This window comes from Drosophila sulfurigaster, chromosome 2R (assembly GCF_023558435.1).
Source record: "Drosophila sulfurigaster albostrigata strain 15112-1811.04 chromosome 2R, ASM2355843v2, whole genome shotgun sequence".
NCBI classification, from domain to species: Eukaryota; Metazoa; Arthropoda; class Insecta; order Diptera; family Drosophilidae; genus Drosophila; species Drosophila sulfurigaster.
The window spans coordinates 32074820-32534940 of record NC_084882.1 but is presented as its reverse complement, the minus strand read 5'-3'; the positions used below and the strand labels follow the sequence as shown (position 1 = coordinate 32534940).

Below are 460121 nucleotides of genomic sequence, written 5' to 3'. Positions count from 1 at the left end.
AGCGCCCAGTCTTGGGGCTTTTTTCTGTGTGTTTTTTCTGTTTTTTTCTGTTTTTTGCCTTTTGCAAAACGCACCCATGAGCTGGCCGACATTTATCTTGATTATTGACGCCAGAGCTCGCCAGTTGCTGGTTGCAAGTCGACTGCGTTGGTTGCTCGCTTGGTGGCAGCCACAAAATGTTCTGTTCTGATCGCGACATAATTCATGCAACACAAACACACACACAAAAGTTACGAGGCAGGGAGAAAGTGTGATTCACCTTTGCTTCGAATTCAAAGTATTTTTCGTAAATTTTTTGGACATGCAAAGTTTCTTGCCACTTGGCTTGGGAAGTTCAAGCGAGTTCATCTCTGGCCGTGATTATTTCGCTGCTGCTTCTGCGCATGTGTAGCAAATGCCAATTTAGAAAGTAAAAACAAATGATCAAACGAAATGGCCCAAACGTTTTCTGCGGCTGCAACACTTTCATTCACTTTACAATACTACACAAAAAATAAAACTAAAAAAAAACAACGAACAACACAAAATCCATACGCGCAGAGCTGTTGCTTTATAACTGTAATAAAGTGAAGGCTGGCCAGAAAAGGTTTGTTTGTTGTCTTTTTTTCTGTGTTTTTCTTCTTGTATATTTTTTGGCATGTGGCCTCAAAAATCTACCTGTCTTAGCCATAGCCAAAACCCGTGCCGGGTTCAAGGTTTTCTGCACGCTCAAAATCAAAATGAAATGATGAACATCATCATCATTTCTTAATTCTTATTTTTTTTCTTTGGTACTTCCTTTTACGCAGAGTGTCGCCCGGGCTGGAGTTCAATGCTCCTGTGGCTAGAGCTCTAACTACTTCTCTCGAACCATCTATTTCAATTCCCAGTTCCTGGCTTAGCTCAACTTATTTACAAGTTAGTCGAACCCTCGCCAGCCTTCAGTCCCCCGTCTCCTCATTCAAGTTCTTGACTATTGGTCCATCATTAACATGTTTTATTATTTGTTGCCTGGCTCCGCGTTTGTTCTGATACATGATTAATGGGGCAGGCCCAAATGAAGCAGCTTTTGCTTGGCTTTGGCTTCAGTTTTGGCCACAAAAGTTACGGCATCAGCAAAAAAAAAACCGAAAAAAATAATAATGAAGCGACCAGCAAAACAACAGCTAATAACCGAAATTGTACAAGACTTTCTCTGGATTACGATTTACTTTCTGTTTCACAACTTTATAGGCTCTCTGATTTTATTTTAGAATCTGAACTTTTAACTTTTAAATATGTGCGCAAATTTTTGTTTGTCGACTTTCGCCTGCATTAAAACTGCAAATTTAAAGTTTACGAGTTGAATGTGCTTCACTTTGTTTTTGGTTTTTTTGGTTTTTGGCAAACAAACAACCGATGATGAACTACTGTCAAGCTGCTGGAAGTGGAACCGGTGTCATCAAAAAACCGAAAAAACCTTACAACATTTAACATTTTGATAGGCAAAAAAAACACACACTCAAACATAAACAAATTTGTTTATCTGAAGCTGAAGATATGCAAATTACTTTCACTTCACTTTCATTAGCTCATTAGTCGAGGCATTCATTCTTATTCTAATGCCTATGGAAAGTCAATCGGTGAAAGGGTTTCTTGGGATTTTTTATGAATACATTCATTCATTCATTCATTCATTCATTTAGTTGGAAATCAATTTGCAATGTTGGGTGCGGAAATTCTTTTTGCACGCGCAATTATTTTTGTAGTTTGTTTTGTTGTGAAACTCGTTTCAGCAAATGAACAATTAATTTGTAAAATAAGATGCCGCATAATGTATTTTGTATTTTGTATTTTGCAATTTGCATAACTTTGGCACAAAATAGTTATTGAATAAACATAGGAGGAGTATGATAGAATGAATGAAGAGCTGCTCAAACGCGGCTCAAGAGCATGCAATTAAATTGCTGCTGACGTTCGACAAATTTTTGCAATCATTTTGACAATGGCTTTCAATCAAAATCTTGGCAAAACGATAAACGATCAGCATAAAAATAATATTAATTTCTATTCAACAAAAATACATTTAAATTTTTAGCCAATTTTCGTTAATGTTGAGAGAGTTGATTGATGTGCAAACATTGCTGCAAAGCTCGTAGTTCGTAGTTCGATGCTACCGCTAATTAGACTCATCTTGCAACATGCGAATCTGATGAGAAAGCTGAGCTGAGCTGAGCCTCACTGAATGTCTTCCTGTTTGGCTCAAATGGCATCTCAGTGCTAAAATTGACACCTTTACGCAGCGCTGCATACGCAGCTCATCAAAGTGACTCGGCACAAAAGTTGGAGCTGCGCAATGCAACGCGTTGCACGTAGCACGTTGCAAAGTTAACCACAAGTTTCTGGTTCTAAGTTAGCCAAATACAATCGTTGGCTTTGTCGTAGTTGTTGTAGTTGTTGGTTCTAATCGATTTCTCTAACAAACATGAGGCTGGCAAACAAGCGACTCTCACTGCAGACAAACAACTGCAGCAACAACAGCAACAGCAACAACAACAACGGCAACAAGTGGCAAGTTCAAGACGTCGCCACATGAAATTCCAAAACATTTGCGCCTTTTTTACAGCTTTCAAGTGGGTGCAGCTTCACTTGAAGAGCGCAACACGACTAAAACATACCCTAGAAAAAGGAGTAAGCACACAGAGGATGAACTATATTGATTGAAAAGAAGATTACATATCTTAAGTAAAGAAGTTTTCATTCTAAAAACCAACATTGATTGTAAAGTAGATAGTAATTCTTGAGTTAAGAACTTTTCCAACTAAAAAATACATGTTGAAACAAGAATTTCAGATTGAACCATTTCTAAACTAAGATTTCATTCTTCAATCATGGTTTTGAAACTAAAAATTATAGTTCTACATACAAATTTTCTTAATTAAAATATTCTTAAACAAAGCTTTTGTTTTTCAATCAAAGTTTTGAGTTGACAAAATAATTTTTTTATATATATAAATTTTAGAAGTTCAAGTATAGTCATAAGAGAATTTTAGTAGAATTTCATTCTGGATTTATGAGTTTACCTTAAATTTTGATAACATACAATTATAGTTCAAAATTGTATATTTTCTTCTAGCACTTCTCTTCTGTGTTGAGTCGGGAAACGAAGCCACCTCATTTGCATGTCGAGTGCAATGACACTGCGTGCATTTTTATTAATCATTTCTTCTAGGAATTTACAGCATTTTTATTGAGGCTAACCAAAATGCTGAGTGCCCACAGTCTCCCCTCCCCTCCCCCTACTCGACCCCTTCTCCCTTTCTGTGTTTATGTGCTAAACTCAATTGTAAACAGGTTCTTCTTCTGCTAGGCAATAATGCTGCTGTTGTTGTTGTTGTTGCAGTTGTTGTTGTTGTTATTTGCCAAATTTAAATAACAACATTATACGTTAACTGTTGTTGTTGTTGGAGTTGTTGTGTTTGAATTGCAATTTGGGTCATCGAAGTCATATATGCATGAAATTCAAGCAAATTACAATTTTTCCCATTCCCTGTTCGCCAGGATTAACTCACGGCTCATCATGAGCATCCAAACAGGAAATAAAGGCTATATATCAAATGGTCTTCGGGGCAGCAAATTTGCCACATGTTACTGTCAGCAGACACAACAGAGAAAAATAAAAGGTGCTCCGCTCGGTTATCAGATATGTGCCACACCAGGCAGGGTTTCTAATGAATTTATGTGGCAAGCCACAGCAACTGCAGCAACTGCAACAACAACAACAGCAACTTCGGTGTCTTATCAACAACTAAATGACATTGCTAGGCAGGCCGCTTAAATTACAAGCACGCAGCACAAACCAAAAGACTTGGCAAAACTTAAAGTGCAGTTAGTCCAGGGTCGGACTTGGGGGATTTATTTTTTGCCGGCATCGCGCGACATTGACACTGAGGATTTAAATTGTGGCGCTCGCATATCGAATTGTAACTCTCTGCTGCTGTTGTTGAGCCGGTAAGACTTGTTTTGCGGATTGCATCAGAGCTTTGCCGGTCTGCAGCCAATATGATGTAATGCACCAAGTTGCAAGCAGAAAGCAGCAAACAGCAGGCAACAGGCGCTGCAAATCGTCAAAAACACATTAATGCAAAAAATACACATATAAATAAAATATAAAAAAAAAGAAACTAACTGCTTAAATTATGCATAAACAGAGAACGACGTCGACGTCGCTTGCCTGCATAATTTTTCATTTTTTAATAAATGCAACATTGCGTCTAAAAATAGCTTGCGACCAGCTGCTAAAATGTTGCTGCACAGGTTGCCAACATGTTGCCAGCAACATGCGCCTCGTCTCGCTTCACTTCGCTCTCTGCCAACCAAACTTGTGGCGGAAGTATTAGCCAGCAGCAACAAGCTAGAAACTACTGCGACAGCAGGACGCATGCGGTCTATAGTTATGCGCAATTATCTCAAATGCAAAACAATTTAGAATGTGCTAAATGGCGGGTATGCGTGACAACATTATATGCTGTAAAAGGTAAAGAAGGCAAAATAACTGCTGAGTTGCAAATAAATCAAAAAGATTCATAACTTTTCATGTGCATGACTTAAAACAATATACTTTTTAATTTATTTATGCGCATTCTTGATTTTACTACAAAAATGAATATTTATTTATTTTATTGAAACACAAACTAAGTAGAAATAAATTGTGCCCTAGCCTTAATAGAAATAGTCGGTAAATTTCATTATTATCACAAAACAAAATCAAAATATAAATCTTTTTATTTTGTATTTTCTTTTTTGTTCTTTCAATTAAAATCCAAATATATCAGGAGTGCCATAGAAAACGATTATGCTTCATTTGCATTCCACTGTTCCACAGCTCATTCCGCAAAAAAATCAAAGCAAAATAGTGCTGAAGTATACCTAAAATATACCGTTTAATATACTGACAAAATAGTAAAATATACCGAATATTATATTTGACATATTGATATAGTTCTTCAATTATTTTTTAAACAACTTCTGCGATTCTGATCCCAAACAAATTTGAAGGAGTCATGAAGACTTTAGTTATACTTATTTTTAACTTACTAATATCTTGTTTCAATAAATAACTAAATAAATTCATAGAAATGTTGTCTACAAATAATTTTGTACTTCTTTATTAAAATTTTATTTCATATTTTACTTTATTTTGTTGATTTCATTGTATTTCCTTTTTAAAGATTTCATTAATAATATAGGTTGCAAACTTGTTCAGATTTTCAGATTAAAAGTTAGTTAATTCTTATCAAGTATAATCTATATTCTTTATAGATTAAAATTACAATCCATTCTAGTCAATAATCTTTATTCTTTATTTTCAATTCCCGCCAGTCCATCATACCCCATTCAGTTGCCAAGAACTCTCCAGGTATATGGTTTTGTGTACACTTTAGATAACAACTAATCGCATCTGCATAGTTACGTCGATGCTTGAAAACGGGCATCGGACGAATCATATTTATTTATAGCAGATGCGCCAGGCATTATCACTCAGGCTGATTCATTGATTCATTCATTCATGAAGCGCAACTGACTTAATTACTATATTGCTGTGGCTCATGTACTTGTCCAAAGGTTCTCTATTCTCTGTTCTCTCTGCCCAAATCACAACTTTAGCACTTAGATCCGCAATTCAACGCGTAATTAATGATGTGTGTGGCGCAAGTGTGTGTGTGTGTGTATGGTGTATGTGTGTGTATGGTGTGTGTGGTGTGCACAATGCAAATCCCAATCCTCATTGCAAAAGCGTGATTCAATGGGTGTCCAAATTGCTAAAACCGACAATTGCTGAGATGCTGTTGTGGATGCTCCGTTAATTGAATTTGCTATCTCTATCTGGTTTGTTTGTTTGTTTATTTGTTTGTTAGTTTGGCTTGGTGTTTTGTCTCTTGTTGTGGCACATCGCAATTTATGCGCATTCAAATTGTTTCATTTTGGAGCCTAGGAGCTGAGCAAGTCGATCGCCGTCGTCGACCGCCTGCGGTCAAATTCAACGGGCAGCAATTGACATACAAAACAGGCCACAACAACACAAAAAAAAAAATAGCAGCCTAAGCGCCACTTGAACGGCCAGTCATTGTTGTTGCTCCTCGCTGTTGACCGGGGCTAAGACCCAGAAAGCAAAAAAAAAAAAAAAGAAATACACAAACACTTGTCGACGCTGAAGTGAAGAGCCGATGGAACGAACCAACCAACGGGTCACTGGCTTTGCCTCGCGTGCACTTTGGAAATGGGTCAACGGCGAACGGCGAACGAGCGGCAAAAATGCTTTTGGCCAACAATATCGCTAATGTTTCAATTGCCAAGCAATTGCTAGGCAAATTTTCGGGTATCATGAAAATCTTTAATTATGAGGCGTTGGCACGTTGCGTGTGGCGTGTTGCACAACCGCCTTTAATCTACTTGAACGGATTTTCACCTCACTCGATTGATTTTGGCAACACACACACAGTTCGTTAGCAAATTGCAGATAAGCTTAACCACAAATTTACCCACATTGTTAACAGCTCGCACTCACCTGCATCTCAAGCCCAGGCTTAGCTCCCATTTCATAATCAGCAGCAGACGCAACTCATCAAGTATTTCACAATCTCAAGTTTGCAGTGAACTGTTAATTGGCTCTGCACAATTACCGTTAATCAGGAGGGTTCTTTGACATTTTAGCAGCAAACATGTAAAACTCAAATATAAATAATAAATATACTATACTAAAAAAAGAAAAGAATCGTGTGCTGTGCATTACCCAAAAAAAAAAAGATTGTTGCCATTCTTTGTCAGCTCTGATGTCGGCCAATTGATATACTACAAGTAGAACCACAGCAAATTGTTCTGTTTAATTCGTCACAGTGGCAAGAGACGACCTTCAGAGCTTGAGAGCGATGAAAGTGGGAAAGCTAAGAGCGCTTTCCATCATTTCATGCTCGAACTAAGACCATAAGCCTTTTAGCTTTACAATTGTTCCCCCCAGTGTGCTTGCGCCCAATTCTAGCTGACAAAATACTATACACCAAAAAGAATACAGTAGAAGTAGAAAAAGAAAGGCTTTTGAATAACGAACGAACACGAGCGAGTCTAACAAAAAAAAAAGCTTTCACGCAGCTCTAAAGAAGCAAACAAAAGACGGCCACCAGCTTCTATTTTTTGTATTTGGTATTTGTTTGCGGTCTTTTGCTTGTGCCTGGCTCTGTTTGCCTTGGCTAATTTATCTCAATCAAAATTTATTTAAATGAAAAACTCAATCCAAGATGCGCATCCACTTAGCATCGTCTGATGTACAGCATCAACGTTGAACGAAGCGAAAAGAATCGAAACGAAGAGAAGAAAATAAAAAAACCCTCTATGCAAATTGTTTTTTCTGTGACGCGTCGCAGCATCGCCAAAGTTTCACGCGATTAGCATGTGAATCGCCAAGTGTGGCAAGTGGCACTTGATACTGGACAAGGCATTTAATTTGTGTGTCTTATCAATACTCGCTTCTGCTTCTTCTTAGTTTTTTTGGGCTCGCCAAACTTTATGCATTAATTAATAAACTCTGAGCACGCAGTTCGTTAACCCAAAATGGGCAGCTTGATGACAGTTTTCCCAGTTTATGGAAGCTGCTGTTGTTAGTTATAAATTAAATTTGATGGCCGCTTTTCGGGGTGTTAAACTGCTTGAAAAGGCGCTGTAAAATTGTGTGTTTAAACAAAAGACTTAGAACACGAACTTGCTCGCAAGAGTCTTTTGTGTGTTGTGTGTTTCGCAAAGTAGCGATTTCCGTTTGTTTCCTCTGGCGTTCTTTGCACTTTGATTGTGAGTCAAAATCAATACTCACGTTCCATAAATACAACACTTAAGAGCGCCTATAAATACTTGCTCTTTTTACCGCTTGCGAATGCCGGCTGCCATTAAATTTGGGGGAAGAAAAAAAAAAAAAAAAGTTCGCAACTGGAAGTAACCTTTCTGGGGTCGTTAGCCCGTTGCCCGTTGTCCGTTGTGTGTTGCGTTTTATCTGGGAATATCACAATGACAACATCTCCCGGTCAGCAAGAAGCAGCAGCTGTAAGCTTTTGCCACCGATAACCATCTTGATAAAATGGGTGTTTTAATCTTAATTTCCCCACGCTGGCCATCGCTCAAACACTCGGAAAGTCAACGACTTTGGCCCATTGTGATCCAGAACTGTCTCTTAAATGCCACTAATAGATTTGTTCCCCTGCCAGCAACGGTTTTGTAATGCAAATTCATTTCGTAATCATTATATAAATAGTTCTGGGGATAAAACGTAACACGCAAATGCTGCTGACTCACGCATAGTTCTAGTCATTTGATATTCGGTATTCGGTGTGTTCTGAAGCAAGTTTCCCCATGCAAATCCCCCCCCTTGAGTTAAGCCAAGGCAGTCATCATTCCATTCTATTATGGAGCTGTGAAGCGACAAATATAATACGCGACTTTACATAATAATAATTAGGCAAATGTTTTCGGTTGAAAACAAACAAATAAATACATATCTCATAAAAGTATTTTTGTGGATTTGAAAAGCAACAATCGAAGATGAAGATTTTGGCATTTAACTATTTGCTATTTGCTATTTGTTGCTTAAATATTTCTTGATCTTTGTTCGGCTTACAAGGAATTCATTAATTTCTTTGCCTTTAATATTTTGTCATCAATCAGAAATAACTTTCAACGCACGCCAACATTATTAGTGCTCAATGAGCATCAGCGCTTTAGCTATTGTTGTTGTGGTCTATGTTTTTTTTTTGTTTGGTTTTTTAGTTTTTCGGTGTTTCGATGTTTTGGCTTTTGCATTTTGCTTTTGAATTTTGTTTCTATTTTCTCACTAATGACGCAAAATGCTCTGCGAACTTCATTAATTGTTTTATAAATATGCAGAATTAATTAATTTAAAATGCTATTAATTACACTTTAATAACTCACTTGAAACAAAGAAAGTAATCATAGAGGCAACACGAGTTCGTTCTAAGCCAGCATTGGAGAAGACTTTCGAAAGTGGCATTAGAAAGGCCAAATAATGCAGCTGCTAGCTAGCAGCTGAATACAATTAAATAATAAGCACTAAAGAAGAATTAAAAGTTATGCATATGCAAATGCATAAACATTTACTCGTGGCATATTTTTAACCGATGATGACTGCGAATTTAGCTGCGCAAAAGAACCGATAATCAAAATAGAAATCTCAGCCTGATGTCATGCATGGATTAAAAGAACAATCGAGCAAGCCGTCAATCTCCTTGAACTCTGAGTCAGTTCGTTGTGAAATACCCAAGGATGCGGGGTTTTATTTTTTTTCGAAATTCGCTTGTAAAAGCTGTAAACAGCTTATACCAATTTTCCAGTTGCACTATTTAGCAGCAATAATAAAAAGAACTCGAAGCAATTTTAATTACTTCGAAAATGGTTTGCACCGCCTCCAACATAGTTTGGCAATTTGTCTGCGTCAAGATTGAATGCGCCTCCGGGCAACACAAAAAAAAAAAAGTGATGCTTTACTGCAGTTGGATGCAGTTCGATGCTGACCAACTCGACACGCATCATTTTATGCGTCTGTTTTGGGTTAATTAAGTCGCCAGGTGTTTTCGCCCAGTTTACAATTCTCTCTGCAGCAGTTCCACATTCCCAATCCATGGCCCTTGACTTTGAGCAGGGAACATGGAAGTGGCCTAGTTATCCGCAGCCACGAAATTGGGGTTTCAAAGCAAAAGGCATGACGCCAACGCCACCGTCAACGTTAAAGCAACGTTAAAGCAACGTGTCAACGCTGTCAGCTTAAAGAGCCGACAAATGGGCAGAGGACAAAATGTTTGTTGTTAAGCTGTGAAATTTGCAAAATAGATTCGCAACAGTTAAGCAGATAAAAGCCGAAACAATGAACTCTATGCGTGGGTCAGCAACAGCAACAGCAACAAAACAACATAGAAAACCCACTTCTCTAACGCCCAAAGATACAAATGTATCTACGTATCTTTGTATCTTTTGCGTATGTGTGCGCACGCTTAGCCGAGTTCTAATTAGCAATGCTAGGCACAGTTTGGTATTTGCTTTGTGCACAAGCAAAAATGTCAGCTGTGGCAGCAGCAACAACAACAACAACAACACAGCAAACTCGACTCGACGACTTCAAACATACAAATTAGAGCAAATAGTTACATACAAATAACAAATTGCCCAGCGCATGGTAACAAAAGTACCGTTACAATTGCCAGCTTGAGAACTTTTCTAAAAAAAAAATAGAAAAAAATAGAAAAAAGCATTGCAAAACTAGTCGGGAATGGGAATGAAAGGGGTTCGATTTTATGAGTGCCTCAAAAACGCTTCACTAGGTGAAAAGTGAATGGCAACTGAGACGTTCCAATCTATTTTTGAGTAGCCCAAAAAAACAACAGACAAAAAAAAATACAAAACAGAACTCTGTCTGAGGCGTGAGCAAAATTCGAAAAGAGCTTCAATGCACCTCTAAAAAAAGGGTTTCCAATTACTGTGCGAATCGAGTAGCTCGGGATTATTATGAAATTATGAAATTAATGCAATCAGTCAGACTTTTGGCAAATTGGCCTTGACAGCGGCACATTCAAATTCATTGTGACTCTCTCTCTCTCTCTGTCTCTCCCTCTCTTTCTCTCTGTCACTCGTGCGTAAAAATCATGTCAATAGAAAAGTCATTAATAAGCTTCGCTTGTCTATGAATGGGGCATCGCAGCTAGCTAGGCGTGAGTTGTTCCCCCTTTCAGCCCCCGCCCTCGCCTTCAGCGTGGGTGCCTCGACCGTTGTCCATTGTGTTGGCCAATTAGCAGCTGTCAAATGTTGTTGACTCTTCGACTTCGACATTTTTTTCGTTTTTGTTTTCGGTTTGGCCCTGACACTGAGGAAGAGCCTCACGAGCACACATTTGACAGCTGCACTTGAAATGGATTTTGATTTGGAGTCGTTTGGAAAGCGCTTCGAAACATTAATTTGGCGATGGGTGATGACGATGCCCAAGCTAAGTGCAGCGCCTGCATCGCTTAAGCTCTTAATGAGACAGCGATCATTTTTTTCAATTTTTTTGTTGTCCATAGTGTGGCATTCAAAGGAGCTCAGACCAGAGACTGAGAGAGAACCAACACCAACACACATCCATTAAGCTCTGGCATTTGATGCGGCCGTTGAACCTTCAAATAGACCTTAACGAAAGAGAAAAACACACTGAGAACACACGCCAAGATGCCAAGAATGGAAAAAAGGCGATGTGAAACAAACGAAAATAAGTTACACAAATGAAAACTGGTTTGGATTTGGCGAACTTAGAACCCTAAATCATCAACAAAACAACTCTTACTCATATTAATAACAAACACACAAAAAAAAACACAATAATAAAAGAATACATCAAAAAATATTGCGCTAGTTGAGTCTATGAGAAGCCGCAGTGCGCTATCTGATGAGCATAGGAATTCAATATAGAATATGGAACATGGAATGAAACATTGAAATATGGAACCTGAAATGAAACATGGAAATATAGAACATGGAATGATATTTGGAAATAAAATACACTGAATAAAACATGGAAATATAATACAAGAAATTAAAAATGGAAATATGGAACGTTGTGGAATAAAATATGAAAATATGGAACATGGAATAAAATCTGAAAATACAGAACGAAATATGGAATGAAGCATGGAAATATGGTACATTGAATAAAATATGGAAATATAGAATATGGAATAAAATATGGAAATAAAAAACATGTAATGAATCATGGAAATGTAGAACATGGAATGAAACATGGAAATATAGAACATAAAATAAATTATGGAAATACAGAATATGGAATGAAATATGGAAATGTAAAAGATGGAAATAAAAATGATGGAATTAAACAAGAAAATATAAAACATGGAATGAAACATGGAAATATAGAACATTGCATGAAATATGGATATAAAGAACATGGAATGAAACGTGGAAATATATAACATGAAATTAATCATGGAAATATAGAACACGGAATGAAATATGGAAATTAAGATCATGGAATAAAACATAATAATAAAGAACATGGTATGAAACATGGAAATATAGAACAGGGAATGAAATATGGCAACCAAAGAAAAGAACACACAATAGAACATAGACTAATGGGTAACATGGAATGTGTCGAATAAAATTTGTAACAAATTATAGAACAAGCAAAGAACATAATTCATTCTGAGAACATAAAATACAACTTTGCCATGGTAACAAAGTTCCTTAGCGTATGCTAATGCCCTTGACAGTCACCTTACACTTGACAACTTAATGCCAATGTTTCGGCGTGTAATCATTATGGGAATCACTAAAGCGGATTCTAATGGCGTCTGGCAAACGGAAATTGTATTGAAAATCGCCTTAACCTCCGCCACAAGCTTGCCACAAAGTGCCTTGCATACGAGCGAGTGCCACAAAAGTAGGTAAAAATAAAAAAAAAATAAAAAATTAAATATGTTTAAAGCTCGAAAACTAATCTTTGATTTCTTGCAGCCCAGACCAATATTCTAAGGCCGCTGATGCCGCGCTGTTGATTTGTCGATTTGTGCGATGCCAAAAGCAGATTTCATAGATCGCCAAATACAAGTAATAATCGCACACATACAGAAAACAGAATTGTTTTGACTAATTGTCTCTCTATCTGTATCTATGAAGTTGAAGTCGTGCGCGAGCGATGATTGAATGTGAACAGAGATATATCTGTGAGGCTGAGGCTGAGGAAGCCTTGAAGCATTTTTGCAGAAAACTCTATCGTCAAATTCAATTAAACTTAAATACTTGTCGAATCAATTTGCCTCATAACTTTTTCATATGTATACACATTTTCAAAACACACTTACCCCCCGGTATATTTGTTTTGCATTGAGCCCGGTTTATTTATCTGCGATCGAAAACAACCGAAATTCAAAGTTGAACGCCGATCATCATCAATATATTTTATTTCTCGCATTGTTTGCGGCTATTGTGTGAGCGTACTGCGGCTAATTGCTTCCTTGAAAGTTGAAGTGAGGGAGACGGAAATCGGAAGTGCAACTCTCTTTAGTTGTCCCTTGGCTTTGGGCATAAACGTTGGCAATTTGGAGACGTGACAGCCGAAAGCAAAGCTCGACACATTCGCGCACGCGCACCGCGAAAATTTACGAGACTGTGGCAAATGGGCGACAAATTATGCCAAATGAAAAGAGGCGTGACCACATTGGCATTTATGCTCATTTGGCTTGCCTTGGAAATGCTCTGAGCAGCGTTAAATTCACTGAAAACGGTAGTCGAAACACCTAGAGACCGACAGACCGACAGAGCGGGAGATCTACGAGCTCGTAGGTGTTAGTTGATTTATTCGCGCATTTTGGCTGCCGTTTCTAATGCGACAATTACAAACGGCAGTCGGCAGTCGGTAGTTGGCAGTCGCCAGTTAGCCAGATTCCTTAGCCACTTGGCTGATTTATGGCGCCGCATGTATTTCACGAAGCTATTTGGGCATTTGGCACACTTACAGACACACAGTTAAAGTTGGGTAAAAGTTTTTTTTTTTTTCTCTCTATTTTTTGATTAGCGAGAAGTCTGGATGGATGGAGAGAGAACTCTGGAGCTTCCAACGCTTGCGGCTGGATTGTTGAGTAAATATGTCAGTCTTGACTTGGATAACCCTTAACTTTTTCGTCGTGGCTTTTTTGAGTAATTGGGCGTAAACTTGGCCCAGCTACCGGGCTCTGTCTTGGTTGTCTCTCGTGTCCAACACTTGGCAACAACCTGGGGCATATGATTAATTTGGCTTGTCGAAACTGATGCAAATTTTCAGCGTTTTGGCTTGCGGCATAGTAAACCCGGAGCTATTTGCTTTACGGTTCAGTTTCATTCATGGATAGACGGATGAATGTAGATGTAGTGTTATGTAAACACTCGATTCAAATTCGCACAGTATATTTTGTCTTTCATTGTCTCTTATTTTTTTTTTTTTGTTGTGCTGTGTGTAAATGCAAAATCAAAATTTATGCAAATTTCAAATAACAAACAGAACAGAACCCAGTGAAAAATATATCTTTAAATATATTTACAGTTAAAGGCGGCAGCATCATCGTTGTTTATTTTTCGTTTTTTTTTTCGTCTTGTTCGTTTTGTATTTAATTTTTTGCATTGGGTTGGGAAAGTGCCCCAAAGCCGAGCACGAAGTTCACTGAACCTCTCGCGTTCATATCGAAAGATGTTTAGTGGCAACTGGTGGCAACAACAACTGGTGGCAATAGCAGCTGTTGGTGGTGTTGGTGGTGGCATTCATTAAGGAAACATAATTCTAATTTTAATTCTAATGCCACCGTTGTCGGACCGTTTGACGGGAGTGTCTTTTACTTTTAATTATATTTCAGTTTCAGTTGCTGAGAACAGCAACAACAACAACAACCAAAAAAAGTGAACTCAAAGCCGCAGTTCAACTGTTACGTCTTTAAATGATGCCCGGGGTCGCAACTCAGACCTTAAGGTTTTGCTCTTAACTTATTACGTTCGTTGCGGTCAAAGTCGTCGTCTTCTTTTTTTTTATCTAATCATCTGCATGCGATCGTCAGCCCAAAATACGCAACGTCCAGCTATAAATGTTATGAATAAGCGGAGCTTAATTTGGAGAGCTCCCTAGAAGAGAAGCGTTTATAGTTTTATTCAACCATAGAACAGCAGCATAAACTAGTGGCAGTTAAGTTGGCAAAGTGTTCTATTCTTATGCTATTCCCGCAGCTTTTGTTTTTTTCTCAACTTTATTCGAGATTCATTTGGCATTTGCACGCAGATGACGCAGCGTATAAACTTAATATCATCGGTCAGCACATAAATCATTCACGACAACGGGTGACAATAAATTTTCCTCTCTTTTAAGAATACTCGTATCTGTCGGCTAGTTAAACGCACTTTTTGAAGTTCTAGTCGCTTTAATAGTTTTGTTGATTTTAATTAAAATATAAAACGATGACATGCGATGCGATGCGGCTTAAAATAAATGTACAAAGCTTTTAACCAGAATTTATGCAAACAATTGCTATGGAGAGACAAGCCTAACAAAAGTCTAGTCATCTATTTTGATTTGTCTGTAAGTGATAACACATTATATTTTGGTATATTTTGTGAGTCATTTCTATTAAATTTATAAACACACTTCGCCGAATTTGGGGGAAAAAAACTTTCTTTTATTCCCACTTCTTTGCTTTCGATTGACTCTTAAATGTTAAATAATAAATATTTATATTTCGTCGGGATTTTTGTTAAATTTGCCTTTCAAATATTATTCAAATATAACTATAACTATAGAGCATGCAATTTAGTTCTTATATAATTTATGAACAATAGTTTATATCAACACCGACTTGAATAACTTTTGACTTTTAAAACTATCTTTAAAATGTAAATTTTAAGCCTTGAGAAGTTTTGAGAATTTGTATTTAACATTTACATAAGTCGAAATTACTATTTAAAATAATTAATAAAAAATAAGTTTTTGTTGAAATTGACTTCTACAGATCATTCTATTAAAATAATTATTAATGAGTAGAAAAATCTGGATATGGACTTTTACAGAAAATTCTAAAAAAAAAAATTAGGGTTTGAAAATTCAATTTATATTTAAACGTTTGAAAAAAATATATGATATTTTAATATAATTTTTTTTTAAATTAATAAAATAACATTTCAATCACTATATGAACTACTTTAGAGTTACTTTAAACATATTATACAAATTTTTCGATTCACTTTGTGACTAAATAATAAAGATTGAGACTTTACCATTTAATGAAATAGACTTTCTGAGAGCAACTTCTGACTGTACAAATTATACTTTAAATTAAAATTGCAATTTATGAAAAGTTTGAGCATAAATATAATATTTAAAACATAAAAACATAAATAAAAACATTATATAAAACATAATAAATATTTTGACTTCACAATTTGATTGAACTATGTAGACTTTCACATATTACATATTTGAATAACTTTTAATTTAAAATATTCTATTGAAAATATTTGAAATTTTAGTATGCCAATAGTTGAAGGCTTTCGAATATTCTTATGATGTTCTGCTCCTTTCTTTTCCAATTAACCGATCGTAATGTGGTTTTAAAACTCTGAAACATTTCTATTGGCTGTGGCAGTGACATGATTGTTGGGCTTTATTCGTGGCCACATCGGATTGGCACATTGGATTGCCAGCTAGATAGCTGGCTGGCTGTAAGCACTTAAGCCAAAGAATAGGCATTTCCTGTCCTCTTCATCATTAACATCATTAAAAGCGAAACACACACAGAACACACACTACATCCAATCCAATAGCAATGGCAATAGCCGGCAAAGAGCTTACAGTTTTATGGGTCCTGGCCACATAAACACTAGATGGCAATGGCTTTGGCAATGGCATTGGTAATAGCAATGCCAATGCCAATGGCCAGCATACCATTTGGGCTTTTTGCCAATTCCTAGATGGGCATTATATGCGTTACGAGTTTCAGGAAGATCCATTGCCCGTTGGCTGCTGCATCATTTTGAAAGACGTTTTATAAGACGGACGCTTTTCGTTTTTTTTCTTTCTCTCATTCCCACATTTTGATTGCATCAATAAAAAAAAATTCAACGTTACCAGCACTTCCCCCTACCCTACCCCATCCCCTCGCTTCCTCTCTCTCCATGTGCTTTTAATGAGCAGTGGAAAATTCTTCTTCATTTTAGAACACACACTGAAAGGATTGACAATGAAAATGAGGTACAAACTAGAAGCCGTACCTCCAACCGGAGGTAGCTTATTTATAGCATCACCTAAGTGTTGCCATTAAATGTTTTCAGGGCCAACGAACGTTCTCAGATCTTCGCTCTTCGTCTCTTTGCCTGCCTGTGTCTTTGGTAAGACGGTATTGCCAATTAATTTGCAACAGGCTTTGTCCAAAGTGCGCTCCGTCTGGGCGCAGGCTGATGAGAGGCGCCAAAGCGCCAACACCCCATGCTATATAGTATGCTACGATCGATCTGACCGCTGCTATGTTATACTGCTGCACGTACGCGTACTCAGCATTCCTGTCAGATTTCCAGCCAGGCCAAGCCAATGAGCCGTGCTAATTAATAATAATAAAAAATAAAGAACGAAAAACAGAATACCATAATCAAAAACGTTGAACGTTGAACGTTGTACAGGAAGAGCTGCAGCTTTGGGCCCTATAGGCAGCTTGTTTATTTTTAGACAATAAACCCCGACGATGCAACCGAGGAAACGAGCCAGCAAAACACAGGCAACGGCTAATGGTAATGAGCTGCAGGCTATTTACAGTTTGGCTGCGGCCTTGCAGCGCTCAACTTGCCGCCCCCTTTGGCTTTGGCCCCTTGGGGGCAACAACAAATTGATGGCAGCAGCATCAATCTGTGTTGGTTTGGATTAGCTGGCGATTTAAGCGGGATGGAGGCGGAGTTCACAGCCACCCAAAAAACAAGTGGGAAGGCTACAGTCGAGTGTGATCGACTGTGAGATACCGGCTACGAAGGCTATAATTGGTATATCGATATACTACTATATTTAAAATATACCATAAGTTACAGAATATACCACATTGGCATCCAAATCAACTAAGAAAAAAGGTGCGGTATTATACTAAAAATATACTAAATGTGTATACCAAATATAAAAAATATATATAATGAAGGTTACAATTGGTATATCGATATACTACTATATTCACAATATACCATAAGCCACAAAATATACCATAAGCTACAAAATATACCGGATTGTTATCAAATTCAACTAAGAAAAAAGTTGCGGTATTATACTAATAATATACAAAATAATTAAATACAACGAATGCTATAATTGGTATATCGCTATTCTACTATATTCAAATAATACCATAAATTAAAAAATATAACAGATTGTCATTCAAAACACAGTGCGGTAATATTCTAAAAATATGTTAAATTTATATACCTAAATAATACTAAAAATATAATGAAGGCTTTAATTGATATATCGATATACCACTATATTTAAATTATACCATATTGTCATCTAAAGCAACTATGAAAAACTGTGTAATATTATGCTCAAATATGCTCAATAGACCATCAGCATCACTTTTTTGCTATATAGAATGGATTCTTAAATAACTTCAACAAATTGTATGTGAAACAAAGTCTTCTTAAATAACTTCAACAAATTGTATGTGAAACAAAGTCAATTTTCTTCTGCCTGTTACATACATTTCCTATCACCATCAAATTATAATACTCTTCAACCCTATAAGTATCGGGTATTAAAATCGAAATAAATAAATACTAAAAAAGCGCCGTTGAATGGCCTTCAACGTCCTTGACTGTGCCATCGAACGGGTGATGTGTAATTATATTTTATTTGCTTATTATTATTATGATAATAGTGAGGCTCTGGCAGCAATAGTTTTGTTATTGTTGTGATTTCTACTCACGTTTTTGTGTTTTCTTGCGCTCGCCAAATATTGTAATTGATGTGAATAATGCGATGCGAATCTCCGAGAAGTTTCGTCTGCTCGATTACTCGATTGCTCAGGTGTCCGACGACGTCGACTTCGACGTCGACGGCAGAAAAATATTAGTAAACAATTTGTATTGTCTGATAGTTAATCATTGCTCACGTCATCGATTTATTTAACAATATTATTATTATGAACGCCCCAACACATTAGTTTCTCTATTGATTATGTATGTTTGTCGTTTTTCAAATGCGTTAATTGCAGCTGACTTTGTGGCCTAAATGTGCAAGTTGGTAGCAAGGACGCAACAATTATTTGTATGGCAACGAAGGGGAGGCGAACACAAAACATTTTATATATAAATAGCTAAAAAGAAGCAAAAAAAAATAAAAAGTAGGTAAACTTGAAAAGCACTTTGTGGGCTGATTCTGTGAGACAAAAGAAGCAACAAAATCAAAAAGTCATCATCGCACGAGATGGCCAAAAAAAAAAATAAAAGCAAAGTCTTCGATTCGGATTCGGATTCAGATTCGTTGAGGGATCTTTTGGTCCGCGTTCTGCACGTGTGAATTGTGCCTAATGAGTATTCAATTGATGCAGAAAGTTTCGATTTGAACATAAATTATATTTCGATAGATCGAGGCGATCGAGCGATGCCCAAATTCGATTAGCAAAAAGCGGAATATGAAAGAAAGAAATGATGGAACAAGAAATTTATATTTGAAGCAACTGCGGGGCACTTGAAGAAGCAAAGCTTGAAAGAAATTAGAAAGAAGTGCGCCAATCAAACGGGGTCAATAGGAAATGAAAAGTGAAATTTTTCAACGTTTTGGCAGCCAAAGAGCAAAAGACCAAAAGACCGACGACCAATTGTATTGGCCCATTGTGTTGTGTGTGCAAAAGGAACTTGCTATTTAAATATCATTAATTTCTGGGTTAAGCCTTTGTGGCTGGAGCACTTGAAAATTTGCCACCGTGTAATCAGTCTTTGACAGCGGCAGCAACTTGCCGCAAGGCAAAGCTTCAACGTTAATAACCAATGAAGAGTTGCAGAAATTTTACAGCCAAGCTCCATAATCACATTTGACATGATGGAGGGGAAAAAAAATGCTGCAGATTTCATTTTGCAAAACATTATTGAAATTTATCTATTTTTGTATTTTTTTATAGACTGGCTTTTAACAAGCCATAGCCAAATGAGATTTGATGTGGCTGTCAATTGTGTTTAATGCAAGGCTAAGTAGCAGGTTAGTTAGTAATTTTCAACATAAATTTGAATAAACAATAAAAGTTAATAACTATTAATTATGCATGTTTTGTGTGTAAATTGTAGAAACGGCTTGTCAAATGCCTTTACGATATAATCAATTAGCACGATTTATGTTGCAGTCACATCTGCCGCAGGGGCAGCAACCAACGACCAGCAACCAGCAACCAGGTTCCGTCTTCAACGGCAAAAGTACTTGGACTTGCCTCAAGGGTGACTCATGCTCAGCATAGTCAAAGCCAAAGTGCGCGGTTCGTGCCAAACGAGACCTTCTGCACTTTGGTTTCACTGACGCATTCACAGATGAGTCTAGCTACAACAGCGACAACAACAAAAGACCTTAACGAATAATCATAATAAGCATGTTAGCCAAGTTAACATTTTCGACGTAATTAAAAAAGGGTGCGTAGAACAGTTGAAGCCCAGTTGAAGCAGCGCAGTTGGGAACTGCCTCTTTTTATTTTCCTCAAGTGTTTGTATTTGGCCATAAAATCACAACACAAAAAATAACGAGCTAATAAATGCTCACACAGCAACAGGTGTGAATGCTTCCAAGTGTGAGTACTCTGAGTGCTATGAGTGTGAGTGTGAGTGTGAGTGTGCTGAAAGGGCCCGATAGCCACATTAAATTTGTGTCGACTGATGACGCCAACAACGGACAGCAATCAAGCAGTAACAACAGCAACAACAACATCGTTGAACAATGAGTATTAATTTTAATTTTAATAATCACATTAAATATATTCCTTTAACGATTGTGGCTTTTTTGCATTGACTGAGCTCTGATTGGGGAAGTTATCTTCCACTATCGACAACTCATCTCATCTCAACTCATCTCATCTCGCGTAGCTCATCTCGGAACATGGTTAAAAACGTATTATTGAAGACGGAAATGAAATGCCTGGAAACGAACAAAACAACAACAACAATACAACTATTTGTATATAATACGCAAATACAAAAAACAAAATAATAAGAAGAGAAAAAAAAATGTTATGCATGGAGGTAAACAGCTGCCAAAGAAAGAATAAATTAAATTTATGTACGAGTGGAGAGAAGAATCAATGTGGAAGAATCTTTACACACAACGTGTGTTTAAATTTAAACACTGAGCTCAGCTCTGATGGCATTCCAGAACTCTTCTCTTGGAACATACTCGTAGCATAAAAAAAAAAACAAAGCAAAACTGTTAAACTGAGGCGTTATCAGACTTAAACGACTGTTTCTATGGAGAGCTCTGACTTTCTGTCTGTCTGCTGAACTGGTCTTCAAATTAAGCGTATAACATTTTTATTTTTATTTTGCGACGCGACCGAAAAGATGATAAATGATGCGTAGTAGTTGTGCATTTAAGCGAAACCCAAACCAAACCAAAAACAAAAAAGTTAAATAAAATATATTTAGTTGTGTTTACGTATGTTTTAATAAAGCTTAACTAATTAAAGACATACTGTGAGACTTGGTGGGGAGTCAACATTTGCGTGTCTTCATATCATACACATAATAAATTTATTAAATTTGTAGTTTATGTTATACAAAACACTTTAATTAAGCAAATATTGCATCAATTGAGGTGTCTGAACTTGTCGAAGGACGGAAATAGAACTAACTGCGAATCAACTTTGCTGCTGATGATGAGCTGATGATGATGACGATCTTAATGTTGATTGATATTTATAGATATTCGCAGCTTAAAAGCTTAGCTAATGCACACTCAGATTACCCAAGCATGGTGAATTGTTCTTGAACAGATCACCGATGGTAAACAGATTCAAGTAGGTAGACAAAAATGTGGCCAACAGTCCAAAGATTAGCACCGCCATCGTACACGAGACATCGCACTCAAGGCGATGCAACAGCCTCACCACACGCAGCCACAAACCACGCGGAGTGTGCGGCTTTGTGGTGACCAGCAGTGGCTCCATTTCCAGCTCCACAGGATCGTAGTTCAGATCCAGCGGCAAGCTGCCGTAACTTGCCTCTGCGGCAATCCGTTGATGCACCAACTCCATGCGCCGTATACGTCGATACAAGAGAGGTGGAAGTATGAAGACTAAAGGTCCTGTGATGGTGCCTCCAACCACATCCATCAGTGCATCAAAGCTGGGCACAAACTCAGCCACAAGCACCTCCAAGGCCAGCACACAGGAACGTACCAGAACACGCTTGCAGGAAAGTGCTGGAAAGGATTGAAAATGGGGAATCGATTAAAATATTATTAATTCTTTTAGGTCCGAATTCAATTTCGGGAAATTAATAAGATTGTGTTCAAAATAATATGTGCAACAAATATATAAAATACAAACAGTATAACTATTAAAAAACATGAAAAATAAAATCATAAACTATCACAGAATAAATTACGACTTGGAGCAATGACAAACATGAAATGAATGAATGGATGAAAATTTAATAAAGCATTTAAATTTGAAAATTTTAAGAATGAAAAGTTTAAAAGTTCTGTATGAACATTCAATAAAGCATTTTAATTTCAAAAATGTTTCTCAAATTTCTTAAATAAATATAGAAGCAAAAGTGACTCTTCAATTAAGAATAATATAAAAAAGCAACTCAACAAATCTTAAAACTATAAAATATATAACTTTTAAATGAAAAACATTAAATTTAAAAAATTCTCGGCAAATTTGATTTTTAAATTTTAATATCAATAGAAACACAAATATAAAAGAGAATTGTTAAATTTATTAAACTTTTTTGAAACTAACCTTAAGTGTTAACAAAAAATAGCAAACGCTAAGAAGAATTAAAATTTTAATGTTAACCAATAAGTATTAAACAAAAATCTTTAAAACGCTAAGAGAAAATCAATCAAATTTTCAAATTTTCAAAATCAAAACTAATTTTTCTATGAATAAATTTAAGTTAAGAAGTTTAAGAATAAGTATTTCAATCAAACAATAATTTAATGAATTAAAACTTGATTACGATCATAATTTTTCGACTTACTTTCTGGCAACTTGAAGTAGTTCTCGATTTGCAGAAACATGGCTGAGCTGGCCACAGTGACAGAGAAGCAAAGCTGCAGCGACATCAGAATCAACATCACATAGAAGGGCACGCTGGTGGGCAGCGAGTGGAGGAGATTGCTGGCCACCATGGAGCCAAACTTGTAGGCGGCAATCACCGAACCAATGATGGCCACACTGCAAGTGACTAAAGAAATTTAAGTAGAGAATTTATTTTTATTTTCAATCTTCCACTTACTGGCAATGCCTCCAAGAGCTGCCCAGGAAACTTGATGCTTGCGCTTCATGTCAATCTGTAAAGTGAGCAGCACGGGATGAATATCAAACTGGAAGGCCAGAATGCTGTAGCTGTTGAGAACGGTCAGGAAACCGGGCAACTCTGTGTGGAGGGAAGATTAAAGAAATTTAATTAAAAGAAAACATTCATTTATAACCGATTTTGTTTGACTGTGAAGCTAGCGAATAATTTGTAAATTAGTTCCTTAGCAACGCAGACGAATATTTAATTGGGATAACAAGTTAATTTGTTCATATTAATTACTTATAATGGTGTCTTGAATACCTTTCAAACTTTCTTTATTAATCGATTGTATAGTAATCTTTTGTTTAGCAACTACTTAAACTGAAGTTATTTTTATTCATTTTTCACAGATAAAAATTCCTGAAATATGCTTTTAAATATGTATTCGGTAAAGATAAGATAAATTTAAAATAAAATATGAAGAAAACATGTATGTAATTCTCTGATGAAAATGTCTGAATTGAAATAAATACATATATGTAACATATATCAAAAAATTTCTTAATTTTTAGTAAAGATAAATCTTATAGATTCTTCAATAGAATTTCAATTAGAGCTAAGATTTTGGAATTTTAATTCTGTTTTAAGAAAATTGTAAAATTTAACAGATTCACTCTCAAACAAAGAAGTGAACAAATTTTGTATATTTCATCGTTAAACAGAAACAGTTCCTAAAATCAATCTTAGCTCTAAAGATAGTGCTTTTCCGGGCTCAATAATAAGATCTATTTTTACTAAATATTATATCTAACTGTGATGTTCTATTTGCTATAAGTCTGCACAAATTTAGGATGGTTAACTTTATGAGGTTGGCACTGACTTCTTCCTCCAAAAAAAAAGGTTACTTAACAAGCTTTTCAAGTTTAAGTACTCACCCATTGAGACGCCTTCAAAAGGTTCTCCAATGGCGGCTGCATCCAGGAGGCAATACCAAAGCAGTGCCACAATGATGATTAGTCCACACACGGCAATAATGGCCAAACCTCTAAGAAAAGCTGTATTAAAAAGAAGTAGCAAATACCTAAGATGACCTACCGCATGTGTTTAGGGCTGCCCAGCCACATGAGCGGGCAGATGACGAGGCCCACAATGATGGCCCAGTAGCAATAGGAGAAGTTATAATGCCCTGCACTCATGCGCAGCACAACAGCCTCCAGGTTCTCAGCGGCCATGACAATGCTGGGCACAGCCAAGGCAAAGATGCTGAGATCGAGCAGGATGGAAACCAACAAGCTGACATAAGGACCAAAGGCCAGTTCAGCCAAAGCAGCGTAGGGATAATTGCGCTTCTGCATGATGGAGGGATCCAGATACTCGGCCATGGTCCAGCATTGGGCCAGCAAAAACGAAGTGTACATCTGGAGGAAGATGATGGAGAGCACGAGGAGGACACCAAAGTAACCGAGCCGGACCAGCAGCGCGGGCAGCGTTAGAAACGGAAAGATGCCAAACAAATCCACGACATACAGAATGGCAATGAAGAGCGAGAGACTCTCGGGTTCCTCGCCATGGGCACGAAAGTGTGGCAAGGCGCTGAAGCGAGATCTCGATAGGAATGGCAGCTGATCATGCTGATGGGAGGGTGTCAGGAGCACAGGAGCACGTCGCTTGGGCAGCGCAAAGGATGGAGCACGCGAGGGGCGTGGCGCTGGTTTGACATTCGGGCGACGAAAGAAAAACATTCGCGAGCGAGAACTTGACACGGCAACGGGAAGCGAACAACTGGCAACTGGCGCCTCTAACAGCAAAATGCTATAACCAAGCACAGAAATGTAACAAGTTTGTCATCCGATATGGCCCAGAAAGAAGCCCTTTCGCTGCAATGTCAATGCACGTCAGCGGCACTTCACTCACGTCATGTTAGAACTCCACTCAACACTTGGGAAGTTCATTGCCCAAGTAGAGAATGTGAACGAGAGAGTTAACCATTAATTAACATATATATATTTGATATAATTTTTGGGGGAATTTATGTGTACAATGCATTTGTATTTATTATCTACAACAAGAAGTAAGCAAAAATATCCTGTTTGCGAGGAAACATCCTGTATCATTCCGTCATCTTGATTTGAACAGCTTAAAGCTGTTGTCCTTGTAGCATCTTTTGTTTCTTCGCCTGCGATTCCTGAAAGGAAATAAAATAGTTCAATTCAAGTCGATTGTATTTATATAGAAAATAAATTCTATAAAGCGGAAATTCAAATTTCTTACAAATATAAATATTTCAGCCTTCTGATAATTTATGAATTTAATTCAAAGAGAAATAATTGATAAATCAACAAATTTCATTTAGAAGTCCAATTTATGTACACAAAAACTATGCAAACTATTAACATATTAATTAATAATAATAATAAATAATTATAGATATTAAACAATGATTAATGAAGTATTTAAAATCAATGAGAAATGTGTTTATTTTGCGAATTCTTGACAGATTCAAATATAGCAATTTCATTCCAAATAATTATTAAACTGATTTTTTTTAAGAGATTCTCAACTAATTTGAAAATTAATTAAAATTTTTAATATCGATTTTATGTCAAGATTATATATATGATAAGATGATATAATATGATAATTTCTATATTTTTATGTAAGAAATTTTGTTACATTTTTTTAGTGGCAAATTTACATTTTTTAAAGCATACATAGTTTTGTATTATACTCAATTGAAAAAATAAAAAATATAAATAATATTTGGTACAAAATAGGAATTTAATTTTAAAACAGTAGATGTCATTATTTTAGCCTCAATTTGTACAATTGCAATACTTCATTTATAATGACTAATTTACATTACATATCCCCAACTTACCTCGTAGACCTCGCTAATCATGTTGCCCTTGCCCTGGACCGTGATCACCTGCACCGCTTGTCCAGGTCCCGAGCGATTCAACAGCAGCTTGGCGGCGGCAGAGGCAGCTCGGGGGGTTGACTCGCCACAGCAGAAGACACGCGTCTGTTGCCTCAACGGACTGTCCGATTCATCCATATCCGATTGCGGCGACTGCACATTATCCAGTTGAATGGTGTTCTTGTTGTTGTCCATGTACGAGCGATTGAAATTCAAATGATTTGGACGCAGTGCATCCGTTATATACTTACTACGATCCCAAAAAACAGCGACGTAATGAATGCGTGTCAGTATAACAACGACAACAACAACAACAAGAGGTTATATCTTATGTTAAGAAGGGAATTCAACTTAATTATGTGCAAATTGAGAATGATGATACGTACACTGGAATATCTAAATGGACACCAGATATATGCTATATCTAATATCTACACAGGTGTGCTTAATATATTTTTAGAAAGGGAGTTTCGTATATAGATATATATTTACATGCAACAGCAACATAAATTGAGCAACAAAAACTGCAGAACATTTCTATATGTGTTTCTTTCTTTCGGCTTTTTTGCTCACTCACACTCCATGAAAAGATGCCATGCTTGCTGGTCTAGTGGCTGTGGATATTGCTGCTGGTGGCGATGAGGAAGTTGCTGTTGGTGCTGCTGCTGCTGTTGCTGGTGTTGCGACTCCGAGTCGACAACGTGGTGCAAAGTGCGACAGTGTCAAGCTTTTGGATGCTTGAGCGTTGTGCTGCCATCCTGCTGCCTTCAAATGTGTTGCAAAAGAGAGAGGATACAAACAGTTGGTTGGCGGTGTGCATGATACCAAAGTGGTGGCAGATGTGGCATGTGTGTGTGACATGTGTCGCGAGATGTGGGGTGTTTGTGGCTCTAACTAAGCCCCTTCAGTGTACGTATCAAGTTGAAAGCTTTCTTTTTTGAGGTGCCCAAATGATGAACAATATTTTATGCACTTTCGTTGTTGGCACTTACGATTTCACATTATACAAGCCCTGACGCATCACATAGTTGAGCACCAAGTCGTCCAGCAGATATTTGACAGACTCACCGCGTCCCAGAAGACGCCGCACCAAAGATGAGCTCACCTCATTGGGCACCCAGTTGGTAATCAGCGTTATATTGCGCTACAAAACGAAATTCATTTCAATTAGCATGTTTATGAACAGCTGTAACAACTCACCTGATATTTGGTTAACACATCAGATTCAAATATAAACTTTTCCGGATTGGAACCACAGCGAGTAATCACTACTAGTCCATAGTTGGAAACAATCTCCTCAATCTACAAGCAGAGAATTCCAATAATTAATGAGCTAATCTATAACTAAGGATATCGTCTTACATCCTCTTGGGCCCACAGTCCAGGCACTGCAAAGGACTCGAGCAAATCGGCACCGCACAGCAGCTTCAGACGTATTGGATCCTTCCGATCCCGTAATCCGAGTGGCAGCCAACCTGGCAGCGGACCATTTTGCTCCTCATCTCCTGGGGAATTGATATAGTTGTTCAGATAGTTTTGATGATGTTGGAGCACGGCTTGTGTGCGCATCCATTGCGGCTGATGCACTTCCCAGTCCGACAATCGAATCCAGCTGGATGACTGCACCGCCAACTTGACCATGGCACAACGATCCAAAGGAGGGCGCCAGTCCTTTCTTGCCATAGGAATCATGCGTGGGCGAAATGATACCGCCCACAACTTTGTGCGTGCCATTTATCTCAAAGTAATCACGAGCAATTTCTGTGAATACGTCACAATGTCAATGTCAAAGTCGCTTTTATCGATTAACAGCCGGCAGAACAACAATAACAATGCAGCCAGTCTAAAAAAAAACACTTACCAAACATCCGGAGATGCATCGGCGTTGGGGGGCTGAAGCAACCGCATGCTATGAATGCTACCCGTGGCAACGACAACATGCTATCTGGCTCGTCAATGTAACCGGACATTTGTCAAAATGAATTTTATTTAGTTAGCACTAGCAATCTTTTCTTGTTTTTATTTTTTGTTATTCTCTTCCTCGCTCTCTGAATTTCACCATCTGTTTTTTGATGCAATCAAAACAAATGCGAATTCGCCGCAAATCGATAACATTGCGGTCGGGCGATGCTGCCAACTTTCGTTAAAAACATATTCGATTAGTTTTAAATTAAATTAATATTATTGATATAACAATTCGGTTTTGAGCAGAGACATATCACATAAGTATATTAAAAAGTCATAGTTGTAAGATGGCATAACAAATTTTTGTTTGTAGAAATAAACAAAAAAGTACAAAAAGTATATATTTTAGTATTTTTAAGCTGAGTTTTAAGCACAATTTTAAAAATAAAATTTTTAAGGAGAATGCAATCTACAATAAGACATATTCATTCCATTGTTTATTTCTTATTTTCTGTAATGAGTAAAGTGCACAGTTAGCATGTACCGAATGGAGGATACCGAAACCCATAACTTCAGTATTTTACCGTACATTTTTTAAATCTTGTGCAATCCCAATTCGCGAGCTTTTGTGTCTACCTTTGGTCCCTCCTTGACAAGCAAAGCAGCTTAAAAACTCCACTTTTAAAAAATAAAAAATAATTTCCTTGAAAGACAACAACATTTTGAAACCTAAATTAACAAAAAATATTATTTGCCCGCAATAGACATCGATTTGTAATCGATTTTTACATCGATGTTCCTCCACCTCTATTAAATATGGCGTCGTCGTTGTGCTGAACGGTCTTTTTTCGCTCTCGCTCGCTCTTTTTTTGACGAAAATACATTTTTTGTAATAACATATTTATCATTAATTGTTCGTATATCATTGTGCGCTGTGTCAATCGTGTGAATCGGGCGCGTGCATGTTTTTTTTTTCGCAATTCAGTCGATCGCGCCCCGCCATATTCTTAGTGTTTTTTAAGTTAGACAAGACGAGAAGTGCCGAGTGCAAAACCAAATCAAATCAAAAAAAAAACGAAAACGGAGAGAGGAAACGACGTCGACAAAATGAAAATGCATTTGTGAATTTTCGCCCCCCGCCCCAAAACACTTGACTCAACGTACACACACACACACTCATACACACAGACAGAGCACAGCCCAACGAACTCGCAAAAGGATTGAGAGAAGAAAAAACACGCGGCCAGTTTAGGGCCTAAAAACGAAGGCCTTGGATACAGAAGTAGAAGCAGAAGGAGCAACACCCAACAAACCAACAAACAGACAACAGACAATGGCGCTAGTGACAGTGCAGCGTTCGCCAAGTGTGGCGGGCTCATGCTCAAATTCGGTGAGTTCTCATTACTCTTATTCTCTATACACAAACACATACACGCACAGGAAGTGGGAAGTGGGCGCAACGCAACAAAATAGTGCTGTAAGTTGCCCCATTTCTAGGCAAGGTGCAATTTTCGCAGCTGCAACAGCTACGCATTTTGTTTGTAAGTGCTTCTCTTTGTGTGCGTGTGATATGTGTACGTGTGTGTGATTGCGGTAGTGAAGCACACTCGCTCTCTCTCCCTCGCTCTCTCTTACCCACTCACTAACTCGCTCTCTCCATTGAGTTTGCTTTGTTTTGGTTACGCGTTGTTAACGCAGCCCTGTCTGTGGTTTGGGGCAAAAGGTGCTAGGGCTGCGTCAACGCCTTTTTTAAATACTTCCTGTGCGTGTTCCGCTTTTTTGGCAGGCACTGTATGATCCTTTGTTATATGAACCATCCATATGGCCAATTTTGCTATCATGTAAAATTCGCATCAATTCATTGCTCCCGCTCTCGGTGGTTCTCTCTGATTTGCAGTTTGTCTTGTGGGCGGCTTTGACAGCGTCATCAACATCATCATCATCAGTCGCGCCACGATTCGCGCATCTGTTTATTGTTCGTTCGCTTTGTTGTTGTTATTATTAATTTGTTGTAACTCAAGCAAATCCGAGCAGACGTCGCGACGTCGTCGTTGTCGCTCGCAGCTGTCGTCCGCCTGTCTCTCTCTCTCGCTCTTGCCCTCTCTTCTCTCCTCTCCCATTTCCAATAATATTAAAAACATTTTTGCATTGCCTTATTTGTAGTTTTGTCAACGTCGCTTTGCGATTTTTGTTGTTGTTGTTGTCTTATTCTTGTCGTCCCGCCCCCAAAAATAGTTCTCAAGACCTTGAAACGGGCCGCGGGGCTGCCCTTGGAATTTTATTCATCTGGCAATTATCGTTTTGTATTTTGTAAACATTGCCATCGCCGTGTTGCACGCTCTCTTTCGCTCTCGCTCTCTTTCTATTTGTTGCTTTTAATAATACGGCGGCAATTCATCATCAATGTTGGCGTTGCGGCGTTATGAATTTCACTTAACTCTCCAAAATGCCACAATCAGATATTATATTTTGTGTAGAGCGCTGGGTGAGTTGTGTGAGTCACTTTGCCATACAAAGATTACAGAAAAATCCCACCACATTAAAACGCACTAAAAACTATCATAAAAATAATCATAATGTTCTTTGACAGGATGGCGAGGCCGAAGACGATGAGGGTAATAGCAATAACAAAAGCGAACGCAGCGAATGTTATTTTGCTGGCAAAGGCACCGCCTTGGTCCTGGCGCTTAAGGATATACCGCAGCATGCTGAGCGACGCCTCAGCACAGACTCCACGCGCTCCAGCAACAGCACGCAGAGCAACAACTCGGACATTCAGCTGCATCTGCAGTCCATGTTCTATTTGCTGCAACGCGAGGACACCTTGAAAATGGTAAGCAATGAGTTTTGATTGTGATAAACAACTTATTAATGGTATCGTTTGTTTCTTGTACAGGCTGTTAAACTGGAGTCGCAGCGTTCGAATCGAACGCGTTATCTTGTGATTGCCTCGCGTAGCTGTTGCCGCACGGCGGCTTCCGGCGAGCGACGCACCAAAATCATGCGTCACAATTCGGTCAAGACAACGTCGACAGCGACGACGACGAGTGGCACATCAGCACAGACTCCTGGTACACCTGTTGCACAACGCCAGCTATCCGTGGATAGTCACAGAACACAGCAGCAGCAGGAGGAGGCAGCAGCGAAGCGTCTGTCGTCGAGCAATGCCAATCGTCAAAGCCTAAAATGTGATGCAGATGGTCGAGGAGTAGGAGTTGGAGTTGGAGAGGGTGCCGATAACAACAAGAATACCTCAGGCATGGAGGAGTCATGTCTGCTGGGCATTGACTGCAACGAGCGCACCACCATTGGCCTGGTTGTGCCCATACTCGCTGATACCACCATTCACCTGGACGGTGACGGGTGAGTTGCACATTTCTTCACTTAAAAGTAATAAATCAAAATCTAATCGCACATGTTTTTTCGATTATAATCTACAGCGGCTTTAGCGTCGCCGTCTACGAGAAGACCCACATATTTAAGCCCGTATCGGTGCAAGCGATGTGGTAAGTTCAGACCACAATTAACTATTAAAAATGCAATTCCTAATGATCTTTAATTGGCTTTCGGCAGGTCGGCGCTGCAAACGCTGCACAAAGTGTCTCGAAAGGCTCGTGAAAACAATTTCTATCCCAGCGGACCGTCGCACGATTGGTTAACCAGCTACGAAAGTCGCATAGAGTCCGATCAGTCGTGTTTAAACGAATGGAATGCCATGGATGCGCTCGAGAGTCGTCGCCCCCCCTCACCAGATGCCATAAGAAACAAGTAAGTTTATACAGAATTCAATTTTAGTAGATCATCTTTTATATTCGTTTTATTTTGCAGGCCAACCGCCAAGGAGGAAACTGAAAGTGTCATTAAAATGAAGCTCAAAGCTATCATGATGTCGGTGGACTTGGATGAGGTCACCTCCAAGTATATACGAGGACGCCTCGAGGATATTTTGGACATGGATCTGGGCGAGTACAAGTCATTTATCGATGCCGAAATGCTGTTGATATTGGGTCAAATGGATGCGCCAACCAAAATATTTGAGCACGTCTATTTGGGTTCGGAATGGAATGCCAGTAATCTGGAGGAGTTGCAAAAGAATGGGTAAGTATTCCCAATTTACAATAGATATATAAATTAAACTTAAACTTCTCACAGTGTGCGACACATTCTGAATGTAACGCGAGAGATTGATAACTTCTTTCCCGGCACTTTCGAGTACTTCAATGTGCGTGTCTATGACGATGAGAAGACTAATCTGCTCAAGTATTGGGACGACACATTTCGCTATATATCGCGTGCCAAGGCCGAAGGTTCCAAGGTGCTGGTGCATTGCAAGATGGGCGTAAGTCGCTCGGCTTCAGTGGTTATTGCCTATGCAATGAAGGCCTACAAATGGGAGTTTCAACGTGCGTTGCAGCATGTGAAGGAGCGTCGCAGTTGCATTAAGCCGAACAAGAACTTTCTTAATCAATTGGAGACGTACAGCGGCATGCTGGATGCCATGAAGAACAAGGAGAAGCTGCAGCGCAGCAAGAGTGAGACGAATTTGAAGAGCACAAAGGATGCACGCCTGCTGCCGGGCAGCGAACCAACGCCATTGATTCAAGCACTCAATCAGGCCAAATCCAAGTCGACCATTGAGACGGGAACAGAACCAGAGCCAGAGGATAGCCATCACCAGCATGGCCATCGCGGCCATCAGCATCGCAGGAGCAGCGCACAAAAACAGCGACGCATGTTGCGACGCTCGAGCAGCACATCGCCGAAGACCCAAAGTGCCGTTGAGGTGACCAAACAGCAAAGCCAGTCCATGGAGAATTTAACACCCGAACGCAGCGTGGCCGAGGAGCCAAAAAACATGCGATTCCCGGGCAGCAATGGTGAGAACTATAGCGTCACTCAGAATCAGGTGCTGCACATTCAGAAGCACACACCGCTGTCGGTACGTACGCGTGTCCATGATCTCGAGGCCCATCAGGAGCCGCCGCGTCGCAGTCTGCAGACGCAGCTGCAACAATCTGCGGCTCAGGCGCCAACAGGACAAACATCGCAGCAACCCCAGCAATCGCAAGGTACCGTCTGGACATCGCTGTCCAAGCTGATAACACAAACATCGTTTACACGACGCGATTCCAGCTCATCGGAGGTGTTCACCAGCAGCAATGCGACGCCAGTGGAGGAGCGAGAGAAACGTCAGCGTCGCAAAACACAATCGTGGACGGAATCGTTTGGTCCCAGCGGTGGCATTATACTCGATGCGGTGCCCCAACAGCAATCCCAAGTCACGTCCAGCGCTGCTGTGGTGCGCACTCGAGGACCGCGTCAGAGGGAGTTGCCATCGCGTCATGCCAGCTGGGGATCGGGCGACAATCGCAGCAGTTTGCCGCTGCGGACGAGTTCCTGCAGCTATTACGATAGCAATCGCAATACAACCGCCATTTTCGAGGGTGAAATTCAGGATCTAAAGCGTAGCAGCAGCAGCACTTGCAGCACAGCAAGCAATTGCAATGCCAGCGAAACAACAGCAGCAGCATCGCAACTGGGCACTGTGAAACGAACCAAGCAGAAGCTGGAAGAGAACACTGGGTTGAAGAAGCGTTGTCAGGAGAACGAGCTGGATGAGTTGACTTCAGCGGCGGCGACAGCTGGAGAGAAAAAGAGTGCCAATCTGTTTCGCAGTGCATCGTCGGTGGGCAGCACGCGACAGCGGCAACCGATGCGTTGCAACAGCGAGGAGCTGATGCACACCAGCGATATTGAGAACAAGAATACATCCGCCGATTTGGTGGTTGTGTTGCGCACACAAAGTCAGGCCGTGGCTGAGGATCAGCGTATATCGGGCAATGTGCAAATACTCAAGCAGAACTTTGAAGCCAAAGCAGCAGTGGTGGGCGGAGGAGCCAGCGGAGGCGGGACGAGCAACGTTGTAGCTGCAACAGCGTCAACAACAACAACAACTGCAGCAGCAGCGGCAGCTGGAAATGCGAATGCCACAAAGAAAGCGACACATCAATCACTGCCCTCATCGCCAGTGGCACAGCATGTGGATCATGTGTTGGTGGACAATGTGGCTGCCAGTTCGAGCAGTGCATCGTCGTCCAGTGCATCAGCATCGGCATCGGCATCAGCATCGGCATCAGCCAATTCATCCGACTCCAGCGTAAGCGAAACTTGTGATCGTAATGTAAAAGGTCTAGTGCATAAATATCAAACCACTTCTCGTAGTAACAATCAAGCTGCTGTCGCCACAACACTGCCGTCGCCACCCACCACCGCAACGATCACCGCCGCATCATCAACAACAATAGCAACAGCAGCAGCAGCAACAACAGCCAGCAACAGTAATAGCAATATGCTTAGCTTTAGGCCACGCCCGCGCTCCTATTACGATCGATCGCTGTCGAATCGAGCTCACGATTACAGCGAGAATCGACCACCGCCCGCTCCTGCCCGTCACAATCTGAATCAGCAGCAGCAACAGCATCATCATCAACATCAACAGCAGCAACATAACAACGCCATGGAGCAACAGCAGCAACAAGTGCAGCATCGTCGTCTAGCGCAGCATGGAAAAACGCATCCACTCACTAGGCTAAGTTTACCAAAGCAAAGCTTCAACACCGCTGCATACAATACCATGTAAAGGAAAAATACTATATTTCTATTTACTACGCATACACAAACACACACTCTCACCCACACACACAAACACACATACATACAGCCACACACACGTTCACACACTCATAAAATAGTAACTAAGCAATCCTAAAGATACACAAAATTTGCTTTTGTCAGCTCGCCACTTGCCTATTATTATTATTCTGTATTTATTTTATGTATTTCTGCTTTTAATTCTTCATTTTTGCGTTACACAACCCACCCACACCACACCCCTCCCTCCTTTGTCTATCTCACTCTCTCTTTGTGTGCATATCTATAAAGTCTTGGTACTTGCATCGATCATTAAACTGTTGCGTTTTTGTTTTTGCGAAGCGTTTAAAAATATATGTATTCATAATCCATCTATCCCATCCATCATCCAAATCCAAACCTCGAAATGTTTTGTGAAAAGTGCCGTCAGGGACTAAAAAAAAAACAGAAAACAAGAAACAAAAAAGAACTATGAAAATGAAAAACTGTATTTTGTATTTTTAAATTACTTGTAACTATATACATACATATATATTTAATTTATATTATGCAAGAACTGCCTACGAATAAATGATTTATTGTATATATACATACATATGTATACACATATGTATTTTATGTGGTGACTTGTTGTATTTGTTTACTCTTCTTTGTCTCTCTCTGTGTGTGTAAGTGTGATTCAACTTGTGTTATACCTGTCCCTTGGATATGACTGATTCAGTCATATGCATTTATATCTATGTGTTTACTTAGTGAGTGTGTGTGTTGAGTGTTTTCCGTCCACAGTAAAAGAACTTTTTATGACCAAATTTGTATTTACAGCCTTTACCGCATGATAGCGACGTTTCGTTATTCCTGGTCCGAGTACAAGAAGTGATGAGAAATTGGAACAACCTTGAGAACCTTGACGCGATCAGAGCACTGACTAACTACCATATATATGTTTTTGATTAATCTATGTACACCATTATACAATAATGCTAGTAAATACTAGAAAGAGAGGGTGAGAAAGTAAACCAATTAAATTTACTTATTTCATTGCCAATATGAGTCATTGTTGTGCGTGAGTGTTGGTTTGTATGTGGGCCACCCATGCGAGTGTGAACTTAAAAGTCAACTTTCACATAACAGCCCACAATCTGGCAATTTTCAATTGTTGGTTTTTGGCAATTAACAATTAGTTTACCTGCCGGTTTTGGAGTTGCCTATATAAAGACACAGATAATTTCAAATATTTGAAGTTGCGCGCCTTGCCCAACAGGTTTGCTAGTTCTGCTTAGTATGTTTTCGAACGCAGTTGGCAGCCCCACAAAACTTACTATGCTCTTGACAATTGTGTAATGTATTCAATTAACTAATTTAGCTCAAAACATGTTATGGAAATTGTGTCGATTTGAAAAAAGCTGATAAATATTGTATTAAACAATTGCATAGCCAGCGAATTCAGCAAAAATGCAAATAGACCAAATAAGAGCATATTTGGCTTTGCCAGCAACGGTCACATTTCAACTAGCTCACACACAAACACCGACACACACACACAACGACACACACGCACACAAATGCGCACTTGACTTCCATAGTTTCTTTATATATTTTTGTGCAGAAAAAAAAATAGGTTGGCAAGAATTGCCGCTAAAGTAAACGAAATTTTAAAGTAAACGCGATTTTGCTGTTGGCGTTGCAGCAACGTTGTGTGTGGTGCGGATGTGTATAATCCCTAAATAATAACAATAATGCCAGAAGTTGCAGCTGGCTGAAAACACAAAAAAAACAAATTGCTAGCTGATTTCCAATTGGGAAGTTGGTGGTGTTGTTGTTGCTGTGCTTGTGGTTGTTGTTGTCAGCGGCCCCAAGTTGCAGTTTTTTTGTACGTGGCGTTTAAAGTCGTCGCAAGTAGCGCAAAGTGCTAAACAATTAAAATTGCCACGGTGGGTGACGACGACGACGCGACGCGAGAAGCGGGCGGAGCAGCAGCGGCAACGGGACACAACGATTGCTAGCATGGCTGACGCAGCAGCAGGCGCAGGAGGAGCAGCAGCCGCAGGAGGGGGTGTGGCGGGCGGAACTGCAGCTGCAGGCAAACCAGAAAAAGGCAGTGGTGATCCCGAAATGAAGGGCTGGCTGCTCAAATGGACCAACTACATCAAGGGCTACCAACGACGCTGGTTTGTGCTCTCAAAGGGCGTGCTCAGCTATTATCGCAATCAGTCCGAGATCAATCACACATGTCGCGGTACCATTTCGTTGCATGGTGCTCTCATACACACTGTGGACTCGTGCACGTTTGTCATCTCAAATGGCGGCACACAAACGTTTCACATCAAGGCCGCCAATGAGGTCGAACGTCAGTCGTGGGTCACTTCGCTGGAACTGGCCAAGGTGAAGGCAATACGCGCCATCGAGAGCGAGGAGGAGGAGGCCGAGGAGACGGCTCAAGTGGTGCCCAGCCAGGAGATCTATGCAGTGGTCAGAGATCTAACCGAAAGACTGGAGAACATGCGCACCTGTTACGATCTGATCACCAAACATGGCGCTGCCCTGCAGCGTGCGCTGAATGATCTCGAATCGAATGAGGAGGAATCGCTGGCCAGTCGCACAAAGATTGTCAATGAGCGCGCCACGCTCTTTAGAATCACCTCTAATGCCATGATCAATGCCGGCAACGATTATTTGCGTTCGGCCGAATCGCAGGGCCAAAAATGGTCGAAGATGTTACATCACGAACGCGAACAGCGTCAACGACTCGAGGAAATAATTGAGCAGATGGCAAAGCAGCAGTCGCAAATGGAACAAGCAGCGGTGATGGTGCGTCGTAGCAAGAACGTTCCGCCAGCTGTGGTCGCAGCTGGAGCAGGGCTCACCAGCGACGATGAGACGGAGTTCTTTGATGCTGAGGAGCATCCCGATAACGGCGGTGCCTTCATTCTCAAGCTGAACAATCGACGCAGCAGCTCTGAGGATCATGTGGAAGGCTCCGAGGGTCAAACCGGCAGCTCGTCGGAGAGCGACGAAACCAAGCGCAGCAACGTGCAACAGCAGCAAGTGTGCCTCATTAGCGCCATTCGCATGGCGTCCGGCGACGACGAAGATGCCGTCGATCGTGTCTCGAATCAACGCCAAGAAGACGAGATGCCCAGAAGCACGCGACCGAGCAGAAATTCGAGCAGCAATCCGCAGAAGGTGCGACGCACACGAGTCCCAGATAAGCCCAACTATCCTCTCAGCTTGTGGAGCATTATGAAGAACTGCATTGGCAAGGATCTGTCCAAAATACCCATGCCCGTCAACTTCAATGAGCCACTGTCGATGCTACAACGCCTCACAGAGGATTATGAGTATGCGGATATCTTGGATGTGGCCGCCGCTTGCACGGATGAGTGCGAGCAGTTGGCCTACTTGGCCGCCTTTACAGCCTCGGCATATGCAACGACTACGAATCGCACTGGCAAACCGTTTAATCCACTGCTGGGGGGAGACCTTTGAGTGCGATCGTATGGAGGATCTGGGTTGGCGCTCGTTAGCCGAACAGGTTTCACATCATCCGCCCATTGCTGCCATTCACTGCGAGGGACGCACTTGGCAGTGCTGGCAGGAGTTCTCCATGACCAGCAAGTTTCGCGGCAAATACGTGCAGGTTAGTATTCCTTTCTATTTTCAACCGATCATCGAGTTACTATCGATAGGTTCATTAGTTACTATCGATAAATTGCTTACATCGCTTCGACTATGAGTTTCATTGGGTAATTTTATTCAGTCCCCAGACAGAGACAGTAATAATGTCGAGGTATTATCAATACTATCGACCTTCTCAATTTAGAGGCTCCATCAGCATAATCACCCTGTTAAAAATATATATATTTTTGCCTAATCAGTCATTAACTGTTGATAGGCTGCGTTTATTTAAAAGGTTCGCTTAGCTTAGTCAGTCTTAAAATTAGTGTAACAGGCCGTATGAACATCGTGATACTATAGTTATTATCAGTGGGTGGCGTAGACCCGTTCACTTAAGGTGATTAAGTATTAGCTTAACCAGCCATAAAATGAGCTTAACAGGCAGACCTCATAGTATAAACAGCTGCAAAGTTAAGAATGGAACCACATTTTCTTTTATTGTAAAGATTGTTGTAAAAAAAACATTTGAAAACCTAATTTTCTACATAACAACTTGTTTAACCAATAAATAACGAAATGAGATGTTCATGGAATTATGATATTCCTATAGAAATAGGGTGTACTAAAATCAAGCTTGGACTTTAGTCGTCTGCCTTAATTATATATTATTCCAAGTTAGTAGTTGGCAATCATAAGAGATAGAGACTCTATAGATAGCTCGTTGTCTTCGTCAACATTTTGAGACTTCCTTTAATTCACTAATAATAATCAAACATCGTTGAAAGTATATTTTAAAATGTATTTTATGAATTACTGTAATTAAATACGCAAGTTTATTTTAGGAAATATTAAATCATTGACATCTAAAATGTTCTACAAGGTTTCTCACTAGTTTTTACTGGCTTCAAGTGTCAGAGTTTGTTTTAAATGTAGATAGTCACAAGTGACGACAAAAAAGTCACATGCTGAGCGCTCTGAACTTAAACTGAACTGACAAACCATACTAAAGTCGACATCAATAAAAAATTATGCTACGAATAAGTTAATTGAATGTTCTAACTATCGAAAAGAAAATCAGGAGGTTAATTGATGAGATTTTTAGGGGTCATGCCATTTGAATTTGAACGATCAAAGCAAATTATCAAGCCTATAGAAGTATCAATCTTTTTGCATCGCCATGAATAAAAGCTCAACTAAAAACACCCTAATTCAACCCTCAGATCAACCCGCTGGGCGGCGCCTATGTGCTGTTCCAGAAGAGCGGACATCGTTACTCCTGGCGCAAAGTGACGACCACGGTGAACAACATCATTGTGGGCAAACTGTGGGTGGATCAGCATGGCGAGATGGAGATCAAGGGTTCCAATGCAGCCGAGGGCATCAAATGCATCCTCAACTTTGTGCCCTACTCCTACTTCAGTCGGGAGGTTCAACGCACCGTCAAGGGTGTCGTCATCGATCGCAAGAACGAAGTCAAATGGGTGATCCGTGGCACCTGGGATGATAAAATGGAGATCGCACCAGTGTTGCGCACGCAAAAAAATGCCGACAATCCGACCTACATCACCGGCGACTATCGTGTGGCATGGAAGCGACGTCCGGCACCGCCGGAATCGGAGAAGTTCTACAATTTCACCACATTGGCCTGTCAGCTTAACGAATTCGAGGATGATGTGGCGCCCACAGATGCGCGTCGGCGTCCCGATCAACGCCTGATGGAGGACGGCGCCTGGGACGAGAGCAATCAGGAGAAGTTGCGCCTGGAGGAGAAACAGCGCACGAAACGTCGCGAACGTGAAGCCGAAGCGGAAGCAGCGGCAGCCGAGGGACGACCATATCCGGCATATGAACCGATGTGGTTCAAGCAGGAGAAGGTGCAGAATAGCGATGAGTATGTGCATGTCTTTAAGAACACATACTGGGATGCCAAGGCTGCGCAGGACTGGAGCGGTTGTCCGGATATCTACTAACTTCAGCAACAACAAGAAAATATTTATAATAATATACTATATTTCAATATTGATGCCTCGAAATCCGCTCTTCAAAATTATGCGCCCCACACTCGAATCCCCCTAAAAAAAAGGAAACAAGCCCCGAGCACAGTCAACAAAAAAAAAAAGAAACTACACTATTGAACTCTAATCGAACGATATGTAATAACATTTTTCAACTACTTACACAACACACAACACACACACATCTACATATTATATATACGACTATAAATTAATTATTGTAAAGTAGCTGCAAATGTTGGAACTGAAAATGTTTTTTATAGAGCCAAGTCTCGTGAGGATTGAACAGGGAAGAACTGTAACGAGGCGAGGCTAGGCGACAACGACGACGAAGAGCGCGCGTTTATCAAATTGTTTATCATTGGTTTTTTTATTTGTATTTAATCTATGCTTTTATCAAATAATTATGGCACCTACACCTTACCATCCATATAGCATAAACAACTAACACACTTACTATACTAATATGTAGTAGCGACACGGTGTGTGGATTATATATAGTGAAAAGCGATATCGATATGCGAATCGAAATCGCTTTCACTCTAAACAACGTTTTCCTTTTTGGCCGATTGAAAATTGCTAGTTTGTTTTTCGCCTCTTTTGGTTTGTTGTGTACATACATAAATAACAAATAAAAATAAAATAAAGCTAATTAGACCCTTAGGTCTAAAAAAAAAAAACAACCACAAAAATGAAATATGAATAATGCAACAAAAAAAAAAATGGATCTAAATAAAAATGCAACGAGAGAGAATATGTTATAAATGTTATAAATTTATGCAATTTATTATTAAAGTATTATTTTAAATAAAGCAAAACGACTTGTTTGTGGTTATTAGAAAATATCCCGAGACACAGACCACACGATATTAATATGGAACACTTGCGCCGATTATTAAACACTTGACTCGCCAGCTATTAACATCTCTTGATTAGCAAAGCTACCTCGTTAGCACCCATAAAACGAGAGAGAGACGATGAGAGCGGTAGAGAGAGGGAGAGAGAGCGCGAGGCCCTAACCTAGGGTTCGTTTACTTCAAATCGACGTAACGTCAGCTAATTCCAGTGGCACCACCTCATCATCAGCCTCAGCGATAATGCGCAATCTACTGACTCACGAGCCTATCCGAAACTTGAGTCTCTGCTCGACTCTGAGTTACCTGTTCTCCATTTATGGACAAAACCGAGCACAGCAATTGAGTAAGTTCGTCTGCACCTGATTTTCACCTTATCAATTATTGTTTTTATCAACTTTCATTGGTTTTATCTGATTGTAGTTTTCTCTAGAAAATATTTCAACTGCTAAAAAAGCTTATAAAGAGAAGTATTTCTAAACAATCCACAATGTTGCTAGAAAATGCTGAATCGCAAAAAAGTTTCGTATGGAAAATATTTCTAAACGATTTGATTGATATTCAAGGTCGAGAAAAGAAATTTATTGTGAAAAGTATTTCTAGCCAAACATTGATTATGAAGGTCGCTCTGTATTGAACAGCTGCGTATGTATAAAATTAATATAGAGATAGCAGCTACTATAGTTTTTTTTTATATTTTATGATAATGATAAAGTGCACGCTTTAAAAAGTGAACTTTCTAACAAAAATTTGTTGTTTAATGTTAAGATTTCTTTTAAAATATTTACAAATGAAATTAAGCTCTAAACTATTAATTATCACATGAATACTACAACAGTTTTTCTTAATTTAATTAGCAACTTGAATTGTAAAAGCTTGTTGATGCGAACTACCCACCTAACCTATCAAGATACCAGGTATAATCACTGTCAAAAAATATAACCTTATCTCCGCGACTAGCGAATAGCGAATGGCGTTTGATAACAATGTAGTCAGAGACTGAGTGAAAGAGTGAAACATTCGGCAGCAGAGCGTTCAATTGTGCTTCGTGATTCGCAACGGATTGTCGATAGTCGAGAGTATGTCGTCGAGCGAGGCAGCAACGCAGCAACGTGGTCACAGCAGCACCTCCCAAACAGAGGTCAATGTCGACGGTAATAAATCAAAATCATTGGCGCAAAAGGTGCGCAAGCGAGAGAAGAGTCAACCCAATCTTCAGGGCTATCTGCAAAAGTGGACGAACCTCGTCAAGGGCTTCCAACGTCGTTGGTTCGTGCTCGATCAAGGCGTGCTCAGCTACTACCTTGATCAGTCGGAGGCACATCAGCAATCGCGTGGCTCCATCCGATTGAAGGGCGCTCTCATTGAGCATGTCGATGCCTGCACATTTTCGGTGACGAACAGCAGCGGAGATCTTAACTTTCGCATCAAGGCAGCCTCGGAAGCGGAGCGTCAGACATGGATTGTAGCTCTAGAGTTGGCCAAGGCAGGCACAGTGGAGGTGGCGTCACCTGCCAAGAGCAGCGAGGGGGGCAGATGTCGTCGCACTCGGGTGCCAGATAAACCCAACTATCCGCTGAGTTTGTGGAGCATTGTGAAGAACTGCATTGGCAAGGATCTGACCAAGATTCCTATGCCTGTTAACTTCAATGAGCCGCTGTCGATGCTGCAGCGTTTGACCGAGGATTACGAGTATTCGGACATCTTGGATGTGGCCTCCAATTGCGAGGATGAGTGCGAGCAGCTGGCTTATATGGCCGCCTTTACAGCTTCGTCCTATGCCACGTCCTCGAATCGCATTAACAAACCTTTCAATCCGCTGCTCGGAGAGACCTTTGAGTGCGATCGCATGGATGACTTAGGCTGGCGTTGCATTGCCGAGCAGGTTTCGCATCATCCGCCAATTGCGGCGTTGCACTGCGAGAGCAAGAACTGGCAGTGCTGGCAGGAGTTCACCATGACCAGCAAGTTTCGTGGCAAGTACATGCAGGTGAGTTTTCCAGATGACGTAGACAACGTTGCCTCTGCTAATCCTCTGCTTCTCCTAGGTCATTCCTCTGGGCACCGCTTTCCGTGTCGTTCCCCAAGACAGGCACTCGTTACTCCTGGCGTAAGGTGACCACCACCATCAACAACATTATTGTGGGCAAACTGTGGGTGGATCAGGAAGGCGAAATGGAGATTGTGGATGCCAATTCACCCCAGGGCAGCAAGTGCATTCTCACCTACGTGCCCTACTCCTATTTCGGCCGGGAGCAACAGCGCAGCGTCAAAGGCGTCGTGCTCAATCGTCACAAACAGGCCAAGTGGCTGATTCGCGGCACTTGGGACGAGCAAATCGAAATAGCTCCTGTGCTGCGCACGCAAGGCACTCCGGACAATCCCAGCTACAGCACTGGTGCCTACAAGGTGGCCTGGCGACGACGTCCGGCGCCCGTGGAGTCCGAGAAGTACTACAACCTCACCACATTGGCGTGCCAGCTGAACGAACCCGAGGATGGTGTGGCGCCCACAGATTCGCGACATCGTCCCGATCAGCGACTGATGGAGCAGGGTTTGTGGGACGAGAGCAATCAGGAGAAGTTGCGCCTGGAGGAGAAGCAGCGAGCGGTGCGTCGGGTCCGCGAGGAGAAGGCAAAGCAAGGCTTCAAAGTCCCAGACTATCAGCCATTGTGGTTTAAGCGGGAGAACGCATCGGAGAACGCGATGCATGTGTACAATCATAAATATTGGGAGGCGAAGACAACACAAAGCTGGAGTGACTGTCCGGATATCTACTAATAGCAGTAAATCATCATCATGGCAATATCTAATCTTGAAATGGACAAAAAGGAAATAAGAAACAAAAAACAATGGAACAAAGAGAGGTTGTTGTGAGTAATATTGTTATGTGTTGTTTGTGGACAAATGAGAGTACCTTGAAGAAACTGGTGTTACAAATTTCTGCAATTTATTTTTAAAAGTATTATTTAAATAAAGCAACAATCTATCAACTACAAATTACTGCTGTGTGTTTGTGTGTGTTTGTTTTCTTGACGGTGGCGTCATCCAAAAGTTTGTTAATCCCCCGGAACATATTGGCTTCTTATCTTCGCGTTCTGATAAGCAGGAATTATGCTGGTCATGCTGGCAAAGGGGGAAAACTTTAAGTGTTCTCTGTCGTCTGCGACGGCACAAAGATATCCAGTGATTTGAGCAGCGCCTCCACCGATGGATCACGTCCCTGGAAGCGTCGGAATACCTCCGCCGTAGGCACTGAGCCACCGTAACTGAGGAACGTTTGCTTATAGCGTTTGCCCACGTTGGCGTAGTGTTCATCGTTGCGCTGTTCGGCAAAGCTGCTAGAGATGTCCGCTGCAATCAGTTTGGAATACAGATGACTGAAATGCGCAGCTGCCCAATCGCCAGCAAAGATATCCGTCATGGAGCAGGGATGTGCATCCTTTTTGTCCAGTGGCATACACTGATAGACTGGCCACAATTTACGCACTACATCCAACCAAAAGGCGCCCGAACGATGAAGCTCCACATCGAGATCGGCAACATACAGCTCCTGACAGAGATTATAGCCAGCCAATTGGGTCTTGAGCAGACGCATCTTTTGCGCCAGCTTCGTGTCAATTACTTCATCGTTGCTATAATGTCCGGACAGAGTTTGCAGTACGGCAGCATCATCCAGGAAATTGCTCATCACATAACCGGAGACCTGTGAGGCATCCCACTCAATGTTGGAGAGTCCAGCAAGATCGCTGTAACCAGCTTGTGTCAACAGATGCTGCAACGCCGTTCCGAAGGTCTTGAAGACCATTTGGAGGTCATCGTAGCCCAAGAGCGGCAGCTGACCTGGCTTGGGTTCTGTGAAGTTAAAGATGAGCGCACAGAGTGGCGTTAGATTCGCCGACTTGTTGCTGTTCCGAATGCCCACCATCCAGCCATTGTTCTTGCCAAACTTGTGCTCCTTGGAATAGCAATCAACGTAGAAGCCGCCCACTGGCGTGGAGCTGTTGCTGCTGTCGCCATCGTAGACGTTGTAGAACTTGACAGCCGGATGCCAGACCTCGGTTTTGGGCTGCTCCACAATGCGAATGTTGAAGAGTTTCTCGCTTAGCGTGAAGAGTCCCGAGAGCACGCGAGGCAACGGGAAGAACTCGCTGATTTTGTGCTCCAGCAGCTGTTGCTCTTCCACCAGTTGTTTGCGACGCCAGTAGCTAACATCGTAGGCTTCCAGCTTGTGCTGTCCACCGCTGGCATTGGCAAATTGTTGCAGTTCCTCGAGCTGTACGCTTTGCGCTGGTCCCGCGAACTTTAGCAGCTTGGCAAAGATCTGCTTGAGATTGTCGACGCTGCCAATCATTTTGGTTTGCATCGACATCTCTGCATAGTTGGCATACCCTAGAAGATTCGCCTGTCGTCGACGCAGTCCACGTATCTTCTCCAGATGTGTGCTGTTCTCTAGGGATTTGTCCTGCTGCTGCGATGCTTTTAGCGCATTGGCGCGCCAGACATTCCAGCGTTGCATGCGATCCGGACAGTACTTGAGGAAGCCCTCGACGATCTGCGGCTGTAGAGTTACCTTCCAGGGTCCCTCAAGCGGCTGAGTGGGGTCGCGAGCCGTTGCCTCCAGCAGCGTTTGAGGGAAATCGCGTACCAGCTGAAAATCGTTCACAACATGCGCGAATGCATGCACCGCCATGTTAACCTTGTTCTTGTAGTTGCCACGCTCTCGTCCCAGCTGCGTGAGCAGCTCTTTCAGACCATCCTGTCCATCTCTGCTCAAAGCCAGGCCATTCAGTTTGCCCTCAAGCAAGAATTTTTGACGCAAGCGTTGCTCCGCTTCACCGTCTGCTGCCTCACCCTGTTGTTGCTGTTGTTGCAGTGCAGAGTACACTGTTTTGTTGCAGAACTTGGCGGCACGTGCATTGCGGGCACGCTCATGAATGTTCATATATGATTTCGTTGGAATCAGTGTGCTGTTTCCCAGATAGAGTGCTTTGGCCACACCCCAAGTGGTCTCTAGCGGTGCTGTGACCGCGTCCAGTTCGCTGTAGATGTCGACGCTGTGCAGCTGCTTGCCACTTTGTATGTCCTGCTCCAGAGCTTTGACGGTCTTCTCCACTGCCGCTGCTTGTTGTCCAATAGCGCCCAGACACATCTCGATGGTGATGTCACTGAAGGCAGGCAGTCCGTTGGGCGATAGCAGGCCATCGCCCAAGGGCCCTTCTTCGCCTATTTCAGGCACCCTAAAAAAATGCCGCTTATGAGGTTAACAAACAATTTCATTCATAATTTTTTGCATTGGAATTTTACACTTACAGCACAATATAGCCGGGCCGGTTTGTGGTCGTGTGTAGCAAGCGTTGCGCGGCATGGCGTTGACGCAATATGTTCAACATGTTCTCTAATTTACAACGTATTTACTAACTAATATTATTTACAATTCTGAAAAAAATGCGGTGCGGCCTAATTTTTCAACGGCCAGCGTTTACACAACACTCACAGCTGATTTCCACCTGCTTCTTCTTTACCAGCAATGTGTAATGTGTTATCGATGTCATTTGGCGGCTGGAAAAGCTATCGCTGTATAACATTCACACTACTTATAATTAAACATTTATGTTAGGTAAAGAGGTAATTGAATTACTTGCCATGCGTTCCAAGTCAAAATTTGTTGCTTTTCATTAATAAAACGATGTCTGGAATTTAAGATCGATAGCATGCTTCAACTACAGCTCAGCTGCCACGTTATCGAATATTGAAATATGGCGCCAGCTTTTAAGTTTCACTAGTGGTGACTGTCAGCTGTCTGCAACCAGCTTCCCAAAGTTATCATCTATTAAAACTTCGATAGCGCTCATTACTTAATTGCTATCCAAAGCATATATATTTTTTTATTTACATGCAATAAAAACTAATGGTAAAGTACAAAAAAATTACAATAATTGTAACATATGCAAATCAAAATGAAATGTAGTTTTTTTTAAAGTACACTTAAGAATAACCTAAATAAAGTTAAAATCCTAAGCTTTAGTGTTTTCACAGCCATTATTGTTGTGAGACGACAAAGACAAGTCCTTAAAATTATTTTTGAGATCCTCTTCTACTACCTCCTCTTCTTCTTGTTTATATTTTTCTGACATACTCGTAGCATTATATTTACTTTCAACGGCATAGTGGAAATCTCCTCCCCAACCATATCCAGTGTTTGCAAAGTGCTGAAAAGTATAATGCACCCAATTCCGATAGATTATCGTTGTCTCAGGCATTGTAATAAGTTTGGCCAGTATGGAGCCATTCACTTTCGATGCATCCAAGTCCACCATCTTCGACAGATTGGCGAATCCTCTTTGAAAACATTGTTTCACATACATGACGCCAAACGAGCTCCGTCCAATGTTATTGCTGGGCGTGATAGGATCCTCAATAGTCAACATCGATAAGCTACCGCCGAAATTATATAGCAGTTCCGTCTTCTCCACACAGCCGCCATGTCTGCGCACCGATATAGCATAATTGTAGAAATCAAACTTGCGTCCATAGTACTCGAGGAATTTGAGCAATAGTTGTCCCAGTTTCTTGTGACTTTTGTAGCCGCTAGTAGCAGTCGATGTCTCTAGCGCTTGTTTCTGCAGAAAGCCAATACACATTAGCGTCAGAGCATAGGATGATACGCCACCCGTGTTGTAGACATCATTCACGCCCAGCTGAACTAGATATTGTTTCAATACAAGCACTAGTTTGGGCAACTCCGGAAATTGTTCGATAAACATTTTGACCAATTCGGCGGCTTTAACGCCCGATGTGGTATTGAATGAGATGTCGAATTTAATTTGGGATAATCGCTCTTTAAACTTAACGACTGGCACTCGTGCTTTGTCCACCACAATTATGTTATCTGCGACTCCGCGAGAATCTAAAGCATTTTTCAAATCCGTCAATGGTTCACCGCCTTGCCAATAGAAATTATTAACTGCGATATCGATATCGGAAACTGGTAAATTGAGACCGGTGCAAAAGGAACCGAAAACCTCGATAGACGCTTGAGGCCAAGTGCTTAGGACAACGCTTTCTATGCGACAAATCGCCTCCATGCGCATCATATATTCGGTGGGCGTCGATATAATATAGTTGTAAAAATGTTCGATCTCATCATGTAGTGCATTGACGCCGCCACCATATTCGTAATTGCTTAACATCCATGGATGCTGCTCATCTGTTGTATTCATGCTAAACAAAAATGTAGGAATACAAATAAACTTTAGCAAATATAAGTGCCTCATCATTTCTTTTTTGTTTGTATAAATAATTGCATTAAATTCGGCGAACTTACTCAGTGTTTAAAAATTATACCAAATTCTTAAGAAGACGCGCAATTGCAACACGTATTTTGTTTTTGTCAATTTGTCGGCTTGTAACCGAATGTCAGAAGCAACACAAAAGACAAATCAGAAATTCTGCGCCGTTATTCCAGCGTTGCCACCTCGATCGAATTCTGCAAAAGCTATCGAAAAGGAAGCAAAATGTCGATAACGACAAAAAAAATCACAAAAGTTGGCACCCTTTTTAAAATCCAAATTGGTTGCTTTTTAATTACTGCATTACTGGGTAGAAAATTAATTAAGTTACAGTAATATACACAAACACAACTCCAAATAAAAAAAAACGACACAGGCATTACACACTATAGTAACTAACAAATTGAACTTTGTATGCATCATTTAAGGAGGAACACCATTAAAAAAAATTGCGAAATATGCGCACAACCGCTTGAACCCAGCGCGGCACCTGTCGCTGCACAATCTGCCGCTCTGCCGTCGTTGACTTATCATAAAGACGATCCGCTTCCGCCTGCAGACGTTGTCGCAGATCCTTGTTATCAGTGACCAAACAGACTTGTGTCTCTAGATCGCGATTCACGGAGCGTTCGCCAAAATTAGAGGAACCGATTAACGTCAAGCTGGGCAAAGGCGTCTCAGGCAAATAGTACCACAGCCCTTTGGCATGATATGTCCAACCAGGTTGCTCATACTCAAAGAAATTGACACGGTGTTCCTGCTGGCGACGCACCAGACTCTCATAGAAACTTTTGGCTATCAGTGTATAGGCGGCAGGAATGCCACCCGCAGGTCCTTTGGCGCCCTGGAAGCCATTGGCCTAGAACGAACACAGAATGAGCTATTATAAATGTATAAGAATAGTTAATAGGCTGCTTACATTGGGATGCGCCATTAGAATGCTGCACTGCGCGAGGCACTTGTGTGTGATGGTGTCCATGTATTCTTGCGTCAAATTGAAGTAACCCGTGGCCAGCTTGAGGCGTGAGCCGGCTATGCAATTCGACAGCAATTGCTTGGTTACCACACTGTCATGGTGAATGCCCAACTGGCCCATCTCAAGCAAAGGAAAAATCCAAGTATCAGCTTTGCGGCTGCTGTTGTCTGTTGCCCTCAGCTGTACCTGACGTTGATAGGCTTCCTGCACAAAGTTGGTAATACGCTCCTTAGCCAGTTTGATGAACTGCTCCTTGGTACCCTCATAGGGAAGAATGCGCCAACTGCTATGTAAGCCCTCCGTTGAATCCGCGCTCACAGCCAAACTAAATTCCTGCACTCGCTCAATAAATTGGGCATAGAAATCGGCCAACGGTTTGTCCTCGATTAAAATGTATCGATCCTGTCGATTAGTGAAATAATCGTTGGACAAATTGGCGCCTGATATGATAACAGCATCGTCAATCAAATACACTTTCATGTGTTGTAGACCAAGTAATTCATTCCAGCGCGGTGGTGCCAATCTTTTGGTCATCCCACGCAAATCGGGCGTGTGATAGAGTGAGAATTGCACCTGATTGCCAAATTCACGTAGCAGTGGAAGCAACATTGTCTTGGAATTCGCGACTCCACGTGTGCCACGCGTAAAATCCAGCAAGACATTGAGTCGCAGTGATGATTCTGCTTGCAGGCTACGTCGCAACGTCTGCACTAAGCTATGCTCCAGTTTCCCTGTGCCCAGATATAAGCTGGCCAGCACAATGCGTTTTTTGGCTTGACTGCTGCGTTGCATCAGTGTTTGATAAAAGTGCTGTGGTTCATGGATCACTTGGATTTGTTCACCACGGAGTGGGAAGCAGGGCGCCAGATTGTGCAACCAAGTGAGACTGTCGAGTCCGGGTGCACCCGCAAAACCACCACATAGCAACTGCAACTGGTGCGGCGAGTGTGGCAGGCAGCCGAGCAAATCACTTTGGCTGACGGGACACAGCTCTTGTGTAAAGAGACGTCGCAGATAGAACATTTTCAATGGGGCGCCTTATTCGTTGTCAGCCACTCTGGCAATCTTCACTGTAGCTGTGTTGCCGTTTTCATTCATTGATTTGTTTTGAATTAACTGAACTGTTTTTTTTGTTTTACGAAATCATCAAAATTACGTGCTTCTTGCTGGCGATTATATCGATAACAGTAACGATAGCTCGATTCATGTTTGTTTATATAAATAAATATTGGTCCCACATCTTTTACTTGCTGTTGGCATCCACTGTGACAACTTTTAGTGTATAAATTCTCATTGATTAATTTGCTTTAACTACACTTCACATTACTAATTTTCGAAATCTATGTAATAATGTATGATAACATAGGTATCGATTGCTGAAATGTATTTTTTGTAAAAAAAAAACAATGTAAACTCATTGCAATGCTGCAGAAAATTTGTTAGTAGGTTGTTATTAATGCAAATTCAAAAGACAAATGGAATAGATATAGTAAATCTGGCAAAACTAAAATTTTATGTGCTTTATGCCATAACGTCTTTCGATGACAGAGACACGTAAATAAAGAGTTATCGATGATTCATCGTAAACACCACTGACACAGCCAGCAATGAGCAAGAGCAACAGCAACAACAATAATCAGTGGAGAGAAGAAGCAGCAAGCAAAAGAAAAGCCAACGAAATCGAAAACTGCGAAAATATTTTATTGTGCCTTTGTGCGCCACGAGTTTCTTCCAAAGCGCACAGCATTCAGCACAGCCACAGCACATACTGCAGCTTATAAATGTGAACGCAAAAGGATTGAAATAAATAACAACAAAAACAAGTGAGGTGTAGAAGAAAAAAAGTAATCGAATTCCAGTTCTCCTGAGTAGAGTGCAACGCAACCAACTTCAAGTGCGTGCAGCCAGCAACAACAATCAAGAGCGCAAGCGAGAGAGAGAACGAGAGCGTGAGCCCGTTTTGCTTTTTTTTTGTTGCTTTTGTTGCCTTTTCTTTTTAACACACACTCAAAATTTGATAGAAAGAAAATTCAAAAAAAACATAACAAAACAGCAAACATGTCGTGGACTGAGAAAGTGGATCCAGAGCTGATCTTTACGAAGCAGGAACGCATTGGCAAAGGCTCCTTCGGCGAGGTCTTCAAGGGTATCGATAATCGCACGCAGCAGGTGGTGGCTATAAAAATTATCGATCTCGAGGAGGCCGAGGATGAGATCGATGACATACAGCAGGAGATTATGGTGTTATCACAGTGTGATTCCCCGTATGTGACCAAATACTTTGGCTCCTTCTTGAAAGGCACCAAACTATGGATCATTATGGAATATTTGGGCGGCGGTTCCGCATTGGATCTGATGAAAGCGGGCAGCTTCGAGGAAATGCACATTGGCATCATTTTGCGTGAGGTCCTCAAAGGTCTCGACTATTTGCACTCTGAGCGCAAGCTGCATCGTGACATCAAGGCAGCTAATGTCCTTTTAAGCGAGTTGGGTGATGTGAAACTGGCGGATTTTGGTGTTGCTGGTCAGCTAACAAATACAACGTCCAAGCGCAACACTTTTGTGGGCACACCCTTCTGGATGGCACCGGAGGTGATCAAGCAGTCGCAGTACGATTCCAAGGCGGACATCTGGTCACTGGGCATCACAGCCATTGAATTGGCTAAGGGGGAACCGCCCAATTCGGAGCTTCACCCGATGCGTGTGTTGTTCTTGATACCCAAGAACAATCCCCCACAGTTAACTGGTAATTACACCAAGTCATTCAAGGACTTTGTGGAGGCGTGCCTCAACAAGGACCCCGAGAATCGTCCCACAGCCAAGGAGCTGCTCAAGTATCCGTTCATTAAGAAGGCCAAGAAGAATGCTTATCTTATCGATCTAATTGATCGTTTCAAGAAATGGAAGCTGTCAAAGGGCGACGAAAGCGAAACTGAATCGGAGAATTCCGACTCTGACTCGGATGCCAAGCAAAGTGGCAACGGTGGCAGCAGTCACGATGAACCCTGGATTATGACGGTCAAAGGACTGCACATCAATAGTGCTCCGCGAGCGGGTGTCAACAGTTTCCAGCTGCAGGAGCATGAGCTGACCATGCAGAAGCTAATGGCGACCACACATTCGCCCTCGAGCAGCGGCAATAATGCAGCACAGACGCACGCTGCATCTGGCAGCAGCAGCAACAGTATTGGAGGTGCCGTCACAGCGGCGACAGCAGCGTCGAGCAGCGATGCAACAACGCTCAACTCCAGCAGCAGCGGCAGCAGCAACAATAATAACAACAATAACAACAGCAACAACAACAACTTGAGCAGCAAACATGCCACAACCACAATGCTGAATGCACCGCTAAGCGGCGGAGGAGGCGGCTCAGGTGTTGGAACTGGAGGCACAAGCAATGCGGCAGCTTCCAAGATGTTGCAAGTGAGCAGCTCGACATCGGCCAACGAGCTTCTGATGCAGAAACGTGCCAGCTCCAAGCCAGAGTTGCGTCAATCACGTTCCGTGGCGACTCTCGATCAAGTTGAGGAGCGTCGTGCCTCTTTGGGCCTGCCTTTGAGCCTGGATCATCATCATCAACAACAGCAGTTGCAACAGCAACAACAATTGCAACAGCAGCAACAACAGTTGCAACAGCAGCAGCAACGTCGCAGCAGCAATCGTGAATCATTCCATTCAACCAGCGCCAACAATGTGAGCAACAATCATGCAGCTGAACACCACAACGATTCCTCCTCCTCCTCGACGACTTCCAAACAGCTGCAAAGCCAACAGCGTTTGGTGCATCACACGAACAGCGCTTGCCTAAACAATGTCCTGTTCCCGGTGCTGAGCGACATTCAACGCAAATATAACAGCAGCTCCAAGAATTTGCAGGGTATGCATGGCGTCGGTGTTGGCAGTGATATTGGGGACCTAAAGTCCGTCTTCGAGCTCGCTGAACGTTCCAGTCCCGGCGTGAGCGATTTGTTTATGAAGGAACTGATCCACATGCTTGTTCCTGGTTATTCCGAAACGCGCATCAATAATATTATGGAACGCGCCATACGCAATCGCAAATAGAGCTCTGAGATGATGATGGCAACCAAATTCCAAAACAAAAAATTTATATATTCTATATACTTACTATACAATGTTAAAACGAAGACCCGACAGCAAACAGCAACCAACATATTCCGACATAGTGGCCAATGGAGCAACAAGCAAAGCAGCGTTAGACTTATGACAAAAAAAAAACAAAAACGAAAGTTTATATATATAAAATACATGTATGTATGTACGTATTGCAACTGAGCCAAATTACGGCAAATGTTTATTCAAAACAGTTATTTAGGCATATAATATGTATTCGTTTGTTTATCTGCAATATTAATATTATTAATATAATGTAAAACATATGCAACTTACAAATAAATGAAAATTGCAAAAGTAATCGTTTTAAATTTTGCGCCCAATCTGCTTGTGAGTTGCCGATAGACAATGTAAAGGGAAAACGATAAGTGTTACCAATTCTAAAAAATTAGGTTTGCAAATAATAATCAACTTTAGTGGATGAAATTGAGCAAATAAAAGGAAAGCATTCTTCAAAAGTTTTAATTTTTTTTTTTTTTATTTACGTAACCCACAAAATAAAAACTTGCTTTTAAAATTGCATGCAATTCGTGTGGAGGAGGGACGATAAGTAATCTGTTTAAAAAAATATGATTGATAACATCTTAACTAAAAATATCTGAAAAAGTTCCAAATATTTCAGAAAAATTTACTTTGATAAACTAAAATAATATCAACCATCAAAAATAGACGTTCTAATATTAATAAGACGTAAAACGCAAAAAATAAAAGTTCACTCAATTTAAGTGGCGGCGGAACGATAAGGACTGCCAATAAACAAACGATAAATGATATCGATAGGTCTTTCAAAAAAGAAGCTAACTGGATCCGCAAGAGAAGTTTGTGCAATTTGACTTTGGTCAAATTAATAAATAAATTAAAAAATGTCCTTTGGGTTGGATGCGGAATCGCTGGAGACGCTCACCTTCGAACGATCCAAAACTTGGTCGAATTTTTTAAAGGTTTATTAAATCTAAATCTCCTTTTTCAGAGCTTCTAATATATTTTGTTTTTGTTGTTGTAGAGTTGCGAGGAAATTAAAAATGGAGATGAAATTGATGTGTCGCTATTTGAAAGTATATTCGATGATCCGGGTACCGAGGAGCAGGACGAAGAATCCATGATGGAGTTTGAAGAGGCCGAAGAAGATGATGTCGAGGACGACATAAATACAACACACTGCATGACGAAAGCGCAATTAACACAGATGCTAACCAGCGGCAGCAATAAGGAAATTCTCGACCAAACAATGCCCATAGTGGAGGAACATAGGCGCAAGTGGAAGGAGGCAGGCTTGGACCGCATACTCAACACATTCGATGCCCATCAGATCGAAGAGCATGTTGGTGGGTGGATGCGACGCAATAATAGTTGCTATATTGAACCTTCTCCTAAGGCTTCAGCATTATCAGAGTACTACAAACGCCATGAGCTGGTCGAAAGCGAGGAGGAGGAAGAGGAAGAGGAAACAGAGCAGACAGTCCGCTACATGCATAACAGTTGTAAACGCTCGGCCAGCAAGAAATGCCAAAAAAGTCCACGCACAGCCGTTAAAATGTATCGCACTCTGCCCTCGATGCGCAGTGAACGGCGTGCCCAATATGCCGCCTGGCAGCTGAGTGAGGAGCAGGAGCAACGTAAGCACATGCGATCGATGATCCAACAAAGCAAAGAGCGACATCGGCGACAGCGCGAACGTGAGCTAATCTTCCACACGAGTCCACGACACTATTCGTGCAGCATGGTGCACAAAATGCGCAAGCATCGCGACTACTCACGCCTATTGCCAGCATCGTCGTGCAGCGAGGAAGAACTGGAGAATAGTCGCTGCGAATGCGAGTCCTGCAATTCGACAACTGCTGCTCATTCATACTATTCGTCTTATCGCAATAACTATCATAGTCGCAGTATGCGCGATCCATATCTTCGTGATCATCATCATCGGGGTGAGCAGCGTTACGCACTGGAGTCGCGATCGTTCTCCAACAATGTGTATTGCAAGCGCAGCATGCGACATCAGCTGCAGCGTCAGCACGCCTTTGAACATGATCGTCGTCCGCGCTTGGTAGAAAACAAATGTGGATGCTGCAATAGTGGGCGACTCTGCTCGAAAGTGGTGCACATTGCCAACAGCTCAACGGAGGAATGGGTGGTGGAGAACAAGAGCAGTCCTGATGCCTTCCCTTTTGAGACACCCAAGCAGAGTTCTTCACGTGGGAAGACACCTCTTAAAATGAGTACAGCACGCTCCAAGGCGCCTGCTAAAACAAAAATCAAAACTATTGACGAGGAACTGTGGTTTGAGCCACCCAAAGTAAACCTTGGCAATAACGTCAAGACGAACATTAGAGCAAACATGAAATCAATTGAAGAAGAACGTCTCATTGAGCCACCCAAAGCAGCATTTTTTAACAATTTCATGGCGCCCATCAATCATAAATTAAAAAGCAAAGCAGTTGAAGAAGATATGATTTTTGAGACACCCAGAACAACAGTTGGCAACAGCTCCAAGGCGCCAATTAAAGCAAAGTCAAAGGACAAAGAACTTGCAGAGGAATTTGTTTTTGAACCACCTAAAGAAAAATTGGGCAACAAATCGAGGGCACCAATTAAATCAAAGAACAGGACAGTTGAAGAAGATATGCTTCTTGAGACACCCAAAGCAACAATTGGGAACAACACCAAGGCGGCAATTAAAGCAAAGTCAAAGGACAAAGAACTTGCAGATGAATTCCTTTTTGAGCAACCTAAAGAAAAATTGGCTAAACAATCCAAGGCGCCCATTAAATCAAAGAGCAAGGCAGTTGAGGAAGATATGCTTCTTGAGACACCTACAGCAAATGTTGGCAACAGCTCCAAGGCGCCAATTAAAGCAAAGTTAAAGGACGAAGAACTTTCAGAGGAATTCGTTTTTGAACCACCTAAAGAAAAATTGGGCAACAAATCGAGGGCACCAATTAAATCAAAGAACAAGGCAATTGAAGAAGATATGCTTCTTGAGACGCCTAAAGCAACAGTTGGCAACAGCTCCAAGGCGCCAATAAAGGCAAACTCAAAGGACAAGGAACTTGCGGAGGAATTGCTTTTTGAGACACCCACAGCAACATGTGGCAACAACTCCAAGGCACCCAATCAAACAAATATAAACGATATTGACGAAGTATTATTTAAGCAACCCATACCAGTAACCAGCAATACAAAATCCAAGCCAAAGGCAACTGTATCGTTCTCCAATGCTGTGGAATCAGTGCCAAGCACATCAAACGCATCAACGAAATCCAAGGCTCAGAAGAGTTCTAAGAAGGAGCAGCAATTGCCGACAAATGATATTCAAAATTCTGTGGCCAGTCCACCAATGTCGACGCGCAAACCCAGAGCTCCGAAAACATCCACGAAGGAACAGCCACATTCAAGTGCTCCAAATGAAGCGGTGAAGCAAGATAATGAATCACCACCAACGCCTGAGAAACCAATCAGTAAAGCTAAGGCCACTAGAGCCGCCAAAGCACCAAGGCAAAAGAAGCCAGCAACTAAGACAGCCAAGAAAGTGGCCAAATCGAAAAAAAACCAGAAGGAAATAGATGAAGATGAACTGGACGAAGAGTTCAAGCGAGCCTTGGTGCTGTCCGAGCAAACTTATGTGGAGGAGCAAAAAAAATTGAAGCCACAAGCAGCTGCCGAAACCGAATCGCCGCAGCTACCGGAGCAATCGATGTTTAACAATCAAAGTGTGGCATGCAACTCCACGGCGCTTAGCAATGACACAGCTTGCGGACGTACTCTTAAACCACAAAAGAATGTCTGCATTGATCTCTGTAGCCCAGACAGCTCTCGAAATGATATACCAGCTGATACGGACTGCACCATGGTTACATCGACGACGACAGGATGTGATGAAACAGTTGCTGCTGCTGCCAAGCGACCACAGTTGAAGATATCGAAGAAAGGTGTGCTCCTGTATGAGCCACAGAATATGGTTGAAAACAGTCATAGTGAAAGTACTATTTCAAACAAAAGTACTGCGAACTTTACGCTTTCAGAGCATACATTGAGCCCCATTATTGGTAAACATAAAGCCCGCAAGTTTTTCAAATACTACACGGGCAGCTGCAGCTTTGATAGTCGCTGCTATGTTTATTATTGTCCACCGAAAAAATTGTTGAATGCCCTGAACACCGATTCCAAGTCCTTAGATGTAGATTTAGATTCATCCGGTTCTAGCAGTTGCGACGATGATTTGGAAATATTGGCAGGCTTGGGCGTCATTTACACCGAGATAGATAAAGGCAACGGGGACGATTGACTCGTTTGACAATTAAATTATTATTTAAAAGACCACGATTGTTTCAAATAATTTTAAGATATATCCACTTTTTTTCTTTGTATATCTCATAATTATAATAAAAAAAATTCGTTACCACCTAATAAACTTGTCTACATGTAAATTAAAAAGTATCTTACTGAACAAAAAATATCCGTTTTGTTTGCTTTTGCTCGAAATTATTTTTCTTTCTATTCGATTAACAATATTAGCTTGTTTTGCCTTTGGTTAGTTCCATATTGCTTTACTTATAGGCATTGTGCCGTTCCGCTAGCAAGTGCCCGGCTAGCTCAGTCGGTAGAGCATGAGACTCTTAATCTCAGGGTCGTGGGTTCGAGCCCCACGTTGGGCGAAAGTAAACTTTTTTGCATTTTTAATTTTTGTTATAAAATAAAGTAAAGAATATGTACGTCGTGGGTCCAAAGTTTTTAAAATTAATTTATATTTATTAAAAAATACAAAAAAAGAATGAGTGTTCCTCAAGGTTCTACCGAGATTTGAACTCGGATCGCTGGATTCAAAGTCCAGAGTGCTAACCATTACACCATAGAACCGTGCTGACAGGCCAGGTCTTAGTTAAATACATTTGACAGTAAACAAGTCCACAACAATAAAAACCAACAAAATTTGACAATCGTCAAACATTTCTTTATTATCGGTAAGATTGGAATTTAATAAGGAAGCCTTACTTGTGTGTGATTATTTTACGTATTTGAAAATGAAGTAAAAAATTAAAAAAAAAATGTACTTTCATACAGGTTCTACCGAGATTTGAACTCGGATCGCTGGATTCAAAGTCCAGAGTGCTAACCATTACACCATAGAACCTCGATGTGGATGAATTGCTAAAACAGCCTTTTATTATTGTTGGCTTGCTGTCAGTGTTGAATAATCGATTTTGGTTTAAATTTGTATGATATTTGCAGAAGGGCTGTTTCCAAGTGTGAGGAGGAGAAACATAGATATGCGCACATTGCCATTTGAAAATATACCGATATACCAATTTTAGGGGATTTTGAGTATTTTGCATCTTTTTTTAAATGTAAATTTAAAAATGCGAAGTCACACATTGTTTTTAAATTAAATTCTACTTTATGAAATCAGAGAAGTAAATACTTCATACGATTTTAATGTATTTTTCGTCGTTAAGGAACAAAGTCATTTGTTTGATCAATAACAACATAGCAATTCACATCAAAAAACCTGAGAGTGCCAACATTGAATAAATTTGTTATTATTTTTCAAAGCAAATTAATATTTCAAAATGGAAAAAGAAAAACCCCTTTTGCAAAAATACAATATACCATTAAACCATTTAGACTTTGCTTACATAAAGGAATGCAAAAGTGCGCGAGAAATGGAAAAAATCGTAAAGATTTTGCGTTCCGGCGAAGAAGGTTATTTTCCCGACTTGATGCGATGTGCCGAAGAAAAACTAAAGGAACTAAAACCCGATAGTAAATTGTTTCGCTTCGAGGAAGCTATTCGCAACAGCAGTGTATTGGATAAAAATGAGCTAAAACCCATATATGTGAATATGCGAGTTGATTCTTAGAATAATTAATAATTATAAATTCTTATAGGATTGGAATGACGACATAAAGACAAAGGACAGCGCACTGAACGAGCTGAAAGAGGAAACGAATGACGACGATGTCGAGGGCATGCCGCCTGTGCGAACACCTTGCAAGATAGATGTAGACAAGCCGAATAATGAATCCAAACCCAAATCAGATTCATCACAAAAGGCAAATGAAAAGTCAACGGCGAAAACGAATGAACAGCGTATCAAATCAACGGATTATGGGAAATGGGATAAATATGATCCGGATGAGGAAATTCTACGCATGGATTTGGAAGAGGAGCGCACTAAAGAGCAGGCGCAAATTAAGGTTAAAAAGATGGCACCCCTGATTAAAGAGGAACTTGCCAACATCTGTGAACAGTCGGTTGAGGAGCAACGACTGCAGTGTCAACTCAAGAAGCTGAGTCATCTGGAGCGTGAACAATACGGCGAGAAGTGAGTAACACATGATCCCCAATAAATCCCTTAGTCATAATTATCATAAAATACAGGCATCGACTGCGTGGAAACGAGTACTTCAATGTCAAGGAGTATGACAATGCTATTAAGGAATACACTCGCTCTATAGTTTATGATCCAGAGCATGCAGCTCGTTCCTATAACAATCGCGCTTTGTGCTGTGAGTTTGCTTCAAGTGTCCTTTATAAGCAACTCTTCAATTTCCTTCTCTTTTGATAGATATAAAGCTACAAAATTATCTGGCTGCTATAGATGATTGTGAAGGCTGCTTGAAGTTGGAACCCGACAATGTGAAAGCTCTACTTCGTCTGGCCGATTCCAATTATGCTCATGGCAGACGTCGCGAGGTGATTGGAAATATATATTTCATATTTGTATAGTTTGATTTATCAATATCCCATCTTTGCAGTCCCACGACATCTATCAACGTGTGCTGAATGTTGATCCCAATAATGCCAACGCTCTCAAGGCTCTTGGGCAGCTGCGTGCTCAGCTAGGAGAACTAGCTCCAGCTCATGCCACACGCATGATTATCGAGGAGCTGCCAGTGGAGAAACCAAAACCCAAGGCACAAGTTAAACCGATTGCAAAGCCCACAAAACCAGCCAAGGAATACGATTTGGCCGAGTTGGTAAAACCAAATCGTGTGGTTAAGAGTAAAATGCTTAGCGCCGCTGAAGCTTTGGGTGGACAACTGAAGGGCAGCAAGACAACCGAACAAAAGAATCCACAGCACTCACAGCATCCACTCTTGATCCATCCACAGATGCCCTCGGCACAGCCTGAGCTGCGTCTGCCCCACGGTAATAATAACACCAACAATATGGGCAACAAAAAGTTGCTCATACAAGAACTGTAGAGAGGAAAGGAATCCAACTACTGATGAAGAATTGCAATTTATTATGTACTATATAATGACTATGTGATTAAATGCATGTGTGTCAAATTGCGTGTTTTTCATTTAGAAAAAAGTATTGAACTTTTTTGCCAAATTAACATATGCTACAAATATTATATTTTTTTTATAGAAAAGCGGTTTTTAGATAATTTTATAAAGCAAAAATAGTCCAAAAATATATAATAAAGAGTAAAATGATCTTGCACCAATTTTACTTTAAAACTTTTATATTTGTTCTTTAGATTGTTATTCTTTACATCTACATTTTGTTTTTTGTAAATTTTCTTTTCCTATTAATCAAATAAAATGTTCTAATGATTATAAATGCCATATGATTGGTAATCTCTTTAAAAAGAATCCGTTAGTCTCCTCATTATTCTTTCATTTTCCAAGCAATCCCTGAATATATCTGCCTACAATTAGAAAAGGTCGCTGTTCGAAGGCTTTTTTTAGTATCGGGTGTGATTTCCACCTATAAAATTAAGTTGAATGAATTTCAATTCAATCCGTTGTGAAATTTGAGCCAACAATTTACCTGATCACCATTCAAACGATTGACGATTGTCACACAAATATCAGCTGCCTTGACACCAGCTTGCAGCGTCAGCGAGGATAACATTGTGGCCTCCATTTCAATGTTGCGTATGCCAAGCTTATGACACTCCTTGAGGAACTCCAACTTGGCCGCATCGTCGTATTCACAAACAGCGCCATCGATGCGTCCTTGACCTGCAGATCATATGAAATGGATGAGCATAAGTAATGGCATATCTTTCTCAAGCTATAATTTACCTTCGTAGAAACAGTCTGTAGACATGGTGTTGGCTATAATGGTATCAAAGCCATCTTCGGTGCGGTTGCCATGCTTGAGAATGTCTTGGATAACTTGCTCAGGGAAATAAGCCGGTCGCACAACACGCTTCCCCAGAATAGGCTGCAAATTAATCAAGAAAAAGTAAATTAAAAGAAATTAGTGAAAACTCAACTTTACTTACGATCTCGTGTTCATTGCGCAAGTAACCGTTGAAGGCATTCTTGGTGACCACCACGGTGCCTGGAGCAACGCCAACGCCACCGCAAGTGCCGATGCGTATGATAACGGGATCCTGGCACTTGGCATACTTCAGCAGCTTCAACAGCTCGTGCAGCACCACGGAGGCAGTGGAGGAGCCAACACCATGGCTGGCAAGCAGTACAGGACCTTCTTTAAAGAGTGCATAGCGATGTCCTGCCTCGGCCAGATCAATTGGTTTGCTGGTGTCCGAATTGCCAAGCACATTACGCAGATATAAAGCCAGATCACGCATACGCGATGAGGTACCACCCATGCAAACCACCTAAGAAGGAAGTAATTAGTACTTTGATTTATTTGTAAATGCAATTCTAACTTACCTTCACATCCCCAAATTGTTGCTGAATATCGCTAGTATCAACAGTATTGGATACATTGATGGTCAGATGGTATAAATAGTCCGAAGACATGTGCTTCAAGTTGGGATTTTTCAGTTCAACGCTGTTAATTGAAGATTACATACTTTAGTACTTAATATACATTTTAAGAAATATACTCTTTTTAATGATAAGTGGATCTCATAAGCTATCGAGTATAATTTAATTATTAATACTTTGTTGAGTAAACTCGTATTAATTGGTCTAGTTAATTTAGCACTATTCATCTGTTGATTAATATGTATAAAAATTCTTGCATTTCCTATTCTATAAGAACGTTCAACTGTAAATTTGTCTTTTGGCTTCTATAGTACTATATATTGAAAATATGATTCAAAATTGAATTATATATTTTTGCCACTACACAAGCATTCTACAATTTATGATTAAATTTATAGCTAATATCCACAATTAATTTAGCAGTTCTGATAGTCGATAAGATACTTACGGTGAATAAGACTAAGAAAAGAGTATATAAAACATAAAAAAAACATATATATAAAACATATATATATATACATAACACTGTAACTATCATTTATGATTGCACTTAATTGTCAAGAATGCAGATCACGTAATTGCATTTCAATGCCACTTAACCGATAAGAAAAACGTGTAGTATATACATATTATAGAAGCACACACTTTACTTACCCTTTCGACATATTGCAACTTTTGCTTTTCTATTTGAAAAAAAAAAGAAATTATCTCACTTAATTAAAAGTGCATTCGCAGCCAATTAGAAACACAAAATCATTAATTTGTAATTTCGTTATCAAGAGATTGTCACGTTTTCAACGAGTTGAGAGCTATTCAAAAGTGAATTTTGTCAACGTATTTGCTCATCCAAAATCTTTATATACACACCCGGTAATATCTATAATATTTTTTAATATACAATGAACAACAACAAAAGTATATGTATTCTCGTTCTTATCACGCTTGCGTAGTTTTAGTTGACTTTAAATAGCCGCCGTGTAAGAAGTGATCACGACGAACGCTCGCAAAGAACTGAGCAACCTGGTCGGTCAGTCGGTCGATCCCATGTGCTTTCTACTATTTATTGAGTTTCACGATTGCTTCTTGTTGGCTCGCATGTAATGTGGCGTATGTTAGTAAACTACAACATATGTTAAATACAAAGAGTGTGCTCGACTGCGGGATACCCGCTAGACATTCTCAAAGAATACACTATCTTGTGTGGTTAACATATTTAGAACATCTGAAAACTATTATTAATATCACATAGAACATTAACATTCAGAGAAACGAATCATTGATTGGTAAATGAAATAGATGTTTAAATAATGATTTATTTTTTTATATTTTTGTACCCGCAAAAAATAAAGGAAATTTATGCAATAGATAGTAGAAAGCATCATTGAGAAAATGAGTATATTTCTTACTGTAACAGATCCTTGATGATATATGTAGATATAAGAGACTATAGAATATAAAACTACCCTTTCTTGTCGCCACTTTTTATATATGCCTGAAGATCGATGTAGTTTTAAAATTTTGTCACGTTCGTTACGTGTTACAACTTGAATTCAAAATCTACAATTGAGCTATGCTTTATATACATTTTCCATTATCACTTAGCCATAATACCCTTCTATTCTATGACTAGCGGGTATACGAAATTCTTTGGTGTCGCATGTTGCGCAGCTTAAACTGGTTACTGCCTCCGATAGGTGCATTCGGAAGTCATTCAATCTAATTTGAATAAATTCTTTTTGTACTCGTAACTCATAGTTTAGTTTGTCAACATTTTTAATACATTTTAGTGCTGGCCGAAAGAGACTCTTAAAATTCTTATAACAGATTTATTTGAATTAATAAATCCTAATATTATTTAGACAAAATTAATGCAAAAATGTGTTTTAAAATTCTGAAGAAATTTGTATGCATACTTTCTTTGTCTTTGCTACAAAAACTTTTGTTGATCTAATATTTTTAAATGTAACACAATGAATGTTTGTTTATACAAGTGATACGCAAACACATTGCATTTTTGCATGCAATCGTGAAGGCAATTAATGGAAATAACTAATATATTCTGTTAAATTCTTAGAGTTTAAAGAAACAACAATAAGAGGGCGAGTTTTCCGAAGATTCTCTGATTTTAAGATTATCAGAACTTAAAAATATTTGATCATATCCCACAAAGAAAACCCATACTAAATGTAAGCAATTTCTGTATTAAGTATTATTATGGTTTCTTAAATTTTAGATTGATTGCATTTTGTATTATTGACGTAAATTAAAATATCATTAAGTAGCAAATATGTTTATAAGGCGATTTTACTTTATACGTTCCATTTCATGTACAATGTCAATTTTAAATACAATTAATTATTCATCGCTAGGCTCAGGTTGTTCAATGGACTGATTTTGCTCAAGGGGCTGAGCTTGCTGTGCAGGTTGCGCTTGTTGTGCAGGTTGAGCTTGATCTCCTCCAGCGCAATCGCAGGACTCGGATTCACTGCAATCCTCGTCACCGATGTCAAAGAGCACTTTTTGCATATACCGAGCAATCAAAGTCTGTGGTCGCGAGTCCCACTCCTTAAGTATTTCAAGTGGCGTAGTTATCTGAGGGGCAAAGTTAAGTACTGGAAAGCAAGTGGAGGACTTCGAGATAACACACCTGATCACTCTCTATGCGATCGAGGATGGTCACACAAACGACGGCGGATCGAATACCAGCTTGATTTGTTATCGCAGCGAATGCTGTGCTCTCCATCTCCATATTGACAACTCCCTGCCCCGCGACTTGCTCGAGGAATGCCTTCTTCTTCTCGGGAGTGTAGGTACAAAAGGCACCGTCTAATCGAGATTGACCTTCGTAGAAATCATTGGCACACAGAGTTTTACCAATGATCGTATCGTAGCCATCATGACAGGGATCCGATAATGACTTCAGTTCTTGAGCCAAATCCCGATCCAATTTAGTGGGACGCAGTTCGGGAACTGTGTGTACGACAACCTCGTGAACGGGTCTCAACTGACCATCAAGTGCCTCGGATGTGATGACAACACTGCCAGGCTCAACGTTAATGCCACCCGAAGTTCCCATGCGAAAGAAGACAGGATTTTGACACTTGGCATGATGCATTATTTTGATCAGTTCATGCAACAAAATGCTAATCGATGGTCCACCAATGCCATGACTGGCACACAGCACTGGACCAACCTTATATAGAGCATAACGATTGGCATCTTCGGCCAGATCTTTTAGCTTGACGCCAGAGTTCATCTTCAGACCAATCTCCTTCATGATGAAATTGGCAAACTTAAGCATGCGAGCTGCTGTTCCTCCCATGCAAACAAACTATGGACTGACATTAGTGAACCAATCTAGATATATTGCATTGGATTAACTCACGCGCACATCGCCAAACATTTTGGGAAAGTCTGTTGTATCCGTGCTTAAAGCTAAATGGTATAAAATATCTGGATTGAGGCACTCGATATAGGGATTCATGTTAGACATTGTACTCTCCGGTGGTGTTTCATCCTTTGCCTCGCAACCTTCCTTGATATGCTTGATGAGTGTGTCGATTCGTTTATTTTGTGCCTTCATCATTGCTGCACGCTTAGAGTTATAATAGAGATCGGGTGAACTATTTCCTTACTCACCCTTTAGTTCACCGACATCCTTGGCCAACGAAGATGTGCATGAAGACATCGTTGCTGTATTTTTTATAGAATTTCTTTTCGAAAAAGATCTAAACCAATAATTTGTTTGAAATTTTAAAAAGTTCTCGAAATGTCAGTTTGATTTGATTTAACCACATGAACTCCAAAATTTTGATGATGTGAATACTTATTATTTTTAAGCTGAGTGTAAAAATGAAAAGTGTTCAAATTATTGTACCATCTATTTCGCATTAGGACAATGACCTTATCAACGGTAAGCCAAGCCTTAATAATTGAGTTCGTATCTCACGCTCTTCACCTTAGTTAACCTTTAACATCCGGGCGCGAACGAATGTTCGTGGCGTCGAGGTAGAGTGTCTGGCTATGAATCAGAGGTATGTGGGTTCGAATCCAGCAGCGAACTTTTTTTAATTTTAATATTTTTTTGACATCAGATTTTTTTCATTCTTGAATTAGTAAAAACTTCAAAGAATACCTTTGCTATGTATAATAAACATTAATGAACTCATTTTAAACCATTTTTATTATGTTTTCAGCGTGTTTTTTTTTTTTCATTTATTTAAATTTGTATTTTGTAGAATTGAATAAGAGTAACTTCTGTTGGGTATAGTGTTATGATTAGCAACATTAACAAATGTTTAGGAATTACAATACAATACGTGTAATAGAATAATTTATGAAATCTTATTATACGATCAGAGAGATACATACATACATTAATTATTATTATTAATATTTTATTTTTTTTTTGGTTTATCTCATTTTATTTTAGAATATGCAACATAACAATTAACAACGTTTTATTGTTTTTCTTTTTCTTTCGTATTTTACTTTATTATTGAAGTGCAATCAACAACAATTTCAAATTGAATGCATTTTGAAACACAACGTCACATTGAGTTTATTTGTAATTGGTTTTCGTTCAGCATTTGTAAATGAATGTCATTCGTTCATTCATTTTGTGTATCATATGATTTTGGGTTTTTTGTTTAAATAAGCTAATGAGAGGCTGGATATACATACAGAGATACGAGTAAATACATATGCATAATGTGGAATCTAAAGAACTTAATGCGAATCTAAACTAAGGAATGTTCAAACATTTTGTATACATAAGAGTTTGGTTTCGACATCGACTGTGTCCAAGGTAACTTGAAAATTAAATCAAATACAATGTAGTTTTATATATATGTATATATATATATATGCCCCTGATCCTTTCATTTGTGCACTAAATTTGGCTAATAGCTTTTACTCATGGGCCTGAGATTCCTGCTGTACCAGCTTGAAGCGTCTGGGCGACTTAATAGATCCCTGATGCCCAAACAACGACTTCAGCTGGCCATGCTGGGCGAGCACCTTGCGTATGTATCTGGAGACAAGTATCTGTGGCCGTTGCTGCCACTCATGCATGACCTCCTTGGGGGCGTTGACCTGATCGCCATTGAGGCGATTCAGCAGGGCCACACAGACGACAGCGGCCTTGATGCCCGCATGATGAGTCAGCGCCGCAAAGATGGTGCTCTCCATTTCGATGTTAACAACGCCATGATCACGCAGCTTCTCCAGATATGTCATTTTATCCGATTCGCTGAACTCACAGAAGGCGCCATCGAGACGTCCCTGACCCTCATAGAAATCGTTTGTGCAGAGGGTCTTGCCAATGATGGTGTCATAGGGATCATCTGAGCTGGCGAGCGATTTGAGTTCACGTGCCAACTTCTTGTCCAACTTAGCTGGACGATGCACGGTCTCGCCGAGAATTGTCTGCGGACAAGAAAAAACCCAATTAGAGAGAGAGACTCCATTAAAGTAAATATATAAATAGTTAACTCACAAACTCGTGCGAGTTCCTCAATTGTCCATCGAGAGCATCCTCGGTGATGATGACGGTGCCGCCCTCGACGCCAATGCCACCGCAGGTGCCAATGCGTATGAAGATGGGATCCATGCACTTGGCATGGTACATCAGCTTGATCATCTCGTGCATCAGAATGCTCACCGAGGGCGTGCCCATGCCATGGCTGACACAGAGCACTGGGCCCACCTTGTACATCGAATAGCGGTACGAATACGCGCTAATATCCTGGAGTTGTGTGCCAGCTGGTAGCTTGTAGCCAATCTCATCCATGATGAAGTGTGCAAAATTCTCCATACGCTTTGGTGTGCCGCCCATGCAAACAAACTAAGACAAACAAAACAAAAACCGAGTGAAATTCCGATTATTCAAAATGCAAACAACTTGATTTTCATTATCAAGGCCCATTAAATAAACCAAATATTTAGCATTTGAAATTTAAATAGGATCACACAAATACTTGGTAAACTGGTTCTCGAGCACACACACTTTTAATCAATCTGGTTGGGCTTGAACCGTTAATTAGCGTCTAGATTGCCGCAACTTCCAGGCCAATTATAATGATAATTTATTATCATAAGCAATACCAAGTCTATATATAGTTTGTTAGCCACTCACCTTGACTTCACCAAACATCTCCTGCAAATCATGACTCTCACTGCCCAAGGCCAAATGATATAGAATATCCTGATCCATCAGCTCAATGTTTGAGTTGCGCAACTTGACAGTTCCATCGGAGTATCTGTAAGAAACAATTTAGGGGGAAATACCGAAATCAATTAATTATAATTGCATTGCACAACACTGTCTGTCGCCAATAACCAAATCAATCATCATATATAATACGTAGTAGTCGTAAAAAGGGGCACATAATGTTGTTCCCTCACAATCTTAGACTCATATGTAAAACGTAAGCAAAAAACTACTGCTGTGAAGATAAGATTATTATTTCCGAGAATTTCGGAGCAAAGACAACAGTCGGCAAACGGAAACCTTTGAAAATTGATATTGATATTGGAAGGCAATGAGCCAATGAATTGGGTTTACTATAGAGACTGAGAGAGGCCCTCCAATAAAGACCCCCTATAGGTTGAAACTGTCGGCAAGTGCGTCAACGCAATATTTCAAAAATAAAACAAGCAACGGAAAAGTGTATTATATGTAAATATGTTTTCAATGTTGACCTTGATAACACAAGTTAACAAAAAAAAAAATATATATGATTAGATTAATGCAAACATCTGATCTATTCCGTATACAACAAATGTATATGGTGGTAAATCAAGTGAGGTGTCAGGTTTATCAACGCATTTTGATTTATTTTTTATTAAATCATTATTCGGTAGCGGTCTCCGGGTTTGGGTCTAGGTCTAGGTCTGATTCGGTTTGTGGTTATGGTCTCTGACACACCCACCACAATACAAAAAGTATTTACGTACATATATGTATATATGTATGTAGATACATAAGTATGCGTGTCATTATTATTAGCTCAAGTGGTTTTTGCTCGCATTGTTTCACGCTCTCCCTCTCCATCTCACATTCGCATTCTTTCTCTCTCTCTTCGTTTTTGTTTTGCTTTGGCATTTTGGCAGCAGCAAACTGTGTGCAGACGTTTGCGTCAGCTGCCAACTCAGCGTATTATTGGTAAGAGATTATTGCAAATACTTTGCTTGTGACCAGATTCACGTGAATTCAAATGCATTTAGTGATTCTGATGCCCGAGAAATGCATCAATGATTCATTCACCATTGGAAACCCGCCAAAAATTCAACCCAAACAACCCCATTGATGACAGGACAGGGCAGCTGTGTTTGAGTAGAAAGACCGGTTTTTCTTACCGCGTTATGCGATGCACGTATGCATCGATTTCATCATCGTCCTGCGGCTGTGTCCTGCAATGTGCCTTAAAGTCGTGAGCGATTTTGTCCGTTATTGTAGGCGGCATGATGTCAGCCTGTATGTATTGATTATCCTTGTGAAAAAGAGGTCCTAACTAATCGTATGACTATTTCGGACAGCTGGCAACGAACTAATTGTGGCCAACAAACAAAACACGCACAAATAACCGCACAAAAAGAAACTAACAGAAACGAACGAACGAACGAATTGTACACGTCAATGAATAGCGAGAAACTAAAAAATTTCTTGTGTCGCAGGCTGCTCTTATATAGCGCTCACCAACACAAACAGAGGCGCAAACATATACAAAATAAGCGCACACACGCTCACAGGCAGCTACCGGTTGTCTGCTTGCTAATCATTTGATGTATGCAAGGCTGAATGTAAGCGAAACTCTGTTATGCTAACAGCGGATGTTGGTACATTTGGTACATTTCTACTAGAATAGGTACATTGTATCTTTGTTGGTACAAGTAGATTACATTTGAATGAAGTAATTTTAGCAAAATTAAATTACACAAAAAATTTAGTGATTATTTTTGTATTTCATTGTTCTGTAGATTAGCTTAGCTAAAATTGTACATTTATTATTTTTATGTGATCATCGTGAAAAGCATTTTTTACAGCACTGTTCGCCGCACTGTTAATGGCTGCGCTGTTATTAGATTTGCGCTGTTGAGATAAGTAATTAACGGAAGTTCAAATGTCAGGTAAGAACGCAATTCCATTGACAAACATAACAGCATACACTCGCACGTGTATGCGAGTGTGCGTTATTTATATGCATGTGTAATGCTGCTGTGCACTAAAAACGTGTTATATGTTACTAGGTTAAATGATGGCTGATTAGATAGATTGCATTTTGCATCTTGAGTGCAATTTATTGCAGTTCATACTGGATTGCAGCATACATAACTTTTAAGCGTCGTAATATGCTTGTATAATGCAATTGTAATTTCCCAATTCAATTGTAGTTGAGAGTGCAATATGTAATCGCATTTATACAGGGTGGGCCAATGTCAATACTATCCACACTAATCTGTGTCTGCCCCCAAGATGCCGGTCCACTAGTTTTTTTTTCACTCGAAATACGTACGCAAATTGAATAATTAAATAAACATTTTGAAGCTTACTTATTAAAACCGGTCGTTGATTATTAATTCAATTAACATATTCAACTTTGATATTTGCAAAAAAGTTTGCCTAAAAGCGATGCATATTTATTTATTTTCCTTCTTTCTATTTGTTTAGATTTTTGATAACAAATTAATTGTCAAATTTGACAGCTTTTGAGACCCTGTATCAGACCCATTCAATTCCATTTAACTTTTATTGACACGACTGAGAGAGAATTCGATTCATTTAACCGTCTGCGTCTATGCCTTTTGTTTATTTTGGCAAAGACATACATACATACTTGGGCACATATGTACATATGTATGTTTACAAAAGTATGTACAGCTATTGAGCTCAACTTAATGTAAGAAAACGAAAAGCTTGTGAGTGCTCGCTATTAAATACCCTGTAAACGAAGCTCGCTGAAATAAACTGTCTATAAAGAGGCTGCACTCAGTAAGGCCGTACTCATTTTTTAGTATAGGGTATAACCTCTTTTATGTACATGTATTACACACACTTTACTTTAAGTGTGTACATCCACATACATGAGTATAACAACTCCAACTCACACTACCATAAGAAGCGAAGTACGGTAAAAGGAGGCCGCAAAAGCAAAGCATTCACAAAAATAAAAAACGAAAAAACCAAAGCAGAGACACAAAACGAAACGAAATAAAAATGAAACTTGCCAGCAAAGCTTAGTCAATGGACAGCTCATGATACAATTATACAAGGTAGTGCCGTCGTACGCTTTTCGTTCGGCTACAGAGTGTTATCGCTCAGTGCGCTCGTGCTTGTTGAAGCGAAAGGTTGTATGCGGACGATTTTTTCCCTAAATATTAACCCTTGTGCAAGACAAAAATGTCAGATTGCAATTATATTATATATAAATATGAACTTTATGATAGAATTAAGAACCTGAACTAAATAATTGGTAATCAAAACAAAAACAACGATTACTATCAATTCCAAACTATTAAAAATTAAATTATAAAAACATTTCAACTGTTTTAATATAGTGGAACAATTAAACCCTATGCGCCATTGAAGGGTTAATCACAAAGCTCTACTGTCGATTCTTTCGCACTCACTAGGCGCAGTCGTTTCACTCGCACTTATGTACTGTGTCGATTACGGACAGCTTTTTGACGACGGGACTACCTTGTATAATTGTATCATGGGACAGCTGTGAAACAGTGAAGCAGCAACAAAAAGGGGCTCGACTACGACGTCTGCTGAACAGTGTTGCCAGTTTAGCAATTTAGTTGCTAGATCTAGCAACTTTTCAAAATATTTGCAACTTTTTTTGAAAATGCTATTAGCTACAAATCTAGCAACTTTTTATTTTTGTTAGCTATTTTAGCAATTTTACATTTATATTTTACTTAAAGCCTTTTTATTTTGTATTTTTGCCATTTACTGAAAAGTTGCGATTAATAGTTCACTATGAAATCGATATTTTTAGTTAACTGAATGCTAGAGTATATGTATTCTTAATCAGTGTCAACAGCCGAGACGATCTAGCCATGCCCGTCTGTCTGTCTGACCGTCTGTCCGTATGAAACACTGGATCTCATAGACTATAAGAGATAGAGCTTTAATTTTTCGACAGCATTTGTTGCCACACCACTTCCGCCCTCCCAAATCAATAAAATCGAATAAAAAGCGTAATTTTAAAGCTGCGAATTTTGGTTAAGACAATAATAACAATAGTGATTCCTGAAAAGTTGGTTGCTATCATATAAGAATTGTGGAAGTTATTAAAGAAATATTTTTGTATGACCAAAAACGCCTACTTACTAGGGGTCTTAGTTGCTTTGGCTGACAATCTGATATACTGAGCTGCCTATGATATATTTTGAATGTGGTACTATATCGTTATACCAAATATACAATTTGGTATATTTTTAGAATGTTGTAGAATTTTCGGAATATTTTGAAAATAAAACCCCAATTTTTTGCTTTTATTCAAAAGAGGGTAGAGGGTATCTCACAGTCAAGCACACTCGACTGTAGCTTTTTTACTTGTTTTATTATTATTTGTTTTAAATTAAATGAAGATAACAAAAGTATATAAACAACATTTATAAGGTTAGTTTGGAATTTAAATATTTTTAATATAAATAAAACAAATTAAAAATTATTTTTATATATTTATATAAACAGGTATGGGCTACATAAGCATGGGAAATGTTGTTGTTGTATGTACTTTTCTATGAGTACTTACTAAAATGAAAAGTACTCGGATATTTTTGTAATAGGTGTTAACACAAGAAGATACGAAATTTTATTTATTTTAATTATTTTATTTCTAATTTCAATATTTTATTCCTACATTAATATAAAATGAATATAATCTATCAAAACTAACCTTGAAAAGATTTAGCAACTTTTTTGGCAATTTTTTTATAATTTTTAGCAATTTTTAGCAACTTTTTTTCTCAAATCTAGCAACTTTTACTCCGAAGAATCTGGCAACACTGCTGCTGAATAAAACGAGAAGCGGCACATCGACGGAGAGAGCGAGAGAGTGTGACTAAGAGAGAGAGAGGTACATAATTAGATATGGGGAGTACATGACGTTGGTCGGGAGATCCACTGCTATTGCGTGCATAACTGAGTAACCCAGCTACGTACGTGCTATGACTCTCGACCACATTTAGAGGTCGCCGCTAAAGCTTACTCTTTAGTATGTATATGTATGTATGTATATAAAATGAATATGTATATGTATGTGTACTTGGGCAATTGGTATTTACCGTAGTGCAATAGGCTCAAGATAGTATCTTGTATTAACTTGGTAAACTGCTCGTAACTGGCTGTCTGATTCATAAGTTGACTCTACTGAGCAACTAACAGGCAGTCAAGGCAGCTTATAAAAGTATATGGGCATGCAGTTTTATACCATCTATAAAATAGTTCGTTTTCTTGACTTAAGCAACCTCTAAAGCAGTTATTATTATTTTGTAAAAGAAAAGGAATGGCGCACATAATGTTATTGTATAATTTCGTGCTTTACTATCTGCACGACATCGATTTTATATTCGAAAGTTGGCTATTGAAACAATTTAGAGACATGACACTTTACATTATTTGGATTAAAAGTGTTTTCACTAAAAAGTAGGTCTGCATAATATGATATCATTAATGAAATGTAGATATTACAAAAATAAACATGTAGGAAAAGTCAGTTTTCAAAATTAGTTCGTTCATAGTCCACGCTCTGATAGTGGAAGTATAGTATTTTCAAGGCGCATTTAAAATTGATAATGCTCGGTCATTGAACTTAAAAATTTTTAACTGTGTGAATCGAAACAACTTTTAAATAGAGTACTAGAAAAAGAGTAAACAGTACGAATTTTAAAAATCGTTTACTCCTTATCATATTTTAACTTCTGCGCAATATTCAATGAATTTAAGAATAAAGTTTGTGGTCAAACATTATATTTATACCCGCTACCCATAGGGTAGAAGGGTATTATAACTTTCTGCCGGCAGGAAATGTATGTAACAGGTAGAAGGAGGCATCTCCGATCCTATAAAGTATATATATTCTTGATCAGCGTCAACAGCCGAGACGATCTAGCTATGTGCGTCTGTCCGTCTGTGTGTCTGTCCGTCTGTCCGTCCGTCCGTATGAACACCTAGATCTCAGAGTCTATAAGAGATAGAGCTATAATTTTCAACAGCATTCGTTATGTTTGCACGCAGATCAAGTTTGTTTCAAATTTTGCCACGCCCACTTCCGACCCCGCAAATCAAAAAAATCGAATAACAAGCCTAAGTTTAAAGCTAGAGTTGCGAGTTTTGGTATATACTATAAATACTATAGTAGTTATGATTCTTGAATATTTGGTTGCGATCAGATCAAAATTGTGGATGTTATTAAAGAAATACTTTTGTATGGGCAAAAACGCCTACTTACTAGGGTCTGAGTTGCTTTGGCCGACAATCTGGTACATTGTGCCGTCTATGGAATATTTTGAATAGTGTACTATATCGATATACCAAATATACCATTTGGTATATTTTTTAGTATTTTTGCAGTATATTCGGTATATTTTTTAAAATGATACCGCAATATTTTGCCTTTATTAAAAATGGGTAGCGGGTATCTCACAGTCGAGCACACTCGACTGTAGCTTTCTTACTTGTTTTGTATATTATTGTTTGGATTTTAAATTTCTTTTATTTAGCGTCGACAGCCTCAAACATGCCACTTCGGAAACTGATAAAGAAATTATGTGTTTCATAAGGTCAGACACGCTCATTGGTCAGAAGTTTAAAAGCCGACAATAATTTACAAAAATAAAATCGCGTTGAATTTTTTTGGGTATGGTTTTTTTTAAATGCTGACTTGATTGGCATTTCCCATCACTTTTATATTTATTGTCGGCGGGATCGGATCTAAGTCGTTGCGGTTAAAACAAAAAAATAAATAATAACGTGCGATGCAGCTGCTCCAGTTATCTCTTTCGCTTTCGCTGCTGTGGATAATAATAAGTTTCAGTCAGTCAACTAATGTTGATGATAATCTTTTAGGTTTTATACATGAAGCTAAAGAGATAGCTTCGATTGTGTGCTCAGATGTTGACATATTATATAATGCTACAAGCGATTTTAATACAACTAAGGTGCGCGAAAATCAGATCAAAGTGATAGAACATTTCAAAAACATTAGCGTCAAAATAGAACAGATCGAGAATAGTTACGTAACATTGTCAATGTCAAAACTTTATGGTTTCCCTGGTCTAAGTCAAAAAAGAATATTACGAAGTGGAAAAATTTATACTTCAAAAATTTTTAGAACTTTCTGATGATTTTCAGCGAATGAAGTTGATGGACAAATTATCAAATTGGACACTTATGGATTTTACTGAATCCATAGTTTCTGAAACTAATTTGTTAAATAGAGATTTTAAGGTTGCGTTTTATTTGATGGTGCATGGCCATACTCATAAGTATATAAACAAGGACTTATTGTCTCATTTTGTAAACCTGCAAAAGTTGGCAATTGATAGAGGATATCCTCAAGAGCAGTCGCCACAACAACATATCTACTCAATGTATATGGACATCGCACTAACCGAACTGAAGGCATATATCTTGTTGGAGTACGCACAATTGATTCTACGGGTATCTGGCAAAAGTAATCTAATCGTTGACGGGCGAAGAATTCGTGCTAATTATAAGGCAAATACTGAGCATGGCTTCAATTTACTGAGGAATCTGAGTCAGCAAGCTGATCGTGTTTTATGGCGTTCTGATCCCGAATCTGAGAAGCATTTGTTTAATGTCACTTATGACGAGGTTACACGACTTCTTCAAGGATATGTAGAAAACGAAGTGGATCTAAATAATGAGGGATCATGCAGTCGAACATGCTACGCGTATCAGAACACAACTTCAATGTCTTGCTTCGATCAAAAGTTTTGCTCTCAGCAGCCACAATGCGAGGGTCGAATTTATGAGTGTCAGTTTGTCGACTCGGACTTATCTGTATGTCAATCACCAACGAGCAGCAATCGTCGCTATGAGTACATTCAATACGGTGATGGTCAGTTGCTAGGAAAGTATGACTATTGTCAGCAAGACGCCAATAAAGTGGAGAGCTGGAGACGATGGCTATTCTGGCAGTGCAGCTATTGCTTCTGCTTATGCGATGAACCGGGTCCAAAATCTGATCGTTTCTTTAATTTGCGGGAAACCTTATCGGATGTGCAGGCGAACAAAGTGGTGACTGGAGTACGCTTTGTGAAGAAGAATCGTGTATTCCAGTTGCAGATACAGCAGGGACAACTCTTGCCTCGAGGTGCAATCAATGAGTCAACTCTGGAGTGGAAACCCGTCGATGACTACGAAATCTACGATTCCACTATTAAGGTGGGTGTCGACTATCACACATTAAGCTATCAAAGCCGAGCTGTAGATCTAGATGAGGTAACGAAAACAGATGACGCAACATTTGTGGTAACTGGAGTGCGTTTTCAAGTTATAGATGGTCATCTAAATCTGAAAGTGCGTTTCAGTAAATTTGATTTTCTTAAGGGTGAAATCGTCGATCCGCAAGTCAACAGCGTTTGGCAAGCGAAAGACGATATTCCGAATAGAGAAAAACTGAATATTGACAATCTGGATGTGCCAACACGATCTCTGGACAAATCGAAGGTGTTATCTGGGGACAACCAATATCTCGAGTTTGTCAACACTGGAATGAACAAGGATGCCGCACAAACGACAATTCCATTTATTGATCTACAGAATGCTGCATCTAATCAACCAGTTCCATTAGCTGGAATTGGTCTTTACTATAAAGGCAGTTATGGCTACGGTGGCTTCGTGGCCCTCAAAATCATTACTTTTGATATTTTGCCTTACCTTCCATTGCCAGAGACTATAACCAAGTCCTAAACAATTTGCGATCAATTCTTAAATGAAACATTTGTTTTCTGAGCTTTTCTGTTTATTAACATATGTATAATATATTACTCTGAAAATATTGTATTGATATTTAAACTATTTTCGTTTATTGTAAAAATGTTGTTTCAGATTGTTGAAGTGAAAAAATAATGTTAATATGTTATTAATATGAAGTTTACATTTATCGTTTTGGAGCTTTTCTAGTTGATATAACGAGGTACTATATTTTTGGTTGTTCTGATATTCAAATATTACAGATCTTTATTGATTGGTGTCGATTAAGCCCAGCTGAAACTTATTTGATGAAAAGTATATGAGTACGTACATATTATTCAATCATGCGATGCAAATTTGTACTTTAATTAGCAAAATACGAAAACAAGATTTGATTTCGATCGATACAACACGTAACTTTAACAAAGAAAGAATACTTGGAGGTTGTGATACAGGTATGAACAAGGATGCGTCATTTATTGATATATAGGACGTCGGATCTGATCCTCCATTGCCCTTAGTTGTCCCTGGTCTGTTTCATAGGGCACATAAGGGTTGCGATTGCTTTTTTTTGGGTTCCGAAATCTTAAATTATATAATTGTGATGTGAGCTTATGCCTGTGCAATAGAACATACCTAACATATGTGTTGTATGAAAGAAATCTGAATTTTAATAAACATCAGAAAGTCACTTCAGTCTGTTTTCAATTATGATATACCCGTTCCCTTAAGTCTTAGGATGAAATTTTGTTTCTGATTCTTTGTGACATTTACCACAGAAATTGCAATACTTAAAAGATTGTCACTAAACTAAAATCCCCTTGCAAGCTGCGTGTTTCGGCTACAATAAATTAAAAGAAAAATGCGAAAAATGTTGAATATAAATTTATATATCATCCTATTGTATTTTCGTATATAACATATATGTATATTTAGGTTTCTTATATATACTTTTGTAGCTTATTATCTTGGCATAATTTTTAAACATTTCATTAGTAAATTCACTGTCGAAGTGAAAAGTTCTTTTGCTGATTCTTTGTGTAAAAAAATAGTTGTTAGTAATGAGGTTTAAGTTTTTACTTTTGTTCTCATTGCTGTTGATATTAATTATCTTCAGTCAGCCTAGTCAGTCAACATCAGTCAACAAGAAAAATGATGTTATCCTTGCATTTATTTATGATGCCGAAGAAATAGCCTCGTCGGTTCGCTTGGATATTGAACAATTAGATAGGGATACGGGTGAATTTGATAATGCAAAGATTCGTGATAATCAGTTCAAAGTTCTGGAACATTTTAAGAACATCAGCACTCTCGTTCATCAGATTGAAGAGGACCACTTACCAAAATCTAAAGAAGAAACGCTCTTTGATTACGTGAAGTCTGATTATTTGAAACTGTTCAGAAAACTTATTTCCAAGTTTAATAAAATGGAAAAGTGGGAAAAGACCGATGATAAGTCACTTATTTCTTTTGCTGAAGAAATACAACGGATTAGTGTCAATAGACCTGTATACGAAGACTTTTATTGGGATCTGTGCTTTACTCGGAATATTATCCCAAGTATTTTCACGATGAACAAAACACGTGAGTTTCTTGAGAGGCCTTTAAATAAAGCGTGTAATACTATGCAGTCCGCCCAACAAGTCATCTATACATTATATAAGCAAGTTACTATATCTGAACTAAAGGGATATATCTTAAATGAGTACTCACTGGTGATTCGACGCGTTTCTGGCCAAGGTTCTTTTTTCTACAGAGGCAAATCAAATTCGCATCGACTATAACAACATTACAGAAAATTCATATAATTCACTCATTAGAGCTCTAAGACTAGCTACTGGCCGCGTATTTTGTTGTGATCCTAAGACACATAAATACCAGGTTACCTACGATGAGGTAACACGACTGATTCAAGGATATGTTGAGAACGAACGTTATCTAAATAGTGATGGCTCCTGCAGTGAGCACTGTGCGGACTATCAGAACACAACTAGATCAGGCTGTTCTGAAGATGAACTTTGCGCTAAACAACCTCAATGTTCAGGCAGAATCTACAATTGTCAGTTTATCGAATCCGATATGTCAGTATGTCAATCACCTACAACTAGTAACCGTCGCTATGATTTCATTAAATACCGTGACCGAGCATTGGGTCAGAATAGGGGCTGTTGGCGTAACATCGATCATGCGGAGAGCTGGCGTAGATGGCTTATTCAGACATGCAACTACTGTTTCTGTTTATGTGATGAACCGGGTCCACTCTCTGATCGTTACTTTAATCTACGGGAAACCTTATCGGATGTGAATGCACACAAAGTGATGACTGGAATTAGATTTGTAAAGAAGAATCGTGTTTTTCATTTGCAAATACAACAAGGAAAACTTCTGCCACGCGGTATGATCGATGAAGCAACTTTGGAGTGGGTTCCTGTCGATGATTACAATATCAACGATCCCAATGTTGTGGATGGACTCGACTATCACACATTGACCTACCAAAATCGCGCTGTAGATTTGGATGAGTTAGAGAAAAAAGATGACATAACATTTGTGGTAACTGGAGTGCGCTTCCAAGTGCTTGATGCTCATCTAAGTTTAAAAGTGCGTTACAGTAAATTCGATTTTCTAAAGGGCGAATTAGTTGATCCACAAGTCAACAGTATTTGGGAATGGGAAGACGGTGAAGAAGAGAGAACAAAACTAGACCTCAGCAATCTGGATCAACCAACACGATCAACAAAGATGTCAAGCGTAACTTTAAAAAAGAAGCAATACTTGGAGTTTGTGAATACAGATATGAACAAGGATGCGGCACAAGCAACAGTTCCGTTTATCGATATACAGGACGTCGTATCTGACCCTCCATTGCCCTTAGTCGGCCTCGGTCTCTTCCATAAAGGTGAAGGGGGATATGGCGGTTTTTTAGCTGCCGAAATCATAAATATTAATATTACATCGTATATTCCTGTACGAAAGATTGATTCAAAACCCCAAATATTTTATCCTTGGCTTTAAAAGTTTTTTTATGTACTAAATTTAAAAAAAAGCTTTTTTAAACTGCCTAATTAAATACATTTCTTGTGACTAATTGTGTTTGGTTATTATTGTATGGATATAGATTTGCGTCAAATGACGACACATTCGATGTTTTTTCTATTCAGATGTTACAGCTACACCTTTTTGTTTGGGGAATAGACAATGATATACAAAACAGACTTTCTCTAAATTAATATATATTTTCACGCTGCAGGAATCGGCTACAATAAATTAGAAGAAGAATGCGAAAAATGTTGAATATAAATTTATATATCATCCTATTGTATTTTCGTATATAAAATATATATTTAGGTTTCTTATATATACTTTTGTAGCTTATTATCTTGGCATAATTTTTAAACATTTCATTAGTAAATTCACTGTCGAAGTGAAAAGTTCTTTTGCTGATTCTTTGTGTAAAAAAAATAGTTGTTAGTAATGAGGTTTAAGTTTTTACTTTTGTTCTCATTGCTGTTGATATTAATTATCATCAGTCAGCCTAGTCAGTCAACATCAGTCAACAAGAAAAATGATGTTATCCTTGCATTTATTTATGATGCCGAAGAAATAGCCTCGTCGGTTCGCTTGGATATTGAACAATTAGATAGGGATACGGGTGAATTTGATAATGCAAAGATTCGTGATAATCAGTTCAAAGTTCTGGAACATTTTAAGAACATCAGCACTCTCGTTCATCAGATTGAAAAGGACCACTTACCAAAATCTAAAGAAGAAACGCTCTTTGATTACGTGAAGTCTGATTATTTGAAACTGTTCAGAAAACTTATTTCCAAGTTTAATAAAATGGAAAAGTGGGAAAAGACCGATGATAAGTCACTTATTTCTTTTGCTGAAGAAATACAACGGATTAGTGTTAAAAGACCTGTATACGAAGACTTTTATTGGGATCTGTGCTATACTCGGAATAGTTTCGAAAGTATTTTCATGAGAAAGAAACCACGTGAGTTTATTGAGAGGCCTTTAAATAAAGTGTGTAACACTATGCAGTCCGCCCAACAACTCATCTATACATTATATAAGCAAGTTACTATATCTGAACTAAAGGGATATATCTTAAATGAGTACTCACTGGTGATTCGACGCGTTTCTGGCCAAGGCTCTTTTTCTACAGAGGCAAATCAAATTCGCATCAACTATGACAACATTACAGAAAATTCATATAATTCACTCATTAGAGCTCTAAGACTAGCTACTGGCCGCGTATTTTGTTGTGATCCTAAGACACATAAATACCAGGTTACCTACGATGAGGTAACACGACTGATTCAAGGATATGTTGAGAACGAACGTTATCTAAATAGTGATGGCTCCTGCAGTGAGCACTGTGCGGATTATCAGAACACAACTAGATCAGGCTGTTCTGAAGATGAACTTTGCGCTAAACAACCTCAATGTTCAGGCAGAATCTACAATTGTCAGTTTATCGAATCCGATATGTCAGTATGTCAATCACCTACAACTAGTAACCGTCGCTATGATTTCATTAAATACCGTGACCGAGCATTGGGTCAGAATAGGGGCTGTTGGCGTAACATCGATCATGCGGAGAGCTGGCGTAGATGGCTTATTCAGACATGCAACTACTGTTTCTGTTTATGTGATGAACCGGGTCCACTCTCTGATCGTTACTTTAATCTACGGGAAACCTTATCGGATGTGAATGCACACAAAGTGATGACTGGAATTAGATTTGTAAAGAAGAATCGTGTTTTCATTTGCAAATACAACAAGGAAAACTTCTGCCACGCGGTATGATCGATGAAGCAACTTTGGAGTGGGTTCCTGTCGATGATTACAATATCAACGATCCCAATGTTGTGGATGGACTCGACTATCACACATTGACCTACCAAAATCGCGCTGTAGATTTGGATGAGTTAGAGAAAAAAGATGACATAACATTTGTGGTAACTGGAGTGCGCTTCCAAGTGCTTGATGCTCATCTAAGTTTAAAAGTGCGTTACAGTAAATTCGATTTTCTAAAGGGCGAATTAGTTGATCCACAAGTCAACAGTATTTGGGAATGGGAAGACGGTGAAGAAGAGAGAACAAAACTAGACCTCAGCAATCTGGATCAACCAACACGATCAACAAAGATGTCAAGCGTAACTTTAAAAAAGAAGCAATACTTGGAGTTTGTGAATACAGATATGAACAAGGATGCGGCACAAGCAACAGTTCCGTTTATCGATATACAGGACGTCGTATCTGACCCTCCATTGCCCTTAGTCGGCCTCGGTCTCTTCCATAAAGGTGAAGGGGGATATGGCGGTTTTTTAGCTGCCGAAATCATAAATATTAATATTACATCGTATATTCCTGTACGAAAGATTGATTCAAAACCCCAAATATTTTATCCTTGGCTTTAAAAGTTTTTTTATGTACTAAATTTAAAAAAAAGCTTTTTTAAACTGCCTAATTAAATACATTTCTTGTGACTCATTGTGTTTGGTTATTATTGTATGGATATAGATTTGCGTCAAATGACGACACATTCGATGTTTTTTCTATTCAGATGTTACAGCTACACCTTTTTGTTTGGGGAATAGACAATGATATACAAAACAGACTTTCTCTAAATTAATATATATTTTCACGCTGCGGGAATCGGCTACAATAAATTGGCAATGTCAAAAAATCTTAATATACATATATATTTCTTATCTTACTATATACTAATACGTAGAATATACGTTCAGGTTTCATACGTATAGTTTTTTTGATTATTAGCTTGCCCTCATTTCTGAACATTCCATTAGCCAATTTATCGTCTGCGTGACAAGTTCTATTGCGGATTCTTTTGTGAATTTTGTTGATAAAGAAAAATATTTGATAGTGATGAAGCTTAAGTTTTTACTTTTAATTTTCATTGTTGTTGATTTTAACAATCTTCAGTCAGCTTAGTCAGTCAGCATCAGTCAACAGCGGTGAGGATGTTGTCCTTGGATTTATTCATGATGTCAAAGAAATTGCCTCGACGGTTCGCTTGGATATTGAACAATTACACAAGGATACGGGTGAATTTGATAATGCAAAGATCCGTGATAATCAATTGAAAGTGCTTGAACATTTTAAGAACATCAGCACTCTGGTTCATCGCATTGAAAAGAAACACTTAGCCGTACTAATATCTAATGAAGTTAGGGTCTTTGATCTTATTGACCGTGATTATAAGGAAATGTTTGAAAAACTGAATGCGGAATTTACCAAAATGGAAATGCTAGAAAAGACAGAAAATGATTCACTCATATCTTTTTCTGAAGGAATATATCAATTTAATTCCAAGAGACTTAAATACGATGATTTTTATTGGGACCTATTTTATGTGCCGCAGCTCAAATATAAATTTTTTATCCCAATTACGTGACAGCATCGAAGTGCCTCTGTTTAAATTTTGTGGTATTCCAAGGTCCACCCAGCAACTTATCTACAATTTATATAAGGACATTGCTATACCTGAACTCAAGGGATATATACTGAACGAGTTTGCACTGTTGATTCTACGTGTCTCTGGTCAGGAAAATTCTTCGACGGAAATAAACGATCTTCGCAACAATTATTCAAATATTACAGAAAATGCATACAATTCACTGATTAAGGCAAAAATATTAGCCAATGGACGGATATGGAATTGTGATCCTGAAAATCATGAATACAAGGTAACCTACGACGAAGTTACACGCCTGATTCAAGGATATGTTGAGAACGAAGCGTATCTAAATAGTGATGGCACCTGCAGCCAGACTTGTGACGACTATCGAAACACAACAAGGACGGGCTGTTCTGAAGATGAACTTTGCGCTAAACAACCTCAATGTTCGGGCAGAATCTATAATTGTCAGTTTATCGAATCTGATATGTCAGTATGTCAATCAGCTACAAGTAGCAATCGTCGCTATGAGTATATTGAATATGATAACGGAAGGAGATTGGGAGAGCACAAGGACTGTTGGCGTGACATCAATAATGTGGAAAGCTGGCATAGATGGATTATTCACAAATGCAGCTACTGTTTCTGTTTATGTGATGAACCGGGTCCACTTTCTGATCGTTACTTTAATTTGCGTGCAACCTTATCGGATGTGAAGGCGAACAAAGTTATGGCTGGAATTCGATTTGTGAAGAAGAATCGTATTTTTCATTTGCAAATACAACAGGGAAAACTTCTGCCACGTGGTATGATCGATGAGGCAACTTTGGAGTGGGTTCCTGTCGATGATTACAATATCAACGATCCCAATGTTCTGGATGGACGTGACTATCACACATTGACTTACCACAGTCGTTCAATGGATTTAACTGAAGTTAGAAAACTTGACGATCCATCTCTTATAGTAACTGGAGTGCGTTTCGGAATGTGGCTTGGGGCGCTGAATCTGGAGGTGCATTTCAGTAAATTTGATTTTGTGAAAGGTGAGCTCGTTGAACCGAAGATGAACTGTATCTGGGAATCCAAAATTAATGCTACCAAACACAAAGTTAATCTCGCGAATCTCGATTTGCCAACACGATCGATGAAACATCGAAACGAAACGATTGTCATAAAAGATGGTCAATATGTGGAATTTGAAAATTCGGGTGTGAATCAGGATGCAGCACAATCCACAGTTCCATTCATTGATATACGAGATGTTGTATCACTTCCGGCATTGCCTTTAGCGGGTGTCGGTATCGCCTATAAGGCTCAGAAAGGTTACGGTGGCTTTGTGACTCCCGAAATCATAGATTATGATATTTTACCTTATATTCCTGTACCAAAGATTACTTCCAAATAACATCTTATTAACCGGATAAACAAATGTCAATACAAAATATGAATAATGTATAGTTAAATATGTCTATTATCATAGTATTGCATACAATTTCTATCGCTAAATAAATGTGTCGAATAATATGATTCAAGTTGATTAAAATGATCAAAAAAATGAGTATAACTTTTGATTCTATGAGAACTGAGTGTTTCTAATTCTGAGAATTTTGTTTATATACACGAAATCATATAAATATTTTTGCGTCATTCGACCTCAGGTTATTTGCGTACCTATTGTCGGCGGGAACGTTTCGTTTCGTTTGACGAATCTTTGTGATTGAACAAAACAAATATTAATGTGTCATGCAGCTCTTAATGTTGCTTTCACTGTCTTTGCTATTAGTATTGATAGTTTTCAGTCAGTCCAGTCAGGCTCTTTCGAAGGTGAATGAAGTGAATGGAGTTCTTGGATTTAGTCAGGATGTTGAAAGAATAGTTTCGATAGTGCAATCGGATAAACTGGTTAAATCAAATTCAAGTATGGCAGCACTTCAAGAACGCATGTATTGAAGTTCATCAAATCGAAAATCATTACGAGAGAATATCGCGGACATTACTATTTTGGGTTCTTCAAGATGACTATAGGAATAATTCTGACGTCTTCGGCATAATTGATCACATAATGCACATTTCCGTGTATTTAGAGACTGAAGAGATGGTGGAAAAATCTGAGAATCAATCACTTCTTTCATTTGCTCAGCAAATAACACGTGAAAGTCAGGTAATATATCTAAATGTTGACTTTTATTTGGAACTTTTGGGTCGTCCATTCCCCAGAAATCAAACATTAAACGTATTGCGACAAAAATACGAGGTGCATTCAAAGCAAATGTGTCACATTTCTCAATCTCCCCAACAATATATATACTCATTGTATATGGAAATCGCACTGGCTGAACTAAAAGCATATGTAATGATCGAGTACGCGCTGTTGATCCAACGGGTTTCTGGCCAAAGTAATTTGATTGAAACGAATAAAGTTCGTCTCAATTATAAGAATATCACCAAAAATGCTCTCGACTCAGTCATAAAAGCAATGCAAAAAGCTGATCGTGTTGTATGGCGTTGTGATCCCGAAGAGTACAAACATAACGTTACCTACGATGAAGTTACCCGACTACTCCAGGGATATATTGAGAACGAAGTGGATCTCAATAGTGAAGGATCTTGTGCTCAGGCTTGTTTCGATTATCAGAACACAACTACGAAAGGTTGCTTTGATCAACAGTTTTGTTCCCAGCAGCCCAAATGTGCGGGTCGTATACACAATTGTCAGTTTATAGACTCATATTTATCTGTATGTCAATCACCTGAGAGCAACAATCGCCGCTATGAGTATTTGCTTTGCCTTATATTTATTGATTACTATATACTTATATTTAAAACTAAAAAGATGATCGGGAGATGAAAGCGGCAAAGACTCTGCAGTGGCGGCGGACGAAGCTGACGAAACTTATTGAGGGGAGAGTGTGTCTCCTGGAGATGTACTCCCGTAATATCGATACTCGCGTGAGTTATCGAGTTTTGTTGATCACGAGAACTGAAAAGGGGTTGCCACAGTACCCCCTCCTAGAGTTCCAGTTGGGAAAGATACTTGCTGGGAATCTGATTTGTCGTCCTGATCTTGACACTTTCTCGAGTGTCTGAGCAGTTGGCGCTGTCGTCTGCTCCTGTGTTGGAGGCGGTACGTCTTTGAAGATGTAAGCTGGTTTAAGTCGATCGATGGAAACCTTGTTTTCCTTTGTGTGGCCCTTGAGTGTAAAATATTTGTCGTGTTTTGTTACCACTTCGAAAGGACCCTCGTAGTTTGCTTCCAACGGGGTTTTCACTCGATCCACTCGAACGAAGACGTGGGTACAATGGTTTAGGTCCGGGTGGACAAATTCTTGCGGTGTATGATGGTGCACTGGCTTAGTGGTTGGCAGTTGAGACATGGTTTTTTGAAGAGCCTCGGTGAACTCGGACTCAGTGTGTTTTGTGTGCTCGGTGCAAAATCCGCCTGGCACCCGTAGTGTGGTGCCATAAACCATTTCCGCAGGGCTCAGCCCGATGTCGCTTTTGATTGTTGTGCGTAGGCCGAGTAGGATTAGATGCAGGGAACTACTCCAGTTGATTGGATCGACGCATTTTAAAGCAGCTTTTAACGTTCTGTGCCAGCGTTCGATCATACCATTGGCTTGTGGGTGGTACGCCGTCGTCCGCAGGTGCTTAAAACCACAAATTTTGGAAAGCTCTTGGAATAATGTAGACTCGAATTGTCGACCCAGATCGGTTGTGATGTGAAGAGGAATACCGTACTGAGCGAACCAGCCCGATATCAGTGCGTTGGCTACAGATTTTGCTGTGATGTCTACTAAAGGAATTGCTGCGGGCCATCGTGAGAATCGATCGATACACGTGAGGCAGTATCGGTATCCGTTCGATGAAGGCAGCGGGCCGACTATGTCGATATTTATGTGTTCGAAACGGGTGTCGCTGGCGGTGTACTCTCCTAGTGGCGATTTGGTGTGACGTTGGATTTTGGCCTTCTGGCACGGGATACAAGAGCGTACGATTTTAGCGACATCCTTCGCCATGCGGGGCCAAACGTAGTGTTTTCCGACCAACTTGTTTGTTGCCTTAACTCCCGGATGGCTCAGCGAATGTAGGGCCTCAACCACGGTTTGGCGTAGGCATTTGGGCACAAACGGACGTGTATGGTTATTGGCGACGTGGCAGTACAATTGTTTGTTTGAGCCTGCAAGAGACAATTTTGTTAGTGAGATGGGTTTTCGGCGTCAGACTTGAGTAGCGATTGTAGTTCCGCATCGTTTTCCTGTTCCAGTGCCATCTCGTCGAAGTTTATGTGTTTGATGGCATCGATGCGTGAGAGAAGATCAGCCACGTTGTTTTCTTCTCCAGAGATGTGCCGGATATCGGTGCTGAATTGGCTGATAAAATCCAGTTGCCGAGCGCGTCGAGGTGATGCTTTCTCGCTGTTTTGACTGAAGGCGTACATAAGCGGCTTGTGGTCGGTGAAAATAACGAAATTCCTGCCCTCCAGTGCGTACTTGAAGTGCAAAACGGCCTGATAGATGGCAGTCAGTTCTCTATCGTAGGTGCTGTACTTCTTTTGCGCCGATGTGAATTTCCTGGAGAAGAATCCCAGTGGTTGTGTCTGCCCGTTGATGACTTGATGTACTACGGCTCCCATAGCGTCGTCGGACGCGTCGGTGGTTAGAGTTAATTGCGAGTTTGGTGCCATGTAATTCAACAACGTAGCGTTTGCAAGCTCGTTCTTGCAGGCGGTGAATGCGTAGTCGGCTTCTGTAGACCAAAGTATCGGGGTTTTGTCGTTCTTTTTATTGCCTTGGATCAGCGTCTGGAGTATGTGCTGGTTCTCGGCTGCTCGTGGGATAAACGGCCTATAGAAATTAATCATACCCAGAAACTTTTTTAGGTCTTTAGCGATAAGCGGTTTTAAAATGCCGTATGGCTTCCACTTTGGCTTCGGATGGTTTTAAGCCGTGCTGACTGATGTCGTGTCCCAGGAATGTAAGTTGTGTCTTACCGAATTGGCACTTCTCAAAGTTTACGGTGAGATGTGCCTTCCGAAGGCGGTCGAGGATTGTGCGGAGGTGCGTCTCGTGCTGCGCCTCGGATTCTGAAGCGATCAAAATGTCGTCGATGTAAGCAAAAACGAAGTCGAGGCCTTGTATGACGTTGTTTATGTGACGTTGAAAAGTTTGCGCTGCGTTGCGCAGACCGAACGTCATGAACAAGAATTCGAATAGCCCAAAAGGCGTGATAATTGCTGTTTTGGGAATATCTTGTGGTTCGACAGGAATCTGGTGATATGCTTTTTGCAGGTCGATTTTCGAAAATATCTTCTTACCGTATAAGATGCTCGTTACATCCAGTATGTACGGAATAGGATATCGATCCGGCACGGTTACGTTGTTCAGTGCTCGGTAGTCGCCGCACGGACGCCACTCTCCATTTGCTTTCTTTACCAGGTGCAAAGGGCTGGACCAGTTGCTATTTGAGGGACGGCATATTCCTTTCTCGATGAGGTAGGAGAACTCGGATTGTGCAGCTTTGAGTTTGTCGGGCGCTAGTCGTCGGGCGCGGGCGTGAGTAGGCGGCCCGTTGGTCGAGATGAAGTGCGTTACTTCGGATGTTGCTGGCAGCCGGTTCGAGTTGATCGTTGCGAGATCGCGATATTCGTGAAGCAATGTAGCGTATTGGTTACTCGTGTCGTAGGATAAAACCGCGTTGATTTTACGTTGGGGCGCGTGACATTTTGATTCCAGCAGCGTAGCCCGATCGATGAGTTTGCGTCGTTTCATATCGACGAGTAAGTCAAAATGTTGAAGAAAGTCGGATCCGATGATAGCGCAGTTGACGTCAGCTATCACGAAAGTCCACACGAAGTTTCGTCGCAATCCCAGTGACAATGCTATGCGTTTTTCTCCATAGGTTTGTATTTTCGTGCCATTGGCGGCGAAAAGAAGCTTTGGAGTGAGCATAGTTTTTGCGTTTTTGCAGGGTGGCATCACTGAAATGTCGGCGCCGGTATCGATGAGAAACTGTGTTTTGGAGAAATTGTCGTTGATGGCGAGGCGGGCAATTGTGTTGTGGTCTTCTTCGAATTTGTCCGCCGAATCCGAAGATTGATTTAGTTTTTGGTTCGGATGCAAAGAGCATGGTTGGCGACATTTCTTGGCGGCGTTACCAAATTTGCTGTGGTACCAACACATGTCTCCAGCTATGACGCTGTTGCGATCCGTTCGCAAGCTGTTCTTGCGAGAAAGGTTTCTGGAGAGCGCGTTGATTTGTTGTTCGATGCGGTCTAGACGATCGTCGGAAACGGCGCTGCTGGTTGGCGCCGACTTGGCGTCGATGGTGCGTACCTGATGAAAATCACCGACTTCCATCACTTTATCTGCCAACTTAGCTAAGTTTGCTAGGCTGGCGTCCGATGCTTGCAAGATCGCTTGCACTTGTGTTGGTAAGCGCTGCAGCCACAGTGCTTTCAGAAAAGATTCTTGAACTTTGTTTGCGGCTAGTGCGTTTAACTCGTTGAGCAGTTGCGTGGGGCGCTTGTCACCAAGGTCGGTCTCCGATATTAACTTCTGGATTTTCTTTTGTTCGCTTTCGCAGAAGCGTTCCAGGATGCACGATTTCAAATTTTCGTACTTGCCTGTGCGTGGTTGGTTGACGATGGCGTCGGCAATTCGGGCCAACACCGGTGCTTCGATTGACGCTAGGATTGTGTTAAATTTCGTTTCGTCCGAGGTTATTCCCGCCAGAACGAATTGGGCTTCGATTTGCGATAGCCATAATTCTGGGTGTTCGGGCCAAAACGGCGGTATTTTCACAGCTACACGGTTGATAACTGCGTCAACACCGTGAGTAACGGTATCGTGAAAAACCTCGGCGTCGTCTTGTGGGGCGTCGTTGTTTGCCATTGTAAGCACCAGTACTCGTGTGTATATAGTGATCACGTCGGGGTCACCAATTTGCTTTGCCTTATATTTATTGATTACTATATACTTATATTTAAAACTAAAAAGATGATCGGGAGATGAAAGCGGCAAAGACTCTGCAGTGGCGGCGGACGAAGCTGACGAAACTTATTGAGGGAGAGTGTGTCTCCTGGAGATGTACTCCCGTAATATCGATACTCGCGTGAGTTATCGAGTTTTGTTGATCACGAGAACTGAAAAGGGGTTGCCACAAGTATATTCAAAATAATGATCGAAAGCGGTTTGGAGATAGTGAGAAATGTTGGCGAGAAGTCAATCGCGTGGAGAGCTGGAATAGGTGGCTTTTCTGGCAGTGCAGCTACTGCTTTTGTCTGTGTGATGAGCCTAGTTTGAAATCTGATCGTTACTTCAATCTACGGGAAACTATATCGGATGTGAAGGCGAAAAAGGTGGTGACTGGAGTGCGATTTGTGAAGAAGAATCGAATATTCCATTTGCAGATACAGCAAGGGGAACTTTTGCCTCAAGGTGCTGTCAATAAATCAACTGTGGAATGGAAGCCCGTTGATGATTACAAAATCAGCGATTCGAATATTACCGAGGGAGTCGATTATCATGAAATGAGCTACGAGAAACGTGCCATAGATCTGGATGAAATATTAAATACATATCAAAGAACATCTGTGGTGACCGGCTTACGTTTCCGTGTTGTAAGTGGACGACTCAATCTCATGGTGATGTTCAGTTATTTTGATTTTGCTAAAGGACAACTCCTTGAGCCGGAAGTCATCAGCACTTGGCAAACACATGAAGACGTCGAAGACAGGCGAAAATTGAATATCGATAATCTGGACGTGCCAACTCGATCAGTGTGGGGCTCACAGCCTAAGTCAAAGGATAATCAATATTTAGAGTTCGTTAACTCGGGAATTGAAGCGGATGCAGCACAAAGTACAATTCCGTTTATTGATATACAGGATGTTGTGATCAATCCACCAGCCCCAATAAGCGGCATTGGCATATATTATAAAAGTAGTAAGAATTACGGCGGCTTTGTGGCACCCAAAATAATCAGCTACGATTTATCACAGCACCCCCGGAACTTGTAATTTTTATTTCTATAGTAATACATATACTAAAAGTTTACATGAATTGTTCAAATTCGATTATAAAAAGGTCGTATAAAATATGCTTGCCCAGAACTTATTTCTATTCAAATTCCAACTTTTCATTAGAGCGCTTGAATTTTATTTCTAATGGGTAAATCAGATTTAAAATACAATTAAATAAAATACTTACAAATGGGTTTTGATGTAGTCTCAATTGATTCGTAAGCGAACACTTATCAGCTTTTGCAAATTTCATTAAGCTCGGATCGAAAATGACTTTGTTATGACAACCACAAGCAAATACATTAATTGTAGGCATTGTTGTTGATAATTATGAGTTAATCTTTACAGCATTTCTTGAGAAAAAAAGTCGCCTATCAGTTTTCCGCTTTCAGTAAACTGAGCATTGTATGATGCAGCTATTGCACAGAATTTTATTCGCGTTTCGCTTGCGAAGAGAGGCAGTATTCTTGAATAATTCGGAGTGAAATAAAAAAATAATGCTTCAATTGTTACTTCCGTTGCTAGTCTTAGTTTGTAGTCCGCTTACAATCGCTTTTGAAATTCAGGATACTCTAAACATAATACATGACGTTGAAGTCATAGCCAGAGCTGTGCGTTCGCATATTGAGGACTTGGACGTGAAAACAGACAATACAGACCTAAACAAAATTCAGGACAATCATAACAATGTGCTGGAGCACTTTAAAGCTGTGGACAAGCTAATTAATCAGGCTCGCAAAAATTACTCGCATTTTGGAACGCATATTGTGGAATCTATCAGCGATTTCATTGTCGATGATGTGCTCGCAGCCATTCAAATCAACGAAATAACGCACGCAATCAATAAGATCTCAATGCGATATGACCAGATCGTAGCTTACGAGGCTCGCAAGGAGAGTCTCGAGATGAACACGCTCATTTCATTCGCTGAATGGGCAGCTCTGCCAAGTGCTGAGTCCGTGCAGCATTCCATGGAGCGCCTGGGCTTCACACTTTTCGGTCGCATTCAAAACGCGACCGATTTTAAACCAACGTCACGCATCTTATTGAACCGCATAATGAAGAGCTACGAGGAATCATCACAACAACGGTGCATCACACGATTGTCGCCACAGCAATTTCTCTACTCGCTGTACGCAGAGATCGCACTGATCGAATTAAAAGGATACACATTGATGGAGTTCTCTACGATGATTCTAAGAGTTTCGGGTCTCGGAAATTTCATTAATGAGACTGAGCTTTTCCGTCTCAACCATAAGAAACGCACCGAGCATGCTTTGAATGTACTCAGGCATGAAATGCAACAAGCTGATCGCAGCTTCTGGCGTTGTGATCCCAAAGAGCATGTTGCTAAGGTTACCTACGACGAAGTTACACGCTTGCTGCAGGGCTACATTGAAAATGAAGACGGACTGAATGCCGACAGGACTTGCAAGCGAACTTGTGATGCTTATCAGGACACCAGAGTCTCGGGCTGCATCAGTGATTCGTTTTGTAGCAGCCAACCTCAATGCTCTGGTCGCGTTCACGATTGTCGGTTTATCGATTCCAAAATGTGGGTGTGCCAATCACCTCAGATGAGCACTCGACGCTATGAGTACATTCAATATGAGAATGGACAAGTCCTGGGACATCGTAAGACTTGTGGGCGTGGCACCAATAAGGTCGATAGCTGGTGGCGTTGGCTGTTCTGGCATTGCAGCTTCTGCTTCTGTTTGTGTGACGAGCAGAGTACAAAGTCCGATCGTTACTTTAATCTCCGGGAAACCGTATCGGATGTGGAGGCGAACAAAGTGGTGACTGGAGTGCGATTTGTAAAGAAGAATCGAATATTTCATTTGCAAATACAGCAAGGACAACTCTTGCCGCGAGGTGTAATCAACGAATCAACTGTTGACTGGAAACCCGTCCATGACTACAACATATCTGGATGGAATGTTAAGCAGGGCGTTGACTATCATGCCATGAGCTACCATAGTCGTGCTATCGATCTCGGTGACGTAGATAATCGCAATGATGTCTCATTTGTGGTAACCGGCGTGCAATTCGTCTTAATCAATGGAAAACTGAAACTTAGAGTAGTGTTCAGTAAATTTGACTTCGAGAGCGGAAAAGTAATGGGCAGCGATTGGTTGTCCATTCGTACAATCAGCGATGAACATTTAAATCTTCAGAATCTCGACATACCTACACTATCAGGTGCTAGTTCCAAGGTATTGTCAAAAGGTTATCAATATTTGGAATTTGTCAACACGGGAGTGCAAAAGGATGCAGCACAAACGACAATTCCGTTTATTGATATCCAGGATGTTGTAGCCAGTCACTCGGCACCTTTACACGGCATTGGCATCTACTATAAAGGTACTCCAGGCTATGGAGGATTTATTGCTCCCAAAATAATCAATTACGATTATTCACCTCATATTGGAATGCCGATTACTCAACCCTAAGATTTGCTGGTGATTTTCTAATCTAATTTGTGTAAGTACATGCATAGCAATTCAAAACTCGCATATTTTAATTATAACAAACAAGTTCTTAAATAATTATATTTCAAAATCGTATTTCAGACATGGTGATTCAGCAATTTTTAAACACAAACTCTTTCTGATAGTCCAAATCGTGTTTATGAATGTATGCGTAATTTTATGCGTGAGTTTGTGATAAGTTTGGCCTCGAAAGAAGGGATGTGAAGTCTCCCACAAGGAGGCGTTCGCAACTTTGACTCAAGGGGTTTCATTCATTTTTTCATTATTAAATTACATTATCACACATTAAATTACAATGTTATATATCTGCATTACTGTCGTATCACTTAAATACAAATTTAAAATTTTGATTAAATTTCTTATAAACAAATTGTCAACATCAGCAAAAATGTTAAATAATAAATATATTCATATGTTTTAGTTTTCATATGTTGGTGATTTCATTAAAATTATTATTATTTGTAACTTATTATTAATTTCTAGGGTACAAACTGCAAAGCCCGTCTGAGTTATATGTTAGAATATAAAACAAATGCTTTACTTTTGTTTTATTTTGACGAATTTGTTTTGTATTTGAAATTGCTAAGCGGAAGTAAATCTGGAACTATGTAGTATAAAGATTTCGTTGTGCGTAAATAATGCTTATTCAAAACATGCTTAGTTTGCCAGCTCTATCAGCTGCCGGTTCAAAACATAGAACTTGCAACGCTATCTCGAAATTTGAGACCCAGCTCAAGTTCATACATTTAGAGCTTATTATTAAAAAATACAATAAATGGTATATTTGAGTGTTCTCAATGAATCATAAGATGCGTATTTATTTGTGAGTAAACAGGCCATTGCTTTAGATGTTAGTCGTCTAATTTTGTAAATCTTAGGAATAAAGAATTCCACGTATAAAAAGTAACGATTTGACTTATAGGAATGGATAGAGAATTTTTATACCCGCTACCTAGACGATAGAAGGGCACTACAACTTTTCGTAAAAAGCCGAAATATAAATATAATTTTGATGTAACCCCTCTGGCTAGAGACTATAAAACCATTTGTTACTATATTTTCTTCATAATTAAGCCCGCTTCGATTCATTGAAGTTATATTTTATTTTGGTGTATTATTGGTATTTTTTGTATGTATTGTATTATCTCAAAAATGTTCGGGTGTCTCACAGTCAAGCATTCTCAAATGCCGCCTTTTACTTTTCGTAGTATTAGAAGCTTTTGCAGCACTTAACTAAGGTTCATTTGCGAATTTACTGCCAACTCAAAAGGTTCTGTTGACGATTCTATTAAGAAAATACTATAAATATTTGTGTGCAATGCAAATTTCGACTTTACTTCCGGTGGCATTGCTGCTGATATTGATAAACTTCAGTCAGCCTAGCCAGTCGGAGTCATTTCGTGGCGAAATAAATGGAGATCTGGAATTTATTAATGATGTCAAACAAATTGTTTCGATGGTGCGCTCGGATATCGAACAATTGTATAATGGTGCTACTAAATCTGTTAAAATTGAGTGGACTCATATATCGGAACGCGATTATACAAAAGTGGCACAAAGTTTTAAGGAAGTCTGCACACAAATTGATAAGATTGAAAAGAATTTAAGAATTTCTACGAAATCGCCATATGATTATATTCTCTATAATACTGATATATTTTATTATAAGTTGAGAATGGCGAAACACCTGATTTCCTATAAATTTGAGGAATATGCGGATTATGTAAACTCTAACCTATATTATCAATTTGCTAATGCAATAGGTTCTGTAACAGAATATGCAAGTAACTATGAATTTTATCTGAAACTTATCGGTGCACCTTTTGCCGTCGAGGATATTCTAAGTCAACTACAACATAGGTATGAGATGCCATTGGAGAATATATGTCATAGTGAACAATCTCCCCAACAACTTGTCTACTTCTTATATAAAGATAACGCTCTAACGGAACTAAAGACCTATGTACTGGCAGAGTACTCTCTATTGATTCGTCGGATTTATGAAAACGAGAACTTAAAAAACGGAAACTAATATGATTCGCGATAACTATAATAGCATTAGTGAAGAGGCCCTCGAAACACTGAAAACTACAATGGAAAAAGCTGATCGTGTTATATGGCGCTGTGATCCGGATAAGCATGTTCATAATGTTACCTACGATGAGGTGACAAGACTTCTTCAGGGATATGTTGAGAACGAAGTGGATTTAAGTAACGATGAGTCTTGCAGTGAAACATGTCCCGATTATCAGAACACAACGACAAAAGGTTGCTTCGATCAAAAGTTTTGTTCTCAGCAGCCACAATGTGCGGGTCGAATTCATGACTGTCAGTTTTTCGACTCGGACTTATCTGTATGTCAATCGCCGGAGAGCAGCAATCGTCGCTATGAGTACATTCAATACGGAGATGGCCATTTGCTAGGAGAGTATGATTATTGTGAGCAAGAGCCCAATAAAGTGGAGAGCTGGAGTAGATGGTTATTCTGGCGTTGCAGCTATTGTTTTTGTCTATGCGATGAGCCTAGTTTAAAATCTGATCGCTACTTTAATCTTCGGGAAACATTAGCGGATGTGGAAGCCAACATGGTTGTGACTGGAGTGCGCTTTGTGAAGAAGAATCGTGTATTCCATATACAAATACAGCAAGGAGAACTTTTACCCCGAGGTGTCATCAACGAATCAACTTTGGAGTGGGTTCCTGTCGATGATTACAAAATCACTGATCCGGACGTTACTGAGGGAGTCGACTATCACGCAATGAGCTATGAAAACCGGCGCATAAATCTGGGCAATAATCTGGGTGATAATATACACAAACATGGCAGAGGAGTTGTAGTGACCGGGGTGGGATTCCATGTATGGAGAGGACAACTGGCACTAAATGTAATGTTTAGTGACTTTGATTTTGTGGAAGGCCTAGTAAATGGATATTATGAAGAAGACAGTCCAATACCCGTACGGTTGACTATGCATACCATTTGGAATAGTGGTTTGGACAACAGTAAACTGAATATCGATAATCTTGATTTACCAACACGCGCAACAAACAGTTCACAGCCAATATCGAAGGATACACAATATGTAGAATTTGTCAACACTGGATTGGAAAAGGATGCGGGTCAAACAACCATTCCGTTTATCGACATTCAGGATGTGGTTTCATATCCGCCAGTTCCATTGACTGGCCTTGGCATCTACTACAAAAGTAGTCCAGGTTATGGAGGTTTTATCGCTCCCAAAATCTTTAGCTATGACTACGCAGCTCACGTTCGGAAGCCTACAGCGCAACCCTAGGATCGTGTAGAACATTTTGATTTCTCTTTTTGTAACTATGTTTGATATTTCAGCTTGTTTAATAACGAAAACCACAAATTTAATATGTTTCAATTAAATTAAACTTTGCTATATTTCTTTCTTTTTGTATTATCCCACTTACTAATGACCATTATTTTGCAAAAGTTGCTTATAATAAAATTGAACTTGTACTTGAATTCGGTTATATTGGCATTTGTTTGCATTATTATTATTTTTTTTTAGCAGCACCAAATTGCCAATTGATAAGAATGAGCAGCGGGTATTTTATAGTTGAGTACATACAACACGGCTTTCTTATATGTTTAAATATTATAACGCTCTCGTTTGGCTGATGATATTATTTTGTATGGCGATTTCTGAATTCAAAATTGATAAGCACAATTTTAAATTGTTTTGTTTTTGAGTAAATCATTTTTGTTAAAAAAAAACACGGCTTAACACTTCTATGAGTGTTGCTTATCATATGTACTACGTATTTCAGTGTACAATATGTATGTTTTTATGTAATCTCTCGATGAATCAGATGTGTTTTATATTTGTTTTTGAGGAAAAAAGCTCAGAACCGAAAATTCAGACTGTTTTTTCAAAATTCAAGCACTCTACTGATAAATTTTGGGTTCAAGTAAATAAATATCTATTTACTATGATGTTTTTCACTAAATTTATATACCTTTTATACATTCTGGATGTGTAGCCTAATAATCAGCTGAATTCAGACTTCTAAATAAGAATGTGATTAAGTACATATATACTTATGTACATGTGTAACATATACGCACGTTTTCATGTTAAAGTCTTTGGCACAATTTCAGAAAGCTTTATTCGAGAATTTACCCTCGGCGTGATAAGTTTAGTTGACGAATTTTTCTGATTACGAGAACAAACAAATTTTTGCAATGGAAATAAAGGTTTCAGTTTGCTTGCCTCTCCTGCTGATATTGATAATTTTCAGTCAATCTAGCCAGTCGAAGCAGTTTCTTGACGAAGATTACGACGTCCTGGGATTTATTCGTGATGCCAAGGAAATAGTTACGGGAGTACGTTTTAAAATTGATCAACTGGAGCAGGATACTGGTGAATTTGATAATGCAAAATTCCATGAAAATCAAATCAAGGTGATACAACAATTCAAGGAAGTCAGCACAAGAATTGATCTGATTGAAAAGAATCATGTAACAATTCCTAAGGATTCGCTTTATGATGAAATATCCGATAATAACAGCGAACTGGATAAAATAAACAAATTGGTCCACGACATAGTGGAAGTTTCTAAAGAATTTACTAAATTTGCGAATACGGCAAACTCTGAGAATGTAACTTTAATTATTTCATTTGCTGATGAGATAGCTCCTAAAAGTATCAACACATTTCAAAGAAATGATTTTTATTGGAAACTTTTCGGTGAACCTTTTGCCAGCAAAGAAATTCTAAGCCAACTACGAGAAAAATACGAGATGTCGTTGGAAAAAGTTTGTCATAGTCTTCAGTCACCTCAACAAATTGTCTACTCCTTGTATAAGGACATCGCTCTAACGGAACTAAAGGCATATATACTGATGGAGTACACTCTCTTAACTGGACTGGTTTCTGGGCAAGGCAACTTCACAACGGAAACTAATAAGGTTCGTATCAACTATAAAAGCATCCGCGAAGAGGCCCTTGACACACTGAAAACTACAATGGAAAAAGCTGATCCTGTTATATGGCGCTGTGATCCGGAGAAGCATGTTCATAATGTTACCTACGATGAGGTGACAAGACTTCTTCAAGAATTCATTGAGAACGAAATAGATTTAAGCAACGATGAGTCCTGCGGTAAAACATGTCCCGATTATCGGAACACAACGACAAAAGGTTGCTTCGATCAAAAGTTTTGTTCTCAGCAGTCTAAATGCGCGGGTTAAATTCATGACTGTCAGTTTGTCGACTCGGACTTATCTGTATGTCGATCACCAACGAGCAGCAATCGTCGCTATGAGTACATTCAAAATAGTGACGGACAAAAGTTTGGAGAGCACGAAATGTGTTGGCAAGGCGTTAATAAAGTGGAGAGCTGGCATAGATGGGTATTCTGGGAGTGCAGCTACTGCTTTTGTCTATGCGATGAGCAAAGCATAAAGTCTGATCGTTACTTTAATCTTCGGAAAACACAAGCACATTTGTATTCAGACAAGGTTGTGACTGGAGTGCGATTTGTGAAGAAGAATCGTGTATTTCATATTCAAATACAGCAGGGACAACTTTTGCCCCGAGGTGCCATCAACGAATCAACTTTAGAGTGGGTTCCTGTCGATGATTACCAAATCTCTGATGTTACTGAGGGAGTCGACTCTCACGTAATGAGCTTCGAAAACCGGGGAATCGATCTGGATGAAGTATTTAAATATGACAATATGTTTATTGTAACCGGTGTGGGTTTCAATGCATATGATAATCGTCTTGGATTGGACATATTGGTTAGTGGATATAATTTCGAGCAGGGTACAATACATATAATGTATACGGACACCGTTAGAAACATTGGTGTAGATAACAAAGAACTGCATATTAATAATCTGGATTTACCAACACGATCAAAAGAAAACTCACAGCCACTGTCAAAGACTAAACAATATCTTAAATTTGTCAACACTGGATTGGAAGCGGATGCGGGTCAAACAACAATTCCATTTATTGACATTCAGGACGTGGTGTCAAATCCGCCAGTTCCATTGGCTGGTCTTGGCATCTACTATAAAAGTAGTCCAGGTTACGGAGGTTTTGTGGCTCCCAAACTCATCAGCTATGACTACGCAGCTCACGTTCGATCGTAACCCCAAGATGCTTCTGAACTTATTGGTTTCTATTTTTATAACTTTACTTAAAATTCTTGCACAATTCTGTGCAATTCAGTATATTATATTCCTTATCTATTTTTATGTTAAAAAGCCAGGGAGTCTAGGATTTTCTAATAAAAATTATATTGGAATTGAACTTGTCGGTGACAGTCAGTTTTATTGGGTTTTGTGTGGAGTAATTGCAAATGTGATGGTAAATGTAGAATTGTAATTGAATAGCGGATATAATTTATAAAAGAGTTTCTTGTTTTGTACATGATTATTCACAATTAAATCAGCGTTATCCTTTCATTAATTCGTTTTCGGAATTCTCAACGCAGCTATCTCGAAATTTGGGACCTAGTTGAAAGCTCACATTTATGGAGCTAAGTTCCACTTTTTTTTGAGTCGACAATTTGTTGACGTATGTTATCAATGAATCATACAGAATATATTTGTTTATAAGTAAACAAACTACTGCTGATTATATTTCATTTTAATGTGCTCAAATCCGAAAAGTTCTTACCAATATGGAAGCTGCTTCTGCTTAATCTAATAAATTATATTTAGATGAAGCTTTCACATAATTTATATACTTTTGTGCTCAATGCTAGTTTATAATGATCACACCATTTTAGTATTTGTATCCGATACGCCTAAGGGTATAATGGTATTATATTATTTGGCAGAATATACCAGTTTTAATGAATCATAAAAGTACATTTAATTTTATGTAAACATGCAAAACATTGCCACTGAAATTATATACCTTGATACTCTATACATAAATTTAGTTTTTTTGAGTGTGAATGTGTATGTTTGTATACGTCATATGTATGTTAAACGTATGTATGGCTGGTTTTATAACAACATATTTTTCAGACTATGTTATTTCATTCACGAATTTACTCTCAGCGCGATAAGTTCAGTTGACGAATTTTGTTGATTACGAGAATAATATAAACAGTTTCTTACAATGCAAATTCAATTTTCAATTTCGTTGCCATCGCTGCTGATATTAACAATCTTCAGTCAGTCTACTGAATCATTGTGGTTCCTTAACGAAAAGAAAGGATCTCTGGCATTTATTCATGATGCCAAGGAAATAGTTACGGGAGTGCGTTTTAATATTGAACAACTGGATGAGGATACTGGTGAATTTGATAGTGCGAAATTCCATGAAAATCAAATCAAAGTGATACAACAATTCAAGGAAGTCAGCACAAGAATTAATCTGATTGAAAAGAATCATGTAACAATTCCTAAGGATTCGCTTTATGATGAAATATCCGATAATAACAGCGAACTGGATAAAATAAACAAATTGGTCCACGACATAGTGGAAGTTTCTAAAGAATTTACTAAATTTGCGAATACGGCAAACTCTGAGAATGAAACTTTAATTATTTCGTTTGCTGATGAGATAGCTCCTAAAAGTATCAACACATTTCAAAGAAATGATTTTTATTGGAAACTTTTCGGTGAACCTTTTGCCAGCAAAGAAATTCTAAGCCAACTACGAGGGAAATACGAGATGTCGTTGGAAAAAGTTTGTCAAAGTCTTCAGTCACCTCAACAAATTGTCTACTCCTTGTATAAGGACATCGCTCTAACGGAACTAAAGGCATACATACTGATCGAGTACACTCTCTTAATTGGACGGATTTCTGGACAAGGCAACTTCACAACTGAAACTAATAAGGTTCGTATTAACTATAAAAGCATCCGCGATGGGGCCCTTGTCACACTAAAAAACTACAATGGAAAAAGCTGATCGTGTTGTCTGGCGCTGCGATCCGGAAAAGCATGTTCATAAGGTTACCTACGATGAGGTGACAAGACTTCTTCAAGGATTTATTGAGAACGAAATAGATTTAAGCAACGATGAGTCCTGCGGTGAAACATGTCCCGATTATAGGAACACAACGACAAAAGGTTGCTTCGATCAAAAGTTTTGTTCTCAACAGCCACAATGTGCGGGTCGAATTCATGACTGTCAGTTTGTCGACTCGGACTTATCTGTATGTCAATCACCAACGAGCAGCAATCGTCGCTATGAGTACATTCAAAATAGTGACGGACAAAAGTTTGGAGAGCGCGAAATGTGTTGGCGTGACGTCAACAACATTGAGAGCTGGAGTAGATGGTTATTCTGGCGTTGTAGCTACTGTTTTTTGTCTTTGTGATGAGCCGAGTCCGATATCTGATCGATACTTCAGTCTACGGAAAACCAGATCGGATGTGAGGGCGAACAAGGTTGTGACTGGAGTGCGATTTGTGAAGAAAAATCGTGTATTCCATATACAAATACAGCAGGGAAAACTTTTGCCCCGAGGTGCCATCAACGAATCTACTTTAGAATGGGTTCCAGTCGATGACTACAAAATCAATGATGCCAATATAACCGAAGGTGTTGACTACTACGCAATGAGTTACGAAAACCGTCGCATAAATCTGGACGAAACAATATTTAAGCATGACAGGATTTTTATCGTAACCGGAGTGCGATTCCATGCATTTAAAAAATTACCTGGGACTAAAAGTATATTTCAGTCGACATAATTTTGTAGAAGGAGAAGTAAGAGGATATAAAGAAGAAGATGAGAAATACATAGATTTAACTATGATGTACGAGTATAATCCGGGTTTTCAGAGTGAAGAACTAAATATTGATAATCTGGACTTGCCAACAAGCTCAAAAGACAACTCTCAGCCACTGTCAAAGAATAAACAATATCTAAAATTTGTCAACACTGGTTTGGAAGCGGATGCGGGTCAAACAACAATTCCATTTATCGACATTCAGGATGTGGTGTCATATCCGCCAGTTCCATTGGCTGGTCTTGGCATCTACTATAAAAGTAGTCCTGGTTACGGGGGCTTTGTGGCTCCCAAAGTTATTAGTTTTGACTACGCAGCTTACGTTTAAATGCTTTTGAGCTTTTTAATTTGCAATTTTAAAATATAACGTGTTGAAAATTACATCTTGTATAAATACAAAAAAAATCCAATATTTACAAATTTTATTTAAAATAAATTTGTTGCATTTATTATCGCTCTTTCTTGTTGGTAAAGCAGTCAATATTATTGAGATTGTTTCAAGAATGTATAACATATATATATATATATATATATATATATATATGTACATATATGTTATATATGTTAAGTTATCAGTGACGTGAATTTCTCGTGAATGAAAAATCTCAGTCTACTTGTTACATCTTGGATTTGCATATTGTACAAATATGTATGTTACATTCTTGTGTTCAACGTAAATACAAAATTACGTTACTTCAAACTGTAAAGATAACCTAATGACTTATAAGTATATAGAGTCTGTTTTATGCATATATTTAATTGGAAATTGTTAATCTCTTCACAGTGTTCAACTGGCAGTCAACAACTTTGCGATAAAGTCAACAGTGCATAATTTTTATTAATAAATACTGCATCGTATAATCGCAAAGACTCATTTGAGTTTTTACAGTCGGCGGGTCTCGATCAAAATTTCTTGCATCGTTGTGATCAAAATCGGAACTTACAATGCAGCTACTGCATCTAGTGCTTTCGTTGACAATCTTAAATCAATTCAGTCAGCCATCTTTAAGCGAAGACTCTAATAATGGTCTCATCGGGTTTATACATGAAGCTAAAGGATTAGCCTCATCGGTACACTCCGATATTGATAACTTGCACAGGAACATTCGCGATTTTAACGTTGCTAAGATGCGTGAAGATCAATTTAAAGTCCTACAACATTTCAAGAATACAAGCAATCAAGTTCACCAAATCGAGGAGAATTACATTACAATGGATAAAGGATTTCTTGACGACTTTCCTACCTCGATTCTTCAGGGAGGTATCGATTTAGAGAGGATTGCTGAGCTAATGGTGGATATTTCTGACAATTTTCAACTAATGCAGAGGATGGAGAAGTACGAGCTCGCCACACTCATTTCATTTACGAACTCAATTACGTCGCCAGCAACTAGCGAATTCAGTTCAACTTTAATAAATGAGTTTTATTCAACATTATTCGGTCTGGATTCTCAATATATCAGCAAAGACATGTTAACCCAAGTAGCACAAATGTATGAGATGCTCCCGCAAAAAAGCTGCCTCATTCAATTGACGCCACAACAATATGTCTACTTCTTATATAAAAACATCGCACTAACCGAACTGAAGGCATACATCCTGATCGAGTATTCACTGATGATTCGATGGGTATCTGGTCAACGTGATTTAATCGATGAATGGAAAACAATTCGCCTCAACTATGGAAAGCGCGCAGAACAAAGTTTACGTCAACTGCGGATTTTGAGTCAACAATCCGATCGTCTTCTATGGAGGTGTGATCCTGCCAAGCACATTCTTAACGTCACTTATGACGAGGTGACACGACTTCTCCAAGGATATGTCGAGAACGAAGTGGATCTTAGCAAACAGGGGTCCTGTTTTAAAACTTGCCCCTATTATCAGAATACAACTTCAATGGGTTGCTTCGATCAAAAGTTTTGTTCTCAACAGCCTCAATGTTTGGGTCGCATCTACAACTGTCAATTAATAGAATCGGACTTGACGGTATGCCAATCACCATGGAAGAGTTCACGTCGCTATGAATACATTCAATATGAAAATGGACAACGATTTGGGAAGCAGAAAAGTTGTTCACGCGGCACCAACAATGTGGAGAGCTGGAGAAGATGGTTATTCTGGAAATGCAGCTACTGCTTCTGTCTGTGTGACGACCATCAAAATTCTGATCGTTACTTCAATCTTCGGGAAACTGTATCCGATGTGACGGCGAACAAAGTGGTGACTGGAGTGCGCTTTGTGAAGAAGAATCGTGTGTTCCATTTACAAATACAGCAAGGACAACTCTTACCCCGAGGTGAAATCAATCAATCCACTGTGGAGTGGAAACCCGTCGACGGCTACAAAATCGATGATACAAATATTAGGGAAGGAGTCGACTATCATTCAATGAACTACAAGAGCCGGGGCTTAAATCTGGATGAAATAACATTTACTAATGATAAAGCATTTGTGGTAACCGGTGTCCGTTTCCAAGCAACGAAGGGACGACTCAATCTAATAGTTTCGTTTAGTAATTTTGATTTCGTTAAGGGTCTGCTAATTGAGCCGGAGTCAACTCGAATATACCAATCTAATAGCAATATCGAAGGCAGAGAAGAACTACATTTAAGGAATTTGGATGTTCCAACGTTGTCCATTAACAGTTCGCAGCCCTTATCAAAGGATGGACAATATCTGGAGTTTGTCAACACAGGAATGGAACAGGATGCAGCACAAACAACAATTCCATTTATTGACATTCAGGATGTCGTCTCCAATCAGCCAGTGCCCTTAGCTGGAATCGGCATATACTATAAAGGTAGTCTGGGTTACGGTGGCTTCGTGGCTCCCAAAATCATCAGCTACGATATTTCCCCACATCTCCCGCCGGTGACAATGCTTTGAAAAACTTTTGATTATGACAATGTCAATTAATATTATATATCAATATCAATTAATATATAATATTTCTAATCTTATACAATTTAAATAAAGTTTATATTATATTATCTTGAATAAAACTGATAATATCATTTATATATATACATATATATCTTTTATATTCCTTCCTTTATTTATTTTTCTCTGTTCCAAGATTTCAGCAAAAAGAAAAATAAAACGAGTTGCAATTGAATACAATTTGTATGGTTACTTTGTTTTATTTTATAATAGTAGAAGCACATAAAGAGTATGTTCGTTTTACATTCACGAGCTTTCAGAAAATTTCTCTTATGTTTAAACTCTCTGACTCGCTTTTAACTCAGGTATATGATGTAGCTATATCTATGCCCGTATGCTGTCTACTTATGCGTATTACTTAGATGTGAAAGACTATAGAAGCCAGAGAAATAAAACTTCAAGTTTCAATCAGAATACCATCGTTATATCATATAAGTACAATTTGAAGTTTGAGTATCAATTTCAGTTCTTTCGAATTTTTAAATCCTACATTTACCTATTACCCACTCTTGGCATTTAAGGCTATCCTAAATCTTCATCCATCTTGCTTCTGAGTTGCTATAAATCAAGAAGAGCAACGACGACCCTAGCACGAGGATAGACTGTGGAAGGCTCGTAACCAACCCACCCAAAGTTCAATTGCTTATCGAGTAGAGTGATAAGTTTAATTTCCATAAAAGTCTATTTTTAAATCTTCAATGTCAATTCCGAAGAAATTATAATGTGAGTAGTAAACAAAGTGGTATCGTTACATATGTAAGTATTATCTGGTCCTTATAACAAACACGTAAAAAGCTACTGTCGGGTGTGCTCGATTGTAAAATACCCGCTAGCCATAAAATGAAAACATTACGATATTATTGTGAAAATATATAGCAAGTAAAAATAAAGAAATAATACTAAAATATACTAAAATCTATATTTATATATTGATAGACTATTTTGTTACATTGTCTCCTTTTGTCTGATATATACATTTCACGTAGTTTACAAAAATATAATACCCTATATAATACGCTATGGTAGGTACCGGGTATAAAAATAGTTCCTTGCAGCTGCTATAAAAGACACAACATTCATCAGATTTCTTCGCTCGTCACTTGTGAACAGACGTATTATTGTCCATCTCTTGTGAAAATGCGACTGCTTAATTTATTTGTTGTTTCACGGATATTAATATTCCTAACTCTTAATGTGAACACATCATCAGCGTTTTTTACGGAAATTTATGCTTTTGTAGAAATAATAGATCGTGTTTATGAGGCGTGTGAAAAAGCGCTACCCCCAATTAGAGAATTGGTTGCTGATGAAAGAGATATTGCCGTAGAAACAAGTACCATGGACGACATGGAGACAGTCATGGAGACCCTCGCCTCAATGTCCAACGAGATTCAACTAATTCGGAGCAGCCAGAATCAGCCCATGATATCCACTGAATCGTTCAATCGTTTTATTAGCAAAAATGTACCAACTATGATTAGAACCGTTCAAGTTCTAGAGGATATCACAAATCGAATAATTGCCCGATATGATCAGATGATGACCTACAAAAATCGTAAAATGGAAATAGCATCACTTGTTTCATTTGCCGAATGGACAGCTCTGCCAAATGCTGATTCCTTACAGCATTTAATGGATCGCCTGCACTTGACAATGTTCGGCCACACTTCCAGTGCGATCCATCGTAAGACACCTCAAGCAACTCTACTATACCAGATGATGAGCAACTATGAGGAGGCTTTAGATGAGAGGTTCCGCACACTGCAGTCGCCACAACAATTTGTCGGATCACTGTACACGGACATCGCCACAACCGAACTAAAAGGATATTCGCTAATGGAGTTCTCACTGCTGATTCTACGCGTCACTGGGCATGGCAACTTTACTGAGGAAACGAACATAATGCGTGAAAACTTTAAGAGGCGCACCGAATATTCTCTAAGCTTCTTAAGGAGTGTGATGGAGCAAGCCGATCTTCGCATCTGGCGTAGTGATCCTCCCAATCATATTGCTCAAATTACTTACGAAGAGGTTACACGGCTTCTTCAAGGTTACATTGAAAATGAAGACGGATTGAATGCAGACAGGAGGTGCAGGTATAGCTGTGAGATATATCAGGACACCACAGTCTCCAGCTGCATCATCGGTGCATTATGTCAATCCGCGCCTCAATGCTCAGGTCGCGTTTATAACTGCCAGTTTGTCGAAAAGTCTATGGGAATTTGCAAATCGCCGTGGTACAGCTCTCGTCGTTATGAGTACATTCAATACGATAGTGGAAGAGTATTGGGAACAATGAAATATTGCGGGCGTGGCACATCTAGAGCGGAAAGCTGGTATCGTTGGTTCTTCTGGCAGTGCAGCTATTGCTTCTGCTTGTGTGATGAGCAGGGCTCAAAGTCTGACCGATACTTCAATCTTCGTGAAACTGTATCTGATGTAAAGGCAAACAAAGTGGTGACTGGAGTGCGATTTGCGAAAAGGAATCGCATTATTCACTTGCAGATACAGGAGGGTCAACTTTTGCCCCAAGGAGCCATCAATGAGTCAACTGTGGAGTGGAAGCCTGTAGATGACTACCTTATCTCTTCTTACAATGTTAGAGAGGGTAGGGACTATCATTCCATGAGTTACCATAGACGTGGCATCAATCTGGCTGAGGTAATGAAAACGGATGACAAATCATTTGTGGTAACTGGCGTGCGTTTGCGCTTGTCCAATGGACGTCTAAATCTCGAACTGCAATTCACTAAATATGATTTTAAAACTGGAAACCTAATGGAAAACGTTTGGCAAGCCTGTAAGGCACTTCCAAATGTGCAACTGGATCTCAATGATATGGATATACCAACCAAATCACCTCAATTGTCTAAGCAATTATCAAATGATTATAATTATTTAGAATTTGTGAATACAGGAATAAACCAGGATGCAGCGCAAACGACAATTCCGTTTATTGACATACAAGATGTCGTCTCCAAGGATCCAGTTCCATTAGCTGGCATCGGCATCTACTACAAAGCAGTTCCGGGATATGGCGGTTTCATTGCACCTAAAATCATTCAGTATGACTTTACACCTCACACTCCAGTGCAAGTATCGCTGAACTAAAATCCATTTAACAACTATATTTTATATACATATATTCAAATAAATAATCATATAATATCCAAGAAATAATAAAATTAAACAAAATGAATCATTTTAATATTTGATTATACTTGAAAACGATAATTCTCTACTAGTTTATATAGGTTTGACTCAGAATATGGATCAGGATATTTCATTGAGAGCTCGAAAAATGTTTGAGAGAAGTCAATAATATGATGTGGTGCAATACCTGAATTTAACAACCCGATCAAGACATACTTTTGTAAAGATTCCTATTCGTCAACAACCATAAGACTAATACAATTGCTTAACAAAGACTGGGGTAATAAAATTTCTGTTGGAACTTTTGAAGTGAGATTGTCGCTGGCTGCTATTTGCTTAGGTTTGTGCCAGTAGATCTCGTTTATTTTCATTAGGTATACTTGGATTTGATTTGACAAGTGAAAGTGAAAAAGCTATAGTGGAGAGTGTTTAACTGAACAATACCCGGTCCTCTTTTATTTTTTCGAATTTGTTCGTAATAATCAAACTAGTGATTTGATCCAGAGACATAAGTTAAAAAAATTACGACTTATTTATATTTAGATTTTCAATAACAATTATAAAGCATCTCAAATACAAATTAATAGCTTTGCTCAAGACTATGAGTGTCAATGAATTAAAATACCTTTGTACCTTAAGATAACATGGTAAATTTGAAAGCTTTTAATATGAATACCCCACGTATGTTATAGGTATATAGTATTCCCTAATAAATACAAATTTGTTCGAGTAAGCTCTTTTGCAACAGTTCATTTGTGAACATACTCTCTGCGCAATAAGTTCTTTCGGAATAAAGGATAATACATAAATTTGGCTACAATGCAAATTGGGTTTTCACTTTCACTTCATTTCGTGCAGATATTGATAATCTTCAGTCAGTTCGAAAACCGGGGAATCGATCTGGATGAAGTAATTAATAATTAATTAATAATTAATAAATATTAATATTATTATTGTAACCGGTGTGAGTTTCAATGCATATGATAATCGTCTTGGATTGGACATATTGGTTAGTCGCTATAATTTCGAGGAGGGTACAATACATATAATGTATACGGACACCGTTAGAAACAGTGGTGTAGATAACAAAGAACTGCATATTAATAATCTGGATTTACCAACACGATCAAAAGAAAACTCACAGCCACTGTCAAAGACTAAACAATATCTTAAATTTGTCAACACTGGATTGGAAGCGGATGCGGGTCAAACAACAATTCCATTTATTGACATTCAGGATGTGGTGTCAAATCCGCCAGTTCCATTGGCTGGTCTTGGCATCTACTATAAAAGTAGTCCAGGTTACGGAGGTTTTGTGGCTCCCAAACTCATTAGCTATGACTACGCAGCTCACGTTCGATCATAACTCCAAGATGCTTCTAAGCTTATTGGTTTCTATTTTTATAACTTTACTTATAATTCTTGCACAATTTTGTGCAATTCAGTATATTAGATTCCTTATCTTTTTTTTTTGTTAAAAAACCAGGGAGACTATAGGATTTTCTAATAAAAAATTATATTAGAATAGAAATTGTCGGTGACAGTCAGTTTTATTGGGTTTTGTGTGGAGTAATTGCAAGTGTGATGGTAAATGTAAAATTGTAATTGAATAGAGCTTAAGGTAAAATTCATAATTTGCAGCGATAGTCGTTCTACTCTTAATGCCATTAAAAACATGTATAACCATAGCAGCCTGATATGCCAAATCCGACATCTTTGCATTAAACACGCTTGAAAAATAAAACTTTTTTGGGACCCAGGGCACATGGGCATAAAAGGCAACGAGCTGGCGGATGCAGCGGCTAAACTTGGATGACAATTTATTTGCCTAATAGTCATCCCTGGTGCCCGAGACGAGCTATGGCGCAACATTAAGGTTATTCTAAAAAGGAAGGAAATGACACATTGGGACAACAATGACCACAGGTTTAAACTATATAACCCAAACATGGAACCCGTCCGTTATCCATCATCATGGCACAGTGCAATGTTAAATAATATTCACAATTAAATCAGCGTTATCTATTCTATTAATCCGTTTTCGGAATTCTCAACGCAGCTATCTCGAAATTTGAGACATAGTTGAAAGCTCACATGTATGGAGATTATGTTCTACTTTTTTTTTTGAGTCGACAATATGTTGACGTACTATATGTTATCAATGAATCATTCGGAATATATTTGTTTATAAATAAACAAACTTCTTCTGTTTGTTTTTTAATTTTTATATGGTGAAATCCGAATAGTTTTTACTAATATAAAAGCTGCATCTGATTTTTCTAATAAATTATAATTAACTAAAGCTTTCCACCCTATTTATATGATCACACCATTTCAGTTTTTGTATCTGATACGCCTAAGGGTATAATGGTGTTATATAGATGAATTGGATTTTAGAATTTTACTAATTCTTGCGTTCACTGTCCAACCAAGCAAATCCAATGACATTAGGGATAAAAAGGTGATACAGGATAAATGATTTCTGGAAAACTGTTAATAATAGGATATTAAACATAAAAATATTAAAGGAACAATTGAGTTTGGCAGAATATACCAGTTCTAATGAATCATAAAAAGTACACAAATTGCCACTGAAATAATAAAACCAGGTATATACATACATACATTGTATATATAAATGATATTATTATCAACTTTATTTAAGAAAATATTATGTAAAATTTATTTTTATTGTGTTAGATTAAAAATATGATATATTAATTGATATTAATATATTATTTGACATTGTCATAATCAAAAGTTTTTCAAAGCATTGTCACCAGCGGGAGATGTGGGGAAATATCGTAGCTGATGATTTTGGGAGCCACGAAGCCACCGTATCCCAGACTACCTTTATAGTAAATGCCGATTCCAGATAAGGGCACTGGGTGATTGGAGACGACATCCTGAATGTCAATAAATGGAATTGTTGTTTGTGCCGCATCCTGTTCCATTCCTGTGTTGACAAACTCCAGATATTGTCCATCCTTTGATAAGGGCTGCGAACTGTCAATAGACAACGTTGGAACATCCAGATTTGTTAAATGTAGTTTTTCTCTGCCTTCGATGTTGCTATTAGATTGGTATTTTCGAGTTGACTCCGGCTCAATTAGCAGACCCTTAACGAAATCAAAATTACTAAACAAAACTATTAGATTGAGTCGTCCATTCGTTGCTTGGAAACGGACACCGGTTACCACAAATGCTTTATCATTAGTATATGTTATTTCATCCAGATTTAAGCCCCGGCTCTTGTAGTTCATTGAATGATAGTCGACTCCTTCCCTAATATTTGTATCATCGATTTTGTAGCCGTCGACGGGTTTCCACTCCACAGTGGATTGATTGATTTCACCTCGGGGTAAGAGTTGTCCTTGCTGTATTTGTAAATGGAATACACGATTCTTCTTCACAAAGCGCACTCCAGTCACCACTTTGTTCGCCTTAACATCGGATACAGTTTCCCGAAGATTGAAGTAACGGTCAGAATTGTAATGGTCGTCACACAGACAGAAGCAGTAGCTGCATTTCCAGAATAACCATCTTCTCCAGCTCTCCACATTGTTGGTGTCACGCGAACAACTTTTCTGCTTCCCAAATCGTTGTCCAGTTCCATATTGAATGTATTCATAGCGACGTGAACTCTTCCATGGTGATTGGCATACCGTCAAGTCCGATTCTATTACTTGACAGTTGTAAATGCGACCCCGACATTGAGGCTGTTGAGAACAAAACTCTTGATGAAAGCAAGCCGTTGAAGTTGTATTCTGATAATAGGGGCAAGTTTTAGAACAGGATCCCTCTTTGCTAAGATCCACTTCGTTCTCGACATATCCTTGGAGAAGTCGTGTCACCTCATCATAAGTGACGTTAAGTATGTGCTTGGCAGGATCACACCTCCATAGAAGACGATCGGATTGTTGGCTCAAAATCCGCAGTTGACGTAAACTTTGTTCTGCGCGCTGTCCATAGTTGAGGCGAATTGTTTTCCATTCATCGATTAAATCACGTTGACCAGATACCCATCGAATCATCAGTGAATACTCGATCAGGATGTATGCCTTCAGTTCGGTTAGTGCGATGTTTTTATATAAGAAGTAGACATATTGTTGTGGCGTCAATTGAATGAGGCAGCTTTTTTGCGGGAGCATCTCATACATTTGTACTACTTGGGTTAACATGTCTTTGCTGATATATTGAGAATCCAGACCGAATAATGTTGAATAAAACTCATTTATTAAAGTTGAACTGAATTCGCTAGTTGCTGGCGACGTAATTGAGTTCGTAAATGAAATGAGTGTGGCGAGCTCGTACTTCTCCATCCTCTGCATTAGTTGAAAATTGTCAGAAATATCCACCATTAGCTCAGCAATCCTCTCTAAATCGATACCTCCCTGATGAATCGAGGTAGGAAAGTCGTCAAGAAATCCTTTATCCATTGTAATGTAATTCTTCTCGATTCGGTGAACTTGAATGCTTATATTCTTGAAATGTTGTAGAACTTTAAATTGATCTTCACGCATCTTAGCATCATTAAAATCGCCAATGTTCCTGTACAAATTATCAATATCGGAGTGTACCCATGAGGCTAATCCATTAGCTTCATATATAAAACCTATGATATCACTGTTAGAACCATCGATTGAAGTTGACTGACTCAAATGACTTAAGATTGTCAATATGAACAGAAACGGCAGCGAAAGCAACAAATGCAATAGCTGCATTGTGAGTTTATTTTTGTATTGCTCGTTAATCACACCTATAAAAGAACTGTAGATCGGAACACTTCGGCGGCGAGTACTCAAATGAGCCGATGCGATTGTGTGATGCTGTATTTATTAGTAACAAGTCAGAATGCTACAGTTTTGTGTGCTCGACTGTGAGATACCTGCTGCCCATTTAAAATAAATACAAAACAGCGCGGTTTTAATTTTAAAATAAATATATTAATTAAATAATTTTAAATAAAATATACCGCAAACATTCTAAAAATATACCAATAGTTATTTTAGGTATTTTGATAGGGTGAAAAATAGTAAGTAAGAAGGCGATTTACCCTATACAAAAGTGCTTATTAATAACTTCTACAATTTTTTATGTGATCGTAACCAAATGTTCAGAAATCGCTAGTTATTTTAATTAATTTATCAAATGCTCTCATAAAATAATTACGTAAAATATCTCGTTTATTTCGGGGGTTATTTATAGATCAATAAATCCACTAAAAATAAAATCACAAGAGGCATCTCACGCTCACTATATATTTTCAAAATAATACAGGAATGTTTTCATTTTATGGCTAGCGGGTATCTCACAGTCGAGCACACTCGACAGTAGATTTCTGAATTGTTTGTTATATGGACCAGATAAAGATTTCATCGGAATTTTCAAAAATTTTACTCCATCGAATTTAATTGGATGGCTTCATCCGCCTAGATTCGGCTGTGGAAATTAAACCTATAACCCCACTTAGATGCCAAATGCTCAGTCCCGGGTTTTTCTGTCTGTGATCTCGATTGAACTTTGAGTGGGCTGATTATGAGTCTTCCGCAATCTATTCTCGTGTTAGGGTCTTCATTGCAGTTTTTGATTTAAAGCAACTCAGCAGAAAGATGGATGAAGATTTAGGATAGCCTTAAATGTTAAATGTGGGAAATAGGTAAATGTGAAAATATCACATCTAAGTAATACATATAAATAGTAAGCATACGGGCATAGATATTGCTACAACATATACCTGAGTTAAAAGCGAGTCAGAGAATTTAAACATGAGAGAGATTTTGTAAAAGCTCATGAATGTAAATCGAACATGCTTTACACATACATATACATTAAAATCTAGTTATAAAGACTACAAATAAAATCACAAAGTGCATCTCACACACACTGCGTTGTCACATGTGACTTGGTATTTTGACTTGCTATATATTTTCTAAATAATACCGCAATGTTTTCATTTTATAGCTGGAGGGTATCTCACAGTCCACCACACTCGACAGTAGGATTCTGAATTGTTTGTTATGTGGACCAGATAATGATTTTCACGGAATTTTAAAAAATTTTACTGCATCGAATTTAATTAGATTGCTTCATCCGTTATATGGACCAGATAATAATTTCATCGGAATTTTGAAAAATTGTAATCCATGGAATTTAATTGGATTACTTCATCCGCCTAGATTCGGCCGGGAAAATTAAACTTATAACCTCACTAAGTTGCTAAGCCTCAGACGTGGGTTTTTCTCTGGCTGTGATCTCGATTGAACTTTGAGTGGGCTGATTATGAGCCTTCCGTGTTAGGGTCGTCGTTGCTCTTCTTAGAATAGCCTTAAATGCCAAAAGTAGGTATTAGGTAAATTTAGTATTTAAAAAGGCGAAAGAACTGAAATTGATACTCAAGCTTTAAATTGTACTTATTTGATATAACGATGGGATTCTGATTGAAGCTTGATTTTCAATGGACCATTTCCACCAAGTTTTATTGTTCTTGCTTTTATAGTCTATCACATCTAAGTAATATGCATAAATATTAAGCATACGGGCATAGATATAGCTACTCGTTTTTAACTCAGGTATATGTTGTAGCTATGTATATCTATGCCCGTATGCTTACTACATATGCGTATTACTTATGGTAGACGTAAAGGACTATAAAAGCAAGAACAATAAAACTTAGTGGGAATGGTCCAAGGCAAATCGATTTTCAATCAGAATTCATAGAATACATTTCAGCTCTTTCGCATGTTTAAATACTACATTTACCTATTACCCACTTTTGGCATTTAAGGCTATCCTAAATCTGCATCCAACTTGCTGCTGAGTTGCTATAAATCAAGAAGAGCAGCGCCGACACTAACACTAGAATAAATTGAGGAAGGCTCATAATCAGCCCACTCAAAGTTCAATTGAGATCACAGCCAAATAAACCCCGGTTTGAGGCATCTAAGTGGGGTTATAGGTTTAATTTCCACAGCCGAATCTAGGCGGACGCAATCCAATTAAAATCGATGGAGTAAAATGTTTCGAAAATTCCGATGAAATCATTATCTGGTCCATATAGTAAACAATTTAGAAAACTACTGTCGAGTGTACTCGACTTTGAGATAGCCGGTAGCCATAAAATGAAAACATTGCGGTATTGTTTGGAAAATATATAACAAGTCAAAATACCGAAATAATACTAAAATATATTAAAGTCTACATTTATATATTCATACCATATTTTGTTATATTGTCTCCTTTTCTCTGATATATATGTACATTTCACGTTCTTTACAAAAATATAATACCCTTCTACGCTATGGGTAGCGGGTATAAAAATAGTTTCTTGCAGCTGCTATAAAAGACACAACATTCATCAGATTTCTTCGCTCGTCACTTGTGAACAGTCGTATTATTGACCATATCTTGTTAAAATGCGGCTGCTTAATTTATTTGTTGTTTTCCCGGTATTAATATTGCTAACTCTTAATGTGAGCACATCATCAGCATTTTTTGCGGAACTGGCTATTGGCGCGGGAATAGCAAGTTTTGTTTCTAAGGCGGGTAAAGAAGCGCTACCCGCAATTAGAAAACTTGTTGCTGAAAGAGGAGATACAAGTACCATGGACGACATGGAGAGAGTCCTGAAAACCCTCGGTTCAATTTCCAACGAGATTCAATTAATTCGGAGAAGCCAGAATCAACCCATGATATCCACTGAATCGTTCAATCGTTTTATTAGCAAAAATGTACCAACTATGATTAGAACCGTTCAAGTTCTGGAGGATATCACAAATCGGATAATTGCCCGATTTGATCAGATGATGACCTACAAAAATCGTACGATGGAAATAGCATCACTTGTTTCATTTGCCGAATGGACTGCTCTGCCAAATGCTGATTCCTTAGAGCATTTAATGGATCGCCTGCACTTGACAATGTTCGGCCACACTTCCAATGAGATCCATCGTAAGACACCTCAAGCAACTCTACTATACCAGATGATGAGCAACTATGAGGAGGCTTTAGATGAGAGGTCCCGCACACTGCAGTCGCCACAACAATTTATCGGATCACTGTACACGGACATCGCTATAATCGAATTAAAAGGATATACGCTGATGGAGTTCTCACTGCTGATTCTACGCGTCACTGGGCATGGCAACTTTACTGAGGAAACGAACATAATGCGTGAAAACTTTAAGAAGCGCACCGAATATTCTCTAAGCTTCTTAAGGGATGTGATGGAGCAATCCGATCTTCGCATCTGGCGTAGTGATCCTCCCAATCATATTGCTGGAATTACCTACATAGAGGTTACACGCTTGCTTCAGGGTTACATTGAAAATGAAGACGGATTGAATGCAGGCAGGTGGTGCAGGTATAGTTGTGAGACATATCAGAACACCACAGTCTCCGGATGCATCAGCGGTGCAATATGTCAGACCGTGCCTCAATGCTTAGGTCGCGTTTATAACTGCCAGTTTGTCGAAAAGTCTATGGGAATTTGCAAATCGCCGGATGACAGCTCACGTCGTTATGAGTACATTCAATTAAATAATGGAAGAGTATTGGGAACAAAGAAATATTGCAGGCGTGACACAACTGAAGCGGAAAGCTGGTATCGTTGGTTCTTCTGGGGTTGCGACTACTGCTTCTGCTTGTGTGATGAGCCGGGCCCAAACTCTGACCGTTACTTCAATCTTCGTGAAACTGTATCCGATGTAAAGGCGAATAAAGTGGTGACTGGAGTGCGATTTGCGAAAAAGAATCGCATTATTCACTTGCAGATACAGGAAGGTCAACTTTTGCCCCAAGGAGCCATCAATGAGTCAACTGTGGAGTGGAAGCCTGTAGATGACTACCTCATCTCTTCTTACAATGTTATAGATGGAAGGGACTTTCATATAATGAGTTTTGATAGTCGTGGCATCAATCTGGCTGAGGTAATGAAAACGGATGACAAATCATTTGTGGTAACTGGCGTGCGTTTGCGCTTGTCCAATGGACGTCTAAATCTCGAACTGCAATTCACTAAATATGATTTTAAAACTGGAAACCTAATGGAAAACGTTTGGCAAGCCTGTAAGGCACTTCCAAATGTGCAACTGGATCTCAATGATATGGATATACCAACCAAATCACCTCAATTGTCTAAGCAATTATCAAATGATTATAATTATTTAGAATTTGTGAATACAGGAATAAACCAGGATGCAGCGCAAACGACAATTCCGTTTATTGACATACAAGATGTCGTCTCCAAGGATCCAGTTCCATTAGCTGGCATCGGCATCTACTACAAAGCAGTTCCGGGATATGGCGGTTTCATTGCACCTAAAATCATTCAGTATGACTTTACACCTCACACTCCAGTGCAAGTATCGCTGAACTAAAATCCATTTAACAACTATATTTTATATACATATATTCAAATAAATAATCATATAATATCCAAGAAATAATAAAATTAAACAAAATGAATCATTTTAATATTTGACTATACTTGAAAAAGATAATTCTCTACTAGTTTATATAGGTTTGACTCAGAATATGGATCAGGATATTTCATGGAGAGCTCGAAAAATGTTTGAGAGAAGTCAATAATATGATGTGGTGCAATATCTGAATTTAACAACCCGATCAAGACATACTTTTGTAAAGATTCCTATTCGTCAACAACCATAAGACTAATACAATTGCTTAACAAAGACTGGGGTAATAAAATTTCTGTTGGAACTTTTGAAGTGAGATTGTCGTTGGCTGCTATTTGCTTAGGTTTGTGCCAGTAGATCTCGTTTATTTTCATTAGGTAGACTTGGATTGGATTTGACAAGTGAAAAAGCTATAGTGGAGAGTGTTTAACTGAACAATACCCGGTCCTCTTTTATTTTTTCGAATTTGTTCGCAATAATCAAACTAGTCATTTGATCCAGAGACATAAGTTAAAAAATTACGACTTATTTATATTTAGATTTTCAATAACAATTATAAAGCATCTCAAATACAAATTAATAGCTTTGCTCAAGACTATGAGTGTCAATGAATTAAAATACCTTTGTACCTTAAGCTTACATGGCAAATTTAAACGCTTTTAATATGAATACCCCACGTATGTTATAGGTATATAGTATTCCTTAATAAATACAAATTTGTTCAAGTAAGCTCTTTTGCAACAGTTCATTTGTGAACATACTCTCTGCGCAATAAGTTCTTTCGGAATAAAGGAGAATACATAAATTTGGCTACAATGCAAATTGGGTTTTCACTTTCACTTCATTTCGTGCAGATATTGATAATCTTCAGTCAGACAAGTCAGTCGAAAAGAATTGTTGCAGAAGTCAATGGAGTCCTTGGATATATTCATGATGTTGATGAGATAATTACGAAGGTGCAATCGGATATTGACGAATTGGATAAAGATTCAGGTGAATTTGACAATGCGACGATGCGTGAAAATCTGCTCAAAGTATTGCAACATTTTAAAATCATCAGCATCCAAGTTGAGCAGGTTGAGAAACAGTATACTAATATTACAATACAGCAATTCCTATACACAGAAATTTTTGATAATTACAATGATGAGGAGGATTTAGGGAATTTGAGACACGAAATAAACAATATTAATGAGAATTTTAAAGAAATGTCGACGATCGAAAATTCAAACAATTCGAACACTTTCATTATTTCATTTGCCGAACTTATAGATAGGCGAAGAAACGGAAAATGTATTACGCCTAATGACTTTTATTTAGAACTATTTGATCTTTGGTTTCGTTCGAAAAAAATATTAACGAAGATGCGCCACGAGTATCAAATTCATGTGTACAGCTTTTGTTATAGTCCTCAGTCACCTCAACAAATTGTCTTTTCGATTTATAAGCACATCGGTCTAACTGAACTAAAAGCTTATATCCTGATCGAGTACTCACTGTTGCTTCGGAGAATTGATGGCCAACGTGATTTGATGGAAGAAACAAATAAGGTTCGTGCTAAATATAAGAATATGATTGAGAACTCTCTCAATCTTCTTGAAGAGACTATGCAAAAAGCTGATCGTGATATGTGGCGTTGTGATCCCCATGAGCTTCACTACAATGTTACCTACGATGAGGTGACAAGACTTCTTCAAGGATTTATTGTGAACGAAGTGGATCTAAATAGTGATGGGTCCTGTAGTGAATCTTGCTCCGATTATCAGAACACAACTACAAAAGGTTGCTTCAAACAAAAGTTTTGTTCTCAGCAGCCTAAATGCGAGGGTTGAATTCATGACTGTCAGTTAGTCGACTCATACTTATCTGTATGTCAATCGCCGGAGAGCAGCAATCGTCGCTATGAGTATATCAAATATGAACAAGACGACGAAGTTTTTACGCTTGGCGAATATGAAAAGTGCTTTCGAGGCGTCAATAATGTGGCTAGCTGGAATAGATGGATTTTCACGAAATGCAGCTACTGCATTTGTCTGTGTGATGAGCCAGGTCCAAAGTCCGATCGTTACTTTAATCTTCTTTACACATTATCGGATATCAAGGCGAACAAAGTGGTGACTGGAGTGCGATTTGTGAAGAAGAATCGCATTTTCCATTTACAGATACAGCAAGGACAACTCTTGCCTCGAGGAGCCATCAACGAATCAACTGTAGAATGGGTTCCCATCGAAGATTACAAAATAACTGCTGCCAATGTTCACACAATGAGTTACCAGGAACGTGGTATAGATCTGGATGATGTATTAAATAATGATGAAAAAACATCTGTAGTGACTGGCTTGCGTTTCCGTGTGTTGAATGGCCGATTGAATCTCGCAGTGTTGTTTAGTCCCCTTGATTTTGAAAGAGGGAAACTATTTCCACATCGGTCCTTCAGATATTATAAGCCACCCCATAACGAAAGTAGACAGAAATTAAATCTCGATAATCTGGATGTACCAACACGTTTAGAGTATATGGATATGATACCACCAACTTCAAAGAATAATCAATATTTAGAGTTCGTGAACTCAGGAATAAAACAAGATGCGGCACAGACAACAATTCCGTTTATTGACATTCAGGATGTGGTATCAAATCCGCCAGTTCCATTGGCTGGAATTGGCATCTACTACAGAAGTTTGCCGGGATATGGCGGCTTTGTGGCTCCCAAAATCATCACCTATGACATTTCTCAACACGTTCGGATGCCAACTTGGTAACTTCGGAAGCTGTATATTTTATTCGATTACAATAAATTAAATAATCTTTATGTAACTTTTTTGTGCAAATATGAATTTGTTTACAAAGATCTTGCTTTAATCGAGAATTTTAAATTAAAATTATCTAATAAATAAATTGTAGCTACATCACATTTTTGTTGGAGCTTGATATAATAATTGCCGGCTGCTTTCAGTTGCATTGAGGCAATAAATCCATGTGTTTAGGTATGTGTATGCAAGTCTAGTTTATTTTCATTAGGCTTGGACTTTTTTGTTCAATTCAGAGAGCTACAGATAAGAGTGTTCGGCTATAAAATACCCGAACAAATCATTTAAGTGCATGATTCAAGAATGTGATCAGGGAAAGGCTATTAGGTATTCACTGCAGTCCAATGATTTTAAAAAAATGTATTTCACAAAATTAATTATTCAACAGAAATAAGAAATTATACATTGCACTTATGAAAATAGGTTTAATATTTGAAAATCTAAATACATTCGTATTGTTATTAAAATATTACATTTTATGTACCCAAATGTTTCTTCAATGAAGAAGACTTGGTTGAAAAAAATTGCCAGTGAATTAAGATACTTTTGTTCCTTATTGGTACCAGGTGAAATTGAGATTTTTGAATAAGTATATAGTATGCTTTAATATAAATAAATTTGTTCAGACAATCTTTTTTGCGTCATACAGCATCAGTTCATTTGTGAATTTACTTTCAATGCGATAAGTTCTGTTGACGAATCCTTCTGATTAAGAGAATATCATCAAAATATTTAGAAGCAATGCGAATTCAATTTATTCTGCCTCTGATATTGATACTCTTCATCCAGGCTTCTCAGTCGCAAACCATATTTGATGAAGCCAAAGGAATCCTGGGATTTATTCATGATGTTAAGGAAATACTTCCGTTAGTGCAAGAAGATATTGAAAAGTTGGATGCAATTGAATTTAATTCTACGGAAATGGAAAATTACATTAATGTGCTGAAACCTTTCAAGAATGCCAGCATTAAAGTTCTTGAGATTGAAGACAATCATATTAAACAGTCAAAGCAATCGATATATAATGACATTACTCACAGCCCTTTGGACTTGTATAGATTCGAGCTTTTGATTCAAGATTTGGAAACTGTTTCCGAACACTTTACGAAAATGGAGACAATTGAGTCGTCTAAAAATTCGACACTCATAATCTTATTTGCTGAAAGTATAATTGATAAACATTACCTTTTACCGAATTTATATAATAGTTTCTATTTGGAACTGCTTCGTTTATATATGCCCGATAAGGATGAAATGAATGAACTGCGCCGAAGGCATAAGATACCAACAAAAAACATTTGTCATAGTCGTCAAGTCCCCCAACAGCTTGTGTACTCAGTGTATAAGGACATCGCACTAACCGAATTGAAGGCATACATCCTGATCGAGTACTCATTCTTGATTCTAAAAATTTCGAGACAAGGTAATTTTACTAAATCAATGAACAAGGTTCGCCTCAACTATCAGAATGTCAGCGAAAACGCTCTCGACACACTTCAAAGCACAATGGAAAAAGCTGATCGCGTTATATGGCGTTGCGATCCCGAAAAGCATATTCCAAATGTTACCTACGATGAGGTGACAAGAGTTCTTCAGGGATACGTTGAGAACGAAGTGGATCTAAGCAACGATGAGTCCTGCAGTGAAACTTGCTCCGATTATCAGAACACAACTACAAAAGGTTGCTTCAAACAAAAGTTTTGTTCTCAGCAGCCTCAGTGCTCGGGTCATATTTACGACTGTCAGTTAGTCGACTCGGACTTATCTATTTGTCAATCGAATGAGAATAACAGCCGTCGATATGATTATATTGAATATGAAGAAGGACAGAAGTTTGGACAAGGCGAGAATTGTTCTCGAGATGTCAATAATGTACAGAGCTGGCATAGATGGATTTTCACAAAGTGCAGCTACTGTTTTTGTCTTTGCGATGAGCCGGGTCCAAAGTCCGATCGTTACTTTAATCTTCTTTACACTTTATCTGATATCAAGGCGAACAAAGTGGTGACTGGAGTGCGATTTGTGAAGAAGAATCGCATTTTCCATTTGCAGATACAGCAAGGACAACTCTTGCCTCGAGGAGCCATCAACGAATCATCTGTGGAGTGGGTTCCAGTTGATGACTTCAAAATAACCGATTCGAATGTTTGTGATGGGGTCGATTATCATTCATTGAGCCACAAGGAACGCGCGTTAGATCTGGATGAAATTTTAACTTTGGACGGCCAAGCTTCTGTAGTGACTGGGCTGCGTTTACGAGTATTGAGTGGACGACTGAATCTCATAGTAATGTTTAATAACTTTAACTTTGATAGTGGTGAAATAGTCGAACCGCAGTTTATCATCTCACATAGACCACCAAACAATGAAGATAGACAAAAGGTAAATCTCGATAATCTTGATGTACCAACCCGATCAACAAACAGTTCACAACCAATGTCGAAGAATAATCAATACTTAGAGTTTGTGAACTCTGGAATAAAACAAGATGTGGCACAAACAACAATTCCGTTTATAGACATTCAGGATGTTGTTACAAGTCCTCCAGTTCCGTTGGCTGGAATTGGCGTCTACTATAAAAGTAGTCCGGGATATGGCGGCTTTGTGGCACCCAAAATCATCACCTATGACATTTCACGACACGTTCGGAATGCCGATTAGGATTTGCATATTAAATTATTTCGAATTTGTAAACAAATTTGTCTTAATTAAAATAAACTTGCTACATTTGAGTTTCTTTAATAATATAAATTTCGTAGTTGCAAATTATTCAAATTACTCACTTGCAGATGAAAATTTGTAAGTCATTCGGTTTTTGCAAATTCCAGGGTATATTTATTATAGTATCATATTTTTGTTGGAACTTTTGATGTAATATAGTTGTTGCTTGCTTTCAGATGCATTGAGGCAGTAATTCCAAGTGTTTAGGCGTGTGTATGCAAGTCTAGTCTATTTTTATTATAAGCGCTTAAAAACACTTGGGCAAGTAAGAAAAATGTTGTCTAGATTGCTCGACTTCGAAATACCCGACTTACACTTTGGAAAATTTAAATTGATGTTTATATGAGTTAATGAAAAGGATGAATATAATTCTATAACTTCTAAAATGTAATTAATGTATTCTTCAAACTATGATGATTACCAGTGAATTAAGATACCTTCTCGAGTTTTCGGTTCATTGCAAATTAGAGAATGTCAACAAATTCATATATTATAAGTCATAGTATACTTTAATATATTCTACGATGTTCGTAGACAATCCTAAGAATCATTCTGCATCAGTTTATTTGTGAAATTACTTTCTGTGTGATAAGTTCTGTTGTCGGATCTTTGTGATTAAGACAACAAAACAAATACTCAACATAGAAGCAATGTTAATCGTGTGTTCTTTCTCGTTGCTATCGCTGCTGATAGTCAACATTCGAGCCATGCAATTCCTAGTGGACTTAAATAAAGCAAAAGCAGTCCTGGGATTCATTCATGATTTTGAGGAAATATTTCCGTTGGTGCAAGCGGATATTGAAGAATTGGATGCACTTGAATTTGATTCGACGAAGACATCAGAAAATTACAACAAACTGTTGGAACATTTCAGAAATGCCAGCAATAAAGTTCATGAGATCGAGGAAAATTACATTAAACTATCGAAAAAATCGTTATATGATTACATCACCTATGATCCGCTGGACTTGTATATAATAGAACATCTGGTTCAAGATACAGAAACCGCTTCGGAGCATTTTAAAGAAATGGGTACCATTATATTCCTTGCAAATTCCACAGATATACTCAAGCTGGCAAAACAGATAACTTGGGCAATGCCAATAAAAAAGACGCTATTTAATAACTTTTATCTGGAACTCCTTGGTCAGTATTATGTCGACAAGGATTTGTTACATACTCTGCGTCAAAAGTATGAGATGCCATATAAAAAGCTTTGCTATAATCTCCACTTCCCCCAACAGCTTGTCTACTCATTGTTTATGGACATTGCTCTAACCGAATTGAAGGCCTATATCCTGATCGAGTACTCATTTTTGATTAGACGTGTTTCTGGGCAAGGAAATTTCACTGAAGAAATAAATAAGGTTCTTCTCAACTATAAGAAAGTCAAAGAATACGCTATCGATACACTTCAGAGCACAATGGAGAATGCTGATCGCGATATATGGCGTTGTGATCCCGAAAAGCATATTCCAAATGTTACCTACGATGAGGTGACAAGACTTCTTCAGGGATACGTTGAGAACGAAGTGGATCTAAGCAACGATGAGTCCTGCAGTGAAACTTGCTCCGATTATCACAACACAACTACAAAAGGTTGCTTCGATCAAAAGTTTTGTTCTCAGCAGCCTCAGTGCTCGGGTCATATTTACGACTGTCAGTTTGTCGACTCGGACTTATCTATTTGTCAATCGAATGAGAATAACAGCCGTCGATATGATTATATTGAATATGAAGACGGACAGAAGTTTGGACAAGGCGAGAATTGTTCCCGAGACGTTAATAATGTAGAGAGCTGGCATAGATGGATTTTCACAAAGTGCAGCTACTGTTTTTGTCTTTGCGATGAGCCGGGACCAAAGTCTGATCGGTACTTTAGTCTTCGAGAAACTTTATCGGATGTGATGGCGAACAAAGTGGTGACTGGAGTGCGATTTGTGAAGAAGAATCGCATTTTCCATTTGCAGATACAGCAAGGACAACTTTTGCCTCGAGGAGCAATCAACGAATCATCTGTGGAGTGGGTTTCAATTGATGACTTCAAAATAACCGATCCTGATGTTTGTGATGGGGTCGATTATCATTCATTGAGTCACCAGGAACGTGGTATAGATCTGGATGAAATTTTGTGTGAAGAGGAAGAAGTGGTCACTGGATTGCGTTTTCGTGTGTTGAATGGACGACTGAGTCTCATAACGATGTTTAGGGACTTTGATTTTGAAAGTGGTGAAATATTCGAACCGCAGAAAGTCAACTCACATTGGTCACCATATGACGATAGGCAACAATTAAATCTCGATAATCTTGATATACCAACACGATCAACAAACAGTTCACAGCCAATGTCAAAGAGTAATCAATATTTAGAGTTTGTCAATTCGGGAATGGAGCAAGATGCAGCACAAACAACAATTCCGTTTATAGACATTCAGGATGTGGTATCAAGCTCTCCAGTTCCATTGGCTGGAATTGGAATATATTATAAAAGTAGTCCGGGATATGGCGGATTTGTTGCACCCAAAATCATCAGCTACGATTTCTCCCCTCATCTTGGGAGGCCATAATTTCCATAAGAATGAATTTACTCAAGCTATTTAAAATGAATGATGATAATGTTACATATTTGTATGGAAACGCTCATAAAAAATTCACACAAATATTTTTTACAATGTAAAATCGAAATGAAATTTAGTTTCAAATTAATCAAATTCAAAATATGATATATATACACGTCATTAATTTTCATAATAAAATTAAATTTTAAATTCCATTTATTTGTTTTAGTGCAATCTTTTTCCTTTTCTTTATATGAATCACACATTAATATCATTATAAACATTGAAATTAAGGTAACTTATTACAAATCCTTTTTGTTGGAATTAGTAATTTAGTATTAAACATTCAAGTTTATGTTTTACCCTTGCTTGGCGCCAACAGTTCATTAACTGGTCTCAGGCACATTTACGCAACAATTGATGATTGCCCAGTGGCTCTAGTCATAGCCATAAAATGTAAATACCTCAGGTTAAGTGAATTAAGTGGCCTTGGGGGCTAAGGTCATGTCTGGCAGCTGAAGATAAACAATGAGACGCAGCTAAGAGCCATGCTGACTTTACAATAGAAAATGAAAATGTGAAACGCAAATGCGAGCTGAAAGCGAAATGAGAATGTGGGGCATGGAATGGGGGCCATTGAGAGCGGAAGAAGGAAGAGGGAAATCAATGCGTTAACATCAACATCAACAGGCAAGTGTCATAGTCTCGGCCTAATCCTATTAACTGAAATTGCATTACTCTCGCCTGACTGCTGCCAAATTGAAAAACACAATTTCGGCCGACAGCCTGATGACGAACGTGTCGAGAAATTCGAATTTCAAATGCCAATCGATAATGCCTACAATTGTATTCGAGTTAGTGGCATATGCATTGAATACCCTGTATCCCATGGGGGCGGATTAAGGGGCATCTTGCCAAATTATAATGCAATGTCATGGCTATTTAAATAGTTGATAGCGTCATCGTTTTGGGGCTCTCTGCGGCGTATGCGTAATAACATAATTATCATTATGACTAGGCGGCTTTTGTTCACAATTATCACAGCCAAGCGGATGCTTCCCACGCTAACCTCATTAAATGTGGCCTACTTTTCGGCGCATATTTAAGTGATTGACTTAATCATATTTTTGGAGAGGTTTCTAAGCCTCAAAGTATGCTAGAAAATTTGGAACGAAGTTAACTTCATTAACAGCTTTATTTTCAAGTGTTTTTTAGTAACTTATACAATAGTAAAAAAGCAATATACAGCACACATTGCAAAAGCTTTTATTTTCTCTCTCTCTATAATTGAAGGCAAACAAAAGTTGAGCTGCAGCAGTAAAATGTAAAAATAGAAAAACAAATACAAAAGTTCAGAGTGCAAATTGCTGTCGCTGTTTTATTTGTTTTTTTTTCTCAGTTTGCGTCTCGCGCACTTTAATTTGATTGACACAAGTTTTTGCTGTGCTTTGCTCTACTCACTCATCGATTTCCTCCTCGGAGAGCGAGTGACTATTGCCAGTGAGCAGCGACATCTTGCGGTGGGCGCTGCAATTAAAACAACACTTTAATGAGTCTTTTTATTTTCTTTCTTTACGATCGTTCGCAACAGATTGACGCTCTTGTTCTTATTGCATAAATGTGGTAACTCTTATGAATTATCGAATCAGTGCTCGTATATCGATAACTTTCATTTACAATTCCTATTACATATATGTATATACTACTTATATACTGCAACACTTTATGTAAATTTAATGTTTTAAAGAGGTACTAAAAATAAGAATATTCAAGTTTAGATAGCTCTAGAAAAAAGAACCTAATGAGCTCGACGCGGGTAAAACGGACAAAAAGAGCGCACAAAGCATTTTGACAGCTTTTAATTAAAAGGCAACGATGTAAAACATCACGTGCCATGAGGGTTATGACGTCCAGCTGTAACTGTGTGTGCGTGTGTGTGTGTGCGTGTGTTTCCTTTTTGAGTGGCAGACGGACTGTGAGTGGGAAGACAGAAATGGAATGTGGAGTCCTTGAAATGTTGCACAGCTGCTTCGACTGCCTTGCTCGCGGCCAACGGACGTCCGAATGTCCAAATTGTTTTTGGAGCTTGATTTATTTTGCGGCTTATTCACTGCCATTGCGCTGAGCCAACAAAGATTTTTGGTAGATTGAGCACGTTCCCATGTGTGCCGCCGGCGGCAACAAATGCGCTCCATCACTTTAAGCGCGCCAAAAGATATGCTACACAATTTTGATAAAGTACCTCAAAGAAGTTTGTGTGATTCTCCACATAGCTTAGGGTATCAACTAGTTGAGCTTACGCACACTTGTCTCGCCACGTTGTCATGGCCACTGTTGCTAGTTTTTAGTGGCAAAGTTCAAGGCTACAATTAGCTGGGCCTACGATGAGGGAGCAAACCGGAAATTGAGTGTCGTTGACTGAGGCTATTCTGGTTCAAAAGCGAGGCGTGTTTTTTGGTTTGAATATTTTTGGAAAACAATATTTACACAAGAGCTCATTACTCATGCTACAGACGGTAAACACTTAAGATGGCTTAAAGCAACAGCCAGGAGCATGTCTGTCATGCTTTATCATGGATTTGGCATAAAAACCATTGCAAACGCTTCTTAATTACGCTTTGTTTGGCACCAAAAAACATTCAGATACACTAACAAAAGAGTCTTTTAACTTAGTATTTTAAATGTTAACTAGAAAGTTTTGTTTATGTCTAATGCAGACAACATTGTTGCCATGGCAGCAAATGTAATTTTCTTGTTTACCAACTTGCAAAGAAACTATTTGCAAAATAGTGTAAAGACTTAAGTAGAGTTAAGACTTTGATTTGAAGCTTTGGCAAACTTGAACTGGAATCTAAAAACTAAAAGTTTTTGCCTTGCAAGTTTGGTTTAAGCTGATTAGAATTACTTAATATTTTGCCAAGTAATTTGTCATTTTTCTTGCGTCTTCTGAGATAGAAGTAAATGCAGAGCATGCTTTCAAGTTTTGTGAGAATCCATTGTGGCAAAGCACACAAACAATTTATCATGCTGAAGCGCAGGCACAAAAGGAAACATGCTGTATCCTTATGGTGACACGTAGAAATTTTTGTTCAAGCCTTTTGTGCAGCCTGCTGCTGTTGACCCAATAAACGATTCAGCCTTGAAAGCGTTTGCTGAACCGTTTGCAGAGTCATCAACAAATGCAAAAATTGTTCCCATTCTCTCTGTTAAGCTATCGAGAACTTTTTCAATTAGTTCGATAAAAAGCACAGACAGAGAAAACAAAAAGTGGAATTATATTGAAAGTAAGGATAATGAGCTATTGATTTTCTTACGTGAAAACTAGAATGTCGAAGTCAAATAGCGCGCGAGTTTCTGCTTCTGTTTGTGTTTAACTAGGAAAAGTCAAATCAAATATTTATGACCTGCTTGGCTGTGTACTCGGTGTGTTGTAACTTACGTAAAAGGTAAAAGTTGAGTTTTGTATTTGGCTTTTGTTAAAGTTGAAAGCAGCTAGCAGGAAGATAAGAAAGAACAATTCGCGCGCGCCAAAAAAAAACACGTTGAAATATCGTCTCGGGTATATAAACTATGCTCTTTTTACTGCTGCTGGATGTTTTTTTTCTTTTTTTTGTTTATCTACTGCTGCGATTCACGTGCAACCAGCTAGACACACACTTTCGCTCTCTCTCTCACTCGAACACAAAACACTCTCTCTCGCTCTTGCTTTAGGTGGTCGAAACGCACGCACAGACACAACAATGAGAGCAAAAAGAACACAACACAGTGAGGAGCAAACGTTAACGTCCACAGTGGCGCGTAGTTCACCGTTGACTGACTGCGAGAGAGAAAAACAAAAAACCATTTGCTGCCACAACACTCGCAGTCGCAGTCGACGCTGACGCTGACGTCGCTGCTGGCAAACTTGACTCAAACTTTCCACAGGAAGAGCGAATTTTGTGGCATGAAATTTCGCACTCAAACTAGCTCTGTAAACTCTGTAATTGGCAGTCTGAGTCAGTGAATTGTTTAAATTGTGGTGCGCAGCCAAAACAACAAAATTAATTTAATTATAGCAAACAAATAGTGAAACCGCAATTACTAAGCAGCAAACAACAGCAGAAACTTTCGATAAATAACAAATAAATTTGCGCTCAGTTCTATTTGGAAATTTGTTGCTCAAATTTTCGCTCAGTTTCTCTTGAGAGAGAGAGAGAGAGAGAGAGAGGGGGAGGAGAAGCTGCGTGCAACAGCTGCGCAGGGAGGCTGAGTCTCAGCTGCTGCTGGCGTGTCCTTGCCAGCATTCAGGCCGTTTGCCTTAATTACTATATATGACGACCAAATGCAGCCGGCCATTAAGCTCTCAGTTTGGCGTTAATTTTTAAAACGCTTTTATTAAAATCCCCAAAAGTGTTTGTTTGTATGTGCTGCTTATTGAATTAAGCGTTCGTTAGCGTCCATTCCGACACTCAAGACGTCCATCGGTGCGTATGCGTAATATTCAGCATACGCCGCATGATTCAATTTCGTTTCGTTTTGAATTTCTTTTTTATTTTAATTGCTACCTTTGAAATGGAAATTTTTCTTACAGCTCATAAAACAAAAACAGCAGAATATTAAATTTTTTTATGCGCCATAAAACGGTAAACATTCACGTCGATTTAATATGTATATTCTGTGAGGAATGTTTGAGAGAGAGTGTGTGTATGTGTGTGTGTGTTGAGTATGTGTTTACATACATTTGTGTGTGCTTTGGCATTTCATTAACATGCTTTATTGTCTGCACCAGCAGCAGTAGCTTGGGGAATATTGATAAACAAACTTGTTCAACGAGGAGCTATCATAGCTGGGCCATTATTCGAGAGGGTTGGCTAACAAAAGATATGTTTAGCAAACTGAAAAGGGTGTTGTTGAGAGCAAGAGTTAAGCAGCCGCATTTGGTTATTCGCTCAGCAAGATAACTAGTGAGCTGAGTCACAAAACTAAGTATGGAAATGAGCGGTAAATAAATATACGCGAAATTTCTAATCTCACAAAGGTGTCAGTGAACTTAGAAGTATACAAATATTTTCAGTCTTATCTCATACTTCCGGCTTGCAAAGTAAAGCTTGCAAATAAAATACAACTTTTTATTCTTTTCAATTATAAAGTGTTTGAAGGAATGTTTAATCTAGTTGAATAACAAAAATGTATAGTTAGAAATTGCAAAAATCTTTATTTATAGCTAAAGATAAAGTTCCAAGAACTTGCTGTTATAAATCGAACCGACCACATTGAAAACTTGAATAGCTAAATATAAGGGTCTATTAAGTACTTTACTCAAATAAATATAAATAAATAATTATAGCTTAAAACTTCAGAAATAAATTCCAAGAGTATTTCATTGTTCACTTCTCTCAAATTTGTGATAGAATTTCACATAGAATATCTAAATATCTAATAAGTATAGATCGAATTTCCGAGCATATTTTCTTAAGCACCTCCCACAATGTTGCTTTTATCTATCTTCATTTCGATAATAACAAGAATATTCAACAGCCTGCTTAATTGACCGTTAAGAGTGCGCATCCAATTTTCTCGATTTTAATTATTTATGAGCAAATACTTGACCTTTGCTTTGCCATTTGTTCAATTTTGGCTTTCATGTGTGTTTGTTTTTCCACATGAGAGTTATCATTATCAGCACATGTTACGTTTCAAATAATTTGTCGGTCTCTTTTCTATACCCGCTACCCATAGCGTAGAAGGGTATTATAATTTTGTGCCAGCAGGAAATGTATGTAACAGTTAGAACGAGGCATCTCCGACCCTATAAAGTATATATATTCTTGATCAGCGTCAACAGCCGAGACGATATAGCCATGTCCGTCTGTCCGTCCGTCCGTCTGTCCGTATGAAACACTGGATCTCAGAGACTATAAGAGATATGTTAGAGCTATAATTTTTTGCACGCAGATCAAGTTTGTTTTAAATGTTTGCCACGCCCATTTCCGCCCCCGCAAATCAAGAGATTCGAATAACAAGCGTAATTTTAAAGATAGAGCTGAGAATTTTGGGGTATACAATAATTACTATACATAGTAGTTATGATTCCTGAGTTGCTTTTTGGTTGCGGTTGGTATATTTTGAATTCGGTACTATATCGATACACCAAATATACCTTTTGGTATATTTTTAGTATTTTGTACATTTCGAGAAAAATACCGCAAAATATATTTCTTTTATTTAAATGGGGTAGCGGGTATCTCACAGTCGAGTACACTCGTTTGTAAATTTCTTACTTGTTTTTTGGTGACATTATCGCGCGACTGTTTCGCTTGGAAAGTAAGCTTAATTAACCGTATGACTTTAACATGACATTGACATTCAAATGTTCGTATGCCTAGGCTTGTTTTTATTTATTGCTTAATTTCTGGTTTTCCACGAATTAAGCGGGGGATGGGCAACCATTTACAGAGATCTGACAACAAGTTGAGTTATGACAATAGCCAAAATGATGCGAAGAGCTTCCCTCTGACAATGGGCAAGAGTTCAGAGTAGGCTCAAAAACAAATAGCAAATAAATTAATTAATTCCACACGCGAAATTTGGCTGTCAATTTAGGTAATTAGAAGCACATTTATTGTGGTATTGTTTTTGTATTTTCTTTTTTTTTTGCTGTAATTGAGGGACGCCCACTGTGCGCTCATTGCTCAAGTATGTCATAAAAAATGTGATGCGTGGCACGCGTTCAATCACACAATCATTGTTCATACGCCACGTTACACATAAGCTGGGCAATAAACAGCTGAGGCAGCTTTAAGGATATCTGCTAAGCTTGTGTGTGTGTCTTTTTGGCAGACATTCCTTGGCGTGTCCTTAATGCTTTTATTAATAATTCAAAATGTGAGCAGCGTTCCGTTGCCTGTGGGAATTTCAAATAACAAATGTCACATGTGAACGCTGCTTAAAAGTGAAGTACAATTTATTTATTCATTTGTGCTGCTGGAAATCAATAATACGCACTGTTGAACTTCAGCAGGTGGCACGCGTCATCACTACAATCGAATTTCGAAAAGGCTTATAGCGTATATATGTATCTTTATCTGTAGCTGTCGTGTTTTGTGTATCTTGCAGCTTTTATCCATTTGACTAACATGACATTCGTGTCAGTGGCAGGAAAAATGCTGTCGCCAACAACAGTTGTTGACCGCTGCGGAAGGAATTCGTCTTCACACACATCACACACACACACACCACACCCACTTTTCTGCAGACGTCGAGGAGGGTGAAAAAAGGAAACTCCACAAACCCCTCCGACTGCGCATCCGTTACATAACCGAAGCATCTCCTGTCGAGCTCAGCTCACTTTCTCACTCTCTCTCTCTCAGTTCTCTCTCCTTATTTCGCTCTCTCTTTGCTAAGAGCGAGTGCGTTGAACCAAAGTTTTGAGTGCAAAACTTTTGGCCTGAGTCAATTTGTTTGTTTCCCTGTTTTGTTGTGTTTTTTTGGGGTCCCCCGACCAAATGTCAAAATATTATTTACACGCCAAATTTCCGACTTTGCCAGCCTCTCCTGGGGGGAAATTTTGTCGCGTCAAAGTACGGGCGTTAATCTTTTTGGCTAGCTTAAAGCAATTTGCGCACTCCAGCGTCAATTTGTGCCACTGTCAGGCGAAAGGCGAAAAGGATGAAACTTTCGCGAACCGCAGACGCGGCTTTTTCTTAATTAAGTGCAAAAATGAAATGCGAAACTTTATGGTTTGGTTTTTGTTTTTTTTTTTAAGATCATATTTACTTCAATCACAGCACAGAATACAGAGAATTTTGTTGTTGTTTTTTTTTTATTTAATGTCGTTTCTTTGTCGCTTTGGAAAAGGAAATACGAAACGCAACATAAGAAGAAAAGAACTATATCCAACTTGTTGGGTTGTGTTGTGAGGAAGTTGAAAGTGATTTGCTTGCGTGGGTGCAAGTTAAGGCGAGAGTAATAAAGTGGAAAGAAATCAGGAAAGAAAAGTACAGTGTGATATTTGGAAAAAGAAAAGAGTGACATGTATTACAATATATATGTTTTTGTTTGTTTCTGTTTTAGTTTAGTTGCCTCTTTTGCAATTTAAGTGCTAATTTCAAAGTTTTTGTTCAACACACATCTAACATCTATAGAATTCTCTTAATTCTTTTTGTTTATATGTATATATATGTATATAAGTTGTTATGCTTTATGTATATGTTACGCTTCTTAAAACACAGTTACCGTTGCTAGTTACATTTGACTTGGTTCTACATTTAGATCAGGTTCGAAATGTTCTTTCTTTTGAAATGTGGTACAGCAGTTTTTCATTTTTTTTTTGTGAGTTGGTTTTATGATTGTTGCCAGTTGCAAAACGAAATTAACAAATGTGCTTAACTAAACGATACAAGTGTAAAATGATTGTACAATTAAAATATCTTAAAAAAAAATATACATTACAATATATAGAATGAACACACAAACATAGCGTACATAATTATAATCTCAAATTGTTTTTGTTTAGGGGGAAAAACTTAATCACTTTGCACAATTAAAACTAAGAACTGAGAATACGCAAAATAGATGCAAAACGATGCTCAACGAGCTGCGCAAATGAATTCCCAAGTGAATTTTCTTTACAGTCCATTTAGCCATTTGATGCTAGGCAGCACATTGAGCATCGTCCTTCCTCCAAACGACCTTTTGTTAATTCATTCTTTCATTCTATTTTCCCATTTGCCAGTTCATGCTAGGAAGTTGTTGTGTAAAAATTATAAATCAGCCTTCGTCCCTTTGACTAAAAGTTGCCTTTGTTTCCAATCGGCTCTTTGATCTTGATGCATTCACATTCGTAATTATTTCATCTGCTTCTCCACTTCGCTTAGTACTGATAATTGTGGGGAAAGACGGCCCGTGCGGGTAAATAACAAGGATCGTGCTGATTGCGATAGCGACGTGCCAGAAACACGGCCAAAACCTGTTGAAAATCGAGACAAAGATTAGTAATTGAAATTGGGAATGTTGGAAAATTAAAGAGAAAACATAAAGAGAACATAAAATGATTAATAAGATGTCCTCTCACCAGATGCTGTTAGCCGTGCTTGAAATTCTCGAGGGGATTAAGCGATGTGTCGCCCATAAAAGGATTTTCATTTGTGTTAGGATGAAAGTAGTGTTGCAATATGTTTTGTGATGTAAATATGTTTTCATGTTCAGTTCGAAAAAAACACTTGATTGCTTGCGTTTTGTTAAAAGGATTAAACACGTAGCTATATCATCTTTTTTTTTTGTATATATGTATATATATATCTGAATATATAGTATTTCTAAAGGTATGATGTTTACTTTGAGTATAAATATAAATGATGCGTATATATGATGTATGTATTGGATGATGATCTAACAGACCCACGATTATTCTCGCTATGAATATGAAATTTACACATTGACATCAACGTTTTGTTATTTGTTATTTTCTTTTTTTAGAGGGAGGGACACAAACAATTTAGCAATATGATGTGTCTTTTTATGGGTGTTTTTGTTTATGTTATTGGATTAGTGATTAGTGTTTTGTTTTTGCAATTTAAAGGAAGGCGCTGGGCAAGCCGCGCGGATCCTTTTGATTGCGATAGCGCACTGTTAGCCAGACACCAACGAACTGAATGCATGCCACAAGAGAAGATACAAGGATTATACAAAGATTTACTATCATTATTCAACTGCAACTCACCTCGGTGAAGCTAAAGAAGATGCCCAAGCCGCCGCACAACTTGAAGGCATAATCGATTTTATCCTCCAACAGCGGACCACAAGGACCGCAATGGCATTTGGGATCCTGCGAGTCCACGCAGCATTGTTTGTTCACATCCTCGCAACTGGGATCAGAATTCACAGTGACCGCATTGCTGATGCTGGCGGTGTGATCGATGGTATCGTTGAAGCCACAGCAAAGGAATTTCTCTTGGACTTGTTCGCGCAGATTTGGTGGCACCGTCTTCCAACCCTGTTCGGCAAACTGTTGCTGCTGCTCGGCATTGACGGCGAGGCAAGAGCTGGCGATGGAGAACTGGATGAGGAACAGCATGAACAGAATGATCATGTACTGCAATCGAGAATTGAGATTAGTTAAAGAGTTAAGTGCAAACCAGGGGCAAATGCAATTGATAACGATGTTTAATATCAGCTGAAAGTCAACAAAAAAGCGGGGGCAACAATTTTGCTATCGCACTGATAACCTTCCGCTGACGCAATTAAAGAGTGCGCGGAAGTCAATGATAATGACGTGAGTGTGTGAGTGTATTCACGAATGTGAGTGTGTTCTTTGAATCATGTCAAGCGCACACGCTGCTACGAGTCATTATGAAGACCATCTTCAAGCTAGTTGCTTTGCTTGTTCATGTGCATAAATGTATAACAAGTGAGCTGGGGAAACGTTTACAGTGAAAACTGCCTCAGACGAACATTATTTCTATGACATTTGTTGCAATTAGCAAAGCACGGACGTAGCTTGTGTGGTCTAGCAAGTTTTCACTGTAGTTCAAAGCAAACCTCAACGTCAATTGTTAGTCGTCAAGCTCATCGACATGCGTCAAGAGGCGACCTTCAGTCCAGTGGCAGCAAAACTGTAAGAACACTGGGTTCACTTAGGCGTGCATCCCCAACTGTGTGTGTGTGTGTGTGTGTGAGCAGCTGCTTGACTGTGTGTAAGCGAGACTCCTTGTGCATGTGTGTGTATGTAAGCGACTGCTTGTTTGTGTGCGTGTTTGCAAGCGAGACTGCTTGTATGTGTGTAAGCGACTGCTTGTTGGTGTTTGTATCCGTGTGTTTAGGCATCTGTTTGTGTGAGTGATTGTGTTTGCCAGACTGCTGGTGTGTATGACTGTTTGAGTTTGTGTGTGCGTATGTGTAATTGTTGCAAAAGGATACAAAGAAGAGCATCACTTGATGATGCTTCACAGCGCCAGCAAGGCCCAGCATGGATATGCAGATGAGTATCACGCCGCAGGCCAAGATGCCTCCAACAATTGGCAGATTCGTGACCACAGACGCTGCCCTTGCATAAACTCCGACGCCAATCAGCAAGAATCCAATCATCTGAAACACATTTTTTGTATTAAAAACTTATGAAAAAACCCAAACATGCCGTCACTTGCACTATAAATAGCTCGCTCATAACCAAATTACAGTTGCAGCAATTATTTTTTTGTAGGTTTTTCTCTCATCCCCGTATTTGCTGTACTGATTTTGTTGTTATTGTTGCTGCTTACCACATATAAAATGTTCAGCGCAATTAGCGCGTTCTTCGAGCAGGTGAATCCACCACACATTTTGTTTGCCAAACGTTTTTAGCTACCGCTTTGTTGTGCAAATTTATTTATGCCTCTGGCTATGTATTTATTTAATTATTTCTTTGAAGGTTTCAACACCAGCAGCAAACAGCGCAACACTAACAAATTTTTTGTATTTCACTTTCACTTTGTCGAACAAGAGATGGAGGGGAACTGAAAAGAGCTTTCTGAAAGCTGTTTGGTGTGACCGCAGTAACAAATCTAAAATATGCGTTTTAACGCCGCTGGGATATACCAAAGTGCTAAGCAAACCCGATTGCCAAACGGTTGGTAAGGGACGAAATTGAAGGGAGTATACGTTTTTTATCAATTAAGATTTAAATTAATTATATCTAAGTTCATACTTCAATAAATATATACCTCAATTGTACGGAGCGATGTTTATTCATTGATGTGGCAGCTCTGGCGAAACAGCGGCGGTTTTGCTATGCGTGCGCTTCTTCTTGCGCTTGGTTGGCAACGCTGTTTTCATGTGGTTAGCAACAGCACGACTAACGGATAATCGAACCATACTTCGCAACACTTTTTTCGTCAGTGCGCAGTTTTTTTTTTTCGAGTGTAAGTGAAGTGCACAGTGTTTATTTAAAAAACCAAAAAACTATTGAAAAAATTGTCATTGCAACCATTTGCAATTAAATAAATGTGTATAAGTGTGTGTAGTGCATCGTGTTCGGTCGGGTCGTGTTTATCGTGTCGTCGCGGCAAGCGAAAACAGCAAAAACAACGAAAATTTCTAGCGCCGGTGCAACAAGTGCCGTTAATTGCATTTTTATACCGAATGAAAATTCCGAAACAGGCAAAAGGCAAAGGCAAACAACTTCATTGCGTGTCATGGCAAGTTATTGGCCTAGGACCTCCAACTTGGCAATATTTGGCAACCGCAGCAACAGCAACAACAAACTAAATTTATGGGCAAGCGATAAGCGCCGGCAAACGAGAAGCAGCGAAGCGATCGGGGCACTGCCCAAAATTGGACATGGAACGTGCGTCGCGCGCTTAAAGTAGAATTTAGTAGCTGTCAAAGCCATCAGCTGGTGCCGGGCAACACCTACAGCAGGAGCAGCAGCATCAGCACGCAAGGTATGCTGCACACATACACATACATACACTAAGCTAGTATATACTGTAGCATAGAAGAGATGCAAAAAAAGCATCGATACTATCGAACTTTATTTTAATGGCGTCAACTGTGTTGCTTTTTCGATAGTCGTTAAAGTAAATGAAAGCGGATGTACTGCTTGCTCTTATACGCTGTTTACACGAGCGTCAGCTGAGCTTTTGACGGAATTTCGGCTGGGTAAAAATGGTTTTAAGTTAATTCTGACATATATCAATGGGGATTTCTTTTGAGAGCGTATAATAAGCTGCTGTGACTTAAACGTTTTAGTTGCGTTTACGAAGAATTCATTGTTTTTTCGTAATTCGTATGGTTTAAACAATACATCTGATTGTAATTTGGTTTTAAATGATTATCAGACTTATGTATATTTTTGTAAAGCTGAATATTAGCTTAAAAACGTTATGGTGAAACTATCGATTATTTAGCATCACTCTAGACTAGTAAATAAGCTAATGCATGTGCCATCTCGCTTGCGCTTGTAACTTTGCGTGCAAATGGCGAAAATGCTGAGCCGATTGGCCGCTTGGCTTTGTGGCTATTTGGCTTTGTTGTGGCCTGTGACTTTATAAGGCTGCCGGCTGTCAGTTGTCAGTTGTTTTTAGTCAGGCTCATTGGCAGCTTTATTGGCCTTGTGCCCGCTTATGAGTTTGAGTTTGTGTGTGGCCCGTTTGCCCGCTGGCCATGACAACAGACAAGCGACAAGTTGCAGCAGAAGCGGCAGCAGCATCAGCAGTGGCAAAGTAAAACTTGCATACCAATCATAAATATGCACGGGGATGTTGCAACTCGATTGTGGCATACTCGTAAATATGAATCGCGCATTGCACTTGCAGCATGTGGCAAGAATGAAGCGGCATACAGTATGCGGCATGCGGCATGCAGCTCGTTAGTCTTTGTGGTGGTGTGGTGCGAAGATGCAAAACGCTTTTGCCTGCCTGCACTACTAACTGCTCCTAACTGTCCTAACAAGATGGCAACACATGAAATTAGACTGCCCCGATGCACGTCCGGCGATAGAACTTTGCTGATCGTGCCCAGGCAACAAGCTAAAAAGCAAACAGACAGGCAACTGGCAACATTGCACAAAACTAATTAACATATTCAAATATTTGTCGCATTGTTTTGCCGGCTTCAACAGAGTCTCCTTCTCTTCTTCTGAGAGAGACTGTGGACTTGTGGTCTGCTTATTGAAAAACCATTTTACGGTTTCATGCTTGGCAGTCATTGCGCAAAACGCCGGCTGACTGGCCAACCGCCCTGACCACGCCCCAGTTTAGTGTGTTGCAACATTGCATTTGCATTGTGGCAGCATCTTCTCGGCTGTTGTGTGTTGGTTGTGTTGTGTTGCGAGCCCCTTGGCGCTATTTTTATCGCATTTTAAATGGCTATTTGTAGTTGTTCCACCAGGAAGTGGCATAAATTCGCAGCGCATAATGGCTGTGAATAAATTATTTTTACCTGGCTGCCGCTTCCTTGCGTCGGGTTTTTTTTTTTATTCTCCTTGCGCGCGCGATTCTGATAAGCTGGGCCAAAGACGAAGAAGTCCGAGTCCCAAGACCAAGACCCTTGCGTTGTTCAATGAAATAAAAACGCAGCAGAAGAACAATGCACTGGTTACGTAATCACTTACTGCGATTGTTGTCCTGAACCCTAGACCTCGCCTACGTTTTGTTTTTGGTTGCCACTATCCAGAATCCAAATCCACATCCACGGATGCCTCGTGAGAGAGAGCAGCCAGCGGCCTTCCTTGTGCAGCCAGCGCAATTTTCACGCACGCCCTCTCAGCATTCAAACTGCGCTTACGAAGATGGTCAAATTGAATACGCAACCCAAAAAAATGAAAAAGAATTTCACACAGTTGCAAAGATCGGGCGGTCAACGGAAGTACTCGTAACTTTGGCCCAGGGTTGGTTGCATCCATTCCAATCCATTGCAATAGCAGAAATATCCAATCAACAGCCTTAAGAAATGCTTCAATTAATCATTAACCGTTAAGCGTTACTGTAGTTGTTGTTGTTGTACTTGTGCCACGGTACAGTAAACACCCGACAAATGGCAAATGACTACCCAGTGAAAATGAATAACGGGTGGAGGCAATGTTGATTAAGTTATAAATTGTAGGTGGGAGACAGCAGAAGAACGTAGCATGAATGTGGAATAATATAATGATGTTGATATATGATTGTTCCCAGAGAATTAATGACTTTTTGAGCATTCGTTTATAGCATTAACTTTATACTAATTATTAATGTGTGTTGATTTGTGTTCTCAAAGTTGCCCAATTTAGTTAATATCGTTTTCTTTTAAGAGCTTTTGTTATTTCATTTAGTGTATATGTTTAATTGAATTTAAATTAACTTACATTTTTCTAAGTTTCTTGAAATATTGTATTTATACCTTATTTGACAACTATTTTCAATTAATTTCTTTATATTAAAGGATTTGGGATAATTGAATTATAAGAATGTCTCATTACTATTCTTAATGAATTCCTTTATCATAACTTTTATTAAACTGAAAGGTTATTCTTAAAGATTTTCTACAGCACTGATTTGTTATGTTTCGACAAAGCTAATTCAAACAGTGCTCATCTTCATTATAATTTCTTAAAATTATACCATATTCAATTCTAATGTTAAGAGTGACTTGGAGGGTATTTTATAGTTCAAAATGTTATGCAAAATCTATACAAATAATAGACTCGGACACAGCTTTATTTGCTCTTATAAATAGACTTGATCAGCATAGTAGATACTTTATGCATATTGGTAAAAGCGCCAGCCAAGGGTTTTCCCACACATATATTTATCCTGTGAATTAAGACCTCGTCGCTGGCAGACTCATTTAATCAGCTCACAACGCGGGTTTTCTTAAGAGACCATTTGCTGGCCACAGCGTTATCTTGCCAATGGCCAATGGTAGTAGTACACACAATGCTAACACACAGCTAACTGAACCATTTTACCACTTTTCTAATGGTTTTCCAACTGTGCTCTGCAACGGTTTGTCTGTCTGTCTGTCCGTCCGTCTGTCCATCCGTCCGTTCGGTTAGTCTTGGCTGTGTCTGGCTGCGGACTCAGCCCTGCCTGGTCAATGTCCTTTTGGCCAAGAGCGCCTTGCATGCGCATTGCGGCGCACGACGCGTCAACAGATGTTATCCCACTAGGCAGTGACCCCGGCAGGGCCATAAATTCTCACAGCGCGGCAACGGCAACTGCAACTGCAACAGCAAACGGCAACTGCAACGGCGACTGCGCAACGCTTCTCTACAAATGTTCCAATTTGTATTTTTGCAACAAATTGTTGTAGTGCCTCCTCGGCTGCCGTTGCCAGTTGCCTCCATCTCCACCTCATCCCCTTTTGCCGTTGCGCATTGCGCGTTTCTTCCGTTGTTGTTGTTGTTGTTGTTGCTGAATCTGTGGAGCTGCATTTAATTTAATTTGGCCTGCCCAATTGGGCAATGCTGCAATTAGAGACAAATGTTTTGGGTGCATTCCTTCTGCTATTTAAACCCCATGTTCGAGGCAATTAGTTTGGCCCAGCCCCAACCTCCGGTCTGTTTAGTTTGCAGCTTCCAATGCTCTGCCGCCTGCCTATGGCCAACTAGGCGAAAGTTATCAGCACAAGAGGTGTGGTGCTGTCCGGGAGGGATGGCTGCTGTTGGCTACGTAGGGGTTGGCGATTTCCCACACGTTTGTTTGCTTAATTAGGTGAAAACTGGCAAACAGCTGTCGCTGAAGTTGTTTTTTGTTTGTTGGTTTTTTGGAGTCATTCGGCGGGCAATGCCAAAGAAACCGCTGCCTGCCTTGGCTGGCTAATGAGCAGGACAAGCTGGCGAAAAGAAAAGTAACCAGCCCCGTCCTCGCTTTCAGGTTGCCAAAATGGAAAACGTTTTTCGTTTAAAGTGCAAAGATTCCAGCTATTATCAACTTTGTTATACTCTACTACCAAAATAGAAGATCGCTAAAATCAAGCGGTTTGGTATTTAGCAAACAAATTTGAATTCGTTTTGTGCTTTAAAACACTGCATCATAAATAAAATGTTTAAAATAACTGCAATATTTCGCGTTATATTTCTAGAACTGTTTTCTAGACCTGTTCTCTATAGAGATGTTTTACTATCGATTAACTATCGAATAATTTGAAATTTCGAAATTGTAATTTGGGCAAAACGATTTTTTTTTTAATCTTTCAACAATATGAAAAAATTGCATTCTTAAACAAAGGAACAAAGAAATGTGCGAAATATTGTAATATTAAATATTAATTTAAATTGACTTACTATCGATTGACTATCGAATAATTTGAAAGACTTGAGTAATGTATGTGTGAAATTTTTAAATCAACGTTGATCATTATGCCATCTAAAATGTATGACATTTTCAACAATTTTTAATTTACAATATGCATCTATGTCAATGTGGGCATTGTTCCTTTTATCGATAGTAACTATCGAACTGAAGCGTCGCTGACAATATCGATAATTTCACAGCTTGTTATATGTATCTATGCCAGATTAGGCATATAAGGTTCGGTGTGCCGTTTTTGTGTGATCATTTCTCTGCAGCTTCTTTTTTGTTTTGTTGCTTTTGTTTTTGTAGCGTTTGGCGTTTGGCATTTGGCATTGCCCATCGTCATGGCAAGTGCATAATTTTTCAATCAATGCGAGCAGCTGTAAACAAACACAAGCTGAGAAGAAAAACAAACTCAAGAAAGCAACAGGCGGCCAACAGGCATGGCCAACGTACATAGGTTAGACTAAGGCTAGGCCAAGACAAGCCAAGACGACGAAACAGAAATCGTGATGCAGCCAACATGGCAAAACACTGTCTGTCGGATGCTAAGGAAGCGCTGAGCACTCACCACTCAGCAGAGTTTGCAACAAAATCAGCTCTCTGCCAAAAGCATTTAAATGCAAATGCAAATGGCCATAAAGCGTGAGGGTGTTCAATGCGAGCTTTATATGCAGCGATGTGGGCCAAATGCGAGCACAACGTTTGTCAATGGTCAGAGTGTCAAGAAGTGTGGGTGTTACTCAAGATCTTCTATTGTATTTATTTAGAAAGCCCCCAAAATCCTGGTCACATTTGCAGCTTGCATTCAATATCGGAATCGGAATCGAAGTTGGAGTTTGAGTTTGAGTTGGAGTTTGGAGTCTCTTGTCTTAGGCCACAGGCCACAACGCTAATTAAAAGACATTGCTAAATGACAAAGACTTAATGGCCAGGTATTTGCATAGCTGTCAACGCTAATGCCCACACTTGGCTAACATCGTGCAACAGCCACATGCTGCGGTGCCGCAGCAGCAACAGAGACGAAGCTTTGCAGCTGAGGAGCAAGCTGCTTCAACACCAAATACGCACTAGACGCGCCCATAAAAATTGTCAACGCCGCCTGATGCTTTTTTAATAGAGGCGTTTTATTCAAGCGACGCACGACGCACATGCGTCTTGTCACCTTGGATTGGACACGGTCTCCAGACCTCGACTTCGTCTTCGACTGCGAGATGTCTTCATCTTCTGAGTTCTGGAGGAGCTCAACTGAACTGAGCTGAGGTGGTAGAAGCACGCGCGTCCATTGCTCCTCTTTTTCGCATGATTAATGGATGCCGCCGCCTCAGCTTCTCAGTAAGTGATTCTGATACTCTGAATTTGTGATCAGTTTCGGTTCCACAACACGACGCTGAGGAGAGCTGCTCTTCTTAATGGCGTGCGTAGCTGAAGCGTTAAAGAGATCGTAAAACGCCTCGCTTAACTTGTTGCTGTGCCTCATAATTTGATTAACACTTTTGTCGACTCGCAACACAACCCGCAGCAGCTTGCCTCGAGAGTGTGTGTGTGTGTTGTATTTGTGATATGGCAATTCCTCTTGAGGCACAAAAGTGTGCCTGAATGCTCACAAAGCCGTGAAATTATTATAATTTGTTGCCGGTTTTAGCATTTTACTTAACCTGCGAACGTACTTGTCATACATCAAGCTTAACGGCTTGACAAACAATCGACTCTGAGACGCAGAGTCGAGTGGAGGCAACTTGCTAATGAGCTCTTTTGCCGCTTTAAGTCGTCCGGGGTCGCGCTACTGTCTGCACCCTGTCAATCCATCAATTGACTGACAAGATCTATTGCCATGTCTTCAAACGTGTCAGCGGTAATTACTTAAAGCAAAAAAAAAAAATGCTTACAAATTTATTGACCAAAACTATTTATTAGTTCAAAGCGCGCGCGCCTGGGAATTTTAATGATTTCCAGCTTTTTTGCGATCGGCTTTTAAGTGATTATCCAATTATGCTGGTGTATAAAATTACCATTCATCATTATTGTCAGTTTATGGGAATCAGCCATGTCTTTTGTAAGATTGCTTAATCGAATAGTTGGCGAATATTTTGCAAAGCTTTAGACAGCTGCAAAATGATTTAAGCTTGGAATAACAAAGGAAGCTATCAGCTGAATCTTAGGAGCTTTATAGAGGAAAGATAAATCTTAAACATCTTCCTATTTTGATCAATCATTCTGCATAAAGTAAAGTTGAATTCTAACCTTCCCGCTTTTGTTAAATCAAACACAACTCGTTTTATTTTTATATATTGTTTATAGAGTTTATTATGCGTAGAGTTTATTGCTTTACTTAATCAGTACAATTTGTTTAGAAATATATAGATTCATATATGCATTCTGCATTGTCACGTATTATCTAAGAACTTAAATGTTAGCCTTTCTATGCTGATGTTGCATGTCTTTTGTTTAGCCCATACTAAGCACCTAAAACTTAGCACCTCTCTGCGGTTCGGCAATAAATTAGCAATAAATAATGTTTGTATTTAGCAATAAATAGTTAGCAATTATAGTTTAAGTACGAATACAAAATAAATAGTTGATTCGAGAAATTTTGCAGACGCGGCCGCAATTGCACATGAATTTGACACAAACATTTTGATACAAAATTATTTGGCAAATCTGCAAGAAAAAACGAGTTTTGTCGTTTATTCTCTTTTCATTGGCAGCGTCTACAGGATAAAGCAGCTCGAAGCGTAAATAAATAAATAAATAAATAGTAGATAAAAGTTATAAATGCACATCATTTGCTTCAGTTGGTAGACTTAGATTTTAGATACTCGCATCCAAGAGATATTTAATATATTCACTACACACAAAAAATTAGCCTACTTTTTGCTACTCAGAGAGAGGAAGAAAGAAATGAACTGTTTTTGCTAGAAATTAATTTGCTAAAAAATGAATTTTTGCTGAAGAATTCTTTCAACCGTCTTTTATATTGTGTCTTGCTATAAATTTTCAGTTTGGCTTTTTGCAATGCGCAGTTTTAAAATGCTGGAAATTCGCTTCTTTCCAGTGCATTTAAAAGCGCGCATTTAAAATGGAATTGTTTCGTTTTTCTTTTCGATGTAAGAAAAATGTTGGTAATTGATTAAATTAATGCTTAAATTAGAACTTAAAGTACGTAAAATTAAACTACAATTTGCAAATGATTTTTGTTTTTTCTCATGAATCGCGCCTGATTGGCGAATATGTGCTAAGTAAATTCAAGTCTCATCGAATCTTTTGAAGCTTTCGAGGCATATTGCGTTAATTCCCAGCTAATTTGGGGAGGGGGCATTCTCAACCAAATGCTTAAAGAAAACATTTAGAACTGTTGCCCATAGCGTCCATTGATGCCGCTGTCATACAATTTGTTCAGCGTATCCTTGGCGCTGCTCAGATGCGAGGCGCCTCCAACCGAAGATGCCGACGATGGTGGCGGACCGTAGAGAATTGTGGGCGCACCGTATGTGATGGTGGGCGTGGGTTCCTGTTGGTACAGATAGCGTTCCTTGTGCGTGCGACGCTGCACCGTCTTCCAAATGCCAAAGATGCTCAGCTGGGCGAGCAGAAACAGTGAGCCGGCGAAAATGAGACCTGTTGAGTGAAAAAGATTGCAAAAAAAGAAAGATTTGGATTAATGGCATGAAAACAGGAAAATAGAGAGACGAATGTACGAGTGAAAGAGAGATAATGAGGAACAAGTTGGCGATGGTGGCAAACAAGGAAGCGACGAATCGACTTAGTTATCAAAGAAAACAAAAGTGGACGGCACTTGACCCAGTTTCTTGTGGTCAACGCTTGCGGCTATAGGGAAACGAACCCAATGACCGAACAAGAAGCGACAGCGACCAGAGACCAGAGACCATCGACCAAGTGACCAAGTTTGACAGCAACAAGTTCAAGATAAACAAAAACAATGAGAAATAAAACAGCGACAATTTAGTGCATGAGTTGCATATTTGTGGCAACAGTTGCTGTGGCCATTGCAACAGCAACAGCAACAACGGCAGCAGCAGCAACAGCAAGTATAGGCTTCACTTTTAATGCTCCTACACTTGGTTCTCAAAAGTGCAACATGCCACATAAATAAGCCGCATGTCGAGGCCGCAGCCGAAACTAAAAACCGGAGATAGCAGATCGCTGAGAGACACGAGAGACCAAGAGATAGAGAGAGAGAGAGAAGAGAAGCGCAATGGACAGAAGAGGAAATTCGAAATGCCAATGCCAATGGTAGAAATCGGGTGAAAGTGCCGCCAAAGTGCACAAAGCTGAAGCTGCCTCAGCTTCACTCGCATGCGTTGTCGTCGTCGTTGTAGTTGTCGTCGTCGTCCAGTTCACGAAATCAGAATTTAAGAGCAAACGACGTCGACGTCGACGTTACCTGATGACTATCACAGATTACAACGTACTCCATATGCATGTTGTTGCTTTTATTGTTGCTGTTGTTGTTGTCGTCGTTTTGTAGTTGTAGTTGTTGCTGTTGCTGTTGTACATCAAATGCCCATAAAAAAGTAAGCGCCGACGGCTTAAAACCAACACAAACATAACAAACAACAGCGAACAACCGAAAAACTAACCCAAGCAACAACAAGAAGAGCAACAACAACTTTGTTGTCGTGGTCGTCATCGTTGTCGTGGTCTGTTGGCAATGACTTTAACGAGTTTCAATAACAAAGCGCACGCACTTGAGCTTTTATTTATGTGCTTGCTTTGCCTTTTATCTGTTTGTCTCTCTGTCAGTCAGCAGTCTCTGTTTCGGACTCGCTGTATCTTGTGCGTAGACAACAACAACAACAACAGCAACAATGAAAACAACAAACAACGTACAAAATTATTACAATTACGAGATAAACGTTTGGGGCCGCGAGCCTGGGAGCACCCACAAAAGCAATCAAATGTTAAACAATTTGAAAATAGACTATGAAAAAAACCAAAACACATAACTAAGAACAATGAACATGCTCCTCATTCATTTGTTATTGCACGAACTACTTTTATTTCATCTGTTTTTTGGTATGTCAGATTCAACACTATGGGAATTAGTGCATGTGCATCATCAGATGAAAGTGAACCAAACCAATTGGTCATTCGAAGATGCGATGCGAAATGCTGCTTTTATGTTATTTTGGGTTTGAAAGTGAAAGAAACTAATCAGGCGTAGGGACATTAAACGAAAGTAATGAAACCCAAAAATGGGGTTTTATGTTTGTTTTAATGATACCACTCGCACTCTTCATTGTACGATATCTTCTTATTTTTTTCGACAACAATATTGTGCTGCACACGTTTGTAAAGTCGTAGAAACTTTGAAGAAAGTAAAGATCACGGACAAGAGCTAGGTATATATTGTGGGAATACAGGAAGCGGTTTAAAATGCAAAAAAAGATATATATTTATAGTTAATCAGTATAGTATTTTTTCGGTAGTTCAGTATTTTTAGTATATTAATTTAGTATATTTGTACCGCACTATTTTGCTTTTATTTTCTTTCTTGTTTTCTACCTATAAACTATATTTTTGGATTTTTTTTGGTATATTTAACCCATACCTCACTGTCTCGCTTTTACTACTTGTTTTCTACCCATCGTGTACATATCAGAATTTTTTTTTGTATATTAACTTCGTATTGTTGAGTGATAATACTGCATTCTTTTGCTTCTATCCATTGGTTATAATTCAGTATTTTTGTAGTATATTATTTTGGTATATTTTGATCATAATACTGCATTCTTTTGCTTCCCATTTTCTGACTTGCTTTCTAATCGCAACATTGCATCATTTGTTCGAGTTAAGCACAACTGTTAAAACAAATTCAGAAATTGCTCGCTAATGAAAGTACGTTGCATGCACCTTTGGGATAATAGTTAGCAATTACGATTATCCGAATCGATGCTCGAAAATTGATCAGTTTAAGCTTATGGCCTTAATAGTAATTGTGCTGTGATTATGGCCAGAGCGAAGAAGTTATGAATAATGCATAATTCGAATAAATTTGGATAAATTATGGCCACACAGTTTACGAGTTGGCCGCTAGATTGATTGCCATATGCCGCCATATGCTTGATGCTAGATGCCACATTGCCACATGCCACACGCATTAATACGAGGAATTGGCTATGGCCAGCTACGGGCGGCTCTCATGAGTCTAAACGAGAGTCGCTCCCGATCTTCAATGTGTGTGGCAAATGAGCTTAAACTGAGGAGAAAACCGTTGCTCTAATTGCGGACAATGAGCTCGACGCGCTTCGCTTTGCTCTGCTCTGCTCTGCTCTGCTGTGTGTGCAGCGCCGCGTAATTGCAACAGAAATTAATGCGGTTTGCTGCCGTTGTCTGTGTGTGTGTGTGTGTGTGTGTTTTGTGGTGTTCCAACTGGGACCAAGTGGACCTAATGCAGCTTCTACTCGAGAGGCAGCGGCAGCTGGACCTGCTGCCGTCTAACAAGCTGTAAATTTAACGCTTCAACGCTGCATTTGTTTTAATGCGCCATGGCCAACGTGCATGGCAATTGCTCTACAAAGCAATGACACATGCAACATCAGGAAGGCCACAAACCCGAGGGAGGAGAGACGTAAGAGGGGGGAGGGCAACTAACTGTGCAAACTTTTCGCGCCGCACGAAAATGAGGCGTGCAGAAATGTGCGGCAGCAACCATCATTTCAAACTCATCTCATCCTGCTGGCACACAGCTGGCACATCACATTGAACCAGTGACCTGGTCGTGAGCCGGCGTCAACATGGCGTCCACATCATAACTTGATGTTGAGAGAGGCTACAACACGTTCTGGACATGAGCCAGAGCACAGAATCCAATTTATTTCTCATGCAGTCGTCGTCGTCAGTGGCAATGATGAAAAATTGATTCATTATCAAAATTAGCGAGCAGCCAACAATAGTCAGAACAAGCCGCTGGCTCACGACGCAACTCAGTGGACACACAGCTGGGCAAACGCATTCGAATCCTCTCAGTCATAGCAATGGCAACCAACCGCCATCTGCCGACCGCCATCCGCCACCCGCTGGCTGCAGCAGCACGACGTCAACAACGTTCTCTGTCTTGTCTATGCAAATCAGCAGAGTAGCAGCAGCAGCTGGAAAGCAATGCTTCTGCTGCTGATGATGATGGAGCAGCAAGCAACAACGGAGGAAGTTGCAACGGAGGAGCAAACAGAGTAGTAGGTTTTTGGGTTTTGCTCTTTTGATTCGCTCTTGATTGGGCATTTTCACAGGAGGGAAGCTGAACTGAACTGAAGTGAAGTGAAGCGCTGAACTTACCATAGCCATTAAGACAAGTGAGCTTGTCCTGTGCAACGCCCGCGTATGCCTTCTCATGGGGCTCGTTGTTCATCGCATTCATGTTGGCCAGATCGCTGCCATCCTCGGCCTGGAAGCCAAACTTGTCTGTGATTTGTATGGACTGCACGAGCAGTATGTTATCATCGGCTGCAGTTGGGCTAACATCGCGACGCTGGCGCTGGCGTGTGCTGACCATGAACTCGGCTGTGAATTTACAAGTAGTTAGTAACGTAATGAGCCATAGACTTAGCTTAGCTCAGCCAGCACTTACCACCATCGGTGCCATTGAGCACTGAGCGCTTCCTGCGTCCGAAGGAGACCAGAGACTTTTGCTCACCGCTGGCGCCATCCTCGCTATCACAAATGACGGGCTCACAGCGTGGTATGCAGGGTGTAACCAAGGCACGGAACTGAACCACTTCGCTCGAGGGGAACTTGAAGGCATCGAATTGCGAGAGCAATACCTTGCGATTGTGCGACAACTTCTGGATGTTGCCCATGATGTATTGATCGGTGGGACAGCCATTAGCATCGATCAGCGTTATCTCAGCACTGTCTGAACCATCCATGGCAACCAGTTCGCGCACAAAGATCTCATAGGGACTGTTCTGTTCAACGATCTCGAAACGCAATGCCAACGGATCACCGACCTCGGCAATACGCTTCATATCGCTACCGTCACGTGATGTGATCTTCATAATGACATTCGGTGAGTCGATGGTAATCTCTTCGCTTAGCGATGATTCGATCTCGCCGGTGACGCCCAAATCAACATCGTTCAGCACCGTCTTGTTGGTCAAATCATATTGACAGCTGACAGCGAGACCCAGATCGGAGGAGGTGACAATCATATCGTGATGCTGGATAACAATATCGTTCATATAACGACCGTAGGCACTCTGGCGCACATTGCACTCGAGATCGTTGTAGCCCATGCGGAAGTCAAACTCGAGTGAATTGTTCACATTGACGGCACAAGACTTGGGCGCTCCCTTGGCATAGACCTTGCCGTCGAAGAGTTTGGAGGTGCGTATCTTGGTGATCATCTCACCGGAACGGCACTCAATGGATACATTGTAGCAGGCAGATAGTTCGTAGGTGGCTGCCTCGGGCACATCCAGATAGGGATCGTTCACATCCGTCAAAGTGGCGCGACTGTGATGCGACAGACGGCAGACCATGTCACCAGTGTCATTGTAGTCATACGAGTGGCATCTGTTAAGAAACGTAGAGAGAGAACTGACTGTGTGAGAATCCCACCGTTCGTTAGCTGCAAAAGCAAAGAAAAGCTCACCTGTATGGCGAGTTCAGGCAGAGATCACGGCACTCGTCAATGGTGTTAATATCCTGATAAACCGAATCGACTGTCTTCATAATTTTGCCAGATATGCGCTTGAATTCGCACAGTTTGCTTGGCTCCTCGGCACAGTTGTTCTCCAGATAATCGGCGCCTTCGTAGGCCTCAACGCTGCTGCCCGCCGAGAGGGTGATGCGATCCATGTCCGAGAGTTCACAGAGACCCGAGTGGCGATAGAAATTGGCCGAACTGCGCAAGGCGAAATTTATGAGCGGCAGAGGTGTTTTGGTATTTGATATAGCGCACAGGTGGGGAGGAAGGTTAAAAGGTGGCAGAAGCGATAAAGAAAGAAAGAACGAGAGAAACACAGTAGCATTAAGAAACGAGTAAACGAGAGACAGTGTGTGTGTAGAGAAACTACTGTACAACAAGTAGATGCTTAATTAAAACCCATAACTCTAACGCAAGCAAAACTTGTTCATGTTGCAATTATCATTGGAGTTGCAGTTGGCAGTTGCTAGTTGGCAACTAAATCTATTTGACAGCTTCTTCAGCAACAGTTTTGTTAGCAGCAAGTGTGCGGAATCAGTTCATCTGCTTTTTACTACGCGTTGATATCGATCGAACCAGTTTCAGTTAGCAGTTTTGCTATGATACTAGCTAAGCACATTCCATAACTGGATCATCAACTTAACGAGTTGACTACTTGATATTATGCAATCGCTTTACAAACTAGCTGCATCCTGACTTGACTGACGCATCTTCAGTTGGGTTTCTGTTTTGTTTTTAACACTTACCGGCACGTAAACTCCGTTTCGCCAAGGCAGAGTTCCAGGCAGTCGCGACGCGACAAGACGGTCTGACTAGATTTGACATGCTCGGGCAGGCGGTAACCTTGAACGCGATCAATGCACCAGGCCTTGGAGCAAGGACGCACGCCCAAACACGATTTCTGTGCGTAGATCGTGAAAACCGGAAACTGTGAGCGCGAAAGTGAACCTGCGAAAAATCACACACACACAAAACAAAATAAAAATAAAAAAAACAGGAACATTAAAACGGTATTCGGTGTATGTGCGTGCGTGTTGTGCGTGCGATGCGTTTTTACGCACACGCCCCTTCACTGCAAAGTAACAGGCGTTGAGAAACGCAGCAACAGGCAACAGCAACTGGCAACGACAGCAACTGGCAACAGCAGCAACAGTTGCAGTTGCAAACGACACGAGGAACGGCAACGGCAACGGCAACGACAACGACAAGGCTGGCTTGAAATTATGCGTTTGCCGCAAAACGCCAATGCCAAAAGCCAGTTTGCAGAATAGGCAAAATCTAGTTTGCCTGAGCCCAAGCCAACTTGGAGCCGTTGTCGACGTTGTCGAGGCTGTTGTCGTCGCCCCGTCGTCGTTGCTGTCGCTGCTGTCGTCGCTCTGTCTGCCTGCCTGACTGGCTGCCTGCTGTTTGCCTTGCTGCCTTGCTGCCAAATCATGCGTAAAACCAAAGGCGTGTTTCGCATTCGCCTGACACTGGTGATTTATGCGCCACGGCCACCAATGAACTAGAACTCAATAATTGAATGAATGACTTGGCCAGCAACAACAACAACAAAATTATTGAACTTTCTTTGGCACACAAAACGGCAGCAGCAACAGCAACAGCTGCAACAGTTTCATTTTATCTGAAATTCTCACACTTTCTAACTCACCTGGCAATTTATCGGCGGTCGTCTTGAATAGCACACACAAGCCGGTTTCATAGTTGACAGAACTGCAGGATTCATTGCTCTGACATGCCTCCAAACAATCCGTGAGCATCAGTGTGCCAGCAAGTGTGTCCAACAATTTTGAGGGTGCCGACAGCACATAACTGTAAAGATACGTCAAGTTGATTTGTTTATGAAATTTCGGCAATACATTTTCCACTCGATAACTATCCAACATTAGTCACTTTCAGCTAACATTTTTGAAGTGTTTCTTAGAACTTATTTGCTAAAAGATTGCTATCAGCGTGTAAAGTTTAACTTTATTTATTTCTCTATTTCTTGGCTCATTCTTCTTCCAAAGAAATAAACATTTATCAGCCATAAAATTATATATTTTTTTCCCCACCAAATCCGAACTAAATATAACCATTATAATCAATTAATTCAGTAATTCATTTTAATTCAAATTGATTGGTAAACAATGGGTGAACCGTGTCGAAGAAGAAAAATGAAAGTGAGACGAAAATATATAGCGTCATGGGGGCCCCCGCATAACCAGCTTATGAGTAAGCGGGCAAACAAAAGACTCAGGCAACGAACTTGCTGCCGCTGCCGGCTAAGAAGAAAGCTCATAAGCAGCAGCTGTCGACAGCAGGCGGCGGCGGCACTTTGTGTGTTTGTGTGTGTTGTGTCTGGCATCAAAACAAACTATACGATTAGACAAGCCTCGTTTCGCCCACCATGACACGCCCTCCACTCGATGAACCTACACACAGAGAAGCAAGATATTTGCATTTCGGTTGGCCAGTTGTTTGACTTTGCTCTACTGCACTACCGTTAGACGCTATGCAAATTGCTTAATTGGCCAAAATGCTAAGAGACTGCGACTGAATCTCATTTGAATTTATTGACTAAGCTTTTGTTTTGAAGTTTATAATGTGCGATAAAAGTGAAAATAACACTGGAGAGTTTCTCATATATTATATATTGCATTAGCTGCTTACCCGGTAATTATCTCAAATCCAATCATATCTGGATCGCATTCCTCGTCCGTATCGGGTGCCCTGTCTGTCTTTGGCTCCGGCTGTGCATCGTTTTGTGGCACCAACGGCTTGGGCAGCTCAAGGTGATTGCTGCTGCTGGTGGTCAGCGATGCCAAGTCCGCATTCTGCTCGCTGGCAGTCGATGTCGAGCTGCTGCTGCTGCTGCTACTGGCGATGGGCGCAGGCGGAGGCGTGACATTGGTGCGTGGTATTGTTTGCTTGGCCGGCTTGACAGGACGCTTTGTTTTGCGCGCCGCGTTGGCGTCACTCGCAATTAGGCAGAGTAACAGCAGAAAAGTGCAACGGCGTAGAAACATTTTGCCTGCAAGATAAAGAGAGAGAGAGAGTGGGAAAGGAATTAGAATTAGCGAAATGTTAATTAGTTTAACTAATTCCACGTTACGCGTAATTTATGTAATACCTTGTGTGCATTTTATTAGTTGCATATTAGTCGACAGCGCGCTGCATGTGGCGCGGACAAAACAACGATTGGAGAAACGGCACTTTATGTACCTTGTAGCTAGCTGCCTGCCAACAACAGCAGCAAACTGCCCCTCAAACCCAAACCCAAAGCCAAGCCGAATGTGGCAAGCTGAGTGTCTCTGTGTAATTCTCGAGATGTGTTTTCTGTGGGGAGATGTTTGTTGCACGTTGTGAGCAAGCATTAATTGCTTGGCTTGTAAGGTCTTACAGAGTTTAATTAAAGCAACAGCTGGAAAAGCAATGTTGCGCTTGTTGTACAAAACAACAAACAACAAGAACACCAACAACAACAGCAGCAACAACAATAAAATGAAAATGTTTAGGAAGCCGCCGCCGCAGTGCAGTTGAATGTGTGAAATGTGTTGACGCCTGGGAAAAGGTTATTTTACGTTTTCCTTGTTTTAATGTTTTGCAATGAGAGCAGCAAGCAAACAACTGGGAAGCAAAGCATCTCGCATAACTTTAGTGTAGGCGCTTTAAATGCCTACAAGCTATCACGCTGTGTGTGCCAAGCATTTTCACTCGTCTATCAAATCAAAGCGTACATATAAAGCCTTAAGTTATCACCCAAAATTAGAAAATAAAACAAGAAAGAAAGCTACAGTCGAGTACGGAATTATCATTTAAATTAATATACCAAACGTCTACTAAAGTATACTGAATATATGGTATATTTATATAACAAGGGTTGTCAAAATATATGTCTATCTCTTATAAAGTCGAGTGCTGTATTATCATTGAAATATGTATACTAAGTAATTATATACCGAAAAGATACTTTAATATACATATAATGCAAAAAATACTGAATACCGAAATGTATAATTGGTTTATTGATATATTAAGTGCTGTCCAAAAAAATCTTTGAGATCTACGTTTTCCTACATACAGACATGTCTGATCAAGAATATATAAAAATTATTAGTGGGAGACGCCTCTTTCTGCCTGTTACCATCATTTATGTCGACACGAAGTTATAAAATCTTTTTACCCTAAGGGTAGCGGGTATAAAAACAATTCATTCCACACTAGTTTTTATAAATAATTGCAACTATACATTTTACAGTCTTTTTTGCTCTCTCGCCATGTTGCATGATCTGTCACAATGGTGAACATATAATGCTTGGCCATCAATTCAATGCCAAAATCTCGAGTTGCGTGAAAGTGAAATGCTGATCTCGTTATCTTCCCATTTTGGCCATCAACAAAATTTAACACGTCTTCTGTAAGCATTTCATTTGAAATGTGTTTGGCGTTATGGCAACACTTATTTAACTGCCAATTGTTGTGTGTGGCGTGCGAAGAGAGTAGCAATAAAAGCAGCAGCGAAAAGAAAAAAAAAACCAACTTTGGCAGGTGTTTTCAGCGCAATCAAGGCAACTGTGTGAGATAATCTCTGCTCATTATTTGCAACCGACAACGAGAAGAAGAACAGCAACAACAGCAACAGCAGCCAGATTTGCTGTTAATAAGTGGGTGGCGTGAGAAAGAATATTGCTTGGAATTTCATGATTATGTTGGCCTGGCTTTGAGACTGAGTCGGAGTCTGAGCCTTTGCCTTTGCCTTCGCCATCGCCTGGGCTCTCTCGCTCGTTACATAATTAATTATGGGGGTGCGTTCCATGCAAAACAAGTGCACCGCCTGCCGCGCTCACACATAAATTATGAAAGCCAAACAACAGCATTGAGTACCGTTAAGTTAATAACTGCCTTTAAAAGCTGCACTGAAAACACAAAAAAAAAACCAAAAACAAAAAAACTAAAAATAAACTAGAAAGAAAAACCTTACAAAAAAAAAAAAAATAGGGAGAAAAAGTGCGGGCAGCGACGCAAGTAAACTCAGCTGGCACTTCAGCCCGGTTCATTACGGCAACGCTCACTTCCACTTGCAATTAGTTCTATGAATGAATTTATGCTAATTATAGGCTGCCAGACAAACAACAGGCAACAAACGGCGTCCCATCGACCGACACGCTTTTAATAAGCCACTGGCAACTTTGTAGTTTTTTTTATTTTACCCATATTTTTTTTTGGACAACGTAAAAGTTTTTCATTGTTGAGAGCGGCATTGGCAATGGCATCACCTGCTAACCCACAAAAATATAATGAGCCATTGACCGAACTAGAAGAATAAACGAGACGAATGAACGAAACGAACGAAGCGAAAGAACGGTACATATGCGTGTGTGTGTTGCTGTGTGTGTGGCAATGCGGTTAGAATCGAATCTTGCGGTTACGAACGCTTCAGAGCTGGAGGCCGCCTGCATTTTCCATAATTTCCATGCGAGTGAGCATATCAAAGAGACCAAAACCAAAACCAAAACGAAAAACCAAGACCAAAAAAAAAAAAAAACATTTTAATTAACATGTAAGTAATTTGGGGTTTTACGTTTTCTTTTTGTTTTACTGGTTTCCGTTGATGTTCCTCCACAGATATGTCTATCAATTTCACTAATTGAACGTTAACAAGCCAGCTCGCTCGCCTAGGGAGCCGCCAGCCTGTGAGCAACGGATTCTGATTAGAACGCATCTATCAATCATGTTAACTAATCTCTCTTCCACGCTCTCTTATGCCTGTAAGCTAACAAACATTTCTGGTTATTAGGTGAGATATTAAAGAAGTGTTCTGTGGAAATGCAAAGGCTTCAAGTGAAGGGATTAGATCTGAAGTTAGAGTGCTTCTAATATGAATACGAATCCGAATGTCTATTGGCCTCGTCAATCATTTAATTTGCATTGACTGAGCATTTGATTTAGGCCTTTGAATTGTTTTGGCTAATGGATTTGGGTGGTATGACCATTAACCCATTTGTCTGCCAATAAATGCAAATGCGCGTTTGCTAATTGGCAATGGCAACGGAAATTCAATTAGAAATCAGGTTCATTTCGTTTAGTTGCCCATAAAGATAAAACAAATGACTTAGACAACGAACTTGCTTGCTTGCTTGCTTTGAGACTAATCAAAACTTATTTTAATTACGCTGAAATCTAACTCGTAATTGTTTTTGTATGTCGACTGTCTGCAGATCAGCGTCTTATCAATCTGTTCAAACATGTTTCGAGTTCTTTAACCATATTTGCCATAGTTTTCTGCCATTGTGAATGACATTATCTATAAGCTAAACAGCGCTATTTGCATTGCTAAATGGCTTCGCATCGCTCTCGTTCTAGCTTCATCTCTCTCATTCTCCTATTCTTTTTGCACCCTCTAACCCCGCCGTCTCATTCTATGTTCGTTTTTTTGCAGTGTCCCCGCATAATCGCAGCACATAGCTTAAATTCTTTTGCATGTCAGGCGCATTTGTGTGGGGCTCCCGTTACTCTGCAGCGTTGTGTGTGTTGGCCAATCGCGCTATGTATTTATGCGGTGCATACATTGTTAGTTATGCAACAACAGCAACAACAACAGCAACAACAACAGCAACAAACAGCTAACAGCTGGAGTCCACTTATGCAGCATGACAACTGCAACATCGAAGACGACAACAACGACAACGTCGACAACAGCTACAACATCAACAGCTATAGCTATAGCTACAGCTACAGCTAAAGCAACTGCAACATGGAGGACAATCATTGGCGGGCATCAATGGCAGGCCTACATTTCAATGTCAGCCAAGTGCCCAGCGCTACCAATCAAGTTGTTAACTATGCAAAGCAATAAATTGCAACGGCCAGCAACAGCAGCGAGCAGCAAGCAGCAACAATTGTTATGAACTGAACTTTAAATAACAATCAGCCAAGTGCCGTTAAATGAATGCGACATTGTGTGCCGCGGCAGTGAAGCTCTGAAGCTCTGAAGCCACGGCAAGCCAAGCCAAGCGAAGCCAAATAAACTTAGCTCAGCCCAGCAGGTAAGTCGGCCCAGCATATTAATTTACCTAGCTGCAAAGTTAAAGCTGAAATATTTGCATAATAAACGCCAACGCCTCGACTATAGCCATGGCAATGACTCCAACTCTGACTCTAACACTGACTATGGCCATGGTCATGATCATGGCTTTGGACTGCCTTTTCTGTCTTCTGCCCTGGGTAAGGCGCATTCTCATTGCGATGGCAATAAGTTTAGCGTCAAGTGAAATGGTAACACGGCCCCAGTGAGTGCACTCGGCGCGTTTTTTTTTGCCACTGCTGGCCAAGTTTGTGCACCTCGTACATTTCCGAAAACTAATGGCCAGCCAACAGTGATAATTTATCACTGGCCAGCAGCCGGACATGAACTGTAGCTGCTGCTGTCGCTGCTGCTGCCGTGCGAAGCGGTCAAACGGTACTTGCAAACAATGCTACAGCTTCTATTGCTGTTGCTTCTATTGCTGCTGCACTCAATTTGCTGCCGGCCAGACCGCAAATCCCGCACAATCAAATTGATATTTGCTGCTATATTTAGTTTATGATAATGCCGACTTGCTGCACTCTGCACACTCTGTTAATATGCTGTTTCCTTTCCAGCAAAACACAGCCTGACCAAGCATTTTTTTTTGTTGTGCCTCTCAATTTATTATGCACTCTCTGAGCTTTTGTTAATATCTCACATTCAGAGTTCGTTTTCGGGGAGTTTATTTCTATTGTGCTTAGGCTCTATGGGAAAATGCAAAAAAATTCAATTAGCATTTGGCATTAATTTAAAGTTAGTTTGGGGAGTTAAATCCCTTGGGGCGAGGCATGCAAATCAATTGAATATGCACATCAATTTCGCTGATAACTATTTTCCCTGAGTCTCTTGATTGTTTCCATTATCTACAGTTGCCGAATTGCTTACTGTATTTCATTAGGTTTTTTTTTTTAGCAATTATAATGCAGCAAATCTTTGATTTTTTCATACGAAAATATATTAAAGATTTTAGGTTTATAGCTGCAGATATTATTTCTTTGGCTTTCTTTTACTTTTTTATATTTTTAAACCTCTTTATGCTACAAGCAAAAAGTATCAATCAGCTTTATGAGCGAAAAGGTACATTTTTTCTAACAATTGGCATTTATCTCTTCAATTTTATTATACTAAAGATATTAATTTTTATTTTTGTAAAATCAAATTTATAATTGTTTATGCTACAAGCAAAAAGTTTCTTTCAATTTTATGACTCTTTTCTTCATTCAATATTTATCCCTCTGGTTTTATTATACTATGAACAATAAATCTAGAAGTTTTTAGTAGTTGCACTTAATGGGGCAACCTTTTATTGCCAATTGACTTGGCTAATTGTGCTTGCCATTTATAATCATTTATGATCATTTGTGATCTCCTATGATCGTTTATCTTATTTATCTTATGACACAAAAATGCCAAGCAGCTGCGCATAGCTCGCTCACTCGCTTGCTGGCTTCGTATGCCCATAAACATAACACTGAAGACGCATAACACTTAGAAAACCATAAAAAGTCACCAGCTACAACTTAATCTTCATCAGCAGCCGCCACCAACGAAAGCCGCCCCAGACTGAGACAGCAAGAGACACGTCCATACAAAGGCAATTAACACTTGACATTCTTTTCACTTTTTTGTGTGGACAACGCAGAGTTGTCTGGCTGTTCTGTGATACGCTTTAGGCAGCATAAAACCCATCACTAATCGCGCCATAAAAACACATTTTATTTGAGGTACGTGACAAAGAACTTTATGACAACTGCTTTTTGTTATAAAGCGAAGGTTCTGCGATCTTCAACCTGCATTCTTCGTTTTGTGTGCCTTTACAATGTCGTGTGCCACATGCCACAACACTTTTCGCTTTCCTTTAAGCTGGCCCTCGAGGGTCGACTGGGGGTCGCTTGTAAGAAAGTTGTGCAGCCTAGTTTATTTAGCTTTAGCTTTTCTCCATTCTGAAAAATGAGTTGACACTTTCGTTGTGCTGTTGTTGTTGTCGATGGCATCAAATTCTAGTTGAGAAACGCGTTCGCTAGCGTTAATTTGAGCCAATAAAAAAACGTTTAAACATCTTTATGCGTTATTAAAAATTCTAGAAAAAGTAGCTCAGATCGAAACAAATGATCATCGTATATGCTTAGAAAGCAACAAATTAATTATATGGAAACTGTTGGCAAAATAGTATATTTTTCTATGTTTTTCTGCAGCGTTTAACTGTTTGCAATTTATAATCGTTTGTTGGCTGCCGGCTTAGCACGTGTCTTATAATTAGTTTATGCTATTCTGTGTGTTGTGTGTGTGGCTTTTAGATTCTTGTGTTTGGCCTAAAAGTAAAAATTCATAATGCTGAAAGCCAAGAGCCGAAAAGCTGACAGCACACATAAATCCAAAATACTCAAGAGGAAAAAAAAACAAAAATAGTAGTAGAAGGAAACGGCGGGCAACAAATTGAAAAGCGCACGCCAAAGCCGCATCATCATCAGCAAGAGCAACCACAACAACAAGAGAAGAAGAAGACGAAGAGGAACGGGCTCCGGTTTCTGGAAATGATGCTGTCGAAACCAGGTCGAAACCGGCAAAGTTGCAGCCATAAATGTTTTTCTTCCAACGGGCGTCGACTCCCACAGCCCAAAGATTTATGTCTAACTGTCGCAACGTGTGTAACGAAAGTGTGCGAGAGTATGTACAGGTGTGTGTGCGAGAGTGTGTGTGTGTGTGCGGGTGTGCGTTGCCAATTTACGACTCAATCAAATGCAAATGCATTTTTAAGCACATTCCTTCTGTGGGGCGGGCCACCTGCTGTTGACCCATTTCTTCATTCAGCACAACAACTAAAAAACTGTTATAAATTGCGTGAAAATGCATTACGCAAGTACAAAAGGCTGTGAATTGTGGCAGCATCAGAGGCAGCAACTCCAATGTGCAACACAACAATGCCGCCGTTGACTGGTTGCTCTACATTGTTGGCTAATTTATGCAACGTTGCAGCCGCCGCTCATGCTGCTGTTGCTGCCACTTCTGCTGCCATGTTGCAGGTGCACGTAACTGTCAACATGGCGCGCAAACTAACTGTAAACTGTTGCACTGTACCACCCACCCATCGACTGCGCAGCTAATTGCCAACGCTTGGCATTTAAGCCAATTTGAGCGCAATATTCACGGCCAACAACATCGACAACCGCCGAGCGAACTGACTAATAAATTTGTTAGCTCAACTGACGCTCGGTCTGCCTACTTTCTGTGTATTAGAATGTGCCATTAACCTATTTCGGACTGCTGCCGAAGATGCACTGCACACAGCAGGCAAAACAAACAGGCGACATAACTTTCAAATTGCCTACTCGTTTTTAATACCCGCTACCCATAGGTTAGAAGGGTATTATAACTTTGTGCCTCCAGGCTGAAGGAGGCATTTACGATCCTATAAAGTATATATACAATGATAATTATACTATCTACATAAAATGTAAAAGTTATTTAAAATTACTTCTGTTTGGCTTCTGTTTCGGGTTTTATCTGCTTTGGCTGACAATCTGGTATATTTTGACTAAAATATACTGAATATCATATTTAGTATATCGCTGAAATATACCAGAATGTACTGCTTTAACGATATACCACATATAACGTTCTGTATTGCATTTTACTGTTTTTTGTGGTATATTACTTGGTATATATTTTAAGAATAATCGTATATTACTGAACTTTTATTCAAACTGGGTACCGAACGCTTTTATTCAAACTAGTATCTCACAGTCGAGTACACTCGACTGAAGCTTTCTTACTCGTTTTTTTTTCGGCCTTAACCGCTTGACAGCCGCACAACAATTTTCTTTATACTGCCACAAATTATATTAACTATTGATTTTAGTAGCAATTAATTTTTATGCAGAAGCTGTAAACAAGTAGATTTCTCTGACATAGTCGATAATATATGTTAATGCGTTTATTACTTTGGAAAGAAGAAAAAAAAAACCTTTCAAATTTAAGCGGCAAAGTTTTGTCAACATTGTTTTTAGTGCGGCATTTGATGGGTTAAGCGGACAGTTGGCAGTCGTCAATCGGCAGCTCAAACAAGTTTGTTTGTCGTGTCCACTTTGTGCAAACAAACATTAAGATTGGCCTCTTCGAACAGGTAAAAAAAAAAACCAACTACAACGCCAACAACAAAAACTACCATCACATTGCTTTGGATTGCATTGCATTGCATTTGTTTTGTTTGCCAGAGCTGCAGAGCTGCATTGACTGATTGATAGACTGAAGTGCTGACTGGCTGCACGGTCTGTCGGTCTTTTGGTGTTTGTGGCTTGGCCTTATGATTTTGCCTTGCCGCCGCCGTTGCGCTAATTTGTTGGCATTGGCAACGGCGCAGGAAATGCAGGCGCTGTCCAGACAAAAGATGCCGACGTGGCCAAAGCTAAAGTCTTGAAGTCCCGAAGCTACGAGTTAGCAGATTCCAGATTCCAGGCAATCTCTGTTGATTTATTAGCCGTCATTACACACACTCGCTGAAATCAGAATCAATAACTCAGCAGCAGCAGCAACAGCTGCATTTCCTGTTCAGGTGTTGCATTTTGCCAAACAACGGAAGAGGGATATGTCAACAGCAACAACAAAAAATAAGTCAACAAATAACAAATATATGGCCAAAAGGCAATTGCATTTGGTCAACTGGAACACACTTGGCAAAACACTTTGTGTGAGCACTTTGTAAGAGGCCCAAAAACGGACAGCGGTAGCCCAATTGTTGCCGGATAAGTGCAACACTCATTATATAATTTGCACATAAAAAGCCATTGCCAGACGCGATCGCGAGAGCTGAGATTTATGGCCAACGGACCAACGGGCCAACAGGCAACAGGCAAACAGTTGCCCATTTGTGGGCAAGTTAAAGCCACCGTTCTCAATGCGTCGTCGCTTAAAACGCAATAAATATTAAAGTCACTGCTCTGCGTGCTGTTTATTGTGGAAACACGAGAAGAGGAACATCGAGCCGAAGGCCGATCACAAGTGGGACAGCCAACGGCTTAGCAAAAGGCGCATGCGATCTTGGCCACTTCTACACTTCTTTTTCTTCTCTTCAGCTCTGCTGATATTCATTGCACAATTACGCCTGGCCTTATATATACCAAGCTATACATATTGTTTATAAAAGCACGTTAATTTATGCAGTGCTCTTTAGTGTGCGAATTTCTATAACAAGAATTTTGCTTTAGACAGCGGCCCACGCTAAATTATTTTCTATTTAACTAAACAGTGAGCTGAGAACTGGCCGAAAAAAAAAAAAAAGCAGCTTAAAGAAGCAAAACTGGGTCGATGATATGCAATGAAGCCGGGCTGGAATGCTGCCTGCCGGTCGGTGTTGCAAGCCGGCAAACATTTCCTGTCTGGGGATAAAGCCGAAACGGATTTCACTTTGTTTTTCTTTGCATTTAATAAACATTATCGATGGCCTACAGATTGGCCAGCTGAGTGCTTGAATTACCAGCTTAACAGCGCATCAGGCAAATCAACACAGAGATCTCACTTTGAGCAGATTGTTGTTAGGCGTGTTTATGGGCAAAACATAAAAATTAAGTAAAATACAGATAAATGTTTAAAGGCCACTCATAATCAATTTGTAATACCTCGTAAAGTGTTCTCTTTACATTGAAATAACTAATTGATATTACTAATTGAATTGCGAACAATCACATAAAATCAGACGAGACTGAGAAAGTTACAAGAGTGCATCATTTTTATTGGCACTAAAAACTGTTTTATATTTATTGATATTTTGCCTTTGGCCAAACACAATTTGCCACAAAGGAAGTCTGCTTTAATCTGAATTGCATATCAATATTATATCATACTATCTCGCATTGAACTTAACCTTTAAGACGTACTACATACCTTAGCTATTGTTGTTGTTTGCCAAATAAATGTATGAGAATTCCTTTGTATGATCTGTAAGTAAACAAATGAAAATTGTATAAATATTGGCTTAAAGTCAACACACACACACACACAACGAAATGCTGAGCCAGAAACCCACTTAAGACTTTTTTCAGCTGCACGACAAACACAAAAAAGGGAGGCAAACAAAGAGTGAGAGAGAGTGAGTGAGTGAGCGACAAAGAGGGGAACACTTGGAAGTGTCTGGTGGTGTTATCAGAGTGGCCTCCGGGGGCGATAGGCATCTGTAGTTCAGCAATTGAGTTTAGTGTGACAACGTTTAACGTGAAAACGAGAACTAAATAAATAATTTTACCACTGCCAGCAACAGACAAAATCTCAGATAACATACAAACTTCGAGTCAGCTACAACTACAACTACAACTGCAACAAAGTAACAACAACAATGACTACAATGAGATGCAGCGATAATTTCATTATAAGAGAAAACTTAAGGCAATTGCAATGTTGAAAATATCCGTCATGATGTCGACGTCGACGACGAGTCGAGAGTCGAAGACGACAACGTTCTTTCTTTTGAGAGCGCTTATCTCGACTTTGAATCATCAGCAGGTGACATTGAAGTAATTTACTTGCTGCTGTTGTTGGTTGCTGTTGCTGTTGTGTATGTTGCTGGATGCTGTTGCTGTTGCAGTTGCAGCAACGTCGTCGCTACCCACACAATTTATTTGCAACTATTTAAACGAAGCAAGCCAGAGAATGAGCAGAAGAAACTCTAGTTGGCAGCGGCTTTTGCTTTGCCAGTTCGTGCTGGACAAAAAAGGCCCAGGCTTTGCTTTGAGTATTATTAGCTCCCTGTGGCAGCAGCGCAGCAGCCGCAGCAGCAACAGCCTCCTCTTCTCTCTCTCTTTGAGTCAAGTCAACCAAGTCAGACAATGTCAGTCAGTCAGAGCACTTCTTTTGCTTTATTATTGCCTGGCAATGTCGCTTCGCTTTGTGCAGTTGTTGCTTCGTTGTTGCATTTCGCATTCCATGCTAGCGAAAGTTGACCTAGTCGACGGTGTCGCTAGGCCTTGGTTGGGGCATAACTCAGCGCAGCAAATTTGCTTATAAATAACGAAATTAAATATGGCCAGCAGCGGCTGCGGCAGCCGCAGAAGCAATCGCAGTGGCAGAGTCTAAGCACTAACCACAACAACAGCAACAACAACTGCAACTTGCAACTTGCCACTTGCCAACTGCCTTAAAAAGGCTGCCAATTTTAACACATTTGCAGCTTCGCTGAGGACTCTTTTTTTTTGTTTTGGCTAGTTTCACTTGGCCAAGCCGCCAACTCTTTTAGTTTTATCGAGCCAAATAATTTAAAATGTATACAATTAAAGATGCAACGCACGCGCCGTCAGCAATTCGAGTGTCTCCCATGATTTTGGTGTTTTTTTTCAGCTTCTTCTTCTTCCAAGACATTTCTTCATTTTCAGTTTTCGGTTTCTTCTGTTGTATTTTTTGGCAACTTTCTTTTGTAATTCAAATGCAAATTGGCCATTTTGGCCAACTGTTGAGGTGTCCGGCATTCTAACGAGTTGTTTAACAGATTTGCACTTTTGCTTTTCCAAACCAGAATATACTTATTTTTGGAAACTATTCGTTTTGTTATCTACTGCGGAAACAGCAGACATTGAACTGTAACACTTTCTATTGAGGTCACAAATAACACAAATGAAAAAAAAACTAAAATAGGAATAGAAAATAGAAGAAGAATGCTTGAAAAAATGCCATTGAATGGGCGTAGAATGGGGCAAAAAGCGTAGAGAAAAACTTGTGCGTTGTCTCAAGTGCTGAGTACTGAGTACTGAATGTTTGTGGCTCAAAGCCAAAGTCATAAAAAGGCGGCCAAGTGCCAACATGCACATGGCTAGCACCACAAAGCATACCACCACACCACACCACACAATATAAAGTCAGTCTCAGGCGGCTGCGGCACGTTGTTAGTGTTGTTGCCATCTGAATTCCAAGCAGTGTTAAAGAAGAAGCTTCCAGCAAAAAAAAAAAAGAATTAGAGAAAAAAATAAAGGCTCACCTGAGCTAAAAATCGAGCTTATTAATGTGGGCAACTTGGGTCAACTGAGCGTAGCTTTAATGGAACGCGGCAATGTCAAAATGTTAACAGCGCTTAAATGCAACCAAAAACCAAGTTGTGGTAACAACTACACAAGCAAAAGGGGGAAAAGTAGCAAGTTTGACTTTGGCGCTTTCACGCGACGGCGGCGGCAGCAGCAGCATCGAATTTTTGTCACGACCCAGGCGCATTTAACGTTTATTGGATTATTGGCATTATAAAGTATTATGCTCGCAACGTGTACGACGAAGTCAAGAAGATATTTGAAAGCGAAATTTTGGCTGGGATGTCGCCAAAAGAAGAGAAACCTCTCCGGTGTTCCCCGAAGACTGTGTGAGTCACAGGTTAAGCTTTAATTGCCAGCTACCAGTATTGAAATGAATATCCATTACAATAAACATGACTAATGAATGCTGAGGTATCATTTAAAGTTTATTTCGCATTGAGTAAGATTTTCTTATCTAACTTGTGGGCTCAACTTTACTATCGATTAAATCATTGAAAATCTTGAATGCTTAAATGTGATTTGGTTGTGTGATGATGCTCTTAATTTCGCATTAAATTAGATTTTCTTATCTAACTTGTGGGTTTTACTGTGCTGAAATTAATATCCATCTCTATAAACATGACAAATGAACGCTAAGATATCAATTAAAGATGCTCTTCATTTTGCATTGAATAATATTCCTTATCTATTTCACTTTACCTTCGAGTAAATCCTTGAACATCCTAAATGTCGAAATATATTTTAGTTCTTTGAAGATGCTCTTAATTTCGCATTGAATAAGATTCTTAATAGATCGCATTTGTGTGTTAAATTTTGCTGAAATTAATATCTCATTGAATAAGTTTCCTACCATATCACACTTTAAGGTTCAACTTTGCTAAACTTTTCAATACAATAAACATGACTAATTAATGCTGAAATATCGTTTAAAGTTGTCTGAAGTTGCTCTTAATTTCGCATTGAAAAAGATTCCCAATCTATAGCACTTGTGGGTTCAACTTTACTTTCGCGTAAATCATTGAAAACTTTGTTATCTTTCATCTCAGTAACGCCACATGAGGCTTTGCCGGCTTTGTGCCTTATGGCCAATTGAGTCGCATCCTTGAGACGGGCTTTTACTTTTTGACTTTTCGGCCATGTGCACGCCAGCCAGCCAGCCAAACCGCCAGCTGGCAAATGTCAAAGTTTAAGTAAATACAAAACGATGAGAGAGTCTCATTATTACCATTATCTATGGCCATTGGCATCAGGCATTGACATTGGCATTGAGTCAGCCTGCCTCCTGATCGTGCCATTTGTGTGTTGCACCCAAAGCATTTTTATTGTTTTTGGTTTGGCAATTTTTCGCGCTTTTAATCGGCGACAATCACAAATCTTTTGAGGGGGTCTTTCTTCGTTTTTCCTTGTTTTTGTTTTTGTTTTTATTTATGGCCAAAGCCGAAGACAAGCAACAAGCGAAAGTCAAATTCTTTCGACAACGCGACGGCGATTATTTCTTTGTAATTTCTGTCGGGCTTCTGCCGAAATTGTCGTGATGAAGCCGCCGCAGTGTCATTGCAAGTCAACCAACAAAACAAAAGTTTTGTTTTTTTTGGGAGGAGGACATGGAAGGCGGAGGCGAACTCCTGCCTGGGATTGTGAGTGTGGAGAAGTTCAGCTGCAGAGTTCATTGATATTTGCGAAACAAAAAAGTGAAACTCTTTCGGGGAGGAATATGGAACCTGGATATGGAAGATGTGTTGTGTGTGTACATTTGGCCGCCAGCTGTGCATTTTGATCGGTTATAAAAAAACTTTTATTTTTCAATTAATATGCAATTAAAATACTAAGAGAGCAAAACGAAAGCCAAAGCAACAGAAAGAAAAAAATACTTTCACAGAGCTGCAAATTATTTCGGGCAGCACTTCTGGATGAATTAGACAAACTGCATGTCAAGTCGAGCAAGTGAAGCTGCAACAAACAGCAACAGCAACAACAACAGTAACAGCATCTCCAGACATTTGGCAATGAAAGCGAAGCTAACCAATCAAGTGGCAAACAAGCAGCTTCACTCTCAACCACAACACTAAATCGAAAACAAAAACAAAACTAAAGTTTCTCAGCTCGATTTCAACTCCTGGCATCGCATGGCAGCCTCCGTGTCTTGCGACTGACAGCTGAAATGTGGGTTGGTTTCTCGGCCGGACTGTTGGCCATCTGATTGCCCAAAGCAGCGGTTGCAGCGGCGGCAACGAACCCCTGTGACCCCTTCATTGAGAGTGTAGAGAGACAGAGGCGGGGCGGGGGCTGTGCATGACGTCTTATGATTTGAGATTAGAGAGCAACAAACACACACATACACACAGGACAATTCAAATTCACAACAAGTCAAACTGTAAATATTTTGATGTCTTCCCATTAACATCTCGGCTTTCTCTGCCAAACTAACTGAACTAGACTCTAATTGTCATCGCTGCCCTTCCTGTCATGAAACGAAAGTTTTTTTTTTCTCAGATTTTTTTTTTTTTTTTGCATATAAATGAACTACAATTTGGCAGCGTCGTCAGTCAGTCAATTTCCTGCCGAAATGTTTCCCGCTACTGAACTACGTTTGGGTCCATAAATTAGCCATTGGCCCCCCGCGGGCCATGGCCGAAATTAGCATTAACCCATTTGACGACATATCTAAAGATATGCCCCACCAAGGAAACAAAAACAAAAAGAATCTTGACTGTTATTGTTGACAATCTTTGCTAATTGCTGAGGCAAACAACGAACGACCGTTGTCTCAACTGACCCAAAACTTTTGCACACAAAACTATTTACATAAACGAAACGGAAATTTGGCGCACAGCAAATGAGCCAAACAGTAAAATAACGATATCAAACTAAAAAGCTAATGCGGTGAAAAGTTTTGACCTGCGGCTACGCTTGATGATGATTTCGTTGATTCTTGTCTGATTTAGACGACGTCTAACTCTCGGCCAATCAATTTTCTTTGATAAACTGAAACGGAAGCGGTTTTTGCAACATAATTTGACCAATCATGACAATTGCCGCACACCGTACGCTTCACTATTTGCGCTGCTGCTGCTGCTGACTACGAAGCAACAAGTCTGCAAAGTCTTTGCCATTTACTCAGAATCCATGCCGATTTCTTTGACGACACGACAACTTGATTAGCCCGTTTGATTGTCATCATGAGCATTATTAGCTGGCGACAGTAGCCGCAAAAGTAAATTACCAATGGCAGAATTATTATTGAAAAGCGGTTAATAATAAAAACGCAGAACAATTGAATAGCAAAGAAAAGAAATTGAGGATGAGCACCGTCGAGAGAGTCACAGAGACAGAGACTTGTGCCAAATATCAAAGCATTCAATTTCACAGCAGAACGCCCAAGAAATGCGGTGGGTCTGCGAGTGAACATTTGAAATTGTTTTGCTGACTGACAGCTGCTGCGTTAAATGCTGCCCAAGAGGCGTGGCATTTGCCCAAGCGTCGAGCGCAGCTGCAACCGCTGTAATTTCGCCAAAGGAATTGAGCATCTCTGCACGCTAATCAACGTTAACTGCAACAAACAAGCTGGACAAACAAACGCAAATTGTTTTAACTCAGCTAGAGCTCAGCTAGAACCAGAGAGTTGGGTTGAGCAAATATTAAATGCACATGACAAATTGCAAGCCAGGGCCAGCAAAAAAGAAGAAAACTGAGCGTGTTGCAGATTTGCCCATTTGGCGGCAATTAAAGCGCACGCTTCGTCTAATCAACAGCGACTGGCAGGTTGCGTAAATTAATAGCTGCCAGGCAGGCAACAACTGAACAACCGAACAGCCGAACAACCGCACTCAAGGAACCACTGTGAAACTGTGGAAGTGCAGAGCCAAAGCCAACGCCAAGGAAGAGCAGCCAAACATACCAAGGCAAGGCAGATAAGATTACCCATCGGTTTGTGTTGTAACTGTCATGTCATCATGACGATGATGCGGCTGCAGCTCAGCCCAGTCATGGCCAGTGCAATTATGTGAGCAAATTTAAATACCAACTTGTAGTAGTTGTTGCTGCTCTTGCTGCTGCTGTTGCAGTGGCAGGTAATGGAACCCTAGCGAAAAGACAGTAGCTGCCTGCAACTGACAGTCAATGCATCATTTCGGCTGGTGGTCTCACTTGTCTTAGTCTCAGTCTCATCTTCTCCACTCAGATGCATTCTGTGCTCACATTTTGACACGTTTCGTTGCAGATTTCACACTACATCAAAAGGTCTGCCAGGTCTTGATTATTTTAATTGCCCTTCTACTTGTTGTTTTAATTACGGCCCTCTGCGCAAAAGAATCTAGCTAATCTTGATAAATGTACATATATAATAGTTGGAATAAGAGGGTGCCATAAGCTTGGATAATTGGCGAGATGTCTCTGCTCTTCAGCTTTTAAATGCTGAGCAATTATCAAGAAAAGGATCTTTAACTAAAGCTATCACAGCAAAATGCAAAAAAATAGTTGATATCCTTTTTTTTTTTTTAGAGTATTAATTTGTTTAAATTATAAATTTGTTGAGCACTCACTTGATTTATATTGCAAGCTGACTTGCAAATGTTGTCAAAGTCACCGAATGCCAAAATATCCTTGAGATATTTGTTGAATTAATAAATTTGAAGAAATTTTTCAGCTTCACTTGGCATTTGCTTTGATAAACTTGACACTGTTTATTAAGTTGCTTTGTCACTGCACGCGTTTTTTTTTGTGTTAGGATTTCTGTTGCACTTGAATGTTATGACGCACTTCCTGTCAATAAATACGTTTGTTTTTTTGCGCGTATATTTTTTTTGTTTGTTTGTTTTACGAGTCGAGTCGCGCAGCGAACTTGACCGTCGAGAGTTGACCGAATAACTAAAGTAAACGTTGGTCTAATCGTTCGTTATATAAGTTTGAAGACTTTGATGCAGTGGCTGCTGCTGCTTCTGTTGCTATTGCTGCTGCTGCTGTTGCTGCTGTTGTTGTCGAGAGAGTTGCTCCGGCTGGCCGTGCGTTCGCCTTGACAATGGCAGTCGATGTGAGCTGGTGCTGAGCGGCGAGCGCTGCTTTTGGCCGCAACGAAAGAAAGCCACAAAGCAAACCAAACAAAGAAAGCCAAAGAAATGAGCGCGCACACGCAAAGCGCTCAAAACAATTTGAGTTTGAGCTGCATTCTGTGTTTGCTTCGTGACTTTGCTTTTGTCTTTGAGTGAGGAAAAGTTCGACGCTGACTTTGCGCTAACTTTTCACTCGACACTCGGCGCAAACACAACAGCAAACAAGAAAAGCAAAAGCAAATGAAACAAAAAAAAAGCTGTTTGGTCGGGCTCGTCGTTTACGCTTGCGCTCTCACGTGTGTTGTTTAGAGTAGAGAGCTTCCCATCTCTTTCACTCGCTGCTCGTGCTGTTTCATGCGCTAGCTGGCATATGGCTGATTTCATTCATAATTTTAATGCCCATAAACTGATTACAAAATCCACTTTGAAAAGTTCAAAACGGGTACACGACGTTCGAAATCATTAATTAAATTGAAACCAGCCCATCCATGGCTTTGAGAATCTAGAAGATAGACAAGGCTGCAAAACGAACGAGGAAAATCAATTTCTCAAGATACAGATACTAAACTTACACTTAACTGAGTTATTGGTTCATGAAAATTATAATTATGCATTTTGATTTTTTTCAATTTTTCATATACTTTGGTTTTTCTTTGCACATACTCTGCTGCTGTGGTCAGTTGATGTGGTCGTTGTCGTGCGTTTTATGCTCCACAAAGTTACAAAACTGCACTAATTCTGTCCGGCTCTGCCACAGTTTAAGTGAATTAGGAGCCCAAAACGAAGCCAGTTGTCAGAGCTGTCGTCTTTGTGCCTTGAAGAGAAAGGTAAACGAAGCGCCAACAAGAATTGCATTGCCATCTCGAATTGGATCAGAGATTTCAATAGATTTATGAGTAGCTTTATCTACTAACTAAGATGCCAATGCAAAAGAAAGTTGATATACATTGATCCCTGTATGAAAACGAAAGTTCAATTGTGTGGCTAGGGGAAATAATTCATTTTTGATTTGTTTATCGAACATTTCAATTAAGACATTTGCATGTTCAGCTCATAAATTCAACGATTTGGACAAATGTAGCTTAGCCCTCGTAAATACCGAATACCGAATGTAAACATCACACATCAAAAGCATCAAATCAAGCATCGAAAAAAATGCCCATAAACTGATCCGAAATGAATCAATTTGAATTTGATGTGAGCGAGATCACACGGAGACCTTTCGCTTTCAATGAATGACCACGACAATGGCCCCGCATACTGATGAGCAGCTTGCCAGAGTCGGAGACGGAGTCAGAGTCGGAGTTGTGTCGTATTATGGCCCATAGTACAGCACAGATGCTCATCACGATCTGGAGAAAGTAACGCCAAGGCGCGAGAATTGCTCAATGAAATCGAAATGGAAATGAAAATCAACTGATGGCGATTGAAGATGAGAATGTCGCATAAGGAAGTGCAAATATCTTTGTTACGAATGCGAAAAAGTACTCGATGATGATGGCATCTAATCATCGGCAAAAGACCACCGGAAATTTGCCTATAGACCAAAATTTACATTTACAAAAATGTGTTTGTTTCGACTGTTTTTTTGGGAAAGGCAATTTGCATTTCACCGTCCACAGAAAAAAAAACAAATGTCTGTGACAATGACAAAAGGCAGCTGCTTTAAGACACGGCAATTTGGTCGTTGATGAGTTTCGAAGATTTGACAAGTGATTTGCCAACAACAGGTGCATCATTTGGCTGGTTTCTTGTTTCGCCAAAAAGAATCGCGCGCTGTTCACTTTCATTTCGGGGTGAAAATGAAAATTGTGACGCTTTCGGTGGCTGAGCAGCTGCAAAATCTAATGGCCGATAAGTGCTAAGATCTTGTGTTCGAGTTCGTTGCCTAAGTCATTTGTTTTCATGCCACAAAAAACAGAGCAAACTCTTAACTCAACTGATTTAATTAGTTGCCAAAAATATATTTAATTATGTTTCATATACTTTGCTTATGTTTTATGCAATTAACGTTTCCCCACTACCAAGAAAACCAAAAAGAAAGAAGCAAAAGAGAAACAAAAAGAACAACTGTCTCTACCAATAAGTCTTTTGGCTGCAAGATCTGAATTGTTGCCTGTGGCCTGTTTTTGCCAGCCTCTTTGAATGCCTGCATGGCTGTAGAACGGTTGTGTAAGGCTGATTGTTTGGCTGTAGTATGTTTTGGGTCGTGGATCGTCGCGAGTTTCCTTGCCTGCGATTCAACGCTGTGCATTCTAAAAGCATCCGTTAACGTTTTGCCTTCGCCTGGCTGATTAAGTTGCCAAAAACATACAAAATCAGGCAGACAAGCGAGCACTGCACCGTTGTGGTTATACCCTTGAAATATTTATTGCAAATTGAAAAAGGTTTTCAGCCTTAAGGAAAGTTAGCTTAACATTAAGTATACGTGTCGTATACTAGTTGAAAGTGCTCGTTGGCATTCATTTACAGGGTACAACAAACAAAAAGGGGCAATGTTGTCCCATTGTAAGTGCCTGTTGTTAACAAGGGTCCACAGCCCAAGACGTGTTCCAGGTCCAGCACCCAGCATCCAGCACCGTTGTTGCCAGCGCCAAATTGGGCGTAATATTATGCCCAGCCTGGGTGAAATATGAGCTGAGAAAATTTTATTTCGACTTTGTTGTGCCCAGCATTGAATTTTAATGTACGCTGTGAGAGCGCCTTTTTTAAGTGTTATGGCCGATTATGTAAACCAGCATTGTACTACGAGCCATGCTTGCTGTGAACTCTTCTCAAGCGAATCAACTGCACTGCAAACACCACATAACTGACAATGGAGCTTTAGAAATGTTATATAATTTACAATATAAACAATTTGCATAAAACCGGTTTAACTCACATTTCGTATATCATTTTGGGGTTCAATTCAGTTCTTTTCGATTTTCGGCTTTTCGCAATACTCAAGAATCATTTATTGGCGGCAATTATCAAAGCGTTTAGTTTGTGAAAGATCATTGAAGCTTAATTAACAATTGTTGTCCATAGCACTGATTTGAGAGGCATGAAATCGTTTTGCCTTACAAATATTTGCTATACTCCACATATAAAGCATACTGTCCATTGTCCGTTGATCAAGCGTCCCATCATAATTGAGAGCATTAATAATTGTGTAAGCATTTAGCACATATTTTGTCTTTTTTTTGTGGGCTTTTACCTCGGGCCCGTTGTTGAATTCATAATTGAAGATCGGCATCTTTGGGGTCCGAACATAAATTGTCTTGGTGGTGGAGATTCCATTTGAATGCCGGGGCAATGGCAACGCCTTTTGCCAAATAAGTTCAATGTACCTCGGGGCCAAACAACTAAATGCTTTAGCTTTGGGCTGTTTTTGGGTAACTTGCGGTTCGTACATACAGATAAAACGTTGCGTTAATTAAAGCTGATTACTGCGTGTAATTTGTTTGTATCCTCCGGCCAATGCGGCCCTTTCAGAGTCGTTGCATTTGTGGCCTTCGGTGATGCTGTTGTGATGCTGCTGCTGCTGCAAAAACGACCAAATTTATTGTCGTGCCCAAAATGAAATTGAATACATGATGGTGGGGGAAGTTGAGGAATGCGCAGCATTTGCTGCTGGACCAAAATGTATGTGTGACCCGGAAACATGTATTGGCCCTTTTATTTTTTTTGGAAAAGACAGACAGAGAGAACGAGGCAAAAGAAATCTTATCCAGATAAATGATGCAATTTTGGTTAACTGCCGCGTCTTTGGGCTTTCGGTTAGTAGTAGTTGCATGTCTTCGCTGCTTAATTGAAGAATGCTTTGGCCAACGGCAACGGCAACGGCATACTCAAGTTTAAACAGCATCAAATTAGAAATTCTCTTTGATTGCCCCTTTGACTATCTGGCGTACATCTGTTTAGGCCTTGCTTGGAAATCTGCAAAAAAGCATAAATACTCATAAAAGAAGAAATTGTGCGGCCAAAAGATGTCACTGTCCATGGCAGCATTCTAAGTGCCGGTGAAAGTCGTTTTACCAATGACCAAGAACTTATGTGCTCAATACTGCGACAAATGCCAGTTGCTTTAGCACTTCATTATCATCATCAGCATTGGTCAACATTGTGTTGCTGATCATCATCATCATGATCGTTGAGAGTCGCACGTGTAAATAAGTACAGTTTGTGGCATGTGCGATGCTGTCGTCGTCTCTCGTAGCTTAACACAGAAATAATAGTAATAATTTGCACAATACTTCCGAAGAAAATCCGAGAACAGCAATGAAAGCAAGTGTGAGAGAATTGTATCGAGTGTTTTGCCCAGCAGATTCCCTAGATGATAGCTTTTTAAAGTTTATGTATGGTTCAAATACAGAAAAATATTGATCTTGCGAATATTAATATTTTTTGTGAATTCTTTACTTTAATTTATATTAATGTTGTATTGATTTGTAGTGCTGCTTTAGTTATTATCAGCTTTTTTTATATGCTCCATTACCCATAAACTAAATTATCGTTAGGCGTTACTCAACACTTGAATCGCTGCACAACACAAAAACTAATTTACACACTACTCAACATTTAAATGAATGAATACTTTGAATACGTACTAATTAACACTTAAAATAAGAAAGTATCGATAAAAGAAGGAAGAAATTAAGGAATCGATAAGAAAAGCTTCACTTAAGTGTTATCGACACAAGAAGGAACATTGTGAAATAGGGCGAACTAAGAATGACGAAAACAAATAAATGAAAATATCTCCTTTCTACTAAAGAATAATATAATATTATTATTATTATTATTAATTAACATTTATTTCCTTCATTTTAGATTGCCTATCAAATGGATCGAGTCTGTACAACATTTTATTGAATTCATTGTGATTTGTGCGGTAAGTCTTTTGAAAAAGCATTTCCTTAATTACCTTTAGGTATTTTTGTAGCTTTAAGTTATCAGTATTTTTACTAAGTATGCGAATATAGTATAAGAATTTGGTATTTTTCTTTAATTAAATTATCAGAAAATAGTTATCCTATGGAAAATGCAGCTTTGTCCAATAATACCCATCGAAAAAACGCATAAAATGCCCACAACTTAGAACTGATCCAATTTGTGTCGAATCTCGTGCTCTTTAATGCTCAATCATTGACTCAATCCCAATGGCTGTCAACTTGAATTTGGCTCGAATCACGTTTGCTCCAACTAGTACTTGGCCGCTATTTGCAATGCAACTCAAGTGACGCACGAAATTAGCCCAACAAAAATAAAAAGCAACAGTGCACCATTTGCAGTCACGTTTTGGCCACCTGAGATTGGTTTGGATTAGGCGGCTGGCAAAGTGCCTAATGCCGAATACCGAGTTTCGGAGTACTGAGTGCCTTTTTGATTCATTTACGCTAATTAGGTGACACAATTCTCACCTAATGTGGTCTGATAAGCGCACACAGTGGAATGCACTCGGCGACAGTTTGTTAGTTGTTGAGGTTATTGGATTAGTTAGTAGTTCGTATGTAGACAACAAATTGTTACCCTGCTGCCAAGTTGTGTGTGTGTGTGTGTGTGTGTGTGTGTGAAACTGTTGATGCTCATTTAAATTTTACAGCATCGCGCAGCGAGTTCGCTTCACCATTTTTGGTGAGTCTTTCTTAGTAGCCTGCTCCCGAAAACAATGGGCACTCGTATATCATGATAATCATAAAAAAAACTGCTACACAACACAGTAGCTTGTTGCTGTTGTTGTTGTTGTTGGTTGCTCTCTCCCATATGTGGCTGGACATGAGTATTAAAAGCGCCGCACTCGAGTGCAACAGCAGCAGCAGCACTGCACTGTGGCCTGGCCATAATTTGTTATCATATTAAAGTGCACAGTGCAGAGTCACAGTTACAGAGTCCGATTTCCAACCCGATTTCAATTCCAATTGCAGTTCACAATGGCGGAAGTTGCAAGTAACCAAATTCCAACTCTCTCGCTCTTTCTCTCTAGTTGTGATGTTTATGGCAGCATTTGTTTGGCGCTGCTGATACATATTTTGTGTGTGTGGTTAGTCTTTTCTTCTTCTATTTTTTTTGTGGATCACAGCTCGTTAGTGAGTCGACACCTTGTAGGGGTTTGCGATTGCGCCCTTTCGCCAATTATTGTGCAATCAATATTGCATAATCTGGGCGTTGCCGAAGCATTACAACATTGTGCAAGAAGACAACAGTGCAACGCCCCGGCTAACGGCAGTCACACTTGTGGCACATAAATCAAAAAGCAATCCGATAAACGAAGCAGCGGTAGATCTCTCTGTCTCTCACTCGCCTCTGCGTGCCATGCAAATGTCAGAATTTTGGCGTGTCGTGTGTGGCTTCTGGGCATGCTTGAGTGCCACTTCTACTCCAGTCTTGAGATATACGATCAGAGGCAGGCGTCAGCTTCAGCGTTCAGATTTCATAGTCATAGTCACAAGTCAAAGTCAAAGTCAGTCGCAGTCATAGTCAAGGTCAGTTTTGTGCCTCGCATGCATCAAATCAAGTGGCAGCAATCAACGGCAGCAGCAGCAGCAGCAATAACTGCAAGGTGCCTCGCCCCAGACGTGTTAGCAACTCGTTCGTAACATCGCAACGTAACATGCAACACTGTAGCAGCTCAGCACACTCGCAATTGAATGCTTCTCACCTCGAAATGGAGCAGAAGGCACTGTTCTATCGTTTTTCAAATTACGACCACATCTCTCTCCTTACACGGCACTAAAAAAAAACAGAAACACAAAAAAGAAAAATTGATCGCCTGTGATTAGCAGCGATTAAGATTAGAGAAGAGAAGCAGGAGCAGCAACAACACAAGCTAGACCCGGACTAGACCCGCGGTGTTTTGTCAGTTATGTGCAAAGTGGCCAAGAGCCGCTAACATTTTTCAATTAAAAAGCAAGTAAGGAAAATCTATGGCCACACAAACAAAAAATGAGAAGAAAAATCGACTGTGTAATCGACTATTTGATACCTTTACCTCACACAAGTAGAGCTAGCGATATGCGATGTGTTCCCATGATCATTATGCTTATTATAAAGTAAACTACCTTAAGGTAAAATCACTTAAACTAGTGTGAAATAGATGCTATTAATTTCGCTTAATATCGCATGGACCCCACCGACAGTGCAGAGCAAAAAAGCGAAAAAAATCAGAGCTAACAAGTTGCCAGATCACAGCTGCATCTGGATTAGATGCTGGATTGTTCATCAAGGCGTTAATCATAATCGCCTAGAGAGCGAGTATGCGTGTGTGTGTGTGGAGTAGGCTTGCTATTAAACTTTCACATTGTTTCATCGGATCGAAAAGTCAGCCAATGATTAAAGAGATTTCACGCTGCAGCGAAATGCTGCGGCTGTCTCTATCTTTTGTCCCTATGGATATCTTGAATACAAACAAACAAAAAAACAGAAATTATTAAAAGACCATGACACACGTCAGTAGTCAAAAGAAAGTAAACAAAATAATACAAAATTTATTTACGATTATTAAGCGCCGGCGCGTCATGGCACGCGGCTCGGTTAGCCAGAGACCATGCTAAAAAGGGTTTTGTGTTGTACTCGTACTTTAGACTATGTTAAACTTGTATGTGGAGTGTGAGTCTACTCCGACTGGTCGCTGACATTATTTGCTTTACATTTAAGCTCTGCACTTTCTTCAATCGCTCAAAATGAAAAAAAAAAACAAAAACGAAACGAAAAACAAAACTGAAACGGCCGCTGCAATTAGCCCGTCTGCCATGTCTCTCTGTCTGTCTCTGTGTGTGTGTCATAAAAGATTAAAGACTGTCGCTGGACTGTCGGTGTACACGCAATTTGGCTTAAATGTGTCCGTTCGTTGTCCGTCTCGTAAACATTATAGAAAATATAATTCACTTGCATATTCACATTTTGTATTTTCTTCGTCTTGCTGCTAGGCATTAAATTTATGCTTGTCAAAATTATTTCGAGTGCGTGTTTTGTCTTATATAATCACACACAAAGACAACTAAAGTTTGTGTTGTGCAACAGCCAAAAAAAAAGCAAAAAAAAAAACTACGTCCAAAAACCACATGTGGAGTATCTTTTAACACGTTAATTATAAACACTTTTGTGGCATTTAATATGAGGCGATTTCTGAAATTCGTAGCGAGCTTCAATTGAATGCTTGAATGGCGGTTTAATTTCATTTAATTTGCTTTGAATATTTTCGAACATTAATCAAAACTCGGCTTGAGTTCAAGAATTGCTGAATCACTTTTGGCGCATATTCAACTTTAAGTGGGGTACTTAAAATCCAATTTGAATACGTTCATATTCGGATACTTGGGCGGCATATACAAATTTATTGATGTTAACAAAATCAAATCATGTTGTGGCTTTAATTAGCATGATTTCAATTTTTTATGTGTTGCCAGGAATTGAGTTATAAATGAAGCTAATGAATATTTATAGCAAAATTTTAGAGCGAAGGTTTGCTTAAGGGGAGAATAAACTTAAATATGCTGTACACACTCGCTGTCGACTCATTTATTATGAGAACTTTTCTTTTATCGCTTCGAACACATCCATTCTGAAGTGTCATAATAAGTGTAACAATGCACATTAATATTGAACTTTTCCAGCTTCTGCTTCTGGCATGGAAAAATTCTCTCACGTACCCAAAACAGAAAAATGAGTAGAAGAAGTATCTTACAAGTGGAATATGTAGATGTAAATTACATTACAATATACACAACTTGACAGCTGTCAAAGGCAAACTTATTACACCCAGGTGCAACTGTTTCGACACTGGGTCTCGTTAAGGGATCTCAAGTGGTCAACAAATGAATGAAGAAAAGTGAAAATGTTATGCTACGCATGTTAACAAACAACTCCGGAAATCCAATTTAAATAGAATGCAGAGAGCACAATTGAAGCCCCAGTCGAAGCCGACAAAAGTCGCCAGATGATATGAGAATGTTGACTATTATTATTATTATTATTTTCATTTTTTTTTTGTTCCTATTTTTGGGAGACTGTGAGGGAGTTTGCTTCGAGTTTTGTCACGCAAGGCAAAACTACGCTGAGTGTATGTGAATGAGTGCGACGAGATTTAATGTGATCTCATCTCTCATCATCTCATCTCATCAGATTGGCAAAGTATGTAAGCTAGTCACAATAAAGAAAAAACGTCATGAATAAAATGAATAGCTTAACTATACGGTAATAAATAAGATTTTAACAGCGTTTTGCTAATGCCAAAAATAAGTAGCGACAACAACAATGAGGTGTGAATGAAAGTGAATGAAATGAAAGTTATCAGCTCGTTTGGAAGTGTTAGCCAATTCAATCCATGAGAAACTGTAGCAAAAACACTGCGAGTAGATCATCTTCCGTTTAGAATAGCTCGTGTCTGCTTCACAAATTCGCAATTAAAATTCTTTTGTTTGCGACTAATGGATATCTTACTTTCGGTTGGATTGTGCTTAAGTTGTTGATGTTGTGACAGACATTCCCTGAGAGCTCGATGAGACAGCATAAAACACACACGTTTGTGTGTTCATAGGGCATATAAATCACACTCGATAACACAATTAATTTCTAATTTTCTTCGTGTTGTGTGGACAAGTTGAAGTACACACAGACACTTCGATGCGAAATTAAAGTAGCGTAGAACTAAAGCAAAAGTCTAAGCCACAAAATGTATCTAATTTGTTGTGGCTTTCTTTTTGGTGGCTCTGCCAAAAATAACAACAGCCAGCAACAGCAATAGAAACAGTAGCAAGTGCTTAAGTTTCTCTTTCGTGTGCCAAAAGCAATGCTAATTGTTGCAATCATTTGCGAACTGTTCATAAATAAGAGCACAATAGAAGGAGTTTTATTTAATTACAATCCTTTGATTGCTAGTCAAATATATTTTAAACTATTTTATGCGAACTCAATAGGAGGACTATTTCTTTATTTGTTGATTGCCATTTCGTAATTTCATTTGACAATTTGATAACCTGTCCGTGCAACTGCATCTGGTTGCAGCATCAACACGCCATTTAACATCGCGTAATTAACACATGTTGTCGCACAATCAATTGCACACTCATGCTCACCGATATGGACATGTACATGGAAATGGATATGGCGGCGACTTAGTTGGCTATGTGGTGCGAAATGTGGCTGTCGATCCGCCCAACTGACGTTGTGCTACTGTCCACTTGTTCATTAGCCGCAAATGTGTCCCAATGCATTTCAGTTGAGTTGCCACTCGACGTATGTTTATGTGTGTGTGTCTGTAAGGTGTGGCGGATCAACAACAAACAGGTGACATATGTACGTGTTAGGAAAAGATGATGATGCTTTGATGAGACAGTTACAGTTATACTTATGTATATTTGGAGAGGCCAAAGATGCGTCTTAATTGAGTTATGAGACGTGCATGTTGCAACCATTTTCAACCATTTTGAATGACCAAAAACCTTAATAGTTTCCAGCAACAAGCTCATGGGAATATTTGCAACGGATTCTGGGTCGCCTTAATGTGTTCCAAGTTCCTCTGTAAATTTCCTAGAAGCTTGACGCGATTGGACATGAAGGCTGCGTGCGGCGATCTTTGACGACTTTGTCCACTTCGAGTGCCGTTTGTGGATCATGAATGCAGCCACAAATGGTCTAATGAGTAAATTAATTGCGCGACTAAAGCGTCGCATCGGAGACAGGTTTCATCTTGCTCTGCACTAATTCGCAATAAAAACTCAATTAACAATTGATGCACCACCTGATAAGCCTGTTCGATAACTCGATAACAGCTTCAAATTTACCTGTCTCTCAGGTCTCATTGGTCAATGAAAGTGCCAAACGATTTTGTTTTGATTTCTTTGCCTATTTCACATTTTACTTTCATTGCTTTGTGTTTAGTTAATGACGGCATCTTAAGGCATATACAGGTCACCCATTGAACTCATCAATTAGTCATTTAAGCGGTCAAAGTAATCATACGGGAAAAACTCTCACCTTAATCTATCTAAAATTTTGATTAACTAAAAGAACACTCAATGTGCAATTTTATCTGACAGACTTTTGACTGCAGGTCATATTAAATTGTCATAAGTTTCGAAGCGAATTCTTAAACTGTAAACGTGTCCGAGATGGAGAACTAAATGAAGACATTTACGAGTCGGTCAGATGCGAATCAATAACGAAATGGCCATGCAAAATTCTAGACACAACAAACGGTCAAAAGCCGCCTCGGGGAATGCCGCCGCACGGCGCAACGGTAAATCGAAGCCACTCTCAGACTGCAGCTTCAGTGAGAGCTCATGACTGCAGATACTCGACTTTAGATTAGAATGAATCATTTGCAGGCATCCTAATTGAGTTGACTGCTCGGCTGTTGTCTGGCAGCTTGCGCTTGCTGCCAGCAGCTAAAAGGCCAAAATATTAGCAGCCGCCTTGTCGAGGTGTGAGACTATTTAGCCAACTGAGTCCAACTTCAAATCTGGGGCCAAGTAGCGGCGATTAGTCGCAGTTCTGAGCTAGAAGCTACGCTGGCTGCAAACTGGACTCTGGGAAGAGAAAAGGAAAGACGAGGCCACGACGATGACAAAGGGCCATTTATCAACGTAGACAAACGCGAACTGCTCGTGTCTCGTCTCTTGTTTGTGGGCACAGTTAACAGTTCCTTGACTGACTAACTGACTGACTGACTGAGTGACTGACTAACGGAGTTGAAGGCGTCCCAACTCCTCCACTTTAATTACTCATTTAATTCTAAAGCTGGAGAGCTGATCTCCCACTCAAAGTGCTATTAAAAGTCTGTCTGGCTCTTCAACCTCAACCTCAGCTTCAGCCGCAATCTCAGCTTCAGTCTCAGCTTCACATAGTCGGAGAAATGTAGTTCTCTGGGTCAATGCGAACACCTTAACTAATCAAAGCCATGCCGAGAGAAGCACGCGCTGTCTTCTCCACTCGCTCCCTCAGTCAGTTCGTCAGTCATTCGTATTGTCAATAAATAGAATTTTTCGCTTTTGCTGTGGCAGCTTTCACAACAGACTGACAAAATACGACACGCGTATCGCGAATGTTGCAAGTGCTGAGCTGCAAAGTGATAAAGAATCGAAATGAAAGCCGAAGAATCGCAAAAGAATTTCATGGGCCCAAAGAAGAGAGATTATGAACTGCGCTAAATGAATTCGATTTGTTTGCCAGAAGAATTTTAGATAGGAGGAGACTCTCGCATATTTGGTACATATGTTTATTTTATTTGGCTGGAGAAGATCTTCTCAGTTTAACCTCACGTTCTGGGTATCATAAAACACAATGGAGCGTTACGGGTACAGACACAGGACAACAACAACAACAACTACAACATTGTCGCTGTTCTATTGTTCCAATGACTATGCTTGGTTGCTTCAAAATTTCGGCAGCTTTTATGTTTATGCATGAATTCCAACATGAAAATGCAACAAGGAAGAAAACTGGCTGGCCATAAATCAAATTGGCCAAAAAATACTCTCCAGCTACAGCACGCAGCAGACATGGCCAACTGATTGAGCTGTCGCGTATTTGGGTGAGATCGCCCAATGTCTAAATGTCCCCAAGTTTCCGAGTCTCCAACTGCAACTTTAGCGGCAACCTCAACTACTGTCATTTGAATTTCGTGCCTGTTTTTGCCTTTTCGGCCAAGTTGACTCAACTGATTTGGATACCATTTTTTCGCTTTTGCCTTAAATTGAAAATGAAAATTTCCATAGCACTGTGAGCTGTGTCACCTTGTTATCATCGTATATGGCCTCGGATTACTTCAGTCCATATCAACAACGGATGCTTGTCATATTCAAAGGCGTAGCCCGCACACAGATTTCATTTTGGCACAACTTTGGGAATTGGGTCAGTTGCCAAACAAAAACGGAAGCATCCGACATGCAACGGCGATTAGTTTAAAAATATTGTCGAAAAAGTTAAATGAATTTTCGCTGCGATTTCCAATCATATTTTTTGGTGCACCTAAGTGCAGATAATGAACGGAAATGTGTGTCAGCAATGTAATTTAGGTTTGTTTATGAGCTGAACATTTTTGTAGATTCACATGAAATTTACAGGATAGTTTTATGGCTGAATGTGGAAAAAAACAAGTGAAAAGCGAATAAAGTTCCTAGCATTGATTGTAATTACATTTGTGGGTCACCGCCATGTGCTGTAAAATAATTTCGTTTAATAATTTCGCAATATGGCACATTCTCAAGGCTATTTTTATAACACTGTAGAACTCACAGCGTGCACGAAAAAGTTGCTTTTTTTATGCCACATGCAGGTCGATTTTAAAGCTATCAAGTTAATAATCACAAAGAGAGTTTAATCTGTGGCTAATTAAATGTTCCATTAGATTTCATTGGAAATTTGCGCATGGCAAAAAAACAATGAAAAAATTAGGTTTCTGGTGCACAAAATTCAATGGTCCAATGGCTATTTATAGCCAAAACGAGAGACGAGTACAAACAAAAGACTCAAGCAGCGAACTTGCCTCAGTCGGTGTGTGAATTTATGCATAAAGATTATAATATTTTGTTCGCTCTGCGCTCGCCGCGCACAGTTAGCTTTGACCGCAGGCATCGATACGTTCAATAATTCAAATACCAAAAAGTAGCCAACAAATTTTGTAGTCCACAACGCCCACAAAATTCTGCTGCACAACCCCCTGCAACTGAATAGCGGACACTTGGTCATCCGGTCTTGACTAGTCGCAGACCCAGTTCGAGGTTCGGGCTTCTTGATTTTGTGCAGTTGGTTTTATTTATTTTTTGCTGCCTTTTGTAGCCTCTGCGCGTTGCCAATTTGTCTTGCAATTAGTCACAAAAATTATTGCGCAATGTTTATGCAACTTGCAGCGAGTGACACTCTTGTCAATAAACAATTCATTTGCATAACTGTACGAGCATTGCCACTCACGATTCTGTGCAGTGCAGTGGAGGAGACTCTTTTGCCATCTTGCCTACGCCAATTTCTTGAGTGCAACTCATCTTCGCACACGTTGAGGATGCAGTAGCAGTAGAAGCATCATCAGCAGCCGCGTGCATCATGACTTTGCATATTATTCTTTTGCAGTTTAGCCAAGTATGCGGCATAATAACTATGTTATGCCGCTTGCTGACAGTGTATACTTACACATACTACATATATTGTACTTAAGTAGTTAGTCAGAAATGTGCAGTCAAGGTGTGTATTAAATAAGACTGTTTGCTAAAGGTTTTCTATGCTCTGTAATTTATTAATTTGATACCCAAGTGTGGCTTAATTACTAATCATAATATGCACTTAACTTCGCCTTAACGTTTAAATAATTACGTGAAGAATATGTGTGATTAACATAACAAGATATTTGAGATTAGAAGCGAAAGAGAGCGCCATTCATAGAGTATACACATTTCGGCAAAGCTCTTCATCATCATCGACGTCATCATCAGCATAATAATTTGTGTCAATAGTCGTCGAGGCACATGAAATCAACAGCAATTGCAGCGAGCTCTGAGTGTGAGTTAAGTGATGCAATTGACGTCTGCTTGTCTTCTGCATCTTGATTAACTCATAGATGAGCAGCTAAATAGTTATTGTTGATGCTGTTGTTGGCCATTGACAGCATGTATTCCAATTTGTTTATCATAAATCAAAAACGAAAAAAAAAGGCGGGGAAAATAACTCAAAGTTCAAACAATGACATGTCTGACGGAGCTTTTCTTTTCATCAAAATAATTTGAACGCGTTAACAGCTTGTTGCCATTGCTGGACAATATGCAACTGAACCTGCACAAATAACATTAACAACAAACTAATCATGTTAGTTGGAGCGCGATCAATGCTGGCTGCCTGCCTGGCTGGCGCATTAAACGTCAATGAAAGTGAGAGTTACTTTTTGGAAATTAACAAAGGGGGCCTAAACTAACCGCCAGCTATGAAATGCTGTGTATGCCAAGATAACTCTTTCAATGCGTATCGATTTGAATATGAATGCACTTTTGGTTAGAGAGTTACCCACAATTCCACTCGACTTTCAACCAGTCGATCAGTCACAACTTTCATTTATACGGTTAGCATAAAGCTTTGTCCTCCACGCACACACTCGCGATCATCGATCGCATTTAGAAGCGATCTCAAACATTGCGTAACGCTCATGCATTCAGATCTGTCTATAACATTTATGAATCTTTATCTTTATCTTTGACTTCCGAACTTTTGTTTGGAACTTTCATTTTTCAACCAGCAAAAGTCACCGAAGGTCAGTCACACATCCATTTTGCTGACCAGTTTGGTTAGTTTTGCATGTGTCGCGTCTTGTCAAGCGAGTTGGCCCAACCTACTCCAATATTCTCATTTTATGCGTAGACACTTTAGAATTCTTTGCTGGAAAACTAGAATCATATTGTTGTCCACAACACACATGAAAACCAAAAAATTGAAAGTTGGAAAGTGTTTGGATTTGGATTTTTGTTTCACTTTTCCCACAGCCGCAAACAAAAATTGTTTTAAATTTAATTATGAAAATGAAAGCTAAAGCATAAAGTCATTAGTGTCATCACCTGGGCTGATGTTCTCGGTATATCATTTTTGTGTTGGTTTCTTGGTTGAGTAGTTCATTTGTTTTCTGTGTTTCTGTCACTTTTCTTATGTGCCGAGTTGATGAGCAGATAACTTGATGAGTTGTTGAGTGGCAGAGGCATAATTTTTTTTTTGGTGACTTATTGTTATTCTATCACCTAACTGTAAACAAGTTGTTCGGTTCACTAATTTAGTCATTTATGCAACTCTCATTTGTAAATGAAATTCACTTCCGCTGGGTCAACTCAACTACTTAAGTAGGTTGACGACAGGCCTGCAGTCATTTTCAACAAATTGTTATTGATTCTCATCTGACTGAACGACCGCCTTTCAAATTGATAGCCCGTTCCTGGTTCCACGTGCAGACCGAAGAACCGAAGAGCGCTCATTCGGTTGTTTATGTGCTCCAACTAAAGATCTATTGATCGATTGTCAACATCATCAAATACATATTTCAAGTCTTATCTCGCCAACAGTGGCAACAGCGGCGGCATCTCTCTCCACTCAACTCGAGTCAAGTTTCGAACAAAAACAACAACGAGATCGACAACAGCAGAAAAAGCAACAGCAACTTCATTGCCCAGATGGACAGTAAAGATCGATTCCAATGCCATTTATAGCCACTGCCTGACTTTAAACGATCGACTCCCCAACCTTCTACTAAACTTTATGATACAATTCTTACACGCTTACCAATCGTATAAGAAAACACAAAAAAAAGATCCCAAAAACAAGACGAAGTCGTTGGCGTTACGAATTTTTGAAACTTCTCACATTTAGGCAGCTTTTGAGCAATTCTTTTTTCCGTATTTTGTACGCTTTTGCCAAAACTCAATTTTAATTACCGAGGCTTTGTGTGTGTTCACCCCACATTCGACCACCCCGAGTGACTTCTAATGATGAGACAAAAGCCCGCATGCGATTCGAAGCGGCAAACTTGAAAACATTTTGTAGTCTCTTTGGTTGCCGGCGAATTAATACGCATAACATCTAAAGCGATTACAAAAATCGTACGAGTAAAATGACAAAAGAATTGCAGAAAATAAAAATGGTGGGAAGAACTTTTGTGAAATACCATTTCCATGCAAATGCAAAACTATCACGCGAACATGCGGAGAAATCAGTTCACTTGGCAATTGGCCACGTTTTCACAAATGAAATGTATATATTGGACAGAGGGTGAGCTGTCGTCGCTGAATTCCAGTTGCAAGTGGCTTTTAATTGGGCAAATTGCATTTCTTTGAGTGGCACTCAAGCGCAATTACTCGGCGTAGACAAAAAGATACAATAAGAATATTGGGTTTAAATGTAAAGCGATTTGAATGGTTTTAATTACCAAGCTTGTAGATAGTTTAGCTAAGACACGAGACTGGCATAAATTGTTTTTGGCCATTCTATGATCGCTTTGCATGTTTCCTAAAGAATACCGTTAACCGGTTGTTTGGGCGGTTAGATTCACTGACCTTTTTGCCATGCCCCTGACATTTATTCTGTCGTTAAGCAATACGGGTGGTCTGGTCTCCGCCGCCACCGAAACTGCGCTGACAAGAATTATTCTTAAAGCAAAAGGCCCAGCAATTACGAAAATCCGCTTAGTAAGTTATGTGTGCACAAAAGAGCCAACGAATGGCATTAAATTCTTTTGCTTTCGAGCCTCCAAAAAAAATAATCAACAAATACTCAACACAAATTGCTAAATCATCAGTAGTGGGCCCTTAAAGCCCTGTTTTTTTTGCCATATCCAATGCGATTTGCATTTGTCTGCCTCGCCTGCGCCTCAAATGATGTTGTTGTCTTGGCCAAATCTCCGCCAACAAAATTTTGTTTCGTTTTTCGTCGTCGACTTGCATAAATTTACCCAAAATGTTATCGAAAGTGTGCATCTTAAGCCAGTTGTAAGCGGTTAGTATAACCACTCAAACTACTATGTACACCCACCGAAAAGAAATATAAACTGGAATCCAAGTCCAACAGTTTTTAGCTGCTGCTGCTGCCCGAAGCCCATTCAAATGCTCTGCAATGAAGACAACAGCAATAAAAATCAGCTAAAAGCAACGGGAAGACCGACGACTGTCTCTCTGTCTGTCTTTTTTCGCTGAGGAATTGTGCCAGTAGTGTAAAACAGCCAACATCTTACCTCTCTTGGTTCTGTTCTTGGATCGGGCTTGGGCATTTCTAACAGGAGCAGCAGGATCAAGTCTTGTTAGTGCTCTCCATCATTTGTTGCATGTTCTTCTCTGTTCTCTGTTGTCGTTTGTCTGTTTGTTGCCTGTTGTTGATGTCAGTGCTGATAGGCGACGCTTGCCGCTTGCTGCTTGCCGGGATTGTGGTCGGGTCATGCAGCGTCGGCGGTATTGACATTGTGCAGCCAACAACCTACAGCCAGCTCCCAACGGGGCACAAAGTTCACGACACTCTGTTGCTGTCTCTGTCTCCGTCACAACATTGTTGTACATTGTGCTTGTATGATGTTTTGTTGCCTGGGCAGATCCGAGATTAGCAAATTTGTGTAAGCTGATTGTGAGCATTCCCGGTGTATGCATCATTAATCACATCATTGGAGTGTACCTCTCGTATATTTAATTGTTACCTTAACATTGCGTTGCGCATACGCCCCGTTTGCCATTCCAATGTATTCGAGTGTTCAGAGTTGACACAGTTTCCATTTCTCACCACATATGATTAGACTCCATTTACAAATATCATAAATCATTGAGCCGCAAATTAAATTTATGCAAAAGCGAAAAGCAAAAGTTCTTGGCCACAATCTTTTACTGTCTCTCACTGTCGCTCTGTGGGTCACCGTGGGTCAAAGCAATTTGAGCTGCACAAATTTTATGGCTATTTGCACAGATCTTGACAGGCAGGTCGCGTGGAGAGCGTCAAGTCGGTGCGTGAACTGGAATTTCAAGCAGCTGCGAGCTATGATCTGCGAACTCGGAAACCAATACGAGAAATAGAAATATTCACAACCTGATGAAAGCCTCGGGTCGAAAGTTGCCGAGAAAAACAAATGACATTTTGGGGTGTTAATGATACTTGACTACAGACAGAGGCAGAGATGAAGCCACTTTTAAACTCGTGTCTGTCTGAAATTCTTCAGATTACGGGATTAGTGGTTTCACTTTTAGGAAATTACTTGGATAACTTGGAATGCGAAATTCTTGTACATTTAGCGAACTTTCAGTTATGGTAATACAAGAGCTAAGCATATGCAACATTTGACGAATCTCATTACATTCAGAGTGATGCATTGAGGTGCATCATCTATCATGGATTGTCATTGTGGTCAAATTCGTGACGAGAATATTGTAAATGGGAACATCAGAGTGGCAAGGATGCTGCTTCTTCTACCGTTGTCTATAGAGAGACCTTGAAGACTGATTGAATGTGTGTCGAAGCTACTTTTTGATTGGCTGCTGAGAGAGAGAGCCTTGTTAGTCGACAGTCGATAGTCAACTAAGACATGAGTGAAATGTGAAATGGAATTGCATTGGGCAAGTAGAAGAGATTCTGCTTACTAACACATTCTCCTTTTCGCTTGGCATTATTTCATTAAATTCATGTGATTAGAATCACTTTCGAGCTCGCTGCAAAGTGAAAACGCACTCTCGATGGCACGTGAGACACAGTCGGAGTTTCAAAGAAAGAGATGAAGCTGATGAAGTGACCAGAGTCAGAGTCAAAAGCTAAGTCAGAGTCACATGAGAGAACCTCTGGTGATAGCATGTGGAACGATTTGTTGCCCAACAATGAAATAATATGGGAAAGGCCCTGGGACAGCGAGCGGGTTGAGCGTTTGGCATTGGCCAACGGAAAGAAGAAGCGAAAACAACAACGCAAATAAATAAAATGAAAATTGCAATAAATTTCACTGTTGTGTGAAGACGAGCGGCTCTAATCAGAGTGTTTGCCATGGCAAGGGCAACTTGCAACTAGTTAGAGGCAAGAGGCAACTGAAAACGTTGCCGAAATGCAACGTGAGCCACATGCAACATGAAAGCGAAGTCGAAACAGAAACAGAAACCGACTCAATGGGAGAGGGGCAGCAGCTAAGCCTGGCAAAGTGGCAACGGCCTGGGAATTGGGCTAATTGATGCTTAGTTGCACTTTTACCCAAAACCGTTTAAACAACTGCCAACTGCGAATTGAGGCTTCTGTAGATCCCTATCAACGCTACTCCAAAGAAACAATAACATGTCTCCACTCGATCGAAGTATCTCTCTATCCCCAACTCTCATTCTCTTCGGCTTTGTCAGTCAGATGCGACACGGATGCATCTTAATTAACCCAATCGACTAGCTCGTACGTGTTTTAATTGAATACAATTAATTATTGACACATTTTGCCAGGAATTTCAACTCCTTCTTCGACGATAAACGAAAACGTGATCTGCATTTTGAGCAGAGCGAATTTGGTGGTCAAACATTCGAGAGATGCATATGGAAATGCGCTTTCTAAGGTGGATAAGCCAACTCTCAGATTGTTGCCGCTCCCACAACTGTGCTAATGTTATGGAAATTCTAATTTTAACCCAATTTGTGGAATAAACTTGAATTCCTTTGTCTTACTAACCAACAGAGAAAAAGAAAAGATGAAGACTTGCATGTGTTGAGACTCCAAGCAGGAGAGCTAATTGTGGAGGGAGATTAATCTTCTTAGCAGCTTCTTTTGATTCCTCAGTTCCAACTTACAACGGGACTAGAAATGTTTGCCTTTGGCATACAAACACGCATTCGTAGTCGCATCTGCTGACAGGTGCCATGGACATTTTTCACTCCATTCAATTGGAAGAGACTGATCTGGAGAGTGGAGGAATGAAGACGGGGGAGACTGAATCGTTGACAAAGTTGCACAAACATTTCAAACATCTGCTGCCAGGTTGCGTTGAAAGGAGAAGATTGAGGCAGCACTCGCTTCGCTTCTTTTTTCTCTTGTCGCTTCTTGTTGCTGCTCAAACGGTTTACTTTTCTCACCCAACCACAACTAGAGTCGACTATCCGACCACAGGCATTCAGCAACATGGCCAACAATCGATTGGAATGTCAGTTGCGGGTGTCGTTCGCATCGGGTGTCTTGGTTTCCTAACTGTGGCCAAAAAGCTGTGACAAAAGTCCAACAAGTGGCTGCCGCCCACTCCACACTTCCCTCTCTCCGCCCCTCCCTCAGCTTTCTTCAATCCGCCCCCGAGAGTGTCATTTGAATATCAACATTTGTCATCGTGTGTCGTGTCGCATTCCGCGTTTCGTCGCCAGTTGCGGGTCTCGAAATGTGCCCAAAAATAAACAAAATCCAATTAAAGTCAAGTGGAACATGGCCAGGGAGCAATAGCAACAGTTGCAGTCGTTGTTTCTCTTCTCGTTGTTGTCAGCAGCCTTTTAATTGAGCATCTCTCATGTACAATGCAATGCAAATGTGTGCCACTCAGACGAGACGAGACGGCCAAGTACTTAGAAGGATTGCAGCTGGACTGTTGGACAGGAATTGCAATTACTTTGTGGACCAATTTCCAACACTTTCCCTGACTTGGCCAAGAGACAAAAGAAAACTTTTGCGATCGCATTTTATATTGCAGTATCTCGCAAAGATCAGAGTCGCAGTTACAGCCCAATGAAATTCGGGCTTTGTAATTGAAACGCATTACCACAAAATGCCAAGACAACTGGGCCTTGTCTGTGTCTTTGTCTCTCGGCTCTAATGGGCGTTGGCAACAGCAGATCTGCAATAGGACAACAGCTCAACATCTAAACAGCTGAATAGTGAAACAGTGGAACAGTTGAACAGCAGCAACACGACGACAATGTAGGCGATGACAGCGTCGCACAATTGGAAATTGGAAACCACAGCAGCGAGTACGCACAGGGGCCAACTTTAAGGCCGATCTGCGACATGGCAGCATGGCGAAAAGTAGGTGAGGCAGCCGCTAACGAACTGGAGACTATCCAAGTGTAACTCCAACTATCCTATTCGTATCAATGGAAGCCAATCGGACATGTGCCACGCATTGGCAGCCAACAGCAAACAGGAGGAAGGCAGTGGGAGGCGAGCAACTCAGCTCACGCACTCTCCAGGGGGAAGAGCGGAGGGGATGCGATGGGAATTGGGCAGATCTGGAGCTGTAGTTCTAGCTGGACACGATGCCTGCCTACGAGTTGAGGCTTATAAGGAGACACAGGCAACACAATGTACGTCTATTTGTTTGCGATTTGGTTAACGCAAATTTACGGCAGCTCACAAGTGCCTGGAATGGATGGAATGTTTCCCCATAATCCACTAAGCTGGGTGGTCTCTCTTGAGTTTTCTCTGCAGGGTGCCTACGGTAGCTTCTCTGTCTGTCCTTTAATTGCCCAGTGGCTGAGAGTGGCATTAAGTCAAGCGAAGCTAATGAGGGAGCTCCTCAAGAAGCTGTCTGTTAGTTTACGGTGTAAAAGTTACACCATTACTCCCTGGTTCCATATTAGTCAACTGTTTGCTTATTATAATAGCCTGTCTAACTAGTCATTAGAAATATGCACTATGGGAATAGATGCCATTAAAAAAGAGATGGAGACGATCTCCAGTCAGAGATGAGTCTATGCCAATGGTCACGCGCTTGGGGAGTGAACGACTTAACCTTGCGTGGCATTTGACAACATGAAAACGTGGACACATCAACGATGAACAACGACAAGAGACAAAAGATGAACATTGATCATAGATCATCACAGTTTGCCCCATGGGACAGCAGGGGGAAAGAGAAGTGGTCCAGAGGTTAAGAAGTGGGACATAGATCTTTGAAATCTTAGTTCCAGTATTAAATCAGCAGGATGCCAAAGTCGATAAAAGCACGAGCAATTAATTGACAAGGATGAGGATGAGCTTGAGGAAGCATGACCAACACGGGGAGGAGCTGCAAGCTGCGTTGTCGTGACACCCTGACGAAGACGAAGACGTAGACAGAATTGCAGACTGAGATGCTAACGGTGGCAGTGATGCTGATGGTGATGGTGATGAGCACGACGGTGCCTTATTGGTAAAGCAGGTAACAGAGTCACTGATGTTACCCGAATTCCTTCGATCGTGATGAGTGTCCCGTTCGTCACTTGATACTTGTTACCCACTTCTGGAGCAACATTGCTCCTACTTAAGCTCACTTAAATGCCGTTAAAATGAAACGATTTACAACAGCATTTTCCAGTCCCACGGAACGAAATTTTAGGCTGAAGCCGAAATACAAACAAACACAGAAATCATAAATGGAATCAGAATTAAATTCGCAATTATTCTGACCCCTCAGCAGTTCGTTTGCTTTGTCTTTGCTGAGAAATATAAGTAGAAGTAGAAAAAGAAATAGAGATCTAATCAGCGAAGCCGCCGACATCCCCAGCCTCAGCCACAACTAAAACTCCAACCACATCTACATCTGCATCTGCAGAAGCCAAAGCTGAGGCTGAGGCTGAAGAAACACAAATGAATTTCCCCCTCCGATGATCGAGAGATGACCCAAATTCTGCATAATTGTTTCTCCGATGGCTGCTGCTGCAGTTTTCTTGCTTCGTTCTTCGTTTTCAGCTTGGTCCACTTCGCCTTGTTTGCCTCTTTCCCACCACACCAGACTGGAAACATATCGCACTCCATTGCACTGTCGATTCGCCCCAAAAGCGAGAAAGTTCATTAAGTCCGGCGATCATTTCATGCGGATCATTTGCGTGGCGTCGTCGGTCAGCTGCTCAGCTCAAATTATCCTGACACTCGGCCCCTGTCCCAAGCAGAGTCCGGTCTGGTCTCCACTTCGATGTGGATGCACAAGTGGCACTTGACCATCCGTTGCTGGCTTGTTGTCTGCTCGCGTGTTCGTGTATTCGTGTGTTTCATATTTCTCGGCTTAGCTCGTTTCGGTTTCATGCTAGTGTCTCTACTGGCCGCTAGGGGTCTCCACTTGAGACGACAGAGGCGAGTCTCGGAGTAAGGCGTTAGCGTTATGTCGACTTTGATATCATAACTGCAATTAGTCGACATGCACTCGAGTGCTATCACAGGCATCTGTACTTGTCACTCTACAATCCGCAGTCTGCAGTCTCTAGAGTCCTCTACCCGCCCTCGCAACTCTAGTTATGAGTGAGAGTTAAATCTCGATTTGATTTCCTTGCATTCTGTAAAGTCTCGAATGTCTCGAGTGTCAGATGATTAGACACAAAACATTTGCACGTGGACAGACTAAGGAAAAGACTCCATAGAGACACAAACTTTCGATTGTACTCGAGATACTCAAGTTACTCTTATTCACTGCCTTTCGGGTCAACAGCATAAACAACGGGAAACTGAGCTCAGTCTGAGTCAAAGTTGTAGCAAGATCTGCAGCTAGAGGCAAAGGCAGAGGATGCCATTGAACCCATCCAAGTAAACAGAGCTCGTTGTCTCGATGGAAGTTCTCAATCAAAACAAACCAAAAACGAAGGCTATAAATAGCAGAAATCTCTTCCAACAGTTAGATGCCGATTGGTTGCCTTAATAACAATTTCCTGTCAATCAGAGCAACGACTGAGACGATAGCCACTCCCATTCCATCCCATCCAGCCTCCTCTCTCTCAGTTGGCTGTGGGAATTAGCGGAATTCGGGGCCCTTGGAGTGCGACCGAGTCAAAGCACGCAATTAATTAGTGGATTTGGCCAAGGGGCAGTCTTTGGGCTACACTCTGCTAGGCAGCCAGCAGTCTGTCTGTCTGACCAACTGAACTGACCCAACTACGACAGCGACAACTACAAAACGGCAGCAGCAGAGCTCATCAAGCCACCTACGCTTACGGTACTTCACCGTCCACGACCATGGCTGCAAATTAATCGGACTGTGCAGTGTCTCGGAATAATGACAGACCCGACCGAAGACGAAGAAGCAGAGAGGGACTCCAACTGGGAATAGGTTTGTTGCTTGCTTAGACCGTTGGCAGCCCAGCCGCGGGCTTGCCACACTCTTGAAGTCTTTTTTGAAATGTTTCTCAATTTATCATAGTGCCATTTTCTGTTCGTCAAAGAGGCGATTCTAAGAGAGAGGAGATCTTAATAGAAAGAAGGAGAGAGAGGGAGATAAAGATGTCAATGGAGTGTCCTGGAAGTGGGTCACTTTGAGTAGAGTTTTAATTAATTTGGATTAAAATGTTGAAAACGCTGAGAGCTGGGCTGCCGAGCTGCCTGATATGCCGAAGAAGGCGTTGGCGGTTTACCGTTTTCTCGACTCACCTGAGCGGTTTCATGGCGGCTCTGTGGTTCACTGTTGTATGTTCTCTGGTCTCAGCAGCGGACCAAAGGCCAGGCGAATTTTGATATTGAAATTGCTACCTTGGCAGAGAGCACAGCAAACACTGAGGAAAGCTTCTGCCGGAGGCCAGGCCTTGATAACATCAGCTGAATTGGTTGAATGGGATATGGAACCCAGAGGGGGAACAGACGAAGACGAAGAGGCAGAGGCATTCCAGCTCCCACAACAACATAACAGAACAGAACAAAGACAACAATTCCATTTGGTAAACGCTTCTTGCCCAGCGAGAAGAGGGCGGGAAAATGCAACGCCAAGAAGTTTTCTGCGAGGAAAATAAACGGAATGAAAAATAATCTAAAGTTTGCGTTGGGATTGCGTTAGTTTCTGGTGCTTGTGCTAGTGTTTGTGTTTGGATTGCTTTGAATTTGAGTTTGGCCAAATGTAACTACAATTTAAATGCTAATCTGGCATCTGTTCGCGGTTTGCTCAGTGGTAGGTGGTTGGCGGACAAAGCCGCGGCATGCCGCATGCGCAAACAACTCCGCCCCAACATCGCATGGAAAGAGCTTCGAGTGAGGGTGGAGACAGTGCACCTAAAGTGTGGAAAGTTCCAGAAGAGTGAAGGGTGGAGAAGAGTCGCACTTGGCGGTTCACCCGTTTGCTCATTAGTTTTGCGAATATCCACCAAATTGTCCAACTTGCAACGCTACTTAACTACATCCCCCTGTTTGCCATTCTTGCTATTCTCTCTGTTTTATTTATTGTGTAATCTGGCTCCTGTCCAAATGTTAGGGCTGCCTCTGACTGACTTTGGTATTTGGCATTTGGCTGTCTAATTAATGTTCACGCCTATAAAGTGCCGTCTTTATTTGCGGCGGATGCCTGCTCTGAATTCTTTGCCCTGAGATTCGCCGCAGAAATGTTTCCCGTTGTTCCCCCTTCTTCACTTCTGAGTCTGCCAACTGTCTGCTCATAAGTTCAACGGAACAAAGAACCGCTATTCCCTTCCCCAACTGTTTTAGACAAGAAACCGCGACAGTTCAAATGCAGTTGAAGCCCAGAATACGGCTAAATAGAAATGGAAGCAAAATCAAAACCGAAAGAACATTTGTAAGCTGCCAATTATTATGAAATGAGCAGACAGCAACAGAAACAACGACAAAAGCGACAAGAGCAACATCAGCAGCAACAGCTACAGAAATAAAGCAGCAAAGACAAAAGCGACATTCGAACTCAACTCAACTTAAACCAGAAAAAGACTTTGGCTTCTCAGTTCTTGAAGCTCAGTTTTTGGTTCTTGGTTCTGAGCTCTGAAATCGAAAAGCGCGTCACGCCGAAATCCGCTGGCTCGTTACCATTTGGAGGTTTGAGCGCCGGCAATCGGAAGAATAGTCGCTGTTTCTGTTTCTGTCTCTTGGGCGATGGTCTGTTAGTTTCCCAGTCCACAGTCCCAAGTCCCCAGTCCCCAGACTTTAGTTCCTAGTCTCTATTGCAGTGTTGTGGATGCTGCCTCGCGTGCTGCCAAACCGCCAATTACCGAACATCAAAAGCAGTTTCCCTCAGCTGGTCTGCTTGGTTTGCCTGCCTAATAATTTGCTTTCTGACTTTGTGTGGCTTTGTTTGTACTTTTCGAGATCGGCAGCCCTTCCTCTGTCTCTCTTCTCCTCTTTCTCTCTTCCTTTCTCTGTCTGACTGGACACCCAAAAGGTGTTCGAAATGTTAAGAATCTTTTGCCGAATCACGCAATGTTTGAGGTCTGAGGTCTAAGGTCCAAGTGAAGGAAATGCAAATGCTCTCTCAGATCTTTCGTGGCTCACGCTTTGATACAGTTTTCGGGCAAGTGCCACGCCCCACAAACATACCTGAAAGTACGAAGAACCTTTCAACCGAAAATTAATTTAATTATATTAGGTATAATAAATAAAGAGAGTTATCAACACGCTGCCACTTTGACATTGTAATCACGTCAGTCAGTGGCCTATTTACGAGGTGTTTGTTGCCTCGACTCCAGTTGCCCTCGGCTCTTCTTCCCAAATCAACAGAACAACTAAGCGTGACAAACAAACTGTTCTTTATTCTCTCCTCTGACTGCTCTTTACAATTACAAAGTTACGAATGAAACATTCTAATGCTAATATTATGTATTATGATTCTGAGCACTCGCCACACTATTTATTGTTCTCTGATCGATGACACACTGCTCAAGAATAAATCACTATTATCATTGTTATGACACATTTGTTGTGATAATGAGCTGCTAATGATCATTGAATGGCATCTGAACTGTTTTGTTGATCAACGACAACCCACTGATCCATAAAACTGCTCGTTGAATGTAAATCAATATCGAAACTGAGTTCCTTTCTCTCGTTAGATGAGAAATGGCGAATTTTAATACTCAATTAGTAGGATATTTTGGATTTGTTCTGAAAGAAAGAAGTTATGACGTACGTCCTTTTATGATTGTGCTCCTTTCAAGTGCTCCGCTTTTGCGTAGGCTTCACTTCCAATGACAAACACGTTCTCTCAGTTGAGATCCTCTGGTGTCGTCTCTTTCACAATCATCTCTCATCTGCCGCTGTGATCTGGCAATCTGATGAGCTGGTGAGCGGTTTGCCTGCTAATGTGTGAAGCGAGCGTGGGCTGATCGCTGTTGTAGTGGCAACAATGTTGCACTGCAGCAATGTTGCAGCAAGATGAACATGTTGCTGATTATTTCTCGCAGAATGCTTGATTAGAGTTAGAAGAAACATCTAAGGGTAACCTCGGAAATGAGCTCCACAACTTGCCGGAGTCTGATCCAAATTATGCCGCTATCCCATTGTGCTCAATGACGACGTCGAATTCGCATCGAAATCGCATTGAAAAGCTTTGTAATGAAAGAGAGTTGAAGTAGAAGTCGATTTAGCTGGTGCAAATTATTCGAGCTGAATGGGAATGAAATATTCGAGGCATCCTGTTTCGATCGAAGATCAACGGGGCGATCGACGGGGCTTCGTTTTATTGCTGCCTTGATTTATGCAACATTTTCCTCAATAAAAATGCCATCGTCTGAAGAATTATTACATCATCACGTAATAGGCCTCGTCTTCGTCTTTAAGCTGCAGCCTCTGCAGCCTCATCCTCGGCGCCACGCCCGTCATACAGATGGGCAAGTTGCCGGTTGGAAGTTGGCAGTTGCTAGTTGGCAGTGCCAAATTGCCCTCGGATGCATAGAGCGCTGTGGCGATCCTCAGTCCGATCTTTCGCGCTGTCATAAATCAGTCGCGAGCCTCAAGTTGCCGCTGAAGTCGAGGCATTAAATACTCGTACTCTCCCTTAAATTGCAGGGCACGAACAGCTGGCAACAGCAACAGCATCAACAAAGAAGCAACAACAAAGCGACTATTAAGTGTCGCGTCATCCTCAGTGATCCATCATAGCATACAAGAGACCTTTACTCTTCCCTCTTCTCTCTCTCTCTTTTTTCTCTGTTCGTTGGCAATGAACAAATGAACTTGGCACGTGTCTATCATACTAAGTTGGAGTATTTCCTGTGGGGGAGTTGGGAGGTGTGAATGTCCGCGGAATTCTGCAAAATGTTGTAATAACTTGCCAAATTAGGCTTCTGCAGGCGTGGGAGATTACATCATGCATTCTTTCAGTGCCTCCTCTTCCCCCTCTCTGCTCTCTGCCCACACTTGAAATGGCCCATTGTCCATTCAGATGCACAGATCGTAGAAGCTGTATAGTCAATGCCATAGCCATAGTCATAGTCATAGCTATGCAGCCACCAAACACGGAAGTCGAAGCACACTCCCCAAATGCCCATTTCATATAATTTCTATTATTTCTGGCAGCTTTGCCAACTGCCACCAGGTGACAGTTACAATGCAGAAACAATATACAACAACTGCTAATGCCGACTAGCCTGCGATCCTCCTGATCGCCACCGAGTTAGAGACAAAGTAGGAGTCGAAGTTGGAGTTGGATTTGCAGTCGGAGTCGAAGACGGGAAATGTTCTTGAAGCATGAACAGTGAGTTGGCTGCGTGGGGACATTGCCACCGTCAGCGTCTGCAACTTGTGGCACTGTGGTACTGCACTGTCGCAGCCATAATCGCCGAAATGATCATCATAATCGTGATCGTTTTGGGGCTTTGGTCACTCGCTCGTCGTCCCTCGTTCTTATTCTCTTTCTAGTTCTCGTTCTTGGTCATCTTGTCTTGTCCTCGGGGAGCCATTTTTGGCATGCGTTCGGCGGTGAACACTTCCTGTGGGAACTACTCGAGAACTTGTTCCATTCCAGAGTGGTCTGTGGTCCGTGCATGTTCCATGTCATGTTGCCTGACCATCTTATGGCTTATGGCTGCTCTCCATGAAGGCTGCACCCACAAGAAGCCTCTCTGCGATCCGCCTAGACTATTAAAATTGCATTTCGATCTCGTTTCTCTTCGCAAATATTTTATATACCAATTGACCATAAATCAATTAGTCAAGTGTAACAGTTTCACCTCAATATATCCACACTGGATTAAATGGGTTGGTCTGCAGGCCATTCGCGAACAGAGCATAAATTACAAAGCAGATACCTCTTTTGTGTTGCAGCAAATTGGAACAGATTCCTGATGACTTGAAGGGATCTTTAAACTGTCTCGGTGGCAGATATTAGATCTTTCTGTTAACACCTAACGAGTTGTTATTTATATAGAACCAGGAACATCTTCGAGATGGAAAGGGAATCAATAGTTAAGTCATGCCTGGAATTGATCGAGTTTATCAGCTGTTGATCTGCATCATCATTAGAGCTATCGCACATCTAAGCGATCTAAGCGGACTCAAGGTCGCACCTGGCGAGATGAGGAAAAAACAACTGTGAAATGGAGCAAGAACCAGATATGACTAGAAACAGGCGTTGCCGCTATTGACAGTTGCCTTGATTGGTTTGTGTTGCATGTGGCAAGCTTGTGCCAAAGACTTATCTGCCCGCCACTGGCGACCACAAATATCGCGGGCACGCCCCTTTTCTCGCAGGGGAATAAACTGAGGAAGACAACTGCATTTTGGCAAGGAAGGAATCGTCGCGTTGTCGAGACTGTCTGCCAACGCCCAAAGCAAACACTGCTTGATTTATCCCTCTGCCTCCTCCTCAGTCTCCTAAGAGTTGCCAGCTGGGCCATAAATTGATGCGACGCTGCTCCTAATAGCAGGGTCTTGGCTTGCAAATTTGCAATCGAAGAGGATGAGATGGAGAGGTGGAGATTGCATCACCGACAATGCTGACAATGCAACGGCATGGCATCAATTTGCGAATATGTCCGGCATTGAATTGACCACGACCAGGAATTGGCCAAGATGAGTGCCAATTTGCCTGCAATGTTAGTCGGTTATGAATAGCATTGGAATGCATAAGGGGATACTAAATAAACTCTCTAGTTCTCCCCCTTTTAAGGAGTGAGGCTTTCTACTACTTCTGCTTCTACTTCTTTTGGATGCATCCCAATCTCTTGAACCCAATCGATCCACCATCATCCCATCATCATATGACACCTCTGTGTAGCCATAACTCATAAGGTTCCAATCGCGTCAATGCGACAAACCGAACCGGACTGAAGAGGCACAAGAACAAAATAAAAAACATCGGCAATTAGAAGAGAAGAAGCTGCCGATGGCCATTCGAAGTTGCAAGTTGCAAGTTTGCTGATGATTGAGTTGCAGCTCAGGTGGCTTCACTCTGCGGCCCAGGTTATAATTGATGGCGAGACGCTCCTCTGAGCATCGCAACAAACAGGAAAATCATATTACGAAAAAACTGCATCGTTTAAGTGTCATTATTGGGACCAGAATCTCAACAAGTCGCTGCCGTTGCCGTCGTCCGTTGTCGTGTCTTCGCTTGAAGATGGAGTTGGAGATGGAGATGACTACTTTCACCGCGCTCAGAATTCCTTTCTGTTCGCTCTGAGGAGAAGCGCAAACGTGGTTCCAGCCAGACATCGGTCAATCTGCCATCTCTTCTGCTTCTCCATATCCCCTTGAACAGCTTCAATATCCGCTGGCCACAGTCAACACCTCCGCACTGCCCACCGTCTTCATCTTCTATCTCTTCAACTGAGGTGGGGCCATCACTCAGGTTCAGCTTCAGATGCAGCTTAAGCCTCAACCTGAGCTTCTTTGCACCTTACTGGCTTTTAGGTTTGTGGCCTTTCTTATCCGCTTATTGCTCATGTGCAGCTTGTTCGAGTCTCGAACTTGAGCTGGTTGTGGTTTTTACACCTTGCCAGCTTTGCAGTTTTTGTTTGACTTCGCTTTGCTCGTGTCGAATGGAATAGATCGAGAACTAAAGTTGCCTTTGGTTAAGGGCGTTAACTGGGTTAAACGCTCGTTGACAGTTTTATGCTGCGACAAGAGACAAGAGACGTCAAAGCTGAAGACTGAAGACCAAGTGCAAGACCACAAGGCGTTGACGACACTCAGTCAGTGGCACAAACCAAACGAGAAACTTATTAAGAGTGAAAATTCTTGTTGCTGTGGCTAGAATGAGTTTTTGTTATTTCTGATTTTCTGTTTTGCATGGAAAGCTGGAAAAGTTAAATCAAAGTTGAAGAAATGACCCAGCCGCAATTAGTGATGGCCCTGGGCAGAAAGTGGACAGAGGGGAGGAGGGAAATCGAAAAGTGAAATAGTTAAAACAAATCAAAAGCAGTGCAATCAAGCGAAAGGTTGTTACAGTTCTAGACACAGTCATAAAGTTCGTCGCCTAAGTCATTCGTTTACTGTCAGTTCTCTTTTCATTCATTGTGCGATGTGGGTCGAGTCAGCGGTGCACTTTCAACTGTGCTGGCGCCTTTGATGCCAGCTGGCAACGAGCAACTTTCCTCATCACGTGTGCTGAGATTCTTATCAGCAATTAGGCGTCGATTGCACTGCGAGATTCCTTTGGGAAGTGCTGAAGATCCGAATACGCATCCATTAAGGAGAAATCTGGAGAACGAGACTCCCTTGCAATGACTTATTCGAGGCGAAACGAATCGCATCGAATTCGCTGAATGAAAGATGAGTGTCAGTAGTTCCTTTCTCCGAAAACTCTCGCGATGCATTCCAAGCGAAAGTACTTTGCAGTGGAGTGTCGAGTGGCAAGTGCCAAGTGCCGAGAGTCGATCTACTTCTAATGAACAAGGCAACACAACACAAACAAGCCAACAACAATCCAGAGAACGCGCCCGAAGCGAAGCGAGGCAAGCAAGCAAGCAAACAATCACAATCCAGACATAGACGATCAATTTGCAAACAATTGCAGCAATGAACGAGACTTTGAGACGAACGAGCGATCGACGATTGATTGCCGGAAATATAAACAGACAACAGGCAACACTGGCAACATAGGCAACAACCTGCACACCAATAATACACACACACACACACAGAGAACTCCTCTGCCTTCCGCTCGACCTTCTCAGGGGCGGCAATCAGCAAGAAAGCAACGGAGAATGTGTGAAAATCGAAAGGAAATTTGCATGTCACTCAATTGACCAAATCACCGAGAACAGAGCGACACAAATGTGGAGAGTTTTGGGGTCTGTTTGCTCTACAAACGAGCTGATGATGTCGTTGCCGTTGTCGCTGTCGCTGTTGTCGTTCTCGTTGTTTGTCTCATAGTGTTATTGTTGCTGGCATCACTTTCGACGCAGAGCTTGGCACAGTTTTAGAATAGCGAGTTTTAGAATGGCAACAAATATTTGAATATCGAAATGACACCAAAAAACACCAAACAGATGGAGATGGCCCATTAAAATCACTTATTGACTTCCTTATAACGGTTGAGCATTTACGATAAGATAAGAAAGAGCAACAAACTCGCCACTTGACCCAACTGACCTGCCACCTGTCATCTTCTTTCCTGCTGGCATCTGGGAACTATTAAAATCATTCAGCAAAAATATTTCTGACAGCGACTAAATTATTTCTTGGGAACAACGTAATTTTTGGCAGTGATCGGCGATGAAGATTACAATTAGAGCACAACTTTTGCCAGCACCAATTACTCAATTACGAGGAATAAGAAGCAGACTGGGACTCAGACATGGAAGTTGCTGCTATTGCTTAATCAATCTGTGGGCAGCCATCGGCCAGCCCAGAACTCACAATTGAGAATCGAATGGCGAGTCGAGAATAAGAGTTTTCATTCACACGGCAACCGAATGGCGATTGCAGACTTCCTGCTCCCAAAAGCTTTTCCGAGAGACAAGATTTATATAATTTCTTTATCAGATTCAACGCATATTGTGAACTAAAAATTGTGTAATTCACTTGACGCGCTGATTGAACAGTTGAACCAACTAGCAGCAACTACAGAGCAGCAGAGGCGTCAATTATGAGCACAAAGCGACAAAAGCTGACGCGGTTGTCGTCATCGCGGTCGTCATCATCGATTTATCGCCAGAGAATCGATCCGTCAAACTGTGGAAGCGTCAAATAGGAGTAACCGAATGATTGCAATTGCAAGTGTAACTAAAGTGCATGAAAATGGGAAATGGGGGAAAAGTGCGACGAGTGCAGTTCGCTGTGCTTTCGGAGAGTCTTCGATAATATTTAATTGCATCATCAGCCGCAGACGCAGATGTAGACGCGGTCGCGGTCGCAGCCTGACTCTATCTCTAGTTGCATCTGTATCTCAGTCAGTGACGAACAGTTTCAATCATATTTGACACATAAGCGAGACTTGGGCTTTCTTTAGTGGCGTAAGTTTGAAACATGTGTGAGTTGCGTAAGTTGCATAAAGTCGACTCTTTAGTCCCATGCCACAATCTGCTGTGGCCTCATTCGGAGCACAGATTTGTTATCGCGCATTTAATTAGGCGTGCGTTAGTTGAGTTAATGATCATCACAATTGCTGTAGTTGCTGCTATTGTGCTTACAGCTTTGGTCATTAGAAAGCTGCAATGTTCTTTTAGGTGGCAGAGACAGAGAGAGAGAGAGAGAGAAGAGATACAGATAGATGAACCGACTTCTCTTTGGTGATCAATGTATTGCACCTGTCGGGCAAAAGACCGCCTGAAGACTTCAATTAGCGATTATGCAGTTTTACACAATGCGTTTCTCGGCTGGAGTTCAAGTTGCATGCAATCGCATTAGAAAATCATTTGCCTCGACTTCTTTAATTGCATTTTATTGCTTCCGACAGGCGACCAGAGGCGATGCCAGAACCCATGCTTCATTCAGAAGAGCTCTGCCCTCTTACAAGCTTGCCGACAGAATTTTCTCTCGATGAAAGTTCTCGAAGAGAAAAGCATGTAATTTAAGAGCAAGCTTTTACACAGAGCGTAAGCAAGAGAGAGAGAGAGAGTTTGTGAGAGAGATTGCGACGTTGACAGCGACTGCGACTGCGACTTCGGTTTGGACTCTCAGCAGAGTTTTCGTGGCCTTCGCCTCAAACATTTGGTGCTTGACGAATCGAGACGCGGCTGCTGACGCTTTGTCTTTGCCTTTGCCACTCGAGCGTGGAATGGTTACACATTTTCATAAACGTGGAATGTACATATGGTCTGGGGTATAGCTATAGCTAAACTTAAAGCTAAAGCTGGAGTAAGTATTTGCATTAATAAATGCAACTATGTCACGCCCAAGTCAGCGGCTCATGTGACAGCGACTTCCGTTTGCCTCACTTTGGGCAAACGGTTTTCTTTGAAAATGGTTCAAATGCTTTAAGTCAACAGTAGCGCTGCAAAACAGAAACCGGCAGCAACATTTGCCGGCTAAAAATAGCGCAAAAACAAACAACTTTGCTGAGAAATATAAGTAGAAGTAGAAAAAGAAATAGAGATCTAATCAGCGAAGTCGCCGACATCCCCATCCACATCTTCAGCCTCAGCCACAACTAAAACTCCAACCACATCTACATCTGCATCTGCAGAAGCCAAAGCTGATGCTGAGGCTGAAGAAACACAAATGAATTTCCCCTCCGATGATCGAGAGATGACCCAAATTCTGCATAATTGTTTCTCCGATGGCTGCTGCTGCAGTTTTCTTGCTTCGTTCTTCGTTTTCAGCTTGGTCCACTTCGCCTTGTTTGCCTCTTTCCCACCACACCAGACTGGAAACATATCGCACTCCATTGCACTGTCGATTCGCCCCAAAAGCGAGAAAGTTCATTAAGTCCGGCGATCATTTCATGCGGATCATTTGCGTGGCGTCGTCGGTCAGCTGCTCAGCTCAAATTATCCTGACACTCGGCCCCTGTCCCAAGCAGAGTCCGGTCTGGTCGCCACTTCGATGTGGATGCACAAGTGGCACTTGACCATCCGTTGCTGGCTTGTTGTCTGCTCGCGTGTTCGTGTATTCGTGTGTTTCATATTTCTCGGCTTAGCTCGTTTCGGTTTCATGCTAGTGCCTCTACTGGCCGCTAGGGTCTCCACTTGAGACGACAGAGGCGAGTCTCGAGTAAGGCGTTAGCGTTATGTCGACTTTGATATCATAACTGCAATTAGTCGACATGCACTCGAGTGCTATCACAGGCATCTGTACTTGTCACTCTACAATCCGCAGTCTGCAGTCTCTAGAGTCCTCTACCCGCCCTCGCAACTCTAGTTATGAGTGAGAGTTAAATCTCGATTTGATTTCCTTGCATTCTGTAAAGTCTCGAATGTCTCGAGTGTCAGATGATTAGACACAAAACATTTGCACGTGGACAGACTAAGGAAAAGACTCCATAGAGACACAAACTTTCGATTGTACTCGAGATACTCAAGTTACTCTTATTCACTGCCTTTCGGGTCAACAGCATAAACAACGGGAAACTGAGCTCAGTCTGAGTCAAAGTTGTAGCAAGATCTGCAGCTAGAGGCAAAGGCAGAGGATGCCATTGAACCCATCCAAGTAAACAGAGCTCGTTGTCTCGATGGAAGTTCTCAATCAAAACAAGCCAAAAACGAAGGCTATAAATAGCAGAAATCTCTTCCAACAGTTAGATGCCGATTGGTTGCCTTAATAACAATTTCCTGTCAATCAGAGCAACGACTGAGACGATAGCCACTCCCATTCCATCCCATCCAGCCTCCTCTCTCTCAGTTGGCTGTGGAATTAGCGGAATTCGGGGCCCTTGGAGTGCGACCGAGTCAAAGCACGCAATTAATTAGTGGATTTGGCCAAGGGGCAGTCTTTGGGCTACACTCTGCTAGGCAGCCAGCAGTCTGTCTGTCTGACCAACTGAACTGACCCAACTACGACAGCGACAACTACAAAACGGCAGCAGCAGAGCTCATCAAGCCACCTACGCTTACGGTACTTCACCGTCCACGTCCATGGCTGCAAATTAATCGGACTGTGCAGTGTCTCGGAATAATGACAGACCCGACCGAAGACGAAGAAGCAGAGAGGGACTCCAACTGGGAATAGGTTTGTTGCTGGCTTAGACCGTTGGCAGCCCAGCCGCGGGCTTGCCACACTTTTGAAGTCTTTTTGAAATGTTTCTCAATTTATCATAGTGCCATTTTCTGTTCGTCAAAGAGGCGATTCTAAGAGAGAGGAGATCTTAATAGAAAGAAGGAGAGAGGGAGATAAAGATGTCAATGGAATGTCCTGGAAGTGGGTCATTTTGAGTAGAGTTTTAATTAATTTGGATTAAAATGTTGAAAACGCTGAGAGCTGGGCTGCCGAGCTGCCTGATATGCCGAAGAAGGCGTTGGCGGTTTACCGTTTTCTCGACTCACCTGAGCGGTTTCATGGCGGCTCTGTGGTTCACTGTTCTATGTTCTCTGGTCTCAGCAGCGGACCAAAGGCCAGGCGAATTTTGATATTGAAATTGCTACCTTGGCAGAGAGCACAGCAAACACTGAGGAAAGCTTCTGCCGGAGGCCAGGCCTTGATAACATCAGCTGAATTGGTTGAATGGGATATGGAACCCAGAGGGGGAACAGACGAAGACGAAGAGGCAGAGGCATTCCAGCTCCCACAACAACATAACAGAACAGAACAAAGACAACAATTCCATTTGGTAAACGCTTCTTGCCCAGCGAGAAGAGGGCGGGAAAAATGCAACGCCAAGAAGTTTTCTGCGAGGAAAATAAACGGAATGAAAAATAATCTAAAGTTTGCGTTGGGATTGCGTTAGTTTCTGGTGCTTGTGCTAGTGTTTGTGTTTGGATTGCTTTGAATTTGAGTTTGGCCAAATGTAACTACAATTTAAATGCTAATCTGGCATCTGTTCGCGGTTTGCTCAGTGGTAGGTGGTTGGCGGACAAAGCCGCGGCATGCCGCATGCGCAAACAACTCCGCCCCAACATCGCATGGAAAGAGCTTCGAGTGAGGGTGGAGACAGTGCACCTAAAGTGTGGAAAGTTCCAGAAGAGTGAAGGGTGGAGAAGAGTCGCACTTGGCGGTTCACCCGTTTGCTCATTAGTTTTGCGAATATCCACCAAATTGTCCAACTTGCAACGCTACTTAACTACATCCCCCTGTTTGCCATTCTTGCTATTCTCTCTGTTTTATTTATTGTGTAATCTGGCTCCTGTCCAAATGTTAGGGCTGCCTCTGACTGACTTTGGTATTTGGCATTTGGCTGTCTAATTAATGTTCACGCCTATAAAGTGCCGTCTTTATTTGCGGCGGATGCCTGCTCTGAATTCTTTGCCCTGAGATTCGCCGCAGAAATGTTTCCCGTTGTTCCCCCTTCTTCACTTCTGAGTTCTGTCTGCCAACTGGAGACGTGGCTCATAAGTTCAACGGAACAAAGAACCGCTATTCCCTTCCCCAACTGTTTTAGACAAGAAACCGCGACAGTTCAAATGCAGTTGAAGCCCAGAATACGGCTAAATAGAAATGGAAGCAAAATCAAAACCGAAAGAACATTTGTAAGCTGCCAATTATTATGAAATGAGCAGACAGCAACAGAAACAACGACAAAAGCGACAAGAGCAACATCAGCAGCAACAGCTACAGAAATAAAGCAGCAAAGACAAAAGCGACATTCGAACTCAACTCAACTTAAACCAGAAAAAGACTTTGGCTTCTCAGTTCTTGAAGCTCAGTTTTTGGTTCTTGGTTCTGAGCTCTGAAATCGAAAAGCGCGTCACGCCGAAATCCGCTGGCTCGTTACCATTTGGAGGTTTGAGCGCCGGCAATCGGAAGAATAGTCGCTGTTTCTGTTTCTGTCTCTTGGGCGATGGTCTGTTAGTTTCCCAGTCCACAGTCCCAAGTCCCCAGTCCCCAGACTTTAGTTCCTAGTCTCTATTGCAGTGTTGTGGAGGCCGCCTCGCGTGCTGCCAAACCGCCAATTACCGAACATCAAAAAGCAGTTTCCCTCAGCTGGTCTGCTTGGTTTGCCTGCCTAATAATTTGCTTTCTGACTTTGTGTGGCTTTGTTTGTACTTTTCGAGATCGGCAGCCCTTCCTCTGTCTCTCTTCTCCTCTTTCTCTCTTCCTTTCTCTGTCTGACTGGACACCCAAAAAGGTGTTCGAAATGTTAAGAATCTTTTGCCGAATCACGCAATGTTTGAGGTCTGAGGTCTAAGGTCCAAGTGAAGGAAATGCAAATGCTCTCTCAGATCTTTCGTGGCTCACGCTTTGATACAGTTTTCGGGCAAGTGCCACGCCCCACAAACATACCTGAAAGTACGAAGAACCTTTCAACCGAAAATTAATTTAATTATATTAGGTATAATAAATAAAGAGAGTTATCCAACACGCTGCCACTTTGACATTGTAATCACGTCAGTCAGTGGCCTATTTACGAGGTGTTTGTTGCCTCGACTCCAGTTGCCCTCGGCTCTTCTTCCCAAATCAACAGAACAACTAAGCGTGACAAACAAACTGTTCTTTATTCTCTCCTCTGACTGCTCTTTACAATTACAAAGTTACGAATGAAACATTCTAATGCTAATATTATGTATTATGATTCTGAGCACTCGCCACACTATTTATTGTTCTCTGATCGATGACACACTGCTCAAGAATAAATCACTATTATCATTGTTATGACACATTTGTTGTGATAATGAGCTGCTAATGATCATTGAATGGCATCTGAACTGTTTTGTTGATCAACGACAACCCACTGATCCATAAAACTGCTCGTTGAATGTAAATCAATATCGAAACTGAGTTCCTTTCTCTCGTTAGATGAGAAATGGCGAATTTTAATACTCAATTAGTAGGATATTTTGGATTTGTTCTGAAAGAAAGAAGTTATGACGTACGTCCTTTTATGATTGTGCTCCTTTCAAGTGCTCCGCTTTTGCGTAGGCTTCACTTCCAATGACAAACACGTTCTCTCAGTTGAGATCCTCTGGTGTCGTCTCTTTCACAATCATCTCTCATCTGCCGCTGTGATCTGGCAATCTGATGAGCTGGTGAGCGGTTTGCCTGCTAATGTGTGAAGCGAGCGTGGGCTGATCGCTGTTGTAGTGGCAACAATGTTGCACTGCAGCAATGTTGCAGCAAGATGAACATGTTGCTGATTATTTCTCGCAGAATGCTTGATTAGAGTTAGAAGAAACATCTAAGGGTAACCTCGGAAATGAGCTCCACAACTTGCCGAAGTCTGATCCAAATTATGCCGCTATCCCATTGTGCTCAATGACGACGTCGAATTCGCATCGAAATCGCATTGAAAAGCTTTATAATGAAAGAGAGTTGAAGTAGAAGTCGATTTAGCTGGTGCAAATTATTCGAGCTGAATGGGAATGAAATATTCGAGGCATCCTGTTTCGATCGAAGATCAACGGGGCGATCGACGGGGCTTCGTTTTATTGCTGCCTTGATTTATGCAACATTTTCCTCAATAAAAATGCCATCGTCTGAAGAATTATTACATCATCACGTAATAGGCCTCGTCTTCGTCTTTAAGCTGCAGCTGCCCCAGCCTCATCCTCGGCGCCACGCCCGTCATACAGATGGGCAAGTTGCCGGTTGGAAGTTGGCAGTTGCTAGTTGGCAGTGCCAAATTGCCCTCGGATGCATAGAGCGCTGTGGCGATCCTCAGTCCGATCTTTCGCGCTGTCATAAATCAGTCGCGAGCCTCAAGTTGCCGCTGAAGTCGAGGCATTAAATACTCGTACTCTCCTTAAATTGCAGGGCACGAACAGCTGGCAACAGCAACAGCATCAACAAAAGAAGCAACAACAAAGCGACTATTAAGTGTCGCGTCATCCTCAGTGATCCATCATAGCATACAAGAGACCTTTACTCTTCCCTCTTCTCTCTCTCTCTTTTTCACTCTGTTCGTTGGCAATGAACAAATGAACTTGGCACGTGTCTATCATACTAAGTTGGAGTATTTCCTGTGGGGGAGTTGGGAGGTGTGAATGTCCGCGGAATTCAACAAAATGTTGTAATAACTTGCCAAATTAGGCTTCTGCAGGCGCGGGAGATTGCATCATACATTCTTTCAGTGCCTCTTCCCCCTCTCTCCTCTCTGCCCACACTTGAAATGGCCCATTGTCCATTCAGATGCACAGATCGTAGAAGCTGTATAGTCAATGCCATAGCCATAGTCATAGTCATAGCTATGCAGCCACCAAACACGGAAGTCGAAGCACACTCCCCAAATGCCCATTTCATATAATTTCTATTATTTCTGGCAGCTTTGCCAACTGCCACCAGGTGACAGTTACAATGCAGAAACAATATACAACAACTGCTAATGCCGACTAGCCTGCGATCCTCCTGATCGCCACCGAGTTAGAGACAAAGTAGGAGTCGAAGTTGGAGTTGGATTTGCAGTCGGAGTCGAAGTCGGGAAATGTTCTTGAAGCATGAACAGTGAGTTGGCTGCGTGGGGACATTGCCACCGTCAGCGTCTGCAACTTGTGGCACTGTGGTACTGCACTGTCGCAGCCATAATCGCCGAAATGATCATCATAATCGTGATCGTTTTGGGGCTTTGGTCACTCGCTCGTCGTCCCTCGTTCTTATTCTCTTTCTAGTTCTCGTTCTTGGTCATCTTGTCTTGTCCTCGGGGAGCCATTTTTGGCATGCGTTCGGCGGTGAACACTTCCTGTGGGAACTACTCGAGAACTTGTTCCATTCCAGAGTGGTCTGTGGTCCGTGCATGTTCCATGTCATGTTGCCTGACCATCTTATGGCTTATGGCTGCTCTCCATGAAGGCTGCACCCACAAGAAGCCTCTCTGCGATCCGCCTAGACTATTAAAATTGCATTTCGATCTCGTTTCTCTTCGCAAATATTTTATATACCAATTGACCATAAATCAATTAGTCAAGTGTAACAGTTTCACCTCAATATATCCACACTGGATTAAATGGGTTGGTCTGCAGGCCATTCGCGAACAGAGCATAAATTACAAAGCAGATACCTCTTTTGTGTTGCAGCAAATTGGAACAGATTCCTGATGACTTGAAGGGATCTTTAAACTGTCTCGGTGGCAGATATTAGATCTTTCTGTTAACACCTAACGAGTTGTTATTTATATAGAACCAGGAACATCTTCGAGATGGAAAGGGAATCAATAGTTAAGTCATGCCTGGAATTGATCGAGTTTATCAGCTGTTGATCTGCATCATCATTAGAGCTATCGCACATCTAAGCGATCTAAGCGGACTCAAGGTCGCACCTGGCGAGATGAGGAAAAAACAACTGTGAAATGGAGCAAGAACCAGATATGACTAGAAACAGGTGTTGCCGCTATTGACAGTTGCCTTGATTGGTTTGTGTTGCATGTGGCAAGCTTGTGCCAAAGACTTATCTGCCCGCCACTGGCGACCACAAATATCGCGGGCACGCCCCTTTTCTCGCAGGGGAATAAACTGAGGAAGACAACTGCATTTTGGCAAGGAAGGAATCGTCGCGTTGTCGAGACTGTCTGCCAACGCCCAAAGCAAACACTGCTTGATTTATCCCTCTGCCTCCTCCTCAGTCTCCTAAGAGTTGCCAGTTGGGCCATAAATTGATGCGACGCTGCTCCTAATAGCAGGGTCTTGGCTTGCAAATTTGCAATCGAAGAGGATGGGATGGAGAGGTGGAGATTGCATCACCGACAATGCTGACAATGCAACGGCATGGCATCAATTTGCGAATATGTCCGGCATTGAATTGACCACGACCAGGAATTGGCCAAGATGAGTGCCAATTTGCCTGCAATGTTAGTCGGTTATGAATAGCATTGGAATGCATAAGGGATACTAAATAAACTCTCTAGTTCTCCCCTTTTAAGGAGTGAGGCTTTCTACTACTTCTGCTTCTACTTCTTTTGGATGCATCCCAATCTCTTGAACCCAATCGATCCACCATCATCCCATCATCATATGACACCTCTGTGTAGCCATAACTCATAAGGTTCCAATCGCGTCAATGCGACAAACCGAACCGGACTGAAGAGGCACAAGAACAAAATAAAAACATCGGCAATTAGAAGAGAAGAAGCTGCCGATGGCCATTCGAAGTTGCAAGTTGCAAGTTTGCTGATGATTGAGTTGCAGCTCAGGTGGCTTCACTCTGCGGCCCAGGTTATAATTGATGGCGAGACGCTCCTCTGAGCATCGCAACAAACAGGAAAATCATATTACGAAAAAACTGCATCGTTTAAGTGTCATTATTGGGACCAGAATCTCAACAAGTCGCTGCCGTTGCCGTCGTCCGTTGTCGTGTCTTCGCTTGAAGATGGAGTTGGAGATGGAGATGACTACTTTCACCGCGCTCAGAATTCCTTTCTGTTCGCTCTGAGGAGAAGCGCAAACGTGGTTCCAGCCAGACATCGGTCAATCTGCCATCTCTTCTGCTTCTCCATATCCCCTTGAACAGCTTCAATATCCGCTGGCCACAGTCAACACCTCCGCACCGCCCACCGTCTTCATCTTCTATCTCTTCAACTGAGGTGGGGCCATCACTCAGCTTCAGCTTCAGATGCAGCTTAAGCCTCAACCTGAGCTTCTTTGCACCTTACTGGCTTTTAGGTTTGTGGCCTTTCTTATCCGCTTATTGCTCATGTGCAGCTTGTTCGAGTCTCGAACTTGAGCTGGTTGTGGTTTTTACACCTTGCCAGCTTTGCAGTTTTTGTTTGACTTCGCTTTGCTCGTGTCGAATGGAATAGATCGAGAACTAAAGTTGCCTTTGGTTAAGGGCGTTAACTGGGTTAAACGCTCGTTGACAGTTTTATGCTGCGACAAGAGACAAGAGACGTTAAAGCTGAAGACTGAAGACCAAGAGCAAGACCACAAGGCGTTGACGACACTCAGTCAGTGGCACAAACCAAACGAGAAACTTATTAAGAGTGAAAATTCTTGTTGCTAGAATGAGTTTTTGTTATTTCTGATTTTCTGTTTTGCATGGAAAGCTGGAAAAGTTAAATCAAAGTTGAAGAAATGACCCAGCCGCAATTAGTGATGGCCCTGGGCAGAAAGTGGACAGAGGGGAGGAGGGAAATCGAAAAGTGAAATAGTTAAAACAAATCAAAAGCAGTGCAATCAAGCGAAAGGTTGTTACAGTTCTAGACACAGTCATAAAGTTCGTCGCCTAAGTCATTCGTTTACTGTCAGTTCTCTTTTCATTTATTGTGCGATGTGGGTCGAGTCAGCGGTGCACTTTCAACTGTGCTGGCGCCTTTGATGCCAGCTGGCAACGAGCAACTTTCCTCATCACGTGTGCTGCGATTCTTATCAGCAATTAGGCGTCGATTGGACTGCGAGATTCCTTTGGGAAGTGCTGAAGATCCGAATACGCATCCATTAAGGAGAAATCTGGAGAACGAGACTCCCTTGCAATGACTTATTCGAGGCGAAACGAATCGCATCGAATTCGCTGAATGAAAGATGAGTGTCAGTAGTTCCTTTCTCCGAAAACTCTCTCGATGCATTCCAAGCGAAAGTACTTTGCAGTGGAGTGTCGAGTGGCAAGTGCCAAGTGCCGAGAGTCGATCTACTTCTAATGAACAAGGCAACACAACACAAACAAGCCAACAACAATCCAGAGAACGCGCCCGAAGCGAAGCGAGGCAAGCAAGCAAGCAAACAATCACAATCCAGACATAGACGATCAATTTGCAAACAATTGCAGCAATGAACGAGACTTTGAGACGAACGAGCGATCGACGATTGATTGCCGGAAATATAAACAGACAACAGGCAACACTGGCAACATAGGCAACAACCTGCACACCAATAATACACACATACACACACAGAGAACTCCTCTGCCTTCCGCTCGACCTTCTCAGGGCGGCAATCAGCAAGAAAGCAACGGAGAATGTGTGAAAATCGAAAGGAAATTTGCATGTCACTCAATTGACCAAATCACCGAGAACAGAGCGACACAAATGTGGAGAGTTTTGGGGTCTGTTTGCTCTACAAACGAGCTGATGATGTCGTTGCCGTTGCCGTTGTCGCTGTCGCTGTTGTCGTTCTCGTTGTTTGTCTCATAGTGTTATTGTTGCTGGCATCACTTTCGACGCAGAGCTTGGCACAGTTTTAGAATAGCGAGTTTTAGAATGGCAACAAATATTTGAATATCGAAATGACACCAAAAACACCAAACAAATGGAGATGGCCCATTAAAATCACTTATTGACTTCCTCATAACGGTTGAGCATTTACGATAAGATAAGAAAGAGCAACAAACTCGCCACTTGACCCAACTGACCTGCCACCTGTCATCTTCTATTCTGCTGGCATCTGGGAACTATTAAAATCATTCAGCAAAAATATTTCTGACTGCGACTAAATTATTTCTTGGGAACAACGTAATTTTTGGCAGTGATCGGCGTTGAAGATTACAATTAGAGCACAACTTTTGCCAGCACCAATTACTCAATTACGAGGAATAAGAAGCAGACTGGGACTCAGACATGGAAGTTGCTGCTATTGCTTAATCAATCTGTGGGCAGCCATCGGCCAGCCCAGAACTCACAATTGAGAATCGAATGGCGAGTCGAGAATAAGAGTTTTCATTCACACGGCAACCGAATGGCGATTGCAGACTTCCTGCTCCCAAAAGCTTTTCCGAGAGACAAGATTTATATAATTTCTTTATCAGATTCAACGCATATTGTGAACTAAAAATTGTGTAATTCACTTGACGCGCTGATTGAACAGTTGAACCAACTAGCAGCAGAGCTACAGAGCAGCAGAGGCGTCAATTATGAGCACAAAGCGACAAAAGCTGACGCGGTTGTCGTCATCGCGGTCGTCATCATCGATTTATCGCCAGAGAATCGATCCGTCAAACTGTGGAAGCGTCAAATGGGAGTAACCGAATGATTGCAATTGCAAGTGTAACTAAAGTGCATGAAAATGGGAAATGGGGGAAAAGTGCGACGAGTGCAGTTCGCTGTGCTTTCGGAGAGTCTTCGATAATATTTAATTGCATCATCAGCCGCAGACGCGGTCGCGGTCGCAGCCTGACTCTATCTCTAGTTGCATCTGTATCTCAGTCAGTGACGAACAGTTTCAATCATATTTGACACATGAGCGAGACTTGGGCTTTCTTTAGTGGCGTAAGTTTGAAACATGTGTGAGTTGCGTAAGTTGCATAAAGTCGACTCTTTAGTCCCATGCTACAATCTGCTGTGGCCTCATTCGGAGCACAGATTTGTTATCGCGCATTTAATTAGGCGTGCGTTAGTTGAGTTAATGATCATCACAATTGCTGTAGTTGCTGCTATTGTGCTTACAGCTTTGGTCATTAGAAAGCTGCAATGTTCTTTTTAGGTGGCAGAGACAGAGACAGAGAGAGAGAAGAGATACAGAAAGATGAACCGACTTCTCTTTGGTGATCAATGTATTGCACCTGTCGGGCAAAAGACCGCCTGAAGACTTCAATTAGCGATTATGCAGTTTTACACAATGCGTTTCTCGGCTGGAGTTCAAGTTGCATGCAATCGCATTAGAAAATCATTTGCCTCGACTTCTTTAATTGCATTTTATTGCTTCCGACAGGCGACCAGAGGCGATGCCAGAACCCATGCTTCATTCAGAAGAGCTCTGCCCTCTTACAAGCTTGCCGACAGAATTTTCTCTAGATGAAAGTTCTCAAAGAGAAAAGCATGTAACTTAAGAGCAAGCTTTTACACAGAGCGTAAGCAAGAGAGAGAGAGAGAGAGTTTGTGAGAGAGAGTGTGACGTTGACAGCGACTGCGACTGCGACTTCGGTTTGGACTCTCAGCAGAGTTTTCGTGGCCTTCGCCTCAAACATTTGGTGCTTGACGAATCGAGACGCGGCTGCTGACGCTTTGTCTTTGCCTTTGCCACTCGAGCGTGGAATGGTTACACATTTTCATAAACGTGGAATGTACATATGGTCTGGGGTATAGCTATAGCTAAACTTAAAGCTAAAGCTGGAGTAAGTATTTGCATTAATAAATGCAACTATGTCACGCCCAAGTCAGCGGCTCATGTGACAGCGACTTCCGTTTGCCTCACTTTGGGCAAACGGTTTTCTTTGAAAATGGTTCAAATGCTTTAAGTCAACAGTAGCGCTGCAAAACAGAAACCGGCAGCAACATTTGCCGGCTAAAAAATAGCGCAAAAAACAAACAAACAAACTCAAGCAAACTTCAAACGAACAGTAGGGGGCCAAGTAAAAATCAGAGTATTGCAGTCCTAGGCGAGTCAGTCAGCAGTAGCCTTAGATGGTGAGGCTGGATAAGTTGAAATTGAGATAAAGTATACAATTAAAATGTGATCTATAATATCAACGGGCGCAGCAATGATAGCAATTTGGTTGAATAACTGTTTGCAGCAATTAGCAAATACCAGTTGAATACTTATTTACTCTCTACACAATTGAAGATGGATTTGTGTGTTAGATTGAGAATTTTTATCTCATATTATTGTGTATATCCATTTGTAGCATATGCCACAAATTGGCAGCGAGACATTCACTTGCCCGTTGCCCGGCAGCAGCTGCATCGTTCGAAGTCAAACTCCCGCCTGGTTTGGCAGCAAAATCATAATCATGTCGGCAAATTAGACTGACATGGAGCGTACGTGCGTCAACTAGCCGATGACTAGGATCTGACTCGAACATGCGCGGCTCCGATGTGAATGTTGTTGTGAAGTCAATAGGCGGGATTGAAGATCAGCAAACAGCGCTGCGCATCCATCTCAAAAGTGGTGGACACACAGTGAAAGCTGCAGAATGCATTCGACTTTGACTTTGACTTCGACTTTAGCTTTATCTTTGGCTATAGGTGAATGTCTTCTGGTGAGCCAGAAGTGCAATACTATAAGCAATATTGCAATGAGCAATGTCATCGTCCAGTTCGACAACGGATGCTAAAACCGTTGTTGGCATTTCGTGCGACAAAACTGCGATACGCGCGTTTTGTTTGGTTTTCCCTCCCGGAAAACCCGATGCCAGCCAAAACACAGTTTCCAAATGCGCAGAATTCCAACAGATAATTAACTTTTGCCTCACGCGCGCTCTGCGCATTGGAATGACTAAATGTTATTACAACAAACTGAGAGACTACATGCAAAACTTTGTTTTTCATTTAAACTCTGCACTGCTCTCGCAGTCTGTTTTGACCAGCAGCAGCGATGATTTGGGTTATCTGCCTTAGGCTGGAGGGTCACACAACAGTTATGAAACAATTGACCACAGAGAGAGATAAAATTTACAACAGATCAGATCGACTTTGGGTACGCAACGTAACGCAGCATAAAAAAATGGTATTTCCTTGTTACCCTAGGATACGTTTTCATATTATAGTTTAATTGATTTTGCCTTCGATACATAAAAACGTAAAAAGGATATTTGGATTGGTAGTAAAAATGTCGAAACTTTAAGCCTTAAACCTTAAGCTCATACCAAACGCATTGTGGAAGGGATTATAAGTGAACAGCAGCTATTAAACTTGATATGCAACAGCAACAAAAATTCCTTCACTTTTGCTGTCAAAAGTTCTCATAGATCAAATGAATCTTTTACTCTTGCAATTCACTTTTTATAATACGCTGTGGCGAACGCATTTCGATGCCATTTTTATGCGTAGCAAGTTCGTTTCCTAAGTCTTTTGAATATAAATTGCCAGAAAATTGAAAACCTCTATTCGTTTTCAGTTGAAATGCATGGCCAATCGTACATTAAGCGAACTCAAAATAATAAGATATGCACAACTGATATATGGCTGGCACTTTGGGCTGACAAAACGACCAGCGAGGCAATAAATATGCCGCCAGACTGCAGCCGAAACTGAATGCTGCGAATGCCGTTTTACAAAGTGATTTTCTCGCACTCAATTTCAATGGCTCGATTCGCCGCCGCCAACTTGATAAATTAACACGGTGCACATGCCATTTGTTTATTTGCCTAAATAAATCGCCATCCAATTCCAAATCGAATTCAAATGCTGCCTACAAAAGCGAGTCCCCCCAGAAAAAAGCTACCGCGCCGAGCAATTGAAAATCGCGCACAATCAAATGGACATTCTGTGCGCCTGCATCGCAATTTATGTGGCTGGATTGCAACTTGCAATACTCCCATGCCTGTGATTTGGCCAAGGCTTAGTTTATTGGCCCACTAAGGCGACTGACCCACAACATTAAATTGTAATTTGAGTGGGCAAACATTTTAAAAGAATTTCTCTGCTGCTATCTTTGTCTCTTTTGTGGGTCTTTTGTGTAGTTTTTTTACCCGCTACCCATAGGGTACAAGAGTAATATAATTGTGTGCCTGCAGTAAATGCAGTAAACAGGCAGAAATACCCCATGCAGTATGCAGTTCTTCAGATTCTTGATTAGCGTCAACGGCCGAAAAGATATAGCCATGACCGTAGAGCTATAATTTTTTCGACAGCACTTTATATCTTTTGTACACAGATCAAGTTGCTTTAGATTTTTGTCACGCCTACTTCCGCTATCGCAAACTTTTGGATGTAATAGTATATTGCCTTTGGTATATTTTAGTACAGCAATATATGTATATTTCTGTATATTTTACATATTATAATATTATTTTGGTATATTTTTAGAACAATACCGCATTCTTTTGCTTTTAATGAAAATGGGTAGCGGGTATATCACAGTTTAGCACACTCGACTGTGGTTTTTTACTTGTTTTTCTGTGTGTGTCTTTTTCGAGTGCATGCAAGTTCGAGTTAGCAACTTGGGATAATTAGAATGCCATTTGCATCTGTAACTGCGACTTTTGACGCCCCAGTGCGGTATGTGACCAGTTCACCGAGTAGTACCGCTATTAGTAGCCATAGAAATTGAACTTGGATCTGCAGTTTGCCAGTTGCTAGGTGCAATTGTTGATCATGTGGTGTCTTTGACCAACGGAATGCTAGCAAATCAATTTGCGAGCAGACACAATTGCATAATCGTTGATTATGAGAAGACAGCGCAGTGAGTTCTCGTGGCCAAAATGAGCAGATCAGCACAGCTGCTAGAAATGTTGTCCATTTCAATTCGATTAGCGCGGAAATCAATCTGGTCGTCAGCGCATGTGAGTAGAACTCTCTACTCTACTACTGAGGCAGCTGCAGTCAAGAGCTGCACTCTCGACTCTGTGATTTAACGCACATTACACATAATGCATTTTCCATGCCGCTTTCAACGCCGCACGCCGTTAAGAACCGCAAAGCCAACCGCCACTAACAATTCAGAAACCACAGAGACGTTTGGGATCACATGAGTGTGTGGAGCCAATCAGTTTTTCCATTTCTTCAGAATGCGCCACTGCTGATGATTTGGGGCTGTGGCAATTGTGCGTGAGCCACCAAAGTGGTGTTATTTAAATCCGTATCAGCATCAGCTCTATGTCAGATTTTTCTATATTTTTTAATTAGACAACTGTTACAATGTTGCACGATTGATTGGCTATTGCGTTTGGCGAGGCAGAAATGATTTGCAAATGTTCTAACGTCGTGCACTTCCGTCAGTTCTCGAGCCGGGCAGAGAATAGAGAGAGAATTGACAACGCTGCTGACTGCCAGACTTCAATGGTATATCGCGACATGCCGCGCCGTGTATGTAATTCATAAAAATTATGAAAAAACCCACCCAGATTGGTCCCCAAGGGCCGATCGCTTAGACACCGCCGCCGCAGCAGCAGCGGCAGCCAAACGGCAGCCTGAGCCGGAGCCGCTGATGCTGCCGAATGACATTGGCGCGGACATTGTCAAGCCAAGCACTTTATTTGCTGCGCGTTTGACATAAACATTTGCCCAACGGACATCTGAATGGCCACGGCATCTCTGTGGCTCCTTATAAGCTCCGCACGACACGCCAAGGAACAGAGCTTGCAACATGCGGCGCAGTCTTCGTCATCTGGCTCTCTAACAATATTTGAAATACGCATTGCAGAATTTATGTTATGCGTGCCACAGTCGGAGGCCGTTTTCAACCGTCGTCGACAACATTGTTGCTGTTGCTGTTGTTGTTGTCGTGCCAATGTCAAAACACAAGCTCAAACTTCAAACCCCAAACCCAAAGGAAAAGAAAAACAACGAAACGCGACTCAAACGCTGAAAGTGTCCAGTGACTTTCGCTAGGGGGGCTCCTTGGCAGCGCTCTGCCCCGGGGCAATGAGCTAAAGAGCTGGCTAGCTGGCAAGCTGGAGAGCATGCTCCTCTGGAGGCCAGCAATGAGGCTTTGTCTAAATTTGGACGGTCATGTCGGTGACAGCTTTTGACTTGCCAAGCTTTTCAACTTGCAAACGTTGCAAGTGGCGCAGAGTTCAAAGCATCAGATTAGAGATAATGTTAAACATTTCCTTTCAAATTTGTGACTGCAGTTTGACGTCGTTGATGTCAAACAAATGTCAGAAAAAAAAAATAATTATGAAAAAGGAAAAATGCAAAATTTCATTTTCATAAAAAGTATTAAGAAATATGCACAAAAGCAGTAAAAGTAAATGAAAAGTAAGCGCCTAAGGCAAGATTTGAATCACATTCATAATGATTTATGAAGGTGAGAAAAAATGTGCAAGGAAATTAAGAATCTTTTCTTATATTTGGGGCAGCATACACTTATTAATTATTCTCTTAAATGCTGCACTAAGTATTTTCTCTATTGATGGCAAATCTCGCCGACATTCCTTCAATTTGCAAGAAGGTGAAATCAAGTAAATAAAGTTGTTTATTTGCAATTTGTAGCCCCTTTTTCTGCCCAATTAGTTTGTCACTTTTACTAGCCGCTCTCCAAAACTCTCTTCATCCCACTGCAATTTCAATTCCAATTCCAACTGCAGTTTCGGTTTCACTTGGCAATTTGCCATCACCTGGCAAAGTGTTGTTTTCTTGTTGTGCTCTGCCTAACGCCTAAACGTTGCTCTGATTGATTTGTATAAACGTTGATTAGGCCAAAACCAACAATCAAAGCCCTCTACTTGAGGTTGGTCTTGTTAGATCTCGACAGGCCGCCCGATCGATTCGACAGCCAAATGAGGCGAACAAAATCATGGAAATGAAAAGCCAAGATAAGTAATTTCTAATACGTTTATTTATTTACTTTTATTTTTCATTTTCAGTTTCAGTTTTTCTGTTTATAGCATCTGAAGTTTGTCTCTTGCGTTACATTGTTACATTGCGTTTATTATTCCTAATATTAAGTATACGTACACATTAAGATGTGTGTCTTTCAAGTTGTCTTTTTTTTCATTTACTTTTTATTATGTATTTAGACAGTCAAACCTCTTAAATGAGGCTGGCAGCATCGGTTTCAGTTACGAGCTCAGTTAAGAGGTTTGAATGGTTTGCACTACGACTAAGGAGCTTTTCAAGTCTTAAGCTGATAGTATGTCGACATATTGAGAGTATATAGAGTATAGAGTAGTCTTAGTAGTTAAGTCTTATATAGAGAGCATAGCATAAGTATATAAATATTAAGCTACAGAGTATGGGCGGCTGATACAGTCATTGCCTCACATTTTTTTTCGTATTTTTTTCCAATTGGCTAATTCAATTCAATGTGCAGAGAAGTCCAGCTCTACTCGTGTCTGTCTGTGTGTGTGTACGTGTAAGTGTGTGTGTGTGTTTCGCGCAATGACTTTGAATGTGCCATATATGTTTGTTTGTTTGTTTGTAGGACCCTTACGTACAGCTACTAACTAGATTTTAAGAGCGCTGCTAAAGATAGAATTTCAAGCTAGTTTCCTATGGAGGGGCTCTTCCTTATAGTTCCACCACACCATTATCGTCATCATCATCATCAGCATTATCGTCGTCGTCATCATCCACTTTGTAGTCGTCATCATCATTATCGTGTTTCTGCTACTTCGATTGCTGCCTTATCGCTTGTGTAACGCGCGTTTCTGCATGTTGTCCCAGACTGCAATCACGGTAAGCTGCAGCAGCAAAAAAGAGCGCTCCGGCAATTATGAAGCCTGCAAATAGAGTTGTAATGCACAAGATATTTTTATGGGCTTATTTAATTAGCTGGTCACTCAGCCAGCAAGCGGCCACTTGCCCAGCTTTGCTTCGGTTTGCCTCGCCTCGATGGTGCGATGGCACGCGATTAGCGCTAATAAATTTGGCGCGCTTTGCGAGATAAGTTTTGCCTGCAAAGCGCCACTCAAAGAGTTGGCCAAGTGGCAAGTTGTGGCTGCTAAGCAGTCATGCAAACACACTCAAACACTCACACAGACACACACTCTCATATTTCTACTCTCTACTTACCATAGCCATTTATGCAAGTGTCCGTTTTGTTGGCCAATTCCAATTGCAGCTTGGCGAGACCATCTCGGGGCTCAGGATTTGCCGGATCGGCGCCATTGAAGGCAAACTTATCGGTGATTTGTATCGACTGCACCAGCAAAATGTTCTCATCGGTCGTCTGATGACTCACATCACGTTTTTGGCGTTTCTCCGACTTAATGGCCAGCTCAACTGTGGAAAAGAGAAGTAGCCGAAGCAACGGCAGCAAGTGATGAATATGAAATGCAATTGTGGCGAGTCTAGTGGCCGGCCAGTGATGAATGAAGCTGTGACTTTGTTACGCCTTCTACACAAAAGTGATAACCAAAAAGAAAAAAGGCGAACCAGGAAACAACCAACAGCGGGTAAGTTTTAGCTATCGTAGTATTAATGCTCAAGCATTTAGTCAGTCAGGAATTTTGTTGGCAACATTTGTGCAGCCAAGTCACTTCACTATCACGGCGATAAATCACTAGACAGTGATGCAGTGATGGCCAGGGCCATCTCTACCGTTATGGCCAACACTGTCTAGGCATTTGGGTATTTTTTTTTTTTTGGTTTTCGGTTAGCGTTTACTTACCGCCATCGGTGCCATTGAAGACAGAACGCTTGCGACGACCATAGGATAGTAGCGACTTGGTCTCACCGTTCTCATCGTTGTCGCAGATAACCGGTTCACAGCGGGGTATGCAGGGCGTGACCAGGGCGCGGAATTGCACCAGCTCCGAGGAGGGGAACTTGAAGGCGTCGAACTGTGAGAGCAGCACCTTGCGATTGCTGGCCATCTTTTGCATGGCACTCATAATGTATTGATCCGTGGGACAGCCGTTGGCATCGATCAGCGTAATCTCCGCACTGTCCGTCCCATCCATGGCAACCAGTTCGCGCACAAAGATCTCATATGGGCTATTGGCATCAACGATCTCGAACCGCAACGCCAACGGATCACCGACCTCAGCAATACGCTTCATATCGCTGCCATCCCGTGCCGTAATCTTCATGATCACATTCGGTGAGTCCACAATGATTTCCTCGCTCAATGTCGATTCAATTTCGCCGGTAACACCCAAATCAACGTTATTCACCACCGTCTTATTGGTCAAATCATATTGACAGCTGACAGCGAGACCCAGATCGGAGGAGGTGACAATCATATCGTGATGCTGGATAACAATATCGTTCATATACCGACCGTAGGCACTCTGGCGCACATTGCACTCGAGATCGTTGTAACGCATGCGCAAGTCAAACTCCAGCGAATTGTTCACGTTGACAGCACAAGACTTGGGGGCACCCTTGGCATAGACTTTGCCGTCGAAGAGCTTGGAGGTGCGTATTTTGGTGATCATCTCACCGGAACGACAATCGATGGAGACATTGTAGCAGGCGGACTGCTCATAGGTGGCCGCCTCTTCGATGTTCAGATACGGCTCGGAGAGATCACTGAGAGTGGCGCGACTGTGGTGGGAGAGGCGACAGACATGCTCACCGGTTTCATTGTAATCGTAGGAGTGGCAACGGAACGGGGCGCTGAGGCAGAGGTCGCGGCAATCGTCAATGCTTTGGACATTCTGGTGCACGGAGTCGACGGTCTTTAGAATGCGTCCCGAGACACGCTTGAATTCGCAGAGTTTGCTTGGCTCCTCGGCGCAGTTATTCTCAAGATATTCGGCGCCATCGTAGGCCACAATGTTGGCCTCCTCCGACAGCGTAATGCGATCCATGTCCGACAGTTCACACAGGCCAGAGTGCGCATAAAAGTTGGCCGAGCTAGACACAGATGAATTGCGAAAAGACAAAGAAGAGAGAGAAACAGAGACGGGAACCGAATGAGCTGTGAACTGTGGCAGGTGGAATGCTCTGCGAACGGGACTTGCACTTACCGGCAGGTGAACTCCGTTTCGCCCAAACACAGCTCGATGCAGTCGCGTCGCGTGGCCACACTCTGGCTGGTCTTGGCATGCTCAGGCAGACGGTAGCCCTGTACACGATCAATGCACCAGGCCTTGGAGCAGGGACGCACACCGAAGCAGGATTTCTGTGCGTAAATTGTGAAAACGGGATACTGCGAACGCGAAAGTGAACCTGAGTTGAAGGAGCGAAACACAAGACAATACAAAAACAAAAACCAAAAAAGGCGTTGTTAAAAAAAATGATAATCGTGGCCCAGTCTTAAACTCACCTGGCAACTGGTCTGCGGTGCTGCGGAACATAACGCAGAGGCCGGTCTCATAGTTAACCGCACTGCAAGATTCATTGGCCTGGCAGGCCTCCAAGCAGTCGGTCAGCATCAGTGTGCCAGGCAGCGTCTCCAATTGCTTCGATGGCGCCGATAGCACGTACCTGCGGATAACACAAAATGCGCCACATTAATTTTCAGTCTACCACAACAACTGGTTTCATTAAAGCAGCAGCAACAAAGCAGCAAAAACCTTTTACGATGTGCGAACTAAGTACAAGTACACAAGTAGAAGTGTCCCTGCTCCCTCGATACCTAATTGCTGGCATATCTAGATTTATAGCGTGTGGCACTCACCCGGTTATAAGCTCAAAGCCAATCATATCCGGCTCGCAGTCCTCATCGATCTGGCCGTTGAGTGGCGGTAAGGCCGTTGCGCTCAGATCATCGCTCTTGCTCTCGCCGCCATTCGCATTCGCATTGCCATTGACATTGACAGGTGTTGCTCCAGGTTCCGCTAGAGCAGCTTCCGCCGGCTGCTGCTGCTGCTGCTGTTCGCTCGCTTGTGGTGTCAACGGTTTTGGTAGCTCGCTTCCGCTTGCCAACGCTTGTTGTGCTCCCCCTGCTGCTCCCTCTGGTTGCGGTTGTGGTGCTGCAACTGCTGCGGCTGCTGCTGCAATTGACGGCGTCGCATTGTTTCGCGGAAATGTCTTCAACGGTTTTGCCGGCCGCTTGGGCAACTTGCGGGCCGATGCTGCGTTATCCACCAGCAACAGAACCAACAGCAGCACCAGCGATGTTGTTGTCGTCATCATGCTGACTCGCCTCTTTCTTGTTGTCAATGACCGTAGCTGCATTTTATTGCTTGCTTCTCTTGTTCCTCTTCTACTGCTGTATATCTGTGTATGTAGATGCGAACAAAAGTTGGTTAAAAATGATTTTGTGGCTTTGTTTTTAATTAGCATTTCGGATTGTCGAGTTCTCTAGTTCTCGGGTAATTTCTCTTGAGCATTTGCTCTTTGCATGCTTATCTCATGATTAATTGCAACTGCAGTTACAGTTAAGCCCTAATAATGGGTTTAATGGCATTTTTCTTTTCGTTGCCATCCCAGCCATCCAGCCACTTCCTGAAATAGCAAAGCTGCAAACGGCAACGGAAAACTGCAACGCCCACTAGCACGAACTGCACTTGATTAATTGCGAACAAATTACAAGCTCCGATGCAAAATCAATTTTGTTTTGATGATGATACCAGCTGCTTGGGCAGCAGCACGCACACTCTTGTCTCTCTCTCTCTCTCTCTGGGTACCCGGATGAATTAAAATAACGCAACGCCACTTGCTAACTTCAAGGAGGAATTTTTAGACAAAAAAAAAACAATGCAACTGATTGGGATTGCGATTGCCTCTATGATCAGGTGATCGATACATCGGTAGTTGAATTGTTAGAGGTTGGCTGCTGCTGCTGTTGCCTTTGCGGTTCTTAACGGCATGGAAAATGCATTATGTGTAATGTGCGTTAAATCACAGAGTCTCGAGTCGAGAGTGCAGCTGCCTCTTGTTGATGTTGTAGAGAATTCTTCTACACATGCGCTGACGACCAGATTGATTTCCGCGCTAATCGAATTGAAATGGACAACTTTACCAAGCAGCTGTGCGCTGTTCAGAACTATGAGCAATGTGCTGATAATCAACGATTACACAATTGTTGTGTGCGCGCTTTCTGTTGGTCAATAACACCAAACGAATAACAAGAGCTCCCTCTAACCCAAGTTCAATTTCTTCTGGCTTGTTTGGTCAACTAGTCACATACCGCACTGGGGCGTCAAAAGTCGCTGTTACAGATGCAAATGGCATTCTAATTATCCCAAGTTGCCAACTCAAACAAGAACCAAAGACACTGAAAGACCCACAAAAGGCAGAGCGAAAGAGAAGGAATAGAAATTCAGTTAAAATGTTTGCCCACTCAAATTACAATTTAATGTTGTGGGTCAGTCGCGTTAGTGGGCCAATAAACTAAATCCCCACTCGATGGACAAGACAAGCGTAGTAATCGCGGTCAGTTGCCATGCACATAAATTTCCATTTGGCATTGCAGTTGCTGCTGCTCCTGTTGCTGCTGTCGTTGCAGTTGCAGTTGCCGAAGCCGTTGCTGTCGAGGAAAATTTGCTAGCATTTGAATTCGAGTTGGAAGTAGATTTATTTATGTATTCACATGTTTGCATCTGGATATCAATATATTCGCTTTTTTGCCGCTGGCAACTTGCAAATCCGGTAACTAGTTTTCATGCTCAATGTTTTCGCGTATTTACGGTCAAATTTGACAGTTTGTTTCGTTTTTGTTTTATAGACTCTTTATTGTGGGCCAATCCATTTGGATTGAAGTGCGCAAATTCTTTTTTCTTTTCATAAATTACTATTTAGACCACATACATAAGCAAACAAAATGTTTATGAGCCATTAGCAGAAGGCTTTAATGGCCATGTGAATTGCCAACTCTTTAGAGTGCTTACAAAATTGTGCTAATCCTAAAGAGCTGCTCAGTCAACTGACTAAGAGATGGATAGACCGACTGTCAGGTGTCAGGCTGTCAATGAATCCATCGGATATCAGTGGCAGTGACACCAATACCGCAGTCGACTCTCAGCTATCGCGATGACCAACAGTAGCTTATGTTATTTCTTAATTAAAATTGCAAGTAATCAAAAAAAATATTTCATTTCCATTGACTGGCTAAAACTGTGCCAAGTCAAGTCAAGTGCCCGCAAAACCAGGAGAATGCACAAGAGAATGACATAACTGCCGAGCCAAGTAGAGGCGCGGTGGCTATTGCCAAGCGAACGCTTATCTCAATTGAGGCGCGAGTCATTGTAACTGTAAGCAGTTAGTTGCTTGCCTCCTGCATGCTGGCTGCTGTGACTCTGACTCTGACTGTGACTGTGTATTTGTGGAAGCCAGTCAGCAGATAGTCAACAGCTACTGTGACTAGTTGGCAATTTGAAGCGCACCCGCAGGCCATTGGCACAGGAGCCTAACTGACCCACATCGGCAAAATGCCAAAGTTATTTTTATTGAAATTTAAGCAATTTGCGCCAATTTCCAAACACTGCGACAAATGCCCAATTAATAGAGGCCCAATGGATAAGCAGTGAAATTGTTCGCATTCTGTGGTCGCGCACAATCGAAAAGAACGTGTTTTTTTGTTTTGAGATGTTGTATTGTGTGGTTCACGATCAAAAGACTTAGGCGACAAACTCGAGTAGCTTTCGATGCGTTTGACAAGCGAATGCCACACGAAAACCTAACGGCAAATTAACCGCACCATTTGAAAGGCATTTTCGAGAAAATTGTAATCTATTGGGCCAACATAAATGTATCAGACGTAAAACATGATCTTTTCGGTTCACGCTTCGTTGAAATGCTACCGATGCCCAGAGAGATCTAACTGTGAATAAATTCATATAATGAAAATCTACATGCGAACCGATTGCTTTGCTGCACTGCAACAAAGCGTTGTTCGTTGTGGAGCCGCATTTAGCATAATAATGAACTTTCGGTTAGCATGGCATTCTTGTTGGTTTTTTTTGGGAAATCGTTTTCGACTGCTGTTGCTGTGCTGTCTGATGTGGTAATAGTCATAATATGAGGCTAAACGAGGCACATAATGTCGACTTATATATCACTTCTATTACAGCTTGTCGGGCGCACGTAGCCAACAAATTTGTCAGTCAGTCAATGGAGAAAGAATAGTTACGACAGCTAGAGAGAGGTGAGAAATGTTGAGGATATGCAAATCTACGTTGCATGGAGTCTATTGTTGTTAAATTGAATAAAGAAAATGGAAACAAATCGCCTTTGTTTGCCGCTTTGTAATCCTAATGCCAAAGGTACAAATGCAGCGAAAGTTGAGACGCAGTAGTTGAAGTTGTGGCTGTCTCTGTGGCATTTAAGAATCTAACAGAGTTTAATTGTTTAGCCAGCGACTAACGTTGATTATCTCGAAGCGCACAGCTCGCGGCTAATTGTCTTCAATTGTATCATAACCGTTGCATGACCCAACCGATGTTGCCAACCCAGTTGACCCAAATCGCCTGTTCAGGCCAGGCCAGGCCGGTCAGCTAAACCATCCCATCGCCGCCATCTCAGGCGTGTTGCTGATTCGAGAATGAGCAATGAAAATTTTCGCGCAGTTGGATCATTTTGTGCTGCCGCACACGCAGCAGAAAACCGGCAAAAGTTAATTGCCTGCTGAATTCTGCGCATTTGGGAAATGTTTTGTCAGTGCTAGATGACAAAAACATTTTCCGGCAGCAATCGAGACACAGAGACATTCTAGCTCAAGTTAGCAAGTTGCTCGCTTAGTCCGGTCACACGAATTGTTAACGGTTCGTCTCGGTTCATCTCGTCTCCTAGATGACATTGCTGCTTTATAGTGGCGCTGTGATTCGAGTTTCATTTTATTTTAGTTTCTTTTTCCTTTTTGTTGTTGTTGCACTGATCATTTGGTCGATCGCCTTGACATTCACCCAAGGCTTTCTCTAATGGTCCATTGACCATTTTCGTTTAATTGATGGACATGTGTGCATCGTCCCGATCCTGTTCCACTCAACCTCACTCAACCATTTGACGCCTTGTCAGACATTGATGGCTTGAATATGATACGATTTTTAAGCTGAGCACGTTTTTCGAATTGCAGAAAATAAGTCACTTCCTTTTTAATTGTCATTTACCTTGCGACTATAAATGTTGGAGTGATTAATCCTTTGATTGCTTTATTTGCACGCGAGCAAATAAATTAAAATCGTTGCTTTTGTTGGCTTGTCTTGATTATGTAATTTGTTTGAACGACACAACGCACGCAGGACACACACAAAAATGTTTTCAATTTTTTTTTAAATATTTGAGTTTGCTAAATATTTTTTTGTGAACCGCAAAATATTTGTAGTTATTTTGTATTTGATTATTTATTTTTTTGGTGGACCGATGGACCGCTCTGTGTTGCGCCGTCTGCACTCTAGAAAGTGGAGCGCCTAACTGCCGCACATACACCTCAGCAATAGGTTCTTATGTGAGCCACCGTGCTCTGCTCTGCTCCGCTCAGCTCTGCTCTGCTCCGACTTCGACTGCGACTCCAGAATTATAGATGCTGTGGGCAGCGCTGCGCAGCTTAGCTCAGTTTAGCTCAGCTCGGGAAAATTGAAATTGCTCTCGAAGTTCGTTAGCTTCTTCTCTATGACTCGTCGACCGTGGCTACGACTGCCAGTTCGAGCACCTTGACACTGAATGCTCGATGCGAAGGCCGCGGAAAACTTTACAAGTTGGTAGCCAAGCAGCACAAAACGAACTCTCGACTCGGCCGCAACATAACAACTCTAATGCTGCTTCTCTTTCTCTCGCTCACTCTCTATTTAGACTCTTCGAGTCACGCAAACCGGTAAAAGCAGCGGGCAGAAAGCTAATGGTACGCGCTCTTCGCTAACTCTCTTCTGCCACATGCTCTTTGTTGCCACTTTCTTCAGTCGCGCAGCTTTTCTCTGCCAAGCATTGTAACGGCGCTGCTTGTCGGAAACAATAAAATGCAATTATAGCAGTCGAGCTAAATGATTTTCTAATGCCGCGTCTGCACGCAGCATCAATTCAGCTCAGCTCCAACTCAATCTCAGGCTCAAGAATCGCATTGTGTAAAACTGCATAATCGCTAATTGAAGTCTTCAGGCGGTCTTTTGCCCGACAGGTGCAATACATTGATCACCAAAGAGAAGTCGGTTCATCTATCTGTATCTCTTCTCTCTCTCTCTCTCTCTCTCTCTCTCTGTCTCTGCCACCTAAAAAGAACATTGCAGCTTTCTAATGACCAAAGCTGTAAGCACAATAGCAGCAACTACAGCAATTGTGATGATCATTAACTCAACTAACGCACGCCTAATTAAATGCGCGATAACAAATCTGTGCTCCGAATGAGGCCACAGCAGATTGTAGCATGGGACTAAAGAGTCGACTTTATGCAACTTACGCAACTCACACATGTTTCAAACTTACGCCACTAAAGAAAGCCCAAGTCTCGCTCATGTGTCAAATATGATTGAAACTGTTCGTCACTGACTCTGAGATACAGATGCAACTAGAGATAGAGTCAGGTTGCGACCGCGACCGCGTCTGCATCTGCGGCTGATGATGCAATTAAATATTATCGAAGACTCTCCGAAAGCACAGCGAACTGCAGTCGTCGCACTTTTCCCCCATTTCCCATTTTCATGCACTTTAGTTACACTTGCAATTGCAATCATTCGGTTACTCCCATTTGACGCTTCCACAGTTTGACGGATCGATTCTCTGGCGATAAATCGATGATGACGACCGCGATGACGACAACCGCGTCAGCTTTTGTCGCTTTGTGCTCATAATTGACGCCTCTGCTGCTAGTTGGTTCAACTGTTCAATCAGCGCGTCAAGTGAATTACACAATTTTTAGTTCACAATATGCGTTGAATCTGATAAAGAAATTATATAAATCTTGTCTCTCGGAAAAGCTTTTGGGAGCAGGAAGTCTGCAATCGCCATTCGGTTGCCGTGTGAATGAAAACTCTTATTCTCGACTCGCCATTGGATTCTCAATTGTGAGTTCTTGGCTGGCCGATGGCTGCCCACAGATTGATTAAGCAATAGCAGCAACTTCCATGTCTGAGTACCAGTCTGCTTCTTATTCCTCGTAATTGAGTAATTGGTGCTGGCAAAAGTTGTGCTCTAATTGTAATCTTCATCGCCGATCACTGCCAAAAATTACGTTGTTCCCAAGAAATAATTTAGTCGCTGTCAGAAATATTTTTGCTGAATGATTTTAATAGTTCCCAGATGCCAGCAGGATAGAAGATGACAGGTGGCAGGTCAGTTGGGTCAAGTGGCGAGTTTGTTGCTCTTTCTTATCTTATCGTAAATGCTCAACCGTTATGAGGAAGTCAATAAGTGATTTTAATGGGCCATCTCCATCTGTTTGGTGTTTTTTGGTGTCATTTCGATATTCAAATATTTGTTGCCATTCTAAAACTCGCTATTCTAAAACTGTGCCAAGCTCTGCGTCGAAAGTGATGCCAGCAACAATAACACTATGAGACAAACAACGAGAACGACAACAGCGACAGCGGCAACGGCAACGACATCATCAGCTCGTTTGTAGAGCAAACAGACCCCAAAACTCTCCACATTTGTGTCGCTCTGTTCTCGGTGATTTGGTCAATTGAGTGACATGCAAATTTCCTTTCGATTTTCACACATTCTCCGTTGCTTTCTTGCTGATTGCCGCCCCTGAGAAGGTCGAGCGGAAGGCAGAGGAGTTCTCTGTGTGTGTGTGTATTATTGGTGTGCAGGTTGTTGCCTATGTTGCCTATGTTGCCTGTTGTCTGTTTATATTTCCGGCAATCAATCGTCGATCGCTCGTTCGTCTCAAAGTCTCGTTCATTGCTGCAATTGTTTGCAAATTGATCGTCTATGTCTGGATTGTGATTGTTTGCTTGCTTGCTTGGCTCGCTTCGCTTCGGGCGCGTTCTCTGGATTGTTGTTGGCTTGTTTGTGTTGTGTTGCCTTGTTCATTAGAAGTAGATCGACTCTCGGCACTTGGCACTTGCCACTCGACACTCCACTGCAAAGTACTTTCGCTTGGAATGCATCGAGAGAGTTTTCGGAGAAAGGAACTACTGACACTCATCTTTCATTCGGCGAATTCGATGCGATTCGTTTCGCGTCGAATAAGTCATTGCAAGGGAGTCTCGTTCTCTAGATTTCTCCTTAATGGATGCGTATTCGGATCTTCAGCACTTCCCAAAGGAATCTCGCAGTGCAATCGACGCCTAATTGCTGATAAGAATCTCAGCACACGTGATGAGGAAAGTTGCTCGTTGCCAGCTGGCATCAAAGGCGCCAGCACAGTTGAAAGTGCACCGCTGACTCGACCCACATCGCACAATAAATGAAAAGAGAACTGACAGTAAACGAATGACTTAGGCGACGAACTTTATGACTGTGTCTAGAACTGTAACAACCTTTCGCTTGATTGCACTGCTTTTGATTTGTTTTAACTATTTCACTTTTCGATGCTTTCCCTTCTCCCCTCTGTCCACTTTCTGCCCAGGGCCATCACTAATTGCAGCTGGGTCATTTCTTCAACTTTGATTTAACTTTTCCAGCTTTCCATGCAAAACAGAAAATCAGAAATAACAAAAACTCATTCTAGCAACAAGAATTTTCACTCTTAATAAGTTTCTCGTTTGGTTTGTGCCACTGACTGAGTGTCGTCAACGCCTTGTGGTCTTGCACTTGGTCTTCAGTCTTCAGCTTTGACGTCTCTTGTCTCTTGTCGCAGCATAAAACTGTCAACGAGCGTTTAACCCAGTTAACGCCCTTAACCAAAGGCAACTTTAGTTCTCGATCTATTCCATTCGACACGAGCAAAGCGAAGTCAAACAAAAACTGCAAAGCTGGCAAGGTGTAAAAACCACAACCAGCTCAAGTTCGAGACTCGAACAAGCTGCACATGAGCAATAAGCGGATAAGAAAGGCCACAAACCTAAAAGCCAGTAAGCTGCAAAGAAGCTCAGGTTGAGGCTTAAGCTGCATCTGAAGCTGAAGCTGAGTGATGGCCCCACCTCAGTTGAAGAGATAGAAGATGAAGACGGTGGGCGGTGCGGAGGTGTTGACTGTGGCCAGCGGATATTGAAGCTGTTCAAGGGGATATGGAGAAGCAGAAGAAATGGCAGATTGACCGATGTCTGGCTGGAACCACGTTTGCGCTTCTCCTCAGAGCGAACAGAAAGGAATTCTGAGCGCGGTGAAAGTAGTCATCTCCATCTCCAACTCCATCTTGAAGCGAAGACACGACAACGGACGACGGCAACGGCAGCGACTTGTTGAGATTCTGGTCCCAATAATGACACTTAAACGATGCAGTTTTTTCGTAATATGATTTTCCTGTTTGTTGCGATGCTCAGAGGAGCGTCTCGCCATCAATTATAACCTGGGCCGCAGAGTGAAGCCACCTGAGCTGCAACTCAATCATCAGCAAACTTGCAACTTGCAACTTCGAATGGCCATCGGCAGCTTCTTCTCTTCTAATTGCCGATGTTTTTATTTTGTTCTTGTGCCTCTTCAGTCCGGTTCGGTTTGTCGCATTGACGCGATTGGAACCTTATGAGTTATGGCTACACAGAGGTGTCATATGATGATGGGATGATGGTGGATCGATTGGGTTCAAGAGATTGGGATGCATCCAAAAGAAGTAGAAGCAGAAGTAGTAGAAAGCCTCACTCCTTAAAAGGGGGAGAACTAGAGAGTTTATTTAGTATCCTCTTATGCATTCCAATGCTATTCATAACCGACTAACATTGCAGGCAAATTGGCACTCATCTTGGCCAATTCCTGGTCGTGGTCAATTCAATGCCGGACATATTCGCAAATTGATGCCATGCCGTTGCATTGTCAGCATTGTCGGTGATGCAATCTCCACCTCTCCATCTCATCCTCTTCGATTGCAAATTTGCAAGCCAAGACCCTGCTATTAGGAGCAGCGTCGCATCAATTTATGGCCCAACTGGCAACTCTTAGGAGACTGAGGAGGAGGCAGAGGGATAAATCAAGCAGTGTTTGCTTTGGGCGTTGGCAGACAGTCTCGACAACGCGACGATTCCTTCCTTGCCAAAATGCAGTTGTCTTCCTCAGTTTATTCCCCTGCGAGAGAAGAGGCGTGTCCGCGATATTTGTGGTCGCCAGTGGCGGGCAGATAAGTCTTTGGCACAAGCTTGCCACATGCAACACAAACCAATCAAGGCAACTGTCAATAGCGGCAACGCCTGTTTCTAGTCATATCTGGTTCTTGCTCCATTTCACAGTTGTTTTTTCCTCATCTCGCCAGGTGCGACCTTGAGTCCGCTTAGATCGCTTAGATGTGCGATAGCTCTAATGATGATGCAGATCAACAGCTGATAAGCTCGATCAATTCCAGGCATGACTTAACTATTGATTCCCTTTCCATCTCGAAGATGTTCCTGCTTCTATATAAATAACAACTCGTTAGGTGTTAACAGAAAGATCTAATATCTGCCACCGAGACAGTTTAAAGATCCCTTCAAGTCATCAGGAATCTGGTCCAATTTGCTGCAACACAAAAGAGGTATCTGCTTTGTAATTTATGCTTTGTTCGCGAATGGCCTGCAGACCAACCCATTTAATCCAGTGTGGATATATTGAGGTGAAACTGTTACACTTGACTAATTGATTTATGGTCAATTGGTATATGAAATATTTGCGAAGAGAAACGAGATCGAAATGCAATTTTAATAGTCTAGGCGGATCGCAGAGAGGCTTCTTGTGGGTGCAGCCTTCATGGAGAGCAGCCATAAGCCATAAGATGGTCAGGCAACATGACATGGAACATGCACGGACCACAGACCACTCTGGAATGGAACAAGTTCTCGAGTAGTTCCCACAGGAAGTGTTCACCGCCGAACGCATGCCAAAAATGGCTCCCCGAGGACAAGACAAGATGCCAAGAACGAGAACTAGAAAGAGAATAAGAACGAGGGACGACGAGCGAGTGACCAAAGCCCCAAAACGATCACGATTATGATGATCATTTCGGCGATTATGGCTGCGACAGTGCAGTACCACAGTGCCACAAGTTGCAGACGCTGACGGTGACAATGTCCCCACGCAGCCAACTCACTGTTCATGCTTCAAGAACATTTCCCGACTTCGATACCGACTGCAAATCCAACTCCAACTTCGACTGCTACTTTGTCTCTAACTCGGTGGCGATCAGGAGGATCGCAGGCTAGTCGGCATTAGCAGTTGTTGTATATTGTTTCTGCATTGTAACTGTCACCTGGTGGCAGTTGGCAAAGCTGCCAGAAATAATAGAAATTATATGAAATGGGCATTTGGGGAGTGTGCTTCGACTTCCGTGTTTGGTGGCTGCATAGCTATGACTATGACTATGGCTATGTCATTGACTATACAGCTTCTACGATCTGTGCATCTGAATGGACAATGGGCCATTTCAAGTGTGGGCAGAGAGGAGAGAGGGGAAGAGGCACTGAAAGAATGTATGATGCAATCTCCCGCGCCTGCAGAAGCCTAATTTGGCAAGTTATTACAACATTTTGCAGAATTCCGCGGACATTCACACCTCCCAACTCCCCCACAGGAAATACTCCAACTTAGTATGATAGACACGTGCCAAGTTCATTTGTTCATTGCCAACGAACAGAGTGAAAAAGAGAGAGAGAGAAGAGGGAAGAGTAAAGGTCTCTTGTATGCTATGATGGATCACTGAGGATGACGCGACACTTAATAGTCGCTTTGTTGTTGCTTCTTTTGTTGATGCTGTTGCTGTTGCCAGCTGTTCGTGCCCTGCAATTTAAGGGGAGAGTACGAGTATTTAATGCCTCGACTTCAGCGGCAACTTGAGGCTCGCGACTGATTTATGACAGCGCGAAAGATCGGACTGAGGATCGCCACAGCGCTCTATGCATCCGAGGGCAATTTGGCACTGCCAACCAGCAACTGCCAACTGCCAACCGGCAACTTGCCCATCTGTATGACGGGCGTGGCGCCGAGGATGAGGCTGGGGCAGAGGCTGCAGCTTAAAGACGAAGACGAGGCCTATTACGTGATGATGTAATAATTCTTCAGACGATGGCATTTTTATTGAGGAAAATGTTGCATAAATCAAGGCAGCAATAAAACGAAGCCCCGTCGATCGCCCCGTTGATCTTCGATCGAAACAGGATGCCTCGAATATTTCATTCCCATTCAGCTCGAATAATTTGCACCAGCTAAATCGACTTCTACTTCAACTCTCTTTCATTACAAAGCTTTTCAATGCGATTTCGATGCGAATTCGACGTCGTCATTGAGCACAATGGGATAGCGGCATAATTTGGATCAGACTCCGGCAAGTTGTGGAGCTCATTTCCGAGGTTACCCTTAGATGTTTCTTCTAACTCTAATCAAGCACTCTGCGAGAAATAATCAACAACATGTTCATCTTGCTGCAACATTGCTGCAGTGCAACATTGTTGCCACTACAACAGCGATCAGCCCACGCTCGCTTCACACATTAGCAGGCAAACCGCTCACCAGCTCATCAGATTGCCAGATCACAGCGGCAGATGAGAGATGATTGTGAAAGAGACGACACCAGAGGATCTCAACTGAGAGAACGTGTTTGTCATTGGAAGTGAAGCCTACGCAAAAGCGGAGCACTTGAAAGGAGCACAATCATAAAAGGACGTACGTCATAACTTCTTTCTTTCAGAACAAATCCAAAATATCCTACTAATTGAGTATTAAAATTCGCCATTTCTCATCTAACGAGAGAAAGGAACTCAGTTTCGATATTGATTTACATTCAACGAGCAGTTTTATGGATCAGTGGGTTGTCGTTGATCAACAAAACAGTTCAGATGCCATTCAATGATCATTAGCAGCTCATTATCACAACAAATGTGTCATAACAATGATAATAGTGATTTATTCTTGAGCAGTGTGTCATCGATCAGAGAACAATAAATAGTGTGGCGAGTGCTCAGAATCATAATACATAATATTAGCATTAGAATGTTTCATTCGTAACTTTGTAATTGTAAAGAGCAGTCAGAGGAGAGAATAAAGAACAGTTTGTTTGTCACGCTTAGTTGTTCTGTTGATTTGGGAAGAAGAGCCGAGGGCAACTGGAGTCGAGGCAACAAACACCTCGTAAATAGGCCACTGACTGACGTGATTACAATGTCAAAGTGGCAGCGTGTTGATAACTCTCTTTATTTATTATACCTAATATAATTAAATTAATTTTCGGTTGAAAGGTTCTTCGTACTTTCAGGTATGTTTGTGGGGGCGTGGCACTTGCCCGAAAACTGTATCAAAGCGTGAGCCACGAAAGATCTGAGAGAGCATTTGCATTTCCTTCACTTGGACCTTAGACCTCAGACCTCAAACATTGCGTGATTCGGCAAAAGATTCTTAACATTTCGAACACCTTTTGGGTGTCCAGTCAGACAGAGAAAGGAAGAGAGAAAGAGGAGAAGAGAGACAGAGGAAGGGCTGCCGATCTCGAAAAGTACAAACAAAGCCACACAAAGTCAGAAAGCAAATTATTAGGCAGGCAAACCAAGCAGACCAGCTGAGGGAAACTGCTTTTTGATGTTCGGTAATTGGCGGTTTGGCAGCACGCGAGGCGGCCTCCACAACACTGCAATAGAGACTAGGAACTAAAGTCTGGGGACTGGGGACTTGGGACTGTGGACTGGGAAACTAACAGACCATCGCCCAAGAGACAGAAACAGAAACAGCGACTATTCTTCCGATTGCCGGCGCTCAAACCTCCAAATGGTAACGAGCCAGCGGATTTCGGCGTGACGCGCTTTTCGATTTCAGAGCTCAGAACCAAGAACCAAAAACTGAGCTTCAAGAACTGAGAAGCCAAAGTCTTTTTCTGGTATAAGTTGAGTTGAGTTCGAATGTCGCTGTTGTCTTTGCTGCTTTATTTTTGTAGCTGTTGCTGCTGATGTTGCTCTTGTCGCTTTTGTCGTTGTTTCTGTTGCTGTCTGCTCATTTCATAATAATTGGCAGCTTACAAATGTTCTTTCGGTTTTGATTTTGCTTCCATTTCTATTTAGCCGTATTCTGGGCTTCAACTGCATTTGAACTGTCGCGGTTTCTTGTCTAAAACAGTTGGGGAAGGGAATAGCGGTTCTTTGTTCCGTTGAACTTATGAGCAGACAGAACCCAGAAGCGAAGAAGGGGGAACAACGGGAAACATTTCTGCGGCGAATCTCAGGGCAAAGAATTCAGAGCAGGCATCCGCCGCAAATAAAGACGGCACTTTATAGGCGTGAACATTAATTAGACAGCCAAATGCCAAATACCAAAGTCAGTCAGAGGCAGCCCTAACATTTGGACAGGAGCCAGATTACACAATAAATAAAACAGAGAGAATAGCAAGAATGGCAAACAGGGGGATGTAGTTAAGTAGCGTTACAAGTTGGACAATTTGGTGGATATTCGCAAAACTAATGAGCAAACGGGTGAACCGCCAAGTGCGACTCTTCTCCACCCTTCACTCTTCTGGCACTTTCCACACTTTGGGTGCACTGTCTCCACCCTCACTCGAAGCTTTTTCCATGCGATGTTGGGGCGGAGTTGTTTGCGCATGCGGCATGCCGCGGCTTTGTCCGCCAACCGCCTACCACTGAGCAAACCGCGAACAGATGCCAGATTAGCATTTAAATTGTAGTTACATTTGGCCAAACTCAAATTCAAAGCAATCCAAACACAAACACTAGCACAGGCACCAGAAACTAACGCAATCCCAACGTAAACTTTAGATTATTTTTCATTCCGTTTATTTTCCTCGCAGAAAACTTCTTGGCGTTGCATTTTTCCGCCCTCTTCTCGCTGGGCAAGAAGCGTTTACCAAATGGAATTGTTGTCTTTGTTCTGTTCTGTTATGTTGTTGTGGGAGCTGGAATGCCTCTGCCTCTTCGTCTTCGTCTGTTCCCCCTCTGGGTTCCATTCAACCAATTCAGCTGATGTTATCAAGGCCTGGCCTCCGGCAGAAGCTTTCCTCAGTGTTTGCTGTGCTCTCTGCCAAGGTAGCAATTTCAATATCAAAATTCGCCTGGCCTTTGGTCCGCTGCTGAGACCAGAGAACATAGAACAGTGAACCACAGAGCCGCCATGAAACCGCTCAGGTGAGTCGAGAAAACGGTAAACCGCCAACGCCTTCTTCGGCATATCAGGCAGCTCGGCAGCCCAGCTCTCAGCGTTTTGAACATTTTAATCCAAATTAATTAAAACTCTACTCAAAGTGACCCACTTCCAGGACATTCCATTGACATCTTTATCTCCCTCTCTCTCCTTCTTTCTATTAAGATCTCCTCTCTCTTAGAATCGCCTCTTTGACGAGCAGAAAATGGCACTATGATAAATTGAGAAACATTTCAAAAAAGACTTCAAAAGTGTGGCAAGCCCGCGGCTGGGCTGCCAACGGTCTAAGCAAGCAACAAACCTATTCCCAGTTGGAGTCCCTCTCTGCTTCTTCGTCTTCGGTCGGGTCTGTCATTATTCCGAGACACTGCACAGTCCGATTAATTTGCAGCCATGGACGTGGACGGTGAAGTACCGTAAGCGTAGGTGGCTTGATGAGCTCTGCTGCTGCCGTTTTGTAGTTGTCGCTGTCGTAGTTGGGTCAGTTCAGTTGGTCAGACAGACAGACTGATGGCTGCCTAGCAGAGTGTAGCCCAGAGACTGCCCCTTGGCCAAATCCACTAATTAATTGCGTGCTTTGACTTGGTCGCACTCCAAGGGCCCCGAATTCCGCTAATTCCGACAGCCAACTGAGAGAGAGGAGGCTGGATGGGATGGAATGGGAGTGGCTATCGTCTCAGTCGTTGCTCTGATTGACAGGAAATTGTTATTAAGGCAACCAATCGGCATCTAACTTTTGAAAAGATTTCTGCTATTTATAGCCTTCGTTTTTGGCTTGTTTTGATTGAGAACTTCCATCGAGACAACGAGCTCTGTTTACTTGGATGGGTTCAATGGCATCCTCTGCCTTTGCCTCTGGCTGCAGATCTTGCTACAACTTTGACTCAGACTGAGCTCAGTTTCCCGTTGTTTATGCTGTTGACCCGAAACGCAGTGAATAAGAGTAACTTGAGTATCTCGAGTACAATCGAAAGTTTGTGTCTCTATGGAGTCTTTTCCTTAGTGTGTCCACGACCAATGTTTTGTGTCTAATCATCTGACACTCGAGACATTCGAGATTTTGCAGAATGCAAGGAAATCAAATCGAGATTTAACTCTCACTCATAACTAGAGTTGCGAGGGCGGGTAGAGGACTCTAGAGACTGCAGACTGCGGATTGTAGAGTGACAAGTACAGATGCCTGTGATAGCACTCGAGTGCATGTCGACTAATTGCAGTTATGATATCAAAGTCGACATAACGCTAACGCCTTACTCCGAGACTCGCCTCTGTCGTCTCAAGTGGAGACACCTAGCGGCCAGTAGAGGCACTAGCATGAAACCGAAACGAGCTAAGCCGAGAAATATGAAACACACGAATACAGGAACACGCGAGCAGACAACAAGCCAGCAACGGATGGTCAAGTGCCACTTGTGCATCCACATCGAAGTGGAGACCAGACCGGACTCTGCTTGGGACAGGGGCCGAGTGTCAGGATAATTTGAGCTGAGCAACTGACCGACGACGCCACGCAAATGATCCGCATGAAATGATCGCCGGACTTAATGAACTTTCTCGCTTTTGGGGCGAATCGACAGTGCAATGGAGTGCGATATGTTTGGTCGTCTGGCGTGGTGGGAAAGAGGCAAACAAGGCGAAGTGGACCAAGCTGAAAACGAAGAACGAAGCAAGAAAACTGCAGCAGCAGCAGCAGCCATCGGAGAAACAATTATGCAGAATTTGGGTCATCTCTCGATCATCGGAGGGGAAATTCATTTGTGTTTCTTCAGCCTCAGCCTCAGCTTTGGCTTCTGCAGATGCAGATGTAGATGTGGTTGGAGTTTTAGTTGTGGCTGAGGCTGAAGATGTGGATGGGGATGTCGGCGGCTTCGCTGATTAGATCTCTATTTCTTTTTCTACTTCTACTTATATTTCTCAGCAAAGACAAAGCGAACGAACTGCTGAGGGGTCAGAATAATTGCGAATTTAATTCTGATTCCATTTATGATTTCTGAGTCTGTTTGTATTTCGGCTTCAGCCTAAAATTTCGTTCCGTGGGACTGGAAAATGCTGTTGTAAATCGTTTTATTTTAACGGCATTTAAGTGAGCTTAAGTAGGAGCAATGTTGCTCCAGAAGTGGGTAACAAGTATCAAGTGACGAACGGGACACTCATCACGATCGAAGGAATTCGGGTAACATCAGTGACTCTGTTACCTGCTTTACCAATAAGGCACCGTCGTGCTCATCACCATCACCATCACCATCACTGCCACCGTTAGCATCTCAGTCTCCAATTCTGTCTACGTCTTCGTCTTCGTCAGGGTGTCACGACAACGCAGCTTGCAGCTCCTCCCCGTGTTGGTCATGCTTCCTCAAGCTCATCCTCATCCTTGTCAATTAATTGCTCGTGCTTTTATCGACTTTGGCATCCTGCTGATTTAATACTGGAACTAAGATTTCAAAGATCTATGTCCCACTTTTTAACCCTGGACCACTCTTGTTTCCCCTGCTGTCCCATGGGGCAAACTGTGGTGATCTATGATCAATGTTCATCTTTTGTCTCTTGTCGATGTTCGACGTGATGTGTCCACGTTTTCATGTTGTCAAATGCCACGCAATGTTAAGTCGTTCACTACCCAAGCGCGTGACCATTGGCATAGACTCATCTCTGACTGGAGATCGTCTCCATCTCTCTTAATGGCATCTATTCCCATAGTGCATATTTCTAATGACTAGTTAGACTGCTATTATAATGAGCAAACAGTTGACTAATATGGAACCAGGGAGTAATGGTGTAACTTTTACACCGTAAACTAACAGCAGCTTCTTGAGGAGCTCCCTCATTAGCTTCGCTTGACTTAATGCCACTCTCAGCTACTGGGCAATTAAAGGACAGACAGAGAAGCTACCTTAGGCACCCCACAGAGAAAACTCAAGAGACCACCCAGTTGAGTGGATTATGGGGAAACATTCCATCCATTCCAGGCACTTGCGAGCTGCCGTAAATTTGCGTTAACCAAATCCCAAACAAATAGACGTACATTGTGTTGCCTGTGTCTCCTTATAAGCCTCAACTCGTAGGCAGGCTTCGTGTCCAGCTAGAAATACAGCTCCAGATCTGCCCAATTCCCATCGCATCCCTCCGCTATTCCCTGGAGTGCGTGAGCTGAGTTGCTCGCCTCCCACTGCCTTCCTCCTGTTTGCTGTTGGCTGCCAATGCGTGGCACATGTCCGATTGGCTTCCATTGATACGAATAGGATAGTTGGAGTTACACTTGGATAGTCTCCAGTTCGTTAGCGGCTGCCTCACCTACTTTTCGCCATGCTGCCATGTCGCAGATCGGCCTTAAAGTTGGCCCCTGTGCGTACTCGCTGCTGTGGTTTCTAATTTCCAATTGTGCGACGCTGTCATCGCCTACATTGTCGTCGTGTTGCTGCTGTTCAACTGTTCCACTGTTTCACTATTCAGCTGTTTAGATGTTGAGCTGTTGTCCTATTGCAGATCTGCTGTTGCCAACGCCCATTAGAGCCGAGAGACAAAGACACAGACAAGGCCCAGTTGTCTTGGCATTTTGTAGTAATGCGTTTCAATTACAAAGCCCGAATTTCATTGGGCTGTAACTGCGACTCTGATCTTTGCGAGATACTGCAATATAAAATGCGATCGCAAAAGTTTTCTTTTGTCTCTTGGCCAAGTCAGGGAAAGTGTTGGAAATTGGTCCACAAAGTAATTGCAATTCCTGTCCAACAGTCCAGCTGCAATCCTTCTAAGTACTTAGCCGTCTCGTCTCGTCTGAGTGGCACACATTTGCATTGCATTGTACATGAGAGATGCTCAATTAAAAGGCTGCTGACAACAACGAGAAGAGAAACAACAACTGCAACTGTTGCTGTTGCTCCCTGGCCATGTTCCACTTGACTTTAATTGGATTTTGTTTATTTTTGGGCACATTTCGAGACCCGCAACTGGCGACGAAACGCGGAATGCGACACGACACACGATGACAAATGTTGATATTCAAATGACACTCTCGGGGGCGGATTGAAGAAAGCTGAGGGAGGGGCGGAGAGAGGGAAGTGTGGAGTGGGCGGCAGCCACTTGTTGGACTTTTGTCACAGCTTTTTGGCCACAGTTAGGAAACCAAGACCCCAAGATGCGAACGACACCCGCAACTGACATTCCAATCGATTGTTGGCCATGTTGCTGGATGCCTGTGGTCGGATAGTCGACTCTAGTTGTGGTTGAGTGAGAAAAGTAGAAAAAGAAGCGAAGCGAGTGCTGCCTCAATCTTCTCCTTTCAACGCAACCTGGCAGCAGATGTTTGAAATGTTTGTGCAACTTTGTCAACGATTCAGTCTCCCCCGTCTTCTTTCCTCCACTCTCCAGATCAGTCTCTTCCAATTGAATGGAGTGAAAAATGTCCATGGCACCTGTCAGCAGATGCGACTACGAATGCGTGTTTGTATGCCAAAGGCAAACATTTCTAGTCCGTTGCAAGTTGGAACTGAGGAATCAAAAGAAGCTGCTAATCTCCCTCCACAATTAGCTACCCAAGCAGGAGTCTCGACACATGCAAGTCTTCATCTTTTCTTTTTCTCTGTTGGTTAGTAAGACAAAGGAATTCAAGTTTATTCCACAAATTGGGTTAAATTTAGAATTTCCATAACATTAGCACAGTTGTGGGAGCGGCAACAATCTGAGAGTTGGCTTATCCACCTTAGAAAGCGCATTTCCATATGCATCTCTCGAATGTTTGACCACCAAATTCGCTCTGCTCAAAATGACGATCACGTTTTCGTTTATCGTCGAAGAAGGAGTTGAAATTCCTGGCAAAATGTGTCAATAATTAATTGTATTCAATTAAAACACGTACGAGCTAGACGATTGGGTTAATTAAGATGCATCCGTGTCGCATCTGACTGACAAAGCCGAAGAGAATGAGAGTTGGGATATAGAGATACTTCGATCGAGTGGAGACATGTTATTGTTTCTTTGGAGTAGCGTTGATAGGGATCTACAGAAGCCTCAATTCGCAGTTGGCAGTTGTTTAAACGGTTTTGGGTAAAAGTGCAACTAAGTATCAATTAGCCCAATTCCCAGGCCTTTGCCACTTTGCCAGGCTTTGCTGCTGCCCTCTTCCATTGAGTCGGTTTCTGTTTCTGTTTCGACTTCGCTTTCATGTTGCATGTGGCTCACGTTGCATTTCGGCAACGTTTTCAGTTGCCTTTGCCTCTAACTAGTTGCAAGTTGCCCTTGCCATGGCAAACACTCTGATTAGAGCCGCTCGTCTTCACACAACAGTGAAATTTATTGCAATTTTCATTTTATTTATGTGCGTGGTTGTTTTCGCTTCTTCTTTCCGTTGGCCAATGCCAAACGCTCGACCCGCTCGCAGTCCCAGGGCCTTTCCCATATTATTTCATTGTTGGGCAACAAATCGTTCCACATGCTATCACCAGAGGTTCTCTCATGTGAGCTTTTGACTCTGACTCTGGTCACTTCATCAGCTTCATCTCTTTCTTTGAATCTCCGACTGTGTCTCACGTGCCATCGAGAGTGCGTTTTCACTTTGCAGCGAGCTCGAAAGTGATTCTAATCACATGAATTTAATGAAATAATGCCAAGCGAAAAGGAGAATGTGTTCGTAAGCAGAATCTCTTCTACTTGCCCATTTCAATTGCAATTCCATTTCCCATTTCACTCATGTCTTAGTTGACTATCGACTGTCGGACTAACAAGGCTCTCTCTCTCAGCAGCCAATCAACACAGCTTCGACACACATTCAATCAGTCTTCAAGGTCTCTCTGTAGACAACGGTAGAAGAAGCAGCATCCTTGCCACTCTGATGTTCCCATTTACAATATTCTCGTCACGAATTTGACCACAATGCCAATCGATGATAGATGATGCACCTCAATGCATTACTCTGAATGTAATGAGATTCGTCAACTGTTGCATATGTTTAGCTCTGGTATTGCCATAACTGAAAGTTCGCTAAATGTACAAGAATTTCGCATTCCAAGTTATCCAAGTAATTTCCTAAAAGTGAAACCACTAATCCCGTAATCTGAAGAATTTCAGAAAGACACGAGTTTAAAAGTGGCTTCATCTCTGTCTCTGTCTGTAGTCAAGTATCATTAACACCCCAAAATGTCATTTGTTTTTCTCGGCAACTTTCGACCCGAGGCTTTCATCAGGTTGTGAATATTTCTATTTCTCGTATTGGTTTCCGAGTTCGCAGATCATAGCTTGCAGCTGCTTGAAATTCCAGTTCACGCACCGACTTGACGCTCTCCACGCGACCTGCCTGTCAAGATCTGTGCAAATAGCTATAAAATTTGTACAGCTCAAATTGCTTTGACCCACGGTGACCCACAGAGCGACAGTGAGAGACAGTAAAAGATTGTGGCCAAGAACTTTTGCTTTTCGCTTTTGCATAAATTTAATTTGCGGCTCAATGATTTATGATATTCGTAAATGGAGTCTAATCATATGTGGTGAGAAATGGAAACTGTGTCAACTCTGAACACTCGAATACATTGGAATGGCAAACGGGGCGTATGCGCAACGCAATGTTAAGGTAACAATTAAATATACGAGAGGTACACTCCAATGATGTGATTAATGATGCATACACCGGGAATGCTCACAATCAGCTTACACAAATTTGCTAATCTCGGATCTGCCCAGGCAACAAAACATCATACAAGCACAATTTACAACAATGTTGTGACGGAGACAGAGACAGCAACAGAGTGTCGTGAACTTTGTGCCCCGTTGGGAGCTGGCTGTAGGTTGTTGGCTGCACAATGTCAATACCGCCGACGCTGCATGACCCGACCACAATCCCGGCAAGCAGCAAGCGGCAAGCGTCGCCTATCAGCACTGACATCAACAACAGGCAACAAACAGACAACAGACAAACGACAACAGAGAACAGAGAAGAACATGCAACAAATGATGGAGAGCACTAACAAGACTTGATCCTGCTGCTCCTGTTAGAAATGCCCATGCCCGATCCAAGAACAGAACCAAGAGAGGTAAGATGTTGGCTGGTTTACACTACTGGCACAATTCTTCAGCGAAAAAGACAAAACAGGACAGAGACAATGGGACAGTGGTCGGTCTTCCCGTTGCTTTTAGCTGTTTTTATTGCTGTTGTCTTCATTGTTGAGCATTTTGTCAGCGACATGTAAAAGTTTAAATAGACAGCCAATGCTGGCCAAGAGAAACTGTGAGTAGATGGAAGGGAAGCTGCTGCTGCTGCTGCTGTTGGGCTTCAGACTGAGATAAGCCCATAGTGCTAACGTGGGTGAACCGTGAGCTCGTAACTTTGCAAGTTGCAAAACGCGAACAAACCATTTACAACTGGCGTAAGATGCACACTTTTGATAGCATTTTGAGTAAAATTTATGCAAAGAAATGCCGAATCTCCAACGGAACAGTAGACCAAAGGAAGCCAGAACAGTAGAACGCTCGAAGTGTAGGGTTTGAGTAGAGGGAGAACAACAACATCATTTAAAGCACGAGCTGGCTGTCGTTTTGTACATTATTTGTGGGTGTCATGCATGCAAAGTCTCGACTGTGAGTCGGGTCGTCATAAATAAATTGTGTCTTTGGCCATGATGTAAATAGGAAAGTGGGTTAAGGGCGCATTCTGAAGCTAAAGCTGAAGCTGAAGATCCGTTGGGGCAACTCGAATTGAATTGTATTGTACTCCTATGTAAATCGACATAATCAACGTTTTTCAATTTGGCATGCAATCTGCGGACATTTTCATTTGGACGTGCAACCATAACTCTCTTCAGAGTCAATCGGTTTTTGTCTGTCCGTTCTGACTGGTTTTTTGAGCATGTGATTTATGCTTGTGGCAGTATCTTGGTCATATCATATTACTACACTCGTACCTACAAACATACTCCTACAAGTCGAGACAATGTATCTTCGCTTATGACTGACATCCTTTTCGCTTTTTCCAGCATTGTTTTTGTTGTTAGTTTTTGTTTTTCTTCTTGGTTTTTTTGGCCACAAATGCGGTCAATTGGCCAAACTGCACACACATGTGCATCGCATCCCATCCGCCATATAGTATAGTAAAAGCCAATAGCGAAGACCTCAACTGGTCTGGCTTCTTGGCTTGCCATTGGCATTGACCATCTCTCCTCATCTGCGCATTTTATACTTGCATTGTGTTCGATGTACCAATCGCCTTGGCAAGCGGCAGATTTCGGCTTTTATTTGTTCATTATTATTGGACGAAGTAGACGTCGCTTTTAAATGAGTTATTGAGCAAATGGTTGTACGCTTCTTTTACCCACATACGTCTTCGTTTTGCCTGCCTGCCTTCCTGCCTGCCAATTGCGGCCAAAGCCGTTGTTTTAACCCACTAAGCCAGTTAAGCCCCTCTGTAAGTTAACTAGCCCATAGGCAATACAAGTTTACAAATAACATTTGTAAACTACAATTTCATTAATCCCATTCGCCACATTCCCAACTTTTGAGGCATTAAAATTCAATTTGCTCTTCAAAATGTCATTAATAAAAGTGCCAAATTGACGTTGAGGCGAGTTCAACAAACCAAACAGGTGAACGCCTTAACTGCAAATGCAAAAAAGTTCAAGACTGTAAGGATTTTCTATCATAGAGAAAGTTCGAATCAAGTTCAATCAAATATGCGTTAAAAGTGCTTAAAGCCATCTAATTGAACTTTAACTGGCGCGAATCTAAGGTCAATGGCTGAGCAATTACAAAGAATCGCATTATTTGCAAATTAAATAAATTCGTAAACTAGTCACTTAATAAGCTCTAAAGAGTACACATAATTATCATAATTAAAACCCGCTGGGAGGCCTAACACACAAGACAAACAAATATGATTAACTAATGTGATAATTTAAGCAGGTAAAAAAAAAAGAGAAATATTTGTGGCGCTCTCGCAGCGCTTCTGAATGGAATAAATGAATAAATTTTAATACCAAATCCATTCAAAGCTAATAAGCTGTCTTAACCGTTAGGGCTAATGGTCAAAACAGATCGTCACACGATATTAGCTTAACAACATACTGCTTATATGCTACTGTGTGACGATGAAGAGTTCACGTTAATAAGAATAGCTCAGTAAATAGGCCCTATCACACGTTTTGTTTGGGACGCAACTTTCTAACCAACTTTCAATTAAAACTTTCAGTTTTCATTCACTTTACTGCGCACACAAAAACCAGGCAGCAGACCTTCTGGCAGGTTCTTAAAGGTACGATCGTAATGTGTCTAGTTAACTTGTTTGACAAATGTCGCATGAGAACTGGCGCTAGAATTGACCTTCAGTCAACGAGAGCTCTAACTTTGTTTTATTCAAGCCCGTTGGCAATGTTAACTTATACTTTGCAAATAATAAACTTTAATACTCAGTTTGCAAATCAATGTCTAGACTGATAATGTGACAACTGCAGTGCTGTATTATGCCAAAATAGTTGAGTGAATTTTGATTTATGTGCAACGGCAGTCGAAGCCTGTGCTTATGTAACTTTGCCCACGTTATTTTCAGCATTTTCTCGTTTTTATACCCGCTATCTATAGGGTAAAAGGGTATTATACTTTAGTGCGACACCAAATATATATATATTTATATTCTTGATCAGGATTATAGTATATATATATACTATATAGTATATTTCAAATGTAGTATATACTAATATACCAAATAGCAGTATTTTTAGTATTTTTATACCAGAAAACGTACACCAAACTTTGCATTTAGTATAGTTTAGTAGTATTTCGGTATGTTCGTATTTTTAGGCATATTTATGTTGTACTTTACGGTAAATTTCGAATGTAGTAGTAAATTAATATACCAAATATAACATTCGGTATATTTTAGTATTTTACATGAGTAAACCCAACAAAGACTTTGGTAATTTTTGTATTTTTTGGTATATTGGATTTATTTCAAATATAATAGCGGGTATCTCACAGTGGAGGACACTCGACTGTAGCCCTCTTACTTGATTTTTTTTTGGCGAGCCACCCACTTGTTTGAGAGTCTAGACACTGGCAACGTTTTACATAATTTGGTGCTGCTGCCGCAATTACGAACAAGTATCGACTACCAACTACCAGTTCTCAGCCGTAGCCATTTACACCCACTCCCTCCACTGATACGCTCAGCTATTCAAGTTCAACACACGACTCTTGTTTCGCAGGGGAAAACATGGACATCGGCATGGCATCATCAGCATCAGCTTCAGCATCGCCATCGCCAATCGACTTCCACTTGGCGCAAAATATGCAGCACACAAGTGCCGTTAACCGCCTACGGCAGCCGCAGCAGCAGCAGCATGCGGCAGCCAAGCACACTCTAGAAGTAGCACCACAAAGCAGCAAACCGCCACCGCCACCGCTCCACACAATAAATAATATGTAACAAAATCGATACCAGCGCTTTGTGAGTTATGAAGTCGACTTGATGGCGCGTGCGCAACGCTGCGGCTGCCTCTTAACTCAGGTGAGTGCAGACTTTGTTTTTGTTTTAGCGTTTGCTTTGATTTGTTTTCCATTCTGTGTTCTATCTGCGGCTCTGTTAATTTCCGCTTTGGCCCAGAGCACAGCGATTTGCAGATTAATGTGGGTCAGAATGGGCATTTGGTAATTGTGCAGCAGGCAAGCATAAATTGATCAGCTGTCTCTCCCCTCCTCTTAGTTTTACCCGCCTCATAGATGGACAGCCATCATAAATTGAGATCTGCGTAAGTCAAAAATGGTAAAAATTACTTTCTCACACACATAACAAAGTGGCCAATGAAAGTGAAGCGCCGCAATGCAGTTTTTCACAAATTTTCACATGATTCTTTCAATGCATCGCGCACACACACTTATATGCACATAAATCATTTGTTTGTTATTTGGTTATTTGTTGTTTGATTCAAATCGATTCATTTGCCACAGCCACAGAGCCATGGGCGACTGACTCTCACTCTCGCTCTCACTGGGGCGGCCCCATCACAAAAAAAAGCTTCGTGAGCATCATGGATACCATTCATGCCCAGCTCGACCCGCAGCATTCCAATTTCAATTCCAATTTCGATGTGAAGTCCGCTGCTCCGTTGCCTTTCAGCGGCTTTCAATACATGATTATTAATATGCATGGACATGGACACAAATAGTTGTAGCTCTTTTTTTTCTTCTCTTTATTATTTTACAATGCAACGTTTTTGGGACGTTTGTAGATAGAAATCAGCAAATTAACGTTATAGCCTCTAGCTATAAAGCACAAATGCTGAGCATTTGAATTTATTTATTTAATTATATGACATAATCCATTTCCATCTGCAGCTAGAACACTGCTCGAATTGTAATTCGTAAATTGTGAAAGTAGCTTGCGAGTTAAATGTGACTTGGGACACATGGCGAGCAACATCCGTTGGCAGTTGTGTGTCTCATAAAATTGAAATGCAAAGCTGCCAAAGGCTCATAAGGAACAGGTGCAACCAGTCTTCTGCAGTCGTTACTGCAAATGGTCTTTGACTGCAGTTTTTAATGTTAATTCTAACGTTCTTCTTGTTTAGATTAAATTGAATTTATGGAGAAGCTGTTCACGTTGCTGTTTCTTTCATTTTTATTTTCTTGTTTTTCTTTTTTTGTGGTGGGAGGAAGCAGCTTAAAACTGCTTAAGAAAAGTAGTAAATTACTTCCCACTCAGGTTGGCAAGCCCCCCCTTGATGAGCTAGATAAATCAAAGTTAAGTCTTCTAACAGTTCACGCTTATGTGGTCATCAATCTGTATCAAGCTCGAGTGTACGTAACGAAAGCTGACTGAAGACTGCAGAAGAGTGCACTTAAACCAATTGAAAGATGCATCCGCAAACGGGATGAAATTAAAGTTAAAGTTGTAGTGCAATTTATGGTTTTACCTTTGACATGTTTTTTGATGGTTTTCTTTGAATTGATTGAAAATCAGTTGGGCTGGGCATCAAATCGTTGTTGTTGTTGTTGTAAGAGTTGCTCGAAGCCCTCATGGGCAATCGCAACAAATCAAACAATTTCGCTTTCATTGTACGCAGCTCAATTTGTACAATATAATTTACGATATTAAGTTTTCATTAATGCAATTACCGCACGTTAAATAAAAGGCGCTGCGGTTACGTGCAACGTGACCAGATCGAGCAAACATTACATCAGCTGCATCTGCTCTCGGACCAGGAGAGGAGCAGCATTCGATGTCGATGTCGATGGGATTTGAGCATCAAAGAAAGCGCCCGCCAGGGATTAGACATGGCTCAACATTGAAGTTGTAGTTTTGTTTTTGTTTTTGTTTTGGTTTTCTTGTATGGTTGGCCAATGTTGCTGCAACAACGTAACGTTTGCCACAATCCGATGCCATGGCACACATTTCGCTTTATTCCACTACACTTAAGTGTAATAAAATTTGTAATAGAATAAGAACCGAACAACAACTGAACTGAACTGAACTCTTTGGCCGACAAGCGATGACGACGTACATGGAAATCATTTCAAATTTTCTGATTTCACATTTCAGATTTCAGATTTGGCCATTGGGCGTTATCCTCCTCCTCCTCCTCCTTCTCCTAATGCTCTCGTACTCTTTAACTGGATTAAAGATCATTAATAAAAATATGGTTAACTCTCCCGCTGGCAAGTCTCTTAAAGACGCTTCCGTTAACATTTGCTGATGCACTTTTGCTGTTACCATTGTACTGTTGTTGTCCCGCTTTTAAAAAGTGACCCACTTGCAATCTGTGTGCGGGATACGCCCCTAAATATGACAAACATCCGTTGTTGATATGGACTGAAGTAATCCGAGGCCATATACGATGATAACAAGGTGACACAGCTCACAGTGCTATGGAAATTTTCATTTTCAATTTAAGGCAAAAGCGAAAAAATGGTATCCAAATCAGTTGAGTCAACTTGACCGAAAAGGCAAAAACAGGCACGAAATTCAAATGACGGTAGTTGAGGTTGCCGCTAAAGTTGCAGTTGGGGACATTTAGACATTGGGCGATCTCACCCAAATACGCGACAGCTCAATCAGTTGGCCATGTCTGCTGCGTGCTGTAGCTGGAGAGTATTTTTTGGCCAATTTGATTTATGGCCAGCCAGTTTTCTTCCTTGTTGCATTTTCATGTTGGAATTCATGCATAAACATAAAAGCTGCCGAAATTTTGAAGCAACCAAGCATAGTCATTGGAACAATAGAACAGCAACAATGTCGTAGCTGTTGTTGTTGTAGTAGTTGTTGTTGTTGTCCTGTGTCTGTACCCGTAACGCTCCATTGTGTTTTATGATACCCAGAACGTGAGGTTAAACTGAGAAGATCTTCTCCAGCCAAATAAAATAAACATATGTACCAAATATGCGAGAGTCTCCTCCTATCGAAAACTCTTCTGAAAAACAAATCGAATTCATTTAGCGCAGTTCATAATCTCTCTTCTTTGGGCCCATGAAATTCTTTTGCGATTCTTCGGCTTTCATTTCGATTCTTTATCACTTTGCAGCTCAGCACTTGCAACATTCGCGATACGCGTGTCGTATTTTGTCAGTCTGTTGTGAAAGCTGCCACAGCAAAAGCGAAAAATTCTATTTATTGACAATACGAATGACTGACGAACTGACTGAGGGAGCGAGTGGAGAAGACAGCGCGTGCTTCTCTCGGCATGGCTTTGATTAGTTAAGGTGTTCGCATTGACCCAGAGAACTACATTTCTCCGACTATGTGAAGCTGAGACTGAAGCTGAGTTTGCGGCTGAAGCTGAGGTTGAGGTTGAAGAGCCAGACAGACTTTTAATAGCACTTTGAGTGGGAGACCAGCTTTAGAATTAAATGAGTAATTAAAGTGGAGGAGTTGGGACGCCTTCAACTCCGTTAGTCAGTCACTCAGTCAGTCAGTCAGTTAGTCAGTCAAGGAACTGTTAACTGTGCCCACAAACAAGAGACGAGACACGAGCAGTTCGCGTTTGTCTACGTTGATAAATGGCCCTTTGTCATCGTCGTGGCCTCGTCTTTCCTTTTCTCTTCCCAGAGTCCAGTTTGCAGCTAGCGTAGCTTCTAGCTCAGAACTGCGACTAATCGCCGCTACTTGGCCCCAGATTTGAAGTTGGACTCAGTTGGCTAAATAGTCTCACACCTCGACAAGGCGGCTGCTAATATTTTGGCCTTTTAGCTGCTGGCAGCAAGCGCAAGCTGCCAGACAACAGCCGAGCAGTCAACTCAATTAGGATGCCTGCAAATGATTCATTCTAATCTAAAGTCGAGTATCTGCAGTCATGAGCTCTCACTGGAGCTGCAGTCTGAGATGAGAGTGGCTTCGATTTACCGTTGCGCCGTGCGGCGGCATTCCCCGAGGCGGCTTTTGACCGTTTGTTGTGTCTAGAATTCTGCATGGCCATTTCGTTATTGATTCGCATCTGACCGACTCGAAAATGTCTTCATTTAGTTGCCATCTTAGACACGTTTACACTCTTAGCAAGAATTATGAGAATTTTCCACACGCTTGCAATTAAAATGTAAAAGTAAAAAAACATAGCACATTATGAATTTTTCCATAAGACATTTGAAAAGTGAGAGTTTTGTCCCGTATGTGGCAAACGATGTGGCATGCGATCGACTGAATGACTCTAATGGATGATGAGTTCAATAGGCGACCTGTATGTTCATTTGGCTGGGCATCATTAGGCTTAACTTACTTAACTCTTTTAACTGGGGTCAGTTGATTGAACTTGTTGTCGAGAGCTGGTGCTTAGGTGCAATGAAAGTGAAATGTACGAGAGGCAATTAAACCAACAACTGTAATTAAAAAAGATCGACTAGAAGATACTCTCTGGCCACTTCCTTATTGTGCAGCTGATTGATTTTTTCAACTGAAAATACCGAATGCCAAATGCAGCTTGATTTATAATCTAATCGTTGAGGCTTTAAATTAAAATGGAATTCAATTGAGACACTTAAGAAATGTTTATGGAACTCATTAAAAAAGTGTGCTGGCTTTTATTGATTCGGCAGCAATAGCGCAAAATCAAATTTAAAATTCCAGTCCTCAGTATCACTGCAATCATTAACTTTGAAATTTATTTACTGAATATATTTTATTGATCGCATATAGGCAAAGCCAGTCTTGGATGGAACCCATCGGACGGACGTGGGTTCTTGACTCTGTTGGAACTTTCAACTTTGGCCACATGAATTTGCGGCACGGCTCACGATTCGCAACGTTAAAAGGCCATTAATGAAATTTGGGTCTGCAGCAGGTGTCTGCAGTGGGTGTTTTGTGTGAATTGCGTCGCCCGGTGACCCAATAAAAATCCCATTAAGCCACCTCATGTGTGTGTGCTCTTCGGCGTGCTCTTCTAACTGGCACAAAGGCCAGCTTAGGTGCGATTCGATCTACCTGTGTCTTGCTGTTGCTGTTGCTGTTGCTGTTGTTGATGTTGTTGAGACCCCCAGGCCCAGACCTGTCGACAGCCAATAGCCAACAGACACAACAGTGACTGACTGAGTCAACCAACGAGACAGCCCCGTTTACGTGTTGATTAATTTGTAAGACGTTTGAGAGAGCCGAATTCAACGCCTACTGCAGACAGGCCATTATGCTGCTCAGGTAGCTCAGCTAGCTTTTGTGTGTGGCTCGTTCAAATGGCCGATAAGCTGCATAGTTCTCGAAGAGAAATTAAAATGATAATGCCATACAATGGTAGCGATTAACGCCTGCGATATGCTCCATTGTTCTCTTGGTATTTATTGTTTCTTGATTAATTTTTATGTCTAATAATAGCATAATCAAAAATGCTTATCGCTGCAGTTGCCGTTAGGTATTGACATTGCCTTTTTATTATTTATTTAAAAGTGAAAGGACTGACAGCATCAGCTACTGAAGTGGAACCTACGCATCAGATCAACGTCTCAAAGACTGTAAGCTGATAGGAAATAGAGACGTTTTGTTTGTGTGTTTTTTGGTGAAGGCGGCTTTCCAAATGAAAGTGTCACATCATGTATGAAGTGAGTGTGTGGAGTGGACGCCCAAAATAACCTTGAAATGACAAAGACAGAAACGATAAAGCACGCACATTAAAAAAGAATACCGAGCATTAAGAACATGCTCATAAAAAGAGAAATTCGTCAACATATGTTGGCGCTTTTAGACCTTTGTTTAGGCGCTTTTTTGTGGTCGCAAGTAAACCTGCTGAATCACCTCAATTTGCATAGTCCACTCAAAATGTAGGAAATTCAAGCAAGAAAGTTATAATCGAGAGTGTTTGATTTCGTTTGTGATAACTGCAACTCATTTTCATGAAAAACGAAACAACTATACGATTAATAGTGAGGATAAATTACATCTAAACAACTAATAGTAAAAACTATGCGACTAAAAGTGATCATACTAAAATATACTAAATAGACTTGGTACAAATTTATTTTAAATATATCAAAGACTATATGGAGAAAACATTCAAAGTCTCGCTACCTTCCAAAGCAAAGAATTGTATTGCACGATGAATTATTTCAAATATATTTGCTCAATTGCTACCAAATTAACGGTGACCATTTAATCTATAATTAGTATTATTTATTTCAACGTTATATTTATTATTATCAAGTTTGCACTTTCTAGCTTTTATAGTCTCTTAGATCTTAGACAAATAGTCAGAAAGTTAGGGCTATATCATCTTATGTTAACCAAGAATACTTTTACATACATTTCCTGGTGTCACTAAAGTAATAATAACCTTCTACGCTTTGTATACCAAGTATAATAAAAAGTAAAAGGCCTCAAACTTGAGTTGAGACTGACAGCCTTCTAGATAATAGCATCTGACAGCATGTTTTATGGCTTTAAGTGTGATTGAACCTATGCTAATATGCTGCCATTCAAGTGATTCGCTTTCATTTTGCGAGCGAAATCTTGGTCCAAAGCAAACAAAAACAAAACAAAAATGAAAAACAGTTTGAAAGCCAAAACCAAACAAAATGTCACACATTCAAGTAGTGTTTCGCATCATTTCACTTGAAGAGAGCTTACGCAAAACTCAACTTAACTCAACTTAAGACTGCGAACTTGATTGACCCTAATGATTTCAGCTAATGATTTTCGCATTCGCATTCGCATGCCCGTGAAATTGCAGCAATAAAAGAAATGAAGCTAAAACTGAAGCTGACGCTGACGCTGACGCTGAAGCCTCAAATAAAGTGACCACTGTGCAATGTGTTTTGAAAGTAAAAACAAGCAACAATTCGTGTACTTACATATACAACGAGGCAACAACAGTTGTTTGGCTGTACTGTGCTGTGCTGTGTGGTGCATAGCATATCAAGCAACTGTGGCCACAGTTTGACCGATGACAGGAATCTCTCCTTAAAGTGCATTTATTTTCATTTTCGTTGGCATCGTCTCTAACCTTCTGGCTCGTTGCTTTTTTGCGCAGCATGTGTGCGAATTGTAAATTGTGCGCTTGCCAAAACAAACAGCGGGAAAATTTATTTTACAACTATTTGCATTTGCATTTACCTGGCTTGGCCCCACAGCCTCAAGCAAAACCAAGCCGATCATAAGCAGTCAAGTCCATGGCCATGGTCATGGCCAAATTCGAATTTCTGAATATACCAAATGATATTTATTTATGCATGTGTGTGCATTCGCACATTTGTGGTCCGGTTTCCATTGCAGCAGCAGCAATACAACAAAATTTCCAAGCTCTGACCCACTTGCAACTGAAACGAATGACTTAGACAACGAACTTGGTTTTGGGATCATGACACAAGGATGTTAGGCGAAAAACCTGACATAGGTGCTTAATTAAGAGCTTAAGTATTTAGTTAGCTTCCCTTTTGTGGACTTTGCTGACTGACTGACGGACTGACTGACTCGCTTGACTTCTCTTTGACTGACCACCACAAGTGAATGTTAAGCATGGCACATAATGAACTGTCCGCTCAGATAGCGTACAAAGCTCTCCAGTAAATGTCAAGTGTGAAATATGCATGTAGAAAGGTACAAGCGAGGTATTGATAGTAGTCTTGCAACTGCTGCTACCTTTATTTTAAATATGTACTTCTGTGTGCTATTTAGGTGATTGAGTGCAATTGTTCATTTAGTTTTATGGTGTTTTGGTTACTGAGTTCGAGATGCTCAGCTTAGTAAAGTCGACAGCCTCAAGATACATTTTAAATATGCATTCATAAGTTACTTTTCAGTTGAAGTTTAAAGTTTTTACAACGATTGTTGCCCAAAATTTTCAATATCTATTTAACTCGCAATCAAATATTTCTGTATTTACTAACAAATCAGTTTCTACAATTATGTAAATCACTTAAGCTGTCAGATTCTTTCACTTCTTTGCGTGTGATTTGTTGACTGTCCCAAAACTTTTCGACAATTATGCACTTTTACCATACTATTCCAAATTTCGTAGAATTTTCGACGGTGAATGCATGCTTACGCTCATTACTTTGGCCCGCCCACAAACACACGATGCGCTGGATGACTGCATTTCGTATGCAGCTCTTGTTTGCTTTTTAGTTCCCAGCGGACACTTGAGTTTGTCATGCTGGAGCGTCATTTCATCATTTTGAGGAACAGCTCAATTTAAGCAATTTTCAAAAGCAGATCAACTACACGTACTTACCCACAAAATGCCCCCCCAACGGGGCAAGGACAGCACTTACCGCTGTGGTTTTCTGTTCTGGCTGCTGGGTGACCCCGAACCACCCACACGTCTTGCATTATGTTGCTTTAATTTGGGTAAATTGGCAAAAGGCAGCCAAGCCGTGGCTCGGTTTGGCCACAGCAATCGCTGTGGCCGCTTTTTTGCTCGACTTAAATAATTTGAAAACAAATTTCAGCCCTGTTATTTAACTGGCCATTACAAAATTGTTTCTAATGGGCATTTAACCCCGAAAAAGAAAAGGTTCTAAACAATGCTTACATAACATCAAGCAAAATTCATATACTTTTCTGCGATTTACTGTTGCTGCTGCTGTTGCTGTTGCTGCTGGTGAAAGGTGACCGACTGCACAAAGGTCAGACAAATATGAGAGCGAGCACGAGCAATGTTCTTATTATTTTTATTATATTTACAAAATTAGTGCATTTCATAACAATTCTGTTTGAGAGTGGAGTTTTTTTTTTTTCGTTGCTGGCCTCCCAACTTGATGCTCATTGAAGTCGTGTTCAGCGGGCAAGTTATGTCACTAATTTGCTGCAGTTGTCGTGCTGCTGATGCTGCTGCTGCTTCGGCTGCTGCTTCTCGTCCCGTAATGCGACATATTTGCTCAGTCTGAGAGAAAGAGGAGACGACAGTCCCTGGAGACTTGAGACAGCAGGCCATTGCATATGGGCAAAAATTAATGCCAAATGGCTTGTTATGTGTGTGAGTGTGAGAGAGGAAGCGAGGGGCTGTAAGCGGGTTAGAAAAACATGAGCCTGCAAACACTAAATGATGATTACTGCATGTTCTGTGGCCAGAGTTATTTAGTTCAGTTCGCTGGCTACGTAATAAACTGCAGGTACTTATTGATTTTTACTGTTAGAAAAGCAAGTTGCTAACATGAAAGTCGTGTGAACAACAGGCCAAAGAAACAAACATTTAGCCCGGCAGCAGACAGTTGCGAGACAAAACAAGAAGAGAACTAGCGGCAACAACTAGAGAGTAAAAAACATTGAACAACAAGCAAGTTATTTGGCAAAAGAAATGGCAAATGTGAACTACTATTGACAATGCGCAAATCTGAGCTAGTTTAAATTACTTAAAGGCAATGAAGTTTGCAGTTATGCTTGGCAATTAGAATTGTTGTCATGTCTTCAATTATCCCAACACACACAAAGTTTTGCAATTTCAATTTGCAACGAGCGATACTCAAAGTCGTAAGTGCGTAGTTTTTGATCATAACACTGCAAATATTTATGAAGAGGGCCCACGTTCAAAAGAGTATTTTATTGTGATGAGGGAAGAGACAAAGCAGAAGAGAGGGCGGTAAAAAGTAGCAGCAGCTGCTGCTGTTGTTCACGCTGAAGCACAGCGGGAATCTAAAGCTACTCCTGCTGAGTCGCCTCCACCAAAACTGATGACTTACGATCGGCCATATAATTGACGGAAACTGTCTTCTACCACAAGAAGTCCACAACAGCAACGGCAACAGCAATGGCCACGGCTGTTGGTCGCTGCGGTGGCCCATTTCAATTCACTTTTATATGATCGTCATAATATTTAACTAGGATGGAACCATCAAAATGCAATTACTAAATAGTCTTATGGATTGACAATCACGCCGAGCTGTGACTAACTTAAAGAGAACGGAGCCTGATGATGCGAATTTAGCAATGAAATGAGTGCAATTGCCATTAACGAATATGCTAATTTAGATGCTGTGTTGCGGCAACTTACTTAGCTGCATTCCACACGAAACTCAACTGAACAAGCGAGCCAATTAATCGCTATCAAAATCAAGCTTTCCACGAACTGCCAATTATTACACAATGCCAGGCGTCAGCACACCACAACAACAACAACAACAGCAACAGCAGCATCATGGCAAGCATCATAGATGCTAGAGAGCATTGCTCTTGTTTTGCATTGCCATCATTCGGTTGAATCTTTGTGTCTCTTTGGCCATTTTGCCATGCAAATTGGCGCGCTGTCCTCTGGCTGTCAAGTTGATTTGTCATCTTTCAACTTTGACAGCACGTGAGCTGCATGTAATTGCCAATGTCGATGCAACACAGCCTCCTGCCACACTGCCACTGTCAACTGCGAATGCTAAGGGCCCGCTACCGACAGCAAACAGCAGCAACAGCAGCAGCAACAGAAGTCGTTGACAGTCTGTGGCAGGCCGAGCAAATTGGCCTAAACATGTTTGCTGGCAACATTGTTAGCTGTGTTGTGTTGCCTATTGACGCGGCCATTTGCGTGGTCCGAACGTCGATTGTTTATGGCCACACAATTATTTTTTTATGGCCAATAGGCATTTCGATTGTTTTATAATTCGCTTGATTTATACAACACACACACACAGAGCCAACACACACTTCCTTCCTCTCTAACGCTCCCACTACAGTTCTTTCTCCTTCTCTTGTTCTAATTGCCTAATTAATCGTACAACGCAACGTGTTGAGCAAAACCCAAATAGCACATGATTAAAACCTTGTAGATGTAAACTCCGCTCCAAAGTTTGTTTTGTTAGCCAATTTAATTGGTACGATATTTGCACTGCCGAGAACTAGAACAACACAGAACAGAATCGAACCGAACACAACAGAACAGATACAAAACGTGGTGGCATTTAAAACTTTAACGATTTCACACTAATGGTCACACGATAAAGTCCACACAGAAGGCACCCCAAAATGTGCCCAGACACTCGTATTTGTATTGTTTTTGTTTTCTTCAGAGAGAGAGATGGGAAAGGGAGGTTAAAGCAAGGGCGTGTCTGTTGATGCCTACGCAAACGTCTAACGAACAACAAGTCGCAACTGCGACTGCGACTGAGGACTATCGTAGACAAGAGTCAACAAGAGGCAGCGCATGATCTTGATAATTGCCAAAAACGTTTGCGCTGTGCGGTCTTCGCAGCCCAGCCCTAAGAGCCACACCCACAGGTCGCAGTTTCAATCGCCAGTTGCACTCCTCAGAACTTTGCAGTCCTAGTTTCAATCCCAATCCTATTGGCCATTGCCAAGGCACAAACATGGCTTTTAAGGGCCTTACATGTCGATGGGGCAGATTGGCTCAAAGCCAAGCAGCCAAGCAACTGTGTGAGGCCAAGGCAAACGACTCGAAACAAATCGTGTGACGAAGCTGTAAACGCTTCAACTGTCGACTGTGGTCTCCCTTCTGGCTCAACTGTTGCCATTAGGCTTTGACTTCACTGCTGCTGCTATCATTTGCTGTATTTCCTCCAAATATTTCGTGTAAAAAATGTGTAAAGCGCAGCTGGCTAAACTATTTCTAAGAATATCGATTGATATCAAACACTTTATTCTTACAGTAATTTTAAAAAACTTTTGATTATTACAAATAGTTCTCCCATCTCTTTAAACTAATTTAATATTTCTGGTATTTAGATCTTTTAAATGAACTCTATATAATATTTTTGTATTTTCGCCATTACCTTAGAAATTTCATTTTCCCGCATATGTTCTCCTTTTATCTTTTGCGAAAGACAAGACAAATTATTGCTAGCGTTAAAAAAGTTATGGATTTTTTCATTGCCCATTCTCTGCGCTCCTTTACAAGACAATAAAACATGAGCATAACGCATTAAAACTGAACGTCAGTTGAAGACAAGCCAAAGCCGTTATGTAACGTGTCAAAGGTGACAGCAGCCGTATTAGAAATCAATTTAAGATGAGCTGCAAAACACAGCTGCTAACAGTAAATGCCAAATGGTAAATGATAACTGCTAGATGTTTTGATGCAAGATGGTAAATGGTAAATTGCAATTCAGCAGCACCAGCATCAGCAGCAACCAGAAGAAGTTTAGAACACAAAACGGAACTGCAAAACAAATCAATCTGCGTAGTGCAGACGAGACGAGTCTCTGAGAGATAGAGAGAGTCCAATTCCAATTGTGATTACAGTGATGCTGGCTGCCACACAGCAGTCAATGCACTTGAAAGCACACGCTGCACATTGGCCACCTGCTGGCCCACCAAAGACACCAAGAGCCACCAACTTCTGGCCAAGTCAATCTCAAGAGTTTTGCCAGCCAGATACTCGTCGTAGATCGTCGTACGGTTTTGTGTAAATTGTTTTCAGTTTCCAACTTGCCACATGCTGCAATCAGCCTTGTGGTCAATGCCGTTGCTGCCACTGCTGCCGCTGCTGGGTGGTGTTAATTTTTCCACAACTAATTCTTGGCATTATTCGCAGGCAAGTTTGTAGTTAACAGCAGTTGATCGCCAGCTGACAGCCGCAAAAAGTCATAACCCAGGAAGCTATCGCTGCTGGAAATCAACTCGTATTATCTAACCATTTTGATGTGTGTTCACACATGCGGAAGAAGTGGTCAGATGATCATAATCTCGATCCAAGGGAAACTAGCTAACTAACTAACTAACTGCTAATCAGACACTATCTGACCACACAAATCAAAGCACAGCAAAGCACAGTTTGTGCGCTTCGCTTGACAATTGCTTGGAATGCCCATAAAAAAAACTAATGATAGCAATCGATTACAAATTGTATATATTTGAATTTCTCCCCACTTCGATTAGTGAAAATTTTCGTGTGTGTGTGTGTGATAGACAGCTGCATAATTGTTCGTACGCATTCCACAAGACAACTTGAATTAGAGTAGAGTCGAATGAAGAAAACGAGCAATTAAACAAAAAACCAATTTGCCACACAGTCGCAAAAGTTTATAAATCTCAGCATGGCTTTAATAAATGTGCACATGCCAAATTGTATCTGCCACAAGCATTGGCATTGTGGCATTGTTGCCAACTTATTGTTCTTCTTGTTGTTGTTCTTGTTCTTGTTGTTTTTATTCTGACGGCTGAGCTGCGTCCATAAAAACATTTATAAGCCTCATTATGATGAGCAGACCAGAATTTCTTGTCATTGAGCCACAACATGTATCTTTCGACTTTCACAGCGTGCGCAGCGCACTCAGAATGCCATCAGCAGCAGTAGAAGCGAGTGGGAGAGTGGAAGAGAAGAGCGGGGTAGAGTCCAAAGTGTGGAGAGTGCGTTAAGTGGGGTAACTAGAAAAACTCGGTGAGCATTCGATGTTATTCTAGTGTTTCTTTTTTTTTTTTTTTTTTTGCTATTGTTGCCATAATTTAATGTTGATTTTTGGTTGTTAGAAGTGGGCTATGACGCTTCGACGTCGGCGGCTCGCTTTGATGTCGCCAAACAAACGCAGCAAGTGCGGTGCGGCGCGCCGAGTTCGTGTCTTAAGTCTTTCGTTTTGACGCACATTTTGTTTTTCTCTATTTTATCTATTTTGTTTGTTTTTTTTTTGCGCACACAATTGGTATTTGCTCAGCTGAAAACTGCACTGCCCCGCCCCCTTTTCAGCTACAGTGGCTGCAAATAGTTGACCCACTGACGTTGCCAGCAGCCCTAAATGCCAAAGAAGACACGCTGGATGGACCGCAGCGACGGCGTCGGTTGCTTTTGCTTCAGCTGACTGACTGACTGACAGCACTTGAAGCGAACCCAAATGCGGTCTCCACACTCTCCAAGCAGAGTGTTTTCTCTTTTTTCTCGCTAACATTTTCATTTTCACGCCGACGCTGATTTCATTTTCATTTGGTTTTGGGTTGAAAAGTCACAACAAGTGGCATTGAGAAGACTTTGGGTCTTCTTTATATTTTTGTTTTTGTTTGCTGCATTTAATGATGCCTCTTGAGAACGCGTCGTGTCAGTTCTCACAGTCTTTAGCGTCAGTTGCAATGAGCGACATAATCCCGCACCATGACCAAGACACTCTTTAAAGCATCCATATAATTCGCGTCTTAGACTGCAAAAGTGACAAATTGCAAGCGCCCTAAGGGGGAAGCTTAACATTTCTACGTAGGTTGTGGTTATGGCTGCTGCTTGCTTGCTTCTTCGACTACTTTGACTTCGAGTGCTGCCCGTTTCATAAATCCAGCATTCAAGCAGGCAGCAGGCAACAGGCAGCAAGCAGTCCTTGGCAATCTGTGGTGCAATCTAACGCACGCTGGCTGCATTATGCAATAAATTGCGAATGTTTTCGGCCGATGCGCCTGGCGGCCATGAAAATTGAATTGTTTGTTGTTGGACTCACTCACGGAAAGGCGAAACGCGCCACGCCTACATTGCGTTGGCCAGGCTCATTAGCGAATATCGTGGGATTGAACGTAATTCTTTTTGTTTGCCCAGCTCAAAGATCTTGGCTATTGAGACTCGCAAGACAACTCGCAACTCCAGTGGCTTGGCTGGCCTGCAACATCTTTTGCGGCACGCAAAATAAATGAGCTCGCATTAAGTTAAATGATTGCGAATATTAGAAAATATTGGCATGCCAAATGCTGGGCAGGCTTACAGAGATCGCAGAGCAGCACAGCCCAACAACCGATTCGCTAGTTCAAGTCCCAAGTCCAAGTCCAAAGTCGCAGCTGTTTTGCTATTTGCTAAAAATAATAAATGAGGCTCTGGCCTTGGCGACGGCTATGTCGTTATGTCTCATTAGCACTTGCCCGGGCATTTACTTAGGTGCGCAAATTAAAATAAAGAGCACCACCGAGCCGCGCGTCTCGTTTGATGGAAAGCCTAAGTCCAGGCACAGGCTCCAGCTCCAGCTTCAACTCGAGCTATAGCAACAGCAACAGCAACTACAACCTTAAATCCAGCTCAAAGGCAGCAAACTCGTTTTGAGCTGTCATCGCGCTGCAAAGTCAAAGGCAAAGAAAGAAATGAGTTGCTTTTGACTTGTACTTTTTGAGTGCTTTCTTGTGCACCGCTGTCTTTGCATTTTGTATTTGTTTTTGATTATTGTGTTTGCAGTCAGGAAGTTGATGCATGACCAAAAACTAAAGAAGACTTTGAGCCATTCTTGTTTGCAATTTAATGATTTCGAATTTGGCTGTGCCAGGTTTTTTTGTAATGAAAGTGGCCTGCTCTCAGCTCGCGAGATGCTCTTGGAGACGCCTTCACTTTTTTTTCGGGTTCGAGTTTTTTGCTTTTTTGGCACAAATTACCCGGGCAGCTGTTGCTTCGCTTGGCAATCAGCATAAGATTCCAGGCATTTCACTGCAACATTGCTGCCAGCTTCTTCTTCGCTTCATTTCGCAGAATTCCCCCGGTTTTTGTCGTTTTTTTTGGTTTCGTGTCAACACATTTAATGTGCCTGGCAAGAGTCAGGCAAAAACCGGCCCGACTCGAACAGATAATCAAAAGTCAAAGCTGGCAATTCAGCGAATGGCTCTGGCAGCATATCATTCATGCATTCATTCACTCACTCAATCACTTGCATACTATATATACAATAAAGTATGTATGTGCTGAGGAGCGTGGGCACAGTCGCTCAATGAGGTCAGTCTGTGTTTGGCCAAAAACATGTTTCAGCATTCTCTCTCCATTAAAACGATAGTTGGAGCCAGAGCCAGATCCAAGTCAGGCCATTGACTGCCAATCTCACTTGACAATTTCACTTTTGTTTACCATTTATAAAATACTATTTATACAGCTCTGCCCACGACCTTTTGAACTTAAAACCATAGCAAAGTAAAGCCAGGCCAAAGCCAAAGCATTGTTTATATGGGTCACAACAGGCAGGTACAACGCCTTGTGGCCATATTTGATTGTCTCAAACATGAGCTACCGTTGTCCAGTTGCTCCATTGTCCATGCCACGCTGTCGCCGTTGTCAATGTTGGCTGTCAATTTTGTCAGGCCGCCTGACAGGCCAACAAGGCTGGGCTTTTGTGCTCAGAATCGAAGCCGCACAATTGTGGCGGCATGCACACCGCATACCAGATGATCTGGGCAAGATCGACCACGGTTTGTGCAAAACCTGTGCCAAATTCATCATCCACACACCATTAATCACTGGCCACAAAGTGTTTGGCGTCGGCGGTGGCGGTGGCGTGTGCCTCTCCTCCGGCACAGTTGCTGTGGTCAGGCACTTGGGGCACAATGACCCACAAATTTCACAAATCCACAAACCGCAAAAGCAGTTGCTTTTTTTTTTTGCCCACTGACATATATCTATATATAAATTATATTCCCGAAAAGTTCAACTAAAGCTGCACAGTTGAAAATAAGTGTTGCTAACAAACCAGCTCCATTTGTAGTCGTAATTTGGGAAGTGGCTACTAATTAACCTTAATTGATTGCATTTGACAGCAGCGCTCCATTGTGGGAGCCAAATCTGGAGCAAAACTTCAAGCATACTCTATATACATAGGCATGGTGAATCGAATCACCTGAGAGTCTCACACATAGAGAAAGATAGAGAAGGCGCTTCCACTCAACGGGGACTCAAACACTATTCACCTCGACTTGACTTGTCTTTGGTCGTCGTCGACTTTGTCTTTGCCGTAATGGCATTCATTATGTCAAACTGAGGCTTCTTCAAGTGCAATGGGATAATTCCAACATTATCATTAGCCCGTTTTTCTGGGCTCTTTTGTTGTTTAGGCCTGAAAAGTGAATCTATGTAGAGGAGCACTGGCTGTTGTTTTTGTTATTGTTACCATCGATTGACCTGCTGTCTGAAACAGAAAATACAGACAAAAAAAAAAAGAAGATCTTGGCACACAAGTTCACTTTCTATTTGCTTTGAATGCAGGCAGCGAATCATCGACTCGCTCTGTGGATTGCGGCTTCTTTTTTGTGACCTGTGCACAAATCACTTCGATTTAATAATAATAACAATAATCAAACGTTTGGAGAGGAGAGAAAACCGTTTAGCCAAGGTGTTTATGGCAAATCGTGACAAAATGCTTTGACTAACTGATAAATTGGTGCAATGAGCCAGTCGGCGAAACCAAAAAAAGCAAAAAGCAAGTTGAAAACTGAAGACTGAAGTAAGTGGATTTCATTTGATTGACCATCCTCCACTCCATTTGACATTTGCTGCTTTCTTAGGGTTGGGCCAAAAAGCTGAGAGTTGAAAGCTGATAGCTGTGAACTGCGGATTAACGAATAAAATATTTGTGCATAATTTTTATTTCACTTGTTCATATGCAAATCTTGTTGAAGAAAGTAAACTTACAATGCAATAATAGCGACAACATTTGCATAGCAGCCAAAAGCAAAGCAAACTGCACTCGCCACAAATGGCATAAATTCGCGAACTGAACAAGTGAAATTGACCAAATTTGGCAAAACTGCAACTGCATAAACTACAACCACAAGTCAAATGCAACTCAAGTCACTTTGATGTGTCCTCCCCTACAAAAGAAGCCGAATAGAGTCTGGCGCTGTGGACGACAACATTTTTGGGCCAGTTTATATATGGGCATAAATGCGCGAATTCAGCATAAATTTGTAAATCTTTTGCAAATTTCTGTGCAGTTGTATTTTGTGTGTCAGCGAGTCACTTGTCGCAGAAAACGAGAAATACAAATTTTTAGATTATGCGAGTACGAGCATTCAGCAAATTAGTTTTTTGCTAACATATGTAAATGAATTGCAGACGAGACTTCACGCTGCCTTTCACAAGATGCAACTAAGATACAACTTTTAGTTGTATCTGTGTATCTTTTTATGTGCTGCTTGATAAGAGTGAAGATAGATATTTCTGGGTGAAATTATGAGTTAAATATAGTTAAAGTTAAGATAGAGATTATTAACGCAAGATTGCTTTATATGTATATGAAAGATTTTTTATTGTAAACAGCAATCTGATATAGCCTTATCATCGTCACTTTTGAGTATACATTGTAAACAATTAAACTTAAAATTTTCCTAAACTATAATAGAGAAATTTTTTAGGACAAATGTTGCTGCAAAAGTATTTATATCTTGGTATACTTTTTAAACTCTTAAGCTTCAACTCTGTTTCTAAAAGTTACGCCAAATATGGCATGTAAGATGGGTGAAAAATCAACTAAAGTAAAGCTACATTTAAGCTTCAAATCTGCAGGCAAAAGTTTCCTATTTTTTTTAGTATATCTTCTGGACACTTAAGCTACTCTTCAGCTGCTGAAAGTTAACTTACGTATGTATATCGTGTGTGGAATATATTTTGCTTAAACACAACAGTCAAACAATAAAAAAGCTAAGCTACAAATCTTCAGCCAAAAGTTAACCTATTTCTGAGAATGCATTTCACATATTCAAGCAATAAATCATTGGTCAAGCTTTACCTTTTATATTAATATAATATGTATTCTAATGCATGCTGCCCACTTAAAGCTATAAATCAGCAGCCAGAAGTTGCCCTATGTATAAGATATGTTTAGGGGGAAAACAATGCTGAAATTATGATGCACTTAAGCTACAAATCATCAGCCTACATATTAATATGCACATTAAATCATCAACTTCCATTTAAAGTACAACTCATCAGCTTAAAAATTGCCCCATTTATGCTGTGCATCTTTGACCGCATTGTTTGGGAAGTTCATAGATCCTTGCTAATTGTTCTTTGACTTGCTGCCAAGCAATTAGCAATAGAGCTTTTCTAACACAATTATATATGGAAGACTCGGACTGTGTATGCAAACATTCACACACCCAACCAAACGCCCCAAAGGCCAGAAAACTAGCACAGACTACACGAAAAAAGCTAATACTATAACTCATATGTTAATTAGATAGTTGCTGGCCAGTTGGTCAAAGATACACATCTAAGCGTAACACTAATTGTTGGTCAATGTTCGGACAGACTCTTTAGTGGGTTAACAGGTGACGCGGAAATAACTTACTTACCCAACTTTGTTGGTTGTACTCGACTCATGACGCCTTCCCTATGACCGCTAGGCAAATAGCCACGCCCCCCTCATATCTCTTCTGTTCTACTCTTTGTTCAGCTAACAGGCGGTGCTTAAGAACAAAAATGCTTCACGGCGCATAATTAGCATAAAATTAATTGAACTAATTGCATGTGAATGTCTAAATAACTAAATAACTAAATGACTGCAAGACGATCTCTTTCTTTTTCCTAGTTTTTTTTTTCGGGCTTTCAGTGTGGGAAATGCAAGTGATACCCATTTCATCGTAATCTTGCATCAAAGCTTTCTTGGTGTATTTATCTCATTACCTAGTCAAAGCTTTAAAGAAGTCCCCTTCGGGGCAAAATTTGGCTAATTTGGGCAACACATCTCCATAAATTGTGCAACTCGACAACAACTCTTTGAAGCGCCGCTTGAGATTCTCACATTTGTCAACACGCTGCCGGAACATGCAGCCACCCAGCAATAGCATCGGCAGACAAGCAGGAGGCAAGTTCTTTCATAAACTTGACAAACGTGCAGCAAGCAGCGAAATGCTGCAGCATCTGACAATTTGCAACATATTACTCGCTGCAAATGCAATTGATGCGATTTGGTTGCCGATGCAAGCCCTCCAAGCTGTTTGATGTATAGCCTCATTGCCACCGTGGCAGCCACAAGTGGCAAGCACATAAATTCAACTCAGCTGCTGCAAGTTTGTTGCAAGTTGTTCAAGGCAGTATCACAAATTTATCAAATCAAAAGTTGCGATATTAAAAATAGCATCAATTTTAGATACATTTTTTTAAAGGCTTCTCCTAATGCGTTTGGAGTCGGATAAGAATGACAATAATAATAAAAAATTGCTATTGAATTTTATTAATTTAAAGAATTTAGTTAAGGAAGAGTTCAGTATTTATAAGAATAGTTTAATAAATGTTGCTTCTTTTATTTACCATAATTTGTGCACTTTCTTCAGTACAATCCGAAATTGTGATTTCAAATTTATAATTTATTAACTGATTACCAAATTATATACTTGTAAACAAATCTCTGAATATTCTAAATATTCTCTGCAATAATAATCCACTTTTAGATCAAAGAAAGTGATGTTATTTTTGAGATTTAAAACTTTATTTCTTTACAACTTTTATATATTAATATGCCAAGTGCACAACCTGTTTTTTTTTTGGTTCTTTTGGGGCAGCATATTTATGTTTCTCTGGCAGCTGCAACTCACTACAACTCACTACAAGTTGGCCACTTTTACGCATCTTACCGTTTGTCCCACTTCACTTTTAACGCAATTTCCACACACGGTGAAGTCTTAGCTCAAAAGGCTTCAACTTGAGACTTGGACTTGGGATAAGCTAAGCGAGCCTGCCGCATAATTGGCCAGATCTTTAGCTGAAGTTCGCGTGCTACGTTGTCATAGCCATCAGTTTCACTTGCTAAGCACAAAGCTGGCAGGGCTTAGTCAAATAAATTGTCAAAAGCGCTCGAGGGGATGCAAGTTGCAAGTTGCAGCGGCGTGGCATGCAGATGAGATTGTGATCTCGCTTAGTCTGTTATGAGTCAATCAGACGACGCCTGGTACATTGTCACCGTCACCTAGGCTACTGCTGTTGCTGAGTCGAGGCGCTGAGCAGCCGCGGGCGCGTAGGCAAACAACACGCAGAGATTGTTGCGATTGCATCATGAAATTTAACTGCTCCCAGCAGCAGCAACAGCAGAAGCAGCAGCACAGCGTCAGACTTTTTTGCATAAATTGCCAGGCAAACAGGCATTTGGCGTCAATAGTTGCTGCGCTTAGCCCCCATCGACCCATCTGGCCATCTAGCCAGCTGCCTGGCTTATAAGGCGCCGCTGTGGTAAAGCTCCATTCAGCTGTCCATTGGCCAAAATGTTTATGAGATGACGATACGATGGCAAGAAAGCCACCAACTGTTAGCCAGGCGGGCCGAGCCCTACTATACGACTATACAAGTGTGTTTCTTCTCGTTTCGTTTACTTCTTTCATAATTTCTATGAGCTACACAAAAATACTACCCCTTAATGGGCAAATGGACATCAAAAGGGGGCGCCGCCATCATTGCCATCATTTTTTATTGGCAGCTGCTGTCGATGTTGTTGTGGGTAGCCAAATCTTCAAGTCGGCTGACACTTTCTTGACCAGCCCTGCGATGTCCTTGAATGACTTGTGGTTCTTGTCGCTCAGCAGGTTAAAAATAACACTCTCCGTGCTGGTGATGGTGCAGCCAATGTCTCGCAATCGCTCGAGGGCCAAATCTCTGTCTTGATTGAGACGCGAAGCGCAACAGTCGGCGACAAGCCAAACGTTGATCTTCTTATTCAGCAAATCGAAAGCGGTTTGCTCTATGCAAACATGAGTCTGCAAAACAAGGCATAACTATTAATGGAAATCTTGTAAATTTCTATTAATTTTACCTCTATGCCAAACAGCACCGCAGTTTGTGGTGTTCCCCCAAAAATACTTTTCATCTTTTCCTCAACTGGTGGAATAACCATGCTGAATTTAGTTTTTGGAACAACACCACAAGCATGTTTTATGTCTATTTCGCACACAGTGGGTCCCAGTTTCTCTGGATATTGCTCTGTAACCAGCAGCGGAATATTGAATACTTTTCCAGCTTCGACCTGCAATGAACATGCTTTTCACTGAAATCAAAATTATAGTTTTCTAAATTTTTACCAATTTCTTAGAGTTTTCAATGACAGCGCCTAACAGTGGAATTGCTGGCTTGAATTTTTCCTGTATATCACACAACAAAAACAATGTCTTGTCTGCCTGCAGACGGTATAGACGACGACCAATCTTTGACATAGTTGATTATCGAAAAAATGGATTGTTGAATTTTGAATTTTAACGACACTTTGACAATTTGCTCAAAGCCGCCCTCTAGCGGCAATTTTTATAAGCTTGCTATGCCGTGTAACTTATCGATATCGATGGCACTGCTAACCTCACTGTTAACAGTTTTGGTATATCTGCAATTGCCGTATTTTGGTATAATTCATTGGTGGAAAAAGTATATTTGCGAAATGTTGCTTGTGGTCACACGCCGGACGCAGACAGGTGTTAAGTAAAGCAGCTTGAAAGAAAGCTCTTTCATTTGTTCGAACGCTGTGATTTTTTACAAAGCACAATTTTTTTAGTGCATAGTTTATTTAACTTTTTTAAACTCGTGTTAGTTGCACTTTAAACTTGAATTTATAAACTAAGAAATTCACGGCTAGCAAAACGATTCGATCTACCAGCTGATTGCCAAAACCGGAAAAAGCCAAACGAATTTATCAACATTTCAGAACAAAGTTCCTATCAAATAAGACAATCGATGAATTAATTGAGGAGAACACTACGAAATATATAGAAAACGAGGTAAACAAAAAGACGGATAAAGAAATGCCGGTTCTGGTTATGAAACCATTTTACACACTTGTATTTTGTTGTGACGCGCAATGAAACTTTGCTTATCGAGTTGTGGTTGCCTATCGAAAAAACATGCCACCTTCAAACTGGTCACATTGTCTTTCAATTTCACATGGTGTGTTCGCTTTGTGGTTTGTTTACCTTTTTCTGTTTACATTTTTGTTTCTGAGTGTTCTGTGTGATAACCGAAGTAATTTAAAATTGAGAGTGAATGTGAATGTTAATTTAGAACATTTACTAAATGCTAGACAAGTTCAAATGAGTTTAACCCTTCGAGACAGCTGACAACACTTGAGTTGATTGTGGTTAGTCTTATCAGTGACACAGAAAAACATGAAACCACCAGTTGCATATCGCTCGACAGCCGTTTAGTTTATTTTTTGTGGTGAATGTAATATACATGTGTAATAGAAATTGGCTGAACATATAATTGGCAGTGTACCAGCTCCAAGTACTTAGTCTGACAGTTGCTGCACCGCACCCAACTAATTACAAGCGCATTAATTCTTCTCCGAGGAACTGTCGCCTGCCTGTTAGAAATTATTCTATTTGTACAAAAGTACAAGTACATGTGTATTCAGATTGTACATATTTCACAAGTCAGATAAGCATCGCTGTCTGTCGCTTGTGCAACAGAAATATCAAAAGGCAACACAACGTGTTGACGGCCAACGTCGACAGCGACAGAGAGGTCCGAGTCAGCGTCAAACAGCGTCGTCTGCGTCATCGTGGCCAGCGACACCTTTATCAATTCGCAACGGTTTCGCATTGGTGACAAGTTGGATTAATCGTTTAGCCATCACGGCGCTTTACAGCTTCACAGCGACTCTCTTCCGTTCTCTCATTTACGCTCTCTCCCACACAATCAAGCTCTTTCTCACTCTCTCTCTCTCTCTCTGTCTCTCGTTGCGCTCTTCTGCCAAAGTGTTTTGAAATTGGTCGCGGTCCATTCACATTGCCAGCGTTCAGTAGCAAAGGGAAGCATTTGGCTGACAGACGTCTCTGAGACTGTGGGGGACTCTTTTATTTTGATTAATATTGATCAATTGATAAATATTAAGTATACAACGCAACGTTTAAATTCGTTGACAGTTCTGTGACGCTCAACGAAGCATCGACAAATTGCGTAAATATTTCATTTTCTGACTAATAATTTGCCACTCTTTCACTTTCAGTTTAGATTGCGGGATATATATAGTACAAACAGAAAAGTAGTAGCAGCAGGAAACGGAAACGATGAGCCTGCAATCGATCAAGTATAAACGTGGCAGCCTGGAGATTCTCGATCAGCTGCTGCTGCCCGTTGTCTCCAAGTATGTGACAGTGCGAGGTGTCGAAGATGGCTGGAGGGTCATCAATAAGATGCAGGTGAGCAAAACGTACCATCAATCAATCAATCAGTCAATGAAATGCCGTCTACAGCATGCAGACATACGACTAATTTTGCTTGTCATTTGTCTTTGCTATAAATATAATTACAAGTGAAATTAAATTGCATATGAGGATCATTATTAATAGCCAGTTTACGATGTGTAAATTGTTTGCCAAGCACACAGCATAATAGAAATGTTTAAATTTGTAAGTCTGCATCAGTCGCAAATTAATTGCATTACACACAATTAATTTAAATGCACGGATTTGTGAACAAATTATTACACATTTCTTTGGGTTCGCTTGGCAATCGCCAAGCACTTAATTTCTAAAACAAATGAGATGCGACCCATAGAGTGAGAGTGAGATAATTCTGTTGTTTACTGAATCCGTCGTTGCTGTCTGTTGTCCGCAAAAAAACACAACAATACACGCAAAATCACGTGGACTGCGAGACATTATATAATGTTACTACAAAACGTTTATGGCCCGATAAGAGCAGTTGACACAGCAGAAATTAGAAACAAATACATATTCATAAGCATATTCATTTACTCTCCCACTCTCTCTGTCTCTTTGTCTCTCTTCTTAGGTGCGTGGCGCTCCGGCCATTGCCATTGTTGGCTGCCTTTCGCTGGCCGTTGAAATCCACCCGGAGGTGTTTGAGACCAAGAAATCGCTGCGTCAGGAGATTGAGGGCAAGCTCAACTATTTGGTCTCTGCACGCCCCACGGCGGTTAATATGAAAATCTCAGCGGATGAGCTCATCACGCTGGCCAATGACCTGACCAAGGATGACGCCATCTCGGTGGATGAAATGAAGCAGAGGTTAGTGAAAAATAAACGTCATTTAATTATATGCAACTGACTTATATTACTCATTTTACTTGCAGATTCCTCAATGCCACCGAAGCCATGCTGGAAAAGGACATTTCGGATAATCGTGCAATCGGCGCCAATGGCGCCAAAGCCATATTGCAGCATGTGGCAGACGCGGGTGGCGCCCAAGCCGCAGGTCCAGTGCGTGTGCTCACACATTGCAACACCGGCTCATTGGCCACCGCAGGCTATGGCACAGCGCTGGGCGTTGTGCGTCACCTCAGCGAGCTGAACAAGCTGGGTAAGCAAAGCGAGACACAAATAAACATTCAGTTACTCATTTCTCTCTCTTTGATTGTAGAGCACGTTTACTGCACTGAGACGCGGCCTTACAATCAGGGAGCACGCTTAACTGCCTATGAACTGGTGCATGAAAAGCTGCCTGCAACGTTGGTGCTGGACAGCATGGTTGCAGCGCTGTTTCGGGTTAAGAACGTGGCTGCAGTTGTCGTGGGAGCAGATCGGGTATGAAATAAATAATAATCTTAACTCCCATACAAACTAATTTATCAACTCAATCACTTTCTAGGTTGCTGCCAATGGCGACACAGCGAACAAAATCGGTACATACCAAATAGCCGTAGTGGCCAAGCATCATGGTGTGCCCTTCTATGTGGCCGCTCCCTTGACATCCATCGATCTGCAGATACCCAGCGGAGATCACATCATCATCGAGGTGCGACCGGATCGTGAAATGACACATGTGGGCGAACATCGCATCGCTGCGCCGGGCATCAATTGCTGGAATCCCGCCTTCGATGTGACGCCTGCAGCGCTGATAACCGGCATCATTACGGAGCATGGCGTATTTGAGCCGTCGCAGTTAAAGGCTGAGATCCAGAAGCTGCTTCAGTTATAACAGGCATACACATTGCTGTTGTTCTTGTTGTTAATAATTGCGTTGAATGAATGCACTCCAGTTTATAAAAACACCAAACAGACACACACACCGACACACAACACAAACACAACACACACAGCAGAGCACAACACATGCAACAGCAGCGCACGCTTGGGCTTTTGTATTTGTGGGGCGGCTGTGAGCGAGAAATACAATGCACATTATACATTATATACCTACCTCTCAACACAATGCACATTTCGTACGGTTATCGACCAGGTGTTTTCCTTATGCTTTATTTTCGGCTTTAAAGCTGTGACCAACTTGCCACTTGTCTCAGTAACACACTGAAAGTGTCAGAATGGAGTTACTGCCTCAACTTCCACTGCTGCTACTCCAGCTGCTGCTGCTGCTGCCAGCCATGGATGCCAACAATAAGTTGAACGTAAACAACAACTTTCGGAACATGCAGGTGCGACTTAGCACAACGGGGAAACGTGTAACGCTTCCTATACGTGAGGGTCGCGTTGAGGTCAGCTTCGATTACGGCGAAACGTGGGGCACCATTTGCAGCACCAACTGGACGAAGCGTGAGGGAAACGTGGTCTGTCGTGAGCTGGGTCTGGGCTACGCATCCATGGCCAAGATGAGCACTGAGCACGGCGACAGCAAGCACTATCCCTTGGGCATGGTGGGCACGCGATGTCGCGGTCCCGAGCGACGTCTCGCCGAATGCCATCGCGAATCACGTTATCCGCTCGCCTGCGGTCCCAGCAATCGCAATGTTAGCACTGTGGCCTGTGTAAAGCACTCGCCGGACTTGGAGCTGGGCCTCAGAGACATCGAGGTGAGCGCCTATCTCGACTCGGTGCCAATGACACGGCTCACCTGCGCCATGGAAGAGAATTGCCTGTCCGCCGATGCATATATCATACACAGAACGGATCCCAAGGGTATAAGAAAGTTGCTGCGGTTTGCGGTCAAGGCTAGCAATGTAGGCGATGCGGATGTGAGTCCTTATGCCAACTACAAGGATTGGATTTGGCATCAGTGTCACATGCACTTCCACAGCATCACAGTTTTTGCCACCTTTGATGTTTATAATATGCGCTACGAGAAGGTTGCACAGGGTCACAAGGCATCATTTTGTCTCATGGACAGTCAGTGCAATCCAGGTGTAAAGCAAAAATACACCTGCGGCAACACCACACAAGGTAAGTTGCACTTTGCTATTGCCCACTCTTGAAGGGATTTAAATCCCCTGTTTTATGTAGGTATCACGGCGGGCTGCTCTGATGTGTACACGAATGTGTTGGATTGTCAGTGGGTCGATGTTACCACAGTGCCCATTAATCACAATTATATACTGCGTGTGGCTCTTAATCCTGAGTATATGCTGGCCGAAAAGACCTTCGAGAATAATGGAGCTGAGTGTGTGTTGCACTATACGGGTGACAGGGAGACAACTAAAGTAACCAACTGTGTTCGAAAGTCATTATGGATTTAATTATTGTTAATAAAATAAAATCAGTCAAACTTTGAGTGTGTCCTAGAGTCTTTTAACAAGATCAGTTAATGTACATTGTGACAAGGATAAGTAAATGAAAGTAACTCATTTGTGAATATTAAAATATGGTGAAATCTATACTTTGCGCTCTACAAATATTTAAACCAATATATGCTGTTCAATGGTTGTGTGCTTATATAGCATAATTTATTTTGCAACTTTATTATTCCTTTATTTTTATGAAAGCAAAAGAAACATGATTTCCGATCTCTAAATTATTACCTACTTTTTGGGGCAACTTCTTTTATTTTAGATTATATAAAAACATTTCTATGACAAAGGTTTTATTTATTAAGTCAATACTTGTATAAATTCACAATTAAGGTCATTGCAATCAGTACAGGATAAGTTAAGGAGAACTCTGAGGCCAAAAGAAAAATCGAAAAATATTCTTTAGCTGGTCGTTTTATTGTAATGAAAGCCTAGTTGTAGCTGTATTTTCTATTCATCAATTTTCTTGTTGCTTAATGGATTTTATTCTTTCTCTTTTAGAGCCCTATTTTAAGAAATGGAAAGGATACTTTCTTAATCAGGAGCAAATTAAACCGACATCGATCCAGTGATGAACAGCATTGTTACGGAGCTTCTGCAGGTCAACAACTTTAAAGCAGTTGTGAGTCACAACTTATGATCGCTATAGATCGGGTATAAAACTAGTCATACTCCCAATTCTATTCAAATTAATCCATTGTCTTCATTTCTTTACAGGAACGTGACAACACAATGCTAATTTGCAACGCTTCCCTATTATTTTTTCGGCTTTAAAGCTGTGCTTAGCTTGCAAGTGCATCAGTAAAGCATTGTTGGTGTCAGAATGGAGATATTGCCGGTACTTCTGCTGCTGCTGGGGCTGTTACCAGCCATGGATGCCAACCGGTTGAACGTGAACAACAACTTTCGGAAGATGCAGGTGCGACTGCGCACGAATCGAACACGAGTAGCACATCCAATACGTGAGGGTCGCGTGGAAGTCAGCTTCGATTACGGAGAAACGTGGGGCACCATTTGTAGCAACAACTGGACGAAGCGCGAGGGAAATGTTGTCTGCCGGCAGCTGGGTCTGGGCTATGCATCCATGGCTACGATGAGCACTCAACACGGTGATACCAAACGCTATCCTTTGGGCATGGTTGGCATAAGCTGTCGCGGCTCTGAGCGTCGACTATCTGAATGCCGTCGCGAGTCACGATTTCCGGTTGCCTGCGGTTCGAGTAATCGTAATGTTGCCACTGTTGCTTGTGTGAATCACACGCCAGATTTGGAGTTGGGACTCAAAGAAATCGAGGTGAATGCCTTTCTGGATTCAGTGCCAATGACTAACCTTACTTGCGCCATGGAGGAAAACTGCCTATCAGCGGATGCATACATCATACGCAGAACAAATCCAAGTGGCATAAGAAAGCTGCTACGTTTTGCTGTTAAGGCTAAAAATGTTGGAGATGCCGATGTGAGTCCTTATGCCAACTACAGGGGATTGGACTTGGCACCAGTGTCACATGCACTTCCACAGCGTAACTGTCTTTGCCACCTTCGATGTTTACAATCAGCGCTACGAGAAGGTTGCACAAGGTCACAAGGCATCCTTTTGTCTCGAAGACACTGAGTGTAATCCTGGCGTAAATAAAAAGTATACCTGCGGAAACACCACTCAGGGTAAGTTGCAAGTTACTTGTAAGTTACTTGCCCTTCAAGTGATTTAAACCCTTCTCTTTTGCAGGAATTTCACCAGGATGCGCTGATGTCTATTCTACGGAGTTAGATTGCCAATGGGTCGATGTCACCACGGTGCCCATTAATCACAATTATATACTGCGCGTAGCTCTCAATCCTGAGCATCTCTTGCCTGAGAAGACATTCGAGAATAATGGAGCCGAATGCGTATTGCACTACACGGGTGATAGGAGAACAACAAAAGTAACAAACTGTGTTCGAAAGTCATTATGGGTGTAATTATTCACATTACAATTTTATAAGTCAGAGATTCAAATTCGATTTTATTTAAAACTTTTTTGTATTCTTTAAATTGTTAATTTAAGTTAAAAATCATTAATCCTGTTCTATTATTATCTTATCTGTTTTCCTTCTCATCTCTGTTACTCCTTTTTGTCTTATCTGCAAATGGAAATAAGAAAAATCATTGTTTTTCCATTCCTTTCATAAAATAAAGTCTTATTGAAAATTAAAAAAAATCGTTGCATACTTTTAGGGGTGACCAACAGCAAAGATTAGAAAAATGCTCATAACTCGGCCATATCCTGACGGATCCTTAAAGCACATAGTTCTTTAGGATCGCAGAAGAAAACTCTATCGATTGGCATTCAAAGATATAGGGGTCATCTAAGAACCCAACACTTCAAAAATTTCACTCTGAGGGCCAGTAGAAAATGTTGAAAATCGCCAAATCCAGGATATCTCGAGAACCTAAAGGACAATCAGGATGTCCTTTGGCCAGTCGATAGTCCTCGATAATAAAAAGTGATTGACACATATATCGCTAGGATCGAAGAGGATATGGCCGAGTTATAGCTTATTTTCTCTAAACAAAAAAGTCCTTGTAACTTTGTTATTTTAAGGACTTTCGTCCTTTTGATTTCATAATCGACTTCCAAATGGTAAGAGCTATCTGTGTGCCAAAGGATATGGCGCTAGTCCTTCGAATAGCCGAGATATCCTTGATATTTTGATTTTTGACCAAATTTTACATGCCTCCCCCTTGAAAAAATTTTCGATTTTTTTTCTGAAGCATTTCGAAAATTTTTGAATGCCAATCGGTAGACATACTTGTTGTGATTACAAAAATATGTGTCCTTTTGAAATCCTCCTTGATATTTTTAAGTTATAGCTGAAATAAGTGGATCCTTTTTCTTAAAATGACGTCATAATTTGGCCAAATAGCAACTCATCTTCAAAGGACCATGTTCTCTATGACAACAAAGCAAAAGCTTTTTAATTGGCATTTAAGGATGCGGAAGGACCAAATACTTTTAAAGAAAACCCATTACCAAATTGTTGTAGTTAAATACGTTTATTGTTTTTGAATGTTTATCTTTTGTTTTTGTTTTTGCATTTAATTGCTCTTATACAGTAGGTTTTATGTATGTATATCTGGTATTTATTATTATGATCTATAAATATGCCTTTAATTACTATAGATAAATATTTCGGCGCTTGGTTTGTATCTTTGTTTTCTTTTGTATGTATGCATGTATTTTTTTTTTGTGTTTTGCTTTTTTGCATAATTTAATTCTTATATTTTGTAGTTGTTGTTGCTTTTATGGTTTGTTTGTGTTTTGTGCTAAAAATTCAATTATGCGCTTTAGAGCTTGTGTTATCGTTTTCAGTTTTGCAGTTTTCTGTTGTGCTGTAGTATTCATTGTTTACTATAGTTTAAGTTTCTTTTTTGTTTTGTTTGTGGTTGCATCCATTGTTGTTGTGTATACTCGTATCGTAGCTTACAATTTGCTAATAATGTATGTGTGGGTATTGGTATGGGGGTTGTGTGTGTGTGGGTGTGCCATATGAGTTAGTGTGTGTGCCAATAATAAACCAATTGAATTGTAAATAAATCTCGCGCGTGGCTTTTTATAAATGGTGTGCCAACGAATCATTTGCCAATTATGTATGCAATGGAACATAATGTAATAAATTCACAAATTGTGTATTGTTTGTTTTTGTTTTGTTTAGTTTTAGTTTTTGTATTGTTTTTGTTTGCTAATTACAAAAATGCCTACACTACACATTTACACGAAAACTCTTTTTCATTTAATTCACTCACTTAAAAACTAGCCGACGTCTCTCTCTCGGTCGATCGATTTTAGCGATTTGCTGGCATCATATTATGTTATGTTATGTATGTATATATATATACCTACTTATTGCATGACAAAACAAATATCATTAATCACGTTCTCAAAACCCTAATGACGAATTGCAGTCAACTTAAACTTAGGCAACAGAAAATATTATTTTGAAAAGCGTAGGAAAAGTGTGCGGCAATAAAAGTAAGTAAAAAATGTACATTCATTTTACTTATTATGTATGTATGTATGTTGCTTTTGTACATACATTTACATTGATTTAATATTTATATTTATATATATATATATATCGCATATATATCTTTATACGTATGTATATGTGTGCGTGTGTGTTTATGTATGTTAAGTATTTCATAAAAATGCATTAAAGTTTTTCGAGTATTTCATGTCATTTGCTTAACTGCCTTACCACATTGCTAACTAAACCACTTTCTTTTTCTTTCTTTTTTTATTTGAGGCTCCCTTTTGCAAAAACACGTTGAGCACAAAACTACTTTACAAATATTACATTGTTACTCTGGCATTGCCTCTAGATTGCCGCCCCTCTCTATATGTACGTACTATATTTATGCGTGTTTGTTTATTTGTGTGTCTGTGTGTGTGTGTGTATATTAATTATAATTAGTTTCTTTCGGTTTATTTCAATAGCATTTGCATTTGCATTTGCATTTTAAGTAACATTACTTTAGGTGCTATGACAAACTGACGGCCCAATTTGGCTTGCGGCTTTTATTTGACTTTACTTTAGGTTTTATTTAGTAATCGCTTTGAAGCTGTTCTCTCTCTCCCTCTGTTTAATTACCACATAATCCTACTCGTATAATCAGTAAGTGTATGGTATGGCATTTGGTATACCATCAATTAAGTAACGACCTAACGTCTGCTTCTCTTTCTTTTCTCTCTGCGAGTCTTTTTCTGTTTTTTTTTCTTCTTTTTCTTTTTTGCAAACATTTACGATTATTTTAGTTGGGGAAACACACGCATCCCAATTCATTATTTTCATTAGAAAACTTGTGTAAAAATCCATTCATAAAATTATAAAATGCTCCTCGTTTGTCCCCTCTTCTCTCTATCTCTCCCTCTCGGTTGTCTTGTTCGTGTTTATTGCAATGAGTTTCAGTTGTACCCCCGAAAAAATATATATGTATATGGTTTTGGTTTTTTGTTGTTCGCGGAGTTTTCATGGGGAGTGTAACTGTGCGTGGTGGGGCTCAATTAGTGTTATGTGCTATGTACGTTAGGCGTTTGGGCTTTAACTAATCTATGCTATCAGCTCTCGACCGTCGTGGATGACACGCTGTGATTAGTGACTAGCAGGTGCTCAGGAATGGGAATGGGCTGTGTGCGAGCCGGTTGCTTCTTCTGCCAAATAAAAAAGAAACAAATAATCGCATTACTTATCGTTGTTCATTCTTTTATAGTATATTAGTGTATTTTCTTACCTTGCGTCTGAAGGGAAAGCAGCCAGCCTTGTCGGGTTCCGGTGTGGCATTAATCAGCAAATCCGGCGTGGGGCATTCCTCGGGTCCAAAGACGTTCAGCTCGCGAAAGCATTCCGTTTCCATCATTTCGTTTTGCCACGAAATCGATACAGAGCCCGTATTGAATTTCGTATAGAAATTCGTGTCCGATTCATCGATATTGACGCCCTTCACCGTCGAGAACTGTTCAATATCGAGTACATCTTTGGCGTAAACGGCGTGCGGCTATGCAAAATAGATTCAATGATTAGCATAGATATTAAAGTATGTTTAAGAGAGTGTCGCTTACGTCTGGCACAAATGGCGGCTCCAGCATGCCAGCCTCTAAGCGTCGCCAGTTCAGCTGTGTGGAGTGAAAGAATGGATGCGCCATCACATCCTGGGCGCCCAGGCGTCCGTTGCGGCAACCCAAGCGTTGCTTTATCGATTTAGCTAACAGCTGTTGGCACATTGATTTGGCTTCATCACTAAACTTGCTCGAATACTTTTCGGCATCCTCCTGCAAAGTAATAAATTTAAATTAAGTAAGGACATAACTTTGTTACCTTATCTCTAGACAAACCTTAACGCGCCTGTCGACTTCCTCGCGCTTCACTTTCTCCTTGCGCATGCGGAACGGCGCCTGACCTTCGATCATCTCATAGAGCAGACAGCCAAAGCTAAACCAGTCCGGCGAGAAAGCATATTTTTCATTATCAATGACCTCCGGTGCCATGTAGCCTGAAAGTTACAAGTAGAATTTATTAATAAATGATTAGTTTTCATTAACAAGCATATCTCGTTTAGCTGCCTCAACTTAAATTGCAAAAAAGTGGCCATTAGGCGGTAAAAATGAGAAAAGAACAACGGAATTAATCGTTTCCCATGCTTTTGTAAAGTTTTTTGTGAGTGGCCGTTAAGTGAGATAATGTGCCGGTAAGTGAGTTTAAAAACTAAATGTAGAATTAGCGAGAAAATGTGTTACTCAGTTAATCTAAGTAGCAAATACATCGTTGCCGTAAAAAGAGATGTGCCACTCAATGAATTTGTATACTAAATAAAGAGTGGCCATTAAGTGAGGTTGGTTTCCTTTTCTTCGTTTACTTACCCACAGTCCCTACGCGACCGCGCACCATATCACCCTCGGGTATCTCCACAGCCAGTCCGAGATCAGAGATGCGCACATGGCCATGATCGTCGAGCAGTATATTCTCCGGCTTGCAATCTCTGTAGACAATGCCCTGTTTATGCAGATGCTGGAGTCCACACGCAACTTCGGCTGCATAGAATCTGGCACGTTCCAGCTCAAAGCCCGGTTCGCCGCCCATGTTGTAAATGTGAAATTTCAAATCGCCGCCTGTGAGAAGCAAAATCAAAAATGTAAAAATAAAACATATCAGAGTGCGATTAACAAAGCTTCTAATTGAAGAGCAGCAACATCATCAAGAGCAGCAGCAGCAGGAGCAAAATCAGCAGCTGGGACAGTTGAATTGCCTGACACTGGCCTTTGTATTCAAATTCAATTAGACGATGAATGGCAACGTCAACTGAAAATTGGATGAGTATTGAGTGATGGACTTGTTGTGTATGGCATTCGTTGTGAATGCTGAAATTTAATTAAAATGACGAGCAGCCAAGAGGCGAAAGCTTAAAAATCATGTGTATTAAACATTCACAACAACATGCGAACACACACACAGAGAGACATTGACTGTCAACGTTATCACTTTAACGAATGAATGCATTCGGAATGAATATTGATGTCTGCTTGTTAGACGTAATCATTGCCCGGTCCCAAATGGGCTTTATATATGTATATAGCATATAGAAGTACTACCAGCAGACCCAATTAGCGCAACAGTGGATTAACTGTCCAACAACAACACGGACAGAAGTCAACTTGATGCTCTTCCTGCTAATCGAAAATTCTATTGTTGTTGTTGCTCCCATTCCATTCCATACACAATGTGCAAGTACTCTGCGGCCCTGATGATGATGATGATGATGCAGAGAGGCAAAGAAGGAGAGAGAGAGAGAGGAGAAGCTCTACGCTAACAGGATAATACACACCATTCATTATGGTGAGGACCAGGCAGAGGGCATCCTTTGTCTCGTATGCGTAGGCCAGATTGACAACAAATGGCGAGTTGATTTTTTGCAGTATTTGCTTTTCGATGAGCACCATGGACTCGCCCTTTCGCTTCTTTATGCGCTTTTTCTCCAGCTTTTTGCACGCGTACATTTTGCCCGTGGCTCGCACCTGTAAGAGAGAAAGCAAGCTTATTTAACAACTCTGCTGTTGGCAGAACAGCAAGGGAGTGAAATGCGAAACGTTACCTGACAGGCGCAGACCTCACCGAAGCCTCCCTTGCCGAGGACTCGGTACATGCGAAACGTTTTGTATGTGATTGGCTGTGCCTCGAGCCACTTCCACTGCAAGTAACTGAAAAATGCAATGGAATGGAATTGCGATTAATTAATGGGATTGCAAGGGGGCATTAACTGGGTTGCATACTGCCGCTGCCTCTGCATACTCACCGATGAAAGTACATCGAGTGCTCAAATTCGCGAAACGGTTCGCCGGCGAGAAATGCCTTCACTGCCTTCACACAATGGGCAAAGAGATCCTTGCCGCCGCTGTTCAATTTGTTGCGCACCTGTGCAATGAGATCATCGTTGAGCACGTCCAGCACGAGTTCATCAGAACCCAAGCCCGATCCTGATCCTATACCCGATGTTCCACCACCGCCACCTCCGCCGCCACCTTTCTCTGCATCCTGTTGGCTACCCTCGCTCTTGACACCTTCGTCATCGTGGTCGGCGGCATCGCTGGCGCCACCATTTAACGCCGCCGTCGCATCATCGCCATTGTGATTGTGCGTGTCGTGAAGCTTCTTGTGATTGCTGCTGTTGCTGTTGATGTTGTTGCAGTTGTTGGCGGTGGTATTGTTGCAGTTTTCAGTCTCAGCTGTTTCAGTTGGATTGGCATTGCTGCTGTTGAGCAGCAGCTCCTCCCGCGTCTCGGCATCGAGGCCATCAACGCCATCGCCATCGCCGCCATTGCGCAGCTCCAGCTGCGGCTCAATGTCCAAGAAGCGTCGCCCAATATCGTGGCCAATATAAATGCGAGTCACAATGTACTCGATTTCATATCTGTAAAGCGTACAAGTTTATTAATCTCTCTATCAATTGGAACTCTCTCTTTAAGACTTACTTGACCACCTGATCCAGAAAACTGATGTAGCGAAAGTAGACGGGCCGTTTGTTCTCACAGAACTGGCGAAAGAGCTCACGACCAATGGGCTGTTGATCTATCACGTAGCCATAGCTTATGTCTGTGTTTAGATAATATACAGATTAACAAATGAATCGCTAGTTAAGCATATCCCAAAAACTTACCTAATTTGTCTTTCAGGTGGATGCACTGCGATATGTGTGGAAATTGTAATATTTTGCGCCATTTTTTACTCTTTCCCTTGTTGCTGTCCGAACCACCTGCAAAGCAATAGAATTCATAGAATATATTACTCTCTCAATGTTATCAATTATAATGCTGTTATTAATTAGGTTTATTGTTCGCCCCATAATATTACGTTGTTTCTCGCACGCTTTTATTATCATTAACAGCTGGAGTTCAATAGCCAAAGATTGCCTTGAACTATATTCCACAGCTTGCACTTGGGGATACAATCAAAAATAATTGTATATTATTAGATAAGCAAATTGGACACGCCTTTGCACCTCCTTCGTCAGGTGCCAGAGGTTAAATTGCATACACTCTGCAAAACCACAACGAACGAAAGCTGCTGTCAAGAGAGTCTCGGCTCGGCTCTCGCTCTCGGACAGGTTTAATGACACGTCATGCCATTTGAATTCAATGTGCAGTAGCAACAAGCAATTAAATAATATTGCACAATGCACACACACACACACACACACACACAGAATTTTACTCGTTTAGTCGTTGGTTTATTGCTTCTTCTGGGAAGAGGAATTCAGTATCAATGCTATACGAATGAATAAATAAATAAAGTGGCCCATTCGAGATTCTCCCTCTCATATATATATAAAATGTAAGTCTGACAGGCCTGGAGGAGACTGAAGTGGCATGCTTGACCTGTCAATTGAATTCATTTCACTTTTCAAGCATCCGACTGGCCACAAACACACTACACACTCACACACACACACACACACACACACACAGAAAAGTCTCATTACAATGAGTAAATCACTAAATCAAGAGAGCTGCTGCAATCGCTCTCGGCCATTGGCTGGTCGGTCCATCGGTCGATATTAGTAGAGCCATAAAATGTAACAAGAAAATTAAGTGGATACCAAGGACGCACACAACGTGGAGCAAGAGCTTGACGCAGGGGCATAAATGTCAAAAGCAGTCAAATCACTAAACTGTACTGTGTATATGTGTGTGCAAGTGTGTGTATGTACGTGTGATTGGCAACAATGCTCAGCTGGGAAATGGGTGACAGGGCCTCGGGCTAAAAACCAAAACGATCAAAACTCAATTCGACAGCATTTCATTTGTGCGCGCTCAAAAGTATGCTACACACATACACATACACATAGGCTCACACATACATTGACACACACTTTCGCTGCTCCTGTACATAATTCACAACACTTTCAGCACACATCACACCGACCAGCAGCGTCCACTTTGGTGTGGTTGAGGATAGCGAGTGAAGTCGAGTGCTTGCTCCTGCCATAAAACCCAATGCGAACTCATCATAGAGCCCATTATCAGATGTGAGTGTGTGTGTGCGCAATTCCAAATGCTATTCTCACATGAATACACCGAGAATTTGTTGTATAGCCCGCAACTGAACGAACAATTTATGTATATGCATTTAGAGATGGCAACTTTCAGACTAAATTTCATTCTTTCGATGCTATCTTTATTTTTCTATAATACTCAAAAACATAAAGTTAATTGATTTTCTTTTTTTTTAATATCCATGTGCACATGTGTGTTCGATGGATTATATTTAAAAAAAAAATAGAGCAAACGTAAAGTTTCAACTAAGTGTTAAAATTTTCAAACATATTTCTTGCTTTAAGTTTCTTTTGTTGCAGCAAAATACAACAAGAAAAAACAAAAGAAACTTTACCCCTTTACTTTTTCCTTAAGCTCATTTGAATATGTGTTTTTTGTATAGCATAAAATGAAGTAAGCACAAAAACTAAAGTTTCGGCTAAGTATTTAAGCTTATTATAAACTATATTGATACGAAAAGAAAATTTAAATTGTAGAATACAACAATGCAATCTTTTGCTTCTGCTGATTCAATCTCTTAATAAACATAAAGATAAACCAAAAGAAAAAATACTTAAACAAATTCCAGCACACTTCAAATTCGAATGCTATTGCTGAGAATAATTATAATGCTTGAAACAATATTGCTGCTAAGCCATAGCTCAACTTTTGAATTATATTTCTGCCAATGCTGTTAATGGTGGTAATAAAAATGAAAGCAAATAAAATTGGCAATATTGTGTCAAGAATCTCGAGACAAACGATGCAGCTCTGCAGATAATACCTAGCCAGGGATTCGTGGAAATAAAGCTGCCAGCTAATGCGCATTTCTAATATATTAAATGCGTAACAGACTTGCGAGTGAAGTTCCAACTGCAAAACCGCATTGCTCGCAATTGCAATAACGTTGGCCATCTACAGCCACATGCAGAGAGACTCAATTCTAAACACGCATACAACCACACACCCACACACACACATATATATATATACTATACCACTACACTCTCACCATAGAGAATTAACCCTGAGTGAGCATTGGGTACTTGTTTCAGTTAACGAGCGACTGCTCGTAAACTTTTGGGCGATTTAAAGTTGCTCGCTAAACTTCGCAGCTAAGCTGCTCTATTGGGTGTGTGTGTGTGTGTCAGAAGGGGGCGTGGCTTTGCCTGTGTGTATTGCGTGTGCGTTTAATTTAGTGCCAGTGCAATTATGCAAAATAAACTTGAGAAACTTGTACAGCAGCTCAGCTCGCTTGGTCAGCGCACGCGGCAACAGCTGATGAAGAGGAGGACGAGGAGGAGGAGGAAGGAGAGGAGGAAGGAGGGGAGGGTGGATTGGAGATTTGGCTTGGCTTTTGATTTGGCTTTTCATTTGGAGCAGTCTTAAGAGGCAACAACGTCTTCGACCAAAATGAAATTGCCAACAAAAAGTTTTGCGCTAAGCTGAAGCAGAGAAAAAGCGAGACAAAGCGCAAAAGCAGATGAGAAAGTTGGAGCTAAGCACATCAGAGATTGAGAGAAGGGGAAGGCGAAGGGGAAGGGGAAGGACGCGAACGTTGCCTGAAAGTTTGATAAATAACAATTAGCTGACACAGATAGAACTAAAGTATAGTAGATATTAAATGAGTGTGTGAGAGCAAAAAGTTCTTCTGCTTTCAAAGTCAAAAGAATATTTCGAGTATATGCTGAGGCTGATGAATGATTTATAAGCGGAGGCAAACGTATTCGTTATTCCGAAAAAGATTGCGCCGTGAATACAATGTGAATAAGTGGGAAGCACTTTAATATGCTCAGCGCTAAATTCACATTGTTGTTGCCCCATTGTGAGCTATTTTTATGACCTTATCGGATGACGCTGTCAGTTAAGCAGTTGAGTTGCAGTTGCCACTTGGCACTTGCCGCTGGCAGTCAGCTACTTGCCGCATGCCACCAGCCACTTGCCACTTGCCACAGACAGCCAAGAGCAGAATACAAAGTTCAGACAGCTGGCCAAAAAAAAAAAAATAGAAGAAGGGAAGAGCAGAAAAACCGAAGCTAGGTAGAAGAGCACTTTGTAAAGTTTTTGTGTGCAATTATTAGAGGAAACGGAAAAGCGCAACAGACGCCACATTTCAATGAGAACACGAAAAACTTTTTGACAACAACAATAAATTATTTTGTGCTATGCAAATAAGAGTCGAGTCTTACTGCCGTCGAGTCTTCACTGTACTCTCAAGTTGTTGTTGTTGTTGCTGTCGCTGTAATAAATGCGAGTGGCTATAAAAATGTATTAATGAAGACGCAGGGCTAATTTGTGCTTGATGGTTTCTCTAATTAAAACCAATCAATGGGAAAAATTGCGTCTGCTTCCGTTGCGAAGGAGAAGAAGGAAAATACTTTGCCACCTCGAGACTCTCCCCAAGCTGTCTGCATGTCAACTGGCAGCAAATGCAATTTGTCAGCCAGCTGCAATGGCCACAGCAACAACAGCAGCAGCGGCTAATTGAGTAGTCGCTCTGGCGACAACCACAACGACGACGACGACAACAATAACACAAAAAGCTAAGCTAAAGAATATATAGCAGGATATACACAGGATACACACAGAGACACAGACACTAGCACATTTTATTTATAGCTCAACAAGTTGTCACTAGATTAGCGCCAGCGACGACAACAATTGACGAACTCCCATAGATCACGAGGTTGTGACCAGCGACTTAAGTTTTCAAAATTTATCGACATGCATTAAAACTTTTGGCCGACAAGTTTTGGCAGTCGCCATCCACCGCAATTTGATCAATTTGCCCCGCGCTGAGCGCCAAGAAGCATGTGACATAATTTATAAGTGTCAAATTGTTGCCGTCGTCTCGCCGAGCCTTTTTTTCCCCTCCCTACTCCAATTCTCCTCTTTTTTTTTGTGTGTGTATAAATTTATGTCGTTTTTCAACAAAGATGAGCGGGCGAGCGCAAGGTCCAAAGTCATCGTTGTCGGTTGGGACAACAGTTAGCTGCAATTATTTATGACCGGCTCGTTATTCAGCTGAAGCTGAAGCAACGAAAGAAACCCAACGAGGAGGTAACCGACGAGGTTAAATGCGCGTTAATAAGTACTGCCCCAAAGGCCAATGGTGGGTCTTCAATTGACTGACGGACGGATGGAGGAAGGGAGGGAGCGAGGCTTGCAAGTTGATGCCAAGTCAAAAGTGCGTATACGCAATGTGCAAACTGTGATAAAGTTGCAGGCACTTAAGGGAGTTGTTGCTGACGCACGCTCCATCTCATTGTCTCCAAAATATAAGAAAAAAAAGAATAAGGGTAGATGAATCAAATTACGCTGTCATATCCGATCCGCAGCGAGGATAAGCATAATTAAGCGAAAAGAGAAATAAAGAATCAAGTTGAAAGCAAAAATGATGCAAATTAAGCATACGCAGCGTCGCACAACTTTCATCTGTCTTGATTGCTGCTCCACAATCTATTCGCATTCGCAAAATCGTATCTAATTATCATATCTATCAAGGACAATGCGCCGGGGCTCTTTAGCACAATTCTCCTTTATTTTCCATCTTTTAATTGCCTCTTAAATTGAAGTTATTCTCTTTGCAGGTCTTTGCAGTTTGTTGTGTTGTTTTTCATTTTTATTGTTGTGAAAATGTTTCGTCGTTTTCTTAGCCGTTAAAAACAACAAGTGGCGTTTATTAAAACATAACAACGAGTTAGCAAACTTTCATACCGAAAACACAAAGCGCTTGGGTATGAGAATGTTGACAATGAAAAGCAAATAAACAACAAGGGCAGGGCGCAGAGGAGAACACGAGTGCGAAGAGCTTGAAGAGAGCTGCTCGAAGGGAGGCACAGCAAAGCATGAGGCATGAGGGAAGAGGCACGAGGCGAACAGACGTCACGGAGTCCATTTACCTACAGCGACGTCGACATTAAAATAATTATTACTGTTAAAAATCCATAAAAAATGAAAATATCAATAAAAAGCCGTAAAAGTTACGCCACGGGCTATCGAAAAAGTTGAACAAGTTGATTGGCAGTCGCGAAACGTTTCGAGAATGTGGCAAACCCAAACTCAAACTCAAAAAAATTAAACGAAATGCAAACCCAACCCATTTGGGTGGTCTAAATGTAAATTTCAGCTGCTAGACGACCGTGACCACGCCCACTCTCGCAAACAATGATTATTGCCCACATTTAAATGGCCGTTTCATACATACGAGACACATGTTAATAACGTGCGAGTGAGAGAAGAGTGTCATCAATGTCAATGATTTAAATATTCATTTAGTTAACTGAATGCGAGCTATTAAATAATTATAGAATTTAATGTCTGCACATTGCGCATACGCCACGTGGGCGCCATCAGCAGCAGGTACGAAAAGCAAAGGCAATTAATAGACAGCAAAAGCCGTTAAATGCAATTTATTGCGGCAATAGAACAAGAACGAGACGAGGAACGGGAAAAGGAGTGCGGAGAAATGAAATGTTAATGGTAGTTTCCCTGAAGATGCCACGTTTTGGCTTGGCGAAACAAATTAATTAACTTTCAACGTTGTACTATTAACATATTGCAGGCATTTTATTGTTGCTGGCTTGGCACACATAAAACAAATGCAGCATTCAAATGCGAATGCGAACAAAACAAATGCAAAACAATTTCGAATTCTAATTCATTTGCTTGGCAATTTTTCATTAAAATTCCGCCGACGCCAGTCGCAAAAAAATCTATAAAAATCGCATCCCCAAGTAATTGCGAAGCCGCCTTAAATAAAATGTATAAATAGATGGCTGACTAGCGAATACTCTACTACAATTTAAACACATGTGATTACAGCATATTAACGACTATGCAAATTGTTTTGCCTCTCTTCTCACTAAGACTCTGCGGTAATAGTGAAATTAGTTCTTCCAGCTATAAAACAGCGGGATGCGGACTTCGAGCCGTTATAAAACATTTTATTGCCAACTTTGCAGGCATTATTAATTCGTTTCGTTTAGGTTTTGTTTTGTTTTCGTTTTGCAGCATCGTTTGCTATTGTTCTTTTAAGCTTCATTTGCTTGCGAGACGACAATAATGGCGTCTCGAGTCGGTTTCATAATGGTGACAATGCCAGTCAACCGCACTGATGAATGGAAAAGTTCAACCGCACAGTCAACTGAAAACTCGTGTCTGCGCCAAACTCGCTGAATTCTATTGTCAAGAAGTATTTCGATATACGTATTTGAGTCTTTGCTCTCTAATGCTCTTCGATTTCAGACTATCTCGCGATTGTGTGAGTGTGTGTGTGCAAAATAAAGTAAATAATAATATTTATTAGAGTGCTACCTGTGCATGGTGCAATCCTTTTAGAGCTACTTACGCTTGTTGTGAACATCTTCTTTATTCTTCATCTTCTTCTTCTGCTGCTGTCTACAAAGCGTTATTAAGCTATTTAGCTGCACTGCGTTTGCTTTGTGAGCGTGAGAGTTTATTCTGCAGCTGCTGCCCAATAAATGTGCGTTAAGTGGCCGAGAGAGAGCAAACTCTTCTTGTCTTTTATATGACACTGGCACTGCTTGTCGTAAAACGCACAATAAACTAAACGTAAACATGCTGTGTGTATGTGTGTGTGTATGGAGTCAACACTGCGTATGCGTTATGGCTCCCATGTGAGCTACCTGTGTGTGTAGTCGAGTCGAGTTGGGTTGGGTTGAGTTTGCTTTGCCTCTGGTCATAACAACAGCAGCAGCAGCATCATCCCAATCCCAATCCCAATCCCAATGTTTAACGACAGCTAACCTTTCCCCCTTGAGAGAGCAAGTGCAAGTTTTTAGGACAATGGATAATATCGTGGGTCAACTTTAAGTCGCCCGATGACTACGAAAATATTCTGATGAAAGCTGGTTTTAATAACCCGAGACTTTGTGCTCAGTGGCGTGATTATTTCGCTTTTGGACCGAGCCTTGTTGCCGCATTTAATTAAGCCAACTACAGACACTGTGCGAGGCACCTTCTAAATGCGTATTGACACACAACTGACACGCCTGCTGCACAGGGGCTGGAAGAACACATCACTCCCCCCTCCACCCCGCCTGCGTCTTCTTCCCTTCCGAATCTGAACAGGAATATGGCTGCCTCAGAGTTTATGTGTTTATGTGCAAATGTAATTCTACGCTTCGCCGCACATCGTTGCCTAGAAAAGTTGCGCTTGCAACTTTAACCAAAGATAGTATTTAATAACAACGCATCAACGCAAAAATTTTGTATATGCTGTAAGCTGTGCCCAATAACTGTCACTGCTAATTGAACTATGGATTTCTTAGCGTCCAAACTTTTAATTACGCTTACATTTTTTTCTGTTTTAAGTTTCGCGCTCGCTCTTAATTAGTTTTTTTCCCCACGTTATTATAATAAATTTTTAAGTCTTTTAACTGCTTCTCGCGCACTTTTACTCAGTCTCGGCAAACTAATCGCTTTCCGACATTCTACTATATAGTGGATTAGCAGCCTTCACTTAATATCCCCCATCCTCAGTGTCAGTTCAGTTCACTTTTAGTTTCTCACCCTTCAAGACTTTCTATTTATCCATGAAAAAAAAAAAAAAGCAGTTTTCTTGCATAACTTTGAAGTTTTTTAATTTATTCAATTAGTATTATAAGCGCGCTGTCTTCGCACCAAACGTTAGTTAAGTTCTTTCGCTCTATTTCTTCTCTCTCGTTCCCCTTCTTAACTGGCCCTTTGCCACGCCCTGGAAGAGCAGCAGTTACGGTTATTGCAACATTCAAGTGCATTTCACATTATAATTTCTTGCTGTTTTTCTTCTTCGTGTTGCTGTTGCTGCTCTTCTTCTTCTTGTTATAAAAATTGCACAAGCGCGAGAGCGCAAGTAAAAGAACGCAACTCATTTTCCACTCAGGAAAATTGTCGCTGTATGCTTGAAAAATGAGGAAGAAAGAGGAAAGTCGACAACGACTTGAGACTCTTCTGCTTATGTACACAAAAAAGTACATGTGTATGGGTGTGTGTGTGTAAATACATGTACTATATACCATATGTATGTGTGCGTGTCGGAGAGCAACTTAAGATGGAAAAACTGCGGTGCTTTTCATGTGGTACCCATTGTATTTGACAATATTCGACGACAACTTCTGTTCACACACTCAACACACACACACACGCACACACACACTCAACACACACTTTCCAAACTCTACTTTAAATTGTTAAATTTCATTTGCTGCCTTTTGCAATTATTCTGAACGAATTGCAATTGCACTTATTATTATGTTGCTTTCTTTTCAGCTGTATCTGGCAAGCGTTTCTTTTTCTTTCACTTTTTTGGCCGAAGAAGTTTTTCAATTTCCTGTGCAATGGCAAATAGTTTCATAAATTGCAACCGACTATTGTGCTGCCAGCTGCAGTTGCCAAAAAAACCAACTTTTCTTTAAATAAATCAGGTGTAACGAGCGAGTGCGAGTATCTCTCAACACATTGCTTGAAAAGTATGCTACGATATTATGTTGTGTTCATACTCGCATTTATTTGCGTTGCCCTGATTTGCTAGTTGGCAATCTGATAATCTTGTCCTCAGCCTTAGCATTCCTGGCATCGCATTGACCCGCTTGCAGTTCAAACGGGGCGATAAAGAATGTTGGCTGGCCAAAAGCAATCACAGATCCCCATGGTCACCATCTCTCTGTCAATTCTCAGCATTTCCCTTTCTGCCTTTTATTTCATCTTTTTTTCTCTTTTCTCTTCCTGCTTTTCCTCTCACTTGCTTTTTTTTTTGCTGTTTCACAGCTGGCCCTTTACAAATGTTTTTCACATCTCGGTTTTGATTGCGGAAAAGGAAATTATTGCTAGCGCCCAGTTGCCGCCTCAAACTTTCTCGACTTCGCATCGCTTCATCGATGATATTTATATACCCTTAACTTAGGCAAATCAACCAAGTGGGTATTCTCAGCCATCTATCGATGGAGCAACTTTTTATCCGCACAACTTTAGTCGAGCATTTGATTATCGGTCGTTGTAGTTTGTGTTTTTTATGTGGCAACTTCGAGTGGCTGCAAGTTAGTCTACGACGACGAAGCACTTTGCTCTCTCTCGCTCTCATCGAACTACTAATAATAACCGAAAGCTGCAATTTATTGCCGCAATTATGTGAAGCACTTTTCATTCTGTTGATTTTGCTCGGGTTAATATTGATTTTAGCCACAGCCGCTGCTGCTGCTGCTGAATAAGCGCCAGTTCAATTGCTGGCAATTTGCCAAGCAACAACTCTGGCGTCGTGTATTATTGTTTTATATTTTCGCATTAGATCGTCCGATGGGTTCAATTGGCAATTAGATGCGCACATTTTTGATGCGATCTGACTTGACCGGGCCAATACCAAATGCCCAAGAAGACACGAGCAACAGCTCAATGATGTGGCAAGTAACAAACTTACTTATCATAAACGCAAATGTCTGCCAACAAGCATTAAGCCCAAAAAACGTTGGCAGAGCGACTAAGGAGGAGAAACAAGAGGAGGGGGGCATTTGAGCAACAACAACAACCCTCGGAAAATGTGCTGTGAAGGCGTGAACATGAAAAATTATTATGCGAGTTGGCTGTCAGAAAAAGGGAAAACCAAAAGCCGTTGCTGCCGCGTTCATCAAATTTAAAGCCAAACCACAACAACGAGCAAAATAAAATGCGAAACAAAAGAAAATAACGTCGCACTAAAGACTAAAAAGAATGCGACTGCTAAATACCCTGTGGCATAGAAATAAATAAAATATCAAACCCTCGTTTAAGGCAATTGCAATGCGACATAAATCAATAATGCTATAAATTGTATTTGCATTGTGACTGAGTGTGGCGCAAATTTGATTAATCATACGCCGCGTGTGGCGCTCAACAAAAAAAGGTGAAGCAAAAAAAAAAAAATCAGAAATCCAAGCAATTTGAACATTTGATTCAGCCAACTGTTGCCATGGCCGTGGCTCACGTTGCTTTAACATTTGACCTTTTAACAAAACACGACAGGCTCCAAGGATCTGGGACAGATCCGAGCCTGAAAAAAACGTGTGGAATGCTGTAGCTAGGAGTCAAGCGTCCCGAGCTACAAGGAAGCACATCAAAGGCAGGTCCCAAAAAGTCGGCATGACTTTTGTTTCAAAATTCGAGCTTTTAGTAGTTGCTTTTTTGTTGCTCTTGTTGTTGTTCTTGTTAATTAAACGTTGCTCGCATGCGTCGCAGTGGCACAAAGGTTTGGACACGATGCCATAACAACAACAGCAACGCCAACAACATTCGACTGGATCACATATTTTTGGCATGCCAAAAACTTTGAATTGCAAATTACATCAAAGACATTGCACGTTCCTTCAACTCTGCCTTTTCAGTATTTTGCAATTTCTTGTGGCCAACAAGAAATCGAAAAAGTAAAGAAAAAATAAGAATAGAGCGAACTTTGTCTGGCAAAAGAAAAAAAAACACAACGCAGTCTATAAGTTAAACGCCGCTTCGGTTGTGTTTTGTTTTTGTATTTGTTTTTTTTTTTTGGGACTGGCGCGTGTCTCGCATTTCAACGTCGCGTCCAAGTGCAGTTTGTAAATAATTTAAATAATTTCTGCCGAGCGCCGACAGTGTGGAACGTGCAGCAGCAGCAGCGTGTTGTGATTTGATATTCTAGCGAATAGAATTTTTTTGCAGTGGTTGTTGTTGTTGTTGTTTTTGGTAACGCACTTGCAACATGCATGCCAAACAACTGTCAGCTTACAGCCAGAGTTGCAATTTGGAGAGAGAATGGCAACCAAAACTGGCAGCTTGGGAAGCCTTTTGCATTGCAGCTGTCAAAGCATTTGTCAAAATGTTGTATATATTTCGGTGTCAGCAAATGAATTTCAAAACAACACCGACTACAACAAATAAATATAAATATGGAAATGTTTTTCCCTCTAGACTTCCCAGATAATATTTTATATATACATACTATATATGTATGAACAACACTCGGCAACACCCTTGGCAAGTTTTGCCAACTAGTTTTTCCATCTAATTGCTATTGGCTTTTGTTTTCGTTGTTGCCGAGTGTTTGAATAGTATTTAGTTGCATAGAAAAATGTTGAACATAGAAAACAAAAAACACTCGCTAGCAGACTTGTTGTTAACAATCTTTTTGTTGGCTGCAACTGAAATTGCGAAAAAAAAATACCTTGTCTAATATTGACTTTCCGTTACAGCATTTGTATGTTTTTTTTTTTCTTTGCGCGCTCACTTTAAGATGCGTTATGAACCAGACTGCAATAAAATGCGCTACGCATAGGAAAGTTAGAGAGCTCGTTTAATTACAAAATGATTGACGTTTCCAGTTTAGAACGAGTTTCGCATTTGCTTTGGTTTGGCATCTGCTTTCAAATTACTTTCTATTGATTGCCAATATGACAATCACTTTTTTTTCTTTTGGCTTCATGTAAAACATATTAATAAAATTTCACTCTTGTCTCTCTCAGGATAATCGCGTTGAGAGTTTAATTAATTTGCTTTATCATTGACATCGACTGCGATTCAGGTGCATAATTCTCTAATAATAAAGTCGATAACAACAAAATGAAAATAAAAGATGATAAGAGCGAGCGAACACACAAAAATAAAAGTAATCGAAGCGACAATTATTCTCAATCTACGGCAATTTGGCAATGGTTATTCAGATATTTAAATGACAAAATAGAAGCACGATTAGATATACGCTATGTATGTGAAATAACTGTCTTTCCATTGGCTGCAAAACAAATCAATTAAGCTGCACAGTGCTCGCATTTGTTGCCACTGTTGTTGACGTTGTTCAAGTTGTTGTTGTTGTCGCCAAGTTGACGGCATATGCGAAATTGTTATAAATTGCCGCTGCTGAGCATTCCATTGAATTATTTATGAATGAATTTTATTAGTTGCCCTCATTGGCGACTCATCAGTGTCCGGACTGTGGCAACATGAAGTGACTTGACATTAATTGCAGCGCCGGACGCCGCCAAAACGCAGCCAAGCTGTTAGTCAATTAAATGTGCCACATTTTGTACAGCATTTGATTTCATTTAGAACTGAATGACTGACTGACTGCCGGACTGATGGATGGAGCGATTGAATGTTGAGCAATTGAGTAGATACATTGAACACGTACGTAGATTGTAAGCTGATAAATATTTAGTTGTCTCAAACAAAACACACATGCCGCATTCACACGCATGTTCGACGCTTCGTGTCGCGTCGCGTCGCGTTTTTGGCCTTGTACAACATGATCGATGCTAACTGATGTTAACTGTTTACAGTTGTTGCCTGTTAACTCTTTACTCTCTTCACTCTTCACCCAGTGTTTGCCATTCGCCTTTTGCTGCATTTGCATTTTGGTTATCATAAACAAACATTTGCTGCACATTTTCCAGCCGCCTTGATTGATGGCTTCGACAACACACGCCAGCAAGTTGCAGCAAGTTTGCTTTTCGACTTTCGCCTGACCGTTAATTAAACTGGCTTCACTTTAGCTTAGATAAATCATCAACAAAATGCAAAGGAATTTCACTTTTGCACAAAGAGCACAACAAGAATGCACTCAGTTTGTGGACAAAATGTTTGTGCAGCAGCAAATGCTTCATTTCAATTATGTGGGCTTTAAGTTATTAATTTGCCAGAAACTGAAACAAAGCGAATTTGTTGATAAAACACAAACGCAAAACTTTGTGAAATGAGAATTGCCAAAATTTCCAAAAAGCATCTCAACGCAAGTCATGAAATTGATAAGCAAGAGAGACCAAGTAAATGCGATGATGTTGCTAGGCAATCATCCAGCCACAAAGAGTTGTGTGGCTTTTATACCTGCTACCCGTAAAGTTAAAGGGTAGTATAACTTTGTGCTGGTAATGTATTAAACTGAAATGTATTTAATAAACACAATGACTCTGACTCAAAAAGTGTATATCTTCCTAATCAAGGTCAATAGGTGTTATATCTCCGCCCGTCTATAAGATATGTAGCTATGCCTTTTTCGGCAGCATTTTTAATATAAATATACCGAATATATATTTCGGTATATATCAGTATTTTTGCTTTACTCTACCAATATACCAAATATGCATTTCGATATATTTCAACAGTTTTCGTTAAGTTTATCAATATACTGAAGAGACATTTCGGTATATTTCAGTATTTTTCGCTGGATGTTACCAATATGCTGAATATACATTTTAGTATGTTTGAGTATTCTTCGCTAAATTCAATCAATAAATATTTCTAGTATAAATTTCAGTATTTTGTGACTACTATAACTATATAATAAATATTCATTATGGTTGCAGTATTCTTTTGATGTATTTTATCAAAATGTTAAATTTACATTTCGGCATATTTCAGTATTGTTTGGTATATTAATTTGGTATATTTCAACAATAACGGGTATCTTTTAGCCGAGCACAAGCGACTGTAGCTTTCCTACTTTCTGCTGCTGCTGAAAAGAGGCGGCATCGAGAATTGCTTATCAACCTGTGACCAAAGCTCTGCTCTCTGACATTTGTTTGCACTGCTTGGGCCTGAGACTGAGCCTCAGCTGAGCTGAGCTGGGCCTGTTTACGCTTTTATTGTTATATAGTGTTATATTTAGCATAATGCCAAAGTGCAAACAAACAGCTGACTGACAATCTGTCAATACCGCCAACGTGTTGTCGCGCCCCATTCTTTGCCCCATTCCCCGCCATTCACGTTGCCAGTCGATCGAGTCTCTTTAGTCTGACGTCGGCTGTCAAGTGACAATGCAAAATGCATCGCAACGTTATCAGAGACAACGCTCTTGCTCGCTCTCTCGCTACATCTGTAATCAGTTTAAATGTCTATATATGCTATTACGTCAGTTGGTTTATGCAGAGTTGTCTGAACTGCACACACACAACACTCATGTTACTCTATTTATACACCTACTCATAACCACACACACACACGCACATATTCACACACACAATGGCATTAGTGGGCTAAGCGTAATTATAATTAAATTCGCATAATCCGTCTGCATGTGCGATTACCATTTCGATTGCAATTGCAAGTGGCTTGGCATTTGTGCGGTGCGTTGTGGTGCGTCTGTGGTACGGTGGCGTATACGTAATCGCTCATACGCAACGTTGTGCCTGGTCAAGCATGCCAACAAATTTTCAATTGTAATTGCACTGGCATCTTCAATTACCAATATGTCTATTTGTCCATTTGCAAGCATTTGACCATTTGGCCACAGTGCGAATTTTCTTCGCAATTAGCCAAAAAATTAATTGGCAACCAAAATTTACAAGCTCTGCCCGCATTGCTTGTGACTTTAGTGCACTTCCAAGTGCACTGCCAAGCAAATAGCAAATAGCAAACAGCAAACAGAGAATACTATACGATGTAACAAAGCAAATACAGCCATATGGCAGAGACAGGCAGACGCAGGCAGCTTGTGTAGTTCAGAGTTCAACTCGAGCAAATCGCACAAGTTTTCACATATGGCGCCAACCAACCAACTGGAGCTGAAGCTGATGCGAATGAAGGCTTCGCGGTGAGCAGCAGTCAAGTGAACGATTGCCCAACTGGGATGTGGTGGCGGTTCTTCACTTTAAACCAGGGCACCACTCAAGACACAGAAGACAAAAAAAAGAAGAAAAAAAGTAACCCCCGTTGTGTGTGGCATGTTTACATTTTATGTTTGATTGCATGTTCACTGCATTTGGTTTGATAAATCCAACAGTGGCAACCAACGAGAAAGAATGAATGAAGGATGCAAGATTAATGCTGCTCAAGTACTTCCGAGCAGCAGCAGCAGTAGTAGAAGCAGAATCACAAATAATGATGTTGCCTGATATTTAAATGATTGCTTTTTGAAGCAGAAGCATTGCTCGGGGCCAAGCAATTTATTTTAGTTAAAAATGATTGCGAAAAAACCACATGAGAATTCAGTTAGCAAAAAGAGATAAACTTGCAACTTCTGCTGAAAGATATTTTAGTTTCGTTACTAATTAATCACTGCTGTTTTCTAAACAGTTTTTTTTAGTTTCATTTCGAAATGCAAATTAAATTAATACATTACATTGAAATGACACACTAATAAATCATTTCTGTTGAATTGTTTTTTGCACACTTCGAACTTTGAAGTAAATAGCACTTTACGAAACGAATGAGTTGCATAAAAAACGAGAGTTAACAAAACAAATTAACACTTAAGACTGTGTAGTAAATAATATCAGATCACATCATATACGATATTATACGATTCACTTAGCATAGCTTTGAGCTCCACTGTAGCTCTGACTGTTGTTATTGTTTATGGCTTTTAGCTTTTGTTGCACTTGGGATTGCAGCTTGTGTTTGAACTGCGCGACGTTGCCATTTATATTGCGGCTCTGCGTCCATATGGGACCAACTGGCGAAGAAACAGCAGCAGAGGAGACCCAAGCAATCATCTATAGTATATGTTTGCAACAACGCCGGAGCTCGACGTCAACAACGCGTCAATTCAAATTGTTGCAATTGCGAATGGCAAACTCTGCATTCGCATTGGCAACTCGTCTGAATTTAATTGAAATTGCATTTGCAAAAGCGCTTGGCACTGGAAGCTTTTGTTATCAATAAATAAAATCAATTTAAAATAGATTCTTTCGTTTTTTTTTCGATTCGATTTCTGCCAAACACTTCAAAACTGATGGATGATTACTTCTGTGTGTGTGTATATGTGTGTGTGTGCCTTACTTCTATTGTGTTTATGCTTATGAAGCAGAAATGCAATTTCAATTGCTAAATTGCAAACAGGCAAATGGAAATAAAGAGACAACAACAACATTTGGCTGCCTTTGCATTTTATAATTGCTTTTTAGGCTCAACAACAACCACAAACGATGACGACGACAACTGCAACTGCAACAATGGCAACGACAACAGCAACAGCAATAGCAACCAGGTTTTGGTTACCTTTTTGCTGTTGACATTTATTTATTTGCCCTTGGGAATTGTAACTGGCACTGCACACTGTTGACAACATTTCAAGCAGCTGGTCAACCGATAAACTTCAAGTAAAAGATTGTGCCTTGGCTGCATTTGGAATGTTAAATGTGCCGCTCGAAGTGTGTGTTGCATGTGTTGGATGTGTTCGATGTGCGCTGTCAAATATTGAAATTGAATTGAAATTGATATGCGAAATGCGCGTGAACACCAAAAAAAAAAAAAAAAAAACTGTCATAAACCCCAAAAATATGGTTATTTATATTGCAAAATTGCGCATACGACACGTTTGCACAGCCAAAAGCTGCACAGTGAGACGAAATCGCAGCGAAACTTTAAGTGTATAACTAAACAGAAAATACCAATATATATATATATTTGATTTTGAGTGAGGATGCTTGTTGTGTGGCACAGTGTGCCGCATGGAATAACTCAATTTCATTTCATCAGCAAAATTGTTTAGAACATCACTTACATTTTCATGACGGGCGCAAGCATAAAATATGCCAAGTTTTCTTTTTATGCCAACACATAAAACACGATGAGGACGACGGTGAGAAAGAACAAGCCAATGCGAGAGAGAGAAAGAAAGATTGAGAGGTGCTTTCGCATATTTATGTGCATACCTATGAAGAATGTTATATATGTTTGTATGTACATACAATATAGTATATGTTGCATGTTTGTACATGCGCGTATACGAGCTGCAAACTATGGGCGTTACTTTTATTTAACGGTATATGAGTATCTAAAACTCAGCTGCCTTCCAGTCGAGTCGCCTGCTGCCGTTGTTTAAGTGCTCGTAAAACGCCTAAAAGCTGGCATCGCCTTCTGCCATCAATCATAAAGTTGCGTGCCGATGTCGAGAGCATCGAAGACCGTCTCCAGATAGTTAAGGTATCTGCTTAGCACCGAAAGAGAGACAAAAAAGTCAGGTCGGACAGGCACGTAGGCCAGCCTCCGTCGTCTCATTGTCGCACACAATTTGCCCTCATTGCGCATACGACGCGTTTGCCGGCAAATTAATCACAGATACGAAGACGTTGCTAACATAACACACACAAAATGTGTAAAACACCAACCAACCAAAAAACAAGCAACAAAACTGCCGCATCACCTAGTTGACTTTCGCTTGTTATTGTTCTTATTGTTGTTGTTGTTGCACAGCCTTCGCATTAAATTGAAATAAATTTTTGTGCAAAAAAAATAAACATTTCATTGTATACTCCGGGCATCATATCGTATATTGTATATTGCTTGGGCAGCGGCATTTGAAATGTTTGTTTTTCGCTTTTCGGCCCCGCCATATAAATAATAGACAATATAAAAAGTTAATTGTCAAAACAATCAATAAATTTACTTTATGGCCGCCGGCTCGTGCCGAAACAAATGCTGCATAATTTGATTTGCTATCTCAGCAGCAGCAGTAGGCAGCACACAAAACGCGGCTTCTTTTGTTACCTAAATAGTGAGTGTATTTGAATATACTTGAATACACTCATGGAGCCATATTTACTGTGCGCATTGCGTGCCCGAAAAATTCATATAAAAACAAATCAATTTACATATGTAATGCATTAAATTCAATCAATATGTTTTTGCTGGAAGTAATTGCAAATCGCATTCAAGGGAATTATTAGTTATTTAGTTCACTTTGCAGGCAGTATAAAATTTAATTGATGCTTTTCACCTGCAATCGAAATCATTTTGCCACTACTGCACACTTTTAATTGCGTCGCATAAATGTTTATTCCATGTGAATAAATTATTATTAAGCTGCTCACAACACAGTTGAGCTTTTTGTTATTCTTCTCGCATTAGTGACACAATACATTAATTTTACATTATGTCGATGCCAAATATATAAAATTTACGAGTAATGCAATTAATTGACATACAATCAGGCATTGAACGAATGCCTGCCTGCCTGCTTGCCTGCCTGACTGACAGTCACTCACTCAGTCACTTACATGACACACCAAAAACAACACAACGGAGCAACGCAGCGCGGAGACAACAATCGAAAGACAAACAGAGAAATATTTATTACAATCAATTACAGGCTGCACAATAATGTAGAAAACACACACACACACACTCAGACATGAAAACCAAACAAAAAGCCAGCAGCAAGCAGCAAGTGTCTGAAAGTAAGTGTCGAAATTAAATAAAATGCGGTAAACTTTGAAGTTGACTAGCCAACAAAATACCCTGCTATCAATTTGGATAAAATTCCCTCATATCTCTTTTCATTTCAAACCGTGTTTAGTCGCTTATACCTCACACATTTTATGGCATTCCGAAATAAACTGTGCGCTGATAAGCCGCCTGGATACAACAGCACAGCACAAATAACTGTACAGAAGCATTTTTAAAGAATTTTATAGCATGAGCCGAGCCGAGGTGAGCTGAACGGAGCCGAACCGAGCAGCATTTAAACATATAAGTAGTTAATATTCATAATTTGTAGATTACGTATACGCCACGGGCCGCTGATTAAATATGCCGATTAAATATTCATTTGCTGACGCAGCAACGCGTCACTTAAAACACATTTTCTGTGTCTGGCCGGCCGTCCCCACACAATTTTGCTATAGTATTTGTTATTTGCCTACGTCAGAAAAACAATAACAATAACACAACACAACACAATACACGGCAAAAGCGAATAAAAAATAAAACAACTTGTTTCCAGACTCAAGTACAACACAGGGACGGAGTGGAGGGGGAGGAAAGACATCAATAATACACATCTGCTAAAGAGGAGAGACGCTACCGGTTTTGCTCTGAGCTTAACACAATGTCGACAGGTTCAAGTGAAGTGTGTGTGCACACTTACTATATAGTACTCTCATCGACTCGCATGTGTAATTAACGACTATTAAATACACTTATTAATACTTCATTAATTAAGATTTACACAATCTGAAAAGTAGCTGCGAATTATTGTGTTGCCAATTATTCTGTTAAATGTAAAAATTGCGATTGTGATCTGTGAACTGAAGGGTATTTCCGAATGCGTCAATCGGAGTGTTTACCTTTTTTTCGTTTTGTTTTTCCGCTGGGGTGTTAATGAATTTTGTGAAACAGTGAAATATTAGCTCGTGAACCAAGAAGAGAGAGAAGGAGAGGAAGTCTGTCAGCTAGCATATTATTATTTTAGAGCACTCGATTAATGATTTTATTGCCAACGATTTGCATATGCAAAAGCATCAAATGGATTTGTGAAAGAGATGCCGAAGTGGAGTCTGATGACGTTTTGTGGCAATCAAGCGGAGCAAAGTCTGCGATTTGCAACACAACAAAACCAAACAACAATCGCTTTGATTGCAATTACATACAGAGTACGCAACGGATGCAGATGCGAGCTGTGCTACGTGCTGCAACTGCAGATAAGTAGTCGCAAATTCGAATCGCAGTCGTCGCACATTGCCACAGACTACACCACACATGCCGCAACGAGTGTGTGGCACCACCCACTGTTGCTGCCACTGCTGCTGCTGCTGCTACTGATTAAGCCCCAAGGTTGCGTGTTGCCATAACATGGCCAGGACATGTTCGAAAGCAAAACAGGCTCTGTACTTGTTGATAAAAATATATGCCCACAACTGAAATTATTAAACTAGCTGCGAGCAAATAATTGACAGACTGTCCAACTGCCTAACTGAGTGACTGACTGACTGATGAAACTGTTCAACTGTTTGGACCTGTGTTACAAGCAATTAGCGTGTTTGGAATGTTCGCCCAACTAGAACCGCACAGCAGACTGAGGACAGGAGACGCCTCCGCTTTGGCTGGCGGCTTTTTGTGGCATTGTATTGCGTGCGATAATTAACAACTGGCATTTTTTTTCTCGCTGCTTTTTTTTTGTATGAGTATAAACATTTTTACTGCTGCTGCTGCTGCTGCTTAGCATACAACATAACTAGAGGCTTGTTGAGCCCTGATAAAGCAACAAGCTCAAACACACACACACAACTCTACAACATCCACTCGAAATGAATTGGCGTGTATTGTAGGAAACGCGGACAGTTTCCCACAGCCGACGCAAAGAGTTGTTGACTTGACCAGTCAGAGTCGGTTGTTGGGGTCATTGAACCACAGCCTCGGCAGGGGCAAAGACTCAAGTGGGCTGTGCAGCAGTGGGCCGGCAACAGCCCAACAACAACAACAACGACAACTGTGCAACATGGCAACTGAATGCGTCAATATGGTCAAGGATTAACCATCGAGCGAAAAAGAGCGATAAAGAGTGTTTCGTTTAATCTGTACAATTTCCATGAAACTAAGCAACATGTTCATTCGCTTACGCATTCATTCATTCATTCACTCATTCTCTGACTCACGCACATTCATTCATTCAATGCTCAAAAGTTCTGAGATATGTGTGCTTTGCTAATTTCAACTCGCAAAACTTGCCACAAATTTCACTCTTTATCGCCTTCAAGTTGCGGTCAAATTAAATTTTTCACTTCTCTAGTTAGAGAGATGAAATGACAGCGAAACTGCCCTTTGCCTTCTTCCCTCTTCCCTCAATCTTTTCTCCTCCTCACTAAGTCGCATCACATCCGCAGCGATTTTGCCTTTATTGCTGCTGCTGATGCTTCTGCTGTCTTTGCTCCTTTTTCTTCTTCCCGACATAATCAGCATTATGGCAGGGCATTAAGGCAAAATTTATGTCATCGAAGGCAGCGGCGACTTTTCTCTCTCTCTTTTCTCTTTCTCCCCCTCTTGCTCTGCCATTTTAATGTGTCCTCATTTTTAAATGCAAAAAGCGACTACAACTATAGTGAAAATAGTCGAGAGATAAGCGCGATATGCGCTTTGCAGTTACCCTGTAAAAAGAGAGCAGTAGTCGATAGACAGTAAAATGCATTCAATTAGCTGCAGCAATTTGAATACTCGCTCGTAAAAGCGAATTCCATGTTCAGGCGTGGCCTGGCAATTAGCATTCATTCCGCTGATAACGCAGTCTAATTGCAACGCATCAGCAGAAGCAGAAGCAGCATTGCTGATAAGTATTTGAACATAGACTCGACTCGACTGGCAACATTTCTTGCTCTGTCCTTTTCTCTGCTTTAAACGCAACTGAAAGTTTAGATTGGAAACGTGTTTGTTTCACTTTTCGATATAGCATACTATGTACTATGTACATAATAAGGAGCGATTGTTTTCAAAGAAGTGTAAAGGTCTGCAATAACATTTTGCAGAGAATTCACAACTTTTTTCCTTTCTCTGCCTTTCCTAGAAAAGAATAAAAGTTTTCGGCTTACGAATTCGTTCGTTTATGTTGCCGGCGGCGGCCTTTTGCTGACGCCGTCGCTTTTGCTTTTGCTGCTGCTTCCACAAATACAAATACAAAACTTACTTTTTGGCTAGTTAAATCTATTGCAAATATATGTTTTACCTTCTCCCCCTCCATCCACCCGCTTTTCTCTCTGTCTGGGGCGCGTCGACAAACTGCTCTCGAAATATTACATTATTACAAATTGAAATTTTGTGCACGTTTCTGTCATTTAAATCTGTTGAGCGAGCGAGGTGGCTGGGCGGCGAAATGTATCTGATGGATACATTCAATCGTCTCTGCTGATTACTTTTTACTTTATATTTTTTCTCTGTGTTGCGCCTAGTATGGCACCTAAATATGATGATCGATTTGATAAATCACGCGAGTCTTTCACGTGCTCAGTCATTAGATGAATTCACTCACGAAACTGACGAGTGAAGGGTGAAGGTGACCTTCAGCTTTGCTTTGCTTTGCTTTACTTGTAAAATTCTAAGAACTGTTATGCATAATTTCACAATAATTTGCACATAGCACAAACCCCACATCTGGGGTTGACTTTGTTGTTATATAAGCCGATTTGAGTGACAATGACACTGAACTTGGACTGTCTAGTGGTTGTACACAGGACACACAGGACACAGGACACGCTGCAATTGAAGTGTGACCTCCAAAAGCACAACTGACAGGACAGTTCGGAGGCAAATAGAGCACTTAAAGCTGTAATATGAAGCATGAAAATGAATAAGTTGCTGAAGCGCAAACATTTAACGCTTCATTAACTTTAGATAAAGCGCAGCGCCAGGCAAAGCCAACAGAATTGCCCTGACTCGCTCCCTTTCCTCTCTCTCTCTCTCTCTCTCTGCCCTTTGCTGAGGCTCGTTCAATTAACAAACGCCTTTAATAGAAACAAAAATGAAAGCCCAGCTAGCTGGCAACAAAAATCGATGCTGAAATTGAGGTTGAGGCTGCAGACAAGGTGCCAACAGAAGCCACTCAGCAGCACACAAAAAGCCATCTCTAAGGATTTGGCTGCCTAAAAGCAGACTGTGGTATTTGTTCTTCGTCGTCATCGTCAGTAGTAGTTAGTTTTTATACTCGTTACCCGCAGGCTAGAAGGGTATTATAACGTTGTGCCCATAGCAAATTTATGTAACTAGCAGAAGGAGTTATACCCGACCCTAACACCTAGGTCTCAGGGACTATAAAATAAAAGTATATTGATATACAAAGTATAACCTTCGGTGTATGTTCGTTTTTTATAATATATTTTAAATTTGCTATTTTTTTAGTGTACCACACTCTTAATGAAATTGGGCATCTCACAGTCGAGCATACTCAACTGTAGTTTTCCTACTCGTATCGTATTTGGATTCTCGCACTCACCTTCTCTTGCTTTCAAGTAGACCGTATTGGCCACAATATTCTCTAATTCCATTAGTTCCAGGTTGGCGGTTTTTTAATCAATCCTTTGGCGCTCTCGAAAAATAACACAAACTTTTTGCTTCGCTCAGCTCTGTGTGTGTTGAGTCGGTTGTTTGTTTGTGTTGTTTGTTGATGCTGCTTTGGCTGCCTCTGATTTTTTTTTTGGTGGAATCGATCGAACTCTGTGTGTTTGTTGTAGCTATTTCTCAAAAACCTTGTTGTTGAACCTAGCGGATTTAGGTTCGAATTCAAGCTAGCAAATCAAGTGCGGGCTGGCTAATTTGTGGCCGTCGTCTAAGATCCAGCGTTGTGGTATTTGGCACAGTTGCAGACACAGGCTTCATTTAGTTTTTCAAGGTTGGTGTTTTTCGGAACTGTGAATTTGCCTTTGATGTTGTGCTGCTGCTTGCTGGAATATACACAAAAGATAAAGTGGCGTTAATTAATTAGCTCTTGACACGTGTTGGGCTTACAACTTAAAATAAATTATGAAAATGAGGGATTAACTCAATCAATTTTAAGGCAAAGTTGATAAGCTTGTTCTACAATAAATCAATGGAATTTGCCTAGTTCCTTCTTTAAGCAACGTTAAAGTTAATAGTAGGGTTGAACAATTGCAGCACATAGCATATATAGAGTATGTATTATGTTGCTTTATCCATATGTGCTCTGGTCTCCAAGGTGTGTAAAATTCATGACGCCGACCGCAAGAAGACCACAAGGAAGCCTGTCTGTGGCATGGCATTTTCTGTTGCTGCTTCTTCTGCTGCTGCTGCTGCTAGCGGGTGTTTTGTGCTCTAAAATTTCACTTCAATTGTGTTGCTGCCTCTTTACTTGTGCCTCGCACCCGCCCCGGCCCCGAGAGCATGTTGAATGCCTCTTTGCAGCTCCCTTGGCAGTTATTGCACGTTGTGACTACGTGTACTTGTTGTCACCTGTTTGTGACAAAGGAGCTGCGTACGTTTGTTTGTATCATGCAAAGTGCACTTAGTTTATGCTCGCTTCTTCTATATAGTATGATGTTGTGTATGTATCTAGAGAGGCATAGCTAAAGTTGCTTCAACAAAAGGAGAAGCCGCAACATATTTTGTCCAAACGACAGCGCTGTTGCTGTCGGTGTCGTTGTTGCCTGTTGTTGAGGTGTCAGTAATGTTGCGGTCGACATTTATTAATCATGGATATGAAGTTGGCAGCTGAAACTGGAGCTCCAACTTGAAGCTAGGCAAGGCAAAGGAGAGGGAGAAGTGAGTACGTGAGGCAATGCCAACAACTCAAGTGGCGCGTCACGAATAACTAATAGCAAAATAATTGAATGACACAAGTTTTCTTCGAGCCCTTCTCTCGGCCATATCGTGCGTGCCTCCTTAAAACGTGTGGCATCATTCACTGCTCTCTCTATGTACATTACGCACTTGCCTTGCCCCTCTGCCTCCGCCACGCTGTCGATTGATGTACTTGCCGCCAAATAAAATTCATAATATATTACAAGACGAGACGAAACGAGACGAGAGGATGACGAGACTTATGGCAATTTTTCTGAGAATATTTTGGGGCGATAAATTTCAGTGAGTGTTTGTGTGTTATGTGTTTCCTGTGATTTTTTTGGCTTATCAACTTCCCATGCGTCAACGTTCTATTGAATTTTCTTCTTAATGTTTATGGCCTTTATATGGTTTTTGCTTTTAATTAAAAAAATGAGCTCATAGCAATTTGAATGATTTTTATGAAACAAATACATTAATAATGGATACAGACACCAAAACGAAATGAAACGAAACCAAACCAAACCATCATCATGAGCTGCTCGTTGCCTTGGGGCATCGCACACATCAGTCAAAGCATAAAAGTGTGGTCATGTCTGTGGATCATGTGAGTGTGTGTTTACTCACAAAACAAATTTCAGCACACACACAGACGGACACACACATAGAATTTTGCAATCAGGCTGGCAAATTAATTGTTTTTCAAATGCGTAGCCAAACAAATAAACAGACAGACAGACAGCGAAGAGTCGAGTCGAAGCATAGATGACTTTAAGCTACGCTGCGGGCAAAATTCGAATTTAATGACCTCAAACAAAAACGAGAAAAAAATAGAAGTAAAACATATGGGAAGAAGTTAAACGGATATGGGGGCATATAAAGCTGATATCAACGCCTACAAGTGCTTAAGTGCTCATATACAAGCACACTTAGTTGTGCATTATTCAGGAGTTCGCACACACCGATGCATTAAATTAATATGCCCATTCAATTTATTTGAAAAGGTAAAGCACATAAAGTGCGTGTAGTGCCTACTAAAAACAGAATGAGCGCAGATTCTCTCGCTTCTCTCTCAACAGCAACAGCAGCAGCAGCACATTTGACGAGTGTCGAAGCAAAACCCAACCAAACACACATCGACTTCTGCCTTCCGGTTCAACTGTCTCTCTCCGGCTCTTCCCTTTTCCCTTCCCTCCAATTTATATGTGCGTGTAAGATATGTGCATGTATGTGGCAAAGCGCTAAAAGCCACTTTATTGAACATTTGCGCCATTAGAGCAGGCAACGGGACGCAGCAGTTCCCGCCACGATGACGTTATAAAAAAAAAAAAAAACATTGAAACGACGTTGTCAGTCATTCACTGACACACTTACATTCACACTCACACTCAAACATTCGCACACATTCGAACACACACACACTCATACACTAGCTGGCAGCCATTATGAAAATTTTATGAAATGGCGTAAATGTGCATAAAGCTCATAACAAAATTAAGCAGCGACAACGCAAGGAGCTGAAGAGCACACCGAGAGCAGAAGAAGAAAACCGATGGCCGTCATTTTCCCTTGACATTTCTCACAGTGTCTAGAGGACAATTCAAAAGGCGACTGTAATATTCAATCTGCTGTGTTTGGCATACCCTACAAAAGCTATCTATATAAATGGTAATCTGTGAATTGCAGTCAGTTTACTTAAAAAATGAGAAAAGATTTATGTAGAAAAGATATTCATAAATTTAAGTTACAGATTCGAAATAAATATTTTAATATATTCCATATACTAAAACTATAATAACTCGGTATTTCTATTTCCACTAACTTCCACTAAAAGCTGCCGCTTTGATCTCAAGAACTAAATGTAAGTTTGCTTGTCACTTTGCTTTGGCCTAAATCCGCGTGGAGCACTTTCAAAGAGCAACTACAATTAGCTGCTGACTTAATCATATTGTACAAGTCTTAATAAATTTCTATTTAGCTGAAACTCTCGGTACAACAACTTGTGTTTCTAAGCCAGCTTAAGCAGCCAGCTATTGACTTATTAATTAAGACAGAGCAACAGTCTCCCAATTCGCCACCCCAAAAATGGGATGGCAAGTGGGCAGTGTCTCTTGAGTGGTGGTAGTGCGAGGTGGACAGCCCCTATTTGTGCTTGTGTTGCCATCCCTTATCACATTTATGACAGCATTGGCCAGCCAAATAGCCAAGTTTAATGCTGCCAATTTGAATGCCAGTCGCGAGTTTGGGTCAACTGTACGTTGATTGCATAGCCAAGTAGCTCGATGCCATGCGATGCGATGCGATATGATGCGAGCTTATGTATAATATACCTTGTGCCAGATTATGTGCTAGATATTAAAATGGGAGACAAGCGATGGCAATAATAATGCTAACAACAGTTAGCAGCAAAGCGACAGAGAGAGTGGTAAGAGAAGTCAAGTCAAGGCAACGCATGGACTCCAATCAAGAAGCCCAATGACCCAAAAGGATATCCGCAGCTCGCTAACCAACTCACTGCCATTTTACTTATGGAGTTGTCTGTTTTTTCGCCTGCATCCTGCGCTCTACACAAAATAGAGAAAAAAAAGGACTCGCTACATAGAGATACAACAGCCAGCGGTTGTTGGTTGGACCATGTCCGCTACGGTGTCCTGAGTCCTGAGACCTGACTCCTGCTGCCAACGCAGTTACATTGCCCACTCTAGCAACTGGCTTTCAGTTCTTTCTCTTTCTATTCTTTTTTTATTTTATTTTATTTTTTGTGTGTTTTTTTTGTTGCCAACACTCCCGCATTTGTGGAATTCACATATTTTTCTGTTTAAGCTTCGTTATGCTGCTGCCAGCCAATTCTTTTTTCTTGGTTCCCTTTTATTATTGCTGTTGGCTGGTTGCTCCCCGCTTCTGCCCTCTGCACTCGTCCAATGTTTTCTTCTTTTTTTCCGTTGTGTCCTTCTGTGTTAATTTTGCTCTGAATGCGCAATTTATTTGCGTTAAACTTCTACGTGTGTGTATGTGTGGTTTCTCTCTTCCTCCTTCTCCATCCGTCTCTCTCTCTCTTTCTTTTGGCCCACACCCTGCGGCGTTGCATGTGTCTGTCTGTCTGTCTGTCTGGCTTGCATTTTGTGTAGACGCCCTCAAAATTGTTTTCACTTTAATTTGCTGTCGTTGCAAAATTTAATCAGCTCTTAGTAAACTCTACTCTACTCTATTCACTCCCCATCACTCGACATCGACCAGCAGCATTAATAATCTGTGAAAGACACCAGAGCGGAGGAGCGTTCTCACTCTCTGCAATTTCGTATGCAAACAAAGAATGCAACGTCTGCGATAAGTTGCAACTCTGCACGAAATGAAACTAGCAATGCAATGGTATAACTTTTGAGAGTGCAAATCTCTTAATACTAATTAAGTAGCATATTAAGTGGTCTGCTAAGTCTTTGCCCCAAAAAGACGCATCTCTCTCTATCTCTTTCTCTGTGTGTATAGTATATGCACATTTAAGTGAGGGCTTTAGATAAGCAAACTATTTGAGATGCTTCAACTTATTATCATGATATACGTTTGCTTAGAGACTCGACTCGTATTTTCAGTAGCCACAATCCCAATGCTAATACCATTTAACTCTGAGTGTTAAAATGACGTAGTTGAATCCCCCAACAGCTCACACAAAGATACGTTAGTTAACCGCAAAGACGTGTAGATGACGCTTAGGTAAGAGACCGAGACAAAGAGCGAGAGAGAGAGAGAGAGAGAGAGAGACTCTGTGGAGATATCGTATTAGCTTAGGCAGCCACAAGCATGCAGCTGTCACTCGTTTGCGGTTGGTTTGGGCCACGTTTGATTGACTTATGATAATCGGAAATAACAGGAATGCCAAACATTAAGCATCAACTCATCTCTGCTCATCATCATCCACATTGTTTAGCATTTGTGCACATCTCATTTAAAATTAAATACAAGTGCTTTGGAATTTGGTCAAGATGTTTGTTGACACAGCCTTCCTTTCCTTTCTGCCTACTTACAACAGCATTATAGCTGAATAGTTACTTACAAAGTGTGAGCAACAGACGATAGCGATGACGATGACGACGACGACGACGAGAGTGTAAACGGATACGAATATGTCAAATGCAGCCTAAGCGAAACTTCACAGAGAAAGACAGAAAGAGAGATGAGTCCTGAGGGCACTTGTGGATTTCAATGCCTGTTTCTAATTTGAGCATGTTGCTGCTGAGTGTTGAATGTTGAGTGCCGAGTGTTGAGAGCTCTGCGTATGCGTTTGTTAGTGTGTGTGTCTGGTTAAAATCACAGCAGCTGCAATATGACAGCGACGTTGTGTATGTAAAGCATGCCCCAGGACTGGGCGTGTCCTTTGCACAGTTTCAACGCACACTAACACACACAGCGAGCGACCAGTCAGCAGTCAGCGGCACTTGTGCTGGCAATCAATAAGCCCACAAACACAACTATCTATGCCAAAACTGACCCAGTTTGGCAAGGACAATGGCCAACTTGGCTTGGCTTGGCTGCAGCTGTCAGGCAACATCATTCTCAATGCTGCGACGCGCTGCGCTGCCCCCCCTTCCCCACCACCATTCTCCATTCAACCATGTGTGTATATCCTCTAGGCTAAAAGCTATAAAAAGGGTATAAAAACATTTTGCCAGAACTTCCGAAATCAGATCAATGCATTTATGGAGACAATTTCAAAGTTCGTGAATAAACTAAAATGCAGAGATTAAACGAGGGATGTTATAAATATTAAAGACAGTATTGAATTTATATAGAATTTTATCACAATTCAAGAGAAAGAAACCTTATTCATTTACTTAATAAAGACATTTCCCTAATCTGTGAATTCATAATTTAAATATAACAAAAGCATTACAAACTTGATTTAAAAGGTATCAACTGCTTCTCTTAAATTTTCTGACTTATTATATCCGCTACGCATAAATTTAAAGAGTATTATAACTTTGTGCTTCCATGAAAATTATATAACAGACAGAGGTAGGCTGCTCCAAGTTAAGTCTTTGATATATTTTCAATATTAATTTGGGGTATTTTAAAATATATATCGCACTGTTTCGGATAGCGGGTATCTCACAGTCGGGCACTCTCAACTGTAGCTTTCTCACTTGATTTATTTTTGTCAAGCATCCAACAAAACGTTTGCTTTATCGCTGTGCTTGTGGTTCACGACAGTCACAGCTTCTGCATTATTTCTAATGGCACTTTTTCTTCCATTGACATTGACATTTTCCATATGCTGGCAATAAACAAATGACCAGCTGTGCGGCATCAGTCATTTGTATGTGACAAATTCCTTGCTCTGCTGCACACACACACACACACACACACACACACACACACACACAGAGAGACACACAGAGAGAAGGCACTCAAAAGCTGTTGCATGCTTTGAGGCGCATTCAGGCGTCTGATTGTCATTGTCTGCCGTCGTCTATGCAGCTCTTGCTTATACTACAAAATTTTCGACCAGTCCGAAATACATGAGTGTATGCCTGTGTGTGTATGTGTGTGTGTATAATTTGCATTGCCATGTTTCTCTCTGAGGGGGTAGCATAGAAATCTGATGAGCAGCAACAGCATGTAGTTTGTTGAAAGCTCGTTGCTCATTCATAAATGCATTTTGGTAGCTGAGTGCTCCTCGATGTTCTACAGTCAAATTTATGCTTGCTAAATTGCATTTCAATTAATCAAGGTTCTGTTTGTACACATATAGTATGTATAACATAAATATGCATACATCCCCAAGCGCTGCCACACCCCAAAAACGAAAACACTGAACGTCGACCACGTTTCACTCAATTTTATTTTTATTAAACAAAACATCAAAGCTTTCTGCTCAGGCAGCAGCATCTTGGGGTTTAAACTGGCTGGCTGCAAATTATTCAGACAGCCAAAGCGAGAAAGAGATGTAGCGAGAATTGGAGAGCGAGAGAGATAGAGAGAGAGAGAGAGCTGAAATTCTCAGCTGCCATTGCTACAATTTTTCAATATTTGTCTATAGAATGTTGCGCACAAACTTATGATTTATGCTTGTGGGTCATTGCTGTCAACACAAAGTGAAATATATAAAACAAACATATTGTTGCTACACAACATAAAATATAAAACATACAAGCTGTTGAGATACCCTGTAATGAAGCGTGTTTCCATTTATTCAAAAGATTAAACTGAGTGCAAACTGTGGAAATAAGCTGACAGCGGCTTTAGCTTAAAGCATCCTACGCGTATACGTAATATACATATGTACACACAAAAATTGTAGCATACTTTTGCGAGTTTGGTTCGCTGTATCCAAAAGTAAAGTGCTTACATTTTATCTTAATCCATTATTAAGAGAAATACAATTATATATTTAAATTGTAAACAAATTACATTTGCAGCGGGTGCAGAAATTTCAATTTTAATTACAACCATCCCCAGAATATATATAAAAAAACGAATGAACTCCGCGCCAAAGGGCAAACGAAACTCTTTTATGCAAAACTTTTCGGATGAAAGTTGAAACTTGTGTGGAAATATTTTATGGTTGGTTGCTTGGTTTCGTTTGCTGTTGCTAAAATGTCGAGGAGAGCGAAAACGATTTACATATTTTTCTATTTTTTACTTTGGCACTCTAAACTCGATTTATGCAGCATAAAGGCGAAATTGACAGCCAATTAAAGGGCCTGGGATAAGATAATGAAATTCTGACCCCCGGAAGATGGCGTCAAGAACATTGAATAGCAAAGAAAATAACACGCATCATCGAAACCTGTGAAACGTCTTTCCCAATTTTTGTGTTGCTCTCTCTCTCTCGTTTTTGCCTTTTTTGTGCTGTGTTGTGTTGTGCAAAATTTTCCATTTACATTTTAATAAACATTTTTGTGCTCGTCTGCCTTTGATCAACGGCAGCAAGAAGCGTCAGCGTCAGCATCAGCATCAGCATCAGCATCGACATCGACATTGGCAGGAGCAACAGCAATAAAGCACATAGATTAAAAGTCCATCAAATTACATTTGAGCCATATAAATGGCATTAAATTGCCGTGCACTTGCCGTTGGCCAAGTAAACAGGGCTCATGCGAGCATAAATAACATAAAAAATTTATTGCGTGCCCCTAAAAACGAAAGCAGAGTAACAAATATATATACTATATATATATATATTCACGACAACAACAAAAAAAAATATATACATATACATATATATAGATTGAGTCAAGAGTGCTTGCTCGATTTTGCAATGACCTGCAGCCAGGCAATTTTGTTCGTAGTATACACAAGACACCAGCTGGCATGCTTCACTGTAATTCCTATGGGCTTATTGCCTGTATTTCTATTTATACCTGTATTAATTATTAATGGATGTTTAAGGCAGCCTCCACACGCAGCTCTCGCTGCCAGAGAATGGGAATTAAAACTCTTTGGAATTAACAAATGGATACGTTTTGTGAATTTATAGATATTTTTCTATATAGCGACTACAATTTCGTGGCACTTGGGAGACACTTTTGAAATTACATCCAAACACCTCGAAGTAGGCATAAATAATGCTTGGCGAGATAAGTAGGAGTGTCAGGCGGCAGTCAGAGAGTCAGCGAGTCAGCCTCGCCCTGGGGAATGCGAGGATGCTTAGCATGCGAAGCATTTGAAGCACACGAAGCGTAAATGATTTACAAAGACCGACAAAAAGATAGAAGCAGAAGCTGAGCCATGGCAATTGCATCTTAAATATTTAAGAGTCTCATCGTCTGCGTCGTCGTCTGCGCATGTTGTGTCTTCTTATCGACACAAAGTACAAATTTTGCGCATTAAGCGCTGAAGTAGATGTCTGGCAATTTGTCTAGGATTCGTCGGTTCACTTTATGAGTGGGCTATAAAATAGTCGCAATAGCTTGATGTTTACCTGCTGCTGCTTGCTGTGCGCTGTTCCCTAATGAACTCGACTGTAAAATTGGTGAAACTCAGTCAACAATCAGCTACTGCCTGCTACTGGCTACTGTCGGTTGAACAACCGTCAAAAATGTCTGCGGTTAGCGAGAGACCAAAGAGAGTGTTGAGTGCTGCATCGAGTTTGGGTGCAAAATAAATAGGCAAACACAGACAATGAAACATTTATTCAGACCGCAGGCACTGAGCAGCATCAGCAGCATCCACAGCCACAAAGTTATTCAATCTATTTGATGCCAGGACATGTGACCACGGATTGCTTGGACCATTTTGATTAGCTTGTCGGCTTAGATAAATTGCTTGTGGCATGCAATAATTGAACTCGACAGCACAACACACACACAAGCAAATTCAATTAACAGATCCCAAAGCACAACGCACAACACTTTTGGCAAGGACGTATTAATGTTCGGGGGGATTATGAAACAATGTAAGGGCTGGCCAATTAAATGCATGACACATCTTCAAGCTCTCGAGAGCAGCTAAAGCTACAGCTAAGAAATACTTGTATAAACACAGATAGAGATACAAATGGAGTGCCATCAATAAAATGAGCAACATCCAAATGGTCGAAGCTGCCACGTTATGGCCACTTACGACGCCCCTCTCAGTCTCCTCTCCACCCCTCTCTCATGTCGTAAGTCCAGACCCATTAATGGTATGCCATGGCTACACAACACAACACTTCAGCACCAAACAGAGAAAACTTCGTCTGACTGAGGCCAAATTTACGCTTCATTGAGCCAGGAGATTTCATTAATAAAAAATGGAAAATAGCAAAAAGACCAAACAGAACAGACCAGACCGACCTCTTTGCTTTGGCATTGGCTTGGCTTGGGTTGTTGGAGGGGAGTGGAAAAATGCTGCTGGCATGGCAAGCGGATTTAACTATTCATGAGCTCACACAAAACGACGCTAAATGTTGAGCACAACAACAAGAGAGAGAAAGAGAGAGAGAGAGAGAGGAGGATGGCATTGCCATCAGTTATTTTTGGTATACACACGTTCTTACATTTAAATACATGCATAAGTGAGATCTCTTCTCTCTGAGAAAATGCGGCAGGCTTTTACTTATACAAAGCGTTTCGGTTGGACTCCCTGAAGTGCTTCAGCTTGGCTCACATACTTCCACACACTCACTCACACACACACACATCAGCTTTTAAACACAAAGATGTAGGCCAGTTGGGAGGAATATTCAAAAATGTTCAAGTAAGATTAAGCGAGTAGAAACCACTCTTGAAAACAACGAGTGTAAGCTTCTCATCTTTAAGCACAACATTCGAAGAGGATGGAGCATCACTTTAATTCAACTCGAATCCGAATTTTTTCAGTTGTTATCAACACAGTTGCACCTTTATGCCAGGCCTTGTCATCGCAATGTCAACTGCCTGCTGCCAGCTGACAAAAGAGGGGAGAGCAAAAAAGGCATTTAGGAAGACTGGGCATTTGGCGGCGTATATGAAAATTGGAAAAGCGTGTACCAAATGGCAAATGCCAGATACATAGAGTCAGGTCCAAGGGACAGACAGACACATCGTGAAAAGCGGAAACATGTTTGAATGTGCCTCCGCCTGTGTCATTCTTCTCCTCCCACTCACTTTCTCTCTGTGTTTCCATTACAGTTCCTGTTCCCAATCCCATTTTCCTATTTGTGCTCAAGTCCTGCGGAGCTCTGTGTGTGTGTATGTAAGTGTGTGTCGACAGTGTGTCTGTGTTGGGCATTCGATTGAAAACTGACTGTGCAGAATGGCCCCTCAAATTAACGGGAAGTCGGCATGAGAAGAGACACAAACAACAGCAACAGCAGCAACAACAACCAGCAAATTCTTGACTGTATAAGATATTCTAATTTCTTGGGCGTTGCGTAAAAAGAAATTAAGCTAGGGGCGACATTTTAATTGAAATGTACAGGGCATGTCGCTGTAATCAACAGAACAAAGCTGCCTACCAAAAAAAAATACAAAAAAAACGAAAAAAAGAACGCAGATAAAAAGCAAACAAGCAACGGCAAAAAAAAATAATAAAGAAATGGAGCATTGACTTTGGTTCTTTGCTAGCTGCAGGCTAAGTACAGACAATTTGGAAGTTGTATGACATGATGAAAACAATTGTGTGAGATGCGCAGACAGCTGAACCGCTCTTGGCCAGGCCAATCACAATAAAGAGACCAGCCAAAGAAAGCGACAGAGAGAGAGAGAGAGAGAGAGAGAGAGTTTGACTAGCAAATATTTTGCACAATGTTATGTGTAGATAAATGCTTAAAGGTTTCTTGTCTTAGCCCATCAACTAACTCGCAATGGCTGGAATGGGGCTGGGGCCAAGGGCCATAACCAGGGCCAGGGTCCAAACTGCGAGAGTATATAAAAACGGCACATGATCATAAACCCTTTTTCAGACAATTTAAGCCAAGCTGCGTGGGGATTTGCTTGGCTGCCTTCTTCGCTTGATGTTCTCTCTGATGTTGGGGCTCCCTTATTTTTATTTTTGTGTGTTTGCGTTTGTTGCTAAAAACTCAACTCAAGGTTTACGATTCAACTGGATTTAATTTGGCAAAATTGTGCGGCCACTTAAATGGCCAACAACTTCAGTTGACTTCAGTTCAGTTCTCGTGTACATACATCTAATGCTTGATGGATTTTATGCATTGCATAAGCAAAAAAAAAAAGTTGCTACAACTTTTGTTGTGCGTTGTTGTGTTGTGTTGCCCTTCAACTACGACTATAACAACTACAGTTCAGTTTATTTATTTAGTTTTACATTTATTTTTCAATGCTATGTGTAAAACTTCTACTGCTATAATTTTCAGCTGCTTTTCAGTTTTGTGCTGTGCTGTGTGCTCCCCGGCGTGTCGTAACTTTGTTTGATAACTCTGCAAAACTCAATTACGCGACTTTATGTGCAACGCTGCTTTGTACTTCAAAAGATCTAGCACAACATGCATATTTAATAGTGTGTAAGGCGACTAACTGACCAAGACCTGATACGTCTCGTATCCAAGCGCCAAGCACTTTGGGTAATCTCTTTATTATCATCTCTCTCCTTTTTTTTTTGCTCACTGCAATTTCGCAGTCTCTTTTTTACGGTTTTAAATTCCATTTCAGTTTTTTTTTTGCGCGCTCTCGCTCTCGTCATTGGTAAACGATTTACGGACAAGAAATGTAGACCTATCATTTATTTAGCATAGTTTTCCAATCATCGTAATGACATTTCAATTACAGTGAGCGAGGGCAAAAGAGACTTGAACTACTGCAAAATAGAGCAACTCATATTAAACGATATTTAATGGCGTTCAAAACTTTGTGCACACACACATGAAAATCGATTTATGCTGTACTGCGATTTAAATGCGTTGCAGTTGTAATTGCACGTTGCACGTAGCAAACGTTCATTAATGTGCACTATAAATTGCCCTTTGGCCAGGTCACCACTGCCGCTGCCTCCCCTCGATAGATGGCGCCACATACACATACATACGCTGGAGACCAACTAAAACCAAGTCATAATTGGGCCATGGCTAAAACAGCACACAGCATAAATCCTGCCAGCGTTGACAGCGTTAATGGTGCCTGGTCGCTCCCCAATGTTTCCATTGATGACTTTGCCAGCATCCGCTGAAACACAAACACCCCACTATATCTATATATATTCTCTTATATATGACATTGCAGATTTTGTGTTGCCTACTTGGCAGCGTCGTCGTCACAGTGTCTGCGCTTTGGCTTCGTCAGTGGGTAAGTTGGCCCCAAAAACACTATAACTAACATCGAAAGTTTTATTCGGTTATATTTATTGCCATTGCTGTTGTTTTTGTTGTTGTTGTTGGTAGAGAGTGCATCTTCCTGATTTCGAGTCTCTCCCTCTCTTGGCTATGGCCCTGACTATGTCCTGCTTTGCATAAAAAGTATGCACATAAATCTGTTTCTATTTCAGCTTCTGCTTCTACTTTTCTCTCTATATTTCCATGCACATTGAACCATAAACTCAAAAAAGAAAAAAAAAATGCAAAAAGTGTAACGATTTTCGTTGTTGGGTTTTATTAAAGTGCATTTGTTTTTGACACATTCCATATTTACTTTATTTATTCATGCATAAATTGTTTTTTATTCCTTGCAGCCAAACAACAACAGCAACAACAAAAAATTGCATAAAATAAATGTTCAATTATTAATTGCTAGTCTGCTTTGCAAAATGGAAATACAATACAGACTGTTGTGATCTGGCATTTTATTTGCGCAAACCGCACCAAAAGCAATTCATGAATATAAAGTTACAATTGCACTTAAACGAGTGTATTTATGAAAATAAACGCCATTGTAAATGCAAGCCCATTAGGACTAAAGTATTCCCTATTAAAAGTTTGTAAAAAATTAATAGTTTAAAGTGCTGGCAAACAGAAAAAGAAGCCGCTGCAAAATAAATTTGCATTAAACCAATAAGAAAATTCTTTAAAGTGCAGAGTCTTGCAATTTAATCACTTAGTAATGCAATTTCTGTGTTTGTATAACTCAAAATATATAATTTAAACATTTGTTTGTAGCTTTGCGTTTCTCAAAATATAATTTAAACATTTGCCAGACCATTAAGAAAATGAATGAAGCTAGCAATTTAATTGGCAATGTTTTAATGAAGTTCTGGGAGAAAACTGACAGACAACGCACGGATCTCATTCATTTGCCGTTTGCTTTTGTCAACATCACAATTAGACGCAATTAAAGCGTGCAACAAAGTTGGCCAAAACAGAGTGCAGATGCCGTTCGTTGCCGTTGCCGTTGCCAAAAGCTAGTAGCCCATAATACAGTAAGCCAAATGAATGCGCATTAAAAGCAACTGCACGTAGCCAAATTGATGGCTAGAAAAGCTGAGCAGAGGCAGAAGGAGGAATGGCAACCAGAAATTTGCCATTTATTGTGCATCCATGAGGTTGACTGCGAGCACAGTTCTCCATCTGTGTGGCACGTGTGTATGAGTGTGTGTGTGTGTGTGTTTGTGGCATGCCTCTAGCTATGTAGTTATATGTCTGGAGCTACCTTTGTGCTATAGCTAAAAGCTGGAGCTGGAAATACTTGTTGTTTTGGGTGAATCGTGTGTATTTGGCTGCTAATCAGCGAACGAGCAGCAGACGCAGCCTCTGATGCGTGAGACGACGACGAGTGAAGTCTGCGAAAGTTTGTGGCATTAATTCAAACTATATACGTATATAATAAGAGAATCTCTCATACATTTTAATTTAAGCGCTGCGACCGCGACACGAAACTTTCAACTAAAGCTGCAGAGCTTCAGCTTCAGCTCCAGTGGAAAATAAATTGCGGCATGCAGCATGCAGCATGCAAGAGGCAAGTAGCGTTATATTTATGCAGCGGAAACGGGACTGTGTGACTGTGCAGCAGCAGCAGCAAACTGGGATTGAAACAGTAAAGTGGAGTGTGGGTTTTTTTTTTGCAGCTTGTTTGGTTGTTGGGGGAGCAGCCGACAACTGAGATGCTTGGTTGCATTTCAATGGCATAAAAAACACACCCCAAAGCATCCACACACACACACTCGCACACATGCCGCCCTTTTGGCAGCGCCAGAAATAAGGGAAGAAATCTTGCAAATGAACACAAAAATGCAAAGAAAACAACAGCAACAGCAACTGCACATTGGAAAACAACAACGCGCAATGAGCAAAAATCTTTTGTATGCAGCACAAAAGCAGCGACAACAGCGCAAAAAAATGTACTCGTATATATGTATATATGTTTGTTTGTATGTTTGTATATCGAGAGGGGAGAACATGGCAAACAACTTGGAATAAGTTTTTCCAGTCACAAGCGAGCTCTCAACGCTGCACTTGCCGATATACTAGCACTTTTTTTTTGAGCATTCTTTTTGTTTTTTCGGTTAGGGTAATATTCAGGGAATGCAATGACGTCGCTGGCGGGCTCGATGAAAGAAGTCATTGGCCTTTTTGTTTACCGTTCTCACTCCCCCAACACATCGTAAGCTAAGCAGCATCGTCGTCAACCACATCGTCAAAAATCGACATTGGCATTGCTCCATTAGAGCTGATTGCTTCAGGGCCGCACATTAATCAAGAGAGCCCTCCGTCTTATATAACATGCAAATCAGAGTACAATCAACACACACACATACACACACACATCATATGATAATCATGCGATAATTTTGTATTTCAACATTTGCGCTGAGTCAGCAAAGTGAAGCAAAATTCTCTCTCTCTCTCTCCTCACTCCTTTTTGGCGACGCCTTGACCTCTATTGAATTGTACAATTAGAAACAAACGAAACTATAAAGTCAACGTCGCGTTATATATATTTTTTTTGTGTTACATATACTATATGAAAGCGCAATAAACTTGCGCAGCAATTTGCATGGTGTGAAAATTATCATCGTGTCGTGATACCAAAACCAAAACCAAATCAACTGGGTCATACTTTTGAATATTGCGCTTCTCCACTCATGTGTACTTATTATTATCAGCACCAAGCTAACTTGTAACGTAACTCAAAAAAAAAAAAAACTAGATCGTGGGTGTGTGACAATGTCGCCAAGCAAAGCCACAAAAGCTTTGCTCAAATTCTATTGTCAATTCAGAAAATTTAATAACAAATGTTGATGTCATCACAACTCTCTTTAAAGTCGCCAAGTTGTATGACTATTTTTCTATGAATCTTTTATTGAATGAAGCCTCAGTTTCTATATGAATTATTTTTATATTGATTTGTATTGACAATAACTCATAACTCTCTTTGAATGGCAAGTGTAGATTTCATAGTTGTATTGTTATTAATACTCACAAAAGGTAGAAGGGTATTATAACTTTAAATCCACAAACAAAAGAAATCATATCCGATCTCATCAAGTAAATATATTTTTGATTAGTTTCAACAGCTAAGACTTGACTGATGCTGAAGTCTTAGCTGCTTTAAATTGATAATTTGGTATATTTTGAACTTGATGGTATAATTTGCGTATAATAGTATTTTAAACCAGATGGTACATTTTGCTTGTAATGGTATTTTAAACTAGATGGTATATTCTGCAAGTAACAGTATATCAAAATAGACTTCGGTATGTTTTTTTGTTTTGGTATATTATTTATTTTATTTTATTATATTAATCTGGTATTTAATACTACATTTAATAGAGAAGAGAGTACTGACTGCTGGTGGTATATTAGTTTGGTATATTTTAAGAATACTCTTCAAAATTCAAAATAAGTGGCGAGTATTTCACAGTTGAGCACTCGACTTAAGCTTTCTTACTTGTTTTCTATAAGTTTTTCATTGTAAATGAAACAAGAATTTATTCAAATTTTTAATTCTTTATATATTTATTGTAGCGTCTATTCACAATTGATAATAACTCAAAATTATTTTTAAAATACAATATTGTGCCTCAAAGTTGTATTACTTATTATTCTATAAATCTTTTTTGTTTGTATGAAGCAAGTATTTCTTTCATGAAATATTGAATTCATCATCTATTGATTGTAGTGTCTATTTACAGAAGATACGCACTGTAATCCAGCTCGATTTGTTTGGCACAACAATATGGCATAGGAATTTGTAAATATGTTTATTGTTATTTGTTGCCGCCCCTCTCTGCGCTTCTCTCTCTCTCTCTCTCTGTCTCTGTGTCTCTGTTTCATTCATTTGTGATCACAGCAAATTCCAACTGTGGCGCGTTTCATTCATTGCATTGCGATGGGCGCGTCAAATGTTTTGAGGAATTTCAAATTCAGAATTGAGTATTCTAATGGGCAGGCCTTGGCGGCGACGCGTCGATTACGATTGCCGCAACACCAACAACAACAATAACAGCAACAGCAAAGACAACATCAGATTCAGGTCTGTGTTTTTTCTATTTCTTTTTTTTAGTTGTTGTTGATAATACGCAACTGCTATGGCAAGTATTTATTTTACTCATTTCACATAATTAATTAATGAGCAAGTTTAAAACACAACTAATAAATAAATGAGTGGAATACACATTTCTGTGTGTGTGTGCGTAATTATTTTATAATCGAATTCTAAGCATAACCGCAAAAGTGTGAATGTGTCACAATAGCGAGGCATTTTAATCAGCATAATAAATAAATGCGGTCGCATTGCATATGATTAACTTTGTAATCACACACTCTGCTATGAATAAATTATCGATCGATTTTCATTTTAATTAAAGAGAGAGAGAAAAAACTGAATATGAAATGAATTAAGAAATGAATGGAAAAGCAAAAGATACAACTGTAGTTAATGATATGTCATTAAAAGGAAATTAATTGTAGTTTGCCATCCGCAATCAATAATAATTTGCACGTTTAACGGGGCTATTAAGAACACATTTGACCCCCACGTCCACACGCCCCCATCGTGGGCGCATGTCAAAGCTAAGCACTCGCTGCTGGTGCTGCAAAGTGCCCATTTCAACTTGAGTATGTGGAGTGCAAGTAAACAAAACGCCAGCAGCAAAGGCAACAGCAACAGCTCTACAAAGCTGTCCCGCATTGCGCCAAGGCTGGCCCGCATTTGACCCGACCAAAAAGCTTTACGAATTCGCCTGAGTAAGGCCACCTGTATCAATATATAAGTATTTACTCAAGTCTCTCTCTCTCTCTCACCCGCTCTCTCTCTCTCTCTCTGTGCGTATATTTATGGATGCCACTGTATGTGCAAATTGTGTCGATGTGTCTGTCAAACCTCATTTAAATACTATGACGATGTTTTATTGACACTGTGTGTATGTTTTAATTTGGCTTTTGCCTTTCACCGCTGACCGCACCCCTCTGCTGCTCCCCTCTCTGCTCCGCTCTTCAGCTCGCCACACGCTCAATGCGCCGTTCGTTGTTCGCTGCTGTTCGCTGGCACCTGCTATAAATAAAAGCGAACGGATCGCTTTGACGTCACTGTGACGTCATTGAGAATCGACAGCAATAATAATAACAAGGCATAAACATTAACTTAATCATTGTATTTAAAAGTGTCTAAGCAATGTCTTTCTGGTCTCTCGCTCTACTCACAGAAACTGGTTTTCGTTTTGTTTGTTTTGTTTATTTATTATTGTTGTCTTATTATAAAAGATTTGCATAATAATTTCAATTTAGATTTATTGACACACACACATACACATACACCTTGTTGCTACCTGTGTGTGTTGTGTTGTGTATTTACAAGTCTTACAACATTTTGCAAATATTTTCATTCGTCGTCGTCGCTTATACTAGAATTCCCTTGTGTGTGTGTGTGTTTGTTTCTCATTTTCATTTTGATTTTGAATTTTGTGAGAATCAAAAATATTTTTATTAACTTGGCGCTGCTCGTTTTTTATTTCGTTTGTGTTTACATTTCATTTCGAATGCATTATTTTGCTGTTGCTGATGCATTCACGTCTTAGTTGTTCTTGTTTTTAGTTTTTAGTTTCATTTTGTGGTCGGTCATTTGCATTAATTGGCAACAGCAACGTCGCTGCCCATTTTAATTGAATTTCCACAATGATCATAAACTTGACGCGTTTATTTTTGATTCGTGTTTTATTTCACTCTCTGTGTGTGTATTTTCTTGATTTTTATTTTATTTTCGCATTATTACTATTATTTTGCTTTGCTTTCTGGCACAAGGCTAACAATTGCGTTAAATGTTCACCGCGTTGCTATGTTTGCTACTTTTGTTGTAATTGCAATTGTTGTTGTTGTTGTTGTTGTTCGGCGGGTTTATGAATGGTTTGCTTGTTGGTCAAGCCTTTTGGGTCTTTCGCCCGTGTAATGCATAAACAAATAAACGGATGAAAAAAAAAAAGCAAACCTTGACCAAAGTTGTTAATTCAAATGTCGTAACATCAATCGATATATATTTTTGATATTGTATCTATATCAATCAGCAAATGCATATATATTTTCATGTGCATTAATCAAATTCGTTTGCATATCCGGCGCAAGTAAATTTGCCTTACACAAAAGTAGTTTTTTTTTCGCCCATTTTTACATTGCATATTTTCCTCGCTAACGAATTTATCAATCAATGGGCATTGGCAATCGCAATGCCAACAGGCAAATGGCAATCGGATGGCGCACATTCAATACTATTTCAATATATAATTTAATTTCATTCTTTTTTACTGTCTTTCCTTCTCGGACCAATTGAATTGTCGAGGCTATTACTACATTCAAAATATACTATTGGGTAGAAAATATGTTATATTGTCAACCTTAAAATATATATGTTTCAATGTGGCCCTAATCATATTGGATTTGGCCAAAAGTTAAGCCACAAGCTGTCCCAACTTGGGGTCAAAGAGTTAAGACATTGAATCTCTGGCAGGCAGACAAAACTGTCAACTAAGCTGAGCAAGGCCAAAAATGCGTGTTAACTGCATGTTACATGCCACATTAAGCTTTACAATATTTTAACTATGCAAAAGCCAAGGGAACAATTGTCTGACCTTCAAGAGGGCAATCATCATAAATGCATTTATGTATTAAAAAAAAGAAAGAAGAAAATAAAGCATTGTGAACATTATGATGCAGCACTTTTGGCCTGTTAAGCAAATCTCACTGACAGTCGACCGTGGTGGCCAACTAACTGAAACCGCAGCCACAGATGACCACACCACAACGACAACGACAACGACGATGATGATGATGACCGCGACGCTGCCTTGCAACACACACACACAGACAGCGTGTGGCAAGTTGAGTTGACCTGAGCTGACGTCCATCTGCATATGCTTTATTTACTTCATGCTTGTGCAACAAAAGTAAAAAAGTAAAAAATAAAAAGCAGCCTGCCAATCATATATATAAAAATAATATAGAAAAAAAGAGCGTCAATATTTGCTCAAAGTTTTGCTGCGGCACGTTACCTTTATAGCCGCTTTGTTGTTTTGGCTTTTATATTTTATTTCACTTGATTTTTTTACTGGCTTGCTTGCTTGCCTGCTGGCAAATTGGCCACCGCCGGACACAGAATCAGAGATGGTATGAAATATTTAAATTGTGCAGCCACAAATGGGCAAACAAAGCATATATCATTTAGATCTGTGGGGATTAAAAATGCGCAGCGAACTAATGCTCAAGTTCATATGAAATATTTGATAAAGCTTTTGAGTAAATAAAAAGACGTGCATATAGAAATATGAAAATTAGAAAATATAAAGCGAACTTGCATACCAGTGAATCTCTAGTGAATTTTAAAGCCGCCTTTCAATCATTAGCTTGATGTGCGACAGCTGTGCCAAAAACTTGTCAGACACATTCAAATATTTGATAAAGCTTGGAATTTCATAAAGGCGTTCATATAGAATATGAAAATAAGAATAATACAGTTGGGAGTGCTCGACTCTGAGATACTCACAACTCATTGTAAATATAAAGCAAAACATACCAATTCAATATACCGAAAATATACGAAAATATACTTAGAACTGTATTTAGTATATCGACATACACTCAAAATATACCGAATTATCAATTGAGCGCTTTATTTGGTGTATCAATATACTATCACGCTCAAAATATACATTATGCAAAATATACTAGGATGAACGCTTTATTTGGTATATAGATATACTGATATAGTTCAAATATACCGTAGAATATAAAATATACTGGATTGACAATCTCGCGGAGTTCTTTATTTGGTATATATACTAACACACTCAAAATATACATTATGCAAAATATACTAGATTGAACGCTTTATTTGGTATATCGATATACTAATACATTCCAAATATACCGTAGAATACAAAATATGCTAGATTGCCAACCTCACTGAGCGCTTTATTTGGTATATAAATATACTAGCACACTCAAATTATACAATATTATGCAAATATACCGCAGAATGCAAAAATTACTAGATTGTTAACCTCACTGAGTGCTTTATTTGGTATATCGATATACTATTGCGCTCAAAATATACCATATTATACAAACTATACTAGACTGAATGTTTTATTTGGTATATCGATATACTAATATACTCCAAATATACCAAAGAATACAAAATATACAAGAATGTCAACCTCACAAAGCGCTTTAATTGGTATATTCAAATGCTATTACGCTCAAAATATGCCATATAATACAAAATATACTAAATTATAAACCTCACTCAAACTTTGAAGCCGCGCTTTAATCATAAAGTTGATGCACGACAGCTGTGTCAAAACTTGTCAGACGCACTCACAATAAAAATGCGAAAAAGGTATAGAGAAATAGTTGAAAATACTCGAATTTAACAGGTAGGCGAGCGAGAGCTAAAGAATGACAACGTCCTACGACCGATCGCCGGCAAATTTATGAGCTCATAAAGATTTCAACCGAAAGTCATAATGACAAACTGCTGCTGCTGCTGTCCGCTGATGTCGCTGGCAATTGTGGGACGATTTCGATACTTGCACTTTACGAGTTACGAGTTTTTTCTTTTCTTTCTTTTTTTTGTGTTCACGCTCACAGTTTTACATTTTCAGTTTTTCGCGTCAGTTGTGTTTTTGTGTGTCTTGTGTCTGTTGCAATTTACTCTCGCGTACAATGAGTGACAAAACGTGGGAGAACAACTTTCAAGTTGGGGGCTGCAGCAACTATCAAAAAGCTGGCAACAACTGTTCCATAAAAATGGCCAAGTTTGCGTTGCGCTTGCCAAGTGCAACTCTCCAACATTTTCCCTTCTTCTATGTATATGTATGTGTGTGTGTGTGTTTGTTCTTTTACTTATTTTCGTGATGTTGCAACGCTGTCAAGCGTCAAAGTTTGCACTTTAATACCGCACAAAACTAAATCTCTTTTGGGGGATATACACTTACAACTTTATGCTTTGTAATAGCTTTGTAATAGTTTTACACAACAACAAAACGTATCGATTGTTGCAACATTATTGTAGGGTATTTCGTTTGTTGTTTTTGTGGCGTTGACAAGTTGCTCGGCACGCCCAGAATTTAAAGAGGGCGGGCATTGGCAAATTACCTTAGCTAAACTTTCTGCACAACGACAACAAATGCAGCTCGCTTTTGTTGCCGTTGTAAAATAAAACAAAGCAGCAGCAGCGGCAGGTAAAATGACAGAGACTGCAGTGCAACAAAAGGCAAAAGTTTATGGGGCACAAAAACACAACAACCGTTAGCACAACAACAACAACAACGGCAAACCCAACGCAAAAGTTAAACACTAAAAATGTTTGTACAATTGTAGTTCTCTCTCTCTCTCTCTCTCTCTCTCGCTTTTCCATCTTTTTCTTATGCTGTGCTGTAGGTTATTTTTTTGTTTATGGCAAAGTGTACTAAATATTCCTAAACTAGCATTTTTTCGAGGGGAGCGAGGGGGCAGCAATTGGCGACAGGCGACGTCAGTTGTCCCCAACGAGTTACGAGTGAACAGCAACAGCGGCGAAATTCAATTATTGACTGCACAAAAGGCAGAACAGTTCCACCGTGCAGCGAACCACCCAAAACAGAAAACCACAGCCATTAAATAAAACGCAGACGCGCTTTTAGCCAAGCGCCAAGCGCCAGCAACATCAGCATCAGCAGCATCGGAAAAGGAAAAGATTTGCCCATTTATCGATGCACACACAATCGAAGCTCACAAACTCAACAAAGTGTACATAAATTCAGTGTCATAAAAAAGAAGGAATGAAAGTCTACTCGACTGGAAGACACTCTTAAGAAAGACACTGAAATTGTTGTCCGTTTCAATAAATTCAAAATTAAATGCTTCCAGAAAAGTCTATAATAAATAAATGGGATCAATCCTAAAACACAAACTTTGTACTAAATATAGTTAAGATATTTATAATCCCAGCAAACATTTCAAATAGGTTTCACCATAATAATTTAAATTTTAAACCTATACAGCTCAAGAACCTTCACTACAATCAAAAAAGAGAAACTTTCTAATAAACATAATCCATATATTTATACTTCCAGTAAACATTTCTAGAGTACAAAATATATTTCATTCTGCTGTAATAATTTCAACTTAAGATTCCTGACTACAATCCATTAAGAGAAACTCTATATTAAAAACTAATTTTTAAATTTGTAATCACAGCAAAAAACTTTCAAGTTATCTAAGCAGCTTTTCATCCTGCTGTCTGCACAAATATTCAAAATAATACAACCTAAGATCTAAAAGTTAAAGTTATCTACACCGCTTCTTACGCTTTAGCTAACCTTCAGAACTTCCTCAAGCAGGGTATAAAAAAAGGCAGCCGTGAAAACCAATAAAAATAAATACTTGAAATCACCTTTAGCTGGGCAATAAATGTATGCATATAAATTTGTATATAATTTTAAGAGTAACCATAAATATTTAGCCTCAGCCAGTAAAGAGGAAAATAAATAATACAAAAAACCAAAACTTAAATTAAGTTTATTTTAATTACCAAACATTAAAAGTATTTAAAGGTATTTACCTTGAGCGCTGCAGCGAAACCAGTTGCAGTTTTGTCTGTAAGAGCAAAAGTTAAAGTGGATTATTTAAATAGTTTGCAACACAAAAAATGCATAATTAAGAAGTTTTCTATTAGCCACGTGATACTATGCAGCAACAAGAAGGGAAGGCGGCCAGCAGAGAGTTTTATTGGCAACACAAAAAAAAAATGGGAAAAATTATAAAATTGCTTATGGCGAGAGGATCTCACACACACACACACAGACAGAACACACACAAAGTGCAGTCGAGTCAGAAAGACCACCCAGGATTTGGCTTAAAGAGAATTCTTGGTAACAAAGCGGCGACCACAATGCTAACTCTGTCTCTACATCCCGCTCTCTCTGTCTCTCTTTCCCTCTCAGGCTCAGTTTTAGCGTTCTCGGCTCGCTGCGCAATATTGTTAATGAATTCTACACGTATGGCTGCGTTGCTCTGAGCTGGGCTGGGCAATTGGACGCGCTGGCACAAAATGTGGCCCCAAAGCCTGGAGCCTGGGGCGTAGAAGAAGCAGAAGCAGAGAAGGAGAATCAGAAGCCGAAGCCGAAGCCGAGGCATGAGCCAGTTTTGTCTGCCAGCCAGGCGCATTTTTTTTGCTTGTTTCTTTTTTGCATAAAAATGTCTGTCGATTGTTGTTGTTGTTGCTGTGGCTGTTTTGTTCTTTATTACATTTATTTTGTGTGCTGCTGCTGCTGTTGCCAAGTCGCAGTGTCAAGGTGTTGGCCACATGGCGCTGCTCATGCATATTTACAGCTGCCACAGCAACAACAACAGTTATTGCCACTGACTTTAGGAATGGGAGTTCAATGCACAAATGATTGGTTTTTAAGTGCATGGCGTTGATGATTTAACTTTTTGTTTTTCTGCTCTGTTCTGTTCTGTTCGGTTTTGTTTTGTTTTGTCACGCTGATCTTTTGTTGTTTTCCCAAAGTTTCAATGACACTTTGAATAATTTTTTGCCTGTTTTTTTTTCTCTGTGTGTACGCGCCTGACTGACATGCTGATGGATCTTCGTTGTCCCATATTGCTGTTGACAGTAGAACAGCAAAATTCAATTCCAATTCGCACAAAATTCGCAAAAAAAAAAAAAGGTAAAAGGTAAAAGGTAAAAGGCTCAGCAGGTAACGTGCCAAGTTTTGAAGGTTCACGTGTCAAAGTGGCAATAACACTCAGTCAAAGCAAAGCCAAACGGGACGAGGGTTTGTCTTTAATCAAAATTGAGTGAACAAAAACTCTAAAGCACTGCCAAACCAACAACAACGGGACAACGGGACAACAAAAGGCCCAAAACAACTGCCGCTTGGCTGTTGGCCTTAAGCTCAAAAGTACTTTTTGCATACCCTGTTTTTTGTTTCTTAGTTGTTTTGTATGCACATAATCAAAGTGGAACCAACAAATATGTTTTGTAATTTTGTTTTGAGGCTTTTCGAATTGATTTCAATAACTTCGAACAACATTTATGCATAATAAGTGAGCATTTATGTATTTTCTTGGCAATTGATTGGTATGTGCGCGTCTCATCAGCAACATCTTCGATATAATCTATACTATATATCTTTTATGAACCCGGAGCCGGGGTTCTCAAATATGCACGCAAATAAAATGGCCGTAAGCCAAGAAGGAGCAACGAACACGTTCTAAGCAAAGCAAAGCAACTTACTGAGGCAGACACGCAAAAAAAAAAAACAAAAAATAAAAGAGAAAAGTTTAGCAAGGTCATTACAGAGGCAAGGCCGCCGCCTGTTCCCCGCTTGATTAGCTAAATTTTCTTATCAGGTGAAAGAGCGAGAGAGACGCATGCACAAGTAGACGGTAATAAGCCTTGAATACAGGAAATTAACTAAGCACACCTCTAGCATAGTTCATTTTACGCGTGCTCCTCTCATTTCTCCTCTTCACTCCTCTTAAGTGGCCCCAAAGTCTTTAACATTAATTCATCAGCTACCAGATACTTTGAGACCCTCTCTCTCTCTCTCTGTCTCTTTCCTTTAGTCGACTTTCAGCTAACGTCTAGCATAATGTTTACAATGTGGGATTAAATGGAATTTAAGTGAATTTATTGTCTGCTGTGTTTTTGGGAATGTTTTCCTAGCACATATACAAATTACACATAAAGATTATACTTAAGCTGATTAGATGCTGCCCCAGAAATTGAAAATCATTTCACATCTCTTGGCTCTTCAATTTGATTTTGGTATCAACACTTTAATTGAATTCTGAGTGTTTGTGTATCTGTTGTGAAACTAACTCGTAACTAGAGACGACAATCATAAGTTCCAACTACAACTACAACTTCAACTACAAATGTCAAATCCAATCATCACACATACACACACACAATAGAAGCTGGTAATAAGATCAAATTCTGGGGAAAAACGGCAAGGATTAATTGGATTCGAAATTGACAATGAACTAGGAGTCATCTCACACACACAGCATTATATAACCACAACAAGTACAATATGTTTTCTATGGTTTCAGGTAGCTGGGAAATCGATTAAAGAGTCAGTTAGAGGGTATGTGGAAGGCGAGCATTGTTGTGCACATAATGCGAGCAAAGTTTATAATCCGTTTTGGCCTTTTTTGGCTCTTGTCTAGTTTTGTGTTGGTCGCAAAAATGAGTTAAGCTGATTTTCATGCGACTGTTTTTTCATTCTTTCTAATAGACTACGACGCTTAGCAACACACTCAATGTAAAGCTGCTCCCAGTGCCACGCCCACAGGACAAGTGGGGGAGAGAGTGTGGTGTGGGTGTGCGGCAATTAATATCAATTCCGTTTGGCCATTAACATGGCCGAAAACATATTGGCTAACAAGTGTCAAAGTCGCGCCAAATTAGAGAGCCCAAAAGCCCAATGACGAAACGAAACGTGGCGCAAGGCGAGGCCAGAACTGGGATTGCAATTGGAATTGGAAGAGGAAGTAGAAGTGGAAGTGGAAGTGGATTGAGAATGGGAGACTGGCACTTTAACGCCATGACGCGTGCAAACGATGAGCAGCATGTGGCCAATCCCCAATCCTAGAACAGGACGAGACAGGAAAGGCCAAGCCAAACACGAATGGGTTCAGCATTACTGTTGCTGTTTTTGTTTTTGGGGCGCGTCGTTGTCCTGTTCTTGTTGATAATAATATTCGATTGAGTTTTATTTGCTTTGGGGTTTGGTCTCGTCCGGCTCAGCTCGGCTCGGCTCGTCCTGCTCATTGATGGTTTATTGTCTTTGCAGTCAGACAATATACACATCATGTGTATTGTATTTTCTCGACCCATATGTGTTTCGTCTCGTTGACTGTCTCTCTGTTTGTGCCCCTCCTGCAATTGTGACGCCAGCAAAACCCATCGGCAACGCCACTCGAATGCTTTTTATGGTGCCACAAAAATTATATATATATACGTATATATTCGCTGTCCACTTTGGCTAGGAGTAGACACAATGGAAATGTGACCATCGACGCCACATGTGGCCAACTCTGGCCAAGCACACGCTGTTGCTCGCAAAGCAACTTCTCTCTAATGGTCACAGTTGGTCCTTCAAATTGAAAACGCAGCAACGTCCGCTGCTGACGTTCGCTGCTGCCGCTGCCTCTGCCTCTGCTTCTTCTCGGCTGCTCAGCGTCGTTGATGAGTGATGAAGCGGAAGCGGCTGACGCTATCAGCAGCAAATGCTAAGCGCTCCCTAATTATGCAGCTCTGTCTGGCAATCGGCAATCAGTGTCACTTACAATGACACACAACAAAAACAAATGCAAAGAAGATAACAACAAAACACTACGCAACAGCAAATAAATACACTTCTCTCTCTATATGTATGTACTACAAATATATATCGAACACTTTGCGTGAGTTGTTCAAAATGTTTTAAATATAATCCATTTAAATCCTTCGAGTATTACAAGCTTTTAATGGCTACCATCGCATTTCAATAACCTCTCAATTCTGTAAATTATTTAAAACTCTTTCAATAGAATATATTCATATGCTTTCAAAGTTATCAGCATATTAATATTTATTTAGTATAATGCTTATCAGCGTTTTTTAAGTGAATTCTGTGAGCTATTTATAAATATTCTTTGAAGGACTTTAACTTAGTTTTAATATTTTTTTAATGCCTGTCAGCGCTTTCAAGTGGGTTCTAAATTCTGTGAATTATATAAAGTTTAGGTTGAATTAGTTCAATCACCATAATCTATTCAAATTCCCCCTCAACTGATTCATATTTATTGAATATTTCTTATCGGCATTATTTTAAGTGGACACTAAATTCTGTGAATTATATGAAGTTTAAGTTGAAGTAGTTTTGAATAACTGTAGATCAATATAAACTATTGAAGTCAACGTTTTTTTAAGTGGACACAAAGTTCTATGAATTATAAAATGTGCGGTAGATAACATAAGTTCAATATAATGCAAATTCTCACTCAAAGCATATTTATTTATTTAATTTTCCTAAATAGCTTTTAAAGCGCCACCAAATTCTGTGAATTTTATAAAAGCTTATTGAAATAGTAACTATAGATCAATATAATCTGTTCAAATTCTTTGAAAGTCCTCAAAATATTAGCATTTCTTTAATATTTCTAAATGCCTATCAGCGCATTTCAAGAGAACGCAAAATTCTGTGAATTATTGAAAGTTTATTGAAATCGACAGTCTGCTAATTGATTATCTATTTTCAGTCTAAATTAAATTATTCCAGTTTCAGGTAATTCAATTCGATTGATTGCTTATTAGCAACGATAAACAGTGTTTATTAAACATAGCGTTATTGAATGATTTCGATATATAGTATTTGTACAAGGTTATCGATAACAGTGCGTGCACTAAGGAAAAAAGAGACAGCAAGATAAACAAGCGACACAAACTGCGGCGGCGACCGGAAGAGCGCAAAGCATAATGAGTGTCGTCGTGTTTGTCTTATTGTTGTTGCTGTCGGCTGTTGTGCTAGCAATAGCAAGAAGAGGTTGAAGAGGCCTCAACCGATAAACATGAACAACAAGAGTGATAAGAATAGCAGAACAACGCAGCGCTGCGCAACGCAACGCTTTCACTCTCAGTGGCAGGCCATAAAGCACTCAATGCATCAGCAGTGCAACAGCATCAAAGGCATCGATTACGTTAATGAAATTGCGGGGTCCAAAAGCGTAACAGAGACAGACAACGTGTAAATTACAGTAAATACTTTAAAGCACTTATGCAGGCGAGTTGCAGAGCAGCCAGCTAATGAGGTGTGACAATTAAAAGGCGACAGACAAATGGGCGCAGCTGACTGCCAAGTGGGCAAGACAGAGACGGCTATGTGGAGTGAGTGAACACTTAAAGGAAGTGGAGGGAATGGGGAGGAGGTAAGAGTATCGTTAGTAAATGAGGAATTTTTACCTTGCTTTGTTTTTTTTTAGCTTGTGCTTAATACACGGGTTTAGTATGCGGTTTTATTTTTCGGAATTTTTCGCAATAATCAGAAATGGGGACCTGATAAGCGGGCGCCGTTGATGATAACACACAAAATTCGCAGAAGAAATTAAGTAAGGGTCTCACTGTGCAACGCGAACAACGACAACGCCTAGTGCAGCAATTTTCCGGCTTTTCACACAGACACACGCGACAGCGTCAACGGCGACGTCGGCAGCGATAGCGGCAGCGGCGGCACGCTTTCTCAGGCAAGTTTTTTTGCTTTTTGGGATTATTGCTTTTGCTTCACTGTGCTGCTGATTTTTCTGTTTTGTTGTTGTTTCTGTTGTTGTTGCACGACACCAATATGTACTTTTATTTGTTGTTGTTTTTTTTTTAATTTGACCGCATTTGTCGATTTTGGTTTTTCTTCTTTTTGTTGTTGTTGTTGTCGGTGTTGTTGCTGTTGTTGTTGCGGCTGCTACAATAGCGGCTCTCTTTGCGTTTTGCTTTTGGCCAACACAACGCACACACTTACAAAGCACATGCACACACACCAACTCACGCGCGCAGCGAAACACTCACACACACGGCACACACACACACGCGTACGAGAAAGAGCAAGAGCGGCAGCGGCGACAGCAGCGGGGCGACGATCCAATGAAACACACACAAAATGCCAAAAAAATTTTCAAGCACTTGCGACTTTTTTTAATTTGGCTCTAGCACACAACACGCACGTTCAATTTTTGCATATAAGATGTTGCGGCGGCTTTTTTACACGACGCGTCTTGTGTATTAACCAAAAACCTTTTGAAGTTGTAGTAAATTTATACGTCGTCCGCGCAAGCAAAAGAGGTATACTACACCCACGTCCGTTCGTAACACAAATGCTGTTAAATAACAGTCGCAGTCACTGGCGTTTAACATGCGCTGTAATAAAACAGCAGCATAGAGAGCGTAACATCGTAATTGTATGCAACACGTTTGTATTTCGATAAATGTTACGCGACTGTTAGAGTTGCTATCGCAAACAGCTGACGTCACAAATGCCGATAACACTATTGTTATGAGTGAGGATCAAAAGTTGTGAATTTAAAAGTAGTTTGTTGTTTATTAAAATGTTTAAGACGAGGTGTAAAATTGGTTTTAATTAATTTTAAAAAACAGTGTAAATATTTCTAGCATACATTCAGTTTTATGAATGCTTTGCATTGCGCATTGTGTGATTGTGAAGATTACACGAGGTCCGTTACCGGCACATTTGCTTTTAGATAATTCGCAATGATTTTCACTCGGAAAACATGGAAATTGCTAAACAATCGACTGAAATGTTTGGCTATAGCCCGCCTAAATGACCAACGTTGTCTGCAGAGCAGCGTGCACAGCGATGCGCCCACCGTGGAAGTCAATTTCAGCAATGGGTAACTACACGTTTTTCATGCCTCACGCAAAACAATTTCGTAATTCATTCAAAACTTTCGCAGACGCAACATGACCATAAGTTCAGGAAAATTGGCGCGCTTTGCCAATGGCACCGCAGTCTGCCAAATGGGCGACACCGCTGTTATGGTCACTGCGGTAGCCAAAGCGAAACCTACTCCAGGCCAGAACTTTATGCCGCTCGTGGTTGATTATCGTCTTAAGAACGCTGCCTCGGGACGCATTCCCATGAACTTTATGCGTCGGGAATTGGGACCCTCGGAGAAGGAAATTCTTTCGGCCAGACTCATAGATCGCTCGCTCCGTCCGCTGTTCAATAAGGATTACCGCAATGAGACGCAACTGGTGTGCAACATGTTGGCCATGGATGCGGTTCACTCACCCGATGTACTGGCCATCAATGCCGCCTCCATGGCGCTCTCTTTAAGTGATATTCCCTGGAATGGACCCATCGGCGCAGTGCGGTAAGTTTGTGAAATGTCTATATTTAAAAAAGGGGGAAGACCCGAATTTCAAATCGTGTTCGTATCAGAATGTAAACAATTTCCAATTTATAACGAACTCCAATTTATGCTTACAGTGTTGGTCTCTGTGATGGAGAAGTGCTCATCAATCCCACGCGCCGTGAACTGCAATCCTCGCAACTGGACTTGGTTGTCTCGGCCACCAAACAGAATCTAGTTGTTATGCTTGAGGGCAAAGGCAACGTGGTGCTGATGCAGGATCTGCTCAAGGCCATCAAACAAGGCACTCGCGAAGCACAATTCATCATACACGAAATCGAGAGACTACAGAAATCCTATGGCCGACAAAAGCGCACAGTGGATGCAATGCCAGAACCGGAACCAGAAATCGTGCAAGCTGTGCGCAGCATGTGCGAGATGCGACTACGTGAGATCTTCCAAGACGAACAGCACGACAAATTGTCACGGGACATGGCCGTCAACGATGTGCGCGCTAATGTCATTGATAAAGTGTGGTCTTCGTATCCGGATATTGAACCTGCGGCAATTGGCGAGGAGTTCAATCGCACGTGTCGTCTCATCTTTCGTGAACTGATCTTTGAGCGCAATCGTCGCTGTGATGGCCGCGATTACGACAGTCTCAGGAATATTAACTGCCAGGTGGACATGTATAAACCGTTGCATGGCTCCGCATTGTTTCAACGTGGACAGACGCAAGTCTTTTGCACCGTCAGCTTGGATTCACCCGAGAGCGCCATGAAGCTGGACACGCTGGCAGCGCTTGAAAGCGGCGGCTTGAAAGCCAAAAACTTTATGCTGCACTACGAGTTTCCTCCGTATGCCACAGGTGAAGTGGGTCGCATTGGGCCACTTGGACGTCGTGAGCTGGGACATGGTGCATTGGCGGAGCGTTCATTGTTGCCCACACTGCCACACGATTATCCATTCACGGTGCGATTGACATCGGAGGTGCTCGAATCGAATGGTAGCAGCAGCATGGCCAGCGTTTGTGGTGGCTCCTTGGCGCTGATGGATGCAGGTGTGCCTGTCACAGCACCTGCTGCTGGAGTGGCCATTGGATTAGTCACCAAATACGAGAATGATGATACGAAGCATCTGCAGGATTATCGCATATTGACTGACATATTGGGCATTGAGGATTATATGGGCGATATGGACATGAAAGTGGCGGGCACACGTAAAGGTTTCACGGCCATTCAAGCGGATCTCAAGATACCCGGAATACCATTGAAAGTAGTCATGGAATCACTGCAAAAAGCCACAGATGCCAAGTCGAAAATACTTGACATCATGGGTGAAGCCATCAGAGAACCACGGTGAGTTGAACTGCAATATTTTCATATACTATTTCTATAACTTATTCTTTTCTTTTCCCAGCAAATACCGCAAGGAGTGCTGGCCTGTGAGTGAAAATCTTAGCGTAGAGCCGCATCAGCGTTCGCAGCTCATCGGTCCCAGTGGATTGCACATGAAGCGCATCTATCTGGAGACGGGCGCTTCTCTCACACCCGCCGACGACAGCAATTTCACTGTTTTTGCGCCCTCTCAGGCAGCTATGGATGAAGCCAAGGAGCTCATCGATGGCTACATGCAGAAGCAACGAGTGCCGGATTTGGAATTCGGTGGAATTTACTCTGCCAAAATCACAGAACTCCGAGACACAGGAGTCATGGTCATTCTGTATCCCAGCATGCCTCCAGCGCTGTTGCATAATTCGCAGCTGGACCAGCGCAAGATTGCACATCCCTCGGTGCTTGGGCTGGAGGTGGGACAGGACATTCAAGTCAAATACTTTGGTCGTGATCCCGTCTCCGGTTTCATGCGACTCTCACGTAAAGTGCTTCAGGGACCGGCGATTGGCATCACACGCAGTCACAACAAGGTTGCAGCAGCGGCAGATGAATCGTCGTCTTCCTCCTCGTGAGACGAAGCTGTTCCTTCTCCTCTGGCAGTTGTTTAGTTTATGTTGTTGATACGTTGTTCTTAGACATGGAACTGCATATTTTAAGTTATAAATTTGGTGTACATTAAAAACGTTTCATGTAAAATACTTTTACAACATAGTTAACAAAATACATTTAAAAAATTGCAAAACATTTTTGATTTCTTACAAACTTAAAGTACTAAAATATAATCAGTGAAGATTCATTTCTTTCGAAAAGGAGTTGCTTTAAAAAACCTTTAAAAATTCGAAAACAATGCGAACTATAATTTGCTATGTAAAATATGCTTTAATCAATTGAAGATTCATCACTCTCTCTTCTTACTCTCACTATTTCTCTTTTTTATGCCATTTTTATAAAATGTCTTGGCACGCGTTTTCAAAAAACATTTTAAAACTGTGTTTGCAATCTTCTCTAGAAGTAGGATGACTTAGAACTAGAACTAAATTAGCATCAGTGGTATCCATTGTTTTAATTGGTTGTTGTCTGCTGTCCTAGATGATGACACGGTAATAGGAATCGGAAATGCTGTACAAGGCCACAATTGGTGTCTTGGCATCACTTAGTAGATCCACGACTTCCTCGTGTATTTCAGATATATAGCGCTTATATTTCGGAAATCTGCAAGAAAGTGAATTGTATTTAGTATTCCATAAAGAAATCAAGATCTACAATTTTTTCTCTCACCTTTCGATCACAAAATTCATTTCGGGTTCAGTCTCTTTTTTGCGCATCTCTCGCGGATTGATGGCACCAACTATGGCATTTAACACCGCTGGCGGCAAATCCACCACCAGCACCACAAACGTCTCCTGTTTGACGAACTGCGCCAACGTTGAGCTCATCTGATGCGCCACCTGATTCTCCAGACGTCGCTTATAATTGGCCGTTGGTTTGTCGTGGGTGAGGAAGATCACCTGCAAATTGGGCAACTGACCGTAGCTGCTCTTGATATTCGCACTGCTGCCCGATGTGCTGAGTCCATTCTCGCCACGTCCACCGCCTCCGCTGTTGCTCATGTTAGACATCTGACTGCTGTAGTCAACGACAGCTCCGCCGTTAGCTGCCTCACTGCGCATCATTTTCTGTATAAACTCTGCGAGTTCGGGGCGCGTCACGTGTCGTTCCTGGAAGCGATCGCGATCAAAGGAACGCACTCGCAACGCTCCATTCTCAGCCACCAGGATAACATGCAAGGCACCCAGTCGAGCCAAATCCTGCGCCTCTTCGCCGCAACCGCTGGCGGTCTCCACAATACCACAGCGTATGCCAGCGGACCACAGCAGACGCATTATGTAGGTGACATCTTTGAGAGGGGTGCGAGTGCCGCACACACAGATTCCTATGTCGATGGCACGACAATCCTTGGCATACTCCATGCCCACGGCAGCCACAAGTTTGTCCAGCGAGAACGAGAGTCCAGCACCGCTGAGCACACCACGTGTGGGCAGAGCGGGATTAAAACTTTGAGCCTGCTTCTGGAACTCGTGCAGCATGGCATCATAACGCTCGCCCATGGCCAGCACTGAAGGATGACCCGAGCGATTGGGCTTGAGGTCCGCGGTCATTTGCCAGACAATGCCACCGTTGCTAGCGCGCTCAAAACTAATTGGCAGACCGGCCCAGATGTTAATGGGACACTGCAAAAATAAGTTGTCAATAAAGTTTTATTTGTTTTACAAAGTGCAAACTTTTAACTCACCTTCACGCCCAGACTAAAAGCCAATGCCACCACAGTTTCCAGCTCCCGCAAAGCGCCGCGAGCTAACGAAGCAGCTTCTCCTTTGCCTCGCATCAGCGACTTTAATGCAGATTCATCAACGCTGCTTCTGGAGTTGGTCAGCAAAAAGTTGGCCAACAACATGTCCATCAAGGTCTGCGCAGAAGTGCGAGACTTCTCCATGATAACCGTTATGCTCGAATGGAACTGGAATCGCGAAATGCGACCCTCAATAAAGTCCATGAAGCCCTCGAATAAAGTGCCATATTGTGACTTGGGTACATTGCAAAAGATGAGAATGGCGCGCAGCAGATTCGTGTGATTCATGCGTATGGCAATGTTGCGCTCCTTTAACCTGGGCAACTCGCTGGTGATCTCAAAGGCCAACGAAAGCAGTTCCGCATCCACCAGTTGGCTGTTTGTGCTCGGCGTAACGATGTCAAAGCAGCACTCGTAATTCTGCTTCGGATGGAAGTTGAAAACGCGTTCTTCGCGATAAACACGATCCACGCAATAGCGACGTATGAGATTCACGCCGTTCATTGTGACATGTCGAGCAAACTGTGTGCGCAGATCGCAGGGCAACAGCACCACACAACCCGAATGGGTCATTAGATGCACCGCATTCGGATTCGCATTGGCGCTGCAATTGCGTGAGGAGAGCGGTGACAGCAGCGGAGAATCGACCTCGATGGCGCCGTGTTTGCGAAACACATTCACCACTTTGCCCTTGACAAACTCTATGAGCGGATTGAGAGACACAATGTCATCGATAACGATGGCCGAATTCCAGGATTTCATGGCGCGACTGCTGCTCAAATGATAAGTGTGTTCCAACACCTCGTCGCTTTCCTGCTGCAGACAGCGTGCCACGAGATTCTTGTAGGCTTTGCTCTGAGGATTGGCCAGAGCATGGCGGAGCATCTCCTGCAGCTCATTGGCTTCCAGTTCAGCGGGTGGCACCAGATCTGAGACAAGCAACTCTTCAGCTGTGGGTCGCTGGGCGGGATCATGGTTAAGCAGCCAGCGTAGCATCTGCAAGGAAAGAGAGGGAATTCAATATGGAATCATTTACTGAATTATAGAGTCTTAACCTTTATGGTCTTCTCGTTCTTCGCATCCTGCAGCATTTTGTCAGGTATAACAATCGATGTTGTTCGCAATGCCATGATAGTTTGTGCGCGTTCCATGCTAGTGTCAAAAGGCGGCTGACACATCTCAAACAGTATGATGCCCAGCGTGTACATGTCCACCTTCTGATTGTACACAGACTTTGAAGCATTTCCTGTCAGCTCAGGCGCCACATAAAGCGTGGTGCCCACTTTTCCAGTACCCGTGTTATCTTCCGTCGACGTCACATGCTGTGTCGCTGAATGTGTTGGATATTCCGCTGAAAAGGCAATCTTATTAATGACTTTTTTCATGTAAGCTAAGTAGGAACAACTACAGGTAACTTTAGACTGTAATAAGTACTTCACTTCTGCCTAATGACTAATTAAATTTAGTGAAAACTTGTGTTTCATTATCTCTTAGTTGCTTATATTCTAAAAACTTATGTTTTTGATAGTAAACTTGTTTTGCTTACCGTGAGATTGCAGCGCCAGAAAACTCGTTGTGGCAAGCCCGAAATCGCCAATTTTGATTTGATCATGCGAGTCAAGGAAAATGTTGACAGGCTTCAAGTCGCGATGAATCATGCCCTGCTGATGGATGTGCGACAAACCCTCGGCAATCTCGCGAAACAGACGCCACAAGCGATCCGTGTTCTCAAACAGATTGTCATCGATGGCAGTGCTGCAAAGCAAACAGCACAACTTAAAGATCTTCTAGTTGAAACTGTTTGAAATAAGTTTACCGCAGTGTGCACTTTTCGCAGAATTCCATTTGAATGTACATAACCTGCATCTGAGGATGCGGCGAATTGGTTTTCTCCTCCTTGTCATTGTCAGCTTCATCATCGTCAGTGTAGACAGCCACTTGGCCATCGGAGTCAACGAACTCAATGCCATCCGAATCAGAGTCCTCCATGTGTGGCCTACAACAAAAGTATTTAAATTAGTTACAATTATTGAAAGTTATGTTAGGGACTTACATGTAGCCATTCCACATGCTGGACGACTCATCATCGGACTCATCCTCCGGCACAGCGATTCCAAGCTGCGGCGACTTGGCTGGCTTTGTGCTCATCTCTTGACTTTGTGACCAATCACCGCCCAGAACTTTGTCCATTTCGGCGGCATCTGCATCGCTAACACTCTCAATCCAACTGTTGAAATAACGCACAACATTCTCGTGATTGAGACGCGACAGCAACTCCACTTCACGCGTCATCTTTTTATACAGCTGACGACTTCTCGCCGGCAGCGGTATGCGCTTAATGGCATACTCTCGATTGTCCAGAATGTTGCGCACTTTAAGTACATCGCCAAAGGCGCCTTTGCCCAAATACATCAGCACCTCGAACTCGGTGCGCAAACGAGATTGACTCAAAACCAACGAAGGGATTTGAAAGGGCACAACAGCACGTTGCACAGCCAAATGAGCGTGCGTGGGTTGTGGCATTAAAGAATTGCGATGCTGCGTGTGCTGCACAGCCATGTGTTGCTGCTGTGTGTTGTCCACGTAGAGGCGCAGAAACGGATGCTCCAGCAACTCCGAGGCGGACAGCGTGCGATCTGAATTACATCTGCAATTAGAAAAAGCAGTTAACAAACTGATTTGACCAAGAATTAAAATATTTATTTACTTGTCTACAAAGTCGCGCATCTCGTAGCTGTTGGTTGACATCAGCGACTCAACGAGCGCACCCAAGGCAGGCAAATCTCCGCGGCTGCTGCTCTGCCCAGCGCCGCCGATAAGCTCCAACAAACTGGGCACCAGCGAGAAGTCTGTGCAGCGTATATTTCCCGCATTGTCCATGAACACGGTACTGTCAAGTAGATGGCTATGGGAGACACCTTTGTTGTGTAGAAACACCAAAGCATCCAGCACGCCACGTGCCACCATGCGTGCGCCATCCATGCACCAACCCAGCGTCGAAGAGATGCTGAAGACACTTGTGCCTAGCAGGAAATCCTGCACCAGATAGACAAGCAATCCTTCCTTGCGTTTGATGCACAACACGCATTCGTATTGTATAAGATTCTTGTGCTGCAGTTGCGCCAATGTCGCCACCTGTTTCTCTATGGTCGCTATCAGTTCATCCACACGATGATTACCCGCACACTTGGGCTCTGCGCTCCAATGGCATTTGCCATTGCCTCCACTGCAGGGCTGCTCTAGCTGTGCATATTTCACATTCCACTCTGTTATGTAGAGCAGCTGTCCACTGTGCATATCCACTCCGGAGTAGGCGATGCAACCACGCTGCGAGTGTCCTGCGTAAAAGTGAACAAGTTAGGTCTCATTTCGATAAACTAAGGGAAAGGGCCTTATTGGGATAAGGCCTTTTACCAGCAATTCCTATTGTCACAATGCCATAATAGTAATTACCTAAGCAACAGCCTCTTTGGATTTGTCTGCCCATTTTGTGGAAATAGAGCGTTTCCGTATTGCGATGATCCAGACACTTGTTGGGATATGTGTGTCCACGATAATAAGGCGACGAGTTCTCCGAGCTCTCCGAAGAGCTGGGATGTCGATTGTTGGACTCGCTCATGCTGCGCCTTGGTTCGCCACGTCGCTTGGCCTCCGTTTTGAAAATCTCTTTGCGTCTCTCCACCTCATCGATGAGCGTCTGTCGCTCCAGCGTCTCTTTTTGCTTCTGCATATCCAATTGCTCCTGTTCACGCTTTTGTTTCGCCTGCAGCATTTCATCGTAGAACGAACCCTTGGGCGGCTTGTTATGCTGCAGCAGAAATGCTTGGACTGTCTGGGCAAGCTCATAGATCATCACTTCGCCGCGCAGCTGCTGAGATTGTTCCTGCAGCTGATTGAGCAGCGATTCCAACAGCTGATCCGACATGCCCTTCGACTCTTCCAGCATTATTTTGGGAGCACTGCAACCAAAGTGATTATTAATCAAATATTTTGAATTTTAAATTATTTTTAATTTTAGAACTTACAGTTTGGGATACTTGGAGGGGCAAGTAACGTGCAACTTGGTGCACACATAAGCTTGTGGCAGCCCATTTGAAGAGTCCCGCAGGGGACTCAACAAGATGCGTATGTCGGTGGGCTTCCATTGTGTGGGATCACTTTGTGGTCTCAAGTCCTCGACATCGGTGCTGAAAATTGACTGAAAAAATAGCCGGCATTTATTTCATCATACTTTCAATATGGTGGGCAAAGAAAGTGCGGTTACCTTTATAACCTCCAATTCCTGAGTTTGCCTTTCGCGAAATGATTCTTTCGCAGCCATTTAGCAGAGTAGTTGTTCATTAAATCTCAATTGAATTTATGCTCGAATTGCACTCAGTTTGCAGTGCGTTCTGCGAATACTGGACTCAAATGTGCGTGGGTGTGTGTATGTGTTTGTTTTCTATGGATTTGTGTCAGTGTGTGTGTGAGTTTTGTTATGAATATTGCGGCCGGTGTGTGGTTTCTGCATGGGCAGCTGTTTCATTTTCCACTACTTTAGGCATCACTCTGCTGGCTTGCCTTTGACGCTTAACCGTGAAGATTTTCAGCCGCAGCAATTATAATTAACAAATGCGTCTGCTTAATTGCCTTAAATGTGCAACTTGTTGAATATTTGTCCACTTTAATTTTTCCACTTGCGAGCCGTGTGTGTTTGCGCGTGTGACCATAATTTGAAAATATCTTTGCTGTTACCAACATAGGCAATCGATAGGCGCTGTAGTTGGTATTTCTGATGTTTTCTTGCATACGATAGTGCAAATGTATACGGTGTAGTATATAATTGTTAGTATTTTTCGAAATCGACATGCCTCCATATTTATCTGGCGCCACATTGCTTACTGCGAATAACGGTGCTTAAGCTCAATCAGAGTCGTTCGTTAAATGGTTTTGTTTGTTTGCATATAATTTTGTATTTTTTAATTGTTTTCATATTAGTGATTGTTTTGTAAAAGTTAATATGGCTGAAACACGCGTTGTTGTGCAACTCACTGAAAACCATGGCAGCGATCAAGAAAATGCCGCCAGCATTGCAGATGATGTTCCCTTTGGCGGCGAACTCAACGTGCTGGATAAGAAAACATTACGTTTATTATGCTGCCAAAATGCAACAAAACCTCAAGTGATGGTGGCCCAAAAACTACGCTTCGATGCACTTTACGTCAATAACAATGAAGAGCACAAACTACGTGAACTAAACACTTTGCTAAACAATCTGTTTGAGGAGCAACGCGACTGTTTGTTGTTGCATCTGACAGCTCAACGTGGATACAATTTAATGTTGCTGGTCGACACGCTGATTGTGCAGATCAATGTGAAGCTGCAACAGCAATGCTTGAAGCTAGTACAATGCGACATGCACTACAGACACATTGTCGAAGGCAATAGTTGCAATTCGTTGGACGCGCATTGCGTATTCCAGGATACAAAGCAATTGATGGCCTGGCTACTCAACGAGTATCGTTTGCGCACCTCGTTAGCCCAAGGACACGAAGCCTTCCAGGTGGAATACTCGGTAGTCCACCCGGAGCAGGGATATCGATTCAGTGTCAACTTGCACATTGTGCTTGTGGCCATGGAGGAGCTTTGTCGCGGCACTTTGTGCAGTTTCCGTTGCTACTTCAGCAATGATCCCATCTCGGCTGCTCTCTCGATCACCGAATTGACTTCCTATGTGCGCCATGCAGGCGAACAGGTTGCAGACAAGCCTTTGTACTTGCTGATGTTGTGTCACGTGCTGGTCACCGACAGAAAAATCAGTTGTAAACATGTGCAGATGCTTGGTCTGGCCAATTTGGCTTGCAAGCACGAGCAGGATCAACAAAAGGATGTATGTAAACTGGGAATTAAGTTTGCAAATCGAATTTTATACTATGTTTTATCTTTCAGCACTACGAACCGCAGGCAATCACTCCTATTTCAAGCCACAATCCTCTCTTGCAATTTGAGCAGCTTAGCAACAGTTTGAAGGAGGTCAATGATTGCTTCAAGCTAGTCCAAGGATTCATGTTGCAGTATCAAGAACAGGAGCAACAACTGCAGGATATTCGCCAGAGTTTCAATCAGGAATGCAGCAACTTTGTGCCTGCTCTGCTAGCTTCTAAAGAGCATCTGCTACAGGTTGTGAATTCAATGACGCAGCAGTAAAAAACATATATTTATAGTTCATTTATTTTTATTTTTTTTTTATTTTACCTGTGCAACGATTTGTCATTTTAATGTCATCCTAATTTTTAAAAAGATTATAATTAAACATAATTCTTTATCATTTTATTCTTAATTAACTAAGTTAAAAACAGATGTTTAATGAAAAGTAATTCCTAGTTGTATTTTTGTAAAACTCTACTTTAAGAGATATTTGTCAACATTTTTTGAATCATTGTTTTTTAAATCAGTTGAAACTGAATGTAGATGTATTTCCATATATCTGTAAATCTAATTTTTATTCGAATGAACTAAGCAACTAAATTTTATTTAAGCTAACAAAATTGAAAATTGTTTTCACGCAATTTGTCACTGTAAGAGGATGAATGAAAAGTCCCATCGCGTAGTTGTGTCCCTAACGGATGCAATGCACAATTTACCACGCAGTATCCGAGAAAGTCTGCTTGACTGTGAGCTCAACATACTGGATAAGAATCGATTGGTAATGCGCATGAGAGCTTCAGGCGGTGCCGAAAGTTGCTATAAGGAAATGCAGTTCGATGCAGTTGGATACGAAGATGACGTTTATGTGCGCAACGAGCTTAGCGAAATCTTAGTGCAGTTGTTTCAACATCAACGCAATTGCTGCCTGTTGCGTTTGACGCCCCGTCGCACGCACAATGTGAAGCTGATGACACGTCTACTCTACTCGGATGTCGACAAGGTGCTGGAGAAGCTGCCCTACCAGCTGGTCGGCATCAATGTGGAGTATCACGATCTGCGCAAGTTCGACATGATCAACATGCTGAGCACTGCGCATCGTGGTCGTCTAAGTCGTCGGGAAATGAAAACCACTCGCGAGATGTTTCAATGGCTGCACAACGAATACAGCTCGGTGCGTGGACGAGGCACTGGGGATGACTTTATCAATCTGGAGTTTGTGCTCTGTGCCGAGGGCGTCAAACAAATGCACGTGAATCTGGCCATCTTCAACATATTCGACTGCAATGGCCGCACGGATATTGGCAACTTTTTCAAGGAGTTGCCCAGCGGCAAGCTGTGCAAGAGCACACTGCTCACGGACTGCATCAAGGAGTCGTTTGATCGCAATCGTCACATCTACACGGTGGTGTTGTGTGAGATGCCACTGGACAAGGAATCGCCTCGAGAGAAGCACAAGTTTCTGCGGCTGGCAAATGTGGCTTTTATGAGTAATGAAGCTGAGACTTCCAAAGTGACAGCTATGCAAGTGAAGCATGCGTATTCCACACAATCACTGCACAGTGGTTCGATGCGAAGCAGCAGCTCGCAATTGCAACGTTCATCGCGCACAAAGTATCTGCGTTGTCGTCCCTTGAATCTGTCGCTTGATGATCACAACAAGTTGGCTGCGTGGTATAAACGCATTGACAAGAAGTTTGCCGAAGTCAAGGTGTGCATGGAGCGGCATTATAATGTGAAGTATCGCCAAAAGTTTCTCAAGATCTGCAAGCAGCTGAAGAACTTCGCCTGGTTGCAGGACAAAAGCGGCGGCGATGCTGGACGATTGATGCTGAAGCATAGCATGCGAGATGAAGCCATCACCAGCAAATATATTGAGACGCTGCGGCAGTTTCGACAGCTGGAAAAAGAGGTGGAAAGATCTCCGTTTGCCTGCACCTTGTCCACTTATATGAGCACCAAGAACTATGCGCTGATGAATGCCGCGAAAGCGTTGCAGGTTCGAGAAATTGCCAATTTGCAAGAGCAGCGAAGTCGCATCAAAATTGGAAATCCTTAAGACATAAACATATTTCGAAAATGATGTGTGGAAATTTTCATTGTCAAGTTTTATTTTTATTATGTTATAGTATATTTAATATGCAATGAGAGAGAAACACGAAATATTTGTGGTTTCAACGGGTATACATATAATATAATATACATAAAATACATATTTATAGTATATACACATCTATATAAATTTTCATTTTGCAAATATTATTGTCAACAATATGTTCCATAATAGTAGTTTTAGTTTTTTTTCTTTCCCCAGCTGCGGCTTCGGGCCAACGAAACAGTTCAACAATAGTTAAGATGCGCCCTCATACAATGTGTAACAGTTTAATAAATGAATTGCCTAAGCAAACAGGATAATGATTTCATTTTGTTTTCTTGTAACGCTAGAACGCTAAAAACATTTAAAGCAACATTCAAAAAACTATTGATAAATGCATACAACAATTGAATGAATACGTAATATAACTCGCTATAAATATTATTCTGTTTTTAAATCTTCTTTGTAATCACTGTTATCCGTAAATATGTTTTGTCATCTTGGCAATGTATCTTGGATATGTGCGAATCGCGATGTACTGAGAATGTGTGTGTGTGTTTGTGTTTGTGTGTGGTTTTGGCCATTATAAGGTAACTGTAACTGTGTAGTTTGTAATCTTAATTTTAGAGCGGCAGTTGGTCAACACTCGGAGTGACCATTCGAAATAAAATACTCTTAAACATAAGAATGAATGTAAGTTAATATAATAAGATGCCATGATTGTGTATTATAAATTGCTGAGTATGCATATTTTCATACTAATCTCTAAAACTTAAACAAAGCACTGCCATCAAAACAATACGATAATTAACTCTTTCGAATGTTAAATACAATTTCATTCATTTTTGTTTGGAACATATTCTTCAAAGAGTTTTTTTCTTGCACTCGTAGCATCAAAATCCAAGTAACATTTAAGCTTTGAACAACTTTCTTCTAGTCGTATTAAGTTTTTTTGTTTAGTTTGATTCCTTGTATTTTCCTTTTTTTTGTTTTTGATTCACAGTCTTGGCAATTGTGTCCAAAGCATTGTGTGTTAGTTTTATTTTGATGTATTGAGTTTTAACTTAAAACATATATAAAAATATACCATATATCTATTCGTAGTAGTTCTTATATATTGCCTGCTAACGAGGCGCTTTTTAAAGTCAACAAATTTCAGAAGAGTTTAAAAAGCGCCAAGCTAACTCGTATTCATATTCATAATTGTCTGGCTACACAAAAGCTTTGTCAAAGAGTTTTCCTCTTTCTGTTTATGCAATTTAATATTTTTTTTTGTAAATGCTATCATTTGCTGTTGGCTAACGTTGCTCTAACCGTTTCTCTTTTTCTGTTTTTTAATGTTTTTCTTCAGCGCAGTCCCCAAGTGGACCATTTTGTGGAAAATCCATTCACTAATCTCTACACCTGAGCTGGTTTCGTCTGCTTGCCGAGTACCATGAGCAGCTTTTGTAGGAAATGCGTGAGACTTACTGCAAAAAGGGAAGAGAAACAAATGGATGAGTGCATTAGTCAACTACAGATACAAATCATAATCGCTCTCTAAAGTCTACTTAAGTGTGCTACAGAAAAATAAATGAAATGAACAAGTGCGAATACGAATGTGAATGTGAATGTGGAAAAGGGATTCAAGTTGTTTGTTGCGTGGGTTTTAAACCCGTTTTGAGTAGTTAGTTTGTTTGTTTGTTGTTTGTTTTAATTTTAGTGCAGAAAGAAGGGCAGGCAGTTTGGTTAGTTGTAAATTGTAACTTAGGAAATAACTAAGATAAGGAGGCAAACTTAAAAACCTTTGACGACGCTTTCGGACGCACAACCATCATCAGTTTCTGTAGTGCTTGTGTGATTCCGCCTAGAAGAATTGCAACGATTATAGGGTACATATAATATAGCGTAAATCATACATTTTGAAAAGAATTGGCAAATTATTTTCATTTGGTGTGTGAAGTGTGAAAAGAAAGCAGAGACAAACATCGAGTGTAGAAGAACTCTTTTTGAAACTCTCTCCAGACTTACCCATGGATTTCTGGAACCAAATCGGTTTGTTTTTCCAGGCAATAAAGACCAAATAAACGGGTATGCTGGACAGTATCATCAGAATGCCGTAGCCAGTCTCAATTGGGCTGGCATACATGGGGACAACGGTGACGAAGATGGTGGCAATCAGATACACAATGGGGAAGACCAACGGCACACGAATGGGGCGTGGCAGGTTGGGCTGAGCCCAACGCAACCAAGGCAGACAAAGCACAGCGACACCAATGCTCAGCTGAAATAGAGTAAGCGAATTGTTTTGATGGATGAATAAGTATAAATTCCACTTCAAAACTTACCCAGGTGGCAAAGCCCACGTAGTTGATAAGCGCAAAGATGTCAGAGACCGTGAGGTAGAGCATGGAGAGGAGAGCCATCGCCAGCACAGCGGGCGTGGGTGTGAAACGTTGGATCTGAATCATCGTTAGAATCTCTGGCATTTGACCCTCGTTGGCGCCCGCATAGAAGAGACGCGAAGAGGTCAACAGAATGCCGTTGACGGCTCCAAATGTTGACAGCGCCACAAAAACTGCAAAAGATTATCAAATATACAGTGTAGCTCGATAAAAAGAACTACAAAAATACTGTTCATATTAATATGTGAATGGAAGAAAGATTTGTGTAAACTAAAAATAATTTATTTTAGAATTTTAGGTAACATTTTTTACTAAACTTTTTACTAAAACTAATATACTTCGAGACATAATAATACTGATAGTAAAATACATATAATAAAAAAATACTCTTGAAATGAGTAAAATAGTATAAAATAAAAAATTATTTTAGAAATCTTGCGTAGAATCAATTTAAAAAAAACTTTAAGTATTTATTTCTTAGATGAAAAATTTTTTTAAATCAGTTATGTCTATTATCAAAAATTAAGCCATCAAAAATAATAAAAATATTTTTCATCAAAAAAGTAATTACTAAAAGTTTTCTAAATTTATTCTGCGCAAGATTTCTAAAGTAATTTTTTATTTTATACTTTTTTACACTATAATTAAAAAGTTATTTTGGTGTCACTTTATAAAATGTAAAACAAAAAGTTTTAAGCTTCTTATAAAAATAATGTTCTAAAATGTTTCTTTTAAAAAAAATTATTCTAAAAATGTTTCTTATAAAAAAAAGAATCAAAAAATGTTACACTTTTAGAACATTATTTTTATAAAGATTTTCACAGTAGTTAAATTAAATTTATATTGATTTTATTTTATACAAGACTCCTAAAAAAGATTATGTACCTAAATTAAAGAAAAGTTGTTTGTTTTGATTTAAAAATGAGTAATAAGAATATCATAAAATGCGCTTAAAATAAAGATTATTAAGATTCCTTATTTATAATTCTCCGTTTTTTACTATTTTGCTAGATAAAACACTGAATAAATTGGTTCTTCCTTCTCCAAAGAGTTCGCCTAATCTTATATGACTCTTCTTTTTTTACTATTAATTGGTTCTTCCCTCCCCGAAGAGTTCGCCCTATCGAATGTTCACTGTATGTAGTCGTTGCACTCACCTGGTATGGTCCAGGCCAGCATGCCAAAGGCGCGCTCCGCATAGGTGACAGCGACCGCAGTGGAACCCAAGACTTCATCGGGAGAGAGAATGGTGTAGAAGGAAACGTTGGCCATGACATAGACGACGGTGACAAGTGTGCAGCTGATGGCAATGGCGCGTGGCAGATTCTTCACTGGATCCTTCAGCTCCTCAATGATAAAGTTCAAATAATTCCTAGCGTCCATAAATCCAATTAGTTGAAAGTCACAAACATAAGCATAAGCGGCTTAAGCTCACTCACCAGCCGTTGTAGGCAAACAATCCGGAGTAGAAGGACAACGCTAAGGATGTGACTTTTGTGTCGCTGTTGTCGAAGTTAAAGTATTTCACATTTCCCATATACAGTTGGTACATTCCCGTTGCAATAATGATAAACAGGGCAAGCAGCTATGTAAAAGTAGATATAGAAGTCAATGTCCTGCCTCGGAATTTACAATCTACAATTTGCAATGTGGACTTACTTTCGCATAAGTAAAGATATCCTGCACAGCGGTGGCCCATTTAACGTCCCAGCAATTGATTAAAGTTAGCACCACTATAAACAGCGAGTAAGAAAGAGATATATGTATGTTTATTGAACGCAATAAGTATGTAAGTGCGAATTGTGTGTCTTGGTGTCTTGGGTGATGTAATAATCGGAGGATTTGCACAATGTTCCACGCTTTGTTGGAGAGTACACAATTCCGCATCATTAAATCAATATAAAAATAAGCAAATGCATATATTGACGATCATTCGCATCTGTCATTCAATCACTATCAACGTAACGCACGTGACATTTAAGAACGCTACTAAAAGTGTAAATACTTAAATATGTCAAGAACTATCAAACGGCATTAAAACATTTTTTAATATGTGGCTAGAATATTAAAAACTTCTGATTTCTTAGGGAACTAAGTATTTGAAATTATTAACTTTCTTTTGAAATATTTATAAATAAATTCCTAATAGTATTTCGGTAGCGATAAATTTTTGAGCGGTTTTTTATGTCTTCAAGAATTATAGAATAATAATTAAATCTCTTTTTGCATTTTTGAAAGCCTATTTCCATAAATGAAAATGTCTTTAAGTCTGTTCAAAAACCTGACATTTATTAATATCTGACTTTAACCTTCTTTTTTTTAAGAATTCTAACTAACATCTAAGCAAAGCCTTATTTAAACAGTTGGCAACATTTTCAAGTGCTCTAGAATACATCAAGATTTTTCTTTGTAATGTTTATTTTACTCTTCAAACAACTGCTTAAAACTTCAAGATATTCTTCTATTTATAACATTTTAAAACGCTGTTGCGAAACTGACATTAACTTTAAGTGTTTCCAAAAATAATTTAATGTTGTTTACTAACATAAAATTCTGAAATTTCTATTCAGTTAAGTTATTCAAAACAATCAAATTATCTAAACCAGTAGCAAAATTTAAATAGCTGATTCTATGGACTACCTTAGAAATATCTAGACTTAACTGTTGCCAATCGATTTGCTACAATCTGCTATATAGATTGTATTATTTTATATATGAATAATCGTACTCGTATTTGTCTATTTGCACTTTGCATCTATTGAAAATGAACGGAAATCGAATCGCCCCCCTGCGCAGGCTGATAAGCCAATGGCAAACACTTTTCGCATGCAACGTTATGTGTTGTGAGTGTTTACTCTGTTCGATTTGGGTCTAATCTATAGGGTCAAGTACGTAGCGGAACATATTTCATTTATTTGTTGACTACTCACATATGCAGCAAACGGCAAGCAGACGTGCTGCATCCTCGGGCGGTGTGCACTCCGGAAAGAACGGTTTCAGCACGTAGGTGCTGAATGTTAATGCCACAATCGCCTGCGAGCAGGGACGCACAATCATGCATTCGATCCACAGACGAATGAACGCCATGAAGGGGCCAAAGGTCTCCATGATATAGGCATAATCCGCTCCAGACTTGGTGATCATCGTACCTAGCTCGGCATAGCAATAGGCGCCAACCTAAAAGAGGAGAATAAAACATAGAAATACTTAAACATTTTTAAAGCGAAGAAGTGCTTAAAGTCAAGTCGTTCAACCCCAAAGTGGCTGTCATTGCAGAGACCACGCAGCGTATACGTAATTTTTATTGAATATCAAGAGCAGCGCGTGCTTTTGACAAGGGCGTGTCAGGCCTTCTTCTGTGGCTGTGTGTGTTAGTGTGTGTGGGTGTGTGTGGGAGAGTATGCTTGTGTAGGAATTTCAATAATTTCATTAAAAGACAAAACGCTGCCAGCATTCGTAATTGAGTGTTGGTCCTTTCAATTGCCAGTCAAGCATTCAACAGTAAGTCAGTCAGTTGTTTGTCTGTTGGCATTTCCATTAAGCTTAGTTGCTCCATATTGTTGCACATCTGTTTAGCTGGCAACTCAACAGGTGTACAACGAGTATGCATATCAAATATATAAGTAGTCCGCATTTGCATTTCAAATGAGTAGCTGACCCCCCCCACACTTGTTGTTTTCTTTCTTTTATTATTCATTCACACTCACCATCGAGAAGAGTCCGGAAATGACCCAAACAATCAGCGCCAAATTAACGCTGTTCGTATACTTCAACACTCCGGTGGGTGAGACAAAAATGCCCGAACCAATGATGGAACCCACGATGACAGTGCAGCCATTGAGCAGACTCATTTTGGCCTTAAGTGTCACCTCGCCACCGCCATCGCCACCGCCTCCAGGCGCAGCATCGTCGCCATCGCCATTGGTCAACTTGGTTGTCGCATCGCCATTGCCATTAATAATGGAACTTTTTCTCGAGGAGTTCTTGCGATTAAGCGACTCCGTTTCCATGTTTGCAGTGTACTTAAGTTACCTAAGAGTGAAATGCAAAACAAGTTAAACAGCAATTAATAAGCAATAAAAATTTATATATTTGTAATTACAAATTTGTTGTGCTTCATACTCTTTTTAGAATGCAGTTTTTTGCTATTTTTAGTTTCGTAAAGTGCAATTGCTTTTGGGAATTGCTTTCAGCAACTATTTATTTATCATGTGTTAGTTTTGCACATGGCTCTCTCTCTCTCTCACTTGCGTAATTACTCATGTATCTGCTAATTGTGTTTGATGTTAATTAATTGAGCAATATCAGCATGAAGCATCCCTAAGACAGCTCAATTAAAGTTTGTTTTTTTGCTCTACACATAATCTAGCGCAAGAAATCTCAGTAGAGAACTTGTGAGCACGACTTTCAGCTGAGTTGAGTGAAAGGCAATTTAAGGTCATTGGCCAGGGTCTATGTAAGTTACATACTTTGCTTGTTTTTGGCAACATTTTGCTCGCTTTGCCGAGTTCATGTGCCATTCCAAAATGAAACCTATGATGACGTCTGACAATTTCAAGAGCAAGAGCAAGAGCAAAAGCGAGAGATATCAACCCGGTACTTGTACCTTGTCTATAATCACATCAACACAACGCGACCTCATTATCAGTTACTTGGCTGGATGAGGAAACACACACGACTCGAGTCTGATGTGTTTTCAACGAGTTCGTTAAACCACGAAAAAAAAGCAGAGAATTCGTTGGCATTTTCTTTGGTAGTATTTTGATTGATTGAGCGCGTGTTGCTTCATAAAATAGAAATTGCGAAATGTAAACATTTTCCTTTCGGACGTCCGTTTCAAGGTTGTGTAGAAAGCGTTAAAGCTTCACCCACCTTCTAATCTAGCTGGTTTCGATTAGGTCACAATGTTTGCAAACGAACTATATATGAATAGTATAGTAAAGTCAGGCACTTCCTCTCAGGCAAGAACCGGCACTCGGCACACGCTTTGCATAAATTAGCATAACATCAAAAGCGAGAATAACAACGGCGATCCAACAAAATAGAATAACACTTTATACTTGTAGTATAATACTTTTTTATGTTAGCTATGTGAGTCAACCACATTGAGCGACAGGTAGCAAACAAAACAAACAATACACTAATGAGCTGCTTGCTATACACATTTTTAATGCAGTATCTGCAGTCTAGTTTCTTTTTTATAGTGCTACTAATTACTCTACTAAAGGTTTTCTTCTTGACGTCATAGTTGAGCGACCAAGCGTGGAAGCATGGAGGGAAAACAAAACAAAACAACACCCAAAGAGTTGGAAAATCCATCAAAAACGTTGATGCAATCAACACCATTTGCTGACCGCAGTCAATAAATGCGAATGCGAATAGTTTTCAATGTAATTGGGGGGTTTACGCTGCGGAAATTTGCAGTTAATATCATAGAATTATAGCGAATATCGCAAGCATATCTCGTTGTCTTAGTCATGTGGCGTTTTTTGCGTAATTTGTGAACGTGTGAAAGGCAATTATAATTGTAGATCATTACATGCAATTCGTTCAACTCTGTCTCTATAAAGCCTTTCACTCTTTCCTCAACCATTAGCCCGACCCAAAAATCACTTTACTTCTTTTCTGTATTTCTTTGACGGGGGGAGAAGCTAACAATACAATTGTTGTGTGTGTGTTAGATTGACTCACACAATTTCAATGCCCATAAATAGCACAAAAAATCCATTAATTTTGTTACCATAAACAAAAAAAAAAACGAACCTCACACACACAAATAGTTTTCCAGCTAATCTATAGTGCTATCAATTTGCTGCTCTCTGATTTTGTTTAATTCGACTAGATCCATTTCGCTAATAAAGTTATTATACAACCTTTAGATTAATGACAGTTTTTTTCGCTTTTCGGAATTTAATTTTAAAGTGTAAAGTGTATTTTAATGAATTGCGTTTATTTTCCTTTTTTCTTTAGTGTTTTTGCGAAATGTTGTTTTTGATAGCTGGATTTTTATAGCACGCTGTTGTATATAAATTTGTATTTTATGCGTTTCTTGTGGGTTTTAAATTCAATTTTCAACTTTGTCTTCTTTTTCGGTTGTTCGAATAAACAAAATTTGCTTCTTTTGCATTTTGACCAAGATTACACACAGTTGTTAAAACAATTCGCTGACATTTATGACTACCTTTATTTCTTTTCTCCCCCAGAGAGATCAAATACGCGTCAGAGACACACACAGAAATCCGTTAAATGCTGCGACGATTATTTAGTTATTTAGTTAGTTATAAAGCCGGAGAGAGAACCGCACGCAATCAACGAATGGAGCAGACTGACAAGAGCAGCATTGCCTGCTGCCTTGTCGAGGCATCTTTTGCGGCGCAATCTCAGCAGCAGAGCAGAGCAGAGCACGGCCCTCAAACCACCGAGCGAGGTTCGGTCTAGCCGACTGTTCACATCACCTACACAGCGAACACACACGAAACGTAACGAAGCGAGAGCTTTAACTCGCTGGAGCTTTGGGGTTAAGTCGCTAAAGCTCTTTGCACGCTACATCGAACTTGTTGGAGGTTGATATTATATTATGTGTGTTTGGTATTATGGGGAGAGGGCTCGTTCGTTTCTAACCGGCATTTTTGAATTTTTAATTTTCGTTGACCAAAAACGAGTTTTGTTGTTGTTGCGTTGTCGACGATCGCCGCATTTCTTTTGTGTGTTTTTTTGTGTTTTCGACAGAATTTCTTGTTGTTGCCCAAACAAAATTCGTGCTGTCGCTTTTTTTTATGATATTTCTCTTAACGTGTGTTTGCTTTTAATTGTTGTGCTCGCAAGAGCAGAAGCGGAAAAGGAACGCAACGCGACGACGTTGTTTTTTGTTTTTTATCTAGCATATACTCGCGCAATACTTGTACGCAACTCTAATTAGCTGAATGCTGCCTACCTGGCATCGCATCTCTCCTCACTCCCCGCTGCATAACATACATAAGTGTTAGATACGTGTTCGAAAATATATATCAACAGTCCAAGTCTAACTGTACCGCGAGCTGCAGCGTTGTACAAAAGCATCTGTTTGCCCACACACACAATAGGCAAGTGTATCTTTCTCTTTCATAAGACGCGCTCGCTTTTTGTGTTATGCAAATTTGATTTGATTTTCGCGCGCGCATATTCAAATCCCACATTCTCACATCTTGACTATGCCCTATAATTGAATATATCCGCATTTGGGGGCACAGAACAAACACAAACACAACGAACGCCTTGTCTAAGCTCGTCTCGATGGCGACAAAAGTGTCTAAAGTTGCAATTTCTTTCGCTCGGAAAATAAAGCACACAAATAGCCTACGCAATTTGTCTGCCTTTGAAGAATTTATTTCAAATTGTATTATTATACTGGCATTATTTTATTCAACTGGTCGAAGTTCGCTTGAGGAATAAAGGTTCGAGCTGAAAGCAAGGCTTTTTCAATACCCTGCAGTACAAACTTAAAGGGGTAAAGGGTGTTAAATAAATATCTTTATTGATTGTTTGACGTCTCTAAACAGCAAGCAGTGTGCATAAGTGCATCCATTTTCTGCATGCACTGCTTGTAACGATAGCAGCATTTCCGCAAGCAGTTCTTACGCTTGCATATGGGTAATTCCATGGCGAAATTTTGTCCCGTGCGAGACTTTTACAGTTCACTGCAGTGAAAATAACATAAACTGAAACAATTTTAAAAATAAGTGAATGTTATTCTTAAAGCTCTAGATAAGCACTATATTTAGAGCTAAGATTGATTTTAGGAACTTGATCTGTTTTCCGATAAAATATATAATTTCGTTCATTTTTGGTTTTGCGTACGAATCATCAGAAAACAAAACAGAAAAAATCCCAAAACCATTCTTAGCTCTAATTAAAGTACTTATCTAGAGCTATAAAAATAAACTTTTCTTATTTTCAAAATTGTTTCAGTTTATGTTATTTTCAATGTAAGAGTCTCGCACGGGACAAATTCCGTTTTGGAATTACCCATATGCTAAGATCCTTCTTATTCACTTCTTAAACAGGGTATTTGCTAGTCTATAACTCACTCCATAAAATGGACAATGATTATGGCACAATCTCAGATTCATTAGTAAGTGTATAGACATAAATTAGCGACAATTGACGCGTCGCCTGCAACGTCATTGAGCGAGGTACTTTCGAGTCGGTAATTTTAGGCGTTATTTTTATCAAGCGGTTTAATGTATGCAATATGCTCGCAGATCAAGAATGAAATTAGAATTTCAACTGGTTAGATCGTTGCATTGATTACTCAAGTGGCTTACACAGATTATTTGTTTATATTGATTTAACGAAATGCTTAAGAACTTCCCAAGTGTGACGATGCGAAAACATTCTCGCCAAGCGTGACAATCTACCAAGTTTATTCAATTAACATTATACTAGAGTGCGAAACCGGTATGATTAGTTCTACATTGAAATCACAAGTTGTCTCCTTCCAAAAACAACAATCATCTTCTCTGTGTTTGATCATAAATACTACAAGGGAATTGTACAAAACGCCTAAAAATAAACTTGATACTTCATTAAGTCGAATATTCGTATATTCGACATAATCGCTTTCATCTTGACACATTGATAAATGGCAAAAAGTATCGAAAATACAAAATACAATAACTTAAGCGCTTTTATTAAATTACGCATCGGTTGCACCTTGCAAATGTCCAATAAATTAGGCGCTCTCTGTCAAGGTTAAGGTAAGTTAATACCCACAAGGGTGGAGAGAGAATTTTGATATGCGACGCATATCTACACACCCTTTAGGGTGTGCAGGGTATTAATTGTGTGAATTGATATTAAGTCGAAGCTTTTGCGGTTGCTCAAAGTTTGCTCAGGTTTCCCATTTGACCATATTGCACAAGATTTTTACTATATAGGTATGTGCTATATATATGGCAAAGTGGCGCCAAAGCGTCTCGCAAAATTGTGCCGACTAGTTGAAGATGTGGGTGACTGTCGAGTGACGTCACAGCTGTCGTTTTTTACAATAGCTCTGACGTAGATTGGAGGCGTGTTTTCATTTACATTTTTTTTTTCAGCCATGTGCGTTACATCTTTGCAGACCAAAAATAGCTTTGCAGACTGTGTGATAAGGGCAAAGTTCTTTTTGGCTACCCTTCGGCGCCCTAGAAAACGTTTGAAGGGCTTCGCTAATTCTTTTGTGTCGTTGTGAAAACTTACGCTACGCTTTTTCTGTTTGCTGCTGTTTGTTTTTAATTAAATGCAAACAAACTTTCACACACTTTCTTTCACTTGGCCAGTGTCAAGGCCTTAGCATACTTTTGTTGTTCCAATCTATATTTATCTATTATATATGATTATGCAAATGTTTGTATTTTAAAATAGATATTTTTTCCCACGCTGATTCACACTGTTCTGTTAAACATAGCGTATAACTAAGACACGTTGTCTATATATTTGTTTGCACTTTTTTTTTTCGTCTGTGTGTGTGTGTGTGTTACAAACAAATAAGCTTCAAGTCGTGTCCACAGTTCACAGAGTACTGAAAGCCAAGCGCATGGCCAAAGCGACAGCTACGACAACAGCTACGATACAGCATCAGAACACGAGAGAACGAGCAGCGTGGAACGAGAACCAGTACCAAAAAAAAAAAAAAATCAAAAACGTGAACGCGAGTACTTCGACTTCGTATGTCTTCTGATAAGAGGGCGTTAAGAGCAGCAGCAAGAAGCTTACAGTTTTGTGCAAAAAGGAATGCCACAAAAAAAAAATTTGAGAAAAAGGTCGTCGTCGTCGTTAAAGTTTTGTGCTTTGGCCAGTCACGTTGTTGTTGCTGTAATTTTTGGTTCTCAACAAACCTTTAGCGTACTTCAAATTATACGTTCCTCAGCGCACAACAACAACCCCCTGCGTTTCCCTTCTCATCTTAGGCATTCATCAAGGGTTCTTTTCGTTTCTTTGCGTTTCACAAATTATGTCAGGCAGTTATGCCATTTCTTCAGATTTGTCTTTTGCGTTCAGTTTCAGGTTCAGGTTCGCGCCTTTTGTTTTGCGCAGTCCAGCATGCCACAATGTGCTTTCCATTGCTGTGCAGAGAGTTTTGTGTGTTCGGACTCTCGCTTGTTCTTGCTTTTTGTTGTACCTAAGGTCAGCAATGTTATCCAATGCGCAGGCGTCAAATTAAGCTCTTTATTTATGATTTCAAAACTTGATAACGATAACATTGTTGTTATCGATTAACAAGCAGTGGCTTCCGTTTGATTTTATCGTTGGCAACTTCTGATAACATGCTTTCAAATACGCCATCTTACTCGCCATAGCAGTCAGCTTGCAATGCGAAGCAATTGTGTGCACTGCTTGCGCATTGCACTGCTTAGCATCAGAGAGTGTTTGTTTATTCTACTTCTATGTAACAACAGATGGCGCCAGCTTAACGTATACGTTATTTTTGAAAACAAATTTCACTGCCTTATGTCACTTCCATCTCTTTTATTAGCACTTCAGTATGCGTTAAAGCTGCCGCTTAAATTGGGCGCACATTCGACAAATATATTAGTGTTTTATTTGGCATAAGAACGTGTGAACCTTTGCCAAATGTGTGCGCCACATCAACTTTTGATCCAGCTTGCGAACTGCTCATGCATACAAGCAGCATTGTTGTGCGCTTAAGGTGCGCACACACACATGCAGTTTGTGTGTGTGTGTAGCATATGTGCCATGCAGCAGTTGCAAGCACCTACGCACTGTTGCACATCAATACAAAGAAAAGAGAACTAAAAAAAAAAATGGACAGAAAATAAAGCTGAACTGTCGCCAGTGTCTGGCGTGTCGCTTATTAGTTTGTTTTGCAGCTGGGCGAAATCAATCAACGGACCACTGACAAACTGGCAGACACCTGATGCCCACAACAGTGACAACAACAACAACAACAGCAACAGCAGTAGCTTCAACAATTTTGTGCCGCCTGCAGAGCTTCATTTGTGTGTCTAGTCACATGGCACCGGATGCTGGGGCAGCAGGATATGAATACATAGCTCCTCCCTCCTCACCTTTTACCCTTTCTCTATGCGCATTGAATCCTCTACGTGCAGCTTGCATGTTTTTAGAGTTCCATTTTTTTGTGCTTTGTTTGTGTGTTTGTTGCATTTGATCCTAACGTGACTACGACAATTGCAACTCGATATAAACAGAGAGATGGAGATGGGAGTGAGGGAAAGTGTTGGACGAGTGTGTAAAGCATTTTGTCAGCGCGTTGCTTTTAGAGCGGTGTCATATTTTTTATCAGCGCACAGTGGTTTAAAATGAAAAATTTAAAAATAGTACAAATTTTAATGTATTAATTGTGAATATTATATTAAACGTTTTAAAATATTTGAAAATGTATATGGTTTAAAATAATTCAAAAATATCTTAACAATATTTTTCTAATATTGATAAATTTTAAAACATTCCAGAATCAAGACTAATTTAGTCAATTTTCTTTCTTATTTAATAATTTGCAATTGCAATTCAATATACAATTTTAATATATATTTAAGCTCAACTGAAGTTGTCTTGAGAATTGAGTTTAGTCAGAAGGTAAGTAAATTGAATAAATAAAAATTTAGGTATTGTTTAGTAAAATTTCAAAATATTTAAAACATAACAGTAAAGTAGTATGTGAGCTCTTCATAAAATACTTAAGAGATGCGCCCAAGTTTTGTTAATGTTTTTAATGTACTGTAAATGTCAGACAGACAAAAGACTACACGTCGTATACTTGACGCTGTAGTTTTGCTGGTTATCGTCTTGCGCCTGAACAAATTTTGAATAGTTGCAACTCGATCAATGAAGTGAAGTCTTTGGTTGTCCTTTTTTCGGGTAGGAGGTGGGAGGTGGGAGGCAGCTGTCCCTAAGCTACTTACACACAACGAACTTTGCAAATTTTATGCACTTCCGTGTGCCGGCGCCACATGTGAGAGAAGAACGTCGACCACTTTTCAGTTGCTTCTCGGACTGTCAATGAGCTGCAAAGCGGCTTTTGATAGCTTCCCAGTCTACGGCTGTTGTTGCTGCAACTCGAGTTGCTGCAACGAGGTGCGTATTTATGCAAAGTGCTGTTGCCATGTGCTGTTGTTGCTCCTTGGAGTTTTGCGCTGGCAGCTTATGTTAATTCCATGGACTGGAAATCAATTAAAAGCCAAAGTGAAAATATGAGAGAAAATATGAGAAAGAAAACTCGGTGCGAGCACAATCAAAACTTTACTAATTACAAACTTGCCGAAAAATCAGCTTAATACAATAAGTGGGCGACAATGGCGCTGCTAACCAGTTATCGTCCCCCTTCCCCCCTCTCCACGTTGCAGCTCTCAATCCAGTCGCCACTCGAGAAGTGCGAAATGAACTTGCGTTTTCAATTACCAAAGCCAGGCAGCTGAGTGCCTCAGTCTTCGAGTTGAGGCCTGGCATCAAAGGATATAGACGACGACGCCGTCTGCTGACAATGCGAAAATGCAAAGAGCAAAAGCACTTGAATGCCAGGAATGAGAATGAAAACGAATATGCCAACAGACCAGCCAAGAGCAAGTGGAGCAGCAAGAGAAGGGAGGGAGGAACAAGCAGTCTATAGCTGGAACAAGGCAACTAAATGATATGGCAACTGGCGACAGCAGCTAGCATCATTTTTAACACCATTTCACTGCCATTTTCTTTCATTTTTTTTTCATCTATTTTGCGATACTCTGCAGCAAGTTGAAGGCGTTGCTTGATTGCCATGGCAGACATACATAACTATAGTTATGCAATCAATGTGTGTCCTTTGATAGGATACTTGTGGAGCATAGATAAGCATATGTCTGTCGTGTATCGAAGTAACCTTTGATGCTTTATAAGGATATTAAATATAGAGTTACGATAATCTGTTGGTTTATTGGAGATAGTAATAGAAATATATTAAATACGATTCTTGCATAAAAAAATTGTTATAATGTTTCAACTTTGAAATAACAAATCTTTTATAATAAATTGCTTACTGCATTAAGTTAAAATATATAATTTAATTGAGTTATATATTGTTACTTGATGTAGCAAGCAATTTATTATAAAAGAAAGACAATTTATTTTAAAAGAATTTTTATTTCAATCAGTTAAATTATAAAGTAAAAGCTACTATTATTTATAACTATTATCACACAATATAATTTAAATCATTTTAATAAAACAATAATGAAAAAACGATGAGTTAAATAGAAATATTTAAAATACTAAGCTAAATATTGACAAATATATCTCAACTTTATTATCAACTATGTATAACTGGATTTATTAAAGTAAATAAATATTTGCTAGCAAAGAATAAAAAGAAAATCAAAAAATGATTGTCAAACACATTACTTAAATGCTTTTTATTTCGAACTAAAGTTTGTTTTGATTGAAATAATAAATTTCCCTCTTATTTCTTTTAACGTTAGCTTTGTATGTAACGTATTTATTTCTTATTTTCACAGAATTGGCATCCTCAAAGATGTTAACTTTACTTAAATCTTACATTTACTGGCCAGAGTATTTATTCTGCGTTCACTACTGAAGTTGATAACTTTCTACATTTGTGTTGTAATGAAAAGGCAAAGTGCAAAAGTTGTTTGATATATTGAATTTATTGTATTATTATTTTTTATTTAAGCTGTTATTTGGAATTCTAGTAGAACTGAAAAATGATCTCATGATTTAATTTGTGCTTTGTGGAGAAGAATCATTTGCGAAATCATTTGGCTTCATAATTTATTTAAAGCCATGTGCAGTTATGCAGTCGCTTGGCATTTCAAGTTGGCGGCGTGTTAAAGGATAAAGTTTATAATTTCATAGACCAGCCTCACTCTTGCTCACTTCCTCTCTCTCTCTCTCTCTCTGTCTCTTGCTCCATCTCTTTCTCTGACGACAGCGACGAGGCAGCGTCTTGAATTTATGCACTGAATTAATTATGCACGTACGTCGCGACTTTCAACGCGAGCAAAGGGGAAATGGCAACGGATTTGGCTTTGACTTTAGCCAACTCAGTCCAAATTTCTGGCCAGGATGGGCCACATGGCAGACAGCTGCTCTGAGTCAGAGTCAGAGCGGTTCTTCTCTCTGCTCTTCTCTCTGTTTGTCTGCTTAGTTTGTGTTTGGCGGCGGCGTCGACTTCGCATTTAAAATAATTGCTCCGCGTTGTCTGATGCGCTGCAAGTGGAAAAACTGAAAACTAAAAACTGAGACTGGCAATTCGTGTGAAAAGTTTACACTGCGCTTTTGGCATAAGCTTATAATGGATTTGTCAGCGGGTTTGTTGTATTTTCTTTTCGCTCTTAACATACTATATATACATATATATTCTTTTTTTTTTGGGTCTTCTCTTGTTGCCTTGAGGCAGCCGCAACAACTTGGGCTGCTTGCGTTGAGCTAATGTAAATTATGGATAGTTCTAAGTGGCCCGAGAGTGGGTAACGACTACAAGTTAAATGTTTTTTGGGGGCTTCATTTGCATAGAAGTGTGGCGAAAGTTCTTCTGGAGAAAGTAGTTGCAGGACCTCGACATGAAAATTATTATGGGAACATGCATGAAAATACTTCTTGAGTCGGTGTGGAAGTTAAGCAAACGAAGTTAGAAGTTGTTTTAAATGCTTAATATGAATAGATGAGATATGAAAATGTGGAAAATCTTCTTCTTAATCAGCAGGAAAAATTAATATACTTCGCAGTTGGGTGAGAAGAGATTCAATGAGTTCTAGAGAGTTGAGAAGAAACATCTAAATAAAGTATTATATTAGAAATATTTTCATTTGAAGCCACATTTTAAAATGTATTCTAGTTTTTTAAAGAAAACAAAATCAACAAAATATACAGCACTATGTTAGTTTTTGTTTTCAGTACACAACGAGAAAAAAAGTACTAAAATCAAGAATGAAATCTTGAATAAAGATTTTATGATGTCAAAATTGAACCAAGAAGCTTTATTCTTAAATTAAGATCGACATTTTATAAAAATGCTAAATTTTTCAATCTTTTAATTCAAGATTAGAATCTTGTTTCAAGAATAGAAAAATCTTAGAATTGAACCAAGATGGCAAAATCTTAAATCAAGATTTGGAACTTGTTTTTTAATCTAGGTTTTTTACACTCTGTTTAGAGAACGAAGCAAAAATTCTATAGCGAGACAAAAATCTAGATTGAAAAAATCTAAGATTAAACCTTTTTGGCTCAATTTTGACTTACAAACAATCTTGATTCAAGATTTTGTTCTTAATTTTAGCACGTTTTCTTTCTGTGTAAAGAAAATATTTATTGTAAATATAAAGTCTATAACAAAAAAATTAACATTATCAATTGAAGTCAATAAGTTTTAAAGTAAAATAAAGTTCTTATGCTTATGCTTTGATTTTATGAAATCTTAAAAAGGATTTTCTTTTATTATACTCAGATCTCAATCTCGTATTTTATTTTTGTTGTTTGAATTTGTATTTCACACCAATTATTTAAAGTAATTTTATTTAGCCTACTTAATGCGATTTCTTTGCTTTGACTTACAAGCTTTGTAGCTGCTTTAACTGGTCTTATTTAATTGATATATTAGCCAATTTCTTTTACCTTAAATTTGCTGGAATTCCTAGCAGGAAGTTCGCCAATTACCAAGGCACCTTAAGACGTCTTGTTTCGCTTGTCTCTGTTTGGTTGTTCTTAAGTCACTTCTTTTTCGCTGCTTGACGGTGGAAATTGCTCAGATTTCACACCCCAAAGGGAAGGAAGGGAGAACAGGGGATATATATTTAGATACATTGGGCAACGGATTCACGATGATGATACGGTTACAGGGGAAACGTAACGGCGTCAGCTGTCTGACGTCGTTTACTGCGGTGCGCCGTGGGGGGGGAAAAGCGTTCGTTGAAAGCAAATTGATATTATGTGGATTTGGCTTTCACTTTGGCTCGGTATCAATAGGCGAAATCCTTTCGGTAGCGCCCTGGCAGCGCTACTCCAGTTAAGCCAAGGATAATGATTATGTTGCGCAACGATCCAAGGAGGAGGAAGAGCAGAAAGAGGAGGAGATATAAGGAAGGGCAAGCAGCAGTTGCTTTTGCATACATTGCGGGTTGCGTGGCACCACTCGAAGTGGCGTCAGTCACTTGCCTTCGGGGGGTGTGGCAAGGAGGAGGGGGAGGGCGGGGACATGCCAGAATTTGTAATCGACAGACAATCGACGTGCGCTCAAGAACATAATGGATGTTGAAGGGAATATAGTAGAGAGCAGAAGGGAATCGTACTCCAAGGCATTGCAACTAATTGGGTTTCGCTTAACGTTTTAGACAATGAGTTAGCACAAGACCGCACAACTCAGCTGGGAGTGTGTGTGTGTGTGTGTGAGAGTGCAATTGATGAGGCAGCGACAAGCTCTAACTCTCTCTCCCACTCTCTCTCCCAATCTCCATCTCTATCTATTTCTTGGGCTCGCTGGGGCACTTGATTGGAAAATCAAACTAATTAAAAGATTTCAATTAAACGTCGAGCGTGCAAATGCTACGACTTGGCGCAGTAATTCCATTAAAATGGCAAATCAATTTCAATAAATTCTCATTCAGAGCTTGAAATGCGCACAAGGTAAGTGCAAAACCAAACCAAACCAATTGAAGGCGCACTGACACGCCTACCAAGCAAAAAAAAAAAGGCGATGCCACACAGTTTTGCTCCAGCTTTTACTCTACTGCTGCTGCTTGTGTTGTTGTTGCCACTGCTGTAAGCGTCATAAAACTGTTACATGCTGACAAATCTGTTAATTGAATCGAGAATCCAATTAAAACTTCAATTTTGCGGAAACTTTGCGCTTTTGATAAAGTTCAAGTGCATAAATGGTCAACATGCGGTCGTCGTTGATTTCATTTCACATGTTGACACTTCTGCCACAGCCAGCTAAAACATTTTTACCAACAGAAACTAGCAAATGTCCTTTTCTTCTTCATCTTTTACGGGTTTTTTTTCCACTCGAACTCTTTCTTTGGGGACCTCGTGTAAATTCAATAACGAATTTATGTGGGCTCCTCTGGACTATATTAAAGCGCACAATTTCCTAATTAGTGTGTCTGGCATTTACATAGTAGAAGTCGCCTTCACTCTCTTCTCTCTCTTTCACTCTCTCCTTTTGCATCCTTTTGCCTGTGTTTTGCCGCATTCCTCACGTTTTGTCCTTTTGCCTGCATTTGAAAATAGTCAAAGCAAAACCACAAGCTGCGCATAACTAACTGAAACTGCTTTATTTGGACAAACCACAGGATGCTTTGCCCCAAACCATCAACTCGAAACCATCATCACAACTGCTTCATGCCTCATGCTGCACTCTTCACTTCTACCTCAAAACGGACCTTGCCACAAAAGCAACAAATACAATTTCAACTCGATGTACAGAGATGAGCAATAGCGGAATGTTTGATAATTATTTTACACTATACATTACTCAAATTACTCACCATATCAATTACGTAAATCAATGACCTTTGTATTGAAGTTTGTGTTCTATTGCATCGTGTATTGTAATTGCATCTTGATTTCACTTCGATTTCTAATTATATTATTAATACGCAACTGGCTGGGAGAGTAAATATCAAATTTAGCTGCTTGTTGTTTGCTATGATTAACGCAATTGCTTTTAGCAAATCTGTAAATTCTGAATAAATGATTTAAGCTTCACTTTGTGAAATAATGAAGTTAATATTGAATAATGTAAATCATATATAATACTAACTTCCTGGGCTATGGAAAAATATGAATATTTTCAAACTATTCTAAAATGTTCTTTTTCTACATATTTGTATTTTAAAAGTAATCAAAAGACTTTTGTATCGAAATACGTTGGTGTACATTTTAATTATATCTAACTAATTTAAGTAAAATAAAAACTGAATAAAAGTACTTTTCAAAATTCATTTTATATTATTTGGAGTTCTTTGGTTATACAAATTATTAATATTTTACGTGATTATTTGTTAGCGAATACTAGAAAACTATTGCCAATTTAAGTTAAGTGCTCTAAGCTTACCTAATTTGTATTTTAGTATTCATTTATTTAGTGTTTATTTTAATTTAAATAATGCTTTCTTCACTAGTAAAACATAGATATTAAATTTGTAGAAAAAAATTAAATATTAACTTTATGTAAAAATTCTTAATTTATTTTGTATTTTATTACTATTATTCATATTCTTTCAATTTAATTGTTAAAATCATAAAGTAATGCTTTAATATTCAGTTTGTTCAGGAATGTTAGAAAACAATTTAAAACGATAAATATATAAATAATATACAATAATTTAAATTGAAAATGTACATTTATGCATTTAGATTTATTTTGCTTTGAGAAAATTGAGAATATTATATATTAAAAATATATATATATAAATATATAAAATATATATTTTTAATCGGCAATTATTTTGTTTCCATTTAGAATTTAAAACAGATAAATACAGATAAATATATTTTGTATTTATTGAAATTCATTTTGTTAGGGAAATTTAGAAAACAATTTAAAATAGATAAATATATTATATATATGATACAGATTAAATTTCAATTCTTTTGATTGTATTTAGATCAAAGAATTTAAACATAAATTTAAGTAGTTTTACTAGATTTAAATAGTTTCATTTCAGTGATAGTTTGAGCGATAGTTTCATAAAGTTAAACAAATATTTGCTGTAGTAAAGCATATTAAATTGTTTGCAACTCTTGATCAAAAGTTATGCCTATTTATATTCGTGTTTGGCAGTTAGTTTTTGCAGTTTTGTGTTTGGGCAAATTCGTAACACGTTTCGGCTGTTAATTTGCAATTCATTTGGAATTGTAACTAGTCTCGTGGCAAGTTTAAGTAGTGTTCATCTCTGGCAGAGACCACCAGCGAATGTTGTTGGGTGTTTCCCTCCCCCATTACCCCTCTCTCTCCACCCAGACACACACAGTACAAAGCCCATTAAAATTGCATTTAGTGAAAATTTATCAGTGTGCAGAAAGGTAGCAACCGCAGGCGCACTTTGCACTCGTCGGCTACAACAGCAACAGCAACAGCAGCAACAGCAGCAACATCAGCAACATCAGCAGCAGCAGCTACAAGTGTGTGCGTGTGCCCGGAAACGGAAATAAAATAATTTCGGGTAGCACTCGACAGACAGTTGTTGCAACATCGTTGCGCTGAGCTGCGATATCTATATCTGCATCTAACTGGTCTCTCTATCTATCTCTCTCTCTTTCTATAACTATCTCACTCTGCTGGCTGTGTTTGTTTGTTTGTCTGTCTGTCTGTGTGTTTGCCTGCGGGGCGAAGGGAGGAAAAAGAAGCAGCGGCGTTTATGCAAATGTTTGGCCCCAATGCTTTAACTAAAAACACTTTAACCGCATTCACCTTGGGCGAATGCTTGTTAGTAGCCATTGAAATCAGTAGAGAGACAGACACCGAACACCCAGCTACACCTTCTTCCCCTTCCTTCCCCCTCACTCTCCTTCTCCCACTCTCTCTGCTGCTCGTGGCCAAAAGGCCGTAAAATGCCTGCAAGTTACAGCTCTCCCCCAAATGGCTGTTGTTGCCGAAAAATGTTTCATTGCTTTGGGTGCTACAGCCTGAGCTTTAGGTTTAGCTGCCAGCTGGGGATGGTTATGCTATTGCTTCAGGCTGTGGCTCTATTTCTGCTTCTGGTGTCGACTGTTTTGCCACACCTCAGCTAAAAGTCATGGCTCCGTGAGTTGCTCTTGTATAGAGTGTAGCATACCGTAATCTCAATTCAGTCAAAGGTTTTCTACGGCTCCTAAACATACACACCCCGAACACCCACCCACACACACTCTCTATCTCATTCTTTACTCTTACTAACTCTGTCAAACACACAGCACAATTTGGTGTGTTTATTATGGTGCTGGCTGCCCTTGAAGCGTTCTCCTTCTTGTTGTTGTTGTCTTGCTTTTGGGTTTTTGGCACTCAAACAAAACCAAAAATAAAAAGAAAAGTTACTCGCACTTGTTAAATATGTGTGTTTACCAACTCGAAGTAGATGAACTCGTCAAATCAGATATTGCTTGATTAAACACATTAGCATTTCCCTAAAATTAAATGATACCTTCGGGCACTTAAAAGCAAGAGCTGCAAAGAAAATAGTTGATAGATAAAGAGGAAAGGTTTATTTATGCATTAGGCATCCACATGTGCTTTAACAAATTTGAGGACTATTTAATTTATTTATTTTGGAAAATTATTCAGCATTCTAATGAATGAATTTTTAATTTATCTTTTTCGAATTTAAGTGTCTATAAAGCGTATTTATTTTACAAAATTATTCTGTAATCTTATTGAACTTTATTTTATATTTCTTATAACATTTATTAATAGGCTTAATAGTCATTTGAATTATATTTATTTTTAAAAATAACACAGAATTTTTATTTAACGATTTTGTAATTTATCTTTTTAGATTTTCAGTGTCTATAAAACGTATTTATTTATAAAAATTATTCAGTAATTTTGTTCAATTGTTAAATAAATAAGTTAAAGACATTTTAATTATAATTATTTTTGAAAATATTTCAGCATTTCAGCATTCAGCATAATTAAACAAAGTTTGTTTTTAAAAATTATAAAAAAACTATTGTTTTATCTTAAATTTGGATGCGACTATTAATCTCTTTAAATTCGTATTTGAATGGAATAATAATATTCAAAAGTATTGGGAATTATCAGTTCTCAGTTTTGCAATATCCTTTCATGGAATAGAATATGTTTAGCTAATAATCCATACATCAAAAAGCATTATATTTATTCTACAAACAAGAATCTTCAACAACTTCTTTATGAGATTTTGTTATCTTCTCATTGTCTGATAGTAAATAAATAATTTCTTTGTCAACTTTACGGCCTTAAATGATTATTGAAATCATGCCCATAAGCTTTATTGCATACAAAATTCATTCTCTTGATTAATTGTTCATTTTATGTCTGAGCTTTTAAACTCTGTTCAGCTTATCTAAGTTCCATTTGACTTAATTGAATTTTGGCTAATCAATTAAAATGTATTACATGTTTGTTGTCATTTTATTGGCAAAAATAAAATTGTAAATGAAATTATTCTGCAGTAATTTATTTAGTTAATTTTGCACTTCATTTGTTTGCCATTGTAAATATATTTGGCTGGAGCTTAAAGTAGTTGGAGTTGAGTTTTAAGTTATATTTCGTATGCACGCAGCACTTTAGAAGTGTTGCTTAGCGCCTTTTTACAACACTGCCACACTTACAGTGGGCAATAACAACAACAACAAGGAGCAACAACAACAACAACAACAACAACAAGAGCAACAACAAGGGCACAAGCGAAGGCGAGCTGGTGAAAACAAAACAAACATTTTCTCTCACGAAATTTATCGTTTGCATAAATTTGCTTTATTGCCTTTGCTGCTGATCCTTGTTGTTGTTATGTTGTGCGTGTGTGCGAGTGACTCTGTGTGTGTGTGTGTGTGTGTGTAGAGGAAGTGTAACTTTCGTTGGCAGACCAAGGCAAGGCAATCAACAACAACAACAGCAACGACAACGACAACGACAAGGGCAACTAGCCTGGCAAATGTGGCGAGCAAAGTTTTCCATTATTCAATTTAACTAATGAAACTGAAAATTCATTTTACCACATTAACACACACACACACACAGAGGCAGAGGGAGGACTGCAAATGTTAGATGTGGCAGGAAATGTGAGCTGATGCCGACAGCAGGACATGTGTGCGTGTTATTTTGTAGCTGCTCTAATTCGGCTTCTTCCTGTCGTCGTCGTTGTTGGTTTTGTTGCTATAAAACGCGAAAATTTATTTTTAGAGGCCAGAAGGAAACCGGACATCGACGCGGCGTGGCATGGCGTGGCGTGGCGCCACCCTTTGCAGCACAGCGAGGCTAAATGTGGCGGCATTTCAATAATTAAGCATACTTTTGGGCGTTTTCATGTCCATTTCGAGTGTCTGGCGGCTCTTTTGTTTAATGTGGCGACATTTCGCCTTATAAATTATGTGACCAAATGTGCGTTCAGTTCATTTATTTTTGTTTTCTCTCTTTAGCTCTGCTTGTCCCCCTTCTACTACATCTGGGTGCAAGGATTTACGAGCCTAGATTTCAATATATATTGTATGTACCTTAAATTTTTATTGCTTTCATTAATTGTTGCGCGTTTTGTGGCTGAAAAATGTGTTAAGCCAACAATAATAACAACAATACTTAGCGCACTTCATTAGCCTCAACAACGTCGTCGTCGTCATCGTCGTCGTTGTCATCAGCATCGCTCTCGTCGTCATCATCGTCGTTGTCATCGACATCTACATCATCATCATCATCATCGTCGAGAGCGTCGTCGTCGTCGTCGTCATCAACGTCAACTCCTCGTCGATCATCGTGTTCATCGCTGGACAGCGGACTGTCTGCACTATTGTTGTTGTTGTGCATCACCAACTGACGTTCATCATCCACAGCTTCTTCGGTGTTGTCATCATCATCGTCATCGGTCTCGGGTGTGGAAGCATTGCAATCGAAGCACACCGCTTCCACATGATCACCGTTGCCCATCTCACGTCGTGTGCTGCAATTAAAAGCCACCACTGGCGACTTTTGTCCACGTCCACTTTCCAGTTCCTTTCGTAGTTGCGTCGGCTGCTTGAGCTGAGGTCTGGCCGTGCTCACGCTGCTCGTGTTGCTGTCCTCGCCAGCAGCATTACGATGCCCTGATGCACTCGTGGGCAGCGCATTCTCACTAGTAGAGCTGGGCATTAGCACGGACATCAGCTTGGGTTCGATGGTTCTCTCGTAGTCGGAGAAATTGAAGAGCGGCGGCATTGTGCGTCCACTGGGCAGCTGTTGATTCGGTTCATTGCGCAGCTCATCGAAGAAGGAGTGAGCACAAGCTTGCAAGGGGGAGATGCGTTCATTGGGGGAGTAGATGAGCAGCTTGGACACCAGATCGATGGCTTCGGGAGGTGTTTTAATGCGGAAGACTTTGCTCCACGGATGCGGCTTCAATTGTGGCAACTGCAATTGCTTGTAGTTTGGATTCATGTTGTGCAGTTGCTCGGATGTCGGAGTGCCCATCACCTTGACTATCTCGACAATTTGATCCACGCCCGAGTCGCCGGGAAAGATGAGTTGACCCAACAGCAGCTCGGCCAACACACAACCGGCGCTCCACATGTCAATCTTGGTGGTGTATTGTGTGGCGCCAAAGATCAACTCCGGCGATCGATAGTATCGCGAGCAGATGTACGAAACATTTGTTTCGCCCAGCACCAATTGCTTGGCACTGCCAAAGTCACACAACTTGAAGATCCCCGTCTCCGAATCCAACAGCATATTCTGTGGTTTAATGTCGCGATGACAAAACCCGTAGCTGTGCATAAATGCCAGACTGCGAAACATCTGATACATATAAAGTCTGATATAGTTAACTGGTAGCGTTTGCTTGGCTCTCGCATATTGTCGCTCCACTTTGTACAGCGTTTCAGGCATATAATCCATGACCAGATTGAGGAATACTTCTTCGCGCTTCTCTCCGCTCGAATAGAAGAAATACCGAAGCGTGATGATATTCTGATGTTTCAGCTTGCGCATTATCTGAAGTTCCCGATTCTTGAAGCGACGATCTTGCAGCACTTTTTTGATGGCAATCAGTTCGTTGTTGGGCAACAATTTGGCCTGGAAGACAACACCGAAGCTCCCATTGCCAATCACCTTGGTGTCCACATAACTGATCTCTGTCATCGTGTCCGGACCAAAGCCGATTGTGGCCACAACCGTGGTAACCTTGTTACTCGAGCCGGAGGCCTTGGCCGCCATTTCTTGATTTCTTGTAATCTGAGAGGTTTATTGCTTGGGATTTGTAGTTGGTTTTTTGTGCTCTATTTTCTATAAAAGTGAAATGTTATGGGCCTAATTTATGGGATAAAAATAACTTATTAACCGTTGAAGACATAAGTGTTCATTCAATTCTATTTTATTTGGAAAATTTCAACGAGGCTATTTTATTTTTTCGATTACTTTGCAACGCTTTACGTTTACCTGTCAAATTGTACTTTTGAACCAGTTCAATTTGAAATAAAAAACAAAACGTGCTTCAACATTAAAGCAACACAAACTCTGATTTTAAAACTTGGTCACATTGTGCGGGCTCTTTTTTTAAATGAAATATTATTTATATGACCGCATTTTGCAAATAATCAATCATCAATGATTACACATTATGCGAAGTTATATTATGTGGGTGCAAACTTAGCTAGCTGCTGAATTCAGTAGCTGAGAGCAGTCAAGAACCGATCGTTTAACTGTGCGGATTAACTTATCAAATGTGCTCTAATAATAAAAAAAAAAATAGAAAAACAACTATGGGTTGTCGCTCTGAAATTATCAAGTTTTTACTCCTTTTATTCTTATTATTATGCATGGTAAATTCTTTAAATATGTATTTTATTTACTATGTGTTAAAATTGTGCGATATGTGTAAAAATGGATAAATATTTACTTAAATGTTGAATTTAAATATGAGAGTAAAATACAAGTGACTCATTGAAATACTTGTAATATGTGGTTGTGAAATATTTATGAAATATATAAACCATTTATTTGTGACTAAAATTTGAGTATGAAGTGAATTGTTCTTTGTGACTCATTCTATTTTTAAACCAGCTTCCCATAGAGGAGGAAGGTTTTTTTTACCTTGATGAGTATCAACAGAAAAATAACTTTACGAACACTTAGATCTCTGAAACTATATAAAATAGAGACAACATTTTTTCGAATTTGAAAAAATCGAGTAGGAAGCGTTATTTCTGGTACTTTATAAAACATACGACATCTATATTCATAGTATGTCATATTGGAGTCATAATTAATTGATTTTATGGTTCGTGTGGTTTATTATAATGTGAATCATGTGTACTCTCCATATACTGTGTTCATTTCATTGCCTTTGTATTACTAAATTATTCTGTTTAAGTTTAAAAAAACCACATTTATTTTTACTTTGTTTTCTGCTCTTTAAACATATACTATTGCAAATATTATTTCTTATATTACAATAAAGTATTATTAAAACAAGTAAAAATATACAAATATACCAGATTGTCAGCTAAAGCAACTCAACTTCTACAATTTTTATATAAGCGCCCAATTTGTAGTAATTATGAAAATGATGTATAGTTATTATTGTCTGCATTAAAATACGAGACTAGCTTCAAAATTACACTTATTTTTATTGGATTTTTAATCAATTTGTGGGGGCATTGCAAAAGTTTGGATCAAACTTGATCTTTTTCATTAGTCGGCATTATTGAGGTTACTATTTTAATAATAAAGTTCTTATGTTATGTTAAACTATTTTGAATTTAAATACTTTACAGAATTTTGTTTACTGAATGTTTCAGTTTCCTATAACTTTAGCCTGAATTAAAGAATCCCAATTTGTCATATAAGTAATTTAATTCAAGTAATTTCTCAATTATATAGCTTGACATTATATTTATTAATAATGTTCAAATCTGTAAATCTCATTCACTACTTGTATTATACTATTACGATTTTTTTATTTTCCAGATATGTTGTTCTGTGCTCTTGGTCGTTGCTTTCCCCGATGTCAAGGACATGAATGAATTTGTTGATATCAAAAAATATACACCTGTAGGTGTAGTACTTATTACCACGATAGTGATGAGCATTTTTGTCCTGTTGCTATCATTATTGGGCTGCTTTGGAGCTTTGCGTGGAAATCCAAGCCAACTCAGCGTTGTAAGGATCAACGATAAGAACTCTTCAATCTTATTATGGATTAATTAATGTTTTGGTTTTATTAGTATTCAATCATCATGATGCTATTTTTCGTAATGCAATTGTTCGTGGCCATTTATGTGTGGACAAATCTAAATGGAATACGTGATAATTTGTCTATAATTCTGAAAGATGTGTTTGACAAACACACAACTGACAATGCATCCAAAATGATAATGGACAAGATGGAGCAACATGTAAGCATGGAAAAAGTTGTCAAAATCTTTCCATCTTAATTTACTTTTCTTCAGCTCCACTGCTGTGGCTTTGAGAACTACACGGATTATAGACCTGATCCACTTCCGTCGGCTTGTTGTGGCTACGAGAATGCAGTTTGCAAAGAAGATGCAGCATATAAAGAAGGTTGTCAATATACAATAATCAATCTTTGGGATTCCAAGACAGACTCCATCAAGATTGGAGGTCTTGTGGTCGCTGCGCTCATTGTAAGTTTTATAATTTCATAAAGAGTTTTAGCAGATTTTATTAATAATTTTATTTGTAGTTATTGGCCAGCGTATCTTCTAGCTACTTGGCTCACAAATTGCGGCGCAGCAGAGAAATAATGCAATCCGATTAACTTGAGATGGCAATGAAGAAGAAGTATTTGCTATTGTGTTGTTATAAGTGTGTGCTGATTATAAGTTGCAATAAAGTGACACGCCATTTAATTGTACAAGAGACACTCTAATCTTGTGGTTGCAGCTTCAACTATGTTGCAACATCCTTTGTTGCGGCAGTTATATTGTTATCAGCTGGTTAGTTATGGCTCAAAGGGATGATTTCTGTCTTGCTTAACATCTTCACGATGGAAACTTTTGCTATCTCTTTTGCTGACGCTTCTTTTGTCTTTGTTTCCCTCGTTTTGTCGCTTGTCCAGTTTTTGCTTATCGTTCCTTATTGTTCCTCTTTACAGTTTTTAGTCAAGTGACCCCCCAAGGGGTCATCGCTGTCCCCCCAAAAACCCAAAGAAGAAGAAGGCGAAATATGATAATAATAATAACAAGGGTAAATCGTTGGTTTTTGTTTTTGTTGTATAAAATGCTTTTATTTGCAGTTATTTTGTTTATTGTATATCGTATATATTAGATATATAAAAGTGACACACTCATTGTAAAATCTTGTTAGACACAGATACATACATATTTATAATATTCAATTATTTGCTGATACTTGATTTTATTTCGTTTTCCCGTAGTTTATGCACTAAAAAATTCATTCAACTTACAAAGAGTACAGTATTTTATTACACACGCTTTTTTATCAATCAGAATTCATATCGTTTATCATCGTTTATTAATTAATAAGTAGCTCTAATAACCACATAAAAAGTTGAATTTTAATTATTTTCCTTAGTGGCAGTGTTTAAGTATTATTATAGTTATTATTATTAGTATTTATTTTAGGTTGTGTATAAAGGAAATGGCTAAAACAGATTTCTATTTACATAATCAACACACACGCAGCCTCACACACACACACACTCACATACACGCACACTCCGAAGCATAGATATACAAATATTTGCGCTTAAATTAGTTGCAAGTGATTAAACTAAATTGGGCTTAAAGTATGGTCAAAAATTTGTTGTGGGTAGTTATCTGTATGTGTGTGTGTGTGTGTTTGTTGTTGTCGGTTTTGCGCTTACATAAATATTATTGAAATTGCTGGACGTTGTTGGCATAAGTAAGTAAGTTGTTTAGTTTTATTATAGCTAGTTCTCATATTGCATACATATTCGTATTTTATATTCGTACTCGTGTTTGTTTTTGTTTTGTTTTTCTCATACTCGTATTCGTATTTGTAATATGTAATATAATTTTATTAAAATTACATTTATGTGCTACTAAATAAATTTATTTGGCTTTGCTTTGCTTCCTCTCTCGCTGCTGATCTCTTTAATTTCGTTTTCCGCCGAAGTAAAATTGAATTTTACATAATTTTCATGGTATTATTTGAATGCGTATCAAATTGGTTCTTAGTAGTTAATAAAAAAGCATATTTAATTTACTTGCAGGCTACACACACACACACACTTCCTTACACACACACACATAGGCACGTATGTATGTATGTGTGTGTGAAAGCAACACACGCATAACAATAAAATTTTATATTTATCGTTAACGATTTCCTTGTGCAGGAAGCGCGAGTGTTTTTCTCTCTCCCTCTATCTCTGTCTCTCTTTCTCTGTCTGTGTGTCTCTTCCTTACTTTCTTTGCATGTGTGTGTCTGTGTGTGTGTTGCCTAAGCCTCCACATACAAATACACTCGTAAGCATAAATATATTTGCTGTTGTCTGCTTTTAGGCGCCCCACTCTCTCTCTCTCTCTCTCTATCTCACTTCTTGCTGTCTGTGGCGCTTCTCGCATATTTTAATAAATTTTATGCCGCCGAAATGCGCGCCGCTTATCATTAACGCACAATTTATTTTTGCTTTTATGCCAATGTTGTTGTTATTGTTGTTGTTCTTATTCTTGTTGCGTGCCGTTGGCTTTTTTATCTGTGAGTTACATTTGCTTTTTTGGCTTTTTGATTATTTGCTTCGCATCTCTTAAGCTATTCCGCATTTCACATTCCGTATTCGGCAGTTTTGAGTTTGCCTTTTGTTACATATTTTAAAGTGTTTTGCTTAGCTAATTAGTTTTTAGCACAATTTGATTTGTTTGCTTTACACACACACGCATTCTTTCACAAACACACACGCACACTCATACTTATATAGTATACATAAGATTCGGGTAAAGACATTATCTATTTACATGTTGGCAGAATGTACATTTAATTTGCAACGACAAAAGCCCGCAACGTTGCCGGAGCCCCAAAAGTTTTCGTACAACTTTTGCCTCGACGGCTTTTAAATGTTGTTTATTGTTGTTAATGTTGGTTGGTTGCTGCTGCTGTAGTTGCTGCTATAGTTGCTGCTGTTGTTCTCGTTGCAGCTGCTGCCTTTACTTTTAGTGTAGCATACTTTTCAGCGCTGCAACCCGCATGTAGTTTCATTTAACTTTGCACTTACACATGTTGTTGGTGTTGCTGTTGCTTATAGCCAAGCTTGCTGCTGCTCGTAGAGTTGTTGTTGCCGCTGCTGCTCCTGTTGTTGCTGCTGCTGCTGCTGTTGATGTTGCTGCTGCAACCAAAGTTTACAGAATGCTGTTGGTGGCGGCGCTGAGGCACAAACATTTCCAGCTGCTTCTACTGCTGCTGCGAGGTCCTGGCCATGTGCGTGGGCGTGAGTGTGGGCGTGGGCGTGCTCGTTGTGGGCGGGCGTTGGCTATTGCAAATTAAATTTAGCTAATTCTCACAATTCTGTGCTCATTTCGCTTACAATTGCGCTCTGTTATATAGGTTCGCCGCAGCAGCATGTGGGTAAAAAACGGGAAGAAAGAGAGAGAGGGAAACGCATATTAGAGAAAGTTTTCGATTGCATGATGATGAGGCTAATCCAAGTTTCGCAAACTGCGTAAACTTGCAGCCGAGTGTAGTGTAGTGTAGTGTATGTGTGTATTTGTGTAGTGGGGCTTGTTAGTTGAGTTTTTGTTTTATTTTCTGCTAACTACTACAGTGCGTATGCGTAATGCAGCTGTGCATAATGTATAAAGCAAAAACATAATAAAAACAAACAATAAAAAAAAGAAAACTCTTAAAATATTGTGTAGTTTATGGCCAGAAGGCCACTAAATTAAATTTGCTAAAGCACTTATATAAATAATATTAGTATGTGCAGCAGTAATATTTTTCAAGTACTTAGTTTGGTTTTATTACTTATGGCAAGTTATTGTCGCCGACGTCGCCGTCGCCGCGACAGGCTTAAAATTCTATTCAATTTATTGCCCAGTTGCCAGTTGGCGCCATAAACGACGAGGACAACAGAAATAATTACTTAATTTAATCAGGAAAACCCCAAAAAGAAAGGAAGCACAACACACAAAAATTGCCAACACATAATTCTATGGCCAGGGTTGTCGACTTTTTATAAAAACATTCATAAGCTTATCTCTCGCTCAGTGCCTTAAAATTTACGTATTAAACCGCTCTCACTTTCAGCAAATTTTTTTTGCGTGTGCTTTTGTCTTTTTGCTGTACCCAGTTGTTCGACAAAAATTGCGTAAAGTTTTCGACGGGTTTGCCTTTTTTTTATATTTTGTGGCAGGCAACACAACTACAAGTCGCAAATCGATGGGCGCAACGAAACAAGAAGGCAAGTTCTTTGTTTCATACTCTAGATTTTTTAAGCAAAGACAAACATAACTTATAGACTAAAGACTAAGCTTAGTAAGTACAAAGACTGTAACATAAATACTCTTAAATTTTGATCAAATTCTTTAACACTTTTAATGAACAAAATCCTATTAAAATCCATTCGTATAATACAGTTTTGTAGGGTATTTACTAGTTCATATTTTGCCCGTAAAAACCTCTTTTGTTACTGCTGATATTTTTTGCGTTGTTTCACTTTTTTTTGTGTTTCTTTTCGCTCTCTGTTTTTGTTTATTTGGCTCCGCAAAGTATCTGTGAGATATGAAATTGTTGTACGTTGAGCCTTTATGCTTTCATCGCTTATTTTGTGTTTTGTTTCTGTTGAAATTTGTATTTATGTTTGGCTGGAGTTCCCCATTGGCATAGGCAAAGGACATGCCAGCCATGCGACCCAGGCAGGCAAAAGTATCATTTGCCCGGCACCCAGCACGGCACTCGCCTGCCATCGTCGTAAATTTTAATGTTTTTGCTTTTGTGCTTTTGCCAGGGCCATCATATTTTCAGCTGTGTGTGTACGTGTGTGTAAAAGTGTCTTTGTGTGTGTGTTTCTGGTGAAAATTATGTATATTTTTAGCACTTTCGCTTGTTTTGTTTTCGCTTATCGAGTTTGAAGGTCATTTGCTTAGCTTTCATTGCAATTCTTTTTTCTGCTCCTCGTATGTGTATGTGTGTGTGTGATATCACACATATCTTCATATAGTAACGACTGAAATGTATGTTTTTGGATGCCTGGCTGCGCAGTTAATTTGTTGTGAAATTGTCATTTTGTTGCTTCAATGGCTGCGTGCAATGCGGCGTATGAGTAATACTCATTCTAACACAGACCTTTTGGGGACACGCTAATGAGGCGCAAACACAGAGAGAGAAAACACAGAGACTGGACACCCTTAAAATGTATCCGAGGGTGCACTTCATCCCTTCATTTGGCTAGCAGCAAATTTAAATTGACATGTTTAAAGTCAATTTGTGCTCAGGCCAAAACTTTGGCCCATAAACCAGGCGCAAGATACCGCGCCCCTCGGTGGACACATTAACCTATTCATTTGTAAATGGCCTGTCGAATTTTCCGTTCGCTATTCGTGGCATTTCTCTGGCAGCATTGTCTTCTTCGTGCCGCATAAATATTTGTGTGCCTTTTGCCATGCGAAGCGTGAACTAAGCACAGAACACAAAAAAAAAGAACGCCTTCGACTTGGTAAATAAACAAAGTGAAACAAACGGCTGGCGGAATGGCAGTCAAATCAAATGTAAATCCAAAATGAAAGCAAGCGCCAAGTGAAATTGAAATGAAAGCGAATGCGAAAACGAATGCGAAAAACAAATGTGAGTGTGGAATGTGCGATGCGGAAGCGTCTTTTCCATTTTCTCATTTCCCATAGTCGTTGGCTGTCGTTGCTTTTGCTGTTATTGTGTGCCCGCAGTTCGCTTAAAGGCAATTGAAAATTGGCAGCTGGCAAAGTGCTTTGACTTGTGCCTGCCAATGGAAAGAGGAGGCGGAGGAGGAGGAGGAAGAGCCGCCCCCCAGCTGAGCTGCGTTGTGGCAGCCATCAGGGGAGCTGCCATTGCTGCCACACCCCGATGTGCCTCCGTCTGAGCCCGGCCTAAACAGGCACATTAATACATAATTTATAATGTTTTTATGCCATGTTCTTCCCCCCCCATCTCGATCTCTCTCTGTTTGTTGTTTGTTCTCTTAAAGATGTGTGCGCAATTTGATTAAGAAATTGAAGTTGAATGTAAAGTGATTTGCAATCGAAGTAAACTGATGAAAACTTAACTCAAGCGGGGCACAATTTACATTCTATGCTTGGGAAATGACAAAAACTACATTGAACTCGTTCTTGGGGAATGACAAAAACTACTTTGAACTCTTTCTGTAGCTGTTGGTTGCTGCTGTGGTTGCATGCGGGGTACAAAAAGGGAGACGCACCTACTTAAGGCTACAACAAAATGAAAATGTTGAGCAGTTGAATATGTAACTGAAGCTACACACACAGATATCAAACTGCTTGGGGAACAAATACAACAAAAGTTACAAAAGTCAAAAGACAACAAAATAAAAAAAAATAAAGACGGAAAAAAAGAACAAAGTTCAAACAGGAAAAAGGAAAATGAAAAAAGGGAAAATGCAACAAAATAAACTTACCGGCGACTACTTTGTATAATTGGCGATAGAATTATCTCTAAACTGGAGGAAATGTTTTGATTTTGTTGTAAATTCGAGTGCGAATTGGAATTGGTTCGTTGTGAGTTCGTTGCAGTTGCTGCTGTTGCTACTGCTACTGCTGCTGCTGCTGTTGTGGTTGCTGTTGCTGTGGTGGGGGCAACTGGGGATGATGCTGTTGGTTCATTCGGATACGCATTCGTATTGCAAGTGGTATTGGAATTGCTATTGGTGTTGCTATTGGAATTGGAGTTGGTTTGGCTACTGCTATGGCTATTTGCATTCAATGTGGGACAATTTAACGTTTGGTTGCTTGTGGTAATTGGCAATACAAGTTGTTGTTGCTGCTGTTGCTGCTGCTGATGCTGCTGATGGAGACTGGTGTCGTTGGCACACTGTTGTTGTTGACCACCGTAGACATTCGCATTGCAATTATCTAGATTAATATTGGCCAATGCGGAAATGGATGCAGCTGCATTTCGATTAGAGTTGTTGTTGCTGATGCTGCTGCTGCCGAAGTTGTTGTTGTTGTTGGCACTGTTGTTGCTGCCAGTTGGGGACATCAAAGGGACATCAGGATCAAACATATCCTCAGCCTCGGCTGCCTCATCGTCATACACATCGTCGGTGTCTTCGGCCTCATCATTAGTTGTGGTCGCATCCGGTTGCATTGCCTCCAACACGGCCATCGCTTCATCCTCCTCGCTGCAGGAGTGCGACGACTGATGATGATGATGATGATGCATTGCCTAGTGCATTTGTGTTGTTGGGGTTTTATGGTTGAGGGTTTGGTTTTGTATTTTGGATATTTTACGAGTACACATGTCGATATTCGATGCGGGGGGTGAAAAGGTATTGAGAACGGAAAACAAGGTTTTAGCTTTGCTTGCAGGGATTCTGCTTGGGTCGAATACTAAAATACTAAAAACAGGCACTAGACACTAGAATAATAATAATTAATAATAATGTCACACATCTGCATGCACTTACACAATTAGAATACAATTTTTCGAATTTTAGCCACAGACTTAACACAATATTATTGTTGCTAATTCAACACAAACATTGGAGCGAGCAATATCATTCTATTTATTATTGTTATTATTATTGACTTATTCATTGCGCAGGCAAATGAAAACATGCAATTTATGCAAAAACTATTTTGCCATCCAAATCAAAAATGCGCAGTTTTATGTAATTGAAATTAATTTAAAAATCAGTCTTCATTTATTATTAGATCCGCAGGCACACAATTTTAATTACACACACACACACACACACATATTGCAATCAAAGGCAGCTCGTAAAATATCCCAACAACAACAACGACCACAACAATGTGAACAACAATGGCAAATGGCAATTCCGTGTGGTTCGGGGGCAACAAAAGCTCGCCTGATTGCGTTCATAAAGTGACCGCCGGCTAAACACCTGACCAAAATCAAACCCGAGCACACAGAGGTGTGGTGGCATGTGGCATGTGGCAAGAGGCAGGTGGCACAGAGAGAGTCATGTTAGACATTCCACAGGACACAAGCCCTGCGGATTGCAATTGATTGCTTTGCCCCGCCACTGTATGATAATTGTTGTTCGCGCCATTGTTGTTGTCTTCATTCTTATTGCTGTTGTTCGTTAATTGAGAGAATTCAAGAGTACTTTTCTTACATTTTAGTTCTGCATAAATTAAACTGGCAATTAACTGCACTTTCCCAATTTTAATCCACACTCAAATGAGAAATTAATGCCACAAAGTTCTTACTTTAGTGGATTTTATAATAAGCAACATGCAAATTGGCAAACAAATTGATTTAATTTATTTGATTTGGGTTTATAACTCGCAATATTAGATTAGAAAATATTGCATACAAATTGAATTTAGCTGATTGATTTAAATAGTATCCGCATCTTTTAAATACAAAATATGATTTGTTGGCTATTAAAGTTTTGCCATAGACATAATTCAATAGAATTAATTTGGTAATTGAAATGGCTTTCGGTTGGTCTTGGACTTTGTGCAACGTGTGCACAGTGTTTCAATCTCAATACACTTAAAAGCTCATTCAATTTGGCCAAAGACACGTTTGTTGTACTATATAGCAGCACATTTGCTGTTATTATGATTGAGTTTAATACACACACACATGTCTGTGAAGGTAAACAGAATATTCTCCCCTTATACACAAATTCATTTGTAAATGAAATCATAAAGGAGAGAGACACACACACACACAAACATTGGGATTTCTATACGCTAGCTGGCACATCAGAACTTTGTATGTATCTCAATCTTGCAGATACAACGAACCCTTGAGCCACTTAGAGCTTGAGTCGAACTACAACTAAAGTTGATTTTGTGCAAGGGCGCCAAAGTTTGTTTGATTTGTTATTAATTAAAATTGCATTCAACTTGAAAATTGTATTTGTTGCCCAGAGAGCTTATCTAATGCCCCCCTTCCCCCGCTTTCTATACACAAATATAACCACACACACACACACACACACACACTATCAATAATGAAGCTTGAATTGAAGCCTAATGGAAACACGTAGCAGATTGCTTAAATAAACAAAGAAGACCATTGGCATTGCTTGCTTCTTGCTCTTGCTTTCTGCAATTTAATTAATTTTCTTCCACTTTTATGGGTGTGTTACACACACTCACATGTGTGTGTGTGTGTGTTTGTTAATTAGGCATAGTATTTAGTCGGAAACACGCCCTTAAAAATGCATCACAAAAAACGTTAAGCGACTCTAAAACGCCCCTCAAGTCATTAGGTACGAGTGGCACCCACTAAAAGGGACGCTTTCAATGTCGTCTGGCCAAACTGGCGTGTCAACTCATTCGTACAAATAATTATAACCCATGTGCTCCAAGGTCTCTATTTTTCTCAATTTTTTTTCGCCATGCACATGCATAAAATATGCGTCAATTGTTTTTTTCTCTCTACTTTTTTGTGCGCTCTTGTTGCATAAATATTAAAAGCGACAGATGTCCATTGATGATGAAAGACAAAAGACCAGCTTAGAGCAAGTGGAAAAAAATGGAAATGCTAAAAAAATATGAAAGCATAAACTAAAACAAATACCAAACGTTTATTGTTTGAGTGCTGCATAATTAAATCACGCGGTGTGCGACTTAAATAAACAAAAAGCAAAACGTTTTGCTAGACTGCTAAAATTGAAGTTACCCTATGAATAAGCTCTACTTTGACAGCATCTACTCAACTAATCCACCCTGTTTGCTGTCACATTTATCACTGGGTAGCAAGGCAATTGTTAAATAAACTTTTTTACAGCATTTTCCGCACTATTTGAGTCACAAATTGTTCTCCGCCTGAATCAATTGCCAATGGAGAATATATATTTTTATTCAAATATTTTTCGCAATTGTTTTTGCACACAGAAAGTTTTACGTTGCACAGAAAAAAACCGGTCCAGCCAATTGCATATAATATTTATGGAATTCTAATGTACTTAGTTGCACAATGGGCAGACTTTTTTGCCCATATCCTTATCTTTGTTGGAAACTTTAATTTGCAGATTTTTTTAAATTTTGTTTTGCGCTCACGTCGCTTAAAGCTCAATAAGCCAGGCTGTAAGTTGTCGCTTTTATTGTTTACCAATTGTGTTAATCTAGCATTTGTTCGTTGTTCCACGGCGGCGGGGGGAAAGGGCCGAAAATAACAATAACAAGTATCGTACAAGTCAAACAGCTTGGAGCGGTAACTCTTCGAGCGACTAAGTAAAGTGCGTACAGGAGACAACGAACAAGGACAACAACAGCAGCAGCAACAACAACAATCGAAACTTTTGGCACATTAAATCAGCAAATTTATTGACTTAACTGCTTTGGCAAGGACATGCCACATGCTAGCCACGCCCAAAGCCTTGAGCCCTGAGAACGTTTGGCGTTTCGCCTTTGGCCTGGCCGAAGCTAACTCTCAGTATCTCTTACAGCTTGTGTCTTCCTCTCTCTTTTCCCTCCTTGACTCTCCTGTCGCTGCTCAGACTGTGACTGTTTGAGTTCCTGTTCGTTGTCCCTTGCTGTGCTGTCATAATTTTTGATTTGCTTGTTTTATTTGATGTCCTTTGGCTGCTGCTGCTGCTTCTTCGACTTGTTGTTGTTGTTGCTCTTTTTTGTTGTTGCTGTTGTACTTTGTGTTGTTGTTGTTGGCTGGCACTGTCTTCGCTTTACTAAGCTGCCTCCAGCTTAGGGAAAAACAATTTTGCAAAATTTATTTTATAGCAAAATTATGCCAAACATTTCGAGAATGTTTCTATGTAGTGGCTGCTGCCTGCCATGAAGGCCATTTGCCACACACACACACATATACACACGCACTTTGTGAGACTCATATGTGTGCGTGTGTGTATGTAAGCGGGTCGCACAAAATTTATTTAAGAATTGTAAGTATTTTTGCTGTGGTAGCTGCGAAATTTGTGCCATCAACTTGAGTTGAAATTATTTGCTTGAACAGCCCACTGTGCCCCGCCCCCTCCCTTCTCTGCCTCTCCTTCTCCTCCCCTTCTTTGCTGTTACATAAACTTGGATAATGTAGCGCAAATAGTTGCTTATTATTTATGCTGCTTTATTGCCTTGTTCCCTCTTCCGTCTTCTCCTCTCTCGTTCTCTCTCTGACAGAAGTATCTTTCTGCTTTTGGGGCAATTCATTTGGGCGTTAGACAAAAATTAGTTAGCATATTTTAGTTGTTAATTAGTCATGCGTGAAATTGAGCTGACGATTTCTTCTCTGTGTGCCGTCGTCTGTTCTAATGTTTAGCATACTTTTGAGCAAAATTCATGGCACACAAAATAATGGCAAAACAAATGCGAATAGTTGCAAAATATATAAAGTTGGCATAAATAAAACACTTGATTACACTGTCGATGGCTTGAATGAGTTTAAGATTTGTCGTGTTTGTCTTCAAAGCTGCTTGTGCTAAAATTGTAAAATTTTCGGTTGAGTTTTTAAAGAAAATAAACTCGAATCTTAGAATTAAAGAAAATAATTATTGATCAAAGCAATTGATAGAAATTTGGTGTTTATTAAATAATAGTTTGTAATTTAAGTTAGAAAGTCTATCTCTAATTTGAAAGAAAACATAATTGAAATTGAAAAATCAACATCTTTTGGAAGAACTTTTAAACCAAAAATCAAGTTTAAAAGATGTGAATTAATTCTTTTAAATTTTTTTTGCGGATTCATTCTTTTTATCCACATTGTACAATATTTAAGCTATAAATTAATTTAGCTTAAATTGTATAAAACCATTAAATCATGTATTCATAATTTGTACTATCGATTTGTCTGTTCTGCTTAATATGAAATTGTTTGATAACTTTTGATAAGTAGTCTTCAAATAACTCTTATTTCTATGTATATTTAGCATTTAGTAAGTTTTCAGTCATATTTTTATGTTGAAATAATGAACTTATTTGCTTTGCTTATTTCATATCATTTTTGCTAGTCCTCAGTCATCAGTTTTGATTTAATTTTTATGCACTTTTGATTTAAAGCAACATGCTTGCAACATCATTATGCTGTGTATCTGCAAGATATATGAGTATCTTGTATACATGTGCTTCTGTGTGTGTGTGTGCACACATGAGTTTGCTGTGTCGTGCCCCAACCACGCCTATTTTCGCGCAGTCTATTCAAGTTAATTAAATTCTCCGTCTATGTGGCAGACACAAAACTCAGATAGCAGCAAGTTTATTTGCAGACATAGCGCTGCTTTTGATAACACACACAGACACACTCAAAGAGTGTTCATGTGTGTTTGTGTGCATGGAAAGATAAGTGTGCATGTTGCTTAAACCAGGACACAGTCCTTTTGGCCCCCAATTCCTCAACTCTCTCTCTGTGACTTCTCACAGTGTTTACAATGAGTCTTGCGAAATAATCAACATAAAAGCTTCAGTTTGCTTATCATACAAAATACAACTACTGAGTGCGAAGAAGAGTATGTGTGTCTTATTAGGGGGATTTACACGAAACAGAGCAAAAGAAACAGAAAAAAGAAACAAAAAGTGAGTGCTATTTACGAGTTGCAAAAATTAAGTATACGTAACGTTATGAGAGACGCAGCAGTTGCAATACAGCAATGCAGCAAAGTGCTCGAGACGATTGCGATAGTGCCCAATAAAATACGTATTCAATTAAAGTGTACAAAAAATAAAAACTTGCAAGTTGCATGCACAAAACAAACACAAACAAACAAACAAACACAAACAGAAGATGCGGCAAGACAACGAGACAGAACGGGACAATAACAACAACGAAAACGACAATGACATGCGACAGGTTGCGGAGTTGCAGAGTTGCTCAAGGCTTACTCACAGTTTGCTGCGTTGAGGTGACATTCGATGGCGCGACATTCTGTCCATGCTGCAGATACACTAATGGCCCAGCAGCTGCCCCAGCCCCACCGCCGCCGCCACCTGCAACATTCGCTGACGTCGCCTTTGGCTGCTGCACAATGGGCGGAGGCTGTTGCTGCTGCTGCTGTTGTGACTGTTGCTGTTGTTGTTGTTGTGACTTGGCGGCGCCTTTGTCAAACTGATAGTACATGACATCGTTGGCGGGCGCCGAGCCGCCGTACAAAGGCGCCGGCGGTGGCGGGGGATCCGCAGTCTGTGCGCCCGAAATGTGATACGCGCTCGCCTGTTGCTTCGGCGACCCCGAGGCCGAACCCGATCCCGACCCGCTGCCATTTCCATTGCTATGCCCGATGCCAGAGAAGGAGCCGCCAAGCAAGCCGGGCGGCATCTGTGGCATCTTGTAGTTGTAGATGTAGGGCCGTTCGTATTCGCCGCCATGGATGTAGGAGAGAAACAGATCCGATTTGGCTGGCTGCAGGCCAGCGAAGCCAATGCCAACACCGGCGCTGCCAACGACGCCGCGTTGACCCAAGACGCGATTGTGGCCACTCAGATTGGTCACATTGCTGCTGGCATAGTGCATGGGATAACAGCTGGCATTGGCCAGCTGCGAACTGCCGCCGCCGCTGCCCCCGGTGAGCAGCTGCGTCTTGGTCACACTCTGACCGGAGAGCCGACGTGTGGGGACACCAATGTCGGACTTGGCATCGCGTCGCTTCACTTGCGCCGAACTCGTTGAGGGTCCTTGATAGTAATAAGGCGCCGCCGGGTTATTGGGCCATTCGACAAAGCTGCGTTGTCGACTGAAAGCACCACCAAGCCCACCACCACCACCATTGCTAAGAGCATTGCCACCACCACCATTACCGGTTGTTACCATGTTACCCGTGAGATTGCTGCTGCTGCTGCTGGCAACACGTGCGCCAGACGTCGTCGCCTTGCCCAGCGCCGCATTGTTCAAACTGAACTTGTACTGATTGTTCTCGAACGTCGTGTAGCTGAGCAGGCGATTGCTGCCGCTGGCGCCAGTGTTGCCAGTGCTGCTGCTGCTGCTGCTCTTATGGTTGTTGTTCGACTGCGACTGTGTTGTTGACACGCTCGTCGAGTTAGTATTTGCTGTGGATGAGGATGCGCCGTGTACGGGCGCCAGGTTTTGTTTTGGGTTAGTGGAGGACGATGTGGAGTTCGAGGAGTTGTTGGCGTATTTGTAATTGGGCTTCTGTTGTCGCTGTGCGAAGAGCGAACGTTGTTGTTGCTGTTGCTGCTGCTGATTACTCACAGTCTGTTGCATGAGGCTGTTGTAGCCACCTCCTCCACCGTTGTTGCCGCCGCCGCCGCCTCCATTGCTGGCGCTGCCAACTGACTTGCGATGACTGCCGCTCGAGGCGCCCGATGATTTGTTGGTGCCATAACGTGTGCTATCGCTGGATCTGTTTTTTCGAAATTCGATTACAAACGAGAGAGAAATTGTTTACATTAAATATGGGCAGGTAATTCATTTATTTAAGTTACACAAATAGAGGTGGGAGTCGAGTGAGTATGTGTGTTGCAAAGGCAACTATTTAAGGTAATCGAATGTGTAATAAGTTGCTGACAGTTGAAATATCTATGCTATTTAAAAGTTGTGTTGAAATCGAAAATTTATTGATATTTATGGCATGTTAACGTATTTTAAAGTTATGAAGAAAGAAATGAAAGTGCATATCTGCCGATTTACAAAATACTCAATTACCAAAGTATGCAATATATACTAAATTATATTACAGTGAAGTGTATTGTGCTTACCTTTCTGAGGAGTATGCATAGTCCTGATCAGCTCCCAGTCCAGAGTCTGTGTGCTCATGTGAAACACGTAACGCCGAGTTCTCCAGTGGACTTAAATTGGATCCCGTGGGTGAGATGAAGTCACCCATGCTCATGCTGGACATCATCCTGAAAGGTAAAGGTAAATTAGATGGATAAATGGGGGAGACTTAGTAATGATACTAAAGTTGCTAGAAAATAATGTAAGGAATATAAGACTAGGAACTAGGATTATTTGGTAGGACATAAATTAGATAAATAAATTAAGATAAATAGGGGGAATATGTTGAAGATACTATAGGATGAAATAATCTAAGGAATATAGGACTAGAAAGTACAAAAATATAGTATTTAATAGATTATTTGGTATACAAAGTAGGAAACAAATTAAATGGATAAATATGGAAATATATTGAATATAATAATATCGTAAGTGAAATAACAAATAATATGGGGAAAAATGATGTATGAAATATACTAGTACAGTAGTTTTTAGGTGGATTGGTATATAAGAAATTGTAAGAAAGAGAAGATGATTAATTCAAGAATAGACTACATTTTAATAAAAAAAATAATGTAAGAAAATACTAAATTATTTAATAAATAATATGTATATAACAACTATGCGAATTAATAAACTAAATAAAAAGTCAAATATTGAGTAATTATTTTGAAGGTAACTTAACAAAATATATAGGAAATAATAATGAAAGTAATTGTTTTAAATAATAGTATGAATCCATAAAGTAAATAATATGGTAGTAGTATAGTAAACTTGTCATTACTTACCGCACTAAGCCGTGTCCATTGTTGCGTTCGCACTCCCCGGGAAGAGATTGTGCTGGCCGAGCGTATGGAACCGTTCTTGGGAGCTGCACCACCGTGACCACCGTGGCCACCGCCGCCAGGATTGCCGACGCCGCCGCCATTGCTATCATGCGGATGAGAGCTTTGGTAGTAGAGTCTACAAGGCACCAACCAATAATGAGAAATGCAATGCAAGCAGCACTCACTCTCGCCGTCTGAAAACCCGAACTCAACTTACCCGCGAATGCGATCCACACGATTCTTGGCCTGTCCGGCATTGCCTGAGCCACTGCCATTGGTGATGGTGTTGCCGGAGCCTGTGCTCTTGGCTCCGACGCTGCTCTTGCTGTTGCTCTTGTGTATCTTCAGATTGGAGTTGGAACGCTTTGAGGTGGTCTCCACCACTGTGTAGGGAATCTCGCGTAGCTGCTGCTCCGACATGCCAGCGGTGTCCACCAGGTCGAACTGCAGATGCTTGGCCAGCTCGCTGTTCCACATGCGACTGCGTGACTCCGAAGGAGATCTAAGCGGGGGAACATAAATAATAATGAAGTACAGATAGAAAAGTTTCACTTACTTGTTCTTGCGATGGCGTCGCGACTTGTGATGCGAATGCGTGTCCGAATGACTATCGTTGCTGTGCAGACTACGAGCCACCATGCTGCTCTTGGACACCGATGCCTGCTGTACCGAACTCTGTCCCAGACTCGCCTCTGCCTGGCGACGTTGCACCTCACGCCATTGAGTGGTGGAATCGATGAGTTCAGCGCTGCCGCTGCGCATCGAGGAGCTGCGATGTCCGGAGTAACTGCGTCCACGTGTGCTGTCATGATCGGAGCCACCGGCAGAATCCCGACGATGTCGATGCGAACGTCGATGCTTGCGATGATGCGAACGCCCTGAACGACCCGAGCCACGAGACAACTCGCTCTCATTGTCCGAGGTACGACGATGGCGATGCTTGTGGCTGTTCAAGTAGAATAACCTTTTAAATGAATTCTAGGAGTAGTTAAAGTTGTCTTTGCTTACCGTCGCGTGGAGCGCGAATCGTTGGACGAATGACTCTCCACGGAGCTGGAGCGATAGCGTTGCTGCTGATGCGAGGCGGATGAGGAGCTGGCGCGTTGCTGTCGATGCTGATGATGCGACGACGACGACGATGTTTGTTGCTGCTGCTGCTGCTGTTGATGATGATGATGATGATGATGACTGGTGCCATGGCCATGGCTGTGATGGCTATGATGATGATGCAGACCACCGCCCGTGGTGCTGACCGAACGCACCGAGCGCGGACTTGAGGGATTGTGGCCGAAGAGCGAACGCTGCTGGGATCTCGGCCAGGGAGCGCTGCGCGTGCTGCGAGGCGAGTCAGGTGTCTGCAAATTGCTGCCATTGTTGTTGTAGCTGCTGGAGTTGTTGTTCTGCTGCTGCTGCTGCTGATGGCTGTTGCTGCTGTTGCTGGGACGCAGACCCAAGCTTGTGGGTATGCTATACGTGGAGCGGTAGGGACTGTCGTAGTTGCTGCAGAGAGAAAGGAAGAGAGGGAAAGGGGAAGAGGTGGGTGCGATCAGTCAGTCAGCACAGCAATTGCATGGCTAGCGCATTATTTTGCCATAAATTTAAATTGTTTAACATAAACGTTGATTAAAGTCTGCAGTTGCTGTGCAGCGTTTAGGCTGTCGAGCAGCAAAGAGAAGTCGAAGTCGAAGTCAAAGTCGAGTCTTTTGGATCGACACAGACAAATAATGCGCGTGTGTAAAATTGAGTAATTGCCGCACTGGCAATCAGCGGGCAATCATTTCCAGCCTCAGCTCTCTTGCAGCTTGCAGTTGGAGTTGAAGATGGAGATGGAGTTGGAGATGGAGATGGGACTACCCCATTGTGGACGTGCCATTGTGCGCCTGGTCGCGCCTTGTGATTTATGTCCCGCATTGCCATGGTGTGGCCAACTTGATTGGCCTCTGCCGGTTGGTTCATGTTCCTCTCTCTGCTCCGCTGCTGCTGCTGCTGTTGTTCCTGTCTCTTTGCCATGTTCTCCTGTCGCTGTGCTGTCCACCTCTGTCTGCCACTGTCTGTTGTGTCTTCCCCCTTTCGGTTTGCCTTCTTTGTTTGCAAATGATAAACGACGTGAGCTATTTGCTAGCTCCTTTGCCTCGCCTCTCCTCTCCTTTTCTCTGATCGTTGGCTGCGCGTGTTCCTTGGAATTGTTGCGCCAGCGATTACACAGAGAGAGAGAGAGACTCCTTGGCTACCATTTCGCTTAATATATGCATAGATGGTGGCCGCTACACGACGCGAAGACGAGCGCTAGACATTGATGGGGTCAACGCGGCGTTTGCCACTGCCACAAGTTAATGACGTTGCCACTGATCGGACAACAAATTTGTTGTGCCTGTCGCAGCAATGTCTTTGCAGCATTGCAGCCGATTTACTTGATGACACTTGATGGATCTTTGTCTATCTATGGCTTTAGCTATATTTGCTTTTCTATATTCTGCAAGTCACTTTCCATTTTCCCTTTTGCTGCGTGATAATACTTTCGATTTGTGCTATATATCTTTATCATACTTTATTTTCTCTCATATTTTCTATACTTTTTTATTAGCTGTATTCCTCTTTATAAGTTGTATGTCTGTAATATAAATCAACCATCTCGCTTTCTTTCAATCAATGTCTATATAAATTTACATTACTTTTAGAGTCCATATATTATATTTTCCTGTGGATGTTGTTTGTATTCTTCACAGTATATTTTATATTAACCTTTGGTTCACATTCACTTTTCCTTTTTTTTAAAACTTTATTGTATTTGACACTCCTTTTCTATTTTTAATTTTACTGCTATTTCTTCCTGCGAATTACTATTGATCAATCTATGCTATCCGTAACTCACTTTCTCCTGCTTTCTAAGGAAATATACAGGTTTGTTTCTCAGACATTCTCCTTCAATATTTGTTTTACTGCCTTTTCATTTCATTTTTTTCTAATTCTGTTTTTTTCAATATTAGAATTCTTTTCATTCCTTTCCACTACTAACTCTTGCTTTCTTTGCCATACTTCTTTTATCATCCTCACTCTATTTTTTCCCAACTTCTCACGTTGTTAAATTCCTTTCTATTTTTTTCAAAGAACCAGCTTGTCTGCTTCCATTTCCATTAAGCTCGCAACGCTTGATGCCACATCCTGTCAGCATTTCCGCTGCACCAAAACTAACTCATCCACTCTCTTCCCCCCCCATCCCCCATTCTCTCACTCTCGTTCTCAGTGTCTCGCTCTAATGGCCGATTTTTATTTGTCCATATATAATTTGATGTGCAAAACCATAAAACATTTAATAAATGTTGCGTCTAGACAATGTAACTGCCTTCAAATGGCAACTAAATGGATTTTGAACACGGCATTGGCACGAAGCATGCCACAACAGGAGGAGCAGCAGCACTTGGACACCAAGGACACACAATGAGAATAGCAATAGCAATAGCAATAGCTTTGAACAATGCAAAAGGCGACGGCCTGTCAAATCCAAAAACAGACAACAACACGCACACCCGCAATCAGAAAAAAGTGCGGAGGAGGCAACACATGATGAAGTGTTTTCTGCATTGTTTCTATATATTGAAGAGCGACGAGAGTGAGAGATTCACTATGCCAAATTGGCAACTCTATTTGCTTTGCAGCAGACAAAGAGAGAGTGGAGTACTCGCATGTTGCAAATTAAAAACAGATCAAAGGAAGATGCTGCCGCAGTGGTAGCAACATGAGAGCACTTCCGGCTCTGGCGCGACGCTCAAAATTATTACCAAAAAAAAAAGACAAACAACAACAAAAAGCGAAATGCAGGGAAAGCCCAAAAAAAAGGGACAACTACGCCAAAGGAAGTGCACAAAAAATGTATATATATGTTTACTTATATATCTGGTTATATGGGTGTAGACTGACGTTGGGTAAATCAAAAACTTTTGTGCATGAAATGAAAACAAATGATGGATATTTTGGAGTACTCACTTGGCGCTGTTGCCATTGCTGTTGGCCAAGCTCTGCAGCGGCAGCGGCTGTGGCAGCGGACGGTTGCCCATAGAGATGATGCCACCACCTCCTCCACCGCCGCCTCCACCGCCTCCGCCGCCACCTCCGTTGTTGCTGTTAAAAAAGTCATCAATCACGCGTCGTGGCTGGCGCTTGGAGGGAACACGCGTAAACGCTGGCGGCGCACGTCCGGCGGCAAGTGCATCCTTCTCCGTTTGCTTGTCCGTGCGACTGTTCGGTTGATTGGTTGGGTGTTCAAGGTGGGGAGTGGTTGTTGGTTGGTTGGTTGGTGGTCAGACATGCGAAGGGCACAGCGCACACAAAACATAAAAGTAGGCATAAAGTCGTACAAAATATATAGTACTATGTTTATTCACAAAAACAAAGCAAAAAATAAGAGAGAAATGGTCAAAACACAAATGTAAAAGCGAGAAAACCCAAATAGAAAATAGAAATACGACACAAGACGCTAGCCCGGCACGGCTCGGCTTGGCCGGTAATAATGAACAGTGAACCATAAAAAGGTTGTAAAAACTTTCATTTGTTTCACAAATTAAAAACGCAGGCAGGCATTCAACTTCGAGAACAACTCGCCGAGAGCTCGTGTGGTTCTTGTGGTAGGCGCGCAGTCGTAAAATGCGACGGCGCCCCAAAAGTTTGCTAGCCAAAAAAAAAACACTGAAGAGAAGTATTCAAAACGAAAACGAAAATCTCCTTCTCTAGTTTTGGCTAATAGTTTCGTTTCATTTCGTTTCGTTTCGTTGTGAGTCTCTCGGTTAGCCACGTGAACTCGATTTAGCCAAGTTCACCAAGTGCAAGAAAGTTTATTTTCTACTTGTTTCTTTTTTTTTCGTTGGTACTGCCCAGGCAAATGGGCAGCCGCAGTCACCACAAATGGCTGTCATAAACAGGGACCTGCGGCAGTCAACTAGCAGTTGGAGGTGGGAGGAGAAGTAGGTGGCAAGTCCGGACAGTGCCTAGGGTTCCTGCCACATTCGTCATGCACAATTGCCTTGCATTTTGGTCCCGCAGGCATTTCACAGAAAGTCATTAGTGGGCTTTGCACTCGACTTGCGTTTTGTTGAACGACTCCCAACTACAACTACAACTCCCAACTCCCAACTGCCGACTGCCTGCAGATCCGACATTTTTATTGGACTTCCAATTAGCTGGGGCAGCAGCAGCCCAAGAGTTTGGTGTAAACTTGATCTATGTGAGTTTAACTCTTAGAGATGCCGCCAACCAGCAAAAAAACTGCAGCGCTGTATCGAAGCTGTTCAGCTGGAAGTTGTGAATTTTGCTCAGCACTGACTTTGCTTTTTTTGCTGTTGTTGTTGTTGCTCTGCTCTGTGCTCGAGTGCCCTTAATGATCTAATCACATGAGCTGCACAAGGATTTCAAGTGTCTGTGGGTTACATTTTAATTGGCTGCACTTTTCGGGGGGCCCTGCACTTTAAATTGGCTCGACTGGCGGCTAATAAATTGAGCTCAGCTTGCGCTTAATAACTTTATTTAATGCGCAACTCCCACAGTGAGTTGGCTGCAAACACTTCCGGCAGTTCTCTCTCTCTCTTCGTGTATGTGTACTCACCTGTGTCTAAAGCGCGAACCAAGCTGAAACAAATCCGCTGCATGTGACTGTGAATTGGGCAGCGGTGCAACGCGCACCTGCCTGAAGAACGCATGATGCTCCACGCAGCAGCGCCACAAATGTTTGCACGCCGATTTCCTTGGAGTCTCAAAGCCATAAGTGCTGAGCTCATTCTGCAAAAAACGAGAAGAGAATCCACAACATACACACACAAGTGTGATAAGCACCAAGTCAAGTCACGACGATGACGATGACGACAGCGACAACGACGAACTAGAGAATTGGACGATGTTTGGAGTTGCCACGACACACACACAAAAAAAAAGTAAGAAAGTTACAGTCGAGTGTGCTCGACTGTGAGTTGCCTACCCATTTTTAATAAAGGCAAAATATTGCGGTATCATTTTCAAAATATACCGAAAATACTAAAAATACTAAAAATATACCAAATGGTATGTTTGGTATATCGATATAGTACACCATTCAAAATATACTATAAACGGCACAATGTGCCAGATTGTCGGACAAAGCAACTCAGACCCCTAGTAAACGTTTTTGCCCATACAGTATTTCTTTAAACTTCCACAATTTTTATCTGATCGCAACCAAATTTTCAGGAATCATAACTACTACAGTACTTATGATTCGTATAGCTTTAAAATTATGCTTGTTATTCGATTTTTTGATTTGCGGAAGTGGGCGTGGCACAAATTTGAAACAAACTTGATCTGCGCAAACATAACAAATGCTGTCGAAAAAATTATAGCTCTATCTCTTATAGTCTCTGAGATCTAGGTGTTCATACGGACGGACGGACAGACACACAGACGGACAGACGGACAGACGGACAGACGGAATGGCTATATCGTCTCGGCTGTTGACGCTGATCAAGAATATATATACTTTATAGGGTCGGAGATGCCTCCTTCTACCTGTTATATACATTTCCTGCCGGCACAAAGTTATAATACCCTTCTACCCTATGGGTAGCGGGTATAAAAAGAAAACCTTTTGCCGACAAAAGCTGCAGCAGTTTCCAAGTAAAACGGCAAATTGAGTGAATGAATGCCCGAGTGAATTTTGCGTCGCAGCAAACTTCCCCTTTTTTTGCCAATGTAAAGTGTGAATTCTTTGACACAAGAAAAAAAACGAAGAAAAAAACCGATTCTAGCCAAAAAATAGCAAAAAGAAAAGAAAGAAAAAAAAAACGAAACCGTTGAAAATGTGAAAATGCGAAAGTTTCGCTTTTGTGTGCGTCAACTGAAGAAAAGTTTTTTGATTATCAAAGCGTTAGCACCAAAAAGTGTTCAAGTTAGAATAGCAACCAGCTAGCTAGCAGCTCTTTTGGGCTTGGTAGCTACCAAGAGATACCACGAGATATCATCAACCAGCTACTTGTTGTCTAACGAGTGCTTCTTCACAGCTCACAGCCTTACTTGAGAACAACGTTGACAGCTAAAAGTTGTCACCCAACGTAAAAATTGGCGACACTGCAAAATGGCTACCAACCAAAAAAACAAATTTTAAACTCGCAAACATGAATACGCTTTCTTTTCAGGTGCAGCAAATATCAGCTTATAAAAAGTACTAAGTTTCATTGGAAAACTGTACTTAAACTTTAGAAGATATAAACTTTGAAACATCCAATAAAACTGGAAATTATTTTGAAATTTTTTGAAATACCTAAATGTTTAATATATAAATGTAAATATATTTGTTTATGAAGTATTGATTTGTGATTTAAACTAGTATTTTAGTAAAATATGAAAACACTATTATTGCTCCTTGCTTAAAGAAATCAATGCTTGCATTTATAATTTTTGATAGTCCAAAGATTTTTTAATCTAATTTGAATTAAGGAATTTTTAATTTCATTACTTCGACTTAATCGGTATTCACATTAATTTGGCAGCCCTTTTACTTTCAACATGAATAGAATTATATGATACATAGAAGATAAGGTGTCAAAGCTAAACTTTATCCGAAGCTAATATTATGTGTTCTACAACGAAGTACATGTTAAACTTTATCAGCTGACAAAGTGTCTCAGAGTTTGAGTGTGAATCTGCTTATACCCTTTCCCCTCAAAAAAAAGTAAAAGAAAGCATTAAAAACTTGAAGAGCACAATGGCAAACGAACTGCAAATTGTGTGAAGCACTCGAGAGCGAAATATTTATGGCTAAGAGCAAATACTTGGTCTTCTCTTCGTCGTCGTCATCGCCATCCTCATCGTCACAGCTATATAGAGAGAGAGAGCTATGGCAATGGGCATTGTTGGGTGCCGGGTGCGTTGAAATTTACATTTTTATCGCTTATCCTGAGCATAAAATAGCGTCCTTTATAATAAACTTTGGCAATGCGCGGCCAATAGTAATGAGCCACCGTCGTCTTGTTGCGCAGCACGACAATTCCGCTGGGTGTCAGGCCCAAAAAGTATTCCACACTGTCCTCGCCCTGCGAAAAAAAACACGAACAAAAAGAGAATTGCGAATGAGTTTCGAGAATGGAAAATGTTCTTCAGTTTCAGTTTTTGAAGTTCGGAGTTGAAAGTTGGCACAAGGAGTGCGATGGCCATTGTTTTAGCCTAAGCAGGCGAGGCGACAAAAGTTTCTTTTGAAACAGAAAGAAGAATTCTCTGTGTTAACAAGCGAAAAAGAAAAGTTTCTTATTGGGCAGCTTGGCCTATTAGCAACTGCTGTCAACCCACTTGTTTCCCCCTTTTCTTTTCACTGTTGTTGGCAGTTAAACAGTAAGAAATCATAAAAAGAAATTGTAATTTTAGCTGTTAATTAAATTAAAAAAAAGCAAATGGCCAGAAGGGTAAGGAGAGACAGTGGAAGGGGGGAAAAGGGGTCTGGCAACTGGCGCCGCGATAGTCAATGATTTGTGTCTATAAACAAACAGAGCACAGCAGAGCAGAGAAGGCGAGGGCGAGCACACATACCACAGGCATGTGTAGAGTACAAGGGTTGCCCCGCTTTGCCCCCTCTCCAACACACATGTGCATATGTCTCGTATACAAACACAGCTGGTGATTTATTGAGGTTTGATATCAAAGTAAAGGGCAATAAAAAATGCAAATGAAGTGCCAACTTACGCAGCACAAAAGCAGCTACAACAAAGGCGAAGGAGTTGGAGATGGAGTTGGAGTTGGGAGTTAGTGGGGGTTGTGGATATGGGGTTAGACTTGCTCGAGACAGCGATGGGGGCGTGGCTCGAAGTGAGTATAATCATTGCGTTGGTCTCCCCCAAAAATGTTGAGCAAATGATTTATAATATTTGCCATGAAACGAAATTAAACTTTGCATTCGCATTGACCCCTTTCATGGGCGAATGCTTCGGTTCGCTTCCCTCCCTTTCATTCCCTTCCCTGGTGATTAAACTTACCAGCACGGGATGCAAATCAACACCGTACATGTCATGCCATTTGACTTTATCCAAATAGTTCAGCTCGGCACTCGATGGCGACATGCCCTTGAGCTGTTGATGCAGCTCCGAGACGCGGGCTTCCAACTCGCTGCTCTGATTGGGCAGCAGGCGAAACTCCGACACATAACCCTTTGAATGCCGCCGCTGATCGTAGTCCCCCCAATTCAGCTGTAAATCAAAATCAAAATCACAAATATTATGTGTTCGTGTTGTAACATTTACAACCTTTCGTTCATCATACTCACATTGCACCACAAAGGCGCCCAATTCGGCGGCCAACTCGAAGGCAACAGGCAATCGACCCTGTAGCACATCCTGTTTGACTTGCAGGAAAAGTTGATATCTGCGTGGCATAAATAAAACGAAACAAATTTAATTAGTTGGCCACACACACACATGTGTGATGGGACTTTGATGTGCCCTAAACAAACGAAACTTTTGCTTTGCAACAATATTACACACAAATTATTTGCCTAGCTCAAGTTGTTTGTTTGCCTAACGAACTGATGATGTTGGATGTGTAATCCTATTGCTGTGTATTATCGTCAATATTGTTAATAGAACCGTTTTTAGTATAGCTCTTGGAAAATGCCACAATCTGCGTCCAGCAGTCGAAAGTCAATTGCCGTTTATTGTGCGCCGCAGACTTTGTATAGCTAAAATAACAAAAATTCTCCAGTTCTCGCCCTCGCTACAAAATAATATGCAATGCAATGGACTCTTCAGCTGGCTGGCTTTATAAGTGCATTTTCAGTGCATTTTCATTTATATGCGCCAATATTAGCGCAGCAGTTGTGCACGAGTTTTGATCATGTTTGGCCAACGATTGGCATCCGTTTCCGCTCCTCCGTTTTCCTCCCTCTTGGAAGCACTGTTGCTGCTGCACTTGGTGACGATTATGGTGGCAACAGCAGCAGCCAACGTGTCGTCGTATTAAGCGCAAATATTTGCACACACCAAATGCTTGATAAATGCAGCTAACTGCAGTCTGGCTAGAACACGACATTTGGCATACAAATTCCCATCCTTTTCGCCTCTCATCTTTGCTAATAGCCATGGAATTGCCCCTTTGGGGATTTTCGCAATTTCATGACGATTGGCGCTTTTCGCAATTCATTTTGCTTGCTATGCACACACAACATTCACACTGTCTACTCTCCCTCCCTCTATCTCTCACATAAATGTGTATTAAATGCATTATGCACCATCCATTAGTTGTCTGCTCTCTGACCAAAGTCCTCTGCCCTCGAATCGATTAATTTGCTTTTTATTATTGAATTGCGACTATGAGCATTTGTCTGAGTATGCGTATGCGTATGCGTGTGGCAATTAATAAATTGAATTTATGTAATAAAATTTTGCATCATTTAATTGCCCACAACTTTAATAATGACAATGAAAAGCATTTCATTTACGTAGATTAAAGTACTACGCGACTCACCTCGTTATCTCCTCGAGCAGTTTACAAGGATCGGCGGCATAAAATTTAATGCCAAAATACAAATCATATGGATCCGATTTGGGCTTTAGTTGGCGTGAAATGCGTGACGCTGGATCCAGCCAGTGCTGCGAAAGAAACGAAAATTTTAAATTGATAACAACATGGCGTATACGCAATGTGCGAGACAAAGCGACAGCAGGTGAGGCTGACTGGCACTTTGAACTAACATATGTATAAGCGTTTTTTTATAGCCATCACACACACACACAAAAGGACGCGCAAGACATACGTGCTGGCATAAAAGTGAATTTCAATGAAGGCCAAGGTGACGCGTCCTGTTCCTGCCCTTTGCTGAGGGAAAGCGAAATTATATAATTTGCCTTGCAGGCGCTTTCGTCTCGCCGGCTGGCTCAAAGAGTTCTATGTGACTCGCTTTTTGTTTTCATTCTTAACGCTTCGCCTGCGCCTCAATGAATTTCAATGAAAACGAAAATGAATTTCAAAAACCAATATGTTTGCCAGCAAGCAGTCAGGAGCAAGGAGCAAGGAGTCAGGATATGGCAGGCATCTGCCATATCCGGCTCTTGCTCGCCTTTTTTTGCTGCTGCTGCTCTTCCACTTACCGTTTGATTCTCGTCGTCTATGTAGCGAATGCCAAAGTATGAAGTCTCGATTAAATTGAGCCTGGCAAAAACGACATCCAACAGCGCTTGGCCCGGCAAATCATCCTGAAAATAGACAAGAAAATTGTTGTTAAAAGGCTGTGTGCAGCTGAGCAGAGAGCAGGAGAGACAGAGAAAGAGAGAGAGTAATGAAAAGAGAAAGAAAGACAACGTTGGCAAAAGCCATTCAATGGCAAAGCAAACACTCAGACACTCCAAAAGAGACTCAAACGCTGCACAAAAAGTACTGAGAAAACTGAGAAACATTTGAAACACTGGCAAACTGTTGAGCCGTTGAATGGCCATAGCCAGCTCTTCCCCACACACACACACACAGTCAGAGGACCTCGACGAGGACGAAATGTCCAGTCAGTGTCCTTTGCTTCTATCTTGCTGCGCTTGGCTGCGTCTGGCCAACAAAAGTGAAAACTTGCCGGCGACAATTATTCAATTGGAAAATTGCGCCTTTTTTTTGTGTTGTTTGTGCGCATTTGCTGATAAACGCCCCTCGCAGACAGCCACGCCCCCCACTCTCTCTAACACCTCGTACACACACTCACAGACACACATTTTTGTTTGATTTAATTGAATTCGGTTCGCTCAAACTTTAACGCTTTAAAAAGCCAATTTTTGTTTTAGCTCTTCTCTCTTTTTTTTTTTTGTGGGCTTTCGACTAGCGCCAATAATAAATTGAGTTGATTCCCCAAGGGCGTTTTTCGGGGATAAGCAAACGTTGGCAAAAGAGCAAGAGATGGAGGAGTAGATGGCGAGGGATACAGTTGCAACCGCAAAATACGCAAACTATGGGCCAGGAGACGCACCATTGTTAACCGCAGAGAGAAAGAGTCCCTCACATTCCACTTGCCACATGCCACATGCCACACCGGCTGCTTCTTCATTGTCTGCGTGGCACACAGCTGGCGCTCGACATGTTTGATTTTTGGCGCTGACCAGACACTATCTGCCGAGAGCGAGAGTTCCAGCCAATCCCCAATCCCAAACCCAATCTCCAATCCCTTGTCTGACTTTTAAGGCAACGTTCTGTACGTTTTTTTTTTTACTCTGTGTGTTGCGCTTTTTATTTGGGTTTTGCCGACTGCTGCCATGTTTTATTTATTGTATTTTGCTTGACCAAACATCCCTTGGTGGCCACAGAGAACAGCTCTTGTTGTTGCATCCCTTTTTCGTATTTTGGCCATGTTTTATTGTTGTTGCGTCATAAACTTAATGGCTGGCAAGTGTGAACAACCCGAGCCTGAAACTGCCCTTTGAATTTATGTTAAATATTTCTGCTGACCAGCAACAGCCACAGCAACAGCAACAAAAGGACAAACAAACAGACAGATAGACAGAGCAGAAAAGGATCACACTGAGAACTGAACTGATGATGCCGCTTTGTAAGTTGTCTCTTGGGGGATTGAAGGAAATGCCCAAGAAAATGCGCTTGCCTGGCGATAATCTGTATATGACAGCACGTGCAGTGATCAGCCCCCTTCTCTCTCTCACTCCCCTTGCCATTCAAAGGTCACAGCTAGTTGACTTGACTGGCAACCCGAAGGGAGCCATAAAGCATGTCGCAAATGTTAATATTGTTCAAAAACTAATTGTGAAATGTGAATGAATGAATGAATGACAAGCAAGCAGACAGACAGACAGAAAGTAAAGTGCATGGCAAGGATAAGCAAAGGACACACAGCTGACACAGTGGCAATGACAGCTGCTAAACTCATAATGGGAATGTCCTTCAGTTTGCTTTAAAATTGCATTACGTATACGTACTGTGTACGTGCCACACACCAAACATATTAGACAATAGCTCGTAAAATGTTCAAAATGGAACAAGAATGAGAACGAGAAGAACACACAAGATACATGTCCTCATTGTTCGCAACTTTTAACTTGCAACTGCTAACTTGCAACTGCTGCCTGTCTATCTGGCTGACTGGCTGACTGCCTGCCTGTTGCTTGAACTGCTGTTGAGCATATTGTTCTCCGATGCTTTTACTACGTAAGGACATAAGTAGAAAAGTGCATTTTAAAAATGCATTGGATACATGAGTACTCATGAACTTGTTGGCTGTCGGTTGTTGCCATTTACTTACCAGTCAACAGAGCACTGCGAAAAGTTTTGCAAGCACATCTCCTAAATGGAATACTTGATGACTGAGTGTAATCTCTTTCTGGTTGCCATTAAAACACGAAAATACAAAAAAAAAATTGAATACACATATTACGACTATTTAATAAACCTCCAAATAAACTGCAGAAGCTGCGCAGAGTTTTTTTTTAATGCATCTCTTTTTTTTCGCCTTTAAAAAATATGAAATTCGATAGACACGTTCTTTACAAAGAGCTGCTATTAAAGAGGATTAATTTTATTTAAAATATGGTGAGAGTTGTCGTTTCTTTTGACATATTAAATACATGATTTAAAGACATATATTTGCAATATAAGCGCTTCATTTATTTTAAAATTTAAAATTGAAATTAAACTATAAAAACAGTGCTTTATTTTTAAGAGAAATTAATTTTTTTTCGCATTTTGAAAAGCTAAGAGAAATTCGTCATTAAATTGGTCTCATTTATATTTCAATGCGTGAAATTTTCACTTAAATAGCAGTGCTTTATTTTTAAAACAAATCAGTAGCAACTTAAATATATAAACTTTGTAAAATCTTTTTGTTATTAAATGTGTTGCAATCAATTGGAAAATGTTGCAAATATTTCATGTAATAGCAGCTAAGTTTTTTTTATGAAATTTTACTGCCTTTGGCGATTTAAAATTTACTATTTAAAAATCGATAAAAGTACGTAGACTATTTAATAAAGTGCAAAATTATTTCTGTAGCAAACTCAATTCTCGATGTAATTTAAATCTCACTCAATATGCAGACATTCAACACTGCTTTATTATGCGAGACCCTTTAAAGCCCCAATGGACCATTTTGTGCTACGATCTTAATGAACTACGTCTCGTGCATGGCCAAAATGCCTTGCTACGAAATTATGGCCTAAAATCAACGTAACATGTAACCATGGCCGGCAATGGCCTGCAATTAATCACAAAACTCTCGACGCAAGCCCGGAAAAACTTGAGTGTATGCGTGTGTGCAAACAAAAGTGTTTAAGTCCCAAAAGGTTTGGCCAGACCAGACCACAGCAAACCAAAACCGAACCAAACCAAACCAAACCGAAGCAGACCAGACTTCCACCCTTGTGTCCCTCCTTTAGATTGGAATCCATCAGTTTTCGGCGAGTTCAATAAATTACGTACGCCTTGCTGAGAATCAATGACGTAGAGCAAAGCACAAAGTCTGGGCATCAAAGGCTGCCAAGAGTGGCGACTTTTCGATGAGAGAGCCAGTGCCATGATTATGTTGATGCTAATGATGATTAGGTCTTTGGCTTAAATGTCTTAATCAAATTATGCTTACTTTGATGTTTTCTAGAGTGTGTGTTTGTGTTTGTATGTTTTCTAGTTGTAGCAAATCCATCCACATCGACAGCGTTGCCGTCGCCGCCAGCCAAGCCCACTTAATGAGCTTACATTTTAACTCCCGCCCCGCCCCGCCCCTCCTTGCGTTGTCCCACTTCGAACCACACTTCGACCACTCCAAAATTGCCCCACATATTTGCCAGCTGAAGAAGAAGTTGTCTGTATTTTTACCGAGCGCTTTTCTTGTCAGCTGTCGGCAAAAAGAACTTTTGCCATGCAACTTAATTAGTGAGCGGCAAGTGGAAAACAGAACAAAATCTACCACATGCGAGTGAGTGTCGCCTCCTCCCCCGCCTCCTCCTTCTCCCCCGCCTTCATCTTTCCGCACTCGATTCGCAAGACAACGAGGGCGACACTTTTGCGCAAAAGACGACGACTAAATCCCAGCAGCGTCTTTTGGGAACTTAATCAACACGCTTGCCGCAAACTTTGGCTACGTGACTAACCCAGTTTTCTTTTTCGTCTGGGAAATGGGGAATGGAGAAGGAGGATTGCGAATCTGGGCATCTGAAGTGCAGCATCTTTGCGTTTAATATAATTAACACATGCTCATAGTTCTCTGGTTTATCCTCCAGCTGCTCCTTAAGCGCAGCTTTGTTCGTTGAAAAAACTGCACCTTGGAGCAGCTGTAATATGAATTCATGGCAAGGACTCTCAACAGTTGTATCTCTGACTGTGTATCTGTATCTGTATCTGTAGCTATGTATTTGTGCAGCTTTTACTTTGCCTTTTCAGTCTCCCCAAATGCATTGTGCGTTTAATTGCGCTGCTTGGCTTAAACGTGCGCTGACCTTTGACAACAACACGCACACACACAAATACACACAAATACACACAGACACACATTCGTTTGTGCTTATAACGGCATTATGAGTTTTAAGCTGCAGCAAACAAACAAAAGCCAAAGAAGATGTAAAAATACAAGTAGATATAAAAAAGGAAAGATGAAAAAGAGAAAAAAACACACTCAGTTGTTTGCAATGTCACAGACAAAACGGCGACAAGCGAATAGAAGTACAAAAGCGAAGAGAAGACGAGAAAAACGGTGACATGAAGCAGCAGCAGCCACAGCGGCAGAGAGTTGAGAGTTGAGAGGCAGCTGTAGAAGAGCCTCCAATGGCAGCAACATCGTGTCGCAGTCATTCTCAACGTTATGCACTAAACAAAAACAACAAGAAGAAAAAAATACAGAAATATAAAAACCAAGCCGGCACCCAAATGCTGCAAACAGATTTATGTCCATGTGCCGCCGCCTTGTTTACCCCCTCCCGGATTCCCCCTCCCCCTCTGCTCATCATCTCTTTGCAACACAAATGCTGGCGCATCTTCACCTAACTGAAAACACATTCAACAAACGAGATTTGCGTAATTCCTGCAGAGCTCAGTCAAGGTTCGTCTCGGTTTACTGTTTGCCGCTTGTTCACTCGTTGTCGAGAGATGCCTCAACGTTTGCTGCATACTCTATTTTGTAATCGAGGCTCTTAACAGACAGTCATCAACTTTGGCTTTGCCTTTCAGAAGGATTGAGGTTGCAGATACTTTTCAATCGAACTAAACTGCCTGTTGATGTGAGTAGAAACATTTGTGGGTTTGCTGTGAAAAGCACTACAAAGAGCTTAATTTTTCAGAGTAGTTCTTAATAACCATTGACTGAGGCTAATCTCTGCCGACTTTTTGCACATTTTATTCAATTTATGGTTATTTATTTAAGCTTCATATTATTTTTATTCCGTTTTATTGATAATTGCTTTTTTGTTGCTACACAAATGGAAATGTAAATGAATTTATATGTGTAAAAGGTTTATTAATCTTTTCAATTAGTTTTCCTTGAATTGGGTATATTTAAAATTTAATATTTTATATGTATTTTTTAGCATAGCTTATTTTTTAAAATATTTTATCATGACAAAATATTTTCAATACAGCTTTCGAGTGAATTTTAAGGCTTAATCAAAATTAATTATTTGAATAAAGTTAACGCTGAAGTTAGAATCCTTAACTAATGTTAATCTTGAACTGAGTTATTTTAAATTGGAACTTTGATTAACGAAAATTTCTTATATTGTAAAATGTCATAGATAAACTAAATATTTGTATTTCTTTTCTAGTAATCTTAATCAAATTGATTTAATTCATTTTCCTTCTTTTTTTTAAGTTTTTTTAAAATTTTCTCATATGACACTTTGTAGCAGAATTATCTTAAATTTAAATTTTTAAAAGCTGGTATTTCTATTTCTTTCTCAGCAATCTCTCTCTATATTTTGGTTTATTTAATTTCGTTTCGAGTTCGTTTCAAAAGAACTTGGCTTGCTTAAATTTTTAGCGAAATATTCTCAGATTGCGCAACTCAATTTATATGCTCAGTGGTGAGTTCTTTTGAGAGTATCTCATTTTCAGTTTGCTCAGGTTATCGAGTTTCCCTTCTGCGCTTGTTTTATGCTGAGCTCTCGACTTAGAGGCGCGCTGTCTGCTTACGGGAGTTTTATTTCGCATGCCACGCCATGGCAGAAAGCCTGACAATGCTGCAAATACTTTGCTTCTTGGATGGATTCAGCTGCAACTTCAACTGCGTTGCGTTTGTGATGCGATGCGATGCTCAGTGTGCTCAGCTTCCCATGCGAAATGCCATATGAGTTAAGAGCAGAAGCAGAAACAACATCTCGACCATCTCATAGCGGCACTTTTTTTTGCCAGCTGCTTTCTAGGCTATATGTCAGTTGTTAGTTGTCAGTTGTCGGTTGTCAGTTGTCGGTCGGTCGCCTGTACGCTACGCCCGTTGACATTTGTCGCATCTTTTTGGCTTTGCCAACTCATTTGGGGAAGAGAGCGGGCAATCAATGTGTATGGTAGATACATGTGTCTGTCTGCCCATTTGCTGTTTGCTCAGTGAAATATTGCGCACATGCAACTCAAGCAACTGAAGCAACTGTTCTGCTTGTCAGCTGCTTTCCGGCATGAAAAGCAAGAGCTACAACTTCCGCTGCTCTGTCGACACCTGCATCACTTGCATTTTCCGCAAGCCGCACGCAAAGTGCCCAACAGCAAGACAGACAGCAGTTGAATTGTTCGATATCATTGTTTGCCTCGCTGGCTGGCAAATATTTTGCGCTTATCCTCGCACATCACCAGCAGCAAGCAGCAGCATCCCAAAGATGCCACAGAGAAGTGAACAGAAATAAGTAAAGCCAAATCAAATGAAAAAACCAAATCGAACACGGTCTGTGGCGTCGACTCACCTTGAAATTTCTTTGGCGTTTTAGCTTGTGCGCCATTCAAACGCTTGGATAAACAAACGGCACAGCAAAACTGAAAACCGAGAACTGAGAATTGAGAACTGCGAACTGCAGATACAGATACCGACAGAGACATAGGGCGCAAAAAGTCTAGAAGTGGTCTTTATTGGTCTTGTCTCTGGTCTCCGTCTTTTTGGTCTGCATCTCCAACCTACAGTCCAGTCTGCAGTCCAGTCCCTGCTAGACCACCAAGTGAGTGAGTTATCTGATGGTCGCCCATGTGCCCCCGCTTTGCCTCAGCATTGGCTGTTATTTTTTTTTTACTTTTGTCTATCCGTCGTCTGTCTGTGTGTATTTGCGTTTAAAGTTTTTTGATTGAATTGTTGCAAATTGTTTGCAAATCTATTTCGATTTCAATTCTTTTCTTGCTTGCTTTTGCTTTGCTGGCCGGCCACGGCCCCACATCGAACAATTGCTTTTTGTCTTGTCTGTCTGTCTCTCCATTGGTTTCGATTCTTTTGGCCTGTCTAGAGGCATTTGCGGCCACGCATAGATACCCAACGTAGATAGATAGATTTGAATACGAGTACTCTCGCTATATACAAACCGTATCTCGTATATACTTAGTCAGATACCAAAGACATGACACTGAGTTATGGTTCTGACAGCTGCAAAAAAGCGGCCGCACAAAACTTCATGCTGAGGCTTTTAACCCAACCTGTTTTTCGCTTCTATACAGTTTCTGTATTCTGTATTCTATGTTGTTGTTGGTGCTGTTAGATAATCCTATTAGCAGCCAAAGCGCAACTTCAGCAACAGATAAAGTAATTACCCCTGCCGAAACGAAGAATACAAAAAAAAAAAAAAAAAAAACAGATGCTTCACTGAGTTTTGCCAAAAGGTAAAATGTTTAACTTTTTGGGGCTCGACCTTTTTATTAATTGCGCCCTTTTTGGCTACACTGCTAAATTGAAAGTGCCTTTCAATATTTCCATAGCAAAGGAAATTGATTCTAGCCTAAGCAAAAGAGTCTCTTGAAATCGTTGTGATTCTATTTCTTTAATTTCATTGATTGTCTAACCTTTTTGCTATGCCATTTGATGGGCTAAATCAATGATCTGTTAGTCGATTTTTATTTACATTATCAGTGAAATTGTTGTCTTTAAGCTCAGTTCCAGTAACGGTTTCAGGTGTGGGTGGTGTGTCCGGCACAAAGCATTTATTTAGCCATTAAATACGCTTCATGAGTTTTTCTTATTTTCATTATCAATTTAAAAGCGCACAAGGCGAGCTGTAAAAAAAGCTTTTAACTTAATTATGTTGGCCATAAACTGCAGGTTTATTTGGCCAGCTTGGCGTGTGAACGCTTCGAGCCAAAGCGAGTCTAATTAAATGTCCCCCGAGGCATAAAGTCTATGTCGTGGCCAGCACACACACATACACAAATGTATCTTTTATATCTATGAAATGTATCTAGAGTTGTGGCTAGAGCTGCAGATGGAGGAATGAACGCGAGACGTTGAAGTGTTTGCTCGTGAAATACTTGAAGCAATCATTTTCGGTTTCTGGCTTGTCATTGTGGCCAGTCTGTCAGCCAGCCAGCCAGCCTGAAGTGTGTTGAATGATTTACATAAATTCTCAAATGACCATGCCGCCTCTCTTGTCGCCTCTCTTGTCTCCTCTCGTCGCCTTGCAAGCACCCTGTATTGACAGAATTAAGCGCTAGCCAAACAAAGCCCACACTCTTCCAAGTCGACTCTTTTAATTTTAACCGTTAAAATATGTACAATATATGTATGTATATACTATAATTATATAACCTTATATAACTCGACCAGACAATGGGGAGCACTTGAAGCTGCGCAAGTCTTGGGTCCGCGAAATGTTTCTTCTGTTTTTCTTTCGCAGCCCTGGCCAAATGTCATTAGCATGTAAGCATGATAAATGACCAAAATGTGCGCTCACAGACTGCCATTTTATATGGCCATAAGAATGTGTTTTGTCTGCGCTCCAAACGGGTAGAAGTACGAGCCATGTCTAGGCATGAAGTCGTCAAAGCCATTTGTCACAGTTTTGCCAACTTTTCTTGGTTGCGCTTAAAGCGCAAAAAATACAAAAAACAGCAACAAAAATAAATAAAAAATAAACCTCAAGTCAACTGGCCGCGACTTGGACATTATAATGGCTTTAAGTTGATTTTTCTCAGCTGTATTTCAATTGTTAGGCAAAATTATTTAGTTGTTAGACAAATTCCGCAAAGTTGTAAATCTCGCAACGCCAAAATGTTTATTGTGGAAATTCTGCTGAAAACTAAAAGAATAACAATAAATACTCTGCATAATATTCTATGACGAATTTCTGAGTAATAAATCTACAAGTAAACATTTTAAGTGGTAAATAAGATAATGAATAAGGAAAGATGGGCTAAGTCTAGTTGGACAAATTGGTTGTTAAATTTAAGAACAATAATAGCAGTGACTGAATATTAATAGTCAATAATTTAATATACAAATTTCTTATAGTAAAAGAGTAATAAAAAGAAGCATTATTTGAAAAAGGAAATTATTCGAAATTATTTGCAATAAGGAACAATCTACAATAATTGTTAATGGAATTGTAAATTGCTCATAATTAAAAGTATAAAAATTGTTTATGTAGTTCATATTCAATTATGTAATATAATTCTGATAATTTTAACTAAAACATAACGAACAATACAGATACTTTATTTGTCGCGTTATTTATTGAATGATAACGTTTCACTATGATTGACTATTACAATGTCTCTTTAAAAATATAAAATATTCTTCATCAATTTCAATTCATTTAGTATCGAATCCCAACTAAGAACTCTGCATGCCATTAAAATGCCATTTCATTACAAATATTGAGACAAGCAAGCAGTTTATTAATTAAAATACGCGTTGTAAGCCCTTTCAAAATAGCATGAAACCAAAAATGAAAATGATTTTCGAAACAGTTTTGCCACACACAGAGCGAGCGTGAACATGAAACATGTTAAGGTCTGGATGTTTTTGAATCATGGCCACAATTCACAGTCATCGATATCGCACACAGCACAACGAGTGAATGGTTGATGATGGTTGGAGAGCACGGAGAGGGGGAAGAGGAATATGTGTATCTTTCACATCACATTCAGAGTGTGTTACATTTTTGTGTTGTCGATGCTTGCTGCCGTTGTTACTGTTGTTGTCTACACGCGTCTCACACACATAGCAAAAATCAATCATACGCAACGTGCGCTCAACTCAGCTCGGCTTGTCATGGCAATGAAATATCGATTACGACACGTTGTCGAGCCAGTGCCACAGCATTGACTGATGTCGCGGATGTAGCTGTATCTCCGCCAGAAGTTGTTGTTGTTGTTGTTGTCGTTGCTGTTGTTGATAAAACCAGCAACAAGAACACTTTGCAATGAAATGCAAAACGAGTCAACCGCAGGCTACCAGCTGCCTTCCTCTCTCTCTCTACCGTTCTCTCCTTCTGTTGTGTTTTTTGCCACCTGTTTCATTAACGCAAACTGCAGTTGGCGACTGGCGACTTTAAGTGCGTGCGCGCTTAGTGCCATCGGCAGTCGTCAAAAGCGGCGCACAGACTGTCGACTATGGTTGGTTGACAGACAGCTGGGGCAAGAGAGCGTGTAAATAAAATTACGTTTGAAGCAAAGGCGGCCACACGCATTTCTATACCACGTAGCATTCAATGTGGGGTATATACACACACATAACAAAGATCTATCTATCTACCTTAAAGAGCAACTTGCAGTCGTGTTTTACTCTTTTGATTTTGTGTGCGCTGCCTTTGCATATCTCGCTGAGCCGCACAGCACTTTGTATTTTCATTCATGGCTGCTTTTTTGGTATTTGTCGGCGGGCCTTTTATCAATCATGCGGCTGACGTGGTACGTGAGCCTCTCGGTCAATAATTACATGCGATAAGTTTGCCCAAGTGCAACCCAGAGACAAATTCCCCGTTCAGTGGGCAGACAGTGTACTTTGTGTTGTTGCTCTCCTTGTTGTTGCTTTAGCTCTCTCTCTCTCTCTCTCTGCTCTGTGTGTCCCTGTTGCCAGTTTAAACTCATTAATAATGACCCGAGGCATGCAGCCAGTCGACAACGACGCGATACGACGCGACGCGATGCCAGCTTGTTGTCCGCCCAGGTTGCCATTGTCAAATTGTGGACACGCCCACAAAACGCCGCCTGCAACGGCGAAACACATGTCTAATGCGCAATTTATGCTAGCCAACAGGCAGTCAAGTAGTTTGCCAAGACGAAAGCCGATTAGAGCCGCTTGTTTTCAGTCGATTTGGTGGCTTACAACGTTTTACAGCTGTTTGTGGTTGTGCTGTGTTGTACTGTGTTGTCTTGTGTACCAGACTTGTTATTGCCGCCAAGCTAAAGCTAAAGCTAAAGCTAAAGCTAAAGCCGAGCCAAGTGCATGTGCTTGTAAAATTATTATAAATGTCTTGTTGATGAGCTGTGATTATTAACGTTTACGTGCCTCAATTCTGTTGCAACAGAGCGCACAAAAAACTACATGCAACATGCAACTTGGCAGCTCAACGCGACGCCAAGTGTCATTAGCCAGTTCCAAGAAATGCTAACTAGCCTCTCGTTGCACTCTGCGTCTCCGATTGCGTCTCTCGACTTTGGCCTGATCAATCAGGAATGAACTGGAACATTATGCCGTGGGCGCTTACCGATCAACTGCTCTGATTATGCAGATACAGATACACGTCAGAGGTCTCCCATTGCAATGTAAGTATAAGAGTGTATTTCTTTATGCTCTCTCTCTCTCTCTCAGCTATACATGCCATATAATTAACTGCCTTGCCCGGCCGGCCGGCCTTTCCAACTCATTGCTCATTATGTCCTCAGACCCCACAGGCAACTGGGCAAACTCTGATGACACGAATTTGCATAAGATATGCTTATCATGTCACATTGTGTTCCTGCTTATCTCTGATGCCACAACGCAATGATGCCGCTCGTACATCTTCGCAGTCTGCTGCATCGCCATAAATGGCATGGAAATGTGCTTTAAATTGTCCTTCAAATGTTGGTTTACAAGCAAAGGGCGGCAGACTGAGCGCGAGTCCGTAAGAAAAATCTCTATGTTTATCTGTGGGCTTAATTAATGTAGAGCCGAAGGAAATTACAAGTGATTGCCAATAGATATTCTTTTAAATATACTAATTATTATTCAGATGTAATATCTGCCCATTTGAAGTCGTTAAAGAATAGTAATTAAATTAAAAACAGCATGAACGAAGCATTTACATCTTAGGGTCTCTATCTCGTATCTTTATCATATCTGTTACTCCAGCACATTTAATTCTATAGAATTGTAAGCAACTGATTGCCATTTTTATACCCGCTAACCTCAGGATAGAATGGTATTATAAATTTGTACCTCCAGGAAATGTATGTAATCCTAGGCAGAAGGAGACATTTTTGATCCTATTAAGTATATATTCTTGATTTGCGTCAACAGCCGAGATAATGAAGCCATATCTGTATGTCCTTCTGTAGGATTTGTTTTTAGAAATACGACTACTTACTACAGGTCTTAGTAGCTTCGACTATTTTTAATATACTATATCAATATACCAAATATAGTCTTTGGTATATTATTCCAATTTTGTGGTAAATCAATTTTGTACATTTTAATATTAATTGAAAATGAATAGCGGCTATCTTGAAGTAGAGCACACTCGACTGTAGCTTTCTTACTTGTTAAATGTAATTATTGCTTATTTGAAGCATTTAAAGAATAAATTCTAAAAACTTCTTGTATCTACAGCATATCTGCTAGTCCAGCACATTTAATACTACAAAATTGCCAGCATTTAATACACATACAAAGTCTTTGCTTTGACTTTTATATTTTGCCTATTTCTCATATTTTGATATTTCATTTTATGCTTCTTTAATCCAATTTGAGCAAAATTTGCTTTATCTGATTTATGTTTCATATACAGAGACGACATTTTCATCTTTCTCTGCTAAATCAAAAATATATGTATACATATACATATATATTTTTCAATTAAACGACAAGCTCGCATTGATGTCTGAGCATTCCATGGGCATTTTATACATACATATATTTATGTTATGGATTTTATATTGTACGCTTGGATAATTTTTTGCAAAGGCTTGCTGAAATCAAAGAGCAAAGCAAAATCAGGGCAAGCACACTCATGTTTGTGTGTGTGTGTGCGTGTGTGTGTATGTGTGTGTGAGAAAATCAGAACTATTTATTTGATTTGTCCGCACAATGATGCCAACTATGAGATGGCGTGCAAAATCAGCAGAAAATTTTCTAAGCGAGACGCAGACAAAAGGCGTCAGCTTTCATGCCACACAGACAACAGACGAGCCCCGTTCTCCTCCCCTCACACCCCTTAGCTCTTCAGTTGCTACCCAAACTGCTCCAATGGTCGTGTTGTCGTCGCTGACGACCCATTTAATTTGGCAAACGTGCGCAGTTTTAAAGCAAGGGCAACCACAGCAGCAGCAGCAGCACAGACTGTGGCAGCAGCAGGCGACGTGTGAATGATGACACTTTGCATGTTTGCCAAGTCACAAGGCAACGGCTCAGGCTCTGCACTAAATATTGATGAGGGTGCCTCCACACTTCACACTCCACACTTGGTCTCTCTCGTCTGCTCTGATGGTTAGCAGATGGCAGGCACGTGCAAAGTATGCAACACTTTTTGTCAATTGACATAAATCACAGAGCATATGGTGCGACAGGGACAGCGAAAGAGAACGAGAGAGCGAGAGAGTGGTCACATTATAGTTGTTGGACTTTGTTGTTCTCGACGCTGCTTACCAACTCTTGTGGCAGCTAATGTTGACGCTAAAGGGTGCCAATGATGTGATGTGCTCCCACTCCCCACTCCCCACTTCCCACTCCCCAAACTTTAAATACAAACAAGCAAAACACTTACCTTGATCTCGTGTATGAAGTCAGTTTCATCCAGCAAATTAATGCGCACGGACATAATCCGCGAGGGTCGGCAAAGGCAATTCATATTGTTGCCGCCGTTTTGCAGTTGCTGTCTTGTTTGTCTTCTCGTAACTCGTTCTGCAGACTCTTAAGCTAATTGCGTATGCGCCGCGTTGTCCCTCAAAGTTGTCAGCATTTTCGCTTCAAAGGCTGTAAAGATACAGAGAGAGAAAGAGAGAAAAAGTGTAAGATGTGTAGAAAGTGGCAATTAAACTGTGCACATAATTAATAAATAGTTTTTGTGTTGCCTATGCTATCATTCAAGTTGCAGCATGTTGCAATTAGCCAACTGTAAACGGGTTTCGCTTTGCGATAAACGACACAAGATAGAAGAAGACGTTGTGTCAACCTTGCCAACGTGGCAGCTTCAGTCTTGTTTTAATAACTCTTTTTTTTTGTTGTTGGAATTAGCTCGCATTTCGAAGACATTGCCAGCTACTATCTGTGTCGCAGATCGCAGCAGCAGCAACATCATCAACAACAGCAATGGGAGCAGCAGCAGCAGCAGCAACTGATGACAAACCAACTGTCAGCAGTTGCCGCTCCCTAGTCGAGTATTATCATTATAATTTTATAATTGCGGTTGTTGCCAGCGATAACTTTAATATGCACGAAGCAAGCAACAACAACAACAACAAGAAGTACAACAACAACTACAACGAGAGCAGCAATAGCAACAAAAGTCACTTAAGCGGATTAGTTAAAGGGCGCTTCTGTGAGCTTCTGCTGTTGCCTAAAAGCAGATTATGTCATTAGAGAGATACTTATAATACATAGCAGAAGACGCTGCCATGAACTGACAACCCCGAGGAACATGGCCAGCAGCTGTGCTCGCTTCTCTCTTTAAGTTTGCGTCTCTTGTTTCTTGTTTCTCTGGTTGCTTCCTCTTTAACTAAGCACTTTTAGGGATTGCAGCTAAAGTAAAATAGGAGCTAATACTGCCTTCTAATGCTGCGTCGCCATGATGTCTACTTAATTAAAATTAAATTTACATAACTGCTTCTTATGCTGCAAAATCCAAGTCTTTATGAACTTTATTTATTTATATGAAAATGCGAGCAAAATAAAACTAACTTCCAGCTGGTTGAGATTTTGCTTAGATTGCTGCTTTGGTTTGTGTTTTGGAATTAGTTTTCATAAAATATTAATAGCATTTAATTAAAATCTATGTAGCAGATTAGTTTTAATATTTTATTTTATTATTTTTTTTAGTATTTCAATAAAAATCTTTTTATATTTTTACTAATGTATGTATATCAATATAATATTCCTTTTGATTACTACTTGTATATTTCCTTCTAACTTTTAAACGAATAAATTTTCTAGTATTATTTTTTACTATTTTGATTGATGTTTGTATTTATTTAGTTAATATTTTCTTTATTAATTTTGTTCTAGTATTTTTCTACATTTCTTTTGAACTTTCTACTTATAGTATAGTATTTTCCCGTAATTACTATCCTAAATGCATTTAATTTTTATATTCTTTCTCTTATTGCAGGAAGCTCCATCAGCAGCTACTTTCATAACACAGTGAGCTGTTTCATTATTCTAATAGAATTAATCATAGGCTTTGGTGGAAGTATTTGTTCAGCTTGTACTCGAAACGTTGGAGTCAGTTTCCTGCTGCACTTATTACACTAATAGATTTAATCCTAGGCTTAGATCTAAGTCTGCTCTTCATATTCATTTCATTTTTTCGACAGAGTCTCTGTGTGTGAGTGTGTGTGAGAAAGTACTTCACTATGATATGCAACTGTCAGCCTTTTGTGGCAGCTACTGTGGCAACTACAAAATAATTAATGTACATTCGCATAATGAAAAGCAACGGCGAAAGAGGCAACGGCAAAAAAGGGCAACAACAGCAATAGTCGGCAGTGAGGCATGTTAACATTTCACACATTTCACATGACAGCAAACCTGCTGCACACACGTTGAGCTCTGTATTATTTTGCATACTCGCCGTGGTTGCCATGGAAAAGGTAAGGGAACGGGGAAGGGAAGGTTTCACTACCTGATGATAGTTGCGGCTATGAGATTTGCATGGCTTTTGCTTAGGCTTTCATTAGTTTGCCGCTAACATTGTTGTTGTTGTTTCTCTGGCTGCTGTTGCTGTTGCTGCTGCTGGAGTTGTCGCTGTCGTTGTCTTTGTGGTTTGCTAGTGCTGCCTTCATATTTCGCACAGCTGGCACATTTCACGGGAGGCGCCTCTCTCTCGCTCTCAAGGCGCTCATTACGCTAATGAAATATTATGCCTAATTAATGGAAAGTCGGACGACTGACTGACAGTCTGTGTGGAGACCAAAAAGTGACTGACATGTGTCAGACATGTGTCTTTAAGTTGGTCACTCTGTCAACGAGGCAACGCAGCAGCAACGCAATAGCAATAGCAATAGCAACAGCAACAGCAGCGGCAGCAAACTTGCCTCAATTAAAATCTATAAATGTACATAATTCATCATCCGACGAGCATGTGAATGTGTGGCTCTGACAGGCAGGCTATGAATGCCACTGCATGTAATTTTAATTGCAACCAGCAGTTCGTTCAACTTGCCACCAGAGAGAGCGCCACAACGACGTTGCATGCCACACCCACAACAGCAACTGCCAACAGCCAACAGTCAACTGCCAACAATTTACATTTTGTGCAACGCATTTTTATGACAACATTTACAAATTACTTTAATATGTGTTGCGCGTTGGTCATAAAACGATTGCGAACGCGCAGCAAAATTCTCACAAAAGTTATTGGCCAAACTTTAAGCTGACAAATCGTCAAGTCAACCGCAAGCTTAAGACATGTGATAAATATGACATTGATCGGTTTTTGAGCGTGCATCCCCGCCATAACTCTCCCCCCTCTCTCACTACGAACACTAAGCATATATTTATCGCTTTGGCATATTTATAGCGTCATATCTTTTTGGTCCTGTATGTGCACAGGACATCATCAGCAGCGCCCAAAGAGAGCTCGACACCCTCATAATTTCTTTTGCCATCAAATTTATCACCAGCCTCAGCCCAACAGCAAAAGTGGGGAGTTCTTTTTAGGGGCGTGATTTTTGGTCGAAAAGAGCAAAAGGAAAAACTTGGCTTGATTTGTGATAAAGTGCGTGTGGCATTTGCCAGTGGTGTTTGGGACGCAGTAAGCAAGCACAACCTGATCCTGCCCCATGCCTTTAGTCGAAGCTATTCGCTATTTATCTGACATGGTGGAAGGCAACCCAAACTTTGCTTTCGCATTTCAAGCGGATTTTAGTACTTTCTTTGCGCTCTTTTTTTGTGTGTGTGTTGGGTTTATTAATAATAAGTACAGACACACACACACTAACACACACACACTCATGAGTCATGTCATAAAGTTGACTCCTTGGCTTGACTGCATTCATTTTAGCCGCCTGCTGACGGGCGTATCAATAACTGAAAATGTCTCAAACAGCATTTTGTCATATTTCAATGAATACCGAAACTCCACTCCTCGCCTTTCTTCTCTCCTTTCTGAGCTGCCCAAGCAGCGTTTGATATTTGCGGAAGTATCGTCGTCGTCGTCGTCGACGTCTGTTTAGCAGCCAAAGCAAACAAACTTTTAGCACATTCTCATACATCTGGCAGCAACGAGGATGATGATGGCGTCTGCTCCAATTCTTGGCCTGAAGATGCCAGCTAGCGCTCACCCATGCTAAACGAAATTATTTATTACTTTCGTCGCAAATGGCAGGCAGAGGCCTTTTTGCATGGCAGGCAAACGGGGGAAGCTTCGTAGTAATGGTGATGAAAAACGTGAAAGCATCGAAAAGTGCAAATGGCAAAAGGTGTAACACACACACACACACACACACACACATAGAGTGTTGCGTATGCCCTGCCAGAAGGATTGCCAACTACCGCCCTTAGTTCCCCTCTCTTCCCTCTTTCCCCTCTACCCTTCCCCACTCCAATTTAATGATGATTAAATGCGACGTCGAGTTTTTAGGAGGAGGCTTCAACACATTTTGTCGGGCAGTGATTTACCTTTTTTCTCTCCTCTATTTATTTGAGTATTTTTTTCCTTCCTCCTCTTCTTGTTTGATTTGACTATGAAATTGAAGCTGTGAAGCTCTGGCAATGGCAGTCAAATGAGCTGGAAAATGAAGCAGACTTCGTTTCGTGTTTTTTGTGCATGATTTATTTGGCCAAACAACTGGCAAGCTAATGATAAGAGAGCGAAGCAAGAGACTTTTATGCAACTAATCAAATTTTATAGACAGCGCAGAGACCGAAACAATTATGTGCAGGCATTTGGAAGACATGTGAATTTATTTATTATTTTGCATGCCAATGTTGCAACACACACACAACACAATGACAAACAATTGCTGCCACAAAAGGCATTCTACACGTACGTCGCCACAAGCAGTTGTTGTGTGTTGCATGCCTCAGGCATTTGCAGCAATTAACACGGTCGACGACGTGTCTTTGGCGCCCACTTGTGCCTGCCAAACGTTATTTGCTGCAGTCTTTTTTTGCAGAAGGGGAGTTCCTCGTAATGAGGCAGGACAACTGGCCGAGTTGCCTCTAATTGCATTGACGCAGCACACTTGCCACCTTCCGACTCTCTCTCTGAAGATTGAGTTGCAGTTAATTATCCTCCGCTTGGCATTTCGATGATTTTAATGATTTGTGTAGCGGTTTTGCCGCAGCAAATATTTCACTTATTTGACTTGTGTCTTGACCAGGTAAACACCTCTCTTCTCCCCTCTCCCCTCTCCCTCTCCCCCTCTCTCCACTCTCGCTCGAAAGCTGCAACAACTCGTGGAGTGCAATGACACACAAGTTCGTGTGTGCTCTATGAGTATTTATTTACAGTTGCCGACTACGTTGACGACAGCCGCGACAGATGTGTGTGCGTTAATATTTAAGCGGCTGCATGGGAACTTGTTAACACCAACGAGCCAACAACAACAACATCAGCAACGAGGCACCCAGACAAGCCGTCAAGGGAGTTGAGCGTGTGTGTGTGTGCGTTGGAGGGGGCGGGAGAAGAAGAGGGGGCAGCCGGTGTTGCAGGAAGCTGACTGCCACTCGGCTGGGCTGGGGTCTGACTCAATCTGACTTTGACGCTGTTCGGATTCTGGTCTGGTCTGGGCCACGTGAGTGATTGTCAAGTGGTTGACGCTGCAGACAAATGAAATTCGCTTAAAGTGCGCCGCAGCAGTCGCTGATGCTGTCGCAGTTGCTGTTGCAGCCACGTCTAGGACAACTTGACTTGAGGGGGCGTGACTCGGCTGCCAGGCGAAGCTACCAGCTTTATGTTATTTTTCTTGCGTTTTTCACATGGCCATGCACAGGGTTACTTACGCCACAAGGCGTGGCAAGCAGACATACACACACGTCTATAAGTGGCAAATACGCTGTCAAAGCCAAACTAAAAATAAAGACTTTAATATGCGGTTAATTAATGGCGAAGACATTTAAAGAAAGTACGAAGCAATCTTTTTATTACAATTTCCCCCACAAATTTATTCTCTTACTTAATAATTGTCATCAAGAACATATAAAAATATAATAGAGTATTTAATGTGCGTTTTTTATCATCATATTTTAAGAGCAAGATTGCAAGACAAGAACTTCTTGCTGCCCCCGCTGCCAAGTTTTTGTGACTTGCGCGTTTCAGTTGCATGCATTACGCGAACATTTTTATAGAAAAATCTTTCTTCTTTCTTAATGTGGCACAAGGCAACGCAATGCGAGGGAAGCTCGGGGGCATGTGAAACTGTAAAATAGAATCAGCTCATTCGTCATGTTTGCGGTAAATGCATTTTATTTTCTATTCGGCAAGGCACATGCGTGAAAATTACTTTATTTTTAATGACTATGATGAGAAAGGCGCTGCAGCTGATGCTGACGAAGATGATGACGATGATGATGATGATGATGATGATGGACTGCTTTGAGTCAGAGAGACTAAGGCTAAAATGGCACAGTTGCACATTGCTGAACTGAACTGAACTGAGCTGAGCTGCATTTGCATCTGACAGATACAATGCCTTTTTCCTCAGCTTCAGATTCAGCTTCAGCCTCAGTCCCAGGCTCAAGTCCATTATGAAGAGAAGAAAAAAACAGTTGAAAGCGTGGGCGTTTTTGCTTTTTTACTGTTGTTGTTTCTGCAGTTGATTGTTGTTGCTGTTGCTGTAGCTGGCTGCTGTGCATGTCATTAACTTTATGAGTGCTTAAATGTTGTGGGCTGTTCTCAAGTAAACCGGTACTAGCTCAAGGTAACGGAAGCTGCAATTGCAAATGCAACAAAATGATTTCAACAAAATTGCCAGTTAGTCTACATAGAGTAGTACTTCTCTCTCTCTCTTCTCTCTCTTCAGCTCTGCTCTAGCTGATTGACATTTATTATCGTATGCACAGAATAAAACTGCTTTTTTCGGCTGGTGAGTAATTCTCCAAAGTGTTTCACTTGCCGCCAAACAATAAACCAGATATTGCCGGCAAAAGCATAAATTTTCTATGCCTAGCATGGGAAAGTAGGCGAAAGACGAAAGCCGAAAGCCTTCAACGTTGTTTTGTCGCACACGTGTTACAAATTTTATATAAGCAAACAATTTTCATGGCGCTCCAAGAAAGGAGGAAAGAAAAAAAAATAATATAAACGCACAACAGATAAAGCCAAATACTCGGAGGAGCAGAGTAGAGACTTTCTCTCTCTCTCTGTGTGCTGACGGCATTTTTATATATGCGTACAGGAAAAATGTCGTAAAAAAGTTTTACGATCAAACATTGCACTTTATGTGCTTTTATGTAAAATTACCGTACAACATTGGCAACATTGTCAGCTGAGCTGTAAAAGTAGCAGCAGCAGCAATAGGCAACAGCTGAAGGTGCAGCTTAGAAGCGACTCCTAGCTCCCATTCCCATTCCCATTCCTATTCCCATTTCCATTCCCACTCCCACATTGACGTTGCCTTCTTTGCCCGCTCCAAGTCCCAGTCCAATATCACGAGGCAATCAGGCAAAGTTGCCTCCCTCACACCCTCTACTTTTTCAGCTGCTGTTGCGGGGTAAATCCAATTTACTTATTTGCCTGTCTCTCACTACTCTCCCGCTCTACATACATACATACATATGTATATTTAAAGTAGCCTGGCAGCCAACGGGGCGTATGCTTAATATGCGATATGACTTCAATTAGCGTCTGGCAATGAAATTGCTGAGCTGCTTTTAATGTCATCATTTTATGACCAACTCACACATCGTTCTTCCCTCCTCCCCACTCGTGTTTTGCATTGAATTTCACACTCTTTATGCTGCATTATAAGCAACAAAAACAACACGGAATTTATGGCCAAGGGCAAAAGGACTTTTATCTTTTGGTCAACAGACGTTTCACTCGCTGGTGTCTGGTAACTCATAAAATTTATGCCACAAAACGTTTCCATTCTCTGGGGAACAACTCTTGTTGCTGTTGCTGTTGCCCATTAGCTTGTCCCATTAGAGGAGCATAAAACATTTTTGCGGGCCAAATCAATGGCCATGTCAAAAGTGTCAAATGTTTCGGATCAACCTGCGCCTCATTTGCACATTAATAAGCATATTATTTAAATTTGATTGTCAACAGCAGCAGCAGTCGAAGTGCCCTAAGGCACAACAGGTTTTCTTTTCGATTGACCCATTTCTCGCTCTTGTGGCCAAGTTCAGTGACTCGCATCTCAAAATGTGGGACAAAAATTCTCAAAGCAACATTTGCATAATTTATAAATGTTGTTCGTACGTTCTCTTGTTCATTTTCTTGTTATAATTAACATAATTACTAATTAGAAATGCCATGCCATGTGGCTAATAAAAAACGATACGCTGCAGTGAACCATATAAATGCACTTCGAATGCGAATGACCGCACAAATGGATTAGTAAATGGTAAACAAAAAAATTGAAATGTTTTTTCGTTGCACATGGCAACTGGTAAATCCCAATTTTTTTCGTTGTTGCTGAAAGTTAATCAGGCTTGCTGGCTTTATGCGGATTGGAATTGAAAGCCCATCAAAGGCTGCTTCTCTTTTGTGTTGTGCAACGAGTCACAAACGATTTGAATGTCAATTTGACATAGAACATGCCCGATTATGCAACATAAATCGACAAAAGCAAAGCCACAAAAGAAAGGCTTTAAAAAAAATGCCATATGCGAATTAAGTAAGAGTCTTTTTTTTCGCCAGTTGTCGCAGTTGCCGCATGTTGCAAGTATGCCACGCAAATAGGTGTCTATGGGGAATCGGGTCAGCAGACAATGTCAGCAGCATTTGCCGCTGCACACAAAATTTGCATTGCATTAATTTGCAGGGCTCGCGCGACAGTCGCGAGACCAGTTTCGCCAATCCTCCAGAGAGTTTGCCGTTTGCAAACGCGAGCCCTAATGAGCAAATGGCCCAAAACTAAAACCTGCAAAACTGCGGGCGAAATGTGGAGCAAAGCAGCTTGGCAAAGAGTTGAAATATTTACTGGCTGTTTGGCGATAATGAGCTTCGCTTTTTGCTGCAGTCTGCATTTGGTCAGCAGTTGTTGCTGCAAGTATTCCTGGCCTCTCGACGACAGACCAATTGGCTGACGACTCAATTACAATTTCTCTCTCCCTCTCTCTCTCTGTTTGTTTGTTTGTTGCCCTCAAGTCGTTGGCCCTTTTGCGCAATTGGTGAGTTGTTGTTTTTTTCTGCTGTTGCTGTTGCTGTGTTGAAGTCGAAGCGTTCGCTTGCGGTTATTTAATACACTTTGCTGTGGTTCCTCTTCCCGGTTGCAATCTCTTTCCCTGTGTCATTCAGCTGGGTGTAAATAATCGACCAGCTCACTTTGTGGTTTATGCGTTTTACTTAATTACCAATTTGGATTTTAAATGCCCTTTGATGTGGCCAGGCGAGGCCTGTTTGATAATGATGTATGTGTAGTTAGTTACATCGTAACATTATCCAGAGTACAGAGTATGGGTGTCATTTCCTGTCTGCCTCCCCTTTTGATGTGGGCGGTTGCTTGTTGCTTGTCGCTCGCTGGTTTCCTGTGTGTGTGTCTCGATGTCTTGATGTCTTGATGTCTTGGTGTCTTGGTATTTTCTTTCTGCAGAGATAAACTAATTCAGCGCACATAAATCAAAATGCAATTTGTTCTGCGCAAAGGGCAAAAGCTAATAACTAAACAAACTGCGGGCTCACTAAATCAACGTTGCCGCACGATAAACCTGGCAACAGTTTCGCGTCTCTCACATCTCGCATCTCCGTCTCGCATCTCCGTCTCCTTCTCGCATCTTCGGGACAACATTTACCCCAATGATGCTCGATGTTGCCGTCGATGCGGATGCTGATTATGATGTGCCTCGCTTGCTGTGGTTGTCTTTCGCTTGTGGGCAGACATAGAGCGTGATGTTCATAATTTATTAGCTGACAAAACAAATTCATTATGAAATGATAAGGCAAAGGCAGCAGAGTCAAGAAATTGTCATGCTTATGATGAGGCGGCATGCCAAAGAGATAAAGTCAGGAAGAGGAGAAGAAGCACAAGAGATGGGAACGTTGCATAAAAGAGTTGCAGATTCGACACATGTCTAGAGACTGAGAGACACACAGAGAGAAACACTGAGAGAGTGAGAGCTCGTCTCGCATACAAATCAAGCGATGAGCACGTGACAAAGGTATTCACTAAAGATAGACACGTGACAGCTAATCCTGTCACGCAAATCACACTTAACTCGTTTTTCGCTCTTCTCCCTTTTGTCAGAGAGCGCACGTAATTAAACAGAGATTAGAGATGGTCACGTGAGAGAGCGAACAACTCGATTTTCCCTCATGTGTGTGCAACGAATCCGATTGTTTACAGTCGTAAATTTATGTTATTTTTAGCCAAAAGAAAATGCTGTGTGTGTGCCATCCATTCGCTGACAATGGCAGCCGAGAACTTCAGTCCAAGTCTCATAAAATGCCAAAATGACGTCGAGCTGACAGTTAGTACATTTCAAGCTGAAACTGCTGTTGATTGCTGCTGCTGCAGCAGCTGCTGCCCATCAGCAGCAGGATCTTGGCATTACAAGCTTTAATAGACAAGCACATCGCACATCGCTGAATAAGATTAATGAAGCCGTTTAAAACGCTTTTGGTTGTTTATCATGCCGCATTCTCGCAGTCGCCAAGACAACACTTAGGTGCTGTGGCTAATGTGCTGCCGCTGTTGCTGTTGTTGCCACAGATGCGACTCTAGTCTCTTAGTTCTCTTGTCTGGCCATTAGTTGACGTCGAATCGTGCCAGCAACAGGCAACAAAAGGCAACAGGCAACAGGCTTTGGCCGTGGCTTATTAAGTCGCCATAAACCATAAGCTCACGTTTCCTTCATAGCGGAAAATATGTTTAATAAAAGCGGCATCTAAAACTCTGAGCTGCTGATAAATGCCTGTGGGCGTGACAACTGCCGCCCAGCTGCCCGGCTGCCCAGTGCCCCAAGCTGGCCAGCTGCCAAGCTCCGAGCTCTCCCTCTGATTAGCCAGACATGACCCAAAAAAAAAGAACCAGCGACGACGTCCACGACTTGCCTCGAAGTTCAAATGTAAACGACATTTGCTGGCACTGCAATTAAAATGCTGCCATCGGACTGCCTCTAGTTGCTGCCTTCATTGCCTCCGTTGCGGACTGCGGCCTGATGAGGCGTGCAGCATTTTGATGGCCAAACACGTAGTGCTTGACAATTTTTTGTGATTTTTTTGTATTTATTTTTTATTTTTCCATTGGCTTTTTTCCAGGCAATCGTCGACAGTCAGCAAGAGTCTAGAGAGCCAATGGCAAGGTAGGCGTCTGTGTGTGCTGTATATTTTATTGGTCCCATAGATCTTTTTGGTACGATAACGAGTTTGATTTGTACTCGAAAGCAACTGAAACGGGTTATGATTGACTGACAGACAGACCAAAAGATTGACTGACTGACTGCCTGGCTTTGCTTCGGCTTATGCCAGCGACATTGGCTTAAAACGATGGCAACCAAGTTGACGGACAGCCAGGCAACTTCAACTACAATTCTGTGACTCTGACTGCGATTGCCTCGTCGGATTGTCGGCTTGAAGTGTGCCCCGACAAGGCGCAGGCGAACATAGTTTGTTATAAAATTAATGACCCTCATTTTGTATTCAAGTGTTATCGAAATGATTGCCGTAGATTCTTGGGCCTATCGAAAATAATAAAATTTACAAAAATAACACAAAATAAATGGGCTTGGCCTCATGATATATTATGGATGAATATGTGAATATCTGCTATAAATTTAGCCTGCCAATTAAAAGCATATAAAATGCGGCTCATTAGTTTTTAAAGTGCTAAGCACATTGGATTGGATAATATTTAGGTTTTAAATGCTAGACTGCCCTTTTACACAGGCTGTTTGCAATTGCAGCGCACGTCGCACGGGGCGTATGAGTGCTATGTGCAACGCCTAACAATAGTTTCGACACCTCATTCTCTCTTTCTCGTACACTTGTCTAGGCGTTGCCTCATGTAATTTGCTAGCCAGATAAATATCTTGCAGCTTATCACGATGTCTTAAACTGCCAGCTACAACATGGCTTTGGCTTTGCTTTTGCTGCCTGCTGCTTTGCTGCTGCCTTTGATGGGAATAATTTATGTGAAGGTTAGTTGCAGACTCACACGAAAATTACAAGACAGCTGCAGCAACGGCAGCCAAGACAGTGCATTGCCGTGGGGCACAGGCAGGAGATGGAGGAGAGACTGCAAGGCGTTTACTTTCACAAGTCAACACGTGAGGCAAGAGTACGCGGATTGCAGCTGAGTAACGGGGCGCATTGTACGCGCGCTGCCTGACCTCATTTGTGGGCGCAATTTGCAGCACAAAATCTGTGGCAACTAGCTGGACGAGGCGGCGGCTAACTGTGGCAAGTTTAACCAAGCATTGCGCTTGCATTCATTAACAACAAATTGTGAACGAAATGTGCATTAAATAAAATGTTATAAGCATACACACAAGCAACGCTTTTCATGCCTTTGCTTGGGCTTTTGTGCCGGTCAAGTTGGTAATTTGGCAAAAGCGTGAAATGCGCAGACCGCATGGAAAATGGAAAAACCTGCTCCACATAACATAGCAGTAATAACAACAACGAGAATAACCGCAACCGATAGCTGGCGATAAACAATATATGTATAGTAGTATAGAGAACGAACTGTGTTCGACACTGCGCTACAAGTTTATTTGTGTTCACAAGTTAAACCAGCTGATATGTTAATTGAGAACATGTTTTTGACACGCAGCAGAGAGGAGAGTGCAGAAATTTGCTGTTATGACAGCTGAATTGAAGTATACCCCATAAAGCGCCAAAGAAATGCGTATTATATGACTGTTGAAGCAAATGAAATGAAATTTGCATTAGAAGGCGCAAGAAATCTCATAATGATGCCATTTAGATGTTGTATCTGACACATAAATGTAGCTGGCAACTCTTTCAATTTACGGAAAATTTTTAATGCCAAAGCAATCGAGTTTTATTGAGGCATAGATAGCGAATGGATTCAATAGAAATATATGTATGTATTTATGCAATCTCAATGATTATGAGAATGCATTCGAAATTCAAGTTATAATGCAGTTAAGATAGTGTATCTAACAGAAGAAAGGCGCGCCAGCTGTTTGAGCTGCAGTGATTTTCTGCCCATCATAAATCGTGATCGACTGCAGTTAAGATAATGCAACGAAGAGAGAGATATAGAACAAAAGCCTCATGAGGTAGTTATTATGACAGCTGTTTTTACTTCGAGTGTGGGTCATAAAGTATATTAGAAATCAACTTGTATTACATTTGAGCGATAATGTATCTGAGAGATACAACTACTCGTGCTTATTGCTGGGCAATTAGATTGAAAGCTTTGCTCTACATTTACAGGGTATTAGCGCAGTGATTCATGGGCATAAATCAAAGCAAAATAAAATGTGCAAAGCATTGCATGAGAGAATTCCATAAAGCCAACACTCGAGTTCGAGTTCGAGTTCTGGGGGCGTTTCGTTCTACGCACCTGCTTCTGCTTGGTGGCAGCCAACAGGTAGCCAAGAGGCGAACTCAAGGCAGTGGCAATGGCAGTGCCAGGCCACAGACAGCTGCCGAACTGGTAGCTCGAGTTGGGCATACAAATGAGGAAGGCGCGCGCGTACACGAAGTCAGCGACGTCGCACGTGCTTTATGCTAATTATTTGCTTGGAATTGGGCGTGGGTTGAACTGGAAAAGAAGTATCGAGAGGCTGGTTGTTTAGCAATCAATTATTGAAGCATTGCATAAAAAAGAATTTCGTAGAGTTATGCGTGTATGATTGCATTTTGTATGCTGTAATTAAGCGGCTGACAGACAACGTTGCGTATGCGCAATGTCACTCACTGCAAATTAACATCAAATGTCAGCTCATGCTGCGGTCTTCGTTGTTGTTCTTGTTGCTCTGTTGCTGTGGCAAACTGATTAAAGTCAAACTGTGAAGCGCTGTGCAACGAACTGTGGAACGAGCGTTGTCAGCTTAAGGGTAATCATGTGCGGCTTGGACTTGGCATTAGACACACAGCCAACAACAACGCTGTCGTGCTACGTTTGTATCTGTATCTGAGAGTGTGTGTATCTGTATCTCTGTCTATGTCAGTATCTCTGTCTATGTCTTTTTCTCTGCCCGCTTGTTGTGCGAGTTCAAGTTCAAGTCATGTGCAGTTGCTGCCTCGCATTGCTTTTAATTAAAAGTAATGCGCGCCGTTTAGCTAAAATGTTTTCCTTCACTTCTCCCACAATTTCCCTGGCTCTTTCTCTTTTTTTTGTGGGGTGGGTGCACAGCGAAGTGAAGAGAAACCATCATCAGCATTAGAAGCTTGGCATTCTTTTATTTTCGTACACGCTGCGGGTCTCTCGCGGTTATTTATTTGATAGCTTTGGCAGGCAACCAACCAACCAACCAACCAACGAGCCAAACCAACCAACAAGCGACCAGCAGCAGGCCAGTTTGAGCCGGGTCCGTCAGCTTTATTCTTTTTTTTTTTTTTTTTTTTTTGGTCAAATCACAGCAGGCGTCTGTGGCTGCTGCTGCTTGGTTTTTGGACGTTCAGAAGGGGGCACATTGATTGCTGTTAAAAACTGAAAACCGTGCCTGAATTATGCGTTCAGCCAGCAGAAATGGAATCAGAACAGCATCAGCAGCAGCAGGCTATACGCGGGGGCCGCAAGTTTAATGCTCGAAATATGCAAAATCATGAGTCTGCGTTGATTTTAAATTGTATCATTAAAATGTAGAGGCGAACCGAACACACAGCATAGAGTCTGAGCGTAGTCCAACAGCAACCAACAACAGCAGCCGCAAACAGTGCCCAGCAGCATAATGAAACACCAACAACACTAACAACAGCGGCAACAACACCGCAAGCAAAGCAAACAACTAACAACGTAAAGCTCTATAGAGAATATTTTCGGTGTGTGTTTAATTTTTTCCGGCTTGTTCATTACAAATTTTGATTGAACCTCGACTGACAACGGGACAGACAGCCGGACAACTGAACAGCCCAACTACGTGGGGGCACAGACAACTCGCTCTGGGGCAGATCAATCAATTTTTTGGCTGCTAATAAATTGTTCAAGCGGGCAAACGAACGAAAAAAAATATTCCTAGAAAAATAAACAAATTTAACATTTTGGCAGTTGTAGCAATTATAACTGAAATATATACAGAGATTGTGATTTTTTTTTTTTTTTTGGTGTTGGTTTGCTTTTCAGACTTGTTAATTTAATTTATTTTGTGTGTCTAATTAAAAGCGGGAACACATCGGCTTTATTCGTTTGATGTGGCTGCCCTTCATTGTTTGTTTAACAATGCGAAATCTATCTATAAATAATTAGAAAATAAACACTATCTATATTCATTTACAAGACAAAGCAAATTGTAATTATAGTTGACAAAATGTAACTAATTATTTTCTATGAATTGGCAAACTAAATAAAATAAATAAAGTTCCCACGTTCCCAGTTCTCCTCTTAACAGTATTTCAACATGTATTCCGATTGAATTTTCTCATATGTAAAATAATAGTCGTATATCAATTTTCAATCAAATTTCGTGCTGTTGAAATTTATGCGCACTCAATAAACGCATTTGAAATTGACGTTTTTGCATTTCTGTCTGTTAGATCAGTTGGCCATTTATTTGTAGTTGTAGCAATTGCATTTTATGCAAACGACAGTTTGTTACAATTTATGGGCAAACTGCTAGCTAGCTAGCGTCGACGGGTCGTATGCGCAATGCCATTTTGCGCAATGCAAATGAAATGAAAATTGTGCAAGTACAAGCTATAAGCTACAAATTACAGTTATTGCATTCGATGCACATGCATTTGACACTTTTTTCACTCATACTTTTACGGCCGGAACTGGAAAATGCTAAAAACACGTCTCAAAAGGCGCAACAAAAGCCAGTCAGCTGCTATTAGCTGCTATTTCAACGTACTTTTTGTTTTATTGTTGATTTTTCTCCGCGCACTCTTTGTTTTTGCTGCTGGCAGTTTTTCACGCTGTTAAGTCATTCTTGAGATGCTCGATTGCTGATTTCGCACTCTCGAAGCAGGAGCTGCTGCTCGCTTCGACTGCCAATTGATTGCTTGAGTCATACTTGAGCCAAACACAACGGGTTTAAGTTGGAGCAACACAACAGCAGCCACAGCAATGGCAACAAACATTTATATGGCATTTTGAGTGCTCAGTCGCCAAACCGGGGCATTCAGCCCCTGTCACGTCTCTCCCCCCCCCCCCTCGCAGTTCAATGTGGCTTTGGCAGCGCCAACAAATTGCCACTCCAAAGGTGTTGCTGCCGCCTGTCGCATGTTGTCGTTGTCAGCGTCGCCTTTGGGCATGCTGTTGTTGGTTGCCCGTTTTTTTCGTTTTGGTTTGGTTTGGTTTTATCGCTGACACAACAATGGGGTAGCTTTTTGGCAGGCAACATGATATTTGGTACTCTAGTCGTATACGTAATATTTGATTTGCAATTTCTATTATAGCTTGCAGCGCTCTCGATTGGCAATTTACAGTTTTGCAGCTTGCGCTTCGAGTTGATTGAACTGTCAATAGCCAGCGGATATTTAGACAATAATTGTGCTAATTTCGTTTTGCATTCGCTGCATTTATGAAAGCCCAAACTCCAACTCATGCTCCAACTCCAGTTTCAACTCGAGGCGCCACTTTGCCTAATTAAATTGCAAACTGCGCCTCGTGCCACACTCACACAGAAAATTTACGGTCTGCTTATAAATATTTTATATGATTTGGCTCAGTTAATGGCTGGAGTCATAGTCATCGTCGTCGTCGTCAGGTTAATGACATTTAATTGGCCTGCACTCGATATCGAAGAGAGGGAGAGGAAGAGGGAGGCGGGAGGCGGGCAGTGAACGGAAATTGACCAATTGACATACATTTTTAAAGAGCCATACTACAAACCGATCCCGTAATTGGCCGCAATTTATGTGTCGCTTCACCCCCCTCAAACCCCGACCTCCCCTCCCCCCAACTCGAGACCGAGTCTCAGTCTTCAGTTTGCAATTTGCCTTTAGTGGCTCTCAGCTATTGCCTTTGTCCTGGCCTCACTTACATTTGCAGCTTATTAAATATTTATTCTCGGGGACTCTCATCTCGTCTCCCGCGTTGTGGGCGTTGGCGTGGCGGGCGCCCAGCTATTTAATATTATTCTATTGGCACAAAGGCCGTGGATAATAATAAAAAAAAAAAGAATAACTTCACGTTTCTTCAGACACAGCAAAACTATAATAAAAAAAAATGTTGTGCTACGACAAAGGCAAACAAAGAGCAAAACAAACAAAATCATAAAATAAGAAAAAAATGCCGCACTTTTCATAAGCGCTGCGAAAGATTTTGCAATTTATTTCGCTTGAGTCATGCCACGCAATTGTCTGAGCAAAAGCAAAGCTAAAGTTGCACACAAAAAAAAGCAACGAAAAAAAGTTTTTATTACTTCAATCTAACGGCAACCCGCACCGAAAAACGCCAAGGCAAAACTCACTTTTGACTTTAACGGAGCTCACAGCGATGTCTGAGATCCCCAACACAACCTCAAACTCGAACCCGAACCCGAACCCAAACTCAAACTCAAAAAAACTGGAACCCAAACGCCGCTGGTGTCAAGGTTAAGCGTTTGCCGGCACGAGCGTAACCAAAAATTCAGGTCAGTTGCGGCTTTACTCCGATTCCCTCGCTCCCTTGCTCCCTCGCATCGCGATTCTTATTCTTTGTAGCTTGACAAATGTGTTATCATAAATTTGCAAATGAATTTTTCGTGGTCAAAAATAACTGCGCGATTTATATTCATTAGCAAATGAATAGTTTGCAGTGCTCACAGCTCGCATCATAGAAATTATTATTAGTATCTTCAACAACTTTCTGTTTGCGGCATGCAGTTTCGCTCCTTAAGCAACACTTCGATTCAGGTAGATACAAAAAAACAGCTTGGGAAATTATGAGAAGATGTACGAGCTTGGTGAGATCATTGATGAGTTGTTTCTTTTACCTGGGAACTTGATTTTGTAACTGTCGAGTGGAAATTTAATGGCTGACTAGTTTTATGAGAAATATTTATCAAAATTAATTAGCGATTAATACGGTCTTAAGTGGAAAGCTATGATTTTTTATATACTTTAATTTTATTTATGGAATCTTGTCTTTGACTGCGACTAACAATTTAAAAGGTGATTAAATCTTGCAATAATAATTTACATCATTTTTGTTTAAAATTGTATACGATAGTTTCAATAGATATGTTAATCGTAGATGGTTAAATCCTACACTTATTAACTATTAACTTCACTTTGTAGTTAGTCAGTTTATGATTTTCTATTAGTAAAAACATTATAGGTTGAGTTTGTATATTTAAATTTGTATTTTAAATGAGAGACTCAACAAAATGCACAACCTGCCACACAGCCAGATTTGTTAATAGATAAAACAGTGTGCCCATATATTGCAATTAGGTATTTTTATCACGATGATATGTCGATTTCATTAGAGATGTATACATATATCGCTACAGTGATGGTCGATTTGCAAAATTTCGAACTGAATTTTTAGGGGTATATATAATATTTTTTAAATAATAATAACAATACAATACAATACATACAGAGATGTAATATCGTATGTTATCATATGATACATATATTTACCAGTCACGATTGATTGATGAAATTCTGAAACATAAATCTGAAACCACATGTTTTAAGTGAGTCAAGAACTTTGTGCTACGTTAATTTTATATATACATACATATGTATATATAATAATACTTCATTGATTACCTAAGAGCTGGATATCATATGATATATTTAGCAGTCACAAATGATTTATGAAACTTCTACATTTTTTAGTGTATGCCTTATTCGGTGAGTCAAGAACTCTGTGCTCTGTTTTCATAAGTGCTCGTATATGTTTCACAGCAATTATGGACACCGAGCGAGCTGTTGATTGTGGGTGGGCAATTGCAATTAATCAAATCTGGTGCGCAGATAACTGGCCATTTATGTGCTAACCGATGCTGGGGACTCTGACTTGATTTTGATGTGCTGTCAATGTTTACTTTGCTCTGACCTCGCCGAGTCACATCATTAATCATAAGGTGCGACTCGAATTTAACTCAACTCAACTTCGAGCTGCGACTTCGAGTTGTTCTTGGCCAGTTTACGAGTCGTCGTAAGCCTTGTTGCTAATTAATTTTTCAACAAAACTTGATGGCCAGATAGAGCCAAGTTACTACATTTTGGCACTCTGCAAATTAGCAGCTTTACACTTTTAATTTCTCGTCGCTCTTTTGGCTGCCGCAAGCGAAAGTGCCAAACACGAAAATAAATTTCAGTTTCTTTTTTGTTTCCCAGCCAGAGATTAACCACAGCTCAACACGAGATTTCAAGCAACAAAAATACTTAATGAGTTTTTGAGTAGCTGAGAAATTATTGATTAGTCCACATGTATTTCTTTTTTTGTGTGTCTCTCATCTTTTGAGCAACTTTAAGCCAAATTGCGGCTAAAGTTTGATAGCTATTTGTGGGTTAGTGTGTTGCCGCAATGAGGTCGAGCTGTAACTATATCAAAAGACTTTCCGCAAGTCATAAGCTGCAGCCAGATTTATGCCAAGCCATTTAACATTTGACTTGAACATTGTTCGAAGCAGTTTTTTCGTGTGTTCGAACGAATTTACGATCGCAGCACTTGCAGCAACAGCAGCAGATGATCATAAAATGTGTAGGAAAAACATCAGTGTATAAAAATAACGCACAAGACTTTTCCATTTACATAGTTAAAAGTCAATGCCGCATAATTTAACAGGAAATCATTAAGCGTGCCGCCGACGATGCATTTAAAAATAATTCACGCCCGATTCCGATTCCGAAATTCTCTCTCAATCTGAACAGACATCGTGGCAGTGTCTAGAATTAGAATTAGAACTGTAAACAACGTGTGTGTGTGAGTGTGTGTGAGTGTGTGTGTTGACTAATTGATTGACTTGCTGCAGTTGACTTGATGGTGGTCTGCTTTCCTCCTCCCTCCCCTTCTTCACATTTCTCAGCATTGCAACTGCATCAAAATTATGGCGTTGGCATTCAATTCATCGCTGAGCTCGCTTGATGGATTGCCAGACACATTTTTAGCTGCTGCAACTCACAGACAGCGAACAGAAGTCGTAGTTGTCTTTTAGTCAGAGTCAGAGTCAGTTTAGTTAGTTAGTTAGTTGGATAGTTGATTAGCTGTCGCTTTGATCGGCGCGTATGCGGAAGAATGCAATTAGTTAGACGCGTTTTTACGTTTAATGATGTGCCGCTTCATTGGTCAGTTATTAAATCAATTTTTCCAACAGTCGCTCACACAATTTATTGCTTAACGGCGTTTGCCTTGGCCATATTTATTGGCTTTTGCATAGAGCCAAGTCAAGCATTGTGCTAACTGCATTTACCTCGCACTCTCCTCTCCTCTCTCTCTCTTTTGCCAATTACAGTTAACACAAACAATGGCGCATAAAGCATTCTAGCACCCAGAGACATGAGACTGAAACAGAGACTGAGAAGCAGACATGAATGGTTTTCTGGGTTCTAGAGTTCTTGGTCAACAGCGACGGCGACTAGCCAACTTTCCAATTGGCAATAAAGCATGCGAAACCAATGGTAATACTTTTCTTTTGTTACGTTTCGTTTCGTTACGTTTCTTTTGTGTTTTTCTTGCTCGTTGTTTTTTGTGTCTCTTCTTGTTGGTTTTTTGAGCGCACCCGAGTTGACCACAAAATGTTGATTACCGCGCTCAGATACACACACACACACACATTCGAGGGGGTTACAATGGCATTTTCACGCGCCCTCCACTTAGATGGCTGAAGTAGCCACAAAGGCGCAGAGGCGTTGTAAATGCCCAAAAAAGGTTGCAGCCAACACACAAAATAGAACAGCAGCAGCCAAAGCAGCAGAATGAAGTCAAGCAGAGAACGGAGAAAGAAAGACAGAGACAGACAGACAGAAAAAAAAGGGGGAGGCATAAGAGAGTTTTGTGCCTGTGCCTAACGGTAATTCAAGTTAACGAGCTAACGTAAATTAAGATCGCTTGTTCTTTGCAGAAGACACAGCCAAAGCAGCAGCCAAAGCAGCAACAACGGCAGCCAAAGGTAGCAAGTTGTGCTTGCAACCAAAAACAAAATGAAGCAAGCAGCCCAAAAACCAAATGTGTTTAGGCTTTGCTACACCCCGTTGTAAACAAAAGAATGGACCAGCTTGAACTACAGACAACAACAAAAAAAAAACGTATCGAATGCGCGTTTTATTTTTGGAAGTTGCCCAAAAAAGGCCAGACAACAACATTGCAGCAGCAGCAGCAGCAGCAGCGGAAAATTGACTGGCAGGCAGACAGACTGCAGTCAACGCCAACGCATAAAGAGTGCACCGTACATGAAAGACAACGTGCAACATGCACCGTGCAACTGCAACACACAAGTGCCCCAAGCTCATCAGACTGTCTGCTGTCCATCACACACACACATTTGCATGTGGGCAGTGGGTCAGCATCAGCTTTGAATTTGTTAGCTACAGCTTTGAAAGTTGACTTCCCATCACTTTGCTCGATAAATGTGAGTTTCTTTTATCTTAATGCTGCGTCGTTTTCTGCTTAATCGCAGCCAACTCTTTCCCACTCGCTTATCTCACAATCTCTCTCTCCATCTACTATGTTTCGATTTCTTGTTTGCCCCTTTCACTTGCCACAGCCACACGAAATTCTTTTGGGCTCCCTTCTGCATATAATGATCGACTGTCTGCTGCAAGTTCTTTCGCTGGAAGAAGAACACAAATCGATTTTTACTCAGTTGCGAGTTCTTTTTCCATAGATTGTTCATGCAGCACATTTTGGTGTTTTATGACTCTGCGCTGTTGTTGTTCTCAAAAGCCATAAAACTTCCCAAAACAACAACAAAAAAAAAGAATAGTGTATTACTCGTAGATACATTTCGATGTTGCCCCACCCAGTTGTTGTTGTCCAAGCGAACGTCATCATTCGAGCATTGTCATCGTCATTGTGTTGTTGAGTTTTGCGTGCTTTCAATAGTTGAGTTGCTGCCACTGCCGCAGCTGATCGCGTGCAACATGCCTCTTGTTCTAGTTGTTGTCATAAAATGTTGGCACTTTATGACTTACTTTGAAAATTCAACCTCAACTCTGCGCTGCGCTGCGGAAATAGACTTAATGATCAATTAGTTTAGAACGTTGACGTGCCAAACTTCGATGCCAGAGCGGGGAGAGGGCAGCAAAGACCGTTAGCTTCCGACTGGGCGCGGCATTCTGGAGGGCAGTTGCCCCCCAACCCAATACAAATTGAAGCAACGCCCCGAATGGCATCAAATGAGCAACTTGCAATGCGGCGCAATTAACTAAACTCTAATTGGAGACGTTGCCTGGGCATAAAGTGTGTATTTTAAGACCATTACCGATGGCTTCCTGTCGCAGTGTGTGTGAGAGTGTGTGTGTCTTGCTTACATAAGAGCTGACTTCGATATGCTGGCTGCTGGATGATGCATCCCAGAAGTTGCCGTATGATTGCGCAAAGGCGACACAAAAGCAAAAGCAAAAGCAACTGCAACTGCGACTGAGAAGGCGACAGCGAATTGCAGCAGCAGCTGCTTTAATTGGAAATTGTTGCGGGGTTTGGTAAAAGTAGCAGCAGCAAAAGTAATAGCAACAACAACAGCCAGCAGCAGCAGAGACACAAGCATCAGCAGCAGAAGCAGCAAGGGAGCAACAAGCGAGACAGCAACAAGAAGCAACAGCGATAGAAGATGCAATAGCAGCAGCAAGTAACAACAACAGCAACTGAAGCAGTAGAAATAGCAACAACAACAGCAACATGAGCAGCAATCTCAGCAGCAGCCTTAGCAATAACAAGAGCAACAACAGTAGAAGTCTCGCCAACTACAACACCAACAACAACATCAGCATTAGCAGTCTTAGCAACAACAGCAGCAGCAACAACAAGAGCAACAGCAGCAGCAACACCAGCAGAAGATTCGTCAACAACAACAGCAACAACAGCAACTAAAGTAGCAGTAATTGCAACAACAACAACAGCAGCAATCTCAGCAACAACAAGAGCAACTTCAGCAGCAGGCTTAGCAACAACAACAGCAACAGCCGTAGCACCAAGAGCAGCAGTCGCAGCAGCAGCAGCAACAACAGCTGGGACTGCAGCAGCAACAACAGTTGCCGCTGTTGCATCAGCAGCAGCATGCACAGAGCAGAGACAGCGACAGCGACTGACAGACAGTCAGATAGAGAGATGGACGGACGGACAGACATTCAGAGCAACATCGTCAAGTGTTCTAGTTACGTGGCTGTCGTTGCTTTCAATCTTTTGGCGCGTTGCTGGCAATTGCATCACGCAAAGGCGATGACGACAACGACAACGACAACAACGATGACGATGACGACGATGGCAACGGGTTTGGCTTCAGCTTCAGCTTCAGCTTGAGATTTAGTTTTAGCTGCTGCTTTGGCTTTCCTTGGCTACTTTCTAAAGCGAAGCTGCGTTCAACTGACTGCCTTCTTGGCATCCCAGCTGAAGCAGCAGCAACAATAACAACAACAACAACAGCAACAGCATCGACATCTCTTGGTTCACTTAGTTGTGCGCCTCTTTTTTGTGTTTTGTGTTTTTTTTGTTTAGCGCCCAGGTAACTGTTTCAACTACAACTGGGAAACTGGTGCAAGCATTGGCAGTTACTGCAACTGCCACACTGCCTGCTGCCTCGCTGCCTTCTTGCCTCTCTCTTCCCTGCAGCATTTTGTTCTCTTCTCTGTTCTGTGTCTTGGGGGTTTTTTTTCTATTTTTTACTGCTGCAAGTTTGCAGTTAGTTTTACTGTTGTTGCCAGTCTTCGCCTAGTCTCTCGCTCCTCTCTCTCTCTGATTTTCTTCTCGTTGTATGACATTAGTGTTTTTTGCTGCCGTTGTTGCTCCTGCTGCTGCTGCTGTTACTGCTGCTGTTGTTGCGTCAAATTGGAAATTAACGTGCAACTAGGCTAGGACCTGCAACAACAACTACTCGCATGGCCCTTTGTTCTTAAAGTTTTTACCCTCGTTTCGAACTTTTTTTCTCTCTCTCTGCGTTGCGTTGCGTTGTTACAGAAATTAATTAAGTGCCCTGACTCTGGATTTATAGAGCTTGTTGCCAAAGTTGTTTCGCAATAAAAATCGAACAGTAAAAAAAGCAAGAGAGCAACAAAAATAAAAAAAAATAATGTTTTCTATAAAGAAATAAGGTCGTAAAGTTTGCTTTGGATTAGCACACAAAATGCTCGTATGTTTTACAAGTTTGAGCACAGTTTAAGATGCTAATTAAAAAATGCCCAAAAAGAGCGACAAAAGGAGACATAAAGTTTTGAATTGTTTTGTTGACAAATTCAACAATAAAATTGCCCATCAAATTATGTGCGAGAACTTTTGATCTAGTTTCTGTCTCACAATTAAATGCAAAGCAAACCGCTTTGCCTGTGTCTGTCATTAATCAAACACAATTTAACGTCTGGCATTGATAACTTCTTTTTTGTCAACAAACATTTTCGTGGGGGGTAATTTGATTGTCAGGGGGCAATCCTTTAGGCTGTTGCCCTCCTGCTGACAGCTTTGCTTGATGGATGCGACCAAACCAAAATCCAGCCAAAAGCCACCGCGAGACAGCTTAAGCGTTTACGCTTAGAGCTTAAATATGCGGAGGTGTTGAGGGAGGAGTAGTGGGGAGGGGAGGGGAGGAGTCAAAGTGTACACAGTCTTTATCAGCAATCTGTCAGTGTGGCAACAAAGCGGCAACATCATCATCAGCAGCAGCAACAGCTACAGTTGAAGAAGTCGCGGCAGCATCAAAGCAACTTTATTCCCTTCAAGACCTTTTGAGCCCCTCTCGCCCCCTCTCGCCCCCCTCTCACTTGTGGTTTTGCGTTTGACGTTGAATTTACAAATTACAACTAATTAAAAGTTGATGAGTCTGCGTGAGTGAAATCAAGCGCAGACCATTCGAGTTCAAGAGCTGATAAGCAAATGAGGAAATTGCTGTTGCTGCTGCTGGCCAAACGAAAAATTCTATGGAAAAATGTTTCATGTCTCTTATGTCTTGGTTTTCCTCTTCAATTTTTCCCTAACGTTTACGTTACGTCGTCTTCTGCAAGTCATTGCCGCTGAGCTGCTGCTGTCTCTGCAAGATGATGCTTATCTTAAAGATGGTCTAGAGAGAGGTTCAAGGAATGAGATACTTGGGATGGACTGAGGGACACATCCGCTGTTGGGCGGCAGGAAATGTTTTGCAAGCGAGCAGCGAGCAGCGAGTAGCGAGGTGCAGCCAGCGATAAATGTGACAAAGTTGCACTATAAAAATGCTAAATAAATGTGCGACGAAAAAAAATTGCTGAGTAAAGTTTTTTTTCAGTCAGTGTGTGGGAAAGGCAAATAAAATTATTACGACAACGATGATGACGACCAGCAACAACAACTACGATGGCCAATTGACTTGTTTACCACATAAAAAAGAAAGAGAAGAAAAAATTGTCGAGACAATTATGTTATCGTTGTTGTTGTTGCACAGCCTTGACTTGCTGCTGCTTCATAATTAAATATTGTCAACATATAAGCGAAGCTGCTGCTGCTGGCTGCTGTTGGCTGCAGTTTGATGAGCTCGATTTGCGGTTGACAGCAGGAAGTGCGAAAACTATTAGTGGCACTTATTTATTCATTAGAGGCAGTTAGAGACACCCAGCCAAAGCACTAATGGAACACACACACACACACGTACGTTGCAGAGTCATTTGCCAGTTGCTCCAATTAGCTGCAGCCTTGACAACAACAACAACTTTGAGAGGTTTGAGATTGCTGCTGAATCAGGATGTTGCCTCGAAGCTCTGCTTCTGCTTCTTCTTCTGCTATTTGCATAATGTCAATGACGTGCAGAGGGACTCAACTGCAACTCAACTGCAACTGCAACTCGTGATGTTGCCTGCCTAATGAGTGTACTCATCATATGCGCCGGCATATTTATGAACACAATGTCATTGCACTCGTCTTATTATTCTTTCGCAGAGTTCAATGTGCGTATACGTAATATGTCTCACTGCTTACCTCTTTAATAGTAATTGTTATTGTTGTTCTTGTTTCTCGCTTGATATTCACTGGATCGCGTTCTGCTGTTGTTGTTGTTGTTTTTTTATTATCGGTATTCACAAATCAGAGGCAGATATGATATTATATTGTATGATGATATTACGCGAGGCAAAGGCAAAAAAGGCAAAAGCTCGATTTGGTTTTACTTTTGGTGTTGTTGCTTCGGCTTTTGGGCAACTTTGCGCCGCATGGGACCGATTTCTGTAGAATGAACACGATTCACTTATAGCACACAGACACAGATACACTCACACATATACATATACGCACACACACACAGCTACACTTCCGCACAATAATAAAAGCGTAAATGCTTATTTATTTGCAAGTCGTTCACAAAATGCGCTTGTATAATTTATGAAGGCAAAGCACACGACGTCGACGACGACAACATAGAGTTGGAACTGGGAACAACCAGGGATGGGCACAACAGGGGCGGCACAACTGAGCACAACGCGAACTCGATAAACATTTTGAAATGCGAATGCGAATGTGAATTGAACTTGTTTAATATGATTCGCCCCCAACAGTCTGTTGTGCGTGTGTGCGTGTGTATTTCTATGTGTGTGTTTGTTGTTGTTGTTGTTGACTTGACTTGACTCAACTCGACTCGAGGGTTATTAGAATAAAGCGCCTGCAGGGACCGCTATAAAATCCACGTCCAAAAGGTCCGAGAAAAGCGAAAGCGTCACAACGCGGCAATAACATAAAAATGAATAGCAAGCACACAAAAAATTTGATTGCAATTCTCTGCTCTTTTTTTTCTCTTACTTTTCTTTTTATTTTTTTTTGGTATTTGATTTGGAGTTTAGATTTTAGATTTCGTTGAAGTGGGGTTTTTTTTTGTCGTTAAGACGCGCTTGTTGATAGACTGACCGAGTCGGTGTCCGGCAACTGTGTGAGTTCAGTCCATCAATCAAAGCCGAACTGCTGCCGAATGCAATTTGCCGAGAAAATCGCTGAGGTTGCAACTTGGGCAACCGATCAGCTCAACGAACGACAAACAGCAAAAAACTTTACCGAAAACCGACAGCGACAACGATACCGAGAAATCGAAATCGAACCGATGCGAAGCGAAACGTCGCGCGATGCTTTTGCTCTCAAGCCCACAAAAATTCACTTGAATCAAATGCAAATGTATGCGTCCGTCCACGTCTGTACGCCACGACGATTCATCAGCAACTGTTCGTGGAGCTGCAGTTGAAGTCGCGCCAGAGACAGAGCTCCACACTCTGTGTGTGTGTGCGCGTGTGGAACGCATGTGGATGGTGTTGGCGGCGAACGGCAAGCGAGTTTTTGGCGCCAGCTCTGGAGACTTTCACAATGCCGGCTGTCTGCTGTTTTGTGAGAGCGCTCAACTGAGAGCTGGAGAGAACGAGAGAGCAGCAAGCATTAGCACGTGCAGTCGAAAGCCGGTCTTCGAACAGACAAGTCGCTGCATGCTGAGCTGACAAATGAAGCATCTTATTGGAGAAGCCCAGATAAAGATATTTAGTAATTGTTAATTAAATTGTAAAGATACGAAAATTAACTTAATTCTTCAATAGTGTACTCTATTTTATTTTATTGCCGTGATATTTTATTTATTTTTCACATGAGTTACTCTATCAAATTTAATATTTAAAAATCGTTATGCAATTGATGAAATATATTTAAAGTAGACAACTATTAATTTAGATTGTTTCATTAGTTATTTCATTAAGCATTGTGTTATTTTTGACTTATTTTAAATTAGTATTTTATTATATTCTGGAACGCCTTTCTTTATCTTTCCATGCTATTTAATGCTTTTCAAGCTTAATATTTAAAATACCATTCCAAAATATATTAAGTAAATATGAAAATATCTAGCAATTAGCTTGGCGCTTGATTATATCAAATTAATATGATTTATTGTATTTTTTTCATTTTTTAATTATGTTAAATTTGAATAGTATACATTTTTTTAATTATAATATATTATATTTTATTATATTATATGATCCCTTGCCTTTGCATTGCTTATGCCTGGCACATGTTACGAATGTGTGTAGCAAAACAAACTGTAAAAGAATTGTAGACTTGGAGAGCGCATGCGCACAGCGAGAGCGCCACACACACAGCTGAGAGAGCGCCACAGCAAGAGAGACAGAGAGCGAACTTGGAATGGAGTGGAGAGTTAGCAGTCATAGAGCCGGCGATGGCAACGACCACAAAAATAAACGCTGCGACTTTGCCATCCACACACCAGGCACACAGCGGAGTAGGAGTAGCGTAGGAGGGAGGAAGAGAGAGTGTGGAGGGTGGAGTGGGTAGTGGGGACTACACTGCTGATGCTAGCATTAGCATCTGTTTTATATCATGCCTCGTATAACTGATGCCTAAAGATCTAATTGTCTTAAGTGTGCTTCTGGCTGTCTAAGAAGTGGAATCAGTGGAATCAAAGACGACGAGAATACAGCGCATTCCAATTGATGGCCGGCATTTGAATGCGTGTGTGTGTGTGTGTGTGTGTGGAGAGTGAGAGAGCAAATAGAATTAGAGAATTTTCAATATAATTTGGCATGATTGCAGATCGGAAAGCGCCAAAACGCTTTGGAATGCCCAAATGGATAGAAATGAAGGCTGGGCAACTTTTGCGTGCCTTGGCAAACTCACTATCGAGCATTGGTCATCGTCTAGGACACACACAAACACACTCACACACACACACACACACTCGCACTGCAGTTGAGGGAAAGGAATTTCAGCCAGAAATTTATCTACGCTAATTTCAGAGCTAAACTTGTGTAATAAAACCGCATCATCGACTGCAATTTTCGCTGCTCGCGTGCCGATGCCCGTTGCACGTTGCCCGTTGCATGCCCCTACCCCTTTCCCCTTTCCTGCTCAGCCCTCGCCACTTCCTGTTGCAACTCGACCAACTCTTGTGCACTTTGGCAGTCTTCGCATGAACGCCTCCAATTTCTCATAGAACTTTTTGGCCGGCGGTTTTTCGGGGGAGGCAAAGCAGCAGCAGCAACAACAGCAACAACAGCAACAGCAACAAGCAACAAGCATCTCGCAACTCTTCGCAGCATCTTGGGTGCTGCCTTTTGGCTGGCGTTTGGTTTATGGTTTATGCGCCGCCGTTTTTGGTCTATTAAAATGATTGCAGTATTTACGTAGCGCTTTTCAGCCATAATTTGTATTTGCAATGCTCATCAGCAAAACAACATCAGCATCATCATCATCATCATCTTCTTCTTCGTTGGAGTGTCCAGGGTCTCCTTTATTTCTTTAGCATACTTTCGTATCTGGTGCCCAAGCTAAGGCTAAAGCCAAAGCCAAAGCCGCAAGCGTTTAGCTTCCAATGCTCTGAACCGTTCTCTATGCTTTTCTATTGTTTATCTTCAATACGCCAGGCGCAGCTGCCCAGCCCAGGCAAGAGCTTCAACTCCAAACTTCGACTCCGAGTCGAGACCTTCCTTTTGGTTGGTCTTCTGCTTATGCGTTAATATTTTGTGGCTTATCGCCGACGGCGTCACATTGGCGTATTTACAATGATTATTGATCGCTTAATACGAATTTGTGTTTGAGCTGCGTCCGTCGTGTTTATTTGTGCAGCTTACAGATACATTTGGTGTGATATACTCGGCATTTAATGGCCTCGGTTTCAATTTCTGTTTGTCTTTTGCGCAAATATTTGACTTAACCCAGTCCCAATGATCAATTACACAGCTTGGACAGAGGGGGAAAAACTTCACTTGCAACTCGTGCAACTTGCAACACAGCAGATAATGTCAACGGCATCGTCTCGACATCGTAATTTGTCTGCGACTGTGAAAGTCCATTGTGGTAAGCAAAAAATAAAAACTTTCAATTCAATGATACACACACAGAGAGTCAGTCTCCCAGTCGCACTCCCAAGTCGTAATTCAAGTTGATTATGATGCGAGGGACTCAAGATATTACACCCAAGACGAAGACTACGACGACGACGACGAAGACGGCGGCATTCATACATTCGAATGCGAATGTGAATACGAATACGAATATGAACGAGCACATTCATAAGTGAGTGAGTGCATTTAAGCATGTATTTATTGTGCGGCAATCTTTGTGCACTTTCCATCCATTAATGCATTTGTAGCCTGTTTGTTTGCCACGGCATTAACATCTCGCCAATTCCCACAATAACCGCAACATGCATAAATAGGCAGCCGACAATATACCCTGTACAATATTTAGAGCTTTAATAACTATGATATTAAAAAGATGCTTTCAAGTTATAAAATGTATTTCAAATAATTGGGCTACTAAATGTAAATAGATTTTAATACTTTAAGCTTACCTTATTTTATACAAGCATTATTTATTCCATATTAGAGAATATATAATAATAGGTTTGTATATCTTAATAAGTGACATTTTGTAAAATTAATATTATACAATAAAACAATTTTTTTGAGACTGAAAAGTTCTGAAAATCAAAATTTGCAAGCGACTTTTCAAATTAATTTTTGACATTTCAAATTTTATATTCTAAATTTTGATATTCTCTAAAAATTTCCTTTAGCATACACTTGGGAATATATTTTTGAGGTATACAAAAAGAAAAAAAATAAACTATAGAAAGAATACGATCCTTAAGTTTTGCCATAAGTGGAGATTCTTTTAAAGGAATCATAGAATACAAAATTTGTGTTATAGAAAGAATCTCGAATTGTGAATTCTTCTCATACTATTTATTTCGCATTATCTCTTATACTTAACAAATAAAATTAAAAAGTATATCAGCTTCTCAAAATTTTCTTACTCTTTATTCCAATCTTCCCTTTTTCATTACAGGGTATAACTTAGTTTCGTCATGCCATCAAAATGAAACTAACATACAAATTGCTTCAAAGTTGCCAAACCAAATCTCCCCAAAAAAAAGCAAGCTGAATCGAAATCAAAGTCAAAAGCCCCGCCCGCAGTGCGGCAAACAGGACAATGAACTCTCGAGTTACGAATATATGGACCTTAAAGGTTTGAGGTAAAAGTGTGGTATTAAATAACCTGTTTAATTTTGCAGAGATTTCGTTTTTGTTTGCCAGCACTTCCGTTTGCCCGAAGAGCATCTTCGCCATCAATGAAGAGGCCTGCTAATTTTGACAGATTACAAGGCATTGATGATGCTCTGAGGCCCGAGGCAAGAGTTTTTGGGGTATTTGGGGTAAGCCAAGAAGCAGTGGAAGAAACAAAAGCAAAGTTTAATCAATGGCTCCTTGGCAGGCGATGGCCAAATGCACATTTTGGTTAGTTGGGCATTGAACTGCCATAAATTTTGCGATGCGATGCAAGCTCAAAACAGCCACAAATTCAGGATGCTCTTTCAGTAAGCCACAGTAGCCACCCTGCTGCTTTCAATTACGCGTGGAAACCGAAAAAGCAATGAAAAAAATGTTTTGCAAAGAATTTATGAGCGAATTTGCATGAGTAAAGAACAAAGAGCGAAAGAGAGCTGAATCTGCAGACCGCAGACGACGCCAACGATTAAGGACCGCAAATCAAAAAGCAGAAAACAGAAACCAGAAACCAAGGCAAAGCTTGAAGTTAAATGAAACACGTAAATGAAACCGAAACCGAAAACTGGAAACCGCGCGAAAAGCCAAGTCAAATGACAAATGTTAGCACTAAGAGTTTTTGTGTTCTTGTTTTTTTGGTCGTGTTTTTGGTGGCCAAAAGTCGACAAAGCAAACACGGAAAAGTGTTGAATGCAGGCGGAAATCACTTGAAACCGAGTATAAATCAAAGGCAACAATAATGGGGCAACAAACAGAAAAACAAACAAATATAATATCAAGTGCACAAATGGCAAATGGAAAAATGGCGATTGCAGTTTCCGTTCTGCCAAAATAAAACCGAAAAAATAACAGAAATTGATAAAAAGCAAAAGCAAGAGAAATGACTTGATATCAATTCCATAAGGAGTAAGTAATAAATGAGTGAGCAAATAGCAAAATGCCCAGCAAAAAGGATGCAGGACGAGAGCAGGACGAAAGGTCGGCTCTCAGTTTGTGTGATTTATGGCCGCATGTCAACGTTGACTGTGCCTTGAACTTGCGTCTGCTGCAAGTCTGGACAGGCTTAATTGGTGCGGCTTCCTACAGCCCAGCTAAACCATCTATCAAATGGTGTAACCAAAGCATGCTCAGCTAACAGATACCCAACCCTCTACAACAAAACTCCTGTCGAGTCAATTAAAGGAAACCTTAACTACCCGATGCGCCATTTAAGGGATTATAATTGTAGCATTTGGCCAAAAACTACAAAAAACTTTAAGCGCAAACTTTGCAGACAGTTTTTGTGCCATTTTAACATCGACATCGACATCGGCACCGGCGTGGAGTTTTGGTATTTTCAGCATTTGATGGTATTTAGTTTTTATTTCATTTTACGGCATTTGAATCCAAATGTGCTTTTAAATCGGCTTAGTTATGCGAGCAGCTTTCATGTTCCTGACGGCTTAAATTAATGCGCTCGCTCGCACGATTTCTGGCCAAAACACAAAACCAAAAAAACTAAAAGTATAAAAAACAAAACTTCACGGAAAAAAACACCTGCACTAGGTGCTTAAATAGTTTAACAGCATTTGCATTTTAAAGTTTACAACTTGCATTAAACTGATAATATTAGAAAACTAAAAATAGTTACGCAGACAATGCGTTATCATCAGAATTCTCAATAATACTTGAGAAACTTCAACAGCTATCAGTTCGTATCTTCTTCAAAAAAATATATATTTCTATTAATAACATGTCGATAATTTACTAGCTACAATTTAGTAGCAAGCCGATAAGTTCTGCAATTAGTTTAATTAGAATTTAACATGTTTAACACATTTCGCAATTTATTTGAGATACTTGTTTACTGTCTTGCTACTATTTATTTGAGATACTTTACAGAAAATAATATAATTTATTTATTTATTGATTTATTTGCACATTCTAAATTTTGATAATACTTTCTTTTAATGAGAATTTAACACGTGTAGTATAATTTCACAATTTATTTATTAGGCTACTTGCAAACTGTCGCGATTGAATTCTATCATACTTTTAATATAGGATATGTTTATTGAATGAAATCTATAAGACAAAGCTCAAGGCCTTTGGAATGATTTATTTTTCGATTTATCGCCAAATCCTGACCTCGTCATGATAATACATTCCTTCAGTTGGAATTTAACATGAGGATAAGATATCTTTGTACAATTTACTCAAGATATTTCAATTAAACAGAATCTTTAGGGCAAAACTCTAGGATTTCTGAAATCGTTTATGAGCACCTAGATCTCAGAGACTACAAGAGAATTTTCTTTTTTTGAGAGTAAGTATCATATCAATATACCAAATACATACCTTGGTATATTTTATTATTATTTCGGCATATCAGTGCGGTATATTTCAATGATAATACCGCGACAATGTACCGAAAATACACTTTAGTATATTTCAGTATTATTTTGGTATATTAATATGGTATATTTAAATGATAATACTGTACTTCTTTTATGAAAACGGGTTGCGGGCATCTCAAAAGTGAACACACTCCATCAATTTATTTAAGATACTGTCTATAGTTTAATTTCATAATACTATTAATAAGGAATAGGTTTATTAATCAGATTACTAAAGGAAAGACTCATGACTTTATGCATCTATTTATATATTTATTTGATTTATTTATACGACTCGACATCTTGAATTGTGATAATGCGCTGAAACACATCCGCTTCACATTTAATATATTTATAGCAACCACTTCTAAGTGAGTCAATGCGTAAATGATTAACCAAATGTTCAAAGTAACCCGTTACTCTAATTGTCAATTTAAAACTAATCGCGCAATCTTGCTTTCTTTTCAAACGAATTTCAGCGAAAATAAACTCCGGCGCTGCTTCGAGTTGACCATCAATTATATGGCAGTAATTGAATTAAAAGACACGAGCGCACAAGTGAACAAGTGTAAAAAAAAAAGAAACTAAATAATAATGTCTAGAATACGACATAAATAAGTATGTTTTGGGCTATAAATAAAAGCCGCAAGTCCAAATGCTGACAAAGTTGACAGTGGCGTTGGCCACTTAATCAAAATTCAGACATGGGCAAACAATTCGAATTCGCATTCACATTCGCATTCAACGCCTCCCGGAAGATAACGGCAATTAGAAGCCCCTTTTGCCTTTGGCACTGTGGTGCTAGTGTATGGAAGAAAAGCGAAAAGCTCGCCTTTCGCCTGCCGAACACACACATAGAGATAACAGCTGGCGAAATTGCCTCAACAAGCTGTCACCACTAGTCTAAGTGTAAGTGTGTGTGTGTGTAGTACCTTTTAACGAAATGTGTTAAAAGCACGTCACAATTAAAATAATAACTTAGTAATAGATATTAGCCTAGACAGAGCGCGTTGGGCTCGCGACTTGTCGCCAAATAGTTCATTGCGTGGAGGCCAAGCGACTGGCCGTGAAATCGGGTGCGCGCAAAAAAATATTGTAAAGCAGCAAAAACTATCTTTGGATTACTCACTCACACTCCTCACTATTGGAAATATTTCACAAAAATGGCAAAGCTTCGAATCCTTTTAGGATTAATTAGCATCAGCTTAGTATCAGCTGCCAGCTTAAATCTCACTGTGGATCAAGAAACGGAACTCGGTTAGTTCTATAAAGTTTTTTATGCAACAAGGATTAAAATTTATAAAATGCAGTTGCTGGAAATTTCTATATTGCGCAATAATGAAATAGTTTTGGGAACTAGAAACATATTGAATTCTTTTCTAAAATATTTCGATGACTTTCTGAGTCATGTTATTAGTTTTCTTCGAAAAATTCAACAATTATTTATCTTTAAGTATTTTTATCGAAATATTTTTTTTAAATTTTTTATGGCTTTCTGAGAAACGCTATTATTTTTCTGGCGAAAAATGCAACAATCATTTATATATTATTACGTTTATCAATATTTTTTAAAATTGTTCGATGACTTTCCGTAACACGTAATTATTTTTCTGCAAAAAATACAACAATTATTTATCTGTTGTTTCCGACAACCTCACATATTATCAAAAGCTTACAAGGCACTAGTCATTAATACAACGAGGCTTATAGTAGCAGCTATTTACGATAGAAACTAATCCCACTTGATCTCAATATACATTTAATAAAAAAAAATCATACTAAACAATGCGGACTAATATTTTTGTTGCTTGTAAAAATATGTAAATAGGTTCAAGAAAACTCTTTCCTTTTAATATTTGTTTAACAAAGAAAATTTGTAGTTTCTGCACAACCGATATTAATATATAATACATACATTGACTTAATTTTAAAAATTCCCAAAACATGTACAAAATAATTTTGTCTTTGTATTAAATATACAAAATATGCATTTTAAATACAATTTTTTGTTCTAGAAAATTATTCAATAATAAATTACTTAATGAATCATTACAAATGTGAATATTTCATCTGCCCTTTCTTGACAGAAATTCGCTATAAAATTTCCAAATAATGTTTAGTTTAAATAATAGAAATGATTAATTGATCATCCCAATTGAGTATGTAATATATTATTTTTTTTAATTTTATTAGTTATTAGCTGAGTTTAGTTAGTTATTCAATACAGTATTTAATGATTCACTCCATTCATTCTGTTTAAACAGACTATTCAACCACTGAACCCGTTTCCACAACCGATAGTCCTGCCGAGCAGTTAGACAGCAACTGTCCCACACTCGTAAATTCCAACGCTTTAACTCAAACCGAACTCATTGCGCGACTCACAGATATTTGTCGCTACGATCGCACTGAGCCACCGATCTCAGTGAATAAAGCTGGAGACATTGAACCCGTGGAAGTCTTTGCGCGTTTCTACATAAGTGCACTCAAGGATCTGGATGCTACTGATCTGCAGTTCCTGATGCAAGGTTTACTTCAGCTGCGTTATTCAGACTCCCGACTGGCATTCGCCAGCTATGCCCCAAATCGCGTGCAGCCTTTGGTGGGAGAATTCGCATTGAGAGAGAAACTCTGGGTGCCGCACATCTTCTTCAGCAACGAAGTGAGCTCCAACATACTGGGGACCAATGAGAAGGACATGCTGACCACCATCTATCCCGATGGCACTGTGCTCATCTCGTTCCGAGTGCAAGCTACTTTGTACTGCTTTATGAACTACAGGAAATTTCCATTCGACGAACAGAATTGCACCACAATCCTCGAGAGTTGGATGTACAACACATCAATGTTGGAGCTGCACTGGGAACCCAACAACTCTGTGACTTTCCACTCGCAACTACAGCTAACTGAGTTCGATATCGATGGCTATGTGGCCAACGAGTCCATCAGCATCTCGGATGAATTTTCCATGTCACATGGAGCTTTGATAGGCAACTACAGCGGCTTAAGTTTCAGTGTGCTTCTAACCCGAGAAGTTGGTTATTACATCATCGAGTACTTTGTGCCCTCGATAATGATTGTGGCTATCTCTTGGGTGTCCTTCTGGCTGCAAGCAGATCAAACGCCCGCACGTACCACCTTGGGTTGCACCACCTTACTATCGTTCATCACGTTGTCGCTGACCCAAGAGAACAACCTCTCCAAGGTCAGCTATGTGACCATGTCAGAGGTGTGGTTTCTGGTCTGCACATTCTTCATCTTTGGTAGCCTTATGGAGTTTGCGTTTGTCAACCAGATCTGGCGACGCAACAATAATTTGGAGCTGAAGAAACCCACCACAAAGTACATTGTGCAAAACACATTTGTGCCGAAGCCAATGCGACGCAATCCGCGTAGCTTCAATCGCAGCCAGAGCACACAAAGTACTTTCAACAACCCAAAGAACACAGTTATAACGATTGAAACACCAATTATAATTGGTGCCGATCTGCTCAACAGACAGGACTCTGCGATTAGTTTAGAGGACAACGATTCGAGTCTAAGTTCTAGCTCCACAGCACAGTTGACACCTGAGAAGCCGCCACCACAAACATTTGCCACAATGACACCGAAAGAAGTTTCACTGTGGATTGATCGCAAAATGCGTTTTATATTCCCACTCGCATTCATTGTGTTCAATGCGCTCTTCTGGTCGCTGGTCTATTGTCTGTAGAACAGCAGAAGGAGAGGAGTTAAAGTAGAGTAAATTAAAGTTCAAATACATTTTAAGACTGTGCTGTGATGCTGTCTGTGTGGCAAGTTAGTCTGTAGTGTTTAGTATGTAAATTTATGTGTCATATAGTCATAGAGTACTTATGTTTATGCTTGCATTTAATAAACTCAATTTGTATACTTCGAGCGTGGAACTCTCTCACTCTCTCTTTGCAGCACGTGGGTCACGTACAGAGCTGATAAATTTGTGCTTATTAGCGAAGCGGCAGGCGCAGGCAATAAAAATAATGCCACTTGTGGCAGGCAAGTCGAGTCTGCAGCTCATCTATTTGTATCAATGAAAAAATCATAATGCCAGCACGCCCCGAAAAACAGCATTTCGTTCTCGTCTCTTGCTCTGGCTCTGGCTCTGCCACATAGCTCTGCCACATGGCTGCCACAGTTTGCCACAGATTGCCACACTTGCCACAGTTGCTGCTGCTGTTCAATTTTTAATTAATTGCCTATGATGAGTGTGTTGAAAAGACACAAACACGAGCGCACAGCGAGACTGAACTCAACTCGACTCGACTCGACTCGTTTCGTTGTTTGTGGCGAATTGTTTTAAACTAGCAGCTCGACTACTTGATAAATGAACGGCACATGGAACACGTAAATTGTTTTTAAATTGCCTTATAAATGAACTTCAATTCAATGCTCTGCTTTGCTCTGTTCGGTTCTGTGTTCTCTGCTTTGCTCTGCCTCCCCATAAACAATGTGGAAAAACTTTGCGAATTTTCAAACTGCGAATTAATTTGAAGTGTTCATAACTCAGTCGATAGACTGAAGAGTTAAGATGCCCAAGCACATCGATGAGCTTCAGCTTGAGGACTGACTGCATTTGTTATGCAAAGCTAATAACGTGCCATCAATCTTGCCACAGTTTGCAGTGCCCCTCAAACTGTGCGTTGCGAACTTGTTTTGCTGACCGCGAGGTGTACATAATGAGATGTAATCTGTCAAAATTAAGTGTATCGCAGGGCCCACAGCGACAGCAACTGCCAGAGTCGAGTCTTGGCTGCAACAACGACAACGACAACGACAACGATAGCCGCCTGCCTCCTTTTTGTGGCAGCAGCAACTTGCAGTTTTTCAGCTCCACTTTGTGTTTTTTATACATTCTTTTTTTGTGTTGTACATTTTCAGCTCCTTTTTGTTTTGTAGTTGCGTCTGCTGCACAGCAAGTTTATTGAACCCTCAGCAAGGCAGAGAGGGCTGTAAGAACTGTACACGATACTCCAGGGAGGTGAAGAAAGTGAGGAAGAGAGGGAGTCAGGTAAGCCACCCCTTTCCCTTTCCCTCCGCGAGTTCCGGCTGTTCCCATGTCAACCTTGCTAAGCCCTAGCATATGATAGATGCCACTGCAGCAGTGACAACAGCTGTTTGCTGTGTACTTATCAAACAGCACCCGTTAATTATAACCCAAATATGAACACAGCACTTTCAACAGCAATTTTTATTGATGGCTGCTTTAATGCCAGCCAATAATGGGTCAACAAGCCGCCTTTCCATTTGCCCCGAACCTAGAGTTCGTTTACACGGCTTCTATTTGCTTGGCTTAGCTTCCGATTCCAAATTCCCGATTCCCGTCCGTCCGTCCGTCCGTCCGTCTGTGAGAACTGTTGGTGGCTCCCTCGTTCTAGCAAATGAGCTGCATAATAAGCAAGTGCTTCGGCTTATTCTTCTCATTATTTCCCCCTCTTTACTTTTTTTTTTTTGCTGGCCAGTCCGCACATAAGAATTACAGACATTTTCATTTATTATTATAGTTGTTTGTATCCCGCCTCAGTTGCCATATAATTTACAGTCAAGTATCCCGCATTCAGTTCCAGAACAAGTTAAAACTCTCCCACATGTCTCCAACTTTTGATGCATGA

At 40.6% G+C, this 460121-nt stretch overlaps 41 protein-coding genes, 6 long non-coding RNA genes and 3 other non-coding genes across 68 annotated transcripts; 28 read left to right on the top strand and 22 right to left on the bottom strand.

Annotated features, from left to right (window-relative positions):
* The first annotated feature begins 11902 nt into the window (after positions 1-11902).
* On the top strand, positions 11903-15243 carry LOC133838815 (uncharacterized). Of its 2 annotated transcripts, none has more exons than XR_009894000.1 (3): positions 11903-12446; positions 12517-13340; positions 13577-15243. It is a non-coding gene; the product is annotated as an uncharacterized LOC133838815 (long non-coding RNA). The 2 variants fall into 2 exon arrangements; XR_009893999.1 differs by having other exon boundaries at positions 11903-12442; positions 13577-15240.
* Positions 15244-21170: 5927 nt separating this feature from the next.
* On the bottom strand, positions 21171-24983 carry LOC133836174 (uncharacterized). 2 transcript variants are annotated; one of them, XM_062266502.1, is made up of 5 exons: positions 24085-24969; positions 23925-24034; positions 22987-23127; positions 22729-22935; positions 21171-21940 (listed from the first exon to the last, which is right to left on the bottom strand). In XM_062266502.1, the coding sequence occupies exons 1-5, from the start codon at positions 24729-24731 to the stop codon at positions 21465-21467; spliced, it is 1581 nt and encodes a 526-aa protein (XP_062122486.1). In that variant the 5' UTR covers positions 24732-24969; the 3' UTR covers positions 21171-21464. The 2 variants fall into 2 exon arrangements, with proteins under 2 accessions (XP_062122486.1, XP_062122487.1); XM_062266503.1 differs by lacking the exon at positions 21171-21940 and having other exon boundaries at positions 22783-22925; positions 24085-24983.
* Positions 24984-25034: 51 nt separating this feature from the next.
* LOC133836177 (nicotinamide/nicotinic acid mononucleotide adenylyltransferase 3) lies at positions 25035-28009 on the bottom strand. Its single transcript, XM_062266508.1, is given in 7 exon segments — positions 25035-25174; positions 25868-26156; positions 26899-27050; positions 27107-27208; positions 27269-27562; positions 27564-27667; positions 27768-28009. Coding segments are annotated over 7 exon segments (1098 nt in total). The 5' UTR covers positions 27877-28009; the 3' UTR covers positions 25035-25126.
* Positions 28010-28637: 628 nt separating this feature from the next.
* On the top strand, positions 28638-36240 carry LOC133836167 (protein phosphatase Slingshot). Of its 3 annotated transcripts, none has more exons than XM_062266492.1 (8): positions 28638-29201; positions 30402-30644; positions 30708-31174; positions 31252-31317; positions 31385-31579; positions 31640-31909; positions 31964-34447; positions 35285-36240. In XM_062266492.1, the coding sequence occupies exons 1-8, from the start codon at positions 29145-29147 to the stop codon at positions 35337-35339; spliced, it is 3837 nt and encodes a 1278-aa protein (XP_062122476.1). In that variant the 5' UTR covers positions 28638-29144; the 3' UTR covers positions 35340-36240. The 3 variants fall into 3 exon arrangements, with proteins under 3 accessions (XP_062122476.1, XP_062122478.1, XP_062122477.1); XM_062266494.1 differs by lacking the exon at positions 35285-36240 and having other exon boundaries at positions 28639-29201; positions 31964-33968; positions 34034-34185; XM_062266493.1 differs by lacking the exon at positions 28638-29201 and adding an exon at positions 30243-30296.
* On the bottom strand, positions 34685-35352 carry LOC133836178 (uncharacterized). The gene is made up of 2 exons (XR_009893688.1): positions 35212-35352; positions 34685-34895 (listed from the first exon to the last, which is right to left on the bottom strand). It is a non-coding gene; the product is annotated as an uncharacterized LOC133836178 (long non-coding RNA).
* On the top strand, positions 36056-40819 carry LOC133836170 (oxysterol-binding protein 1-like). Its single transcript, XM_062266497.1, is given in 3 exon segments — positions 36056-37933; positions 37935-38099; positions 39298-40819. Coding segments are annotated over 3 exon segments (2382 nt in total). The 5' UTR covers positions 36056-36466; the 3' UTR covers positions 40048-40819.
* Positions 40820-41856: 1037 nt separating this feature from the next.
* Positions 41857-43859, top strand: LOC133836173 (oxysterol-binding protein 1-like). The gene is given in 3 exon segments (XM_062266501.1): positions 41857-42936; positions 42995-43015; positions 43017-43859. Coding segments are annotated over 3 exon segments (1641 nt in total). The 5' UTR covers positions 41857-42027; the 3' UTR covers positions 43728-43859.
* A 15-nt stretch (positions 43860-43874) lies between these two features.
* LOC133836171 (oligopeptidase A) lies at positions 43875-46471 on the bottom strand. Its single transcript, XM_062266498.1, has 2 exons — positions 46260-46471; positions 43875-46186 (listed from the first exon to the last, which is right to left on the bottom strand). The coding sequence occupies exons 1-2, from the start codon at positions 46337-46339 to the stop codon at positions 44092-44094; spliced, it is 2175 nt and encodes a 724-aa protein (XP_062122482.1). The 5' UTR covers positions 46340-46471; the 3' UTR covers positions 43875-44091.
* A 325-nt stretch (positions 46472-46796) lies between these two features.
* Positions 46797-48417, bottom strand: LOC133836176 (inactive non-canonical poly(A) RNA polymerase protein Trf4-2). 2 transcript variants are annotated; one of them, XM_062266506.1, is made up of 2 exons: positions 48274-48417; positions 46797-48170 (listed from the first exon to the last, which is right to left on the bottom strand). In XM_062266506.1, exon 2 carries the CDS (start codon positions 48167-48169, stop codon positions 46964-46966), a length of 1206 nt encoding a protein of 401 aa, XP_062122490.1. In that variant the 5' UTR covers position 48170; positions 48274-48417; the 3' UTR covers positions 46797-46963. The 2 variants fall into 2 exon arrangements, with proteins under 2 accessions (XP_062122490.1, XP_062122491.1); XM_062266507.1 differs by having other exon boundaries at positions 46797-48199; positions 48274-48384.
* Positions 48418-48629: 212 nt separating this feature from the next.
* Positions 48630-50570, bottom strand: LOC133836175 (CDP-diacylglycerol--glycerol-3-phosphate 3-phosphatidyltransferase, mitochondrial). The gene is made up of 2 exons (XM_062266504.1): positions 49158-50570; positions 48630-49097 (listed from the first exon to the last, which is right to left on the bottom strand). The coding sequence occupies exons 1-2, from the start codon at positions 50235-50237 to the stop codon at positions 48678-48680; spliced, it is 1500 nt and encodes a 499-aa protein (XP_062122488.1). The 5' UTR covers positions 50238-50570; the 3' UTR covers positions 48630-48677.
* A 252-nt stretch (positions 50571-50822) lies between these two features.
* Positions 50823-53456, top strand: LOC133836172 (serine/threonine-protein kinase svkA). Its single transcript, XM_062266499.1, has one exon. It carries the CDS (start codon positions 51273-51275, stop codon positions 53274-53276), a length of 2004 nt encoding a protein of 667 aa, XP_062122483.1. The 5' UTR covers positions 50823-51272; the 3' UTR covers positions 53277-53456.
* A 663-nt stretch (positions 53457-54119) lies between these two features.
* Positions 54120-57804, top strand: LOC133836168 (nascent polypeptide-associated complex subunit alpha, muscle-specific form). Of its 2 annotated transcripts, XM_062266496.1 has the most exons (3): positions 54120-54286; positions 54349-55746; positions 56101-57804. In XM_062266496.1, exons 1-3 carry the CDS (start codon positions 54209-54211, stop codon positions 57625-57627), a joined length of 3003 nt encoding a protein of 1000 aa, XP_062122480.1. In that variant the 5' UTR covers positions 54120-54208; the 3' UTR covers positions 57628-57804. The 2 variants fall into 2 exon arrangements, with proteins under 2 accessions (XP_062122480.1, XP_062122479.1); XM_062266495.1 differs by having other exon boundaries at positions 54121-54286; positions 54349-57803.
* Positions 57805-57924: 120 nt separating this feature from the next.
* On the top strand, positions 57925-57997 carry Trnak-cuu (transfer RNA lysine (anticodon CUU)). The gene has a single exon. It is a non-coding gene; the product is annotated as a tRNA-Lys (tRNA).
* A 130-nt stretch (positions 57998-58127) lies between these two features.
* Positions 58128-58199, bottom strand: Trnaq-uug (transfer RNA glutamine (anticodon UUG)). The gene has a single exon. It is a non-coding gene; the product is annotated as a tRNA-Gln (tRNA).
* Positions 58200-58401: 202 nt separating this feature from the next.
* On the bottom strand, positions 58402-58473 carry Trnaq-uug (transfer RNA glutamine (anticodon UUG)). Its single transcript has one exon. It is a non-coding gene; the product is annotated as a tRNA-Gln (tRNA).
* A 335-nt stretch (positions 58474-58808) lies between these two features.
* LOC133837411 (sperm-associated antigen 1) lies at positions 58809-60556 on the top strand. The gene is made up of 5 exons (XM_062268160.1): positions 58809-59176; positions 59229-59665; positions 59722-59849; positions 59909-60036; positions 60099-60556. The coding sequence occupies exons 1-5, from the start codon at positions 58910-58912 to the stop codon at positions 60546-60548; spliced, it is 1410 nt and encodes a 469-aa protein (XP_062124144.1). The 5' UTR covers positions 58809-58909; the 3' UTR covers positions 60549-60556.
* A 301-nt stretch (positions 60557-60857) lies between these two features.
* On the bottom strand, positions 60858-63052 carry LOC133837410 (uridine phosphorylase 1). Of its 2 annotated transcripts, XM_062268159.1 has the most exons (7): positions 62904-63051; positions 62691-62719; positions 61980-62100; positions 61583-61924; positions 61380-61521; positions 61123-61316; positions 60858-61059 (listed from the first exon to the last, which is right to left on the bottom strand). In XM_062268159.1, exons 2-7 carry the CDS (start codon positions 62699-62701, stop codon positions 60961-60963), a joined length of 909 nt encoding a protein of 302 aa, XP_062124143.1. In that variant the 5' UTR covers positions 62702-62719; positions 62904-63051; the 3' UTR covers positions 60858-60960. The 2 variants fall into 2 exon arrangements, with proteins under 2 accessions (XP_062124143.1, XP_062124142.1); XM_062268158.1 differs by having other exon boundaries at positions 62691-63052.
* Positions 63053-64322: 1270 nt separating this feature from the next.
* On the bottom strand, positions 64323-65836 carry LOC133836110 (uridine phosphorylase 1). The gene is made up of 4 exons (XM_062266423.1): positions 65676-65836; positions 65422-65624; positions 64684-65367; positions 64323-64628 (listed from the first exon to the last, which is right to left on the bottom strand). The coding sequence occupies exons 1-4, from the start codon at positions 65722-65724 to the stop codon at positions 64392-64394; spliced, it is 1173 nt and encodes a 390-aa protein (XP_062122407.1). The 5' UTR covers positions 65725-65836; the 3' UTR covers positions 64323-64391.
* A 726-nt stretch (positions 65837-66562) lies between these two features.
* On the bottom strand, positions 66563-130067 carry LOC133836111 (uridine phosphorylase 1). 2 transcript variants are annotated; one of them, XM_062266425.1, is made up of 5 exons: positions 129697-130067; positions 127719-127784; positions 68173-68296; positions 67534-67881; positions 66563-67463 (listed from the first exon to the last, which is right to left on the bottom strand). In XM_062266425.1, exons 2-5 carry the CDS (start codon positions 127769-127771, stop codon positions 66948-66950), a joined length of 1041 nt encoding a protein of 346 aa, XP_062122409.1. In that variant the 5' UTR covers positions 127772-127784; positions 129697-130067; the 3' UTR covers positions 66563-66947. The 2 variants fall into 2 exon arrangements, with proteins under 2 accessions (XP_062122409.1, XP_062122408.1); XM_062266424.1 differs by lacking the exons at positions 127719-127784; positions 129697-130067 and adding an exon at positions 69396-69686.
* On the top strand, positions 74889-77072 carry LOC133838773 (uncharacterized). The gene has a single exon (XM_062269999.1). It carries the CDS (start codon positions 75406-75408, stop codon positions 76984-76986), a length of 1581 nt encoding a protein of 526 aa, XP_062125983.1. The 5' UTR covers positions 74889-75405; the 3' UTR covers positions 76987-77072.
* On the top strand, positions 77135-94194 carry LOC133836109 (uncharacterized). 3 transcript variants are annotated; one of them, XM_062266421.1, is made up of 3 exons: positions 77135-77146; positions 91919-93917; positions 94007-94194. In XM_062266421.1, the coding sequence occupies exon 2, from the start codon at positions 91934-91936 to the stop codon at positions 93884-93886; it is 1953 nt and encodes a 650-aa protein (XP_062122405.1). In that variant the 5' UTR covers positions 77135-77146; positions 91919-91933; the 3' UTR covers positions 93887-93917; positions 94007-94194. The 3 variants fall into 3 exon arrangements, with proteins under 3 accessions (XP_062122405.1, XP_062122404.1, XP_062122406.1); XM_062266420.1 differs by lacking the exon at positions 77135-77146 and having other exon boundaries at positions 91903-93917; XM_062266422.1 differs by lacking the exon at positions 77135-77146 and having other exon boundaries at positions 91903-93921.
* Positions 94962-97325, top strand: LOC133838010 (uncharacterized). Its single transcript, XM_062268931.1, has one exon. It carries the CDS (start codon positions 95959-95961, stop codon positions 97219-97221), a length of 1263 nt encoding a protein of 420 aa, XP_062124915.1. The 5' UTR covers positions 94962-95958; the 3' UTR covers positions 97222-97325.
* LOC133838011 (uncharacterized) lies at positions 99264-100194 on the top strand. The gene has a single exon (XM_062268932.1). It carries the CDS (start codon positions 99264-99266, stop codon positions 100053-100055), a length of 792 nt encoding a protein of 263 aa, XP_062124916.1. The 3' UTR covers positions 100056-100194.
* LOC133838719 (uncharacterized) lies at positions 111431-113357 on the bottom strand. Its single transcript, XM_062269914.1, has one exon. The coding sequence runs from the start codon at positions 113273-113275 to the stop codon at positions 111518-111520; it is 1758 nt and encodes a 585-aa protein (XP_062125898.1). The 5' UTR covers positions 113276-113357; the 3' UTR covers positions 111431-111517.
* LOC133839535 (uncharacterized) lies at positions 116357-118188 on the top strand. Its single transcript, XM_062271134.1, has one exon. The coding sequence runs from the start codon at positions 116357-116359 to the stop codon at positions 118127-118129; it is 1773 nt and encodes a 590-aa protein (XP_062127118.1). The 3' UTR covers positions 118130-118188.
* LOC133837735 (uncharacterized) lies at positions 118931-123705 on the top strand. The gene is made up of 2 exons (XM_062268595.1): positions 118931-120631; positions 123350-123705. The coding sequence occupies exon 1, from the start codon at positions 118984-118986 to the stop codon at positions 119998-120000; it is 1017 nt and encodes a 338-aa protein (XP_062124579.1). The 5' UTR covers positions 118931-118983; the 3' UTR covers positions 120001-120631; positions 123350-123705.
* LOC133837734 (uncharacterized) lies at positions 121652-123705 on the top strand. Of its 2 annotated transcripts, none has more exons than XM_062268594.1 (2): positions 121652-123264; positions 123333-123705. In XM_062268594.1, the coding sequence occupies exons 1-2, from the start codon at positions 121720-121722 to the stop codon at positions 123345-123347; spliced, it is 1560 nt and encodes a 519-aa protein (XP_062124578.1). In that variant the 5' UTR covers positions 121652-121719; the 3' UTR covers positions 123348-123705. The 2 variants fall into 2 exon arrangements, with proteins under 2 accessions (XP_062124578.1, XP_062124577.1); XM_062268593.1 differs by having other exon boundaries at positions 123316-123705.
* On the top strand, positions 124274-126435 carry LOC133837733 (uncharacterized). Its single transcript, XM_062268592.1, has one exon. The coding sequence runs from the start codon at positions 124350-124352 to the stop codon at positions 126264-126266; it is 1917 nt and encodes a 638-aa protein (XP_062124576.1). The 5' UTR covers positions 124274-124349; the 3' UTR covers positions 126267-126435.
* A 4179-nt stretch (positions 130068-134246) lies between the features above and the next one.
* On the bottom strand, positions 134247-137729 carry LOC133839550 (tetraspanin-13). 2 transcript variants are annotated; one of them, XM_062271151.1, is made up of 4 exons: positions 137495-137727; positions 137154-137321; positions 135958-136329; positions 134247-135204 (listed from the first exon to the last, which is right to left on the bottom strand). In XM_062271151.1, the coding sequence occupies exons 1-4, from the start codon at positions 137552-137554 to the stop codon at positions 135109-135111; spliced, it is 696 nt and encodes a 231-aa protein (XP_062127135.1). In that variant the 5' UTR covers positions 137555-137727; the 3' UTR covers positions 134247-135108. The 2 variants fall into 2 exon arrangements, with proteins under 2 accessions (XP_062127135.1, XP_062127137.1); XM_062271153.1 differs by lacking the exon at positions 134247-135204 and adding an exon at positions 135684-135885 and having other exon boundaries at positions 137495-137729.
* Positions 137730-138011: 282 nt separating this feature from the next.
* LOC133839552 (uncharacterized) lies at positions 138012-251495 on the top strand. 4 transcript variants are annotated; one of them, XR_009894103.1, is made up of 4 exons: positions 138012-138655; positions 158074-158680; positions 176567-176627; positions 240664-240992. XR_009894103.1 is itself a non-coding variant. In XM_062271155.1 (2 exons), the coding sequence occupies exons 1-2, from the start codon at positions 224314-224316 to the stop codon at positions 251413-251415; spliced, it is 354 nt and encodes a 117-aa protein (XP_062127139.1). In that variant the 5' UTR covers positions 224273-224313; the 3' UTR covers positions 251416-251495. The 4 variants fall into 4 exon arrangements, 2 of the variants coding, with proteins under 2 accessions (XP_062127139.1, XP_062127140.1); XR_009894104.1 differs by lacking the exon at positions 158074-158680 and having other exon boundaries at positions 138019-138655; XM_062271155.1 differs by lacking the exons at positions 138012-138655; positions 158074-158680; positions 176567-176627; positions 240664-240992 and adding exons at positions 224273-224446; positions 251195-251495.
* Positions 146152-171723, bottom strand: LOC133839544 (uncharacterized). Its single transcript, XM_062271145.1, has 9 exons — positions 171248-171723; positions 164581-164634; positions 154305-154665; positions 153304-153464; positions 152399-152600; positions 151599-151850; positions 150576-151519; positions 150284-150508; positions 146152-146605 (listed from the first exon to the last, which is right to left on the bottom strand). The coding sequence occupies exons 3-9, from the start codon at positions 154658-154660 to the stop codon at positions 146334-146336; spliced, it is 2412 nt and encodes an 803-aa protein (XP_062127129.1). The 5' UTR covers positions 154661-154665; positions 164581-164634; positions 171248-171723; the 3' UTR covers positions 146152-146333.
* Positions 155605-157720, top strand: LOC133837945 (uncharacterized). The gene is made up of 3 exons (XR_009893889.1): positions 155605-155831; positions 155893-157194; positions 157260-157720. It is a non-coding gene; the product is annotated as an uncharacterized LOC133837945 (long non-coding RNA).
* Positions 175410-176123, bottom strand: LOC133838464 (uncharacterized). Its single transcript, XR_009893949.1, has 2 exons — positions 175772-176123; positions 175410-175672 (listed from the first exon to the last, which is right to left on the bottom strand). It is a non-coding gene; the product is annotated as an uncharacterized LOC133838464 (long non-coding RNA).
* LOC133839545 (uncharacterized) lies at positions 222508-231532 on the bottom strand. Its single transcript, XM_062271146.1, is given in 8 exon segments — positions 222508-223747; positions 223749-223771; positions 224064-224273; positions 224662-225851; positions 225965-226166; positions 226264-226424; positions 226618-227159; positions 230990-231532. Coding segments are annotated over 7 exon segments (2358 nt in total). The 5' UTR covers positions 227118-227159; positions 230990-231532; the 3' UTR covers positions 222508-223675.
* A 20167-nt stretch (positions 251496-271662) lies between the features above and the next one.
* Positions 271663-273739, bottom strand: LOC133839551 (isochorismatase domain-containing protein 1). The gene is made up of 3 exons (XM_062271154.1): positions 273058-273739; positions 272793-273002; positions 271663-272736 (listed from the first exon to the last, which is right to left on the bottom strand). The coding sequence occupies exons 1-3, from the start codon at positions 273187-273189 to the stop codon at positions 272443-272445; spliced, it is 636 nt and encodes a 211-aa protein (XP_062127138.1). The 5' UTR covers positions 273190-273739; the 3' UTR covers positions 271663-272442.
* Positions 273740-274970: 1231 nt separating this feature from the next.
* Positions 274971-277117, top strand: LOC133839546 (methylthioribose-1-phosphate isomerase). Its single transcript, XM_062271147.1, has 5 exons — positions 274971-275163; positions 275759-275994; positions 276060-276286; positions 276347-276510; positions 276575-277117. Exons 1-5 carry the CDS (start codon positions 275032-275034, stop codon positions 276902-276904), a joined length of 1089 nt encoding a protein of 362 aa, XP_062127131.1. The 5' UTR covers positions 274971-275031; the 3' UTR covers positions 276905-277117.
* A 120-nt stretch (positions 277118-277237) lies between these two features.
* On the top strand, positions 277238-279072 carry LOC133839548 (lysyl oxidase homolog 2A-like). 2 transcript variants are annotated; one of them, XM_062271149.1, is made up of 2 exons: positions 277238-278100; positions 278946-279072. In XM_062271149.1, exons 1-2 carry the CDS (start codon positions 277248-277250, stop codon positions 279014-279016), a joined length of 924 nt encoding a protein of 307 aa, XP_062127133.1. In that variant the 5' UTR covers positions 277238-277247; the 3' UTR covers positions 279017-279072. The 2 variants fall into 2 exon arrangements, with proteins under 2 accessions (XP_062127133.1, XP_062127132.1); XM_062271148.1 differs by lacking the exon at positions 278946-279072 and adding an exon at positions 278161-278422.
* Positions 279073-279219: 147 nt separating this feature from the next.
* Positions 279220-280499, top strand: LOC133839549 (protein-lysine 6-oxidase-like). The gene is given in 3 exon segments (XM_062271150.1): positions 279220-279924; positions 279926-280106; positions 280171-280499. Coding segments are annotated over 3 exon segments (1071 nt in total). The 5' UTR covers positions 279220-279267; the 3' UTR covers positions 280404-280499.
* Positions 280500-281606: 1107 nt separating this feature from the next.
* LOC133838068 (G protein-coupled receptor kinase 2) lies at positions 281607-340112 on the bottom strand. The gene is made up of 13 exons (XM_062269021.1): positions 339205-340112; positions 333814-333848; positions 310140-310587; positions 287131-287226; positions 286946-287066; positions 286270-286884; positions 286069-286174; positions 285802-285991; positions 284840-285088; positions 284315-284472; positions 284042-284251; positions 283714-283977; positions 281607-283633 (listed from the first exon to the last, which is right to left on the bottom strand). The coding sequence occupies exons 3-13, from the start codon at positions 310189-310191 to the stop codon at positions 283541-283543; spliced, it is 2154 nt and encodes a 717-aa protein (XP_062125005.1). The 5' UTR covers positions 310192-310587; positions 333814-333848; positions 339205-340112; the 3' UTR covers positions 281607-283540.
* LOC133838803 (uncharacterized) lies at positions 305447-306348 on the top strand. The gene is made up of 3 exons (XR_009893996.1): positions 305447-305619; positions 305739-305872; positions 305940-306348. It is a non-coding gene; the product is annotated as an uncharacterized LOC133838803 (long non-coding RNA).
* A 164-nt stretch (positions 340113-340276) lies between the features above and the next one.
* LOC133838067 (polyribonucleotide nucleotidyltransferase 1, mitochondrial) lies at positions 340277-343458 on the top strand. Its single transcript, XM_062269020.1, has 4 exons — positions 340277-340640; positions 340704-341123; positions 341240-342460; positions 342522-343458. Exons 1-4 carry the CDS (start codon positions 340501-340503, stop codon positions 343066-343068), a joined length of 2328 nt encoding a protein of 775 aa, XP_062125004.1. The 5' UTR covers positions 340277-340500; the 3' UTR covers positions 343069-343458.
* On the bottom strand, positions 342690-349585 carry LOC133838066 (eIF-2-alpha kinase GCN2). Its single transcript, XM_062269019.1, has 11 exons — positions 349111-349585; positions 348872-349044; positions 348300-348805; positions 347554-348184; positions 346900-347493; positions 346663-346842; positions 346393-346601; positions 345902-346197; positions 344790-345842; positions 343775-344727; positions 342690-343708 (listed from the first exon to the last, which is right to left on the bottom strand). The coding sequence occupies exons 1-11, from the start codon at positions 349165-349167 to the stop codon at positions 343582-343584; spliced, it is 4779 nt and encodes a 1592-aa protein (XP_062125003.1). The 5' UTR covers positions 349168-349585; the 3' UTR covers positions 342690-343581.
* A 128-nt stretch (positions 349586-349713) lies between these two features.
* Positions 349714-351054, top strand: LOC133838071 (uncharacterized). The gene is made up of 2 exons (XM_062269027.1): positions 349714-350715; positions 350775-351054. The coding sequence occupies exons 1-2, from the start codon at positions 349846-349848 to the stop codon at positions 351030-351032; spliced, it is 1128 nt and encodes a 375-aa protein (XP_062125011.1). The 5' UTR covers positions 349714-349845; the 3' UTR covers positions 351033-351054.
* Positions 351055-351271: 217 nt separating this feature from the next.
* LOC133838070 (uncharacterized) lies at positions 351272-352974 on the top strand. Its single transcript, XM_062269026.1, has one exon. It carries the CDS (start codon positions 351412-351414, stop codon positions 352807-352809), a length of 1398 nt encoding a protein of 465 aa, XP_062125010.1. The 5' UTR covers positions 351272-351411; the 3' UTR covers positions 352810-352974.
* A 692-nt stretch (positions 352975-353666) lies between these two features.
* Positions 353667-364746, bottom strand: LOC133838069 (Y+L amino acid transporter 2). 3 transcript variants are annotated; one of them, XM_062269025.1, is made up of 10 exons: positions 361411-361548; positions 358937-359261; positions 358160-358406; positions 356889-356962; positions 356669-356814; positions 356387-356601; positions 355173-355402; positions 354856-355108; positions 354630-354691; positions 353667-354314 (listed from the first exon to the last, which is right to left on the bottom strand). In XM_062269025.1, the coding sequence occupies exons 2-10, from the start codon at positions 359237-359239 to the stop codon at positions 354312-354314; spliced, it is 1533 nt and encodes a 510-aa protein (XP_062125009.1). In that variant the 5' UTR covers positions 359240-359261; positions 361411-361548; the 3' UTR covers positions 353667-354311. The 3 variants fall into 3 exon arrangements, with proteins under 3 accessions (XP_062125009.1, XP_062125008.1, XP_062125007.1); XM_062269024.1 differs by lacking the exons at positions 354630-354691; positions 361411-361548 and adding an exon at positions 364449-364746; XM_062269023.1 differs by lacking the exon at positions 354630-354691 and having other exon boundaries at positions 361411-361549.
* On the top strand, positions 363831-364624 carry LOC133838072 (uncharacterized). The gene is made up of 2 exons (XR_009893909.1): positions 363831-363964; positions 364307-364624. It is a non-coding gene; the product is annotated as an uncharacterized LOC133838072 (long non-coding RNA).
* A 12627-nt stretch (positions 364747-377373) lies between the features above and the next one.
* Positions 377374-379299, bottom strand: LOC133835763 (glycogen synthase kinase-3). Its single transcript, XM_062265822.1, has one exon. It carries the CDS (start codon positions 379072-379074, stop codon positions 377470-377472), a length of 1605 nt encoding a protein of 534 aa, XP_062121806.1. The 5' UTR covers positions 379075-379299; the 3' UTR covers positions 377374-377469.
* A 305-nt stretch (positions 379300-379604) lies between these two features.
* Positions 379605-381749, top strand: LOC133835764 (CD63 antigen-like). The gene is made up of 5 exons (XM_062265823.1): positions 379605-379679; positions 380827-381018; positions 381084-381254; positions 381309-381503; positions 381563-381749. The coding sequence occupies exons 1-5, from the start codon at positions 379620-379622 to the stop codon at positions 381635-381637; spliced, it is 693 nt and encodes a 230-aa protein (XP_062121807.1). The 5' UTR covers positions 379605-379619; the 3' UTR covers positions 381638-381749.
* Positions 381750-382775: 1026 nt separating this feature from the next.
* Positions 382776-448261, bottom strand: LOC133835765 (hornerin). The gene is given in 18 exon segments (XM_062265824.1): positions 382776-384394; positions 387464-388230; positions 393823-395293; positions 395649-395795; positions 396456-396490; positions 396492-396630; positions 396712-396996; positions 397051-397440; positions 397503-397994; positions 400479-400730; positions 402091-402263; positions 404393-404545; positions 405479-405688; positions 405746-405863; positions 406962-407086; positions 407585-407689; positions 421331-421539; positions 447051-448261. Coding segments are annotated over 17 exon segments (4959 nt in total). The 5' UTR covers positions 421415-421539; positions 447051-448261; the 3' UTR covers positions 382776-384381.
* A 6695-nt stretch (positions 448262-454956) lies between these two features.
* Positions 454957-458391, top strand: LOC133838362 (pH-sensitive chloride channel 2). The gene is made up of 2 exons (XM_062269437.1): positions 454957-455751; positions 456759-458391. Exons 1-2 carry the CDS (start codon positions 455658-455660, stop codon positions 458204-458206), a joined length of 1542 nt encoding a protein of 513 aa, XP_062125421.1. The 5' UTR covers positions 454957-455657; the 3' UTR covers positions 458207-458391.
* The last annotated feature ends 1730 nt before the right edge of the window (positions 458392-460121 follow it).

Excerpts from the sequence above, each read along its gene's own strand:
- LOC133837735 (XM_062268595.1), top strand. The coding sequence starts at position 118,984 with ATGCAAATTGGGTTTTCACTTTCACTTCATTTCGTGCAGATATTGATA.
- LOC133836110 (XM_062266423.1), bottom strand. The coding sequence starts at position 65,724 with ATGTCTTCATGCACATCTTCGTTGGCCAAGGATGTCGGTGAACTAAAG. Across the intron at positions 65,368-65,421 it reads AAATGTTTGGCGATGTGCGC|TTTGTTTGCATGGGAGGAAC; the intron begins GTGAGTTAATCC and ends GTCAGTCCATAG. Across the intron at positions 64,629-64,683 it reads ATCGCATAGAGAGTGATCAG|ATAACTACGCCACTTGAAAT; the intron begins GTGTGTTATCTC and ends TTTGCCCCTCAG.
- LOC133838011 (XM_062268932.1), top strand. The coding sequence starts at position 99,264 with ATGTGTTGGCAAGGCGTTAATAAAGTGGAGAGCTGGCATAGATGGGTA.
- LOC133836168 (XM_062266495.1), top strand. The coding sequence starts at position 54,209 with ATGTCCTTTGGGTTGGATGCGGAATCGCTGGAGACGCTCACCTTCGAA. Across the intron at positions 54,287-54,348 it reads CTTGGTCGAATTTTTTAAAG|AGTTGCGAGGAAATTAAAAA; the intron begins GTTTATTAAATC and ends TTGTTGTTGTAG.
- LOC133837410 (XM_062268158.1), bottom strand. Across the intron at positions 61,925-61,979 it reads AACAATTTGGGGATGTGAAG|GTGGTTTGCATGGGTGGTAC; the intron begins GTAAGTTAGAAT and ends CTTCCTTCTTAG. Across the intron at positions 61,522-61,582 it reads TGCGCAATGAACACGAGATC|CCTATTCTGGGGAAGCGTGT; the intron begins GTAAGTAAAGTT and ends ATTAATTTGCAG.
- LOC133838066 (XM_062269019.1), bottom strand. The coding sequence starts at position 349,167 with ATGGCTGCGAAAGAATCATTTCGCGAAAGGCAAACTCAGGAATTGGAG. Across the intron at positions 349,045-349,110 it reads AGGAATTGGAGGTTATAAAG|TCAATTTTCAGCACCGATGT; the intron begins GTAACCGCACTT and ends CTATTTTTTCAG. Across the intron at positions 345,843-345,901 it reads AGAACGAGAAGACCATAAAG|ATGCTACGCTGGCTGCTTAA; the intron begins GTTAAGACTCTA and ends CTTTCCTTGCAG.
- LOC133838070 (XM_062269026.1), top strand. The coding sequence starts at position 351,412 with ATGAATGAAAAGTCCCATCGCGTAGTTGTGTCCCTAACGGATGCAATG.
- LOC133835763 (XM_062265822.1), bottom strand. The coding sequence starts at position 379,074 with ATGGCGGCCAAGGCCTCCGGCTCGAGTAACAAGGTTACCACGGTTGTG.
- LOC133838068 (XM_062269021.1), bottom strand. The coding sequence starts at position 310,191 with ATGGAATTAGAGAATATTGTGGCCAATACGGTCTACTTGAAAGCAAGA. Across the intron at positions 287,227-310,139 it reads CTACTTGAAAGCAAGAGAAG|GTGGTTCGGACAGCAACAAG; the intron begins GTGAGTGCGAGA and ends ATTGCTTTGCAG. Across the intron at positions 285,089-285,801 it reads GGTCCTCACCATAATGAATG|GCGGCGATTTGAAATTTCAC; the intron begins GTGTGTATTATC and ends TGCTTCTCACAG.
- LOC133836174 (XM_062266502.1), bottom strand. The coding sequence starts at position 24,731 with ATGTTTTTCTTTCGTCGCCCGAATGTCAAACCAGCGCCACGCCCCTCG. Across the intron at positions 22,936-22,986 it reads AGCTCTTGGAGGCATTGCCA|TCACTTGCAGTGTGGCCATC; the intron begins GTAAGTGGAAGA and ends AAATTTCTTTAG. Across the intron at positions 21,941-22,728 it reads CTACTTCAAGTTGCCAGAAA|CACTTTCCTGCAAGCGTGTT; the intron begins GTAAGTCGAAAA and ends AATCCTTTCCAG.
- LOC133838071 (XM_062269027.1), top strand. The coding sequence starts at position 349,846 with ATGGCTGAAACACGCGTTGTTGTGCAACTCACTGAAAACCATGGCAGC. Across the intron at positions 350,716-350,774 it reads AGCAGGATCAACAAAAGGAT|CACTACGAACCGCAGGCAAT; the intron begins GTATGTAAACTG and ends TTTATCTTTCAG.
- LOC133838069 (XM_062269024.1), bottom strand. The coding sequence starts at position 359,239 with ATGGAAACGGAGTCGCTTAATCGCAAGAACTCCTCGAGAAAAAGTTCC. Across the intron at positions 356,815-356,888 it reads ATATCTTTACTTATGCGAAA|CTGCTTGCCCTGTTTATCAT; the intron begins GTAAGTCCACAT and ends ACTTTTACATAG. Across the intron at positions 356,602-356,668 it reads TTGTTTGCCTACAACGGCTG|GAATTATTTGAACTTTATCA; the intron begins GTGAGTGAGCTT and ends TATGGACGCTAG.
- LOC133837733 (XM_062268592.1), top strand. The coding sequence starts at position 124,350 with ATGTTAATCGTGTGTTCTTTCTCGTTGCTATCGCTGCTGATAGTCAAC.
- LOC133836111 (XM_062266424.1), bottom strand. The coding sequence starts at position 69,502 with ATGCCGCCTACAATAACGGACAAAATCGCTCACGACTTTAAGGCACAT. Across the intron at positions 68,297-69,395 it reads TACGTGCATCGCATAACGCG|ATACTCCGATGGAACTGTCA; the intron begins GTAAGAAAAACC and ends TGTTTCTTACAG. Across the intron at positions 67,882-68,172 it reads AGATGTTTGGTGAAGTCAAG|TTTGTTTGCATGGGCGGCAC; the intron begins GTGAGTGGCTAA and ends TGTTTGTCTTAG.
- LOC133839546 (XM_062271147.1), top strand. The coding sequence starts at position 275,032 with ATGAGCCTGCAATCGATCAAGTATAAACGTGGCAGCCTGGAGATTCTC. Across the intron at positions 275,995-276,059 it reads GTGGATGAAATGAAGCAGAG|ATTCCTCAATGCCACCGAAG; the intron begins GTTAGTGAAAAA and ends TTTTACTTGCAG. Across the intron at positions 276,511-276,574 it reads TTGTCGTGGGAGCAGATCGG|GTTGCTGCCAATGGCGACAC; the intron begins GTATGAAATAAA and ends ATCACTTTCTAG.
- LOC133838719 (XM_062269914.1), bottom strand. The coding sequence starts at position 113,275 with ATGCGTGAAGATCAATTTAAAGTTCTACAACATTTCAAGAATATAAGC.
- LOC133836171 (XM_062266498.1), bottom strand. The coding sequence starts at position 46,339 with ATGTTGAACATATTGCGTCAACGCCATGCCGCGCAACGCTTGCTACAC. Across the intron at positions 46,187-46,259 it reads CGGCCCGGCTATATTGTGCT|GGTGCCTGAAATAGGCGAAG; the intron begins GTAAGTGTAAAA and ends GCATTTTTTTAG.
- LOC133836176 (XM_062266506.1), bottom strand. The coding sequence starts at position 48,169 with ATGAATACAACAGATGAGCAGCATCCATGGATGTTAAGCAATTACGAA.
- LOC133839535 (XM_062271134.1), top strand. The coding sequence starts at position 116,357 with ATGGACGACATGGAGAGAGTCCTGAAAACCCTCGGTTCAATTTCCAAC.
- LOC133838362 (XM_062269437.1), top strand. The coding sequence starts at position 455,658 with ATGGCAAAGCTTCGAATCCTTTTAGGATTAATTAGCATCAGCTTAGTA. Across the intron at positions 455,752-456,758 it reads GGATCAAGAAACGGAACTCG|ACTATTCAACCACTGAACCC; the intron begins GTTAGTTCTATA and ends CTGTTTAAACAG.
- LOC133839551 (XM_062271154.1), bottom strand. The coding sequence starts at position 273,189 with ATGTCAAAGATTGGTCGTCGTCTATACCGTCTGCAGGCAGACAAGACA. Across the intron at positions 273,003-273,057 it reads TTGAAAACTCTAAGAAATTG|GTCGAAGCTGGAAAAGTATT; the intron begins GTAAAAATTTAG and ends TGTTCATTGCAG. Across the intron at positions 272,737-272,792 it reads CGGTGCTGTTTGGCATAGAG|ACTCATGTTTGCATAGAGCA; the intron begins GTAAAATTAATA and ends CTTGTTTTGCAG.
- LOC133838010 (XM_062268931.1), top strand. The coding sequence starts at position 95,959 with ATGATTCGCGATAACTATAATAGCATTAGTGAAGAGGCCCTCGAAACA.
- LOC133835764 (XM_062265823.1), top strand. The coding sequence starts at position 379,620 with ATGGGTTGTCGCTCTGAAATTATCAAGTTTTTACTCCTTTTATTCTTA. Across the intron at positions 381,255-381,308 it reads TGGACAAGATGGAGCAACAT|CTCCACTGCTGTGGCTTTGA; the intron begins GTAAGCATGGAA and ends ACTTTTCTTCAG. Across the intron at positions 381,504-381,562 it reads TTGTGGTCGCTGCGCTCATT|TTATTGGCCAGCGTATCTTC; the intron begins GTAAGTTTTATA and ends TTTTATTTGTAG.
- LOC133836109 (XM_062266421.1), top strand. The coding sequence starts at position 91,934 with ATGCTTCAATTGTTACTTCCGTTGCTAGTCTTAGTTTGTAGTCCGCTT.
- LOC133838773 (XM_062269999.1), top strand. The coding sequence starts at position 75,406 with ATGAAGTTGATGGACAAATTATCAAATTGGACACTTATGGATTTTACT.
- LOC133836175 (XM_062266504.1), bottom strand. The coding sequence starts at position 50,237 with ATGTTCTATCTGCGACGTCTCTTTACACAAGAGCTGTGTCCCGTCAGC. Across the intron at positions 49,098-49,157 it reads TTCTAATGGCGCATCCCAAT|GCCAATGGCTTCCAGGGCGC; the intron begins GTAAGCAGCCTA and ends TGTTCGTTCTAG.
- LOC133836167 (XM_062266492.1), top strand. The coding sequence starts at position 29,145 with ATGGCGCTAGTGACAGTGCAGCGTTCGCCAAGTGTGGCGGGCTCATGC. Across the intron at positions 31,580-31,639 it reads CCAGATGCCATAAGAAACAA|GCCAACCGCCAAGGAGGAAA; the intron begins GTAAGTTTATAC and ends TTTATTTTGCAG. Across the intron at positions 34,448-35,284 it reads ACCGCTGCATACAATACCAT|CCTTTACCGCATGATAGCGA; the intron begins GTAAAGGAAAAA and ends TTGTATTTACAG.
- LOC133839552 (XM_062271155.1), top strand. The coding sequence starts at position 224,314 with ATGAATATGAAATGCAATTGTGGCGAGTCTAGTGGCCGGCCAGTGATG. Across the intron at positions 224,447-251,194 it reads CAGGAAACAACCAACAGCGG|GGGAAAACATGGACATCGGC; the intron begins GTAAGTTTTAGC and ends CTTGTTTCGCAG.
- LOC133836172 (XM_062266499.1), top strand. The coding sequence starts at position 51,273 with ATGTCGTGGACTGAGAAAGTGGATCCAGAGCTGATCTTTACGAAGCAG.
- LOC133837411 (XM_062268160.1), top strand. The coding sequence starts at position 58,910 with ATGGAAAAAGAAAAACCCCTTTTGCAAAAATACAATATACCATTAAAC. Across the intron at positions 59,850-59,908 it reads TAACAATCGCGCTTTGTGCT|ATATAAAGCTACAAAATTAT; the intron begins GTGAGTTTGCTT and ends CTCTTTTGATAG. Across the intron at positions 60,037-60,098 it reads CTCATGGCAGACGTCGCGAG|TCCCACGACATCTATCAACG; the intron begins GTGATTGGAAAT and ends CCATCTTTGCAG.
- LOC133839548 (XM_062271148.1), top strand. The coding sequence starts at position 277,248 with ATGGAGTTACTGCCTCAACTTCCACTGCTGCTACTCCAGCTGCTGCTG. Across the intron at positions 278,101-278,160 it reads CTGCGGCAACACCACACAAG|GTATCACGGCGGGCTGCTCT; the intron begins GTAAGTTGCACT and ends TGTTTTATGTAG.
- LOC133837734 (XM_062268593.1), top strand. The coding sequence starts at position 121,720 with ATGCGAATTCAATTTATTCTGCCTCTGATATTGATACTCTTCATCCAG. Across the intron at positions 123,265-123,315 it reads GTGGACGACTGAATCTCATA|TTTATCATCTCACATAGACC; the intron begins GTAATGTTTAAT and ends GTCGAACCGCAG.
- LOC133838067 (XM_062269020.1), top strand. The coding sequence starts at position 340,501 with ATGATTTTCACTCGGAAAACATGGAAATTGCTAAACAATCGACTGAAA. Across the intron at positions 340,641-340,703 it reads GAAGTCAATTTCAGCAATGG|ACGCAACATGACCATAAGTT; the intron begins GTAACTACACGT and ends AAACTTTCGCAG. Across the intron at positions 342,461-342,521 it reads GAAGCCATCAGAGAACCACG|CAAATACCGCAAGGAGTGCT; the intron begins GTGAGTTGAACT and ends TTCTTTTCCCAG.
- LOC133839550 (XM_062271151.1), bottom strand. The coding sequence starts at position 137,554 with ATGTGTGGTGGATTCACCTGCTCGAAGAACGCGCTAATTGCGCTGAAC. Across the intron at positions 137,322-137,494 it reads CGCTGAACATTTTATATGTG|ATGATTGGATTCTTGCTGAT; the intron begins GTAAGCAGCAAC and ends AATGTGTTTCAG. Across the intron at positions 135,205-135,957 it reads TCTTCTTTAGCTTCACCGAG|GTTTTGGCCGTGTTTCTGGC; the intron begins GTGAGTTGCAGT and ends GATTTTCAACAG.
- LOC133839544 (XM_062271145.1), bottom strand. The coding sequence starts at position 154,660 with ATGTTTCTACGCCGTTGCACTTTTCTGCTGTTACTCTGCCTAATTGCG. Across the intron at positions 151,520-151,598 it reads TGCCTGAACTCGCCATACAG|ATGCCACTCGTATGACTACA; the intron begins GTGAGCTTTTCT and ends GTTTCTTAACAG. Across the intron at positions 146,606-150,283 it reads CACTTGTCTTAATGGCTATG|GTCTCATTTTCGCCGGCTCA; the intron begins GTAAGTTCAGCG and ends TTCACTCAACAG.